At 33.4% G+C, this 552,282-nt stretch overlaps 12 protein-coding genes and 5 long non-coding RNA genes across 61 annotated transcripts; 8 read left to right on the top strand and 9 right to left on the bottom strand.

The window, feature by feature from the left end:
• The first annotated feature begins 114,923 nt into the window (after positions 1 to 114,923).
• LOC141455612 (uncharacterized) lies at positions 114,924 to 116,512 on the top strand. Its single transcript, XM_074130793.1, has 2 exons — positions 114,924 to 114,935; positions 116,165 to 116,512. The coding sequence occupies exons 1-2, from the start codon at positions 114,924 to 114,926 to the stop codon at positions 116,495 to 116,497; spliced, it is 345 nt and encodes a 114-aa protein (XP_073986894.1). The 3' UTR covers positions 116,498 to 116,512.
• A 2,020-nt stretch (positions 116,513 to 118,532) lies between these two features.
• Positions 118,533 to 132,302, top strand: LOC141455444 (uncharacterized). Of its 9 annotated transcripts, none has more exons than XR_012459287.1 (8): positions 118,533 to 118,732; positions 119,754 to 119,905; positions 125,474 to 125,578; positions 126,244 to 126,663; positions 127,366 to 127,502; positions 128,021 to 129,546; positions 130,060 to 130,155; positions 131,099 to 132,302. It is a non-coding gene; the product is annotated as an uncharacterized lncRNA (long non-coding RNA). The 9 variants fall into 9 exon arrangements; XR_012459284.1 differs by having other exon boundaries at positions 119,739 to 119,905; positions 131,099 to 132,301; XR_012459290.1 differs by lacking the exons at positions 118,533 to 118,732; positions 119,754 to 119,905 and having other exon boundaries at positions 124,594 to 125,578; positions 128,021 to 128,127; positions 128,530 to 128,649; positions 128,722 to 129,546; positions 131,099 to 132,299.
• A 2,529-nt stretch (positions 132,303 to 134,831) lies between these two features.
• On the top strand, positions 134,832 to 141,603 carry LOC141456121 (uncharacterized). 9 transcript variants are annotated; one of them, XR_012459605.1, is made up of 7 exons: positions 134,832 to 135,106; positions 136,967 to 137,115; positions 137,627 to 138,959; positions 139,118 to 139,282; positions 139,738 to 139,877; positions 140,673 to 140,793; positions 140,984 to 141,603. It is a non-coding gene; the product is annotated as an uncharacterized lncRNA (long non-coding RNA). The 9 variants fall into 9 exon arrangements; XR_012459612.1 differs by lacking the exon at positions 134,832 to 135,106 and having other exon boundaries at positions 136,732 to 137,115; positions 137,627 to 137,733; positions 138,828 to 138,955; XR_012459610.1 differs by lacking the exon at positions 134,832 to 135,106 and having other exon boundaries at positions 136,732 to 137,115; positions 137,627 to 137,733; positions 138,828 to 138,959.
• LOC141456119 (uncharacterized) lies at positions 140,642 to 363,234 on the bottom strand. Of its 17 annotated transcripts, XR_012459601.1 has the most exons (23): positions 363,209 to 363,234; positions 362,372 to 362,461; positions 327,545 to 327,612; positions 290,051 to 290,306; positions 220,919 to 221,007; positions 175,863 to 175,982; positions 159,840 to 160,001; positions 158,778 to 158,948; positions 158,048 to 158,261; positions 156,702 to 156,801; positions 154,607 to 155,117; positions 153,887 to 154,006; positions 153,554 to 153,779; positions 148,934 to 150,307; positions 147,125 to 147,219; positions 145,658 to 145,772; positions 144,572 to 144,853; positions 143,993 to 144,196; positions 143,503 to 143,641; positions 142,929 to 143,022; positions 142,559 to 142,791; positions 141,815 to 141,908; positions 140,642 to 140,781 (listed from the first exon to the last, which is right to left on the bottom strand). It is a non-coding gene; the product is annotated as an uncharacterized lncRNA (long non-coding RNA). The 17 variants fall into 17 exon arrangements; XR_012459593.1 differs by adding an exon at positions 174,697 to 174,887 and having other exon boundaries at positions 153,554 to 155,117; positions 220,915 to 221,007; XR_012459592.1 differs by adding an exon at positions 174,697 to 174,887 and having other exon boundaries at positions 153,554 to 155,117.
• Positions 157,069 to 400,016, top strand: LOC141456113 (retina and anterior neural fold homeobox protein 2-like). The gene is made up of 4 exons (XM_074131789.1): positions 157,069 to 157,413; positions 378,406 to 378,628; positions 388,121 to 388,166; positions 398,043 to 400,016. The coding sequence occupies exons 1-4, from the start codon at positions 157,308 to 157,310 to the stop codon at positions 398,418 to 398,420; spliced, it is 753 nt and encodes a 250-aa protein (XP_073987890.1). The 5' UTR covers positions 157,069 to 157,307; the 3' UTR covers positions 398,421 to 400,016.
• Positions 382,113 to 401,986, bottom strand: LOC141456122 (uncharacterized). Of its 2 annotated transcripts, none has more exons than XR_012459614.1 (3): positions 401,832 to 401,986; positions 386,612 to 386,742; positions 382,113 to 386,492 (listed from the first exon to the last, which is right to left on the bottom strand). It is a non-coding gene; the product is annotated as an uncharacterized lncRNA (long non-coding RNA). The 2 variants fall into 2 exon arrangements; XR_012459613.1 differs by having other exon boundaries at positions 401,805 to 401,882.
• LOC141456116 (uncharacterized) lies at positions 401,671 to 433,448 on the top strand. Of its 4 annotated transcripts, none has more exons than XR_012459584.1 (8): positions 401,671 to 401,873; positions 403,157 to 403,306; positions 408,841 to 408,892; positions 408,981 to 409,058; positions 417,313 to 417,496; positions 425,625 to 425,693; positions 426,541 to 426,650; positions 432,663 to 433,448. XR_012459584.1 is itself a non-coding variant. In XM_074131797.1 (7 exons), the coding sequence occupies exons 3-7, from the start codon at positions 408,873 to 408,875 to the stop codon at positions 426,553 to 426,555; spliced, it is 366 nt and encodes a 121-aa protein (XP_073987898.1). In that variant the 5' UTR covers positions 401,671 to 401,873; positions 403,174 to 403,306; positions 408,841 to 408,872; the 3' UTR covers positions 426,556 to 426,690. The 4 variants fall into 4 exon arrangements, 2 of the variants coding, with proteins under 2 accessions (XP_073987898.1, XP_073987897.1); XR_012459583.1 differs by having other exon boundaries at positions 432,699 to 433,444; XM_074131797.1 differs by lacking the exon at positions 432,663 to 433,448 and having other exon boundaries at positions 403,174 to 403,306; positions 426,541 to 426,690.
• Positions 433,449 to 441,251: 7,803 nt separating this feature from the next.
• On the top strand, positions 441,252 to 443,672 carry sicily (NADH dehydrogenase (ubiquinone) complex I, assembly factor 6 homolog sicily). Its single transcript, XM_074131788.1, has 5 exons — positions 441,252 to 441,487; positions 441,585 to 441,807; positions 442,430 to 442,589; positions 442,670 to 442,905; positions 443,321 to 443,672. The coding sequence occupies exons 1-5, from the start codon at positions 441,381 to 441,383 to the stop codon at positions 443,504 to 443,506; spliced, it is 912 nt and encodes a 303-aa protein (XP_073987889.1). The 5' UTR covers positions 441,252 to 441,380; the 3' UTR covers positions 443,507 to 443,672.
• A 1,602-nt stretch (positions 443,673 to 445,274) lies between these two features.
• Positions 445,275 to 455,876, bottom strand: Tat (Tyrosine aminotransferase). Its single transcript, XM_074131787.1, has 10 exons — positions 455,663 to 455,876; positions 449,717 to 449,821; positions 449,567 to 449,634; positions 448,329 to 448,487; positions 448,044 to 448,235; positions 446,922 to 447,071; positions 446,720 to 446,848; positions 446,566 to 446,649; positions 446,165 to 446,263; positions 445,275 to 446,039 (listed from the first exon to the last, which is right to left on the bottom strand). Exons 1-10 carry the CDS (start codon positions 455,790 to 455,792, stop codon positions 445,833 to 445,835), a joined length of 1,323 nt encoding a protein of 440 aa, XP_073987888.1. The 5' UTR covers positions 455,793 to 455,876; the 3' UTR covers positions 445,275 to 445,832.
• Positions 455,877 to 464,701: 8,825 nt separating this feature from the next.
• Positions 464,702 to 473,671, bottom strand: Zip71B (Zinc/iron regulated transporter-related protein 71B). Its single transcript, XM_074131786.1, has 8 exons — positions 473,537 to 473,671; positions 469,198 to 469,357; positions 468,847 to 469,044; positions 468,032 to 468,201; positions 467,320 to 467,430; positions 466,619 to 466,862; positions 465,878 to 466,065; positions 464,702 to 465,040 (listed from the first exon to the last, which is right to left on the bottom strand). The coding sequence occupies exons 1-8, from the start codon at positions 473,660 to 473,662 to the stop codon at positions 464,903 to 464,905; spliced, it is 1,335 nt and encodes a 444-aa protein (XP_073987887.1). The 5' UTR covers positions 473,663 to 473,671; the 3' UTR covers positions 464,702 to 464,902.
• A 2,237-nt stretch (positions 473,672 to 475,908) lies between these two features.
• LOC141456109 (venom serine carboxypeptidase-like) lies at positions 475,909 to 482,314 on the bottom strand. The gene is made up of 7 exons (XM_074131785.1): positions 481,632 to 482,314; positions 480,560 to 480,740; positions 480,307 to 480,453; positions 479,238 to 479,312; positions 477,557 to 477,723; positions 476,582 to 476,744; positions 475,909 to 476,491 (listed from the first exon to the last, which is right to left on the bottom strand). The coding sequence occupies exons 1-7, from the start codon at positions 481,956 to 481,958 to the stop codon at positions 476,106 to 476,108; spliced, it is 1,446 nt and encodes a 481-aa protein (XP_073987886.1). The 5' UTR covers positions 481,959 to 482,314; the 3' UTR covers positions 475,909 to 476,105.
• Positions 480,662 to 512,420, top strand: CngB (Cyclic nucleotide-gated ion channel subunit B). 4 transcript variants are annotated; one of them, XM_074131781.1, is made up of 20 exons: positions 480,662 to 480,802; positions 488,239 to 488,348; positions 492,378 to 492,501; positions 493,952 to 494,102; positions 497,712 to 497,769; positions 497,848 to 497,950; positions 498,043 to 498,173; positions 498,283 to 498,423; positions 499,733 to 499,992; positions 500,082 to 500,171; positions 500,270 to 500,457; positions 501,065 to 501,206; positions 501,288 to 501,447; positions 501,653 to 501,834; positions 501,967 to 502,130; positions 502,858 to 502,959; positions 503,042 to 503,153; positions 504,120 to 504,236; positions 504,367 to 505,399; positions 512,316 to 512,420. In XM_074131781.1, exons 4-19 carry the CDS (start codon positions 494,085 to 494,087, stop codon positions 504,496 to 504,498), a joined length of 2,100 nt encoding a protein of 699 aa, XP_073987882.1. In that variant the 5' UTR covers positions 480,662 to 480,802; positions 488,239 to 488,348; positions 492,378 to 492,501; positions 493,952 to 494,084; the 3' UTR covers positions 504,499 to 505,399; positions 512,316 to 512,420. The 4 variants fall into 4 exon arrangements, with proteins under 4 accessions (XP_073987882.1, XP_073987881.1, XP_073987880.1 ...); XM_074131780.1 differs by having other exon boundaries at positions 493,949 to 494,102; XM_074131779.1 differs by having other exon boundaries at positions 493,905 to 494,102.
• Positions 484,610 to 490,050, bottom strand: LOC141456108 (uncharacterized). The gene is made up of 2 exons (XM_074131784.1): positions 489,775 to 490,050; positions 484,610 to 486,764 (listed from the first exon to the last, which is right to left on the bottom strand). The coding sequence occupies exons 1-2, from the start codon at positions 489,787 to 489,789 to the stop codon at positions 484,764 to 484,766; spliced, it is 2,016 nt and encodes a 671-aa protein (XP_073987885.1). The 5' UTR covers positions 489,790 to 490,050; the 3' UTR covers positions 484,610 to 484,763.
• LOC141455611 (uncharacterized) lies at positions 507,514 to 510,073 on the bottom strand. Its single transcript, XM_074130792.1, has 3 exons — positions 510,050 to 510,073; positions 507,828 to 508,519; positions 507,514 to 507,731 (listed from the first exon to the last, which is right to left on the bottom strand). Exons 1-3 carry the CDS (start codon positions 510,071 to 510,073, stop codon positions 507,596 to 507,598), a joined length of 852 nt encoding a protein of 283 aa, XP_073986893.1. The 3' UTR covers positions 507,514 to 507,595.
• A 3,957-nt stretch (positions 512,421 to 516,377) lies between the features above and the next one.
• LOC141456118 (uncharacterized) lies at positions 516,378 to 524,772 on the bottom strand. Of its 2 annotated transcripts, none has more exons than XR_012459586.1 (8): positions 524,010 to 524,772; positions 523,092 to 523,229; positions 521,746 to 521,896; positions 519,634 to 520,805; positions 519,412 to 519,554; positions 517,727 to 517,948; positions 517,084 to 517,221; positions 516,378 to 516,619 (listed from the first exon to the last, which is right to left on the bottom strand). It is a non-coding gene; the product is annotated as an uncharacterized lncRNA (long non-coding RNA). The 2 variants fall into 2 exon arrangements; XR_012459585.1 differs by having other exon boundaries at positions 524,025 to 524,770.
• A 5,626-nt stretch (positions 524,773 to 530,398) lies between these two features.
• Positions 530,399 to 535,994, bottom strand: LOC141456115 (uncharacterized). 5 transcript variants are annotated; one of them, XM_074131791.1, is made up of 5 exons: positions 535,782 to 535,994; positions 533,514 to 533,780; positions 532,392 to 532,503; positions 530,750 to 531,003; positions 530,399 to 530,560 (listed from the first exon to the last, which is right to left on the bottom strand). In XM_074131791.1, the coding sequence occupies exons 3-5, from the start codon at positions 532,413 to 532,415 to the stop codon at positions 530,467 to 530,469; spliced, it is 372 nt and encodes a 123-aa protein (XP_073987892.1). In that variant the 5' UTR covers positions 532,416 to 532,503; positions 533,514 to 533,780; positions 535,782 to 535,994; the 3' UTR covers positions 530,399 to 530,466. The 5 variants fall into 5 exon arrangements, with proteins under 5 accessions (XP_073987892.1, XP_073987891.1, XP_073987894.1 ...); XM_074131790.1 differs by lacking the exon at positions 533,514 to 533,780; XM_074131793.1 differs by lacking the exons at positions 532,392 to 532,503; positions 533,514 to 533,780; positions 535,782 to 535,994 and adding an exon at positions 531,826 to 532,042.
• A 12,072-nt stretch (positions 535,995 to 548,066) lies between these two features.
• Positions 548,067 to 551,551, top strand: LOC141456117 (outer dynein arm-docking complex subunit 4-like). Its single transcript, XM_074131798.1, has 6 exons — positions 548,067 to 548,163; positions 548,511 to 548,982; positions 549,271 to 549,403; positions 550,021 to 550,173; positions 550,623 to 550,856; positions 551,115 to 551,551. The coding sequence occupies exons 2-6, from the start codon at positions 548,518 to 548,520 to the stop codon at positions 551,282 to 551,284; spliced, it is 1,155 nt and encodes a 384-aa protein (XP_073987899.1). The 5' UTR covers positions 548,067 to 548,163; positions 548,511 to 548,517; the 3' UTR covers positions 551,285 to 551,551.
• The last annotated feature ends 731 nt before the right edge of the window (positions 551,552 to 552,282 follow it).

Genomic DNA, 552,282 nt, shown 5'->3' with positions numbered 1-552,282 from the left:
ACAGCTCTTTTTTACTGCAAGGGTTTCGCGTTTAGATATAATGTTATTCTATTTCCTGCAGGATGATACAACTCACTTTTTATGCCACAGTTAGGCGTTTAGGTATAGTATTGGAGTATCACCAGCAGGTTGATACAGCTCTCATTTTATGCCAGCGTTACGCGTTTAGATATAATGTTAGTGTGTCTCCAGGAGGATGATACAACTCTCTTTTTATGCCATAGTTAGGCGTTTAGATATATTATTAGAGTATCACCAGAAGGTTGATACAACTCTCATTTTATGCCTGCGTTACGCGTTTAGATATAATCTTTGTGTGTCTCCAGCAGGATGATACATCTTTTTTTTTATGCCACAGTTAGGCGTTTAGGTATAGTATTGGAATATCACCAGCAAGTTGATACAGCACCCAATTTATGCAAACGTTACGCGTTTAGAAATAATGTTAGTGTGTCTCCAGCAGGATGATACAATTCTCTTTTTATGCCACAGTTATGTGTTTAGGTATAGTATTAGAGTATCACCAGAAGGTGATACAGCTCTCATTTTATGCCAGTGTTACGCGTTTAGATAGAAAGTTAGTGTATCACCAGCAGGTTGATGCAACTCACTTTTTCTGCGAGTATTACCCATTTAGATATAATGTTAGTGTTTAACACGCAGGATGATGCAACTCTCTTTTTATGCCACAGTTACGCGTTTAGGTATGGTATTAGAGTATCACCAGAAGGTTGATACACCTCCCAATTTATGCCAGCGTTACGCGTTTAGATATAATGTTAGTGTGTCCCCAGCAGGATGATACATCTTTTTTTTTATGCCACAGTTAGGCGTTTAGATATATTATTAGAGTATCACCAGAAGGTTGATACAGCTATCATTTTATGTCAGCGTTACGCGTTTAGATATAATGTTTGTGTGTCTCCAGCAGGATGATACATCTTTTTTTTTTATGCCACAGTTAGGCGTTTAGGTATAGTATTGTAGTATCACCAGCAGGTTGATACAGCTCCCAATTTATGCCAGCGTTACGTGTTGAGATATAATGCTAGTGTGTCTCCAGGAGGATGATACATCTTTTTTTTTTTATGCCACAGTTAGACGTTTAGGAATAATATTGTAGTATCACCAGCAGGTTGATACACCTCCCAATTTATGCCAGCGTTACGCGTTTAGATATAATGTTAGTGTGTCCCCAGCAGGATGATACATCTTTTTTTTTATGCCACAGTTAGGCGTTTAGATATATTATTAGAGTATCACCAGAAGGTTGATACAGCTATCATTTTATGTCAGCGTTACGCGTTTAGATATAATGTTTGTGTGTCTCCAGCAGGATGATACATCTTTTTTTTTTATGCCACAGTTAGGCGTTTAGGTATAGTATTGTAGTATCCCCAGCAGGTTGATACAGCTCCCAATTTATGCCAGCGTTACGTGTTGAGATATAATGTTAGTGTGTCTCCAGCAGGATGATACGTCTCTTTTTTTTATGCCACAGTTAGGCGTTTTTTGTTATAGTATTGTAGTATCACCAGCAGGTTGATACAGCTCCCAATTTATGCCAGCGTTACGTGTTGAGATATAATGTTAGTGTGTCTCCAGCAGGATGATACATCTCTTTTTTTTATGCCACAGTTAGGCGTTTAGGTTTAGTATTGTAGTATCACCAGCAGGTTGATACAGCTCCCAATTTATGCCAGCGTTACGTGTTGAGATATAATATTAGTGTGTCTCCAGCAGGATGATACATCTCTTTTTTTTATGCCACAGTTAGGCGTTTAGGTATAGTATTGGAGTATCACCAGCAGGTTGATACAGCTCTCATTTTATGCCAGCGTTACGCGTTTAGATATAATGTTAGTGTCTCTCCAGCAGGATGATACATCTCTTTTTTTTATGCCACAGTTAGGCGTTTAGGTATAGTATTGTAGTATCACCAGCAGGTTGATACAGCTCCCAATTTATGCCAGCGTTACGCGTTTAGATATAATGTTAGTGTGTCTCCAGCAGGATGATACATCTCTTTTTTTATGCCACAGTTAGGCGTTTAGGTATAGTATTGTAGTATCACCAGCAGGTTGATACAGCTCCCAATTTATGCCAGCGTTACGCGTTTAGATATAATCCTAGTGTGTCTCCAGTAGGATGATACATCTTCTTTTTTTTATGCCACAGTTAGGCGTTTAGGTATAGTATTGGAGTATCACCAGCAGGTTGATACAGCTCTCATTTTATGCCAGCGTTACGCGTTTAGATATAATGTCAGTGTGTCTCCAGCAGGATGATACATCTTTTTTTTTATGCCACAGTTAGGCGTTTAGGTATAGTATTAGAGTATCCCCAGCAGGTTGATACAGCTCACAATTTATGCCTGCGTTACGCGTTTAGATATAATGTTAGTGAGTCTCCAGGAGGATGATACAACTCTCTTTTTATGCCACAGTTAGGCGTTTAGATATATTATTAGAGTATCACCAGAAGGTTGATACAGCTATCATTTTATGTCAGCGTTAAGCGTTTAGATATAATGTTAGTGTGTCTCCAGCAGGATGATACTACTCTCTTTTACTGCCAGTATTACTCGTTTTATATAATGTTAAGAGTATCAAAGCATGCAGGTACAACTCTTTTTACTGCCAGGGTTTCGCATTTATTTATGATGTTAATGCAGCAGGTGTACGCGTAATGTTGATCATTATGCATCTAGAGAAATGCAATAAACGGATGTTATATGTTTTTAATAACCTATTGTTCTTGGTCTTCCATAAGGTGTCTGGTTAGTTTTGGAGTGAAACAGGGTCGTGGTGAAGACGATTGGCTCATGGATTGCCTCCGAATGTGTTCTATTAATATTGCTGCTGGAGTTTTGTTGAATCGATTAGCTTTATGGTTATGAATCATGAAATCATCTTACAGTGGAGTATTAGTGGATATTAGTGCAACATTAGTGCACATTTGATGATACTAGTGCCAATAAGTGGAATTTCAGTGCACATTAGTGGAATATTTTTGCTCTATATGAGATCGTTAGTGCACATTATTGTAACATTAGTGCATCTTAGTACATTACTGTTGCTCATTAATGGAACTTTAGTGCACTTTAACGGTTATTAGGGTAATTAAATGGATCATTAGTGCATATTACTGAAATTTCATTCCACATTAGTGGAACATTCTTGCTCTGTAAGGGATCGTTAGAGCAGATTATTGTAACATTAGTGCATCTTAGTATAGTAATGTTGCACAATAATGGAACTTTAGTGCTCTTTAATGATTATTAGGGTAATTAAATGGATCATTAGTGCATATTACTGAAATTTCATTCCACATTAGTGGAACATTCTTGCTCTGTAAGGGATCGTTAGAGCAGATTATTGTAACATTAGTGCATCTTAGTATAGTACTGTTGCACAATAATGGAACTTTAGTGCTCTTTAATGATTATTAGGGTAATTAAATGGATCATTAGTGCATATTAATGAAATTTCATTGCACATTAATGGAACATTCTTGCTTCTATAAGAGATCGTTAGTGCACATTATTGTAACATTAGTGCTTCTTAGTAGATTACTGTTGCACATTAATGGAACTTTAGTGCACTTTATCGATTTTTAGTTTAATCATTAGTGCATATTATAAAATTTCATTGCACATTAATGGAACATTCTTGCTCTAAAAGATCGTTAGTGCACATTATTGTTTCATTAGTGCATTTTAGTATAGTACTGTTGCACATTAATGGAACATAATTGAAGTGCACATAATTGAAGATTAGAGTAATTTTAACATTAGTGCAACCTACTTCAATTTTAGTGCACATCCGTGGAGCATTATTGCTCTAATATTACACTATGGAATCTAAATTTCTATGTAAACTATGTAATGTAGATTTTGTCTTAAATTTATCCAGCAACGAATTATAGAGGTTATGTTCCGAAGCAATTCATGAGTAAGGACCCTCCATCGTTCGCATCGTTGCCCAGTTAACTCCAAAAATAAACACAACTATGTCACGTCCAATTCCGAAGTTCGTTTATTTATTTAACAGTAATGATTATTATATATTCCGAACACAAAGAAATATTTATCTTCGATTACAGATTAGTGGGTTGCCCGATAAAGGCAGTGGAATGTTCCATTAAATCTGTGAGAAGTAATTAAGGTTAAAGTATCAATATTAGGTAGATATATTTGTCTGTAACTGGCTATTATGCATTTAGTTATTAAGATTAGGGTGTCACCGTCAGGTTGATACATAGGTCGGTTGCTGGCTATTATGCATTTAGTTATTAAGATAAGGGTATCACCGTCAGGTAGATACAACACTTTGCCTATATTAAATATGACGCGGTTAGTTGTTATGGTATCACCATCAGGCTGGTACATTTTTTGTTGCTGGCTATTATGAATTTAGTTATTAAGGTTAGGGTATCACCGTCAGGTTGATACATTTGTCTGTTGCTGGCTATTATGCATTTAGTTATTAAGATTAGGGTGTCACCGTCAGGTAGATACAACACTTTACGTATAACAAATATACGCGTGTAGTTATTAAGGATAGGCTATCACCATCAGATTGTTACATTTTCTGTTGCTGGCTACTATGCATTTAGTTATTAAGAGTAGGGTATCACCGTCAGGTTGATACATAGGTCGGTTGCTGGCTATTATGCATTTAGTTACTAAGTTTAGGGTATCACCGTCAGGTAGATACAACACTTTACCAATATTAAATATGACGCGTTTAGTTATTTAGGATAGGGTATCCCATCTGTTTGATACATTAGTCTTTTGCTGGCTATCATGCATATACTAATTAAGTTTAGGGTATCACCGTCAGGTAGATACAACAGTTTACCTACAATAAATATCACGCGTTTAGTTATTAAGGTTAGGGTATCACCATCAGGTTGATACATTTGTCAGTTGCTGGCTATTATGCATTTAGTTATTAAGATTAGGGTATCACCGTCAGGTAGATACAGCACTTTACGTATAACAAATATACGCGGGCAGTTATTAAGGTTAGGCTATCACCATCAGATTGTTACATTTTCTGTTGCTGGCTACTATGCATTTAGTTATTAAGATTAGGGTATCACTATCAGGTCGATAGATTGGTCTTCGGCTGGCTATTTTGCATTTACTAATTAAGTTTACGGTATCACCGTCAGGTTGATACATTGGTCTGTTGCTGGCTATTATGCATCTAGTTATTATGATTAGGGTATCTCCGTGAGGTAGATACAACACTTTACCTATAACAAATATACGCGTGTAGTTATTAAGGTTAGGCTATCACCATCAGATTGTTACAATTTCTGTTGCTAGCTACTATGCATTTAGTTATTAAGATTAGGGTATCACCATCAGGTTGGTACATTTGACAATTGCAGGCTATTATGCATTTAGTTATTATGATTAGGGTATCACCGTCAGGTAGATACAGCACTTTACGTATAACAAATATACGCGGGCAGTTATTAAGGTTAGGCTATCACCATCAGATTGTTACATTTTCTGTTGCTGGCTACTATGCATTTAGTTATTAAAATTAGGGTATCACTATCAGGTCGATAGATTGGTCTTCGGCTGGCTATTTTGCATTTACTAATTAAGTTTAGGGTATCACCGTCAGGTTGATACATTTGTCTGTTGCTGGCTATTATGCATTTAGTTATTAAGATTAGGGTATCACCGTCAGGTAGATACAGCACTTTACGTATAACAAATATACGCGGGCAGTTATTAAGGTTAGGCTATCACCATCAGATTGTTACATTTTCTGTTGCTGGCTACTATGCATTTAGTTATTAAAATTAGGGTATCACTATCAGGTCGATAGATTGGTCTTCGGCTGGCTATTTTGCATTTACTAATTAAGTTTAGGGTATCACCGTCAGGTTGATACATTTGTCTGTTGCTGGCTATTATGCATTTAGTTATTAAGATTAGGGTGTCACCGTCAGGTAGATACAACACTTTACGTCTAACAAATATACGCGTGTAGTTAGTTATTAAGGATAGGCTATCACCATCAGATTGTTACATTTTCTGTTGCTGGCTATTATGCATTTAGTTATTAAGTTTAGGGTATCACCGTCAGGTAGATACAACACTTTACCAATATTAAATATGACGCGTTTAGTTATTTAGGATGGGGTATCCCATCTGTTTGATACATTAGTCTTTTGCTGGCTATCATGCATATACTAATTAAGTTTAGGGTATCACCGTCAGGTAGATACAACAGTTTACCTACAATAAATATGACGCGTTTAGTTATTAAGGTTAGGGTATCACCATCAGGTTGATACATTTGTCAGTTGCTGGCTATTATGCATTTAGTTATTAAGATTAGGGTATCACCGTCAGGTAGATACAGCACTTTACGTATAACAAATATACGCGGGCAGTTATTAAGGTTAGGCTATCACCATCAGATTGTTACATTTTCTGTTGCTGGCTACTATGCATTTAGTTATTAAGATTAGGGTATCACTATCAGGTCGATAGATTGGTCTTCGGCTGGCTATTTTGCATTTACTAATTAAGTTTACGGTATCACCGTCAGGTTGATACATTGGTCTGTTGCTGGCTATTATGCATCTAGTTATTATGATTAGGGTATCTCCGTGAGGTAGATACAACACTTTACCTATAACAAATATACGCGTGTAGTTATTAAGGTTAGGCTATCACCATCAGATTGTTACAATTTCTGTTGCTAGCTACTATGCATTTAGTTATTAAGATTAGGGTATCACCATCAGGTTGGTACATTTGACAATTGCAGGCTATTATGCATTTAGTTATTAAGATTAGGGTGTCACCGTCAGGTAGATACAACACTTTACGTATAACAAATATACGCGTGTAGTTATTAAGGATAGGCTATCACCATCAGATTGTTACATTTTCTGTTGCTGGCTACTATGCATTTAGTTATTAAGATTAGGGTATCACCGTCAGGTTGATACATAGGTCGGTTGCTGGCTATTATGCATTTAGTTATTAAGTTTAGGGTATCACCGTCAGGTTGATACATTTGTCTGTTGCTGGCTATTATGCATTTAGTTATTAAGATTAGGGTATCACCGTCAGGTAGATACAGCACTTTACGTATAACAAATATACGCGGGCAGTTATTAAGGTTAGGCTATCACCATCAGATTGTTACATTTTCTGTTGCTGGCTACTATGCATTTAGTTATTAAAATTAGGGTATCACTATCAGGTCGATAGATTGGTCTTCGGCTGGCTATTTTGCATTTACTAATTAAGTTTAGGGTATCACCGTCAGGTTGATACATTTGTCTGTTGCTGGCTATTATGCATTTAGTTATTAAGATTAGGGTGTCACCGTCAGGTAGATACAACACTTTACGTCTAACAAATATACGCGTGTAGTTAGTTATTAAGGATAGGCTATCACCATCAGATTGTTACATTTTCTGTTGCTGGCTATTATGCATTTAGTTATTAAGTTTAGGGTATCACCGTCAGGTAGATACAACACTTTACCAATATTAAATATGACGCGTTTAGTTATTTAGGATGGGGTATCCCATCTGTTTGATACATTAGTCTTTTGCTGGCTATCATGCATATACTAATTAAGTTTAGGGTATCACCGTCAGGTAGATACAACAGTTTACCTACAATAAATATGACGCGTTTAGTTATTAAGGTTAGGGTATCACCATCAGGTTGATACATTTGTCAGTTGCTGGCTATTATGCATTTAGTTATTAAGATTAGGGTATCACCGTCAGGTAGATACAGCACTTTACGTATAACAAATATACGCGGGCAGTTATTAAGGTTAGGCTATCACCATCAGATTGTTACATTTTCTGTTGCTGGCTACTATGCATTTAGTTATTAAGATTAGGGTATCACTATCAGGTCGATAGATTGGTCTTCGGCTGGCTATTTTGCATTTACTAATTAAGTTTACGGTATCACCGTCAGGTTGATACATTGGTCTGTTGCTGGCTATTATGCATCTAGTTATTATGATTAGGGTATCTCCGTGAGGTAGATACAACACTTTACCTATAACAAATATACGAGTGTAGTTATTAAGGTTAGGCTATCACCATCAGTTTGTTACAATTTCTGTTGCTAGCTACTATGCATTTAGTTATTAAGATTAGGGTATCACCATCAGGTTGGTACATTTGACAATTGCAGGCTATTATGCATTTAGTTATTAAGATTAGGGTGTCACCGTCAGGTAGATACAACACTTTACGTATAACAAATATACGCGTGTAGTTATTAAGGATAGGCTATCACCATCAGATTGTTACATTTTCTGTTGCTGGCTACTATGCATTTAGTTATTAAGATTAGGGTATCACCGTCAGGTTGATACATAGGTCGGTTGCTGGCTATTATGCATTTAGTTATTAAGTTTAGGGTATCACCGTCAGGTAGATACAACACTTTACCAATATTAAATATGACGCGTATAGTTATTTAGGATAGGGTATCCCATCTGTTTGATACATTAGTCTTTTGCTGGCTATCATGCATGTACTAATTAAGTTTAGGGTATCACCGTCAGGTAGATACAACAGTTTACCTACAATAAATATGACGCGTTTAGTTATTAAGGTTAGGGTATCGCCATCAGGTTGATACATTTGTCAGTTGCTGGCTATTATGCATTTAGTTATTAAGATTAGGGTATCACTGTCAGGTAGATACAGCACTTTACGTATAACAAATATACGCGGGCAGTTATTAAGGTTAGGCTATCACCATCAGATTGTTACATTTTCTGTTGCTGGCTGCTATGCATTTAGTTATTAAGATTAGGGTATCACTATCAGGTCGATAGATTGGTCTTCGGCTGGCTATTTTGCATTTACTAATTAAGTTTAGGGTATCACCGTCAGGTTGATACATTGGTCTGTTGCTGGCTATTATGCATCTAGTTATTATGATTAGGGTATCTCTGTGAGGTAGATACAACACTTTACCTATAACAAATATACGCGTGTAGTTATTAAGGTTAGGCTATCACCATCAGATTGTTACATTTTCTGTTGCTTGCTACTATGCATTTAGTTATTAAGATTAGGGTATTACTATCAGGTCGATAGATTGGTCTTCGGCTGGCTATTTTGCATTTACTAATTAAGTTTAGGGTATCACCGTCAGGTTGATACATTGGTCTGTTGCTGGCTATTATGCATCTAGTTAGTATGATTAGGGTATCTCCGTGAGGTAGATACAACACTTTACCTATAACAAATATACGCGTGTAGTTATTAAGGTTAGGCTATCACCATCAGATTGTTACATTTTCTGTTGCTAGCTACTATGCATTTAGTTATTAAGATTAGGGTATCACCATCAGATTGGTACATTTGACAATTGCAGGCTATTATGCATTTAGTTATTAAGGTTATGGTATCACCATCAGTTTGATACATTAGTTTGTTGCTGGCTATTATGCATTTAGTTATTAAGGTTAGGGTATCACCATCAGGTTGATACATTTGTCTGTTGCTGGCTATTATGCATTTAGTTATTAAGATTAGGGTGTCACCGTCAGGTAGATACAACACTTTACGTATAACAAATATACGCGTGTAGTTAGTTATTAAGGATAGGCTATCACCATCAGATTGTTACATTTTCTGTTGCTGGCTACTATGCATTTAGTTATTAAGATTAGGGTATCACCGTCAGGTTGATACATAGGTCGGTTGCTGGCTATTATGCATTTAGTTATTAAGTTTAGGGTATCACCGTCAGGTAGATACAACACTTTACCAATATTAAATATGACGCGTTTAGTTATTTAGGATGGGGTATCCCATCTGTTTGATACATTAGTCTTTTGCTGGCTATCATGCATATACTAATTAAGTTTAGGGTATCACCGTCAGGTAGATACAACAGTTTACCTACAATAAATATGACGCGTTTAGTTATTAAGGTTAGGGTATCACCATCAGGTTGATACATTTGTCAGTTGCTGGCTATTATGCATTTAGTTATTAAGATTAGGGTATCACCGTCAGGTAGATACAGCACTTTACGTATAACAAATATACGCGGGCAGTTATTAAGGTTAGGCTATCACCATCAGATTGTTACATTTTCTGTTGCTGGCTACTATGCATTTAGTTATTAAGATTAGGGTATCACTATCAGGTCGATAGATTGGTCTTCGGCTGGCTATTTTGCATTTACTAATTAAGTTTAGGGTATCACCGTCAGGTTGATACATTGGTCTGTTGCTGGCTATTATGCATCTAGTTATTATGATTAGGGTATCTCCGTGAGGTAGATACAACACTTTACCTATAACAAATATACGCGTGTAGTTATTAAGGTTAGGCTATCACCATCAGATTGTTACATTTTCTGTTGCTAGCTACTATGCATTTAGTTATTAAGATTAGGGTATCACCATCAGGTTGGTACATTTGACAATTGCAGGCTATTATGCATTTAGTTATTAAGATTAGGGTGTCACCGTCAGGTAGATACAACACTTTACGTATAACAAATATACGCGTGTAGTTATTAAGGGTAGGCTATCACCATCAGATTGTTACATTTTCTGTTGCTGGCTACTATGCATTTAGTTATTAAGATTAGGGTATCACCGTCAGGTTGATACATAGGTCGGTTGCTGGCTATTATGCATTTAGTTATTAAGTTTAGGGTATCACCGTCAGGTAGATACAACACTTTACCAATATTAAATATGACGCGTTTAGTTATTTAGGATAGGGTATCCCATCTGTTTGATACATTAGTCTTTTGCTGGCTATCATGCATATACTAATTAAGTTTAGGGTATCACCGTCAGGTAGATACAACAGTTTACCTACAATAAATATGACGCGTTTAGTTATTAAGGTTAGGGTATGACCATCAGGTTGATACATTTGTCAGTTGCTGGCTATTATGCATTTAGTTATTAAGATTAGGGTATCACCGTCAGGTAGATACAGCACTTTACGTATAACAAATATACGCGGGCAGTTATTAAGGTTAGGCTATCACCATCAGATTGTTACATTTTCTGTTGCTGGCTACTATGCATTTAGTTATTAAGATTAGGGTATCACTATCAGGTCGATAGATTGGTCTTCGGCTGGCTATTTTGCATTTACTAATTAAGTTTAGGGTATCACCGTCAGGTTGATACATTGGTCTGTTGCTGGCTATTATGCATCTAGTTATTATGATTAGGGTATCTCCGTGAGGTAGATACAACACTTTACCTATAACAAATATACGCATGTAGTTATTAAGGTTAGGCTATCACCATCAGATTGTTACATTTTCTGTTGCTAGCTACTATGCATTTAGTTATTAAGATTAGGGTATCACCATCAGGTTGGTACATTTGACAATTGCAGGCTATTATGCATTTAGTTATTAAGGTTATGGTATCACCATCAGTTTGATACATTAGTTTGTTGCTGGCTATTATGCATTTAGTTATTAAGATTAGGGTATCACCGTAAGGTAGATACAACACTTTAACTATATTAAATATGACGCGGTTACTTGTTATGGTATCACCATCAGATTGTTACATTTTCTGTTGCTGGCTACTATGCATTTAGTTATTAAGATTAGGGTATCACCGTCAGGTTGATACATAGGTCGGTTGCTGGCTATTATGCATTTAGTTATTAAGATTAGGGTATCACCGTCAGGTAGATACAACACTTTACCCATATTAAATATGACGCGTATAGTTATTTAGGATAGGGTATCCCATCTGTTTGATACATTAGTCTTTTGCTGGCTATTATGCATATACTAATTAAGTTTACGGTATCACCGTCAGGTTGATACATTTGTCAGTTACTGGCTATTATGCATTTATTTATTAAGATTAGGTTATCACCGTCAGGTAGATACAACACTTTACGTATAACAAATATACGCGTGCAGTTATTAAGGTTAGGCTATCACCATCAGATTGTTACATTTTCTGTTGCTGGCTACTATGCATTTAGTTATTAATATTAGGGTATCACTATCAGGTCGATAAATTGGTCTTCGGCTGGCTATTTTGCATTTACTAATTAAGTTTAGGGTATCACCGTCAGGTTGATACATTGGTCTGTTGCTGGCTATTATGCATCTAGTTATTATGATTAGGGTATCTCCGTGAGGTAGATACAACACTTTACTTATAACAAATATACGCGTATAGTTATTAAGGTTAGGCTATCACCATCAGATTGGTACATTTTTTGTTGCTGGCTATTATGAATTTAGTTATTAAGGTTAGGGTATCACCGTCAGGTTGATACATTTGACAATTGCTTGCTATTATGCATTTAGTTATTAAGGTTATGGTATCACCATCAGTTTGATACATTAGTTTGTTGCTGTCTATTATGCAATTAGTTATTATGATTAGGGTATCACCGTAAGGTAGATACAACACTTTAACTATATTAAATATGACGCGGTTACTTGTTATGGTATCACCATCAGATTGGTACATTTTCTGTTGCTGGCTACTATGCATTTAGTTATTAAGTGTAGGGTATCACCGTCAGGTTGATACATAGGTCGGTTGCTGGCTATTATGCATTTAGTTATTAAGTTTAGGGTATCACCGTCAGGTAGATACAACACTTTACCAATATTAAATATGACGCGTTTAGTTATTTAGGATAGGGTATCCCATCTGTTTGATACATTAGTCTTTTGCTGGCTATCATGCATATACTAATTAAGTTTAGGGTATCACCGTCAGGTAGATACAACAGTTTACCTACAATAAATATGACGCGTTTAGTTATTAAGGTTAGGGTATCACCATCAGGTTGATACATTTGTCTGTTGCTGGCTATTATGCATTTAGTTATTAAGATTAGGGTGTCACCGTCAGGTAGATACAACACTTTACGTATAACAAATATACGCGTGTAGTTAGTTATTAAGGATAGGCTATCACCATCAGATTGTTACATTTTCTGTTGCTGGCTACTATGCATTTAGTTATTAAGATTAGGGTATCACCGTCAGGTTGATACATAGGTCGGTTGCTGGCTATTATGCATTTAGTTATTAAGTTTAGGGTATCACCGTCAGGTAGATACAACACTTTACCAATATTAAATATGACGCGTTTAGTTATTTAGGATGGGGTATCCCATCTGTTTGTTACATTAGTCTTTTGCTGGCTATCATGCATATACTAATTAAGTTTAGGGTATCACCGTCAGGTAGATACAACAGTTTACCTACAATAAATATGACGCCTTTAGTTATTAAGGTTAGGGTATCACCATCAGGTTGATACATTTGTCAGTTGCTGGCTATTATGCATTTAGTTATTAAGATTAGGGTATCACCGTCAGGTAGATACTGCACTTTACGTATAACAAATATACGCGGGCAGTTATTAAGGTTAGGCTATCACCATCAGATTGTTACATTTTCTGTTGCTGGCTACTATGCATTTAGTTATTAAGATTAGGGTATCACTATCAGGTCGATAGATTGGTCTTCGGCTGGCTATTTTGCATTTACTAATTAAGTTTAGGGTATCACCGTCAGGTTGATACATTGGTCTGTTGCTGGCTATTATGTATCTAGTTATTATGATTAGGGTATCTCCGTGAGGTAGATACAACACTTTACCTATAACAAATATAGGCGTGTAGTTATTAAGGTTAGGCTATCACCATCAGATTGTTACATTTTCTGTTGCTAGCTACTATGCATTTAGTTATTAAGATTAGGGTATCACCATCAGGTTGGTACATTTGACAATTGCAGGCTATTATGCATTTAGTTATAAGGATTAGGGTATCACCGTCAGGTTGATACATAGGTCGGTTGCTGGCTATTATGCATTTAGTTATTAAGTTTAGGGTATCACCGTCAGGTAGATACAACACTTTACCAATATTAAATATGACGCGTTTAGTTATTTAGGATAGGGTATCCCATCTGTTTGATACATTAGTCTTTTGCTGGCTATCATGCATATACTAATTAAGTTTAGGGTATCACCGTCAGGTAGATACAACAGTTTACCTACAATAAATATGACGCGTTTAGTTATTAAGGTTAGGGTATCACCATCAGGTTGATACATTTGTCAGTTGCTGGCTATTATGCATTTAGTTATTAAGATTAGGGTATCACCGTCAGGTAGATACAGCACTTTACGTATAACAAATATACGCGGGCAGTTATTAAGGTTAGGCTATCACCATCAGATTGTTACATTTTCTGTTGCTGGCTACTATGCATTTAGTTATTAAGATTAGGGTATCACTATCAGGTCGATAGATTGGTCTTCGGCTGGCTATTTTGCATTTACTAATTAAGTTTAGGGTATCACCGTCAGGTTGATACATTGGTCTGTTGCTGGCTATTATGCATCTAGTTATTATGATTAGGGTATCTCCGTGAGGTAGATACAACACTTTACCTATAACAAATATACGCGTGTAGTTATTAAGGTTAGGCTATCACCATCAGATTGTTACATTTTCTGTTGCTAGCTACTATGCATTTAGTTATTAAGATTAGGGTATCACCATCAGGTTGGTACATTTGACAATTGCAGGCTATTATGCATTTAGTTATTAAGGTTATGGTATCACCATCAGTTTGATACATTAGTTTGTTGCTGGCTATTATGCATTTAGTTATTAAGATTAGGGTATCACCGTAAGGTAGATACAACACTTTAACTATATTAAATATGACGCGGTTACTTGTTATGGTATCACCATCAGATTGTTACATTTTCTGTTGCTGGCTACTATGCATTTAGTTATTAAGATTAGGGTATCACCGTCAGGTTGATACATAGGTCGGTTGCTGGCTATTATGCATTTAGTTATTAAGATTAGGGTATCACCGTCAGGTAGATACAACACTTTACCAATATTAAATATGACGCGTATAGTTATTTAGGATAGGGTATCCCATCTGTTTGATACATTAGTCTTTTGCTGGCTATTATGCATATACTAATTAAGTTTAGGGTATCACCGTCAGGTTGATACATTTGTCAGTTACTGGCTATTATGCATTTATTTATTAAGATTAGGGTATCACCGTCAGGTAGATACAACACTTTACGTATAACAAATATACGCGTGCAGTTATTAAGGTTAGGCTATCACCATCAGATTGTTACATTTTCTGTTGCTGGCTACTATGCATTTAGTTATTAAGATTAGGGTATCACTATCAGGTCGATAAATTGGTCTTCGGCTGGCTATTTTGCATTTACTAATTAAGTTTAGGGTATCACCGTCAGGTTGATACATTGGTCTGTTGCTGGCTATTATGCATCTAGTTATTATGATTAGGGTATCTCCGTGAGGTAGATACAACACTTTACCAATATTAAATATGACGCGTTTAGTTATTTAGGATAGGGTATCCCATCTGTTTGATACATTAGTCTTTTGCTGGCTATCATGCATATACTAATTAAGTTTAGCGTATCACCGTCAGGTAGATACAACAGTTTACCTACAATAAATATGACGCGTTTAGTTATTAAGGTTAGGGTATCACCATCAGGTTGATACATTTGTCTGTTGCTGGCTATTATGCATTTAGTTATTAAGATTAGGGTGTCACCGTCAGGTAGATACAACACTTTACGTATAACAAATATACGCGTGTAGTTAGTTATTAAGGATAGGCTATCACCATCAGATTGTTACATTTTCTGTTGCTGGCTACTATGCATTTAGTTATTAAGATTAGGGTATCACCGTCAGGTTGATACATAGGTCGGTTGCTGGCTATTATGCATTTAGTTATTAAGTTTAGGGTATCACCGTCAGGTAGATACAACACTTTACCAATATTAAATATGACGCGTTTAGTTATTTAGGATGGGGTATCCCATCTGTTTGATACATTAGTCTTTTGCTGGCTATCATGCATATACTAATTAAGTTTAGGGTATCACCGTCAGGTAGATACAACAGTTTACCTACAATAAATATGACGCGTTTAGTTATTAAGGTTAGGGTATCACCATCAGGTTGATACATTTGTCAGTTGCTGGCTATTATGCATTTAGTTATTAAGATTAGGGTATCACCGTCAGGTAGATACTGCACTTTACGTATAACAAATATACGCGGGCAGTTATTAAGGTTAGGCTATCACCATCAGATTGTTACATTTTCTGTTGCTGGCTACTATGCATTTAGTTATTAAGATTAGGGTATCACTATCAGGTCGATAGATTGGTCTTCGGCTGGCTATTTTGCATTTACTAATTAAGTTTAGGGTATCACCGTCAGGTTGATACATTGGTCTGTTGCTGGCTATTATGCATCTAGTTATTATGATTAGGGTATCTCCGTGAGGTAGATACAACACTTTACCTATAACAAATATACGCGTGTAGTTATTAAGGTTAGGCTATCACCATCAGATTGTTACATTTACTGTTGCTAGCTACTATGCATTTAATTATTAAGATTAGGGTATCACCATCAGGTTGGTACATTTGACAATTGCAGGCTATTATGCATTTAGTTATTAAGATTAGGGTATCACCGTCAGGTTGATACATTAGTTTGTTGCTGGCTATTATGCATTTAGTTATTAAGATTAGGGTATCACCGTAAGGTAGATACAACACTTTACCTATATTAAATATGACGCGGTTAGTTGTTATGGTATCACCATCAGGTTGGTACATTTTCTGTTGCTGGCTATTATGCATTTAGTTATTAAGGTTAGGGTATCACCGTCAGGTTGATACATTTGTCTGTTGCTGGCTATTATGCATCTAGTTATTAAGATTAGGGTGTCACCGTCAGGTTGATACATTTGTCTGTTGCTGGCTATTATGCATCTAGTTATTAAGATTAGGGTATCACCGTCAGGTAGATACAACACTTTACTGTTACTAAATATAGCGCGTTTAGTTATTAATGTTAATGTATTACCATCAGGTTGATACATTCTTCTTTATGTTGCTGATTCTCAATTATCTCACCTCTATTTTTTTTTTTAATGTGGTTTCTTTTATCATTTGTGGTTTTAAATATTCGGTCTGATTATAAACATTTTCTGTTCGGTCGCACGTACGTTATTGAAATACTATCAGGTATTTATAATTTTGTGAATACTTATGGATTTACTTGTTGGTCGAATAGATGTCATGTATCTTCCTCGGGAATATGTACTTATGTATTCCGAACACGAAAGTATCTAGTGCTTTAGCATCATATTAGATTTGTAAGAGGTGTGAAAGGTGTTTGGTACTAAAAGTATCTCCGTTAGGATTATTCAATATTTCATACCCAACATTGTCTATAGCTTTACTTAATTTTATTCTAAGCCAGAGTAACACCGTCAGATTACAGTTATATTTTATAATATTTCGATTTTCCGTGTTAGTTCACTTGATTTCCTATTTCATATGCATTTATTGACGGTTATAAATGATTGATAGTTATTTCACAGTTTGGTCAATTCAGTATTGCAAATTCAAAAAAGTATAGAGTATCCCATAATGCTCTGTGTACCACATTATTAACACCTTCCAGATCATTCAATTTTTAGTTATCAACAGGACCTTCATAAGTGTTTAATTTTATTTAATCATTTTTCGGTCGGAATGATTGAATATTTGGATCGATTATAGATTAGTTCCTTTAACTAACCGTCAGTGAAGTTTACTTTAAGGCGGACAATATAGTTCTCTCGATCAAGTATATACATTCTGGCCCATTTCACTTCCTACTTTTAAAAGGAAGCGATATGATGTTATTTTAAAAAGGTCGGCACCAGCTTCAAAAATACTTATTATCCCACATGGAACGACTGATGCATGCAGTCGCTTGTGGAGTAGCGACCCCAAAGGTACCACAGCTCAGTACATACTCATACAACATAATCTAATTATAAAAACAACATAACATTAATTGGCTAGAACAGGGGGTGAATTTTCACTTTAAGTGGAATGAAAAAATGAAATACGGACTCAATAATACAGGATTCTGGAGTTGAGTATGTTGTTCATGGCTGTATCACTGCAGTAGTAGAACCAGAAGGTTGATACAACTCTTCTTCACTTCCAGTATTACGCGTTTAGATATAATGTTAGTTTGTCACCAACAGGTTGATACAACTCTTCTTCACTTCCAGTAAAACGCGTTTTGATATAATATTAGTGTATCACCAAAAGGTTGATACAACTCTTTTTTTCTCTGCGAGTGTTACGCGTTTAGATATAATGTTAGTGTATATCCAGTAGAATGATACAACTCTTCTTCACTTCCAGTATTACGCGTTTAGATATAATATTAGTGTATCACCAACAGGTTGATAAAACTCTTTTTTTCTCTCCGAGTGTTACGCGTATAGATATAATGTTAGTGTATCTCCAGCAGGATGATACATCTATTCTTCACTTCCAGTGTTACGCGTTTTGATATAATGTTAGTGTATCACCAGCAGGTTGATACAATACTTTACTGCTGCCAGTATTATGCGTTTAGATATAATGTTAGTGCATCACCAGCAGGTTGATGCAACTCAATTTTTTCTCTGCGAGTGCTACGCGTTGAGATATAACGTTAGTGTACCTCCAGCAGGATGATACATCTATTCTTCTCTTCCAGTATTACGCGTTTAGATATACGAGTACTGCCAGTGTATCACCAGCAGGTTGATGCAACTCACTTTTTCTGCGAGTGTTACGCGTTTAGATTTAATGTCAGTGTATCACCAGCAGGTTGATACATCTCTTTTTTTCTTTGCGAGTGTTACACGTTTAGATATAATGCTAGTGTATCTCCAGCAGGTTGAATCAACTCTCTTTCTATGCGAGTATTATGCGTTTTAATATAATGTTAGTGTATCACCAGCAGGTTGATACAAAACTTTACTTCTGCCAGTATTACGCGTTTAGGTATAATGTTAGTGGATCACCAGCAGGTTGATACGACTCTTTACTTCTGCCAGTATTACGCGTTTAGATATACTGTCAGTGTATCACCAGCAGGTTGATACAAATATATATTTCTGTCAGTATTACGCGTTTAGATATAATGTTAGTGTATCACCAGCAGGTTGATACAAATCTTAACTTCTGCCAATATTACGCGTTTAGATTTAATGTCAGTGTATCACCAACAGGTTGATACAACTCTTTTTTTCTCTGCGAGTGTTACGCGTTTAGATATAATGTTAGGGTATCTCCAGCAGGATGATACAACTATTCTTCACTTCCAGTGTTACGCGTTTTGATATAATGTTAGTGTATCACCAGCAGGTTTATGCAACTCACTTTTTCTGCGAGTGTTACGCGTTTAGATATACTGTCAGTGTATCACCAACAGGTTGATACAACTCTTTTTTTCTCTGCGAGTGTTACGCGTTTAGATATAATGTTAGTGTATCTCCAGCAGGATGATACAAATCTTAACTTCTGCCAGTATTACGCGTTTAGATTTAATGTCAGTGTATCACCAGCAGGTTGACAAAACTCACTTTTTCTGCGAGTGTTACGCGTTTAGATATAATGTTAGTGTATCACCAGCAGGTTGATACAAATCTTAACTTCTGCCAGTATTACGCGTTTAGATTTAATGTCAGTGTATCACCAGCAGGTTGACAAAACTCTCTTTCTATGCGAGTGTTGCGCGTTTAGATATAATGTTAGTGTATCACCAGCAGGTTGATGCAACTCACTTTTTCTGCGAGTGTTACGCGTTTAGATATACGAGTACTGTCAGTGTATCACCAGCAGGTTGATACAAATCTTAACTTCAGCCAGTATTACGCGTTTAGATTTAATGTCAGTGTATATCCAGTAGAATGATATAACTATTCTTCACTTCCAGTATTATGCGTTTAGATATAATGTCAGTGTATCTCCAGCAGGTTGAATCAACTCTCTTTCTATGCGAGTATTATGCGTTTTAATATAATGTTAGTGTATCACCAGCAGGTTGATACAAATCTTTACTTCCGCCAGTATTACGCGTTTAGATATAATGTTAGTGTATCACCAGCAGGTTGATACAAATCTTAACTTCTGCCAGTATTACGCGTTTAGATTTAATGTCAGTGTATCACCAGCAGGTTGATACAACTCTTTTTTTCTCTGCGAGTGTTACGCGTTTAGATATAATTTAGGGGATCTCCAGCAGGATGATACAACTATTCTTCACTTCCAGTGTTACGCGTTTTGATATAATGTTAGTGTATCACCAGCAGGTTGATACAACACTTTACTGCTGCCAGTATTATGCGTTTGGATATAATGTTAGTGTATCACCAGCAGGTTGATGCAACTCACTTTTTCTGCGAGTGTTACGCCTTTAGATATACTGTCAGTGTATCACCAACAGGTTGATACAACTCTTTTTTTCTGTGCGAGTGTTACGCGTTTAGATATAATGTTAGTGTATCTCCAGCAGGATGATACATCTATTCTTCACTTCCAGTATTACGCGTTTAGATATACGAGTACTGTCAGTGTATCACCAGCAGGTTGATGCAACTCACTTTTTCTGCGAGTGTTACGCGTTTAGATTTAATGTCAGTGAATCACCAGCAGGTTGATACATCTCTTTTTTTCTCTGCGAGTGTTACACGTTTATATATAATGCTAGTGTATCTCCAGCAGGTTGAATCAACTCTCTTTCAATGCGAGTATTATGCGTTTTAATATAATGTTAGTGTATCACCAGCAGGTTGATACAAATCTTTACTTCTGCCAGTATTACGCGTTTAGATATAATGTTAGTGTATCACCAGCAGGTTGATACAAATCTTAACTTCTGCCAGTATTACGCGTTTAGATATAATGTTAGTGTATCACCAGCAGGTTGATACAAATCTTAACTTCTGCCAATATTACGCGTTTAGGTTTAATGTCAGTGTATCACCAGCAGGTTGACACAACTCTCTTTCTATGCGAGTGTTGCGCGTTTAGATATAATGTTAGTGTATCACCAGCAGGTTGATGCAACTCACTTTTTCTGCGAGTGTTACGCGTTTAGATATACGAGTACTGTCAGTGTATCACCAGCAGGTTGATACAAATCTTAACTTCTGCCAGTATTACGCGTTTAGATTTAATGTCAGTGTATCACCAGCAGGTTGATACAAATCTTTAGTTCTGCCAGTATTACGCATTTAGATTTAATGTCAGTGAATATCCAGTAGAATGATACAACTCTTCTTCACTTCCAGTATTACGCGTTTAGATATAATATTAGTGTATCACCAACAGGTTGATACAACACTTTACTGCTGCCAGTATTATGCGTTTAGATATAATGTTAGTGTATCACCAGCAGGTTGATGCAACTCACTTTTTCTGCGAGTGTTACGCGTTTAGATATAATGTTAGTGTATATCCAGTAGAATGATACAACTCTTCTTCACTTCCAGTATTACGCGTTTAGATATAATATTAGTGTATCACCAACAGGTTGATAAAACTCTTTTTTTCTCTCCGAGTGTTACGCGTATAGATATAATGTTAGTGTATCTCCAGCAGGATGATACATCTATTCTTCACTTCCAGTGTTACGCGTTTTGATATAATGTTAGTGTATCACCAGCAGGTTGATACAATACTTTACTGCTGCCAGTATTATGCGTTTAGATATAATGTTAGTGCATCACCAGCAGGTTGATGCAACTCAATTTTTTCTCTGCGAGTGCTACGCGTTGAGATATAACGTTAGTGTACCTCCAGCAGGATGATACATCTATTCTTCTCTTCCAGTATTACGCGTTTAGATATACGAGTACTGCCAGTGTATCACCAGCAGGTTGATGCAACTCACTTTTTCTGCGAGTGTTACGCGTTTAGATTTAATGTCAGTGTATCACCAGCAGGTTGATACATCTCTTTTTTTCTTTGCGAGTGTTACACGTTTAGATATAATGCTAGTGTATCTCCAGCAGGTTGAATCAACTCTCTTTCTATGCGAGTATTATGCGTTTTAATATAATGTTAGTGTATCACCAGCAGGTTGATACAAAACTTTACTTCTGCCAGTATTACGCGTTTAGGTATAATGTTAGTGGATCACCAGCAGGTTGATACGACTCTTTACTTCTGCCAGTATTACGCGTTTAGATATACTGTCAGTGTATCACCAGCAGGTTGATACAAATATATATTTCTGTCAGTATTACGCGTTTAGATATAATGTTAGTGTATCACCAGCAGGTTGATACAAATCTTAACTTCTGCCAATATTACGCGTTTAGATTTAATGTCAGTGTATCACCAACAGGTTGATACAACTCTTTTTTTCTCTGCGAGTGTTACGCGTTTAGATATAATGTTAGGGTATCTCCAGCAGGATGATACAACTATTCTTCACTTCCAGTGTTACGCGTTTTGATATAATGTTAGTGTATCACCAGCAGGTTTATGCAACTCACTTTTTCTGCGAGTGTTACGCGTTTAGATATACTGTCAGTGTATCACCAACAGGTTGATACAACTCTTTTTTTCTCTGCGAGTGTTACGCGTTTAGATATAATGTTAGTGTATCTCCAGCAGGATGATACATCTATTCTTCACTTCCAGTATTACGCGTTTAGATATACGAGTACTGTCAGTGTATCACCAGCAGGTTGATGCAACTCACTTTTTCTGCGAGTGTTACGCGTTTAGATATAATGTTAGTGTATCACCAGCAGGTTGATACAAATCTTAACTTCTGCCAGTATTACGCGTTTAGATTTAATGTCAGTGTATCACCAGCAGGTTGACACAACTCTCTTTCTATGCGAGTGTTGCGCGTTTAGATATAATGTTAGTGTATCACCAGCAGGTTGATGCAACTCACTTTTTCTGCGAGTGTTACGCGTTTAGATATACGAGTACTGTCAGTGTATCACCAGCAGGTTGATACAAATCTTAACTTCTGCCAGTATTACGCGTTTAGATTTAATGTCAGTGTATCACCAGCAGGTTGATACAAATCTTAACTTCTGCCAATATTACGCGTTTAGGTTTAATGTCAGTCTATCACCAGCAGGTTGACACAACTCTCTTTCTATGCGAGTGTTGCGCGTTTAGATATAATGTTAGTGTATCACCAGCAGGTTGATGCAACTCACTTTTTCTGCGAGTGTTACGCGTTTAGATATACGAGTACTGTCAGTGTATCACCAGCAGGTTGATACAAATCTTAACTTCTGCCAGTATTACGCGTTTAGATTTAATGTCAGTGTATCACCAGCAGGTTGATACAACTCACTTTTTCTGCGAGTGTTACGCGTTTAGATATAATGTTAGGGTATCTCCAGCAGGATGATACAACTATTCTTCACTTCCAGTTTTACGCGTTTTGATATAATGTTAGTGTATCACCAGCAGGTTGATGCAACTCACTTTTTCTGCGAGTGTTACGCGTTTAGATATACTGTCAGTGTATCACCAACAGGTTGATACAACTCTTTTTTTCTCTGCGAGTGTTACGCGTTTAGATATACTGTCAGTGTATCACAAACAGGTTGATACAACTCTTTTTTTCTCTGTGAGTGTTACGCGTTTAGATATAATGTTAGTGTATCACCAGCAGATTGATACAACTCCCTTTTACTGCCAGCGTTTCTCGTTACTTATGATGTTAATGAGTACGCGTTAAAGTTGATTAGTATTATCCTGCTAGATAGATAAATAAACGGATGTTATATGTTTTTAATTACCTAATGTTCTTGAGTGGGTCATAAGTGGTCTGGTTTGTTTTGGAATGAAACAGTGTCGTGATGAGGACGATTGGCTCATGGATTGTCTCCGAATGATTTCTGTTAATATTGCTGCTGGGCTGAATCGATAAAACATGAAAGCATCTTACAGTGGAACATTAGTGCTTATTAATGCAACATTAGTGCACATTTGATGATACTAGTGCCAATAAGTGGGATTTCAGTGTACATTAGTGGAACATTTTTGCCCTATAGGAGATCGTTAGTGCACATTAATGGAACTTTAGTGCTCTTTAATGGTTATTAGGGTAATTAAATGGATCATTAGTGCATATTAATGAAATTTCATTGCACATTAATGGAACATTCTTGCTTCTATAAGAGATCGTTAGTGCACATTATTGTAACATTAGTGCTTCTTAGTAGATTACTGTTGCACATTAATGGAACTTTAGTGCACTTTATCGATTTTTAGTTTAATCATTAGTGCATATTATAAAATTTCATTGCACATTAATGAAACATTCTTGCTTTATAAGAGATCGTTAATGCATAATATTGTAACATTAGTGCACCTTAGTAGAGCACTGTTGCACATTGATGGAACTTTAGTGCACATTAACGGTTATTAGGGTAATCATTAGTGCATATTAATGAAATTTCATTGCACATTAATGGATCATTCTTGCTCTATAAGAGATCGTTAGTTCACATTATTGTAACATTAGTGCATCTTAGTAGAGTACTGTTGCACATTAATGGAACTTTAGTGCACTTTAACGGTTATTAGGGTAATCATTAGTGCATATTAATGAAATTTCATTGCACATTAATGTAACATTCTTGCTCTACAAGGGTTCATTAGTTCACATTATTGTAACGATAGTGTATCTTAGTAGAGTACTGTTGCACATTAATGGAATTTTAGTGCCCATTATTGAAGATTAGAGTAATTAATGGTAACATTAGTGCAATCTAGTTGATTTTTAGTGCACATCCGTGGAGCATTATTGCTCTAATATTTCAATATGTAATCACTAGAGTTTGTCTTAAATTTTTCCAACAACGAATTATAGAGGTTATGTTCCGAAGCAATTCATGAATAGGGACACTCCATCGTTCGCGTCATTGCCCTGTTAACACCAAAAATAAACACACGTATGTCACGTCCAATTCCGTCAATATATAAAGTTTCTTTATATATTTAACAATAATAATTATTATAGCGCTAATGACCATGAAGTTGATGCGCCGAAAAAAAAAAAATAAATAAATAATTATATATTGTGGACACAAAGAAATATTTATCTTCGATTATAGTTTAGTGTGTTGCCCGATAAATGCAGCGGAATTTTCCATTAAAATGGCGAAAAGTAATTATGGCTAGGGTATCAATATTAGATTGATACAACACATTACCGTTATTAAATATAGCGCGTTTAGTTATAAAAATTATGTATCACCATCAGGTTGGTACATTTGTCTTTTGCAGGCAGTTTTTCATTTAGGAATTAAGATTAGGGTATCACCGTCAGGTAGATGCAACACTTTACCGGTATTAAATATGACGCGTTTAGTTATTAAGGCTAGGGTATCACCAGCAGGTTCATAGGTCTGTTGCTGGCTATTATGAATTTAGTTATTAAGATTAGGGTATCACCGTCAGGTAGATACAGCACTTTACCGTTAACATAAATGACGCGTTTAGTTATTAAGGTTAGGGTATCTCCGTCAGGTTGATACATTTTTCTGTCGCTGGCTATTTTTCATTTAGTAATTAAGATTAGGGTATTACCGTTAGGGAGATGCAACACTTTACTGGTAATATAAATGTCGCGTTTAGTTATTAAGGTTAGGGCATCACCATCAGTTTGAAACCACTACTTCAGTTGCTGGCTATTATGCATTTACTAATTATTTTTTGGGTATCACCGTCAGGTATATACAACACTATACTGTTATAAAATATGACGCGTTTAGCTACTAAGGTCAGGGTATCACCGTCAGGTTGATACATTTGTCTGTCACTTTCTGTTATGCATTTACTAATTAAGTTTAGGGTATCACCGTCCGGTAGATACAACACTTTACCGTTATAAAATATGACGTGTTTAGTTATTGAGGTTAGTGTACGAGTATTACCAGCAGGTTGATACATAGGTCGGTGGCTGGCTATTCTGGATTTTGTTATTAGGATTAGGGTATCACCGTCTGGTAGATACAGCACTTTACCGTTATAAAATATGACGCGTTTAGTTATTAAGGTTAGGGTATCACCGTCAGGTTGATACATTTGTCTGTCTCTGGCTGTTATGCATTTACTAATTAAGTTTGGGGTATCACCGTCAGGTAGACACAACATTTTACCGTTATAGAAATATGACGCGTTTAGTTATTAAGGTTAGGGTATCTCCGTCAGGTTGATACATTTGCCTGTCGCTGGCTATTTTTAATTTAGTAAATAAGATTAGGGCATCACCATCAGTTTGATGCCACTACTTCAGTTGCTGCCTGTTATGCATTTACTAATTAAGTTTAGGGTATCACCGTCCGGTAGATACAACACTTTACCGTCATAAAATATGACGTTTAGTTATTAAGGTTAGGGTATCTCCGTTAGGTTGATACATTTGTCTGTCACTGGCTGTTATGTATTTACTAATTAGGTTTAGGGTATCACCGTCAGGTAGATACAACACTTTACCGTTATAAAATATGACGCGTTTAGTTATTAAGGTTAGGGAACACCGTCAGGTTGATACATTTGTCTGTCACTGGCTGTTATGTATTTACTAATTAGGTTTAGGGTATCACCGTCAGGTAGATACAGCACTTTACCGTTATAAAATATGACGCGTTTAGTTATTAAGGTTAGGGTATCACCGTCAGGTTGATACATTTGTCTTTCTCTGGCTGTTATGCATTTACTAATTAAGTTTTTACCACCGTTATATAGACACAACATTTTACCGTTATAAAATATGACGCGTTTAGTTAGGGTATCTCAGTCAGGTTGATACATTTGTCTGTCGCTGGCTATTTTTAATTTAGTAAATAAGATTAGGGTATTACCGTTAGGTAGATGCAACACTTTACTCGTAATATAAATGTCGCGTTTAGTTATTAAGGTTAGGATATCACCATCGGTTTGATGCCACTACTTCAGTTGCTGCCTGTTATGCATTTACTAATTAGGTTTAGGGTATCACCGTCAGGTAGATACAACACTTTACCGTTATAAAATATGTCGCGTTTAGTTATTAAGGTTTGGGTATCTCAGTCAGTTTGATACATTTGTCTGTCACTGGCTGTTATGCATTTACTAATTTAGTTTAGGGTATCACCGTCAAGTAGATACAACACTTTACCGTTATAAAATATGTCGCGTTTAGTTATTAAGGTTTGGGTATCTCAGTCAGGTTGATACATTTGTCTGTCACTGGCTGTTATGCATTTACTAATTATGTTTAGGGTATTACCGTTAGGTTATTCAAAACTTTATCGTTGTAAAATATGACTCGTTTAGTTATTAAGATTAGGGTATCATCATCAGGTTGGTGTGTTGGTCTGTTGCTTGCTATTTTTCATTTATTAATTGAGATTAGGGAATTACATTTAGGTAGTTGCAACACTTTACGGTTAATATAAATGTCGCGTTTGGTTATTAAGGGCAGGGTATCACCGTCAGGTTGATACATTGGTCTGTTGTTGGCTATTATACATTTAGTTATTAAGATTAGGATATCACCGTCAGGTAGATACATCACTTTACCGTTATAAAATTTAGTACGCGTTTAGTCATTAAGATTAGGCGATTGATGCATTTGTCTACTGTGTAGAGACCTCGCTGGTTCCTTAGCTCAGTGTACACCATGCACTTTCCACATTTTCACTATACTCTCACATTTTTTATTTTAGGCTGGTTATTTACACGGACGTTACATTGTTTTGTATTTTTTGAATATACGAAAAATCTAATTATGAATTTTTTTTTTCAGCTGTTCGGGGGGTGTTAAATTTCCGGTAGTGGTTAATTTCCGGGAGTGTTCAACTTCCGGGTGTGTTCTTGCGCGAGTGGATTAAGTTTTTTAAAACAATATAACTGATTATTTATGTGTTAAGCATGAATTTTTCTTTAGTGTTTTTCAAGAAAATCGTCACTTAATTGCGTCACAGTTGTTTTGTGCGTTAAGTCTGTTTTTTAATTGTGCCGTCTTAAGTGTCATGATGAGGTGGAGATGGAGTCGCCTTTTAATAACTTGTTCGGTGAGTTAATTGCTCCATTTTTAATAATTTTTGCTCAATAATTTATTATACTTGCTATACTATATTACTATACCATCAGTTACTATAGGTAGTTTTAAGCGCAAAAATTAGTTCGTATCATGTTATAGTGCAATGTGATTTCTTTCGCTGTTCAATTTTCCTGTTCTCTGTTACTTCTTGCTGAACATAACCTTAACCATGACTTAAAGCCACTTTGTTGTTGCCATCCATCCTTTTCTATGGTAAAGCGTTTTTCCTTTCGGAGCATTCTCTATGATCTTTGCGCCTCTAATGTTTGAGCAAGGTCTTTAGCTGTCACTCTATGTCATTGAGTGGTTGAAGTCTGTCTCTTTCTATCATGGTTTTACTTTTCACTTGTTCCATCATTAGGCTGGATCAGTTTAGTCTGCTCTAGTGCTGCACGAGACCGAGACGAGGCGAGACTTTATGCAGTCTCGATCTCGGTCTCGGTCTCGATCGCTCAAGTCTCGGTCTCGGTCGCTCAAGTCTCGGTCTCGGTCTCGTCGAGATATCTCGGTCTCGGTCTCGGTTTTTTGAATTTTTGTTTAAGTATTAAAAGCGGTTTGCTATTAATAATCTTTTCAAAAAATGTTATTATTTTCTAATAATTATTTTAATTTATATATTGGTAATGAAAATGTGTGTAAAAGAAGACAACTACTTACACTTCAATGCATCATATACTATTACTATTACTGTTATATATCTTTATATAATTTCAAAAAGATGTTAAAAACGCGCCAAATGAAAGACCCAAATAACATATGTATCTGTCTCCTATAACAAGTCGATTCGTGAAATAAAAAATACACCTCCCAACAAACTTCCCGCTCCATTAGTTATGGCTGTTGGTGAAGATAAAGAATCTGATGATTCACCTTTTGACGACGACGACGACTGCATCAATATTTTTGCACCATTTGCTCAAAAATCAGCAAATATCACCGAAGCATGGAAGACAGAAATAATTAATTACACCAAATTAGACCAAGCACCAGTAGACGTTGACATTTTAGAATGGTGGAAAACACTTGAGAATTCCTTCAAAAATTTGTCTAGAATGGCAAAAGATATTTTTAGTATCTGTGCAATTTCAGTGCCATCGGAAAGATGATAATGACCAATAGAAGATCTTCTCTAACTTCTGACTCAGTAAAAGCTCTTTTATGTATCAATGCTTGGGCAAAGTGTATCTTAAAAACGAAAATTTGTGGCAATATTTTTTAGGTGATAGCCTTTTTTTTCAAATTCACTAATTCCAAAATTCTAAAATATAATTCAAATAATATCTAAGTTCAAAGTATTAGATTATTAATAGTGAAATTTATGAAATTGAATGAATGAATGATATGAATAGTGAAATTTAGTGAATTTATGTAAAAATTATGTAATTCGAAAGGGGACGCCACGGTAGCCGAGCGGTGCGAGACCTGCGAAGCTAATATGTATTGTGGTACTGGGTTTGATTCCCGGTCTTAGGCCTTGGATTGCTAGTCGCCTCCGTCCGCGACACCTAATTGGTAGTTGGACGTAAAGCCCCGCCTGAAAAAATAGGCGATTACTTTACTTTGCTTACTTTACTTATGTAATTCGAAGTCAAATAGATGTAGTAATATTGAACATACGTATATAATAAAATCGTATCTTTTAATAATTAATTCAATACCTGTAATAATTATTTATTAATAAAGAACACAATTTTATAATTTTGTAGCTAAAAATTAATATTTGAAAAACCGAGACGAGACCGAGATTTCTCGACGAGATATATATCATGTCTCGATCTCGGTCTCGGTCTCGGTTGCTCAAGTCTCGTCTCGGTCTCGGTCTCGGTACCGAGATCGAGACCGAGACCGAGATTTGTCTCGTTTCTCGTGCAGCACTAGACTGCTCTGATGCCCTAAGTCTTTCACACTTTTAGTGGTTAACTAGGTAAACTTTGATTTGAATTTTTTTTTTTTTTTTTTTTTTTTTTACACACACCGGATGGGCCGTTCCCGAGCTCTCGCTCATAACAGCCCAATGATTACACTTCATCCCCAATGATCCCGAAACAAGAATAGTTCCCAAGCAAGAATATATGAGGGAAGGGCACAACAAAGAACCCTAATTAACTTTGATTTGAATTACTATGTATTATACACTCCTTTCAAAACATTTATTGGCTAGTTCATCAAGTTATTTACGGTCTGCTCATAATCACTCTCTCGTTAGCCAATAATTAATGTTTTATGTGGTACGCTTTCAACATTACTTTTAATCGATTATTTGGTTTTAATTAAAACAGCTTTTAGTTATTTATTTATTATTTTTTTAAGTGACTTTTCCCAATTAGTAGAAAGAGTAATAATCTGTAATAGTGTGCGTGTGTTGCTGACTTTTCCTCTCTTATTTTAATTCCGAACATTTGTATCGATAGTAGTTTAAATTTGCAGATACATGTTGTCCACCAATCAATAATAATAATAATTATAATAATAATAATAAAGGGAAGGGATTAGCTGAGGGGTTAGCGAGCTGGACTCCCTCGCGGAGGTCCCGGGTTCGAATCCAGCTGCTGACCCTTAGATTTTCTCTTCCTAGGAGCTTCTTACAGCTCACTGTTCGGTGATGGACAGTGTTGTCTGTAACGAGAGAACGAGAGAGGCCGGCAGTGCACTGAAAAAAGCTCCGGGCGCCAATAACCATACATGTTGACGCGCCTTGAATCATTAAAAAAAAAAAAAAAATAATAATAATAATAATCCAAAGAAATCCATTTTTCCTTAAACTATTTGCCGGTACTTTAGAAACTACCCACCTTATAACTGGGAAAACCCTGTTAAAGTTGTTCTACCAATTTTTGAAAATAATTTCATGAGTTTTTTTGAAAAAGCAGTTAAAACTTTTTGGAAACTATTACCAGGGATCTGAAGGATTTTATTTTATTTAAATTAATAAATTTATACAAAATTTCTTCATTTAAGCGGTGTTTCCGGTTTGGCGTATTTTCCTTGTTAAACTTTTGGCCGTTTCCATGGTTACTCCAAAGAAATATGATGTAATTTCCGGTGATTTATTCTTTTTTGTCTTTGTTGATATATATAAAATAAAGTAATTGCGTATTTTTTCTGTAGGGTCCTGCGTCCAATTACCAAGTATAGGGTGCGTGAACAGGTGGGCGGAAGCACATACTTTATACTACCATTAACATTTTACCAATAAAATAAGAAGTAGCTAAACGCAAGACTCAAACCGAGGCTTTCCCAATTGCTAGCCCAAACTTATAACCACTATATCAAACCCGCCTACCTTTTTAATACGCTTATTGTATACACTAAGTTCCGTTAATATGTAGGTTAGTCTTCCGGCCGGGTTGAGCTCAAACAAGCTCTGGTGTCCTTGAAAGGTTAAAAAAAAATTAAAATTAAAAATGAATATAAATATATCACTCAATTTTCGAAAAATTACTATTTGGTCTCAGGAGACATGAAAATTCGTATTTACTAAGAAAAAAATGACATAGAATATCTAATACGATCGTAGGAACTTCTTGTAACGCTCTCTTGTGCCGTGAAGAATAATCAAGCCTTAGTTCTAGTAAAACCCCATAGAATAAGGCGCCTACGCCGGTGTCGTTCAGTAAGTGCTGCACCTTTTGGCATTGTGGAGAATTATTATTATTATTATTATTAGGGTTTCCTGTTTTTTAGGCTGTTTTTACTTTAGTTAGACGTATTGGGCTCAACGTATCAGAAACGGACTATTTCCGGTTTATTTTGAAACCATCTCAATGCTTTCATTGAATTATTGTTGTAACTTAAAAAAAGAAAAGAAAAACTGCTTAATCTAAGTCCTTTATATTAATAAAGTGATTAAATAGAAGGGTCCCAAACGAATTTTAATTAAATCATTTACATACGACATACACTCCGGATGTAGTTGACATACGTACATACAAAACCAAACCTCGTTTCAGAAATCATCTTAAATCGAAATTTCCCGCTCCTAACCTTTTTATCCCAAAATCAAAAACCATCCCTCCTCTCCCACCCCACTTTAAATAGATCACCAAAGTTTTTTGGTTAGACCATATTTGTCTGTGTGTACTATAGGTTATGTAATTAGGGATTGCTTTGGAAAATTCTGACAATCAGGGAGAGAACTTGATAAAAACAATTTTCTCCGCTAATGGAATTGATTGAATTAATGTGACAACGCAAGGAATGATTTGGGGCCGTAGCTTTCCCCCCTCCACCGCTCGTTTATCACTTTTCCTAAAAACGTCACGAACATATTGTCAAATATAACTGATATTTAGGTGCTCCTCCCTTGGGAAAATGGGCGTGCTTCATTTTGAATATACTCCCAAAGAATTAAAAGAAAAGAAAATTCAGTTTTTCCGCAGAAATATTTAAGATTTTTTTTGACACACACACACATGACACCATCTTCACTTTAATAATTAAATTTTCTTCAAACATTGAACTTTTACTGAACGATTCGTGGTATTTCATAACTAAATTGTAAAGTTATACCTAAATAAAAAATAGATTATAATCTCATATATTTATTTTAATATAATATTTTGAAGATAAAATAAATAATTTGTTACCATCTCTAGTTACTAGAGAAAGTTGATTTAATAGTAAAAGTAAAAAGTACTTTGGTATAGAAAACTTTTCTGCATCACTGAAGTGCACATCATTAAATATTGTTGCCTTGACAACTGCATCCCACTTTAAAAACTTCTTTTTACTACTTAATAAACTTTACTTCTAATAACTTTACTTCTAATTTAATAACATTTTCGAATAACATAATAATAATAATTTTCCCAATAAATAGTAAATCCTTTTATCCTGAAGAATACTACAATAGATTATCCGGAAATGCTTAAATACTTAAGAAACAGGAAGTAGATGACGTACTTAGTTTTCTCTTTACGCAGTTTTGTTAATCGTCGTTAGAAGTTATCGGCAAAAAATAGAAAAATTAATAAATAATAATAATAATAAAATCCGTACATATCATTGCTTAACCGAGTGTTAACTTATTTCACAACAGCATCCATACAGTTCGCTTCAGTAAACATATATTTTTATAAAGTTATCCACACTTGAACAATTTCTATTGTATATTATTGTACTTCTACAGTTCCATTATACTGTAAAAGTAAGTATTCTTGAAGTGAACTTTCTAACAAATAAATTTTCAATGACGATGACGATGATGTTATGAAAACTTTGTTTGATAAGTTTTCTCTTTAGATTGTGCAGACTTGTTGTTAAGTTTCACTGTAGAGAGAAGTAGAATTTCCCATCTAATGATAGTGAGAAAGCCTTCGATAGAATTGCAGATAGTGAGTTGTAGCTTGAGAGAAAAAGTTTTTCCTTTGTAATACCAATTTCCGCTACCCTGTGGGCAAAATTAATTCTTTTTTCTTTTCGAGATAAAGTTCAGGATTCAGGTAAATTTAATTCAGAAAAAGAATTATTAATAAAAGTTTAATTGATATGTATATATAAATAAATAATCCGTAATAGCATCGATGAAGACTATTATAAATACAATCGAAATGTCAGGACCAATCGCTAAAAAAAAAAACAATTGTTATCTTGCGGCCAATTCCTATTTCGGTTAGAACAATAACAGTAAATAAAGTAGGTTAACTGGGCGATTCTTTCGTCAGGGTTTAGCGCACTTTTACTTCACATTCTAAAAAAATCTAAGGGCCAATAAAATTGTACGAACAAAACTATCCAGTACTGTGACAAAGAAAGAAAAGCGGTAACAAATTGTTCTGAATCCCATGGAGGTCTTTTCCAATCCAGGGATACCCATTTCCCAAATGTTGTCCAATTCAAATGAAATGAAATGAACTTGAGGTAATGGTACAAAAAGCTTTGGGATACAAAAAAAAGGAGTGGCGCAGGGTTTTTTTTTGAGGAGGGATTATTTGGGAACTGAAAGTTATGGAAAAGGGGAAAAACAAATGATAAGTGGAAAATGTATATTAACATAAATTATAATAAGAAAAATATTTTACAATCTAATCAACTCCAAACTAAAGATATTCATAAAATAAATTTATTTAATTAAAAAAATAAATAATAAATTATCAACTTACCCGCCGCATTACGCGGAGGGAGAAGGAAGACGTCTTCATAGCTATTTTGGCGGCTTTTTTTTAGAACACTGCTACAGACTGTGAACATAAAAAACATAATAATTCATGTTTTTATTACGATTAATATATACATTACATAATGCATTATTAAAAAATAAAATAAATAAAAATAAGTAGGTTATGCGTGGGCAGGTTTAAGTGGAAACATTTTATTCTGGCTATTAAAAGTCATTTCCCCCAACATTTCAAAAATGTTTGGGAACAGGCCATGAAAATGATCTTCTCCTGTGAAAAATAGTGGCTCCCTATTTTCCTATGAAAATCAGCTAATTAGGAAATGAGGGTAAATCCGTGCCATTTGCCGGGGATAGATACCGGACATTTGTAGCCAACATCAGAGTAAGAAAAGAGATTCAAGATGCCCGGATATCTGATGGTTGTCCATGTTACAACTGTAGGGTTCACTGTAAACCGGAAAATTAAAATTTGACCAGTTGAAAACGGATACTTTAGAGGAAAGCCTCTCTCTCACACTAAAATATCTCTCAAATTATAAAATATGAAATTTAAATAATGGTAAACTCACAAATGCAAAAACCACTTTTCTGGGGGCTCTCAGGGAGATCTTAAAACGGAAAACTAAATTTCCCCGTGTAATAAAAGAAATAGCACCATGTTTTCACTTTTCGTGAAGTTCAAGTTTCTGACACTTTTTCTGACAGTCTTTTTTTTTCTTTTTTAGAAGTACTGGCATTAAACTAGCGTTTTAAAGGTGACGTATTTTTGACTATTCATCCTTTTCTGACAATTCTTCGTTTCAAAGAACGAACAGAATAGAGAGAATTTTTTTAAAATATTGGTTTTCCTTCTTTTAAGAAATTATGCTAAGTAAGGGGAAGAAAAAAAAAAGGGAAAATATTTCCGGGAATTCAGAAGTGCAATGTGTAGAAATGCTTTTTAGTTAAAAAGATCCTTACAAAAGGCTGACGACCTAGACGAAGGGTTCCCTAAGGAGAAACGGATACAATATTCCTTATCTCTCCTCGCAAATACATTGGTTACTTACATCATATCCTTTAATATGCCTACCTTATTCCGTTCCCACTGACATTCTTCTCCATATAGCTCTATCTATGTCTTCTTATTGCTTTTCTGAAGAATATTTGTGTGGTACATTTTTCCGGGTTCTAAAATTTTGTCATTTCTAAAGCACAATGTTTCGTTCCAACCATTGACGAAGCTTTAAAAACTTGCCTTTTTAGCATTCTAGTACTTGTGCCCAAATAAAGGTCGGATATCGGCATTTTAGTTTCTCTTATTACGTCACAGGAACTATTTATTGCATTTTCAAAATTAATCTTTTCCTGGAACTAACCCTTTTGAGATTCCCTTTTAGATTTTCTTTTTTTTGGAAGTAAACTATTCCTAAGTACATCGTACTAATAACTTATGAGTTCTATATAAAAAGTTTTTTTTTATCATGTTAATCTTACTTTAACTATGAGTACGTTAACTTTCTATGATGGAAATCACATGAGCAATGTAGGGAAATATAAATATCTAATTATATCTACATATATAAAAATTATTATTATTGATAGAACCACAGTTAATTTAAAAAAATAATATTATTGTGCAGTATCTATCGAAAAGTAACACTTTTTTTTTTTTTGTTACAGGGAGTGCGGGATCGTTAAAATCCCCGGGAGTGCGGGAGTGTTAAAATCCCCGTGAGTGCTTGCATCGGGAGTGTTTGTTTACCCTTTATTAAGTTGGTGTGATTATTTTTAACCTGTGCGCTTAAAAAAAAAAAAATTCTCCGGGTATTTTCAAAATTCCGTCACAAGACAGTAAATACGTCACAGTCTCATTTCCGTTGAAATCTTTTAAACTGGGTCCAGTGTCCAGTGTAGATGAGCTGCAGAAGACATCGATGGATATGTACTGCAAGTGATTGGTGCATATCCCAACCGACAGCTAAATCAGGTAGGGCGAGGAATTAATTATGTGGTCCATATTTATGACTCTCAACTCTTTTAAGTGTCATTCTTCGGAATGGCACACCACTCCTGCAACAAATCTATCCTCTAAATAATAACTCTGTCTTCTACAATAATTATAGTTCCAATTATTTTGCTTGCATGAAAAAAAATGGCTCTAGCCATTTTAGAAAAATAAACGGAACTATAATTATTTAAAACATTTATATGGCCACTGTTAATATCCTTCTTCGGAACTTCAAGACAAACTTGAGCAGAGAAAAGTAGGACAATTAATTTTTGCATATTTCTTTCTCCTCTTTGAATAATTTAAATTAACTCAAAATGTATATTTTTATGTTTACAGGAAATTTATTTTTATAGTTTTAGGGCAAGTTTTGTTATTTAAGGCACCAAAATGCAATCACTACGTATTCACATTCAACATTGTTTCTTATTTCTATTATTGTCATCATTCATTCTGCTGTTGTTTCATCAAATTGGTTCTTTAGTCAGTTCCGCTTTTCTTCTTTATTCAGGGATCATTTTGACTTTGCTATTTCCAATTTATCCATTGGTTTATTGTCTATTTCTTGAACGAGTCCCAGTTCCCCCTAAATCACTTTTTCCCAAGAGCGGTTCTTCTCAAATAGCGTATCCAGTATTCTGCCATTCTTGCTATTCGTCCAATACCCAGCCCAAACTCCGTATAATCGTATTTCTTAACGGGTTCCAAGCTGGTTTTCTCTCTCCCCCTCTGTACATCGCAGGTAATGCATCTCCATTGTGAATGAGATTTGATACTTCGCCTGCTTAATAGAGGATGAAAACTAGTTGGAATACGATATTAAAGACAGAATGGCATTTTTGGGGGGCAAAAGTCTGAGCTCTACCTCCACGAGGTGCCCCCCGGACAACTGCTCCCTGGAGCAGGCTAACAGAGCCAGTACCAATTCCTATAATATATTGAGTGGACATTCCTTGAGAATGAAGTCTCAGGCTAGTAGTAGTCCCATAGATTTTAGAGTATCCTAATATCTACGCAAGCCTGTCTGCGCACAAAATTTCTGAAACACTATAGTACCGCTATAGACCTTCAGCCGCATTAATGTAGCTAAGTGTAATCCGCAAAAGTTAGGTATCCCAGTTACCAATTTTTGTCATCTGCTTAGGGTCGTCCACAAACCCAAATCTTTATTAGGATTGTTACAAAGCCTTTACGTTTTTTTTCGTTAATTCAAGTAGTTGAAGCATTCAAATTCTGCAGCAATATGAGTTCCATCTACGGCGAGCTGTCAGATGTTCTCAGCAAAATCGTATATACGTACCTTCGTTAGGATTAGGCTACACACAGTTCACACATTCCAGACTTCACGTAGAAGCGACACCATATTTCTCTCGATCAAGTAATGCCCACAGTGCTTGATACTAATTTGGAAGAAAGTGTATTTATTTCACAATAGAATGGAACTTCTCTTTCTGAGAATATGTACTTATCACATTACCCCGCATGGAGGGACTGATGCATGCAGTCGCTTGGGTGGGTACCACAGCTCAGTACACCATGCACCCAACAAAACACATTCATACGGCTAATGATAAGCGTTTAGATATAATGTTAATGTATCACCAGCAGGTTGATACAAGCCTATTTTTATTGCGTGTTTGGATATTATTAGGGTTTCTCCATCAGGATGATACCATCATCTATTTATGCCAGCTTTAGGCGTTTGGATATACTGTTAGTTAATGTTAGTGTATCACCAGCAGGTTGATACAAGCCTTTTTTTATTGCGTGTTTGGATATTATTAGGGTGTCTCCATCAGGATGATACCATCATCTATTTATGCCAGCTTTAGGCGTTTGGATATACTGTTAGTTAATGTTAGTGTATCACCAGCAGGTTGATACAAGCCTTTTTTTATTGCGTGTTTAGATATTATTAGGGTGTCTCCATCAGGATGATACCATCATCTATTTATGACAGCTTTACGCGTTTAGATATGCTGTTAGTTAATGTTAGTGTATCACCAGCAGGTTGATATAAGCCTTTTTTCATTGCGTGTTTAGATATTATTAGGGTATCTCCATCAGGATGATACCATCATCTATTTATGCCAGCTATAGGCGTTTGGATATACTGTTAGCTAATGTTAGTGTATCACCAGCAGGTTGATACAAGCCTTTTTTTATTGCGTGTTAAGAAATTATTAGTGAGTCTCCATCGGGATGATACCACTTTCTATTTATGCCAGCTTTAGGCGATTAGATATAATCATAGTTAATGTTAGTGTATCACCAGTAGGTTAATACAAGCCTATTTTATTGCAAGTATAGATATTATTAGGGTGTCTCCGTCAGAATGATACCACTTTCTATTTATGCCAGCTTTACGCGATTAGATATAATCATAGTTAATGTTAGTGTATCACCAGCAGGTTGATACAAGCCTACTTTTATTACGTGTTTAGATATTATTAGTGAGTCTCCATCAGGATGATACCACTTTCTATTTATGCCAGCTTTAGGCGATGAGATATAATCATAGTTAATGTTAGTGTATCACCAGCAGGTTGATACAAGCCTTTTTTTATTGCGTGTTAAGAAATTATTAGTGAGTCTCCATCGGGATGATACCACTTTCTATTTATGCCAGCTTTAGGCGATTAGATATAATCATAGTTAATGTTACTGTATCACCAGTAGGTTAATACAAGCCTATTTTATTGCAAGTATAGATATTATTAGGGTGTCTCCGTCAGAATGATACCACTTTCTATTTATGCCAGCTTTAGGCGTTTGGATATACTGTTAGTTAATGTTAGTGTATTACAAATAGGTTGATAAAACCCTTTTTTCATTGCGTGTTTCGATATTATTAGGGTGTCTCCTTCAGGATGATACCATATTCTATTTATGCCAGCTTTAGGCGTTTAGATATACCGCTAGTTAATGTTAGTGTATCACCAGCAGGTTGATACAAGCCTTTTTTTATTGCGTGTTTAGATATGATTAGTGAGTCATCAACAGGATGATACCACTTTCTATTTATGCCAGCTTTAGGCGATTAGATATAATCATAGTTAATGTTAGTGTCACCAGCAGGTTGATACAAGCGTTTTTTTAATGCGTGTTTCGATATTACTAGTGAGTCTCCAACAAGATGATACCACTTTCTATTTATGCCAGCTTTAGGCGATTAGATATAATCATAGTTAATGTTAGTGTATCACCAGCAGGTTGATACAAGCCTTTTTTTATTGCGTGTTTAGATATTATTAGTGAGTCTCCATCAGGATGATACCACTTTCTATTTATGCCAGCTTTAGGCGATTAGATATAATCATAGTTAATGTTAGTGTATCACCAGCAGGTTGATAAAAGCCTTTTTTTATTGCGTGTTTAGATATTATTAGTGAGTCTCCATCAGGATGATACCACTTTCTATTTATGCCAGCTTTAGGCGATTAGATATAATCATAGTTAATGTTAGTGTATCACCAGCAGGTTGATACAAGCCTACTTTTATTGCGTGTTTAGATATTATTAGGGTGTCTCCATCAGGATGATACCATCATCTATTTATGCCAGCTTTAGGCGTTTGGATATACTGTTAGTTAATGTTATTGTATTACCAGTAGGTTGATAAAACCCTTTTTTCATTGCGGGTTTCGATATTATTAGGGTGTCTCCGTCAGGATGATACCATATTCTATTTATGCCAGATTTAGGCGTTTGGATATACTGTTAGTTAATGTTAGTGTATCACCAGCAGATTGATACAAGCCTTTTTTTATTGCGTGTTTGGATATTATTAGGGTGTCTCCATCAGGATGATACCATCATCTATTTATGCCAGCTTTAGGCGTTTGGATATACTGTTAGTTAATGTTAGTGTATCATCAGCAGGTTGATACAAGCCTTTTTTTATTGCGTGTTTAGATATTATTAGGGTGTCTCCATCAGGATGATACCATCATCTATTTATGCCAGCTATAGGCGTTTGGATATACTGTTAGCTAATGTTAGTGTGTCACCAGCAGGTTGATACAAGCCTTTTTTTATTGCGTGTTTAGATATTATTAGGGTGTCTCCGTCAGAATGATACCACTTTCTATTTATGCCAGCTTTAGGCGTTTGGATATACTGTTAGTTAATGTTAGTGTATTACCAGTAGGTTGATAAAACCCTTTTTTCATTGCGTGTTTCGATATTATTAGGGTGTCTCCGTCAGGATGATACCATATTCTATTTATGCCAGCTTTAGGCGTTTAGATATACCGTTAGTTAATGTTAGTGTATCACCAGCAGGTTGATACAAGCCTTTTTTTATTGCGTGTTTAGATATGATTAGTGAGTCACCAACAGGATGATACCACTTTGTTTTTATGCCAGCTTTAGGCGATTAGATATAATCATAGTTAATGTTAGTGTCACCAGCAGGTTGATACAAGCGTTTTTTTAATGCGTGTTTCGATATTACTAGTGAGTCTCCAACAGGATGATACCACTTTCTATTTATGCCAGCTTTAGGCGATTAGATATAATCATAGTTAATGTTAGTGTATCACCAGCAGGTTGATACAAGCCTTTTTTTTTTGCGTGTTTAGATATTATTAGTGAGTCTCCATCAGGATGATACCACTTTCTATTTATGCCAGCTTTAGGCGATTAGATATAATCATAGTTAATGTTAGTGTATCACCAGCTGGTTGATACAAGCCTACTTTTATTGTGTGTTTAGATATTATTAGGGTGTCTCCATCAGGATGATACCATCATCTGTTTATGCCAGCTTTAGGCGTTTGGATATACCGTTAGTTAATGTTAGTGTATCACCAGCAGGTTGATACAAGCCTACTTTTATTACGTGTTTAGATATTATTAGGGTGTCTCCATCAGGATGATACCATCATCTATTTATGCCAGCTTTAGGCGTTTGGATATACTGTTAGTTAATGTTAGTGTATTACCAGTAGGTTGATAAAACCCTTTTTTCATTGCGTGTTTCGATATTATTAGTGTGTCTCCGTCAGGATGATACCATATTCTATTTATGCCAGCTTTAGGCGTTTAGATATACCGTTAGTTAATGTTAGTGTATCACCAGCAGGTTGATACAAGCCTTTTTTTATTGCGTGTTTAGATATTATTAGTGAGTCTCCATCAGGATGATACCACTTTCTATTTATGCCAGCTTTAGGCGATTAGATATAATCATAGTTAATGTTAGTGTCACCAGCAGGTTGATACAAGCCTTTTTTTATTGCGTGTTTAGATATTATTAGTGAGTCTCCATCAGGATGATACCACTTTCTATTTATGCCAGCTTTAGGCGATTATATATAATCATAGTTAATGTTAGTGTATCACCAGCAGGTTGATACAAGCCTACTTTTATTGCGTGTTTAGATATTATTAGGGTGTCTCCATCAGGATGATACCATCATGTATTTATGCCAGCTTTAGGCGTTTGGATATACTGTTAGTTAATGTTAGTGTATTACCAGTAGGTTGATAAAACCCTTTTTTCATTGCGGGTTTCGATATTATTAGGGTGTGTCCGTCAGGATGATACCATATTCTATTTATGCCAGATTTAGGCGTTTGGATATACTGTTAGTTAATGTTAGTGTATCACCAGCAGGTTGATACAAGCCTTTTTTTATTGCGTGTTAAGAAATTATTAGTGAGTCTCCATCGGGATGATACCACTTTCTATTTATGCCAGCTTTAGGCGATTAGATATAATCATAGTTAATGTTACTGTATCACCAGTAGGTTAATACAAGCCTATTTTATTGCAAGTATAGATATTATTAGGGTGTCTCCGTCAGAATGATACCACTTTCTATTTATGCCAGCTTTAGGCGTTTGGATATACTGTTAGTTAATGTTAGTATATTACCAGTAGGTTGATAAATCCCTTTTTTCATTGCGTGTTTCGATATTATTAGGGTGTCTCCGTCAGGATGATACCATATTCTATTTATGCCAGCTTTAGGCGTTTAGATATACCGTTAGTTAATGTTAGTGTATCACCAGCAGGTTGATACAAGCCTTTTTTTATTGCGTGTATAGATATGATTAGTGAGTCACCAACAGGATGATACCACTTTCTATTTATGCCTGCTTTAGGCGATTAGATATAATCATAGTTAATGTTAGTGTCACCAGCAGGTTGATACAAGCGTTTTTTTAATGCGTGTTTCGATATTACTAGTGAGTCTCCAACAGGATGATACCACTTTCTATTTATGCCAGCTTTAGGCGATTAGATATAATCATAGTTAATGTTAGTGTATCACCAGCAGGTTGATACAAGCCTTTTTTTATTGCGTGTTTAGGTATTATTAGTGAGTCTCTATCAGGATGATACCACTTTCTATTTATGCCAGCTTTAGGCGATTAGATATAATCATAGTTAATGTTAGTGTATCACCAGCAGGTTGATACAAGCCTACTTTTATTGCGTGTTTAGATATTATTAGGGTGTCTCCATCAGGATGATACCATCATTTATTTATGCCAGCTTTAGGCGTTTGGATATACCGTTAGTTAATGTTAGTGTATTACCAGTAGGTTGATAAAACCCTTTTTTCATTGCGGGTTTCGATATTATTAGGGTGTCTCCGTCAGGATGATACCATATTCTATTTATGCCAGATTTAGGCGTTTGGATATACTGTTTGTTAATGTTAGTGTATCACCAGCAGGTTGATACAAGCCTTTTTTTATTGCGTGTTAAGAAATTATTAGTGAGTCTCCATCGGGATGATACCACTTTCTATTTATGCCAGCTTTAGGCGATTAGATATAATCATAGTTAATGTTACTGTATCACCAGTAGGTTAATACAAGCCTATTTTATTGCAAGTATAGATATTATTAGGGTGTCTCCGTCAGAATGATACCACTTTCTATTTATGCCAGCTTTAGGCGTTTGGATATACTGTTAGTTAATGTTAGTGTATTACCATTAGGTCGATAAAACCCTTTTTTCATTGCGTGTTTCGATATTATTAGGGTGTCTCCGTCAGGATGATACCATATTCTATTTATGCCAGCTTTAGGCGTTTAGATATACCGTTAGTTAATGTTAGTGTATCACCAGCAGGTTGATACAAGCCTTTTTTTATTGCGTGTTTAGATATGATTAGTGAGTCACCAACAGGATGATACCACTTTCTATTTATGCCAGCTTTAGGCGATTAGATATAATCATAGTTAATGTTAGTGTCACCAGCAGGTTGATACAAGCCTTTTTTTATTGCGTGTTTAGATATTATTAGTGAGTCTCCATCAGGATGATACCACTTTCTATTTATGCCAGCTTTAGGCGATTATATATAATCATAGTTAATGTTAGTGTATCACCAGCAGGTTGATACAAGCCTACTTTTATTGCGTGTTTAGATATTATTAGGGTGTCTCCATCAGGATGATACCATCATCTATTTATGCCAGCTTTAGGCGTTTGGATATACTGTTAGTTAATGTTAGTGTATTTCCAGTAGGTTGATAAAACCCTTTTTTCATTGCGGGTTTCGATATTATTAGGGTGTGTCCGTCAGGATGATACCATATTCTATTTATGCCAGATTTAGGCGTTTGGATATACTGTTAGTTAATGTTAGTGTATCACCAGCAGGTTGATACAAGCCTTTTTTTATTGCGTGTTTGGATATTATTAGGGTGTCTCCATCAGGATGATACCATCATCTCTTTATGCCAGCTTTAGGCGTTTGGATATACTGTTAGTTAATGTTAGTGTATCACCAGCAGGTTGATACAAGCCTTTTTTTATTGCGTGTTTAGATATTATTAGGGTGTCTCCATCAGGATGATACCATCATCTATTTATGCCAGCTATAGGCGTTTGGATATACTGTTAGCTAATGTTAGTGTATCACCAGCAGGTTGATACAAGCCTTTTTTTATTGCGTGTTAAGAAATTATTAGTGAGTCTCCATCGGGATGATACCACTTTCTATTTATGCCAGCTTTAGGCGATTAGATATAATCATAGTTAATGTTACTGTATCACCAGTAGGTTAATACAAGCCTATTTTATTGCAAGTATAGATATTATTAGGGTGTCTCCGTCAGAATGATACCACTTTCTATTTATGCCAGCTTTAGGCGTTTGGATATACTGTTAGTTAATGTTAGTATATTACCAGTAGGTTGATAAAACCCTTTTTTCATTGCGTGTTTCGATATTATTAGGGTGTCTCCGTCAGGATGATACCATATTCTATTTATGCCAGCTTTAGGCGTTTAGATATACCGTTAGTTAATGTTAGTGTATCACCAGCAGGTTGATACAAGCCTTTTTTTATTGCGTGTTTAGATATGATTAGTGAGTCACCAACAGGATGATACCACTTTCTATTTATGCCTGCTTTAGGCGATTAGATATAATCATAGTTAATGTTAGTGTCACCAGCAGGTTGATACAAGCGTTTTTTTAATGCGTGTTTCGATATTACTAGTGAGTCTCCAACAGGATGATACCACTTTCTATTTATGCCAGCTTTAGGCGATTAGATATAATCATAGTTAATGTTAGTGTATCACCAGCAGGTTGATACAAGCCTTTTTTTATTGCGTGTTTAGGTATTATTAGTGAGTCTCTATCAGGATGATACCACTTTCTATTTATGCCAGCTTTAGGCGATTAGATATAATCATAGTTAATGTTACTGTATCACCAGTAGGTTAATACAAGCCTATTTTATTGCAAGTATAGATATTATTAGGGTGTCTCCGTCAGAATGATACCACTTTCTATTTATGCCAGCTTTAGGCGTTTGGATATACTGTTAGTTAATGTTAGTGTATCACCAGCAGGTTGATACAAGCCTTTTTTTATTGCCTGTTTGGATATTATTAGGGTGTCTCCATCAGGATGATACCATCATCTATTGATGCCAGCTATAGGCGTTTGGATATACTGTTAGCTAATGTTAGTGTATCACCAGCAGGTTGATACAAGCCTTTTTTTATTGCAAGTATAGATATTATTAGGGTGTCTCCGTCAGGATGGTACCAATTTCTATTTATGCCAGCTTTAGGCGTTTAGATATAATCATAGTTAATGTTAGTGTATCACCAGTAGGTTAATACAAGCCTATTTTATTGCAAGTATAGATATTATTAGGGTGTCTCCGTCAGAATGATACCACTTTCTATTTATGCCAGCTTTACGCGATTAGATATAATCATAGTTAGAGTTAGTGTATCACCAGCAGGTTGATACAAGCCTACTTTTATTACGTGTTTAGATATTATTAGGGTATCTCCATCAGGATGATACCATCATCTATTTATGCCAGCTTTAGGCGATTGGATATACTGTTAGTTAATGTTAGTGTATTACCAGTAGGTTGATAAAACCCTTTTTTCATTGCGTGTTTCGATATTATTAGGGTGTCTCCGTCAGGATGATACCATATTCTATTTATGCCAGCATTAGGCGTTTAGATATACCGTTAGTTAATGTTATTGTATCACCAGCAGGTTGATACAAGCCTTTTTTTATTGCGTGTTTAGATATGATTAGTGAGTCACCAACAGGATGATACCACTTTCTATTTATGCCAGCTTTAGGCGATTAGATATAATCATAGTTAATGTTAGTGTCACCAGCAGGTTGATACAATCCTTTTTTTATTGCTTGTTTAGATATTATTAGTGAGTCTCCATCAGGATGATACCATCATCTATTTATGCCAGCTATAGGCGTTTGGATATACTGTTAGCTAATGTTAGTGTATCACCAGCAGGTTGATACAAGCCTTTTTTTATTGCGTGTTAAGAAATTATTAGTGAGTCTCCATCGGGATGATACCACTTTCTATTTATGCCAGCTTTAGGCGATTAGATATAATCATAGTTAATGTTACTGTATCACCAGTAGGTTAATACAAGCCTATTTTATTGCAAGTATAGATATTATTAGGGTGTCTCCGTCAGAATGATACCACTTTCTATTTATGCCAGCTTTAGGCGTTTGGATATACTGTTAGTTAATGTTAGTGTATTACCATTAGGTCGATAAAACCCTTTTTTCATTGCGTGTTTCGATATTATTAGGGTGTCTCCGTCAGGATGATACCATATTCTATTTATGCCAGCTTTAGGCGTTTAGATATACCGTTAGTTAATGTTAGTGTATCACCAGCAGGTTGATACAAGCCTTTTTTTTATTGCGTGTTTAGATATGATTAGTGAGTCACCAACAGGATGATACCACTTTCTATTTATGCCAGCTTTAGGCGATTAGATATAATCATAGTTAATGTTAGTGTCACCAGCAGGTTGATACAAGCCTTTTTTTATTGCGTGTTTAGATATTATTAGTGAGTCTCCATCAGGATGATACCACTTTCTATTTATGCCAGCTTTAGGCGATTATATATAATCATAGTTAATGTTAGTGTATCACCAGCAGGTTGATACAAGCCTACTTTTATTGCGTGTTTAGATATTATTAGGGTGTCTCCATCAGGATGATACCATCATCTATTTATGCCAGCTTTAGGCGTTTGGATATACTGTTAGTTAATGTTAGTGTATTACCAGTAGGTTGATAAAACCCTTTTTTCATTGCGGGTTTCGATATTATTAGGGTGTGTCCGTCAGGATGATACCATATTCTATTTATGCCAGATTTAGGCGTTTGGATATACTGTTAGTTAATGTTAGTGTATCACCAGCAGGTTGATACAAACCTTTTTTTATTGCGTGTTTGGATATTATTAGGGTGTCTCCATCAGGATGATACCATCATCTATTTATGCCAGCTTTAGGCGTTTGGATATACTGTTAGTTAATGTTAGTGTATCACCAGCAGGTTGATACAAGCCTTTTTTTATTGCGTGTTTAGATATTATTAGGGTGTCTCCATCAGGATGATACCATCATCTATTTATGCCAGCTATAGGCGTTTGGATATACTGTTAGCTAATGTTAGTGTATCACCAGCAGGTTGATACAAGCCTTTTTTTATTGCGTGTTAAGAAATTATTAGTGAGTCTCCATCGGGATGATACCACTTTCTATTTATGCCAGCTTTAGGCGATTAGATATAATCAGAGTTAATGTTACTGTATCACCAGTAGGTTAATACAAGCCTATTTTATTGCAAGTATAGATATTATTAGGGTGTCTCCGTCAGAATGATACCACTTTCTATTTATGCCAGCTTTAGGCGTTTGGATATACTGTTAGTTAATGTTAGTATATTACCAGTAGGTTGATAAAACCCTTTTTTCATTGCGTGTTTCGATATTATTAGGGTGTCTCCGTCAGGATGATACCATATTCTATTTATGCCAGCTTTAGGCGTTTAGATATACCGTTAGTTAATGTTAGTGTATCACCAGCAGGTTGATACAAGCCTTTTTTTATTGCGTGTTTAGATATGATTAGTGAGTCACCAACAGGATGATACCACTTTCTATTTATGCCTGCTTTAGGCGATTAGATATAATCATAGTTAATGTTAGTGTCACCAGCAGGTTGATACAAGCGTTTTTTTAATGCGTGTTTCGATATTACTAGTGAGTCTCCAACAGGATGATACCACTTTCTATTTATGCCAGCTTTAGGCGATTAGATATAATCATAGTTAATGTTAGTGTATCACCAGCAGGTTGATACAAGCCTTTTTTTATTGCGTGTTTAGGTATTATTAGTGAGTCTCTATCAGGATGATACCACTTTCTATTTATGCCAGCTTTAGGCGATTAGATATAATCATAGTTAATGTTACTGTATCACCAGTAGGTTAATACAAGCCTATTTTATTGCAAGTATAGATATTATTAGGGTGTCTCCGTCAGAATGATACCACTTTCTATTTATGCCAGCTTTAGGCGTTTGGATATACTGTTAGTTAATGTTAGTGTATTACCATTAGGTCGACAAAACCCTTTTTTCATTGCGTGTTTCGATATTATTATGGTGTCTCCGTCAGGATGATACCATATTCTATTTATGCCAGCTTTAGGCGTTTAGATATACCGTTAGTTAATGTTAGTGTATCACCAGCAGGTTGATACAAGCCTTTTTTTATTGCGTGTTTAGATATTATTAGTGAGTCTCCATCAGAATGATACCACTTTCTATTTATGCCAGCTTTAGGCGATTAGATATAATCATAGTTAATGTTAGTGTATCACCAGCAGGTTGATACAAGCCTACTTTTATTGCGTGTTTAGATATTATTAGGGTGTCTCCATCAGGATGATACCATATTCTATTTATGCCAGATTTAGGCGTTTGGATATACTGTTAGTTAATGTTAGTGTATCACCAGCAGGTTGATACAAGCCTTTTTTTATTGCGTGTTTGGATATTATTATGGTTTCACCATCAGGATGATACCATCATCTATTTATGCCAGCTTTAGGCGTTTGGATATACTGTTAGTTAATGTTAGTGTATCACCAGCAGGTTGATACAAGCCTTTTTTTATTGCCTGTTTGGATATTATTAGGGTGTCTCCATCAGGATGATACCATCATCTATTGATGCCAGCTATAGGCGTTTGGATATACTGTTAGCTAATGTTAGTGTATCACCAGCAGGTTGATACAAGCCTTTTTTTATTGCAAGTATAGATATTATTAGGGGGTCTCCGTCAGGATGGTACCAATTTCTATTTATGCCAGCTTTAGGCGTTTAGATATAATCATAGTTAATGTTAGTGTATCACCAGTAGGTTAATACAAGCCTATTTTATTGCAAGTATAGATATTATTAGGGTGTCTCCGTCAGAATGATACCACTTTCTATTTATGCCAGCTTTACGCGATTAGATATAATCATAGTTAATGTTAGTGTATTACCAGTAGGTTGATAAAACCCTTTTTTCATTGCGTGTTTCGATATTATTAGGGTGTCTCCGTCAGGATGATACCATATTCTATTTATGCCAGCATTAGGCGTTTAGATATACCGTTAGTTAATGTTATTGTATCACCAGCAGGTTGATACAAGCCTTTTTTTATTGCGTGTTTAGATATGATTAGTGAGTCACCAACAGGATGATACCACTTTCTATTTATGCCAGCTTTAGGCGATTAGATATAATCATAGTTAATGTTAGTGTCACCAGCAGGTTGATACAAGCCTTTTTTTATTGCTTGTTTAGATATTATTAGTGAGTCTCCATCAGGATGATACCATCATCTATTTATGCCAGCTATAGGCGTTTGGATATACTGTTAGCTAATGTTAGTGTATCACCAGCAGGTTGATACAAGCCTTTTTTTATTGCGTGTTAAGAAATTATTAGTGAGTCTCCATCGGGATGATACCACTTTCTATTTATGCCAGCTTTAGGCGATTAGATATAATCATAGTTAATGTTACTGTATCACCAGTAGGTTAATACAAGCCTATTTTATTGCAAGTATAGATATTATTAGGGTGTCTCCGTCAGAATGATACCACTTTCTATTTATGCCAGCTTTAGGCGTTTGGATATACTGTTAGTTAATGTTAGTATATTACCAGTAGGTTGATAAAACCCTTTTTTCATTGCGTGTTTCGATATTATTAGGGTGTCTCCGTCAGGATGATACCATATTCTATTTATGCCAGCTTTAGGCGTTTAGATATACCGTTAGTTAATGTTAGTGTATCACCAGCAGGTTGATACAAGCCTTTTTTTATTGCGTGTTTAGATATGATTAGTGAGTCACCAACAGGATGATACCACTTTCTATTTATGCCTGCTTTAGGCAATTAGATATAATCATAGTTAATGTTAGTGTATTACCAGTAGGTTGATAAAACCCTTTTTTCATTGCGGGTTTCGATATTATTAGGGTGTCTCCGTCAGGATGATACCATATTCTATTTATGCCAGCTTTAGGCGTTTAGATATACCGTTAGTTAATGTTAGTGTATCACCAGCAGGTTGATACAAGCCTTTTTTTATTGCGTGTTTAGATATGATTAGTGAGTCACCAACAGGATGATACCACTTTCTATTTATGCCTGCTTTAGGCGATTAGATATAATCATAGTTAATGTTAGTGTCACCAGCAGGTTGATACAAGCGTTTTTTTAATGCGTGTTTCGATATTACTAGTGAGTCTCCAACAGGATGATACCACTTTCTATTTATGCCAGCTTTAGGCGATTAGATATAATCATAGTTAATGTTAGTGTATCACCAGCAGGTTGATACAAGCCTTTTTTTATTGCGTGTTTAGGTATTATTAGTGAGTCTCTATCAGGATGATACCACTTTCTATTTATGCCAGCTTTAGGCGATTAGATATAATCATAGTTAATGTTACTGTATCACCAGTAGGTTAATACAAGCCTATTTTATTGCAAGTATAGATATTATTAGGGTGTCTCCGTCAGAATGATACCACTTTCTATTTATGCCAGCTTTAGGCGTTTGGATATACTGTTAGTTAATGTTAGTGTATTACCATTAGGTCGACAAAACCCTTTTTTCATTGCGTGTTTCGATATTATTAGGGTGTCTCCGTCAGGATGATACCATATTCTATTTATGCCAGCTTTAGGCGTTTAGATATACCGTTAGTTAATGTTAGTGTATCACCAGCAGGTTGATACAAGCCTTTTTTTATTGCGTGTTTAGATATGATTAGTGAGTCACCAACAGGATGATACCACTTTCTATTTATGCCAGCTTTAGGCGATTCGATATAATCATAGTTAATGTTACTGTATCACCAGTAGGTTAATACAAGCCTATTTTATTGCAAGTATAGATATTATTAGGGTGTCTCCGTCAGAATGATACCACTTTCTATTTATGCCAGCTTTAGGCGTTTGGATATACTGTTAGTTAATGTTAGTATATTACCAGTAGGTTGATAAAACCCTTTTTTCATTGCGTGTTTCGATATTATTAGGGTGTCTCCGTCAGGATGATACCATATTCTATTTATGCCAGCTTTAGGCGTTTAGATATACCGTTAGTTAATGTTAGTGTATCACCAGCAGGTTGATACAAGCCTTTTTTTATTGCGTGTTTAGATATGATTAGTGAGTCACCAACAGGATGATACCACTTTCTATTTATGCCTGCTTTAGGCAATTAGATATAATCATAGTTAATGTTAGTGTCACCTGCAGGTTGATACAAGCGTTTTTTTAATGCGTTTTTCGATATTACTAGTGAGTCTACAACAGGATGATACCACTTTCTATTTATGCCAGCTTTAGGCGATTAAATATAATCATAGTTAATGTTAGTGTATCACCAGCAGGTTGATACAAGCCTTTTTTTATTGCGTGTTTAGGTATTATTAGTGAGTCTCTATCAGGATGATACCACTTTCTATTTATGCCAGCTTTAGGCGATTAGATATAATCATAGTTAATGTTAGTGTATCACCAGCAGGTTGATACAAGCCTACTTTTATTGCGTGTTTAGATATTATTAGGGTATCTCCATCAGGATGATACCATCATCTATTTATGCCAGCTATAGGCGTTTGGATATACTGTTAGCTAATGTTAGTGTATCACCAGCAGGTTGATACAAGCCTTTTTTTATTGCGTGTTAAGAAATTATTAGTGAGTCTCCATCGGGATGATACCACTTTCTATTTATGCCAGCTTTAGGCGATTAGATATAATCATAGTTAATGTTAGTGTATCACCAGTAGGTTAATACAAGCCTATTTTATTGCAAGTATAGATATTATTAGGGTGTCTCCGTCAGAATGATACCACTTTCTATTTATGCCAGCTTTACGCGATTAGATATAATCATAGTTAATGTTAGTGTATCACCAGCAGGTTGATACAAGCCTACTTTTATTACGTGTTTAGATATTATTCGGGTGTCTCCATCAGGATGATACCATCATCTATTTATGCCAGCTTTAGGCGTTTGGATATACTGTTAGTTAATGTTAGTGTATTACCAGTAGGTTGATAAAACCCTTTTTTCATTGCGTGTTTCGATATTACTAGTGAGTCTCCAACAGGATGATACCACTTTCTATTTATGCCAGCTTTAGGCGATTAGATATAATCATAGTTAATGTTAGTGTATCACCAGCAGGTTGATACAAGTCTTTTTTTATTGCGTGTTTAGATATTATTAGTGAGTCTCCATCAGGATGATACCACTTTCTATTTATGCCAGCTTTAGGCGATTAGATATAATCATAGTTAATGTTAGTGTCACCAGCAGGTTGATACAAGCCTTTTTTTATTGCGTGTTTAGATATTATTAGTGAGTCTCCATCAGGATGATACCACTTTCTATTTATGCCAGCTTTAGGCGATTAGATATAATCATAGTTAATGTTAGTGTATCACCAGCAGGTTGATACAAGCCTTTTTTTATTGCGTGTTAAGAAATTATTAGTGAGTCTCCATCGGGATGATACCACTTTCTATTTATGCCAGCTTTAGGCGATTAGATATAATCATAGTTAATGTTACTGTATCACCAGTAGGTTAATACAAGCCTATTTTATTGCAAGTATAGATATTATTAGGGTGTCTCCGTCAGAATGATACCACTTTCTATTTATGCCAGCTTTAGGCGTTTGGATATACTGTTAGTTAATGTTAGTGTATTACAAATAGGTTGATAAAACCCTTTTTTCATTGCGTGTTTCGATATTATTAGGGTGTCTCCTTCAGGATGATACCATATTCTATTTATGCCAGCTTTAGGCGTTTAGATATACCGCTAGTTAATGTTAGTGTATCACCAGCAGGTTGATACAAGCCTTTTTTTTATTGCGTGTTTAGATATGATTAGTGAGTCATCAACAGGATGATACCACTTTCTATTTATGCCAGCTTTAGGCGATTAGATATAATCATAGTTAATGTTAGTGTCACCAGCAGGTTGATACAAGCGTTTTTTTAATGCGTGTTTCGATATTACTAGTGAGTCTCCAACAAGATGATACCACTTTCTATTTATGCCAGCTTTAGGCGATTAGATATAATCATAGTTAATGTTAGTGTATCACCAGCAGGTTGATACAAGCCTTTTTTTATTGCGTGTTTAGATATTATTAGTGAGTCTCCATCAGGATGATACCACTTTCTATTTATGCCAGCTTTAGGCGATTAGATATAATCATAGTTAATGTTAGTGTATCACCAGCAGGTTGATACAAGCCTACTTTTATTGTGTGTTTAGATATTATTAGGGTGTCTCCATCACGATGATACCATCATCTATTTATGCCAGCTTTAGGCGTTTGGATATACCGTTAGTTAATGTTAGTGTATCACCAGCAGGTTGATACAAGCCTACTTTTATTACGTGTTTAGATATTATTAGGGTGTCTCCATCAGGATGATACCATCATCTATTTATGCCAGCTTTAGGCGTTTGGATATAATGTTAGTGTATTACCAGTAGGTTGATAAAACCCTTTTTTCATTGCGTGTTTCGATATTATTAGGGTGTCTCCGTCAGGATGATACCATATTCTATTTAGGCCAGCTTTAGGCGTTTAGATATACCGTTAGTTAATGTTAGTGTATCACCAGCAGGTTGATACAAGCCTTTTTTTATTGCGTGTTTAGATATTATTAGTGAGTCTCCATCAGGATGATACCACTTTCTATTTATGCCAGCTTTAGGCGATTAGATATAATCATAGTTAATGTTAGTGTATCACCAGCAGGTTGATACAAGCCTACTTTTATTGCGTGTTTAGATATTATTAGGGTGTCTCTATCAGGATGATACCATCATCTATTTATGCCAGCTTTAGGCGTTTGGATATACTGTTAGTTAATGTTATTGTATTACCAGTAGGTTGATAAAACCCTTTTTTCATTGCGGGTTTCGATATTATTAGGGTGTCTCCGTCAGGATGATACCATATTCTATTTATGCCAGATTTAGGCGTTTGGATATACTGTTAGTTAATGTTAGTGTATCACCAGCAGGTTGATACAAGCCTTTTTTTATTGCGTGTTTGGATATTATTAGGGTGTCTCCATCAGGATGATACCATCATCTATTTATGCCAGCTTTAGGCGTTTGGATATACTGTTAGTTAATGTTAGTGTATCATCAGCAGGTTGATACAAGCCTTTTTTTATTGCGTGTTTAGATATTATTAGGGTGTCTCCATCAGGATGATACCATCATCTATTTATGCCAGCTATAGGCGTTTGGATATACTGTTAGCTAATGTTAGTGTGTCACCAGCAGGTTGATACAAGCCTTTTTTTATTGCGTGTTTAGATATTATTAGGGTGTCTCCGTCAGAATGATACCACTTTCTATTTATGCCAGCTTTAGGCGTTTGGATATACTGTTACTTGATGTTAGTGTATTACCAGTAGGTTGATAAAACCCTTTTTTCATTGCGTGTTTCGATATTATTAGGGTGTCTCCGTCAGGATGATACCATATTCTATTTATGCCAGCTTTAGGCGTTTAGATATACCGTTAGTTAATGTTAGTGTATCACCAGCAGGTTGATACAAGCCTTTTTTTATTGCGTGTTTCGATATTACTAGTGAGTCTCCAACAGGATGATACCACTTTCTATTTATGCCAGCTTTAGGCGATTAGATATAATCATAGTTAATGTTAGTGTCACCAGCAGGTTGATACAAGCGTTTTTTTAATGCGTGTTTCGATATTACTAGTGAGTCTCCAACAGGATGATACCACTTTCTATTTATGCCAGCTTTAGGCGATTAGATATAATCATAGTTAATGTTAGTGTATCACCAGCAGGTTGATACAAGCCTTTTTTTATTGCGTGTATAGGTATTATTAGTGAGTCTCTATCAGGATGATACCACTTTCTATTTATGCCAGCTTTAGGCGATTAGATATAATCATAGGTAATGTTACTGTATCACCAGTAGGTTAATACAAGCCTATTTTATTGCAAGTATAGATATTATTAGGGTGTCTCCGTCAGAATGATACCACTTTCTATTTATGCCAGCTTTAGGCGTTTGGATATACTGTTAGTTAATGTTAGTGTATTACCATTAGGTCGATAAAACCCTTTTTTCATTGCGTGTTTCGATATTATTAGGGTGTCTCCGTCAGGATGATACCATATTCTATTTATGCCAGCTTTAGGCGTTTAGATATACCGTTAGTTAATGTTAGTGTATCACCAGCAGGTTGATACAAGCCTTTTTTTATTGCGTGTTTAGATATGATTAGTGAGTCACCAACAGGATGATACCACTTTCTATTTATGCCAGCTTTAGGCGATTAGATATAATTATAGTTAATGTTAGTGTTTCACCAGCAGGTTGATACAAGCCTTTTTTTATTGCGTGTTTAGATATTATTAGTGAGTCTCCATCAGGATGATACCACTTTCTATTTATGCCAGCTTTAGGTGATTAGATATAATCATAGTTAATGTTAGTGTATCACCAGCAGGTTGATACAAGCCTACTTTTATTGCGTGTTTAGATATTATTAGGGTGTCTCCATCAGGATGATACCATATTCTATTTATGCCAGATTTAGGCGTTTGGATATACTGTTAGTTAATGTTAGTGTATCACCAGCAGGTTGATACAAGCCTTTTTTTATTGCGTGTTTGGATATTATTAGGGTTTCTCCATCAGGATGATACCATCATCTATTTATGCCAGCTTTAGGCGTTTGGATATACTGTTAGTTAATGTTAGTGTATCACCAGCAGGTTGATACAAGCCTTTTTTTATTGCCTGTTTGGATATTATTAGGGTGTCTCCATCAGGATGATACCATCATCTATTGATGCCAGCTATAGGCGTTTGGATATACTGTTAGCTAATGTTAGTGTATCACCAGCAGGTTGATACAAGCCTTTTTTTATTGCAAGTATAGATATTATTAGGGTGTCTCCGTCAGGATGGTACCAATTTCTATTTATGCCAGCTTTAGGCGTTTAGATATAATCATAGTTAATGTTAGTGTATCACCAGTAGGTTAATACAAGCCTATTTTATTGCAAGTATAGATATTATTAGGGTGTCTCCGTCAGAATGATACCACTTTCAATTTATGCCAGCTTTAGGCGTTTGGATATACTGTTAGTTAATGTTAGTATATTACCAGTAGGTTGATAAAACCCTTTTTTCATTGCGTGTTTCGATATTATTAGGGTGTCTCCGTCAGGATGATACCATATTCTATTTATGCCAGCTTTAGGCGTTTAGATATACCGTTAGTTAATGTTAGTGTATCACCAGCAGGTTGATACAAGCCTTTTTTTATTGCGTGTTTAGGTATTATTAGTGAGTCTCTATCAGGATGATACCACTTTCTATTTATGCCAGCTTTAGGCGATTAGATATAATCATAGTTAATGTTAGTGTATCACCAGCAGGTTGATACAAGCCTACTTTTATTGCGTGTTTAGATATTATTAGGGTGTCTCCATCAGGATGATACCATCATCTATTTATGCCAGCTTTAGGCGTTTGGATATACTGTTAGTTAATGTTAGTGTATCACCAGCAGGTTGATACAAGCCTTTTTTTATTGCGTGTTAAGAAATTATTAGTGAGTCTCCATCGGGATGATACCACTTTCTATTTATGCCAGCTTTAGGCGATTAGATATAATCATAGTTAATGTTACTGAATCACCAGTAGGTTAATACAAGCCTATTTTATTGCAAGTATAGATATTATTAGGGTGTCTCCGTCAGAATGATACCACTTTCTATTTATGCCAGCTTTAGGCGATTAGATATAATCATAGTTAATGTTAGTGTATCACCAGCAGGTTGATACAAGCCTACTTTTATTGCGTGTTTAGATATTATTAGTGAGTCACCAACAGGATGATACCACTTTCTATTTATGCCAGCTTTAGGCGTTTGGATATACCGTTAGTTAATGTTAGTGTATTACCAGTAGGTTGATGAAACCCTTTTTTCATTGCGGGTTTCGATATTATTAGGGTGTCTCCGTCAGGAAGATACCATATTCTATTTATGCCAGATTTAGGCGTTTGGATATACTGTTAGTTAATGTTAGTGTATCACCAGCAGGTTGATACAAGCCTTTTTTTATTGCGTGTTTGGATATTATTAGGGTTTCTCCATCAGGATGATACCATCATCTATTAATGCCAGCTTTAGGCGTTTGGATATACTGTTAGTTAATGTTAGTGTATCACCAGCAGGTTGATACAAGCCTTTTTTTATTGCGTGTTTGGATATTATTAGGGTGTCTCCATCAGGATGATACCATCATCTATTGATGCCAGCTATAGGCGTTTGGATATACTGTTAGCTAATGTTAGTGTATCACCAGCAGGTTGATACAAGCCTTTTTTTATTGCGTGTTAAGAAATTATTAGTGAGTCTCCATCGGGATAATACCACTTTCTATTTATGCCAGCTTTAGGCGATTAGATATAATCATAGTTAATGTTAGTGTATCACCAGTAGGTTAATACAAGCCTATTTTATTGCAAGTATAGATATTATTAGGGTGTCTCCGTCAGAATGATACCACTTTCTATTTATGCCAGCTTTACGCGATTAGATATAATCATAGTTGTTAGTGTATCACCAGCAGGTTGATACAAGCCTACTTTTATTGCGTGTTTAGATATTATTAGGGTGTCTCCATCAGGATGATACCATCATCTATTTATGCCAGCTTTAGGCGTTTGGATATACTGTTAGTTAATGTTAGTGTATTACCAGTAGGTTGATAAAACCCTTTTTTCAGTGCGGGTTTCGATATTATTAGGGTGTCTCCGTCAGGATGATACCATATTCTATTTATGCCAGCTTTAGGCGTTTAGATATACCGTTAGTTAATGTTAGTGTATCACCAGCAGGTTGATACAAGCCTTTTTTTATTGCGTGTTTAGATATTATTAGTGAGTCTCCATCAGGATGATACCACTTTCTATTTATTCCAGCTTTAGGCGATTAGATATAATCATAGTTAATGTTAGTGTATCACCAGCAGGTTGATACAAGCCTTTTTTTAATGCGTGTTTCGATATTACTAGTGAGTCTCCATCAGGATGATACCACATTCTATTTATGCCAGCTTTAGGCGATTAGATATAATTATAGTTAATGTTAGTGTATCACCAGCAGGTTGATACAAGCCTACTTTTATTATGTGTTTAGATATTATTAGGGTGTCTCCATCAGGATGATACCATATTCTATTTAGGCCAGCTTTAGGCGTTTAGATATACCGTTTGTTAATGTTAGTGTATCACCAGCAGGTTGATACAAGCCTTTTTTTATTGCGTGTTTAGATATTATTAGTGAGTCTCCATCAGGATGATACCACTTTCTATTTATTCCAGCTTTAGGCGATTAGATATAATCATAGTTAATGTTAGTGTATCACCAGCAAGTGGATACAAGCCTTTTTTTAATGCGTGTTTCGATAATACTAGTGAGTCTCCATCAGGATGATACCACTTTCTATTTATGCCAGCTTTAGGCGATTAGATATAATCATAGTTAATGTTAGTGTATCACCAGCAGGTTGATACAAGCCTACTTTTATTACGTGTTTAGATATTATTAGGGTGTCTCCATCAGGATGATACCATCATCTATTTATGCCGGCTTTAGGCGTTTGGATATACTGTTAGTTAATGTTAGTGTATTACCAGCAGGTTAATACAAGCCTTTTTTTAATGCAAGTTTAGATAATATTTGGGTGTCTCCGTCAGGATGATACCAATTTCTATTTATGCCAGCTTTAGGCGTTTAGATATACGGTTAGTTAATGTTAGTGTATCACCAGCAGGTTGATACAAGCCTTTTTTCATTGCGTGTTTAGATATTATTAGAGTGTCTCCATCAGGATGATACCACTTTCTAATTATGCCATCATTAGGCGTTTAGATATACTGTTAGTTAATGTTAGTGTATTACCAGCAGTTTAATACAAGCCTTTTTTTAATGCAAGTTTAGATAATATTTGGGTGTCTCCGTCAGGATGATACCAATTTCTATTTATGCCAGCTTTAGGCGTTTAGATATACTGTTAGTTAATATTAGTGTATCACCAGCAGGTTGATACAACCCTTTTATCATTGCGTGTTTAGATATTATTAGAGTGTTTCCATCAGGATGATACCACTTTCTAATTATGCCATCATTAGGCGTTTAGATATACTGTTAGTTAATATTAGTGTATCACCAGCAGGTTGATACAATTCTTTTTTTATTGCGTGTTTAGATATTATTAGTGAGTCTCCATCAGGATGATACCACTTTCTATTTATGTCAGCTTTAGGCGTTTAGATATACTGTTAGTTAATATTAGTGTATCACCAGCAGGTTGATACAATTCTTTTTTCATTGCGGGTTTACATATTATTAGTGAGCGTCCGTCAGCATGATACCACTTTCTATTTATGCCAGCTTTACGCTATCAGATATAATCATAGTTAATGTTAGTGTATCACCAGCAGGTTGATACAAGCCTTTTTTTAATGCAAGTTTAGATAATATTTGGGTGTCTCCGTCAGGATGATACCAATTTCTAATTATGCCAGCTTTAGGCGTTTGGATATACTAGTTGTTGTGTTAGTGTATCACCAGCAGGTTGATACAACCCTTTTTTCATTGCGTGTTTAGATATTATTAAGGTGTCTCCGTCAGAATGTTCGTAAGTGTTCCATAAATGATTTGGTTAGTTTTGGAGTGAAACAGTTCTGTGATGAGGACGATTGGCTCATGGATTATCTCTGAATGAGTACTTGTAATATTGCTGCTGGACTTGAAACTATTAGCTTTATGGTTATGAATCCTGAAAGTATCTAATGATTATTTAGAATTTTGTAAAATATTTCTTATTCATTTTGAATCATCTTTTTTTCTTTTTTTTTAAAAACTGAAAGTTAAATTTCAGTGCACATTAATGGAAGATTGTTGCAGTTTTAAAGAAAATTAGTGCACTCTATTGTAATTTTAGTGCATCTTAATAGAGTACTGTTGCACATTAATGAAACTATAGTGCTATTTAATGATTACTGGAGTAATTAAATGATCATTAGTGCATATTAATGAAATTTCATTGCACAGAAATGGTACATATTTGCTCATTAAGAGATCATTAGTGCACATTATTGCAACATTAGTGCATCGTAGTATAGTACTGATGCACAATAATGGAACTTTAGTGCACTTTAATGATTATTAAGGTAATCAGATGGAACATTAGTGCATATTAATGAAATTTCATTGCACAGAAATGGTACATATTTGCTCATTAAGAGATCATTAGTGCACATTATTGCAACATTAGTGCATCGTAGTATAGTACTGATGCACAATAATGGAACTTTAGTGCAATTTAATGATTATTAAGGTAATCAGATGGAACATTAGTGCATATTAATGAAATTTCATTGCACATTAATGGAACATAACTGCTCTTTAAGAGATCATTAGTGCACTTTATTGTAACATTAGTGCATATTAGTAGTAGACTAATTCATATTAATGGAACTTTAGTGCACAATTCATGACGATATGAGTAATTCATCGGTTCATTATGGCACACTACTGAAATTTTCTTGCACATTAGTAGCGCATTATTGCCCAAATATTTCAATATGAGATGTAACTACTAGATTTATATTAATTTCATCCAGCAAAAAATTGTACAAACCTTTTTCTGAGTCAGTCCATGAGTAAGGGCCCTCAATTGTTTGCGTCATAGGCCTGATAATCTACAAAACTAAACCAAGTTTATGTCCAACTCCGATGTTAGTTTATTTATTTATCTATAATAATAATTATATATTCCGAATAAAGTACTCGTACCATGTTAGATAAGTGTGTTTCCAGATTTACTCTGTGGGTATCACAGAATCTCAATTATAGGTATCACCATAAGGTTGATACAACAGTGTTCGGCTGCTGGCTATATTGCATTTAGTTATTATGATTAGGGCATCACTGTCAGGTCTATACAACAGTTATCAGCAGCTGCTTATTATGCATTTAATTATTAAGCTTAGGGTATCACCGTCAGGTTGATACAAGAGTACTCGGCTGCTGGCTATTATGCATTTAGTTTTTAAGATTAAGGCTTCACCATCAAGTTGATACAACAGTGTCCTTTTCCGGGCTATTTCGCATCAGGTTCATACAACAGTGTCTTTTTTCTAGTTATTACACAATTAGTTAATAAGATTAGGGCAGCACCGTCATCTTGATACAACAATTTTCTTCAGCTGGCTATTGGACACTTAGTCTTTAAGATTAGAATATCATCATCAGGTTGTTACAACACTTCACCAGTATTAAATATGGCGCATTTAATTATTAAGATTAGGGAATCACTGTCAGGTTGAAACAACAAATTTCGGCAGCTGGCTATTATGCATTTAGTTATTAAGATTAGGGCATTACCGTTAAGTTGATACAAGTGTTTTCTGCTGCTGGCTGTCATGCATTTACTTATTAAGATTAAGGCTTCACCATCAAGTTGATACAACAGTGTCCTTATCCTAGTTATTACACATTTAATTATTAAGATTAGGGTATCACCGTCAGGTTGATACGACAGTTTCCTTTTTCTCGCTTTTATGCTTTTAGTTAATAAATTTATGGTATCACCGTCAGGTTGATACAACAGATTTCGGTTGCTGGTTATTATACATATAGTAATTTATATTAGGGTATCACCATGAGGTTCATACAACAGTGTCCTTTTTCTAGTTATTACACATTTAGTAAATAAGATCAGGGTATCACCGTCAGGTTGATACAACAGCTTCCTTATTATGCATTTAGTTATTAAGATTAGGGCAAGAACGTCAGCTTGATACAACCATTTTCTGCTGCTGGTTATTATACATATAGTAATTTATATTAGGGTATCACCATGAGGTTCATACAACAGTGTCCTTTTTCTAGCTATTACACATTTAGTTTATAAGATTAGGGCATCACCGTCAGGTTGATACAACAGTTTCCTTTTTCTGGCTTTTATGCTTTTAGTTAATAAATTTATGGTATCACCGTCAGGTTGATACAACAGTTTTCGCCAGCTGGCTATTATGCATTTACTTATTAAGATTAGGGCAAGAACGTCAGCTTGATACAACCATTTTCTGCTGCTGGTTATTATACATATAGTAATTTATATTAGGGTATAACCATAAGGTTCATACAACAGTGTCTTTTTTCTAGTTATTACACATTTAGTAAATAAGATTAGGGTATCACCGTCAGGTTGATACAACAGCTTCCTTTTTCTGGCTTTTATGCTTTTAGTTAATAAATTTATGGTATCACCGTCAGCTTGATACAACAGTTTTCGGCAGCTGGCTATTATGCATTTAGTTATTAAGATTAGGGCAAGAACGTCAGCTGGATACAACCATTTTCTGCTGCTGGTTATTATACATATAGTAATTTATATTAGGGTATCACCATCAGGTTCATACAACAGTGTCCTTTTCCTAGTTATTACACATTTAGTTATTAAGATTAGGGTATCACCGTCAGGTTGATACAACAGTTTCCTTTTTCTCGCTTTTATGCTTTTAGTTAATAAATTTATGGTATCACCGTCAGGTTGATACAACAGATTTCGGTTGCTGGTTATTATACATATAGTAATTTATATTAGGGTATCACCATCAGGTTCATACAACAGTGTCCTTATCCTAGTTATTACACATTTAATTATTAAGATTAGGGTATCACCGTCAGGTTGATACGACAGTTTCCTTTTTCTCGCTTTTATGCTTTTAGTTAATAAATTTATGGTATCACCGTCAGGTTGATACAACAGATTTCGGTTGCTGGTTATTATAAATATAGTAATTTATATTAGGGTATCACCATGAGGTTCATACAACAGTGTCCTTTTTCTAGTTATTACACATTTAGTAAATAAGATCAGGGTATCACCGTCAGGTTGATACAACAGCTTCCTTATTATGCATTTAGTTATTAAGATTAGGGCAAGAACGTCAGCTTGATACAACCATTTTCTGCTGCTGGTTATTATACATATAGTAATTTATATTAGGGTATCACCATGAGGTTCATACAACAGTGTCCTTTTTCTAGCTATTACACATTTAGTTTATAAGATTAGGGCATCACCGTCAGGTTGATACAACAGTTTCCTTTTTCTGGCTTTTATGCTTTTAGTTAATAAATTTATGGTATCACCGTCAGGTTGATACAACAGTTTTCGCCAGCTGGCTATTATGCATTTACTTATTAAGATTAGGGCAAGAACGTCAGCTTGATACAACCATTTTCTGCTGCTGGTTATTATACATATAGTAATTTATATTAGGGTATAACCATAAGGTTCATACAACAGTGTCCTTTTTCTAGTTATTACACATTTAGTAAATAAGATTAGGGTATCACCGTCAGGTTGATACAACAGCTTCCTTTTTCTGGCTTTTATGCTTTTAGTTAATAAATTTATGGTATCACCGTCAGCTTGATACAACAGTTTTCGGCAGCTGGCTATTATGCATTTAGTTATTAAGATTAGGGCAAGAACGTCAGCTGGATACAACCATTTTCTGCTGCTGGTTATTATACATATAGTAATTTATATTAGGGTATCACCATCAGGTTCATACAACAGTGTCCTTTTCCTAGTTATTACACATTTAGTTATTAAGATTAGGGTATCACCGTCAGGTTGATACAACAGTTTCCTTTTTCTCGCTTTTATGCTTTTAGTTAATAAATTTATGGTATCACCGTCAGCTTGATACAACAGTTTTCGGCAGCTGGCTATTATGCATTTAGTTATTAAGATTAGGGCAAGAACGTCAGCTGGATACAACCATTTTCTGCTGCTGGTTATTATACATATAGTAATTTATATTAGGGTATCACCATCAGGTTCATACAACAGTGTCCTTTTCCTAGTTATTACACATTTAATTATTAAGATTAGGGTATCACCGTCAGGTTGATACAACAGTTTCCTTTTTCTCGCTTTTATGCTTTTAGTTAATAAATTTATGGTATCACCGTCAGGTTGATACAACAGATTTCGGTTGCTGGTTATTATACATACAGTAATTTATATTAGGGTATCACCATGAGGTTCATACAACAGTGTCCTTTTTCTAGTTATTACACATTTAGTAAATAAGATTAGGGTATCACCGTCAGGTTGATACAACAGCTTCCTTATTATGCATTTAGTTATTAAGATTAGGGCAAGAACGTCAGCTTGATACAACCATTTTCTGCTGCTGGTTATTATACATATAGTAATTTATATTAGGGTATCACCATGAGGTTCATACAACAGTGTCCTTTTTCTAGCTATTACACATTTAGTTTATAAGATTAGGGCATCACCGTCAGGTTGATACAACAGTTTCCTTTTTCTCGCTTTTATGCTTTTAGTTAATAAATTTATGGTATCACCGTCAGGTTGATACAACAGATTTCGGTTGCTGGTTATTATACATATAGTAATTTATATTAGGGTATCACCATCAGGTTCATACAACAGTGTCCTTATCCTAGTTATTACACATTTAATTATTAAGATTAGGGTATCACCGTCAGGTTGATACGACAGTTTCCTTTTTCTCGCTTTTATGCTTTTAGTTAATAAATTTATGGTATCACCGTCAGGTTGATACAACAGATTTCGGTTGCTGGTTATTATACATATAGTAATTTATATTAGGGTATCACCATGAGGTTCATACAACAGTGTCCTTTTTCTAGTTATTACACATTTAGTAAATAAGATCAGGGTATCACCGTCAGGTTGATACAACAGCTTCCTTATTATGCATTTAGTTATTAAGATTAGGGCAAGAACGTCAGCTTGATACAACCATTTTCTGCTGCTGGTTATTATACATATAGTAATTTATATTAGGGTATCACCATGAGGTTCATACAACATTGTCCTTTTTCTAGCTATTACACATTTAGTTTATAAGATTAGGGCATCACCGTCAGGTTGATACAACAGTTTCCTTTTTCTGGCTTTTATGCTTTTAGTTAATAAATTTATGGTATCACCGTCAGGTTGATACAACAGTTTTCGCCAGCTGGCTATTATGCATTTACTTATTAAGATTAGGGCAAGAACGTCAGCTTGATACAACCATTTTCTGCTGCTGGTTATTATACATATAGTAATTTATATTAGGGTATAACCATAAGGTTCATACAACAGTGTCCTTTTTCTAGTTATTACACATTTAGTAAATAAGATTAGGGTATCACCGTCAGGTTGATACAACAGCTTCCTTTTTCTGGCTTTTATGCTTTTAGTTAATAAATTTATGGTATCACCGTCAGCTTGATACAACAGTTTTCGGCAGCTGGCTATTATGCATTTAGTTATTATGATTAGGGCAAGAACGTCAGCTGGATACAACCATTTTCTGCTGCTGGTTATTATACATATAGTAATTTATATTAGGGTATCACCATCAGGTTCATACAACAGTGTCCTTTTCCTAGTTATTACACATTTAGTTATTAAGATTAGGGTATCACCGTCAGGTTGATACAACAGTTTCCTTTTTCTCGCTTTTATGCTTTTAGTTAATAAATTTATGGTATCACCGTCAGCTTGATACAACAGTTTTCGGCAGCTGGCTATTATGCATTTAGTTATTAAGATTAGGGCAAGAACGTCAGCTGGATACAACCATTTTCTGCTGCTGGTTATTATACATATAGTAATTTATATTAGGGTATCACCATCAGGTTCATACAACAGTGTCCTTTTCCTAGTTATTACACATTTAGTTATTAAGATTAGGGTATCACCGTCAGGTTGATACAACAGTTTCCTTTTTCTCGCTTTTATGCTTTTAGTTAATAAATTTATGGTATCACCGTCAGGTTGATACAACAGTTTTCGCCAGCTGGCTATTATGCAATTACTTATTAAGATTAGGGCAAGAACGTCAGCTTGATACAACCATTTTCTGCTGCTGGTTATTATACATATAGTAATTTATATTAGGGTATCACCATGAGGTTCATACAACAGTGTCCTTTTTCTAGTTATTACACATTTAGTAAATAAGATTAGGGCATCACCGTCAGGTTGATACAACAGTTTCCTTTTTCTGGCTTTTATGCTTTTAGTTAATAAATTTATGGTATCACCGTCAGGTTGATACAACAGTTTTCGCCAGCTGGCTATTATGCATTTACTTATTAAGATTAGGGCAAGAACGTCAGCTTGATACAACCATTTTCTGCTGCTGGTTATTATACATATAGTAATTTATATTAGGGTATCACCGCCAGGTTCATACAACAGTGTCCTTTTTAGTTATTACACATTTAGTAAATAAGATTAGGGTATCACCGTCAGGTTGATACAACAGTTTCCTTTTTCTGGCTTTTATTCTTTTAGTTAATAAATTTATGGTATCACCGTTAGGTTGATACAGCAGATTTCGGCAGCTGGCTTTTATGCTTTTAGTTAATGAATTTATGGTATCACCGTCAGGTTGATTCAACAGATTTCGGCAGCTGGCAATTATGCATTTAGTTAATAAATTTATGGTATCACCGTCAGGTTGATACAACAGTTTCCTTTTTCTGGCATTTATGCTTTTAGTTAATAAATTTATGGTATCACCGTTAGGTTGATACAACAGATTTCGGCAGCAGGCTTTTATGCTTTTAGTTAATAAATTTATGGTATCACCGTCAGGTTGATACGACATATTTCGGCAGCTGGCTTTTATGCTTTTAGTTAATAAATTTATGGTATCACCGTCAGGTTGATACAACAGATTTCGGCAGCTGGCTATTATGCATTTAGTTATTAGGATTAGGGCATGACCGACAGGTTAATACAACTGTTTCCTTTTTCTTGTTATTATGCATTTAGTTATTAAGTTTAGGGTAACAACGTCAGGTTGATACAACACTTCGCCGTTATTAAATATTATGCGTTAGTTATTAAGATTAGGGTATAACCATCAGGTTGATAAAACACTTTACAGATATTTAATATGACGCAATTTGTTATTCAGATTTGGGTATAACCGTCAGGTTGATACAACAGTTTCCTTTTTCTGGCTATTACGCATTTTGTTAATAAGATTAGGGTGTCACCGTCCGGTTGATACAACAGTTTCCTTTTTCTGGCTATTACGCATTTTGTTAATAAGATTAGGGTGTCACCGTCCGGTTGATACAACAGTTTCCTTTTTCTGGCTATTACGCATTTTGTTAATAAGATTAGGCTATTACCATCATGTTGATACAACAGTTTCATTTTTCTGGCTATTACGCATTTAGTTAATAAGATTAGGGTAGCACCGTCATGTTGATACAACAGTTTACATATATTATATATTACGCATTTTATTATTCAGATTTGGTTACCACCGTCAGGTTGGTACAACAGATTTCGGCAGCTGGCTATTATGCATTTAGTTATTAGGATTAGGGCATCACCGACAGGTTGATACAACTGTTTCCTTTTTCTTGCTATTATGCATTTAGTTATTAAGTTTAGGGCAACAACGTCAGCTTGATACGACTATTTTCTGCTGCTGGCTATAATACATTTAGTTATTAAGATTAGGGTATCACCATCAGGTTCATACAACAGTGTCTTTTTTCTAGTTATTACACAATTAGTTAATAAGATTAGGGCAGCACCGTCATCTTGATACAACAGTTTTCTTCTCTGGCTGTTAGATATTTAGTACATTAAGATTAGGGTATAACCCTCAGGTTGATAAAACACTTTACAGATATTTAATATACGCATTTTGTTATTCAGATTTGGTTATCACCGTCATGTTGATACAACAGATTTTGGCAGCTGGCTTTTATGCATTTAGTTATTAGGAATAGTTAATCACCGTCAGGTTGATACCACAGTTTCCTTTTTCTGGCTTTTACGCCTTTAGTTAATAAATTTATGGTATCACCGTCAGGTTGATACAACAGTTTTCGGCTGCTTGCTATTATGCATTTAGTTATTAGGATTAGGGCATCACCGTCCGGTTGGTACAACAGTTTCATTTTTCTAGCTATTACGCATTTAGTTAATAAGATTAGGGTATCACCGTCAGGTTGATACAAGAGTTTTCGGCTGCTGATTATTATGCATTTAGTTATTAAGCTTAGGGCATCCCCGTCAGGTTGATACAAGTGTTTTCGGCAGCTGGATATTATGCATTTAGTTATTATGATTAGGTTAACACCGTCAAATTGATACAACAGTTTTCGGCAGCTGGCTATTACGCAATTAGTTGATAAGATTAGGATAGCACCGTCATGTTGATACAACAGTTTTCTTCTCTGGCTGTTAGATATTTAGTACATTAAGATTAGGGTATAACCCTCAGGTTGATAAAACACTTTACAGATATTTAATATACGCATTTTGTTATTCAGATTTGGTTATCACCGTCATGTTGATACAACAGATTTCGGCAGCTGGCTTTTATGCATTTAGTTATTAGGAATAGTGCATCACCGTCAGGTTGATACCACAGTTTCCTTTTTCTGGCTTTTACGCCTTTAGTTAATAAATTTAGGGCAACAACGTCAGCTTGATACGACTATTTTCTGCTGCTGGCTATAATACATTTAGTTATTAAGATTAGGGTATCACCATCAGGTTCATACAACAGTGTCTTTTTTCTAGTTATTACACAATTAGTTAATAAGATTAGGGCAGCACCGTCATCTTGATACAACAGTTTTCTTCTCTGGCTGTTAGATATTTAGTACATTAAGATTAGGGTATAACCCTCAGGTTGATAAAACACTTTACAGATATTTAATATACGCATTTTGTTATTCAGATTTGGTTATCACCGTCATGTTGATACAACAGATTTTGGCAGCTGGCTTTTATGCATTTAGTTATTAGGAATAGTTAATCACCGTCAGGTTGATACCACAGTTTCCTTTTTCTGGCTTTTACGCCTTTAGTTAATAAATTCATGGTATCACCGTCAGGTTGATACAACAGTTTTCGGCTGCTTGCTATTATGCATTTAGTTATTAGGATTAGGGCATCACCGTCCGGTTGGTACAACAGTTTCATTTTTCTAGCTATTACGCATTTAGTTAATAAGATTAGGGTATCACCGTCAGGTTGATACAAGAGTTTTCGGCTGCTGATTATTATGCATTTAGTTATTAAGCTTAGGGCATCCCCGTCAGGTTGATACAAGTGTTTTCGGCAGCTGGATATTATGCATTTAGTTATTATGATTAGGTTAACACCGTCAAATTGATACAACAGTTTTCGGCAGCTGGCTATTACGCAATTAGTTGATAAGATTAGGATAGCACCGTCATCTTGATACAACAGTTTTCTTCTCTGGCTGTTAGATATTTAGTACATTAAGATTAGGGTATAACCCTCAGGTTGATAAAACACTTTACAGATATTTAATATACGCATTTTGTTATTCAGATTTGGTTATCACCGTCATGTTGATACAACAGATTTTGGCAGCTGGCTTTTATGCATTTAGTTATTAGGAATAGTTAATCACCGTCAGGTTGATACCACAGTTTCCTTTTTCTGGCTTTTACGCCTTTAGTTAATAAATTTATGGTATCACCGTCAGGTTGATACAACAGTTTTCGGCTGCTTGCTATTATGCATTTAGTTATTAGGATTAGGGCATCACCGTCCGGTTGGTACAACAGTTTCATTTTACTAGCTATTACGCATTTAGTTAATAAGATTAGGGTATCACCGTCAGGTTGATACAAGAGTTTTCGGCTGCTGATTATTATGCATTTAGTTATTAAGCTTAGGGCATCCCCGTCAGGTTGATACAAGTGTTTTCGGCAGCTGGATATTATGCATTTAGTTATTATGATTAGGTTAACACCGTCAAATTGATACAACAGTTTTCGGCAGCTGGCTATTACGCAATTAGTTGATAAGATTAGGATAGCACCGTCATGTTGATACAACAGTTTTCTTCTCTGGCTGTTAGATATTTAGTACATTAAGATTAGGGTATAACCCTCAGGTTGATAAAACACTTTACAGATATTTAATATACGCATTTTGTTATTCAGATTTGGTTATCACCGTCATGTTGATACAACAGATTTCGGCAGCTGGCTTTTATGCATTTAGTTATTAGGAATAGTGCATCACCGTCAGGTTGATACCACAGTTTCCTTTTTCTGGCTTTTACGCCTTTAGTTAATAAATTTAGGGCAACAACGTCAGCTTGATACGACTATTTTCTGCTGCTGGCTATAATACATTTAGTTATTAAGATTAGGGTATCACCATCAGGTTCATACAACAGTGTCTTTTTTCTAGTTATTACACAATTAGTTAATAAGATTAGGGCAGCACCGTCATCTTGATACAACAGTTTTCTTCTCTGGCTGTTAGATATTTAGTACATTAAGATTAGGGTATAACCCTCAGGTTGATAAAACACTTTACAGATATTTAATATACGCATTTTGTTATTCAGATTTGGTTATCACCGTCATGTTGATACAACAGATTTTGGCAGCTGGCTTTTATGCATTTAGTTATTAGGAATAGTTAATCACCGTCAGGTTGATACCACAGTTTCCTTTTTCTGGCTTTTACGCCTTTAGTTAATAAATTCATGGTATCACCGTCAGGTTGATACAACAGTTTTCGGCTGCTTGCTATTATGCATTTAGTTATTAGGATTAGGGCATCACCGTCCGGTTGGTACAACAGTTTCATTTTTCTAGCTATTACGCATTTAGTTAATAAGATTAGGGTATCACCGTCAGGTTGATACAAGAGTTTTCGGCTGCTGATTATTATGCATTTAGTTATTAAGCTTAGGGCATCCCCGTCAGGTTGATACAAGTGTTTTCGGCAGCTGGATATTATGCATTTAGTTATTATGATTAGGTTAACACCGTCAAATTGATACAACAGTTTTCGGCAGCTGGCTATTACGCAATTAGTTGATAAGATTAGGATAGCACCGTCATGTTGATACAACAGTTTTCTTCTCTGGCTGTTAGATATTTAGTACATTAAGATTAGGGTATAACCCTCAGGTTGATAAAACACTTTACAGATATTTAATATACGCATTTTGTTATTCAGATTTGGTTATCACCGTCATCTTGATACAACAGATTTCGGCAGCTGGCTTTTATGCATTTAGTTATTAGGAATAGTGCATCACCGTCAGGTTGATACCACAGTTTCCTTTTTCTGGCTTTTACGCCTTTAGTTAATAAATTTATGGTATCACCGTCAGGTTGATACAACAGTTTTCGGCTGCTGGCTATTATGCATTTAGTTATTATGATTGGGGCATCACCCTCAGGTTGATACAACAGTTTTCGACAGCTGGCTATTATGTATTTTGTTATTAGGATTAGGGTGTCACCGTCCGGTTGATACAACAGTTTCCTTTTTCTGGCTATTACGCATTTTGTTAATAAGATTAGGGTGTCACCGTCCGGTTGATACAACAGTTTCCTTTTTCTGGCTATTACGCATTTTGTTAATAAGATTAGGCTATTACCATCATGTTGATACAACAGTTTCATTTTTCTGGCTATTACGCATTTAGTTAATAAGATTAGGGTAGCACCGTCATGTTGATACAACAGTTTACATATATTATATATTACGCATTTTATTATTCAGATTTGGTTACCACCGTCAGGTTGGTACAACAGATTTCGGCAGCTGGCTATTATGCATTTAGTTATTAGGATTAGGGCATCACCGACAGGTTGATACAACTGTTTCCTTTTTCTTGCTATTATGCATTTAGTTATTAAGTTTAGGGCAACAACGTCAGCTTGATACGACTATTTTCTGCTGCTGGCTATAATACATTTAGTTATTAAGATTAGGGTATCACCATCAGGTTCATACAACAGTGTCTTTTTTCTAGTTATTACACAATTAGTTAATAAGATTAGGGCAGCACCGTCATCTTGATACAACAGTTTTCTTCTCTGGCTGTTAGATATTTAGTACATTAAGATTAGGGTATAACCCTCAGGTTGATAAAACACTTTACAGATATTTAATATACGCATTTTGTTATTCAGATTTGGTTATCACCGTCATGTTGATACAACAGATTTTGGCAGCTGGCTTTTATGCATTTAGTTATTAGGAATAGTTAATCACCGTCAGGTTGATACCACAGTTTCCTTTTTCTGGCTTTTACGCCTTTAGTTAATAAATTTATGGTATCACCGTCAGGTTGATACAACAGTTTTCGGCTGCTTGCTATTATGCATTTAGTTATTAGGATTAGGGCATCACCGTCCGGTTGGTACAACAGTTTCATTTTTCTAGCTATTACGCATTTAGTTAATAAGATTAGGGTATCACCGTCAGGTTGATACAAGAGTTTTCGGCTGCTGATTATTATGCATTTAGTTATTAAGCTTAGGGCATCCCCGTCAGGTTGATACAAGTGTTTTCGGCAGCTGGATATTATGCATTTAGTTATTATGATTAGGTTAACACCGTCAAATTGATACAACAGTTTTCGGCAGCTGGCTATTACGCAATTAGTTGATAAGATTAGGATAGCACCGTCATGTTGATACAACAGTTTTCTTCTCTGGCTGTTAGATATTTAGTACATTAAGATTAGGGTATAACCCTCAGGTTGATAAAACACTTTACAGATATTTAATATACGCATTTTGTTATTCAGATTTGGTTATCACCGTCATGTTGATACAACAGATTTCGGCAGCTGGCTTTTATGCATTTAGTTATTAGGAATAGTGCATCACCGTCAGGTTGATACCACAGTTTCCTTTTTCTGGCTTTTACGCCTTTAGTTAATAAATTTAGGGCAACAACGTCAGCTTGATACGACTATTTTCTGCTGCTGGCTATAATACATTTAGTTATTAAGATTAGGGTATCACCATCAGGTTCATACAACAGTGTCTTTTTTCTAGTTATTACACAATTAGTTAATAAGATTAGGGCAGCACCGTCATCTTGATACAACAGTTTTCTTCTCTGGCTGTTAGATATTTAGTACATTAAGATTAGGGTATAACCCTCAGGTTGATAAAACACTTTACAGATATTTAATATACGCATTTTGTTATTCAGATTTGGTTATCACCGTCATGTTGATACAACAGATTTTGGCAGCTGGCTTTTATGCATTTAGTTATTAGGAATAGTTAATCACCGTCAGGTTGATACCACAGTTTCCTTTTTCTGGCTTTTACGCCTTTAGTTAATAAATTCATGGTATCACCGTCAGGTTGATACAACAGTTTTCGGCTGCTTGCTATTATGCATTTAGTTATTAGGATTAGGGCATCACCGTCCGGTTGGTACAACAGTTTCATTTTTCTAGCTATTACGCATTTAGTTAATAAGATTAGGGTATCACCGTCAGGTTGATACAAGAGTTTTCGGCTGCTGATTATTATGCATTTAGTTATTAAGCTTAGGGCATCCCCGTCAGGTTGATACAAGTGTTTTCGGCAGCTGGATATTATGCATTTAGTTATTATGATTAGGTTAACACCGTCAAATTGATACAACAGTTTTCGGCAGCTGGCTATTACGCAATTAGTTGATAAGATTAGGATAGCACCGTCATGTTGATACAACAGTTTTCTTCTCTGGCTGTTAGATATTTAGTACATTAAGATTAGGGTATAACCCTCAGGTTGATAAAACACTTTACAGATATTTAATATACGCATTTTGTTATTCAGATTTGGTTATCACCGTCATGTTGATACAACAGATTTCGGCAGCTGGCTTTTATGCATTTAGTTATTAGGAATAGTGCATCACCGTCAGGTTGATACCACAGTTTCCTTTTTCTGGCTTTTACGCCTTTAGTTAATAAATTTAGGGCAACAACGTCAGCTTGATACGACTATTTTCTGCTGCTGGCTATAATACATTTAGTTATTAAGATTAGGGTATCACCATCAGGTTCATACAACAGTGTCTTTTTTCTAGTTATTACACAATTAGTTAATAAGATTAGGGCAGCACCGTCATCTTGATACAACAGTTTTCTTCTCTGGCTGTTAGATATTTAGTACATTAAGATTAGGGTATAACCCTCAGGTTGATAAAACACTTTACAGATATTTAATATACGCATTTTGTTATTCAGATTTGGTTATCACCGTCATGTTGATACAACAGATTTTGGCAGCTGGCTTTTATGCATTTAGTTATTAGGAATAGTTAATCACCGTCAGGTTGATACCACAGTTTCCTTTTTCTGGCTTTTACGCCTTTAGTTAATAAATTCATGGTATCACCGTCAGGTTGATACAACAGTTTTCGGCTGCTTGCTATTATGCATTTAGTTATTAGGATTAGGGCATCACCGTCCGGTTGGTACGACAGTTTCATTTTTCTAGCTATTACGCATTTAGTTAATAAGATTAGGGTATCACCGTCAGGTTGATACAAGAGTTTTCGGCTGCTGATTATTATGCATTTAGTTATTAAGCTTAGGGCATCCCCGTCAGGTTGATACAAGTGTTTTCGGCAGCTGGATATTATGCATTTAGTTATTATGATTAGGTTAACACCGTCAAATTGATACAACAGTTTTCGGCAGCTGGCTATTACGCAATTAGTTGATAAGATTAGGATAGCACCGTCATGTTGATACAACAGTTTTCTTCTCTGGCTGTTAGATATTTAGTACATTAAGATTAGGGTATAACCCTCAGGTTGATAAAACACTTTACAGATATTTAATATACGCATTTTGTTATTCAGATTTGGTTATCACCGTCATCTTGATACAACAGATTTCGGCAGCTGGCTTTTATGCATTTAGTTATTAGGAATAGTGCATCACCGTCAGGTTGATACCACAGTTTCCTTTTTCTGGCTTTTACGCCTTTAGTTAATAAATTTATGGTATCACCGTCAGGTTGATACAACAGTTTTCGGCTGCTGGCTATTATGCATTTAGTTATTATGATTGGGGCATCACCCTCAGGTTGATACAACAGTTTTCGACAGCTGGCTATTATGTATTTTGTTATTAGGATTAGGGTGTCACCGTCCGGTTGATACAACAGTTTCCTTTTTCTGGCTATTACGCATTTTGTTAATAAGATTAGGGTGTCACCGTCCGGTTGATACAACAGTTTCCTTTTTCTGGCTATTACGCATTTTGTTAATAAGATTAGGCTATTACCATCATGTTGATACAACAGTTTCATTTTTCTGGCTATTACGCATTTAGTTAATAAGATTAGGGTAGCACCGTCATGTTGATACAACAGTTTACATATATTATATATTACGCATTTTATTATTCAGATTTGGTTACCACCGTCAGGTTGGTACAACAGATTTCGGCAGCTGGCTATTATGCATTTAGTTATTAGGATTAGGGCATCACCGACAGGTTGATACAACTGTTTCCTTTTTCTTGCTATTATGCATTTAGTTATTAAGTTTTGGGCAACAACGTCAGCTTGATACGACTATTTTCTGCTGCTGGCTATAATACATTTAGTTATTAAGATTAGGGTATCACCATCAGGTTCATACAACAGTGTCTTTTTTCTAGTTATTACACAATTAGTTAATAAGATTAGGGCAGCACCGTCATCTTGATACAACAGTTTTCTTCTCTGGCTGTTAGATATTTAGTACATTAAGATTAGGGTATAACCCTCAGGTTGATAAAACACTTTACAGATATTTAATATACGCATTTTGTTATTCAGATTTGGTTATCACCGTCATGTTGATACAACAGATTTTGGCAGCTGGCTTTTATGCATTTAGTTATTAGGAATAGTTAATCACCGTCAGGTTGATACCACAGTTTCCTTTTTCTGGCTTTTACGCCTTTAGTTAATAAATTTATGGTATCACCGTCAGGTTGATACAACAGTTTTCGGCTGCTTGCTATTATGCATTTAGTTATTAGGATTAGGGCATCACCGTCCGGTTGGTACAACAGTTTCATTTTTCTAGCTATTACGCATTTAGTTAATAAGATTAGGGTATCACCGTCAGGTTGATACAAGAGTTTTCGGCTGCTGATTATTATGCATTTAGTTATTAAGCTTAGGGCATCCCCGTCAGGTTGATACAAGTGTTTTCGGCAGCTGGATATTATGCATTTAGTTATTATGATTAGGTTAACACCGTCAAATTGATACAACAGTTTTCGGCAGCTGGCTATTACGCAATTAGTTGATAAGATTAGGATAGCACCGTCATGTTGATACAACAGTTTTCTTCTCTGGCTGTTAGATATTTAGTACATTAAGATTAGGGTATAACCCTCAGGTTGATAAAACACTTTACAGATATTTAATATACGCATTTTGTTATTCAGATTTGGTTATCACCGTCATGTTGATACAACAGATTTCGGCAGCTGGCTTTTATGCATTTAGTTATTAGGAATAGTGCATCACCGTCAGGTTGATACCACAGTTTCCTTTTTCTGGCTTTTACGCCTTTAGTTAATAAATTTAGGGCAACAACGTCAGCTTGATACGACTATTTTCTGCTGCTGGCTATAATACATTTAGTTATTAAGATTAGGGTATCACCATCAGGTTCATACAACAGTGTCTTTTTTCTAGTTATTACACAATTAGTTAATAAGATTAGGGCAGCACCGTCATCTTGATACAACAGTTTTCTTCTCTGGCTGTTAGATATTTAGTACATTAAGATTAGGGTATAACCCTCAGGTTGATAAAACACTTTACAGATATTTAATATACGCATTTTGTTATTCAGATTTGGTTATCACCGTCATGTTGATACAACAGATTTTGGCAGCTGGCTTTTATGCATTTAGTTATTAGGAATAGTTAATCACCGTCAGGTTGATACCACAGTTTCCTTTTTCTGGCTTTTACGCCTTTAGTTAATAAATTCATGGTATCACCGTCAGGTTGATACAACAGTTTTCGGCTGCTTGCTATTATGCATTTAGTTATTAGGATTAGGGCATCACCGTCCGGTTGGTACAACAGTTTCATTTTTCTAGCTATTACGCATTTAGTTAATAAGATTAGGGTATCACCGTCAGGTTGATACAAGAGTTTTCGGCTGCTGATTATTATGCATTTAGTTATTAAGCTTAGGGCATCCCCGTCAGGTTGATACAAGTGTTTTCGGCAGCTGGATATTATGCATTTAGTTATTATGATTAGGTTAACACCGTCAAATTGATACAACAGTTTTCGGCAGCTGGCTATTACGCAATTAGTTGATAAGATTAGGATAGCACCGTCATGTTGATACAACAGTTTTCTTCTCTGGCTGTTAGATATTTAGTACATTAAGATTAGGGTATAACCCTCAGGTTGATAAAACACTTTACAGATATTTAATATACGCATTTTGTTATTCAGATTTGGTTATCACCGTCATGTTGATACAACAGATTTCGGCAGCTGGCTTTTATGCATTTAGTTATTAGGAATAGTGCATCACCGTCAGGTTGATACCACAGTTTCCTTTTTCTGGCTTTTACGCCTTTAGTTAATAAATTTAGGGCAACAACGTCAGCTTGATACGACTATTTTCTGCTGCTGGCTATAATACATTTAGTTATTAAGATTAGGGTATCACCATCAGGTTCATACAACAGTGTCTTTTTTCTAGTTATTACACAATTAGTTAATAAGATTAGGGCAGCACCGTCATCTTGATACAACAGTTTTCTTCTCTGGCTGTTAGATATTTAGTACATTAAGATTAGGGTATAACCCTCAGGTTGATAAAACACTTTACAGATATTTAATATACGCATTTTGTTATTCAGATTTGGTTATCACCGTCATGTTGATACAACAGATTTTGGCAGCTGGCTTTTATGCATTTAGTTATTAGGAATAGTTAATCACCGTCAGGTTGATACCACAGTTTCCTTTTTCTGGCTTTTACGCCTTTAGTTAATAAATTCATGGTATCACCGTCAGGTTGATACAACAGTTTTCGGCTGCTTGCTATTATGCATTTAGTTATTAGGATTAGGGCATCACCGTCCGGTTGGTACAACAGTTTCATTTTTCTAGCTATTACGCATTTAGTTAATAAGATTAGGGTATCACCGTCAGGTTGATACAAGAGTTTTCGGCTGCTGATTATTATGCATTTAGTTATTAAGCTTAGGGCATCCCCGTCAGGTTGATACAAGTGTTTTCGGCAGCTGGATATTATGCATTTAGTTATTATGATTAGGTTAACACCGTCAAATTGATACAACAGTTTTCGGCAGCTGGCTATTACGCAATTAGTTGATAAGATTAGGATAGCACCGTCATGTTGATACAACAGTTTTCTTCTCTGGCTGTTAGATATTTAGTACATTAAGATTAGGGTATAACCCTCAGGTTGATAAAACACTTTACAGATATTTAATATACGCATTTTGTTATTCAGATTTGGTTATCACCGTCATGTTGATACAACAGATTTCGGCAGCTGGCTTTTATGCATTTAGTTATTAGGAATAGTGCATCACCGTCAGGTTGATACCACAGTTTCCTTTTTCTGGCTTTTACGCCTTTAGTTAATAAATTTATGGTATCACCGTCAGGTTGATACAACAGTTTTCGGCTGCTGGCTATTATGCATTTAGTTATTATGATTGGGGCATCACCCTCAGGTTGATACAACAGTTTTCGACAGCTGGCTATTATGTATTTTGTTATTAGGATTAGGGCATCACCGTCCGGTTGGCACAACAGTTTCCTTTTTCTAGCTATTACGCATTTTGTAAATAAGATTAGGGTATCACCGCCTGGTTGATACAACAGTTTACTTTTTCTGGCTATTACGTATTTTGTTATTAGGATTAGGGCATCACCGTCCGGTTGGTACAACAGTTTCCTTTTTCTAGCTATTACGCATTTAGTTAATAAGAATAGGGTAGCACCGTCATGTTAATACAACAGTTTTCTTCTCTGGCTATTAGAAATTTAGTCATTAAAATTAGTGTATCATCGATAAGATGATACAACATTTGGCTGTTGCGGTTTTTTGTTACGCATTGATTTTGTGAGATTAGAGTAGCATTGTCAGATTCTTAGGCGAATTAAGACGCGTTTAGTAGCTAAAATTAGGTATTACCTTTAGGATAATGCATCACTTTTCTGTTACTTGTGGTTACTCACTTAGTTATTAGGTACTCACCATGATATTCGGTGATCATTTTTATTTTGCTGGTTATGGTTCTTTTTTTTTTTTATTTCACCATTGGGATGATATAATTTGGTCTTTTTGCCAGTTTGGTGAGTTTAGTAATTAATTTAAGGTGTTCTTATAATGTTTTTTTGTTAGTACTTCGCTTTCAATATGTTAGGGTATCACTGTCTGGTTGATGGAACACTTGAATATAAGTTGTTATAGTGTTGCTGTGTTAGCTATGTATAATAGAGTTTACAGGGTAGATTAAATGTGGATCATAGTAATTTCTGCATTATTGATATTTTTCTTTTAACTTGCCCCCTAATATTATTGTGGTTACATTCCGATTCTGGAGGACAAACTAATATTGGCTTCATTAAAGTTCTTTTAATAATTACGTTGAAAGTTGTTAGATGGAATAAACAGATGTTATATCTTATTAGCTACCTAAAGTACTTGGATGGTCCATAAGCTGTCTGGTTAGTTTTGGAGTGAAACAGTGCCGTGGTGAGGGCGATTGGCTCATAGATTGCCTCCGAATGAGTTCTGTTAATATTGCTGCTGGACTTTCTTGAAACGATTAGTTTTATGGTTATAAATTAAAAAAGCATCTAATTGTTTAGAAATGTGTAAGTTATTATTTATTAATTTTGAAACATTGTGATTTTTTGTATTGTAATTAAATTGTAATTGACTTTTTATTTTACAGTGGAATATTATTGCGTATTAGTGTAAGATTAGTGCACATTAGGTAATACTAGTGCCAATATGTAGAATATTAGAGCACATTAATGTGACATAGGTGCTCTTTTGGAGATCTTTAGTGCACATTACTGGAGCATCAGTGCATCTTAGTCAAATTCTAGTTCTCACTAGTGGAACTATAGTGCACATTAATGATTTTAGAGTTGTAAAGTGGAAGATAAGTGCATATTAAGAAATTTCAGTGCACATTAATGAAACATTCCTGCTTTTGAAGAGATCATTAGTGCACATTTTGCTAACATTTGTGCATGTTAGTAGAGTATTGGTGCACATTAAATGATTATTAGGGCAGTTGAGTTGAACATTAATGCATTATTAGTGAAATTTCAGTGCATGTTAGTAGTACATAACTGCTCTTTAAGAGATCATTAGTGCACATTATAGTAACATTAGTGCATATTAGTAGAATACTAGTGCACATTAGTGGAAGTGTGGTGCACATTGATGAAGATTAGACGATTAGGAGACACACTAATTGTAACGTTAGTGGAAACTAGTTGAACTTTAGTGCACAAGAGAGGGACATTAATGCTCTAATATTTCACTATGAGATGTAACTACTAGATTTGTCTTAAATTCATCCAGCTCCAGATTTAACAGGTCACTTTCCGAGTCAATTCATGAGTAAGGGCCCTCAATCGTTCGCCTCATGGCTCTGTTTAACTCCCTAGCTAACCATCTACATTAGGTGCCACATTGTTTGTTCGATTTCTTGCAAGTTAGGTTATCTAATTTACTTTATTTAGAGTATTACTTTGTTGGTATGTTAGTGTTACACCATGAGGTAGATAAAACACTTTTCCGTTAATATATAGGATGCGCGTAATATTTAATCTTAGGTTAACTCCATCAGGTTGATACTACATTTTGCAGTTAATAAAGGGTTCATATTTTCTTGGCTATTTCTTATTTATTGCTTAAACGAGTCCAAGTTTCCCGGTAAATCTCTTCTTCCCAAACGCGGTTCTTCACAAATAGCGTATCCAGTATTCTGCCATTCCTGCTTTTTGTCCCATTACACTGCCCAAACTCCGTATAATCGTATTCCTTAACGGGTCCAAAGCTGGTTTTCTCTCTCCCCCTCTGTACATCACAGGTAATGCATCTCCATTGATAATGAGATTTGCTACTACGCCTGCTTAATAGAGGATGAAAACCAGTTGGAATACGATATTAAAGTCAGGATGGCATTTTGGGGGGCAAAAATCTGAGCTCTACCTCCACGAGGTGCCCCCCGGACAACTGCTCCCTGGAGCAGGCTAACAGAGCCAGTACCAATCCCTTTAAGTATTCTGAGTGGACATTTGTTGAGAATGAAGACTCAGGTTTGCAGTAGTCTAATATATTAGAGATTATTCTGGCAGCTGCGCAGGTCTGACTGCGCACACTATTTCTGAGACTCTATGGCACCGCAAGAAACCTTCAGCCGTGTTGAACTATCTACGTGTACATCCCCGTAGTTAGGTATCCCAGTTACCATTTCTCGTCATCTTTTAAGGTCATCCTCAAACTCACATCTTTATTAGGTTTGTGAAAAAGTATTCGATTTTATCGTTTATTAAGTAGTTGACGTATTCAATTCCTGTGGCAATTCGAGTTGGTTCCATCTGCAGCAATCTGTAAGAAATTCTCAGCTAAATTCGTATCTAAGTTAAGGTAACTACAGAAGGATTGAGCTAAATTCAGAACTGGAAGCTCAGTGTAACACGTTATAACACCTACAGCTATGTTAAAATTATTTGTCTAGGGACCTATGTGAATAGATAGATGTTACTTAATCATTTAGCCGCCTGAATAATTGAATTCCCTGTTGCATTATGATTAGATTTCTTCACAAACCGTCAATTAGGTTGAATTCCAAGACTTCACGTTGCAGCGGCACACTCATTCTCTCGCTAAAGTACTGCTACATACTTTTCTGGAAAAAAGTGATTTTCATTCATTAATGAATGCTACTTCTATTTCTGAAAAATCTTCCAAAATTAACCCGCATGGAGCGATTGGTGCATGCATTCGCTTGGGAAGTAGCGACCCCACGGGTACCACAGCTCAGTACACCATGCACCAAACATAACACTTTCTTACTACCTGTGTTACACGTTTAGATATAATGTTAGTGTATCACCAGCAGGTTGATACAAGCCTTTTTTCATTGCGTGTTTAGATGTTATTAGGGTGTCTCCATCAGGATGATACCACTATCTATTTATGCCAGCTTCACGCGTTTAGATATAATGTTAGTTAATGTTAGTGTATCACCAGCAGGTTGATACAACCCTATTTATATTGCGTGTTTTGGTATTATTATAGGGTCTCCGTCAGGATGACACCATTTTCTATTTTTACAGCTCTACGCGTTCAGATATAATGTTCGTTAATGTTAGTGTATCACTAGCAGGTTAATACATCCCTTTCTTATTGCGAGTATAGATATTATTAGGGTGTCTCCATCAGGATGATACCACTATCTATTTATGCCAGCTTTAGGCGTTTAGATATACTGTTAGTTAATGTTAGTGTATCACCAGCAGGTTGATACAAGCTATTTTTTAATGCGTTTTTTGATGTTATTAGTGTGTCTCCATCAGGATGACACCACTTTCTATTTATGCCAGCTTTACGCGATTAGATATAAACTTAGTTAATGTTAGTGTATCACCAGCAGGTTGATACAACCCTTTTTTTATTGCGGGTTTTGGTATTATTATAGTGTCTCCGTCAGGATGATACCATTTTCTATTTTTACAACTCTACGCGTTCAGATGTAATGTTCGTTAATGTTAGTGTATCACTAGCAGGTTGATACATCCCTTTATTATTGCGAGTATAGATATTATTAGTGTGTCTCCATCAATATGATACCTCTTTCTATTTATGCCAGCCTTACGCGTTTAGATATAATGTTAGTTAATGTTAGTGTATAACCAGCAGGGTGATACAAGACTTTTTTATTGCGTGTTTACATATTATTAGTGTGACTCCGTCAGGATGATACCATTTTCTATTTTTACAGCTCTACGCGTTCAGATATAATGTTAGTTAATGTTAGTGTATCACTAGCAGGTTGATACATCCCTTTATTATTGCGAGTATAGATATTATTAGTGTGTCTCCATCAGTATGATATCACTTTCTATTTATGCCAGCTTTACGCGTTTAGATATAATGTTAGTTAATGTTAGTGTATCACCAGCAGGTTGATACATCCCTTTTTTATTGCGTGTTTAGATATTATTAGTGTGTCTCCATCAGTATTATACCACTTTCTATTTATGCCCGCTTTAGCGTTTATGTATCACCAGCAGGTGGATACAACCCCTTTTTTTTTTATTGCGTGTTTAGATATTATTAGTGTGCCTCCATCAGGATGACAGCACTTTCTTTTTATGCCAGCTTTATGCGTTTAGATATAATGTTAGTTAATGTTATTGTATCACCAGCAGGTGGATACAACTCTTTTTTTTCATTGCGTGTTTAGATATTATTAGTGTGCCTCAATCAGGATGCCCGCACTTTCTTTTTATGCCAGCTTTATGCGTTTAGATATAATGTTAGTTAATGTTAGTGTATCACCAGCAGGTTGATACAACCCTTTTTTTATTGCGGGTCTTGGTATTATTATAGTGTCTCCGTCAGGATGATACCATTTTCTATTTTTACAGCTCTACGCGTTCAGATATAATGTTCGTTAATGTTAGTGTATCACTAGCAGGTTGATACATCCCTTTATTATTGCGAGTATAGATATTATTAGTGTGTCTCCATCAATATGATACCTGTTTCTATTTATGCCAGCCTTACGCGTTTAGATATAATGTTAGTTAATGTTAGTGTATAACCAGCAGGGTGATACAAGACTTTTTTATTGCGTGTTTACATATTATTAGTGTGACTCCGTCAGGATGATACCATTTTCTATTTTTACAGCTCTACGCGTTCAGATATAATGTTAGTTAATGTTAGTGTATAACCAGCAGGGTGATACAAGACTTTTTTATTGCGTTTTTACATATTATTAGTGTGACTCCGTCAGGATGATACCATTTTCTATTTTTACAGCTCTACGCGTTCAGATATAATGTTAGTTAATGTTAGTGTATAACCAGCAGGGTGATACAAGACTTTTTTATTGCGTGTTTACATATTATTAATGTGACTCCGTCAGGATGATACCATTTTCTATTTTTACAGCTCTACGCGTTCAGATATAATGTTAGTTAATGTTAGTGTATCACTAGCAGGTTGATACATCCCTTTATTATTGCGAGTATAGATATTATTAGTGTGTCTCCATCAGTATGATATCACTTTCTATTTATGCCAGCTTTACGCCTTTAGATATAATGTTAGTTAATGTTAGTGTATCACCAGCTGGTTGATACATCCCTTTTTTATTGCGTGTTTAGATATTATTAGTGTGTCTCCATCAGTATTATACCACTTTCTATTTATGCCCGCTTTAGCGTTTAGATATAATGTTAGTGTATCACCAGCAGGTGGATACAACCCCTTTTTTTTTTATTGCGTGTTTAGATATTATTAGTGTGCCTCCATCAGGATGACAGCACTTTCTTTTTATGCCAGCTTTATGCGTTTAGATATAATGTTAGTTAATGTAATTGTATCACCAGCAGGTGGATACAACTCTTTTTTTTTATTGCGTGTTTAGATATTATTAGTGTGCCTCCATCAGGATGACAGCACTTTCTATTTATGCCAGCTTTATGCGTTTAGATATAATGTTAGTTAATGTTAGTGTATAACCAGCAGGGTGATACAAGACTTTTTTTTTTATTGCGTGTTTAGATATTATTAGTGTGCCTCCATCAGGATGCCCGCACTTTCTTTTTATGCCAGCTTTATGCGTTTAGATATAATGTTAGTTAATGTTAGTGTATCACCAGCAGGTTGATACAACCCTTTTTTTATTGCGGGTCTTGGTATTATTATAGTGTCTCCGTCAGGATGATACCATTTTCTATTTTTACAGCTCTACGCGTTTAGATATAATGTTAGTTAATGTTAGTGTATAACCAGCAGGGTGATACAAGACTTTTTTATTGCGTGTTTACATATTATTAGTGTGACTCCGTCAGGATGATACCATTTTCTATTTTTACAGCTCTACGCGTTCAGATATAATGTTAGTTAATGTTAGTGTATAACCAGCAGGGTGATACAAGACTTTTTTATTGCGTGTTTACATATTATTAGTGTGACTCCGTCAGGATGATACCATTTTCTATTTTTACAGCTCTACGCGTTCAGATATAATGTTAGTTAATGTTAGTGTATAACCAGCAGGGTGATACAAGACTTTTTTATTGCGTGTTTACATATTATTAATGTGACTCCGTCAGGATGATACCATTTTCTATTTATGCCCGCTTTAGCGTTTAGATATAATGTTAGTGTATCACCAGCAGGTGGATACAACCCCTTTTTTTTTTATTGCGTGTTTAGATATTATTAGTGTGCCTCCATCAGGATGACAGCACTTTCTTTTTATGCCAGCTTTATGCGTTTAGATATAATGTTAGTTAATGTAATTGTATCACCAGCAGGTGGATACAACTCTTTTTTTTTATTGCGTGTTTAGATATTATTAGTGTGCCTCCATCAGGATGACAGCACTTTCTTTTTATGCCAGCTTTATGCGTTTAGATATAATATTAGTTAATGTTAGTGTATCACCAGCAGGTGGATACAACCCCTTTTTTTTTTATTGCGTGTTTAGATATTATTAGTGTGCCTCCATCAGGATGCCCGCACTTTCTTTTTATGCCAGCTTTATGCGTTTAGATATAATGTTAGTTAATGTTAGTGTATCACCAGCAGGTTGATACAACCCTTTTTTTATTGCGGGTCTTGGTATTATTATAGTGTCTCCGTCAGGATGATACCATTTTCTATTTTTACAGCTCTACGCGTTCAGATATAATGTTCGTTAATGTTAGTGTATCACTAGCAGGTTGATACATCCCTTTATTATTGCGAGTATAGATATTATTAGTGTGTCTCCATCAATATGATACCTCTTTCTATTTATGCCAGCCTTACGCGTTTAGATATAATGTTAGTTAATGTTAGTGTATAACCAGCAGGGTGATACAAGACTTTTTTATTGCGTGTTTACATATTATTAGTGTGACTCCGTCAGGATGATACCATTTTCTATTTTTACAGCTCTACGCGTTCAGATATAATGTTAGTTAATGTTAGTGTATCACTAGCAGGTTGATACATCCCTTTATTATTGCGAGTATAGATATTATTAGTGTGTCTCCATCAATATGATACCTGTTTCTATTTATGCCAGCCTTACGCGTTTAGATATAATGTTAGTTAATGTTAGTGTATAACCAGCAGGGTGATACAAGACTTTTTTATTGCGTGTTTACATATTATTAGTGTGACTCCGTCAGGATGATACCATTTTCTATTTTTACAGCTCTACGCGTTCAGATATAATGTTAGTTAATGTTAGTGTATAACCAGCAGGGTGATACAAGACTTTTTTATTGCGTGTTTACATATTATTAATGTGACTCCGTCAGGATGATACCATTTTCTATTTTTACAGCTCTACGCGTTCAGATATAATGTTAGTTAATGTTAGTGTATCACTAGCAGGTTGATACATCCCTTTATTATTGCGAGTATAGATATTATTAGTGTGTCTCCATCAGTATGATATCACTTTCTATTTATGCCAGCTTTACGCCTTTAGATATAATGTTAGTTAATGTTAGTGTATCACCAGCTGGTTGATACATCCCTTTTTTATTGCGTGTTTAGATATTATTAGTGTGTCTCCATCAGTATTATACCACTTTCTATTTATGCCCGCTTTAGCGTTTAGATATAATGTTAGTGTATCACCAGCAGGTGGATACAACCCCTTTTTTTTTTATTGCGTGTTTAGATATTATTAGTGTGCCTCCATCAGGATGACAGCACTTTCTTTTTATGCCAGCTTTATGCGTTTAGATATAATGTTAGTTAATGTTAGTGTATCACCAGCAGGTGGATACAACCCCTTTTTTTTTTATTGCGTGTTTAGATATCCTTAACAAAAACTTACAGTTTAAAATGTTAAGTATAAGGGTTGATTAAACGCCAAAAGGTACACAAATCAGCGAGTACCCAACATTTCATTAATACTTCATTAATATTTAAGTAATTCTACTGCATTAATTTTCATTAATAAGTTATTTTTTAGAATTTATTAGAGGTCACAGACCCTTATGCTGGCCATTTTCGTCTACAAAATATATGTTCAAGTAGCACCGTAGATTGACTGTAATATCTAGTTATTTATAATAATCAAACTATTAATTACAGGTTAAAAAGAAAAACGTTATAAAAAATAAAATAAAAATATGAGGCTAAAAAATTCAAAACCTTGTTTAAAAAAATGCTTACACCAACTTACATCAATGATTTTGTTTATTTTATTTATTTATTTTTATTTCTTAAATAAAAATCGTCGGTTTAAGTTCATTCTTCGATTAAAGTAATTGTTATTGTATGAAGTAGTCAAACGTTTATAATAATAGGTAATAATTATCTGGCTTTATCGCAAATAATATAGTTTTCTTCAATTACATTCTCCATCTAGGTGTTCTTCCCACAATGTTGTATATATGTAATATAAAGTAAATAAGATATGCATATATTTAGGATAGCTAATTATTCCAGTATTTTACTATAAGTAAAATTAGGGGGACTAAATTAAATTACAATAGAGAAATGAATAATTATTGTTTAATAATCTACTTGTTATTAACTGTATGTTAATTGTGCTCACGAATATTTCGGTAAGACAGTAGCCTACTCTAACTTTATCTTTACTTTAACATGCATGTACGTATATGTGATTTATCATAATTATAACAAAAAAATAATATAAATCAAGTGGCCAGCATAAGGGTCTGTGATATCTAATAAATTCTAAAAAATAACTTATTAATGAAAATTAATGCAGTAGAATTACTTAAATATTAATGAAGTATTAATGAAATGTTGGGTACTCGCTGATTTGTGTACCTTTTGGCGTTTAATCAACCCTTATACTTAACATTTTAAACTGTAAGTTTTTGTTAAGGAGATTTTTGTACCTTTTGGATAGATTTTCCTTTTTGTCTATTTTACAAAGTTACATATCTGCTTTACAGATTTTTTTAAAATTTGGAATAAGCAATTCTATCATTATAACCTGATAAGGTGTTAACTACCACTGGAGAGATCTTTTTAAAGAATGATTGTAGTTGCGGCTCCCAAACCATCCTCAATAACAATTTTTTTGAGAAAGCGTTTTGAATAACATAGGAAGGTATTTGTACGTAAATAGCAAAATTAAACTGCGATTTCAGTACTTCCTTTTAAGAGGAGTAAGAAAAATAAACTAGGATTGCAGTACTTCTCCCTAAAAAGCAAAGAGGCAAAGATTTTTTAATCGAACAATTCATTGATTTAAATCTGTTCACTCATTGATAATTTAAACGATTGCAGTACTTCCTCTTAGTAGGAGCAAGAGAATCAGCAACGTAGAGGAGCTATAACCACTTATTCGAGCTGAATTTTATCAAAATCGGACTAAGCGTTATAGAAATATTGGTAATAATAGTTTTAGAAAGGGCCTTTTTTGGGTGGGGCAAACTCCCCTCCTTATGAGGCACGGTGCCGAGACTTTTAAAGTGCAAATCTGTATAAAATTTCGATTCGAATGACACTTCATTCATAAAAATCGGTTCACGAGTCGATAATTTGAAACGATTGCTATACTTCCCCTTAACAAGTGTAAGAGCTGATCGCCGCATTAATGTTACGTAGGGGAGCCCTAACCCTATCATCCTACCAAATTTTATCAAAATCGGGCCAAGATTTACAGAGTAATTAGTAATAATAATTTTGGAGGGGGCCTTACATAAAGGGGGCTAACTCCTCACCCATTCGATGTACAGCGTCGGGACCCCCAAAAGGCACATCTACATAAAATACTGAATCGAATGACACCTCATTCATGAAAATCGGTTCACGCGTTTAGGCGCTACGTTGTTTACAAAAAAGGTAACAACAAGAACAACAACAACAACAACAACAACAACAACAAGAAGAACAAGAACAAGAACATTTTTTGAAAAAGCCGTTTTTGCTCATTTTCGGCAACTTTTTTCTCGAAACCTATTAGATCTGGGTGGTTGCAAAAAAATTACAGTTATAAAGGAGGGTTTGGAGTAAGATTTAAAGAAAATTTGGGAATTTTATCTTTTATAGAAAAAGAGAAAAAAATTGTCAAAGTTGGGTGTTTTTCAACGTTACGCTTTTTCGTGCAGTTTTTGATGGTCAACCCTTATACAACTGTCCTACCGGACAGTTTTAATTATTAGTGTGCCTCCATCAGGATGCCCGCACTTTCTTTTTATGCCAGCTTTATGCGTTTAGATATAATGTTAGTTAATGTTAGTGTATCACCAGCAGGTTGATACAACCCTTTTTTTATTGCGGGTCTTGGTATTATTATAGTGTCTCCGTCAGGATGATACCATTTTCTATTTTTACAGCTCTACGCGTTCAGATATAATGTTCGTTAATGTTAGTGTATCACTAGCAGGTTGATACATCCCTTTATTATTGCGAGTATAGATATTATTAGTGTGTCTCCATCAATACGATACCTGTTTCTATTTATGCCAGCCTTACGCGTTTAGATATAATGTTAGTTAATGTTAGTGTATAACCAGCAGGGTGATACAAGACTTTTTTATTGCGTGTTTACATATTATTAGTGTGACTCCGTCAGGATGATACCATTTTCTATTTTTACAGCTCTACGCGTTCAGATATAATGTTAGTTAATGTTAGTGTATCACTAGCAGGTTGATACATCCCTTTATTATTGCGAGTATAGATATTATTAGTGTGTCTCCATCAATATGATACCTGTTTCTATTTATGCCAGCCTTACGCGTTTAGATATAATGTTAGTTAATGTTAGTGTATAACCAGCAGGGTGATACAAGACTTTTTTATTGCGTGTTTACATATTATTAGTGTGACTCCGTCAGGATGATACCATTTTCTATTTTTACAGCTCTACGCGTTCAGATATAATGTTAGTTAATGTTAGTGTATAACCAGCAGGGTGATACAAGACTTTTTTATTGCGTGTTTACATATTATTAATGTGACTCCGTCAGGATGATACCATTTTCTATTTTTACAGCTCTACGCGTTCAGATATAATGTTAGTTAATGTTAGTGTATCACTAGCAGGTTGATACATCCCTTTATTATTGCGAGTATAGATATTATTAGTGTGTCTCCATCAGTATGATATCACTTTCTATTTATGCCAGCTTTATGCGTTTAGATATAATATTAGTTAATGTTAGTGTATCACCAGCAGGTGGATACAACCCCTTTTTTTTTTATTGCGTGTTTAGATATTATTAGTGTGCCTCCATCAAGATGCCCGCACTTTCTTTTTATGCCAGTTTTATGCGTTTAGATATAATGTTAGTTAATGTTAGTGTATCACCAGCAGGTTGATACAACCCTTTTTTTATTGCGGGTCTTGGTATTATTATAGTGTCTCCGTCAGGATGATACCATTTTCTATTTTTACAGCTCTACGCGTTCAGATATAATGTTCGTTAATGTTAGTGTATCACTAGCAGGTTGATACATCCCTTTATTATTGCGAGTATAGATATTATTAGTGTGTCTCCATCAATACGATACCTGTTTCTATTTATGCCAGCCTTACGCGTTTAGATATAATGTTAGTTAATGTTAGTGTATAACCAGCAGGGTGATACAAGACTTTTTTATTGCGTGTTTACATATTATTAGTGTGACTCCGTCAGGATGATACCATTTTCTATTTTTACAGCTCTACGCGTTCAGATATAATGTTAGTTAATGTTAGTGTATAACCAGCAGGGTGATACAAGACTTTTTTATTGCGTGTTTACATATTATTAATGTGACTCCGTCAGGATGATACCATTTTCTATTTTTACAGCTCTACGCGTTCAGATATAATGTTAGTTAATGTTAGTGTATCACTAGCAGGTTGATACATCCCTTTATTATTGCGAGTATAGATATTATTAGTGTGTCTCCATCAGTATGATATCACTTTCTATTTATGCCAGCTTTACGCGTTTAGATATAATGTTAGTTAATGTTAGTGTATCACCAGCAGGTTGATACATCCCTTTTTTATTGCGTGTTTAGATATTATTAGTGTGTCTCCATCAGTATTATACCACTTTCTATTTATGCCCGCTTTAGCGTTTAGATATAATGTTAGTTAATGTTAGTGTATCACCAGCAGGTTGATACAACCCCTTTTTTTTTATTGCGTGTTTAGATGTTATTAGTGTGTCTCCATCAGGATGACAGCACTTTCTTTTTATGCCAGCTTTACGCGTTTAGATATAATGTTAGTGTATCACCAGCAGGTGGATACAACCCCTTTTTTTTTTATTGCGTGTTTAGATATTATTAGTGTGCCTCCATCAGGATGACAGCACTTTCTTTTTATGCCAGCTTTATGCGTTTAGATATAATGTTAGTTAATGTTATTGTATCACCAGCAGGTGGATACAACTCTTTTTTTTTTATTGCGTGTTTAGATGTTATTGTTTTCATCAGGATGACACCACTTTCTATTTATGCCAGCTTTACGCGTTTAGATATAATGTTAGTTAATGTTAGTGTATCACCAGCAAGTGGATACAATCCCTTTTTTTTTATTGCGTGTTTAGATATTATTAGGGTGTGTCCGTCAGGATGACACCACTTTCTATTTATGCCGCCTTTACTCGTTTAGATATAATGGTAGTTAATGTTAGTGTATCACCAGCATGTTGATACATCCCTTTTTTATTGCGTGTTTAGATATTATTAGTGTGTCTCCATCAGTATGATACCACTTTCTATTTATGCCAGCTTTACGCGTTTAGATATAATGTTAGTTAATGTTAGTGTATCACCAGCAGGTTGATACATCCCTTTTTTATTGCGTGTTTAGATATTATTAGTGTGTCTCCATCAGTATTATACCACTTTCTATTTATGCCCGCTTTAGCGTTTAGATATAATGTTAGTTAATGTTAGTGTATCACCAGCAGGTTGGTACAACCCCTTTTTTTTTATTGCGTGTTTAGATGTTATTAGTGTGTTTCCATCAGGATGACAGCACTTTCTTTTTATGCCAGCTTTACGCGTTTAGATATAATGTTAGTGTATCACCTGCAGGTGGATACAACCCCTTTTTTTTTTATTGCGTGTTTAGATATTATTAGTGTGCCTCCATCAGGATGACAGCACTTTCTTTTTATGCCAGCTTTATGCGTTTAGATATAATGTTAGTTAATGTTATTGTATCACCAGCAGGTGGATACAACTCTTTTTTTTTTATGGCGTGTTTTGATGTTATTGTTTTCATCAGGATGACACCACTTTCTATTTATGCCAGCTTTACGCGTTTAGATATAATGTTAGTTAACGTTAGTGTATCACCAGCAAGTGGATACAACCCCTTTTTTTTTATTGCGTGTTTAGATATTATTAGTGTGTCTCCATCAGTATGACAGCACTTTCTTTTTATGCCAGCTTTACGCGTTTAGATATAATGTTAGTTAATGTTAGTGTATCACCAGCAGGTTGATACATCCCTTTTTTATTGCGTGTTTAGATATTATTAGTGTGTCTCCATCAGTATGATACCACTTTCTATTTATGCCAGCTTTAGCGTTTAGATAGAATGTTAGTGTATCACCAGCAAGTGGATACAATCCCTTTTTTTTTATTGCTTGTTTAGATATTATTAGGGTGTGTCCGTCAGGATGACACCACTTTCTATTTATGCCGCCTTTACTCGTTTAGATATAATGCTAGTTAATGTTAGTGTATCACCAGCAGGTTGATACATCCCTTTTTGATTGCGTGTTTAGATATTATTAGTGTGTCTCCATCAGTATGATACCACTTTCTATTTATGCCAGCTTTAGCGTTTAGATATAATGTTAGTTAATGTTAGTGTATCACCAGCAGGTTGATACATCCCTTTTTTATTGCGTGTTTAGATATTATTAGTGTGTCTCCATCAGTATGATACCACTTTCTATTTATGCCAGCTTTAGCGTTTAGATATAATGTTAGTTAATGTTAGTGTATCACCAGCAGGTTGATACATCCCTTTTTTATTGCGTGTTTAGATAATATTAGTGTGTCTCCATCAGTATGATGCCACTGTCTATTTATGCCAGCTTTGCGCGTTTAGATATAATGTTAGTTAATGTTAGTGTATCACCAGCAGGTGGATACAACTCTTTTTTTTTATTGCGTGTTTAGATATTATTAGTGTGCTTCCATCAGGATGACAGCACTTTCTTTTTATGCCAGCTTTATGCGTTTAGATATAATATTAGTTAATGTTAGTGTATCACCAGCAGGTGGATACAACCCCTTTTTTTTTTATTGCGTGTTTAGATATTATTAGTGTGCCTCCATCAGGATGCCCGCACTTTCTTTTTATGCCAGCTTTATGCGTTTAGATATAATGTTAGTTAATGTTAGTGTATCACCAGCAGGTTGATACAACCCATTTTTTATTGCGGGTCTTGGTATTATTATAGTGTCTCCGTCAGGATGATACCATTTTCTATTTTTACAGCTCTACGCGTTCAGATATAATGTTCGTTAATGTTAGTGTATCACTAGCAGGTTGATACATCCCTTTATTATTGCGAGTATAGATATTATTAGTGTGTCTCCATCAATACGATACCTGTTTCTATTTATGCCAGCCTTACGCGTTTAGATATAATGTTAGTTAATGTTAGTGTATAACCAGCAGGGTGATACAAGACTTTTTTATTGCGTGTTTACATATTATTAGTGTGACTCCGTCAGGATGATACCATTTTCTATTTTTACAGCTCTACGCGTTCAGATATAATGTTAGTTAATGTTAGTGTATAACCAGCAGGGTGATACAAGACTTTTTTATTGCGTGTTTACATATTATTAATGTGACTCCGTCAGGATGATACCATTTTCTATTTTTACAGCTCTACGCGTTCAGATATAATGTTAGTTAATGTTAGTGTATCACTAGCAGGTTGATACATCCCTTTATTATTGCGAGTATAGATATTATTAGTGTGTCTCCATCAGTATGATATTACTTTCTATTTATTCCAGCTTTACGCGTTTAGATATAATGTTAGTTAATGTTAGTGTATCACCAGCAGGTTGATACATCCCTTTTTTATTGCGTGTTTAGATATTATTAGTGTGTCTCCATCAGTATTATACCACTTTCTATTTATGCCCGCTTTAGCGTTTAGATATAATGTTAGTTAATGTTAGTGTATCACCAGCAGGTTGATACAACCCCTTTTTTTTTATTGCGTGTTTAGATGTTATTAGTGTGTCTCCATCAGGATGACAGCACTTTCTTTTTATGCCAGCTTTACGCGTTTAGATATAATGTTAGTGTATCACCAGCAGGTGGATACAACCCCTTTTTTTTTATTGCGTGTTTAGATATTATTAGTGTGCCTCCATCAGGATGACAGCACATTCTTTTTATGCCAGCTTTATGCGTTTAGATATAATGTTAGTTAATGTTATTGTATCACCAGCAGGTGGATACAACTCTTTTTTTTTTATTGCGTGTTTAGATGTTATTGTTTTCATCAGGATGACACCACTTTCTATTTATGCCAGCTTTACGCGTTTAGATATAATGTTAGTTAATGTTAGTGTATCACCAGCAAGTGGATACAATCCCTTTTTTTTTATTGCGTGTTTAGATATTATTAGGGTGTGTCCGTCAGGATGACACCACTTTCTATTTATGCCGCCTTTACTCGTTTAGATATAATGGTAGTTAATGTTAGTGTATCACCAGCAGGTTGATACATCCCTTTTTTATTGCGTGTTTAGATATTATTAGTGTGTCTCCATCAGTATGATACCACTTTCTATTTATGCCAGCTTTACGCGTTTAGATATAATGTTAGTTAATGTTAGTGTATCACCAGCAGGTTGATACATCCCTTTTTTATTGCGTGTTTAGATATTATTAGTGTGTCTCCATCAGTATTATACCACTTTCTATTTATGCCCGCTTTAGCGTTTAGATATAATGTTAGTTAATGTTTGTGTATCACCAGCAGGTTGATACAACCCCTTTTTTTTTATTGCGTGTTTAGATGTTATTAGTGTGTCTCCATCAGGATGACAGCACTTTCTTTTTATGCCAGCTTTACGCGTTTAGATATAATGTTAGTGTATCACCTGCAGGTGGATACAACCCCTTTTTTTTTATTGCGTGTTTAGATATTATTAGTGTGCCTCCATCAGGATGACAGCACTTTCTTTTTATGCCACCTTTATGCGTTTAGATATAATGTTAGTTAATGTTATTGTATCACCAGCAGGTGGATACAACTCTTTTTTTTTATTGCGTGTTTTGATGTTATTGTTTTCATCAGGATGACACCACTTTCTATTTATGCCAGCTTTACGCGTTTAGATATAATGTTAGTTAATGTTAGTGTATCACCAGCAGGTTGGTACATCCCTTTTTTATTGCGTCTTTAGATATTATTAGTGTGTCTCCATCAGTATGATACCACTTTCTATTTATGCCAGCTTTAGCGTTTAGATATAATGTTAGTTAATGTTAGTGTATCACCAGCAGGTTGATACATCCCTTTTTTATTGCGTGTTTAGATAATATTAGTGTGTCTCCATCAGTATGATGCCACTGTCTATTTATGCCAGCTTTGCGCGTTTAGATATAATGTTAGTTAATGTTAGTGTATCACCAGCAAGTGGATACAATCCCTTTTTTCATTGCGTGTTTAGATATTATTAGGGTGTGTCCGTCAGGTTGATACTTTTTTCTATTTGTGCCACCTTTAAGCGATTAGATATACTGTTAGTTAATGTTAGTATATCACCTGCAGGTTGATACATGCTATTTTTTAATGCGTTTTTTGATGTTATTAGTGCGTCTCCATCAGGATGACACCACTTTCTATTTGTGCCACCTTTAGGCGATTAGATATACTGTTAGTTAATTTTAGTGTATCACCAGCAGGTTGATTCATGCTATTTTTTAATGCGTTTTTTGATGTTATTAGTGTGTCTCCATCAGGATGACACCACTTTCTATTTATGCCAGCTTTACGCGATTAGATATAAACTTAGTTAATGTTAGTGTATCACCAGCAGGTTGATACAACCCTTTTTTTATTGCGGGTCTTGGTATTATTATAGTGTCTCCGTCAGGATGATACCATTTTCTATTTTTACAGCTCTACGCGTTCAGATATAATGTTCGTTAATGTTAGTGTATCACTAGCAGGTGGATACAACTCTTTTTTTTTATTGCGTGTTTAGATGTTATTGTTTTCATCAGGATGACACCACTTTCTATTTATGCCGCCTTTACTCGTTTAGATATAATACTAGTTAATATTAGTGTATCACCAGCAGGTTGATACATCCCTTTTTTATTGCGTGTTTAGATATTATTAGTGTGTCTCCATCAGTATGATACCACTTTCTATTTATGCCAGCTTTAGCGTTTAGATATAATGTTAGTTAATGTTAGTGTATCACCAGCAGGTTGATACATCCCTTTTTTATTGCGTGTTTAGATAATATTAGGGTGTGTCCATCAGGATGACACCACTTTCTATTTATGCCAGCTTTGCGCGTTTAGATATAATGTTAGTTAATGTTAGTGTATCACCAGCAAGTGGATACAATCCCTTTTTTTTTATTGCGTGTTTAGATATTATTAGGGTGTGTCCGTCAGGATGACACCATTTTCTATTTATGCCAGCTTTACGCGTTTAGATATAATGTTAGTTAATGTTAGTGTATCACCAGCAGGTTGATACATCCCTTTTTTATTGCGTGTTTAGATATTATTAGTGTGTCTCCATCAGGATGACACCACTTACTTTTTATGCCAGCTTTAGGCGTTGAGATATATTGTTAGTTAATGTTAGTGTACGTATAATCAGCATCTTTATACAACCCTTTTTTTATTGCGTGTTTCGGTATTATTATAGTGTCTCCGTCAGGATGATACCATTTTCTATTTATACTGCTTTACGCGTTTAGATAGAATGTTAGTTAATGTTAGTGTATCACCAGCAGGTTGATACAAGGCTTTTGCTTATTGCGTGTTTAGATATTATTAAGTTGTCTCTATCAAGATGATACCACTTACTATTTATGCCAGCTTTACGCGATTAGATATAATGTTAGTTAATGTTAGTGTATCACCAGCAGGTTGATACAAGCCCTTTTTTTTTATTGCGTGTTTAGATGTTATTAGTGTGTCTCCATCAGGATGACAGCACTTTCTTTTTATGCCAGCTTTACGCGTTTAGATATAATGTTAGTGCATCACCAGCAGGTGGATACAACCCCTTTTTTTTTATTGCGTGTTTAGATATTATTAGTGTGCCTCCATCAGGATGACAGCACTTTCTTTTTATACCAGCTTTATGCGTTTAGATATAATGTTAGTTAATGTTATTGTATCACCAGCAGGTGGATACAACTCTTTTTTTTTTATTGCGTGTTTAGATGTTATTGTTTTCATCAGGGTGACACCACTTTCTATTTATGCCAGCTTTAGGCGTTTAGATATAATGTTAGTTAATGTTATTGTATCACCAGCAGGTGGATACAACTCTTTTTTTTTTATTGCGTGTTTAGATATTATTAGTGTGCCTCCATCAGGATGACAGCACTTTCTATTTATGCCAGCTTTATGCGTTTAGATATAATGTTAGTTAATGTTATTGTATCACCAGCAGGTGGATACAACTCTTTTTTTTTATTGCGAGTTTAGATGTTATTGTTTTCATCAGGGTGACACCACTTTCTATTTATGCCAGCTTTATGCGTTTAGATATAATGTTAGTTAATGTTATTGTATCACCAGCAGGTGGATACAACTCTTTTTTTTTTATTGCGTGTTTAGATATTATTAGTGTGCCTCCATCAGGATGACAGCACTTTTTATTTATGCCAGCTTTATGCGTTTAGATATAATGTTAGTTAATGTTATTGTATCAGCAGCAGGTGGATACAACTCTTTTTTTTTTATTGCGTGTTTAGATGTTATTGTTTTCATCAGGGTGACACCACTTTCTATTTATGCCAGCTTTAGGCGTTTAGATATAATGTTAGTGTATCACTAGCAGGTTGATACATCCCTTAATTATTGCGAGTATAGATATTATTAGTGTGTCTCCATCAGTATGATACCACTTTCTATTTATGCCAGCTTTACGCGTTTAGATATAATGTTAGTTAATGTTATTGTATCATCAGCAGGTGGATACAACCCCTTTTTTTTATTGCGTGTTTAGATATTATAAGTGTGTCTCCATCAGGATGACACCACTTTCTATTTATGCCAGCTTTAGGTGTTGAGATATATTGTTAGTTAATGTTAGTGTATCACCAGCAGGTAGATCCAACCCTTTTTTCATTGCGTGATTAGATATTATTAGGGTGTCTCCATCAGGATGATACCACTATCTATTTATGCCAGCTTTAGGCGTTGAGATATATTGTTAGTTAATGTTAGTGTACAACCAGCCTCTTTATACAATCCTTTTTATATTGCGTGTTTAGATATTATTAGGCTGTCTCCGTCAGGATGATACCACTATCTATTTATGCCAGCTTTAGGCGTTGAGATATATTGTTAGTTAATGTTAGTGTATCACCAGCAGGTAGATCCAACCCTTTTTTCATTGCGTGATTAGATATTATTAGGCTGTCTCCGTCAGGATGATACCACTATCTATTTATGCCAGCTTTAGGCGTTGAGATATATTGTTAGTTAATGTTAGTGTATCACCAGCAGGTAGATCCAACCCTTTTTTCATTGCGTGATTAGATATTATTAGGCTGTCTCCGTCAGGATGATACCACTATCTATTTATGCCAGCTTTAGGCGTTAAGATATATTGTTACTTAATGTTAGTGTATAACCAGCATCTTTATACAATCCTTTTTCTATTGCGTGTTTCGGTATTATTTTAGTGTCTCCGCCAGGATGATACCATTTTCTATTTATACAGCCTTACGCGTTCAGATATAATGTTAGTTAATGTTATTGTATCACCAGCAGGTGGATACAACCCCTTTTTTTTTATTGCGTGTTTAGATATTATTTATGTGTCTCCATCAGGATGACACCACTTTCTGTTTATGCCAGCTTTACGCGTTTAGATATAATGTTAGTGTATCACCACCGTGTTGATATAACCGTTTATTTATTTCAAGTTTAGATATTATTAGTGTGTCTCATCAGGATGATACCACTTTCCATTTATGCCAGCTTTACTCGTTTAGATATAATGTTAGTGTATTGCATTAAACGGATGTTATATCTTACTAGCAACTCAATGTACGTAAGTGTTCCATAAATGATTTGGTTAGTTTTGGAGTGAAACAGTTCTGTGATGAGGACGATTGGCTCATGGATTATCTCTGAATGAGTACTTACAATATTGCTGCTGGACTATTAGCTTTATGGTTATTAATCCTGAAAGTATCTAATTATAATTTAGAATTTTGTAAAATATTTCTTATTCATTTTGGATCATCATTTTTTTTTTTTTTTTTGTAATATAAATGAATTTTCTACCATCTTACAGTGGAACATTATTACTAGTGCTTATAAGTTAAATTTCAGTGCACATTAATGGAAGATTGTTGCTGTTTAAAAGAAAATTAGTGCACTCTAATGTAACTTTAGTGCATCTTAGTAGAGTACTGTTGCACATTAATGGAACTATAGTGCTCTTTAATGATTACTGGAGTAATTAAATGAACATTAGTGCATATTAATGAAATTTCATTGCACAGAAATGGTACATATTTGCTCATTAAGAGATCATTAGTGCACATTATTGCAACATTAGTGCATCTTAGTATAGTACTGATGCACAATAATGGAACTTTAGTGCTCTTTAATGATTATTAAGGTAATCAGATGGAACAATCGTGCATATTAATGAAATTTCATTACACATTAATGGAACATAACTGCTTTTTAAGAGATCATTAGTGCACTTTATTGTAACATTAGTGCATATTAGTAGTAGACTAATTCATATTAATGGAACTTTAGTGCACAATTGATGACGATGTGAGTAATTCATCGGTTCATTAGTGCAAACTACTGAAATTTTCTGGCACATTAGTAGCGCATTATTGCCACAATATTTCACCATGAGATGTAACTACTAGATTTATATTAATTTCATCCAGCAACAAATTGTACAAAGCTTTTTCTGAGGCTGTCCATGAGTAAGGGCCCTCAATTGTTTGCGTCATAGGCCTGTTAATCTACAAAACTAAACCAAGTTTATGTCCAACTCCGAAGTTAGTTTATTTATTTATCTTTAATAATAATTATATATTCAGAATAAAGTACCATGATAGATAAGTGTGTTTCCAGATTGACACTTTGGGTATCACAGAATCTCAATTATGAGTATCACCATAAGGTTGATACAACAGTGATCGGCTGCTGCCTGTTATGCATTTAGTTATAAGGATAAGGGCATCACCTTCAGGTTGATACAACACTTCACCGTTATTAAATATTACGCGTTAGTTATTAAGATTAGGGTAACACCGTCAGGTTGATACAACAGATTTCGGCAGCTGGCTATTATCCATTTAGTTATTAGGAATATGGCATCACCGTCATGTTCATACAACAGTTATTGGCTGCTGGCTATTATGCATTTAGGTGATAAATTTATGGTATCACCGTGAGGTTGATACATCAGATTTCGGTTGCTTGTTATTATGCATTTAGTTAATAAGCTTAGGGCATTACCGTTAGGTTGATACAAGTGCTTTCTGCGGCTGGCTATTATGCATTTACTTATTAAGTTTAGGGTATCACCATCAGGTTGAAACAACAGTTTCTTCTGTTGGCTATTGGACATTTAGTCTTTAAGATTAGGGCACCATCATCAGGTTGATACAACACTTCACCGATATTAAATATTACGCCTTATTTAATAAGATTAGGGTATCACTATCAGGTTGATGAATCACTTTACAGATATTAAATATGACGCATTTTGTTATACAGATTTGTGTATCTCCGTCAGGTTGATACAACAATTTCCTTTTTCTGGCTTTTACGCCTTTAGTTAAAAATTTATGGTATCACCGTCAGGTTGATACAACAGATTTCGGTTGCTGGTTTATTATGCATTTAGCTGTTAAGGTTAGGGCATTACCGTTAGGTTGATACAAATGTTTTCTGCTGCTGGATATTATGCATTTACTTATTAAGATTAGGGCATTACCGTCAGGTTGATACAAGATTTTTCGGCTGCTGGCTATTATGCATTTAGTTATTAAGATTGGGGCATCACCGTCAGTTTTATACAACAGTTTTCGGCAGCTGGCTATTATGTATTCAGTTAATAAGTTTAGGGTATCACCGTCCGGTTGATACAACAGTTCCCTTCTTCGGGCTATTACGCATTTAGTTAATAAGATTAGGGTATCACCGTCAGGTAGATATAACAGTTTCTTCTGCTGGCTAAAGGACATTTAGTCTTTTGTCTTTTAGTCTTTTAGTGTTTAGGGTATCATCATCAGGTTATACAACACTTCACCGTTATTAAATATTACGCGTTAGTTATTAAGATTAGGGTATCACCGACAGGTTGATACAACAGATTTCGGCAGCTGGCTATTATCCATTTAGTTATTAGGAATATGGCATCACCGTCATGTTCATACAACAGTTATTGGCTGCTGGCTATTATGCATTTAGGTGATAAATTTATGGTATCACCGTGAGGTTGATACATCAGATTTCGGTTGCTTGTTATTATGCATTTAGTTAATAAGCTTAGGGCATTATTACCGTTAGGTTGATACAAGTGCTTTCTGCGGCTGGCTATTATGCATTTACTTATTAAGTTTAGGGTATCACCATCAGGTTGAAACAACAGTTTCTTCTGTTGGCTATTGGACATTTAGTCTTTAAGATTAGGGCACCATCATCAGGTTGATACAACACTTCACCGATATTAAATATTACGCCTTATTTAATAAGATTAGGGTATCACTATCAGGTTGATGAATCACTTTACAGATATTAAATATGACGCATTTTGTTATACAGATTTGTGTATCTCCGTCAGGTTGATACAACAATTTCCTTTTTCTTGCTTTTACGCCTTTAGTTAAAAATTTATGGTATCACCGTCAGGTTGATACAACAGATTTCGGTTGCTGGTTTATTATGCATTTAGCTGTTAAGGTTAGGGCATTACCGTTAGGTTGATACAAATGTTTTCTGCTGCTGGATATTATGCATTTACTTATTAAGATTAGGGCATCACCTTAGTTTGATACAACAGTTATCGCTTGCTGGTTATTTTACATTTAGTTTATATTATAAGGGTATCATAGTCAAATTATACAATAGTTTTCGGAAGCTGCCTATTTTGCATTTAGTTATTAAGATTAGGGCTACAACGTCAGCTTGATACATCCATTTTCTGCTGCTGGTAATTATACATATAGTAATTTATATTAGGGTATCACCATCAGGTTCAAACAACAGGGTCCTTTTTCTAGCTATTACACATTTAGTTTATAAGATTAGGGTATCACCGTCAGGTAGATATAACAGTTTCTTCTGCTGGCTAAAAGACATTTAGTTTTTATGTTTAGGGTATCATCATCAGGTTGATACAACACTTCACCGTTATCAAATATTACGCGTTAGTTATTAATATTAGGGTATCACCGTCAGGTGGATACAACAGATTTCGGCAGCTGGCTATTATGCATTTAGTTATTAGGATTAGAGTATCACCGTCAGCTTGATACAACAGTTTCCTTTTTCTGGCTAATACGCATTTAGTTAATAAGATTAGGGTATCACCGTCCGGTTGATACAACAGTTTCCTTTTTCTGGCTATTACGCATTTAGTTAATAGGATTAGGGTATCACCGTCCGGTTGATACAACAGTTTCCTTTTTCTGGCTATTACGCATTTAGTTAATAAGATTAGAGTATCACCGTCAGGTAGATATAACAGTTTCTTCTGCTGGCTAAAGGACATTTAGTCTTTTGTCTTTTAGTCCTTTAGTGTTTAGGGTATCATCATCAGGTTATACAACACTTCAACGTTATTAAATATTACGCGTTAGTTATTAAGATTAGGGTATCACCGTCAGGTTGATACAACAGATTTCGGCAGCTGGCTATTATCCATTTAGTTATTAGGAATATGGCATCACCGTCATGTTCATACAACAGTTATTGGCTGCTGGCTATTATGCATTTAGGTGATAAATTTATGGTATCACCGTGAGGTTGATACATCAGATTTCGGTTGCTTGTTATTATGCATTTAGTTAATAAGCTTAGGGCATTACCGTTAATTTGATACAAGTGCTTTCTGCGGCTGGCTATTATGCATTTACTTATTAAGATTAGGGCATTACCGTCAAGTTGAAACAACAGTTTCTTCTGCTGGCTATTGGACATTTAGTCTTTAAGATTAGGGCACCATCATCAGGTTGATACAACACTTCACCGTATTAAATATTACGCCTTATTTAATAAGATTAGGGTATCACTTTCAGGTTGATAAATCACTTTACAGATATTCAATGTGACGCATTTTGTTATACAGATTTGTGTATCTCCGTCAGGTTGATACAACAATTTCCTTCTTCTTGCTTTTACGCCTTTAGTTAATAAATTTATGGTATTACCGTCAGGTTGATACAACAGTTCCCTTTTTCGGGCTATTATGCATTTAGTTATTAAGATTGGGGCATCACCGTCTGGTTTATACAACAGTTTTCTGCTGCTGGCTATTATGCATTTACTTATTAAGATTAGGGCATTACCGTCAGGTTGATACAAGATTTTTCGGCTGCTGGCTATTATGCATTTAGTTATTAAGATTGGGGCATCACCGTCAGGTTTATACAACAGTTTTCGGCTGCTGGCTATTATGCATTTAGTTGATAAGTTTAGGGTATCACCGTCCGGTTGATACTACAGTGTCCTTTTTCTAGCTATTACACATTTAGTTTACAAGATTAGGGTATCACCGTCAGGTTGATACAACAGTTTCCTTTTTCTGACTTTTATGCCTTTAGATAATAAATTTATGCTATCACCGTCAGGTTGATACAACAGATTTCGGCTGCTGGCTATTATACATATTGTTATTAATATTGGGGCATCGCCGTCCGATTGATACAACAGTTTCCATTTTCTACCTATTACGCATTTTGTTAATAAGATTAGGGTATCACCGTCCGGTTGATACAACAGTTCCCTTTTTCTAGCTATTACACATTTAGTTTATAAGATTAGGGTATCACCGTCAGGTTGATACAACAGTTTCCTTTTTCTGACTTTTATGCCTTTAGATAATAAATTTATGCTATCACCGTCAGGTTGATACAACAGATTTCGGCTGCTGGCTATTATACATATTGTTATTAATATTAGGGCATCGCCGTCCGATTGATACAACAGTTTCCATTTTCTACCTATTACGCATTTTGTTAATAAGTTTAGGGTATCACCGTCCGGTTGATACAACACTTCCCTTTTTCTAGCTATTACACATTTAGTTTATAAGATTAGGGTATCACCGTCAGGTTGATACAACAGTTTCCTTTTTCTGACTTTTATGCCTTTAGATAATAAATTTATGCTATCACCGTTAGGTTGATACAACAGTTTTCGGCTGCTGGCTATTATGCATTTAGTTATTAAGATTGGGGCATCACCGTCAGGTTTATACAACAGTTTTCGGCTGCTGGCTATTATGCATTTATTTATTAAGATTGGGGCATCACCGTCAGGTTTATACAACAGTTTTCGGCTGCTGGCTATTATGCATTTAGTTGATAAGTTTAGGGTATCACCGTCCGGTTGATACAACCGTCCCTTTTTCTAGCTATTACACATTTAGTTTATAAGATTAGGGTATCACCGTCTGGTTGATACAACAGATTTCGGCTGCTGGCTATTATACATATTGTTATTAATATTAGGGCATCGCCGTCCGATTGATACAACAGTTTCCATTTTCTACCTATTACGCATTTTGTTAATAAGATTAGGGTATCATCATTTGTTGTTACAACACTTCACTGTTATTAAATATTACGCCTTATTTAATAAGATTAGGGTATCACTATCAGGTTGTTACAACACTTTACTGTTATTAAGGACGACGCATGTAATTATTAAGATTAGGTTTTTACCGTCAGATTACAACAGTTTTCGGTAGCTGGCTATTATACATTTATTTAACATGATTAGTGTATCACCGTCAGGTTGATACAACAGCTTCCTTTTTCTGGCTTTTACGCCTTTAGTTAATAATTTTATGGCATCACCGTCAGGTTGATACAACAGTTTTCGATTGCTGGCTATTATGCAGATAGTTATTAAGATTAGGGCATTACCGTCAGGTTGATACAAGATATTTCGGCTGCTAGCTATTATGCATTTAGTTATTAAGATTGGGGCATTACCGTTAGGTTGATACAAGATTTTTCGGCTGCTGGCTATTATGCATTTAGTTATTAAGATTGGGGCATCACCGTCAGGTTTATACAACAGTTTTCGGCTGCTGGCTATTATGCATTTAGTTAATAAGTTTAGGGTATCACCGTCCGGTTGATACAACAGTTCCCTTTTTCTAGCTATTACACATTTAGTTTATAAGATTAGGGTATCACCGTCCTGTTGATACAACAGTTCCCTTTTTCTGGCTATTACACATTTAGTTTACAAGATTAGGGTATCACCGTCAGGTAGGTACAACAATTTCCTTTTTCTGGCTTTTACGCCTTTAGTTAATAAATTTATGGTATCACTATCAGGTTGTTTCCACACTTTACTTTTATTAAGGACGACGCAAGTAATTATTAAGATTAGGGTTTTACCGTCAGATTACAACAGTTTTCGGTAGCTGGCTATTATACATTTATTTAATATGATTAGTGTATCACCGTCAGGTTGATACAACAGCTTCCTTTTTCTGGCTTTTACGCCTTTAGTTAATAAATTTATGGTATCACCGTCAGGTTGATACAACAGTTTTCGATTGCTGGCTATTATGCAGTTAGTTATTAAGATTAGGGCATTACCGTCAGGTTGATACAAGATATTTCGGCTGCTAGCTATTATGCATTTAGTTATTAAGATTGGGGCATTACCGTTAGGTTGATACAACAGATTTCGGCTGCTGGCTATTATGCATTTAGTTATTAAGATTGGGGCATCACCGTCAGGTTTATACAACAGTTTTCGGCTGCTGGCTATTATGCATTTAGTTATTAAGATTGGGGCATGACCGTCAGGTTTATACAACAGTTTTCGGCTGCTGGCTATTATGCATTTAGTTGATAAGTTTAGGGTATCACCGTCCGGTTGATACAACAGTTCCCTTTTTCTAGCTATTACACATTTAGTTTATAAGATTAGGGTATCACCGTCAGGTTGATACAACTGTTTCCTTTTTCTGACTTTTATGCCTTTAGATAATAAATTTATGCTATCACCGTCAGGTTGATACAACAGTTTCCTTTTTCTGACTTTTACGCCTTTAGTTAATAAATTTATGGTATCACCGTCAGGTTGATACAACAGTTTTCGATTGCTGGCTATTATGCAGTTAGTTATTAAGATTAGGGCATTACCGTCAGGTTGATACAAGATATTTCGGCTGCTAGCTATTATGCATTTAGTTATTAAGATTGGGGCATTACCGTTAGGTTGATACAACAGATTTCGGCTGCTGGCTATTATGCATTTAGTTATTAAGATTGGGGCATCACCGTCAGGTTTATACAACAGTTTTCGGCTGCTGGCTATTATGCATTTAGTTATTAAGATTGGGGCATCACCGTCAGGTTTATACAACAGTTTTCGGCTGCTGGCTATTATGCATTTAGTTGATAAGTTTAGGGTATCACCGTCCGGTTGATACAACCGTCCCTTTTTCTATCTATTACACATTTAGTTTATAAGATTAGGGTATCACCGTCAGGTTGATACAACAGTTTCCTTTTTCTTACTTTTATGCCTTTAGATAATAAATTTATGCTATCACCGTCTGGTTGATACAACAGATTTCGGCTGCTGGCTATTATACATATTGATATTAATATTAGGGCATCGCCGTCCGATTGATACAACAGTTTCCATTTTCTACCTATTACGCATTTTGTATAAAGATTAGGGTATCATCATTTGTTGTTACAACACTTCACTGTTATTAAATATTACGCCTTATTTAATAAGATTAGGGTATCACTATCAGGTTGTTACAACACTTTACTGTTATTAAGGACGACGCAAGTAATTATTAAGATTAGGGTTTTACCGTCAGATTACAACAGTTTTCGGTAGCTGGTTATTATACATTTATTTAATATGATTAGTGTATCACCGTCAGGTTGATACAACAGCTTCCTTTTTCTGGCTTTTACGCCTTTAGTTAATAAATTTATGGCATCACCGTCAGGTTGATACAACAGTTTTCGATTGCTGGCTGTTATGCAGTTAGTTATTAAGATTAGGGCATTACCGTCAGGTTGATACAAGATATTTCGGCTGCTAGCTATTATGCATTTAGTTATTAAGATTGGGGCATTACCGTTAGGTTGATACAAGATTTTTCGGCTGCTGGCTATTATGCATTTAGTTATTAAGATTGGGGCATCACCGTCAGGTTTATACAACAGTTTTCGGCTGCTGGCTATTATGCATTTAGTTAATAAGTTTAGGGTATCACCGTCCGGTTGATACAACAGTTCCCTTTTTCTAGCTATTACACATTTAGTTTATAAGATTAGGGTATCACCGTCCTGTTGATACAACAGTTCCCTTTTTCTGGCTATTACACATTTAGTTTACAAGATTAGGGTATCACCGTCAGGTAGGTACAACAATTTCCTTTTTCTGGCTTTTACGCCTTTAGTTAATAAATTTATGGTATCACTATCAGGTTGTTTCCACACTTTACTTTTATTAAGGACGACGCAAGTAATTATTAAGATTAGGGTTTTACCGTCAGATTACAACAGTTTTCGGTAGCTGGCTATTATACATTTATTTAATATGATTAGTGTATCACCGTCAGGTTGATACAACAGCTTCCTTTTTCTGGCTTTTACGCCTTTAGTTAATAAATTTATGGTATCACCGTCAGGTTGATACAACAGTTTTCGATTGCTGGCTATTATGCAGTTAGTTATTAAGATTAGGGCATTACCGTCAGGTTGATACAAGATATTTCGGCTGCTAGCTATTATGCATTTAGTTATTAAGATTGGGGCATTACCGTTAGGTTGATACAACAGATTTCGGCTGCTGGCTATTATGCATTTAGTTATTAAGATTGGGGCATCACCGTCAGGTTTATACAACAGTTTTCGGCTGCTGGCTATTATGCATTTAGTTATTAAGATTGGGGCATCACCGTCAGGTTTATACAACAGTTTTCGGCTGCTGGCTATTATGCATTTAGTTGATAAGTTTAGGGTATCACCGTCCGGTTGATACAACCGTCCCTTTTTCTAGCTATTACACATTTAGTTTATAAGATTAGGGTATCACCGTCAGGTTGATACAACAGTTTCCTTTTTCTTACTTTTATGCCTTTAGATAATAAATTTATGCTATCACCGTCTGGTTGATACAACAGATTTCGGCTGCTGGCTATTATACATATTGATATTAATATTAGGGCATCGCCGTCCGATTGATACAACAGTTTCCATTTTCTACCTATTACGCATTTTGTATAAAGATTAGGGTATCATCATTTGTTGTTACAACACTTCACTGTTATTAAATATTACGCCTTATTTAATAAGATTAGGGTATCACTATCAGGTTGTTACAACACTTTACTGTTATTAAGGACGACGCAAGTAATTATTAAGATTAGGGTTTTACCGTCAGATTACAACAGTTTTCGGTAGCTGGTTATTATACATTTATTTAATATGATTAGTGTATCACCGTCAGGTTGATACAACAGCTTCCTTTTTCTGGCTTTTACGCCTTTAGTTAATAAATTTATGGCATCACCGTCAGGTTGATACAACAGTTTTCGATTGCTGGCTATTATGCAGTTAGTTATTAAGATTAGGGCATTACCGTCAGGTTGATACAAGATATTTCGGCTGCTAGCTATTATGCATTTAGTTATTAAGATTGGGGCATTACCGTTAGGTTGATACAAGATTTTTCGGCTGCTGGCTATTTTGCATTTAGTTATTAAGATTGGGGCATCACCGTCAGGTTTATACAACAGTTTTCGGCTGCTGGCTATTATGCATTTAGTTAATAAGTTTAGGGTATCACCGTCCGGTTGATACAACAGTTCCCTTTTTCTAGCTATTACACATTTAGTTTATAAGATTAGGGTATCACCGTCCTGTTGATACAACAGTTCCCTTTTTCTGGCTATTACACATTTAGTTTACAAGATTAGGGTATCACCGTCAGGTAGGTACAACAATTTCCTTTTTCTGGCTTTTACGCCTTTAGTTAATAAATTTATGGTATCACCGTCAGATTGATACAACAGATTTCGGCTGCTGGCTATTATGCATTTAGTTAATAAGTTTAGGGAATCACCGTCCGGTTGATACAACAGTTCCCTTTTTCTAGCTATTACACATTTAGTTTATAAGATTAGGGTATCACCGTCCTGTTGATACAACAGTTCCCTTTTTCTGGCTATTACACATTTAGTTTACAAGATTAGGGTATCACCGTCAGGTAGGTACAACAATTTCCTTTTTCTGGCTTTTACGCCTTTAGTTAATAAATTTATGGTATCACAGTCAGGTTGATACAACAGATTTCGGCTGCTGGCTATTATACATATTGTTATTAATATTAGGGCATCGCCGTCCGATTGATACAACAGTTTCCATTTTCTACCTATTACGCATTTTGTATAAAGATTAGGGTATCATCATTTGTTGTTACAACACTTCACTGTTATTAAATATTACGCCTTATTTAATAAGATTAGGGTATCACTATCAGGTTGTTACAACACTTTACTGTTATTAAGGACGACGCAAGTAATTATTAAGATTAGGGTTTTACCGTCAGATTACAACAGTTTTCGGTAGCTGGTTATTATACATTTATTTAATATGATTAGTGTATCACCGTCAGGTTGATACAACAGCTTCCTTTTTCTGGCTTTTACGCCTTTAGTTAATAAATTTATGGCATCACCGTCAGGTTGATACAACAGTTTTCGATTGCTGGCTATTATGCAGTTAGTTATTAAGATTAGGGCATTACCGTCAGGTTGATACAAGATATTTCGGCTGCTAGCTATTATGCATTTAGTTATTAAGATTGGGGCATTACCGTTAGGTTGATACAAGATTTTTCGGCTGCTGGCTATTATGCATTTAGTTATTAAGATTGGGGCATCACCGTCAGGTTTATACAACAGTTTTCGGCTGCTGGCTATTATGCATTTAGTTAATAAGTTTAGGGTATCACCGTCCGGTTGATACAACAGTTCCCTTTTTCTAGCTATTACACATTTAGTTTATAAGATTAGGGTATCACCGTCCTGTTGATACAACAGTTCCCTTTTTCTGGCTATTACACATTTAGTTTACAAGATTAGGGTATCACCGTCAGGTAGGTACAACAATTTCCTTTTTCTGGCTTTTACGCCTTTAGTTAATAAATTTATGGTATCACTATCAGGTTGTTTCCACACTTTACTTTTATTAAGGACGACGCAAGTAATTATTAAGATTAGGGTTTTACCGTCAGATTACAACAGTTTTCGGTAGCTGGCTATTATACATTTATTTAATATGATTAGTGTATCACCGTCAGGTTGATACAACAGCTTCCTTTTTCTGGCTTTTACGCCTTTAGTTAATAAATTTATGGTATCACCGTCAGGTTGATACAACAGTTTTCGATTGCTGGCTATTATGCAGTTAGTTATTAAGATTAGGGCATTACCGTCAGGTTGATACAAGATATTTCGGCTGCTAGCTATTATGCATTTAGTTATTAAGATTGGGGCATTACCGTTAGGTTGATACAACAGATTTCGGCTGCTGGCTATTATGCATTTAGTTATTAAGATTGGGGCATCACCGTCAGGTTTATACAACAGTTTTCGGCTGCTGGCTATTATGCATTTAGTTATTAAGATTGGGGCATGACCGTCAGGTTTATACAACAGTTTTCGGCTGCTGGCTATTATGCATTTAGTTGATAAGTTTAGGGTATCACCGTCCGGTTGATACAACCGTCCCTTTTTCTAGCTATTACACATTTAGTTTATAAGATTATGGTATCACCGTCAGGTTGATACAACAGTTTCCTTTTTCTTACTTTTATGCCTTTAGATAATAAATTTATGCTATCACCGTCTGGTTGATACAACAGATTTCGGCTGCTGGCTATTATACATATTGATATTAATATTAGGGCATCGCCGTCCGATTGATACAACAGTTTCCATTTTCTACCTATTACGCATTTTGTATAAAGATTAGGGTATCATCATTTGTTGTTACAACACTTCACTGTTATTAAATATTACGCCTTATTTAATAAGATTAGGGTATCACTATCAGGTTGTTACAACACTTTACTGTTATTAAGGACGACGCAAGTAATTATTAAGATTAGGGTTTTACCGTCAGATTACAACAGTTTTCGGTAGCTGGTTATTATACATTTATTTAATATGATTAGTGTATCACCGTCAGGTTGATACAACAGCTTCCTTTTTCTGGCTTTTACGCCTTTAGTTAATAAATTTATGGCATCACCGTCAGGTTGATACAACAGTTTTCGATTGCTGGCTATTATGCAGTTAGTTATTAAGATTAGGGCATTACCGTCAGGTTGATACAAGATATTTCGGCTGCTAGCTATTATGCATTTAGTTATTAAGATTGGGGCATTACCGTTAGGTTGATACAAGATTTTTCGGCTGCTGGCTATTTTGCATTTAGTTATTAAGATTGGGGCATCACCGTCAGGTTTATACAACAGTTTTCGGCTGCTGGCTATTATGCATTTAGTTAATAAGTTTAGGGTATCACCGTCCGGTTGATACAACAGTTCCCTTTTTCTAGCTATTACACATTTAGTTTATAAGATTAGGGTATCACCGTCCTGTTGATACAACAGTTCCCTTTTTCTGGCTATTACACATTTAGTTTACAAGATTAGGGTATCACCGTCAGGTAGGTACAACAATTTCCTTTTTCTGGCTTTTACGCCTTTAGTTAATAAATTTATGGTATCACCGTCAGATTGATACAACAGATTTCGGCTGCTGGCTATTATGCATTTAGTTAATAAGTTTAGGGAATCACCGTCCGGTTGATACAACAGTTCCCTTTTTCTAGCTATTACACATTTAGTTTATAAGATTAGGGTATCACCGTCCTGTTGATACAACAGTTCCCTTTTTCTGGCTATTACACATTTAGTTTACAAGATTAGGGTATCACCGTCAGGTAGGTACAACAATTTCCTTTTTCTGGCTTTTACGCCTTTAGTTAATAAATTTATGGTATCACCGTCAGGTTGATACAACAGATTTCGGCTGCTGGCTATTATACATATTGTTATTAATATTATGGCATCGCCGTCCGATTGATACAACAGTTTCCATTTTCTACCTATTACGCATTTTGTATAAAGATTAGGGTATCATCATTTGTTGTTACAACACTTCACTGTTATTAAATATTACGCCTTATTTAATAAGATTAGGGTATCACTATCAGGTTGTAACAACACTTTACTGTTATTAAGGACATACTTTACTGTTCGGTGATCATTTTTATTTTGCTGGTTATGGTTCATTTATTTTGTTATTTCACCATTGGGATGATATAATTTGGTCTTTTTGCCAGTTTGGTGAGTTTAGTAATTCATTTAAGGTGCTCTTATAATGTTTTTTGTGTTAGTACTTCGCTTTCAATATGTTAGGGTATCACTGTCTGGTTGATGGAACACTTGAATATAAGTCGTTATAGTGTTGCTGTGTTAGCTATGTATAATAGAGTTTACTGGGTAGATTAAATCGGGATCATAGTAATTTCTGCACTAATGATATTTTTAACTTGCCCCCTAATATTATGGTGGTTACATTCCGATTCTGGAGGACAATCTGATACTGGCTTCATTAAAGTTCTTTTAATAATTACGTTGAAAGTTGTTAGATGGAATAAACAGATGTTATATCTTATTAGCTACCTAAAGTACTTGGTTGGTCCATAAGCTGTCTGGTTAGTTTTGGAGTGAAACAGTGCCGTGGTGAGGACGATTGGCTCATAGATTGCCTCCGAATAAGTTCTGTTAATATTGCTGCTGGACTTTCTTGAAACGATTAGTTTTATGGTTATAAATTAAAAAAGCATCTAATTGTTTAGAAATGTGTAAGTTATTATTTATTAATTTTGAAACATTGTGATTTTTTGTATTGTAATTAAATTGTAATTGACTTTTTATTTTACAGTGGAATATTATTGCGTATTAGTGTAAGATTAGTGCACATTAGGTAATACTAGTGCCAATATGTAGAATATTAGTGCACATTAATGGAACGTAGGTGCTCTTTTCGAGATCTTTAGTGCACATTACTGGAGCAATAGTGCATCTTAGTCAAATTCTAGTTCTCACTAGTGGAACTATAGTGCACATTAATGATTTTAGAGTTGTAAAGTGGAAGATAAGTGCATATTAAGAAATTTCAGTGCACATTAATGAAACATTCCTGCTTTTGAAGAGATCATTAGTGCACATTTTGCTAACATTTGTGCATGTTAGTAGAGTATTGGTGCACATTAAATGATTATTAGGGCAGTTGAGTTGAACATTAATGCATTATTAGTGTAATTTCAGTGCATGTTAGTAGTACATAACTGCTCTTTAAGAGATCATTAGTGCACATTATAGTAACATTAGTGCATATTAGTAGAATACTAGTGCACATTAGTGGAAGTGTGGTGCACATTGATGAAGATTAGACGATTAGGAGACACACTAATTGTAACGTTAGTGGAAACTAGTTGAACTTTAGTGCACAAGAGAGGGACATTAATGCTCTAATATTTCACTATGAGATGTAACTACTAGATTTGTCTTAAATTCATCCAGCTCCAGATTTAACAGGTCACTTTCCGAGTCAATTCATGAGTAAGGGCCCTCAATCGTTCGCAGCATGGCTCTGTTTAACTCCCTAGCTAACCATCTACATTAGGTGCCACATTGTTTGTTCGGTTTCTTGCAAGTTAGGTTATCTAATTTACTTTATTTAGAGTATTACTTTGTTGGTATGTTAGTGTTACACCATGAGATAGATAAAACACTTTTCCGTTAATATATAGGATGCGCGTAATATTTAATCTCAGGTTAACTCCATCAGGTTGATACTACATTTTGCAGTTAATAAAGGGTTCATATTTTCTTGGCTATTTCTTATTTATTGCTTAAACGAGTCCAAGTTTCCCGGTAAATCTCTTCTTCCCAAACGCGGTTCTTCACAAATAGCGTATCCAGTATTCTGCCATTCCTGCTTTTTGTCCCATTACCCTGCCCAAACTCCGTATAATCGTATTCCTTAACGGGTCCAAAGCTGGTTTTCTCTCTCCCCCTCTGTACATCACAGGTAATGCATCTCCATTGATAATGAGATTTGCTACTACGCCTGCTTAATAGAGGATAAAAACCAGTTGGAATACGATATTAAAGTCAGGATGGCATTTTGGGGGGCAAAAATCTGAGCTCTACCTCCACGAGGTGCCCCCCGGACAACTGCTCCCTGGAGCAGGCTAACAGAGCCAGTACCAATCCCTTTAAGTATTCTGAGTGGACATTTGTTGAGAATGAAGACTCAGGTTTGCAGTAGTCTAATATATTAGAGATTATTCTGGCAGCTGCGCAGGTCTGACTGCGCACACTATTTCTGAGACTCTATGGCACCGCAAGAAACCTTCAGCCGTGTTGAACTATCTACGTGTACATCCCCGTAGTTAGGTATCCCAGTTACCATTTCTCGTCATCTTTTAAGGTCATCCTCAAACTCACATCTTTATTAGGTTTGTGAAAAAGTATTCGATTTTATCGTTTCAGTGTAACACGTTATAACACCTACTGCTATATTAAAATTATCTGTCTAGGGATCTAAGTGAATAGATAGATGCTACTTAATCATTTTGCCGCCCTAATAATTGAATTCCCTGTTCCATTCAGGATTAGATTTCTTCACTAACCGTCAGTTAGGTTGAATTCCAAGACTTCACGTTGCAGCGACACACTTGATACAACCCTTTTTTCATTGCTTGTTTAGATATAATTAGGGTGTCTCCGTCAGGATGATACCATTTTCTATTTATGCCAGCTTTAGGCGTTTAGATATAATGTTTAGAAATTCTCTTCACTATGAGGCTTAAAAGTTAATTTTCCGTCCTGTACACTCTATTTCCTGGCCAACGGTTGTTCGTAGATTTGTGGTTGGCCAGTTTTGGAATTATATAATAAGAAAGAAGTGATGAAAATAAGAAATTCTCTTCACTTTGAGGTTGAAAAGTGAATTTTCTATCCTGTACACACTATTTTCTGGCCAGTGGTGGTTGGTACATGTGTGGTTGGCCAGTTTTGGAATAATATAATAAGAAAGAAGCAATCAAAATAAGAAATTCCAATCGTGTTACCTTCTTTCAAGACATTGGAAAGAAACAATTTTATAATTTTTAAAACCATCCAAACAAATCACTTTTACCTATCCAATACTTTCGACCACTAAATTTTTCATTTTTTGAGCTAAACAGTTCTATTTCTTACCTAGATGGCCTCTGATATTATATTTCCGGTGAAAATACGAGTTTGTCTGATCGCAGTACTTCCTCTTACTAGTACATTATTTTAATTTATAATTCATGACGAGCCATTCTCGGCACGCAGGCTAACCACCAATATTGGATTCTGATTGCGTAGCATGGAACCTAATGGATAGTCCATCGACTTTTAGATTTGCTCGTCCAGGGCTTAAAAAAGGGCTGAACAACAACCTTAATCAAGTTCCTATTATTTATTGACTTAATTTCTTATACATTAATAACTAAAGAAAAATAAAATTTCTTGCAGGCACAGCGTTGAGATAGTTAGAAAATTACTTGGGGTAGAAGATGGCGAGGAAGCACATCGTGTCCGGCATGGTAAACACAGTCAACTTGGCGGAGGATCTGGTAGCGGCGGCGCTGGTTCATCCAGAAGAAATCAGACTTCTTCGCCAACGTTGACCAGAGCTCAGAGATCTTGCTATTCTGGCAACGAAGTGCTGGCAATCATCGCCGTAACTTGTGTACTTAATTTTGCTTTTGTACTCATCAAAATGGCCTGTGTGCATTACTATACGCATACGGGTACTTTGTCCAAAGCTGGCCGAATTTATAGGTAAGTAAATCTTTATAAAAATGGCCTATCTCTATTTAATTATGAAGTTGTTAAGCTCTGAAGTGTTTTCAAAATTTAATGTCAAGCGGCCATTACCATCAGCGCTCTGGCAAAATCTTAAATAATCTTTAAAACTGTGAAACTTTCTAAGTGCTTGTTTTAATCAGATTTCCTACATTAGCAAAAACTTTGTGATTTTACAGTTTTATAAATTAAGTCAGGCTGATATAATTTTAATTAATAACGTAAGCTACTAAGCGCCTTGACAGTCTTGAGCGCAAGTACCTAAAATGATATTATTTCTGCTTGTTTATAAAAATATTTAGTTATGTGAGATTTGGAGCGGAAGAATGAACAAGTCTGTCGAGTTAATTGAAATTAGCAAAAACATACGCTAGCTTAACTGATAATGACGATCTTAACAGGAAATGCTTTCCAAAATGAAGTATCCTATGCTTGAACTAACAATAATAAATGTTCAAAATCACTCGGGACATGTTCTTGTATAATTTTCATTCTTCATTCAGATCTGTTGACAGAGTAAAACTCTACAAATTCGAACTAACATGAGAATCTTTAAATATAGATGTCTCTATAAAACATAAAACAATGATTAAGGTGACTGAAGACATACGCCGGATCAATCCATTAGTTGAGTGAAAAAAAAAAAACATTAAAAAGAATCAACTACGATTAAATAAAGATCAGAATTCTAACAGGTAAAACATTTTCAAAGTTTTTGGTTTACAAAGTAGAATTGAAAAAAAGAAAAAAAAATCATGTAGAATAAAATGTCATTAAGTAATAAAATTTACCTACAATTTCTTCAAAATTTCTAAAATCAAGGAATAAAATGAAAACCAAAGAATTTAGAGAAAGGATTCTGTTCAAGTGATCTGTTCTTTCTCTTCAATCAGAGCTAGAATTGGTCTTAGTTTTTCTTTCTTCTCATCATTAAAACAACCACAGTTAAGACGGTCTTAATTTTCTTGAATCGAGGCCACAAGTCGAGGAACAATATCTAGAATAAAATGGAAGTACAGGTGAGAAATTTATTCTTGTTAATATGTATATATGATCTATTGACAGGCAATTATTTCTATTTTTAAACCTTAATGCCATTAGCTTTTTCTGTTGGAAATGTTAAAAAGAAGTTAAATAGACTATGCTGTTGATAAACCTGGCAAGGCCGATATTATTCTTTTCATTATTACTTATATAAGAACATGAAGGTAAGCCGATAAGGTAAAGATAATTAACATTTCTACATTAACGTAACTTCTAAATGGCTGATCTTCATAAATGGTTTCGAGCAAGATAGCTGTCACAAACTGCCAAAATATTAAAACAATAAATAAAGCATTTATCAATATAATTTTTAAATCCACACTTTTCTAAAGAAGTAAATTGATTATTTATTTTTCTGGCAGCTCATTAACCCCCTTGCAAATAAAATAGCAATCAATAATATGATTGTCACAATGTACGGGGGGCCACCTCTAAAATCTATTATTTAATTCTGGCATTTTCCTGTCATTGAGTGTTCAACTCATTTATTATTTTTTTAAAATATTTTCTTGTGTCTTTCACAACTTCTTTTCTTTTTTGATTAGTCTTGTAAATAATATAACAGGTTGGTTAATCTTTACAATAGCCCACGGAGGTGTGGCCTATTTATTTTAAGTTCATGCGCTGTAATACTTTTTTAAAACATTCATTTTATTAGTTCCCGCCACAGTTACTTCAATATTATTTTCACTTTTGTTCCTGGTGTAAGTTCCTGTGAACATTATACGGTTTGCAGCAGTAAATACTACAAAAGATTTGTATCCAATTGTACAAATTTGCAACCATTACAAACAAGGAACTTAATGAAAACTGCGAACAAAGGAAAATGGAGGAAAAATGATATTGCTTCAAAATGAAAGTTAATTTATTCAGTAAGTACACGTTTAAATAGATTAATTACACAATGCGGTAGCATGCAAAATGTTAAATTATGCATCTAATTTAAAGTGGTATTTTGGCTACATGATAAGATGTGAATGCTAAAACAGAACAAGAAATAAAATGATATTTTTGTGATTAAGTAAACAAGCAGTAATTTGTCCAAAAATTAAGTCGCTTAACATACATTTGGAAATTAATTTTCTATTGTATTTATTTTTTTCATTTAGATTAGAAGAAAAAGATATAATCAATTCTGAACCATAGAAGGAACTGTCTTATAGAAATTAAAGTAAGTACTTTTATTACTTTATTCTGGGTGGATATGCGTTGTATGAAAACTTTAGTAAGACAATTGTATAATAGTTGATCGCTAGAAAGGGCACGAAAATGCGTAAAGTTCAATTAAAAATACCCAACTTTGACCATTTTTATTCTATAAAAGATAAAATTCGCAAATTTTCTTTGAAATACAGGGCATATCCTCGTTTGCAAGTGTAAACTTATACAACTACATATGTAGATTTCGAGAAAAAAGGTTACCAAAAATGACAAAAGTAGCAAAAACGGCACTTTCAAAAATTCGTCTTCTTTTTAACTTTTTTTTAAACATGAATGAGGCGTCACTCGATTCTGTTCTTTTAGTATGTTCTTTTAAATAGAGCTGTTATTTAACATTTAATTACTAATAGTTTGATACCTCCTATTATAGTCAATCTAAGTTAAATGTTGTGCTACAGTTTACTGAAGAATTATTTTGTATATGAAAATGGCCAGCATGAGTCTGTGATATTTAATATATTCTAAACAATATTCATGAAAATGTATCAGTTAAATTGTTTAAATATTATTATTTTTTAAAAAATTAAAACTTATAAGGTTTTTCATAACTTGTGAAGTTATGAGCTGAAGTATAAATGAAATGTTGTATGATAGTTGATTTGTGACCCTTTTGTCGTTTAATCAACTCAAAAATTTAACTTTTAAAACTATTAGTTTCTGTTAAGGAAATTACTATAAGATAAATTACTTATATACTGTTACTTAAAAACTAAAACATCGGTAAACGGACCTCACTTAATTTGAATCTCCTTCAGTGATCAATTTTTGGTAAAGTTGGTACTTTTATTACCTTGTTAATGGATATTTAATATTATATTGAAATTTGTTCTGTTAACTTGGACTGTTAAAGAGTACAAGCCGCATCCTTTTCAATATAAAAAGTTCACAAAAAAAGTATCAAAATATTAATATTAATTTGTAAGCTCCAAATGTGTATATTTTGTTTCTTTATCCAGGGCCTTTGTCCTCAGAGCCATGTCGCCATGCTCTAGCTCGCAGTACCCATCATGGCCCTTCTGTACGTCACACAACAGTTGAGGTGATTCGGATCTATTTCTACAATCTGACCAATAAAGAAATAATCTATGTACCTACCATGCTAACTAGTGGAGCTATTCATCAGGTAGCCTAATCAATCATTTTTTACATCTAATTAAAACACTTGATTTTTATTTGTAGTATCTTGAATAGAACGTTTATTTATTCAACATTAACTTGATTAACTGAATTATGATGATATCCAGTTTGAAAACAGCCAACACTGATGTGTTGTGAAAAATGCAAGTTTTTTTAAAACATACCGATGGGATGATACATATATCCTATAGGGGACTGGTAACTCATAAGCCTGCGCATATATTACTTCTAGCGGTGTGAGTACATAAAGCCTATTTAAAGGATAGACTCCCGAAAGGCAAAGGTAAAGATCGCCCGAATGGTGGCTCTGTAAAACATCAGACACCTCGGGCTCCATGCCCCACTTCCTGTGTGAGAACATTCTCAAGGTATTGAAGTTTTTTATATTTTTAATTCTAAGTATCCAAGTGGCCTTTCCAAATTAGTACTCTAACCAAAGTGACAATTGTTGACTTGGCGGAATTTTTGCATGGAAATTTAAAGCTAGCTTACGCCAGCCAATTCCATCGCAGACTCAATTTTCTCCTTTAGGAAGATGGGCAGAGACTGATTTAGATGCTTATAACGGTAGGCAATTTGAATCACACCAATCATGTGTACCAATCCGTCATTAGCTTGGTAAAACATAAATCTGAAGTAGTTTTGTTGACAGGTAGTTTCACTTAAAACTATTGCTTGGTCAATGTACTGTTGTGCATTTAAATAGTTTAGTTTCTGTCTTATAACACTTGAAGTGTTTCTGCTAGGCATAGAATTGTAAGTATTACAAAAATGCCAACAGAAAGCCCTTCACAAAGCTTGAATATACCAGAATATTGCATCTTCTGTGCTGATTAAAAGTTTTCCTTTAAATATTTTACTAATTTACGCATTTTTTAAATGATTAGAATCGCATATTCATTCATATTTTACTTATCAATAATTATTTCGCAGTGAAAATGCAACAGAGTCCGTGTTATAAACTTAAATTCTCGCGCCTCCCTCGTATAAAATACATTCCCAACTTTTCAGTTATAAAAACATGCACAGAATTAAAAAAAAAAAAAATTGAATAGAAGTTTAAAACAAATATAGGTAGGTACTAGGTTTCAAAAATTTTATTTCATAATTTTTACATATGTTTGACAATTCAATAATATTTTGGGTAACAACATGTAACCTTCCTTACTCAGTCTGCTCAGTTAGTGCGGCCCAAGAACATCAGAGAAGCAGAAGTCTCATCATTAAACTGATAAACCTATCTCTGAGTTTGATGAACGTCCGTAAACTTAAGCTATACGAATACCTATGTAAGATATTTAATTGTAAATTCCACCCCCGTCTTTCTGCGCATGCTCGTAGCTTCGAGTGACGAGTGGGTAGGAAAAAAAGGACAGGTTAGGATTGAAAAGAGTGAAGTGAATTATCGGCTTTGAGTGTCGTTTTATAATGCGACCGTTTTATAATGCGTGTTGAATTACAACTAGACTGAGTTTCTCTGAAAAAGAAAAGAGATTTATTTGGCATTAACAACATTCTTAAAACATTAATTTTCAATACATAATTATTTAACTATTCTTCAATACCTGAAAAAGAAAAGAGAAACGACACTCAAAGCCGATAATTCACTTCACTCTTTTCAATCCTAACCTGTCCTTTTTTTCCTACCCACTCGTCACTCGAAGCTACGAGCATGCGCAGAAAGACGGGGGTGGAAATTACAATTAAATATCTTACATCTCCCCCCCCCCTTAACGAAGAATCATAATTTCCAAGTTTATCTTTTTTTCTCTCTCTCTCTGGAAAGAATCATGGTTCGTGAAGAAGTTCTGGAAGTGGAACGAGTTTTGTAATGTGGAAAAGGTTTGACTCTGGTTTCTTATGTCCCGTATCTATCCTGTATATGGAGTTGGAAATTTTTTCTAAGATCTTATATGGCCCAAGTATTTTACGGAATCTTGTGCAAAGTTACACTTAGAAAATTTCAATCTAAAGCCTTCTTTCGAAATTGCTTCCAGTAATAATGATAAGTGTGTTATATGTTGTGAAAATGTTTTAGAAAAAACCAGAATATCATCTATGTAATTTACAGTAAAGTCTGATAGTTTATTTTTCCTTATGATGCTACTTAAAATTCTCTGAAAAATTGCCGGTGAGGTTTTTAATCCAAAAGGTAAACAGGTCCACTGAAAATGCCCTTCTTGAGTAACAAATGCGGTTTTTTGTTTGTCTTCAATTTTCAAGGGGATTGACCAGAATGCTGAGTTTATATCCAATGTAGAAAAGAATTTACAATCTCCTGTTTTTATCAGTAAATCCTCGATTAGTGGGAAAGGTTGTGGCTGAGGAACTACTATTTTATTTAAATCGCGGAAGTCTATGCATAATCTAGTTCTTTTTCCGTCTTCCTTCTTATAGGCCAATGTTACCGGGGCAGCAAAAGGACTGTATGACTCTTCTATTAAATTTTTCTGTAATAATTTCGCTATTTGTTGTTCTATTTCCTTTTTATCCTCAAGAGTGCACCTGTATGGTCTTTTACAGCAGTATTTATCTATTAATAGATCGATATGAGCTTCATAACCTTTTACAGTGCCTACATCATATTTATCTTTGGCAAAAAGTGATTTATATTTGAATATTAATTTATCTATGTCAAGCTGTTGCTGGAGATCTAGATGGTTTACTGAAATATCAAAGTTTGTTACTTTTATATGCTCATTGAAGTTAATTTGATATTCATTATTTATCTTTATTTTAGTTTTGTCGAAAGTATCTTTGGTGATGTTTTGTTTTTGCTTAAAGATTTGTCTTGAAAAACCAGGAGTCTTGTCTTTATTTTTAGGCCTTATTTCTCTATTGTCTTCCTCTATGGAGTTTTTAGCTTGGGTAATTTCTAATCGTTCATTTTGAATTAGATGGAATTTTTCTATACAATCTAGTCCAATTAAAAAGTCATACTCAAAGTGTTTATCGTTTATCACAAAAACATGTACATTTTTTTCAATATCAAAAATTTTTATTTTAAGTGTCACTCTTCCTAAAGAATTTTTCATGCCATTAATCGTTTTTAGATTTATATTGTATTTTCTTGTAACTGGTTTATTTTTGAAGCATAATAATTTGGAATTTATTAAAGAGACGTTTGATCCTGAATCGTAAATACCAAAAGTTTCTATTGCATCATTTAGTAATAATTTTACTCTGATTAATGGCGGAACTACCAGTTTTTTGGAATCATTTCATTTAATTCTACATCTAGTTCAGCATTGTTAACCTTTTTCTTTTGATCTCCTTGTAACCACTCCTTATTTTTGTTTTTAAACCAACATTGGGATTCAGGATGGTAACGAATGCCTTTGTTTTCTTTTTCACAAATTCTGCATGGATTGTGTCTTTCCTTTATTTCAAAATTTGTTTGAATTTTATTTCTGGAACCTGTAACTACCTTGTTTTTTGGATTCTTTATATTTATTAAATGTTCTAAACCTCTGATGTTATTGAATAAATCACTAGTTTCCTTTAAGACGTCTCTATCTATTTTATCAGATATAAAATTTGGGGGTAGCCCCGTAGCAATAAGATCAATTAAGGTAGGTTTATCTATTGATTTATTTATTTCTAATAAAAGTCTCTCTTTTTTTAAAGCATATTCTAATAAAGAGCCCTGTATATATTTGAATGAAAGTGCATACCTGATGGGTGCCCATCCTTTGTCTGCATAGGTTTTGTAAAAATTATCTCTCCATATTGACCACTCTGAGTTTATTGTATGTTTTATGAGCATGGAATTGTACCAGTCCAGACATGATTCATCTAAAAATAATCTAAGGATTTCAATTTTTCCGATATCTTCCTCTATTTCTAACCGTGAACATTCGCGTTCAAAAATATTCATCCATTGAGACACGTTTGAAGTTTTCGTTGTGAATTTTCCTATGACTAATTTTTCTGACAATTGTCTTATATTTTTATGATCAGGTGTCTTCTTTATTTCACTAACATTTTGTATGATACTTGGTAGTGCCTCTTGTTGAGTTTTTGGAGTAATTTCCTCCAAAAAATAACCTTGAAACTGAATATTCCCATCTTCATCTATGTATGTTTCTTTTATTTCTTCTGACACCGAAATCCATACCTGTCTTTTATCGTGTCTTTTTTGTAAGGTATTTTTTATTTTTTGGAAAGTATTAGTTTTTATAATTGCTTGATGCAATTTTGATGGTTGCAAGTGCTCAGGAATTATGAAAATCTGTTCACCAATTGTAGAAATAGTGGTGATACAGATAATGTTTGTTTTTGGGTCCTCTACAGATTTGACCACAAACTCAAATTTTAATTTATCCATTCTTGGTTCGTAGAAGTGTCGTTTTATAATGCGACCGTTTTATAATGCGTGTTGAATTACAACTAGACTGAGTTTCTCTGAAAAAGAAAAGAGATTTATTTGGCATTAACAACATTCTTAAAACATTAATTTTCAATACATAATTATTTAACTATTCTTCAATACCTGAAAAAGAAAAGAGAAACGACACTCAAAGCCGATAATTCACTTCACTCTTTTCAATCCTAACCTGTCCTTTTTTTCCTACCCACTCGTCACTCGAAGCTACGAGCATGCGCAGAAAGACGGGGGTGGAAATTACAATTAAATATCTTACACCTATAAAAAAAAATTGTAAGAAATAATATTGACGTAGTAGGACACAGAATAAAATAAGAGGAACATTCAATATAATCCTTATGAAGTCACTATAAACGTACACTCTGGAGTAAGTTTCAATGAATTTCTGTGTAACTTTGTTTACTAAAATCAAATTTATACTGCATAAATTTGGACTTGATAAAGTTCATAGCAAAGTAATTTAATTAAAGTAAGTAACAAACATATTTGTTCAATTAAATTAAAAGAAGAGAAGAATAGAGAGGAAATATCCGATCAACCTGTGAAAACTAGGATTAAAAATAAGAATAATCACAGATGATCGATGAATCATTACGTACGACACAGCTTCTGAAAAATCAGAAAACCAACTTGAACGTGTACAAAGAACGTAATAACGAAGAGAAGTGCGAGAAGAGTTAGTTGTATATTCAACAAGTGAACTAAAGAAAGCTGCAAGACGTGGAAGATAATTTCGTTAAGCTTAACTCGCATCTACAACGAGTTAGACGATGAAATGGACTTTTTTATTTTACATTAGCAGTATAACTGTTGGGTCATTACATCAAAAGAATTAGATTTAATAAGATTGAACCTTATCTAATTACATTATGTAACCTACGTGCTTATTTCATTAATTATAATTACAATTATTTCTTTATATTTTTGTTATTGTTGTCTATAATATTGCCAATATAAGAAAATTAACAAGGTGACAATATGTGTATATTATAAATTTTAGGACTTAAAAAAAAAGTTGTTCAACATATCGAACTTTGGTATTTGTACATGATGGTGATTTCGGCATTTCAGTTGAAGCATTGGATCGGATGGGTTCTGTGATAGGTCTGATATAAAGTTACTAGTTTTGTATTTTGCTGCTAATAGTTTTTGTCTATATTATAACAGGAATGAATAGGGTAGTAGTGCCAACGAGCAGGAGTAGAATGAGAATTACTTACTGGAGCAAGTGTTATGTGAAGAAGACCTTCAAGAATTCATCGGCTTCATGAGGTATTTTGCTTATCTTTGTCACTTGTCCCTTTTCTCATATTTACTTTAATATCCCACCTAGCACTTACAATTAAATTAAGTTTTCTTTCACATATTAATAACAAAGTGTTACGATCAAGTAAATTTAGTTATTCAGTTTTCAAGGGACATATTTGTTTTCGATAAATGTTTTTACGAATCGGCAAGTGTGGGGTGCGGTGAAAATCAATAATGAAAATTCATAGAAAGTTCAAATTTGTTTATTTAATAGCGTACATTCATTAAATCATTACGATCTAGAGCTTGTATTAAAATGTTTGTCTGTCGCCTTCTGTGCGCTTCCTTAAGCTGAACCTTTGTGATTGCCCTGGATATTACAAAGGTGTCCGGATGTGGTAGGAGTAAGAAATCAGAGTTTGCGAAGTAAGGTTTCATATCATTTTATAATATTGAACTTGTATCATAATATTGAAGAATTACTTCATTTTATATTTTAATAAAAATAGTATATTTAAAGAAAATTAAATAAATACATAAGTTGTGACGAGAGAAATTTTTGAATGCTCACACCAGAATTCGTTGGTGTATACTTATTAGTGCACCCACTAAACTAAATTTATTTTTGGTTATTGCATTGTAATCTGGAGAATCTTTATTACCTCGTTGTAAATGCTGTTTTGTTTCAGTAATCCGTTTGCAGTTATTCTTGTCTTCAATAAGAGCAATGCTTCAAGAGCTGAAAAAAACAAAATATGGTTTGAGAATTCTTTTTTGCTTACTTTAATTACAGCTGGTTTTGATTGAATATTGGACACATTTAAAAAATAAATAAATGTAAAACGCTATATTGAATAATCTAAAGGAAAGGTTGAGACACATTGTTCTAAAAAGGATCTCGAAGTAAAAGTTTGACTGCAGTGCATTTTAGTACGAAGTCACCTTTGAACCAATCTATTATCACCTTCAAAGTCATATGTGCAAAAAGTAATTGAAGAAGATTAAGTCTTACTGTTGATTGATGGATACAATGGATTAGCATTACTGAGGAACAACGTTAGATTTGTTGTCAACCTTTTACTCCACATCTTCAACTTCTTATAAAAATAGTAAGTTTTTATTGATTTATTTATGGAAATTTTAGTTACTTGTAAATAGTGAAATATTAGAACATCTTGTGGAAATTTATTAAGAATTTTCCTCGCTTGTTAACCAATAATTAATAATTATTGTCCCATAATTATTAAAATAGTTTCATAAGATTGGTTGGTTCTATTATTCAAGTACATAACTTGTGAAAAGAGGGGAATTTATAAATATATTATTTTGGTAATTGCCCTATTTAAATCTTTAAAAAGAATAAATCAGAAATTGAAATCCTAATATTTAATTTAATGAAATTGGGCAACCTTATCAGAAATACTATACATTCTGTTCTTACTTTAAAATTAGGAATGCCAAAAAAAATAGACGTATTAACGTCATGCCAATGCTATCTAGCGGGAATAGCTTGAGCTAGGGAGATGTAATTACATAGCAACTAGTTCCAGTGATCACCGCTAGGTAGAATGAACTTGTACTTTTACACTATTAAAATAAACATGAAATAATCTCGAAACCAAACTACTGTCCGGTACGGCAATGGGGTAAAGAGGTTGTAGCAACAGTAATAATTCGCATTATTTATTAAATGTTCTTCACCGTTTTTGATAAACATTTTATGTCGTCAGTATTTTAAAAAGAAGTTTTTCCTAAAAAAAAAAATTCACTGTTTATCTCATAATTTCATGTTTTTTTATTTATGATTGAAGGTTTAAGTTGATGCTGCTGTAACTAAGTCACTGAGCATAAAAAACTGATTGTACTATGTATTTGCATTAAGCGATAACTCCATAGGAAATTGAAAACCTTGATTTTGCATCATTACTGCGTTAAGGACTTCTTGCAGGTAAGTAAGTTTTGTATATACTTACTTTTATTTTTAATTACGAGTTGATGTGATTAGAAGTTTTGACATGTTTCCAAGACAGTTGATAGTAGTACATTTTAAGTGTACGCATGTAATTTTAAAAAGTCGATTTTAGTCTTCACTATTTTGTTTCATAAAAATGTTTCAGCGGCCATAAGTATGTAGATTTAGTTTGTAACATGTTAATAATTTTTGGTCGTCTTTATTACTGTAAAAGTAAATTGCTAGTTACGATTGTGAATTTGGGAATTATGAACTTCCACGTAAATATTCATATTTGTCTCATTTAAAGGGGAGAGTAATATCCATGTAAATCTAAATTAATAATATAAAGTTTAATAACGTCCTAGAATTATGGACCTTGGATTTTGCAAGGTTCGCACCAGTAGTTTTAAATTCTAACTTATTAAACATTGATTTTTTTCTAAATATTTGTGAATTACAATGAAAACAATTGTATAATCAATAGTTTATATAATTTTTATTTTTGTTCTCAGCGTTCTTTCGACATTCTAATGGTAATTCTGAACTAGTTCAAATCAAACAAATGGCTGGTTTGATGACATTTTATCCAGTGTAACACATTTTAACTCCTACAGCAATAGTAAGTACATGTTTTTAGCATACAGCATATTGTTTCTCAGTTAAGATATTATGTCTTATTATCTAGAGATAAATAATAAAGTATACGATAATAGATTAGATACCTAGTAAATGCAATGATTTGCAATGATACTATCTATGGTTTCATATCATTTTATAATACTTAACTTGTATAATAATATTGAAGAATAACTCCATATTATATTTTAGTAAAAATAGTATATTTCATAAAAATTAAATAAATACTTATGTAAGTTGTGGCGAGAGAAATTTGTAAATGCTCCCACCAGAATTCGTTGGTGTACACCTATTAGTGCATCCAATAAACTAAATTTATTTCTGGTTATTGTACGGTAATCTGGAGCATCTTTATTATTTCTTTGTAAAAGCTGTTTTGTTTCAGTAATCCTCTTGCAATTATTCTAGTCTTCAATAAGGGCAATGCTTCAACAGCTGAAAAAAACTTGAGACGTTTTGTTCTAGAAAGGATCTCGAAGTAAAAGTATGGCAACAGTTCATTTAAGTACGAAGTCACCTTTGAGCCAATCTATTATCTCCTTTAATGTATTTTATTATAAGCATAAAGTAATTGCAGAAGATTGAAGTCTTACTGTTGATTGATGGATACATTGGATTAGCATGCTGAGGAACAACGTAAGATTTGTTGTCAACCTTTTACTCCTCATCTTTAACTTCTTATAAACATCAAATAATCTCGTAACCAAACGACTGCCCGGTACGGCAATCAGGTAAAAGAGTTATAGCAACAGTAATAATTTGCTGTATTTATTAAATGTTCTTCACCCACGTTGATAAACATTTTATATCGTCAGTATTTTCAAAAGAAATTTTCCTCTAAAAACTTTTCATGTTTAAAATTCACTCTTTACCTCATAATTTGATGTTTTTTAAATTTATTGTTCATAGTTGTAAGGGTAGTGAAACCCCACCACTCACCCACTCTAGACAGAGAGAAAGAGACAGCCCCCTCGGCACACAGAGAAGGGAGGCTCGGCGAATGTATATAAGAACGAGAGGAAAGTCAAAAAGGAGATTCTGTGATTCGGAGATTCTGATATTCTGTTCAAAGTCTTACACTTGAGTTGTACACATCGTTTAGCCACGTCAGTCAGTCTGTTCTGTTCTTGTAGTGTAAAGTATACAGTCCTTGGCAGTCAGTCATATAAATGTACAAAGTCTTATACCGATACTAAAAGTGTTATTTATCCATCAACATCTACAACCAACATCTCCTCAAACACCATTACGATAGTTTTAAGTTGATGCTGCTGTAACTAAGTCAGTGAGAACTTTACATAGCTTAGAAAACCATTGTATTATCTATTTGCATTAAGCGATAACTCCCTAGGAAATTAAAAAACTGATTTTGCATCATTACTGCGTTAATGACTTCTTGCAGGTAAGCAATATTTTTTGTATATACTTTTATTTTTAATTACGAGTTGATGTGATTTGAAGTTTTGACATGTTTCCAAGACAGTTGATAGTAGATGCATTTTAAGTGTACGCATGTAATTTTAAAAAGTCGATTTTAGTCTTCATTATTTTGTTTCATAAAAATGTTTCAACGGATATAAATAGGTAGATTTAGTTCGTAACATGTTAATAATTTTTGGTCGTCTTTATTACTGTAAAAGTAATTTGCTAATTACGATTATGTATTTGGGAATTATGAACTTCCACGTAAATATTCACATTTCTCTCATTTAAAAGGGAGAGTAATCTCCATGAAGTTTAAATTAATAATATAAAGTTTAATAACGTCCTAGAATTATGGACCTTACATTTTGCAATGTTCGCACCAGTAGTTTTAAATTCTAACTTAATGAAAATTGATTTCTAAATATTTGTGAATTACAATGAAAACAATTATATAAATAATAGTTTATTTAATTTTTAATTTTGTTCACAGCATTCATTCGACTTTCTAATGGTAATTCTGAACTAGTTCAATTAAACAAATGGCTGGGTTGTTGACATTTTATCCAGTGTAACACATACAGCAACAGTAAGTACATGTTTTCAGCTTACAGCATGTTGTTTCTCAGTTAAGATATTATGTCGTATAATCTAGAGGTAAATAATAAAGTATACGATAATAGATTAGATACCAAGCAAGTGCAATGATTTGCGTAATCAAACTATCCAGAAGGTACATGAACTTAGATTTACGTTTTTTTTTTTAAAAAAAAAAAAAAAGTTCATGTGCTTACACTTTTAATGATTCTCTATCTTCCTAGGGTTTTTTTAGTGATCTAATTAGTTTACTGAAGTGAATTATTAAGTCATAAACATTAGTGTTGTATAGATTGTACATTCAAAATATTTAATTATATAATTTGATTGGTCTTTTTACTTCTTCAAAACTGAACTTTATGCCAACAATTAAGTCAACTATCTGAAATAGGCAGCTGGGGCGTGTTGTCTTCCGCTATTATAATAATAAATCTTTATTTATAATTACATAAATTTGACAAAAATTACTTCTTGGTATAATGAATGCACATAAAGTCACTGTGTTGGTTGTACAGCCGTTACAGAGTGGGTCAATCAACTCATATACTTATATTCAAAATAAACAAAAATTAAAACTAAAAGGTAAAATTAGTAAATTATACTAATAAAAAATAAAAACAAAAATAAACCATCTTTAGCATGTTTGTTGTTGTATTGTTCAATCAGAGTAATCTTTTTGATAAATAATAAGTATGTTTTTTGAAAATATATTTTATTTTCTTTGAAAGAAAGGATTAGGTTCTTTAAAAAATGATTTAAACTTTCATATCAATGCTTTAGTTTTATTGCAATCACATTTATTTATTTCTTATGAATACATAATCAATTATTATAATTTTTTTTTTTCTTAGGTTCTTAATACAAGCTTAACTCAGTAAAAACTAATTATTTTAAAAACATTTATATTGTGGATTGTACATTATGTTGGTTTTCAGATTAAATACCTCAGATATTGGATTACTGCCTGCAAAACTGTTCATCAATAGAAGCTCAAGTGAAATAGACGTAAATCATCTATCCTAGGAAATTTTTGTGAAGAATCAATTAATAAAACAAGTATTATATATTTACTATAAATAATATGCACGTTAATTTCCCAATGTAATTTTAGAATTTTTACTTGCATGTTCTTTGTTTCTAACAAAATGTTCAATTTGTTTGCTGTATAAAAAAAAAATTATAAAATAAAAAAAGAATCTTATTTATTCTCTTTTTCTTCTCAAAAAAGAAAAAAAAATGAAAAAGTTCAAAAAACTTCGATAGCGAACAGACAACAGGATGAAAGAAATAATTCCCAAAAATAAAAATAAACTGTTAAACTATTAACATATTTGTACAGATTTGTTGTTAAAAAGCGTTTAATTTAAAAAAAAAGAGGAAAACTTTAAAAAAAGGTTAAATAAGAATTGGAAAAAGAGGAAATGGTCTCTTAATTTCTCTGTAATGATGCTGCTTCTGTATTTGATAGTTAATAGTAAAGGCAATCCTAGATTGTATATGTTGGGTTGATTTGTTTTGAAAATCAAGAAGTAAAAACCATTGGAAAAAGTAGAAATCGTCTTCAACTTTCACTCAAACTCCTGTTTTGTATTTGATAGTCACTATTAAGGCCAATGGTAAAATGTATATGTAGGTAAGATCTTTTTTTAAAAGTAAGAAGTAAAAAGCTATAGAAAAAGTCAAAATTGTCGTCTAATTTTGTTTATTTGATAGTATTAAGACCAATGCTAGATTGTAATTGTAAAGTCCATCATTTTTGAAAAACATGACATAAAAGGAATTGGAAACGTTGAACTTTTATCCCAATTTCACTGAAATGCTGAGGTTTCTGTGTACATTAGTTAATAATAAGACAATTCTAGTGTATACAGCAAGAGACGATCTGTTGTGAAAAACAATAATCAAATACCATTGGAATATGTAGAAATCGTCCTCTAATTTCACTTGAACACTCCTGTTTAGTATTTGATAGTTAATATTAAGGCCGATGTAAGAATTTAGATGTAGGTGTGTTTTTTGTTTTGAAGTATGAAGAAATAACCATTGGAAAAAGTGGAAATGGTATACTAAATTCACTGAAATGCAGCAATTGATAGTTAATAATAAAGTCAATGCTAAATTACAAATGAAGGGCCGATCTATTTTGAAAAATATAAAGTAAAATCCATTAGAAAAACTTGAATTTAGTTCTTTAATTCACATGAATCCAGCTGTTTCCGTATTTGATAAGCCATTGCAAGATTGTGCAAATTAGCTTGTTCTATTTTGTAAAACAAGAAGTGAAAGCCATTGGAAAAACTAGAAATCGTCTTCTAATTACAATCATACACTCCTGTTTCGTATTTGACAGTTAATAATAAGGCCGACTTAAGAATTTTCATGTAGGTTCGACCTTTATTTGAAATTGTGAAGTAAAAACGATTGGAAAAAGTTCTTGCCTAATTTCGCCTGAATACTGCTGTTTCTGTATTTGTAAATAATAAAGTCAATGCAAGTTGGAAAATTTTGGATTGATGTGTTTTGAAAAACAAGAAGTTAAAACTATTGGAAAAAGTGGAAATCGTCTCTTAATTTCACTGTAATGCTGCTGTTTCTGCATTTGATAGTTAATAGTAAAGGTAATCCTGGATTGTATGTTATCCATATGTATGTTGGGTCGATCTGTTTTGAAAATCAAGAAGTAAAAACCATTGGAAATTTAGAAATCGTCTTCTACTTTCACTCAAACACTCCTGCTTTGTATTTGATAGTCACTATTAAGGCTAATGGTAAAATGTACATGTAGGTAAGATCTTTTTGTATAAGTAAGAGATAAAAAGCTATAGAAAAAGTCAAAATTTTGCTTATTTGATAGTATTAAGACCAAGGCTAGATTGTAATTGTAAAGTCTAGGGCATTTTGGATTGCTTCTTGGTGGAACCGCCCTTTTAATACAATCTACAATAGTAAAGTCTATACTTTTTTAAAAACAGAAATTAAAAAGCAATTGGAAACATTGAACTTTTATCCCTATTTCACTGAAATGCTGAGGTTTCTGAGTACATTAGTTAATAATAAGGCAATGCTGCAGGAATGATGCTGCTCCTGTATTTAACAGTTAATATTAAGGCTAATGCTAGATTATGCATATTCTATTTGGAAACACAAGAAGTAAATACAATTGGATACAGGAGAAATTGTTCCTAGGAAGACTGCTGATCCACTTTTTCTAATGGCTTTTCTTTCTTGTTTCTTAAAATTGACAGTCAAATACGGAAACATAAGTATTCTAGTGAAATTAGGAGAAATATTCCACCTTTTCCAACTGTTTTTACTTCTTATTTTTCAAAATAGATCGGCACAATATGCATAATCTAGCTTTTAACTTAATAATTACTATCAAATACGGAAACAGAAGCGTTCCAGTGAAATTAAGAGAAAATATCCACTTTATACTAGCCTTGCTTTTTCATTTTCACCTTTCTCTAATTTTTTTGATTTTATTAAATGTTTAAGGCGCGTCAACATCTAGAGTTATTGGCGCCCGGAGCTGTTTTCAGTGCACTGCCGGCCTCCGGACAGTGTTCTTTCGTTACAGTCAACAGTGAGCTGTAAGAACCTATCTATAATAGTTTTTACTTCAGGTTTTTCAAAATAAATCGACCTAGCTTACACAATCTAGCCTTGGTCTTAATATTAATTGTAAAATACGGGAACATAAGTATTCTAGTGAAATTACGAGAAATGTTCCACCTTGACCCATTGTTTTTACTTCTTGTTTTTCAATATGCACATTCTATCTTAGCCTTAATATTAACTAATAAAAACACAGGAGCAGCGTCATTCCTGTATAGTTGGGTAAAAAAATCTACTTTTTCCAATGGTTTTTACTTCTACTTTTTTAATAATAGACCGACCTTATATTTACAATCTAGCTTTCCCTTAATATTAACTATCAAATACTGAATCAACAGATTTCGAATGAAAATAGGAAACAATTTCCAATGGTATTTATTTCTTGTGTTTCAAAAAAGATCGACCTAATTAGTACAATCTAGCATTGGCTTTAGGGTTGACTATTAAATCCAGAAGCAGCATCATTCCTGTAAAATTAGATGAAAAGATCACTTTTTTCCAATGGCTTTTCTTTTTTGTTTCTTAAAATAGATTGACCTAGCGTATACAATCTAGCATTGCCCTCAGCATTAACTGCCTTATACTGAAACATAAGTACTCTAGTGAAATTATGAATAATGTTCACCTTTTCTAATCGTTTTTATTTGAGGTTTTTAAAATAGATCGACCTAACTTATACAATCTATCCCTGGTCTTAATAATTACGATCAAATACAAAAACCGGAGCGTTCCTGTGTAATTAGGAGAAAAATTAAAGATATTACTCATTTCGCATTTTCGAAATGATTTGAGTAACATATTCATCCATATTTTATTTAACAATAAATATGTCGCAGTGAAAATGCCATATTTTACATTTCGTTCCCCCTCCCCGCATGAAATACATTTCTAACTTTTCAGTTCTAAAATATTACTAGCACAGAGTTAGAAAAAAAAAACATTAAACGTGTAGAATCTTTAAACAAGTACTAGATTTTGATTTATTTCAATTCATAATTTTTACAAATGTTTAATATTTTGGATAACATCACGTAACCTCTCTTACACAGTCTGCTCAGACAGTAGGTAAGTGTAGTGCGGCTTAAGAGCGTAAGTGAAGTCCAAATCCTTGCCCTAGTCAGGTTACTCTACCTCTGAGATGGTTGAAAAGCCGAAACCGATAAGGTATATAAAAATACATCCTACTGCGAACGTAACCTCATTTTCATAAGACTAATAAATTCTTAAGCCTTTTCGAAGACCTGTAAAAAGTAAAGTTCTAGAAGTGTTAGCTATATATCGGAAGTGAAGTAACGAAAACCATAAGACAAGATTCCAAGACGAGGAAGGTGAGTACGATAACCTTAATTCGCTTGTAGAACGAGTTAGACCTAAACATGACATTGACTACTTATTTTACATTAACATAATAACTGAGGGGTGATTAAATCAATAGATATAGATTTAACAAAAAGGTACCTTATTTAATGTTATTAAGTATCAATCTTTCCGGTCAAACTAGACGAGAATTCCTAATTTTTCCATTCATTCTGGAACGTAACTTCTAATTAAAGTCTACCGTAGGTGTACGATCCAACTATGCCTAAGTTATTAATATAGTGAATCAGAAATCAAATAGGTTTGTCCAAAACTAGATAAGAATTTTCATATCTTTCAATTATTTTGTAATTGTGATTCGAAATTCATACGTGAATTCGATTGTTCAAATTGACTACGCCGCTTGACGGAAATTCTTTATTTTTCCAATAATTTTGCAAACAAAAAGTCAAATTAGGGCAACCCGGAGCGTACATTTCAAGTCTAGATAAGTTATTAAAACACTACAGCAGAAATCTCGTTCTTTTCCTTAAATTTTCGTGGCAATTCTTTGTTTATACATTCATTTTTCACACGTAACTTCATATGTGAACATTCCACTTCTTGCTTTGTAATTAAATGTATAAAGCAAGAAGTCTTAATATTAATTATTCAAGATTTTTTTATTTTTCCATTAATTTTGCAATCGTATCTTCAAATGTGGGCTACCCTGTGTGAACAATCTACCTGTGGCTTAGTTATTTATTCACCGAAGCCAAAATCTCAATCTTTCTAATACTATAGACGAAATTTCCTTATTTTTTAACTAAAATTGCAATCGTAACTAAAAATTCAGACTACCCTGAGTATATCATACATTCCACATCTGGCTTAATTATTAACACACTGAAACAGAAATGCTAATACTTCCGGTAACTCAACGAGAATTCCCGATTTTTGCATTAATTCTGGAGTGATAATTTCACATTCGGGTTACCCTGATTGTACATTTCACCTCTTGCTTAATAATGAAATGTATAAAGCAGAAACCTTAATCATTCCAGTCAAACTAGGCCAGAATTACTTATTTTTCCATTAATTTTATAATTGTAACTTCGAATTTGGGCTACCCTGTGTTTACTTCCTCCTCTGTCGTAGTTATTAATACACTAAAGCAGAAATCTTATTCTTTTGCACAAAACTAGAGGAGTTTTGCTCAATCTTATGGAGATTTATTAAGAATTTTCCTCGCTTGTTGAACCAATATTATTGTCCCATAATTATTAAAAAAGTTTATTAAAATTGGTTGGTTTTATTATACATAGCTTGTGAAGAGAGTGGACTTTATAAATATATTTTTTTGGTATTTGCTCTATTTAAATCTTTAAAAAGAATAAATCAGAAATTGAAATCCTAATATTTAAATTAAAGAAATTGGGCAACCTTATCAGAAATTCTATACATTCTGTTCTTAGTTTAAAATTAGGAATGCCAAAAAAATAGACGTATTAAGGACATGCCAATGCTATCTAGCGGCAGTAGCCTAAACTAAAAAGATTTAATTATACAGGAACTAGTTTCAGTGATAGCCGCTAGGTAGCATGAACATGTACTTTGACACTATTAAAATAAACATTTAATAACCTCCTAACAAAACAACAAACTGTCCGGTAAGGCAACGGGGTGAAACGGTTATACGGTTTTGTCCAAATATTCTCTTTATCATGTAGCAACAGTAATAAATTGCTTTATTTATTAAATGTTCTTCACCCACGTTGAAAAACATTTGATGTCGTCAGTATTTTCAAAAGAAGTTTTCCCCTAAAAAAATTTCCATGTTTAAAATTCACTGTTTATCTCATAATTTAATGTTTCTTTATTTATGATTAAAGGTTTAAGTTGATGCTGCTGTAACTAAGTCAGTGAGAACTTTACATAGCTTAGAAAACTGATTGTATTATCTATTTGCATTAAGCGATAACTTCCTAGGAAATTAAAAAACTTGTTTTTGCATCATTACTACGATAAGGACTTCTTGCAGGTAAGCAATATTTTTTGTATATACTTTTATTTTTAATTACGAGTTGATGTGATTAGAAGTTTTGACATGTTTCTAAGACAGTTGATAGTAGTACATTTTAAGTGTACGCATGTAATTTCAAAAAGTTGATTGTAGTCTTCATTATTTTGTTTCATAAAAATGTTTCAGTTACCATAAGTAGGTAGATTTAGTTCGTAACATGTTAATAATTTTTGGTCGTCTTTATTACTGTAAAGTAAATTGCTAATTACGATTATTTATTTGGGAATTACGAACTTCCACGTAAATATTCACATTTCTCTCATTTAAAGGAAAGAATAATCTCCATGAAGTTTAAATTAATAATATAAAGTTTAATAACGTCCTAGAATTATGGACCTTACATTTTGCAATGTTCGCACTTTTAGTTTTAAATTTTAACTTAATGAAAATTGATTTCTTAATATTTGTGAATGACAATGAAAACAATTGTATAAATAATAGTTTATATAATTTTTATTTTTGTTCTCAGCGTTCTTTCGACATTCTAATGGTAATTCTGAACTAGTTCAAATCAAACAAATGGCTGGGTTGATGACATTTTATCCAGTGTAACAAATTTTAACTCCTACAGCAACAGTAAGTACATTCTTTCAGCTTACAGCATGTCGTTTCTCAGTCAAGATATTATGTCGTATTATCTAGAGATAAATAATAAAGTATACGATAATAGATTATATACCTAGTAAGTGCAATGATACTATCTATGGTTTCATATCATTTTATAATACTTAACTTGTATAATAATATTGAAGAATAACTCCATATTATATTTTAGTAAAAATAGTATATTTCATAAAAATTAAATAAATACTTATGTAAGTTGTGGCGAGAGAAATTTGTAAATGCTCCCACCAGAATTCGTTGGTGTACACCTATAAGTGCATCCACTAAACTAAATTTATTTCTGGTTATTGTGTGGTAATCTGGAGCATCTTTATTATTTCTTTGTAAACGCTGTTTTGTTTCAGTAATCCTCTTGCAGTTATTCTAGTCTTCCCAAAAATCGTTTATCAACAACGGTCGAAAAAACCAAAACCATCAGTAAAATTGAATGCGGCGGTTGACATGGTAACAGCTAAACATAATCACACCACTATTTCGTCACTCCTCCAGCTGCCTTCTGTTCACATTTACATTTTAAACTTTACCTTATTTAATTAAATAGTAGGATTTGTTGTAGAATTTTATTTTCACATTTTATTTTATTTTTACACATTTTTTACGATTCATTACATTTAACATATGGTATAACCTTCATGTAACCTTCCTCAATCAGTCAGAAGTCGACAAGTACAGTGTGTAGCCGAAATATCAACTGTAACTATTAAATCTACTTTTTGATGTTGATTGTAATTATGAAACCGAATAGATACAATAAACATGCGTGCTACGTTGGATAAAGTCAAAGCTATTATCCAGAACTTTTTGAGAGCAACGTCAGTAGCTTAAATTTTCAGATTTCTTTTTTTTTTAGAGCTATAGTAATATGAATTTTCCTCCTGAATATTTAAGTAATAGATAATAGGTTTTAAAATCCTGAAAATTTCTAGTGTTTTGCTTAGTGCTAAATTATTTTTTACTACAATGTTCAGTATTTTATCGTGTTTGATGACCAATATAAAAGGGAAATAGAGTTTCCTTACAGTAATTATTTATTATGACTATTTCAGTTATTAACAGAGGTGAAGTCTTCAATCCTGAATAATCAGGTTTTGGGTTGAAGAAAAAAGAATATCTTAGTTGAGAATCCCTTCCTCGGACATCTCCGGATCCACATAAGTACAGTGTCGATTAATGAGCAAGTACAGTTTTTTTTATTTTCTTAAACTTTAAATAAAAAATATTGCCTTTTTTTGGGCCAAACTATGCAAATAGAAAATTCATTTATTACAACTAAAAAATAAATAAATAAATAACTATAGGTTATGTATCTTTCGTGATCCGACCTTCCTCATTTCAGTGGTCCCTGCTTTGTCATGAGGTTTAAGGCAAGGAAACCTGGAATTAAGATAAGGGGCTTTAAATTATTTATATAGACAAAAACTGCCGTTAAGAGCGATTTATCGGCAAGGTCGATAACTACTCAGCAATAATTAATCCTCAGTTCTTCCGCTAGATCGCATGGGTATGTAGAATTTGTTTATAATTTCAAAGAAACCATGTAATTATTTCAACTTAAATGTTACCAACTTTAGGTAACTTTAATATGTGCACAAATTATGTATTGAATAAAAGATGAGTTTAAAATAATTGCAACATTGGTTAATCGTACCAATTGCAATCCAAAAATTTTCTCCAATGACATTTCACTGATTTTCAATTATTAAAAATATGGGCTTCGGATAGTTGCCTTTTTCATAATTTCACTCAAGATATTTAAATATATTTTAATACGAATGTATTTAGTGCTTGTTTGTGTGAGTTTAAAGAGCACTTAATGGGCAAATGCCCGTTATATTAGTACATAATAAATAGAGAAATGTGTAGTAGGTAGACAAAAAGAAAAAGAAGACAAATATTAGATATAATAAATTAAGCTGTAAAAAATTGGTGTACGAATTAAAATTCACATTTTTTCAGTTCTTGCAGTGCTAACATCAATGGGCCTTTTGTCAACTTGCAGCCCCGTTAAGCTCAGCTTTTACCTGAGATGAATTTTTAAGGGTCCCTTTCTCTAATTTCAGCAGCACTGCCATAAATATGAAGTGATTCGCATCCAGGTAAGTCTTATCTTATAATTATATTATGTAATACAACAAAAACTAAAACTTTTTTTCATATTTATTTTTTTTATTTTTTTTTTTTTTTTGGCGCATCAACATCTGAGGTTATTAGCGCCCGGAGCTTTTTCCAGTGCACTGCCGGCCTCCGGTCAGTGTTCTCTCGTTACAGACAACACTGTCCATCACCGGACAGTGAGCTGTAAGAAGCTCCTAGGAAGAGAAAATCTAAGGGTCAGCTGCTGGATTCGAACCCGGGACCTCCGCGTGGGAGTCCAGTATGCTAACCTCATAGCTAATCCCTTCCCTTCATATTTATTGTTTGTTTGTTTTTTTTATAATTGAAAAAAGTTTTAATTTTTGTTGATTTGGGTAAAGTTTTATTGAAAAATACAACAACCATTTTTAGTTGAGCTAATAATTTTTTAATTCATTTTCATAAAAGTAATTTCATAGTAATAATAATGTTAGGCGCTAATAACCTCAGCTGTTGATGCGCCAAAAAATAATAATAATAATAATAATAATAATAATGTTAGTAGATTATGTGTGTTATATTTTTCCTGTCAAATTAATTTTATTCATAAGGAAGAAGTGTGTTTTTTTGGAAATATATTCCATTATCATTGAATGAAAGGTTTAGCTTGAAAAAAAATCAATTTTTTAGTTCAATTACAGCCTTTATTTAATCTATATAATATACATAAAGGTTATAGATGTTTTTCTTAATGCTAGGTAAAACTTACTTAACATTTTAATTTAATTTAAATTACAATAAATAATGTTTATTTTCAGAATCAATACTGGTGATACCCAGAGTGCTGCCTGCAATACGTTCATCAATGGAAGCCCAAGTGAAAAAGATCAATCCAATGTAATAGATCAACAACCATTGGATAGGAATCTATAAAAAAAAGTAAGTAGTTATTATGAGTAATATGCATGATCCAAATTAAAAGTTGCATGTTAAAAAAAAAAAGTAATAAAAAGTCTTTAAAAAAAAATTTATATTTTATTTTACCATTAAATCTGTTAATGAGTATGAAAAAGTAAAAATTAAACGAAAAAAATAGAAAATATTTGATTAATACTTCAAAATGATGTAGAAAATGCGAAAAAATAAAAAGGATAACCTAAAAGGAAGGTTACAGAGTCTAGAGAGTGGTAGAAGTAAAAAAGAAAACCAAGAGGGAAGGTTAAAAATGGCTGGCAGAGTCGTGAGAGTGTGCTGGAGCAGTAGGACAGCTGGAGCTATCTAGTGGGCAGTGGATCAGGTGAGTTTAGTGCCGCCATCTTGCTCTGGGAGGCTATATAACTAAGTTCGCTGAAAGGGCGGGGCAGGGTGGGGAGAACCGTCGAAGCGACAACATCTCCTCACCTCACCTTCATGATTCTTTGGAGAGAGAGGTGATGGATGTCTAGAAGACTAGACTAGATTACATATGTTTGAGAGCGACGAGCGATATACCCCCCTGCATCACTCAAGTCGTACTGACGAGAATTCGTGCTGTTCCCGTATATATAGGGAAGGTTACAGCACTGCTACCTGGTGGAAACCTCTGGAACTATTTTCTCACCTGTCTGATAAGTGGCGTTCTCGGACGGATTTTTTTGAAACTAATTTCTTACTTTTTTATTATTTTAAATTTCTCTGTTACTTTTAAACGTTTTTTAGCACTTTTTTTGTATTTTACTGATTTATATATGTAATATAGAATGTAAAATAATATTAAGACTATGTAAAAAAAAAAAAACAATAAATATCTTTTTTAGAAAACTAATCGTTTTTCTTTGTTCTCCTGCTAAATAATACTTTTTTTTTTACAAGTCAATAAATCATATAATAAAAAAGATAGTGACATAACATGCAAATTGCGTATATCTAAATAACACATTTTTTTAGTAATTGTTTCATAACAAAAGTTATTTGTACTTACTCATTTGATGGATGTTTTCTCAACGTCTTTTTCATATCCACTTCACTAGATGGATGGTTTTGCAGGTAATACTCACAGTATTGGCTATTTCAATCTGAAAATCACTATTCAATGAATGAAACAGTTTATAGAGTTAATCTTGAATTAGAAACATTTTATTCAATGATACTACAAATTAAAACACCATAAATTTGTATCTTTCAGGAATCTAAGAAATAAATAAAATATGAATTCTGAAATTTTAAATCTTTTAAACGGATCAGTCTAATCAGTGTTCATAGGATTGTAAAACATTAAATACTCCTTCGTTGCAATTTAACTCTTGTTCTTACTAAACTTGTTTTAGTTATGTTACACTAACTGCCATGAATCTATTAGGTTTGTTACAACTAGTATAAACGAAAGCATTGAAATGTACAATAAAATAATTTTTTAAAGAACCTCAACCAATGTACTTAAATGAAAATGATATGATATATATATATATGTTTTCAAAAAATACACAAGATTTATCATTAAGATTAATTTGAAATGTTCTAGTATCATTTTTCAATTATTTTCATGAACAAAAATGGTTTATTCGACTAAAAATAGTTTCATTTGATTAAAAAATTATTCAGAATTTATATGCACGTAAGAAGTTGAATTTTTCAAAGTACTACTACCCACTTAGAACAAAAATTAAAACTTTTTTCAGATCTAATAGGAAAAATGTAATTTATGTGATAAAACGGTTTTACTTACTGCTGTAATAGCGTTAACAATGAAACAATAGATAAAGACATCCATAACAATTCCATAGACAGAATTGAAGGTAGGTTTCGTCGGCTTCTTATACTCCAGAATAGTATGGATAAGAATCGACTCATATTTGCCACCTTAAGTTGCAAGAAATGAAAAGCCCATAGAGGTAATCATTTCAGTGGAAAAATGAACGTCACTGTGGTGCAAGCTGGAAAAGCCCGTAGCTGAAGGCCCTGAATAATGGAAAAGAATATTACATTAATAATTATAATTTAATTCACACCTAATGAAAGATGAAAGATAAACATGCATTTTTCTATATAATACATTTTTTAAGTTATTGATTCATACAAAAGTTTTTCGTACATACTCATTTGATCAATGCTTTCTCAACGTCTTTTTCTTTTTAACTTCATTCGATGAACAGTTTTGCAGGTAGTACTCCTAGTATTGGCTGTGTCAATCTGAAAAGCATAATTATTCAATGAAATAAAGTATTTATAAGATTTAATCTTGAATTAGGATCCATACTACAAATTAAAAACTCCTTTTTTAAAAATAATAAAGATAAACAATGGAAAATTTAAATTTTAGTTTAAATCTTTTAAACGGATAAGACTTTTAGAATGAACTCGTAACACTGTGACACTCACGGTAATATATTTGAACTTCAATTACTTCTAGGTTGCTACTTTACTTTTGTCTTGTTTAAGTCAAGTTAACAATAAAGAATACAATGAATGGACAATACGCTTGTAAGATAATAAAGAAGTAAAAAGAGCAATAAAGAATTTAATCGTGCAATCTGTATAAAACTAATGTTTTTGAATAATTCATTCTTATTATCAGTATGATCATCCAATAATAGATAATGTAATTACATAGTTCACTTTCTCAACTATTACTAAGAAACAACATGCTGTAATCTGATAACATGTACTTACAGTTGGCTGTTCGAGCTGAATTGTAATACGCTGGATACAATGTCATTAAACCATCCAACCATCCTTTTGGTTGAATAACCAGTATAGCATTACCATATTGATTGACCAGTTGAAGACAGCGAGTGAAAGTGGAATTACTCTATTGTCAAATCATTCATAACTTAATAGTCACTTTATAAATTTATATATGTACCTAAAATTGTTACTGAATGATTCAGCCACTTTTGTTGACATAAAGTTAGTTTTACTTAAACAGAAAATTTACTTACTGAATAAATAAATTATAAATGAAGCAAAATATAGATGAAATTAACACTTTTTTAACACGAAATGTTCAAATTTATTGAAACATTTTATTTTCAAAGATTTAATAAATTAAATGGATTTTTATTTGCAGATATTTAGTTTATAAATAAAAATGCACTGTAAGAATATAAACACTACTAAGGTTTTAATCACCTAAGAATTTAATAATGGAATGTTCACTCACCTAGAAATATAGGCCATCATTTTGTAGAGAGAAAAACTCAAAATGTAGATTTTGGGTTACAGAAGACGTTAGTTGTGACATGGAATTGATTACCTGTGTGGATTTTTCACAAGCTAAAATAAACCAATCTAATTAAGCTGAGTGACGTTTTTAGTAAGTAGTAAGTGATATTGTCATCCGATAAAAGTTTTACAGCCAACCAATCTGAAAAAGTGGAAATGAAAACATATTTGAAACTCAGTGAACAGATTTCTTAATCACAAGTGGTTTATATACAGTAGAGTTTATAATAAAAAGTAAATAAAAAAATTGATATGCCCGCACAATCTAGCGGCACAATTAGAAACCATATAACTATCTATAGTTAACAATTATTCCGCTAGATAGTATACTCTGTACTACTTTGTACCAAGCGTTTTAATCTTTAATTTGCTATTGTCAATTATAAATTGAAATTTTTATGTTTTCTACAAGAAAATGATAAATTTAATTACTACATGAAATATTATGTTCTGGAAATCTAATTACAACATTCTAGGTAGATAAAATTATCTCTGAAACATGTTTTGCACTACCTACCTTTCAAAACACTATGAAGCCTTTTCTGGAACCGTTTTTGCTGGTATCAATGTTATGTTTTATCATGCTTATTTCGTAGATTATAAGATAAATCAGAGCAAGTGACAGAGTATAAATAACCGACCATAACAAAATCGGATACGTAATTTCATTATATGCATCTTAGAGTGAGTCCGTTTTCTTTACAAAACTATTGGCAAAGTACTCACCTGTTATACCAACTCAAATAGTATGTAGGCAAAAGCAATTATCAGCCTGCACCTAACTTTCCATCAGCATCACCTGCAAAAGGCCACTTTTAGGTCAGAAGAACAAAGTTTCAATAAGGCTGTTGCATAAACTTTTTACCATTTCTATAAATGTACTAGGTTTCTTACTTCTGAGACAGTAATTTTTAAGTTAGCTACTACGGATGGGATAGCGTTAGTAAAAAAACCTCATCACCACCGTACTACTGGCGGAAACAGAAAGAAAATCAATTACCTTCGCAAAGACCTCTCGACTGTTTATACACATTTTATTGACAAAAGTCCTAAACTCTAGGTTGTTCTTCAACTTGCATGAAAACTCCCGGTCTTCTGAACACTGCTCTCATCAACTCTTAACAAGATCATCATTCCCGTTACTCATGTAATTGAGGGAATCAAATAATAAAACTAAAATCATCCCTTTCTCTTTAGAATAATTACCCAAAACTTTCCAAGATGTTGTTTCTTTCGTACTTACTTTCAAGATGTACGAGAAATTACTGAGTTTGTTTCTATTAATCTATTTTGTGTATATCTTAATATTATTGCCTTAATGCAGACTGATTCATTTGTTTATAGAACTTGTGCTCTGTGCAATAAAAAAATAATTAAACAGTTTTGGAGAATAATCAGACTGGTACAATCTACACCAAAATAGACTTTAAATCTAAAAGTTCATTAACCCAATTCTGCTTAAAGCAATGTTTCTATGAGATTCATTTTCACATACATTTTTAAATGCAGAACCTCTAAGTGTAATTAGATTATTTGCAGAAAAATCTAATATTGTCACAAATACAAAATATTAAGGAATACGTTATCACAAACTATTACTCACCTTTGAACAGGTACGAAGATAGCTAGTTCAGAAGTAGGACATCTGGAGAACCATATTGTTTTGTTAAGAAATACAACCAATTGTTACGTGATTATTTCTGGCACGAAGAAATCACCTTCACAAAGAAAATATTGGAGACGGAATGAAGGAGACGCTAAGACTGAATGATATAGATTAATAAATTGAGAAAAGTATTCACTCGGATTCTTTAAATCCTCTTTCGAAAATTCTGGCTGACCTCAACACTCTTAGAGAACTTATTGGAGCAGCTGGCTTAAACACAGGCCTCAAAAGTATTCATATCAAAATTTGTGTAGCCTTCAATTATAATGAAATTTAATGGAGAACAGTTACCCTTATTGGATAATAACATTGATTTTAACCAATGTAGCACGCATGTTTATTGTATCTATTCGGTTTCATAATTACAATCACCATCAAAAAGGAGATTTAATAGTAACAGTAGATATTTCGGCTACCCAATGTACTTGTCGACTACTGACTGGTTGAGGAATGTTACGTGAAGGTTATACCATATGTTAAATGTAATGAATCGTAAAACATGTGTAAAAATGAAATAAAATTCTACAACAAATCCTACTATTTAATTAAAGAAGGTAAATTTTAAAATGTAAATGTGAACAATAGACAGCTGGAGGCGTGAATGTTTAGCTGTTACCATGTCAACCGCCGCATTCAATTTTACAGAGGTAAAATATTTTTTATAGGCTATATTTAACATTTAATTTTACATTTTCAACATGGCGGGTTACATTACCATAGCTATTCAAAATCAATTCAAATATTTCAACGTTACACTTTTTCGTGCAGTTTTTGACGATCAACCCTTATACAACTGTCCTACCGGACAGTTTTAATTAATAATTTCTTTTTCATTGTGGGCGTTATTTTCAACTCATCTTTGTTTCAATACATAATTTGTGCACATATTAAAGTTACCTGTAGTAGGTAACATTAAAGTTGAAATAATTATGTGGTTTCTTTGAAATTGAAAACAAATTCTACATACCCATGCGATCTAGCGGAAGAACTGAGAACTAATCATTGCTGAGTAGTTATCGACCTTCCCAGTAGATCGCTCTTAACAGCAGTTTTCCCAATATAATTTAAATGTAGACTGAAGAGGTAATTTGAGATCACCATTTATAAGGAATAATTTATAAAAATGAATTAACTGCAGTTATGGTGTGCAAATGGCTGATGTTTACTACAAAATTACGTATACCAATGAAACTGGCCGAAACCTGTATTATCTACTGTTTCACAAAACGATAAGTCAAATCCGACAAATCTAAGAAAAACAACTTTGTATCAGGTTTTTAACCAAATAAATTTTTGGTTGTAAAAAATGAATTTTCTATTTGCATAGTTTGTCACAAAAAAGGCTGTTTTTTATTTAAAGCAACTAAAAAAACTTACTCACTCATTAATCGAGACAGTACTTACGTGGATCCGGAGATGTCCGAGGAAGGGAAGATATTTTTGTTTGTTCAACCCAAAACATGATTATTCAGGATTGAAGACTTCACCTCTGTTAATAACTGAAATAGTAATAATATGCTAATATTTGCAAATTATTACTGTAAGGAAACTCTTTTTCCTTTGATGTTGGTCATCAAACACGATAAAATGCTGAACATTGTAGTAAAAAATAATTTAGCACTAAGCAAAACACTAAAAATTTTCATGATTTTTAAACCCTATCATCTATTACTTAAGCATTCTGGAAGAAAATTCATATTACAATAACTGTAAAAAAAGAAGAAATCTGAAAATTGAAGCTATTAACGTTGCTATCAAAAAGAAACGAATCCCCCATGGAGAACCATCGTTAACAGAAACTCAGGTTACATCTATGTAATACCGACACTGTTTGAAAAAACAGATGTTTTACGTAAACAGCTGGTAATAATACAAATTAAAACCAAAATTAATTAAAGATATTTTTCACAAAATAAGTTAGATGTGGAAATTTTTGGAATTAGTGCCAATATCGATTTTTTTCCCGAAACACGTTTAATCTTTCTAAATACATTTTTGATATAGATAACCCGACCTAAATACACTTTCAAAATATTTGCATCCAATAGATTGATGTCATCTAACATGTCGATGTTCTCAACTAATAATCATGATAGGGGAGGCAATTTGACCAGCCAAAAAAAACGGATCCATTTATTACTGACTTCGTCAGAAATAAAATTAAAATAGTTTACCGTGTACAAAAGGATGCAAAATGTGAATTTGCTCTCTTCAATACACCAATAAGTTCCTCGATTGTCTGTTCTACATAGAAGACAAAGATTCAATATTTTCCTAAAACGAGCGAGTAAAGTCATTAAAGTCTGACTTCATTCCATTGCTAGCTTATGCCATTCTACTACGATTTAGCTCTGTCAGCGAAGGCAAACGTCCTTACAAGCTCTTAGACGGAACCCATATAGTAGATTGGAATAGTAAACAGGTAATGGGCAATGCATTGATAAAGAGACTATTTGTTTAAGTAACCTTCAGGAAAATAGAAATTTTAACGGCTGTACTTAATTCTCAGGCGCAAAAAATATTGGATTCGGCGAAGAACAGGGCCTGGTACGATGCCGGGGGGTCAGAAATGAGGAGGTAACATTTTGGGGTCCCAGAAATAGCTCAGTGCTTGGTTATTGCACTGTATCCCTCACTGTGACTTTGAAGTGGATAAACAGTCTTGGTCAGATATTAAGCTGATTATTGTCTCTGTGAATACAGGTTTGTACACGAAGGACTAAGAGAAGGACAAATGCAGTATGTGCAATATGGGCTTCAATGAAGATGTATCTCACGTTCTCGATGATTGCAAAATATTGGGTTTTATAAGAAATTATTTGACAAGGTGACCTTAACAGAAAGTGTTGAATGGCTATAATTGGCTGCCATTAATTGCCTATATTAAAGAATCTATGGCATATAGAATGTTTCTAGTGGCAAATTTCAATTATTAAATATTATTACCAATCCATGACTTGGATATAGCTTTATAATAATTATTATTTGTTTTTATTAAAACCCGATTCCAATTGAATAGATTTGTATTTATCTATTTTTTATAGTATTTTTTAAAATTTAATTTTTTTTTGCTGTTTTGTTTTACTTTTTCTAAAAATGTTAGCCACAATTTCCTGACAGACGATTGTTATTCATGTCAGTATTCATACAATTCAAATGTTTAATTTATATTTTTTGTAAATATGATAACAATAAAGTGTGTTTTCTACCTACCTATTTATCTATCTACATAACCCATATCTGTTATTGTTTTTGCACACAAATGCCATGTAGAGAAATTGTAGCCTGAAGCCTCTATTCTGACGAGAACATTCAAAATCTAGATTGGACAGTTTCTTGTCAGCATTACTTTGCTTATACCACCATCTCTTCTCTAAGCAAAATGTAGAATGTCACATCTTAATCTCAATAAAATTTAAAATATTTAAAAACATTGATACGATCTTTTGAGCAACTCTTTTTAAACAATATCGCAAATATGCTCCTTTTGTTGTTCATAACGTGGTCATCTGTAAAATCGTAATGTAATGTATAATAAATCCATGCTGTTACTATTTTTCATGTACATGAAACTGGTGAGAATTAAAGAGTCCACTCGAAACGAAATAAGCAATAGGTAATACGCCAAATTTCAGCTAAATCTAATGTTAAACGGTAATTTTAGAAACCCGCGTAGCTAGCTAATTGATTATTCATCAAACGAAAGAAAACATAAGATGATTTCTAAAAACAAGCTTCACAAATATGGTGGAAGAAGAAATCAAATTGGTAGTGTAAAAATAGGAAAGAGAATATTGAAAATATGATCGTCAAGTTTAATATCATTTCGTAGCGACAAGTTAAATTGAAAATAATATCAAAATATACGAGATCTCCAGATAAAACTTTTTTACAATTTCTCTTTGACGAACCAGAAGTTCACTATTTACAATAACGCGACAAGGGGTCCTTCTCAAAGCAAATTTAACACTCAAAATAAATAAGAAATTTTCTATACGAATCCTAACGAAATAAACCTTTCCTCATCAATAAAAGAAGGTAAAAATATGAAATCTTAATTAAAAATTACAAATGTACGAAAATACGAAAACATTTAAGATGATGATAAATGTTTACATAAATTGCAAACATATAATAAATAAAAAAACACCCACAAAGCACACTAAACAATAATTTAAAAAAATATATAAGTAAAATAAAATAATTGGGGAGACATGTAATTTTTTTCTTTTTAAAAAACTAAAAGACTTTTTCAACAAACATTATTACTGAATAAAATCATAAATAAATAAATATGAAATAATTGAAACTGTCTTTAGAATTTTTAGGCAATTGTATAATCAATGTAAACTTAACTGCAATCGGCATTTATAACAAGATGTTCAGTGTGAATTAGGTACTCGTTATGTCCAAGGTAAGTATACTCCCTTTTAATCCTCCCAGTCATCCAGTGAATTTTTTGGCCAAAGACGCTAAGTTTTTCATTGCATTTTGTTTTTCTGGCCAAAAATCATTAAAGCAAATAACGACTAATGAAGATCTGGAGATGCGAGCGAATCTCTTGATTTCTTCAAGGTTTCAACACTCCTTTAAGAGAACACACGAGTATACGAATAAATATAGTACATTTATTTATTTTATGATATTATTTTATACAAAGGGTTGGTGTATGCAATAAACATTACAGAACGCAAGTAAAAAAAGAGCAAAAACAAAACATAGGCTACATAGAAGATTAAACCAGAACAGAAAGATCTAAATTCTTAAACAGAGAATATATAAATAAGACTGAAATATCAACTTACATTGTCAGAAAATAATAATTCATTCATAATTAGACCCATAACAAATTAAAAAACATTATCTTTCTTTTACAATTAATAATATAAAAAATTACATTTCAGTTAATTAAACAATTCAAATTTGAGAACGCGCCGAATTCAATTATTAAGACGATTCATTGCTCTAATTTCTAATCCCTTTAAAACATATAAATATATGTCATTAATTTTGCTAATGTCAATGTTGTACAATAAAATCTCCATAGACACATATTCCCTCTTAGGTATAGGAGAGGATTTCGCCAAATATTTTTCCCTAAAAACAATAAAAAAAAGAAAGTGGTAGGTATTATCTTTATGATTTGGCGTACAAAGAGAACATAATCAATTTGGAAAGAATTTATAATTTTTAAAGTTAAGATATAGAGATGAATATTACTCATTAAATAATCTCAGTTGTGCAATTATCCTTATCTTATTTATTTCTAAGTTTACTAATGACATCTATTAGTTAATAAATTCTCCTCTCCAAAAATTAACGAACTGCAGAGACGGAAATGTAAATTAAATGTAGAGTTTAAAACAAATTCAATACCTTAACAAATTAGAGAGTCACAAAGACCATTTTTGATATTTAATACTTGTGAACCACTTTTGATGTTCAACACTACCCGCTTTACCAATAGAAATCAAATAAGATTGAAATTGCAATGCCAATTAAATAGAAGATTAATTCTATTAAACATTATTTAGGTAACCAGTCGGAATTCTTATCTAATAATTTAATATAACAGTTTACCATTCTTTTAAATAATTCCGTTTACTATGGACTCTGCCTGTCTCCACACGAACATAGGAATCAGGAGATGTTCGAGTTAAACCAGGATAGATTTTAAGAATCTAATTTGGCCTCTTTCTACTTGATCGGTGTAGTTACAGGCCCACACCTCAGATACTTAAAACAAAACACTCTCTGCTAATGAGTCAAATAAGCGAACTTTGGTCATCCACTTATCAGACTTGCACTTTCTTAAAATATTTATCACAACTGGATTTGCCTCGTTCTCAATTAACTCATCACATGCAGCTCGAAATTTTATGGAACTTGTAAACACGACATCCAAATAATTAATTTTTTTTAACAAAGTTTAGTTTAGATGAATTATAAAATAAATGTTTAAATTCACCCATTTGTGTACCTCTCTGAAAGGGGAGAACAACAGTCTTATCAACGTTCACAGTTAGCCCCACATCTGGCAATACTTTTCTAACAAATCTAATTGACATTGTGCATCATTTCTGGTACCAGACAGCATAATAATGTCATCCACATATAAGATCATGTTCATACTTTTATTAGGAGCAACATCAATGCTCGAAGAACCGTTACTAATAAGAGGGCGAACAGTAGCGGGCTTAAAATTTCTCCCTGTAAAACTCCCTCGGTAAACGGGATCTCCGAAGAAGAGGAATTATCTTGCGAGATGACAATATTCGTGCCATTATAAATAGACATTATTATTCTCAATAACTTGCCATTAAGACCAATACCATTTAATTTACTCCACAAATGAGAGTGAGGAACCGAATCGAAAGCACGTTATCTATAAAACAATTCCCAATGTTCAATTGAAATAGGACAATCTTCATTTCTTCGGATTTGAAATCTATTAACGGTTTTTCCGAAATTCTGACGAGTTTTTAATATTACAGAGTGATTCCCTAATATTAATAAAATAGGTAAACACCGACTAATGAGCAATCTATATGACTTTCTACAATTAAGATAAATTGAGAGATTGTTCTTCCTGCATTTTCTGTAATATTTATAAGTTTCTCTTTTCTTGATTAGACAATCATAAGAGAAGCAAGGTTGATTTTTGATGCTGTGAGTAGCAGTAATATTATTAGGTGTCATCTTAGAAAGTATAAACTCATAGCATTTAAAACAGCGCTTTTAAAATTAAACAATAAATCAGGATTTTCAGTGAGTAAACTGAAAAATCATTTACTGAAATGGAGTTATGCATTAATAACTTAAATTTTTTTGCATCAATAATAGTATAAACATCAACCGAAACTTAAGCCAAATCAACCAAGGAATAATTATCAAGGTTATTAATATTTATATTTAACAATACGCCAAAATGATCAGAAATATCTGAAAAACTCTTAATCTCAAAGTCACATATGAATTGCAAACTATTATGAGAGCACCAAATAAGATCTATAGTACTGCACCCACGATCTGATAAAAAACTAAAATTACCTGGCGAATCACTTTGCGAAGAACCATTACAAACGAAGTAACCACATTCTTCCATAAAATTCACCAACACCCCTCAGTAGCACTACATCATCAAGCATAGAGCGTATTTCACACATCAATAAGCCTTCAAAGACTTCGTCACTTAAGGAGTTAAGTGCTGCAATCTGGGCGTTGAACCAAACATTACTGACATAATCATGAAATTCAGAATTAAGAGTTCAAAAGGACTTCATCAACGAATCCGGGTTACCAGTTGTTCACACATAACACAATATCTTCAAAAAATTTTAAATGGACTGTAAGCCAATTTACAGTGCATGATAGAATTTCTACATTAAATCGCACGAAATTTTTCTTAACCAAGGATCATAAGTCCACCGCTAGTTTTTCCTCTATTATAGACCTTAGTAGCTCTACTAACTACACACTCATAGTCCTCAAAAAATCTTGCCCGACAGAAGTCCTCAGTCAAAATCAACGTTACTAGAAAACATAGAATGTGACCATCTAAAATAGTGGATAATTCTGAAGAATTCATACAAAGCAATTCGTATTTGAGAAACAGTTTCCTGCTGAAAGCTAATATTATGTAATGCATTTAACTGAGAATCTATTGTTTTAATGATCTTTTTTCCCTTTAAAATATTCTTTCCCAATTTGATTAAATAATCACCATTTTGATTAATAGTTTTTTGGCTCCTTAAAAGATGTACTTTGTTCAAAAAATGCCAGTATTGTGCATGCTTTAACGTTTTTTAGAAGAACTTACGAATAAATATGAACCTTAGTGTTGCCGAGGATGTGTTCCTCTTCAGGGAGGCCAAATAACCTTCTTAATCTTCTCAAGCTGCCACGTTATATGCAAACTAATTATCCCTTCTTCACCTTAACTGGCCAGATACTTCCAATTTGTCTCTTGTCCGACATAAAAACCACAATCCATTCTGCAGTCCCATTTTCTTTAAAGTTGGAATTTCAGCAATGATTTAACTCTTAACAAATAGTGAATCTAAACATGGATTTAGTGGCACATTAGAGGTGTACTTAAAGTTGAAGTTTCCTTTGAATCCATACTTAAATATTAAACACTACCAAAAAAGAATATTGTATATATACATTTATGGTGGGTCACACGGTAACAGCGAATCAAAATCACTTCGATGTACAGGTACCTGATCTTGACTTTCCCCGAGATTAAAACCTTAACCTCCTCGCACCACAGACCACACTTGCTAACTGAATGAGGGAGGTTACAAAGAATGTGTTATTCAAAATGTTAATGAATCAATATTAAAACATTTAGTAATAATAATAAAATAAAAATTAAAGAAACCTAAAAATAGTTTAACTGTACGTTTAATGTTTTAGAATGGTAAAGTTGGAGTTGAATTTTATACGGGGGGGCCGCGTGCGAATTTAAGCAAACAAACGTTGAAATTTACTTATTTCATAGTTCAGTGTGGTTTACAAAATTGCCAAAAGCTTTTACAAAATTGGCTGTCGATTTATCTATCGACTTTTTACGGAATTTGGCTATAGAGGATCCAGGATTCTCTTCTTTGTCATTAGAGTGATTACTAATGTTTATTAAAATTAAATAAATAGTTTTTCAGTCAATAAATGTTGGTTTTTAATCGAGACCAAATCTCGACTACGCAAATGTTTTTTTTTGAACTAAGAATTATCCGTTATGAATTTTTTTCAGAAACCTCTATTAATCAAATTTAAGTAGAACACATTATGACATGTGGATCTTAGTTTTGACTAAGAATAACCAGCGAAAATAGCAATTGGATTTAGAACATACAAAATTGCTGATTTAAAAGTAACACCCACCTTATATTCTTAAAAGTTATTAAAAAATAAATAAATAACGCTTCCTCCACGGCTCTAAATGATCGTCCTATTATATCAATGTCGTCCGGCATAGGCAAGCAGTTGAACAGATTTGTGAAATGCGGTGCCATCTGTTTGAATGGCCCGATTCTCTTACCACCTTTACCAGGGCCCAGGTTAAACAGGAGGCATGCTAAGGCATCGCTCTTGCTTGTCTGAAACTCTTGAATCCGCACCATACCCTGTACCTCTTTCAAGGTTGTCCTAATGAGACGAATAAGATTTCTTGGAATTTCAAGGTCTTCCAAATGCTTGATACAGCTTCACCCTGTTTAGGTTGTCGTAAGCTGCCTTAGAATCGATGAAGAGATGGTGAGTTTGTATCTTGTATTCTCTTCCTTTTTAAAGAATCATCCTCAGGGTGAACATCTGGTCGGCTGTCGATATTCCTTGACGGAAGCCGCATTGGTACTTTCCAATTTCTCTCTCTCTCTGCATACGGGAGTAACCTCTGGAATAAAATATTAGAGAGTATTTTATATCATCATAAGAAAATGCCAGAATGAAAATTTGAACAGCACTAAGAGTGTACCTTGAACAATACCGACTTTATTAACTCTACTATAAATTTCTGAAAACATATTTAATGAACGAACGAAAAATAAAGAGAAAGTATAAGATACATAAAGAAAAAACTATAAAAATAATAACAAAAATTCTTGATGGCATAGTTTCATGTATAGGTCTGTACGTTCGCCGAAGAAGAATAGTAGGCGGTAATATTTAATGGCGTAGAAATGGCTGTTGTATGTATACTTAGGGACATACATACTTAATATTAAGGTTGAGTTGTAATTAACTAGGTATACACGCCGTTCTTTGTATAAGTGCTGCTAGTTTAATGATATTTAAATAATAGTGACTAGGGTAGTCTAGTTGATAGTTGATAGTACGTAATGATGGCAAGTGGGTAATTAGTTAGGGGTGAGTTGTTCACTAATTATTAGCGACTAATTGGTCTGCGGCAACCTCCTTGTATGCGCGCGCATCTCTCTCTCGTCCCCCCCTCACAGAATAAACTTTTCAATTTTTTTGTTTTTCTTTGTCCCTGGAGTTTACATTGACATTTACCAACTAGTGAATTACCCACGGTTTTCTTTGAGAACAAAAAAAAAATCCAGCAGAAATGTGCCGTTTTAGGACCTTGGAGTAAAAGCATATATATATTCGCACATAAGACCAAGAAGTGAAATCACGAAATCTTGAAACTGTAGAACTCTCTCCAAGCAAAGCTGTATGTCTGAGTTAAGAAAGTTGGAAATGGCAACGTGGATAAAACTCATTAAAATGAGATATGCTATGTAGCCGGGGACATTGACCAATCCTATACAAGCGCCTACAGGGAATTCTCGTCTTCAAAAGATGAATGTGAAGTATGGCGCAGGGTGCTAAACCAGTTTCAGCACTCTATTGTAGAAACTGGATGGCGGCTGAATTGAACTGGATGACTAGCAGAGAAATATCGCAGATGATGACAGATACGATGGAAAAATGTCCAGTTATGTTGTGCCGCTGGAGAACTAATGCTTCTGCCGTCTCTTTTCTCAGCATAGATACAAACAATAACTTATATGATATTGAAGACAATAAATTCTGTATCTGAAATTCTGTTAGAATTCAATTTTAAAACAATTATTTGTAACCACATTGTAAAATATATTTCACAGCCCTGCAGATGACCTAGTCCTTAGGTCGAAAGCTCGGCACAATAAATTACATTGACTGAATTTGGCAGATATTTTTTCATCCTAAGTATACTAATTTAATGTACTCGTAATAAAATAATATTTAAACCATATTTACAGTTCTTAGACTTTTCCTTTTTGAACCTATAGCCAATTAAGTTTTTTTAACTAATTACCATTGGTCCTACGCACAGGATGGTGTATCAATTAGTCATGAAAACTAAAATTTGTGCGGATGCAAATGGAAAATTTTAAAAACTGCTAATATCTTTATTACCGGAGCAATTGATTTGTTTTAATAAAAATGGCCTCATATATATTTTAATGAGAAATTTATTTATCCATTTAACCTCTAATTTTGTGGTAACTGGCTGCAGAATTGTAAATTATTCACCAGATTGTTGTTTTCGTTGCTGAAAGAGTTCAAATATTTCTCCTTTAGGCCTTTTTCTGAAAAAGAAGAGAAGGAGTGACGATTTAAAAATAAACCAAAGTGGAAGGGTGTAAAAAATAGAAAAGAAGTGATAACAATCAATTAGTAGGAGGTTCTCTCCATAGTTACTCTCTCTTCTTAAAAAAATAAAATAAGAACATAAAAAGTAACAAAATAGGCGTGGTCAATACTAGACATTTATTGGCTGCTAATCCCCATTTTGGGCGTGACCACAAGGTGGGGTCAACATAATTAAGGTAGAAAGAATTCTAGTGGGAGGGGAGCCGGTGGGCGGCCGTTAAATGTTCAGTCTAGACTGCCAACTGATCCGGTACGCATGTCTAGTGGCCCTTCTTTTTTGTTAGTTTGTGTACTATAATTAACTTTTTTTTTTATTGTTTTTAAGTTAAATAGTTCTTTTAAATTAAAAAAAAAAAGAAGTGATTTTAAATTAATTTAGTTCTTTTAAAAAAAAGGATTTTGGTTTAATTAATTCCAAAGACTTTTTGAAAATATAAACATCATGGACTTAACAACAGGCCAACGTGCCAAGGAGAGAACAGCTAAATCTGTATTCTCAATTAGAAGCATTGTTGAATTAGAAGAGGACACACAAACAAATAGAAATGGTGAGTCGATTAATAAATTTAAATTAATTTCTCGAAAATCCAATTTCCGCTTTAATTACTTTTCACAAGTAAAATTAATTATCATTAATTAATTTAGAAACAGTGTTACGAATATTTTTTTATTTTTAATTTAATGAAACCGTCTATAACTTCTGCTTATAGTTATTTTTAATTTAATTATTTAATTAACCATGAGACAAGACGCGCCAGTGTTAATTTGGGAATGTTATTCTCCTCCCATTGCTTTACAGCCGGATACAAAAACATGAGGGTACGGTTAAAGTTACTACTAGATGACGCCACTGTTGTATAAGTTGCCATTTTCATAAGAAAAGAATTGAAGATTTGCACGATTTTAATTATCTCCGAATTTGAAGTTCAGACGGTACACAATATCTTGGAGCTTGGTCCATTCTAGAGTGAAGCTTCTTCAAGCTTTCTATTTTCTTGGACGGCAATTCAGAGATGTATTGCGGTTCTGGGATCGATTCCCTGATACTGGTCACTTAATTTAATTAACCTGGGATTTTAAATTAATACGAGAATATTGCGCACAGTAGGGTATTTAGTATTCGCCTCCGACGGAGATCCGGCTGAAGGAAATAGGTATTGTCATCTGTTACAGGAAACTTACTCGTTTTCTTCCGGTCTCACAGTTATCTTCCTCCTTCACAGATTGTATCATCAAGTTTACCTTCTGTCAGATCATCATCACACACATATAGTGACACAAAGTCTAATGGTGTAATCTCTGAAGACAGATGAAAGTCCAAAATCTGACTGGATACCAAAAAAACATGCTTCCTTGACAGGATGACATTGTCCAGAATTAGGAATCCAATCGGGTACTAAAAAAGTGAATATCATTTTAAATTATTGTTTCGGTTTGTTGCTCAAAATAAAACAAAAATATGACGAGAATATAGAGCAGACGGTCGCCTTCTCAAATAAGTATTTTTAAAATAATATTGGAACAAATAAAATAAATACATTACTCAGCTTTGCATTTCGCTGAGAAAACACCTAAAGATTTAGGTTAAATTATATTTTTGTATTGAAACATTCTGATAGTATGCGCCAAAACCTATTGCAATTTTAATAATTATTTAAAAATATGTCCCATCCGAAAGAACATAGATTCAATCAATTCCAGTTTTTATATTTATGCTACCGGCCGTGGTTCAATGTACGTTTTGGTAGAATTTACACGTCACATGATGGGTTCAACCTCTGATTGATTTTAAACATAATCATGTTTTTTAATATTGATGAAAAAAAAACTATTTACACTGTGAATTGAGTTCGATTCAATATCTTAAATAGAGCTCAATATATTGGGAACTCACAGTATACAGGCTACTTACTATGTTATGATTGTCCTTCGGTGCCGTCAAATCGCAGCTGATGTCACTTATAGTTTTTTTTTTCTTTCTTATCAAAAGGATGTTGGCAATAATGCTGATCATGCAAGGTCCCTTAACCGCCTGTGGTTAGTAGATTCATCTCTGGTCAATTCAACCATTCCAGATCCGCAGCTATAATCATACAAAAAACATTTTAAGTAATGGAAATTATATTTTAAAACGATTAGCATTTCTTATTCCCTTTTTTATTATTTGCCACTTTTGGCTTCATATTCTGCATTACTTCAGCACTTAACAATTATCAATAACATGAATACGCGTAAATCTATCGGAAGAACAGTGCTGGCAAAAAAAAAAAATACAATAGCAGATTTGGACAAGTTAAGTTCTATATAATCGTAGGGTTTCGCTGGGTTCGATTTAATTCTTTTTCACTTGGCCTTGGATTTTACCTAACCACTTCCTTTTAACACCTGAACAGTGTTGCAGATAATCAGTTGAACCACTGAATAATTGACTTATAATGACTATAATATATATATGACTATAATTTAAGAATGTAAGTAAATACCAAGGCCGTTATGTTGCATTAAGTTTAAAGTAACAACAGTTAGTGCAAGAAGTAGTTTTTACTTTCTTTTTAAGGCGTTAAATTGTTTCATTTTAACTTTCTTTTACCGGAAGTGGAAAATATTATCAATCGAACACAGATATGACTTTTCACCGAGATATGGTGTAAAGTCAAAAAATTTGGTATTTCGCTGAGCTGCAGCTTGGAAACGTGACTGTAATGTTTTGGACAGTTAACTGAATCAATTCAGTTTGTTCACGCTTTTCGAAAATGAGTCCAACGATTTTTTTACAAAAAAACTTCGTAAGTTCATTACACTCATCACTTTTATTTGAAACCTTTACCCGAAGAAAAGACGATTAAGGTAAATTCTGGAAGGCAAGTCTAGGTTTTCTTGTAAAGTTTCTTTTCGTAAAATGAGTTGAGGGATCTCTACCTTCTTGTTATGTACGTATGTAGCATGAAACAATTTAGAAAAGGAAGATTCTCACCTCTCTGGCTGCCCATCACCTTTCGTCCCATCTTCTGCATCTACTTGTTGAATTTGTTTAGATTCTAAAACAAGAGTTTTCAAAGTCGCCGAAGGCAGCTTCCAGTTGCCAATCTTCCTTGGCTACTTCAGGACCAATAAACCACACCTAATCCTCCACCACCTGCAGCAGAACCAACAGTATCCACCATCAGTATATTTATTTTACTGAAACTGAACTTTTTACATTTTTAATTCATAAAAAACGAGTGAAAAAACGTTCAATGGAAGTGAACTAAAACATAAAAAACAACGGCAAGAATTTTACTAACCTTAAAGTTCTCCAATCTGTAGGAATAACATCGTATAACTAAGTTAATTAGGCGCCAAATAGCCATGTAGCGAGGTTACAGGCTGCGAAGCTAAGTTCAATGTATTGCGTTAGTTCGATTCCCGGTCGAATAGATTAACATTTCATTTAGTCTATTTTCCTGACTCGTAGTTTGTTTATTTTAGTTGGGTATCGTGAGTCTTGGTGACTGTTCGATTGATATTCAGTAAAAAAAATATTCTATTGGATCTCCGAATAGTGGGACTACCAAAGAAATTTTTTTAATTTTGTAGATTGTAGATTTTTTGTTTTAGTTTCAATTTTCACATTTTCAAGTAGCAAGACAGAGATTTTATTAAATATCTCTTAAAGTCAGATAACCACAAACATGTATATACATATTGATTCCATAAAAATGAGTTTTACTTTCCAGCTAACTGTGAAGCTACTTGGAGCACAACGTTAAGCTAAACGGGAATTTTGAAAGCTACTACATTATGGTGACGTTTGGTACAGCAATCTAAGAACGATCAAAGAAATCAGGGAGCAATTTCCCTAGGATTAGTTCTAGCCTTCGCCATCATTATGGTTCCCTTTTTTTTAAAAAAAAACCTTTCCCATTTTAGGGATACTCAAACTCAATTCTTTGTTGGAATGTTTAGCATTTTTTAACAACCTTGTAGCTTAGTGACCTTAACCGTAGATCTTCGAGAGATTTAATATTGTGGTTCCCGTACAGAAAATGCTCTCACAGGGAATTAGTCTTGTCTGCCAATGCAGGATGAAAGTCTGAAGTGAGATAAAGATGAGAACAGGGAACACCTTCTATCTCCCTCAGACCCCGAAGTAATCTTTTAGTCGCTTCTTACGACCAGCAGATCATCCTGTGGAAGTATTCTAAATCCCCATCCACTGAGATTATTGGGATTTTATCATTACATAAACAAAAGGAAAAATTAAAAATAACTATTTTCAAATTAATTTTTTCATTTTAATTTATGCAATAAGCGCAACAAAAAGGAAAAGAATATTGCGATAGACGTTAAATTAAAAATTGATGATTGCTGGATAATAATCCCGGAAATAATATATTCTATAATAGACAATCCAGACTTCTGGAATTGATTTTATTATTAGAAATGAATAAATAAATTCATAAATTTATCTAAAATATCTAATTTACTTTTAAATATTAATAGAAAAGTATTAAGTATTGTAAAAGTGTTACTAATAACTTAGTTCCTTAACATTTATCACAATTCTGCATTTAATGCAAGATAGTTGCGTTTATATAAGTTTTGTTTGGTAATTATTTTTTTTCCTAATCATTTAGTAAGAATTGTAAAAGTGTACACTTCAATCTACGTTAAACACATTAGATATAATCAGTGGTTCTTAAGTTAGCGCTTATGTAAGACCTTAAAAAACCCTAAAAGTGAGTTTAGCAGTTAGACTGGAACCCTAAAGCAATAACATAGTGTTGTCCAGAAAAGTAACAATGATTTAAAAAGATCTGTAAAGACTATTAGCCAAAAGGTTCAAAATTGGCTGGGTCAAATATATGAAGTAAATAAATAAATACCTTTAATAAATTCCTAGTCTGCTCTGTTTACAAAGACTGGAACGCTTCCAAACAACCAAGAAATCTAACCTCTTTCGATTACTAAATGCGCTCCATTTTATATCACTGACCACTCACGTTCCACTAAGAACTAAGTTCTAAGCCCATTTCTAGCTCATTGCCGCTAAATTTCTGTGCCCAATCGCTCTCCACGATGGTTGCAATTGGCACCAATTCAATGATTTCTACCAATCAGACACTACCGCGATAAAGCACCATAGTCCAGTTATCAGCTGTTACTAATGTTTGGTTATTCCTACCAAATCAGCTGTTCTTTAGGAAATAAATTACTTAAAATTAAATAGAAAATATATATTTATTATTTATTTATTTCTCTTTCCTTGGCATCGATGTATTAACATAATAAATATTTTATTTACTCAAAAAAAATGAAATGCATTAAATCAAATATTTTATATTTTTCAAAAGTATTGGGTAAACATTATCATAGATAATTTACCTATATTTTTGTGAATTATTATGAGTGCAACATTTGCCGTGGAAACAGGGCAATCGTTTAATCTGCTCAGAAATTGCCGCAAAAATTTTTGTACTATCACTCGTGGTGAATATCGTTGAAAATCTACGATGATGCCTAATTCAAAGCCTACTCCAAATAATTTACTGTGATAGCTTAGACTTTGTGAAATAAAGGAAATATTGGATATAAAGTCCAAATAGAAATTTGAATCTATTTTTTAAAAAATCACTCATTTTTTAATCCACTTGTCAGTCTCCAGAATTGTCTTCCCGTTCGATCCGCGATCAACTAACTGCATAAAATCTACCCGAGATTATGTTGCTGCGACAGGAAACATAATTGATTGCCAACACTGGTTGGTCCTCGACCTCGACAGCACGACTCAATTGGTCTCCCTAATTCAAAATAGCCAAAGAAAATAAGTCTTGGGAATTTTCAATTTGTGACTACCTGCAATTCCTACTGGGGATCTTGAATCCCATTTTATGGAGCTGGGATCTTCTGTTAATTACAGGTTCTCCAGAGGCTTGTCTCCAAAGTAGCATTTCATTAAATTAGAACCACTCTAATATCTACACTGAATAATGCTTCAAAATTCAGTATTAGATGGAAATTGATTGTCCAAGAAATGCTATTGTAAAGTATAGCATTTATGATGCTGGGTAAACATTGTTATTTTCAATTCTACTTGTTCCTAGAAAGTGAAAAACACGAAAAATGGTATGAAGTTCGGTAATGAAAGACAATGAAGAGGAAAGCGACCTAAGTAAAATGCTTAGAACAAAATTGGACAAATTAGTTTGTACTAATTTCCTATTTTATTATTGATAACTTTTTTTACATTTGATAATTATTTTTAGACAAATAATAAATAATAACAATAATAAAAAACATCTTATCTTGAAGAAACAATAATAATTACCTATAATGATATCATTTTTTATCTTTCGATTGCTATTGGCCAACACTTCTTTTTGCAGTTATCTTATGCTTACTGCCTCATTCAGGGGAACGGTAATTATTTTGTCATTTAAGTGTAATTTAATTTGACGTATTTATGTAGAGAGGGGAGGATAAATGTATCGTTAATTGCACTGCCAATAATCAACAAATGACTAATTACGTGTATAAAAAAAAACTTAGAAAGTTTCCCTAATAATTAGTAGTCATATTTGTTTAAAATAATAAAATTACCTTATACTAATCGATAAAGGTATTACTAATTAAGGTAGGGAGAAACACGTGCATTTTCTTAGGTACGAGTATCAGTGTTATCAGAATAACGGAAAGTATATGAGGTTTTTGGATTTCAAGTGCGTCTGAATATGTTCAGCTTACATAAAAAAAAAATAAAATAAGTTAAATATAAATATTATTTCAGTCTATATCTGAAATCAAGTCAACAATGGAAATAAAATAATCGATCCAAATATATTGAATTTGAATTCCTCTTAACCTAACTCCGAACATGGAAAGAATTTTGGCGCTATTTCATTGTGCGAAATCAAACGGACTTTTACGAGTTCACCCGATCTAGTATTGCAATTACAATGTGCTCTAAATTAAATTCCAAAATTAAACTATGGTGCAACAACACTCAAGAAAGAAAAATAAAAGATTATAGAATTTCTTGTGCAGAATTCTTAATTACAGCTTCCGCGGGTTGCTAAATTTAGCAAGACAGATTTTGCTCTGCATCCTTTAGAGCAGGGGTCTCCAAACTTTTTACACTGGGGGCCAGTTAACTGTCCCTCAGACCGTTGGAGGACCGGACTATTTTTATAGTTAAAATTTATAGTATTTAAACTATTTTAAAGTAAAAAAAACAAAACGGGAACAAATAGAATATTTCAAATAAAGAACAAATAAATTTAAATCAACGAACTGTCCAGTATTTCTGTGGGAATTATGGACCTGCTTTTGGCTAATGAGATGGTCCAATGTCCGGTTTAGTTATAGTGCTTTGCCTTTCTTCCTACTTCTGGCTGTTATTTTACGCTGTTTTCGGTGTTTCCTACACTGCTCCTCTCACTGACCACCAATGAAAGAGATGCCCCTTCCGGAAGTGCGGCGGGGGCCGGATAATTGTCCTCAAGGGGCCGCATGTGGCCCGCGGGCCGTAGTTTGGGGATCCTTGCTTTAGAGTGTCATACTTGGTTTTCTTAATGAGGTTATTCAGCCACGTTAAAGTCATATATTATTGTATTTAGCGTTTGGAATAATTTTATGATGAAATGTCACAAACATTTTGCGTGAGGTTGTTGGCTAGGCATTTATTCGCCCCTACTATTCAGGAGTTGTAACTTCTAATTTGCGTTCCAAGGCAAAGCCTACTCCAAATAATTTACTGTGATAGCTTAGACTTTGTGAAATAAAGGAAATATTGGATATAAAGTCCAAATAGAAATTTGAATCTATTTTTTAAAAAATCACTCAAATATTTTAGGGGGCCAGAGTATTAGATAAAATTGAAGTCGTGATCGCTCAACATAAAGATAAAAAAAAACAAAGGTTTAAGAACAAAACTAGCCGAATTGCGGAAATGGTGATGTTGATGATGCCTAATTGCATTATACGGTAGTAGGTTTCCATTTAATTATTACCTGTAGATTTATCACACTACGTCATTACTTGGACCGCATTATCAGGCACTGACAGCATGGCTACTTAAGGAGAAAGTTGGGGAATTGAGATAATGAAGGGAAAACACTTAAAAATATTCCACAATACTTTGATGTACAATATATAAAATAAAAATCTTTAAAAAAATCTATTGAAAAGTAAATTATGTAAATATTCTTTTGAAATACTCCATAAATTCTGCACAAAACTAATAAAATTAATAAAAGATTTCTAAAAATAATTTAAATAAATAAATAAAATAGGGAAGGGATGATAGTTCAATGGCAGGAAAGGGTATTCTGACGACGCGATCGCGGCACAAGTTAACGCGTCTTAGATTTTGTGGAAGAAATTAGCGAAAAATCACTGGGAAATAAAAGGCTAAAAGCCGGGCCAATGGAAAATGGAAAGCTGGAGCCACCTAGGATGTCCCGGTCGCTATGGATACTCTGGTTAGTAAAGATTAGATAGAAGAGGCTTCCTCCGGTGATGATGGAACGTGGATAATTTGGAAAATCTGCTTTCTAGATTATGTTTTCGTTTCTCATATAAGAGTATTTCCATGGAATGATAATTTGATGGTATAAAAACTATAATAATCGGCAAATATTACAGGGTTAGGAAGAAAACGATGAGTACATTTATCATTTTTATCGGTAGCAATGAAATAAATAAGTGGTTTTGCAAAAGCGTGTTACAAAATTTAATTTATTGTAAGTTAGACTTTACGACCAAGAGAGGGAATTCTACAGCATCCGGAAGTTCTCATTGCTTGCTTCCCAGCCCACGTTATTCAGAAAGCTTGATGTTCCGGAAGCTATGTCCACGATTTAGTCGCGTGAATTCAAAGAATTAGGCGCGTGTTTTTTTTTTTTCACTAAACTCAAAAGGTCGGAACTATTACGGTAGACCCTACGTACACATTGTGCGATTGAGATGTAAGTAATCTATGTTGTTAGGATGGGATATCCGCAGAGCCTAGTGCTGCACGAGACCGAGACGAGGCGAGACTTTATGCAGTCTCGATCTCGGTCTCGGTCTCGGTCGCTCAAATCTCGGTCTCGGTCTCGTCGAGATATCTCGGTCTCGGTCTCAGTTTTTTTGAATTTTTGTTTAAGTATTAAAAGTGGTTTGCTATTAATAATCTTTTCAAAAAATGTTATTATTTTCTAATAATTATTTTAATTTATATATTGGTAATGAAAATGTGTGTAAAAGAAGACAACTACTTACACTTCAATGCATCATATATTACTATTACTGTTATATAATTTCAAAAAGATGTTAAAAACGCGCCAAATGAAAGACCCAAATAACATATCTGCCTACTATAACAAGTTGATTCGTGAAAGAAGTTTCTACTTCCCGCTCTATTAGTTATGGCTGTTGGTGAAGATAAAGAATCTGATGATTCACCTTTTGACGACGACGACGACTGCATCAATATTTTTGCTCAAAAATCAGCAAATATCACCGAAGCATGGAAGACAGAAATAATTAATTATACCAAATTAGACCAAGCACCAGTAGACGTTGACATTTTAGAATGGTGGAAAACACTTGAGAATTCCTTCAAAAATTTGTCTAGAATGGCAAAAGATATTTTTAGTATCTGTGCAACTTCAGTGCCATAGGAAAGATTATTTTCGCAAGCTGCGATGATAATGACCAATAGAAGATCTTCTTTAACTTCTGATTCAGTAAAAGCTCTTTTATGTATCAATGCTCAGGCAAAGAGTATCTTAAAAACGAAAATAGTGCGAGACCTGTGAAGCTAATGAGTATTGTGGTACTGGGTTCGATTCCCGGTCTTAGGCCTTGGATTTTATTTAATGATTAGTAGAAGAAATTTACAGTAAAGTAAGTTTGCTAGTCGCCTCCGTCCGCGACACCTAATTGGTAGTTGGACGTAAAGCCCCGCCTGAAAAATAGGCGATTACTTTACTTTGCTTACTTTACTTATGTAATTCGAAGTCAAATAGATGTAGTAATATTGAACATATATAATAAAATCGTAACTTTTAATAATTAATTCAATACCCGTAATGATTATTTATTAATAAAGAACACAATTTTATAATTTTGTAGCTAAAAATTAATATTTGAAAAACCAAGACGAGACCGAGATTTCTCGACGAGAAATCATGTCTCGATCTCGGTCTCGGTCTCGGCTGCTCAAGTCTCGTCTCGGTCTCGGTACCGAGACCGAGACCGAGATTTGTCTCGTTTCTCGTGCAGCACTAGCAGAGCCGTGAAGAAGTGGTTACTTCCCCGTCTCCTATGGAAACACCTCATCTTTAATTTTTTAGATAAGAATAATAATAGTATAATTTGTAATTTTACAATGTTGATTGCAACACGAAAGCTTCATGTGAATGTTTCACATCTGATTTAGTATGTTTATGGAGTTAGAAATGTGTGATCTCATCACATTTAGCAATATAGCAATTCTCTTTATTTATATTTTATAGTAAAGGAAAAATGTCGTCACAGTAATTTAAAGGAGATAGCGGTTAGGGAGAATTAAATTGGCACCCATATCAAACTGTATGTCAGGTCATTCCTAAATTTTCCCTATCATAGTACGTATATTATTGATAAGTATTCAAAATTAAATTGGAATTTCCAATGACTTGAGTGCAGTTTGTATGACATTGTTTTAGTATATTTATTGTTAGCAACTTTCCCGGATGAATTCAAAATATTTTCTAATTTACATTCTCTTATTCTCGAAGTGAGAGTTTTACCGGAAATATCCGGAATTGCGGTCTCCTAGATCCGGAAAAAATGTTGTTGTTTTTAATAAATTGGTCCGCATGTATGTGCATCAGTGGGAGGTATTTGAGCGTAAAATGAAATATCGAGTTAATTCGAGGTACCTCTATGAGTTCACCGATAATAAGCTTTTGGAGAGAATCAAACAATCGGAACGACCACTTCACTTAATCGATTTCATCGACTTACTTAATCGATTTTCGATTTTGTCGCAAAACGGCTCCAATGATTCACTTTAAGCGCATTTTAAATGTGTACAATCATCATTTAAGTATAATAAGTCATTAATAGTCAACATGTGTGATTTAAATATAATAAGTGTGGTACCTCATTACCTGTGTAATAGTAATTAAGTATATAATTGAAATTTCAAATCTGATGATAATTTATTGAACAGAAGTGCCACAGAATTGGGTAAATTTTGAGGTTTTCAGCGATTTTTTCTTGTTGACCTTGAACAAAAATTGTTCCCACTAAAATTTTTGTTACCTAAGTTGCAATTAACGGGGATTTTTTAATACAGGGCATCTAACTTTTTACTTAGTAAGATTTATGTCGCACTTGTACGAAATAAATTTTGATATCAGCTGGCAAAAATCTGGTAATTATCAGTAATTTGTTGAAATATAAATTGTTACCATCATTATTATTAATTGTATCGAGAATTTAGTTTATATACATACATACGGTGATTAGCGTTTGCAATTTAAACGTCTAAAAATTAACATATAAATGAGAGAACGTAATTTCTGTTTTGGAATGTTTTATACACAAATTAGGAAGCTTTTTTCTTGTTAATTCTGTTCCATTTTTATTAAATATTGTTCTATACAAGTGTTTTCATTGGTACACATACTTGAAACTGTCTAATCAGTCTGCAATTTTTTTTTTTTTTAATTTATTAGTTAAGTTACACCAGCGCTAGATGCACTATTAGTAACCATGACAATAACTTACACCACTACAAACTCCACTAATTGATGGGGGAGAAGTTACCCAGTGGTAACACTCCCTAAGTCGTCTCCAGGATTAGCCACTCTCTTCAGAAGAAAGAAAATCGCGAGGCCACTGGCTGATTTTAATCGTCTGGGAGGATGATCTGGATGGTGATGAGATGATAAATGGCGGACAAGAGGATTGGAATGAGAGTGCAAGTTCTGGATGAAAACTTTTGTAGCGAGTTCGTGCAACCTGGACCTACAAACGGAATTTCCAGGTCTGTGTGGATGGTTAGATTTGAACCGTAAAATGGAGCTGTTTAACGATAGTGCGGAGAATTTTAGACTGAAGAGATTGAATTCTGTGAAGATTGGAGCGTTTTGTTGAAGCCCTCAGCTCAATACTGTGCAGTCCAGGCGGGTTTTAGTATAGAATTGTAAATCAGTCGTTTGTTATTAAGTGAAAGATTTGATCGTTGGTCTAGCATTCTTTTAAGTAGTCGATAACGTCTGTTAACTTCAGTTCGTTTAAGTCGTGTGCGCGGGTTCTGTAAATTTAAATCAAGATAGTGTAATGTTCGTTTTATTGAAAGATTCAACTCATTGTAAAAGCAATAACCTTAACTAAGATATTTTGAATTGCAAGTGATGAACACATCCTACAGTGTCCAACATTTTTTTTGGGTTTTCTGTGCCATACTCAAAAGAATAACAATAATTTTTGCGTAAAAAGTAGAGATGAAATTACAAATATTTTGTAGTTCCTGACTTTTTTTCAGTTGAGAATGATTGGGGGGCGGTGATTGACTAAGGAGAATGGCCGGGGTCAGCGCTGGGTCCCCAGAAGTTCCTGACTTCCTTCGCCGAGTGGTAAAAGAATGTGGTGTAAAGGGTTCATTTAAGGTTTCTTTTTTTTTCTCTTGGGTACGTCTCACGTGGCAGAATCCTCCTCTAACAATTTGGCTAAAGATAGCAGTCTCTATTTAAACAATTAGTTGGAGGCAATTAATTAGTTAAAAATGGTTAAACTATGACTTTTTACTGTCTTTTTCCTCTCTTTCTTCTTAATATCTAATAATTAAAGGGAGGAGAGTAATTGTTTCTAGTTAAAAGTATTTCCAGATTGTTTTCTACTAGCTTTTATAAAACTTGGAGCTATATATATAGAAACCGAAGTCCTTTACAAGTACAGAAAAGAAAAAACGGAAACAAATAAAAACAAAAGATGATAAAAAAGCCGAAAGGAGAGACAGAGAGAGTTGAATTTGCTGGTAAGTAGTAGCTAAAGAGTTAGCATTGCTGGCTAATTACTTGGCAACATCTAAGGAAATCTACCGGCATCCCGGTACTTTGCAGAATTAGATTAGTGCTTGGCCGTGCGCAGATAAGGCTGGAGGTAAAAAAGACTAGATCATTAAAAGCGACACTCCAACGTCCCAGCTAACAGGTACTATGCAAGTTTGGTTTCGAAACTAGTTCAACTTTTCAACAACTGATTCTTCTTTTCCTTATTCGTGTACTTCTTCCACCCGAAATGTCAAGGATCTACAGATAAAAAAAGAAAGAGAAGCTACTGCCAAGACTACTCTATTCTTGGACATTGTTCTTGCGTTAGTCATATCTCTCATATCTCTTTTCCATTGTCATTTCTCAGGTTCGCCAAAGCCGGTTATCCTTCTTTTTGATTTCTTATAAAAAAGGGTATCCCGTTCTAGAGTCTTAATAGAGTTTTAAATTTAGTAAACTTCCCGCCTAATATTAACCACTAATCCAGTTAACTTGAACAAAATTTATAAAAGTTTCAATGAAAACTGCAACATGTTTTTCTATTTTCAAACAATCAAAACGTGATATTTAAGTGCTTTTTAAAGGAAGCCACCAATAGTGGGGGAAATGGCTAATTATAAATTACCACACACCGATATCAAGTGTGTAATTGCAAAAGCAGTACTACTACAAAAATGGCCAGACAGATTACAGTAATGGTAATAAAGGGAGATTCTATAAAACTATGGCTGATCAGTTACCTAGACAACCATGGTTTATAAGAGAACTGTCACTAATAAATGGGTTGTTACGACAATAAGCAGGCTGAGAGCGAACCACGCGGTGTGCGGATCGTATCTTCACAGGATCAACAAAAGGTCCTCTCTCCTCTTTGCGTAGATTGCAATGAGGAGGAGGATTTCAAGACAATATAATAATGATATGTTCACGTTATGTGGTAGAAAGGAAACGAATGTTTGACGACAGGTATTTAGTTGCACCATTTCGCTACGAAGACATAATATTCTCCACCAACATCTAGTCTATAGCAGAGCTAGCAATGAAATATGAATGTATTTAAAAGTTATAGAATGAATGGAAGAAAATGATTAGAGAAGGATTACGGTGATTTTAATTTCGGTTAAGCTATAAGGATGGCAGGAATATAGAGTACTGATCCATCCATTAGCTGTAAGTTTGTATGTAAATAGTTGTATATAGTAGAGGGATGAATGTGTGAAGCGAATGTATTTATAAGTAAGAATGGAGTGATATTCTAGTGATAAGCACCTAGACGATGCTGGCTGTATGGCGGAAGCCAATGCCAAAAAAAGAAAGAAAAAAAAACAAAAAAAAGTGCTTTTTAAAAAGCCTAAACCCACATAATTTTAATTTTATTAAAAAAAAGAATTAGGGAAGGGATTATCTATGCGGTTAGCGTACTGGACTCCCAAGCGGAGGTCGTCCCCGGGTTCGAATCCAGCTGCTGACCTTTTAGATTTTCTCTTCCTCGGAGCTTCTTACGGCTCATTCTGTCCGGGTGATGGACAGTGTTGTCTGTAACAAGAGAGAACACTGTCATCCGGAGGCCGGCAGTGCACTGAAAAAAAGCTCCGGGCGCTAATAACCTGAGATGTTGACGCGCCTTAAATCATTTTAAAAAATTATTCATTAATTTGTTTTGATTTTTCTTTTTTTGTTTTAGAATTAACATAATTAGCTTTATTAACTTTTTTTAATTTTACTAAAACACATAAATACTATTTAAGAAATATTGGAGTCGAAGAGTTACCGAGTAAGATGTAATTAATTTAATATGTACCTGTCAAAAAATTATAATTAAGAACAGATAATTTATTTGACCAACCTCATTATTCTCTATATATTTCATGAATTAGAGATACTTTTCTCGCTGTTTTCTTACTAATTTTTATTTTCTGGTCCATACTGTGCAAAAGGAAACGCAAAGTGATCAATTATTTTGTTGTGCACTCAAAATAGTTATATCCGGTTAAAATATTATCAACTTCAAAAACATTTCCGAGCCTAGTAACGGAAACTAAAATAAAGAGCTTCCTTCTTCTTTGTTTTTTGGCTGCCAAAAGCAAAGTGCTCTCTTGATCTCACAGATTAAATGCAACTGGCGGACGGAAATGAAATTTTTTTGTTTGTCTGTTAGTCCGTAAGAAATAAATAACACTAATTAAATTTCTTTATTGGATTTTACTTTTTTAATTTTATTAATTTTTTTTTTGTTTTGTTTGATTAAAAGATTAGTCAATTTATCTTTTCATTTCTTTTGATCTCAACCCGCCATTGTTGAAGTAACGCAAGAAATATACAAGAGGCATGTAAGGATTTGTGTTATTAATTAGAAGACGACTATGAAGAAAAGAGAGGAAAAAAGTTGAAAGTAGAAAGAGAAGGAGAATGAAGAAATAAAAGGAGTTCCGAAATTAATGAATTTACTTAGCAAAAATACATTTCACCGGTGATATATTGGAAGAGCGGGAAGTGGTGGATGTAGAAAGGAAATGAGGACGAAAAGTAAATAAATAAATATAATGAGAGGTACAGATAAATAAATACACACAGATCTGGAGAGAGCGGCAAGAGAGAGAGATTACAATTTACTATATCCAGTTAATTATATTCAATTAGATATTGGGCTGGAATCGTGAGGTTCTCCAATCTGGAGAAATGTGGAACTGAGAAAGAGCGGGAGAAATTGGACATGTATGAACTTGTTGGCACTAGGATGGCTAGAGTTGGGAGAGATTGTTGCTGGAAGAGAGGAACTACAGAGTTTTTGAGAAATGATTTTTAAAGAGTTTAATAAAATACAGCCGTACGAACAGGCCAGGAGGCGCCTGTTGGGGATGCTGGTGCGTAAGGGCGCTCCCACTAACAGTGATGGGTGCACACCCTAGGGGGCCCTTTGTAAACCAGTCAACACCCCTCAACTTGTACATCATTCACAACTTAACCATCTCTGTTCTGCTCTGCTCTGTCTTCCTCACATTATCTCTCCATGTCTAATCATTTCTTTTTTGTTTTATTCCTCTGTCATCTGCACGTTTTAATAATTTGTTTGTTTCTTTTCCCCTTTTCTGACCTCACATATAGTTAATGTAAATATATCTAATCCAAACTTAATAGAATTTAAAAAAAAAAAATACAAGCTAAAAGTCAATCAAATTAAGTAATTAACAAATCTAATTGACTGTTTTTGATGTTTGACTCGCTCAATTATTTTGGAAACCCAACTGTTTGAGGCAAACATCCGCTCGCTTATCCACCGACTTCCGTCCTTTGTATTCATCTGAACGAGGGCAGAAATACCATCTCTCTGATCATTACACAGCTAGCTAAGCCAATAATTTGCTGTATCTCTTCGACTGCTGCAGAATGATTCCAGGCTTGACCACACTAGAAAATCTCCGTTGACTTATTTTTGGTCATTCATCGGAAGAAAAAGGGTCATTTGAAGGATGGAAGCAAAACTCCATACATTATGTCTTAGGTTGAAGTAGACTCACGTTTTGGTTAAGACTTCACGATCTCCCTACTCTACTTCAGTTCATTCTCGGCCATCTATCCCAAGACTAGAGTTTACAACGTAAGAAAAGCTTTACAGTAGAAATACACCCTGCCTACTCAATTCTAAAGTTGCAATCGCTGAAGATGGATGAAAATAATCCTTTTATGGCGGATGAAATCATTAATATTTTCAGCTTCTGATCATAGGTTCAACATTTCCGTCGTTCAGAATGCGATCTCATTAAAGTATCACCTGTATTTAATATTTTTACGTTAGAATTAAGAGACCTAAAGATGTCACTTTAGACAAGAAAACTTTGTCTTCTTCGACACTTTCCATTGAACAACGTGGAACAAAGTGGATGTTGTATTGAAAGAATTGAAATAGATACAACATTATTGTTGGTATTAGAACGGAAGTAGGTAACGAGCTTGGACTGGACAACCGGTGTCTAAAAAGGAAAGACAAATTGTTTGAAGAAAGAAATGAGAGAGAGAGACAGAGGGAGACAAAGTGAAGAGCTAGAAGAAGAAGTGAGTTTTATTGAATAGTTGGGGGCAGTAAGTCATGTCCTTCTGTGTGTAAATAAGCTGCTGAGCAGGACACAATGAACAGGACAAGACAAAGGTGGTAAACTGGAGTGAAAGAAGGTCTTCTTCTTCTTTTTTTGTTGTAAGTTTGAAGAACTAGAAGAGGAAGAAGTGGCTACGTAGTATTAAGAGGAAGGAAGATCTCAGAAGAGGGGGGGAGAGCCGGAGTATCCTACTAATGGTTCATTTACTCGCTCACATTGTCTAGCTCTGTCAGTGCAATAGCAAGAGAAGAGTCATTGAGCGCGCGCAGATGTTACTAATTATTGTGGGCAGAATGACTAGAATTAGATAGCTAGCCTCCCTTCCGTCCGCCTGCGACATCCTCGGCCTCCTAGTCAACGCTAGCAACACTTCCACACAAACAGCCAGTTCCTGACAGGCACGGCTTCGTCAGGCTCTGTCGGCCTCTGTAATCACCTGAACGGTCGATCATGCGTGATAAAACTTCTATAGAAAACTAGCTACACTAATTGTTACACCGATAATTACTCGCACCGATTCATATTACTACTTCTTTTCAACACAAAAGAAGAACAAGAAGAAGAAGAAACAAACAACTAAAGAAACAGAGAACATTGACATCACTATTTTGTTTAAACAACAAAATAGTCCTTATTAAACAAAGTTGAAGTGAAGTTACCATGGAAATCTGTACATGAATATATTTATTTGTAACACAAGACAAATGTATTATAAGAACAAATAACTCACCATAACTTCTTAGCTCATTGAAATTGTGGTGAGAGATCCGCAGTGCCGGATAATATCTTCCATTCTATCCGCCGCAGCAGGCATGTTTATTGTATCCCAAGTCCGGATTCGGATTTTCACCCTTCATCATTTGATGGTCCAAACCTCATTTTCAAAATACGGTCTTAATTTTGCTCACCGAAGTTGCCCATCTTCAAAAGAATCATTACCAATAAGAAGAACCCCTATGATGGGCTAAGTAAACAGCGCAGGCCAATATTGTATCCGGTGAGAACACCGGAGAGAGAACTCTACGAGATGTGGCTATTAAATAACGAGACTGATGCTGCTACAAAAAAACTATGCGTCCGCCAAATCCTAACGACCGACAGCTGTGCAGCGTAAAGCCTTCTCTTTCGATTGTGCAGCGTCTCACGTGTTTTTGTAGAGAAATCTGTCTGACTGGAACCGTCGTTTGTGTAAGAGGTGTTAGTTTCGTTTTGCCGAAAACATGGATACTACACATGTAGTAGAGCTACGAATTGTCGTGAAATTTCACATCAAAACTTGATGAAAACCGAAGCTACTTTTATTAAAAGAAGTTTATGGTGATGAATGTTAATCACGTGCGAATTTTTTGAGTGGTTCAAGCGTTTCCAAGATGGCCGCCGAGAAGACGTCGGAGATGATGACCGCCCGGATCGCCCTTCCACGTCCAAAACGGATGAAAATATCGATTATAATTAATCAACATTACTACCGGTGAGGTGCTTGCTCAACTCCGTGAAAGAGTAAGGGAAAAAACGGCCCGCTTTGTGAAAGAACAATTCATGGGTTCTCCATCAAGACAACGAGCCGGCTCACACAGCATTGTTTGTCAAGACGTTTTGTAGCCAAGTACAACATACTAGTTTTAGGCCATCCGCCTTATTCGCCTGACCTGACCCTATTTGACTTTTGTCCTGTTCCCCAAAGTCAAATCTGCATTAAAAGGAACATGATTTCAGTCCTTTTTAAGCTGTGAAAGAAAAAGCGGCACGCGTCATGCAGGAGCTCACAGAAATTAGACTTCCAGCACTGTTTCGAACAATGGTAAATTCGTATGGAGCGTTTAAGGGATAGGGGAGGGGTGTATATTAAAGGTGATAATAACTAAATATGTTTAAATTCAAAATAAAATGTTTTACCTCAGAATATTAATCAGGTAACTGCATTTCCATTAAATCCTTAGTCCTTTCCAAGTTAGAACAGACCTCTGCAAGGTTCAGACAAATGACGGAATTCGTTCAATTTTCAACCGGAACTTCCTGTGAATTAATAACTGTATTTTTACCAATAAAGTAGCAAAGCAAAAGAATGGTTCATTTCTTCCTCAAATTAATAACATATTTTGCTTAAAATAATAGTAATTTCTTTCTTAATGTTTATTCATTACGTTTGCAAAGATAAATTAAAAAAATAAAAAATAAAAATAATTATAAACTATTATTATTCTATAATAACTTAATAACTCTAATAATTAGATAATCATATGAATATGACAGATCTATTTTATTAAATGATATATCTATCGCTGCAGAATATCGAGAAAAATTAAAAAAAAAAACAACCTCAAACGTCTAATTAACAAATAGCCTTCATAGACTTGATAATTCAACTTTGTTCTTTTTTATGATGCGGGCAATCATTTAGTGTTTCTTATGCAGTTCTAATTAATTAGTTTGAATTAATAGTGTAAAAGGAATACGGGTTTAGCAACTATCTACGAGTATATCTGAACGCAAAAAAACCCTAGAAAACCGTTTAAAACTTCGTCTTATCTTTGAAATGTTATCTCTCGAAATGACGTAATAATTTTCAAAAATACAAAAAATATTAAACTTCAAATGATGGATAGTAAAAAAACCACTGTGACCACCCATTACGTATCTTCATCCATCACATCATTTGATGAACCTAACCACATATTCAATATATGGTCTTAATTTTGCTCACCGAAGTTATCCATCTTCAAAAACAGCAACTCATTGCCAATAAGAACCCATGTGATAGCTACGTAAACAGCCAGGCCAATAAAGTAAGTAAAGTAATTGCCTATTTTTTCAGGCGGGGCTTAACGTCCAGCTACCAATTAGGTGTCGTGGACGGAGGCGACTAGCAAGCATACTTTACTGTAAATTTCTCATATTAACCATTAAATAAAATCCAAGCCCTAGACTGGGGGAATCGAACCCACTAAACCAACAATACATCTTAGCTTTGCGGGTCTAGTCTCTTAACCGCTCGGCTACCGTGGCGCCTCAGCCAGGCCGATATTGTGTCCGGTGTTCCCTCTATTCCAGAGTCCCTAGAATATTATTGCCAGTAAATATCCAGCCTAAACTGGCTTCTAAAGAGGTTCACATTATTGTAGAGATGAGGGAATTTATCTTCATGGAGATAAATAGTGTACTACTAAGAGATATATAGTTGAACTTACATCACAAAATTTTGTAAAATTTAAGTTATTTAGATTGCTAGATTGATTGGTGTTATTTTAGCTTACTAGGAAGCCATCTTAATTTCCAGTCACAAATGGGGGCTTACATTTAACTGTAAATTGTTCAGCCGGCTTAATTACAAACTGATAAAAATATATATAGTAAGTTTTTATAATACATAATACATAAATTACAAAAAATAATTTGTATATTTATCTCATGAGTGCGAGATAGGTTTGCGGTTTTCTGCTTTCTGTGTGGGTGGAGACCATTATAACTTTCTGATTAGGGACCAAAAAGTTCACTGATGTGTAACACAAGACTAAAAATTGTTAGTTGATTGTGTTTTCTTTCCTTTTTTTAGTCCAGTAGATGTTGTTCGGCTGGACGTAACTACATCTACTTTCACGCATGATCGCCAACACTAGAGCAAGATCAGGCCAGCGGCTGCCAACAGTGGCGTGTAGTTCTCCTCTAGATGAAGGCGGCGACGACAGTCTCTTATAGTGTTCTCTTAACGAGCCTACGTGACTTCTGGTCCGCCTCCAATTAAAAACGCCAATAGCACCCATACTTAGACAGGAAATGGATCTTTGTCTTATTCACCCTCTCCTCCAATTTTTTTTTTTTGATGCTTCTTTTTGTTTCACTTTGTTTTTTTGGTTTTCCTTAACGATCCTTATATGACTTCCTGTTTCACTGTTTGGACACGTGTCTCTTTGTTTGGAAATCATTTAAGTGAATCTTGTGATAGAAATAACTTGTAATGAGCAGATACCTTTGAAGCTTCATTGTAGCGAAAGCAATAACACAAAGAATCGTATATCCGAATATATCCGAATCGCATACAGTTTTCGAGTATTGTAATCATGTCAAATTTTCTTTCAACGTCAGTACTCTACAGGTAGTTCTGAAAAAAAACCCACAGCACTCCATCTTTCTCCAACGAACTTCCTCTTTGCTCTTTTTTTTCACTGAAACCACACCGGAAGCGAGACTTTACTGAGTGCTATTTATCTTGTTCTCGGAAATCATTCCAACAGTTGCTATCGATTGAATGTACTCATATGGAAAGAGACAATTTTCTTTTAGCGATGACCGGACCGGATGGAAAAGTTTTTCAGCAGTGTTTCTTCCGGGTTCAACTCTCAGCAGGAATTTATTAGCGTTAGTTAAATATGTTTCACAAAATTGTCCCTAAAAATCTTTTCACGATTTTTATCAGCGATTGCTTATTTCCAACCAATTTTCAAAATTAAACGGTATGTTATTTGAACATGTTATCGCAAAATAGTTTGTTAAGATATGCACGCTGGAGGCTGGTATGGATGTACCGTATCTTGATGATCTAAATCCAGTTGTGCGCGAGCGATATCCGCCCCTCTTTGCTCAGTACTCTGTGCTGGTTAAAGAATCAAACAAAAAAAAGGTAATAAATATTGAACTTTATTATCTCCAAAAGTTTATTACCTTCTTTCACCAGTACCACTTTTCACACTCTATTCGTATAAATAATGGATTTCAGTATGGCGCCGGAGAGAGAGTAAAGTGATTCTTTTTTCAATGGTAATCTCATATAGTGATCACGACTTTTTTGTTTTAACTATGAGAGAAACAAGAAATCAAAAAAGAGCGCATGAAAATAAAATTATATATATATATATATGTATATATAAATCAAAACGCTCACGATTTGATCTGTGTAAGTTTGTTTGTGAGTTGCAGCCGAGCGGTGAGTATATTGTGAACTCACAATCTCTCTGATCCTCGGCCCCTCTCCCGCTCACCCGCTGAGTCCTGTCGCTGCTGGGTTGCTCGCCTGTTATTCCTCACTTTATCCAATTAATATTTTCCCAATCCTAGACTATAAATTATCAACTATGCATTCCATTTTTTTTTTCCAGTTTATTTATTAATGAACATACAAATTAAGAACATTCCATTTAATGGCTAACATTATTCTTTAAAGTAAAAAAAAACTTTAAAATATACGTATTTGTATTGGTTTACAGCGTTATATATCCCATTCCGTCTCCTCTCCTAATAAATATCTCCTAATAGGGGGATTAATGCTGTCAACAGCTCCCGACATTTGTGATTCATCCAAGCCTAATTTAGGTTAGTTTAGACAGGGAGTTACCAATCAGCGCCACGATAGCCGGACGGCCTCCCGAGAAAGCCATTGGGTAATTGTCGGAAATCGCCAGCCAGGAATACTTGATAATTTACTGAATAAGTAGTGTGTCCTGACGAAAGAAACGTTGAAACTGTCGCTATAGAACTCCAAGAACATCTTCTCTCTCTCTTCAGCTACGGTATAAAAGAAGTTTTTAGATTTTTTAACTAATTAAAGGAGAGATTTTTCATCTTTTCAAAGAAGACAATATTTTGCTCAATTAGTTTTCTCAATTAGACTTCAACAGACTTAATTAATTGAAAACCTAAGTACTGAGGTGCCAAGTTTAAGTATTTTTATTTCCTATATTAGTGGATTTATTACACTATAACTGTTTTGGATCACGAATAATGGAGCAACCAGAAGATAATGAAACAAATGACCAACTTAAAATTAATCAAATACAAAACTACAAATTCAAATAACCAGCCAAAGTTAAATACCAAAATGGAGTACAAAATTAACATGACAAATTGTTGTGCTGATTACATTACTAGTACAAAGACAAATTGACACATACTATGTATATTATGTCACCGGATAACAGCTTTTTTCCATTGTGGATCCATTGTTTGCAATGCTCACTAATGTAATGTGTGCCATGTTTGTGGTTTGTGTAATTTGTAATAGTCAGTAGGCTTTTGATTGTTCGACTATAACCGGTAGTCTTATCATTAAGAAGGATTTATTATAACTTTTGGGGGGAATTTATTTAAGAATTGAACAATATATCCCTGATGCTCAAATTCTCTATGGTGTTATTTTCAGTTGAACCTGTTTTCGGTTAATAATCCCAGGATGTTGCTTAAATTTCCACGCAGATTCCCCACTCTACCCCCCATCATTCCAATTTAAAACATTTTTTCCTAAAAAAATTTTATTTCGGTGGCTTTACCGAATATACGTAGATCTTTAAAAATAATTTTTACGTGACTTCCGTATTAATTGCTGACGTAGGCCTATTATTTAGCGGTACTTTAAGACGTGGAGATAAATATTGTGTCCATTAGTTCTGTTGGGAGGTTACAGACAGATGACTGCCACTGCCACTATGATTGAGTACTGATTCTGCATCCGAATTCAGTTACTTAGTATTAAGTTAAGATTATTGGTGTTAGATTTAATTTATTTTTTATAATTTTGGTTTTTCTAATTTTTATACATCTAATTGTGGGTAGTGCTGAAACAATGCGTTCGCTGTGCGTCATGCTATTTGGTGTTTTCCGGTTTCTGTCTTTCTCGTAATGTTTTATTCCTTTTTTTCCAAAATTTTGCGAAGTCTGCCCGATATACTAGTTTTTCCGCAGCTTAAATCTTCTGTAATAGATAACAAAATTACTTAGCATCTCGCAAGGTTACTTTAGATCTGTTTTTTTTACTGTTGTCCACTTCAACAATATTTCAGCGTCTGTAGTTCGCAGTTCTATTAGACATTCGGAGATAACGTGTTGCCAATGCTGCATTTCAGCCACGTAAAACCAATTATTAACTGAACTTCCTCCAATTCTCCATATGGGATAATTTAGAGGGTGAAACGTAATTGGGTCTTTGTTAGATCGCGGTTTCTTTCTTGAGACTCTGGTCTACCGATTAACGGGTTACTTCAGACGTCCTGCTTATCCCTACTATAACATCCAGGCAGCGATTTCCGAGATGAAAATGAAATAAAAACCCAAGAACATTCTTTGATAATTTTTATCAGAAAATATATCCCGGATGTCCAGGGTAAAATTATTGTTTGAAGCACAGAGAGTTTTACAAGTCAATTAAGCACACTGTAAGCTCAGCTTGATCCAAAGTACACCGGTGCCTTACGTTTAGCAAATAAATAAATAATTGAGCTTTAATCAATCACAATCGACCGAAAAACTACTAATTGTTGGAAACATTTTACATATCTAGTAAATTTAAATACTTCCGTCCCGTTCACGATTACCTAATTTGGTGGTTGGACGATTAAGCACGATATGTAAAAGTAGGTATTTACACTAAGTGGACCCCATAAATACCGTTTAGGAACTTTCATAATTCTACTGGCTGTCGGAGGGGGGAGGAGAGGGGAAATGACTTCATTAAGACACAAACATAAAAACCATAATCACAATTACATCTCAAGAAATTTACATTTTAAATTATATATTTACCGTATTGTAGATAAATTGTCCTTTAGCAAAATATATTACGTCATAAAGTTACTATAACCCTTTGAATAGGTTTTTATACCTATATATACGGCTGCCATTAATGGAAATATCTAATTAAGTGGTAAATGCACAGTCATACATTCTAAATAGGCTCATTAGAAGAAAATAGGCGCACAGATTGAATAGGCAATTTATTTTGGACAATTTCTCCTTAAATATTAATTTAGCATTTATTTATTAATAGCCTAATGTGGGTGGATATTTTTAATCAATTTTTTTTGTTTTAATTACTTAAATATGGCGGATTGGATTCGTAAAATGGTTGGTGGGTGATCGTAGCAAGATCTTGTTTTTTCCTCAGTTCTAATTGGTGGATTACTCGTCGAAGTTAGGTTCAAACTCTAAATTTTCGAAACAATTTAACCCTTCTATATAAAATAATGTTTAAGACCGGGTATCATTACTTTATACTGAAATGGTATTTCAAAATAAAGCCGCAACACCACCCTTCTTATCCCTTTAGGCTGGAAGCATAGTGGAGCGGCGAGCAAAGCGGCGATGATAGCGAAGAGCAAAGCGGCGAAAACACTCACTATACTCGCAGATAGAGTTGCTCTATCTTCGCTTTGCTCTCCACTAAGCGCGGTCCCATATGTTAACTTGTGTTTGATTTCGCCGCTTTGCTCTTCGCTATCATCGCCGCTTTGCTCGCCGCACCACTGTTTCCAGCCTTATCTCATTTCACTGGGGATAATATTTCAAAGAAAAGTTGTAAAGGCTAAGTACAATGTTTGTACAAAGTTAAAAGGGAAAATTTTAGAACCATTTTCAAGAAAATTTCCCAAAAAAAAACAGTGAAAAAAACCCACTGAGTAAAAACCCATTTCTAAAAAAGATTTTCACACCTACCTAAATATGGATTTTATTTTTTGTGAAATTTAGAAAAAATTAGGCAACACTTTCCTTGCCTCATTGGTGAAATAGAAACTCTTTAGTTTTAGATAAAACTACTACATCCTTAGCTCTGATTGATGGAAAAGATAGTAGAATAGTTTATTTATACTTGATTTTCCTTTCTGTAATAATTTACAAAATACAAATGATTTTTTTATAGCCTTATTGATCACGCGAATATCTATTTGATAACACCTGCAATAAAGAAAAGATGGCCGTGAGGAAAGGCAAAGCTGTTGGAGTCCTGCTCTAAAAGTAGGAGGCAAGGGAGATGTAAAGAGGTCCGATAGGTATAATTGCCTTGCAGGTATAGCCAGTAAATCAGCCTAGACTCTGCTCCACTACTAGGCTGTACGCATGTATATAATATACAATTCCAGAACACTAATGAAGCTATACGACTATTTTAAATGTCATAACTAACAATATAACTAAAAACCGTTTAAATGTTTACAACTAAGTGTTCTTTTTGTTTTATAGCTCATCCTTTTCTTCCATTTTTTTATTTTTATTTAAGTTGTTTTATTTATATTGTAAAAATAACTAATTGAATACAAGAACTTGTTTTATCCAATAGAATTGGAATAAAACTGACTTCGATTACTCGCTTCAAGTCCAGAATTAGTTTTTTTATACTTTAACTTACTCTTTCAGCTTGTGGGAGGAAGTACCGCAATCGTGACGAATTTATTAAATAAATTGTTCACCGGAAATACGTAGTTTGTAAAACCGTAGCGTGAAATACTTTAAAGTGAAATATGTAAAAACCCTTAGTACGTACTGAAATGTACGAAGTAAGTTTTAAGTGGTATCTCTGGTGAACGGATCATATTCTCGAACCCTGGCGATTTTGGCGATTCTAATAATTACTCTTAATTATATATAACAGCCAGGAACCGTATATTCTACTGAATTTCCAGCTTAGAGCGAAGTGTTTACCATAAACCATTTGTCGGGAGTGAACCTGTTCAATATTTTTCTATGGAAAATGTTAAAAAATAAAGTAGAACTGCATGTGTACATTCGATACAGAAAGACAATCGATACAGAAAATCGTTTCAGCTATTTTGGAGGAAATCTTTAAAAAGGGAAAAATCATATCAATAAAGTGGTGTTTCTATTTGATGGATTTTGATAATCACAAAGTTATGGTCAGCTTTCCGAGATTGAAAATCGATCGATATTTCCTGGTTTTAGCTCCCTGCAATACGCTCAACCAAGAGGAACATTGCCTTTTAAATCTTTTTCTTTTTTTTACTTACACGACCACAAAATGTTTATTTCGAGTAAAAATATTATTTTAGGGTGATTTACAGAGTAGGGTGTACTTAAGTGGACTTTACTCTAATGTGCCGCTTCAGTGAATCGTACTGCTTTACTATCTTAATGATTTTTTAAAGAGAATTCAATAATACAGCTAAAATTGGGCGATTAAAGAGTATCAGAGAGCGGAACTAGGCCAAGACTGTGGAACGTTTTTATTAGTAATAATTGAAATACCATGTAGTTTTTGGGTTTATGGTATTTTGTTTGCAATTTACGAATTATCTTATAGAGGGTCCATGCCAACCGGAAGGGGGTCAGAAAATCATACTTCCTTTTATTGTTTGTGAAGCAAAATGACAACGGAAGAAAATGCTTAAGTTAGAGAACGCTGCCTCCAGACTTTTAATCATTACCGAAACTGTCTTAAAATAAGTAATACAGCTTTCTATAATTGTAAATCCATAGGCTGGCTGAGGAGGCAGCAATGGACGATTGTCTTCAATGATCAAATATAAATGAAGTTTTAAATCAATTTACTCGTCATTAAATCAATTATTTCGTTACGTTTTGACGATTTGTTTTTTTCTATTCTATTGAATCTACTAAGTATCCAATTGATTTAAGATGAATAACTGTAAACCTATTAAATATAGGCAATCAATTTAATTCCAGGAAGATTTGGTTCAATAAATGTGGAACTGGTGCATAAAAAAATAGTTTAGATAAAAAAAAATCTTTATTCCAGTACGATGACTAGTAGTTCCGGTTCAATTAACCCTTTATTTACTTCTATTGTTTCTCGCTGTAGTGGAAGATGGATTTCTCATGGCTTATTAACAATTATTAAAATATATTTATGCTAATTATGGGAAACCTAACTGGTTAATCCTGAACTAAGAAAGCTACAATGGACCACTAGTAAGATTTTCTGCGATTGACGAAATTGGTGAAGAATTCAAGAACACTCAATGAGAACCTCCCAAAACGTGTATTTCTGGTGGAAAATTAATATCGAAAACCGTTCACGAATAGAAAAAAAATTGTAACTTTGATCTTAAATAACTCGACTAATATTAGGCATATCGAAACGGGGTTAACGTCATTTTCCACAGTTTTTTTATGTAGTTTTCATAATCATTGTCAAAACCAGTGGTCCTTATGAAACCCCAATCAGGTTTTTAGCTGTAACTCCGCCAAAAATAAAGATACAGCATCGGGGGTAGAAAATTTGAAAACTAGACCCAAAAAAAACATATAGTTTACTTCGTGGGTTTTTTCAAAATTCCGCTTTCTTAAAAAGTTATTAGCGATTGGTGCGATTTAAATGGATCACCCTGTATATCGAACAACATTCTTTATTTTCGATAAAATAACAATATTCTTAACTTTTCTGTTTCCGATTTACCTTTGAAGTAAAAATAAAAATATATAGCGTAGGAACTATTTTTGAAATATACATTTTTTGTAACATATTTCATGAAATACCTACGAGGTGAAAATAGGTAATAAAAATTTTAATAGATTTTTTTAAATAGAAATAAATTCAAATAAAGAATTGACCATTAGCAGTGGCTTATTGGATGTGTGAAATTTAAGGCGGTCTTTTGGACCAATAGAAAGCCGGTAGTGTTGGATGGTGACCCATTTTTAAAATAGCCACACCCCAACTAATGAGAAAATTAACTTAGCAAGTAAATACAATGGTGGGTTTGATACTTTCAATTTTCTTATCAAATTTTTAATATTTCTTATTTCTGCAAGATTGAACGTAACTGATTTCTGTAAAATATTCACTGAAACAGATTTATTGGAAACCCTAATTTTTAGTCAAAATTCTTATCATTATTTCAAACAAGTACAAGAAATTAGGCTCTTAACGAAGCTGTAAGGATTTTTGGCCTCTGAAGAGAATCATATCAGATTGTTTGTAAATCCCAGTTCTAGGGCAATAAAGGGTGATACTGTATTCTAGTTCATATAAAAAAAGAGCGCTAGTGTCTGTGACAAGAACCAGCATGTAGATATTCTAATTCTCTGTGCTCTAGCCAGGAGATACCATAAATAATGTGAAGACCACTTATAAAAATTGATGTACACCTGATTGCTGGATACATTAATTACCTAAGTGGACTAAGAGAAGTTAAGCGCAGATGTAATCATCTCTTAAACTGTCCATGCTCAGATGGAGCTGTCGGATTAGATGACTGGACGTCTGATTGGTTAGTGAAGGAAGGACAAAAGGTGCTGTTGGACTTCATTTGGACCTGCCATCTAAATTATGACCATTAAATTATGTCTCGACGAAGCTCTAGAAGCTCGCCTGATGGTCAGGGGGGGCTACAAAAAAAAGATGGGAAGGGGAAAAGTAGAGTAACTAAACTCAATTTGTATTTAAATTAGTTTAATGAATGATATTTGTGGGGCTATGCCCCCCAGTCCCCAACAAGTAATGATCTAGTTAGTGTATAAAAACAACCTGTCCGTCTCTTATAAGCTTTCTTAACACGTTAAACATTTGATTCTTCTCTAAACACCTGCAATAAATGTTTATTATTTTTTTTTTAATTTGTAATAAGACCTTTCATCTCTTTTGAAACAGAGGACGACCGTCATCTTTGGAACTGACGTTCATCTTAATGATTACCATCTGACTGATTAGAATATATAGAAAATTAAAGTTGGTATCTAGAAGTTGGCAATATCTATCTGCTATATTCCCTCCTTGTTTGTAATGTTCATCTTCATTAGTACCATTAACTGGGTTCGGGAGAAGCAGGAATAAAAAAAGGATTCATCATAATTTCCGCCCCAAAATGGGACAACATAATATTTAGCACAGGTTCAAAACTGTTGATCTGTGAAAGTGGTTAGGATTGGACTGCCTGAACTCTTGACTCTTGAGTTTCGAGAAAATTGTGTTATGAACTCTCACAATAACTTCCTGCCAATAAATGCGAATCAATCGTCAAATTCTTGTCACATTGAGTACTTTTTTTTAGAAAAATTCAAAGTTGATTATAACACATTAAATAAAAAATTATCATTTTTTTTGGCCTATTGGTATTATTAATCTATTGAAACTCTTGGTTCCGTGCCTACTAGATATCCATCATTTTTATTTTGTTGAATTTAAACAGCTGAGCACCGCCGTCAGCAAAGTACTATCAAGCAAACTGTTGTCAGGGCCAATCATATTTGGAGATTTCTATTTCCCATTTTGGGGAGGAAAAATATAGGGCCATTTATTTGATTGTTAGGAGTGAAGCAGAAGATGATTGAATATTAAGGGCGGTTAGAGAAGGGGGTGTACCCTTTCTCTTTTTCTAACAATCATCGTGGGGCTGTTGTACCCAGAACTGAAGAAAGACATTTAGGGAGGTTTTTTACTCTTAAAGGGAGAGAATGGGGTGAGAATTTATTGAAATAATCCCTGTAATGGAGGAGTGGTGAGAGAGAGAGAGAGGGATAACCCTCTTCTCGGCCCTTTTAGGGCGGGTGATCTCCCAAGGGTGAGTTGCAGATAGCTGACACGCTACACAAACATTACAATCAATCTAGACGTTACAGTGTTTGCTTATTATACCACCGGCCCTTTTACTAACAACTCCATATCTATTTATCTATCTATCCATCTATCAAGGCCCTATCTAGCCTCTCTGCAGGGAATATTTACTAGGCCTCAGGGTTCTGGCCAAATCATCATGTTAACTCCATATCTTACTTTAAACCACCTAAACTATTTCTACTATTCCTAATTAAGCTAACTACTATAAAGTTAACACTGTTAAATTCTGCCTTGTTTATTGGCTGGAACTAATTAAAAATATCAACGTAATAAATATGCCACCATTTTGGAGTAATATTATTTACTGTTTTTGTTTCCAAATGTTCAGACTTTTCATCTTGAATATTTAGAAGAACCATGGTTCCGAATGGTAGCTGTAGTTAACCATTCTGCAGTTTTTCGATAATGCCACCATTTTTTGGGGATTTATTTCAACCATTATTAGATGCTAATGAGCATTATCTGAAGAAAACAAAATCTGATTGTCTTAAAATTCCAAACTTGAAATTTGGGCGACCGAATCTGCCATTTTACTAATTCAATTTTTTTGTTTTCAGCAACTTTTCGGAGAACTTTTCGATACAGTTGTCATATCTAATATGTTCACAATGAATTGATGGTTTCAAAAACATGAAGATAGCTAAAACTGTAATTTTATCCCATTTAAATCAGGCTAAACATGGCGATTTTTATGCCCGTTGTGTAGTGGTAATGGTGCGAATCAAGTAGCAGGATGGCCGTCCATTAATGGTGCGGTGAGGTGATACCAGAGGACGCTTTGTTGACAGATGGTTGGTAATAGAACAAGGGCACCATAGTATAGTTGGTAATGTAATCGATTATCCTCTCTAATATCAGATATAATCGATCCGGTCTAACGGCTGTTATTTCCTGGCCAACACTTCTCTTCGTCCCTGCTGACGTCTGTCCACAGACCTAGGGACTCTCGGCTAGCTCTCCATTAACCAGACACTATCTTCTTCTCACCATCTACCCTTCTTTATCGCGCTCACCTTGATTTCATAATTTTGACTATCTCTGTGTGGAAAATTACTTCTAGGATATTCTTTCAGCTTCATACACTCATATGTAGATCTGTATCCTTTATTTGTGACAATTTTCAAGAACAGATAATTTTATGGTAATCCTGCGAGAAAATAGCCGTTGAGTTAACCCATTATCACTTTATCCAAGGGCAGTTTGGAGGTTTCGAAGTTAACAGTCACTGGTGAAAGGTTACTCACAGATTCTAAGATTTCTTAGACATCTTGATCTAGACGAGTATTGCAGGATTACAATAATAAGCAGGCTGAGAGCTGCACCAGGCGGTGTGCGGATCGTTTCTTCACAGGATCAACAAAAGGTCCTCTCTCTTCTCTTTGCGTAGATTGCAATGAGGAGGAGGATTTCAAGACAATATAATAATGATTTGTCCACGTTACGTAGTAGAAAGGAAATGAATGTTTGACGACTTATACAGGTATTTTTAGATGCACCATTTCGCTACGAAGATATAATATTCTACAGCAACATCTATGTGCTTAAATCTGTAGCAGAGTTAGCTAAGAAATATGAATGTATTTAAAAGTTATAGTCGATTAGAATGAATGGAAGAAAATGATTAGAGAAGGATTACGGTGATTTTAATTTCGGTTAAGCTATAAGGATGGCAGGAATATAGAGTACTGATCCATCCATTAGCTGTAGTATATGTAAATAGTTGTATATAGCAGAGGGATGAATGTATGAAGCGAATGTATTTATAAGTAAGAATGGAGAGTGAGTGATATTCTAGTGATAAGCACCTAGACGATGCTGGCTGTATGGCGGAAGCCAATGCCAAAAAAAGTTAAAAAAAAAATTGCAGGATTTCTGTTAGCAGCAGTAAGATGAGCACGATAGATCTTAAAGGTCGCAGTACATCATTGTGACCCTGGTAGAGATAAAAAAAATTGCAGGATTTCTGTTAGCAGCAGTAAGATGAGCACGATAGATCTTAAAGGTCGCAGTACATCATTGTGACCCTGGTAGAGATAAAAAAAATTGCAGGATTTCTGTTAGCAGCAGTAAGATGAGCACGATAGATCTTAAAGGTCGAAGTACATCATTGTGACCCTGGTAGAGATAAAAAAAATTGCAGGATTTCTGTTAGCAGCAGTAAGATGAGCACGATAGATCTTAAAGGTCGCAGTACATCATTGTGACCCTGGTAGAGATAAAAAAAATTGCAGGATTTCTGTTAGCAGCAGTAAGATGAGCACGATAGATCTTAAAGGTCGCAGTACATCATTGTGACCCTGGTAGAGATAAAAAAAATTGCAGGATTTCTGTTAGCAGCAGTAAGATGAGCACGATAGATCTTAAAGGTCGCAGTACATCATTGTGACCCTGGTAGAGATAAAAAAAATTGCAGGATTTCTGTTAGCAGCAGTAAGATGAGCACGATAGATCTTAAAGGTCGCAGTACATCATTGTGACCCTGGTAGAGATAAAAAAAATTGCAGGATTTCTGTTAGCAGCAGTAAGATGAGCACGATAGATCTTAAAGGTCGCAGTACATCATTGTGACCCTGGTAGAGATAAAAAAAATTGCAGGATTTCTGTTAGCAGCAGTAAGATGAGCACGATAGATCTTAAAGGTCGCAGTACATCATTGTGACCCTGGTAGAGATAAAAAAAATTTAAGACAGTTTGTCTTGAAATTTAGAAAGCACATGTAAATTGACCAAATTAGATTGCCCTTTGTTGGTTACAAAATATTGCTTTAAATTAAAAAGACGTGTGGATCTTTTAAACGATTTCTTTTTTTACTTCCGTTCAACTTAATCTTCAGAAAATTTATTTTAAGTCAAGTTTCTAAGAAATCAAGCTTTTCTTTAAAGTTGGAAGCCGAATTATAAAAGCAAATGTGAGAATAGAAGAAACAGGAAGTCGTCTGCGTGTTGACATATTTTTAGATCAGAAACAGACTAGGAAGATCTATGTTCAGATTTCTGTCATAAGTTTATCTATTTGGTGTTACATATATTTATTTAAATTAATACAATGATAAAGTCAGTTCGCTTTTTGACCTGATCTAGCAAAATAAATATCATTAGTTACAACAGAATTGAGAGAAAACAAATTAATGAGCCAGAATTGAAGTGGTAATAAAGAAAATAAATCTAACCAATAAATAACTCATAAATAAAATGGAGGATAATAAATTTACAAAGGGAGTCTCAAAAGCATAAATGTTATTCAAGAAAATCAAGTTATAAAATAATAAATAAATAAGCACTTTTTTCCCCCTTTATTTTCGTGATTTATTTATTTTTCTGATTATTGTTCTTAACTAACTGCCGCATGTATTCAGTAAAAGTTTTGATACCCACGATTTTATGACTAATTGTAGTTATACCGCTAAACAATAGACTTGTAGTGGGGGGATATTGTAAGCGTACATGTTGGAACATGTTCAAGTAAGTTGTAAAGGAAGTTTAAAAAAATAAATAAATAAAAACTGAATGTTTGATTGTTTGATGTGCAATTAGTTGTGGAGAGAGCGAGTGAGAGAGATGAAGAGAGTGGCGTTGCCAATTATCGCTCAGGAGATAGAGAGAGTAAGGGCGAGCCAAACAAGCACAGCAACACTATTAAGTTGATTGCGATTTACAACCGCCACAACCATGTTTCTATACTCACAACAAAAGAACTCATTTAGCAGATCAATTATTTAGTTTAAACGCAATTAAAACATGACCGTAACCAGCTGGGTGATTGGAGCGGGTAGTTTGGTACAACACAACTAGTAACTACATCGTCCGCCAGATCGGTACCAGTCACCAATAAATACTCCTACCTTATCCTTTGTTTATATACCGAAGGGTTGGGAAGGGGTTTTTTTAAAAAAAGAAAACATTACGAATAATTAATCCCTACTATTTGAACTTATAACTTCCCCTTCCGTAATAATAGCACTCTCTAAAATAATAAAAGCTTAGGCTTACAGGAAACATGTTCAATCTTTACTAGCTTTTTTGTTCAGCAATGAGAGATCGATTTATTACCTTTGCGAATCATATTGCATAATAAATCGATCATCAGGATATTCAATGAAATATTTATGATCGCATGTAATTTATTGATTCATTGAAGACGAATAAACGTTCCTTTAATGTGGATTAGACTTCAGATGTGCGTCCACGCTGCAGCTAAAAGTGGTTAATTGTACTACTAGTACTGGAAGGAGCAATCACTCCTTATAACCACGTCTAGGGTAATCTCTCTCACTTATCTTTTGTCTTCCGAAAGTTGAAAGATGAAATCGTTCAGACATGTAACAATCGCTTCGCCCGGGAGGTCATCCTGCAGAATTTTGCACCAGACCCGACAAAACCCCTTTTGTGGCATTACACAATGCCTTTATAGTGCACCAATCAAATGATTGGTGCAACACAGCTCGCAGGAGTGGTGGGAGTGGTTGGTAAAAACCTCAGCCTGCGCAAACGAAAAGGTTTTGTCAGCTGATGATTTAAACGTTTATCAGCTGATCAGAGGTTTCTTAACGGGTAATCGTAATTTGAAGAAATCCAAGAGTAACTGTAATTCCCTGACAGAATTATCTGTGTGGGTCACTGCGAATGGCTGTTATAGAGTGTGTGCCTTTCACAGGCTCCTGTGTATAGTTACCCTTGTAGGTGCCACAATATATCCTCTGGATGGCAGAAGCGTCTTGGCCTACCCTAACGGGATCTAATCTCTAGTAACCAATTTAAATTTAAAGAAGTGATATCAGTTCAAAATTTAAGAATTGAGAAAAATGTTTTAGACTTTCGAAGTAGTTCGCCTAAGCTCTTCAAGCCTCTAATCTATTATCAGGAGATATGCTAGACACTACTTCTTAAAACCAAAGAGATGAATGTTATTTTATTAGGTAAAATAAAAAAATCCGGTAGTAAGTTGGTAAACAATTTATCGAACAAATTATTCAGAGATTTTTGAAATAATTCACTATAATTCCGCTGGTAGAATCATTTTTGCACAATTTATAGAAATATTATTTTCTATTAAAATAATATATCGTACTGTCTGTCAGTTTGTGACGAAAGGAAGAGGATGGAGCGAGCAGGAGGTGTATATACCGTGGGAAGTCAACTGTTAAACTGATTAGTATATTATAGGAGCTCTGCATTTATGTTTGAGGGAAAAAGTCCAGTATAAGGTGTTGCTCTGTGTGTGTGTGTGAGAGAGGGCGTCTGTAGGTCGTGACATCACGTCCGAACACGTATGACACGACCTCTCCCGGCCTCAGGCTAATGACAAGTTTGGTACAACACTAGAAATCCCCCTTCATCCCATTTCTTCTTCTTCTTCTTCGTCGTCGTCTCCTTCTTCTATTAGCAACAATCCCAAACCTTTCATCATTTCTAATGAAGTCTATCTAGTCTGCTTGCTTCTCCTGCTAGCCCAGGACTCAGTCTTAGCTTGGGTCTAAGATTACATACAGTCTGCCTACTACCTGGGCTTCCCCCTCCACCCCTTCTAAACAATTACTCTCCGCTGATCTAGAAAATTGAATTCAATGTCATTTTATTTAAAGTTCTCACTAAATATCTTCTGTTATACTACATACATTTCTGTATCCAGCATCTCTTTCTCTTTTTCTCTCTGTTTTCTTCTTCTTTTTGCCTTTGTCTAATTAGATCTTTTGAAGAAACACAATCCTTCACCTGGTCTATGATTCCAGGATGTACCATAATCGTCAGAGAGGGCTCAATAATTTTTGTTTCATTGTCTGGACTGGGTATTTTTCTTGCAAGATCAACTTCTATGAAAAACTAAAGTGAATCACTCTAAAGCAATTGTTTTTACAAACTTGGAACTTTTACTCAATGTTAATGACCTAAAACACTATACATCCTCAGTGCAAAATGGACGATGCGTGAACTGCTGTGCTGTACTTTTTTAAACTTCTAATTGTTCTAGATATAAAAAAAATATTATTCACTCCATATTTCTTAAAAATTACCCTTGTGACACATTAAATGATCTTTACAATATGGCGGCCGAAAGGAGAGATTTTATTGAATTCCTTAATTCGAATCAGGAATGGATTGTTCTTCCTGTTCGCCCGATGTACTAATAATTAATCACAGACACAACTTTTATGTAAGCACCATTTTAGCTGGATATCTATCCTATCTTTAATTAAGGATATATATTATACACATAATACAGGGTGATCCATTTAAAACGCACCAATCGCTAATAACTTTTTAGAAAAGCGGAATTTCGAAAAAACCCACGAAGTAAACTATGTTTTTTTTTTTGGTCTAGTTTTCTAATTTTCCACCCCTCGATGCTGTATCTTCATTTTTGGCGGAGTTACGGTCAAAAAAACTGGTCAAGGTTTCATTAAGACCACTGGTTTTGACAATGATTATGAAAACTACATAAAAAATTGTGAAAAATGCTGCTAATCTCGTTTCGATACCCCTAATATTTGTCGAGATACTTAAGATCAAATTTACAATTTTATCTATTCGTGAACGGTTTTCAATATTAATTTTACACCAGAAATACACGTTTTTGGGAGGGTCCTCTGTCTGCAAAAAATGTTATTTTTGTTCTTTGCGTCAAAAATATATTTTTGGATCATTGTTTTTGAAAGAGACATAATTTTAACAAATATTTTTTTAAACTGAATCGCCTTTCTTTCAACATGCTACCAACAAATGGTCGATCATTTGATATTTAGTTATAGTTGAATGGATTTTAGTTTGTGGTTAGTTTCCTCAGTATTTCATTTACAGATTGTTAATTATTTATGGATCATATTTCCTGTTTTACGCTTAAGGAATACGAAATCACAAAGTATGTCTTGATTTACCCGTGTGTACTTCAAGAAAAATTCTTTGATGTTTAAAGAAAAAAAAATGAACATCATTTTTGGTTAATTTCTAAAAGAACTGTTAGAAATCTGGGATAAATTTGGGATTTAATAGGGAATATTTTATTGTTCAATGTTTCTGGTGAATGATTCATTAATCGAGTAAGAAGAAAAGGGTCATTTCAGTCATTATTATTGTGCTGAGCTTTTGTCCTAGGGACTAGTTCATCTTCAGGACTTATTGACAATATAATATTTTACCTTCTACTATAAACAGAAGGTGTACCTTCTGTTCTGTCCGCTTATGAACTGAGCGTTTTATATTATAGACAATAAGCCCTGAAGATGATCTAGTCCCCTACTACGTCTACGAAAGCTCGTCAAAATAAATAAAAATCATGACTGATAATATTTTGCAAGAATATTTACTTTTCTTTTTTTTTTTTTTTTTGTAAACATCTATTGCTTCATATGTTCATCATTTTTTTCTCTAGTAAAACAATATATCGTACTGTCTGTCAGTTTGTGACGAAAGGAACAGGATAGAGCAGGAGGTGTATATACCGTGGGAAGTCAACTGTTAAACTGATTAGGTATATTATAGGAGCTCTGCATTTTTGTTTTGAGGGAAAAAGTCCAGTATTTACTAACCAGTACTAACTCCTTTTTTTAGCCCCCATTCTGTTTCACCCGATTTTCGTGTTTACATTTTTCTACACGAATAACTGTCAAGTAATATTCACAACACTTGGTTGTCTATGTTGGTTATGAATATTTAAAGAACATTCTAAATTATACAGCTCTTAACGAAAAAAAGAATGTTTTATGAGTTGTTCATTTAAATTGGTAACATAAAATAAACACTTTTATAGTACCTTGTATAGAACAAAGAATTAATTAACGATTAATTTAGAATAAAGGAGCTCATTAGAACTAGTTATTAAAAAAATACAACCCATTTATTCATTACAGAAATATTTTTAAAAAATTACTGTGGGCAATAAATATATTTAAAAAAAAAAATTAAATTACGAATGGGAAGGTTAAAACAAACAACCGTCCTGGCTATATCCGGGTGCAAGCTCTTTTTTTTTTTTTTACATAAAATAGCAATTTATTCATAAACTGAAGATGGCATGAAAATGCTATTTTCCTTTTACAATATAATAATGACCCTGAACTATAATTACGTTATAGTTCTGATAAATAAACAATGTGGGCTCCGTGTAATGAACGTTTCTATGTATAATCTATACATAAAACATATTTATATAAAAGGGTACTTATAACGGGCTGATAAATACCTAACTATTTTAGTAAAATATCAATTTCACGGCGCAGTTTACTGTAAATTTTCCATATTTTTTATATTTATATATTTTCTTTTATTAAAGCAAAAAAGGCAAAGAAATATGTTTTCTGCATTCGCCATGTTATGGCAATTATCGTACCAAATTTAGAACAGGAAATTCAACTTTCAACTCGATTGAGAAAAGTTTCAATGATTAGTAAAAAAAGTAAAGTAAAGTACCAATTAGGTATCGTGGACGGAGGAGATTAGCAAACATACTTTACTGTAAATTCCTCATATTAACCATTAAATACAAACCAAGGACTAGACTAGTACCGCAATACATCTTAGCTTTGCGGGTCTAGCCTCTAACCGACTAGCAAACATACTTTACTGTAAATTCCTCATATTAACCATTAAATACAAACCAAGGACTAGACTAGTACCGCAATACATCTTAGCTTTGCGGGTCTAGCCTGTAACCGACTAGCAAACATACTTTACTGTAAATTCCTCATATTAACCATTAAATACAAACCAAGGACTAGACTAGTACCGCAATACATCTTAGCTTTGCGGGTCTAGCCTGTAACCGACTAGCAAACATACTTTACTGTAAATTCCTCATATTAACCATTAAATACAAACCAAGGACTAGACTAGTACCGCAATACATCTTAGCTTTGCGGGTCTAGCCTGTAACCGACTAGCAAACATACTTTACTGTAAATTCCTCATATTAACCATTAAATACAAACCAAGGACTAGACTAGTACCGCAATACACCTTAGCTTTGCGGGTCTAGCCTATAACCGACTAGCAAACATACTTTACTGTAAATTCCTCATATTAACCATTAAATACAAACCAAGGACTAGACTAGTACCGCAATACATCTTAGCTTTGCGGGTCTAGCCTGTAACCGACTAGCAAACATACTTTACTATAAAAGTTCTCATATTAACCATTAAATAAAATCCAAGGCCTAGACTAGTACCGCAATACATCTTAGCTTTGCGGGTCTAGCCTGTAACCGACTAGCAAACATACTTTACTGTAAATTCCTCATATTAACCATTAAATACAAACCAAGGACTAAACTAGTACCGCAATACATCTTAGCTTTGCGGGTCTAGCCTATAACCGACTAGCAAACATACTTTACTATAAAAGTTCTCATATTAACCATTAAATACAATCCAAGACCTAGACTAGTACCGCAATACATCTTAGCTTTGCGGGTCTAGCCTATAACTGCCTAACATACTTTACTGTAAATTCCTCATATTAACCATTAAATACAATCCAAGACCTAGACTAGTACCGCAATACATCTTAGCGGGTCTAGCCTATAACCGACTAGCAAATATACTTTACTATAAAAGTTCTCATATTAACCATTAAATAAAATCCAAGGCCTAGACTAGTACCGCAAAACATGTTAGCTTTGCGGGTCTAGCCTATAACCGACTAGCAAACATACTTTACTATAAAAATTCTCATATTAACCATTAAATAAAATCCAAGGCCTAGACTAGTACCGCAAAACATCTTAGCTTTGCGGGTCTAGCCTATAACCGACTAGCAAACATACTTTACTATAAAAGTTCTCATATTAACCATTAAATACAAACCAAGGACTAGACTAGTACCGCAATACATCTTAGCTTTGCGGGTCTAGCCTATAACCGACTAGCAAACATACTTTACTATAAAAGTTCTCATATTAGAAGAAGAAGAAGAAGAAGTCTTTATTTAATTTACAAAATTACAAAATTACATACATGTAAAATAGTATTTCAATTACAGTGAAATTAAATAAAACTAAAAATAAATTCCTTATAAAGACAAACAACATGGTCATTGACCGTCCGTGGAGTCTATGATTTATTGTTGCATTTTGTATTTATTTATTTTTGTATATATATATATTAATATATATATATCAACATATATATATTTATATTTTTTAAATTATTATTATTATTATTTTTATACTGTTATTATTATTATTACCTTATATACTTCCTTCTTTCTGTCTTAACTATACAATATAAAACATAAAGCATTAAACCGAAAATTGGAAAACAAAAAATAGATTTATAATTATCCTGGATTAATAAGTGATACTCGTTTTGCATAAGCTACAGTACAATACTGAACCAAAGCAACCCAGTCTTTGCCGTTCAAATAATCCACAAAGCTCTGTCTAGAAAGAGTAGGCGAACCAAAGTAACGACCGCGCAGTTCAGCCAATGCTGGACAATCCGCCAGGAAGTGAAACAGGTCCTCACACTCATTACTGACACATAGATTGCATTCAAGGTCGGTATTCTTAAAATATTTGTAATTCAACGGTAATAGATCACCTCGAATTTTAAATATCCATCTCATTGATTTCAAAGAAAAAGCATCAGTTAAATACAATTTATCCTCTAAAGTATAATGAAGTTCTTTATAAAATGGGTAATAACTTGTATTAAATACCTTCAGTTTGCAAATGTTATTAAAATCACTGTTTAAAGATTCAATTATAATATTAAGCGTAGTTTTCCACAAAACGCTATTGTTACAATTTGTGAAGTTTAAATTAAAATTAATATTAAATTTTTCAGCTCGACTTTTAATTTCTGAAAACCAAAAAATATTCTTTTTTATTATTTCAGTAGCTAAAATTTTGGGATATCTATTTTCGGAAAGATTTAAGGATCTGAGTAGATATTTATAGTGCAGTTTTAATGTGTAAAGGAAAATAGGCGGTAATTTGGTTTCGAAATGTATTAACGCTGAGGGTGCGTATTTTGGGCATCTCATTAATTTCTTCATGAAAAAATAAAGAACCCTCTCAACCTCGTCATATCTTTTCCATCCCCACAATTGGGCACCATAGCAAATGATATTTCTAGTAACTGAGTTGAAAATTCTAATTTTTGATGAATATGAAATATTATTATTATCAATAAATTGTGACCATATTAAGTTTACGCTCAGTTTTGCTTTTGATGACTTGCTTTTTAAGTGTTTAGACATAGATAATGTGGGGGTAAGAACTATGCCGAGATATTTATATTCACTGACCACTTCAATTCTATTTAAGCCCAAAAACCATTTCTCATTTTTGGCTGGTCTACCGCCATTTCGAAAGACCATGACTTTGGACTTTTCTAGGTTGATTTTCAGGCTCCACAATTGGCAATATTCGTCGAGAGAGTTTATCATTAGTTGGAGTGATACCGGATCCGAGGCCAATAGGGCAATATCGTCGGCATACGCCAACATCTTTATCTTACATTTGCTGTTAACGACTACACCTCCTCCCAGATAGCTCTCTAGGTCATTTACAAACAACGAGAACAAGCAGGGGCTGAGAAGACATCCCTGTTTCACCCCTCTTTCAGTAAAGAAACTCGAAGATAGACCATTTTTACACATAACTGAAGCCGTTGTATCAGTTAACAAATTCTTTATAATCTTGACTATTTTTGAGGAGATACCTAAAGAGTGCAGTTTATAGATTAGACTAAATCTATCGATATTGTCGAAGGCCGCAGAAAGGTCAACAAAAAATACATAAACTTTTTGCTTTTTCATACTTAATTTTAGCTTAATTAGATTGGTCAAATTAAATATATTATCTATTGTCGAATAATTCGACCTGAAGCCAGCCTGCCACTCATGTAGTATATTATTATTTTCTACCCAACTAGTCAGTCTATTTAAAATTAGCCCTGAGAACAGCTTGCTGATGGCATTAATAAAAGATATGCCCCTGTAACTAGCTGCCTGATCTTTATTGCCTTTCTTATACAAGGGAAATATAATCGATTCCTTAAAGGAGGCTGGAATATTACCAGTTTCGAATAATTTATTAAATAATTTCAGCAACCTTATTACGAAATCTTTTGGAGCGTACTTGTAAAACTCATAACCTATTCGATCAGTCCCGGGCGCTTTGTTCTCTTTAGCTCATATTAACCATTAAATACAATCCAAGACCTAGACTAGTACCGCAATACATCTTAGCTTTGCGGATCTAGCCTATAACCGACTAGCAAATATACTTTACTATAAAAGTTCTCATATTAACCATTAAATACAATCCAAGACCTAGACTAGTACCGCAATACATCTTAGCTTTGCGGGTCTAGCCTATAACCGACTAGCAAATATACTTTACTATAAAAGTTCTCATATTAACCATTAAATAAAATCCAAGGCCTAGACTAGTACCGCAAAACATCTTAGCTTTGCAGGTCTAGCCTGTAACTGCCTAACAAACGTACTTTACTGTAAATTCCTCATATTAACCATTAAATAAAATCCAAGGCCTAGACTAGTACCGCAATACATCTTAGCTTTGCGGGTCTAGCCTATAACTGCCTAACATACTTTACTGTAAATTCCTCATATTAACCATTAAATACAATCCAAGACCTAGACTAGTACCGCAATACATCTTAGCTTTGCGGGTCTAGCCTATAACCGACTAGCAAATATACTTTACTATAAAAGTTCTCATATTAACCATTAAATAAAATCCAAGGCCTAGACTAGTACCGCAATACATCTTAGCTTTGCGGGTCTAGCCTATAACTGCCTAACATACTTTACTGTAAATTCCTCATATTAACCATTAAATACAATCCAAGACCTAGACTAGTACCGCAATACATCTTAGCTTTGCGGGTCTAGCCTATAACCGACTAGCAAACATACTTTACTATAAAAGTTCTCATATTAACCATTAAATAAAATCCAAGGCCTAGACTAGTACCGCAAAACATCTTAGCTTTGCGGGTCTAGCCTATAACCGACTAGCAAACATACTTTACTATAAAAGTTCTCATATTAACCATTAAATACAATCCAAGACCTAGACTAGTACCGCAATACATCTTAGCTTTGCGGGTCTAGCCTATAACTGCCTAACATACTTTACTGTAAATTCCTCATATTAACCATTAAATACAATCCAAGACCTAGACTAGTACCGCAATACATCTTAGCTTTGCGGGTCTAGCCTATAACCGACTAGCAAACATACTTTACTATAAAAGTTCTCATATTAACCATTAAATAAAATCCAAGGCCTAGACTAGTACCGCAATACATCTTAGCTTTGCGGGTCTAGCCTATAACCGACTAGCAAATATACTTTACTATAAAAGTTCTCATATTAACCATTAAATAAAATCCAAGGCCTAGACTAGTACCGCAATACATCTTAGCTTTGCAGGTCTAGCCTGTAACTGCCTAACAAACGTACCTTACTGTAAATTCCTCATATTAACCATTAAATAAAATCCTAGGCCTAGACTAGTACCGCAATACATCTTAGCTTTGCGGGTCTAGCCTATAACCGACTAGCAAACATACTTTACTATAAAAGTTCTCATATTAACCATTAAATAAAATCCAAGGCCTAGACTAGTACCGCAATACATCTTAGCTTTGCAGGTCTAGCCTGTAACTGCCTAACAAACGTACTTTACTGTAAATTCCTCATATTAACCATTAAATAAAATCCAAGGCTTAGACTAGTACCGCAATACATCTTAGCTTTGCGGGTCTAGCCTATAACCGACTAGCAAACATACTTTACTATAAAAGTTCTCATATTAACCATTAAATAAAATCCAAGGCCTAGACTAGTACCGCAAAACATCTTAGCTTTGCAGGTCTAGCCTGTAACTGCCTAACAAACGTACTTTACTGTAAATTCCTCATATTAACCATTAAATAAAATCCAAGGCCTAGACTAGTACCGCAATACATCTTAGCTTTGCAGGTCTAGCCTGTAACTGCCTAACAAACGTACTTTACTGTAAATTTCTTTTATTAACCATTAAATAAAATTCAAAGCCTCTAGACTGGGAATCGAACCCACTAAACCAACAATACATCTGAGCATTGCGGGTCTAGTCTCTTAACCTCTCGGCTACCGTGGCGCCTAGTTTCAAGGATTATTTTAAACAGTAATCTGTACGTGCTTCACTTAGTACGTTACTTAACATTTACAAAGTAATAAATAAGTGCCCAACTCACGGAGGTTGGACCAAAAATGTCTTAACGTATGAATTACTTGAACGAATTCTTTGCAGCGTCCGAATGACGTCTGTACTCATCTATCGTTTCCTTAGAGGATGTTGGTGTAGAGGTTGTGAAGAGAGTAGATTTGTTAATAGGATGTCCTCGTTTCGAATCCCGGCATATAAGCTATTTTATATTTGTTAGGAACAAATCATGTTAATAGTAAAGTATGTGCTTCTGTATCCCGTTCACGGCAGATAATTGGCAGTTAGACGTTAAGCCCCGCCTTAAAGAATAGACTCTGTTCAAAGGCAGCTTCTGGGATATTGTGTTCTCTTAAAAAAAAGTCTTCAGATTACAGTGAAAGCTACAAATAATCCATTAAATTCATAGATTGAAGAGAAACCATTCAGAAATGTTGACCGACCGAGAGAAATCGTTAAAACAAAGCTTGCAACTTTTGACGGAAGCGTTTAAATATTATTTGTTCTTAAAAGAACAAAGAGATTTACTGTTTGACGCACGGTTTAACTAAGTTAAACCCGGCTTACCAAACCGGCAATCAATTAGAACCATATTTTGGGGGAGGGGGAGAACAAGACGGATTTTCTTCTTTATTAAAATGATTGTTGTATTCATGATTCCAGCATGAAATGATGGGCGGAAATGATCTATGTATTATCTAGTTGAGTCTTCAATATTACAAATAAATACATGGTAAAATTGAGTATCATTGTAAACAGCTAGGCAGGAGTTCTTCTGAGTGAGTCATTCTTCTCAGTATTATGCAATAACTATTTCCTCTGTGTAAAACGAACACGGTAAATGTTCTAGCATTCGGCGGATCCATTATCTATATGACCAGGTGTCCCGGGAAATCCGGGACATAGTCCTTATTTGCCAACGTCTCACCTAGCAATCAAACTGGGCGCCTCAAACTATTTCCGTTTTCTTTCCCACTATAGAGCCGTCATCAGGACCTGGTAACATGCAATTTTTAAAGTTCCCGGTTATGGAGCCGCCCAAATTGCTAATCCACAAATGATTTAGATCGGTTCAGCCTAGACTATGTTATCAGTTTATTTTTCTGATTTATATAATGATCATATTTATCTCAAAATTTATTACTGACCAAAACTGCTGAACATTACTCACATTTTTATTGCATTAATTTTAGCTGGATACAAACATAGAATACAGAGAGAGAGAGAGAGGGAGAGGGAGAGGAAAAGAGAAAGGTAATTTGTTTGTTTCTTGTAAACTAGCCCCAGAGTAATATCAATATCTGCCTCGTGCTATTTCAGCGCCACAATTTTACATTATATTATATCGCCGAGTGAACGGGGGGTATCGGGGTAATTGTTGGATGTCGTTAGAGAGTAACGAGGCTCGTTCGATCCACCCTTTAGTTGTGATTACATTGGTATATATATATCCGTTAGAAATGTTATTGAATAACTTTTGTACATTGTGCTCTAAATCATTCTCAATTTGCTCTTTCTCTAATTTTCTTTATTTTTATTTAGATCACTTCTTCTCTTCTGGCTGGGATTCTTTCCTGTAGCCGCTAAAAGAATTTTAGTGTCTATTTTCTTTCTTTACTGTCAAACAATGGGAGGAGATTTGTAACATTACAAATCGTTATACGTCATGTCGCAGATCAGACACATTCTCTCTATTAACGTACCAAAAGCCTTTAAGATCTAGTGCAGCCCCCATTTACTACAAAAAAAAAAGTCCTCAAATTACTTTAAGACTTTTCTTTGAGACATAATTGGAATTCTCTCCGGAAAAGGCTACAAATATAAGTAGGTCAACATATGAGTACAATAAGTATATACCCGGGGTGGACCTTGGCTTCCTTAATAATGCGACTCTAGACATCTCTATTGGCTGTTTTTGTCTTCCATCCCGACCCTCCAAAGACTCTCAAGTCCTCCTCAACATCATCATCAAGCAGCAGTCTGTTCGGCATCCTGTCTTCTGGCATTCTTGCAATGTGGCCTAACCATTCCAATCGTCGAGCCTTGATGAAACGGAGGACCACATTCTCAGCCCCATATAGAGTATAAAGGCTCACAGTTCTTTATGAGTCTCCATGTGCGAGAAGTAGTGTCGAAAACTGGACCATAAACCCTCCTTAAGATCAAAAACATTTAGACTATTCATCATGGCAGATGTAAACGTCCATGTTTCAGCACCGACCTGATTAAGGTTCTATAAAGCCTTGTCTTCGAGGTTCTGGTCAGATAGGAGGTCTTAAACAATCTCATGTTAGCAAAGTATGCTCGGTTTGCAGACATTATTCTCCCATTCACTTCGCTTATCAGTCTATTTTCCTCGTTACAATAAGTATATAGTTTTTTAAAAAAATCGATGAAGCTATGTTGAAGGAAATTTTTTTTAAAAAAAAGTGTAAAGAATCTAAAACGTAAAAAGGCGAATTTCGAATAATGTGGCATTTCCGTTAGCTACTTTTGCCCAAAAGCTTATTGTTTCTTGGTCTTTGGATGGATTCCTTGGATGATGGGTGCCTAAAGCAAGAAAGTTTGTACTTCGTGCAATTTTCCGTGTTGCTGTCCACCACATACACATAAACCGACAGAGATAGGCCCATACACAAACCACTTGTAAAACCCATTCTCTCGAACTCACTAAAACTTTCACTTCCGGTAAAACTTTCAAAATCAAATCTCTGCCCAAACATTTCTTCTTTATAAACTAACCAAAAAAAGGAGAAATACTAAATCACTTTAAATGATATCCATTTAATGGCCTAGATCTTAATTTTAAAGTAGCAAAAAAATTTTAGATACTTTAATCAGTAAAAAATAATAAAATTGGTAGCTCTTTACTTAAAAGTACTCAAATAACATTTTAATAACGCTTGTGCACATTGTTTTCTAATTTTATAGTAGCCGAGAAGTAATCATAAATCCATCCGAGGCGGTGCAGACAGGAACCTGGAGGGAGGGGAGCGGAAGGACCAGTTGAAATTATATCCCATTAAATGTTGGAATTATAGCAGTTTAGTCGCAGGAAATAATTTCATGGAAGCGAAGGTGTGTTAAACGAGTTAGAGCTAGATAAATACTTAATTGTAATATATATATATATATATATATATATATATATATATATATACATATATATATATATATATATATATATGCAATAATAGCTTCTCATTTCTGCTCCTCACTGCCAAGAGAGCTATCAGTCTTTGCTCTGCATCATCTCTGAACAAAAGTGAATAAAAAAGATTTATGAATTCTTTGTTGGTTATTATAGTAACTTGTAAAATTCTAAAGGAATCTGATTTGTTTAGAAAGAAAGGATATTCTTCTCAAAGTTGGTCCAAATAGTCTGAAGAAATTTCTTTTTAACGTGTCACTGAACTGTCCAGCATCCCCAGAAATGAATGCAGTTATCTTCAAAGAAGATGGACAAGATAGTGGTAAAAAGTTCTCCGCAGTGATAAAAACTGTGATTTTTTTTTTGGTCCAAAAATGCGCTTATTGTGTGATCTTCTTTGATTATTCAACGCATTTTCTCAAACGGTTTTTTTGTTTAATCTTTACCAATGAATAGATTCCAATCTTCCAAGTATGATCCCGGAAGATGTTGCAAAATACCTAAATAGGCTTATTATCTCCTCTTCATCTCAGTGTGACACAAATTTCTTTAGCTTTAAGCATAAAGACGAAAAGCCAGTACGGAGCCTAATCTGGTTTATTAAAGGGAATGATCCAATAATTCGTACTTCGAAGTCTTCATTCTTTTTTTTATCCCAGCCAAAGAACTTTTTAGGGAATCGCCTTAATAAAGGAGGAATTTTTTCAACTATTTCGTCTTCAGGAAAGTATTGCGGAAATGCCCAATTTTCAAAACTGTTTTACCGCCGGAACTACGAGGTGTGGCTATTAAATAACGAGACTGATGCTGCTGCAGAAGAACTATGCATGCGCCAAATCTTAACGGCCGACAGCTGTGCAGCGTAAAGCCTTCTCTTTCGATTGCAGCGTCTCACGGTGTTTGAGAGAAATCTGTCTGACTGGAACCGTCGTTTGTGTAAGAGGTGTTAGTTTCGTTTTGCCGAAAACATGATACTACACATGTAGTAGAGCAAAGAATTGTCGTGAAATTTCACATTAAAATGGGTAAAACCGCTACTGAAACTTATCTTCTATTAAAAGAAGTTTATGGCGATGAATGTTTATCACGTGCGCGACTTTTTGAGTGGTTCAAGCGTTTCTAAGATGGCCGAGAAGACGTCGGAGATGGTGACCACTCGGGTTGTCCTTCCACGTCCAAAATGGATGAAACTATCGATTATAATTAATCAACATTTCTACCGTGAGGTGCTTGCTCAACTCCGTAAAAGAGTAAGGAACTACCCGATTTGAGGAAGAATAAGTCACGAGGTTCCTCATCAAGACAACGCGCCGGCTCACACTGCATCCGCCTTATTCGCCTGTCCTGGCCCCATGTGACTTCTATCTGTTCCCCAAAGTCAAATCTGCATTAAAAGGAACACGATTTCAGTCCGTTGAAGCTGTGAAAAAAAAAGCGGCATGCTTCATGCAGGAGCTTACAGAAAAAGACTTCCAGCACTGTTTCGAACAATGGTAAATTCGCATGGAGCGTTATAGGGTTAGGGGAGGGGTGTATATTGAAGGTGATAATAACTAAATATGTATAAATTTAAAATAAAATGTTTTACAGCAATAGTCTCGTTATTTATTAGCCACACCTCATATTCGTGCAAAAAAGCGATTTTTCCAACCCAGAAATTGGTGCCTGTATTTGTGCCACAACTTAATTTAATTTCTTAGATAATTAAAAAAAAAAATAATCTATTTAGAAGTTTAATTTTCTTTCATTATAAACCGCAAACTTATTAAAGTCGGCTTACTTAAATAATGAAGCTGATAGGAACTTAGTTTAGGAGTTAAGTTGTAGAATTCAAAATACTTTCATGAACTGGTAGATTAAAGTTGCTGCTTGATTAAAAGTGCTGAAGGCTTTGAAATTAATTTTATACATATACTCGTATATATTATTTCTCGCTTTCTCGTACTAAATAGCCATCTTTAATAGTTATTAACTTATATCTATAATAATGATTGTTCTATACAGCTATTAAGTCCAATTATCCTCGCCTTGCCCTAATTATTATTGGACACTAAAAAAAATTTCCTAAAGGTACCGGTAACTATCTCTGGGTCGTCCTGCCAGGACCATTAACGCCCTACAAGGAGTATATCGAAGAGAGAGTTATCTTTCTCCTCTTTCTTGAATAATTTAGGCCGTCTTCTTAATTCAATTTGAAACAACATTGGACCATGTTATTCAAATTAATCTAATTATTATTTTGTAATACTTAAGCGTCTAGTTATCTACTGGGGAAAAAGAAAAGAAAATCTTTCATTATTATCTAATTTTATTAATTCAATTATCATTTAGGGGCTTGCTTATCTGCAATTAGAATTGCTACACTTCTCCATTTTTTTGAGGAAAACGTTAACTAACAGCTGATTTATTTATTTCTTTTAAATGTCTTAAATCAAATTATTTAGATTAGTTTTTTGTAGTGAATATTTGAGATTATTCCAAAACTTGGGCTCTCAGTTAACGTTTCAAAATAATTAAAAACAATAAAGTGCGCTGCACCAAAGTACAATTCAATGCCTAAAGGGACGTCTAATTATCACGTGTGAATCCTATCTTATGTAATGATATCTCGCGGGCAGAGACCTTTAAGGAACACTCCTTTAAAACAACCGAGTATTTACAGGAGAAAATGATATTAGATGAGGAAGAAACCCGTACCAGTTTTTTTTATAATTTCGAATTAATAACTGCAATAACGCCGGCTCCTTAGGCCCTTTAAAAATCCTCCCAACATTAAAACTCATTAAATAAAGTTATACGCCATCTTGAAAAATTATATTAACCAATTGGATTGATTAAAGTTAATTAATAATTGAAATATAATTTTTCAAAATTAGAGATATTTTATCTCCGTTAAGTGAGATAATTTCCAATTGGTTAGAAAATCTAGATTACAGACATTCTGGTTAATATACCTTAAGAATATTTCAAGGAATATTATGTACTTTAATAGCCCTATGCATAAAAGAATTTTTATTAACATTAATTGCTCATATAAACGCTTAAATATATATGTCCATATATGTGCTTAAATATATGAAAAGTCCGTGCAAAAATAAAAACTACTTAATTTTTTGGGGTAAACCTTTTTTATTTTTCAACATAGTCTCCTTTTAGGCTTATACACTTCGTCCAACGCTGCTCTAGTTTGTTGATCCCTTCCGAATAATAGGATTTGTCCAAGTCTGAAAAATAGCCTCTGCAATCACCTCCTCGTTTGAATAAAATCTTTTTCCCGCCAGCCATTTCTTCATATTGGGGAACAAATAGTAGTCCGAGGGAGCCAAGTCTGGAGAATAGGGGGGATGTGAAACGAGTTGGAACCCTATTTCCATTAATTCTGCGACCACAACTGCTGAGGTGTGAGCTGGTGCGTTGTCGTGATGGAAAAGGACTTTTTTGTGGGCCAATCGTGGGCGTTTTTCTTGCAGCTCGGTTTTCAAACGGTCCAATAACGATGAATAATATGCACCTGTAATAGTTTTACCCTTTTCCAGATAGTCGATGAGGATTATTCCTTGCGAATCCCAAAAGACAGTCGCCATAATCTTTCCGGCCGAAGGAACGGTCTTCGCCTTTTTTGGCGCAGATTCCCCCTTGGTAACCCATTGTTTAGATTGTTCTTTGGTCTCAGGATTGTAGTGATGTATCCATGTTTCATCCACAGTGACGAAACGACGCTTAAAGTCCTGCGGATTCTTCTGGAACAGCTGCAAACCGTCCTTGCAACACTTCACACGATTTCGTTTTTGGTCAAGCGTGAGCAATCGCGGCACCCATCTTGCGGATAGCTTTGTCATGTCCAAATGTTGATGCAAAATATTATGTACCCGTTCATTCGAGATGCCCACAGCACTAGCAATCTCACGCACCTTCACTCTTCTGTCATCCATCACCATATCATGGATTTTATCAATGATTTCTGGAGTAGTAACCTCAACAGGGCGTCCAGAACGTTCAGCGTCACTTCTGCCCATATGGTCACTCCGAAAATTTTGAAACCACTTATAAACTGTTCTAATCGAAGGTGCAGAGTCACCATAATGTTTATCAAGCTTCTCTTTAGTCTCCTGAGGCGTTTTGCCTTTCATAAAGTAGTGTTTAATCAACACACGAAATTCTTTTTCGTCCATTTTTTGAAAATCACTCGACTTCCTCGATTCAAACGAATGCCAAACACAAAGGAATAGACCGATCTGGCTGAAACTTGGCGTGTGTTCTTCCAAGAGATGCTACTAACTAAACATAACCTCGATACGCGCCAGTGGTGCTATCTCTCTGACTTTGCACGGACTTTTCAAACGACCCTCGTATATACGACTCGTACACCGGGGGTAACTGACTACTTTCGAAATTTGCATATTACATTCCAAAAGCAATTTTAAAACATGCATCTATTCTAAACATCTGTTAAAAGTAGTTAATGTATTGCTCTCCTACCCAGGAAGATGTACCGCCATTGGTTCAAGCTGATCATACGGGCAGAATGAGATGTTCTATTGTTCAATTACTCAAAATTCTAAAAAAAATTTGCGCATTTTGGGAGTCAGCATTTAATAAATTGTTGGTCCTTATCTTGCACCAAGATTGCTGCTATTTAATTCTAGGATAAAAAAAAATCTCTGTACTGTTTCTTCCAGATATTTGAAACGTTTTTTTTAATTGTCGATCGTTTTGTTGATTTTCTCCATGAGAAATTTTAGAGTCTGTCTGCTTCACATGAGACGTCTTCAAGAGAAAACTACGTTCAACGTTTAATTTCTTTATTGTTGCATATAAAGGAAAACACTTCTTTTACACCTTCACTAACTTTAAATGAATTTCCGGTGGCAATAAGCCGTCAAAAACGAAAAAAAATTGTAGTAGCTCAATTGATATCGGTTGTATTTTACAAAATTTTAACTACTTAAGAAAATTATCAACAAAACAATGGTAATTGGCGTATGTAATTGCTCTACTACTGTAGTCATCTACGTGCTTTTTACACCTTGCCCGTGGTAGCTACCTCAAAGAACCTCAACGCGCACGTTTACGTTGAAAACTTTGGAATGATCGTAATACATACTTTTCTATTGATAGGAGTATATAATAAAAACTGAATCCTAATAAAAGTTAATTACTGCACAAATAGAAACAAAAAAGAATCCCTTAAACAAAGAAGGATTCAAAACACAAAATTAAAAAAAGTTAAACGATTAGTTCAATGGATCGGCTACTTTCCAATCAATGATTAGTCTCTTTGTGGCTCTTGATAATTGTAGGTTACCATAATAAGGGAGCCACCAAAGGGAGACGAGAGAGAGTGGATGCCTAAGACAGGTCAGCATTAACAAGAAGCTAATACGTTAAGTATGTGGGTCCAACACTATTACAGACCGACGGACAAATTAAAATAGGCACCTTTAAACAAAAAGGAGGGGGAGAGGGGGGAGATATTAAATCTCTCTTGAATCAGGCGGCTCCAAGCCAGCCAGATAGTATTCAAATTGAGTCTGCAATCATCTGTTAATCAGATCATCAAAGGACAGTGTACCGCCCGCTGGTCGAACTTAATTTATCCCAAATTCCTTAAATTTGTATTTATTTTACTCTTACTAGTTTAGCATACAAAAAATTTTGAAAATAAGGTTGTCCAATCTACACGAATTTGAGGCCCTCCGTAGAGAAGAATATATGTATATTTTTTTGGTAATGAATAGAGGAAGCGATAATTCTAGTTCCGGTCTGAAATTAGCAATCCAACCACAAACCAGAATATATAATACTTCATCTGTACTTTGAGTGATTAGTTGCAAAAGAGATTTGATTACTCTCTGCAAGCTTGCTATCACAATTTCCTGTATTTTGCGTTAACCATGAGAGGGTTAACTAGATCGTTGCATTTTTTTTTTAAATTTGTTTGTGACTGTACCAAAATCGCTGAGGTTCTGTCCCCTATAGAATTAGCCTGGGTGTTGGCTAAACCCTAACAGTTGTACACCCCCCAACAATCTCTTCAGATCTGTATGGTGAATGGGTGTTGGAGCCCCATGGTATTATTCATTGTTCCCGGAAGAAGTGGTTAGACCGCTTTAGAAGAGTCGCGAAGTTACCATATTTTACCCGTAGATTTACCAGTATTCCAGTTAAACTATCGTACCATTTTATTTTCAAGTTTTCCTCGGCCATTAATGTCTTCGAGGTGAGAACCGCATTCCCATGCTTTTTTTAAAAAAATAATCATCCCGCTCTTTAGACGAATAAGAGCGCGGGTTTAAGAGCTAATAGAATAAACCTTGGGTCTAAAAACTAAACTATTAGACGTTTAAACTAAATTGCAAACATCACAATAATAATAATAATAATAATAGGTAATAATAATGATAATAATAATAGCGGTTATCGTACTGGACTCCCACGCGGAGGTCCCGGGTTCGAATCCAGCTGCTGACCCTTAGATTTTCTCTTCCTAGGAGCTTCTTACAGGTCACTGTCCGGACAGATGGACAGTGTTGTTTGTAACGAGAGAACACTGTCCGGAGGCCGGCAGTGCACAGAAAAAAAGCTCCGGGCGCTAATAACCTGAGATGTTGAAGCGCCTTAAATAATTTTAAAAAATTATTCATTAATTGGTTTTGATTTTTCTTTGGTTTAGAATTAACATAATTAGCTCTAATAACTTTTTTAATTTTATTAAAATACATAAAAACTATTTACAGAAATATTGGAGTCAAAGAGTTACCGAGTAAGATGTAATTAAATGATTTATATTTATTTATTTTTATTTTTACTGAATATATGATTTTTACTTCTAGAGGTGCTACAATTTTTTTAATGTGATTGAAAGTGACACGTGTTGAAATGTATAGAATTACTATTGGCATCGCTTGAAAGAATCAATGGGTGAGAAGCGTAATGCAGCAAACTTGACATGCTGCACATCAATAATTATACTATTTCTCTCTTTGTCTGTCAGTCTGTCTCTCTCTAATACACACACAGACAAGCCAGGATCTATGGTACATTTAACACGAATGTCACCGTTACGAGATTTATTACCGTATTCTTAACCTAATGTGTCCTGTTCAATTAAAAAAATAAAATAGAATCAACTAATAGAATAATGAAATAATACATTTAAATACGCCTGAATATTTAACAGTAAGACAACAAACAAAAAGACACAGGAGACTATTACAGAATCTCAAAATGTATCTCTAACCGAGATTAATACAGACAGTATTTCTCATCTTTTTTTTTTTTTTTTTTTGTCTCCGCATACAGAACAAGAACATCTGCAAACAATTACCGACTTATCCGTCTTTATCACGTGATCAGCCTTGATTGAAGGGATTGAAAGAAGTCTTTCTTGTAGTAATGCAGTTCAAAAAGGGACGAGGGATTCATGTAATCCTAATTCCGTTATATGTCCTTATCCAAACATATCTTTCTTGGATTTAACTACGAGGGTCGTTTGAAAAGTCCGTGCAAAGTCAGAGAGATAGCACCACTGGCGCGTATCGAGGTTATGTTTAGTTAGTAGCATCTCTTGGAAGAACACACACCAAGTTTCAGCCAGATCGGTCTATTTCTTTGTGTTTGGCATTCGTTTGAATCGAGGAAGTCGAGTGATTTTCAAAAAATGGACGAAAAAGAATTTCGTTTGTTGATTAAACACTACTTTATGAAAGGCAAAACGCCTCAGGAGACTAAAGAGAAGCTTGATAAACATTATGGTGACTCTGCACCTTCGATTAGAACAGTTTATAAGTGGTTTCAAAATTTTCGGAGTGACCATATGGGCAGAAGTGACGCTGAACGTTCTGGACGCCCTGTTGAGGTTACTACTCCAGAAATCATTGATAAAATCCATGATATGGTGATGGATGACAGAAGAGTGAAGGTGCGTGAGATTGCTAGTGCTGTGGGCATCTCGAATGAACGGGTACATAATATTTTGCATCAACATTTGGACATGACAAAGCTATCCGCAAGATGGGTGCCGTGATTGCTCACGCTTGACCAAAAACGAAATCGTGTGAAGTGTTGCAAGGACGGTTTGCAGCTGTTCCAGAAGAATCCGCAAGACTTTAAGCGTCGTTTCGTCACTGTGGATGAAACATGGATACATCACTACACTCCTGAGACCAAAGAACAATCTAAACAATGGGTTACCAAGGGGGAATCTGCGCCAAAAAAGGCGAAGACCGTTCCTTCGGCCGGAAAGATTATGGCGACTGTCTTTTGGGATTCGCAAGGAATAATCCTCATCGACTATCTGGAAAAGGGTAAAACTATTACAGGTGCATATTATTCATCGTTATTGGACCGTTTGAAAGCCGAGCTGCAAGAAAAACGCCCACGATTGGCCCATAAAAAAGTCCTTTTCCATCACGACAACGCACCAGCTCACACCTCAGCAGTTGTGGTCGCAAAATTAATGGAAATAGGGTTCCAACTCGTTTCACATCCCACCTATTCTCCAGAATTGGCTCCCTCGGACTACTATTTGTTCCCCAATATGAAGAAATGGCTGGCGGGAAAAAGATTTTATTCAAACGAGGAGGTGATTGCAGAAACGAATGGCTATTTTTCAGACTTGGACAAATCCTATTATTCGGAAGGGATCAACAAACTAGAGCAGCGTTGGACGAAGTGTATAAGCCTAAAAGGAGACTATGTTGAAAAATAAAAAAGGTTTACCCCAAAAAATTAAGTAGTTTTTATTTTTGCATGGACTTTTCAAAAGACCCTCGTAGATATTTCTTGAATGCTAGCAATATATTTCTTGGTAACAAAGCCTAAACATCATGCACTTTTTGTAGTCAATCCAGGTAACTTAAACTTCACGGTAGGACAGTTGATTAAGGGTTGATCGTCAAAAAAGTGCACGGAAAAGCGTAATAATGTTGAACAACACCCAACTTTAACAATTTTTTTCCCTCTTTTTCTATGAAAGATACAAAATTCCTAAATTTTCTTTAAAATAAAGGGTATATCGTTGATTTTATAAGCAGTGATGTAATCCTAAATTTTTAGGAACCGGTTCCATAAAGTTGAAGTAGTATCTGGGAACCTATTCTTAATTTTTTAAGAGTGGAAACCAATCACTTACTTTAGCCTCACTTTGCATTAAAGATACCATTTATTACATTTAAAAATACCACTATTGTCTACACTTTTGCGCCACAGATTACGGCGCGGATGCAATTTTGTAAGGCTCCCGTCTGTAGGCAGTCTACAGTTGCAACACCTACGTGTTGAGGGCATAGCGCATGATTGAAAACTGAAGTCAGAGTAATTCATTTATTTTTAATAACCGGTTCCCTACGGTTTCATAATTAAAAAAAAACGGTTCGCGCAAACCGGTAGGTTGCCATCACTGAGCATAAGTGTAGTATTTTTTTTTTTTTGCAACAACATAGATCCTGTAGATTTCGATATATACTATATAGCATTTTAAGGTTTGATGCATTAAGGGCTTGAGAATAGATACCTTCCAATTCGGTGAGAACAACAACCTCACTTTTTAAGCATGACTTCAACATGCTCTACAGCAACATGCTCTACATACAACACGCTCTAGGTACAGCAACATAACTTGCACAGAGTTCATCAGTTCAAGCTGCAAGGGAACTACTGGAGTCCCTTATTTCCTAAGTGCATCGCTAAATATTCCTCGGCTTGGCCAGTGGCGATTCGCATGTGAGATGTGACTTTTTGGACTGGGTATCTTTCAGATATCGTCTTCTTATCTTTTTTTTTTTATCTTCTACGCTTTTCCGCCCGTACAAACTTTTCTTAGTTGGAAAAGTCTGCAGGTAGCAATAGAGAGAAAGTCATGACAATATTTCACACCGTTTTCTGCAATAATATTTTCCTATTATCCAGGGGGGGGGCCATTGGAAAATGGTTTTACAAAAGAATGATATTCACTTTTCTGGTTAAAATTAAGCGGAAAATCTTTTTCTTTTCCCTCCTTCCAATATCAGAATGTTATATGCGTAATAGTAATTGTTTCGTCACAAAGAAAACTAAATAACACAGATTCATGTTTGGATAGAAAAAAAATTCAATAAAAGATCCAGGTTTTTTTTTTAAACCTAATTTTTAAATTACACTTTTTACAGTTACTTTCAATTTTCTTGAATTACATATTAACTTTACAAAAAAGATTGTAATACCTAAGTAATTTTTTTTTCCTGTAAGTGGTGAGATAAATAAAGGAATGATTTACAAAATGGCTTACAGATTCTTTTATAAAGATTAGATTCATTGTCACCATAGAACATTGTCACCACCTCTTAGGCATAGCTTTGACTTTTTTTTTCATGTTAACAAAAGGTGTCCTTTAACGTGACAATGACTCCCACTAAATTAACCAATTCTCCTTGTATGTATATCTATACATAATATGTATGTAAGTTGGACAATGGCGCCAGAAATTGGGCACGTCCCAAATTGGATAATTGGACTTTTACAATAGATTTCACTTCCTCGATTCTTTAACGGAATAAACAAAAAGAAATAAAAAAATAACTAATCGATTACATTTATTAAAGTTGTTTCAATGCAAAGTAAGTATCGAATTAAATGATAATTATCGATAGTAAATTTTTAAATATTGATTGTAGTGAATTGTAATTTGGAGAAAGTAGAATTAAAAAATATATATATAGCTATATTTGGCTTACACATTAAGTAATTTTATTTACAAATAAAGATGGTGTTTTGGACGCTTCCAAAAATTGTGTTATGATTTAAATTGAATTAATATATCTTTTATTGCTTATACACTTCCTCATGACACGCATGTTTTGCGGGTTCCAAATAGTATAACTTTAATCTAAATTAATACCATTATCAATCAACAAGAAACAATCGATTTTTTTATTCCAGCACTTTGTGGCAAAAATTGGTTCTTTCCCGCGATTCATAAATTTTAAAGAATGCCATTTTTGCATTATCGATTGTGCATGAATATTTACTAGTAAAGAAGTTATCCTATGGCTACAAAAAAAGTGATTATCCGTTCGGAAGAGGTCTGAGGTCTGTGCCAAAAAATACTGTGAAGAACATATCATCGAACGTGACAATTTTCGCCGATCGTGGGGTGTAAAAAACCGTGGGGTAACCCATATTTTGAGCTTTTTTTGCACTTTTTTACAACGGGCTAATCATCTAGTCTAGTTCTTTGGCGGTCCGCCCGACCGTTTGTGTCCTTAAAAGCATCATTACCTTCGGTCGATCGTCGTGAACTGATCTTGCGAATCCTTTTTCATTCTCTTTTTAAGAGAAAAGTTCTTACTTTACTAACACAAATTCTTTTCTTTTGTACTTTGTTTCATTTAACTTAAAGTGAATCTGTTTTAGAACATCATTTCTTGTTTCGATCGAATGGCGCTTCATTCGCTTTCTCAATATTTATTATTTGTTAATGGGAAGGAAAGCCCCACGCTACTTTAAAGGCTCCCTGGGGTCATGTAGGAAAAGAACTACAACATCAAATGACCAAGTCAAGACAAAAATCAGAATAAGATTCACAGATGGCCGAACCAATCGACCATCAATCTCAAAGAAGAACAGCCTAAGCTCAGGGATCCGAGCAAGGATCCTAAACAAGGTCCGTCTGAACCGTAAGACTGATGTGTATTTCTCCCTCCGACTCAGGAAGAATCGGACACGAGCCCAATCTTGTTGTCTCTCCAGGTCTAGACTAAATAAAGCAGGTGCCAAAAATATCATTAGCTACCAAGTACCTATAGGTACCAAGATTAGCACACAGCGGACTGGATGTTATATTTTACTTGTTTTTTTGCTATTCCTTCATCAACTATAAATATGAAATTTGCATTTCTTCATCTTCAACTTGTGTAATGTTAACCAGATCATTTGTTCATTTGCTGTGCGCTAACAAAGCGGTTTCACACCCAAAAACGAGCCATTTACTAAGGAGCGATAGAGATGCTAGTTTAGAAAGAAGGCTCTTGCGGTCTGGAGTGAGAAGAGCTTTGCGGGTAGAGTGGGGGGAGGATGTTAATACACCAGGAGCACGTCTACATGTTAACGTATATTCAGACTAACGAGGATAATGTTCCTAGACTGTATTTGGAGGCGTGTGTGCATATCCATCCGCTAACTGGACATACATTCAAGAGCAAACAAAGCTGATCTAGATGACCGCAGAAATCAAACCAACCACTAGAAAAACAATTACCTCCCTCTCCCCCTCAGTGTACAGCAGAACGTGCCCAATCATCGTCCTCCTTGCGCCCCATTAGAGCTATCACTAAACTGCTACAGCACAATTGTGGGTCGTTTTTTTTTTTCCTCCCTTTTTTGATACAATTAGACTGGTGGTCTAGAAAATGATTCGAGTTGAGAATTGGATTCTGTAGTCCTTTCTCTCCACAATACTCCACTTCCTTCGGTTTTTTGGACTATAAAATTATATACGCTCCTCCAGTCTCTCAGTCAGAACAACCTACAAATACTAATACCTAATCAGAAAACAAAATACAACCACTTAGAGATCATAATACTGGGATGACTTCTCTCCTCAAGTCTATATTAACTTAGAGCAAGTCTATGTACCGAATTATACATTCTATGTTTTAAAAAAAAGTGAACTTGCGTTTTATATTTTATGCTACGTAAGATCACGTTTATACTACATAGTACATAACTAATACATTCTAAAACCACAACACCTCAAACTCGAACGTTCTGTTTTTAACCACATTAACTTGATGCACTTTTTATAAATCAGCTGTTAATATTATTGTTTTGAATTTGTATAATTTATATTATATTTGTATTTCAAATTGATTACGTTCAAAGATAAATAAATTTAAATAATTATTTTTTGTTTTATTAATATTTTTAAAAAAATCTGGAATCTTCTATCTGTTATTACATTTACCGTAATTATAATTACAGGAAACCCCTCTCAAATTGAATAAGAAATACGCGAAAAGAATTTTTTAATCCAGTGATTTACTTTAAAGAGTTACAAAATTATTTAAGATATTAAAGATATTCTTGATTTTTCTTCTTCTTCTTCCGGTCTTCTTTTGGGGGTAACTTCCGGTACAAGTGTACATTTTGTTTTTTGTTTTTTTTCTTTTTCTATCAAAATGTCTCCCCAAGGCCATAAGGGTAGAAAAATCAATTTTCTTTCGCAATTCCAAGCGGAAATGAACTTTTATTGAATTCAAAATTGAAAGACAAACATCAGTAGAAAGTCAACTACGTATTTACGTTTTGTAAAGCAGTGGTGCCATTCGTTTATGAATAATATTGTATCTTGAAGAAAGATATTAAGAAAGCATATTACAAAAAATGGTACCAAGTTAAGGCGGAGACATTTATAACTAGAATTAAACTTTCACCGATTTGAAAGATATTTTACGCATCAGTGTGAAAGAATAAATGATCACATTCTTATTTGTGACGTTAACGAATTTATTATACGCCTCATTGTATAATAATATATGAATATATATATTTTTTTTCAAATTCCAAGTTTTGGATAAAACGCCAGTACATGGGCTAAAATTGTCTAAAATAGAATCTGCGAAATGGAAATTTGATTAAAACCAATGAAGTGGTAACTTCCGATTGTACGGTATGATCCAAAAACTTATTGTTCATTTTCTGTTTTTTGGAGTTATTTTGATCGGTCGGGGTACTCTACAGACAGGACAGACTGATAGACACATACTTTTTTTGGGGTAAACCACTTTTTCGTAATACTTCCTGTTTATGGTTGATAAGGGAAAGTAATATTAAACAATAATAACAGATCGTATAAGAATTTATAAATAAATAAAATCAAGTTTTTCTTGTTTCAGGGAAATATAAATAAATGGTACCAAAATAAATGTAACTTAATGCACTTTTAAAAAAGAAAGTTGCACGGCAGATAAGAGCAGAGGTTTTAGAAGGAGCCCCCCCACAACATTCACAAAATAAAACAAACGCACATACATATGTATTATCTATAAGCTTTCAGCATTAAAAGTGATAATATATTATAATTTAAATATAATATTTATCATGTAACTCCTGAACAAGTCGTTAGGTTTACAATAATTTAGTATTTTACATACTTATATATTGTTTAATTGTTATGAGTATTAACTTCTTAGAAATAAATAACACGAAAGCATATTTTTGTAACACGAATTCGGTTATCATTAAAATTACTTGGAATTATTTGCGTAAATGTAAAATAAGTAACTAAGTGTAAGTGATGTATTTATTGTTCTGTGACAATACAATTGCAGATAATTTGTTTGAAGTAGATAACTTGTATCAGATGGACTTTTATCCATCAATGAGTGGCCTATCTTGCCATTTTGTTACCTTCACTTCCTGTTTGTGTCCACATTCTGATTAGGTCACAAGTTTGAAAATTAATTTTACGTCGGTTTTTGAGAAAAAAAATCAATCAAAAAGCTCAATTTTTGTTTTTCTCATTTTACTATTATTATCGCGCCTGAGAACTTAGAAGGTTAATTCGAAGGAAGTGATGAGTTTTATCGGAAACTGCTGCATTGATTTACTTTAAGCTTGAATTAGTAATGACTAGATCTAAGAGGCGCTACAGTAGCCGAGCGGTTAGAGGCGAGACCTGCAAAGCTAATATGCATTGTAGTACTGGGTTCGATTCCCGGTCTTTAGGCCTTGGATTTTATTTAATGGTTAATAAAAGAAATTTACAGTAAAGTATGTTTGCTAGTCGCCTCCGTTCACGACACCTAATTGGCAGTTCGACGTTAAGCCCCGTCTGAAAAAGTAGGCATTACTTTACTTTACTAGATCTAAGGTGGAGGGTGGGGAGGACGAAATCCGGTCTCGGCTTGGTCCTGATTCCAACTTAGTGACAAGTTTGCCTCAACCTCTTCACCTTGTTGGGATGCTGGATCCACAGAATATCTGAGGCGAAAAGAAGTGTACGACACTAGAAAGTGAGATATCCGCTTACTGTTTACTTCTCTCTCTTCGCTCCACTTACCTAGCCGAACCCTAGACCCCGAGAAGAACTGATAGCACTAGTTGTGTCATTGTGCTGCTCTCTACAGAGAAGTTGTTGCTATACATATAGAAACTATACCACGCATGCGTTTTCAAATCGTATGCATTCAACCAATCGAAACCTTAGTCTGACCATTTGAAGTCACTACAACATTTGAGAATACTGTGGCGGTAAATTCTGTTTTTATGACCTTTAGACTATGTTTAAGTCTGCCAATTTTGAATGAGAATGACATTGACATTCAAATTGCAAAACGTCGCGAATTGAATTCTTTCAATCAAATGTATATTTATTAGTTTCTACCGGAAGTAATAAAACATAAAAAGAGTGCAAAGGCAGTGCGTGGCCTAGCCTTCATGGAAAATACATTCCAGCTAGTCTCGAACCCAGATTCTCTGCTACGTACTGAGTCCAATGCGCGATCAATGTGGTAATACGTTTAATTCGCATCTCTTCATCCCCAATTTTTCTAGAATAAACCACCAAACTATCTCGCAGTCGTGGAGATTATAGATCGATAATTTTGTATCCACCCACAAATACAGACTCCCATTTTCTCTCTTTTTACGATATCGATTTTTTTTTTACGATCGATCAACTTTCTAAGATATCGATAAATCCAAACGAAGTAACCTCCATTTTTGTTTTTTTTAAAATAATTTTAGTTTTATTTTTTTCTGAACCAATTAGGAGTTAATGGTTTTTTTTATTGAAAATAAGTTCGTGATCAAATAAAGAGACAGAGATGTTTCTATAGTTTGTACTACTATCTACACAACTTATACCGTCTAAACATACATAAAGAGAATATAAACTCAATAATATATTCAACACACATGTATTAGTTTGTAAATACAGTGGGCGGTACATGTGTATTTCTTGAAGATAAAGATTGTTATCGTGACCACAAACTATCCTAAAGAAGTTTTTTTTATGTATTCTACATATATAATGTATGTAAAGGCTAGTTAGGATTGAAGGAAGGAAGGGAGCGGACATAGAACAGTGTTGCCAACCACCCTACAACGTACACTTAAGATCGTATGTATTAGAAATGGCCAAACTAAACTAGTTAATGGAGGCCCTGTACCTTTTTTATTATTATTATTTTTTTTTTTACAAAACCAAATAATAATATTCAAGACATCCCGTTCTTCTATTACAATGGTTAAGTATTATGTATAGTATATATAAACAGTATTTGTGTTTGTATATAGAATATTTATTATGTTATTTGCATAAAGCTAAATGAACCAAATTGTCAATTACCTACTTGGTTTAGATGTTTTCTTTCTTGGTTACACATTATTTATTTTCGTTTCTCTGGTTTGCCATCACAGCTTCATTCGTAATGATCTTCGCCTGAAATTCCAGAAAAAACTGTAGTTAGTAAATCAATAGACCGTTATAATAATTGAAAATGAAGAAAATAATCTAAAACTAACAATAACATACCCAGAAGTTGAAAATATGTAAAAAAATAAACGAACAAAAACGTTCTTACAATAAAATAACAATCATACGTCAGAATAAGGAAATTATTAAGCGAAAAACGTTCGAAACTACGGTTTGAATTGGTTTTAAAAGCTGTTCAAGTCAAGTCTAGCTTGCTTCTATTTACTTCAGGCATGGAAGATCCTCTCCCGTCCATTTTTGTGATCGAAGTGAGAATAGCCGAGCTTAGTTTTAGAGGTTGGTTTTTCTAGCCAGTCGGGGCAATCCTAGCTAGCTAAATGGAAGCCTGTGTGGTTAGCATTGAGCGAAGTGTACTAGCTCTCATTAGCGAAGCCAAGAAGGCTATCCCCTTGGATACTCCGTCAACTCCCTCCTTGCTCCGATATCTTGTCGAAGGAGTTGACTGGACCAGGCTGAATGACAACGTCGATTTCATTTAGTCTTAGAAAAAAAAAACAGGATAAAATTGGCCTAGAAAACAACTCCACAGCTGTTCTTAGTTGTAGGTTGAGGTAGGAAGGAATAGGAATTTAGAAAACGTTTTTTTTTATAACGTATCTAATTGCGTGGCAACAGCATTGCGATACCGATGGCACTGAGAATGCCAAATTGACTTATATGAAAACCTAGACCCGGTAAAGCCGAGAAGTTCTGTTATAAAGCTGAAAAGGGACCTACATTAGCCTTTTTCAGTATCGATATCTGGGAAAACAGGACTCATCCCGTGTTAGTTCCGCAGCGAAAAGTGATTGTACCAATCCCTCCTAGGCCGAGTCGGAGGAACCTCCGATTTTAGCATAATGAATTCCTATTAATATCAAACATCCAGTACGCTCGTACATCGCCCTTAAATGGTACTGTAAAGGGAACTTAATCCCAATCCTCCCCAAAGATTGCCTCAAGAAGCAATGTTTCTATTAAAAGATATAAATTAAATCAAGAAACATAAAGGCACCTGAAAGATGATCATTGAGCCATTTTCCAAGATATTCTGAAAGACTAAATACAATCGATTCCGTAAAGTGGCCTTAAAAGAATACTTAAAAGAATAGCAGGTAGAATACTAAGTTGACAATTTTTCACCTTATTGTCGCATAATCAATAGCAGTTCAATAATCGAAATTTTGAACTCAAAAAGGTTTAAAAGACAGTGAAAACTTCAAATCCAAAATCTACTCAATCTTAAGAAATGGTAAGTCTGGCTTTCAGTATAAACTCATTGTTGTAAAATTTAGGTGATTAGAAAGTGTTTATTACTTTGTGAAAAATATAGAAAATATTGATAAAAATAAAGAGTTGTTATATTTGATAATAGTAAGGTGAAGCAGAAAAAAAAGTAAAAGAAACTGCTGAAATAGTAAGAATTAATTGAGGTGTGTACGCCAGCTGATAATATGCTAAATAAATGATGTGTTTATGATAGAGAGGCAAACAGCTGCTCTGGAATTATATTTCCCTCTCTTTCTACCTTTTGCAAATACATACGACGAACTAACTAACAAACATGTAGCACTTGGTAACATATGTATTAGTATTATTACTATATCGTCTGTTCGAAGTGATGTGGGTGGGAGGTGTGCCAGAACCACCTTATTCATTCTACTTTCATAAATATATATTTCAACAGTAATTATATCGCCGTTGAATAATAAGAACTTTAAAAGCTACATACAAACATTGTAAACAAAAAAACTAAAAAAAAGTAGAAGGGGAAATTACACGGCCTTAACTGTATCAACATTAAAAAATATAATAATTAGAATATAAATGTCAATATGTAACATATTCATATGGTTTACATATGCTGCTAAAAATCATATGTTTTACTTGAAATATCCACCTTGACTGTAACCTCCCTGTAATTATATTCGCTCTATACTAATACTAATACATATACAGAAGTAAATAAGTAGTTACTAACCTTCTTGCCCACTAATAAGCATTAATTTTCAATGGGAATCGATTTGTATTTTCGATTCTATTACACCTCTGTGTCCAAGCTTTTATATATGTGTACTTCTTCTTATTTATTTCATTTTATTATTTATTTATTTATTATGTTATTTTCTTTGTTTCAACACTTCAATCAACTTTTCTTCGACTCCTTAGCTCTACAGGAACTTGGCTTTCACATAACAAGCATTGCCAGCCCTGATTCGTCTCCTGTCCACTCCAATACTGACAACATGTCCAGTCCATTCTGGTGCCATCTGAGATGAAGTCTTCCTCAAAGCTTTGCCACTCCCAGAATATCTCTCGTACCATCCTCTAGTCCACAAGTCTTGGGCCTTGTACCCAATACATCAACTTCTTTTTTTCTACGGGAGTGGTATCTTTTCTTTATTTATGGGACCACTTATGGTGGACGGTTTCTGATGCTTTGCCTCCTCCATAAGCATTTTCATCCCGAAACAAATTTTCTTAAAAAAAAAATTTTTTGTCTCACATAAATACCCTTCAAATTTTTCTGGGAAAAATATTTGTAGCAAACAGTAAATGTGTAAGAAATTTAAAGAATTGTAGGAATTGTTTTCAAGAATCTAGGAAAAAAATCTCTAAATTGTTAATTCCCGTTTAAGAGGATTTTAGCAGCAAACTATTCTAACCACCAACATTATCTAAAATGCACATTTTCCGGCTTAAGGGGGGGGGTCACATCCGGTCCAAAATTTAACACGATCGAAATTCTTCCTCTTTCTACAAATAAATAATATTAATGGTGTGTGTAAATTATTTATTTTAGAATTTATTCTAATTTTGTTTTTTTAACGAAAATAACGAGAATGAAACGTCATTTTTCTAACAATTTCTACCTCCAACATGCGACTACTCAAGAAGTGGTTATAATATTGGTAGTTTAGTAAAACTGGATGTTCAACTTGTTGCTGCAGGAGGTGTGGCCTTTTAAATGTCATTAGCTGCAATATTGCAAGTCAACAGCAGTATGCACGGCTGGTGCATTGTTAGCCATAGATTGGCAACAATATTAGTAGGCTATTATTATATTAAATTTTAAGGCCACCATTTACACTTTAATAGCACTGTCTATTTTTAATTTTTTGTAATTTTAAATTAATTTTTATTTTCTGGAATAAAGAATTTATTATTTTATTATTAAATAGCCCTTATGATTGCTTTAACATTTCTCCAGTAAGTGGAGAGTATTGCAAGCGCATTGCAAGAATATTATATTCAGATATTCGCAGGAAATAATATTTTAAATCCCGTGACAAAGTCTGTCTTTTTGAAGATAGGGTAAAGTTGATTTAATTTTATTTTTTTAAATTAATACTAGTGCTGCCCGAGACCGAGACGAGGCGAGACTTTATGCAGTCTCGATCTCGGTCTCGGTCTCGGTCGCTCAAGTCTCGGTCTCGGTCTCGGTATCGTCGAGATATCTCGGTCTCGGTTTTTTGAATTTTTGTTTAAGTATTAAAAGCGGTTTGCTATTAATAATCTTTTCAAAAAAATGTTATTATTTTCTAATAATTATTTTAATTTATATATTGGTAATGAAAATGTGTGTAAAAGAAGACAACTACTTACACTTCAATGCATCATATATTACTATTACTGTTATATAATTTCAAAAAGATGTTAAAAACGCGCCAAATGAAAGACCCAAATAACATATGTATCTGCCTCCTATAACAAGTCGATTCGTGAAATAAAAAATACACCTCCCAACAAACTTCCCGCTCCATTAGTTATGGCCGTTGGTGAAGATAAAGAATCTGATGATTCACCTTTTGACGACGACGACGACTGCATCAATATTTTTGCACCATTTGCTCAAAAATCAGCAAATATCACCGAAGCATGGAAGACAGAAATAATTAATTACACCAAATTAGACCAAGCACCAGTAGACGTTGACATTTTAGAATGGTGGAAAACACTTGAGAATTCCTTCAAAAATTTGTCTAGAATGGCAAAAGATATTTTTAGTATCTGTGCAATTTCAGTGCCATCGGAAAGATGATAATGACCAATAGAAGATCTTCTCTAACTTCTGACTCAGTAAAAGCTCTTTTATGTATCAATGCTTGGGCAAAGTGTATCTTAAAAACGAAAATTTGTGGCAATATTTTTTAGGTGATAGTCTTTTTTTTCAAATTCACTAATTCCAAAATTCTAAAATATAATTCAAATAATATCTAAGTTCAAAGTATTAGATTATTAATAGTGAAATTTATGAAATTGAATGAATGAATGATATGAATAGTGAAATTTAGTGAATTTATGTAAAAATTATGTAATTCGAAGGGGGACGCCACGGTAGCCGAGCGGTGCGAGACCTGCGAAGCTAATATGTATTGTGGTACTGGATTTGATTCCCGGTCTTAGGCCTTGGATTTTATTTAATGGTTAATATAGAAATTTACAGTAAAGTATGTTTGCTAGTCGCCTCCGTCCGCGACACCTAATTGGTAGTTGGACGTAAAGCCCCGCCTGAAAAAATAGGCGATTACTTTACTTTGCTTACTTTACTTATGTAATTCGAAGTCAAATAGATGTAGTAATATTGAACATATATAATAAAATCGTATCTTTTAATAATTAATTCAATACCTGTAATGATTATTTATTAATAAAGAACACAATTTTATAATTTTGTAGCTAAAAATTAATATTTGAAAAACCGAGACGAGACCGAGATTTCTCGACGAGATATATATCATGTCTCGATCTCGTTCTCGGTCTCGGTTGCTCAAGTCTCGAGACCGACACCGAGATTTGTCTTGTTTCTCGTGCAGCACTAATTAAGACCAATAACAGTCGTTCTAGATGAACTCCAAAAGAAAATAACGCAGGAACAACAAGCTTTGTTTCAGCTACCTTTCTTAAGACCTAACTTAGCAACTGAATTGCTCTACCGGAAGTAACATATTGCAGTCTATCAAAACTACTATTTTTTTAAAAAAATAAATCGATATATTGATTGCTTTCATGTAGATTTTTTTTTGTCAATAGCTAACAGTTATTCTGCGCAATATCATACTGGAACTGATATATTTTATGAAATATCACCTTGATCTGTTTTCAACGCTTTACCTATACTTAGGTACATGTTATTGAATTCACATTTTGGTTTCCTTAGCTCAGGCTTTCTATTTCATACGTCACAACTATTCTATACACCAGCTAATTTCTTGCTTTACTTGTGTTTCATAAAAAAAGAGAGAAGTAAAAAATGAATTGTTCCGTTAGAATTGCCGTTTCTGAAGTCCAGTTAGCCCAGCCTAACAATAGAACAATAATTACAGTGACAATAGCGAGCTATGATTAAATATTATTATTCTTACTACTTCAGGACAAGTTTTGAGATAATGTCAAATTTAAGATTTCGATTTTTCACCGGGAATATCCTCTTTAAAGCCCCTCCGAGAAAGAAAATAGCAGTGTGTGTGCCTCATTACCCCCAAAAATTACGAAATTTACCAAATTAAAAATCGAAGTGCTTTACACATATTGATACATATTCTAAATGGAGATCAGTTCCAACATGGATCTTGGATAGAGTCTTGGTTTCAGTCTTCTTCAATCTATAGGCTCGCCAAGGATGGCATTGTGGTATAAAAGAAAATTAAATTGTTGATAAACTTGCAAAGGAAGCCACCAATAGTGGGGAAAATGGCTAATTATAAATTACCACTCATCGATATCAAGTGTACAATTGCAAAAGCAGTACTACAGAAATGGCAGACAGATTAAAGTAACAGTAATAAAGGGAGATTCTATAAAACTATGGCAGATCGGTTACCTAGATAACCATGGTTTAAGGGATACTGTCACTAATAAATGGGTTGTTACGACAATAAGTAGGCTGAGAGCTGCACCACGTGGTGTGTGGATCGTATCTTCACAGTATCAACAAAAAGGTCCTCTCCTCTTTATGTCCACGTTATATAGTAGAAAGGAAACGAATGTTTGACGGCATGTACAAGAACGAGTATTTAGATGCACCATTTCGCTACGAAGACATAATATTCTCCACCAACATCTATGTGCTTAAATCTATAGCAGAGCTAGCAATGAAATATGAATGTATTTAAAAGTTATAGCCGATTAGAATGAATGGAAGAAAATGATTAGAGAAGGATTACGGTGATTTTAATTTAGGTTAAGCTGTAAGGATGGCAGGAATATAGAGTATTGATCCATCCATTAGTTTTAAGTTTGTAGTGATAAGCACCTAGACGATGCTGGCTGTATGGCGAAAGCCAATGCCAAAAAAATTAGGGAAAAAAAGGATGGCACTAATCACGATCGAAACCCTTGTAACTCTCCAGAATTAGCTGGTAGGATCTTACCTAAAGTTTTGGCGTCAGATTTGGCTAACAGAGAGGGCCCCCTTTTTACACATTTCTTTGCCAAAACACCATAAGGGAAGCGTAATCAGAGAGTAAACTATTAGCCGTGGACTAAAAGCTTCAGCTTTTTAAAGACACGCTTTTTAAGGGTGGAGGGGGAGAACCAAAAAAGAAAGCACCTGCCTGAAACAGTTCTTTTCTGTGCTCTACACATGGATAACAAATTCAATATAAAGTTTGTTTTTTTTGTTAAAAATAAATAAAAAAGAAAGCCATCCAAACAAAAACAAAAATAAAACAGAATCTAATTTCATTTAACACTTCTTTCGAAAGAAAGAATGACGTCGATGAGTCGACAGAATTTACAGAAACAGGAGAGTCTGTCTGGTGGTTATTTATTATTAAATTGTACACAGAGCGTAGCCAGGACCTTTTCTTTTATATTTAGTTTTTAATTTATTTTCAGCCCACCCCACATATGTTTTTTAATGTGCGCATGTGTAGAATGTTTTTTGTTTTTTTGTAACTTCTGCGAGGGAGAGAAAAATTTTTTCTTTTTTCTAAGAAGTGTTGGTAACACTGAGATAGTACAATCAATTTTCCTCTGTTATAAGAGTATGTGTTGTTGTTCCGCTAGTAAGTTTGTCCATTCGCATGCCTCCTTTTCCGTCTCCCTTCCGTACCGTAAATAGCATAAAAGGTATTGTTAAGTAATGAGGTGACGATGAGTGTGCGCTTTCTTCTCTTTACAAGAGTTTTTTTGAAGTTTGTGTGTATGTGTGTGACGCAGAAGCACAGCAGCGGTAGCCACCGTAAGCTGGGTAACTACGGGCTGCAGCCACTACTACGTACAGTAAGCTAACCTGCTTTGTCAGCTAGTTAATAAAAATGATTAGGAGAGGGGATGGAAATAAATAAAAAAAAGCACGAAGCTGACATTTTTAATTTGTTACCATGTATTCACTCTCTCTGTTTCTGTCGCACACTATTGTTAGTGAACCAGTGTGCGAGCGAGATAGACTACCCCCAATAGATTGAAGAGTGAACTCTTCCGCCTCCATCCTGCTCACACCAAATTACATTAGACTCTACACAATACAGGTAGCCGAAACTCATTTATTAATCTTAAACGGATATTGAGTCTTGGTCTTTCTTTTCTGGTTAGCCATTGATTAGTATTGGGAGGTTTTTTCTATCCTCTTTGGAAGAGAACATAATATATAATAATTGGATTTTTTGTATTTGTATGTACGTCCGACAAACATATGTGTCTACACGCTCTAGATGAAAGGTAGTTGGACGAGGAGACCAGTACATATGTACGTACACAGAACACCGGCTGTGTACAAGCAGCGGGCCAATATGGCCGACGGACCCCACTACAAACATCGAACGAGAACACAAACATAGTATCACACTATGTACGTATACAGTACACAGCTAAAAACTATCCAACACTATCTTTCTATTAAATGATTTCTTCGAAGGGAGGAGGGAGATAAACTATTTGATTTAATAGCTTGAGTAATGTACCTACTTTGTTGATGGTCACTGTCGTATTAGCTTGGTGGCTACCCGTTTCCTTTATATTCAAATTAGTCAGAGAAGTATTGTGATCGTACAGTGTAATTTTCGGAATTTAGTTTGAAGAAAATCTGTAGATTAGAAAATATATTCTAGAACATGATCTAAGTGAACTTGAAATCATTTTGGAAAGCTCCACAGTAGCAACAAGAATGTATGGAAGAAGAGATGAGCAAATCGTCTAATCTTTACTTAGGTTAAGGAAAAATAATAATAATAGTAATATAATAATAATAAGAATAATAATAATAGTAATAATATATTTATTGTTTATAAGGTTACAAGATCCTTTAGCAAGAAGATGCGTTTGAAAATATTTCATTCAATAAACAGAAATTATATAAGAACTTTACGATCAAAGAAATCAACACAAATAACTACCAGTACCATTCAAAAATTATAAAAAATCAAAAACTTAGGAGTCAAACTACTGAGATACCAAATCTAGTAATTAATTGAAATAAACTTACAAATATAACTGAAATATAGACTTTAACAAATATAAAATAACTGAATAATTACTACTGGCCAAGAGAGCTAAGGTTAAGGGTAACTATTATGCTGATATGTTGCCTGTAAGCCTAGATATACAGCCTGTAAGCCTAGGTATACAGCCTGTAAGCCTAGGTATACATCCTGTAAGCCTAGGAATACAGCCTGTAAGCCTGGGTTAGTTGACGTACTGGAAGGAGAAAGGCATTTTTAGGTAACAACAACGCGACTGAGATTCAACCATAACCTCACAAATCCGCACATGCATAAAATAAAGTTACTAGGATAGTCCTAAGTGTGATGCTGTAGCAGAAATGATGGAGACATCAACCATCTCCTCTTTAGATGTAGCGTATACAGTAAAAAATGGGGTCGAATTTCTCAAAAAGATTGGTCTTTTACAATTGCCCTGTAGGGCTAAAAGTATTTTTAGCTAGGAAGAATTTATAAATTCATTAGAGATCCTGTCCGACAGGACAACTGCTGAGGACATGGAAGCTAGTCTTTTCTTCGGTCAAGTTACCCACCATAATAACCCTTAAAGTCACTCGGCCTTGATCAAGCCAGTCTGCTGTTATTTTCAGCAAAGGTCCTGGAATGAAACCTTTTTCATGTCTTTAGCATAGGGCCACCAAGAGTTGATGTAGACCGGGGGCTTCAAGGCACTGATTTGAAAGAAGGACCCCAAGAAAGGTTTGCTAGGACCTAACTTGGTCGGCGTGGCCATGGCACCCAAGATAAGATGAGCATATAACAGCAGCCTACTACGAAAACAGCTCTAAACACACTAGTCTAGAAAAAGATCTTTGTAAGCTTTGATTGCCGTTTGATAGTCGGAATAAATGAAATCCATTGGTTATTAAGATCCTGGTTTTAAGGAGGCTCTTATTTCTATCCCGTTTGACCCATTTTCGGAAACAAAAAATAATAAAAACCCATTCTGTACAGCCGCTTTTCCAAAATTTAAGGAAAATTGTCGGAGCTATTTTCAAGGAAATCTAGTAAAACTAAAAAAAAAGATTCAGTAAAACTTCTTGTTGAGGCACAGGATTAGAAAATAGAATTGTTGACTAGATTAAGAAACTTAGTAGCTAGAATAAGAGAAGCGTAAGTAAGTGGAGAAAAGAGTTAAGATAAACCCTCCATAATAATAATAATGAATAATAAATAACGAGCGAAGTTTGGTATTTTATTAGGTATTTAGGTATTTTATTGGTACCAACACACTTTGTTTTGGAACACGTTGGGTTTGACCTTAAATTCAAGATTATAGTAAACATTTTGAATTCCAATTTAATCGAAACTTTGATGGTTACACAAATGACTATGCAAACAAAATCAATAAATGTTCAACTCTTATTAATGCTAGAGCTTAAACAAAAAATGAAATGTTCATATATTTCAAAGCATTTAAAATATAATGGTGAAACCAAAAATTTAAAATACTAAATTGGTATGGTGCCCAAAGCAACCAAAATTGATAACACAAATATTGCTGTTCGATTGTTAATATGGCCGAATCATTATTAAATCACAATTAAACTACTTTGATATAAAAAAAATAATAAAAAAAGTTTTAGGGCATCTTGAAAAGCAAATTACGATGAATCTTTGAGAATGTAGGTATTATAACCAATAAAAGGTGGTAAAGTTTAGACCAATGATAAAGGTTGATTATTACGAAAATATAATAATAATCATAAGTATAATAATAATAATAAAGTGTAATGGTGGCTAAGGCAGCAGCAGAAGTGCCTGGAAACTGATCAAACAGAGGCATTGTAACCGCCCTGCTGTGTGCTGGAGAGAACCATATGTTTATTAGAGCTCGGGAATATTTTTACCATCTAATGACACATTCCCGTACAGAAGGAAGGAACTCCCTGTTGTTATTCTATTTTACACAGGAGGTGTAAAATGTTTTAACCCGACTACATTCTAGGATGCTATATCTAAAGATGGAACTCTGTTTATTATATTCACATATTAACCTTTATAGGATGTTCTCATAAATAAGACAATGTAGTTGTTCGGCTTGTTTTTATTTTTTTACAATAAACTGCACTTTATTATAAATATCTGCATAATATTATTTTAATAATAAAATAAATTTTTATGGCCCCTTCCTTTTTATTACCAACAAGTTATCCTGTAATATTGTAAACGGGAATCTGTTTAAATAATACTTAATCATAAAAATAAAATTAACTACTTTTGGTACTAACATTTGTTGCCAGATGTTGTTTTTGTCTTTTTTTTAAATTGGATTTTGTCGTATTAAATAAGTCTTTTAAATTTAAATATGGAGAAGTAAATTTAGTAGAGAGAGTATTACATCGTGTTTGTTGCCAGGTAGGAGAGAATTAAGAAGGCGGAGTTCGAGAGTGTATAATTTGGATGTAAAGTTTAACAAAGCGTTGATGCATCTTAAATCGCACTCATAAAAAACTATTTTAGATAGAAGTTTAATGGTCTCTAAACGCGGAAGTGCCTTAAAAAGCATTTTCTTGAAGGTTTCAAAAAAAAAAGGTATAGAGATCTACGTGAATGATTCGAAAGAAAACTTTTGCAACTGATTTTGAGAGCATCCTAAAAAAAAAATAATCTTTAGTAACACCTTCAGTAAGTTTGATTGACTTCCGGTGGACGAATTTGGACTAAAAATTACTTATTTTCCGGTCCTATCGATAGTACGCTCTCAAAACATCTAATTTGAACCTTTAGCGATTATTCTTTTCTTTTTTTTATAAATCAACAATTATAAACAGAGACACTCATACACCAATTTTTAAGGGAAGGGATTGGCAATTCGTGGTTAGCGTAATGAATTCCCACACGGAGATCTCGGGTCCGTATACAGATGCTGGCTGGCTCTCTTAGATTTTCTCTTTCTTGGAGCCTCTTACATCTCACTGGTCCGATGATGGACAGTGTTGTCTGCAACAAGAGAACACTGTCCGGAGGATGGCAGTGCGCTAAAAAGAAGATCAGGGCGCAAAAAATAACCTCAGATGTTGATGTGCCTTAAATTATTTTTTAAAAAAGGACACCTTTTTTTTAACATTTTAGCGGACCTCAAAATGAGTAAAAGTAAAGTAAAGTAATTGCTTATTTTTTCAGGCGGGGCTTTACGTCCAACTACCAATTAGGTGTCGTGGACGGAGGCGACAGTAAATTTCTCATATTAATCATTAAATAAAATCTAAGGCCCAGACACCGGAGAATCGAACATACTAAACCAACAATACATCTTAGCTTTGCCGGTCTAGCCTATAACCGACTAACAAACACTGTAAATTTCTCATATTAACCATTAAAGGTATAGACTGGGAATATAGACCAGTACCGCAATACATCTTAGCTTTGCGGGTCTAGCCTATAACCGACTAACAAACACACTTTACTGTAAATTTCTCATATTAACCATTAAATAAAACCCAAGGGCTAGACTAGTACCGCAATACATCTTAGCTTTGCGGGTCTAGCCTATAACCGACTAACAAACACACTTTACTGTAAATTTCTCATATTAATCATTAAATAAAACCGAAGGCTTAAGACCGGAAATCGAACCCTGTACTGTGTATTGTGATACATATTAACTTCGCAGGTCTCCCCTCTAACCGCTCGGCTTCCGTGGCGCCTACCTCAAAATGAGTATTTAAATGGAAAACTCGAAATCTACGGCTTCCTAATGCAATACCTTCTGTTATAAAAAGGAAAATTTGCACCTATAAAGGAAGTAGTGTACAATCGTGGTCAGTAAATTATAAAAAATAAAAATTAGTAATATTAAAATGGCAAATGGAATAAAGTTTACTTCAACAATATTCACGCAATAATTCACATTTTAATAATGGCAAACGAAGACGGAAGCGATAAACCGTTTCATGTTTTAGTTTATACATTTGTCAGCACTTATAGCGTGTACCTTATCACAATTATTGTATCTTTAAAAAACAATGAATTTATTATTTATAATAATAGTAATTGATTAGATTCTACCAAAAAAAGTTGGCCGAAAAGCTTACACTAGTGGTATTAATTGACAGTTTATTTTCCTGGTCAATGGGTTATTGCATATTAATTTTATTTAACGCATTCAATTAGACTATAGCTACTGCAATACTTGTAAATATTTTATTGATATATGTATATATTTACAGCTATATTTACTTCGCTCATCACCAAGATAATTAAATACTTCATTCAATAAAAAATCAATTTTTTTATGAACCTATTTAATTTTATATTGACTCTTTATTACAATTATTTCACATATTCAGAATATTATCGGTTTAGGAGATCGTAAATCGTTAAAAATTAAATTATTATTTTTATCAGTGCGATGATTGCTACTTACTGGTGTAATATTTTGTTTATATATTTAAATTATTATTATTCTTACTAATAATCAAGCAGGAAGTATTAGATTTTCAATTTCGTGTTTTTTACCGGAAAGGTGTTGCGATTTCCTTTGACGACGAAAACGTTTTTAATTCTTCCTGCTCAGTGAAGTTTCTTCTCCAATTTTATTTTTTTCCGTTCACCAAAGAGTTGCGTTTAAACTTAGATAACTTAACTTATGTTAACATAAGTTAAGTTTTGTTCAAACCCACGTCAGTATGCACAATTTTTATCACTTTCCGAAAATGATTGTTTTTAGCTAAGGACAGCAAAAATGTCCGAATTTAAGAAAACACGTACTTCCTGTTGATTAAAAATCTACTGTCTTATGTTAATCTGTAAATTGTCTGTTTTAGGTAAGTGGTCTAACGTTACGATTCACGTCAAGTAATGGTTCTGGGAACAGTATTAAGTAAGTCTTTTATTTCAGTAGTTATATTTGTTTTTTAAAAATAAGGCACGTCAAAGTCAACAAATGAAATCAATCGCACTATTACTATTAGAACAATGCTATTTATATCAGTTATAGAGCTAACTTTTCCCTACAATTGGGTAAAGGAATCACTAAAATCTGATCAATAGGAAGAGAGATATAAGGGTCTGAAATATGAACGAAATGCAAACCCTTCAAATTTTAACCTTCCATATCTCAATAACTATCATCACTAAAACGTTGCCTTTTTTGCCAGTTATAGAGCTAACTTTTCCCTACAATTGGGTAAAGGAATCACTAAAATCTGATCAATAGGAAGAGAGATATAAGGGTCTGAAATTTGAACGAAATGCAAACCCTTCAAATTTTAACCTTCCATATCTCAATAACTATCTTCACTAAAACGTTGCCTTTTTTGCCAGTTATAGAGCAAACTTTTCTCTACAATTGGGTAAATGAATCACTAAAATCTGATCAATAGGAAGAGAGATATAAGGGTCTGAAATTTGAACGAAATGCAAACCCTTCAAATTTTAACCTTCCATATCTCAATAACTATCTTCACTAAAACGTTGCCTTTTTTGCCAGTTATAGAGCAAACTTTTCTCTACAATTGGGTAAATGAATCACTAAAATCTGATCAATAGGAAGAGAGATATAAGGGTCTGAAATTTGAACGAAATGCAAACCCTTCAAATTTTAACCTTCCATATCTCAATAACTATCTTCACTAAAACGTTGCCTTTTTTGCCAGTTATAGAGCAAACTTTTCTCTACAATTGGGTAAATGAATCACTAAAATCTGATCAATAGGAAGAGAGATATAAGGGTCTGAAATTTGAACGAAATGCAAACCCTTCAAATTTTAACCTTCCATATCTCAATAACTATCTTCACTAAAACGTTGCCTTTTTTGCCAGTTATAGAGCAAACTTTTCTCTACAATTGGGTAAATGAATCACTAAAATCTGATCAATAGGAAGAGAGATATAAGGGTCTGAAATTTGAACGAAATGCAAACCCTTCAAATTTTAACCTTCCATATCTCAATAACTATCTTCACTAAAACGTTGCCTTTTTTGCCAGTTATAGAGCAAACTTTTCTCTACAATTGGGTAAATGAATCACTAAAATCTGATCAATAGGAAGAGAGATATAAGGGTCTGAAATTTGAACGAAATGCAAACCCTTCAAATTTTAACCTTCCATATCTCAATAACTATCTTCACTAAAACGTTGCCTTTTTTGCCAGTTATAGAGCAAACTTTTCTCTACAATTGGGTAAATGAATCACTAAAATCTGATCAATAGGAAGAGAGATATAAGGGTCTGAAATTTGAACGAAATGCAAACCCTTCAAATTTTAACCTTCCATATCTCAATAACTATCTTCACTAAAACGTTGCCTTTTTTGCCAGTTATAGAGCAAACTTTTCTCTACAATTGGGTAAATGAATCACTAAAATCTGATCAATAGGAAGAGAGATATAAGGGTCTGAAATTTGAACGAAATGCAAACCCTTCAAAATTTAACCTTCCATATCTCAATAACTATCATCACTAAAACGTAGCCTTTTTTTGCCAGTTATAGAGCAAACTTTTCTCTACAATTGGGTAAAGGAATCACTAAAATCTGATCAATAGGAAGAGAGATATAAGGGTCTGAAATTTGAACGAAATGCAAACCCTTCAAATTTTAACCTTCCATATCTCAATAACTATCATCACTAAAACGTTGCCTTTTTTGCCAGTTATAGAGCTAACTTTTCCCTACAATTGGGTAAAGGAATCACTAAAATCTGATCAATAGGAAGAGAGATATAAGGGTCTGAAATTTGAACGAAATGCAAACCCTTCAAAATTTAACCTTCCATATCTCAATAACTATCATCACTAAAACGTAGCCTTTTTTTGCCAGTTATAGAGCAAACTTTTCTCTACAATTGGGTAAAGGAATCACTAAAATCTGATCAATAGGAAGAGAGATATAAGGGTCTGAAATTTGAACGAAATGCAAACCCTTCAAATTTTAACCTTCCATATCTCAATAACTATCATCACTAAAACGTTGCCTTTTTTGCCAGTTATAGAGCTAACTTTTCCCTACAATTGGGTAAAGGAATCACTAAAATCTGATCAATAGGAAGAGAGATATAAGGGTCTGAAATTTGAACGAAATGCAAACCCTTCAAATTTTAACCTTCCATATCTCAATAACTATCTTCACTAAAACGTAGCCTTTTTTTGCCAGTTATAGAGCAAACTTTTCTCTACAATTGGGTAAAGGAATCACTAAAATCTGATCAATAGGAAGAGAGATATAAGGGTCTGAAATTTGAACGAAATGCAAACCCTTCAAATTTTAACCTTCCATATCTCAATAACTATCATCACTAAAACGTAGCCTTTTTTTGCCAGTTATAGAGCAAACTTTTCTCTACAATTGGGTAAAGGAATCACTAAAATCTGATCAATAGGAAGAGAGATATAAGGGTCTGAAATTTGAACGAAATGCAAACCCTTCAAAATTTAACCTTCCATATCTCAATAACTATCTTCACTAAAACGTAGCCTTTTTTTGCCAGTTATAGAGCAAACTTTTCTCTACAATTGGGTAAAGGAATCACTAAAATCTGATCAATAGGAAGAGAGATATAAGGGTCTGAAATTTGAACGAAATGCAAACCCTTCAAAATTTAACCTTCCATATCTCAATAACTATCTTCACTAAAACGTAGCCTTTTTTTGCCAGTTATAGAGCAAACTTTTCTCTACAATTGGGTAAAGGAATCACTAAAATCTGATCAATAGGAAGAGAGATATAAGGGTCTGAAATTTGAACGAAATGCAAACCCTTCAAAATTTAACCTTCCATATCTCAATAACTATCATCACTAAAACGTAGCCTTTTTTTGCCAGTTATAGAGCTAACTTTTCCCTACAATTGGGTAAAGGAATCACTAAAATCTGATCAATAGGAAGAGAGATATAAGGGTCTGAAATTTGAACGAAATGCAAACCCTTCAAATTTTAACCTTCCATATCTCAATAACTATCATCACTAAAACGTAGCCTTTTTTTGCCAGTTATAGAGCTAACTTTTCCCTACAATTGGGTAAAGGAATCACTAAAATCTGATCAATAGGAAGAGAGATATAAGGGTCTGAAATTTGAACGAAATGCAAACCCTTCAAATTTTAACCTTCCATATCTCAATAACTATCTTCACTAAAACGTAGCCTTTTTTTGCCAGTTATAGAGCAAACTTTTCTCTACAATTGGGTAAAGGAATCACTAAAATCTGATCAATAGGAAGAGAGATATAAGGGTCTGAAATTTGAACGAAATGCAAACCCTTCAAATTTTAACCTTCCATATCTCAATAACTATCATCACTAAAACGTAGCCTTTTTTTGCCAGTTATAGAGCAAACTTTTCTCTACAATTGGGTAAAGGAATCACTAAAATCTGATCAATAGGAAGAGAGATATAAGGGTCTGAAATTTGAACGAAATGCAAACCCTTCAAAATTTAACCTTCCATATCTCAATAACTATCTTCACTAAAACGTAGCCTTTTTTTGCCAGTTATAGAGCAAACTTTTCTCTACAATTGGGTAAAGGAATCACTAAAATCTGATCAATAGGAAGAGAGATATAAGGGTCTGAAATTTGAACGAAATGCAAACCCTTCAAAATTTAACCTTCCATATCTCAATAACTATCTTCACTAAAACGTAGCCTTTTTTTGCCAGTTATAGAGCAAACTTTTCTCTACAATTGGGTAAAGGAATCACTAAAATCTGATCAATAGGAAGAGAGATATAAGGGTCTGAAATTTGAACGAAATGCAAACCCTTCAAAATTTAACCTTCCATATCTCAATAACTATCTTCACTAAAACGTAGCCTTTTTTTGCCAGTTATAGAGCAAACTTTTCTCTACAATTGGGTAAAGGAATCACTAAAATCTGATCAATAGGAAGAGAGATATAAGGGTCTGAAATTTGAACGAAATGCAAACCCTTCAAAATTTAACCTTCCATATCTCAATAACTATCTTCACTAAAACGTAGCCTTTTTTTGCCAGTTATAGAGCAAACTTTTCTCTACAATTGGGTAAAGGAATCACTAAAATCTGATCAATAGGAAGAGAGATATAAGGGTCTGAAATTTGAACGAAATGCAAACCCTTCAAAATTTAACCTTCCATATCTCAATAACTATCTTCACTAAAACGTAGCCTTTTTTTGCCAGTTATAGAGCAAACTTTTCTCTACAATTGGGTAAAGGAATCACTAAAATCTGATCAATAGGAAGAGAGATATAAGGGTCTGAAATTTGAACGAAATGCAAACCCTTCAAAATTTAACCTTCCATATCTCAATAACTATCTTCACTAAAACGTAGCCTTTTTTTGCCAGTTATAGAGCAAACTTTTCTCTACAATTGGGTAAAGGAATCACTAAAATCTGATCAATAGGAAGAGAGATATAAGGGTCTGAAATTTGAACGAAATGCAAACCCTTCAAAATTTAACCTTCCATATCTCAATAACTATCTTCACTAAAACGTAGCCTTTTTTTGCCAGTTATAGAGCAAACTTTTCTCTACAATTGGGTAAAGGAATCACTAAAATCTGATCAATAGGAAGAGAGATATAAGGGTCTGAAATTTGAACGAAATGCAAACCCTTCAAAATTTAACCTTCCATATCTCAATAACTATCTTCACTAAAACGTAGCCTTTTTTTGCCAGTTATAGAGCAAACTTTTCTCTACAATTGGGTAAAGGAATCACTAAAATCTGATCAATAGGAAGAGAGATATAAGGGTCTGAAATTTGAACGAAATGCAAACCCTTCAAAATTTAACCTTCCATATCTCAATAACTATCTTCACTAAAACGTAGCCTTTTTTTGCCAGTTATAGAGCAAACTTTTCTCTACAATTGGGTAAAGGAATCACTAAAATCTGATCAATAGGAAGAGAGATATAAGGGTCTGAAATTTGAACGAAATGCAAACCCTTCAAAATTTAACCTTCCATATCTCAATAACTATCATCACTAAAACGTAGCCTTTTTTTGCCAGTTATAGAGCTAACTTTTCCCTACAATTGGGTAAAGGAATCACTAAAATCTGATCAATAGGAAGAGAGATATAAGGGTCTGAAATTTGAACGAAATGCAAACCCTTCAAATTTTAACCTTCCATATCTCAATAACTATCATCACTAAAACGTAGCCTTTTTTTGCCAGTTATAGAGCTAACTTTTCCCTACAATTGGGTAAAGGAATCACTAAAATCTGATCAATAGGAAGAGAGATATAAGGGTCTGAAATTTGAACGAAATGCAAACCCTTCAAATTTTAACCTTCCATATCTCAATAACTATCTTCACTAAAACGTAGCCTTTTTTTGCCAGTTATAGAGCAAACTTTTCTCTACAATTGGGTAAAGGAATCACTAAAATCTGATCAATAGGAAGAGAGATATAAGGGTCTGAAATTTGAACGAAATGCAAACCCTTCAAATTTTAACCTTCCATATCTCAATAACTATCATCACTAAAACGTAGCCTTTTTTTGCCAGTTATAGAGCAAACTTTTCTCTACAATTGGGTAAAGGAATCACTAAAATCTGATCAATAGGAAGAGAGATATAAGGGTCTGAAATTTGAACGAAATGCAAACCCTTCAAAATTTAACCTTCCATATCTCAATAACTATCTTCACTAAAACGTAGCCTTTTTTTGCCAGTTATAGAGCAAACTTTTCTCTACAATTGGGTAAAGGAATCACTAAAATCTGATCAATAGGAAGAGAGATATAAGGGTCTGAAATTTGAACGAAATGCAAACCCTTCAAAATTTAACCTTCCATATCTCAATAACTATCTTCACTAAAACGTAGCCTTTTTTTGCCAGTTATAGAGCAAACTTTTCTCTACAATTGGGTAAAGGAATCACTAAAATCTGATCAATAGGAAGAGAGATATAAGGGTCTGAAATTTGAACGAAATGCAAACCCTTCAAAATTTAACCTTCCATATCTCAATAACTATCATCACTAAAACGTAGCCTTTTTTTGCCAGTTATAGAGCTAACTTTTCCCTACAATTGGGTAAAGGAATCACTAAAATCTGATCAATAGGAAGAGAGATATAAGGGTCTGAAATTTGAACGAAATGCAAACCCTTCAAATTTTAACCTTCCATATCTCAATAACTATCTTCACTAAAACGTAGCCTTTTTTTGCCAGTTATAGAGCAAACTTTTCTCTACAATTGGGTAAAGGAATCACTAAAATCTGATCAATAGGAAGAGAGATATAAGGGTCTGAAATTTGAACGAAATGCAAACCCTTCAAATTTTAACCTTCCATATCTCAATAACTATCATCACTAAAACGTAGCCTTTTTTTGCCAGTTATAGAGCAAACTTTTCCCTACAATTGGGTAAAGGAATCACTAAAATCTGATCAATAGGAAGAGAGATATAAGGGTCTGAAATTTGAACGAAATGCAAACCCTTCAAAATTTAACCTTCCATATCTCAATAACTATCATCACTAAAACGTAGCCTTTTTTTGCCAGTTATAGAGCAAACTTTTCTCTACAATTGGGTAAAGGAATCACTAAAATCTGATCAATAGGAAGAGAGATATAAGGGTCTGAAATTTGAACGAAATGCAAACCCTTCAAATTTTAACCTTCCATATCTCAATAACTATCATCACTAAAACGTTGCCTTTTTTGCCAGTTATAGAGCTAACTTTTCCCTACAATTGGGTAAAGGAATCACTAAAATCTGATCAATAGGAAGAGAGATATAAGGGTCTGAAATTTGAACGAAATGCAAACCCTTCAAATTTTAACCTTCCATATCTCAATAACTATCTTCACTAAAACGTTGCCTTTTTTGCCAGTTATAGAGCAAACTTTTCTCTACAATTGGGTAAATGAATCACTAAAATCTGATCAATAGGAAGAGAGATATAAGGGTCTGAAATTTGAACGAAATGCAAACCCTTCAAATTTTAACCTTCCATATCTCAATAACTATCATCACTAAAACGTAGCCTTTTTTGCCAGTTACTTTTCTCTACAATTGGGTAAATGAATCATTAGATTCTGAGCATTAGGAAGAGAGATATTAGGATTTTAAATTGGAATGAATTTTTAAAACTCCAAAATGTAACCTTCTATATCTTATTACCTACTATAGCTAAAATGGTGCAATTTATATTAGTTGTAGAGCAAACTTTTCTCTACAATTGGGTAAAGAAATCATTGAAATAAGATGGATACGAAAAGAAAACTTAAATAGAACCAGGATAAAGGATAACTAAATTTATGTTCTTCAACAGTCGAACTATGGATCGTCATCTCTCAAACACAAAACTTTTTTATCTTTTCAAACTTCACTACTCTATTTTACTAGTTTTAACTAGAAAAAATATCTAGCAATTATACTTTTGCAAAAAATAAATAAATAAATAGTAAAACAATTGTTAAAAAAAAACTTCCGTGGCCAATTAATCGATAACTAAAGATAATCATTGTGGGGAAATGGATATCAAATAAGGGTATAATATGAAAAATTTATCTAATTTCTTCATTTATCGATCAAACGAAAAATACGATTATTAAAATAAAACTTGAACAGCATTAACGGAGAATTATTATTTTGGTTTTGTCTGAATTAATAATTAATTGAATTATTAAAAAACAAAAAGAAATATGGTTGAAAATAGTTAATTCTAGATAATGCCGTGAGGTTATTATCGTATTTGTAATTTAGATTGGCAATAATTTCGGTGAATATCGGTGAATGTGTATAATAATTTATTCGATATTATTGTGACTAACATTTTATTTAAAAAAAATGTTTAAATAAGTTATTATTGGCCATTCTTTCTTTCCATTGATAGAATTAAATATTAATAGATCAAAACAATAAAATGAATGGATTAATAATAATAATAATGGGTTGTACAGGGAAAAATAAAAATGGAGTTTGAGAGGGGTTGGCAATACTGAAATTAATGTTAATCATGTATAATGGAAATGTAAGTATGATATATTGTTTCTATATAATCTCCTATATGATATTTGGCATCACCAGACACCATACGGTTTACTTTCAGAGACAAATGTCGCGAGAGTATCCCCCCATTTTCGTGAGTCTAGTAATGAATAATTGGTCTTTCATTTCCGGTTGAATAATCATTTAGGCCTCAATTATTGATATATATTCTCGGGCGCAAAAAATAAATAAATTGGAACTGCTTGGTTATTTGTAATACAGTGGTACCTCGGTTTTCGAACGACTTGACTTCCGAACAAATCGATATTCGACCAAGAAATTCGAGAAAATATTGTCCTGAAATCCGAACCAAACATTTGGAACTCGAACACCACCGAGATGAGCCGAGTTGTTTTTATATTTACACTTTTAGATCTTATTTCTTGTTTAGATACATGTTTTTACATAAAATATAAAAGTTAGGCCAGTAAAACGGCCTAATATTTCTGGGGCTTAGAAACGAAATAAACTACATAGTTTACATTATTTCTTATGGGATAAATTGTTTCGGTTCTCGACCAAATTGGTTCTCGACCGCACTTACGGAACGAGTTGTGGTCGAGAACCGAGGTACCACTGTATTAGTTTGATAATTTTCTCAAAATAGCTGGTTTTTACATGTATCACTTCCGGTTCTTTAATACTACAATTTTGAGAATCTTCGTTTTTATTCTGTTACTAGCGATTAGACAAGTGGAAGAATGAGATATGAGGTGATAAAAATCTTGAATTGAATTCTTAACAAAGAAATGTTTACTTCTCAATGGGGGAAATTAATTTTTTTGACTCATAAGTTCGAAAGAGTGGTTTTTAGCTAATCGGACTAAAAAAAAAAACAAAAAAAAACGCCGGAATCTTTTTGTCTTCAGAATCAGACTATGGCAGACTTGGTCTCCACTTTGACAGTTCATAGAAAATTGAATTTTCTAGAAAAATGAAGCTTTTAGTTCATGGAAAGTTTATTTTTTATTTTGTTCATTTCCCACAAGTTGTTGCGTAAAGGAAGACGAGCTAGTGGTGAGCAATCAAAAGGGGAGAACTCACGCCAGGTAAGAACTTTACAAACACAAAAACCATCGAGAACAACAGAAATAAGTTCTTGTTCTTTTTTGTTTAATTCCATATCTACTAAATATTTGATGAACCAAGTTAATGGCTAACTAAAGGTTGTAATTTGTTATAAATTTTTATAACCTCCAACAAACTGAGTCGCTCATAAATGGTTAATTGAAGTACCTCTAACTCACCCCTCATCGGATCGAACAAGATAATTGGTAGAAGGTTACCTTTATTGTAACGCGAGGGAAGGGAACAATTGCTTTTCTCCTTTTACCCCCCCCCCCCAAAAACAAGTATAACTAACAATTATGCTTAAGCACAAACAAGCACACAAAGTACAGAAGCTCTGTCTGAACAATTACAAATTAAACAACATTTATATCAATTGTAAATTCTAAGTAATAATTTCAAACAAAGTTAGTAAAACGTTCACCTATATCTTCTAGTTAGACTCATTTTTTTTTATTACTTTAATATTCTGCACGAAACCATATTAAACTTCCTTTTTTTGCCGCCCCTCTTCTCCTTTATTACAGAAAACTTTTTTAATTCAATAGAATTATTAGTAAACTTTATCACTTAATATCACCGAAATAATGGTTATAATACGTGCACTTTTCTTTTTTAGTTAAAGAAGTTTTAATTGTAATGAATTACAGTTTTATTTAGTGTAATTATTTGCTTAATTTTTATTTTGATTGTGAAAAGTGACTTTAAGTGTGCAAGGAGAGGCGCCATGCTATCCTAAGCTTGTTGATTGCGCATAGCTCTTTGGCTTCTTAAAAAGATTGTACAGGGCTAAACTAAGGGCCGAACGGTTATAGGCTAAGATGTATTGCGGCACTAGTATAGTCCTTGGATTTTATTTAATGGTTAATATGAGAGAATTTATAGTAAAGTATGTTTTTGTTAGTCGGTTATAGACTAGACCCGCAAAGCTAAGCTGTATTGTTGGTTTAGTAGGTTCAATTCCCCTAGTCTAGGCCTTGGATTTTATTTATTTAATGTTTAATATGACAACTTTTATAGTAAAGTATGTTTGTTAGTCGGTTATAGACTAGACCCGCAAAGCTAAGCTGTATTGTTGGTTTAGTAGGTTCAATTCCCCTAGTCTAGGCCTTGGATTTTATTTATTTAATGTTTAATATGACAACTTTTATAGTAAAGTATGTTTGTTAGTCGGTTATAGACTAGACCCGCAAAGCTAAGCTGTATTGTTGGTTTAGTAGGTTCAATTCCCCTAGTCTAGGCCTTGGATTTTATTTATTTAATGTTTAATATGACAACTTTTATAGTAAAGTATGTTTGTTAGTCGGTTATAGACTAGACCCGCAAAGCTAAGCTGTATTGTTGGTTTAGTAGGTTCAATTCCCCTAGTCTAGGCCTTGGATTTTATTTATTTAATGTTTAATATGACAACTTTTATAGTAAAGTATGTTTGTTAGGCGGTTATAAGCTAGACCTGCAATGCTCAAATGTATTGCGGTACTAGTCTAGGCCTTGGATTTTATTTAATGTTTAGTATAAGAAATTTACAGTAAAGTATGTTTGCTAATCGCCTCCGTCCACGACACCTAATTTGGTAATTGGACGTAAAGCCGGCCTGTAAAAATAGGCATTACTTTACTTTTACTTTTTACAGGGCTAAACTAGATGCATCCACATTTAAGAAGGATTACCATGTGTTTCTGTGATAATTATCACATTTCTGACAGAATAATTACTATATTATTATCATAATTATAACAGATTATAGTAAAAAAAAAAAAAAATAGCAGGTTATTATGTATCTGAAGACAATGTTGAGTTGTGTATTATTAATTGAGTTAGTCGGAATATTATTAATACGTGGATTATAATAATAATAGATGACAATTGAATGAATACGAGGAGATGGAGGTCCAAATGGGAACAATGGAGAGGATTAGATTATGAAGGGGGACAACAATTAGCGCTAAGAAAGAAGAATTACAGAACTAGAAATAAAGGTAGAATGACGGTTGATAATTGGTTGACGATTGTATGGGCCGCACCCCACAAATTATTACATTTGACTTGTATTATTATTACTCTTTTTCTGTTTTTTAATTTTCATTTTAAGTATATACTTAGTAATGGAGCAAGGAGGAGGCGGATGAAACAAAAGCACAAAGAACAAGAGGGGTTTGAAACAACAGAACTCCGCCTACAAGAACAGAAGTAAGGGGACAGTAACAAACAGGACATAACCTTCAATCTAGGAGAACAAAGGACAAAAGAGTTAATGTTCTTCCTTTGACAATAAAGCGGCTGTTTACAATATTTAATTATAAAGCATTACCATTGATAATTTTTAAAAGTTTAAAAAGAATAACTATCATGCCAAAATAATATTGTAATAAAGTGTTTAATGTTAGAATTAACAAACTCGACAAAAATATAAATATTCATTAGATTTCAACCATTTTGATGATTTAACAAAACTGCCGCCGCCTCCCTATTTTTTACATTCTCTTCTCCTTTTAGTATTCAAAATAATTACTAACAGTAACAATTTGTTATTATTATAGACCCAGGAAGAGTAATTAAGTCAAATGACGGCATAATTAGTTTGGTTGGATCTCTACAATACCGGGTTAATATCGTGGGTTTTCCTTTTTAGCGGCCACAGCCAGGCTTATCATCCTTTTTTTTTTTTAATGGATGCTGTCGGAGATATAACATCTATTTTCGGAGATATAGTCAACAGGTTTCCCAAACCAAAAAGTTTACCTACTATTTACTGAATTTCTGTGATTACGCCACTACATTTTATAGTGTTAGGGAGAGTGATGACATTTATAGTAATAATAATAGTAATAATAATAATAGTAGTAAAGCAAAACCTAAAGTACTTTGAATTGCTTGAATTTTGGAAAATGTCAACTTGTGAACATAAGGGATGTACAATCGGCCAAATCGCATTCCCCTCGTCGGCTAGATCGATGATGTAAGAGGGGAGCGCGGTCTGTTCCCTTAGCCTAGGTTCCACCTTGCCTTACTGAGCAAGAAATGCGTATGGCAGCCCGATAGGACAATAAGTACCATCCCAGCTCTAGTGGCCTTTGTATGAGAAAAGGAAGTAGAGCAGTAGGCGCTAATAGCCACAGGCGTCAATGCGTCGGGGGGGGGGGGGAAATAATAGTAATAATAATAATAATAATATCCAGGGAAGGAATTAGCCTTGCGGTTGGTGTATTGGAGGCCCCGGGTTCGAATCCAGCTGCTGACCCTTAATTTTCTCTTCCTAGGAGCTTCTTGAATAGCACTTAAACGGAAGCCTTAACCCAACTCTCTCTCCAGGAAGTGTATTAGGAATCATTTTCCGCCGATAAAAGTTATACATCTACACCAATACAGTGAGCAGTACGAAGTTTTTACTGAATCACGAGGGTCTTTCTTTTTGAAAGGAAACAAAAAATTAAATTTCTAGTTAGCCAACTTTCGTCTAATACCGGATAATCTCATGGTGACACTTTATCAACTTTGAACTTCCTGTATTTTTCGACGTTTTAGCGTTATGAACGAACATAAAACACTCAGTCCAATTTGTAATAACTATAGATTCGGACCCAGGGAATCTCGAATCGATTATTTCCGGTGATTCTAGAAATTGGAAAAAATAAATAAATGCATAATATTGTGACAAATCTGTACAACTTTAAAAGAGGAAACTTTAACTTTACTTTTAGTGGTGATGTTATCTTATTTTATCTTAGTTTATTTAGTAAAAAAGCTGCCTGACAAAAATTGGATAGTTCCCCGAATTTCTGTAGTAAACCAGATTTTATTTAGGAGTAACCACAAATAATAATAATTTTTAATAATTATAAAAGATCACGAAAAGTAAATTAAGTCACATAATGATGTTATTAGCTAACAAATTAACGTATAGATGTTAAACAATGTTCTTTTTAGTTTTACAATTTGGATGATAATAACAGCAATTCAATCAATAATCTTGTTTTGAAAACACTATTGTAATAGAAACGGAAATGAAATTATTACAAGAATGCCACCTGCTTAATTTTTTTTTTTTTTTTTTTCTTATGAATTGACACACAATTGACACCAACTTTTTTAATTATACTTCCGTCTGTGTGTCAGTTGTTCAAGAACAAAAGCCGAAATTTTGAAAAAAAGAAAAAAGAGAAAAGTATCGTGAACCCATTACTTGCTTGTGCAAGTTAATTTCACTGCATTTAGTGAATTGCTCATAAAGAAAACAATAATAAAAGATAATTCAGAAAGAAATGTTTAAAGTACTTGGTAATTATCGTAATTCTGCTTGAACTTCTTGGTTTTTTGCTCCCACATTCGGAGAAAGAATTATTATTTTTCAACGGTTCATAGAAATAATTATTTTCTTTAATTTGAGAAAGGGCCATTTCCAAGTGGTTAGGTGGTGGATTTTGAAAGTAATTTTCGCTAAATCACTTATTTAGTGAAAGATAGGAGTATATTATGCAGATAAGGCAATAGAAGTAAATTATTAAATCAACTAAAGACAATGATTCATGTACTCTTTTCCGCACTCATTACGCATCAATTTAGCGTACGCAGAACGATAATCAATCATGCAATCGAAAACTTTTCGTGATATTTCTCTCAAATCTTTGATGGCCGCAAACGTTATTCACATTCTTAAGAATTTTTTCCCTCCCAAATTTACAGATTTCTCTTGGCGCCCCCCGTCCTTAGTAAAGAGGATGTTTTAGGCAATTTTGTGTAGATTTTCTATTTTGATTTACCACCGGAAATATAGGTTTTAAAATTCATAGAATTTGAAAAAAAATGTTACTTGATCTTTTTAATTGGCTATTATGTTTTTGTCTGTGGCTAATGTGTGTGTACTTAAGTCTGTTTGTTTGGACAGTCTTTAATCTGTACTACATCTGGATTAATTAATTCACATCTTATATTTTCCAACTCTTCAAGTTCAAATACTCGAGCCATTCCCGTAATACTAGATCTCGTTCCTCCGATCTCTATATTCCCTCACACTGAACTTCATCCTTCGACAAATCCTTCCTAATACGCGCTACCTCTTTCTGGAACTCCTTATCTTCACTACCCTTTCCATCTTTAAATCCCTACTGTTCAATTATCTCCTACTCAGCTTTATCCGAAATTTTTGTAAATACTTATTTCTATTTATAAATATATAAAAGTTAGGCCAAACTATTAGGGCCTCCAACTGCACATGTATTTATTCTCAGGGGACAATAGTCCCAGAATAATAAATTTATTTTCTGTTCTATTCTAATAAAAATGGCAACTCGTAGAAGGTATCAAAATGAAGAGTCTGCAGAGTCAGTTACACAACACTCCGCAAAAAAGAATCGCATTTTGAGCACAATAAGGAATCGAAATACAAAGAGACAATTTTTCATGTAGCAGTCTCTGACGGATTGGAAGAGGTACTCTGTCTACAGACTGGCTGGTTTAAGGAACAGTCTCCCAATATGTGTGAAGACTGATTGGGTGAGATTGGTGACAGTAAGGTGGATAGGGTGAGAGACCCCCATCTGAGGGCCCAGTTCCTTTTTATAGAGCATCCGTTGTGTCTATCTCTTAAGAATAATTATGGTCCTAGGGATGCTGTGACTTTCACGTATCATTTTACAATAGTGAGCATAAAGTCAACTATCTTTTAACTACAAAATATAGGTTGCAAAAAAAATTTGAACACTAAAAATTGCAGAAATAGGAAGTTAAACGGTGAGACTGTTAAATGCAAATTAAGTCTATTTTTATAACAGCCAACATATAGATATTAAATGCATTTACACAGCGGCAACATATAAATCAGCCATCATATACAGTAATTTCCATAATCGCCCATATTTCTGTATACCCACATATTTTTTACCCCTTTCTTTATGTTGATTAGCTTTTGTTGCTAATCTCTCGTTCATTCATTGGAAATAGCAAGTTAACAACGGCCTCATCCCACTTCCGGCGACAATAATATAAGAGCGAGCGGCTTGTTTTAAGAAAACAAAAAAGCTTTATGTTTATTACAGATCGTAATAATAATTAATGATCCCTGGAGAGGGTGCGAACAAAAACCTGGAATCTATTCTTCAACAGCATTAAACACAAACTATAATATCTGCCATGTTTTAATAATAGTTAAAATTTAAAAGTCAGATTATAATATTATGGTTATAATACTCTAGGTTATTATGAATGTGATGTTATATTTTAGGACAATTTCATATTTAATTACTGTACACAATCCTGTTTATATTTCATTAGACAGCATTAAAATTAATTCCTTTATATTTTAACGACTAAAATTATAAAAGGAGAGGGATAGAAAATATCTAATCAGGATTGTTCTGTAGAGAAAATTTGGGATGGGGTGATAGGAGCCATTTGGACTCAGGTTCTTCGCCAAGAATCCCAATATATTCGAAATAAGATATCCAAAAGAATCGGAAACAAAACGAGTTGCATGCAAACTTCAGCTTCACCTGCAGGCCTGATGTATGATTGTTGTTATAAAAAATGTTTGCTTTGTTAGGCTGGGTATACCTATAGGGACGCCAAGTACATCCCCTTCTTACAATGGTAAAACAGCAGATGGCCTACACTTTTAGAATGAATCTCTCACAATTATTAAACGAATTAAAATACCAAGGCTAAGATAGATAATGGAATCTAGTACAGCAATACATCTCTGTATTGCAGGACAATCGCTCGGCTACGATGGCCCCTTAGCAGATTCTAATATAAATACCTCGTATTATTGTGCTGCTCTCAAATCGCCGTTTCTTCCAACTCTTAAATTTTAATTCACAGAATCGCCAGACATATGTTACTATATATTTTTCAGAAAATTATATTTCTAAGTATTTTTTAATTAAAATAAAAAATTCCTACTAAGGGTTTTAACCGCTTACTTTTCTATATAATAACCAGTATATCATTTTCTAAAAATTACTATTTCGAACCCAGGATAGATCAATACCGATTCCCCAGGGATAACTCGACATTGAAAATGTGACTTGTTCGCGAGACTTCCCCTTACTTAGTGCTGCTGGAACCCAGTACAGACTCTAGTTATCCGACTCCTGTGAGAGATATTAGTGGGTTTTCGGGAATTTAAATAGTAATCTGCTTCCTTAACTTCAATTCTCATTCCTCAAATCTTAGATTCCAGCCACAAACGTAGCGCACACAATATCTCTCTTGCCTTACCAAGAATTCACTGACCATCACAAGAATTGGTAGGGAAGAAATGTGGAAATCTGGGAAAGAAGGCTATTGTGGTTTGGAGATGTACTTCGCATGAGCGATACGCGCCACCCAAAAAAAGGCTCTCTGCTGGCAACCTGCTGGTAGACAAAGAAGAGGAAGACCTGTGAACAGTTGGCTCGCGCAGGTAACGGAAGTAATGATAGCGCGAGGTCTATGCGAAAACGACGCTCAGAATAGGGAAGGATAGATGCTTGGTGCAAGGAACCCTGGTTAGGGAAATAACTTGGAAGAAGAAGAAATCTGGGAGCATAATAGATCCTCCACCTGCAGGAGTTGGGGAGTCCCAGATTAGGACAACTCACAATTTCCAAGTCGTTTATTAATAATGTAATCAAATTGCTATAAAATCTGGAATAAATAATCTTAACATTGTGGTCTGGTTTCTTACTAATTTAAAGAGCAGTTATTTATTACAGCGAGATGATTGCTCCAATTAGTTAGGAATGAAGCCAGTAGAAGACACATTATTAGGGGATAAATATCAGCAGATTAGTAATAAGGCGGATCTAAAGCAAGAAGTCATTCGAGGAGAGATTAAAGGCGAGATAAGCGAGGGGGGTGGGCAGCGTTAACAACATTACCAAGGGTGGGAGCAGAAAGGATTGGTGGAGACATGATGTCGGCCTGCCATTGGCTGGCTAGTTCTCCCTCTCCAATCAGATCCAATGCTCTCCCTGCCTCATCATCATATGGTGTGTAAATATCAGGCCATCTGTGCGCTGGCGCAAACTACATACCACTTCTACATATGAACCGTATATAGTAATAAATAACCACATGCTTAAGAATGTTTATAGCAAACAATTTGAGGTTTATCGTCCTTAAAGAGGTGGAAGATCAACTAGAATAAAAAAAAAACGTCAAATTGGACCGGAAAAAGAAAAATACCAAACCACTGCCTCTGGAATACAAAATTTTTGGATGTAGAATTAAATTTAATGAACGCAGTAACATCTATGTTAGAAAAAGGAGCAAACGGCGTCCTCCTGGTCGTTAGGATATCTGGACTTTGACATGGGAGAGATTAAAGACCTAACATTTTCAAAAAGAGATTAGTGCTCCATAAAGACTAGTGCGTTAAACTCTGGTTCTCTTAAAGAGGGGAGGCTATAACTCTATTGTGTCCTACGGGAATGGTACAATAATCCTCTTAACAGGACCCATCCCGTGTCGTTATAAATAAATACGGAGATTAGTGGGCAGAAAAAAAATGTCATCCTCCCTAAAAACTGGTCTAAAGTAAAAACAATCCCAACAGGCAGGTTGGCAAATTAATTTCAAACAAATTAGTGCACAAATCCAGTAGTCTGGGATGCTCGCTACCTAAGTTTGTCCTGAAGTGAGAGGAAAACCTCTCCAGGAAGAACATCGGGCACGATCTGGGCGATCTCCAAGTGGCTACACTGTGGTGAACACTCGATACTTGGTAATTAAATCCCCTTCATTTACTACCCTCAGATTTTAGACTGTAGCGGAAGTTGTTAATCAGATACTCTCCAGGTCGACTAAGATAAGACTTTATAAGACCCTTATCCAACCAGTCATAACATACGCCTCAGAATGCTGGGTCACCACCAGAAATGACGAGCTTGTTCTCCTTAGTACGTTCGAAGGAAAAATTCTTCGAAGGATCTTTGGAGCCATTTTGAATGGCGAAGAAACATGGAGACGGAAAAGTAACACAGAACTAAGGAGTTTGTTCAGGGACGTCGACATAGTGAGTTTTGCTGAAGCTTAGACGCCTTCTTTAGGCAGACAAAATGAATCCCGAGGAAATAATTAATAAGATAATTAAAGAAAAATATATTTGGTACGCGATGAGTGGGCAGACCGAGTTCGCTATGGAGTGATGGTGTTTCTAAGGATGCAAGTACACTCCTTGGTGTCCGAAACTGGATGGTGGGACAGCATTGGACCGGGACAACTGGCGAACTTTGATAGAGGAGGCCAGGATTCGCGCAAGCGAGTTGTAGCGCCAGTTAGAAGGAGGAAGTTATTTTTTGAAGCAGTATTGCGACATACAAGTCCATGAAGTAGAAACCTCGGCTACCCTATAGGTGCTTCTTCTGGGTTAGAGACCGAGGTTCTATCAAGGGTCTAAATAGTACCAAAAAAAATCAACATCTAGAAGTCAAGAAAAGGGTTTTTAACTTTTAAACTCAATTTACAATGACCCAACGAGTAAACTGTTTCAATTCGTGGGGTGGAGGAAGGAAGTCAACACAATCAAAGAAGAAGTTTAATGCATAGATCTAGATACCCCAGCAATTCGCGCACAGCCCTTCCGCTTGCAGGTCCTGCGCGCCATTATTCTAGCCCTAGACCAATCGTCCATGAAAACGTTCCTCCATCTCCATACTCCCTTTATTTAAAGGAAAAAATTTATACTATAAAAGTAAAAATGGCACTTGTTATACATTTGTTTAAAAAAAAAGAAAAATGAACATAATATATCTTAGGAGAGTTGATTGTAGATACAAAATATTAATTTAGATATTTATATTTAGCGGAAATCGCGTGTTTCTTTTAACAAACGAAGTAAAATAGAAGTCTTTATTAATGTGCAGTTCATTTACAACTGGAAAGTTAATTTATATTGTGCCATTCCTAGATCTGATATACTCTAAAATGTATATTTTTATATTTTACGTTTCAAATTATATAGAAAATTATTAAAATGAAGTTTTATGGCCTGCAGTTCTTTTTTACAAATTGTATTGTTATTAAATAACATAGTTGGCAGCAAATTAAGGAGGGGAAAAAAAACACAAAACAAAAACGTCACTTTATGCGGGTAAAACATTAATATGAAATTCACAAAAACATAAATATCCACTTATTAGTGTTGTCAGTATTTTACAAAACTTTTTCTTTGAATATTGAATGTAGTTGTAAATATACATATAACACAAATTTAAAATTTGTCCACTAATTTACTTCCAAATTTGTTTTTGTTTTACGTCGAACTTTTACAACTGCCTGTTTTTAAATTTATATATTTTTATTCTTTCACAAAAAGTTTTGAAAAGGTACGCCTAAATATTATAGTTGTGGTAGTACTAATCGAATAAATAATAAATTGTAATCGGTTCAAAAGCATATAAGCCTACTTACGCATTTAATCGATGAGTTATATTGTGTATATATTATCTACACGAAATTTCGAATCGAATGACACCACATTCATGAAAATCGGCTCACGCGTTTAGACGCTACGTTGTTTACAAAAAAAGCTAACAACAACAAGAAAATTTCTTGAAAATGCAGTTTTTGCTCATTTTCGGCAACTTTTTTCTCGAAACCTATTAGATCTGGGTTGTTGCAAAAAAAAATTACAGTTATTAAGGAGGGTTTGCCCTATAATTTAAAGAAAATTTGAGAATTTTATCTTTTATAGAAAAAGAGAAAAAAATTGTCAAAGTTGGGTGTTTTTCAACGTTACGCTTTTTCGTACAGTTTAGTGACGATCAACCCTTATAGTACAACTGTCCTACTGGACAGTTTTACTCGTAATAACGACATAAACAAAGATTAGAATCACGTGATCTGTGATATGGTTTGATTATAGCGTTACAGATAATAAAAACAAGAACTAGTTGATGGACTGTGATGAACTGTCACATTATAACACCTGTTACTGGTCGAAAATAAAGTGAGAAAAAAAGAAAAGCTTTGAAAAGTTTTCCTGCGGGAAAAATAAGTCGCCAGAAAAAGCCTGGCGTGCAAAGCTCTTACTATGAAAATCAATTTCATTTCTCTCACCTTATGTACAACATGATTCTTGTTACGGTATTGAATAGAAAATGGATGTAACGGTAATAGTTGCATTGCGATGCACCGAAAGAACAACTGGGTGGCTATAAAGTGGTAAGGAATTGCTAGAAAGTCAAGGGAGATTATTAGGAACTCGTCAATCGAGCAATACCGAACGGTTTGGTGACTATCCCTAGCAGAACTACGGAGGCAGCCTAGACAGAGGCAACCTAGACAAAGGCAAACTTTTGTGTTGTATAGAGAATAGTAAAATGGCTGTTCTATTCTCCAGCTCTCTGTAACCAATCTAATCCAATTTACCCAGGTGAAAAGAAGGTCTATTGAAATAGAATAGAATAGAAAAGCTTCATATAAACACTGTAACATATCTTTACAGTAATAATAATAAGAATAATAAAAAAAAACTTGTAAGAATTCCAAGAGAATGTATCCCACAGGATGACTTGCATAAACATGTTTTGCACCATAAAAGTTATGTTCAAGATGAGAGGAGGAGAGGAGAGATCTGAGACAAGTCACCTGTTAGCACGAACACCCTCCTTTCAGATTGGTTCCTCTATTTTATTTTTTTCATCTCAGTTTCCAGAGAGGATAGAGAGCGGTCAACGGAGATCTAGAGAGTCATGTTTCTTGACATCTGTTGCCGATCTATCTGTAAATGGAATCCACCGAAACTAACGTTATTCTCTCGGCTCATACTATTGTTTTGAGCACGCCTGTAGGTTGTTCGTATTCCTGGAGACCTTATATATATTGTATAAAAAAAAAGAAAAAGATTTTCATCTATTAGGGTCTTACATCGGCTGTGACGTAGTGAAAAAGAAAAACTATAAAAGATTTTCTTTATTTTTTGTTTCGTTTTGGTGAGGCACGTGCTAGTTTTCTTTTACTAGAAAATATTTAACTCTTTGCAATAAAATGAATTATTTTATTATCTTTCTTTTTCCCGCTTTCTCCCGCTGAAGAAAACTCTCATGCAGGACATCATGGCGGGCTGCGCTTTTAGCGAGCCTACAAGATAAACTCCAGCTATCCATCGCTAATACTATAACATCCACTTACATTACGATACGATATTTTATTTACCTTGTACGATTTACATCCGCTTATGTTTTTAACCAATATTTATTTCTACACGTCGATTGCTTCAGGAAGTCCCACGTGTATTGTGCGAATAGAGTGTTGGAGGTGAATATCTCTTCTAAAATTGCACCGGATTATCTACACATCAGCCAAATAGATCTATCTAGGATATCTAGGAACGTTCTAGGAGAAAGAGGCTAAGCCGGCAGTTAGACTGATGTCAAATCTACAGCATCCCCTAATTATTCTGAAGAAAGCTCTTACAAGAGAATTCTAGTTATAGTTCCTTCGAACATCTGGCATTCTATGATTCTGAATATAAGTATAGGTTTCGTGACCGTAAATTGTTAAACTTGGAATTCTAGGTTAGCGAGGAATCGGTCAAGTAAAAAACAACTCGTCTCTTTGCCAACGTTTCGACAAATATATTGTCCTCTTCAGGGCGTGGCTATACTATCAGTTTCAGTAACTCAACCAACCCGTATAGCCACGCCCTGAAGAGGACAATATATTTGTCGAAACGTTGGCAAAGAGACGAGTTGTTTTTTACTTGACCGATTCCTCGCTAACCTAGAATTCCAAGTTTTATTCTATGATTCTTCAGTGAGGCCTGAGGTAGATGTTCTAATACAACTAATACCCTCCGTAACTCTTCACAAGTTCTAAGGATGGCTTCCCAAATTAAGCGTAGTTCCCAGGGGATAAAGAGGAAATGATAGTCAAAGAAAAACCACTCCCAGGAGTCCCTGAGCAATCGTCCCAGTAACGCTTCACCTCAGATATTCCAAGAATCGCACCCCCAAAATTAAGAAGTTGAGATTATTCTAGGAAGGCATTTCTTTCAAACGCAGGTAATGTGAGAGATCAGGGAGCCGACCGATTGGGGATAATCACCTCCTAACAGCAGGCTTGCTAATTGAAGTCAAATGCCCCTTGAAAAGCCCGCATCCTTCAAGAAAAACTAATTTACTCAAAGAGAATGTTAGTTGTCAACGAGGCTCCGTCCTCGACAAGGTCAACCCTGTGCCATTAATCTGTGAGCACGTATCCTTCGCTAATCCTGACAAAAAACTATAACTGCAGATTCTACAATGGGTATGTGATTGTGTGGGTGTCAGTATAGTTTTTTCTTTTTTCGAATTACGGGAAACCTCATTTTCAGTCAAGAAAACGCTTTAAAGAAACGGACCAAATTATGGAAAACTTAACGACAAATCAATATGCCTTCATTAAAATGTAGTTCGTAATTATACCTGAATTAAGTACAGGGTATGTGGTTTTTCTGTTATGAATAGTAAAAGTAATTGGTTTTAATTTTGAAAATTAGTAAAACAAGGCCACTAAATAATATACACATATGTAATGTAGAGTGGACATAAAATTTGGTTGATAACAGTACTGGCTGGTTAATAGATTATAAACCAATAAAATGGAAAGAAAAGCCAGTTGGATGTTCAGTAATTAGATAAGTAGGAGAAGAGAATAACTTCAGAATTTAGACGACAGACTCACATGGAGGGACACTTAAGTGAAGAAGAAGAAGAAGAAAGATATAAAATTGGTGGAGATAGAGTGAGTGAGAAAGAGGAGACGAAGGGGAATGGTTGGAGGAGGAGGAGAGGCGCACTAATGGAGCTCTAACAGATAAGGAGCACTAAGTCCGTAAGGAGCGACTGCTGCGGACTCCCCGAAGAAGTTTGTTTGTCTGATAAAACCTTCCGACCTTCGTGACTTACTTCAAGGTGAGCCGTACTCTCACAGGTCGTCCTGTTCTTCTACGTATAAAGCTTGTTCCATCTTACGTACCACACGTCCAACTAAACTGCCCCGAAACTCTGTCTAATTTTGTAACGGGACAATGGTGATTCACCCAATCCAAAACTTCACTTGAGCAATTTTTATTTGTTTGTTTTTTGTAAAATTCTCACTCCCTAAATGTTTGGCCCAAGTGATGTTATTCGATCATTAACTGGGTGACACGAATGCGTTAATCTCAACTCAAATATATCTAGTGAACACACTCATTATTTCCCTTTAATTTCCCAAATTTTAAAGTCGTAGCCAATGCAGTATCTTCAAACTAGGACCTTCCATAGACGAATTTAATTACAGTCACAGACCTCATTGTATGAAAACCCCTTCACGAACCGATGTTGATATAGTGGTAATGAAGCATGGACTAGTAAATAGGTGATTTCCAGGTGGAATAATGCATGTAGTTACTTTTTTTTTTTATTAATTAAAAAAATAACAAAAATTTAATATTAAAGTATGAGGCTTTTTCCGTCCCAGCCCATGACACCTAATTGAAAGATAGTGCTGCACGAGAAACGAGACAAATCTCGGTACCGAGACGAGACTTGAGCAACCGAGACCTAGACCGAGATCGAGACATGATATATATCTCGTCGAGAAATCTCGGTCTCGTCTCGGTTTTTCAAATATTAATTTTTAGCTACAAAATTATAAAATTGTGTTCTTTACTAATAAATAATCATTACGGGTATTGAATTAATTATTAAAAGATAAGATTTTATATAATAAGTATATAAGACAAATATACTTTATTGTAAAATTTCTTTTATTAACCATTAAATAAAATCCAAGGCCTAAGACCGGGAATCGAACCCAGTACCACAATACTCATTAGCTTCGCAAGTCTCGCACTATTTTCGTTTTTAAGATACTCTTTGCCTAAGCATTGATACATAAAAGAGCTTTTACTGAATCAGAAGTTAAAGAAGATCTTCTATTGGTCATTATCATCACAGCTTGCGAAAATAATCTTTCCGATGGCACTGAAGTTGCACAGATACTAAAAATATCTTTCGCCATTCTAGACAAATTTTTGAAGGAATTCTCAAGTGTTTTCCACCATTCTAAAATGTCAACGTCTACTGGTGCTTGGTCTAATTTGTTGTAATTAATTATTTCTGTCTTCCATGCTTCGGTGATATTTGCTGATTTTTGAGCAAATGGTGCAAAAATATTGATGCAGTCGTCGTCGTCGTCAAAAGGTGAATCATCAGATTCTTTATCTTCACCAACAGCCATAACTAATAGAGCGGGAAGTTTGTTGGGAGGTGTATTTTTTATTTCACGAATCAACTTGTTATAGGAGGCAGATATGTTATTTGGGTCTTTCATTTGGCGCGTTTTTAACATCTTTTTGAAATTATATAAAGATATATAACAGTAATAGTAATATATGATGCATTGAAGTGTAAGTAGTTGTCTTCTTTTACACACATTTTCATTACCAATAGATAAATTAAAATAATTATTAGAAAATAATAACATTTTTTGAAAAGATTATTAATAATCAAACCACTTTTAATACTTAAACAAAAATTCAAAAAAACTGAGACCGAGACCGAGACCGAGATTTGAGCGACCGAGACCGAGACCGAGATCGAGACTGCATAAAATCTCGCCTCGTCTCGGTCTCGTGCAGCACTATTGAAAGATTAACATTAATACCCGCCTGTCAAAATACGCAATTACTTACTTACTAAAGTTACCAAAAGAGAAGTTTCTCTAGATATGCACAGACAGAGTAATAACGTCATTTGAAGAGAGGTGACGTAAGCAATGACTACAGGCCGGTAAGTGAAGAAAAACGCTTTGCTTCTTATTTGAAGTTTTATATACTTAATAGAGTTTTTCAAATACTATGTATTAATAGGAAATAATTGAAATGTAGTTTCCAGAAGCTATAAGTCAGAACAGATACTACTTTGTATCTTACTCATCTATAATTATTCACATATTGAGAATAAATGTTGAAAAAAGTAAATGTAATTCATAAAAACCTATTTCAATTTGTTTTATTTATGAATTCAATAAATAATTTGCTATAATTATTTTTCTTTTTATTATTAAAATAATAATCAATTAAATAACTATTAAATCGTTGCAAAGTACAGTAATCGATGGAAATCTACTGCTGCAATTAAAATGGTACATGACGACTGCATTTTGTCGTAATTATTATATTTTGTGATGTTCAACGCTGATAACAAAGATAATTGCATATATTTTAAATTAATCAAATTTATTTCATAGATATTGACCTAAATTATCTATTTTATTGCCATTTTATAATGGAAAACAATTTTACTATCTTTAAAGTACAAATTTTTCAAATTAGAGATTAATAATTTGTTCCAATAATTTTTAAGTAAAAAGTGATTTTTATTTTTTTTGATTAGTTGAAAAAACGAACTTCAATTTGTTTGGAGAAAACCTACAAAACCTCTTTGGAAAAACCTCTATAAAGTTGAAAAAATCCATTCGGAAAAGTGGTGTAGTTTTCCTCCAAGCTTTATTAAAATATTTGATTAAAGGGAGTACCATTAATTTTCTTGGATAAATTAAGCATTGAGAGGAGAGATTTCAAGTGAGTCTAAACTAGAGATTACCGGGTGACGTTACTTGAGTTATTATGAAATTTGTGGAAAAGAATTAATGATGTAAAATTCAAGGTAATGTTTTCGAGATTTTCCCTTTCTTTCTTTTCTTAAAAAAAAAAACATTTTCCTGAAAAGTGGAGGAGGATTTATAAATTTCCACAAGCATCATCATAATCATCTGTATATTTAACCAGTTAAGCGTGGAATTTAGTTTTAAAAACCTCCCTCACAGTGTGCGGAATTAAAATCAGACAATGACGTGTATACACGTCGAACGCAGGGTAAAACAGCCAAAAGTTTACAAGTCACTGCAAGCGACTTTTTCTACAATCTCTCTGGGGCTTACAGATTACAGAGCATTCTGTGCTCATTCAAAAATCTTGCACCGCTTCACGTATGCATTGCCTAGTTAACTAAGGGACGCAAGAGCTTTTACAAGTATGAAAATAGCTTTGAATTCTGTGCAAAATGAAATCATGCTCGTACTGAGGTTTGAACCTCTATCTAGGGTAAAAACGTTATTGTACAAGGGTTGAGAGCTTCTATTTGTGTGCGTAATTCCCCAATCTCTAATGCGGAGACCAAACATGTACCAACCACTTATCATTTGGCTGACTCCCACCGCAGTTCTATCGGTAAGATAAAGGAAACATCCCACCAAATAATATTCTTATTGTATTTTATTAAAATTTCGAGTTTTTTTTTTATAGTTAATGGCAATTTTATATTTTTCACGACGAGTATACACGTCGAACGCACCGTAACAGAGATTTAGTTCACGTCAAACACGTTTAACAGGTTTTAAAAGGATATTTTCTTGCCTAAAGTGGAAACAGAGAAAAAGGAACAGTATTTACCGGAATTAAGAGGAGACAATAGTGCAGCCTTGTAATGGCAATGACATCCTTAAAGATGGGTACTTAGGAACAGATTTACACCTGAAATTATCTGACAAATGGAACTTTAGGATGAATCCCCCCCCCCCCCAGATGGCTGGGGAAATTTTCAGAGCAGGATAGGATTGTAGGTCTCTACATCATTTTTGGCTTCTTCAACGTTTTAGTTTTACGGACGCAATTAAAATGTTATTTGATGAATTTAAAATAACTTTTACTCATTAACAAAAATAAAGATTTTTATTTTTTTCTTTGTTCGCCTTAAATGCTGTTGCATAAATAAATAATAAAAAAGTAAATAATGGAATAAATAACTGTGTAATTAATAAAAATCTGGCAAACCCTGAACGATGTAGTAATTAAAAGTATTGTAACAGTAGTAATAAAATAAACAGTAAAAATAAGAAAAGGAGCTTTAATTATTGGGTCCCTCGACCGGATCGCGATGTAAGTCACGAATATTTCCTTCGCTCTCACTTTCTTGTACGTGGCCTCTCTCTCTCTCTTTGTCTCTCACCCCGCGATATTAGCCGGTCTTTCTTTTATCCAAAACTTTGTGCAATTAATATTAAATTATATTCGCTTCTTATACTTTCTAGTTGTCAAGAGTAATGTAAGGCTTTACTGTTTCTATGTTAACTCAACTCAATATAAATTTTAGCACTTTTTTATTTATTTATTTATTTTTTGTAAACACTTAAATGTCACGGACTACCCTTTTTCACGAACCAAAACATTATTTATCCTTATTTTTACTATTATTTACTTTATCAGTAACATTTTATACCAAAATACAAACTTTCATAATCCTTAAAAGTCTAATTGGATTTCTCCTCTAATAAGTAGTATAATTAGTGGGCCCAAACAAGTGGTTATTACAAATTTGTGGGTGTGCCGACTGCTCAAAATATCCCAAAACGAAAAATGCAACATCACGTAATTTAAAGTTTAGTTTAGTTTCGAATATTTGACTTAATTTGGGATAAAATGAACCAACCGTTTTATGGGATTATTCTCAGAAACAACTCTTTTTCACTTCCCCTGAACTTTACCCCACTAATTGCATATATTTAGTTAGATATATAACATTTAGTTGAAACATTTTCCTAGAGAAATCCATAAAAGGAATCTTTTTTAGAGTGAGAGAGAGGGACTTCCGTCTAAATGCTATTCCAGTTAATGTACGGCCATACCATCTATAAAACATTAAAACGATATAAAAGTTAACTGATGTTTAAAATTTGAAGAGAATCAGCCGATCACATTATGGAATAAGTTTACTGTAAAGCAAGCGATTATCTCGAAAATCGATTTATTTTTTCTAAAGCTTTGTTCACACTCTGGGCCGGATTTTCCTATAGGCTAACTAGGCTTCAGCCTAAGGCCTCAAGATCAAGAGGGGCCTACATCCAAATTGTTAGCAAAATTAAAATTACACTATTCTAAAAACAGTACCAATAACAACATGTTTCATTTAACATATGGACATATTATATGTATATCATAGTAGTGATGTATTTTATTATCTCTCATGTAATTTACAAACTTAAAAATGTGGGAGGTGAAAGGGCCTCATAAGTGGAATAGCCTAGGGCCTCTTTTCATCTAAATCCGGCCCTGTTCACTCACTACATACATGTAGGAATATTACATTTATAACAATCGATTTTATCCAAGCAACTTTATTTATTTAGGAGGAGTTAAATAAGGTTTTCTAAACTTCCGTTTTAGATATTTTAAGGTTTTACTACCTCCAAGTTTTTGATTATTAAATTGTTAACCAAACTTCCAAGAAGAAAGAATATCAATACACCAGAAATGCAATTTTAAAGAAAGGCTTTTCCTGTAATTTAATGTGAATTTTCCAAACGGATTCATTTGAAGCTGATCTGATGGCGTACTTAAGCTTAAATGTCAGTTTGGCTTGTAACTTCCTCTATTAATAGTTTGGTTCAGAGGCAATGTGTCGCATTCTATCAACATTATTATTAAAATTGGTATTTTTAAATGTAATTCTAAGTTACAAGAAAATTCAATTATATTCGTAAATTATGGTAAGAAAAAGTCATGTGAGTGTTCATACGAGATTCTTTTCATGAGAAAGTAAAGTGATACTGGCGAATATTGGCGAAAACTATCTTAACTTAATGAAAAATTTCTTGAAAATTGAGAATGATTTTTTTTCTTTTAAATAATTTTGTTGCATTTTTCCTAATATCTGCTTAAGATTAATATTATTTCTAAAATAATTAAAAAAAGTTAATAAAATATGAGAAAATGATGAAAAATAAGTGTAAGATACGATTAAAGCTCGTTCGTATTGGACGGGGCGTGACTACACTAGAGGTGGGCGTGATTACCATAGAGGCGGGCATGGCCCGCCCACCGTCTGTAACTTACTGCATTGTGATTGGCCACTACTTTGAACGTTATAATTTCAATGAAATAATTAATTTAAAATTTTTTTCTCGACATTTCTCCCATAGGTATTTGATAAACTTTCGATTAAAACAAGAAAAAAAATTTCCCTTTAAAAAAACGATAAATAATATTTCTTTTGGAATAACACTTCATGTTTTGCCTAATTATCGTTAACTGAAGCAAAAAAGTTGAGAATTTGTATTGTTTAATCGTGAAATAGATAAAAGAGGAATGGGCACATCGTAGACTTGTAAGCCGCCATTAAATAGGCTGTAAGCTTACTTAACACTCCATCCGGTGAAGAACTCTAGTGGCAATTTCTGTAAACATAAATTCAGTTTCTACCTTCACATTTAACCATGTTGTTGACTCTCCAGACTTATATAGAATTACCTTACACTCAAATTTAACCATGTTGACGACTCACTAGACTTACATAGCACGTTCTTACTCTCAAATTTAACCATGTTGACGACTCAGTAGACTTATTTAGGCCATTCTTACATTCATATTTAACCATGTTGATGACTCACTAAACTTATATAGGACTACCTTACACTCATAATTAACCATGTTGATAACTCACTAGAATCATATAGGACTATCTTACACTCACATTTAACCATGTTGACAACTCACTAGTCTTATTTAGGCCATTCTTGCACTCATAATTAACCATGTTGATAACTCACTAGAATCATATAGGACTATCTTACACTCACATTTAACCATGTTGACAACTCACTAGTCTTATTTAGGCCATTCTTGCATTCATATTTAACCATGTTGATGACTAACTAAACTCATATTGGACTATTTTACACTTACACTTAACTATGTTTGTGGCTCATTAGACTTACATAGGGCTAACTTACACTCACATTTAACCATGTTGACGACTTGCTATACTTATATAGGGCTATCTTACTCTTACATTTAACCATGTTAACGACTCACTAGACTTATATAGCACTATCTTACACTCATATTTGACCATGTTGATAACTCACTAGACTTATATAGGACTATCTTACCCTCATATATACGATACGTATCTACGTAACCATGTTGACGACACACTAAACTTATTTAGGACTATCTTAAATTCATATTTAATCATGCTGGAGACTCACTAGACTTATGCAGGTCAACCTTACACTCACATTTAACCTTTACATTTAACTTCTTGACCCTTCATAGACACATATGTGTAAACAAAAGAATGTTGCCTACATATAAAAAATGAAAAATAATAATAAAAAAAAAAACCTCTCGCTATTACCGATAAAAACATCATCGTCAATACGTCACTCATCATCCATCTCAGCAGATCCTATATTATTTATTTCATGCTTCAAGAATGACGTCACTCTTATAAAAATTTTAACGAAAAAAGTCTAAAACTTAACAAAACCGGAAGCTAAGTTAGATGTGATACGTCATATTTAGAAAGTTTATCTTTCATACCATTTTTGTTTATTCTCAAAAGAATTACCCACAAATTAACAGAATAATTTTTTATTTCCCTCTCTCTATCTGTTTTATCATATCAAGAGAATCATGATAAGAATATTACTAATTTCAACACACACTGTACTACTACAATGAGTGCACTGGTAGCTGTAATTAGCCATAAAGATTGTAAATTATGATAGTATTGAACGAAACAAAGACAAAACAACCAAAAAAATCACTAACTACACGTTAAAGTTGCTTTTATTATTGTCGATCTTCTTTTATTTTGTATTACTATTTTTTTTTTTTATCACATATAAACATTATTTTAGTTTCAGTTTAGGGAAATGATAGTGTTTACTTTTCTGTTCTGTCCTAACACCCACACATAACTATGTCAACATAACCGAAGGATCCTAAGCGTAGCATAATTATGATTGTGGGATAGCTTCCCGCAATCTCTAAATAAACATACATTAACGTAATTGTTTTTATGATAGCATAACTATGGTACAAGAGCATAGAACATTTTCTTTTTATATCTTCCTTCCGTTATCTTATCATTCGTAAATTAGTTTGGAAATCTAATTTTTTCACTCTTACGTTTCTTTATTTGTTTTTAAATTATGTTTTTTGGTTTAAAAAGTTTCGTTAAGTTACCATAGTTTATCCTTTATTTATTGTTTTGTTTTTTTTGATTTTTGAGATATAATAAGTTACGTAGGATTTATTTTTGATTGGCCACTTTAGGCCGTTTTACTCGTTTTTGTTTTCGCTGGAGGTGGGACCTATGTCCCCAGAATAAAGTTTAATTTTAATTCAAATTGAAGACAACCCATCAGGCTAGGCTTCACGGCTATTAAAACTGTCCGGTAGGACAGCTGTATAAGGGGTTGATCGTTCAAAAACTGCACGAAAAAGCGTAACGTTGAAAAACACCCAACTTCGACAATTTGTTTCTCTATTTCTATGAAAGATAGAATTCCCAAATTTTCTTTAAATTATAGGGCAAATCCTCCTTTATAACTGTAATTTTTTGCAACAACCCAGATCTAATAGATTTTGAGAAAAAAAGTTGCACGAAAATGGGCAAAAACAGCATTTTCAAGAAATATTGTTCTTGTTCTTGTTGTTACCTTTTTTTTTGTAAACAACGTAGCGCCTAAACACAAGAACCGATTTTCATGAATGAGGTGTCATTCGATTCGGAATGTTATGTAGATGTGCCTTTTGGGGGTCTCGACGCTGTACATGGAATAGGAGAGGAGTTAGCCCCCTTTATTTAAGGCCCTCCCTTCAAAATTATTATTACTTATTACTCTGTAAATCATGGCCCGATTTTGATAAAATCTGGCAGAATGAAAGGGTTAGGGCTCCCCTACATAAAATTTAAGCAATGGTTTGCTCTTACGCCTGATAAGGGGAAATATGGTAATCGTTTCAAATTATCGACGCGTGAACCGATTTTCATGAATGAAGTGTCATTCGATTTGGAATTTTATGTATCATTTTTTTTCGCCCCCAATCAATACGACTTCATTGATAAATTGGTAATCAAAGTTGGTGACAGGTATTGCTATTTTTCGAGGATGGAGAAGGACAACACCTGTTGCCATTCAAGATTTAATTATAAAATAAAAGCGGAAGGAAACTCTCAACAAATATGAGGCAACTTATTTTTTTTAAAATGGTAATAAAACAGCTTACAATTGTGCGGGTGGTTTTTGAGCTCCCGGCAGATCAAATGAATGCATTAGGTAAGACCACACACATACGACTGACGAGTTGTTCCGCAATTAACGTAATTGCTCTGTATGTTTGTGATGTAGGTAGCAACAGATCTACTTCCTCACATCTCATCGCTCTGTCTCTCTTCTACAACAAACAACTGCCATCTTTCTCTCTCTCTCACTCACTCTTTCCCTTTTCTTTTAACAAACAAATGCCGCCATATTTTTAATTTAATTTTTTTTTTGTTTTCGTTTTGTTTATTACGATGAGATTAATAACTTGTACCGCTAGTAGTTAATTATAAAAACCAAAATATTAGATATTTTTCTGTTACTTTCATTTATGAGTAAGGGGAAGTTTGAATTCCTTGGAGATAGGTTTCTACCGGAAAAAGAAAGATGAATTCTATTAAACAAAAAAAGCACCTTTTAAAAATTTAAACTAACGCGCGTGTGTTGGAGGAGTACAATAATTATTCGTCTTATGTTGAAGGAGTAAATTTGCTTTTCACTTTATCCCAAAAAGCTGTCCCAACAAATTAATAAAGGAATGTCAACAAGAAAGGTTTAGATCTGACCAAAACTGCATCCAACCAAAGGACTTACGAATCTGACTCCTATAACCGATACGGAACCTAAAATTTCATCTCAATTAGTTCCTGATCTTGAATTCCTGTTAGCTGAAACAATCAACCATTGGTTGGGCATTTCATCCTCTAACTCACAACAGTCAAAGCTATCCAAAAAGGTTTGACTTCTTTAACCAGAATTTAGGCAAAACCATTATCCCTCGATGGGCCCCAATCAGATACCAAATCTGCCCCGCCTCAAAAAAAACTCATTAAGCTCCGCAGCAGTACAGCTTCCGGCTCCAACAACAAGGACATAGATTTCTCTAATTGCTTGGTCTTGAATGGCATTTGGATTTTTCCAAAATTGCCTTTAAAAATCAATCCTGATCCTTGGCAGAGCTTAGATTACATGGGGAGATTTTTGTCCTTCTGGTAGTACATATGCTGTTCTTTATCTCCATGTGCTATCAAGAGGGTCCACTTAAAGCAACAATGACTGGTGAAATAGAATTTGCAGAGTTGTAAGCCCCACGTTATGATGGCAAACTATTAGGAGATGTTTTCTTCCCCTTGCCGTGGAAACTCGCCTGGTTGGTGCCCAAAACCCACGTGGGTCCACTTGGAGCTATGCAATTGATCTCGATGGCCAGACAGTAGAGGAATGAATAAGTATGTCCCTTTGGAATGACGATGTACCTTTGGTTACTATTTTTCCAGTGAGCTTCTCTGGGCCTGAGTGAGTGTATTCGTTCAGCGTTGGATGCCCAGCGATCGTCCAAAGGTCCTAACTCTTAAAAGCCGCCACAGTCACGGAAATAAGAGGGATGCTTAGCATGGTAAGAGCGGTTATATTGTAGATTGTATTAGACGAGCGGTTCCACCAGAAAGAGGAAGGAACGCAGGCAATCCAAAATGCCTATTGTTCCCCCCCCCCATCTCATCAGCGATACCGGGACTTTAAAACAACAAATCCGGCTTAAGAACGGTTTTGCTAATCACTTCCTGTTTATGATAAATTTTTTTGAATTCGGCCTTAATGCTGCGGGAAATCGTTTTTTTTTTCTGGATGACTTAAACTATCTCAAACCAAGAGGAGTCCTTACTTCCAAAATAATAATTTGTTCGGGAAGGGAGAGATCTTACCATTGCTATAAGGAAAAAAAACCCAGACAGACGGCCTGTTAGCAATATGTTCCAATCAGCAAAGACTAATCTCTTATAAAAACTTAAGTTATATACGTCCTGATCTCGCCAGGTAGCTGGTAGCTGGGGCTCTTTCATGTTTAATCATGTCCAGCTAATCGTTTCCCCCACCATCTTCTATGAGGACATTTTCTTCTATTTCGTTTTATTTTTTTTTTAACAATACTTCTACAAAAAGCGACAGTTAAGACAATGTTTAACAGTGTTATAACAACTTCATAAATTAAAGTTCCCAACTAAATTAATTCATCTGCTAAGCTCCTCCTCTGCCCTCTTTCTCACTCTCTAATTTATACTATGATGTATTGTGCGTACACCCTAAAAATATAATAACTATAATTGAAATAGTTTATCGATAACTGTATATAAACGTTTTGGATCGTTTACTTTTTAAACTATTTATATATTAAAAAAGAAATAAGGTGTTGTTAAACTAATGAGAAAATTATAAACAAAATTAGATATATCTAAGGCTAATTGCCTGGAACACTTTAAAATATTTAATAGCCTAATATATTAAAACAAGAAAAAATATATTTAAGATATATTGCCTTTTCTTATGAATTCTTAATTACTCGTAGATGATTCATCTAATATACGGAATTTTATTTCTTTTAGTATCCTGTACCAATAAATGTTAACGTTATTGCAAATTTGATAATGATGTTAAGATGTAAAGTATATATAGTCCTATCTATAAACAAAAAGTGGCCCAAAGCGCCACACCTACTACAAAAAACGTGATGATAGATGTCAGTCATTGCTGGAACTTCCTTTAGTTAAGATCAGATTGATGAGGAAATCGCCATCGCCGTTTTGAGTGGCGTGATGATTGTTAAGAGTGTCAGAAGTGGAGTGAGGAAAGGTTTCAGCTGTAGTTTAAAATGAATTAGGATGATTAGTGGTTTAAAATTGGGATTAACAAGAGCGGATATTAGTCCGAGGATGAAAGATGTTTGGAGGCATTTCTGGAGGAAGAGGACAGGCTTACAGTCTTTGGATTTTCGAAGTTGGACGCGATCCCCACTGAGTATGGGTCATGTTTTGAAAGCAGCCAGTTTTCTATGTTTACTGTAGGATTCAGTCCCAGTTGGATGTTAGTTCTTTTGTTTTTTTTTCAGTCGGATGGGTTCTAAGTTACAATTTTTTTTGTTTTTTGGAATAATATTAAATTCTTACCAATATAGATTGCATAAACAATGTAAAAAAACACACCGAAACGATACAGGAAATGTACCTTGTAAAGTACGTAGTATATTCGTGAAAGAGGAAAGACGTACAGTCAGGGACAAAATGATAGACACACATACAATTTCTTTTAGAAAATGTTTATTTGCAATTTTAATTTATTTCTGACTTTTGATAATATTGTATCAGACATTAAAATAAGGAATAAACAGTAAAATCAGATTAATTTATGAATGTGTCAATTTGTATAAAGCATAAACTTAAAATCTCCTTAACAAAAACTTACAGTTTTAAAAGTTAAGTATAAGGGTTGATTAAACGCCAAAAGGTACACAAATCAGCTAGTACCCAACATTTCATTCATGCTTAGTTCATATAATTTAAGTAATTTTGCTGCATTAACTTTTCCTTCACATTTTTTAGAATTTATTAGATATCACAGACCCTTATGCTGGCCATATTTATCTACAAAATATTTGTTCAAGTAGCACTGTAGATTGACTTTAATATCTATTAATATTAATCTATAATAATCAAACTATTAATTACAGGTTAAAAAATGCAAAAACTTTTTGAAAAAATGCTTACACAACATACATCAATGATTTTGTTTATTTTATTTATTTATTTTATTTTATTTATTTTTTTAAATCGTCTGTTTAAGTTCATTCTTCGATTAAAGTAATTGTTATTTTATGTAGTAGCCAAACGTTTATAATTAAAGGTAATAATTATCTGGCTTTATCGCAAATAATATGGTTTTCTTCAATTACATTCTCAATCTAGGTGTTCTTCCCACAATGTTGTATACATGTAATATAAAATAAATGAGATATGCATACGTTTAGGACATCTAATTATTCCAGTATTTTACTATAAGTAAAATTAGGGGGTCTAAATTAAATTACAATTGAGAAATGAATAAATAATGTTGAATAATCTACTTGTTATTAACTGTGTGTTATTTGTGCTCACGAATATTTCGGTAAGACGAATTCAAGACTGAAATATTTTTTTAAATCCGTGATTCAAATTTAAACAGTAGCCGACTCTAACTTTGTCTTTTTCTACTTTTGCATATATCGTATATATGTGACATCTCAGAATAAAGGGCAAATTAAAGCTAAATCCGAAGAATAATTCGGAATAGAGTTAAAATAAAGTACCTATTTAAAAACGGATATAATATACATCTTATCATAATTATAACAAAATAATATTATGAATGAACTGGCCAGCATAAGGGTCTGTGATATCTAATAAATTCTAAAAAATGTGAAGGAAAAGTTAATGCAGCAAAATTACTTAAATTATATGAACTAAGCATGAATGAAATGTTGGGTACTAGCTGATTTGTGTACCTTTTGGCGTTTAATCAACCCTTATACTTAACTTTTAAAACTGTAAGTTTTTGTTAAGGAGATTTTTGTACCTTTTGGATAGATTTTCATTTTTGTCTATTTTGCGAAGTTACATATCTGCTTTACAGATTTGTTTAAAATTTGGAATAAGCAATTCTATCATTATAACCTGAAAAGGTGTTAAGTCGGAACTGTAACTACCACTGGAGAGATCTTTATAAAGAATGATTATAGTTGCCATCCTCAATAACAATTTTTTTGAGAAAGCGTTTTGAATAAAATAGGAAGGTATTTGTACGTAACTAGCAAAATTAAACTGCGATTTCAGTACTTCCTTTTAAGAGGAGTAAGAAAAACAAACTGCGAATACAGTACTTCTCCCAAAAAGGCAAAGAGGCAAAGATTTTGAATCGAACGACAATTCATTGATGTAAATCGGTTCACCCATTGATAATTTTAACAGTTGCAAGACTTCCTCTTAGTAGGTGTAAGAGCATGATGGCACTTCACTGCCACGTAGAGGACCTTTAATCACTTCTTCGTGCTAAATTTTATCAAAATCGGACTAAGCGTTATGGAAATATTGGTAATAATAGTTCTAGAAAGGGCTTTACTTGGGTGGGGCAAACTCCCCTCCTTATGAGGCGTAGCGTCGAGACTTTTAAAATGCAAATCTGTACAAAATTTCGATTCGAATGACACTTTATTCATGAAAATCAGTTCACGTGTCGATAATTTGAAACGATTGCTATACTTCCCCTTAACAAGTGTAAGATTAGATCGTCGCTTTAATGTTATGTAGGGGAGCCCTAACCCTATCATCCTACCAAATTTTATCAAAATCGGGCCAAGATTTACAGAGTAATTAGTAATAATAATTTTGGAGGGGGCTTACATAAAGGGGGCTAACTCCTCTCCCATTCGATGTACAGCGACGAGACCCCCAAAAGGCACATCTACATAAAATTCCGAATCGAATGACACCTCATTCATGAAAATCGGTTCACGCGTTTAGGCGCTACGCAGTTTACAAAAAAGGTAACAACAACAACAACAACAAGAAGAAGAAGAAGAAGAAGAAGAACAACAACAATTTTTGAAAATGCCGTTTTTGCACATTTTCGGCAACTTTTTTCTCAAAATCTATCAGATCTAGGTTGTTGCAAAAAAATTACAGTTATAAAGGAGGGTTTGCCCTACATTATAAAGAAAATTTGGGAATTTTATCTTTTATAGAAAAAGAGAAAAAAATTGTCAAAGTTGGGTGTTTTTCAACGTTACGCTTTTTCCTGCAGTTTTTGATGATCAACCCTTATACAACTGTCCTACCGGACAGTTTTAATAATCACTTTGATGTGGGGCAAAAAGATAGACACACCTTCAGTTTTGGAGTTTCAGCTGTCGCTTAATATTTTGTTGAGCCTCCTCTGTTGTGTATCACTTCGAACATTCTATTTGGAAGACTTCTGTTCAAATTTTGAACCTCTTCTTGCCCGATATCTTCCCAAGATGACAAAATTGCGATTTTCAATTCATCCACATTTTCAATTATATTGAGGTCTGGAGAAAGAGCTGGCCAAGAAAGAGTTTCAATGTTATGATCTTAGAACTAACTTTTTATTGTCCGAGCATTATGAACTGGAGCGTTGTCTTGCTTAAAAATATAATTTTCACCAGCCATCCCGAGAAACTCAATTTTTGCTTCTTCCAATATGTTCTTGTATGCTTTGGCGTTAACTCTGCGAGGAAGAAAAGTTATTTCGCCCTTATTTAGGAAGTCTATGGATGCCCACACCATTATGGATCCACCACCCATTTTCCGTTTAGACAAAAATTTCTCTTCTTTCCTTAAATCATGGAAATAATATCGAAATCCATCAGGGCCATCTAAATTAACTTTTTTTTCATCCGAAAAAATCACTTTATTCCATTCTCCGACCCACGACATGTGTTCTCGTGCAAAATCTAGTCGGCTGAATTTGTGCCTTTGTGTTAAGACTGGTTTCGTCCTTAATTATTTTCTGACCAACGTATCTTGCTTCCTTAAAAACCTCCTTACATTTTTAACATTAGTGTGGACAGCAACATTTGCAGCAATTGCCCGAGCTGAGAGCGTAGAGTTTGAGGCAGCTTTTAAAATGACCCTTTTTTCACGCTTCGAAAGGCCGAAGGCGTGCCTTTTGACCTCCCAGCGCCATATTGTTCCCCGAATTTCAAAAATTTACACACTGACGAGAAACTCCTCTTTATTTGGCGTCCAATTTCTCTGGCAGACATACCCGATTCCGAAAGAGATTCGATTAACCTCCTTTCTTCGTCGCTAAAACACTTCCTTCTTCCCATTATAAAAAAAAATTTTTTTTTTAACAAAAATGAAATAATAAAATGTGGTATAAAAATTGAAAGACTGTGCACTATATTAGAAAGCGAATGCAAATTTAACAGAAGCATTAAGTCAACAAAAACACAAGTGTGTTCCATCTTTGTGTCCCACGTAAATATTCATTTTTTACAAATATTTGAGAATATAAAAGTAAACTTTCACCTATCCGTAGTATGCCAATAAAAGTGTGATACCAAAAGGCAATAAATTAACAAAATAATCATTAAATTTAAAAAGAAAAATTCAGGAAAATATAAAAGATGCTTTTGGAGGTGTGTCTATCATTTGTCCCTGACTGTACGTACCTTAATATTGGGGATATTTTAGACGCGGAATTTTTTGACCAATATAAACCCACCTTGGTACCTTATCACCTTGGTACTGACCAATAGATAGGACCGTTAACTACACAGACACACACAAAATGACACTTTAAAGGTAATCTACTTATCCCATCCCCCTCCTAGTAATAATCAAATTATTATTATGAATTTAAAACAATTGACGTCGCAATCTAAATTGCATTATTTACGAAGCATAACGAGCGGATAATTCCATTAATTTTGTGAAAAATAACTTAAAAATGTGCAACCTTGACATTTCTAAAGTGAATTCTTATCTTTCTAGGGGAGAGCTAGTAATTAAGGTAAATTTAATTAAATACAGGTTTATCTATTGAGAATTTAAAAAAAAAAAAACATGTTAATGCATGCATTAATTATTTTTGTTTTGAATTTTAGCAGCTAATTTAGTTCAAGGTGAAATAAAACGAAATATTAATATTTTGATTTAAATATAAAATAAAGTTTAGTAAGACTGGCCCAAATATTTGATGTTCAAACATATTGATTAAAAAAAGAAGAAATGAAAATGAATTTAAGAAGAATCTGGGGATATAAATTGTGCTTGGGATGGACCACAGATTTGGGATGAAAACACAGATCTTATCCAGTAACTACAATTTGAGAAATTTACCCAAATTCTCAGATGCTTTTTTTTTATTTATTAAAATAACAAATTTGAAATTTCGTAATTTTTTCGAAAACAGTTGAGTAACTTTTTCATTTTACTATCCTCAAAGAGATGTGCTGAGGAATACCTGCGGATGGAACCTAGAAATAGGGAGATTCGTATCTTTTCGGACAGCCAAGCGGCACTGAAGGCTCTTATATCCTTCAGAATAACCTCTTCCCTGGTTTGGAAATGCAGGAAGGCCGAAGAACTACTGGCGCGGCACAACAAAGTTCAGCCGGGTCAAGTAGGGATTGAAGGGAATTAGAAAGGTGATCATCTGGCCAGGAATGGATCTAACACCCCTTTCATCGGTCCGGAGTCTGTCCTAGGGATCACCAGGGGTTCGGTTCGTGCGGCTCTCAGAGATTGGAACTGGAGGGAGCACGAAAAGAACTGGGTGATATGTCTTGGGGGTTAAACACAGCAAGACTAAACGCTTGCCTTGGCTGTGTAAACAAAGAACCAAAGAGACCCTGTGCTTGGGTAGAAATCAGATTACTCTGTTTACAGGCCTATTCACGGGGCACGGTAGGTTCAGGAAGTATCTGCGCTAGGTGGGACTTATTAGCTCGGAACCGTTGTGCAGATTATGTCAGGAAGAAAGAAAGAAAGAAAGCGTTTGCGCTATGAAACCTTTGGAACGCTGAGTCCGAAGGAGATAGTAGCGCAAAAAGAACTAGTAGGGAAAGTCCTCAACCTCTTTAGGAGGGTAGGGTTCGCTTACTAGAACTAAGAAGGGGCTGGCACAATAAGTCTTCTGTGGTTGCGGTGCCGTGGGGCGTAGATCCCGTCCCATCTATTATCTTATCCTCAAAGTGAACTTACAAATTCATTCCCGCCCCCCAAAATACAACACTTGAGTAATTTTTTGTTCTTAGAAAAACATTCTAGACTTTATAAAACGCGTTACCCAAAAATATAACCTCAATCGGTCCCCGAGAATCGTTCTAAATATTGATAAATAAATCTAAGCAGTTTAATACAAACAGAAAATTCTAAGAACCATTTTTTGACATAATACTAATTCATAGAGTGTAGAAGTTACTTCTGGTTAAGGAATTAAATTGAAACTCGGAATTATAGCATCACATTCTTACCGTCCTTACACTTGTTGACACTTAAAATCGAAACTCTTATCGATTCTAATACTTTCTTGTTTACGAGAAGTAAAAGAAACAGCTGATAGAGAAATTGAAATTGGTTGGGATATCTCAGGGAAGCCAAGATCCTTGTTAAAAAGGAAATTGAATCCTCTTCCGCCAAAAGTATACCTGAGAATCAGGAAATAGTTACAGTTCACAAGTACCTATCTTGAACTTACAATTTTCGTCAACCGCACTAATGCATTATCGATATGAATATTAGCAAAAGAATTTATGCAGAAAAAATATTGAATTTCTAGCATCGATATTGATAATACTAATGTAGACGATAATAGAAACACTTTTTTTTTGGAACACCCAAGGTCAAGACCGGGGAATTGAACCCACTACTGCGCAATACAGTACAGCTTGGCGATTTGCAGCTCCAAAACACTCCTGGGCGCCCTTTACTTGTGGGGGGGGGGGAATTCTTAAATTTCTAAACAAAATTTAATGGAAATAATTTTCTCATATAATTACAATGTCTCTAAGTAATTATTTTTATATATTTTATTATAAATATTACTAGACTGAAAACACAAGAAACTAACCAACGCTACAAACTTCTTGCCAGACTACTTGGCAAACGTTCGAAACTTAACCTGCATAACAAAAGACTCTTAAACCTTCCGTTACTGCGACCTATTTGGTCATACGTCATCGAAGTATGGGGATCGACTAAGCGTTCAAACTCTCTACGCATCCAGATTTTAAAGTCAAAAATACTTCGAAAACTTCTTAACGCTCCGTTCTATCTATCTAACCTCACACTATCCATAATGATCTCAAAATCCTTTTCATTACAGATCTTGCTAACACTCGTTTACTCAAATTCATCATTCCTCCACAGCAGCTCATCCTAACCCTCTCATAGAACACCTATCTTCCTCCACCATTACCAGGTAATCCTCTAAGAAGATGGCCTCTCGTGATCTACTCTTATCGTGAGAGCAGTATAGCAAGAGCCCGTTACTGGAGTGTCACCACTGGGTGCCTTCTCCACTCATGATTTTTTTTTATTTTTTTGCTACCAGGTACCTCATTGGCTTGTTGCAACAACCTGTTGCAGTTGTAAATTCCAATAAAAGATAAAAAAATCTATATATACATTATAAATAGGTATATTATTATTGATTATTGCATTCTACTTTCTCGTAACTACTCCCTAGAGGAATTTTGGCGACCATATCTACATATTTCCGGAACAGAACTTAAACCCAAACAAAACAGCGCTGAAGATATATAAATAAAACCGGAAATCCAATAAAAAAAACAAAAAAACAAAGAACTATCGAAAAAACATGATTATGGGTTCACTAAAACCAAGCTGCAATTGACACATTCCTTCCTCTGCAAATCCAGATTTATGTGATTATTAAAGGTGTTGTTTGGCTAGGGTACACGCAGGGACCCGAGAATTCACTAGAACCTAGGCAAACTATTGTAAGAGAAAGTCGAATGGAGTGTTCACGAGAGAATTAAAATAGTTTTATAGTGACCCAGAACTTATAGTAGCAACTTATAATCAACTAATTATAATTAACGAAAACTGATTAATTTTTACTGTACTTACTTCCGGTTTCAGTTGTAAGAAAGAGTACCGGTTTTAATTAAAAAAATAAAAAAAAAAATAGAAAAAATGAAGCTTTCCCATCAAAGAAACCAAATTAAAACTTGATGTAAATTGTACGTAATAGCCACAATGTTGAACCAGAAATTGTGTAATTGAAGAGGAATTCGCAATGCAATGTAATATTGAATTATATACAAGTAAATAATAAGAAAAATAAATTATATTTCCCATGCGAGAGGGATGTGTAATGGAGCTCTCCCCCTCACTGCGTTAGTGTTGGGAAGGGGGCCGAGAGGAGGGGAGGGAGGAACTTAGGAACTATTAAAACATCAATATCCATAACTCGACTACCATTCTGTCCGTAATTTACTATCATAATAAAGGATCTCTGAGTTAAAAAAAAATAATTATCCTAAAAAAGTATTACAGCACATGGCTTCCCTAATTGTCTTCGCCAGTTACATGGTGTGGTGCGGAGGGATTCGAGAGGGAACATCAGTCCAATAAAAAAAAACTAAACTCTCAAAGCTAACCTTATGTTTGTACGTCTGTCAAATTTCCTTGTAATATTCCATTCCCTAAAAAAGAATCTATCAGGTGATTTTTTTTGTAATTTCTTCGTTTATTATATTTATTCGGGAGTTTTGGATCGTGCCAGGTTTTCATTTGTTAAACTTTATTTAAAAATATTTAGTTGAGACGGAGATCAACTGTGAATATTAATAAACTAACTCTTTAACAAAATATTTCCGTGCTGGACTTATGGGAGCAAAAACTGTGAGGCTCCTAATATTTGGAGAATCTAATATCGTTAGGAAGTCCTGCCCCAAATCGTCAACACTCGCTACTAATTCAAATCTCCACAAAGATCTGAATATCCCATTCTTACTTCTTTATTTTTCACGTTCCACCAGAGTTTTTCCTATGGGAGATTTCTTCACTCATTTGCCGAATTACTTTCTCTCACTCCTCGTTGGTGGAATTACTGCAATCGAGCCAATTTTCATTATTCATTGCTTTACCATTACCTGGCCTTTAGAAAAAATCGATCCGTCGCCACAACTCATTACCGATTGGACCAAAAAAAATCCCGAACCTCCACTTCTTAAATCATTTAAGATTAACATCTGGCCGAAAAAAATCTGTGGATAATCTTAAGAAGACAAAGAAGATCTTTCCCCCTAACAAAGGTTTTAAACAGTATTTCAAAATTGAACTAAATCTGAAATCAGTTGATGAATGGTGTTTGTCCCTAGGCACTCTGATATGTCCAACGAAGAGTCTGATATATGTCTAAGAAAGTTATGGGCCTATCCGAGTCCATATCCCACATTTATTCTAACCCTAATACCCCATCTCGCAACAAAAACAACGATAATCTCAATTCGTTCACCTTAAATCAACATAATTAAAGCGAAACTAAAAGAATAAACATAAAACAAATTACTTTAAAAAATAAAATAAAACAAAATTAAAAGTAATGCACAATAAAAATGCAAATTCTTAATTGTTCTAGCACAAAAGGAAAAAAAAACGCGAACATGCAATAATTTTATTATTATTGTTATTATAACACATTAATGAAAATTTTAATTTTCTAAAGCCCAGTAAATAATGGTCATTTTCCAGCTGGCCGCATTTATTGCAATAACTGCACTTTCATTACATAATATAAACCACTAGGTAGTATAATACACTGGTAAGGAGGGGGTTTCCATCGTTACTTACTGTATATATTAAGATTTATATGCATTAAGTTTTAACAATAACTAATATTATACTTAACAAAAACTTACAGTTTAAAAAGTTAAGTATAAGGGTTGATTAAACGCCAAAAGGTACACAAATCAGCAAGTACCCAACATTTCATTAATACTTCATTGATATTATTTAAGTAATTTTACCGCATTAATTTTCATTAATATTTTTTAAGAATTTATTAGATGTCACAGATCCTTATGCTGGCCATTTTCATCTACAAAATATTTGTTCAAGTAGCACACCATTTAATGTAGATTGACTGTAATTAAAACTGTCCGGTAGGACAGTTGTATAAGAGTTGACCATCAAAAACTGCACGAAAAAGCGTAACGTTGAAAAACACCCAACTTTGACAATTTTTTTCTCTTTTTCTATAAAAGATAAAATTCCCAAATTTTCTTTAAAATAAAGGGCAAATCCTCCTTTATGACTGTAATTTTTTGCAACAACCCAGATCTAATAGGTTTTGAGAAAAAAGTTGCTGAAAATGAGCAAAAACGGCTTTTTCAAAAATTGTTGTTGTTCTTGTTCTTGTTGTTCTTCTTCTTCTTCTTGTTGTTGTTACCTTTTTTGTAAACAACGTAGCGCCTAAACGCGTGAACCGATTTTCATGAATGAGGTGTCATTCGATTCGGAATTTTATGTAGATGTGCCTTTTGGGGGTCTCGGCCCTGTACATTGAATGGGAGAGGAGTTAGCCCCCTTTATGTAAGGCCCCCTCCAAAATTATTATTACTAATTACTCTGTAAATCTTGGCCCGATTTTGATAAAATTTGGTAGGATGATAGGGTTAGGGCTCCCCTACCTAACAATAAAGCGACGATCTGCTCTTACACTTGTTAAGGGGAAGTATAGCAATCGTTTCAAATTATCGACACGTGAACCGATTTTCATGAATGAAGTGTCATTCGAATCGAAATTTTGTACAGATTTGTACTTTAAAAGTCTCGACGCTATGCCTCATAAGGAGGGGAGTTCGCCCCACCCAAATAAGGCCCTTTCTGAAACTATTATTACCAATATTTCTACAAAGCTTAGTCCGATTTTGATAAAATTTAGCACGAAGAAGTGATTAAAGCTCCTCTATGTGGCTGTGAAGTGCCATCATGCTCTTACACCTACTAAGAGGAAGTACTGCAATCGTTAAAATTATCAATGAGTGAACCGATTTACATCAATGAATTGTCGTTCGATTCAAAATCTTTGCCTTTTAGGGAGAAGTACTGTAATCGCAGTTTATTTTTCTTGCTCCTCTTAAAAGGAAGTACTGAAATCGCAGTTTAATTTTGCTATTTACGTACAAATACCTTCCTATTTTATTCAAAACGCTTTCTCAAAAAAATGGTTATTGAGGATGGTTTGGGGACCGTAACTATAATCATTCTTTAAAAAGATCTCTCCAGTGGTAGTTACGGTTCCGATTTAACACCTTATCAGGTTATAATGATAGAATACCTTATTCCAAATTTTAAAAAATCTGTAAAGCAGACGTAACTTTGCAAATAGACAAAAAGGAAAATCTATCCAAAAGGTACAAAAATCTCCTTAACAAAAACTTACAGTTTTAAAAGTTAAGTATAAGGGTTGATTAAACGCCAAAAGGTACACAAATCAGCAGTTCCCAACATTTCATTAATACTTCATTGATATAATTTAAGTAATTTTACTGCATTAACTTTTCCTTCACATTTTTTAGAATTTATTAGATGTCACAGACCCTTATGCTGGCCAGTTCATTCATAATATTTTTTTATTATAATTATGATAAAATGAGTGATGAATTATTCTGAGTAGTCACATATACATGCATGTTAAAGTAGAAAAAAACAAAGTTAGAGTCGGCCACTTTTTAAATTTCAATCACGGAGGATTCAAAACAATATTTCAGTCTTAAATTCGTCTTACCGAAATATTCGTGAGCACAAATAACATACATTTAATAACAAGTAGATTATTCAACAATATTTACTCATTTCTCAATTGTAATTTAATTTAGTCCCCCTAATTTTACTTATGGTAAAATACTGGAATAATTAGCTGTCCTAAAAATATGCATATCTTTATTTTCTTTATTTTATATTACATATATATAACATTGTGGGAAGAACACCTAGATTGAGAATGTAATTGAAGAAAACTATATTATTTGCGATAAAGCCAGATTATTTATTACTTATTATTACAAACGTTTGACTACAACATAAAATAACAATTACTTTAATCGAAGAATGAACTTAAACCAATGATTTTTATTTAAAAATAAAAATAAATGCATAAAATTATTGATGTAAAAAAAGTTTATGAATTTTTTAGCCTCTTATTTTTTTTATATTTTTTATAACGTTTTCTTTTTCACCTGTGATTAATAGTTTGATTATTATAGATAAATAGATATTACAGTCAATCTAAGTTAAATGGTGTGCTACTTGAGTAAATATTTTGTAGACGAAAATGGCCAGCATAAGGGTCTGTGACATCTAATAAATTCTAAAAAATGTGAAGGAAAAGTTAATGCAGTAAAATTACTTAAATTATATCAATGAAGTATTAATGAAATGTTGGGAACTGCTGATTTGTGTACCTTTTGGCGTTTAATCAACCCTTATACTTAACTTTTAAAACTGTAAGTTTTTGTTAAGGAGATATCTATTTATCTATAATAATCAAACTATTGATTACAGGTGAAAAAGAAAACGTTATAAAAAATATGAGGCTAAAAAATTCATAAACTTTTTTAAAAAATGCTTACACCAACATACATCAATGATTTTGTTTATTTATTTTTATTTTTAAATAAAAATCGTCGGTTTAAGTTCATTCTTCGATTAAAGTAATTGTTATTTTATGTAGTAGTCAATCTGGCTTTATCGTAAATAATATAGTTTTCTTCAATTACATTCTCCATCTAGGTGTTCTTCCCACAATGTTGTGTATATGTAATATAAAATAAATAAGATATGCATATTTTTAGGACAGCTAATTATTCCAGTATTTTACTATAAGTAAAATTAGGGGAACTAAGTTAAATTACAATTGAGAAATGAATAAATAATGTTGAATAATCTACTTGTTATTAACTGTGTGTTATTTGTGCTCACGAATATTTCGGTAAGACGAATTCAAGACTGAAATATTGTTTTAAATCCTCCGTGATTCAAATTTAAACAGTAGCCGACTCTGAATTTGTCTTTTTCTAATTTAACATGCATGTATATGTGACAACTTCAGAATAAAGGGCACATTAAAGAGAAATCAGAAGAATAATTTGGAATAGAGTTAAAATAAAGTACCTATTTATACGAAGATATAATATACATTTTATCACAATTATAACTATTATGAATGAACTGGCCAGCATAAGGGTATGTGACATCTAATAAATTCTTAAAAAATATTAATGAAAATTAATGCGGTAAAATTACTTAAATAATATCAATGAAGTATTAATGAAATGTTGGGTACTTGCTGATTTGTGTACCTTTTGGCGTTTAATCAACCCTTATACTTAACTTTTTAAACTGTAAGTTTTTGTTAAGGAGATTTTTGTACCTTTTGGATAGTTTTCCTTTTTGTCTATTAGCAAAGTTACGTCTGCTTTACAGATTTTTTTAAAATTTGGAATAAGCTATTCTATCATTATAACCTGATAAGGTGTTAAATCGGAACCGTAACTACCACTGGAGAGATCTTTTTAAAGAATGGTTATAGTTGCGGTCCCCAAACCATCCTCAATAACCATTTTTTTGAGAAAGCGTTTTGAATAAATAGGAAGGTATTTGTACGTAAATAGCAAAATTAAACTGCGATTTCAGTACTTCCTTTTAAGAGGAGCAAGAAAAAAAAATGCGATTACAGTACTTCTCCCTAAAAGGCAAAGATTTTGAATCGAACGACAATTCATTGATGTAAATCGGTTCACTCATTGATAATTTTAACGATTGCAGTACTTCCTCTTAGTAGGTGTAAGAGCATGATGGCCCTTCACAGCCACGTAGAGGAGCTTTAATCACTTCTTCGTGCTAAATTTTATCAAAATCGGACTAAGCTTTGTAGAAATATTGGTAATAATAGTTTTAGAAAGAGCCTTATTTGGGTGGGGCGAACTCCCCTCCTTATGAGGCATAGCGTCGAGACTTTTAAAGTACAAATCTGTACAAAATTTCGATTCGAATGACACTTCATTCATGAAAATCGGTTCACGTTTCGATAATTTGAAACGATTGCTATACTTCCCCTTAACAAGTGTAAGAGCAGATCGTCGCTTTAATGTTACGTAGGGGAGCCCTAACCCTATCATCCTACCAAATTTTATCAAAATCGGGCCAAGATTTACAGAGTAATTAGTAATAATAATTTTGGAGGGGGCCTTACATAAAGGGGGCTAACTCCTCTCCCATTCGATGTACAGGGCCGAGACCCCCAAAAGGCACATCTACATAAAATTCCGAATCGAATGACACCTCATTCATGAAAATCGGTTCACGCGTTTAGGCGCTACGTTGTTTACAAAAAAGGTAACAAGAACAAGAACAAGAACATTTTTTGAAAAAGCCGTTTTTGCTCATTTTCGGCAACTTTTTTCTCGAAATCTATTAGATCTGTGTTGTTGCAAAAAATTACATTCATAAAGGAGGATTTGCCCTATATTATAAAGAAAATTTGGGAATTTTATCTTTTATAGAAAAAGAGAAAAAAATTGCCAAAGTTGGGTGTTTTTCAACGTTATGCTTTTTCGTGCAGTTTTTGATGGTCAACCCTTATACAACTGTCCTACCGGACAGTTTTAATACAGTTTTATGTATATATAGTTTTTAATACGAAGCGGAATAATCAAAGAGCCACCTCTTACATCGAATTCAGGATAGCTACCTAGTTTAGATTGGATGAGGATCGACTGGAAGTCTACACCACCAAGAGGCTGTATCGTGGTGTATCACTCACTTCCTGTAATGCTGTTTATTATTGACTTAGGAGTCTGATGAGAGACACCTGGACAGAATTGCATGGATCTTCCTTCTCTGTAAAGGGGACTCCTGAGTGATAACCTGTGCCATTGAGACAATCCTTCCGGTCAGGTCCTTGCGTTGAATATGCCCTCCCCTTTAATCTACTATAAGTGGCCGACCCAAGAATCCTACCAACTTTCAAATGGCCGTTCAATCTTCTGCAATGCCACTAGTTTCAATTTTGCGGATATAGATATGAACTAGGCGGTACAATAAAGACGACAGTAGGTATGTGGTTCAAAGCAAAATAAGTCTTTGAAAGACGTTAAGAACTTTATCTGGAGCTGGAATCACCCTGGAGATGGTACGCTGCCATGGAATGAAATTAAAACGGCCCAAGTTGGATCGATCACATACAAAAAAGCTGAAGTACGCTTCAAGATTAAAATATTCCAACCACAAAGCAGAAAGACCTCAATTTTCTTTTGATGGTAATCATATTAACAATATGCCTCTCTCTCTTTCTTTGAGCTGCTATGGCATGAATTAAATCGAAGAACAAAAGGGAGGATGATTTTTTAAAAAAACAAAAAACTGTCGGCATCACTGATAGAGAATAAAGAATTTACAAAAAGTATACGCATTGTTGGGAGCAGAGAAAGATGCGGGTGGAGGGGGGAATCAATTTTTCAGTTAAAGGGTAAAGATTAAGTCAGCGCAGAGTCCAGGCGGGATTGGACGGGTAGTGTAGCTGCAATGGCCTTAATGGAATGGAGAAATCAAATTACCAGGAGTTTAATATCTTTCTCTCTCTCTTTCTATCACTCTTTCATTTTGTGTGATGCTGGAGGCCGAGTGTACAAACTGATCATCAAAATCATCATCATCTCTCTGGTAAATTGACTTCCAGACAGACATACTACTGAGATAATCTCATGACAAAATACCCAATTTATATTCAATAATTGAACTTCATCAAAAATGCCATATCCAACCGCTAGCAGCAGCACTAGTTCTACTATGAAATGATCATAATCATAAAAAACCACGTGTAATAAATTTCTTCACAACTAGAACTATAAATTTTTAACTATAACTTTTATTATTGCATAACTTAGCCTGAATTAAGTTCACTGAATTAAGGTAATGTGAAAAACGGTGATTTTTAGACTGAAAGAAAAATAAGAAGCTGGTATGAACAACACACAATGTTACCTAATTAAGTTCTATTGGAACTTATAGTTTGTATTGAAAGACTTTGTATTAAAGAAGCAGTGCAGTCACTTTAGGCTCGAGTAGAATATTCATAAAGTATTGTAAGAGACGAGAATTAAAAGTCATCTGTACGAGTGTGGCTATTAAATAACGAGAATGATGCTGCTACAGAAGAACTATGCATGCGCTAAATCCCTAACGACCGACAGCTATGCAGCGTAAAGCCTTCTTTTTCGATTGCAGCGTCTCACGTGTTTGTAGAGAAATCTGTCTGACCGGGACCGTCGCGTTTGTGTAAGAGGTGTTAGTTTCGTTTTGCCGAAAACATAGATACAACACATGCAATAGAGCAACGAATTGTGAAATTTCACATGAAACTGGATAAAATCGCTACTGAAACTTATCTTTTATTAAAAGAAGTTTATGGCGATGAGTGATTATCATGTGCGTAAGTTTTTTGAGTGGTTCTAGCGTTTCCAAGATGTCGGTTGAAGACGTCGGAGATGATGACCGCCCAGGTCGCCCCTTTCCACGTCCAAAACGGATGAAAATATCGATTATAATTAATCAACTACCGTGAGGTGCTTGCTCAACTCCAGGAAAGAGTAAGGAAAAAAAACGACCCGATTTGTGGAAGAACAAGTCACGGGGTTCTCCAACAAGACAGATGCGCCGGCTCACACTTCGTTGTCTGTCAAGACCGTTTCTAGCCAAGTACAACATCCCAGTTTTAGGCCATCCGCCTTATTCGCCTGACCTGGTCCCATGTAGATCTGTTCCCCAAAGTCAAATCTGCATTAAAAGGAACACGATTTCAGTCCGTTGTGAAGCTGTGAAAGAAAAAGCGGCACGCGTCATGCAGGAGCTCACAGAAAAAAGACTTCCAGCACTGTTTCGAACAAGGGTAATTTGATCAGCCAAAATAATCAGGAGGGTACCATGTAGACCCGATCAAGACCCGATCTTGCCACAAAATGATACTTCAGTAAGGATCGCCAACTAATCGTGTGGAACTTAACTCTCACGTTCACGAGTAAAGATGAGAACAAGGTGGTTTCCGGTTAGCCGAGTTTCATTACTCAGAGAAAAAAAGTCCCCGTTTCTCTCCTCTCTGAGGAAAAAGATCATTAAAAAAACCACAAAAACACTTAATATTTGACGTTTACTGGCAGTTCTTATTTTAGTCCCCAAATGGCTAAAATATAAGTAGATAATTTTTACCAATAAAATCCCGGCCCTCCCCCCCTGAGTCCAGAATTCATTAGACAAAAATTTTTCAATATAAAATCAGCTAAAAATATAAATAAAAAACAAATTAAAAAAAGTAGAATTTGTTGACCTCAACACTGGTGCTGTCCCTATCAGGTTTTATAACTTAGCAACTGAACTGTTTTGAACGAAATATAATTGACGTAAAATATTTTCGTATATGACATAATTTAACATTGCCAAAGTGCTAGTTCTATTTAGATGGTTTTAGAAGTTTTCCCATTCATTTTATTTCTAAAAAGTGAATTATGAATGAAGATCCAATAAACATAATGAAGCCAGCAGCCCGACTGCCAACTAATTAACTCGAAACGCACCCGAATGTGTAGTAATTCAACCTGGATTGCATTTTTAATTTAAAAAAAAAGATTAATTAGATTACAGGTGATATGAGGTACTGTTTTTCTTAGAAAATTACTCGCCTGAACCCCACTTCCCTTAGAAATAATGGAAAACATGTAACAGGTTCACAATTTATTGCTATAACGAGCTTGTTAATATATTCCTTGATAAAAAAAAGAAGCTATTTTAAACAAAACAAAAAAATTACAGGGAAAATAATGGAGTTAGAAGAGGTTGAGCACGTAATGAAGTTGACGTCATATTAGAAAAGATTTAACCAAAGGAAGCCACAGCCCCCTGTACAAGGGATGACGGGCTAACTAAACTTAACTCTACAAATTACAGGAAGTTAATTCCCCTAACCTGGGGTTAACTCTGGGTTCCTTTTTCTTTTTTGTAATTTCTTGTTAAATCTTTGTTAACATCAAGATAAGTTGGCAAATATGTAAATATGAAGGTAAAGTTTTTTTATAGAAGGCTCCCCAAAAAAGAAAAAGAGCAGGAAAATGTTTTTTTTTTTAGGTTGATTTAGGTGTTGCGATCGTGCGGATATTATTCCATTTTGGATTTTCACCGGAAATACTCCGTTTCCAGGGCCAAAGGAGTACGGACCGGGACTGTCAAAAATCGGAAAATAGCCGGAAGTTCAAAGCTGATAAAATTGATAAGTTTTAAAGTTCAAATTGATAAAAATAAGATATAGGTACCCTTTTTTTTTCATTTTAAAAGGAAGTTGTAGGTTAGGTTTTTCCCAAAAAAAATACCTTCTTTCTTAAGATGAACAAAAAAACGTGTTCTTACAATGACAACAAAAGCGACAAGGAAATAGCGAACCGGAAATTGTGTTAATTTACAATTTAAATTCGTGACGGAGTGGATGTAAAATTATATGTACGACTAATATATAACAAAATTTTGAAATTTTACAGTTTGTATTTAAATTAAAATAATCGCGTTATGTCGTGGACAGAGGCTACTAGCAAACATAATTTACTGTAAAGTTCTCATATTAACCATTAAACACAATCCAAAGCCAAGAGTCAGGGAATAGAACATACTAGACTAAACCAACAATACACCTGAGCTTTGCGGGTCTAGCATATAACCGCCTAACATATTTTACTATAAATTTCTCATATTAACCATTAAATAAAATCCAAGACCTAGACCGGGAGAATCGAACCCACTAAACCAACAATACATCTTAGCTTTGCGGGTCTAGCCTATAACCGCTCGGTTATCGTGGCGCCTTGGTAGAAATTAAATTTAAATTTGACTAAAACTCAAATTTTTCTTTAGTAAGTACTCTTTCAATAACTTTTAAAGAAACTATCAGAAGATGTCTCATGAAAAGTAATGAAACTTATAAGCTTGCTTAGAGGAAATAGAACGGATGAGTTTAATTTGACAGCAATTAAGGCATAAATTGGGTATACGGCCAGGTAGAGCCGGGAAGAGAAAGGGTGATGTAGAAGCATCATTCCCGTTTTAGTAATTGCCTAATCCACACCTGCGGTCCAATCTTTAACATTAACCTTCTCTCTTGTAAAGTGAGTGAAATGAAACTGGGTGTCTGTGTCTGTGTGTGTGCGATGTTAAGACAGTTTAGTAGTAGTGGAAGAGTTACTAAGATGGAAAGGATATTGTTTTAATTATATCTATATTTATATAATGGTGAAGCGGGGTATACGGGAGGCTGCAATAGGAGGGCGATCACGAGGAGGGAGTGTAAAAATAAGTCAATTTAGATTTCAGTTTAAGATATGTAGTTGGTTAGTGCATTATATCTACATATTATAGATATTAGACAAAAAAGAAAAAAAAATGTTTTACAACCCATTAATATCCTTATGCGCATGTCAAATGTCCAAGGAAAACTATGAACCCAGCTATCAACTATCAACTCAACTATTTCTAATGAACTTTTAAATAATTATAGAATTAAACAATTTTTATTTATTCTCAAGAAATTTCGTATTGCTCTGGTTTCATAATTTAGTACTTCGTCACTGTTGTTGCACTGTAGACGTCATCAAATTTTGAAAATTAGGTGAAAGGAAAAAAACTATATAAATTCTCATACGAGTGCAATTCTCTCCCGTAAGGGGAAGTGGATTAGCCACTTCTTCAGGCTACTTGGGCTCCCTGCGGATATTCCAGCCTAACAAAATGAACATGAGCAACATATACTGTTATACCCTTAATACATTTACACAGTACACATAGTCATCTGTACAAGGAGGGGTTTATTAGCTCGGAACCGTTGTGCAGATTGTGTCAGGATGAGGAGAAAAAGGCCACTTACATGTTGTTGGGTTGCGCTATGAAAGCTACATCTCTTTGAGACCAAAGGAGATAGTAGCTCAAAAAGAACTAGTAGGGAAAGCCATCCACCTCTTTAGTAGGGGAGGTTTCATCTGCTAGATCCAAAGGGGATGGCACAATAAGCCCTCTTTTGGCTGCGGTGGCGTGGGGCATGGGTCCTACTCCGATAATCAAATCTAATCTAATTCTCTTGGTCGTGACTCTTACAGTTCCTGTACAATTTTGTTACTAACCAATCAACAATTCGTTGAACTGTAATTACATCAAAATAATACATTACGGAGAAGCCTTTATTCCTGCCCTGATAGCAAAACTTAGAGAAAATCGTGGGAGAAATTTTCGGGAAGAAAAAGAAGTGAAATGTGATACTTTCCGGTGAGATTTTGACCGCTTAGTTACGGCCCATGATGTTGGACCGAAGAAAATATAAAGTTTAGCTTCCTCCTGCTATGTTCAGTTTTTTGATCTAGTGTACTTACAAACTCATATACGTCAGATAGGCTACAGACTGACAGACAGGTTAGCACAGGATGAGGTAGATATGCATGCAACAACACAAACGTACAAACTTTGAACGATCCAATTGATGATCATCACACTATAGACCACACAATGTACTCTGTAACTTGATTGTAATCCATTCAGACCAATGGACATGATTTCTGGCCAACCGAAAGAAGATTTGCTTCGAACAAAAAGTTGAAAATTATGTATTTTAGTAACTTTTTGATTTGTTTGACACAATTAGAATGTAATCACGTCGTACATTATGTGATACGTGTTGAGACTCTTTTATATAAATCCCCCCCAAAAAACACGAAATTTTCTTAAACACTTTTTCTTATTTTAGGGCCCTCTTTCCGCTAAAAACTTGATATTGAAAGTTAGACCCATCGCATAGCCTTACTAAACCTATATACTCATAAACGAGGATATGCCCTATATTTTTTGTAAGAAATTTTGGGAATTTTTATCTTGTTTCTAATAATAGTACTGAAATTCTCTTTTAATAAAAACCTAAAACCTACCTGAAATTTACGATGAAATTTAAATTAGAAAATTATTGAAATTATAATTATTGTGAATTCGTACACTTTTTAGAGAAGAGAGATATCTTCCCAGAGCTAAGTTTAATCATATTTACGTGATAACAACTAGGTGAACAGATTAGCAAAGTGGCGCATTAAGATTTTAATATAGATTAATATTATATTCCTCCAGCCTACCATTTCTTTTTGGCTGTTACACATCCGTTGAGATCTTCTTCATGACATCATTTGCACTGGACACTTGACACAAGTTAGAAAAAGAAACTTTTGCGAGTAAATACTGTACGCATGCAGATTTCTAGACGGAATTTGGAATAACCGAACTGATTTATACGCACTGTTTAAAGGTGAATCACTTCATTTTAAAACAAAACAAAATAATAATAATACTTCCGTTACACTCACTCCCGGAAATTTAACATTACCGGAACACCTGTAACAATAAATAAACCAAATTAGTACAATTTGAACTGTCGTCAAATCTTGGGACATGGGAAGAAGTAATAGTCACTCGCCTAAGGATCGGCCATACCCGGTTGACCCATGGTTACCTCATGTGTCAGGAGAGCCCTCCCACATGCAATTCATGTAATGAACCCTTGAATGTGCAACATGTACTTGTGGAGTGTTCTGAGTATGATCATTGTAGACCACCGTCACAGTGTTCCGAACTCACTAGAAGAAGCCTTTGGAAATGACCAAAAGAGAATAGATAATGTAATAAAGTTTTTAAAGGAAATTAAATTATACAATAATATATAGGAAAATAAATTAATATATTAAAATCATGTATATAAAAAAAAAATTTAAATGTATATAATTGTATATAGGTATGGATGTAATTTATAGTGTGAATGAGTTAACTTTAAGTGTATAGCTTTAAGAATGTAGTTCCATAAGTGTGGTTGTTTTAGTAAAAGGTTGTGTATAAAGTTGACATGTGCACTGCCACAGAACAGTAAAGGGCATAATAACCACTAATACGTAGGTTCATGGCCTTAAAAAAAAGAAGTACAATTTGAAGGTAGATATAGTAGTTTTGAATAGTCCAAATAACTGTTCCCGAAAATCTGCTATGGTCGCCCGTAAGTAAGTTGTACGTTCTTAAGGGATGTCTATAATTTTGGATCTTTGATTTTTCTTTACCCACAGGGTGTACCAAATTGAAATGTGGAGAGGTAATCCTACAGTTCTATTGGGCCAAAAGAAGTCCAAATGAACCATCGTGGGACTCACAACCGATTACGAAAAAATAATTCATTCTATAATTTTTTAATTCTTCGTCCTTGTTTTTAAAATATTTCTTCTAAAGATTATGATGACATTTTCGCCACTATTCTAAGAGAAATTGGTTAGCTTAAAATTAAATATAATTAAATAAATAATTAAAAAAAATTAAATAACTTCATTTCTCGCTAGCTCTGATCTACATGTACGAGTATGTAACATATTTACAAAATTTAGAGCCAATTACAACTCACATTTATGAAAAAAAACTAAAAATCGCTTTGAAATCTCCCAGATTAGTGAAAGATCTACATATGTATTAATATGGGTACTTCCGTTTTAAATTTTCTTAAAACCCAAAATTGCCAGAAACACACACATTTCATTTTTTGTAGAATGCGAGACCAAACAATAAATAAAGAACTAGTACTTCAGGGGAACGCGGAGCCTTATCATCTGCTTTCTTCCTGAACGAATTGTCTTGGTAGAAATCTTTAAATTAGACATCGAAGATCTTCAGTGAAGCAATATTTATAAACAATGTTTATAGTAAATTGATTTTAGAGTAAATCTCGGGGGGAAAAAAGTGTAAATTCTATTCTGTGGTACTTCCGGTTAAGAGATATAACAACCGGAACTTCTGGAAGGACCAAATCAAAACATAAAGTTTTCATTTTGCTCCGTTTTATCGATTTTTTTGGAGGTATTCTTCTTCTTCTTAATCATTCCTCGTTTACCTTTCAGTGTCAAGGTTAGTTTCAGATATACCTATAAAGTCAATTAAGGCCCTTTTTAAGTCTTCCACTAATTCCTCCTCCTTTTCATTAATTCCTCTCACATTCCAAGTTCCTAAACGAATAATCCGTTTTCCACGTCTAGTCGTAACCTTCAAAAATCTACCCGTCAATCTTGTGTTACTTGTAATCTATAAAAATTTTCAGTCGTATGAGGGATTGGCCCATAGCAACCTATCCTGATGGAGGGATCCTGCCTCCTTATGGCTATCCGGCTAGCCATATCTCCTTAGGGACGGTAGCCCTAAGTTGTGTACTGTCTGTACCTTGTCTGTAGTGTAGGAGTGTTTGTGGATATGTTTAGTGTACAGTTCTGGTGAGTGTGCATGCTGTACTGAGCTCAGGTTACCCCATGAGGTTGCTACATGTAACCAACAGCTACTCCTTGCGTGGACTACTTACAAACTTCTGGAAGGACCAAATCAAAACATAAAGTTTCATTTTGCTGCGTTTTATCGATTTTTTTTAGAGGTATTCTCAATCATTTATGGCCACATTTCAAACATTTGAAATGGCCGCAATAATTCCCCTTTCTTACGCTAATATATCGACAATAAGTTAAAAAGATATCGATTTATTGTGATATTTAACAATTTAAACCACAAACAATCGTTCTTTAATTTTCACTAACCGATTATTTACTTTAGAATAGTATATTATCAAAACGAGAAAACCCAAACTGTAATTAGTTAACTCCTTATTTCTAACTAGCACTGTGTTCTGTTTCTTTTATTATTGTTATTTCTTTCTTGGACTCGTTCTCCATTAGTTTATGATGAGCTCGGCTAGAGAGTGGTATTTATAATGCTCGGCTACAGTGTAATAATAGGTACTTAACTGTGTCTGTAACATCTTTAAAGTTTAAGCCAAATAATTATCACTATTCATGCTAACCGTCTTTTAATATTGGTCTGTATTTCTTAGGTACATTTATGTTTCTTTTAAAAAGACAGCTTGGTCACCTGTTCCTTCTTCAATAATGAAAATAAAACCACTCCGATGAAGATAATTCTTTCTTCTACTTCCACTGAGTTTCGCCACTTCATTGTAGACCAAAAATTGTCTTAATTGTTGTGGTTGCCGAAAGAGCAAGCGCTGGTTGGGCAGCACACGCGAGAATTATTTGAATTGAATAGAACTACAAACAGATGATATTAGTTTCCGTTGTTTGAATTTTTTTTTTTTTTTTTTTTTACAAAAAAATTCCTATAAAACTCGGTCAGAAGTAAATTATAGGTTTTCCAGTTAATGCCAGTATTTAGGAGGCTGGACTCCTCCCATCAGCTCCTGTTGGTCACCAACTCTCTTTTCTGACAAACATATCTTCAATAGGTACACTCTTATCTCAATTAGCTCTCTGTCTCTATTTCTTACGTAAGCTTTAATGTTCTTAAAAGCTAACATATGGTCTCAAGGAGCACGCGTCCAAACGAAGTAACAAATAAGTTTAAGCCCCAGTTGTTGTCTTAACAAAGTCATCTGGAAATACTAGTTTTTACAACGTGGTACTTTTTATAGTCTACGTAGTTGTTTCGTACTGGTGGCAAGAGAAATATTTGCCATCATTTTAATGTCCTAGTCGAAGTGGTTAAACAAAAATTAATAAATAAATAAAAAAAGTGGTGTGTTTACGGATTAACAACTTAGAAAACTGTATATTTTGAATAGTTAACGTCCAAAATCTCCTAGCCTAATTTACCCGTTGTCCACTTTATCAGAGGCCACTTTATTGTCCACTTTAATAGTTGAATTAAGATTAAGATAGTAGATGGGACGGGACCTATGCCCCAAGGCACCGCAGCCACAGAAGACATTGTGCCAGTCCCTTCTTAGTTCTAGTAGGCGAACCCTCCCCTCCTAAAGAGGTCAAGGACTTTCCCTACTAGTTCTTTTTGCGCTACTATCTCCTTCGGCCTCAACGTTCCAAAGGTTTCATAGCGCAAACGTTCGATTGCAACGCAATCGAACAACAGGTGAGAGGCCGTTTCCTCCTCTTCCTGACATAATCTGCACAACGGCTCCGAGCTGATAAGCCCCACCTTGCGCAGATGCTTCTTGAACCTACCGTGCCCCGTGAATAGGCCTATAATCAGAGTAATCTGATTTCTGCCCAAACACAGGGTCTCTTTGGATCTTCGCTTACACAGCCAAGGCATCAAGGTCTTGCTGTGTTTAACCCCAGGACACATCACCCAGTTCTTTTCGTGCTCCCTCCAGATCCAATCTCTGAGAGCCACGCGAACCGAACCCCTGGTGATCCCCAGGACAGGCTCTGGACCGATGAAAGGAGTGTTAGCCCCATTCCTGGCCAGATAATCAGCTTTTTCATTCCCTTCAATACCCACATGACCCGGCACCCATTTCAACCGAACTTTGTTGTGCCGCGCCAGAAGTTCTAGGGCCTACCTGCATTCCCAGACCAGGGAAGAGGTGATTCTGAAGGATACGAGAGCCTTCAGTGCAGCCTGGCTGTCCGAAAAGATGCGAATCTCCCTATTTCTAGGTTCCATCCGCAGGTTTTCCTCAGCGCATATTTTAATAGCAAAAACCTCGGCCTGGAAGACTGTGGCGTATCTCCCAAGAGATCTCTCAATGAGTACCTCGGGTTTAACCCCATACACTCCTGACCCAGTCCCACAGTCCATCTTGGAGCCATCGGTAAACCAAATGCCTCCCTTCCGGTACTGATCCGTCCAGTTTACCCTCCATTCAGTCCTTGGTTTAATACACACCTGAAAAGGAGTCTCGAAACTGTATTTAGGACAGATACTGTCCCCTGCCATGTCAATAACCGGGCCCAGGGTCGACCTTATCTGAAATAATCATATGGCCAATGCAGGAACTTATACGCCTCCATTGCCCATTGCTCGCCATTCTGTACGCACTGGCCCTTGCCTCCGCCTGAATAACATATTGAAGCGGAGCCAACCCCAGAAGTACCTCCAGCGCCGCAGTAGGGGTGCTACTAAAGGCCCCCGTGATCATCAGACAGGCCAGTCTCTGCACCCTTGCTAGAGCCTTAATTGCCGTCTGTTGTTCAGTCTTCCTCCACCACACCACTGAGCCGTAGGTGATGATAGGTATGACTGTACGTGTGTAGAGCCAGTGGGTCATCTTTGGGCTAAGAACCCATGTCTTCCCACAGGTTCTAGTTATTCCACAAAGGGCCTGTTTAGCCCTTAATGTAACTCTCTCTATCTGCGCCTTCCAAGTGAGTCTGGTATCCAGGACAATGCCCAAATACTTGACCTCACCCAACACATCCAGAGTTTTACCAAAAAATCGAAGGTTTTTGTAGCTCTCCTTGTCCCTTCTCCTTGTAAAGGGAACCAGAGTAGTTTTAGAAGGGTTCACTGAAAGCTCTACCCTTCTACACCAATTTTCTATAACCTTGAGAGCTTCCTGCATGAGTTCAGCCACGATAGTTGAATTAAATAAATATTTCGAATAGTTAACGTCCAAAATCTCCTAGCCTAATATATCCATTGTCCACTTTACCAGAAGCCACTTTATTGTCCACTTTAATGGCTGGATTAAATAGATTTACTCAAAAAAAGCTCCAAAAAAGTTTTTTTTTTTTTTTTAACTTTATACACAAGTTGGACCACATTTATTTGAGGAGTTTATAACTTAGGATTCACGATTGGCGAGGAATCGGTCAAATAAAACAACTCGACTCTTTGCCAACGTTTCGACAAATGTATTGTCCTCTTCAGGGCGTGGCTATGCGGGTTGGTTGTTTCTGTAACTCAATTTGACCGATTCCTCGCCAATCTGGAATCCGGAGTTTATAACCTTCCTTTAAAGTAACACTTAAGCAAAATAAAGTATCTTATGAGTTATATATATGAGCCGCCGTTCATTGCCCAATTTGATTAACTCCAATAACCAAAAAAGAAATGAGGAAATGCGATGAAATAATGCATATTGTTTTTTATAATTCCCTTTATAATATAAATTCAAATAAATTTGTCGTTATCATTCAGGGCCTCCTACTGAATTTTTTTTTTTTTTTTTTTTTTTTTTTTTTTTTTTTTTTTTTTTTATTTCTGCAACTGTACATATATACAACAAGCAAAATTGATGTGTGAATAATGTACATATAAATAAATATATATACAAATTGGCATGAGCGATGTGAACGGCGACCATCCAGTGATGGAAGCCGCTAGTTCGCCAAGAAGGCAATCTTACACAGCAGCCATCCTAGGAGGCCGCCGTTCTGCACTTAAATGATCGCGCGGCCACCTCCGCTTTAGTCTTCGATGAGGATTTGAAGGAAGTGTTCTTGAGGATAGGTCACGGATTAGGGGATTAAAATGGAAGGATAGTTTGGAATGAAATTTTGTGTAGCGGGATTGGGCTAGGTCAGAGACAAATGGTATGTTTAAATCGGAATGGATAGTATGGTTGGAGACATAGAAAGGAGCATTGAGGATGGTTCTCAGGATTTTGGATTGTAGGGTTTGAAGACGGTTAAGGTTGGATCGTTTAGCAGTACCGTAAAGTTCAATTCCGAATGTCCATATTGGGGCTATCAGGGCAGTGTAGAGTCTCTTTTTGTTCAGTAAAGTAAGTTTAGAGCGTTTGTCAAGTAGTCGTTTCAACATTTTGTACCTGAAGTTGCAGTCAGTTCGTTTGAGTCTAGTATGAGGGTTCCACGTTAGTCGTTTGTCTAGATGTAGGCCAAGGTATCGTACTTGGTTCGCAGGGGGGATAGGAATGTTATTCAGGTAAAGAGAAGGGAGTGTTTTTTTGTTTAGGGTGAAGACTACATGTTTAGATTTGGGTTCATTTACCTTAATCCTCCATTGCCGAAGCCAGGGTTCGAGGATGTGAAGATGGGATTGCAGGGTTCGTGTTGCCACGATAGGATCTATGTTTGGAGAAAGGATTGCCGTGTCATCGGCATAGGTAAGGGTGATAGTGTTTGGGTGAGTTGGTAGGTCAGCCGTAAATAGTGTGTAGAGGAGGGGAGCAAGAATGCTTCCCTGAGGAACTCCTGCAAGAATGGGATAAATAGGAGAGGATGAGGCACCTTGGACTACTTGGAAGAAACGGTCGGACAGGTAGGACTTGAGGACAAGATAATAGGTTGCAGGTAGGACGCCCTTGAGCTTATACAGCAGCCCTAGGTGCCATACCCTGTCGAAGGCTTGCGATATGTCCAGGAAAACACCCGGGCAGTACTGCTTCAGCTCAAGGGAGGTAGCGATGACATCCACAACGCGATGCGTCTGGTGTACAGTCGAATGGCAACTCCGAAAGCCGAACTGGTGATCAGGAATGACATTTAGGGCTGCTATTTCATTTTGGAGACGGGTTAAGAGGAGCTTTTCAAGGATTTTCCCTAATAAGGGCAGAAGACTTATTGGCCGATATGAGGTGGGGAGGAGGTGTGTAGGTTTTTTGGGCTTGTGTATCATTCTCACTGAAGAGAATTTCCAGAGGATGGGGAAGTAGGTGGTTCGAAGGACTGCATTGTAGAGATGGGTAATAAAAACTATTGCCTTTCTGGGAAACTGGAGTAGGATGTTGGACCTACTGAATTTGAGTTGAATTATTGCAACGATTTACATTAGAGCACGGAGTTAATCAAAATAGCTTCTGAAATAAATTATTTATTATTCAATGGCCAACAAAATTTTTTGTCGTTTAATGGTGTTGAATCTTTATTATTTGGGAAATTCATTACAAATACAAAAAAAGCTACGACTGTACCAAGTGCTTTGACACTTAAATTTCAGATATTTCAAAAAGTGGTATTAATCGATTTGTGCAGAAGTGAACAGCTCATATGTTGTACTAAAATATCGATAAATATGATACAAATTCCTCAACAGGAAGTAACAATACAGTAAACTTAGAAAAAATCTCCAAAATGGTTTGGATTTATTTTATTTTTTTAATCTTTGTGTACCCCATTTTGGATCAATAACAATTATTTCCCTAGAAATTGATTGATTGAATTGATTAAGGAGCATTTCAGGTCGAAAAACTAGATAGGCATCCGCCTAAAATACTGTTTCATTATAACGTATACATCCTGGTGCCTAACATATATTTGCAGGAAAATTAATTAGGATTGTCAAAAATTTTAAATGTTGAAGAAAATTTCCACTACCGGAAATACCTTTTCACGGAATTGGTTTTGTTTTTACTTTTCTTGGACATTTTCTTTATGTAAAAATGACTCCCAAGACTTTTTCCTCAACTTTATAGATATACACACGTAGATCTAGATTTTTTTCATTTTAAATTTTTTTTTTTTTTATTCAAAGTTTCAAAAAAATTGATAAATCTGATCCTCGAGAAACCTTGTGATTGTTCGCACCCAGAATTTGTTATTAATAATTCACCGAATGAATTAATATCGTCTAAGTAATTGGATAATAGAAACTGAATGAAATGAATGTTCTTCCGTCTATATTGAGAGCATGGACAAATTCATTTTTTTAATTCAAAATTTTTTAAAAAATAAAAACTTTACTAATATCACCTCCTTTCTCCTTCACTTCCCTCTCTCTCTCTCTCTCTCTCTCTCTCTCTATATATATATATATATATATATATATATATATATATATATATATATAATATGTCCCTTTCTAACTAATCTAGACAGGTAGGCAGGCAGGCCAGGTAGTACCTTGCGGTCATTTGCTACCTCATTTCCGGGGCCCAATTACTGTGTTTGATTGCAGGTAATTGTCGGCCCAGGACTACACTTTACCTAACAAATTACTCACACACACACTTCTTAGGTTGCCGCCGCCATATCCTCAAGTTCTCCCGCGCCGTTCATCCTCTCGATCTACGTAATAATAATAACCACCACTAAATTTGTTTTATCTAATCGTTTCTAATTTTATAATAACTGAGCAATCCATAATTTGATAATAATTTTCATTCATGCACAAACACCCATCTAATATCTAAATACTTATACACAAACCGACATTCTTTCTCTTACTTCTATTCCCTTAATTACGAGCTTGTAATTTCAAACACTTCGATATTAAAAAACATATTTAATAATTATCAACAATATAAAGTCGACTTCCTGTCTCTACCCCCAGAACTCTGCTCTATAAATATTCACTTTAACAATTATTAAAAATTAAAGTTACAGAACTTCGCGTAAAAAATTCAAAATACACGAGTAGAAGGCCAGTCAGTGGATTGGTTGAAATCCATAATAACGTTCGAGATAAGGACCCTCAGAGACGAGGCAAGGAATGTTAGGGGGAAGTTGGCAGCACTGGTAATACTAGGTGGAAGAGCTAGAGTAATTGCTGACTATGGACAAGTTTTTGGTCCACGTCTGCAGCGTGGCTTGTGTTTCGAAACTACCACTTTAAAGTGTCGCTGGTCATGAGGAGATTGTAGATTATATTAAAAGGGCGGTTCCACCAAAATGCCCATTGGTTACCGCCCACCCCTCATCTCATTAGAGTTGCCGGAGAGTTCAAAACCAATAAATCCGTCTAAGATATTCCGGAAGACAGAACAATAAACTGATAAAGTGGCAACAGGACACTAGGGAGCATGGCAATTCAAATCGCCACAGTGCACTGGAATGAACCTAGATAGTTCTGGTACAGATTACTACATGCCACAAACTCCGGTAGGGAAACATTTATAACCTCCCGAACAACGAGGACTCTAGTTTTAGAAGAACAAAAAACGGGACACACCTTTACAAAGTGCCTCACAGTCTCATTTGACTTACCACAGCCGGGCGGCGCAAATCGGCGAGACTGGGTAAGGCCACATTTTTTGAAAAGATAAATACGCTAAATTCGCATGTCCACTGAACCAACCTTAACCAACTGGCGGTTTCCGGGACCTTTGCTAAAGCTAAAGGAGAATCATGAGGAACTCGTGAGTTCATCACTTTTTTTTGGCTATTTTTTTTGGCATTGACTTCCGCCATACAGAGCCAGCATCGTCTAGGTGCTTATCGTCACTAGAATATCACTCACAATACATTCGCTTCACACATTCATCCCTCTACTATATACAATTATTTACATACAAACTTACAACTAATGGATGGATCAGTACTCCATATTCCGGCCATCCTTATAACTTAACCAAAATTAAAATCACCGTAATCCTTCTCTAATCATTTTCTTCCATTCATTCTATAACTTTTAAATACACCTCATATTTCATTGCTAGCTCTGCTGTAGATTTAAGCACATAGATGTTGGTGGAGAATATTATGTCTTCGTAGCGAAATGGTGCATCTACCTGTTATACGTCGTCAAACATTCGTTTCCTTTCTACTACATAACGTGGACATATCATTGTCTTGAAATCCCCCTCCTCATTGCAATCTACACAAAGAGGAGAGGGCTTTTTGTTGATCCTGTATAGATACGAGTTCATCACTTTGTGCTTGCCGTTATACGAGTATATTTACCTCAAAATTAGAGGATTGGCTCTAATGTTTGGCTGGCTAACCAACCTTACAGATTTTGGGAATTTTAAATATTAACATTATTCACGAATTAAGTTTTATACACAAAATTTCATTATACTTTTAAGGCTCTATAAATCATTTACCAGTTATTATTAAAATTAAATGATTAGTTTCATAATTTTTAACAAGAGATTTTTTCCCTTATAATAATTATTTTATAATTTATACTTTGATAATTACTTCGGCCCCCCTCAAAAAAGGACAGAAACGGAAAACCAAAAAACTACGGGTGTTCCTGCTGTTCTATTTCTAGACGTACGAAATTAATTTATGTAAATTAGAGAGCAAAAAGAAAGAAAAATAACATTTTTTTGTAATCTGCGCATGTGCTTTGATAATTAACGTTCCTCCCTCTTGCTCACACCCTCTCTCTCCTGCTCCCCATTTTGAATATACTCCACAGAATCTGTGTGTTATAGAGTGGGACCGGCTGACTACAGCAATGTTAAACACTTATGGTAAGGTGTTATAATATAATTATTTAATTGGTAATTAAAAAATCAGCTCCCACGAAATAATATCCTTTTTGTCGGCACCTCGACCCACAACTAAATTGCCTATTGAATATTTACATTTAATTTTCTTTAATTTTCATATATAGATATATAAACACCTCCACAGCTTAACGTCAATAGTAGCTTAACGCAACAGGCTAGCTGAACGTCCTTTTTCCTGTTAATATTGACTCACACCAGCTCCTTCTAAATGAAGATATCTCTTCTTTATTATTTTTTCCTGCTATTAATTTGATTCGTTAAGAAATCGTTATAGCGGAGAGATATGCTTTCTCAGATAGTCTGCGAATGGATGAAATGTTTTTAAGTGTATGGTAGGGGGAAGGTCTGAGTGATTATGTTTGTTGGTCTACAAATGATCTTAGATTCGTCAAATAATAGTAATAATAATAATAATAATAATAATAATAATAATATAGAGGGGAGGGATTAGCTATGAGGTTAGCATACTGGACTCCCACGCGGAGGTCCCGGGTTCGAATCCAGCAGCTGACCCTTAGATTTTCTCTTCCTAGGAGCTTCTTACAGCTCACTGTCCGGTGATGGACAGTGTTGTCTGTAACGAGAGAACACTGTCCGGAGGCCGGCAGTGCACTGGAAAAAGCTCCGGGCGCTAATGACCTTAGCTGTTGATGCGCCAAAAAAAAAAAAAAAAAAATAATAATAATAATAATAATAATAATAAGGGAAGGGATTAGCTATGAGGTTAGCATACTGGACTCCCACGCGGAGGTTCCGGGTTCGAATCCAGCAGCTAGCCCTTAGATTTTCTCTTCCAAGGAGCTTCTTACAGCTCACTGTCCGGTGATGGACAGTGTTGTCTGTAACGAGAGAACACTGTCCGGAGGCCGGCAGTGCACTGGAAAAAGCTCCGGGCGCTAATAACCTCAGCTGTTGATGCGCCAAAAAAAAAATAATAATAATAATAAACGCTTTATTCACATTACACTATTTTCTATACAATATTTAAAGTTTAAACTAAAGCAAAATAAGGCATGGCTATTTGCCGTCTGTCCAGTAGTTTGGTATTATTCTAGAGAATAAAACGTAAATTTTGCTTTCTTTATGAAGACTGTTTATAAAGATTACTTGCTATAAAAGATTAAGGAACATAATTAAATTGTTGTATCAGAAATGCTAGGTAACGCCAAGCATCAAGAGTGTATCTGTGAATACTCCACCAACCGTACTGTCCATTCAGGTGGTTAATAACCTCCTCCTGACTGATGGAGACCTTCCCTAGCTACCTGAGACGCGGAACTCTCTCAGAACCAGGACAAGTTGGACCGTATCTTCGATATCTCCAGTATTGCAGAGCGCACAAATAGGCACCCGCTCTAGATTCGTCAAATAGCCAGGAGTAAAAACAGTTGGCTGAATGGTTGGTGGATACATTGCGTTATTCGAGTCCCATTCCTTCGGCTCTTGGATTTAGATTATCGTGTAATATTCGTAGTAAAGTGTACTAAATTCGGCGTCCACGGATCCAATATTAGGCTGGAAGTAAAGGCCTGGCCCAATAAAGAGGCTTTACTTAACTTCTACTTATTGAGCACTTTGCCTCCAAAGAGGGTATCACAGAGAAATTGAATTACTGGCCCAAAGATCGATTGTAGTGATTAATTTCACTTGGCTCATTAAACTGTGGTTAAGTTGAAGTGGGTTCATGGTTCACCTCCAAACATACACACTTCCGGTTACACACGCAGTCACCAAAATTGGACACTTCTTTTTTGTGCCGCTAGGGCGGGGAACTAGATATTCTAAGGAGATGAATCTTATTAACCAAAGAAATTAAACAGAATTATTATTGATTTTTCTCTTTTAAATGCTAGCGTTTTAACATGTTGTTTTTACGCAAGCATAATAATCTAATTAGTTATAGTTTTTTCTTAGTTATAATGGTGTTGCTACCATTTTCAGTTGAGACTGGCTGACTGACTGTACAGATAGGCCCCCACTGCAGTTAGCCGTAACACGAACAAATTAAACAGCCATTCTCGGTCGGTGTGTTCTAACTAAATGTAACTAATCATGTAACTACATTAGTTAGTTATGGTGTTGCGTTATGAGTTACACGATAATATTTACTTATTTATAGTATACTTTATCTACTACAAGCATTTCTAGTATGCTTAGTTAATTCTTAAGGCAAATTGTGTAAAAGTCATTAGATTAGGTTATTTTATTTGTGGAGGGGGGAATTTCCGGACAAAACCCACCTTCCGGGAAAGTACCTTTAAACCTCGTGCATATTTTTACATATACTTAGCTCTATGATTTCTATTTGTTAACGCTTTTCCGGAAAGAAACAGTTTGGACGCACGGGGCGAAGTTTGTCTTCATTCTTGAATGCCAATTCAATGTTCATGAGAAGTGCAATAACTATTTCCTCAGTGATGTGGAAATCCTCTATCTTCAACTGCTGAGAAATGGGCAAAGTGAGTCATCCTCTGGGAAAGGATACTCCCCTCAGTACCCTGCATTTTCTTAGCCCAATCTTAGGCGTCATTCTATCCATGGATGGCGCCGAGTACCGGACGTTCGCTTCGGAATATGTAGGCTTTTCCGAACTAAAGCGGGCTCGGATGGTCATTTCAATCTCCTCGAATAGCTTTTCGAAAATGTCAGAAAGAAGAACAGGATTTCTCTCTGTTTGGGGGGGAACGATTTGGACTTTAGGGCATAGCTATACCAAACTACCAGCTTTCCCTTCCTCCAGGAGCTTTTCCAAAGAGCCAGCGTTGTTACCAGATATTAAGGGCGGAATTGGTTGTCTAAATCTGCTGTCCTCCCAAAAACCTGGGGATTTCCCTAGAACCTGGGCGGTAACCAGTGTTTTAGGAGTTTACACTTCTTCCTTGGAGCTCACACAATCCTTTAAATTTGGAGTTCAAATTTTTGGAATATCTGTAGTAGGTGTTGAGGGTGATAGGGCCTGACTTTCGGCTTGTCTTGGAGAGCCTGATTTGGGGAATCCTAACTTAAAACATCTAGGCAATATTTGACATGATTGCAACATCTATCTCCACCTAGTGTTAGAAAAAAGAGTCAACAACCCACCCATAGAATATGGAATGATAACTATATCGCTCCTTTCAAATTAAACCAATGAAAAGAAGACAATTAATCTATTAATTTAACAGTAAAAGTACCTTGTGGCGATTGTCTCGTCGCCATAGATATTCATACCTCCATAGTTCAAGGTTACAATGACACAACAACTACTTTCTAGTCGAGTAAAAGTCACTTTGAGCATGTTTTATGTGATTTATTTAATTTAAAACTGAGTTTATACTTAATAATTAATCGATTTAATATCGATCATATCATCATCATCTTTAGAACATCTTTTTACTGAACGTCAGCTTCCACAAAAATCTGGCACTTTAGAGGTTACGCTAAACGAATCACTCCCACACAATCTTCAGGTTGATTTTCACATCATTTTCCAGAATGATTTACGAAATAACTATTGTCAAGTTTTCAAGTATTTGAAGTTTAGAGAAAATTGGATGAATTTTTTTTCGAGAAAGTCAAGGTCAAATAAAACAAAACAGTAGCGTTTGAAACTCAGAATTCTATCAGCTGATTTAATCCTTAAGGATTGCGTGAGTGATTAATAACAGCGACTAAATCCAGTAACGAACGGTATTGAACTGTGGGGTTCAACGAAACGATCCAATCTTCAACGAATTCAATCTCTTCAGTCTAAAATTCTCCGCACTATCGTTAAACAGCTCCATTTTATGTTTCAAATCTAACCATCCACACTGACCTGGAAATTCCGTTTGTAGGTCCAGATTGCACGAACTCGCTATAAAAGTTTTCATCAGAACTTGCACTCTCATTTCAATCCTCTTGTCCTCCATTTATCATCTCATCACCATCCAGATCATCCTCCCAGATGATTAAAATCAGCCAGTGGCCTCGCGATTTTCTCTCTTCTGAAGAGAGTAGCTAAACCTGGAGACGACTTAAGGGGACTGTTATCACTGGGTAACTTCTCCCCTCAATTAGTGAGTTAGTAGTGTTGTCAGTTATTGCCATTGTTACTTATGGCGTATCTAAGCGCTGGTGTAACTTAACAAATAAATTTAAAAAAAGAAAATCCAGTGTAAAAACCAAGTCAATGCTAGACAGGTGTGAACCTGTATTCAGTCTCCCATCGAATTAGGCGGATCTGCAGGAAGGACATGCGAGATAAGGTGGTATGTGAAGGTTCTAGTAAAACATCCATAGGTACGAAACCTATTCTGCTGTGTGCTAAGGAGCTGGTACAAAATAAGTCTTGCAAGTTTTGGGGGTCCTTGAAAAGTGCCACACCACTGTCAAAGACCGTTCATCCTAGGGCCATCGTCAAAGTTAACGGCGAAAAAATGGCTTTATCATTTGCTAACAATTGTTTGACGCCTCCGAACTCCATATAACTTTAATGTAATAGAAAAATAGAAGTGCCAAAGGAAATTCTTGAGTATACTGTCCAAAATAAGAGACCCAACTACTCAATATTCCCAACAGAGAAAATGAAGTCGAAGAAGAAACAAAAAGGCATTAAAAGTTTCTTTACAAGCAATTTGACTTGATAGCTAATTGATAATGTTAGTCTGTACAAGATAGAATTACAGCGTAAACTAGCACCGCTAATGGAAGGAACTTGCTAGGGCTCCTAAAGTTAGTAACTCCTTAATTCACTTAACCACTACCGGTTAACCACTCAACAACACCACGCTAAAACTATCTCTGTTCTGTTTGGTTCTATTTCTTATTTCTTATTGTCTTCAATTACAACTTCTGTTTTCAATATTACTTCATGAATAATTTATATATTGCTAATTTTAAATATACATTTTATCTATTCAGTATTTCAATAATTTTACTTCCTGTAACTACTCTTAAGAAAAAAATAAAAAAGGTTACGATCGTGACAAACTTTTCTGTCTCAAGTTCTCACCGGAAATACAAAGTTCTGACGTCACCTGAGTTCAAAGAAAGTGGTTTTTTAGATCTTTTATTTCCGTTTTAGCCTCTCTCTTTCTCTCTCTCTCTCTCTCTCTCTAATTCTGCGCTGTTAGTTTGTGTACAGAATTGAACTGTTGAGAATTCGACTAGTGGCTAAAATTCTGATTTAGAAGGCATTCTAAACATGGCGGAAGTATGAGTACCTAAAATGATTTCTTTTCTTGTTTCGCACATCGCCTAATCCAGATATGGACCTATCGAATTTTTGTTTGAAACTGGTTTTGTGATTTTATGGCGATTTTAAGGATTAGAAGTTATTCCTTGCGAATTATAGCGGAAGTAATTCGTAATATTCACTTTTTTTATGTATAGATTTCGTAAATTAATTTTTTTTCCAGTATTTTCTCCCATCATTAACTAATTTACAAATATTTTCGGAGAAATTTCAAATTCAGAGACTAGCACGAAAATGGCCAGACAGATAACAGTAATGGTAATAAAGGGAGATTGTATAAAACTATGGCAGATCAGTTACCTAGGCAACCATGTTTTATAATGAAACTGTCACTAATAAATGGGTTGTTACGACAATAAGCAGGCTGAGAGCTGTACCAGGCGGTGTGCGGATCGTTTCTTCACAGGATCAACAAAAGGTCCTCTCTCTCCTCTTTGCGTAGATTGCAATGAGGAGGAGGATTTCAAGACAATATAATAATGATATGTCCACGTTACGTAGTAGAAAGAAAATGAATGTTTGACGACTTATACAGGTATTTTTAGATGCACCATTTCGCTACGAAGATATACGATAATATTCTACAGCAACATCTATGTGCTTAAATCTGTAGCAGAGTTAGCTAAGAAATATGAATGTATTTAAAAGTTATAGTCGATTAGAATGAATGGAAGAAAATGATTAGAGAAGGATTACGGTGATTTTAATTTCGGTTAAGCTATAAGGATGGCAGGAATATAGAGTACTGATCCATCCATTAGTTATAAGTAAGGAACGGATTTTTATGTATTTAAAAATGCAAAATATTTAATTAAAATATGCATTTATTTTCGTCAATTATGTGGAAAATATGTGATTTTCTTAAAATATTTTCTGGAATATTTAAGTAAAATGGACATTTTTTTTATGAAAATGGATTTTTTTGGGGGGGGCAAGTTATAATTATTTATACAAGAAAAGAACATTTTTACAATTTATAATAATTTATTAGGAACAAAATAATTTGTTTTTACAAGTTATAATGATTTATACAACAAAGAACATTTTTACTATTTATAAAAAGATGTGTTAAATTTTCAATTTTGAAAACTTCACTCTTCGAAATTGTTTGCAACCACATGAAATTTCAAATGTTGGAACGTAAAATGACGACGATCTGGGCGTAAGATGGACTTGTAACGACTAAAATCCTTTGAAATGAGGATTTTTAAGTTTGTGGAAAGAGATATCTGCTCTAACCAAAGCCCGACACAGATCTATACTCAGAGTAGACTTACTTGATGATGGAGATGTAAGGAAGGCTTGATAGGACGTCCTCTCTTTCTTTCTGTTTTTATTCTCTATGTGCGATCCGGTGGCAATATGTTGGGTGACTTGGGAACGTTGAGAGCAAGAAACGCGCTTGTCACAAGCTGTGCAGTACAAAATGTCTCCATCACTTCGAAAAAGTTCTGCTGGAAACTCGCGAAGATATTTAGCAACCAGTTGTTTGTTTGAGGCCGATGTTCGTGGCATTTCACCCAAAAAAAAATACACTAAGTGACCGAACGAAATGAATTGGACACTTCAACGAACGAGCTGAAAGAACAGACAACTTCAAAGAACTAACAAGTGCCCGTCACTGTTTAGCAGCATTCTGTGTAAATTACAATAACCATTGTACCCACTGTGATTCACAGCCCTACAGTCTGTGGTTCACAGTTCCTGTCAACCACCTCCCAATTATGAAAATATGCCCAAAATGAAAAATGTGAAAAAATATGTACATATTTTGATTAAATATGTAGAAATATTTATTTATTTTAATCAAATATGTATAAATATGCGATAACATCCAAATATGTGGAAATATGTGAAATAAAAGTAGACTCAAACGGCTTAAAAAGTGTCAGTATGAATACTTCTAGTTGAAAAACGTCTGTAAATTGCCTAGAAAAAAATATGTAAATACATACGAATCCGTTCCGTAGTTATAAGTTTGTATGTAAATAGTTGTATATAGTAGAGGGATGAATGTGTGAAGCGAATGTATTTATAAGTGAGTGAGTGATATTCTAGTGATAAGCACCTAGACGATGCTGGCTGTATGGCGGAAGTCAATGCCAAAAAAAAAGGCAAAAGAAAAATCTGCACGAAAACGATATTTTCTCTTACTTAGAAGAGAAAGAAAAATTAAAATCGGAAAATGATTAGCAGAAGAATTAAGCTTGAATTTTTTCTTAAGTTTCCTTTAAAAACTATCAGTAAAAGTGAGTTTTCTGTAAAAGAATGATTGACTGTAAAATTGTTAGAACTGTTTTTCAGTTAGTATATTATGTTGAAAGAAAATCCGCAAAGAATAATAAGTTATATTGGCGGATTGCGGATTTATTCATACCTCAGTGGCCGGGTGCTTCTGGTTACTCTAGCCAGAATCGTGAAGTTTATTTTCTTGTGATATTTTTGTTTTTAAAGATATTGGCCATAAGATTCAATAATAAGGTCCAAGAAACTAAAATATTTCTTTTCTTCTCAAAAAATACGATTTCAAAAATTTGAAAAGAATCCAATACTTCCGCTTTGCATTAGTTACAGGCCAACTTAATTTGGTTAATGAGATCTTTTGGCCTCAAAATAAAGAAAACACCTCTCTCTCTCCCCCCTCTCTCACTTTGAGTCCAAAATAACGTAACTTTTACCTGTGCCTGTACACAAAGAGGAAGTACTCAAACTGCTTTTGTTAAAATGAAAAAAGGAACGCCCTTGAAATTGACCAAAAACTTCATTTACACACGACTTCGATTACTTTGCGATGTACATTAGTAAATAGTCATTTAGAAGCTAATTGATGTTCAGGGTCGTCATTGTCCAAACATACCGTTTCTTTAATTGCTTCTTACATACATTACAAATTAATTGCCACTAATTTCCGTATTTAAAAAAAAAATGTATTTAAGTATATATGTATATCTTTTTAATTTAAGTACATCTTCTCAAGTAACATTACATCACAATTCTTTTCCTTATTTGGTTTGTACTTTTTTTTTTTTTGGAATAACTTAAATTAATGACGTAATCTATAGATTGAAAGATGCCTGCTTTAGTGCGAACTGAGAAGCACTATACTCTACCGGACATAGTGCGCCTCATCCGGATAACGATGGAAAACGTATAATGGAAAGGTGTTCGGAAAAAAGTACTGCCTGAACTGCGTCTGAAGGCGAACTGCTCCTCAAAACAAGGCGTCATTATTTAGGAGGCAGTTGTAAGAAGATTCGACTGAAAGTCGAGAATAGCATGCGCTGATGGTAGTGCAACAGTTGGTAGGTTGTTTCAAGAGACAACAAATACATTAGAACATTTGGAGAGAACTGCCAGTAGAGATAAACCAGGAAGCGCCAATATCTTGCGTTGAAAATGCCTACAGATCAGTGATAGAGGAAGTCATACGTCATGAGACTCGAACTCTAGCAGGAGGAAGTTAAAAAAAAGGAATCTTCCTAGACTAGGGTCGACAAACTTTTTTGATCATAGACCCCCTATATAATTTTTCGAAATCACCATCGACCCCCCCATAAAAGTAATTTTCAGTTAATTAAAATAAAACTATCTATTAGGTACTAGTGTATTTAAAACATTATTCAAGTAATTTTACATTGTGTAACAATAGTTTTATGAAAAATATCTTAATATTGAAATTTAAATACCTTAATATTTATTAAATAATAAGTAATTATAAATAAGTAAAGTAAGTACAGTATTGCTTCTTAATTAATGAGATGGGTGTGCCTGGTGTTTCTTTGCAAGGTTCGCTATATTGGGTTCGAAATTGTTTTTCCTTCGACCCCCTGGCTCAGATCGACCTCTACTTTTGTTAAATAGACCCCTGGGGGTCTATATAGACCACTTTGGCGACCTCTCTCCTGGACAGTAAGACATGAACAGTTGATCTCTAATCAACTTACTTGACGTACGGAACTGATAAAAGAGAAATGACGAGCTTCATCTAACAAAGATGCAAAAGCAAAGTCCTTTGTAAGAGATCTAAGGAGCAGTTATGCAGAAATTGGGGGATCTCAAGCTTGGGGATAATCAAAAATAAATAAAGAACTGAATGTGCTGGAAGAAACACTACTCTCAGAAGACGCAGAAGTTGCTGACCCAAGTTGAAACTGGTTGATGGCATAGCTGAAGGCGCCTAAGCGAGAGAATAAGATACGGATATCTGAGGGTGGCAAACCAAGACTTCCGTAAAGCCGATGGTAACGGCAATATACCAAGCAACATGGATGGACTCGAGAATTAGTTGTGATGATTTTTTTGCTCGGTGGTACCCTGAGAACCTTTTTGTTACTTTCAAACTCTCTCCCAAGAAGATAATGAAATTTTTGTTGGTCTAAATAAAATTCGCTAAATCCAAGTAGCTGCTGCACCCATCATCTAGTTCTGCGGAACTTAAGATCCCTGAAGATATGGCGCAATTCTTCTTCTAGTAAAAGATCAAACATGTAAAGAATAAATTCTCTAACAGTTAAAAACAGACACACATGTGAATGTTAGTGATATGCCAAGGTCATATTAAAGTTGCGTTTCCATTAATATACAACGAATGGTTTAATTACGTTAGCTTTATTAATTACATTACGATGTTCAGGCCTTTTTTGTTTTCGGCACTCTGCGAGACAGCTCAATGAGTTCAGGCTATTCACAACTCATTAACAGGCTCGTTTCCGGAGTCACTCAACTTTGTTTTTTTTTTTAAATAATGGATAAAATAATAGGACGGTAAATAAAATGAAAAGGAGAATATATATACACACACACACCATTACCGGTTCAATTAATGTACATTTATGGTTAATACTCTGAAACCTTGGTTACTAACATGCTAAAGTAACATGGTCACAATTATTATCTAAAAATTATATCATGAGGGAAGGGGCCCAGTCACACCACTAATTCAGGCTAACATGCGATAATATAATTAGTATGTCTGTATATCGGGCATGTTGGCTATATTAGAAGTAATTCACCATCACCGGGGCTGTACATTGTCCGCAGTCCAGTTCGCTGACAGTTCATGCCTTGCTTGGAAGTTGGACTCGGCCCTAGCCAGAGGGGAGTGACAGGAGCCAAGCGGAAGTGAAGGGGAGGCTTTCCTCGTTATCACATGAACGATACTATTATTATCACTCACAAAAAGTCACAACACGAACACTAACGGACCCTAAACAGCATCACTGTCGAACTTGATTTCCTTGTGGCCGGGAATGCCTTACGTCATTTGTGTCAAACGTCACATTTTTTTTTCAACCACATTTACTTTTCTTACACTTTGAGTGACAAAGTATAGCAATCGCTCGGTTTTCCTGTATAAAGACTAGATTTGTAGTTTATCCCAAGCGCCAAGCTCTGAATGTGAATGTGGACAGGGAAATTCTACTGTTTAAACCAGACCTTTTAGCTAAAGAAGGGAAAATCACCAATGATAATGCTACTATTGTTTTTCTTGCGGGTTACCTTTGGATATCCGTTACTACAGAACGGAACAGTATGCGTACAATGAACCTAATTATTGCTATTACCCTCACACTGATAATAATTATAGCGTAAAATACATAGAAGGAAGTGCATTTAGCGAATTATGCCTGTCTGTCGTAAATGCATACGTATTATAGATAATTTACAGCAAGTTTATAATTAAATGATAATAAACACTTACTTAGAAAAAAAAAATTATAAAGATAATTATTCTGCCAATAAAGTGCTCTAGATTGCCCGCATATAGGGGTGCAAACCATTTTAAATTACAGAATGCCTTCATTAAGAGAAACAAAAAACTGCAATCCGCAATTAGTAAAGCAGCAGTCAGTCCATGGTCAATAATTTAGTTCGATAACAGAGAAGAAATTATTACATTATTCAAAATATCTGTTTAACATGGGAGTCTTTAAGAACTAAAATAGAACCTGACTCTTACCTATTTACTTACAGTAATAACCTTAAAACAGGAATGTCAAACTGGCGTACCCCGAGATAATTTCTTATGGCTCACGATGTACGGAAATAGAATGAAAGTAGAAAAAGATTTTATAAAGGAAATAGCGCTTAGGGGAGGAGATCGAGGCAAAATATCGGTACACACAATTCCCAGTTTCCGTTAACTTACTGAAGACCGAGTATACACGTAGCCTAGGGCCTTTCCTGTGGGCCAGTATAAACGCGCTGACTTAGTTCCAGCGATGTTTGGAAGCGATATATGTCTGCGCCACTCTCAGTGGAATTCCAGAATGATTCGGTCTTTAAAAAGATGAAGTAGGAATTCTCAAAATATATGATTATTTAGGGTAAGAAATACCCAAAAATGTTTGCTGTACAAAATTTTGTGTTATTTTAATGGAGTACGTTCTTGTGCGAGCAATTATTATGAAATTAAATAAAACGTCGTACAGATCAAGATTGACTGATAAACTTCTATCTGCCTTAAATGAAGATTGTCTGTTCTCAGCCTATGAATCCATAAATTGGAAAACTAGGATAAATTTGTAAATATGTCGTGGCCTGCGTGAAACTTGCCTGTGGCACCAAGTGGCCTGAGAGTTTAATTGAGTTTGACAGCCCTGCCTTAAAACGTCATTTTTGCTGAAAAAAAAAAGATAGCTGGACCTAAAAGATAAGGAAGCTTAAAGTCACCATCCCCTGAACCGCGCTGAAATCAAAATTCATTAACATTCAAAACAAAATGATTGGCAATGATGTCCAAAAAGTTCAACTTTCATAACTTTGGCTGACTGCCAAAAAATTATAGAAAACTAGAAAAAAATCTGTGGAAAAATCAAGAAAAACTGAAACAGCACTCAGGAAAGAGCCTTAATTTCCCTACCTTTCCTAAGAGCTTCACTTATTAATAAAAGTTAATAGACTAACTTTGTGAAGTAGTGAAGCTTTCGCAGTTTATACGAAGTCATTGGAGGAATTTCCGAAAAAATGAATTTAAATCTTAGATGAATTTCCCTTAGAAAGCAGAATAAACACAATAAAAGTCGAAAGTAACCAATAAAAAAATCGATTCAGTAAAATGGAACTCCCGAGCACTTCCGGGCACTTTCGGTTTGCTGAATTTTTCCTATTTCATCAAGTTTCATGGTGGTACCAAAAACCAAATATCAAATTTGAAAACTGCAATTGGTAGTTTTCCTGTTTTGCTGGTCACATACATTTAGACAGATAAACCAATCACACGCAACTCATTTGCAGTACGTATATTTCCGGTGCAAAAAACAAAATCGGCACGATCGCAAACCCCCCTTTTTTAATGTAAAAGAAACAAGAGAAAGCTGAAAAAACAAATTATAAAATAAATGTTTTCCCATAATGAAAAGTATCGGCGACGTAATTATCTTCTATTATCTTATCGCTTTAAATCAATCTCCAATTAAATCCCGCACGAAACGATAATTTTTTTCGGCGCTTTGGTTACATTATTAATTCGTGCATTGTTTTTATTAGATTGACTGATAGCATGTATGCAATTATCATGCAATGACTGTTATAGTGCATCCTAATTATTTATTGAGGCGCCTAGAGTTTGTTTGTTTGTGCGTGTGTGTAGAATATAAGTCCGTATGTAAAGGGCTTAATTTGTGAAGTGTGCCTTATTAAAAGTTGGGGGGTTATCCTGTAGGTGCGATAAACTCAAATAATTTAACACTTGCAAGGTCTAGGACAGTGATTCCCAAAGTGGTCTATATCGACCCCTAGGGGTCTATGACAACCTGCAAGGGGTCTACCTCAGCGCAAAAAAAAATTGGGGGTCCATGAAATGAAAATGGGGGTCCACGATAGTGGATCTCAACACATACACTGATAGAACCTATTTACTTACATCATACTATCTTATAATATCAAAACATATTCAGCGCTGTTATCAATCTCCTAACGAAAAAAAGAAACAGGCTGGACATCATTAGCCGAGGAGATTTAAGATTAACCCTTACAAAATTGACGCCAAATGTTGATAATTTATTATTAAAGCATCAGGTTCATCCTTCTCATTAAAAATATTGACTTATTGCTTATGTTATTTTATTTATAGTTTATTTTATGTTTATTCAATGTTACGTACATTTTACATAACAGATACAAAATTTTATTTTGAGTAGTTTTAATTTAAATTCAATTAATAAATGTATAAATTAACATGTGTTTTTACTTTAAGTTTTTAACACTAAACTTCACTACAGTTAGAAATTTACAGGAAATCAATATCAGGTAAGTAGGGGGTCTACCCAACACGGAAAAACATGGCAAGGGGTCTACGACACAAAAAAGTTTGGGGAACTCTGGTCTAGGAGCATAGGGTGAAAGTATAGAGGGTGCCATTGACAGTTCAGTGCAAGACTGGGATGCCTGCAGGGTCACCAAAAGCAGGTAACTAGTAAATTCCCAGTGGGTGTAAAAAGTAAAGCAAAGTAACTGCCCATTTTTTCAGGCGGGCTTCACGTCCAACTGCCAATTAGTTTGTAGACTAGCAAACATACTTTACTGTAAATTTCTCATATTAACCATTGGGAATATAGACTAGTACAGCAATACAGCTTAGCATTGAGGGTCTATCCACACTGGTGTTCCGCGAATATGGTCCAAGTGTTCCGCGAAATTTCAATTTTAAATGTATTGAAAATCAGAAACTTAAGAAAGATACGAAAACGAAAAATCGTTCCTTTTTTTTAAATTTCAATTTTCCACTACCAAAGCTGGCCTATCTTTTTAGGTCATAGTCTTTTACAACATTTGTTATTTGTAGCAACGTACTTTTATATTCATTATTTGATTAATTTAATTTTCAAAATTTATTTTTTAAAATTATTTTTCTCGAAACCTATTAGATCTTGGTTGTTGCAAAAAAATAACAGTTATAAAGGAGGATTTGTCCTATAATTTAAAGAAAATTGGGGAATTTTATCTTTTATAGAAAGAGAGAAAAAAATTGTCAAAGTTGGGTGTTTTTCAACGTTACGCTTTTTCGTGCAGTTTTTGACGATCAACCCTTACCACCTACCGGAAACAGTTTTAATCTCTCCCACCTAGCAACAAACACGATGTATGTTAAATACTCTTTAATTTTAATTAATACATGTATCTTTTTTGAAAATTATATTCGATTTTTATTATTCATTAATTTTAAGTTCTTGCTAAATACAGAATTTCAAATTTTTTAATGTCAGTGTTCCGCGAGAAAAATATATACATAATTGTGTTCCGCATCTTTGAAAAAGTCTGGTCTATCCTATAATCACCTAACAAACATACTTTGCTGTTTTCTTTTATTAAACCATTTAAATAAAATCTAACGACTAGACTAGTACCGCAATACATCTTAGCTTTGCGGGTCTAGTCTATAACCGCCTAATAAACATACTTTACTGTAAATTTCTTTTATTAACCATTTAAATAAAATCTAACGACTAGACTAGTACCGCAATAGATCTTAGCTTTGCGGGTCTAGTCTATAACCGCCTAATAAACATACTTTGCTGTAAATTTCTTTTATTAACCATTTAAATAAAATCTAACGACTAGACTAGTACCGCAATACATCTTAGCTTTGCGGGTCTAGTCTATAACCGCCTAATAAACATACTTTACTGTAAATTTCTTTTATTAACCATTTAAATAAAATCTAACGACTAGACTAGTACCGCAATAGATCTTAGCTTTGCGGGTCTAGTCTATAACCGCCTAATAAACATACTTTGCTGTAAATTTCTTTTATTAACCATTTAAATAAAATCTAACGACTAGACTAGTACCGCAATACATCTTAGCTTTGCGGGTCTAGTCTATAACCGCCTAATAAACATACTTTGCTGTAAATTTCTTTTATTAACCATTTAAATAAAATCTAACGACTAGACTAGTACCGCAATACATCTTAGCTTTGCGGGTCTAGTCTATAACCGCCTAATAAACATACTTTGCTGTAAATTTCTTTTATTAACCATTTAAATAAAATCTAACGACTAGACTAGTACCGCAATAGATCTTAGCTTTGCGGGTCTAGTCTATAACCGCCTAATAAACATACTTTGCTGTAAATTTCTTTTATTAACCATTTAAATAAAATCTAACGACTAGACTAGTACCGCAATACATCTTAGCTTTGCGGGTCTAGTCTATAACCGCCTAATAAACATACTTTGCTGTAAATTTCTTTTATTAACCATTTAAATAAAATCTAACGACTAGACTAGTACCGCAATAGATCTTAGCTTTGCGGGTCTAGTCTATAACCGCCTAATAAACATACTTTGCTGTAAATTTCTTTTATTAACCATTTAAATAAAATCTAACGACTAGACTAGTACCGCAATAGATCTTAGCTTTGCGGGTCTAGTCTATAACCGCCTAATAAACATACTTTGCTGTAAATTTCTTTTATTAACCATTTAAATAAAATCTAACGACTAGACTAGTACCGCAATACATCTTAGCTTTGCGGGTCTAGTCTATAACCGCCTAATAAACATACTTTGCTGTAAATTTCTTTTATTAACCATTTAAATAAAATCTAACGACTAGACTAGTACCGCAATAGATCTTAGCTTTGCGGGTCTAGTCTATAACCGCCTAATAAACATACTTTGCTGTAAATTTCTTTTATTAACCATTTAAATAAAATCTAACGACTAGACTAGTACCGCAATAGATCTTAGCTTTGCGGGTCTAGTCTATAACCGCCTAATAAACATACTTTGCTGTAAATTTCTTTTATTAACCATTTAAATAAAATCTAACGACTAGACTAGTACCGCAATACATCTTAGCTTTGCGGGTCTAGTCTATAACCGCCTAATAAACATACTTTACTGTAAATTTCTTTTATTAACCATTTAAATAAAATCTAACGACTAGACTAGTACCGCAATAGATCTTAGCTTTGCGGGTCTAGTCTATAACCGCCTAATAAACATACTTTGCTGTAAATTTCTTTTATTAACCATTTAAATAAAATCTAACGACTAGACTAGTACCGCAATACATCTTAGCTTTGCGGGTCTAGTCTATAACCGCCTAATAAACATACTTTGCTGTAAATTTCTTTTATTAACCATTTAAATAAAATCTAACGACTAGACTAGTACCGCAATACATCTTAGCTTTGCGGGTCTAGTCTATAACCGCCTAATAAACATACTTTGCTGTAAATTTCTTTTATTAACCATTTAAATAAAATCTAACGACTAGACTAGTACCGCAATAGATCTTAGCTTTGCGGGTCTAGTCTATAACCGCCTAATAAACATACTTTGCTGTAAATTTCTTTTATTAACCATTTAAATAAAATCTAACGACTAGACTAGTACCGCAATACATCTTAGCTTTGCGGGTCTAGTCTATAACCGCCTAATAAACATACTTTGCTGTAAATTTCTTTTATTAACCATTTAAATAAAATCTAACGACTAGACTAGTACCGCAATACATCTTAGCTTTGCGGGTCTAGTCTATAACCGCCTAATAAACATACTTTACTGTAAATTTCTTTTATTAACCATTTAAATAAAATCTAACGACTAGACTAGTACCGCAATACATCTTAGCTTTGCGGGTCTAGTCTATAACCGCCTAATAAACATACTTTACTGTAAATTTCTTTTATTAACCATTTAAATAAAATCTAACGACTAGACTAGTACCGCAATACATCTTAGCTTTGCGGGTCTAGTCTATAACCGCCTAATAAACATACTTTGCTGTAAATTTCTTTTATTAACCATTTAAATAAAATCTAACGACTAGACTAGTACCGCAATAGATCTTAGCTTTGCGGGTCTAGTCTATAACCGCCTAATAAACATACTTTGCTGTAAATTTCTTTTATTAACCATTTAAATAAAATCTAACGACTAGACTAGTACCGCAATACATCTTAGCTTTGCGGGTCTAGTCTATAACCGCCTAATAAACATACTTTACTGTAAATTTCTTTTATTAACCATTTAAATAAAATCTAACGACTAGACTAGTACCGCAATACATCTTAGCTTTGCGGGTCTAGTCTATAACCGCCTAATAAACATACTTTACTGTAAATTTCTTTTATTAACCATTTAAATAAAATCTAACGACTAGACTAGTACCGCAATAGATCTTAGCTTTGCGGGTCTAGTCTATAACCGCCTAATAAACATACTTTGCTGTAAATTTCTTTTATTAACCATTTAAATAAAATCTAACGACTAGACTAGTACCGCAATACATCTTAGCTTTGCGGGTCTAGTCTATAACCGCCTAATAAACATACTTTACTGTAAATTTCTTTTATTAACCATTTAAATAAAATCTAACGACTAGACTAGTACCGCAATAGATCTTAGCTTTGCGGGTCTAGTCTATAACCGCCTAATAAACATACTTTGCTGTAAATTTCTTTTATTAACCATTTAAATAAAATCCAAGGGCTAGACTAGTATCGCAATACATCTTAGCTTTGCGGGTCTAGTCTATAACCGCCTAATAAACATACTTTACTGTAAATTTCTTTTATTAACCATTTAAATAAAATCTAACGACTAGACTAGTACCGCAATACATCTTAGCTTTACGGGTCTAGTCTATAACCGCCTAATAAACATACTTTGCTGTAAATTTCTTTTATTAACCATTTAAATAAAATCCAAGGCCTAAGACCGGGTAATCGAACCCAGTACCACAATACATAAAAGCTTTACAGGTCTCGCCTCTAACCGCTCGGCTACCGTGGCGTCTAGTGCGGTGTACTAAACTCAAATTGTTGCCTACTTTTAACGTCTAGATGAAAATATAGAGGGTGCAATTGCCAGTACAGTTTGGTCCATAAGACTTGGATACCCCTCAGAGTCGCTAAAAGTGGCTAATCCATTCCAAATTTAATGATTCTCGGTGAAGCTATTTTCGAAAAGTTAGTTGGGGGAAAAAAAAACTCAGAACATGTTCTGTAAAATCGATCTTCCGGTTAATCGATTCTCATTCGAAATAGAAAAAAATTCTCTTAATAATAATTAATATCTAAAAAAAGGTGAAACACTCTAGCATTACATCCAATACTCTCTAATTTCATATTTTTTTATAATTATTTATCGCTCTAAACCCGCATACGCCTTTGCTACTGGGTTATTCAATATTGCCGTTGCCATATCAACCGTCGAATACATTCCGATTCTTGACGCAATCACCTATTAATGTCCAACTCTTCCCCAGACAATTTCAAACAGCACACATATATACATATATATATTTGTTTTTGATACAGAAAATATCAGCGAAAAGTGAGCCCTGACTCTGAACTTATCTGCCACTTAAGAAGACAATCATTTGCAGCAAGTAAATTTTTTACTAATTAGTGTAGACTCTTTAATGTGTTACTCATTATCAGTACACTTCCTGTCTCTATTGTCTATTAACTATTTAACTATACACACACACACTAGGCAACGATAAGTTTAAATAGTTTAAAACTATTTCTAGTTTGAAATATATTTCCTTTTAAGTTCCATTTAGTTGAGTATAATAAAATCGATATTACATCGATATCGACAGACAGACGAAATTTAAAACACACATACTACGCTCTCTTCCGGTAATTCTTCTTTAATGCAATAGAAGGACTTTGCAAGAAAGCTGGGCTTCGCAGAATCCCTTCTCACAATCTAAATTTTTTGCATACTAAAGTGATAGATTTAAAAATTAAGTTGACCATATGAATGCTGAACAGAAACCTTTTAAGAGATTCATACTTCCGTTCTAGCAATTTTTTTTTAAGACTCGAAATTTTAAAAACAGAGAAAAATGTACTCTATTCCCCCCGATGTTCAAAAAACGTTTCAAGTATAAGTTTTAGATTTTCATGAGTGCTTTTGAGTGTAGAAAGGGGTAAAGAAAATCGTTTAAGCTCTTTTCCAGAAAATCTCCAAAAAAGAAAAGTATGCTGTGAACAATTTCACGACTTACTGTACTACTATCGTCCAAGTTCGTACTCACAAATTCTCTTTAAACTCCCAAACGTTTGCGTTTTATTTAATGCTTATCACTTTAGCAAAGAATCTATCGATCTCCTCATAGAAGTATCCGTAATCGAATTTCTTAGCAAAATTATTTCCGACGATAAAGCTGAAGATTCGGATGCTTTGTTATCATTATACAACATTTAAAAATAAAATCGTAGCAGCCGTTTTTGCGATGAAAATGTTAAAATACGGGAAATTTCTGTTTCGGCAAAGCGACTCTTCCGGGAAGCCGATTTTTATCAAATTCGGAAATCGGGTCTCATTTTTTATTCTTATTAATATTATACAGTTGGTTTTGCCAACCGCCCCCAACCCTCCTCCAACCCTCACTCTCAGAAGTTTTCTAAATCAAAATTTTCCAGGGAAAACGTTTCAAATCTCGTAGAATCGTGATAAACTGAAAAATCTATTCGATAAAGTAACACTTTTCGTTAAACGATTTTGGTATAAACCATTTTTTTCGATCTCAGAAATGTTCATTTCCGGTGGACAGCTCAAAATAGAAAATATGCGCGATTGCGGTTACTCGAAGTAATAAAAAGTAAAAAATATATCAAAAAAATTGCTTAAAGATGTGGAGTGGAAAAAAAAGGACATATATAATTGATACAAGTAATTGGGAATTAGTTCCTGTAAGGTTCTGTGGACTGCTATACACAGGTGTACATTCCGCCAAGTGGACACCTGATGCTCTATTGCTTGTACCCCTGCCTCATCATCATTCTAACAATACACTACCTGTTAATTGGTTCAGGTGGCCACAGATATCCAACGAAATATAAATTCATGTGTGTGAGAGAGAGAGAGGATAGGCTTTTTTAACCGAACAATGTTAACAGAGAAATGTTTTTAGCAAAGACAATTAAAGAACGGAACTACCACTTAAGTTTTACATCCGGACTCGGAACGAACTACACCGTATAACGAGTTTGTTCATATCTAAACGACTGTCATTGTCTTCTATTTTATTGGTGTACATGTTAAATGGTAATTCAACTTAATGATGATGGTTTATACTTTGAGAATAATAATAAAAATATTTAGGGTTATTAATAAGTAATTATTGTTACTTACGATAAACGGTTTCTATCTAAACAACCGTTTAGTGCTCCAAGTAATAATCATCGAAAACCGATATTGGTATTAACCATTTTTTTCGTTCTCAAAAATGTTCAAAAAACGTCTATTTCCGTTGGACGGCTCAAAATAGAAAATATGCGCGATTGCAATACTCCTAGTTCTTCCAATCGAAAACCTTACTTTTGTCAAACATCAATTAGGCGCCAATTAGGTAGCCGAGCGGTTAGAGGCTAGACCCGCAAAGCTAAGATGTATTGCGGTACTAGTCTAGGCCTTGGATTTTATTTAATGGTTAATATGAGAACTTTACAGTAAAGTATGTTTGCTAGTCGGTTATAGGCTAGACCCGCAAAGCTAAGGTGTATTGTTGGTTAGTGGATTCGATTCCCTCAGTCTAGGCCTTGGATTTTATTAAATGGTTAATAATAGAAATTTACAGTAAAGTATGTTTGCTAGTAGCCTCCGTTCACGACACCTAATTTGGTAGTTGGACGTAAAGCCCGCCTGAAAAAATAGGCATTACTTTACCTTACTTTTTTTTTCCGTACATCAATTTCCATAAAACAAATTCCTAATACCTAAAAATCTGGCATACTTTCTGCGACCAACGAAAGAAAGAAAACTGTAAATAATATGAAAATAACTAGAAACTAGTAAGGAAGTGGAAAACAGGATATAAGTGGACATGGTAGACAATAGTTTCATATTTGCCAACAACCAAGTCGACCTCCTGAAGAGCACGTACGTCGTCCTACCTAGCTAGTAAGCTCGCCGTGGCGGGGCCGCAAATGGTTTCTTTGTGCGGCGTTCTCAGTAAATTACTCATTATCTTCTTTCATCACGCTCCGTTTGGTATTTCCACAGGATAACCCTACTTCTTCTTGTGTGTTATCCTGACTATGCGGACTGCCACAGTGCTCTGTCTCTCTCCTCTCCCTAGCACCAGCCAAGACAATGTCTTCAACTTGCTGCTACCCACTACCCACCCGGTGGTAACTGTTCGTATTATGTGGAAATTATACAGTTATGAAAGATCTTGTCCATCTACATTTCAATCTGATCATAAATAAGTCATTGTTTTTCCCATATCTTGTATTATTATACTTCTATTATTATTATTTTTTTAATTTTTCTTTGGTAGACTCTCTTGAGCCTTGGCTAAAGAAATGGAGAATTAATGAAAACAAATGCAATTACATTACATTCTTCTTAAGGAGTACTATTCTTCCACCCGTTTACCTAAACCTCACCATTCTTTCCAGAACAGATTATGTTAGGTACCTAGGACTCTCCATGGAAAAACGCCTTACCTGGAACCCATATACTAGACTCAAACGGAAAGAACTGAACAGACGATTCAAACTTCTCTCTAGACTTAACGATCTAAACTCTCACTACAGAATAAACGACTTATCTACACTATGATACTGAAACCTGCCTGGACTTACGGGAATGGAACTTTGGGGCTCAGCCAAAGCTTCCAATATCTATAAAATCTAATCCTTCCAGTCAAAAAACACTCCGTCGAATCCGCTAATGCTCCCGTACTTTGTATCAAAACTCTACCTTGCACCGAGATTTCCTTGTTCCTTATGTTTCAGGAGCTATAAGATCCCGTTACTTTAAATTCCACAGTTCAATTACCTCACATCCTAATCCACTAACATATCCCAACCTACTGGCATTGCCTTGATATATACTCCAAGACGGCTGAAGCACGGATGGCCACGCGATCTTTTAAATGAAGTAAGTGCCAGTGTAGAATAGTTGGAACTGTACCTCTTTGAGAATTTCACCAATGATGTGAATTCTCCCCTCATGCTATTCATATTATACGTATGTATCAGCTTCACTTATTGCAGAAATATACTGCAGTTGTGAAAATAAATAAAGTAAAAAAAAAAAAAATACTTGGAACTTACAGCTTCTGAAACATAAGGAACAAGGAAATCTCGATGCATAGGTAGAGTTTGATACAAAGTAAGGAGCATTAGCGGATTCGACGGAGTGTTTTTTGACTGGAAGCATTGGATTTTTATAGATACTGGAAGCTTTGGCTAAGCCCCAAAGATCCATTCCCGTAAGTCCAGACAGGTTTCAGTATCATAGTGTAGATAAGTCGTTTATTCTGTAGTGAAAGTTTAGATCGCTTGTCGAGAAGTCTAGAGAGAAGTTTGAATCGTCTGTACAGTTCATTCCGTTTGAGTCTAGTACGTGGATTCCAGGTTAGGCGTTTGTCCTAACCATGAAGAGTCCTAGGTACCTAACACAGTCTGTTGTGGGAAGAGGAGTGAGGTTTAGGTAAACGGGTGGAAGGACAGTTCGCCTTAGGGAGAATAGAGTGTTGCACGAGACCGAGACGAGGCGAGACTTTATGCAGTCTCGATCTCGGTCGCTCAAATCTCGGTCTCGGTCTCGGTCTCGTCGAGATATCTCGGTCTCTGTCTCAGTTTTTTTGAATTTTTGTTTAAGTATTAAAAGTGGTTTGCTATTAATAATCTTTTAAAAAAAATGTTATTATTTTCTAATAATTATTTTAATTTATATATTGGTAATGAAAATGTGTGTAAAAGAAGACAACTACTTACACTTCAATGCATCATATATTACTATTACTGTTATATATCTTTATATACTATAATTTCAAAAAGATGTTAAAAACGCGCCAAATGAAAGACCCAAATAACATATCTGCTTCCTATAACAAGTCGATTCGTGAAATAAAAAATACACCTCCCAACAAACTTCTCGCCCCATTAGTTATGGCTGTTGGTGAAGATAAAGAATCTGATGATTCACCTTTTGACGACGACGACGACTGCATCAATATCTTTGCACCATTTGCTCAAAAATCAGCAAATATCACCGAAGCATGGAAGACAGAAATAATTAATTATACCAAATTAGACCAAGCACCAAGTAGACGTTGAGATTTTAGAATGGTGGAAAACACTTGAGAATTCCTTCAAAAATTTGTCTAGAATGGCGAAAGATATTTTTAGTATCTGTGCAACTTCAGTGCCATCGGAAAGATTATTTTAGCAAGCTGCGATGATAATGACCAATAGAAGATCTTCTTTAACTTCTGACTCAGTAAAAGCTCTTTTATATATCAATGCTTGGGCAAAGAGTATCTTAAAAACGAAAATAGTGCGAGACCTGCGAAGCTAATGAGTATTGTGGTACTGGGTTCGATTCCCGGTCTTAGGCCTTGGATTTTATTTAATGGTTAATAAAAGAAATTTACAGTAAAGTATGTTTGCTAGTCGCCTCCGTCCACGACTCCTAATTGGTAGTTGGACGTTAAGCCCCGCCTGAAAAAATAGGCGATTACTTTACTTTGCTTACTTTACTTATGTAATTCGAAGTCAAATAGATGTAGTAATATTGAACATATATAATAAAATCATAACTTTTAATAATTAATTCAATACCCGTAATGATTATTTATTAATAAAGAACACAATTTTATAATTTTGTAGCTAAAAATGAATATTTGAAAAACCGAGTCGAGACCGAGATTTCTCGACGAGATATATATCATGTCTCGATCTCGGTCTCGGTCTCGGTTGCTCAAGTCTCGGTCTCGGTCTCGGTCTCGGTTGCTTAAGTCTCGTCTCGGTCTCGGTCTCGGTCTCGGTACCGAGACCGAGATTTGTCTCGTTTCTCGTGCAGCACTAATCATACTGTTCTAATCTGAGGAGTGTTGCCTAGAATTTCGTATCGAACCCGAGGAAGTGTGGTATATATAGAAAATAGAATTTATATAAATATCCCAATAGCTAACTCGAACAATCTTATTCTATATTTAATCTTAAATATATAGAATTAGTGAATATCATAAATTGTACAATAATAATGATTTTATTAAATAATATTATATTACGTGCTTATTTATAATAATATATGTAAATAATAAATAGTTCATTTATGGATCTTATCTTCATAAATAATGATAGTAATAGATTTTTAATGAATTTCATATATTTTCACTCTACCCATCCCCACAACTACTTATATTATATTAACAATAAATAATACGTATTATGTACTACCGAGTTTTCTATTAAAATTATAAAAAACTATAATAATAGTTTCCATAAGAGATAAACTACAATTTCTTTTCCTGAGATTTTGCTTCCATAAAAACACGTCATTAGCTGTGTGTTTTTTAATAAATCGCTTACTTTACTGTTGTTGAAAACGTTAACCTTTCTTGGGAGAATTAATAAAAAATGGATGAAATTGTAGATAATAAATAGGAAAGAATATAATTGAAAATGTAGGCCTAGAAAAGTGAGATTGAAAAATGGAACGTGGAAGATTGTACAGTTTTTCTAATTTTATTTTTCACTCTCAAGATCTGGCTCAACAGTATAATAGAAGGCACAGTTATAATGTATTACAGTTTATACTTCTTGAATAATTGAGGGAATTTTTTTTTGTATTAAGTAAGTAATTTCTTTTTAATCTTACTAAGTACAATATAGTGAATGTATTATATAGTGAGGTAATACGTGTATCTTGATGATTGTGAATGATGAATTCGAGGTCAATGTGTAATCGCATTATTGCAGCATTTCTCTAGCTTTGTATAATGATATTTTTAATTTATTTTAACTGCAGCTTGTATCTTTGTTCGCATTGTTTTTATATGCATTAATTGCAGTTAAATTAAAAAAAAAATAAAAATATTATTGTGCAGTTTCTCAAACTACCATTCACAGAGACATATTAACTTTTACCTCAAAATGTCCAAAGTAAATTTTTTCCCCGCACAAAAAAATTATTCTAATAACAAATTTTTGTTAAATATAGAAATTTCAGAGTAAAACTGTGGGAAACATTTACGAAAAATAGGCTCTGGGATTCAGATCGCTAAGATCAGAATCAGGTCTTTAAGAAAGTTTTAGTTTTCTCACTAAGCAACAGGTAATTTTTTGGGAAACCTTTTTTTGGGGGGAGGGGGACCAGGGCATCTCCAAATTTTTGGTGAAAATTTCAATTTTGTCAATTCGTCATATCCGGAACACTTTATTTTATTTATTAAAATGGCGCTTCCTGTAAAAACGCTTTACTTCAAAATTTGGAATTTTGGTTACATATTTATTAAGGTCCTTACAATTCACTGAAGGTACGCTAATCCTAATTTACCCCATCGTTCAGGAATACCCTTTTGTAGGATCATCCCCGGAAAACAACAACAAATTACTCACAGACCTACGCTGAATACTGTTCCTTTCAGCAGAAAGGGGGCCGCAAATTATTATTATTTTTTTCATCACTGAAACGCTGAAATCCTGTGTTTGCCAAACGTATAAACGGCGTGGAAAAGGAAATCAAGTGGGCGACAACCTAGAGCTAGGCAGGGCAACTCAGATACTTTTTTTTATATGGGGCCCTGAACCTTTCTAAATGAAGCGATGGTTATCTTTGGGAGGATTTAAAGCAGAGGAAAGAGTTTTTCTGGTCTCAGACAGGGGTAACTATAACCAAAAAAAGATCTAAAACGTGTCTCGGCTCGTGTAAAAATCAATTCCGCTAGATGAAGGCTGACACCTAAAGATACTAGCTCTGGAACGCGATGGCACTTGCCGATCTTGTGCCAAGATTACTAGCACATCTCTGGCTCACTGCGATGCTACTTTAGGATGGAAACTAGTGTTGTTCAAGAGCTGAGCTATAAAGCTGTAAGGTTCGAGCCTTGAGCGCTCGAGCTCTCAGAGCTCAGCGGGTGGCTCGAGTCAGAGCTCGAGCTGAAGCCTCACCGAGAGCTCGGTGCAGCTAATGAATTTTTCAAACAGATTTTTGTATAAATGAATACAATCATTTTTAAAATTTTCGTTGTTCATTGATTACTCGTCATTCCTTAAGAATTTAAAAAGGCTTGCACTTTGTGAAGCCTTCAACTCCAGGTTTATGAGCCTCCAATTTGAGCTTCACGGCTCCAGCTTCGAGGGTTATAAGGCTCGAGATCTGAAGGCTCAAGCCGTAAAGGCTCGAGTCGAAGCTCGACTCGGTTGAGCCTTCAGCTCGAACCTCAACTGATCAACACTAATGGAAACTCAGAATCTATGCTTTCTTAGACATCTTGGACTGGAGGAAGAGCTGTAGGGACTTAATAGACAACAGATCATGAAAGCAGTGCTTTGTAAAAACCAGAAAAAATAATAAATAACTTTCCATGAGTACATTTACTTTAGATAGTAAGCGTAATTTTGAAAAATACGTAATATTTCCTGTTCTGTGAGGAGTAAAACAAAGGTAAGAATAAATTAGACAAAAGAAAAAAAGTGAATAAAAAGAACAAATTGGAAAAAGGAATCTGTATAATTTAATTTACCTTGAGCAATGAAATGTTGTTTTGCAGCGCACATTGTTGTGGTCATGTACACTCACAGCTTGCGGTATCTGCAAAAGTAATCGACTGATAGATTTCATCTCTTATTGTGGTTTTAACAATTTGTTTAGTAAATTCTTATTATTTGGTTATTTATTTAGTGTAATCAAATATTCACTTTATCTATTTCATTATTTATTTGTTCTTATGGCAACTCACACCTGGTGGGGGGGGGGTGAGGATTCAGCTGGTTGCAGATTGCACTATGGAATCAGGTCAGTGTCTGACGAATCAAGATATACAAGAAGTCGTGATAAAGAGCAGATTAGAACGGGAAGATCCTGTTCCCAAGATGCTGCAGCCAAAAGAGGCTAATTGTGCCGATCGCTTGATATGACTGGTAGGAGAACTCTCTACTTGCTAGAACTAAGTATTCCCGCAGTATAAAAGCGAAGTATGAATCAATCTACGAAGACGGTCGTGACAAAATCATGAAGAACTGCGAGAGTGGTAGAAACAAAAAAAAAAAGAAAGTGTAAAACGTGTTGTCAAGATGTTAGAACTGCTGTATTAGGCAGGACAGGCCTTCAAATTTATGGAGAGCGCTACCCTTAAGAGAGTCATGTCCTTAACGCCATAAAGTATTGGGCAAAGATAGGTAGACTGAAGATCGATTGGGATTGGTATTTAAGTGAGCAGCAATCTTCAATTCTTTAACTGCAGAAGTTGGCCTCTAGGAGGCTAGGACATAGTTCACGCAAAATTCACTATTTTTGATTGAACATTGGTCAAATTCTTGCCAAGGAGCGGACCAAAAAATAAAAATAAAATTCAAGCATATATTACAGGTGGTAATATAGGAAACAGATTGAAATGTTACGTTAGATTTTTAATTTCTAACAAACAAACTAAAAAAAATACCAAACGAACAAATTCCATTTTATTAGCCATACATTACAAGTAGGTATATAATGCACTTTTACTCAAGGAAGTTGCTAATGGACAGATATAGCAGGCACTGGCTGATAACAACTCTAAAACGGAGTGAGAGAGAGAGTGCTAGAGGGAGAACAGAATGGTCACACTTGCTGATTTTACACGGAATAAATATTCACAGATTTGCATTATTTAATTAGTTTGAACGTCTCCTTTTTGTCTGATTGTGTTACTTTATATTCTAACAAAAAAAGGTTCTACAAAATTTATTTATACTTTGTCAAAACAATTTATTTCACCGTAGACTGGCCAAAAAGTACAAAACCAAAATAAATAAATTAAACTCTTACACCGGAAGTACATCTTTCATAACCATCAAATAAGACATTAGCTCTAACTTAACTGAGAAAAAAAAGCCAATCCCCTATTTGTGCGATCTGTACAGGTCATGCGTGTAAGGAAGGTTGCTTTTATTCGTTAAATACAGTTACATATCGTACATATCGTACATCCTGCTGTTCTATTAACAGCTATTTCCTTAATATTTACCAACAACAAAAAAGGAGTTCATTAACATATTGTGACAAATTCTGGTTGAAAAACTTTGTAAGATAACAAACTTTCAGGATTGGGCTTCTTTTTTTTTTTTGTAGAAAATAACATAATATCCATGGAGAAGGTACATGGAGGAATGGTCGAAACTTCGGGAGATGATTCTGGACATCATTTGCATCAAAAAAATCTATATAAACTATGGCTTGATTCTGCTCCGTTTTATAGATATTTTTAATTTTATGTTTTGTCAAGGTATTACTACTTTTTTAGCAAACAGTTGTCTATATTTCTCAAACTACTAAAGCTAAAGCGATTTCTATAAGCTCATTAGAAAGAAGGTTAAATTTCCTTTTAAATAAGCTAATGTGTATTCCTAAATAATTATATTAAGTGTTTCATTTTGTGGCCCAAACATAAGAAATAGCAAGTTTCTAATTTTTTCCAAAAACTTTAGACTTCATCACCACCCAAAGTTTCGACCATTCCTCCGTATATACCCGTATATAATAAGGAGATATCTAAAGCGTATTGGATTTCCCCCGCGGAGATTATGGGCTCGAATTGTCCTCATCATCAAATGTGAATTTTCTGCGATTTTCCGCCTTACTGTCTACGCAATTACACGACTTCCTCTTAAGAGGAGAGCTTTTATGAAAGTTAAGTAACGATCGAATTTGTTTAAATTTGCAGAAAAGCCAATAAGCTGGATGATATTTTTCTAAATGTGATCGAAATGAACACATTAAAAAGATAAAGAAAAATAATTAAAAAATGAAATATTAATTTTAACATAAAAAATAACCTTAAGTATTTTAAAATGTGAAAAAATTATTTATTTGAGTAGAAGAAAAAGAAAAATTCTTTTGATGAACAGAAGACCCTGATGAAGACTGATAAATTATGTCCTCCGAGAGAGTCATAATGATGGGTCATTAGAAGGCCGCGCTGTCCATCCTACCTTGTTTATTAATTAACCTGTACCGCGGATGTAGTAAGCTCATTAGGGATAAAAAAGGAAAGAAATGACGAAGAGGACAGAAAGAAAGCAAGCCTGATGTCAAAATAAACAAGGAGATAATAATTTAATATTGTGAAAAAAAATTAGACATAGTTTGAAGTTTGATATTTTTTTTTTTTAATCCTTTATTGGAATTTACCACTGCAACGGTTGTTGCAACAAGCAAACATGGTACCTGGTAGCAAAAAAATTAAAAAATATCATGAGTGGAGAAGGCACCCAGTGGTGACACTCCAGTAACGTGCTTTGCTATACTGCTCTCACGATGAGAGTAGATCACGAGGCCATCTTCTCTACAATCTCCTTAGAGGATTACCTGGTAATGTGGGAGGAAGATAGGTGTTCTATGAGAGGGTTAGGATGAGCTGCTGTAGAGGAATGATGAATTTGATAAAATGAGTGTTAGCAAGATCTGTAATGAAAGGGTCATTTTGAGATCATTATGGATAGTGTGAGGTTAGATACATAGAACGGAGCGTTAAGAAGTTTTCGAAGTATTTTTGACTGTAATGCCTGGAGGCGTAGTGAGTTGGAACGCTTAGTCGATCCCCATACTTCGATGGGCCGTATGACCAAATAGGTCGCAGTAACAGAAGGTATAAGAGTCTTTTGTTATGTAGGTTAAGTTTCGAACGTTTGTCAAGTAGTCTGGCGAGAAGTTTTGTAGCGTTGGTTAGTTTCTTGTCTTTTTAGTCTAGTATGGGGGATTCCATGTCAACCGTTTGTCTAGGTGCAGTCCAAGGTAGCGTACTTTGTCCACAGTTGGTATAGGAGTTTGGTTCAAGATGATGGGAGATAGGATTTTCCGTCTAAGAGTAAATACTATAAATTTTGATTTCGTAACGTTAGAAGTTTGATTTTAAATTAATTATTATTTATTTGACTTTTACAAAAAAATTATGTTTTTCAAGCACATACTAATGATTCAATCATTCAATCGAATAGATCGATACTAAAATTGAAAATAGTTTGACTCTATCTGCTCAAGTTAATTTCAGCCTCAAAACTGATACTTCCGGTGAAAACGTAATTTCGGGGAAAAAAGAGTTTCAGGCTAAGAAATCGAAAAAAAAAATCGATTTTCTTTTGAATTAAAAAGCACTAGCAATGATTTTATATTTTTTTATTTGATATTCTACAGCTGTGAAAATCTGTATCTTGTTTTGAAATCGCACTTCAAAGGGTTGTTTAAACTTGTGGTTTTCTAAGAACCTTACGAGAAAAAACCCATTTTTTCCCCCGGGAAAAACGTTCCAAATAAAAGAAATAGGTTTCAGGTGGGTGAACAGTTCACGGAGATTAAATCATTTGAGGCGTTTAAAAAAAAAAAACTCAAAAAGGTTCAACAAAAGGTTCCAGGAAGAGAGGAAGACCAAAGGAGAATTTAGGAACAGGATGTTCAATAGAGTTTCCTAGGAAAGAGGTTGGGACTGGAGAAGAAGGTGAGAGATGGGCACGGGAGGAAGCTCAGCAAGGCCTTGGACACCGCTATAGTGGTAAAAGAAGAATAAAGACTAAGAAGAACTACTTAGACTAAGAGACCTACTTCTGATTAACAGATTTTGGCTGAAACGGAAGAACCAAAACTGAGTATCAAGTTTGAGTTATCTGCGATTATTTGTTGTGTTGTATTACTTTTTCGAAATCCGTCAATATGTACACAGGTAACTAACTCTAAGCACGTATTGCCGGTTTTATTTCGAAAATTGAACACGATCTCTTTACCGGAAGTCACAGAAAGTGCGCATTAAATTGCTGAATAAATACTTGAAGAATTTTATAAAATAAAATAAATGTAAATTAAATCAATTTATATTTAATGGTAATTTTTATAATTAAAGAATTAATTAGATTTTTCTAGGAGTTAGTCAAGACATTTCTATGATATTTTGTGAAGTGCTATTTAGCGGTTTTAATAAATATCCTTGTTTAATTATTATTACGGCAATTAGGATGAGAAAGAGAATGAGAGAATATATTTTCATTGAAATTGAAATTGAAGAGTATTTTATTATGAGAGAAAGATGAAAAGACATTTAGAGGCAATGGTTTTTTGGGTACGTTATTAACCAACTACACACTCACACACTAGTCCGCTGAACACAATAAATGTTAGAGTGAGTGGCGCTAGACAGAGACAGTGAACATCTCGCTAATGTGTAATTATATTGCTCAAGGTCTGTCTCCTTTAATTGAAATCCGCACATGCTAATTTGTGTGCACGCTGGGGATAAATTGACTTTTTTTGTTTTGTACCGTTTCTTTTGCTTAAAATACATCACCTGGGCTAGCTTAACTTTTTTCTATTAACTTTAGATAATATTTATATTAATAAATGAACAATTGTGGATAATAGAAGGCCACAAAGAAATTTTTTAAGAAAAAACTCCCTTCAAAGCTTATATCTTTTGTAAGATTACCCTCTCAGCTTCCACGTGCTTTCCATTCATCTCGCGTAAAGAGATGTTAAGCCGTCTAAGCTAAGAACAATCTCCAGAATTATCGTTTTCCATTTTATCTCCCTCAGCTGATCTTAAAACTGGCCAAACCAGTTCATTCACTCAGCGTAAGCATTTCCACATTTCCAAAAGTTTCCCGGCACTTAAACTCCATTACTTCCGACCATTAATAGAGAGTTAAACTCAAGCAATAAATTAATTAACCTGTTAAGTGTGTTTGACGTGTATACTCGTGAAAATTAAAAAATTGCCATTAACTATAAAAAAAACTCGAAATTTTAATAAAATACAATAAGAATATTATTAGGTGGGATGTTTCCTTTATCTTAACCAATAGAACTGCGGTGGGAGTCAGCCAAATGATAAGTGGTTGGTACATGTTTGGTCTCCGCATTAGAGATTGGGGAATTACGCACATAAATAGAAGCTCTCAACCCTTGTGCAATGCCGTTTTTACCTTAGATAGAGGTTCAGACCTCAGTACGAGCATGATTTCATTTTGCAAAGGAATTCAAAGCACTTTTCTTCCTTGTAAAAGTTCTTGCGTCCCTTAGTTAACTGGAGCAATGCATACGTGAGGCGGTGAAAGATTTTTGAAAGAGCACAGACAGAGCATTCTCAAGCCCCCTGGAAATTGCAGAAAAAGTCGCTTGCAGTGACTATTACGACTATTGTAAACTTTTGGTTGTTTTTCCCCCTGCGTTCGACGTGTATACACGTCATTGTCTGATTTTAATTCCACACACTGCGTGAGGGGATTTTTTAAACTAAATTCCACCCTTAACTAGTTAATTTCAAATAAATTATTTATAATCAAGATAATATAAGAAGTTCAGTTGGAAACTTATCATTAAAGATTAGATTTCTTCATTCAATTTATTCTCTTTTTTATTCTACTTACAATTTATTCATTACGGAATAGACGCAATTAATTCTTCATTTTAGAATAATGGAGAGAAATGATCGTTTTATTTGATTTTCTAGATAAATAATTAATATTTTAATTGGTTACATTAATTAAAAACTGCTATTAATTGAAATTACGGTGGAAATTGTCATGATGCAATTTAGATTAATTAAGTATAGAATTTAAATAGCCCAGAGTTATTTCCTCTTTTTTAATTTGATGGCTTCAGATTTCTTATTTACGTACTACATGTCTCTTTGTTGAGTATTAATGTAATTTTATTAAACCGGAAAACTTAATTTTAATTGGGGGAAAAATCGAAATATTAAATTTGAACTTCCTATAAGTTTTCTTTTTTGAGTTAAACTAAATACAGACTGACAAACACACGCACAAAGAGGCTATTTTTGTGAAAAACAGTTTTGTTTTTTGTACTCAGCGTAACTCAAGATCGACATTTTCTCATGAAAATTGAAAAACTCTGTTACTACAGTGAAGAAAGAGAAATCATACCAATAATGGTGGTACTTTTGGTCTAGGTATTTTCTTTTCAACCAACAGCCAAACATTTTCCTTTCCACCTTTCTACATATGGACATAGTTACAGTACATTATCGTGAAATGGTATTCTGAAGTGAAGCCTACTCTAAGAAGAGCCCCTTGAAGAGGATTTCCTAGGGGGAAAATGCAGCTACCCAAATTAGTGTAGTATATAATTAAAAGGAAATCGTTCCAGCTAAGTTAAAAAAAATCTATAAAGAAAAAATGTGAAAAGTTTGTTTTCAGTGAGATATCTAAGCTAACTGAGACTAAACTTCGTAGGCACCACGCTTCTGAAGTACCTACCACCAAAAAGTAAAGTAAAGTAATCGCCTATTTTTTCAGGCGGGGCTTAACGTCCAACTACCAATTAGGTGTCGTAGACGGAGGCGACTAGTAAACATACTTTACTGTAAATTTCTTTTATTAACCATTTAAATAAAATGCAAGGCCTAAGACCGGGTAATCGAACCCACTAAACCAACAATACGAGTACATATTAGCTTTACAGGTCTCGCCTCTAACCGCTCGGCTACCGTGGCGCCTAGTGCGGTGTACTAAACTCAAATTGTTGCCTACTTGTAACGCCTAGATGAAAATATAGAGGGTGTCATTGCCAGTCAAATTTGGTGTATAAGACTGGGATACCTCGCAGAGTCGCTAAAAGTGGCGAAAAAGTATGTTTTTCCAAACATCTATTCCAAATTTAATGATTCTCGATTAAGCTATTTTCGAAAAGTTAGTTGAAAAAACAAACAAACTCAGAAAACTGTTCTGTAAAATCGATCTTCCGGTTAATCGATTCTGACACCTACCACTAGTCACCCCGAAGATCTATCAACACCTACCATTTTTTTTTTCGCGCTGGTGTCCCTAGTTTTGGAACTAATGCTCATAATCATAAAATATTATATTTTTCAGTCATTTTCAAGAACTTGAAAACAAGACTAAGCCATCAGAGTTCGTGTTGTTTTTTTTAAAAAAAAAAAACTCATCGAATTAAAAATACTATAAAATATTATGATTAAAGTGCCGGAAATAAAAAAAATAAAAATGAAAAATAGCACCATAAAATTAGAGTAAAATTATACAAAGTACAGATTACTGTAATGATCAGAATAGAGTATTATATATAAAAGTTTAAAATAATATTTTATTATTTCATCAGACCTTAAACGGTTTTTAATATTTCAAATCGAAGCAATATTTCGATTAAAAAACCTATAATCAAGTCAATTAATCGAATTTTAATAGTTTAATATTATAGAATATTTTAGACAAGTGGAATTAATTAGATTAATATTATAATTTATATAAAAAATAAAACAAAATTGAAGATAATTGTAGTAAATTAAAGAGAAATGGATGAATTACCCTAACAACTGTATCCAACAAATATAATTTTAAATTAACAAAAAAAAAAATAAAAAACACAATTCAATAAATGCCAAAACATAAGATAATTGGTGTATATTAGTTCGTTAAATAACTTTAAATATAAATCAAATTCTCACCAAACTATTGTAATTAACAACAATTATTTTATTTTCTGAAATTAACGTCATGAAAAATAAATAAATAAATAACATAAATTAGTTTTTGCTCCAATTAACGAGATTCTGTAGAACGTTTTTCGTAAAATTTCGAATTTTTAGAAATAATTAATTTTTTTAACTAATAAGCCGTAAATTATCCGGAAATGACGAGATTTTTTTTAGAGAAAAGCTAATTTTAATAAAGTCCCAAAATTACATGTTTGGCACGTGATTGCAATTTAATAATAATAATAATAATAGCCTTTATTGTTCCCAGAAAAAATACAAATAATATATACAAGAAGTACAAAGAAAAGGTTTGATTGAAAATTACGTAATAAAATAAAATAAAATGTGACTTCTATACAAATATATACCTTTCTATACACATACACTTTTCTATACACATATACTTTTCTATACAAATTGAAATCTGGTAACTAGGCCCATCTGAGGGCAAAGGCCTCTCCTAGATTTTGCCATCCCTTCTTGTTTTGGGCACTTCTTTGCCACAATGTTCCACAGAGTCCCGTTACAGCATCCTTCCATCTCGAGAGCGGTCTACCTTTTCTCCGAATGCTATCCAAAGGAATCCATTCATCTATCTTCCTTCATCCTTGCCACATGCCCAGCCCATTTCCACTTTATCTTCAACGCCGCTTCCACCACATCAGACACTCGAGTTTTTTCCCTTATAAGTTCATTTTTAATTCTGTCTTTTCTCGTAATATTAAGCATACTTCTTTCCATTGAGCGCTGAGTCACCTTAAGCCTGTTTTGAATTTTTCCCGACGTGGCCCACACCTGTGCACCATACAACAAGCATGGAAGAATACAAGAATCAAAAACTCGGGACTTCAATTCTGTTCTCATAGCACTTTTAAAAACAAATTTGAGAGACCAGTATTTCTTCCAAGCTATACTAATGCGACGGTTTACTTCTTTTAAGGTGCCATTGTGAAATGAGAGGAGCTGCCCAAGATACACAGTGCTTTCGACCCACCTCAGTCTCTTGCCTTCCAGGAGAATGGTACCAGCGTTATTACTATTTGTCATTAGCACAGTTTTTCCTTCATTGATCGTAAGACCAGCCTCTTTACCTGCCTCATTCAATGATGTTATCATCTCTGAAAGTTCCTGCTCGATTGCAATTTACGTGATCGAATTTTCTTTCAACCATTTAGAAAGAGAAAGATTCACTAAAAAAGCCACAAATTTAAGTTGAACTTTTCACCTTAACAAAGGCAATAGAGGTTACTCATTTAGACCGGATGAACCTTGTAGGTGAGGTTGAGGCTTATCCCCGAACTGTTCCTCAAAAATAGTGCTGTCAAGGAAACATATCATTGGGAGAGCATTTTTGAAATAAAGTTTATAAACCCACATATGTGCGACGAGATTATGCAGTTTATTGGTGAAATCTAGTCTATTTCTCGCTATAATATCTGGGGGGGGGGGGGGGAAATAGATGAAATTCTATAGAGTTTAAAAGTATGGAAAAGGATAGTGCAACGGTGCAGAAGGGCAAAGTCAGGTAGCGAGAACAAAGACAGGATGAGACCTTTTAGCACTTCCTGCTTCTTGGATCACTATACAAAAGGACAAAGTGGTCAATGAAGATCGATAAAAATCGATAATTAAACAACACTGATAACATTCATACCATGTGACATCCATAGATAACACCATCATCCAACATCATACACCCCAAACGAGAGCAGTAATCTTTAAAAAGTTATTTCCTCTCAGTTCAATGAAACACCAGTTTCAGAAGTTGTTCCAATATTTTCGGCTAATCAGTTGCATTTTCTCAATATAATTATACAATATACGTAAATATGCAAATTAGATTGGTAATATGAAGATCAGAATCTTATTAGCGAACTAAGAAGGAAACGGCACTCATCAATGAAAACCGGATATAAATTAATAAAAAAGGAAATTAATTAATTAAAAATAATTAAAACTACATTCACACACACACACACACGCATATATATATATATATTTAACTAAATACTCGTTGATGTATTTCTGCATTGAGGTTATCTACTAATTACATTAAATACAACGCGGGGGGAATACCTAATTAACCAGCATCATCACCAGCAGTAGCCTTCGTGACCGAAATAAATCATCGTGGTGTAATCATCATTTAAATAACCAAAAATGGAATCATCTCCACAATGTAATAAATATGTTAATTAAAGCTGAGTCAAATTATTATTATTTTTTTTTTATCTCTATCTCTATCTAATTTGTTTCTTGTTATTTTGAATAATTTTATTTATTTGTTAGTTTATGAATGAAGTTTACCATGATCTGTTTCCTTTGTAATCTTGCAAAGCGAAAATGCTGTCGGCCAAATAGAGGAGCTTTTCTTCCTCTTCTTCAAAGTAAAAATGAAACAGCTGTACTTGATTGAAATTTTTAAGTAACAAATCGGAAGTACTTGTGCCTTTTTCTTCTATTAAGACAAATGGTATACCGGAAACTATGAAAATAATGAGCGTAAAAATTTAGAAGTCACTTCTTTTTTTATGTACTATCGTAAGTAGCATATAAAATAGGATGAAAACAATTGAGAATTCAAGGCGCCACGGTAGCCGAGCGGTTACGAGACTAGACCCGCAATGCTAAGATGTATTGTTGGTTTAGTAGGTTCGATTCCCGGTCTTTTAGGCCTTGAATTTTATTTAATGGTTAATAAAAGAAATTTATAGTAAAGTATGTTTGTTAGTCGCCTCCGTCCACGACACCTAATTTGGTAGTTGAATGTATAAAGCCCCGCCTGAAAAAATAGGCGATTGAGAATTCAGAGCAAATATAATGCAAAAAAAAAGACTAAAAAATAAAAATTAAACATGAATACCTTATAAAATAAAAGTAAAATTAAAAAGTATATTGTTATAATTAAAGTTTTAATTGAAAACTTAGATTATCTACGGCGATAAAAAGCCGGTACAATAGTTGGTATTTAATAAAAACAATTAGGTATACATGTACCTAATTGTAAAAATTATTAACTATAAGTAATTACTTATAAAACTTATATCATTAATAGTTTTGTTTTTAATTGACTTTAAAAGTTCTTTCTTTTAATTTTGAAGGCCATCTGAGAGCTACCAGCATAATAAAGCTATTACTTCTTTTATTTATTGTATATTACTATAACTATCATTATTATATAAATGTCAAATAACATTCATGTAATATACTAATCTTTATATCTAGATTACTACAAGAACGACATTCATGCAATTTGGCATAAAGATCCTGTGCTCGCCAAGAAAGAATATTTTAACGTGAAAATCTCTATACTAAGAGTCATTTCCGGTCGCCTGATATGATATTCCTACTTTGGAATTTCACTTACGTACTCATATTAATATTATGCAGGCGATGATGAGATCCTAAATGGTACTGAAAGTTTTTGCTCTAACAATTCCTCCAAAATTGGCCGTAAAATTGGAAGGAAAACATAAGTGAAAACTATTATTGCAGAAGAAAAGCAAAAAACTGAAAACTCCTAAAATACGTAAATGGGAGCAACGTCATTCAAAAAACAAGAAATCGATTTCCGTTAATATAGTTGTACCAACACACATACGTACCATTATTTTATTTCCCCCCCCCCTTCAAAAATGCGAAGAACGTCAAAACATTTACGTCAGCTGAAAACCCAATTTCGGATCTCGATACTTCCTTCTTAAAAGCCAATACTAAAAATTATTTCCCCCCTCTAAACATTGTTTGGAATAATTGAATTCATTATTGCAACGTTGTAGCGGCAAAAAATGAATAAAAACTATTGGCCTTAACATTTCAAATTGAAATGAAGATAAAAACCGAAATTACTTCTTCAAAGATCCCTTTGCAACATTTTTACTTCTTTCCCAAGGCCACAAAAATTAATGTCTAATTTCATTGCACAATAATTATATATGAGATTTAATATGATTAATTATTATTTATAAAAGTATATTTTATTCCAGAAGCTTTAAATAATACAGGCAATATTGTATTTTCTTATAACGAATGCATAATTGATTTTAATCTATGCACATTATTACGCGGTATCGATCCCCTTCAATTATTGCCATTATAACAAATTGTTAATTTAAAGATTTCATTTTTATTACTACCTGAATTATTATTATAAATTTTTTTATATTGTTTAAGTTCCCCAATAGAGGTAGCTCTATTGTGTTTTGGGTACTGCACATTTACACACATGAACTCAAAATTAATTTTATATTTATATTTATTTTTATTAAAAGTTCTGTACTGCTTTTAAAATGGTAACTATAACACAAATCTGGTAAAAACTCTAACGACTTCCGGATACCGTAAAGTACGTAATGATCAACCAAAATCAACCAAATTTGATTGAGGCACTTCCGCTAAATCGATTTTCTTTCGATTCAAAATTTGAATTACTTATTGATTGCTTATCAGTATTACAGTTAATGAGCTCGGCATTAACTCTTAAAACGAAACTATAGAGTGAAGCTTAAATTCACCTCTCACGGGTGCCCAGTCTAAAGAATGTGTCTAAAGGTGTTAGAAATTAATTACTCTAAATAGTTACTTTAATTACGGTTAAAAAAACAAAAAAACTTAATAATTTTAAAGTATTTATTAAGCCCCTTGTGAAAAGTAAAACAGTGTTCGTGGAATTATCCAATTATATTCCACCATTCGTGCGACAATTTTCCATTTTTTTAGTGAAAAAATATTTTGTATAGATTATCGTGCTTTCTTGTCATTACATACACGTGCCAATTATCATTGAAACAAAGCTCTCCGCCTCTCTCCTGGCTTCCAGTACTAATAAACTAAATTACCAGAAACCATTACCATGGGCTCTTTGTAACGACAAAATCTTTTTTAGCTTAATCCAAAAAAAAAAATTGGAAATCAAATGGTAGAATTTTGATTAATAAAGCAGTGTCAGATTATCGAAGTGTCCACATTTTATTAAAAATTGTCTTTAACCTTTGGAAATTGCGGTCAAGGAATGTTCTGTTAAAGGTATAGCAGTTCCTAGATCAAATGAGTTTGTGTCTAAGGAATGTACAATGCAATAAGTATGAAAGAGGATAACAACAGAACGATGGTCACCAGGTAGAGCTAGAGCTACAAAATTAATTTTATATTTATATTTATTTTTATTAAAAGTTCTGTACTGCTTTTAAAATGGTAACTATAACACAAATCTGGTAAAAACTCTAACGACTTCCGGATACCGTAAAGTACGTAATGATCAACCAAAATCAACCAAATTTGATTGAGGCACTTCCGCTAAATCGATTTTCTTTCGATTCAAAATTTGAATTACTTATTGATTGCTTATCAGTATTACAGTTAATGAGCTCGGCATTAACTCTTAAAACGAAACTATAGAGCTTAAATTCACCTCTCACGGGTGCCCAGTCTAAAGAATGTGTCTAAAGGTGTTAGAAATTAATTACTCTAAATAGTTACTTTAATTACGGTTAAAAAAACAAAAAAACTTAATAATTTTAAAGTATTTATTAAGCCCCTTGTGAAAAGTAAAACAGTGTTCGTGGAATTATCCAATTATATTCCACCATTCTTTAACCTTTGGAAATTGCGGTCAAGGAATGTTCTGTTAAAGGTATAGCAGTTCCTAGATCAAATGAGTTTGTGTCTAAGGAATGTACAATGCAATAAGTATGAAAGAGGATAACAACAGAACGATGGTCACCAGGTAGAGCTAGAGCTAACGAACGAGATTTAAGACTTTTATGAAATGTTGGGGAACTCTCGTTTCTAAGATCAATCCTATATCGATCCTAGAGATTATCGATTAATTATTCTTCTAAGAAATAATAGCCCCGTCTCTTTAAGAACAATGTTGAATGGTTTTGGCTCACGAGAACCTTCAGAGGCAATGAGCAGCACCAATGTCTTTAAAACAAAGCAATACGGTAGCCGAGCGGTTACCCGCAAAGCTAAGATGTATTGTGATACTAGAATAATATGAGAACTTTTATAGTAAAGTAAGTTTGTTAGGCGATTATAGGCTAGACCCGCAAAGCTAAGATGTATTGCGATACTAGAATAATATGAGAACTTTTATAGTAAAGTGTGTTTGTTAGGCGGTTATAGGCTAGACCCGCAAAGCTAAGATGTATTGCGATACTAGAATAATATGAGAACTTTTATAGTAAAGTATGTTTGCTAGGCGGTTATAGGCTAGACCCGCAAAGCTAAGATGTATTGCGGTACTAGTCTAGGCCTTGGATTTTATTTAATGGTTAACCAGTTAAACCTGGAATTTAGTTTTGAAAATCCCCTCACAGTGTGCGGAATTAAAATCAGACAATGACGTGTATACACGTCGAACGCAGGGGGAAAAACAACCAAAAGTTTACAATAGTCGTAATAGTCACTGCAAGCGACTTTTTCTGCAATTTCCAGGGGGCTTGAGATTACAGAGCATTCTGTGCTCTTTCAAAATCTTGCACCGCTTCACGTATGCATTGCCCTAGTTAGCTAGAGACGCAAGAGCTTTTACAAGGAAGAAGAAAAGAGCTTTGAATTCTGTGCAAAATGAAATCATGCTCGTACTGAGGTCTGAACCTCTATCTAAAAGGTAAAAACGGGCATTGCACAAGGATTGAGAACTTCTATTTGTGTGCGTAATTCCCAATCTCTAATGCGGAGACCAAACATCATTTGGCTGACTCCCACCTCAGTTCTATTGGTAAGATAAAGGAAACATCTCACCAAATAGTATTCTTATTTTAGTTTATTTAAATTTCGAGTTTTTATAGTTAATGGCAATTTTATATATTTCACAACGAGTATACACATCGAACGCACCGTAATAGAGATTTGGTTTGACGTGTACACACGTCAAACACGCTTAACTGGTTAATACGAGTATAAGAAATTTATAGCAAAGTATGTTAGCGCTAATCGCCTCGATATCTAATTAGGTAGCAGGACGTTTCAGGTAGCCTGAAAGAAGTAGGCATGGCTTCATTTTTTTAACTTTTTTAATGAATGAAGCGGAAGTGGTGTATTTCATATCATTTTTAGTTCCCCTTTGATTAATTACTAAACAAAAAAACTATTCAATTCACTGTCACTACGTACACAAAAATTGCTTCAAGTCGTGAACGTTAAACACACTTTGATTTCCTGTGAAGTTAGGGTATGGGGAATTTCTGAAAGGTCAGTTTCTATACTCTCTTAAGAAGTGGCTAGACCCTACGATCTCTCTAAAGTCCATGATTGGTGGTAATACAACCCCTTCCGACCAAAAAAAGATTCAAGAAAATAAGCAATTCTGTAATAAAGGCAATAATTTTATTCATGTAACAAAGTTAAGTCTTTATAAGACTATTAATCTGATCAAAAAATGCAGTCGATCACAATGTCACATAGTCTTTCTCTCTCCCCTATGTCGTATTCATCACCCCCTACTAAATAGAGGAGATTTCGAAACATTTGTATAAGCTGGACTTGGTGTGTGTGTGTCTGTTAGTTTGATACTGCTATTATTATTTCGAGCCTCCATTGTAAGACCCTCTCGCTAAACAACATATGTTGCATTTTTTTTAAAGACACGACCCACTTTAGATGTGTTCATTGTATTGTGCTTTCATTTTTTTTTTTTGTTACTGTAGTCGTTACTGTTCCCTACCAATGTACAGCCTGTATCAAAAACGGCTTTTGCACCCATTAACTTAAGCTGCCAGCTTATCTAGATCATTGCCGATAGTTGGATAAAGATGTCTGTTTATCTCCTGTTATTATGTACTCGTATCCCTTCGCTCTTCCAGTTAAGTGGCCACTATTGTTAACAATTTAGTCGCCTACTTTGTAAACTCAATAGATCTAATTTCTGAATAAGGTAAATGATGCGTTATGAAGTGGTGTTCTAAGTGATCATTAGAAACAAGAAATGTCATTCCTCCCCTCAAGTCATATATGTCCACCCCTTTTTTTTCCGCAGCACTAATCGATTTAATTTGCTTTTAATGCTTATTGTAAGTTCTCTCCGAGGAATATAAAGGGATTATTCAATAGAAGCTTTTGTGTACGATCAATTACAGCTAACTAGGCTGCAGTGGGCTGGACCAAGAGCTTGAGATGAACTGGACGGAGATGAGATGAAGAGCAGGCTTTGGGCTTCCCATCACTGCGAGCTACTATCTGAAAATCTATTCACGCCCTTCTCAAAGTCGCTTGTAATAGATAATCTCGCTGTTCGTTACTTCTTCTTCTAAATTTAACATGCAGGGACAATACTTAAAAGTTTGTAAAGGGTTTTGGAAAAAGTTCAGCGAAGAACTTCTGTGGGAGCCGCGTTAAGGCTGAATTTTGATCAGATACCTTCCGAGTACTTATTTATTTATTTATTGTATTTGTGGTCTTGTTTTCCGAGTACTTCTCGCTCCCTTATTCCCAAAAAGTAGAGAATATTCTGCCTTGAGAAAACAGCCCCCATTCTCGCTTAAAACACCTTTAAATTGCCAGCCTCAGAAAATTTTCTCATATCTCTGTCCTCTCTTCCGGTACTGAATGCTTTTTTTTTGTGATATCACTCATACCGTATGCATGCTTTTGATTCGAAGAAAAATGTTTGATCCAAGTTTGGCCAAAATAGAGGAATAGAATTGAGGCCTATTTTCACATTTAGTAATCATCTACGATCTAATCCTGCTAATCTAATCTAATCTAATCCTACGATCTAATCTAATTCGTATCAAGCGATCTAAGTATCATGCTAATGAAATGAAAAGTAGAATGATACGTCTATCATAAAACTTATATTGCCTTACTGCTTTCTAATCGTTGTAATCTCAACATTGCAATTTACGTCAGTTATAGAGCTAACTTTTCTCTACAATTCGGTAAAGAATTCATTGAAATCTGATAAATATGAAGAGAGATACAAAGGTTTGAAATTTAAACGAATTTGAAAAAACCACCAAAATTTAACCCTCTATATCTCATTACCTATTATCACTAGAACATTGCAATTCGTACTAGTTTCAAATTACTCTAAAATTCGGTAAAAAAATTCATTGAAATCAGAACAATACGAAAAGAAATATAAACGTTTGAAATTTGAACGTTTTTTTTCAAAACCACCAAAATTTAACCATCTATACCTCATTAACTATTATCACTAAAACCTTGCAATTTATACCTGTTATAGAGCTAAGTTTTCTCTACAATTTGGTAAATAAGTTTTCTATATTTTTCCGGTTGATCTGTTTCAGGTAAGTGGTCAGTGTTTACAATTTATGTTAGGACTACACCAACAATTGTCAGTAATAAGTAAGTCTTTATATTTAATAAATCACTTATTAATTAAAAATTAAAAGTAAAGTAAAGCCCCCTGTTGTTTCATGCAAGCTTTACGAGTATGTCCAACTACCAAATTAGGTGTCGTGGACGGAGGCGACTAGCAAACTTACTTTACTGTAAAGTTCTCATATTAACCATTAAATAAAATGCAAGGTCTAGACTAGTACCGCAATACATCTTAGCTTTGCGGGTCTAGCCTCTAACCGCCTGACATACTTTACTGTAAACTCATATTAAACATTAAATACAATCCAAGGTTTAGACTAGTACCGCAATACATCTTAGCTTTGCGGGTCTAGTCTATAACCACATACATTACTTCCAAATATATATTTATATTTTGTTTCATGAGCTTAAAACTTTGTTACGAAAGCTAATCATTTGTAATCATTTTAAGCTTCATCAATAATCTTAAGGGAATTTGTTGTTCATTAATTTTCAATTAATTTTAAAATTCAGCTCAATCTCTTTATCAATAATTTATAAATCAATTATTCAGTGATAAATTTAATAATAAATGAATCGGATAAATAAACCGGAAGTCCCATTTACATTGATCTACTCTCTTACTTGGACGATTGATGGAGAACAATAAATAAAAGGAGCTTTGTATTATAGTTGCGTAAACAGAATCATGCGACTCTACGGACCAGATTTCTACGTAGTGAACACGCGACATATGGCGCGTAACTCCTACCTGGAGTCGCCTAATTTCATTTTTACCACTTCTTTAATGTCGTGCTTGTGACGAACACAGAGCACAAATGGGTTTATTGAATGCGAGGTATTAAGGCCCCCCCCACTACCGCCATCTAAATACCTTCAACTCAAAGCCTACTTTGCCCTTTCTTCTTTGATAATTGTAGTAATCCCGCTCCTGCTTTTTGGAGGAGCAAACTGGCTTCAATGTAAAAGAAACAAAATAATAAGGGAACCTCTGATGTTAGGCAGATCTAGGTCCCACACCCTCCCCGGCCAATTATCACGGGAGTCTCTGAATAGCTTGGACTTCCGAGTTCATTTTATGAATTATCGCGGAACAATAGCTGTATACAACTCAATATGATGGTATTTTATTTATTTATTTTTATTTATTTATTTATTTATTTTTTTGAGCAAGATACCCGGAAATTGTGGCTAATTCCAATTTTTATTTTATTATTATTATTTTTTAGAGGGATTTAGATCGCGCGCACACACATTAACCACCCCCCAAAACCATTTTTTATTAGCTAATGCTATCTAAAACGCTAAGTCCACTATCCAAGTTACCACTATCACTGATTTCATTTTAACCTTATTTAATATGTCTGGAAATGTAGTTTTGTCAGTTCGTGGAGTTAGTTTTGCCCCTGTACACGTCATAGACCTGCTTCCTTTCTTTGACATAAAAAAATCTGACATAAATGCAGCATTTCAGTTTCCAGTGGCAAGAGAAATTTAAATATAAGTCTAATGTAAAGTCCATGTTTTATAATTGTAACGGTATGCCATATATAATGCACCTACATTAAACGTTATATATTAAATGAAATCATTATAAATTTGTTCTATTATTAATTTCCGTTATATAAAGAAGTGGAATGAATACTATTAAAATCTTAACGTTAAAATGTCCATTTCTATTATTTATATATGTCTGTATATATGTTTACATAACTTTATATTAAACTGCACTTAGTATATTTGTGGCAGTAGGTTTGTTACATTCGAATAATGTAATATTACTGTCTTTCTCTTTTTTCATTATTATTATAATTATTTATCTACATCGTTTTATATTTGTTTTATATAATAAAGTTTCTTTTACTTCGTGTTTAATTATAAATGAACTTTACATTTATTTATATTAGCTTTGTTAATTTATTACGAATCTAAAGTTTTCCTCATTTCCGGTAGATATCTGAATGTAGGTAAAGAAGTGGAAGTGTGCGTAAAATCTGATGATTGGTGGAAGGCATCTCTCTTTCTAAGAGTCATTCCGGTTGAATGTTAACAAATACTTCAGATTTGGGACGAGCATCTTTCAAGTTATGAAAAAAATCTTTTTATAGAAAAAATAACAATGGTGGGTCAATAGACTCCTAGCTGCAGCATTATTCTATTGAGTTAAAGCTGCCGAAGCAATAACTAGAAAAGTGTGTGGACTCTTTTACAGAATAAAACTAGATATTGTCAGCACTAGATAGAGGCTCTGGAGGCGGAAGTCTTGAGTAAGAGGGTTGTACCATTTACGAAGAAGAACCAATTCCCGGATTATGGTGAACTGTACAATGCCAATCAATGTAATGCACCGATTATTGCCCAAATTTGTCCGATTATTATAATGTGAAGCGAGGAATATCAAGTACTCCATCACAAATTGCGATTAGTATGAGTAAATTTGGAGGTAGTGACGAGAAAATGTATTTTAGCTAGATTTAATGTATGTGACTGTATTTATTTGGATGAATGTATTTATATGCAAGTGTTTTTTATTAGAATGATTGTTTTAGTTTAGAATGAACTAGTGCAGTGTCATTCAGCAACATTGTCAGGTGCGAAGGGCCTTAGATGTTGAGCACCTTTAAAAAGGGCTCAATAATAATACTATTGTCCAACGTTTGTACTATTTTTTGGTTGTCTCAATCATCTCATTTTTTTTAATCATCATCGCTTTACGCACCTAGATGACCCCGACCATAATTACATCATTTCTGATTGAACATTCCATTTATCGACCTAATAAAATTACTTGTCCCCGGCTAGGTGAGACAGTGTCGTGGGATCTGTTGCCGAGATGTGTACATTACCTCTACTTCCTCTAAAAGCCTATATATATAGACATATCCGTGTTTTATTAACGAAACGGAGGTAAACAATTATTGAATCGCGTGCTCCAATGAAATCATGACAATCACGTCATGTATTGTCGCACGACAGCTCTCCCTGTACTGTTAACCAATCTCCCTACTCTGCCCCTTAGCCCTTCCCCTCTGAAACTTAGCTTGGCCCTGGCGGACTCCATCCTCTAAATTCGTTAGTTACTAAATCGACTTTTTTTTTTCCTTTCTTCCTTACCTCCCTAATCGCTTGCCTATATTATAGCGTATAAACATTTACTAAGAAGTGTTATATAATGTGATATTGTAAATAGATCTCGATATATATCTATCGCCTCCCAAACACACACCGGTTACATATACATATATGATAGAAGGGATAAACAATAGAAATCGTGATTTTAGTACAGTTGTACCTGCATTATTGCCCACTCTGATTATTGTATTTTACTTTATTTTCTTCTTTTTATTATTAAGTTTATTTGTAGTTTCTTGCCGTTACTTATCAAAACATTTTTTGTAAACCAGGAATTTATATTAAAAATATTTAGTTTTATTTGTGTAAAACATCACAAAAAACATAAAATAGGAAGCATGATGTTCCATTTAGGTTATTTGCTCAAAATTACCCTCGTAATGAATGTTCTACCGGAAGGAAATGTTTCAGAACAAAACCGGAAGGACTCGTATTCATCAGTGAACGATCCACAAAGAATTATCTTGACCTATGATGAAAGAATGGTTAGGGAAATGTGAAGGAATAGGCCGGCCAATAGTAAACGAGCATCTCAGCATAGAACATTATTTTTCGCGATTGACAGCTGACTTTAGTGGTAAATTGAAGAATATTTTTGCTGCCGAGTTTTACGTCCAACTACTAGACGTCGTGAACAGAGGTGATTAGTAAACTAGATATAAATTTCTCATATTAACAATTAAAAAAAATGCGAAGCCTAGAGACTGGAAATCGGACCTAATACCATAATTCCTCTTAGCTTTGCATGCCTCGTCTCCATAGCCAATTCGAGTAAAGAGGATCTAGATATGAGAATCACACGATCTGAGGAATGAGGAGAATTAATTACAAAAAAACAACTGAACATACAAAGGGGGATGGAGGGGAAAATCTATTTATCGATTAAAAAGTGTGAAATCTTTTAATTAAAAAAAAGGCGCCACGGTAGCCGAGCGGTTTAGATACTAGACCCGCAATGCTAAGATGTATTGTTGGTTTAGTGGGTTCTATTCCCGGTCTTAGGCCTTGGATTTTATTTAATGGTTAATAAAAGAAATTTACAGTAAAGCATGTTTGCTAATCGCCTCCGTCCACGACACCTAATTGGTAGTTGGACGTTAAGCCCCGCCTGAAAAAAAAAGGCGATTACTTTACTACTTTACTTTAATTAAAAAAAGTTGAGAAAAAAGATGAGCAAAGCCGTGATGGTTTTTCGCCCTGTACTGTTATAACAGCTTATTCTAGGAGAATAATAGACGGATTGTTATTCCATCATTGAAAGAAAACATATGTAAGGAGCCAAAATGTGGGCTAAAACCAGAAATGTATGTGAGAGAAGTCTAGTTAAAAAGAAATGGATTACAAAAAAAGATGCTTGCTAAATAAACAAAATGGGTAAAATAAGAAATATGAATAGTTGTGAAATTGAGCAAGGAATTTCAGAAGTTGAAAGAAAATCTATTTAAAAAGCTCTGCTCAAATACGAGCAGACTCGTAACTTTAACATAAATCCATATCACATCTGATTGTAGTGCAGAAATATAGTGATCCATAATGGAATAGAGTTCCGAAATATTTCCAACACAATCAAACATTATCTTCGGACAACTTTGGCGTAAATAAACCACGTGTAAATTCTAGCTTTCCTCCCAAAAAGCCTCTCTGGATTGTCAAGCCGGAAGGGCTCCGTAGATGAGATTCCGAGTTATCATGGATCCGTCTAAGGCAATCTACCACTTTATGTACACAACTGTAAATTACTCACTAAGTGTGCTGTAAATTACACTAGTAAACTAGTATATTATTCCAGTAACTATTTCAATTTAAAGTATTAAGTGAGTTGTGATCTCCTTGCACGAAAATAAATGATTATCTCATATAAAACGAAGAAACCGACAACTGCGTCGCATGTCTCTATTAAGAATTCTTTCTTCTAGGTTCTAAATATGATTTCCTGATACTATGTGGCTGTTCGATAAATTTGTGATATAAATTGGGAAGGATATTTTGATTCGAAACTAGTGAGACTGCCAGAAGTAGATATAAAAATCCCTTTTCTGGGCTCAGGAGACGTCATTGAGCAAATGTCCAGCGAAATCGCAATTTCCGCAAAATTGGCACCTCAGCTCTTCCACCAGTCAAAGATGGTAATGCAACTGTTACTGACATGGACAGACAAAGAAATAAAATCCCATTGGATTAAATTTGCGTAATCCTTCCATGAAATGTTTTTTCAGTAGCCTAAAATGGGCATTGTTATTAAAGTACAGTTGGAGAGCCCAAATTTGCTGGCCCTGAGCCTAGTGCAGCTCTTATCTCCTCCATCAAGACCCGACTCAAAAAAAAAGACCCACAAAAGCTCCCTACTAAATCTGCTAAAATCTTTAGGTCTACCAAGAGCTCCCTAATACTCGATGGTTCCCTCAAGTATATCTTTCCCCATCAAAATAACTAAATCTTTCCCGAACACTCAGCGTTTCAACTTCAACTCCAGGTATCATCTCTTTTCCATATTCATGGCCTATGCGTATCCAGTAAGGACTCCAGTGAAAAAGTAAGTTCCAATTTAAATCGGAATCCAGCATAGAATCCAATAAGAATCTTTTGGACAGAATCAACCAATCAGAAGTCGATTTTGTTTTAGGTCAGTTTTTTTTTTTTTTTTTTTCAGGAGGATTTTGTCAAAAAAGACTCCCAAAAAAAGTTGCTTTAAACATCGTTCACTTATTACTATCATGTACAAGTATAAATTTCATTAAGAAAAAATATTTTCCCGGAACTGTCATTTAAGACTAACAGCTCATTAACTGTTTAATTAACTGTTAACTGTCATTAACTGTTTAACTGTCCGGTAGGGTTAAGGATTGATTGTCAAAAACTGCACGAAAAAGCGTAACGTTGAGAAAACACCAAACTTTGACAATTTTTTTTCTCATTTTCTATAAAAGATAAAATTTTCTTTATAATATAGGGCAAATCCTCCTTTATAACTGTAATTGTTTTGGCAACAACTTACATCAAATAGATTTCGATAATAGAAAAAGTTGCCGAAAATGAGCAAAAACGGCAAAATTAGGAGCAAAAATTACCACAAATTGGTCTTGTTCTTCTTCCTGTTACTTTTTTTGTAAACAGCTTAGCGCCTAATTCTAATAAGAATTCATAAGAATGAATTAAGAAGAAGAATGAATAAGAATAATTATGAATAAAATAAGAATGTTAGTGAAGTTCCGTAATTTAAAGATAACCGTTTAAGCGGAACGGTTGCTATTGGATAAACTTGGTGGTTTTTCAGCAAAAATTAATTTCAGTTCAGTAAATTAGGTGAATGTCCACACCACATTTGTTAATGCCAATCACCTTTAAGTGAAGCACTTCCTTCAGAAAATTAAAGTTGGCGTGTTCAAAAAAATAACAGACTTCGTTAGATTGATATTTGTAAATTTGACAGAGGTGACGGTAGAGGGGGTACAGAAATATTTTCTTACCTACAAAGTAATTTACGGCAGAGCCAAGAACTACTAATCACTTTTATCTGTTAGAGAATTTGTCCAATAAATTAGAATGTCATAAATTTTAGCGCTCATGAAATCGTGTGAGTGTTAAAAGGAGATATTTTGTTGCTGGATCGGAAATGTTTAGTAAGATGAAGTATAGTGACGTCACGACTAATTGCCCTGTTCCATCTTGTTTATATAAAAAGGACCAAAGAGTGGTGTGTGTCGGCTTGTTAGACGACAGACTGGAAGGGAGGAAAGCTATTTACAGGGGCGCCCCCCAGGATGAGGCAAATTTATGATGAGTTTTTTTGTTTTGTTTTGTAAGCTAGCGCCAGCCAGGCAAGTGGTGGGATGGGGGAGGATGCTGGCCGGCCAGACTCCCAGCTGGTCCAGTTTTCAGAGAATATCCTCTCACTCTCTTTCTCTCGACGACGACGACGACCAGGCTATCTTGTCGTAAAACTGAAATCTATTTCCCATCTGTCTGCCAGCATCACTTTGATTTTTCTCATCCACCTAACTCCATTCAACAATTCTTTAATTTGATCATGTTAAATTGTAGATACTGACTTTTATTTTGTGCAGGAAACAGTTTTTGAGGTTTCTTGGGGATAGGATAAGTGGTGTTTAGACAATGATGGAGACCTTGAAGTAAGACGAAACTCGCAGGAAGCCTAATATTAGTATTTCCTCCTGGATACCCAATGGAATCCTGACAGTAACTTCTAACGACGGGAATTCCCCAACCAAAATGACCATTTTCCAAATACAACTTCTATTTGTGGTATTTTTCTTGGAAAATTCCGATAAGGACTTCATCCAGAAATACCATTCCAGTATAGAGCGTGGCCCTGGTACATAGAGGTGCTTTGTACTCCCTAGAAGACTATTCGTCATTTCTTTTCACGATTTTGAACCTTCTAAGTATCCTGGAAGGAGAACTCGAGCAGCTCTCTCATTCTCTATCTGCTCCTCCCTAATTCGTTGGTCTTCCTCTTCTTCTTCTTCTTCTTTATTCTTCGGGAAAGAACATATTCCCCAATTCTTATTGGCTATGACTTACGAAGCCCATGACCATTCAAGCTACTTTTTTTTTCTCTTGCTTGCCCACTTAGTTCTAGGACACGATCATCACTACCTCTAAGTTTTTGCAAAGTTTATCCTCAAACACCATTATTGATGGTCCACATTGAAACTTCTCCATAAAGACCATCCCCCCAGGCTGATGCAATCAATATAAAGCAATATAAAATTTAGAATAAAAAAAAAAGGTGAATATAATGACTTCACTTGACCCAGGGTGATTTCGATATCAATCGAAATCTGCTAATAAGAAACAACAATCGGAGGAAAAAAACGAAAGATCAACATTTTCGGGATACATACAATATATTACAGACCGGGGCACCTACATGGACATCCGGTGAAACACCAAATCGAAAATTACATACGTTCATTATTACTACTTCCTGTTACTAGAATCAAGAGAAAGTTAGAAAAAAATCTATTGTAAACACTTTCTCTTATCACACTTTCTCAATTCTCTTTACGACTCTCTCAAATTTCGAAAATTCGACGCTACGGCAATACTAGTAAGAGATTACCACTACTAATAACAAAATATTAAGGAGAGCAGAAACAAGCGAAGAGCTTTAGTTGAATAAGTATAGTTGCGTTACAGCAGTATTACAAAGGCAGTTGTGTCTGTGTGTGGGGGGAGAGGTTAGATGAAGAGGAGGAGAATAGTGGTGTTGAGATGATACGGGGACTAATGATGGTGAAGAGAATTATCGACAAGTGCTTCCATTAAAGTCATATTTACTGGCGACAGGCGTCTTCTACTTCTAAACTCTTTATATCATTATCTATGTCTCTCTCTGTATGTCCGTGTGTGTGCACACGCTCTACAGACAGACAGACATCAACATCCAACAAACCAGGACGTCTCGCTCCAACTCCATTAGGCTAGACCGCACTCTAAACTACACTACCTCTGTTTTAGGCCACACCGTACCTGTTACCCAATTTTTTTTTAGCTATATATATAAGATTTACCATATATAGCTGTACTCTTATCTATATTTCCAGTTAAACTACACCAAACTACAACTAATAATAATCAACTTCTTTCAAAATCAGTTATGTAAAATAGTTTTTCACTTTAACCCTACTTAAATCTGTATAATACAGTGCTATGGAAAGGAAAACTTGAGCTTCTAAAAAGATCACAAGTGTCTGAGTGATTATAAACCAGTCTACAATAGCCCCCTCCCTAGTTAACTGTTTATGACGAAGATATTTGTCACGAAAAAAGTGTCCAAATTTTGTGTTATGACGAGAATATTCGTCATGCGTTTTCTAGTAGTGACCATCGGCAGTTAATTTTGCAATTTTAGTTAAAACTAAAATATGTATATTCGTTAATTTATTTTTTGATGTTTTTGGCTCCTATTTATGTTAATCTAAATAAATGAATAGGTAAATGCACATGAAATAAATAACGAAAAAAATATAAAAGTCATTTCATTGCAACCCAATTTCATATCAAACATACTCTGGGTTTGACGAATATATTCGTCATCGCTTATTTTTGTGTACGACGCACGTAGGGGACACATTTTCCAACAAGGTCGAAACAGTTAACCTGTTGTTAATACAGTGGTATCACCAGTAAGCATGAAAACTGACTTCAAGCAAAGGAAATCAGGCATCTCCACACAGGTAACCGGGAAAAACTTAGCTTCGACTAACTAAGATCGCCAGAGCCAAGTTATGATCCACATGGATGATTCTAGATACCCAAAGCTAGCCTTCGTTGCTCGTCTACAAAGATGTAGTCACAAAACAACATGGGCTGGTCAACATTAAAAGGGAGTTTAAGGGAATAATGGCTTTTTCCGTTGTCTTTTTATAGCCTCCGCACCAAAAACCACAAATAGGTCCTAGATTGTCGCCTAGCCTAAAAGGGTATTTGATCTAAGTTGTACTAAATTAGGAAGAAAATAGTTTTACTGCTTTACCGCTTATTAGTTACTTTCTTACACTACTGATACAAATTTGGAGACTGCAATTATAAAAATTTCATATACTGCCCCAGGCAGTAACTTAACCTTAACTACTTTACAGAAGATTTTTCCCCTACTTTTTTTTTTTTGAAAAACAAAATCAACTCCAACGAAGATCTTTAAACTTAGCGTACGTACTCACTTTGGGCTACAAATTTTATTTGAAATATTTATTCAGAAAAATCCTGAAGGAAAGGTGGAGAATCCCTTTAAAGGGTCATGAAATGTGTGGCCTCATTACGTGGAACTTTCCAACCACGAGCTATATAGGTAAGAGTCCAGATTTAAAGGAAATCCATACAGCGGAAATGGCACTTTACTCTTTAAATTCTCAAGTTATCATCGATTTGTTTTTTGATCGAACGAAATACGACGATTTTTGTTTTGTTTCGATCGAAATCTTCTGAAAGTGCAGCATATTTTGTGCACATAATCCAAATTTTGCGTTGATCTAGAAACTAAACGTGAACTTAAGATAGAAAATTAAAAATAAATTTGTGACAAGCACCGAAAGTTTAGTTGTTAGTGTACCCTTTGTCTCCTTAAAAAGAAAAAAGATAGAAATTAAAAACCAAGTTTTATAAAAGGAGAGAATAATTTACTGAGGTCAGGTTATTGTAATAGACGGCATCTTATAATATATATATAGGCGTATTGGTAAGCTAAGATTAGTTAGGTTGTGTTAAGTGGCTGTGATATCATTGTGAAGAATCAATCGACACCTAGTTTAATAAAAAATAATAATTGATCTAGTCAGTGGACTGTAAAATTGATCACGACTTATATATGAGGTGGCACAAAAGTAGGGTTAGCGAGCTTAAAGCCCCAGTAAACAACCATTGAACCTGATAATAGTGGAAAAGGGCGGGTGTTATAACCTTAACTTACAATCTCCCGCTTTAAACTGTAGCACACACACACACAATCTAGCGGATGTTATCTACACTTCACGAGACTGAAATAAAATTAAACATTTTGCCTGTTTAATTTAAAAAGCAGGTGTGAAGTTAACACCTACTGCCTACCAATTAACTTTATACTCAATAATTCTAATATCAGTAATTTTTTTTTTTTAACTTTTAATCGTTGCCCACTTCCCTTTCTTATAACATCGTAATTTTAAGATAATTGTTTTTTATTAAGTTGGTTCCTTCACTATTTATCTAACCTTGTATCTAGTTAATTTAAAAACTCGGTATTACATCAAGGGAATAGTATTGATTGAAATATTGTAGAATAGAAATGGTGTTGAGAATAGAAGGTAAAAAAAAAGGATGGCGAGTGAATTGTGATGAAATCAAAAGAAATAAAAGCAATCACTGTTAAACGAGCTAAATTTAAAATAAGCGGAGAAAAATGATTTTAAAACTGTATAACCGAGCAAAGTGTTACACTGAAACAAAGTGAAGAGCGTTGATTAACCTCTTAAAGATGTTTCGAAGCAGCTCTACCGTCAAAGTAAACTAATCATCCACATTCTCGAAGTATTCCAATGACTCTGCTGAAGAAAGAGCTCAGTTTTTCTACAAGATATTGCTGTTGTTTTCTTGTATAGCTTAACGATTTGGAAGAGCGTTGATTAACCTCTTAAATGTGTTTCGAAGCAGCTTTAACGTCAAAGTAAACTAATCATCTACATTCTCGAAGTATTCCAATTACTCTGCTGAAGAAAGAGCTCAGTTTCTCTTCAATATATTGCTATTGTTTACTTTTATAGCTTAGCGATTTGGAAGAGCGTTGATTAACCACTTAATGGTGTTTCGAAGCAGCTCAAACGTCAAACTTATCACCCACATTCTCGAAGTATTCCAATGACTCTGCTGAAGAAAGAGCTCAGTTTTTCTCTTCAATACGTTGCTATTGTTTTCTTGTATAGCTTAGCGATTTGGAAGAGCGTTGATTGATTAACCTCTTAATGGTGTTTCGAAGCAGCTCAAACGTCAAAGTAAACTAATCTACATGCTTGAAGTATTCCAATGACTCTACACAGTTCTTCTACAAGATATTGTCACTGTTTTCTTGTACAGCTTAGCGTTTTTTGAATAAACCCTAAATCGTCGTGGGTCTCATTTCCTGCCCAGCCACACAAAACATCGTGTATTAAAAGTTTTTTAAATTATTTCTAATTTTCCATCCGAAATTCCCCATTTTTCCGTTTGATTCAGCTGCCATAACATCAGCTTAACTCCAGTTCAAATTTGAACATTCCGAAATATTGGCCTCCTAGAAATAAGTCTTTAGGGCCAAAAACGGGCAACCGAAGGGTCACTTATCTGCATGTATTTTTCTCTGGGAGCGGAAATTTTATCACATAGATTTCCACGTGTTTTATTTTGAAACATTTTTGCTGGAAAAATCTTCACAAGGTAACGTCAAGGGAAAAGGTTGAGTTAAGTTTTCCTCCAGAGTGCCACTCAAGTATTACGTACAGCCTTATCATCTTTATAATACTAAAAGTTACTCAATAAATAAGTAACATTTCCAAATTTAAAGAAAAATCAGTTGGGCTATAGTGCCATTTTTTTTTTTTATTTATTTATTTAAGAAATTTGTGGTTATTGGCAATTTTCTGGTTTTTGCTTTTTTTAAAGCAAAAAGTGTAAATAGCGGGAAAAGGAAGTCGTGTGAGTGTCTGCACTTGAGTTTTATTGGCTATAAATGCAATTATTTAATTACCAATGAGAAATAAATAGCCCCACCCTCAAGTCTGAGACTTCTTACTTGGGGAAAATTTTTTAAGAAAATATGGCATAAAAATAAAATAAATCAAGATTATCCGCTGACTGATGCCCATTATTTTATGATGATGATGATTATTATTATTCATCTACACTCTTATAAGAGCCACGTGAGTAATAAAAAACAATTAAATTATTTAATGGGTTTGATAAAGAATAAATAAATAAAACAAAAATTCAAAAGAGTGGTGAAGGAGGTTGTAAACACGTAAGTGTAGCTTCAATGTTCCAAATTATATCTAAATGCTAATGGATGTGGAGACTAATTCGTTTTTTTTTTTTCTCTGCTGCGCACACTCGAGAACATCCCCAGAACATGGACCCCGGCGTCCGACATCCTTCTACTTCTGTATCCGGCTCTCCCAACTCTTGTTTCACTTACTCTACATTCTTTGGCAGGACGTTGACTCATCCACTATCAACACAACCCAGTTTATCTTTTCTTCTAACTCTTTTTTTAATTTTTGTTTTTTTTAGACAGAACTAAAAAAATAAAAAAGAACAAAAACTCGTAACGATTTAATTTAATAGTCGGAGTGAGAGATTGGTTTTTGACATTAAATATTGATCACCACAGAAGGTTGTTTTAAAAAGAGAGATGGTGAATTCCGGTAAAGGAAGAAACACTAGTTTCCTTGTAAAGCAATTCTATTGGATCACGAGAATTTTATTAAATTTCAAAGACCCAATGTCCAGTTAAGTCTGCAATTCATTTAGTACCTTATCCTTAATCTTAACTTTCAACCAGGTATTATCAAGTTCTACCATCTCCTTCTTCCATCCAATAGAAAACAAAAGCCTATACCCTGCAAGAATACACTGTCAACATTTCTATCCTTCCTATAGATAGTCTACATAGTTGTCCTGTCTCCCCACAGAGATCCTGTTGTCATTTTGCGAAAAATCCTCACTTTTCCACCTTTCATCCTCGAAGAATTGGGATCTAACCAATGTTCACTTAGGAAATATTATTTCGAGCAAGATATTCGTGCTTGGAACCATGGTACAAGAGTTGGAAAAACAAACTTAAATGGACAGAAATGTGGAAACATTAATTTTATCCACTGCAACATCCTTTTCCGCTTGTAATGTTAAATTTTCCGCTATCTTTCGGCTGTCCATCGACAAAACAGTTGTTGAGGAACCATTACACCAGACTGAAACGACCAGAACTGAATAACCACTTTAGACCGCCCAAAAAATATCAAACATCATTAAAAAAAGATTAGTTTATAATTTGGTCTTAAAACCCAAGTCTACGAAATAGAAGTTTAAGGTACGACTAAGCAATCCAACCGTACAAAATCCAGTAAACATTCCACCTTACGTCTTCAACATCATTATCCTCAGAGATCCTAAAAGCTCATTTATTATCAACAATACTACTTATTTATATAATGAGAAACTTGATAAAAACCTTCTACAACCATAAAAAATATCAGAAAATGCTACTAAAAGTAGATCCGGAGCAGTGGCGGAGTTAAACTTTACCCTAAAGTATTATTTAATTGAAATGTACTGCCTTATTGTCTTTACAATAACTAAAGAAATTCAATACGTTAATAAAAGTCAAATTTGAAGTAGGTAAATCGATTAAGCAAAATTTAACATATGTTTTATATTTTTTTAAATATTTATTTAAGTAAAAGGATAATAGAAAGACGTGTGAGTGTCTGCATCAGATTGTTTTTATTGGGATAACAAAAAAGCAAAGTGCAGATTCAGGAAATTTGATCCGGTTATTAATGGATCCAGACTGTAAAACATGGATCTTATTGGTGTTAATTTATATTAAGAAGTGTTAAATGGTTGGGGCTACTGAATCAAACGGTGGGGTTCAAAAGAAATGAAAAGAGACATGAGTTGCCTCCTAAGTTAACTCTTGTGCCCGGTTACAATCTTGAGATTATGGAAATAGAATAAACATTAATTAATTTAAAGGATCTGATTTCAGGACCAGCTCGCCATTTGTTGAACGTGAAAAAAACTTTACACAGTTACATATTATTTATTCAGAAGGAAATGAAATCTAAAAAATAAAATATAATAATAAAAACGCGATTAGAAAAGAAAAGTGCGAAATAGATCAGTAACTCTTCTGGGAAAAACCACTTTTCCATTTGAATTAACAAACAATTCGAGAGCGTCATTTTTTTTTTAAATTAACGGGAAGTTAAAAGATCATTATCTAAATAATGTTTTAATCTTTTGTTTGATAAAGCTATAAGATATGAAAAAACAAAAGTATAACTATAGCTTTATTCATTAATTAGTGAAAATACCTAACAGACACAACTAATTAACATTTACTAAAACAAGAGAGAGACAAAGAGAGATTACAGCACCTTTTTTTATTATATTAGTTAATCTCTACATGAAAATCTTGCATTCAAAAGAAAAGATTAAATGTAAAATATTTCTTCTTTCAAATAGTGAAATGTTATCATTAATATTGTTTGATTTCCAATTATTTCCAATAGATAGCAGCTCAATATTGTTTATATTGTATTGCCAAATGTAAAATAAGTTGCCACTTATCAGGTAAACAAAATAAGTGGTTATCATTTTAGCATTTTAGCGAGTCAAATTAAATTTATTTTTCTTTTATTATAGCACATTAAAACGAGATAAGTACTGAACTTAAACTTGTACAATCGAAAGTCTTCAAAACTTTAACAAATTATTTAATACTGAAGTGTTTCTTGGCCCAGAAACAAATCACTTTGATAAGGGAGAGCCTTTCTTAGACTATCTGAAGAGCGTAGAGGACTTAGCGTTGGTGGAGTGTCAGGGTGAGATTTTTTTTCTAGCACTAGGGTGTGCTGCAAGAGGAGCACAATAGATCTGGGCGAACTGCAGACTATGAGTGACAGAAAAAGGATTAATAATCCCTTTTTAGATCTCAGAGGATCTCAGAAATACAATATAATCCTTAAGAAAAAAAATTGGCACAAATCCCTTAGAAGAGGGCCTCCCTCGCTTATAAGGTATAGTTCATCTTTTTAAGCGAGTTACCCGCAGAGAAGTCAATGTAAATTAATATTTTCTACACGAAAGAGGGACCTACGCCCCATATCATCCCACCCAGTTTGTGCTAATCATCTTGCTTCAATAAAAACATAGACTAATAATTATATTTTAGTTGATTGAAGCCACCGAAATATAGAAGACAAGTTTACATTTTTGTATCGTTTTCAAAATGACCAGCCCAAAGTGACGGTGGTAGAGGAAGAGGAAGAAGAAGAAATTAACTGGGCCGCTATTTACATAATATGATTGAAGTTAGGAGCCCCGTTTTTTTTAAAGTTTTAATATAATTTGTGAGATTGTTACAGCATCACCTGACTTATAAATCTGTCTAATGTAATTAAATCCCGGCAGCTTCTCCCCGCCTCTTAATTTAAAGTCTTCTTTTTACACTATTTATGGTAATGCAGACTATACTAATTTATTGATTCTTCCACCGCTCCACCCTCAGTCACTTATAAGAACTCCCTCTTTACAGAATCCCATCAAACCGTACAAGCAGTACAAATTACTATGATTCTTTATTACTGTAAATATGTATATTTATTCTTCATTGATTCACAATTAGCCAATAGAAAGAATTATTTTTAGATATGAATATAAGATTTCATTAAATTCTATTGGACTAATAAATTAATGATTTGTTAGCATAAAATTATTTAAGAATTAGCTTTTATTTTATAGAAACTGGCTAAAGTGTTGTGCGTATAATAAATTTCGTTTGATAATTATAACATTTTCTTACCCTGGTAAGGGAAGTACTTTCGATTACGTCCAATTTTTGAAGAATATTGGTTTCGAGGAATATTTTTTTTCTGGGTCTCTGAGAGCAAAAGATGATTTTTTAAAAATGGTGTGTGTATGTGGTTTATGGAATTGTTGTGCATACTTTAAAACCCTTGCTTCACTGAGGAAGTCATACATATTAGTTCTAAAACGTCATGTAATTGTAAGATAATGATTTTACAAGTCTTGCAATCAGCTGAGCAATGTACAACAAAAAAAGGGAGAAGAAAAGGTCAAAAAGTAAGCTTATGCAGATATCAAGATAATATCTGTAACTTCTCCTTAACATGGAGAGAATGCCCAGTGAGACTGAAGGTGTCGAAAGTAAGTTCTCTGAAGACGATAACTTCTCGCTCCTTAAAAAGTTTAAGAGCTATGAATCTCTCTCAAAAAGAAAACTAACGTCAAGAATATGCCTTCGCAAGATTTCCGGAAAAATCAATGGATACCCAAAAAAAACTAGCAGAATAGGACAAGTTCACCACATCTTCCAGAGCAGACTTTAGGCAATTTGGATTCCTATCTCCTATAGATTGTCCATGAAACAGAAGTATGAAAATTTCATGAAATGAGGAATTTGGCACAGTTAGGCGTAATATAATTAAAATAAATTAGACCTAACTTTAGAAGCGGTAATTTCAGAAATGTTATTTTAAAGTAACTTTTATCAAAGTATCTGACTTGAGAAAAGTGCGTTTCTAACAATATTTAAGAAAAAAAACTTTAAATAGCACAAGGCAATGAATAATTAAGTTCAATATTTAATTAATTCAATACTTACGAAATAGAAGACCACATATTTTAATAGTAATTCACAAATAATTTGCCAAATTTTAATAACTCTCATATTTTAATGAGAAAGTGTTTACTTTGAAAAATCCTAGATAGGGCAAGTTGTATCTTTAAACTATGACATAATTAGCTTTGTAGGGAGAAATTGTCCTGTTAAGCCATCTTTGGATTACTTTTACGATGTTGAGGTTAGGAAACGTGCTACCGTGTAGTAAATGGTCAAAGTGTTATTAATTTTTGGCTATTCTTTTCTACCTATTTCCATTTTAGATTCTCAGTTAAGTAAAATTCAATTATTGATTGGATTGTAACTAGTTTGATCGGAATGAATAGTAAAGTAAAATTCAATTATTGATTGGATTGTAACTAGTTTGATCGGAATGAATAGTAATGAACATGTTTGAGTTTTATAGAATGAGACAGTTTTCATCTGCTGTAAAAGAAGTAAGTTATTTCGTTCCTTATATATTAACAGGGTATTTCCTTGAAATAATGTGATCAAATTTTCATTAATAACTGTTAATGAAAAGAAAAATCAATTTAAAGAAAGTTTTATTGACTTACATAACTTGAATGTTGCTATATTTTTGGTCTTCATACGGTCGAAAAACATTTTCGTCCAAATTACTTAAGCTGCCGATATTTTTCGTGCACCTGCAAAAGTATTTACCATTTATTAGGATCTTATTGTTACTGAAGTACTTTTTCTGAGAGAAAAAGTATAGCTGGACATTAAATTGCAATCTTTTCCCTATCAATACAGATTTTTGATATCTTTAAATAAAGTTTTTCATTTTTTTTACCCACTAAAGGAATTTTTAGTGATATTGAAGTGTTTCAATATGTTTTAACTACTCCTTTTCTGGCTGATGCTGTACTGCTGATTACAGATTCATCAGCCCTTGCTGTTAAGGCATAATTATTTGGAATTTGACAAAAAAAGAAGTATTTCACCTTTTATAAGTTAATGTCCATCATTTCTTATTCAAGTTTTATAAATAAATAGGACGCTCTTTGAAGCTTTCAAGTTGTGGAATTTGATCCAAAACACAGTTATATGTTATATTGAAGTAATTCTCAAAGGACTTTTAATCTTATCTTTACTTATTAGTCTAAATTGATGCTGTATAAGAAATAATTTAAATTTTCACATTCCAATTGCAAGATTATATACAAGTAAGAAGTGAATAAAAACCTAAAATAATCTCAAGACTTGCCATCTTGAATTTGAATTCCCTAAAATTCTTAACTTTACATCCACTTTTTAAAGTGTAATCCTACATAATCTTTGATAAATCTTATGTAATTTTAAAGGTAATAGTTTGCTTTTTATATTAAGAAGTAAATTTGTGTGAATATATTATTTTTACTTTAATAATAAATTAAATAAAATATTCTTACAAAATCTTTTAAGTTCAACTCCAGGCTCCACGGAATGGACTGGTCTATTACGGGGGGAAGTACTTAATCTCAAGACAGATACGTAATTAAGTATTTTTTATTTTTAATTGTAAAATTAGTAATTGAAATTTTATTTCTATTATTTCATATATTTAGTTTTGTTGAATTAACAAAACATTTTCTTTAATAATGTAGAAATTATCTTGATTGAAATTTCTAAATTATTTTTTAATTTTTAATTTAAAATTTTATTTATAATTATTAATGTTTTAAAAGAATAATAATGATTATTATATTTATTACATTTCAGTAAGAATTTTTTCGTAGTTATTTTCTAAAGTTGCTGAATTTTGGAGAACGTTGGACTCTTAAAATATGACGCCATATTTGTAACTCCATTTCGAAGTGAGCCTTTATTTTAAATGCTTGATTATTTATTTTGAAATTCTGCAATGATTCGTAATTGACAGGTAATCATATTTTCTCAATTTTAGTATAAGACTCATCATATTTAATAGAAGTACAAGTGAAATCCTTATTTCGTTATATTTTTCGAATATTTTATAAACTTTCGAATATATTTATTGATATTCATGTTGTTTAGGAATTTTAAATGAAGATTATTTGACCTTAACTATAAGTGAGATAGGTATGAAATTAATCCTACATCATACCTTAGCTTTTGAGCTTAATTTTGTTTACTATTTAACAATAAATGCCAATTACATAGATTTCTCATCTCTAAAAGATCATTTAAAAGAATAAAAACTTATGTACTAATCTGATTACAGTTAGCTTAGTTGAAATCGTCACTAGTACTTACTACCTTACTTAGCTTTACTTAAGAGAGTTGTTAAGCTTCCTTAAAACCAAATCTGGTGTTACTAGTTAATCTTACTGGTTTACTTGGTTAAATTTGCTTGAAAAATGAGTTTGTTACTCAACATTAGAAATATTAACTCTTATAAAAAAATATTACTTTTACAGCTCACACAGAACCAACTGAAATCTATATTCCTTGAGAGACCAAATTTCAAATCAGTACGGCAAACCGCCAGAAAATTCTGTTGTGAACATTAACTCGACTTTCTCTACAAATTTCAAGGTTATTTATCATCATACTCCTAAGGTTCAAAAACTTGATTTAATTTTTATTACCGTCGTACAGTTTTGTATATTCGTAAATTATGGTGAAAATCTACAGAGAAAGAAGCTTTTCTCGTCCCCACCACTGGAACGCCTTAAAACGAATTTTCCTGTAAAATTAATTCAAATCTACGTACAACTAACGTTTTACAAAAATTCCCTTAACCAGTTTTTAGTGGAAAAACGTTTACAAATTAAAGGTATATCTCTGTGCACTTCCTTTAAGAAAACCTTTAAAAATGAAAAGTCCATTCAGTATAGTCTTTCTTTCGGATGATAGACTTTGATCGGTAAGTCGGGTTCTCTGTTGAAGCCTAATTGAAATATAGATTTTCAGCTCCTGCTATTTTTCCTTTTTAGATATTAGGTACTCACAACTTATTACAAACGTAATGAACGCAATACTTCTTAAAAGGAATAAGAAAAAGTAAAAATGAATAAATTTATAGCACATTAATATAATAATGTTTTAAAGTTAACTTGTTAATCAACAAACTAATAATTTAATGCCCATTAAGGCTGAAAATAAATTGACTTTTTTTGTCTCTCTCTGTCACTGTCTCTCTCAGGTATATCTTCCAGTTTTAATTACTGGTAGAATCCTTCCGGTGAACAAGTGGTATAAATATATTTGTATTCATTTCTTGATGGAATGAATATTCATAAAATAAAAAAATATCTAGTGTGTAGTGGTGATTTTCTACAGAGTTACCAGTAAATGTACAGGTCTTAACCTGCCGCTCCCGCTTATTTGTAACACTCAATTTAGCCCACATCAAAATGCGATTAAAACTTTTGACAAGAAGAAGAAAAAAAAGTCACGGTTCTTTGCAAATGTCTTATACATAGTAATTATGTTTAATTACTTTTTGGATTAGGTTAAATTTAATTTTAAGTTGATTTTCATGTTATCCTGATTCAAGCAAATTTAATTTATTTAGGATGACAAGTAATGGCCAGTTGTAATTGCCGCTAACATGAGCTCTAGCTTCTCATTAAGAACTATTTCATTAAGCAGTTCTGAATGTTTTTATAATAAAATATTTATTATTTAGGAAATAAATGGGCTCGACTGTAGACGCCCTCCAACGTTGACTGACTAAGTAAACACAATCATTGCAGGAGACTGGTCCTCTGGTTCTTACGTTGTAAGCTTATCACATATCCAAAACGTTTTTTTAAACTACTGTTAGTGTTAAGTCTATTAAATAAAAGAAAAACCTAGTGATAATCTTTTAGAATTACAGAAGTAATGAAGTTAAAAAAAATTGTAAAAGATGATATACACACACGTAGGCCCTCTTACAGGTAGGCTGCTAAGTTTCTGAGATGGTAATTACTCATAAGGATGTGGCTACCCTATTAATCGATTACAGAGGGAGCTGAAAGAGAGAGAGAGAAAGAGAGAGCACGTCTAGTTAGTGAGAGACCAGAGCTTTAGAGACTAATGTGTCTGAGTACCGTCTACGGCGAGTCCTTACTACACGGCTTTGAAAAATGTTTAAACAAATAGGACTCAATCTCCTGCTTGACGGATTCCTTTCTAGAGGGTATAAACGGAAAAGGAGGCATATTACCAGTTCCATTACTAACACTACTGGATAAGAGTTCAGGTATAATTTAATTACTAACTATAGTCAGTTTACGACAATAACTACCACACATCAACTAAAGCTACATCATTCTTCAAACATGTTCACTGAAGGAGGTTTAATGTGTTTTTGATGAGCAACCTGCTATTGCTCACACACAAACAAACAAGAGACTCTTAGATTTCATTTAAGACAATTTGGAGGCTTCCATTTGTAAATTATTCTCAGCTTCTTTGATTCCATCATAAATATTGCTTTATTGACGCTGATATTTACTGATTTATTACCTCTCTCATAATGTTAATACCATTACTAAACAGCCATTAATTTATTACCTCCAATTGTGATTTATTTCGTTGGTTAAGGTTGAAAACAATTAAATTTTAAATCTAAATTTTACTTACTAAGTAAAAAGAGAGGGAGGAAATTACTGTGGAAATAAATTTTAAAAACATAGAAGATTCTAATATTGCTGCAGTTGAAACAGCAAAGCATCAGGCCTTTACGCTGCATTTATTATTCTTATATGTAGCTGAGATATTACCCTCTGCATTTCACCACCTTTTTGATTTCCTGTGCTTTTAAAATTCTTGGAAGCTGAATTTGTTTTGAGAAGATAGTGGGATCAATATTGTAAATGTTTGATGCAGCTAAAGCCCCCCCACCGCACCAAAGTGACTTAGGGAAGGAATGTTCTTCCCTCGTTCTTCCTCAGCGAAGCATCCGGCTTTTACGCTACATTTATGAGTCTGTATTTGCTGCCAAGATGTGTATTCGTCCGCCCTTCTGATTCCCTTTGCCTCTTAAAGCGAGCCAGACATGCAACGCACTGGTTGGTCTTAGTTGTTGCAGTTGTGAACATTTTATCAGGACTATTCACTTTTTATCAGGAATATAATTATTAAACCCTCCATCCCAATGGGCATTTACGCATGATTGAATGTCTTCAGTTACGTGAATAGGAAAATAGGATAGATATGGTCAGTTTTTTTAACAGAATCTGTTTAATAAAACTTGATTTTTGCTGTAGGTGGTTCTGCCATGTTAAGCTCTCTTCAAAATTTCTCGTAACAAGTAATCTGTTGTTGTTATGATAATAGTTGTACTGATTTTATTAAAAGAAAAGAGTGCCAAATTTCACGGCAGATTTTACTTTTTTTTTTCCAACAAGAAAAAGTTCTGAAGGACAAATCTTGCACAATATTTTGTGACATTATTTTTTGATATTCAGTAAAGTATCTACTAGTAAATTAATTAGTGTGCCTAGAAAATACAGTTTTAAATTAGTAATAAAAATGTAATATACGTACATATATATAAATGAAGTTAATATTTATATGGTTGGTTGGATATGGAAGGTAGAAAACCTTCGTTAAGGATCATTACTTTAGTGAACGGAAGGCTAAAGTTATTTCATTATATCATAAATACAATTAAGTTAAACTTCCGGTTGTAAAATGGTGGTCGTAATTCATAAAAGCATTTGATAATTACACTTGCTACAAAATTATACTTACTACTAATTTTCATAAATAATTAGGGTACTTAAAGAGTGTAGTAGGTATTGAGACTTTCCTCAATTATGGGGTAATAATTATAAAAATAGGAAATTTTATGCCTTCTCGTATTTCTATACGTTTGATTGTTCTAAAAAGGATGTTTATTCCGTTTAGCAATCTCTATTTTTAACTAACCTGAAGGAGGTTTCAGAAAATGTGTTATTCACTACTATTGCGATTTTTGCTTCCAAAATTTAATATTTTTTCTGTAAATATGTTGTTTTTTTCTGTAGGGAATTATGGTCTTGCAAGAATCGCACCAACTTCAGCGCGATAGCTACACCAGTCACCAGGATGTTCGCCTCTTTCTTCTATACCCATTAATTTTGTGGTACACTTTGCCTATCTCTCTAAGAACTTCCGTGCTCTTATCTACATTACGATTGGTGCTGATACAACGCGAAGTGTAAAGCTTGTGCTTACTGGAGTCTTGTCAGTAAATCTGTACATAAGTGTCCTCTGCTGTTGTCAGTATTCCCCAAGTTTCTCCCTTAAACGTGGGGGATGTCAATACCACTACCCTCATTCTTTACTGCGGGCAGCGGGTTTAGTCACTGCACAATCTAAAAGATATTTTTAGATTTAGGGTCCTTCAATAGTGTGTTAGCGCTTCTAAGTTTGTAAGTTGGACATCTTTTAGAAACTATAACATTAGATTCGCTCTACAAAAAATCTAAAGATCTCAAGCTAGATTCGGATCTGTTCAGTAAAATAAAAAAAGTAAAAAAGAAACATAAAAGTGAATAATTGAGGTGATTTTCTAGAATAAACACTGCCTATAAGAAATCATGTAAATAATCATGTTGGCAATATTCTTTAGTCAGCTGTTTGCATGACTAACTATATTAGCGTGTCCATTTTGGTTTATTACGTCTGTGTTGTTGATAAATTTAAAATAGAAATACCTCTTATTTACTTCTTTAACTTCCATGTTCACTACCTTTCTACCAATTCAACAGAAATTCTAGCCGAGTGTTATGCAAATTAAAATAGTACGATTATATAATTTGCTTTCCTGGCCACCTGTAGTGCTAAGGATTGAAGAGTGGTCAACTTGATAAAAGCACTGCAACTTTGTTTTATTATAAATGAAGAACTTTAATAAAAGAACCGTAATAAAGGACTTTTGTTCTTTTTTGACGGATCAATGTGCAATGTGAAAAGTTCTTGGTCGTACACACAGTTGACATTTCTATCACCGAAATTTGGTGTTTATGTTAACTGCACGCAACGCAATAACCTATGTCAATAGTCAATTTCTGTCGAATAGATTTCTTTATACGCTCTTTAAACTAAACACGTTTGGATTCGTTGTTAAAGTGGAATTTCGTACTATCAATAAATTACTCCATATTAAACAGTTTGTCGCCATTCATCCAAACTTTAGCCCAGTTTACAAAGTCTACTCCTTCATTTACAACAATGAAGGCGACTGAATTTTTACCGAGTTTGTACTGAATAGCCGTAGAAAATATTTTGCTCAGTTCCACTATCTCACTTCAGTTCATTGCCAGGGATAACCCCATGCTATCACATCCCTCCCATTCCAGTGTCCTCCCCAGAATTCAAAAAGAGAGAACACTAAATATTTTGTAGTTTTCCTGTGAATATGACAGAAATATGACCCACTAATGTAAACCTCGAGAAGAGACTAAAGGTAGCCAAATCACTGGTGCCAAAGTTCCTCTACCCCTTTCTTGGAAGAGTGTATTCTTCTCCACCTCCTGGAAAACTATCCAGGCATTCTGGGGAAGTTCTGCATGGGAGTCGACATTCAAGGAATCAGCATTCTCTTGCGCTAACCTGCTCTTCTTTGCAATAACTCCTACTCCCTAAAATTGTTTCCATTTTCTTAACATGGTAAAGTGGTGTAAGGTTGAGAATTACCTCAATCCAGTTGGTTGTACAAGTCTACATGCTGTCATCCTGCTCCTAGGAGTAGTTACTAGTGAGAGATGGAGGTTGGATTTGATCTGTAAAATGATATGAAGCTGTAGAAAGTTTAATTCTTCCAACATAGTAAGTTCTGAGCTGAAGATGGCTCAACTCAATCAATTCTAAGCCTTTTTATCGCACTCTATTGTCGCTAGGACATTCTTAAATGAGCCTTTAAAAAAGAAAATGCGTATATTATCGTTATAATTACATTAAGAAGCAGTCATATGATTGTTTCAGAACTGCTTTATTCTTTTATATGTGAAACTGTTGTGCAAACTGCAACTAAAAACCGAAAAGTGGTAGTATATAACTCCCAAATTGAATAATTAAATGAATGATTTGTTAGGCCTCATGCTAACTATAAGATACTCTAGTTTGAATGAAATAGAAGAGTTGCCTAAAGGCATAACTCAGAGAGTAATGAATTACTAGACTACAGTTTTATTAACTAACTTAAGCCATGTTGCAGCCCTGAATGTTAATTACTGTTTACAAAGTTTTTAACACACTCTACTCTTGCTACTACTCGTTTGATGTTTTAAATTAAAATTAGAAAAAAAAGAAGTATAAACTCATAGTTTAAAAAGATTCATTAATTTAAATTCCATTATTTTAAAAAAGAGAAAAAAATGGTAACTATTATATAACAGCTTTATGGCTTTAATTAAAAATAGATTAATATTAAATCATTTATTTTGATTGGTGTAATTAATTTTATTAACGTAAATTTCTTAGTTAAAAAAATAAAATAAAATGCAAAATGTTTTATAGTTGATTACGTGCTCTTAGTTATAGATTAGAATTTGAAAAATATTTATAGTTGATTAAAATTGGTCGTTCATTATTTATAATGATTGTGGCAATGGCGTAGGTTGGGAATTAAATCTTGGATTGCCAGATGAGTCTTTAGTAGTATGATTTTAGTGCAAAAGATGTCCTCTGCAAGGAAACACTCCAATCGACCTTCTTTTACTGCAATTTCTTAAGTTTTTACCCACACATCTTGTTTAAAATCGAAATGAAGATTTCGCCGTTAGCTGTTGTAAAACTAGTTCTAGAAAAATATATTACTAAAAGCGAAGTTATCCTTCCTCTTATTTATTGGTTGGTAAAGTGGTAAAGTTCGGTTATTCGCTGACTTTGTCAGGATCTATCAGGTACTCATTTGACTCAGGTTCCTCAAAGCAGATATTCCTGGTGATAACTTATTTTCTAAAATTTGGCATGCTCGCGTAAACATAAAGTCTCTGTAGAGAAAGAGTTAAAATTTGGTATGAAACAGTCACACGACTCTATTGCGCTACAATTCTCAAGGTTTCTAAGAAAAAAAATTATACTGAAAAGACTCGATCATCATGACAAATCTCTAAATTCAAGTAATGAATTTGAAGAACACTGGTTAATAAAACCGCATAGGCTTCTTAAAATTCTGAAACGTAACTTTAACCATTTGTGGTTAACTTGCATTGAAGAATTGCATAGTAAATGGCAGGAGGCACTTCATTACTTCCTAGGCAAACATTGTTGAAGTTATCTTCTGTTCCTGAGTTCGAAATTGATTAAAGAAAAATAAAATTATCTGAAGTTAGATGGAAATCCAAAAGAACCGGACAGAATTAAAGAAAATAAAAAACCGACATTAGATAAAATAAAATCCATAACGAATAAACTAATTGTTCATATTTATAATTGTATTTCCGTTTAGAACTTTTATTTTTTTATTTGTGTAAAGTAATTAGTTTTGTTTTTAAGCAAAATAAGATAACTTATAATTAGCAACAAATTAGAACACTGCTATAACTTATCTACTTATGATTGTTCCTTCTCTTCAATTTGTTCTTGAGAAAATAATTATTTTGTCCCATTTCAAAGCTTGTTATCTCTGGTTAGAATTGTTATTATTATTAACAGTGTGGCCAGTGAAAAGTTTCATTTTTCTTCTTCTCTTTTCTTTTAAAGAAAGTGCGATATTTTTTTATCATTCAAAAGTTAGTTTTTAAATTAGCAATTAGTCTTTCTAAACGGAACCAATTTAATGATGCGCTGGAAGGCTTAGAAATAGTTTCTAAGTGAAATACTTTTTAATTAGCGTTTGAAATTCACAGAAATTATTTTTGAAATTATTTTTATAAAAATTAAAAATTGAATTCAGAATATCTGAATGACAATAATGGTTCTTCAGTTTTTGCAAGATGATAATCTGTCAAGGTTATTTTTAAATCATTTTGTAGTTTCATTAAATTGATTGAGGTAGGTTTTGTGATCACTACGAGATGTCTCTTACCTCAATTTACAAATTTTTAATTTTCTTAAATAAAAAAAAAAGTCACTATTGTTCAAATTATTTTCTTTAAATTTTAGAATAAATAAATAATAGAAATAGCATGTAAAAAAGAGTTCTCCTCTCTCACTTACACAAACACCAATAGATAATTTTATCTACTGATTTTTCTATTGTACATACATCAAATTCAATCAGTCGCAACTAATCACTATCATAGATGATTATGTTTGATTATAGAACCCAAAGATTTCAATAATCATTTTCGACAGTATTGTGATTACTGCTGTTGGTAACTGATGAACATAGATCTGACAGTTCGATTAGAATGAATATTAATTATATTTGACAAATTAGATATTAGCTACTAAGATGATCTTAGGTAGGAATGATGTGTGGCTGGATGATGCTTGTGTGTGTAGCCTTTCTCTTTTCATCATCAATAGTTTCCAATCTTAATGAAGTCTATTATTTCAAAATATATAAATCAAAGTAAATGAGCATTTAAGAAATTTTATTTAAAGACCAGTAACAAAAACGCCTACGTTATACCACTGTCTTTACCAAATCTGGAGTTGTTATTGGTACCTACATATTTCCTAGGGTAGAGAGAGGTTATACTTGACTATTTTACTTGAGTTTACTTTTAGTTGATTGAAGTTATAAAGTTTAATGGGAACATTTAAAAATAATTTCCAAAAACCGTTTTCCATGTATTTTCGTTAAGATATTGAACTGTTAAAAGTCAGGAAAATCAAGAGAGAACTCAAGAGACTTTAAATCGTGAGAACTCGATTTAGAAAATTTTACTCGATCGCAGTACTAGGAGAGAAAAACCAAAATATAAAAGAAATTAATAAAAAATTAATTAAGTTAATATAAAATTTTTATACAGATAGCTGTGGCTGAAACAACGAATGAAAATAAGAGTATTAACTGTAATAGAAGCGAATATAAAGAAGTTGTGGAAAGACTTTAGTCGTGTGTAATGTGTAAAAGAGACGAACTGGAGCCTTGTCCATTAGGGTTTATCTAACCATGATTTATTAACAGACCAGCAATAATCTTCACTAATACATTTAAAACAACACACGCGCACACCAAGGCGAGAGAGGGAGGGGTAAGTATCCTAATGGGTACCTTAGGCTTCCATTTCTTGTATAAAAACGAAGATCTACTTTATAGCACAAATTCTTTGATCACATAGTACCATCTTATTGCCATGTGCTACACAAAAATGTGCGATATAAATCGTAAACTATTGGCTAATCAGTAATTTACAATTGTTTTAATAAATTTAATTTGTTTTCTTTTATAGCTACTTCATTATTTATAGCTCTTTCTAAAAGTACATAGTAATTTTTTTTTGTTTACAGTTAGAGGTGATTTAGATAAAGGGATCTTGGGAGTGATAAGATGTGATTCAATTTCTTTAAACCTGGAGTTATTATATTAAGCCTTGAGTTGTCCTTAACATAAATATAGGTGGTAATGGCTAACACTTATTTTCAGCAAAGTTAGGAATTCACATCTAGTTCTGATCCAAAACAACTCAGAAGATTACTCCAGGCAAACCTTGAAATGAATATTTGTACATTTTTCTGGAGAAGTCTTTTTTTTTTTTTCTGCAAACGTTATTTTTTTATTTTATTTTATTATTTTTTTTAATGTTTTTTGCCAAAGGTGTAAAATCTACCTCAATTAATTATTGAAACGACAAAATCCTGCAAAATAAAGTTCAAAATATCGAACCTAAACTCTCATATTAATTTGCTTCTTTTAGAAATAATGTAGAACTTTTGATAGAAAGATATATACATAATGTACATAGGAGTGCCAGTATAAATACTATATCTCCAGCTAATTGCATAAATTGTTACAAAATATAAAAATATAAAAGTAAGTAATGAGGGGAAAACAATGAAAAACCCTTAGCCTCTAAGGAAAGTTTTACTTCAGGGAGTCCTTAACTCTCCTGTGCCTGTGCACCGTGTCCAAACTATACGCCCCTATTCCTCTGCAGAGGTGGTTGTGACTGGATTCACACTTGCTGAAGAAACCAGTAGCGAGGTACTTGATGTAGTGTTCAACATAGTCCATGTTGGTGTTAGAGTGTAAGTCTATAATACGGGGGGGAAGTTGTCACAAGCCTGAGGAATTTATTTTATATGATCTGCAGCGAGGCGATATTGGATTAACACGCAAGACTCCAGGAGGGACAAGCGTAAAGTAGCATAGGCCTAATCACTACCGTGTACAGGAGGAGTTTATTCCCTGGAGACAGTTTAGAGTCCCTGCAGAACAGCGGGAATAACACTCGAATGGCTGCCTTACCTTTATTGACTCTGTCCTTTATGTGGGGGGGGGGGTAAAAGTCATCCCACGATCCAGTAATATGAACTTATAAAACTTAATATGCATTGAAACTTATAAAACTGGAAAATGAACATTAATGGTCACACATCAGACTCTGTTTGTTTGAAATGATTAAACGTTAAATTATAGGCGTAATTATAAAACTGATAATAATAATCGTAGCATACTGGACTCCCACGCGGAGGTCCCGGGTTCGAATCCAGCAGCTGACCCTTAGATTTTCTCTTCCTAGGAGCTTCTTACAGCTCACTGTCCGGTGATGGACAGTGTTGTCTGTAACGAGAGAACACTGTCCGGAGGCCGGCAGTGCACTGGAAAAAGCTCCGGGCGCCAATAACCTTGGATGTTGACGCGCCTTAAATCATTAAAAAAAAAAAAAAAAAAAATAATCGTTGCATTTTAAATTTATAAAAACATATTTTTAAATCTTTAAAATAACATTAAAAAGTATATTTTTTAAAAAAATTGAATGAACTAACTCCAAATAGTAACTAATTCTCCACCTTAACGTCCTTCTAATAGTTTAATAAACTAAATTAATTACTCTTTCCATAAATATTTTAATTTATTTATTATTTAATTATATATGTTAATGATTTGTGAATTTCACATTCACCAAATTTAATGTTTATTACTATGAGATAATTTGCTTTAATCAAGTGTTAATAATTACTTAATTGAGACTTTACTTGTGGATAGCCTTAAAAATTTACATTTTTAATGTAAATTTATTTTTTTTTTCATGATAGAATTTATGTTATAGTGTGACACCCTTATATATATTAATAATGTCCTAAATTCTTTATTATTTATAAATATATTTTTAGAATATTCAATTTAAAATAAACATTAATTTTAGTGCCAAATTTTTTATAATATTTCATTTTTGGTACCAATTGGTGGTTTTGTTCGATTGTCTGTAAGTTAGGTGTGAAGATACAATACTGGTATCTTAGGATGGTCCTACCGTCTTACCTAACACCTTATTATATTGTTACAATCAATTCAATTCATTGATAATATTTCATGAAAGACAAATTTTCTCTTAAATAGTTATAAAACATATTTTTGGGTTTAAGTGAAGTTAAAATAAAACACTAACGTGCAGGGGGCTAATTTAAATTCCCGCCTTTAGATCACGTTCTACTCTGGTACACGAAATATATTAGAAAGAATTACTGTTCTACCGTTGGCGCGTGGGTGTTACTTCATACAAGATATTAAAACATTAAACGATAGTCTTTTGAATATATACGCTATTAGTAGTTAGGTTTCTTTTTTCATTTTTAATTAAATTTTTTAAATATATATATATTTCTCAGAGAGAGAGCAAGAGAGTATTTAGAGAGTATGTTAGGTAGCTCTTGTTAAAAGATTTAATTGCTTCTCTTAAATTCATTCTCTTCTCAAAAAAAAAATTAAAAAAAAAAAACTTGGAGTCTGCCGGTTATTAATTTAATAAATTAAGTTCCTGTTGTGGTTATGTTTGGTAGTACTAAAGGAGAGAGAGAGAACCAAGGGAGTTGGTTCGTTCATGGTGTTAGCTTTGTGGTTCGAACCACGGTGTAATGTGGTTGTAAGTTGTTCAGATTAATCAGGGTTTTTTTCTTTTTATTCTCTCTTCAGCTTGAAGTCAGTTAAGTTAAAGTAAGGAAGGCCCCGCCTCAATGAAGAGAAAGAACTTCCCAGACCAACCCGCCAGATTGTGTGCATGTAGTTGTAGCCAAAGCAAATTAACAGGCTACCGTCTCTTAAGATCAATCTACTGATATAGCTTCTTAACTAACTAATCAATCATACCTAGTTATTGATACTTAAAAGGCCGATCGCCACCTCCCTATGCCTACCTTCTACCCTAACTCCTCTTAAAGAAATTATATAGCAGCTTCCTTCTTCGCTCTTCTTCATCTTAAGCTCATGTATGTATACAGGTGATTTAGGTTGGGTTCGGGTATTTGTCTACAAGTGTGGGCTTGGAAGTGGTAGGTTTTCAGCCCTCAAATGTTTCCAAAATGGAAGAGAATTGTTGCCAATTTCAGCCCTATTTTTTATTTTCCAAGACCAAGCTTGCAATTCAGGGACTAGATCATCTTCACTGCTCATATACTACTCTTAAACTATATCTTTATATTATCTACAACCTTTATTAGAAAAATGTTTCCAGTGAATTCCAGTTTAGGGGGGCACCCTGTAGCAGAATAAGGGTAAAGACTTTACTCTGATGTGTTAAGTAGGAGTAATCTAGGAATCCGCAAATTGTAAAATGTTTATAATAATTAAACTTAAACAGAAATTCGGAAGTGACAATAAAAGAAGATAATTTAGAATCTTTAGAATATCGCCAATCTTGAGTATTTTAGCAGAAATATAGAAAAAAAGAAGTTTTCAAATTAAAAGCAGTTTACAGGAAATAATTGTAAGCACGAAAACAAAATAATTGCAAAATTGAAAGTAGGTAACATTGTTTTAAAGTTTTTTCAATTTAATTTCAATATAACTGTAACAAAACTTTCATTTTGAATTATAATCAATTTTTATAAAACTGAAATACAAATCTAATTTCGGTATTACTGAATTATTCTGCAATGAGACTTGGTCTAATTATGTTATTGTAAATAATTGGGATATTACTAGACCAGTTGGAAGCTTAAACGTTTCCCAAGGGAAAATTGAACATTATATTTACTTGGATGAAATAATGAACTTTTTTCTTGATTAGATGAAAATTATCATAACAGTAATAGAAACCAGGTAAACACAAATTATAGTTATCTTTTATTAGAATTATCTAGGATTTGTATTTTAATTACAATTCTGATAATTACTATCCTAATTCGTGTGTGTGTTGGGCTAAAGAATTCCCTTTTTTTGTATTTTATGTAAAATTAATTTACATATTACCACAAAGTGTTATTATCTATCCTCTATCCTCAATTAGTTGTAATAATTAAAAAAATGTGTGAAATACATAGATTTTCTTTTATGACAAATTAAGTAATAATTTGGTAATGAATCGCGAACGGTTTTCTTAAAATTTGGTATTTTACTTACTGAAATCTGATTAACTATAGAAAGTTAATGAGGTCGACAATTACACCTAATTAACGCTTAAGTGGAAGGAGCTTAAACGACCTCCTCCCAAGATCTGTTTTAAGAAACTATTTTGTAGCTAAAGATTTAAAGAAAATCATAGCCGTTTTATGGAAAATTCCCAAAAACTGAAAAATTAATTCATTAAAATGAGAATTTGAATTGACCGATTTTGTCCTAAAGCTCATTATCTGGATGGCTTCGATACTGAATTTGATCTTTCCGCTCTTACTTTCGTATTTTTTATTTTTGAAAATCATCCGCTACCAAAATTAATTATTGCTTTTACCACTGTTCAGTGAAGAAATGATTTAATTGAAACATTTCCTAATAAATCTGATAATTCTGATCACTAACCAATTCGAATAGGGAACTAGATAAGTTTAGCATTTTGACTACCTTACTTTTAAGTTAACAAATAATTATGTGTAGGTTTAGGTTGTTTACTCATTAAAGTATCTATTTCCTTATCAACTTGTCTATTTCCCTTTGTACAAATTACCCACTGCCTTATCTAATTGTCTACGAAACAAAACAAAAGTTGACAGGAAATACAAAAGCAATAAATAATAGCAATTTAATGTTTTGCAGAGTACTAAAGCCTTCTTTCAAACCATTCGACTTCTTTTTTTTAAGTTTTGAAATTTGGCTAAGTTAAAAATACTTGAGCCTAAAGAACCAAAGTTAGTTGTAACATATTGAATACTACTGGTGTTGTATAGGAATTAGTTTAGACCTCCGGGTAGGTCATTCTTCGCCGAGCCAGTAGTTATCGTAGGTAAACCTCACCTTCTACAAGCCTCTCTCTACTCTCTAAGTGCGTGAAGTATCGTACTGCAAGTTAGCGATTCCATTGCAGATACATTTCCCTCTATTCTTATCATAGTCTGCATAGGGGCAGGCCCCTTCTCATAGAGGGACCATCCTAAGGGAAGGCCCTCCGTGCCTGTCGTGCGGTAGAAGGGCAGATTAAGTTGGCATAAGCAGATACCATAGGTGTGCCATTTTGGCTTCACCAGCAGAAATGATTACTTTAATTATATAAACAATTGTCTTCTAGTTTAGGAATGAGCTATTTCTTCTTGTTTCAATGAACTTGCTTAAACTTATATTCGAATTAAGTTCTCACAAAAAGCAATATTATAAAATTAAATGTTTGCCTTGTAATATTCACAAATATTACACTTTCATTAAGCTTTCTTTTAACTGTTACAGATTCAGCTGGAAGCAGTCCTGAAGCAGAATGTGATCCAGAAGTGTCGGACCAAGGAGGTGGAGGCGGTCTTGCTTCCACGGGTAGAGATTCGCCAAATAGTGATCCTGAAGATTCAGCACCAAAGAGGAAACAAAGGCGATATAGGACTACGTTCACATCTTTCCAATTAGAAGAATTGGAAAAAGCATTTTCTAGAACACATTATCCAGACGTATTTACCAGGTCAGTTGTATATGTCATTTATAAAAACAATCTAGAACTGTAACGTTCCTAACTTTCTAATGTTTCTTGTTGAATAGCTATATATTCGTTTTATTTTAACCAGATAATTGGTATTCCGCCTTCCAAAATATTATCGTATCTTTTTTGAGACCTCTTTTTTCATCCTGTGGTGGAGCCCCTGGCAGCTCAGTCTCACCACCTTTTTTTTAACTTAAAGCCTGTTCCTTTGCTTTGTAGATGGTAAAGGGTTGGTTTATAGTCGAATGCACTGTGACCTAAACTGGGATTTGGGTAGTATCTCTGTAAAATGTCAAATGATCGTGTAGTGAGTGTGTTTGTGATGATGATGAAGTAGTGTGCAGTTTGATGTTTGCCATATGGAAATCTAATAATTAATTGTGGAAATCCTAGTATTCTTATTGAGCTTACCCAGCGCAGTTTTCCTCTTGTGTTTAATTTTGAATTAATTTCCCTTTCTCTTGTAATATCTCTCTTTAAAATACATTTAATTTTCCTGTAGTTGATATCGATTTCTTCCGGAAAACATTTAGACTCTAATTGTAGTCGTAGTGGGGGAGGTTAATTGGCGTTCCAAATAATTAACGCTCTAATAGTTCCACATTTACAGACTGTAAAAATAACAAACTAGACCAGGTAATCTATTAAACAAAAAAAAAAAGGTAGGTAATTTGGATTAATTTGTGGTTTTCTGTCAGTCTTGGTAAATTAGTTAAATTTCTAAGGAAAAAGCCTTTTGAATTATATAAAAGAGAAAGTTAATGAAAATATTATTTGTGAACCAAAACAGTCTAATAAATAACCAAAAAGGAGATAGAATAAGAAAAAGGCTTTATTTTTTAGTGGATGATCAAATAATTTATTTATCCCTAACAATGAAGGGTTGGTGATATTATTATTTATTTCTGTAAGAATAAATACCTCCAAAGACACAAAATAAACTGAGTGGCAATAGTTAAATTATGAGAGAATTTCTCTCTTTGCTGTCTTTGTAAAATGTAATAAAAACTATAGCAAACTCAAATTACATTGTTTACCTAATGTTTGTATGTTTGGTAGGAATAAACAATTTACAAGTAAGAATAAAGATTGCTACAGTTAGAAACTTAACTTCATAAAAAAAACAATACAAAAGAGAACCTCTAATAATAACAATTAAAAACATTCTCTTTTGTCTCTTACATGTTTTATTGTTAGTTTTGTGTATTCGCGTCTTTTTTTTGGTAATTATTTATTTAGTATGAGAACTTTTCTACTGTTATTGCCATCTCTCTATTTTCTATGAAGATTTTTACAATTTTCTCTGAAAATAAATAAATTATAATTAATAATAAAGGTAAGTGGAGGAGAATAAGTATCTCCACCTGCAGGTGCCATCGCGTGCCACGCCCAGCTTCTTCAGGTGCTCTCTTAATCAACACTTTCCAGTAAGGAAACTGTCAAAAAGTAAATCCGTGGAATTTATCTTTACCCAGGCAGAGGTACGGCTCAGCTCTATTCCGGGTTTAATTAGTCTTCGGCTGACTCAAAGCACTTGGGGATATTACTGATACAAATTCTTCACTTAGAAGTACCAATTTACTGAATGGCCCCAGATTTTCTTTGTAGTCCCTGTATTTATTTGAAACATTTTCCCAAGGCAATTTCAATTTAGGGCACTTTTGTCGGAATGCCAGGATTACTTATATTACAGTATTAACGGGATTAAATGAATTGCTGAACTTTCGGCTTAGCAAAGTAATGGCGGAAGAGCTAATTTTTCGAAAACCACTCAAGCGGATGGCTTTAAACTTAGTAAATTACTCAATAATGCAGAAGAATCGACCCAAGAAAATAATTTCTGTGCTGGGTGGAGTAAGGCTTCTTTCTAATGCACCTTTGCCGTGAAATACTCACTTTGCAGTGAGTTTATATGGTTATTACCACCTCTGTAATTGAAGTCAGAATTAAACTTGTTACTAAAATTGTTTATTTGTTGAACATTATTAAGTAAAGTAAAGTAATTGCCTGTTTTTTCAGGCGGGCTTTACGTCCACCTGCCAATTAGGTGTCTTGGACGGAGGTGACTAGCAAACATACTTTACTGTGAATTTCTTTTATTAACCATTAAATAAAAGGCCTAAGTCCGGGAATCGAACCCAGTACCACAATACATATCAGCTTCAGAGGTCTCGCCTCTAACCGCTCGGCTACATTGGCGCCTTGTTGTAGATTATTATAAGCTGCATTGAATCAAGTTAACAAGTTTTGTGAGGTATTCTTACAAGAAAGGGGCATTCTTAAAATAATTTCAATTTAATTTAATTTGCAGCAAAACACTATGAATAACTAAAAGTATTTTCAGTAAATAATATGTAACCAATAGAAATTAAACGTTTTTGTTTTGAATTAAGAAATAAATAAAAACAATTAGACAAGACCGATGGCCATTAATCGTGAATGCCATGAAGTCAATTACTATTGTTGCGTAACTTGACTACAGTAGACCCCATCTTATCGCACAAAGATTTCGTAACATTTTATTAGAAGGTGTGTAACTTGACTTTATTTGTATAATAGAAAATAAACCATTATTTTGCTAATTACTTTTTTAAAAAAACTATCGATTGCATTATTGCGGCTACCTATATTACAAATAAAAAAAATTAATCAAACTTAATTAAAGGGATTTGTTTTCTAATCATGTACTTTAGCTAATCTTATTAATATAATACTAATCTTAATAATTAATACAACACATGCGTAATGCCTTTCTAATAATTCAAGTCAGGCCTTTATTTATCTACAAACTGTTGATTGCATAAGCCTATAATAAACCAGCTCTGCTAATTTGTTAAATTACGGCCGATTAATTAAATTTAAAATTGAAGGTAAATATTTTGTACATTGTTAATTTGTATAGGTCTCTTAATGTTTTTGAAAAGTGAGATTATGGTTATTAATGAGTCGGAACGTAGGGACCCGACTTTTCTCAGTGTAATACCAGAGGTGTCGCCTTAAAGCTCACAGCTTTGTGATGAGCAATGATCTCATTGCTGGGGCATCACGTTCTAACATTTACTGGAGTAAGACGTTTGCCTAATGTCCGGCGTTTCTTGACGTCAGCCCAGTACGTAACTACTAAGCTTCGTAGTAGGGAGTTCTGTTATTCATTTTCAGCAAGTTAACCCTTAACCTCTGCACCAATAGTCTCATGTAACACCCCTCATTGAAGCAGAATATGCCCAATGCTGCATGAGTGGTGCTGCGATTAGAACATGGGGTGGTTTCTCACAGGCCAAAAGAGAGCTTATGGTGCCACTTGATGAAACGGACTAAAAGGAAAAGTGTCATGCCCTCTATCTAACCGCTGCGGCACCGCAATTACGGTTTTGAATTACACTATTTCAGAAGAGCAACGGTGACAAAATTTTGGAGGCATTGCAATTAAACAGCTAGTAGAATAATTGTATGAATAATAATTGAAAGTAAAAATTATTTTATAACATTGATACACAATTCAGGCCAGTTTAGAAGAAGGTACGAGTTAATTACACTAGATTTTATACAAATCTTATACATACATATATAGCTTAACATTACTCAACGTACGTATATATATATTTCCTGGAATTGCAATTAAAGAATGCAATTAATCAATTAACCTTTCCGGTGATTATAAAAAATTAAAAAATTAATAGTTGTATTGTGAGCACGAGAGAGAGGGAATGAGAGGGAGGAAGAATTACAATTAATGATAATAGTTTTTATCTAGATGTAATTATTTGCAATTAAAATGAAAACAATTATATCTCTTAAATAAGAATGTAATATTTTAATTGCGATCTGTTTGAAATAATAATAATTAAAATAATAGAGAAAGATGTAAGGAAAAAATAAACCTAACCTATATAATGTTTCTATAAGAAAAAAAACTGTTTCAGGATTGGAAGTTAATTAAAGATTTATTTTAGTTGGTATTAATTATGTTGATGTAGATTGGGTTAATTTGTTATGATTTAATGAGTAATTTAATCTAGCTAAAAAAAAACAAAATCTCTTATGTTAATATTTCCCTCGCGAAAAGCCTCGCATGAAATTACAGGTGGTAGTAGGTGGTATAATATAAAGATTATATTTAGGGCTGGCTTTTGCCAACATACTACTCCAACAAACCCTAAATGGTAAACCTCAAACATGCAAATTCAAAACCGTTATACATCCACGCTTGTAAATAGTATATCAAGAAAATCGTTTGGCCTACTTATTACGAGGAAAGGCCCAAAAAAACTGAATAATCGAACTGGTTGAGTGATTTTTGTCAAGTTCTATACGGGGGAACCTAAGCTACATATCAGTTTCTCTGGATACTCTGGAGTTATCTGGAGTTAGGGATGACCATTGCCTTGGTGCTTTTCTACTCTGCCAATGCTTCAAGATGTGTTCTAAGAGTGGCGCCTCCACAAATTGAGAAGTTGTACGAAGTGAGGGGATCCGATAGTCAGATAAGTACTGCTTGGTGTCCTCTCCAAGATTCTCCAGATTCTCCCCAGATTCTCCCTCCAATGTTCTAAAGATGGCCCACAAAAATAAAAGTGTAACCTAGACTATTCTAAGGATTGTACCTTATCCAATCCGGTAATTACCCAGTTTCTCTAAGGAAAAATCCCCGGAGTTTAGAAAGACGGTAGCTTGGGATAACCATCCCCTCTTACCAGACACCCCATTCCCTTGAGGATGTATCCAGCTCCATCAACAAGTAACCACCCAGGCTGGAAGGGAGATTGTTGAACATACCTCGCCAGCCAAGAAAGGGGTTCATACGGTTTAGGAATTGTCTCCTCCCATATAAATAAGTGATAGGACTACATATATTGTTTCCACTAAAGTGGCCCAATAGAAATGATTTCTTGCCCTAGACTAGTAGGAGAAAATAAAATAAATTGTAGAACAGTTAAAACGTAGGTAGGTACCAAAGTTTCGTGAAGCCTATGATTGCGTGTCTTTTGGATCAAAATTTGGGATCCCCCCTTCCAACTAGACTAGTGTATACACTTTATCACGTGTGCAGAATTGTGCACCGAGTGTGCTCTGGTGACACTCTTTAGAATTACCACCCGCCGAGTGGAGCGTGTTTAAACTCACAGCAGGGACACTTACAGTTTGACACTCTGGTCTCTCAGCGCACTTTTATTACGTCATTACGTGCACATTAAAAAACAAAATATTGATTTTTTTTTATTGCTATTTTTATTTTTTCTTCTAATTATAGTTATTAAATATTTTAGTTTTAATTAAACTTTTTTGTTTTTAATAACCTATTTTCTATTTAATTAACTAATAAGTTTGTTAAATTTATTACTTTACCGAGAATTTTTATATTATATAAAATATCCTGGTATAATTAAATATTTTTATTACTTCAATATGTATAAAATGTAGGACGATAAAAATGAATCACAAGAATATTTATCGTATAGTAAGTACATGCACTAATATTATGTTTTTAATATCTTATAATAAAGGTAAGGAAAATACTGCAATCAAGGACAATTTTTCATTGTCGACTTTTCATGAGAAAATTCAAGTTTGATCTCCCCTGAGCCTCTCCAAAAAAAAAAAAAAAAAATCAGAAAATTCTGCCGATAAAGAAAATCGTTTGTCCGGAAGTCTTTTTTTAAATTTCCTGCTTACCTCTTCTGTTCCTTTAAATATATATTTCGCTTGTTTGGAGGAGAGTTAGATCCTTCGGAATTCTAGCAGAACAACATCGTGTTAATATTCTTTCCGGATTTCTTTATGTAGATATTTTGTTCATATATACACCCATGTCCGTGTTAGTTTTTTAAAGTTTATAACTATAATGCTTATTTCGTTAATTGAATTCTAATTACTACAGTTTTATATTGAAAGTTCTCGCCCATAAAAAAAGGGCTCGTTCTAAAAAAAATGGAACAGTAATGAAGATTAACAATTATAATGAATTTATATTATTTCGCTATAAAAAGAAAAAATACTTTAATATCAATAATAAAAACATTTAGAGCATAATGTAGAGAAATGTGGGGTGGTTTGAGTGCGCTGGAGGGGTGGTAGACTAGAGGGGTGCCATATTGGGCTCTAATTGATATCACTACAGCACGTTATATCGCGTGTGGATAATTCTTAAAGTACAAAATCGTGTAAACCAGAAGGGCACGAAAACCAATAAATTTTATAATTAACTATCATTTAACATATTTTCTTTATCATGATATTAAACATAATAATCATAAACATACACACAACATAAAACTAAAAGAAATAAATGAGCAAAATAATTATTTAAATAATATTAAATATGGGGTTCTGATAATACGAAGTGTTAATAAAGAAGAGACAAAAAAATAAAATAAAGTCATCTAACGATCTTTTGTTTGATTTTATTATCAAATTTCAATTCATTAACATGTCATCTGGAAATAACAGTGGAAACCTCTCACTAGACGAAAAAGATTCTCATTGAACCAAACGTTTACTTGCGAATACTAGCAAAACAGACGAAAACATCTCATCGCAAGCGTCAGTTTGGAATCACGGACTTGAGCATCAAGACCAAACAGACCATTCATACTGTAGCACCACTAGCTGATGAAAAAACAAATGGTTTCCCAAGGAATTTTTAGGAAAAGGGGTGAGAGCCAGCAGTTCCTGTTATTCAGTGCACCAGTTTTAAGGATGGAAAGTTTTAGGAAGAGAAGGAAAGCAGGAGTGTGAGGGAGCCACAAGCTGATATTTCAAAGAAGACTCCCCAAGTAAGAAGTTGGAAGGGTTCTTGGTGATGTTTTAAACCTCTCCAATCCTGATAACCACCTAGGCATTCTAAGAAAAGTACTGAACTGTATTAAAGTTAAAAGATCTGGAATCTACTCAGCTCTCTAGAAAAGACGGCAGGAAGAGAGCCGGCTGTTATGGGGAAACCAGTCACTGATACCTAAGAGAGGGTACATCCACTTCCAGCACCTGGTAACAAGCAGAAGTACAAAAAAGAAAAACCTCCCAAGCCTGCGATAGTCAGGAAGAAGGGCTATTATCTCCAAATAGGCGCTGATATCTCCAGAGGCTTGTTCTTGACTCAGTCATCTCTGTTCCAGCCATTGTGTGGCACGGGACTCGCGATATCTTGGATTTAGGCTGAGCTAGTGTTTTCCTGTGGGTTTGCTAAAGATAAATGGTCCCGAACTTCAAACTGTCTCGGCAGGTACTTTGTGGGTTGTATAAGCTATGAGGGTGTCAGTATTTGAGTGCTGTTTGCGATGTTGGTCTGAAATACCGCTGGCATTTTAAGATCGCTGAGGTTTTCACTGATCCGCTTTTCCCTTCGCAATCTCACTCAAGCTTCTTACCTCCTCATAAATATGGCAAGCCCAATCCGCTAACAAACTTCTTAGATTAACACATCGCATTAAAATTCGGTAATAGAAACTTTTTAATTGGTAAATACAAACTTCTATTTCACACCCCTGAATAACCTACTTCCTAACTCTTAATATTTCTTGATTGTATAATAATAAAAACAATGAAATTAATTAATAAAAATTTATTGTAGTTGCAAATGAAATCAGCTGTGAAACGTAAAATAACTGAAGACTAGAAGACATCTTCATGGAAAGTTAAAGAACAAAAAAAAAAAGAAAAAAAACTTATTTAATAAAAATGCATAGAATATCTTCGCCCTCTTCTTCTGTGCAGTTGCATTTATGATGTGCTGCACTTGTTTGCTACCGTTTTTTTTCAAATATTTTTTATATAAAAAAAAATATAGTTTTTTATACCTGTGTAGGTATATCTGCACCTTGTATTAATTACTGTTGACATTCCAAGGACCCTGCGGAAAAAATACAGATGCATAATGATCACTTTTATAAAAATCATTATAAAAATTAGTCAGCAAAATAATTTAATTAATTGTGTTTTAAAAAATAAATAAATAAATAAATGACTTACTTATAAAAATAGTTGCCATAATTCATGTATTATCTCAGCATCATTGAGATATAGTTTTAAACTGTAAAGTTGTATTTATTCATACATTTTCCATTATTACATTTAATGTAATTTTTAAACATAAAAGGAACCTAAAAAAACATAATTTAAACTAAAAATGAAGTCAACAGTTCGTAAAATTGTTTACCTGATACATCATCACTTTTTTAATTTTCTATTAACATATTTTTATCAGATTTATTTCGATATAGAAGTTAAATTATTTAAAATTCCTTTAGGAAGCAACCGTTAAAACTGAATAAATGTGTTAACAGCTTTGTTTTAGTTTTATTATGTGAGATTTTTTTTTTAATTGTCATAAATTTTAAAGAAAGTAAGTGAAGAATTTGCAAAGTTTGCTGCTACAAAATTTAAATTATTGCATGAAATTATTTTACTTAGAATACCCATTCCAAGGATTGATTACAATCAATTGCGGCTCAAGCTCGGATTAAAAGTTTCATCTTTATATAAACATAAACTAAGTCTAGTTTATTTTACAGTCCCTCTCCCACTAAAACGATTGTTGTTAACTTGAACCTGTTATTTGTCGATAAAAGAAAAGAAATATATATATAGTTCAAACATTCACTCTCCATGTCGTCATAAGTTTGGTATTTAGGGTGTCTGTTAATCATGATAATTGTCGTTTCTTTCTAGTCCAGGTATGGAAGGAAAAAGAAAAGAATAATTGTTTGAAGAACTTGAAAGTAATTTTTTTTTAAATTCCTATTTTAGCATTTGTAGTAAACAAATTTTCTTTTACGAAAAAATTATTTGATAGTAGGTGCCTAATATCTCAAAAACTAAATTCGATATTCCATTAGACGATTAAGTACCTATTTTGTTCCAAAAGAGGGACGGTTAGGAAGGGTAAAATCTGTATTGAATCCTTTACAGCGCAATGCTTTCTTGAGAGTTTTGGGAAGCTGAGGTATTGGGCACCGATATAATGCTAACCTTAATTGTTTCGATTTCTTGTATGTATGATTTTCGGGATGTATGATTATCGGAGCATCATCTCCGATAGCTCTAGGTCTTTAGTCAGAATGGCCAAGCCCATTAAAGCATTGTAGGCAAGTTCGGGGGTGTTTCAGGACAGATTGTATTCCAAGTGTCTCACTGCAATCAGAAAAAGACTGCAATCGAAGAGTATATGCTCCTAATTAATCTTCAACCTTCCTAAATTACTTCTTTACACCAAACGATGGACTTAAGATTGTATTAAGATATCCTTCCCATTTCTTGCGCGCGCTGCAAACATAACTGCTAACCTATGTCATATAGATTGCGCTTCTTGAACGATTTGATGTTGCTTAAAATTTGTCTAAAGTTGGCTTTGATCTGAGAATAAGTTTTTAAATAAAATAAATAATTGTTAATTTGATTAGTTTTATCAAAATTGATTATTAAATTTAAAAAAACACCCAGCAATATATTTATAAATAATGGATGAATTTAATGTTACAGAGAGGAACTGGCAATGAAGATCGGATTGACGGAAGCTCGTATTCAAGTAAGTTGACAATAGATGCAATCAAAGTGTCAGTCAGGGGATGTTTGTAATGGTAATCTATGAAGTGAATGAATATTACATTTAGTAGTTAGTGGTAGTGATGAATAATATAGTTTTAATAAGCTTGGATACTTGAAGGACGTACATTTAACGTGTGCATTGTCCCAACTTTAGTGGGTTGTTCTTTTTATTTATTTATTTTTTTTTTAAGCAATCTATAAAGTAGGTAACATAACTAATAACGTTGTGATTAACGATTATTGTGTGTGCCTTTTTAAACAAACAGGAAATAATATTGTCAAATCAGATTGCCTGTTCTATATGTGATGAATTTATTGGTTTTTGAGCGGGACCTACTTTCGAAAACAAAAATAATTAGAATTGTAGAAAATTAGTTTCTATAGAGAATATTTGTTAATGATCTTTAGCTAAAGAAACAATGTTTAATAAGCACACGTGTGTTACATGTGCTTAAAAACTAAAACTCCTGATAGTCCCCATATCATCTCCGAGGTCATGAAAGTAATCTAGTCAGGGATCAGCCCTCTTCTCAATGTACATCAATGACCTTCCTCTTACCATCTCTCATTCCCATTATCATCTCTATGCTGATGATTTTCAGATTTACCTATCCTTTTCCCCGTCAGATTTGTTTGAAGCTGTATTTAAACTTCAAGAAGACCTCAATAATATCTCAGCATGGGCCACGAACAATAAGCTTACCCTAAATGTAGAAGAGACCAAAGCTATTGTTATTGGCTCCAACCCACTCCTTAAATCATTGGCTCCTCTTCCTAATCTTTTCCTTTACAATACTCCAATAAAATATTGTTCCTCTGTGAAAAACCTTGGTATCACTTTCGATCAAAACCTATCCTGGAAAAACCATGTTACCCAAATCTCTCGTCGTTCCATCCATATCCTTAAGCAGTTTAATAGTTCCCGTCACCTTTTTCCAATTAAGACCCGGCAACTCTTAGTTTCCTCTCTTATATTCCCCCATTTCGACTATGGTTGTTTAGTGTATGGCGGTCTTTCTGGTGATATTGAAGCTAAGCTTAAGCGCCTCATGAACTGCTTCATAAGATTTATTTTCATCATTTCCAGAGACTCTCGCATTTCGCACTGCTACGATGAGTTGAAGTGGCTTTTTCCTGTCTATCGCCGCCAATATTTTTTGGCTTCTTTCCTTTTTCAAGTCATCCAGTCTCAAAGGCCTTCCTATATTTTTCAACTCCTTAAGTTTAAATCCTCCATCCATTCCCGTAACACTAGATCTCGCTCATCTGATCTCTATATTCCCTCTCACCGTACCTCATCCTTTGACAAGTCCTTCCTAATACGTGCTACCTCTCTCTGGAACTCCTTGCCTTCATCTGTCCGCCATGCTCCTACCCTATCCATCTTTAAATCCCGTCTATTCAGTTATCTACTTTCTATTCAGCTTCCTCCGAAATTCTAATTGTTTTAATTTATTTCCTTAATTTCTGCTGTTTTATTATTTTAGTTTTACTTTCATTTTCACTTATTATATTTTCACTTTTTGTAAATACTTATTTATTTATTTATTTTCTGTTTAATCAAAGGCCAAACTGTTAAGGCCTCTATTTGTTCCTGTATTTATTCTTATGGGACAATCGTCCCAGAATAATAAATTTCTTTTCTATTCTATTCTAAATTGCTGCTTTTGGATTTAGTCGTGACAATACCTGAGTAGAGCTGCCTTAATCCATGTGTGATTTTCTAGCTGTTGTTGTTAGGGCTTCCCAAATTTTGTCTCTACTTAGTCGCTCTATTGTTTCAATGTCAAGATTCAAAGAAGCTTGAGTGTTTGCACCAAATTTTTTTGAAATGAAAAATTACTGTTATAAAGAGAGACGGATAAAGAAAATAAGCAGGTGTTCAACGGGCACCATATTTAGGGAATTAATGTTACAAAATTGGAAGAGATTCGTCTCTGTATTTATTACACATTGGGATAAATTGGGAAAAATATTCCATCATCTTTTTTGTGAAGGAATAGAAGATTCTTCGTTTCCTGCCAGTATATTATTCTGGTGCGTAAAGAAGAACAACTGTTGATAGCGGCTTGGCAGTGGGGAACGGTCCTGATTTCTATCAAATTGTTCCCTGCTCCTCCTTCTCCCTCCACCACCATCCCGCTCCTGACATAAACACCACCTAATACACTAACACATACACATTATGTAATCATGTTGGATAAACATTTGTTCATGCCCAACCAAGCACTGCTAGTGTATAATCTAATGGTGTTGCCTTTTTACAACCATAAATGTATCCCATACCTGGAGACACAGAACAAGCGCGCGAGGTAGGTTCTGAGGGGAACAAAAAAATGGAATAAAATTGGTTACATTCTTTCACTGAGTGGGTACGTATGATTTCCTAATTTCGTTTTATCGTGACCCAGCTGTCCCTCTCCTCGGAATATCCTAACACATGTTTTTTGTTTTTTTTATTCTCATTCAACAAGTCAATGCATTGCAGTAATCAATTTCGAAAATGATTGAAGGGAAGGGGAATGTTCCCGATTCTGTTATCTAATTGCTAAGCTTGCAAAGTATGAGAAATGTATAAAAACAATATGTTGTAGGTATATTTACTAACGTTAGACTACAGTTAATCAAGTTTCTCAGATAAATCCTTCTCTATAAAGTGTCACCGTTCGATAGCCTGTCAGCCATAAGATGGCGAGTAGGGAGAACCATGCAAGGAGTGGCGTAAGTTTCAAAATAATAATAAATAAAGATAAGAAACAAAGAGAAGAACAGGTTTAAATGTCGAGAACTCTTCAATTGCTATCAATAGTGACAATACCGGAAGAGTTAACTAATGAGAAATATAACTCCAGATGTAGGTGTAAAGACTCTTCGAGTCCCTAAAGGAGAGTTTACACCCGCCTTTATAATATTTCGTTAGTTAACATCTCGTATTTAAGTAAATCATGAATCTATAGACTAGCTCAGGGGTCGGCAACCCGCGGCTCGCGAGCCGCATGTGGCTCTTTTATCCAAATTTTGTGGCTCTTCAGCCTGTACAAAATAAATTGTATATTTCAATTTTATTGAAACAAATGAAAATTTCATTTATTAAAGTAAAGATATTTTCTCAAAAAGAATTTTAAATGTGATAGGTTTGAAATTGAATAGAATTATATTATAAATTACAGTACGTAATGTATAGGACTGCCGTCATTTTCATTCCAATACAGGTTTAGTTATTATTTATTCGTTTATTTACTTTGCAATATGTGAAAATAAATATATAAAACATTTAAATGTTATTGAATATCATAAATAATAATTTGTGAATACAAATAATCTATTAGAACTTTTTACTCCACCATCCCTGCGACTCTTGGTAAGATTTATTAAAATTATTTAAGGAGAAATGGCTCTCTACTTAAAATAGGTTGCCGACCCCTGGACTAGCTGGATGGCAGAGTTTTAAAACATGAGCAAATTATGCTGGAAAACTGCAAAGTTTGGTGAAATCAAGCATAAATATTTAATGATTCGATTCTTCGAATAGAAAAATAGACGCATGGTCTCCGCAAGATAAAAAAAAGAATTTCATACCTTTGGAAACAGAACTATAATTATACTTTGAACACGTTTCAGCAGCAGAGTACCACAGTAATTGTGATAAAAATGTATAAATATAGTAATGTCAATTATTAATGGGTAAAAAAGTCAATTAAAAAAAAAAATTGAAAAAGAGCATGAATGCAATTTAATCCACAAAGAAAGAGCAGAAGAATGAAGATAATGATTGCGTTTAATGAAATTATAAAGTAAAAAGAACTACTTGTGACAATTCAAAATCATCGCTACAAGATGATGCATTTCATCCCGTTATTATTTATGTGGATGACCAACTCGAATGATATTGGATAGTTTTATTCTCCCAGTGAACGATCTTTGAAGAATAAAAACTAGAGGATAAAGCAGGAAGCAGGACATAGGAGACGTATCATCAACCTCTTCACTACCTTCACTTAAATTACACATTTTTTTCTCTACTGCGACCATCTGTTCAATAAATTATTATTATGTACTTGTGAGTTATTTATGTATTGTTCATATTTCATGACAGATAGTCCGAAATTTTTCATACTTAAAAAAAATATATATAGGTATGTGGCATACACTAAAAACTCTTGAAAGAATTCTAAAATTTCTAACTTCTGCAATTCATTCATAAATTATTTAAATGTATGTCGTTATTGTCTGATCGGTTAGTTGTAGACTGGCTGCCCAATCTATTAGGGCAGCAACCCCATTGGGATTTTGGAGTCTCTCTCTCTCTCTCTCTCTCTCTCTCTCTCTCTCTCTCTCTCTCACTCTCTCTCTCTCTCTCTCTCGGTAACCAATGGCTGATCTGATTGTACAGACAATAATGTCAATTAGTTTTTTTTTATCGCTGTCGTTGATGATAATAAAATCAAGCCTTCTATACATAATTACAATAATAAACCAATTCAAAAGTATTCAAAATGAAATATACCTGTTGATTACACAACTGGCTACTACTAGATACCGCTAGTTGTAATATTCATTCATTCTCTTAAAATGGCCTAATTGTTATATTGGGATGCCATAACCAGTAGATAAATCTTCACATACAGCAGTAAATAATACTCCTAACAATAACAATAATAGCCTATTAATAATGAATATTAATGACAGTATATGTCATTTATCATATAGTAAATAACATGGTCTTGGAGAGGAAAGTAAATATATACATATTGATGTACTTACAGACAAGAAAGCCCTTTTATATATTCATGTATTGGTTGCCTATTTATATTGTAATTAAGATTACAGTAGTCTATTGTCTAACTTTTAATGTTAATTTAGGTAACAATTAATTTAACTTCATTATTGTTATATAAATAAACTGGGCACAAGTTATTGAGAAAAGAGGAAAATACTGTATGAACAATTTTAGCACACTTTCTCGTATGCGTTTCGGGGTAGGGCGTTACAGTGAAAAATTCACTGGCGATCGCAATATTTCCTCCTTCTGGAAGGGAGTGAAAATAATAAAGTAGTATTGGAAGAAAATTGTACATTATTCATTATAACATGTATGTATAGTTGACTACATAGATACACTCATGCAACAAATAAGTGAACCTTTGATTTTAATTAATGAGACGCTGACAAGATGGAATACAAATGGTATTATAATTACGTCGTTGGGAAGGAGGGTTGACTTTAATCAGGATGCGCCTTTCTTTAGGTTAATTTTCATGGAAGTTAATGTTCTAATGAATTTGGTGGAGATGAAGTGCTCCTAGAGTCTCGGGTAAGGAGAGTTAATGTCCGCCTAGTTCAGCTTCCAGTGCTAGAGCGCGCTGTTGGTAGAGTTGCTGCGGTAATTCTTTTGGCTAACTACATTTTTACTTGCCGTTTCTCCTTATACAACTTTCTGTCATCAGTTATTTAGATGGCATGTTATAAAACTTCCATAACCTTATTGCCATGTAGCTTCCATTTCCTCGATTTAAGAGATAATTTCTAATAAATAAATTAAATCAGGTATTTCTTTTAATTCTACAATTCTCAAAAGTTCTAGCAAAAAATATAGTCAACTTTGAATTTTTTACCAAATTGAATTAGCTTCAACATCCACCTTTCCTTGATTTAAAAAAAAAAATCATTTGCTAACCTGAAGAGAGTCTGTACCTGCAACTCTTAATTATTTATTGACTATCCGAAATTGATCAAAAATCTGTAAACTGCAGAACCCACACAGCAGTGCACATTCTAGAGAACTTCGTCAGAACTATTTTTGAGATCATCTCGGAAAAGTGAGGAAACTACTAAGTGAGTCGGGTTTGCGGTCTGAGGAATCTTCCATACATTTAACTCTAACAATATAAATGTAAATGATAAAAGCGTTCATTATTCCGAAATGATTCTTTAGAGCAGTGCTTCCCAACTAAAAAATAGTCAAAAATAGGCTAGTCAAATATAAAAATTAAAGCAATGCAGTTTTGTCATTATCTAGCTTGACCACTGGAAGACTGGAGTTAACTTGCTTCAAGAGGATTCAAGATAGAGAATTAGTAAAATATGTCATAGCTTTCGTTCTTCTTTATTGACTGTTTAGTTTTTGTAACTTTAATCTCATTTAGAGGTGCCTTTAATTATTTTCTTTGTAGTTACGGATTTACAATTTTTACATGAATTATAGGCACTTCTTGGCCATCAATAACGGGGCATTAAAATAAAGAATTTCTTTGTCATTGCTACTGTACTGACAGAAAACGGTATGGACGGGTGAATGATTGGGTTTGTTATTAATGTTACAGCCTGCCACGAAAACTTGTATTTTTGTAGGATTGTAATAGTGTTGTTATTACAGCACTAGTTGAGCTATTACGTCATTTTAAAATGAAATGGGAGCATTTCAGTTCCAGTGTGCCGTTTACTGTTTGGTATCTGACTATTGTGCCATGACCAGAAAAAGGTTGGGAAGCACTGCTTTAGAGTCTAAACATACTCATCTCCTGGAAGTGCTCTTAAAGAAATTATTCTTGAAAAATTGATTCAATAAAAATTAGAGATTTTTATAAATAGATATTCTTAGCATAGAACGGTATTCTAAAGAAAATGTGACGCCCCCATGTCTCTCCCCAAGCTAACCAGCTACACCTGACTCCGACCAAGTCAAAATTCTCTGAAAATTTTCCAAAACTAAAAATGATTCTTGTAGTTAGAGAGTCTAACGTTGCTCTCGCACTGCAGAACCAAGGCCTGTCACAACTGGTGCAATGCACTTCGTCCTCCATAAGCTCCAAAAAGGCAGACAAACTTACGAAGTAAATTTTTTTCTAAAAAATCTGGTGTGAACCCGCGCTCTTATACGATAAGAAAGATGTTGGAGGTTTTAGTAAGATTTGTGTGACGGAGAGGATGGTGGGAGATCTTTTTAGAAATTAATTAAAGTTGTAATAAACGTTAATGAGTAAAAAATTGTGATCATTCAATAATGTGCGAATTACATGAATATCTAAATAGCAAGGAGTACATTCAAATCAATCATTTCCTTTTGAGATTCTTCATTCTGAAATTTTGTATGAATGAATCTTTTTTTTTTTTTAAGAGAGCTGTTGGGCAATTTCATTCAACTAGTGGAGAATATTGGCAACTACCTGAGTTGTCCGTAGTAAAGAAATAGAAAAAAAAAGAAGGTTAATAGTATCAGTGTCCTTGGTGTGATCATGAATGAAATGTGTCGCCTGTCGCTGGCCTTCCAGACTTAATGACGTAGTAGGTAAATAGGCAGCCTAGACAAGTCCTGTGTGTTGGCCTGCAGCTAGCTAGCCACCAGCATCTCGGTAATAGAAGAGCGGAACATGCCGCCAGTGAAGACCTCACTCAGCGCGCACACTAACTACTGCTAATGTCACTTTCCTGTTGCCCCACACCCCCCTGTTCCCGCTTACTCTCATTAGATACCTCCGTTCCTAGGAACTAATTCTTATTTCCACTTCATCCTCTCTACTAAACCGGAGTACCTTCCTTCTAATAACAACCATCATCATAATAATAATAAGAAATTGTATCCTGCAAATCTTGCCGACAAATAAAGTTCCTATTTTTCCACTTAGAAGTAAACCAACAGGAGAAGTGGTATTTTCCTGACCGGATATCCTTTACAATTCCATTCACACGGAACTCACATTCTTCTTCTTAGGCTTTTAATGTAATTTATCTTTTCACTAACCTTCTTTATAACGTTTGCCCATCATTTCTTCTTCTAAATACAGAACCTTCATCAACTCCGTTTGCAGCGTTAACTGCATTTTAGAAAATATATAAACAAATACAATATGATCGCAATAATTCAAAGAAATTGCAACAGAATCAGTAATCGAGTGAATTGTAAAATAAGTAACTAATTACGAAATAAATTGCCAAGTGTTACTGGTTTGTATTTACCGTCTTGGTGTAAAATCTGTAGTAAACATGTACGTCCTTCTCTTCATACAATTTATGTAATTAAATTGAAAACTCGAAACTTAGAATTGGTACAAAAAAAATAGTATTGATTTCAATACTATACATGTTTACTGCAGTAGTAGAATCATAGTGTTGACAGAAGAGTGATGTTACAATTCCCCTTCCAAACCCCACTAACATTACCATTCCGAAAGAAAATGTTTCAAACTAAGTGAAATACTTAGTGTACGAAGTGTCAAGTGGAATTTTTGGACTGTTGCCTTAATAATTACAGTTGCTTCTAAACCCGTTCTTATGGGTTAAAATTGTTCCAATTTGGAATTTGGTTAAGATACCTTCCGTTCAGTAAACTGTATTTGATTAAACTTCTTAAAAGAAAATGAATTACAAATATTTATATGTTTAGTAAATTAAATGAATGACACTAAAAAAAGCGGCATGTTAGGAAGTACCAATATGGGAAGTGTTCAGGAGGTTAGGAGGAACATGGGGCGGTGCATTGAAAAAGAGAAGCGAACATGTATTAACCATTTTCATATAAAATAAAAATATATTCTATCGAAGTAACTACCTCGGCTGGTAGTAATCTCGCCAAGCACGGCATTGCGCTGAGATTAGATGGCTGAAGTGAGGCCAACTGAGAGCAGCTGTAGTGTCAGGGAAAAAGCACAGTGCGGTCTTCTGACAAACGAACAGTGCCAACAAGACTCCTGCCGTGAGCTGGGCACCCATCGTTTGTTAACGCTTCGTAACCACTCAGGCAGGTTAATTAATATTTCTTTTGTGGTGCCGCCGAATAGAAACGCACCGTTCATTGGCCGTGCTTGCTTCACTAATTTAAAAAATGGGAATGTAAAAAAAGGCATTAATAAACTCGAGATAATTTTAACAGAAGTTAATTTCCAGATTTTTGCTCTCCCAACATAGAGTATTTAACCTAAATATTTACGCTAAAGACAAAAGTACTAAGTCACTAAGAGAGAAGAAAGAAAGGTGCGGTCAGTATTTTTTAGAACATAACGTATCGATTCCTGATTCCTGTCTTGGGTTTTATGTATGTCTAAGTTGTATATTTTTTTTGGCAGACACCAATTTGCAACATAATTTGTTAGTACAGAAAGCAAAAACAATTAGGTGCCTGCCCTACATGCAACCTTTCTCTTGACATGTTTCTCTTTTTTGTCCATTACCGAATCTCAGGTATCTCCGATTTAAAATATCGAATTTGAACTTACTACGATTGTCTGTTATTGAGTCGTGCTGTCTATACACTCATACAAACAGATTTTTCGCAGTCAAAACCAATATGTTCAATGAAAACTCAAATCAGATCACAAAATGCAAAAATAAAAATGGTTAACCTTGTAAAAAATAAAATTATCACCAGTTTATTTTAACAATAACTTAGATCGTCATTGTGAAAACATCCTGAGTAATTAGGGAATTCCCTTGCTTTTAATCAATTACGTCAGTAATGAACATCAAAACATCAGCCATACATTAAGATCGCTTATGTTCTTGCTTTTAAATTAATTTATTTGGGTAAAAGCGATTCATTATTTTAAAAAGTTAATAGATCTTTCTTCCAGCAAAAACCAGATCATATTTTCTGAAACGTTCCTAAGTTTCTTTTAATGAAAGGCTCTTTTCAAGACTAAATTGGGTACTCTGTATGTGTACTCCATTTTGCAATATGTATACGAGTATATTTATGTGTAGAGGAAGAAAAACCAGTAAACAAACGAAAAGAACTTAAATAAGTATGTTAAGTGTTGCCCTTACAGCCGTATAAAATGGCCCTACTTTACAATGTGTACTTATTTACAACTGCATCTTAACTAGGACAATTTATTTCAACTTTCTTTTTTATTTGTTTCAGGTATGGTTTCAAAATCGTCGAGCAAAATGGCGTAAACAGGAGAAAGTGGGCCCGCAAGGACATCCGTATACACCGTACGTTGGTGCACCAGCTATGGCACCCTCGCTTCCAAATCCATTTATGGGTTTAAGGAAGCCACCATCATTGGCCGATTGGCGGCCACCAATGTTCCTACCCAGGCCGCCCTTGTTGCCCATATTCCCAGGACCACCTTTTCCTGGTCTATTAATGTCTAGACCTAAATTAGAAGTAGATCAACCACCCACCTCACAGGCACATCATGAAGTTGATATGCGATCACATTCCATAGCCGCGTTAAGGTTAAAAGCTAGGGAACATATGGAACTATTGGGTGGTTCAACAGATCTCGTCAGTTAGCCCTAAGAAGTATTCACGTTAATTATAATTGTTAATTTTTGTTCTAATTGTATACCTAATTAAAGTAAATGCGAAGCTATACAAGAGTTTCTCTGATAGTTTTGAGATATACAAAAATGGGTACCTTTCTGTGATAAAATAGGCTTCAAAAATTTTGTTCCATATACTCAAGTCCTGTCCGACTCCCCACTCTATCTCGAGCATCTTTTAAAAAACCTAGGAAGTAACCAATTGTTGGAAAAGAATATATGCTCCCTAAAAGCCAGAGTTTCATTATTTCAGGAAGTCTTCTACAAAATATCGAAAGAAGCTTTGAATGGAAATGGTGTGTTGGTACTGTTGGTACCAGGGAATGGCACCCTTATTTCCGGCTCTTGTCACTAGTCCTAGAACTTCTTTAGAAAAAGAAGTGCTTTTTTCTTTCCTGGCGTTAAACGTTATTACTTAAATTTTAGAAGTTACATCCACTATCAATCAAATTTTTGAGATTTCTCTGCTATTTGATTAAGGAAGCCTTTGACTTTTTGAAAAATCAGTTAATGAGGAATCCATCGTCCAATAATCCTCTCATTTCTAAAAAGTTGTGGGACCTGTGCTATCCTGGGGCTTAAAGTCTCTTACCATCATTTTAAGTAAATAGACGTACATGGATTAATCTCTATTATTTTTTGATGATTTGATCACCAAATATCAAATACTGATAGTTTATCAAAATTAAAAAAGAAAAGGTACTTAAAAAAGTTTTTTTCGTATCTCAAAACTACCTGAGTGCATGTCGAATTATAAACTGATTTATGTTATGAAATAGTAAAAATCATTGATGAAAAGAATATTTGATTTCGCGAAAAAATCGAAGATTTGGCAAACAAAAGTTTAGAGAACTGTGATACAGTGTTAGTTATAATCACAATGTAAACATCTATAGCTGCCCAGTATCACATGAAGCTGAAAGACATCTTTGGAGGTTGTTAAATGCAGCATACTCAAAGTGTATTTTATTTTTAGATGTTAAGAAAAAGTTTTGTCAATTCGCGAAGTCAACTCAGGTGAACTCAGGTTTTGGTCATAACATATATCTAGATTTATTATTGAAAAAACACAATTCTTTTTTTCTTTTTTTATTCAATTCTGTAAATAATTCCGTCCTAAGTGAGCTTTAAATAAACATAAACAATATTTATAACAGTAATAAAAAAAAATCACAAAAAAACTGTAAATAATCTGCGGTAATCTGCAAATATGTTTTAAATATGTAAATATTAGCTTTTAATAATGTTTGCCTTTTTAATATTTAATACAGCTTGTTATATGTGCCTCACTTGTATTTATTAAAGTAGGATAAATTCTCTTTTTTGTGCAATTTACAAATAAAAATGACGTAATAAAGGAAAAATTTGATAGAAAAGAAAAAACAAACAAAAAGTAAATGATAGTTCTTTTTTCTATTTGTGATAAGAGTTTTTGTTTTGTTTTGAATTGTATAAAATAGTGTTTTGTGGGTAAAAAATTAAAGCATTCCGTCCATGTTTACACGACTTATGTATTTTGTATTAATTTTATAAATATATATAAATAAAATATATTTGTTCCAAGTTATATTTATTCGATTTTTTTATTATTCAAAAATCTCGGATTCAGAGTATCAAAAAACAATATTTTCGCTTAAAAAAGATTGTTTTAAGTGTTTCGCAAAATTTTCTCTTCCTCCAGTAGTAAGAGATTGTTCATATCTTGTTAACAGCGCCTATTGCCCAGCCCATCTGCCTCTTTGTGGTTACTTTAAAATGCCATATAATAGTTTTCAACCAGATATTTTAGGACAATTTAATAAAAAAATCATAGTCCTTGTTAAAATGAATTATTGTTAAAAAAGAATATGCAAAAAATGGAATAAATAAATTAGTGGGAAAAAAGTTGTGTAATTAGTAAGAGAGTTGAGAAATTGGAAGTTTAATAAGCGGTGGGGATTGTCTGTATGATGTGGCGGCTAAAGAAGCGAAGATGAACATAAAAAAAAAGTTGAGTTAGAGATGACGAACGAAAGGAGAGTTATTAGTAAAATGAAGAGCTACTGGTAAATAGCCAACAACACAGCTAGTTTGGATGTAATCAGATCTTGTATTGTATGCGAAGGATATAGAAACTTCAAGAGTCCTAGAGTAAGGGCGAGAAGACGCGGAGTTAGTGTGTTGATTGGCTGTTGTTAAGAAGGTACATGGGGAGGAGTGGGTTGTTGTTGTAGTTATGCCGCGTCTTAACTAGTTTACGCCCGTCTAGGAGCACGGTAAGAGACGTGCGCTATTTGTCACCGTCACTAAAGAAAATACTAATTGGTGGACATCTGTCTGTTAGTAATGAATCACTGTTATTACTTAGCAATATGTAAATGTGGCGTAGCTAACTGCCGGTAGCTGGTACTTCAGCATCAATCAACTTACTCTCCAACCTATTTCCATATTTCATTTTGTAGCCGCCAAGAGATTTTTTTTTTGCATTTTTCTATTCCTGCTCATCTCTGAAAGAAGCAGGAGAAGAAGTAGATGAACAACGTACCGAGGAAGAAGAAGGATGATGAACAGGAGAAAAAGATTTGTAAATGTGTCGGGCTGGCCTTCTGGCGCCCTAATAGTGCACCCTTTTACTTATGTTAATCTAAATGTTAATGTTGCCCCTTCCCAAAGGACTGGGCTAAAAGATTGGTTTGAGTTAGACACAAACTAAACTATACCTTAGGTAATAAAACAAAAGCAAAGTACTTTTCAGGCGGCCTGCTGATCTATTATTCTTCACAACTGTTTGTTCTGTAGATCTTATTCTTGAACAAGATTTCCGACTAAATTATTATTTATTATATTTATTTATGTTTTTTTAAATGAAGAGACTCCCAAAAACTTTGCACTTTCACAAGTTATATTTTTTCTGCAGTAATGTGCCCATTGTTGGGCTAACTTGTTAATGTCGTTCAAATTTTCAATTACTTTGCACTATTGCTTTGTATTCAAATAGTAAATTCTCAGTTTTAAACTAATCGTACGAAAAAGTAAATTTCTTAGATTTCTAAATTCAGTACTAATAAATAAAATTTTAAATTTAAAATTATAAAAGATTTTAGACAAGGAAAAAATAATTAGTATATACACATATTTTTAAAAAAATCATACTGAAATTACAATGCTGAATGCTATGATAGTAATAAACCTTTGAATACATTTTCTTTATTACTATCTGTAACCAAAGAAAAACCTTCGTACTTAGTGGTCTTTCTACAGTACACTACGCCTCGACTAATTTAGGTTGAAAGTTGAAAGATTCATGTTCTGAAAATACTTCTCCTAAAATTAAATCAATTGAAGAAAATTAACATATAACTTACTTAATACTTACTAGTGTTTGGTTAATGCTACTACTTACTTAACAACAAAACTGTCTACTATGCCATTTATGGAAACAACTGTAAGTTACCTATTTACATATGTACAATATATCAGCAAGTAAAATTGATTAGGTTTAAATAGCAATAATTAAAAACTATTTGATCACATGACACTTTAGAGAGATGCTTAACTCGCCTTTTCCCTAAAGTGGCCTTAAGAAGCATTTTCTGGCAAAAAAAAAATTCCAGACAAATTTAAGTTTAAAGATAAACATTCAATTGTTTTCGAATAAATCCTAAAATTGATTCAGTTTAAAAGCATAATATTATGCTTGCGATTGCAATATTTTCTCTTATTATAGAGTAAGAAAAAACAAATTTAATTTTATTACTATCGATAAGAAAAGAAATAATTAGTATATAAATTTATTTTTAAAAAATCATACTGAAGTTACAATGTTAAAAGCAATGATAGTAATAAACCTTTTAATGTACGAGTATGTTTATTATTATTTTTTAAGTAGAGAGGGGAAATAGTTATGTAATTACAGTTTTTCATTTATTGAGAAATGAATAAGCATGCCTTCGTATGCTGACTATGATAAAATTAAAAATTAGGTTAATTCTTTATAAGCTTCCATAAGAACTTCTACCGACAGCTAGGGAATCGTAATTATTATTCATCAAATAATATGTTAGTTTCCGCTATATCAGCAATAATACGTACTAAGCATTTAGGCTATTATCTGTTGCGGAAATAGATTTACAGTTAATAGTATATTTTTACATATTCCTTTACTGTTATATGCTTACGTAAGTGTTGCAGGATACAAAAATATATTTATTTAGTATGAATTAGAAATCTTCTAACTTTAATATCAAAAAGTCATGTAGGCCGCTTAATCAATTTATAGATCTACCTTTTTCTAGTCAAAACTTACTACGGTTTAGCCATGATAAGCTGAACAGTATATAATATATCTCTTTAATTACTAAAACTGCGTAAGGTTTGAACCCGATTTGTCTCCTTTTTGTCAGAATATTCTCTTCCCTACGAGTCTCTTAATCTGTAGTAACTTTCCTGCAGTAATCTCAAGCTTATTCGCCACTGCTGAGATTATTGCATTATGAACGTTGGAGTGCCTAATGATGTGAGACTTAATTCTGTTTCTACTCAAACCAAACCCCAATAAAAGTGTAAGGACGAAGTTCGGTCAGTTCACAATATCTCTGAGCACCAACTCTAACAAGCAGTTCATTTTAAGCAATGCACTTTAGAGAGAAGCTTATACCGGGTTTATCTCTCAGAACTACATTTTTTTAAAAGTTCTAGAAAAGTGATTAAATTGTATTTTTGATCCAGGTGTATGTTATCTTCAGGAATACGATTTAGAAAAAGGAAAGTTGTCCAGTTTCGAGAAAATTTCCAAAAATTAACAAAACAAAAATCAATGAATGCTTCAGTAGAGGTGGAAGTTGGAAGTTTGGATAAAGTTGCAACCTGAAGTTTAGGGTTAGTATCTAGCATTTGTCTAATAATTAATAGAGCAGATAAGTTTTTATTCAATTTCAGCCTTATATGTGGGATCTTAGAGACAAAAGCTTTGTCTAAGTAGAATTTTAGGACTTCAGTGTCTCAACGCTTGGTAGTAGAATAGAATAGAATAGAAAAAAATGTTATTATTCTGGGACAATTGTCCCCTAAGAATAAATACAGGAACAAATAGAGGCCTTAACAGTTTGGCCTGTGTTTAAAAGAAAATAAATAAATAAATAAGTATTGACAAAAGGTGAAAATAAAAATCACAGCAGAAATTAAGGAAATAAATTAAAACAATTAGAATTTCGGAGGAAGCTGAATAGAAAGGAGATAACTGAATAGACGGGATTTAAAGATAGATAGGGTAGGAGCATGGCGGACAGATGAAGGCAAGGAGTTCAGAAAGAGGTAGCACGTATTAGGAAGGACTTGTCAAAGGATGAGGTACGGTGAGAGGGAATATAGAGATCAGATGAGCGAGATCTAGTGTTACGGGAATGGATGGAGGATTTAAACTTAAGGAGTTGAAAAATATAGGAAGGCCTTTGAGACTGGATTACTTGACAAAGGAAAGAAGCCAAAAAATATTGGCGGCGAAAGAGAGGAAAAAGCCACTTCAACTCATCGTAGCAGTGCGAAATGCGAGAGTCTCTGGAAATGCTGAAAATAAATCTTATGAAGCAGTTCATGAGGCGCTGGAGCTTAGCTTCAATATCACCAGAAAGACCGCCATACACTAAACAACCATAGTCGAAATGGGGGAATATAAGAGAGGAAACTAGAAGTTGTCGGGTCTTAATTGGAAAAAGGTGACGGGAACTATTAAACTGCTTAAGGATATGGATGGAACGACGAGAGATTTGGGAAACATGGTTTTTCCAGGATAGGTTTTGATCAAAAGTGATACCAAGGTTTTTCACAGAGGAACAATAGTAAGACAAGGACTGCAGGACAGAAAGAATATTCGTCTCAAGATGAACATTCAACTTCATAGAAGAAACCTCTACGTTTAAGAGAATATCTTAGAACTAAATCTATTTTTTCAAGAACTAAAAATATGCAAGTTTGCTGTTTGTAGCCTTAAAGGTCATGCGATGATTAATTTCTATTTAAACAGATATGTACTTTTTTTTTGTGTCTAAACCCAACTCACTGACAGTCTCTAACTGTGGTAGGCTTGTGGCAGTTTTAAATTATATTTCTAAAAGAGAATCACGATTTGCCTCTTGATATATGTAAATACCCAAATTATACGAGTAACGACTTAGAATACATCAGTCTTACGGCTGATTAGAACTAATTTCACTTTGCAGTTCGTAACATTTAATATATTTTAAACTTAAAGTAAATTTTTCTTCTACTCAGTATTAGCTTCATTTGCATTAACTATTTAGTTAGTTGACTTTATTTAACGCACTTTACTGGAGCAGTCTCCCTTGCAGATAGATAAGTTACTTTTTTTCATTTCTGATAAATCCAAATTGTTTGTTACAATCCTTTATGCATTCATTAGGACATTAGCTCAACTATCTTGAAAATAATTACATAACTTGGACTTCCTCCTAGAATCACTTTCTGTACAAAAAGAAGCTTCCAGAGAAAAGTGTTGGACAGTCTTCTTATTGAATCTTAATCAATTTTAAACATTAACTCATAGTCAATTTCGAGAATTCAACTCTTTATCGAATACTTCTTAGCTTTGCTTCAGTGAACTTAAAAGTGGGGAAAACTGATTTATACTTTTGTCGTAATCGAAAACAAAAGTTTTTCCGTTGTACAGTGATCTTTATTTTTAACGATTTTCATTTTTGGCATGTCTTTTTTCAATCGTAAAAATGTTTTATCGCTGTAATGTTTCATCATAAAGATCTAATAGTAATTTTTGTAAATATATAAAAGTTTTAGGCCTCCAAGTGCTCGAAGGGATACCAAGTTTACAAAAAATCGTTGGAGCCATTTGAATACTCACACACACACAATTTGTAAAAACCATTTTTCCTCAATGCGGTTATATCAAGTGGATATAATCTACCTGATAACAATGTCTTCTCTTACAAGGAATAAGAAAAGGCAAAAAACTAACTCCATAGCTAAAGGTGTTTATATAATTTTTTTAATCTACCAACTACAAAAGAAATATTTCCAGTTTTTTATTTATTTAGTCATTTTTTTTTATAAGTTGTTGGCATGTTGTAATCGCCGGTATCCGCCAATAGTTGGCGCAAACGATTGCCACCACAAAACAATCCAACTAAATTGGCCTCTTATTTTCGTTTTAGCCCTTCGACCGTAGTGGTAAAGTCAAACTTCTCCAATCTGAATTCTACTTGGGAGGTGATCAGTTTTACTAATTATACTTTCATGTTTGGAAATCGTTTTAAAAAAAATAAGGAACATAAAAATGAAAAAAGAAGTTATTTTTCTCTTAACAGCTGAAAATAGCTTTTAGCTGGATAATATAAAAACTAAATAATTCTACCTAATAGGACAATTAAGGGCTTATTCTTATCAATAAATAAGGGGTACCACTTTATGTTGTAAGGGTCAATGAATGCCAGCGTATTAATGATCACAGTTATTTTAATTTGTAGATGATACAAAGTTTGGTTTTATTTCCGTACCTAGTGGAACAAGAAGGAAGAAAACTTAGTAGAAATAAATAGTTCCAGCTGAGAAACAAAAATGAGGGCTTACCTCTTGCACCACAGTACGAAGAGCCCTATATACTGAAAACAAAAAGTATTCATTCTTTTCAATAATCTTTATAAAGTTTTATTGCTCACCGTGGCCACTGTTCTAGACGACTGACTTTCTTTCAGAGCCAGTAGTCCAACAGAGGCATTCAATGGAGTAAACGATCCTCATGCTGTCTTTTTATAGCCTTTTGCAAATCAAGATGGGATAATTCGCCTTAGAAGACGAAAAATCAAAAAGAACAGACAGTTTTGATTACACGTTTTTCAACTGGTTGCCAAATGATAACCCCGTTTTAAGATTATTTATTAAAGGGATACCATGGATGTGCACAGAGTTCACTTCTGATAAAACCCGAGAGAAGTTGTGGATTATTGGTATTAGGAGAACTATTAGCTCTAGGACTCTAATTTAAGAGGCTAGAAACTCCAGCAACTCTTCTTCCAGCCGAATGAATGCGAGAAGCAGCGACTGTTTAAATCACGGGGATATGTCATATGTATGAGTATCAATTTTTTTTCTGGTAGGCAAGCAAAAGGCATCTGTGATTTGCGATAACTTAAAACGATATTTCCATTGAAATTCGAAGTTGAAAAGTGAAATTTTTCTTACAAGAGAATTTAGATAGAAAAAGTAAAAAATCTATAGCGATAGCCATAAGACTTACTTTTGTTACAGTTCTCGAAGTATGAACAGTGATACTCTTTTAAATGTGTGCTTAGTAATAATCAACTCAACTGCTTTACAGAAAATTGCAGACAACTAGAAAATTAGGTATTAAGAGAAAACCTAGAAAATTAAAAAATAATTGCAATTTAGCACCTGCGGTTACGCTATTTTCTTCTAACTCGGAAATTTTCTTTGATCATTTAATTCTCTAACGGGAAAAATCTAATCGAAATGTAATTTCTAGCTTCTTAATATTTTTTAGTACTTGAGATGTTTTATTAAATACAAAAACACAAACTGAATTTAGAAAATTTGACATGATTTCAACATTTACTCTTCTTAGAAACAAGAGTATTGTAAAAAATTAAAATGTACGTCGTCGATTTTGTGCTCATTCTTATTGAGTTAATGTATTCATAGCGTTCAGATTTATATGTGTTATATAGATAGTTTATTAACCAAGTATGAAGTCCTGTCTAATTGATTTCTTGCGGTATAAGTTTTTTAAAATACCATATCCATATGGTCAATTTTTATTCAAATAGTATTGCACAATGCATGACCGAAGCTGAATGATGTGGTAGAGAAAAAATATTTATTTAAAAAAAAAAGAAACACGTGAGGTAAAGTACATAATTTTTTTGTTGGTTGAGTACACCCTGTTCAGTCATTTTGTCGGCACTGAACGTGTGGGCTTCAGGCTACAATTCAACCAAACCTGCTCGTTTCTACACCTACACAAGCGTTAAAATGTGTGAAATTGTGTAGTGTAGGATATATTGCCGATGGATTGGAAATTTAAAGTTGATTAGACATTAGTGTGATTGATTTACTTAAATAACTTCAAAAAAGCGAAGCCGGCATGTTTACTAAAGAGCATAATTATGAAACCTTTTTATCTTTAAAGGTAAGTTAATTTCCTTTCACTTCAGTGTTGTTCTTGTGGTTTGTTTGTAAACATCTTTAATCTGACGTGAAACACTTTTAAGACTTCCTCTAAAAAAAAAAAAAGTCAGAGTTGAAAATTAATAATTTTAAACTATTAGCCACTCCTGTAGGGATGTTATCGTCCCTGCGGGTATCCCGCACACACAATGTAATAGAGCCTGCAGAGACAGTAAAATGTTTTCAACTAATTGAGTTTAGCAAACCTGAGGCAAAATCTACTTCAATACGGCGCAGAGTAGAGAGAACGGAACTTCAGAAAACACGAGGGTAACTTTCAGAGAACCTTTTCAAACAAACACGGGCTTGGAAAGATGTTGTGGACATCTCAGCCTGCCTAGATGCTACCTAAGTGATAGTAGAAGAGAAAAATCGGCACTAAGGAGGGGTTATCTTAATATCTGCCAGCTTCCCTGTCTTCTGGAAAACTGGTGAGGCAAAGCAAATGACTTCTTTGCATTTTACTTCTTGCATGAATTCGGAATCACTGGTTAAAACTCACGACATTCCGGGTGAATGTTGACGCTACATGTCGTGGGCAGGCGGGTACACCGGCATATTTACCTTTACATAATTGCTGACTGTAATTTTGAATAGCTGTTTATAAGAACATCATTTCAGTGTTAAAAGAAATTTGGCCTATTATATGGTCAGTGATTTTATTATTTATTTATTTATTTAATTATTTATTGTGTTTTTGGTTTGGTTTGCCCATAAACCGTTATGGTTTACGAGGGCTGGTAAAAACTAAAGTATTCGCAACTACGTTGGTAGCAAATGCTTCAATTTATTAGCCTTGCCTAGCCAGCTTACACAAGGAGGCTTGGAATCAAGGCTGCCGACTAGCAAGTCTACCGCGTTATCAACTAACTAATTCCTTGTAGAATATTGTTCATCGTTTTTAGTGACTGATTCATTAATCGAAAAGGAAGAAAGATTTTGCCAATTTCGGTCCATAAGAACCTAAACAGTCTGGACATAAGATGTACCAACCAACCTCTGATGTTAAAAATGTGAAAAATATTAAAAGAAGATGGCCCAGTCGGATACATATATCCTAGCTCGAAAGCTTGGCAAAAAATAAATAAAAAAATTATGAGTGAAATAGAATATAATCTTTTGAACTAATTCCATTTTTCCCGTAAAACATATTTTACACGTTTTTGTTAACGTGTTAATTGAATTCTTTTTTTTTTTAGTTCCTCAATTATGAAAATCTAAAATCTAATGCATGGCTTCCTTCTGCTATCTGTGAGTGAAAAAAAAATTATTACAGTATGAGGATATATTATTTACAAATATGATTAATACAAAGTAACCTTGCACACTCCATCTGCAGTTTTATTGCGATCATTTCATCTGTGAAATCACCTGTCAATACAGCGATCACCTTTAATGTCAGACAGTCACCTGCTGAGTAAGTATTACCCTAACTATTATGTACTGAACTGTTCTCTTTATGCATCTATGTCTATAAATAATGGTGAACTGGATATATTTTATGTTAAGTTCAACCGAACGCTGCCGTTAAATCCAAGGACATTTTATTTACTCAGATTGTAGTGTTAAAAAACATTTTAAACTTTGAAGTATACAATTTGAAATTAAACCATTAAAAAGTTTTTGAATTTTTTATTAAATTTTCTCAGAGCGAAAAATATTTGGACATTTAGACTAGTGTTCCGCGGCCTTTTTCCATTCGTAGCACATCAGATTCCATAAAATAAATATAATTTAAACCTATCGGGCACACCAAAAAGTTTTATGATAGTTACTGAACATGCAGTCTACAATTTAAGTACATTCATATTTTTCACTCAGTTATTAATTATGTTTTACTGTAGAAGAGTTGTTACAGCTTGCTTTGGAATTCGCTCCGTCAAGTTTTTTGTTTTTTAAAGTAACGTCGTGTAGCCTACATTCTTAAGGCCACTCATTCTGCAGCATTCCTAGGTAGTGTTGAAACCATTCACCAGGTTCTCCTTAGAAGTTCTCGGAAGTCCGCCAGTCAGAGAACCACACGCTGACATACCCTTCTCCTTTATTGCGCTCCAAAATATTCGGAGAAGACTCCCAAATTCGTAGAAACTGGAAGGATGCTACATAGTTACATTCCCCTCCAACAGCAACTAACTATCCAGGCTCTCCAAGGAACCTTAGGAAGGTACAGCTTTGGGATAATCAACTATCACAAGATAGTCTGAGGATGGCTTCAACAGATAAAAGATGTTTTTAGAAAAGGCAGCTGTGCCTTGTTTCCCAATTGTAGATTTTCACGATTGCAATTAGAATACCAAGTTATTTTTTAGCTATTTTCGAGACAATAAAAAAAAACAAAACGAAAAATCCTTCAGTTGCTGTTTCCGTTTATGAGATTTTGTCGTTCAAATATGGGTGGAATACATTAAGTGCCCTAGGAAAATATTAAGTTTCAAGATTCCTGCATTTTCTTCATTTTTATTTTTGAGTTAGTACACAAAAAGTATACACACATCAAAAGAGATATTTTAAAAACATTTTTCATTTTTCTAAAAACACATTTTGAATTCAGGGTATCGCGTTACATTGCAATTCGCCATCATACCAGAAGTTCTAAGAAAATATTTAAATTATCTTCGCTGATTATTATTTTGTTTAATTTTAAAACTTATTTCGATGGAATTTCCACTTCGTAGCTCAATGTTAATACTAAATATGACAATTAAGCTATGTAGTGTTGTCCTTTATTAATATTCGATCGGTTGTAGAGTTTATTATGCATTAATTAAAGCAGTTGTCAACTTATAAAATATTTATCAAGAGATAATTATATGTAATTCAGTGTAATTAAAAGAAAGTTGTTTTGCCAAATAGGTGTTGAAACACTTTAACAAAACGTTAACAAAAAAGTAAATTATAAATTAATTAAATAGTAAAGTAGCAAAAAAAAAATTAAAAATTAATTAACGATTAAAACCCTCAAAAAAAAAGTTTGTTTTATCATCGGGGAACCTAGTTAGCATAGGATAGGTTAAATATAATTTATAATTCAATAATTAGAACTATTAACTATACGACTATTTTCAAACAGGTTTACTTAGTGGCAACACTGATGGTGGTAATATTTTGTCATGCAGAAACTTACGGTGATGGTGACTTGCTAGAGTTTATATAGTGAATTATTTGGCAGATCATTAATGAAATAATTATCACCAACATGTAAAAACTTGTTTTTTACATACATATGTAAGTTTTTAAAAAATCTATTTGCCTTGTCCTCTTTCTTCTTTCGCTTAATTTATAATTTAAGAATTTTTGGGAATATGTTTCATTCGCTTAGATTTTTTTTTTTTTTGTTACTGCCACCAGAGAGAAATAGTGATACTTTTTTTGAAATTCGTTTTTGTTAATTATTCATAAAAATAATTACCTCCACCGTATTTCGATTTTTTTAAAGAGAAAATGGTTTTATCTATGTATTTCAAGGATTTTTTAAAACTTATTTGATGAGATGCTGCGCGTTGATGAAAGTACACATGATTGAATTCCATTGCTTTGTAGAACACCTTATCGAAGGCTGCAGCTCATTGTTTAGGTATGTGGTTGTGCTGAATGAAAAAGAATACCGAAAGCAATTGGCCGAATTTGAACATTAAAATAAGTAATTGAGGCGCGAGAGTCAAATCGCATCAGTAATTTATAAGATGTTCAATGTTAAAAGTTGACAGATTTCATAATTTAAAAAATTAATTTCTTTATACTCAAATTTGATTGCAATTAAATGAACAAAGTATCTTGTTTCAATTTATTTTATTTTTTTAATTTTAAGTCATTTCATTCAGCTTGTAATTCCGCCTACTGCGATAAGCACTTTAATGAATAAAATGCAGCAATTATGTAAATTGGGGAAGTGAATCGCTTAGCAAAATATTCCAGAGAATTTTATTTTGTTTCACATCAGTAAAGTGCTCGTCAAGGTCCCCAACACAATCCAGCTAAATGACCCCTGAGTGCGTTGTGTTTTTCAAAAATAATCAGAGTAAAGAATACATCTTTTTATCTTCAATTTCTCGAAGTAGCTAGTGTATTTTCTTTTTTTTCTGTCTCTTATCTTCTGCGGAAGGAAGTATTGCAATACATTCAGTTCTTCGATTAGGTGTCTTTACCGGAAATTCAAGTTTGAGGTCCTTAGAAAATGCAATATTGGTTTTATATTACAAATTGGACAACACGTCTGTATCTATGGCCTGCATAACGAAAAAAAATAAAAATCTTAGTTTGCCTAGATCTAGCATATTTCGTTGTATTAATAAAAATTGTTAATATTTGTTCAAATAAATATTTTTCTTTGAGGATATTTAATAAGATTTTTGGCAAAAAATCTATCCTATAGTGTTCGTTTTACTGAAACAACCATTTTATGAGGTATTTGAAGAACTTTAATAATTTTTCGCTACCCGCCGTGTGTGTCTTTCTTTGCAACCTACTCATGTCATCGGAGATTGGATTTTCTATTTCATCAAATTAAATGGAAATCTTTCGAAAAGCAAAGTGAGAGTAATAATTTAATTAAAATTAGTGAAGAGGTTTGAAACGAACAAAAGTTCTTAACTTTCATTTGAAAAGTCAAGTAGTGCGTAGAGTCTACTACCTTCATCAGTGTGCAAAAAGTTTGCATGTAAGGAACACATTTCCTGTAACGAAAAAAGGCGTACAGGATCCATTTTCAATTTAAATGTTACATGAAAAAGCTATTTAACCTCTTACATTTGACAGAAGTTTTTTTTGCCTGTAACACTAATTTTTGTCAAATTACTTTCAACAATGGATTCAGTTTTCAATCGCCTTTCCTTAATCTCTCCTCCTAATGTTTGGATTGCCTAATTTATATAATGCTACAACGACTTTCCAGCAGTGATTGGAAAACAGCTGATTCTAACTATGGAAATTTTCTTCAGTTGAGGAATTTTATAAATTATTGGTTTCCCAATAAGTCGTCAACATTCAGCTGTTCTGTTCAGCCGTTTGCCAAATTCTAATTCCTAGTACGTTTCTTGCATCGCAGCAACACCATCTACCCATCATCAAATCCCATCTCCTGCTGACTCTTATGTTTCGATGGAGTATCGTATCCCCTCTAAAGCATTCTCGCGATATGAATCTTTTCCAATCAAACGAGGTCTTCTCAGCCACATGTTCGGCGAGCAGTAAGTTTTTGCTGTACTCAAGCCTGTTTAATCTTTTACCAGACGAATATTTTTCGAATGAGTTTTTTTTCTTAAATAAAGAGGATGTACGTCTCATCTTTCTTATATGGCCTTCTTCTTTCTTATATGGGGATCTCAAAGAGATTTTTTCAGATAAGAACTCGATATTGAACAAAATGAAAGCGATCGCAATACTTCCCTTACATAAAGAAAATAAAAAAAGGAATCCTTGTTAGTAAAACGGAGAAAAACCCCTGCGTTTCCACTCTCACGACCTTTATAATTTTATTTTTATATGTGTGTGATATATGCTAGGCCAGCAAGCAACATTCAAAAAACATTTACATAACAAGATAGTAAAAGTCAAACATAAAATTTGAAACAAATCATAACAATGGTAGAAGAAGTTGGTCGAACAGTCCACCATAAAGAGGATGTTGTGTTCCCCCTTCTGGTCTTTACTTCTTTATTTTTCGAAGAGTTGAGGGTGGACAGCCTAACTAACACACAAATGGCCTACTTAATAAGAATATTTACAACATTACACTCTTGACTCCTTTTACTGTCCTCTCCTATATTCTATAATTGAATTACAGGAGGAATGTATAAATTCAAATTAAACAGAAAATTTTCGAAAATGAAAACTAATATAAATAAATAATTTTTTTTCCGCTCTTGACTGTTCTCATTAACTATTCCAGAAAAAAAAATATTATAAATAAAAAAATTGTTTCTCACATTAAATTATAACTTTATCTCGCGTTAGATTATTTGTATAAAACAGGTTAAGATTAAAAATATGCTTTTTTATAATGAAAAATTTCTATGTGTCATTCGTGCACTCATTCATCCCCAATAAATTGTAAAACTTGTCTTCTTAGTTTAAAATTTCTAAAGACAAATATCAACATGTTTTTGTAGTTGAAACTTAAGGTCGAACTTTATATTTCGATTTGGTCCCACCAGGGGATTCGATAGTAAATTAGCAATCAAAATCCTATAACAGGAAGTGTTACTTTGTAGCCACAAAGTTCTTTAAATTTAATTTGAAAGAAGGCTGAAGGTCAGAGTGTGATCTGTTGGATAGAATGGGTGGACCTTTTTTGAATTAGAGTCTGGCTTCCACCTATTTTGTTCTCTCAAACCAAGTTATTGCTAAGTACTCAGGCTGGACCTCCACCTTTGTAGGACATTTTCCTGTAAAGATGTTTTGTGAGCCGATTTTTTTGTTCACTGTCTTAAAACAGGCAATTTTAAGGAAGTTACTTAACCTTTCTAGTTTTACCAGTAGCACTTCAGTCTGTTGTAATATAATTTGTCACACAATAAGAATTAGTAAGTTGCTAGAGAGTTGTGCCAGACGTAAAAAGTATTCACCTTGTAATCTTTGGCATTGTGGAAAGAGGTAAGGAGTTACATTATAATACAAAATACATCCTGATTAATTAGAATTCAGCGTAATTGTTAAGAACATTTCAAGTTTGATTTATTTATTAAATATGTAAAGTAATTTTCAAAGCTTATTAAGTCCTTAATAACATTTTATTAATGTATTATACATAATTGTATAACTTCATGGACTAATATCATTATGTATGCAACAAATTAATGAAAGAAGTATTTTTGTATTGAAACGTTATTTATGATAATGAAGGGGGAAAAAAAGCATCATAACCTTGTATTTAGGTTTACAAAATATTTAAACTGAGCAATATGTGAGAAGGAGATTAGTAATTATGATATTAGGTCTAATTTTATGTTAATGTATGTAAGGCGTTAAATTAGCTGGGAGGGGCCTAACAAAAGTCAGAGGGCACGCTATGATCTTATTCTTTTGGTTATTATTGCGTACGTTTCGCCAAGAGTAAAAATGTTATTTATTTATCTTGGACATATGTGAAAATTTTAATTTCAAGAAAAGAAAGGCTTTATTAATATTCATTTAAGTTTAATTGAAAATATATTTTACCTAATAGAGCAGCATATACTCGTTCCGCAAGCTTCGTACAATCTCAAAACAGTCAGAGATTCTGTAGAATCTATAGAAAGTTACCTTGTCATTGGCAAGTAATCTTTTGCTGAGAAGGGAGTAGGTACATAAGTCAACATGGAAGTGATAACAGCAAAGACCAGATTGGGGCATGCAGAGTTAATTCTTGTTCAATTAGTCCAATTAGGATTGTAAATCGAATTCGACTTTGATTTGATCGAATCAGGTATAAGATTCCCTGTGGCCGGCATTTGTCGACGTACTGTCTCGGATAAAACACTTTATCTGCCGGAGGGATAGACAACCAACCTAATCGATGCTCAGCTTCATAGATTTGTTTCGCTCCATAGGATGTTACTACTTCTTCCAGGACATTACAATCCTGAGAAAAAAGAAAAACCATCACTCCTGTATTTGCAAACATTATTTTCTCCAGTATAAGTAAAGCAAAAAACAAAAAAAAAATGTTTCAATTAGTTCTAGGAGGAATGCCGGGACTGTTTGGTGCAACAATATCTAACGTGGAGGCCACGGGAATGGTGGAATTAGTATCAGCAGCAATTTCCTCAGGAATATTACACATTTTAACGGGCACTAAATTATCTAGTTGATTTAAATAACCAATTAAGGTTTGTTTTTTTTTTTTACGAGGGAAGGCATCTGAAGAGGACGAGGTCGGTTAATCAATATATATATGTATATATTTTTAATTTTTTTACCAGTCTACTTTATTAATTTTTCTAAAGGTGGGCAGTGGGCGTCCCAGTCGATTAATATAATAGATATGTCATTTAGCAAGAGGAACAATTTACGAAGACCGGCTTCGTCCTTATCCCTAGCTCACTGTCTCACTCACTCTCTGTTAGGTAAATCAGTAGATTTCATCTCTCTGAGTTGCTCTGGAGTGTCTGGATCATCCAGCTTCCATCTTCTCACCACCTTCTTATTTCCCCTCTCAGACTGTCCGCCAGTTTTCTTGTGACAGCGTCTTCTAAAGTTTATTAAAGTCTTCCCATAAACAGAGCTTTATAATAACTGTTAAATAGGGTGCGGCCTTATATCAAAACCTAGGGTAATGTGTATAGGTTACATTGGATAAAAGGCTGTTATCTTACTAACTCTCCTAGGCAGGAGATGAACTACAACCATCTATTATTAATAGAAGGAGAAGGAAAAAAAAAAAGAAAAGTAAATTAGATTTTAATTACTATTAGGTTTTGAAGTTAGAGTTTTGTTATTAGTTACAGATTTGTTATTAGTAATTAATAGAAATAGAAATTGATTAACTAGCGTCATCTATAAGGGTGGCCTTTTTTAGTAATATTACATAGATGGAGGTTAAACCTACGCCTTACTAATATTTTATTAACAAAATATAAGTAATTAACATTCCATTCATTTTATGCTTTAAACTAATTTACTATAATCTTAATTAATGTATTTACATACATAGCTTGTTTTTCTATCCTATTAGATACCCTTATTTAAGCAAGGAGACAAATTTTTTTCAATGAATTAAAATTAGAAGTCACCTCACTTTATAATTCAGATCCAACATGCCTTGTACCTTGCATTTGAAGTAGCATTTTTTTTTTTTTTTTACAAGTACCTGTCCCAACCAATACTTCATTATTTACTTATTATAAACTCTAGTGATGCTCTAACCATCTAGCCCTTTCCCAATGCTTGATCTGAATTTCTGGGAGGAGCTTCGTTATTAACATTAAACCTTGGTTTTATAATTTACTACCATTTTCAATCTTCTTGCTTCGACAAGTCTGAGAGGATTAATAATTCAGCCCATTATCTAGAAAGGATGATGAGTAATGAATGACAGAACTTGGGCAAAACATACCAAAACTGAGAAACAGTTCTGTCTTCCATTAAGAAACCAGTTGTCTTCACTCAACCAAGAGTTTCAAAACTGCTCTGTAGCAAAGAAACTGTTTTCTTTATCGATATAAATAAAAGTTTACAACTTATAAAGCTATTTAGCCAAGAGCACAACTTATTTTGTTTGTGAAAATACGTTCTTATTTCCACTTTTGCCTTTCTCGTTTAGAATCATGTTTTTCTTCCTCTCAGATCTGTCCCATTTGAATATTAAGTAAATATATTTTTGTTTTAAGTACTATTGTAGATCTTGTCTTTTAATTTTTGTTCTTTTATATACATTTATTTCTTGGGCGTTTTGTTGAAGCTAAGTGCTCTTTTTGTTTAACGACTAACACCACCATCTTCGAGTAGTTTACACTTCCTCACTAATTATTAAGAAAATTTATAAACTTAAAATTGTAATAACCGTAGAAAGAGAAGTCTTTTGAGTGTTTTTCTTGATTTTAGATTTTTACATTTGTTTTGTTAGCCTTTTAAAGAGTAAAAATCTCAAATATGCTATTTATACTAGCTCCTTTTATGCTATCAGTTCCTTAAGTTCTAAAATTTAGATTTTGTGACGTTTTAGAATATTAAATCATTAATTTTTTTTTGTTTAGAAATACTTGGAGGACAGCACTAGAAAAAACAATTAAAGAAGTTGATTTCGATTTCGTAATTAACAAGAATCTAATGATACGGACGATCTTACGGATATGGACCTTTCTTCAGATCAAAAATGAAATAGACCAGATTGTTAGGCCGCCAAAGAATACAGATTCAGCAAAATTACTTCGTATTCAAGTACGTATAAATTTATTAAAAATAGCTACTATCTCCTTTTATGCTATTATTTTCTTATATATCCTTTCAAAACATGTTTTTTTTTTATCAGCGTTTCGAGAAAAGTATTTTTTTTTTTCAAATTTACCATCTCGTGTTCCTCTTATATTTTTAAATGTTAGCCATCGACAATTGCACAGTGCTGTCTGCCGAACGAAATTCCGGATATTTCTATCCGCACCGAACGTGATGAAACTCTTTCAGTTCACTCAAAAAGATAGAAATAGCTTTAAGGAGGCATCCGTATTTTTTTGTTTTGTTTTTTAAAGTCGGTGCGTACGGCGAGTTTTCCTTTTCGGGCTCGAGTATTTACACACACACATACGCAGAGAGAGAGAGAGAGATCATTTTCTATATAAAAACTACTTTCTTGGATCCTTAAGACCTCAGTTGTAAAGGATATCTGTCCTCTGACCTCTTACCAGTTATTCTCTTTCCATATTTAAGAAGCAAATCTTTGGAAGTCCAGTTACGGGCATTAGCATTAGCTTATCCATAGCTACAGTACTCATTTTAAACTACAGCACTTTTATCCATTCACGAACAGCTTTTGGTCGAAGTTAGGGATATTTAAGGTTAGAGATACCCTTGCTTGGATTGCTTCAACCCATATTGAATAAGGAAAATACCATGATAGAGTAGATCTCACTGTTAACTTTTAAAAAGTTAACGAGGCGTACCACTATCTGCGCGAGATTGCTTAAGAATTAAGAGATCGAACCATACCAGTTGCCAAGGTAAATTTCTTTTCTGAATTGAATGAGCTAAGGAACTTGCTAAAGAGTTCTATTTGATTTTCGGGTAAACATAATGCATTATGGTTAAGTAAACTTTCTAATAAAGAGTGGCGATTGTTTTCAAGCTGTGTTACAAAATTATTTTGTTACTACTTTCGTCTGTAATTAATACAAGAGTATATAAATTCATGCAGGACATACTAGTATTCAACAAAAATACGTCATTTGTACTTAATTATTAATAAATTCTATCCATAACCGGAGAATCAATGGCGGCCCGAAAGTATACCAAATAACTATAATATATCTGATTTTACTGCGATTTCATCGTTACAATATTTAAAGTATTCTTTTTTTTGCCATTTAATTAAAAAAATTATATGTTCAAAATGTTTTGAAGAATCTATCCATCATTATAACTTAACTGGCTCTTCGCAAGCCCTATATTTTAGTGAACGGCTTTCTTAATTATTTGATTACCATTGAAAAGTATAGCTTCCGGAAATTAGAAAACTATAATGTATTTCTGACAACACTTTATTCCCAGCCTGAGGGCATTTTGTTCTACTCTCTCCTTCTTCAGAGTAAGAGAGGATGATAATAATGTAAAGTATACCGATTTCATCCCAAACAACTAATAAGGTAGATAGAAAAGGCAAAAAGAAATAAAGAGTATAAAAAATAAATATAAAAAAAAGCTTAATGAAAACATATAATTCATTAAAATTAGTTGCTCGTTAACTCTGTCCATAAATTGTTGGAGATCAAGTTTAAAAAACATTAAGCATTATTTATTAGTACGCGCTTATTCCTGCTCATGATGTAGGTTAATTTCCGTTTTGAACATTAACTTCTTCTTCTTCGCCGGGGTAAAAGCGCCTCCGGCGGTTGCTTTTTTTTTTACTTTTTAATTTCTATGCTTGTCTCCAGTTTGAGAAAAGGACAGGTGTCGGTTTTGTTCTCTCCAAGTAAACATTGTTGATTTTGCTATTTATTTATAACCTGGCTCGGTCATCATAGTGGCACTATATTATCGCTGGGCAAAGGTGCGCTGCTCACCTTCTGTTTCGAGTTAATTAAAATTGTGTATCAAACAGCTGTATGGCCTGGAAAATTTAAAACATAAGTAACCAAATATGCTTAGTTGATCTTGAGCAATTAATACGATTCTAGGTTACTCTCACATTTATTCCTTTAAACATCCTTTATTCCCAGAGAGATTGAGGTTTCAGTTTAGAGCTACAGTTATATTTAGAAATGGGAAAATAAATCTGGTAGGTTTTTCGCTGAGAAGGAGACACTATTTCCGGTCTTTACTGCATAAGCATTACAAAAAAAGACCCCAAGTTACTACTACTTTAGTCTTCCTAATTGATCGTCTACAAAATACTTTTCTTAGCCTTTTTGGATTTTAAAATTTAATGGACTTATCAACTTGAAAAAAATGAATATATTTATGTAAATTATTAAGAATTTCCTGTAATAAATTAATTTATATTTGACTTTTATTTTGAAGGCCTATTTAAATATTGAATTAAATATTTAAATTAACTAAAAATTCATGCAATACATTTCCAGTTTTTTGTCCATCTCTTTAAAAAAATCAATTTAATAAAAGTTATATAAATTTATTCATTAAAACGTTAGTGAAGTTATCTGCAATTAAAATCAATTAACGCCACGCAATTAAAACAACAAAACCAGTTTGTCTGTTTTCTTTTCTCATTATAATAGTATTAAAAAGAGTCCAAAAGGTGTTGGCGATATTAAATATGGCATGTTAATTGGATTTTCTATGTTCTAAAGAATTGTAATATAATCAAATGAAATAAATTAAAATATAGTTTCCATAATTCTGTCTTTTAAAATGTTATAAATACATAATTTATCGCATTTAGCTTACTACATTCATTAGAGTTCACAGCAAAATTTCGTTCCTAAATTAAACAAACTTAAGAATTTTATTTTTTTTTTCAATTGATTACAAAATTCTCCCTGATAATTTTTCAAAACTTGGAATCTTTACTTAACATATAAATACAAATTCTTTTCAATCTTTGTCTCTCCTAAGTTTTGAAGTCTTTTACAGAGCTGTTTCTATTTATCTTGATTTCAAGAAAAACTTGAATTACAAACAAACGTATGTTTCAGCTTCTTCACGTTTCTATTACTATTCTTGCCTCGTTCTGCTATGATTCGTAAGCTCTGCTATCTAACAAATTTTCTGTCATCTCTAGCAAGCCCGAATCTTCCAGTTCTAGAGATTTGCTCCTCCGGTCGCAGTCGAAATTTTAGCCACCAGTTTGAGATTCAGTAATATTATTGAAGTGATAAAATCCATATTTGCTCGAAAAAGTTACTTTAGAGGCGATAGAGCTGCCTGTGTTTATTCATGTACCAATTGGTTATGTCCTCTTTTTTCGTATCTCAAAACTTGCGTTTCCGGTAAAAATTAATTATCAAAAATTGTATACAATCGATGTAATTGATCAAGCCAAGCTTAATTAATGTTATTTAATGTCGCACATATAAATATATGTAAGTTTATTGTCAACTTTTAAAATTAACCGTCTATCATAAAATATGTATGTACTCGTATATATATATATATATATAAAAGAAGTCTTTATTTTCTATATATATATAAAATTAATACCTATTAAAAACAGAAAAAAGAAAAAATAATAAATCGCCTTAATAACTGGTAGTAATTTAAAGAGTTATAATTAAGCGGTTTAGGAAATTAATAATTATTCTAAAACTATGTGGAAGAGGGAAGAGTGTCGGACTACAAGGATTCTGTAAGGTAGGAGCTCCTCAGTGTCCCGCCCACTGCAATACCACTTATAATAGCCACTGTGGCTACTAAAAATGAAGAGGTCCTCTCACTCTCTCTCACTCACTTGGTTAAATATTGTTGACCAATCATGATGGTCAATCAAGAACCACAGCAATATTACATGCACACCAGTAATTATCGTCTGTATAGTTTTATACATGCTCTTTCAGATTATAAAGCTGAAACTACAATTTACACTTCTATTTAATTTTGTACTTCGTATTAACACCAACAAGCAAGTACTGCCTTGTTCATTACCTATCATATTTACTTCTAAATGGAATCTATCATTATTTTATAGGAAAACAAGTTTGGTAAATTTATTCGACGGTGGGTCTGAGATTTTTATATTTTGACTTTCTCTTGCACCTATTGAACTATCGATACAAAACTACCTTTGAAAGAAAGGCAGGTTCAAAAAGGTGATCACTTCTTCTTTTCGCTCAGTGATGGTGAGTCCAAAATCCGTTAGCAATCGAAGGAATAAGTTTTTAAAAAAACTTTTTTTCACTCTCTTAGATGTACTTGTCAGGTTAGTCTGGTAGGGTGTACTAGTGATGGGCTATTTGAGCGGACTCGTTCCATTGGAACGAGTCCGATGGTGGAACGAGTTGATTCAAATCCCTATTTTTAAAAAAAGTGATTCCGCCCCGCCCCAAAAAATTTAGGCAAATAAAAATGAAAATGAGGCAGCAGAAGGTTTGGAACGATTAAACATAAGAACAAATGTCACGCAATTTATTATATTATTATATCATTAAATGTTAGCTTTCCCAGTTAATAACAAAACTATATTTCTTTAACACACATTGAGTACTATCCCTAATTTCCAATTGCTCTGATAAATATAAAATTAACAACGTAATACAAATATTAACACAAAAATAGGCTAGTCAAATATAAATTAAAGCAATGCAGTTTTGTCATTATCTAGCTTGACCACTAGAAGACTGGAGTTAACTTACTTCAAGAGTATTCAAGGTAGAGAAACGGAAATGGGTAGGAAATTATTCCATAAAAATTCTAACCCTTCAAAATTATAATTACTCATAATATTTATTAACTAAGAATTGAATATCAAGCTTTTAAAATATTATCTTATTGTTTTACAAAAAGAAAAAGCTGTGTGCTTAATCTTAAACTTAGCGCTGGACACTCTTACTCTCATCTTCATTGGCGTAAGCTTGAACGTGTACATGTCAGCTAGACGGTCAAAGTAAAACTGGGCCAAAATTTAGTATTACCTAACTGGTTTACTTAGTGTAGTATCCCTCCCACTCTATCACCTATTTCACAAACATTCATCGATTGAAAATATTTTTTAGTTAAATATTCGTTTCATTGGAATACAAAAAACATTATAACGCTTTCTTAAGATGATTTGAATTTTTAAAATTTGTTTTTGTCCATTACTCTTATAAAATACGAAGAATTTCAAATAAAATATAATATACAAACACAGAATGATCTAGTGTGCAGGTGGAGTCAGTCGTAGTTACCATGACAACGGAACCGTTAAACGACTCCGGCCCAGCTCTAGCATTTTCATTGGTTAAATCCACTGGAGTTGGTGGAGTCGAATCCGGAGTGATTTAAATCCTTTTGAAACCGGACTCGTTCCATTTTTTCGTTCACTGAATCTAGCCAATAGAAATTGCTGGAGCTGGAACCGGAGTTGTTTAACGGTTCCATTGCTATGGTAACGAGGACTGACTCCACCTGCATACTAGATCATTGTGTTTGTATATTATATTTTATTTGAAATTCTTCGTATTATATAAGAGTAATGGACAAAAACAAATTTTAAAAATTAAAATCATCTTAAGAAAGCGTTATAATGTTTTTTGTATTCAAATAAAACGAATATTTAACTAAAAATTATTTCCAATCGATGAATGTTTGTGAAATTGGTGATAGAGTGGGAGGGATACTGCAGTAAGTAAACCAATTAGGTAATACTAAATTTTGGCTCAGTGTTACTTTGACTGTCTCACGGTCATGTACACGGTTAAACTTACCCAATGAAGATAAGAATAAGAGTGTCCAGCGCTATGTTAAAGATTAAGCACACAGCTTTTTCTTTTCGTAAGATAATATTTTTAAAGCTTGATATACAAGTCCTAGTAAATAAATATTTCTTTATTTATGAGTAATTATCATTTTGCTTGAAGGGTTAGAATTTTTTTTATGGGAATAATTTCCTACCCATTTCCGTTTCTCTACCTTGGATCCTCTTGAAGCACGTTAACTCCAGTCTTCCAGTGGTCAAGCTAGATAATGACTAAACAGCATTGCTTTAATTTTTATAATTGACTAGTCTATTTTTATGTTAATTTTTGTATTACGTTGTTAATTTTATATTTATCAGTGCAATTGGAAATTAGGGATAGTACTCAATGTGTGTTAAAGAAATATAGTTTTGTTATTAACTGGGAAAGCTAACATTTAATGATATTTTTTAATAAATTGCGTGACATTTTTACTAATGCATAGGGTAAGTACAGAGACCGGAATCGGTGAACGAGTTGTTGGAATCGATTCCAACCCTGGAACTGATTCAAATCCAACGAGTCCAAAGACGGACTCGTTCTGCCCATCACTAGGGTGTACAATGAGTTCAGGTTATAATGATTTGAGGTTACAATGGAAGGTTTCAATAACAGTTGGCTTACAGGTTACGGCAGCACAATGTTAAACATCTGTCTTTAGGTGAAAATAGAATTATTCATTCATTAATCATAAATATTTATAAAACAATTGTATTTTTAAAACAAAGTGAAAAGCTGAGCTTTCTAAGGTACCAGGAAAAACATTAAATAATGTGGAATGGCCTGTTCACGTTTTCGAGTATGCATCACTACGTAGATATTGTTTCAATTTATTTTTTAATAGTTAGTAGCTCTTAATAGTTCATTTCAATGCTTAAAGCTCCCTTTCTTTCTCTTACCGTGAAGGAAAAAGTGTTACATTTGTGTGGATTTTGAGTTAGCGCCGGATATTAAAATTTTATGGTTCCCTGAGTAGAAAATGTTATTACAAGCAAGTCAGTGTGAATGTGTGTCAGGATGCGTCATGAACGGGAAATAGCCCGAAGTTCTTATTAAATGTGTGGTTTCCGTATCAGTAAGAAAAACAGTAAGAGTTCTTTGTGAACTGGAAGTGCTACGTAACTAATTTTTTTTTAATTTGCGTACTGAATTCTGCCAAGATTTATCTTAAAACTTCGAATTGGGACAACTTTCCAGCAAAAAAATTGGATTAAGCGCACTTCTCAAGAAGAAGGGGTGATTATGATCTGTCACTTGTGTAATAATAACGATCAGTGAATGAGTTACTGAAATTTCATGTGTAAAGAATTCTTGTTTTACGGTATATTTTAATTAACAGACCCGGGGGAAAAAAAACTATTTGATTATTTATAAACACCGTAATTACCAAATAAACCCTCTTGGTCGTGGTGGCGTACGCATTGCGTTTCTGGCCAGCCCTCGTAGAAACCAATCACCGTAAATAGCGGTAAACTATTCAGAACATGAGCTATGGGTTTTCACTCCCACAGACATAAAAAGCGAAATTAGTTTATATAACCTTAGGGAATTTTACCATTCTAGATGTATATTTAAGTAGAGTATAGTACTAAGTGGAAGAACTTAAACGAAAAGCAGAAGAGCAACAAACACAAAAACATATCTATACTGATGAAGAGAGTTTTCTAGAAAGAAAGATGGAAATGATTGGCATTTTCAATTAAAGAGCATCAGAGAAATGGAAAGGTTATATACTAAAGATAGGAGTTTGTTATTTCATGCAATATATGTATATATATTTATATGTTGTGTTAGTAACATAGATATGTTTCATCATAATGAGGTTATGTTAATTTCTCGGTAACTATTACAATTAGGCATTAATTAAAGTTTTGTGTGTAAAAGATAGAGGCTCGCGCGTGCGCACCTCTTGCTGGGCGCTGACCATTCCTAGACAAACTACCTCCTGCTAGGATCCCAGAAGAAGAAGAAAAAAAAACAATCCATCCCTTTAGTAAAAACCCTGGACATTCTCTGTCCAAATATATTCCTAATTTTTTGTTTTGTTTTTGTTTTAACATTGGTGTAAGATAGGTTGTTGCTGGAACGTCATGTAAAATTCATCAGAGCTAGTTTCTTAATATCCAATTATGTTGCTGACAGTAGAATTATGGGAGTAGGCAATTAGTATGATGAGAGAGGAAGACCTCCTGAATTAGTAGTGAAGTTGTATTAGTAGTAGAAAAAAGGTATTAAAACCTTCCTTTACTAAACCTGATAACCTTCTCTCATCACTTAACTTTTTAAAAGGCGCCTCACTCTTCCAATCAGTTCTCTTTATTTTTACTCGTACCCTTTACCTGTAAAAACTCTACTTTAAACATTTGTAATTTGTAATAATATAATCTGACCTTAAACATTTCATATGTGTCAATAATGTTTAGCTTTTTCTTTTTTTAAAAAACTTTAAATTATTTTTTTTCTAGGTATGGTATAATTTTACAACTGTACGTGCAAATAATCCAACTGATGCAGCTGGGTGTTCCGTAGGTCAGGTATGCATTGTTTGTCTCTTTATGCCTTTTTTTTTTTTTTTTTTTTTAAGACGAAATTAGTTTTATGCTTTGGCAACTTTCACGGTTTTAAAATCTTTCCAATCCTTCGATTGTGTGTTTCAATTTAAAGTATTTGTTACATAGCCCTTATGTTCCTACTCATTCTTTCTAAGTATGATGTTAACCAAACTGAAGGCGAAAAGTATCAGGTTTGTTCTAAGAAATTGGGCTTCTGACATCTTTTGTCACCTCTCAAAGATATTTTTTATTTTATTTATTTACTTTTTATTTTGTTTGAAGCCACTAATCTATTTTATCTTTTCTTTTTTTTCACCGTTCACTACGTTATTGTAATTTACATTTTTAGATGTGTACTTAATTATTGCTTATGTAGATAAATGACTACTGCGGGTACTAATTGCACCCGCAACAACTAACACAGGAAGTCTTGGAATAAGCAGTGGTGAGGTTATCTGAAGTAGGTGATTACGGCCGCTTCTTTAATACGCTTCTACATTAAGTTACTGTGTGTGTGTGTGTGTGCCCAGTAAAACGTCTTCGAATTTCTAACAAACATTACAAAATTATAACTATTGAATTTATTTCGATTGTAATAAATTGCTGTATTCCTTAAGTACATACCAAAAATCAGTATTCGTATATTTATTAAATGAATGCATGCCTTTAAATTTGAAAGTTGCCGATTGGATTACAACTGTTTACCCTTGTTAAATGAAAATGTAATATTTAACTTTGTCACTAATAATAATAAAAAAATTACTAATAATTAGACTCAGGGAGTTCTGTAGACTTCCATTTAATTTGAAATTGTAATATTCTATTTCAGGAAAGTCACGAATAAAGCATTGCTGCTGTTCTGTATCGTCTTGTTCCTCAGCCATGAACTTTCCATGCCAAGTTTAAAGATCAACATGAAGCCCAAAGATAATCAATTATGTAAGCAATGTTCATTAAATTTATTTATTTATTTATTTAATTTTTTGTACTGAGAGTTTGAAAGATAAAAAGTGCCCTTTATCCAACTGTTTTTCTGATTAAAGAAACTGACTTTAAATCTATTGACAAAAGTCTTTTAGTAACAGAAGTACTTTTGATTCTGTAGTGCTCCTTTACCCAATATATGTGTGTATTATGTTTCGTATGCCCCTGCAAATAGTATACTACTATCGCAAGTTTTATAAATGTAAAATATGAGAATCTCCAGATAATTCAATTTTCAACTTAATTTGTACCTCCACTTGAAAAATTGTGGAATCGAAGAGGTTTAAAATTTCAGAATTTTAAATGCAAGAGATATGTCTTGGATGGGGGCTTCTAGAGCAATAAGTCGTGGTAGCACTAATTCAACTTCTTTTCTAACCATTCTTTCCAAAAAGTTCCCAAGGGTTCCGTAATTTATTATATAAATAACTGGCTACGCAGGCTAGTCTGGTCAGCAAACCTAACATTCGCAGCTCCCCTGCTTAGTGCAGAAACATCCTTTCATTAAGCTTTTAGCCTGGGGATACCCATATCCATTTCCCACCTCCGGAACCACAGAAGATATCGATGTTTCTACCTAGCCAGCTCGTCCACTTTCTCATTGCCTTCCGTCCCGGCATGTCCAAAGTTCCCAGAAGGGTCACACCTCCTGAGTCTCCTCCTGTATTCCCATCAATTTTAAAACTCCAACCTTACTTTGTTCAAAGCCTTGAGAAGATTCTCAGCTCTTTATGATTTTCCTCTGCTACTTTTCTAACTTACAGAAACGTTCAATATCTCAGCCTTGAAAACCATAGCCATCCCTCTAAGAGCCACTAGTATTTCTTGGCACCAGTTTAGGCAAGCCACTTTACTCCTATTGGGAACCATCACGGATCTGGTGCCTTTCAATTATTAATTGCTCATTCGACACAAACTATCTGAGAAAGAAAGACAGGCTCGGAAATGGAATCACTTCTTCTTTTTGCTCAGTGATTAAGAGTCCAAGATCCGTTAGCGTTCGAAGGAATACGTTTTTAAATATCTTTTTCACTCTCTTAGATGTACCTCCTTTTCCGAGAAAACCTGTTTAAAGAGCTTTAGGAAATCTATAAGGGCTGCTGTTTATTGTTTTCATTAACATAAATTGTCGAGATTTAATTGCAATTATGTTACATCATTAAAATATATAAATATATATAACTTTTTTCATTAAAACAGACAAAATTTACGACATATTGTAAAATTTATGGCACTTATTAATCTCGTAAGAACAGTAGAGGACGGTTTGTTATGTTTTTTAATAATTGACCGAGAGCAGGTAACATACAAAACAAACTACAAAAGAAACAGTGGAAAAAAACCTCCTGCTGTGTTTGGAACCACCTCGTAAAGCGCTGAAAAAACTATACAAACTCCTTGTCCAGTCGTCCTAACCCAACTATAAGCATATAAACCAATGCCTACTAAATACATAAGAAAGGTCTTCTAGATTCCCACCTTTCCTTGTCTGTCTTCTGTGTTATATGTAAATATGAAAATCAATTTAATATAATAACACACATTCCAGAAAGTTATTCGTTGGATGTGATTTCTATGGATATATTTTTTTTTAATAAATAATGCTAAATAGAAAGTACGAAGTTGTTTGAAAGAACATAAATTATCCATATACAATGATTGAGTCGTCAAATATTATAATGTAAAAAAAAAAAAAAAATTGATCTCACAAGGAAGTATTTGTGCTTACGTCCCAATAAAAAACATCAGTGTGCAAAAGACACTATTCTTAGTTTTTTCTCTCTTTTTCATCTGATGTCAACTTGAATTTATAACCAGGTTTCACTTCAACACTAATTTGAAATCATTATCGATCAGAAATAGCCGGTTGGTTATTTTCAATCTCTAGATTGGGGAAAAAACGAAATATTTCCATCAATAATAATGAGACATAGTAAATGGCTCGTTTCTGAATGTATTGGTATTTTACTTTTTGTGGTCACAAAAGTCGTTCGCTCTTTCAGCTTAGTTCTTTTTTATTGGTTTATAATGATACATTTCCTTGAGGACTACTGCTGATTGAGAGAACTTGTCTTCGCTATGAATATCCGAATTACTACAAACCGGAGTCGGTTTATCAAAACAGAATACGTAATTCAGTTCAAAAAGTAGACAAAAAAATTTATAAGTATCATCCGGCTTGTTTGCTACTATTCTAGTATTATAGTCGAATTTTGATAGATTATTATTATTATTCTCAATTATTGTTGTTATTCTATTTAATAATCTCCTTAACAAAAACTTACAGTTTTAAAAGTTAAGTATAAGGGTTGATTAAACGCCAAAAGGTACACAAATCAGCAGTTCCCAACATTTCATTAATACTTCATTGATATAATTTAAGTAATTTTACTGCATTAACTTTTCCTTCACATTTTTTAGAATTTATTAGATGTCACAGACCCTTATGCTGGCCATTTTCGTCTACAAAATATTTACTCAAGTAGCACACCATTTAACTTAGATTGACTGTAATATCTATTTATCTATAATAATCAAACTATTAATCACAGGTGAAAAAGAAAACGTTATAAAAAATATAAAAAAAATAAGAGGCTAAAAAATTCATAAACTTTTTTTACATCAATGATTTTATGCATTTATTTTTATTTTTAAATAAAAATCATTGGTTTAAGTTCATTCTTTGATTAAAGTAATTGTTATTTTATGTTGTAGTCAAACGTTTGTAATAATAAGTAATAAATAATCTGGCTTTATCGCAAATAATATAGTTTTCTTCAATTACATTCTCAATCTAGGTGTTCTTCCCACAATGTTATATATATGTAATATAAAATAAAGAAAATAAAGATATGCATATTTTTAGGACAGCTAATTATTCCAGTATTTTACCATAAGTAAAATTAGGGGGACTAAATTAAATTACAATTGAGAAATGAGTAAATATTGTTGAATAATCTACTTGTTATTAAATGTATGTTATTTGTGCTCACGAATATTTCGGTAAGACGAATTTAAGACTGAAATATTGTTTTGAATCCTCCGTGATTGAAATTTAAAAAGTGGCCGACTCTAACTTTGTTTTTTTCTACTTTAACATGCATGTATATGTGACTACTCAGAATAATTCATCACTCATTTTATCATAATTATAATAAAAAAATATTATGAATGAACTGGCCAGCATAAGGGTCTGTGACATCTAATAAATTCTAAAAAATGTGAAGGAAAAGTTAATGCAGTAAAATTACTTAAATTATATCAATGAAGTATTAATGAAATGTTGGGAACTGCTGATTTGTGTACCTTTTGGCGTTTAATCAACCCTTATACTTAACTTTTAAAACTGTAAGTTTTTGTTAAGGAGATTTTTGTACCTTTTGGATAGATTTTCCTTTTTGTCTATTTGCAAAGTTACGTCTGCTTTACAGATTTTTTAAAATTTGGAATAAGCTATTCTATCATTATAACCTGATAAGGTGTTAAATCGGAACCGTAACTACCACTGGAGAGATCTTTTTAAAGAATGATTATAGTTGCGGTCCCCAAACCATCCTCAATAACCATTTTTTTGAGAAAGCGTTTTGAATAAAATAGGAAGGTATTTGTACGTAAATAGCAAAATTAAACTGCGATTTCAGTACTTCCTTTTAAGAGGAGCAAGAAAAATAAACTGCGATTACAGTACTTCTCCCTAAAAGGCAAAGATTTTGAATCGAACGACAATTCATTGATGTAAATCGGTTCACTCATTGATAATTTTAACGATTGCAGTACTTCCTCTTAGTAGGTGTAAGAGCATGATAGCACTTCACAGCCACATAGAGGAGCTTTAATCACTTCTTCGTGCTAAATTTTATCAAAATCGGACTAAGCTTTGTAGAAATATTGGTAATAATAGTTTTAGAAAGGGCCTTATTTGGGTGGGGCGAACTCCCCTCCTTATGAGGCATAGCGTCGAGACTTTTAAAGTACAAATCTGTACAAAATTTCGATTCGAATGACACTTCATTCATGAAAATCGGTTCACGTGTCGATAATTTGAAACGATTGCTATACTTCCCCTTAACAAGTGTAAGAGCAGATCGTCGCTTTATTGTTAGGTAGGGGAGCCCTAACCCTATCATCCTACCAAATTTTATCAAAATCGGGCCAAGATTTACAGAGTAATTAGTAATAATAATTTTGGAGGGGGCCTTACATAAAGGGGGCTAACTCCTCTCCCATTCGATGTACAGGGCCGAGACCCCCAAAAGGCACATCTACATAAAATTCCGAATCGAACGACACCTCATTCATGAAAATCGGTTTGCGCGTTTAGGCGCTACGTTGTTTACAAAAAAGGTAACAACAACAAGAAGAAGAAGAAGAACAACAAGAACAAGAACAACAACAATTTTTGAAAAAGCCGTTTTTGCTCATTTTCAGCAACTTTTTTCTCGAAACCTATTAGATCTGGGTGGTTGCAAAAAAATTACAGTTATAAAGGATGGTTTGGAGTTAGATTTAAAGAAAATTTGGGAATTTTATCTTTTATAGAAAAAGAGAAAAAAATTGTCAAAGTTGGGTGTTTTTCAACGTTACACTTTTTCGTGCAGTTTTTGATGGTCAACCCTTATACAACTGTCCTACCGGACAGTTTTAATATTCCGGAGAAGTTTAATCTTATGGAAATGTTCAGGAAATTTTGAAGCTCATGGATCTCTTGGCAAGGATCGCATGGCTGCTTTTGGCCCTTAGGACTTGAGGTTGCAAAACTTAGTAAACCATTAAATGTTCAGAATGCCTATCTGAAGTAGTGAGTAGCTAAAGCTGTGGTTTCGCTAAACCCAAATTGTTGCCCACAACTAACATTTGGTAAAATTTGGGGAGTTCAAAGAGAATTTACAAAAGTTTAGATCCTTGAGAGATGAACGAGTGAGTGTTCAAGATTTTCGAGATTTTATGAACATGTATTTTAGGGCAGCTCTGGGAGATATTGTGGTTTTTAACTGCCAATTTAATGTAATATAAGGTTTTCTTATATACAGGGTGACCAGAGTTATATGCTCTACCCACTTTTTTTTTTTAACTGCGGGAAATTTCGAAAAAATAAAAAACACGTATTTAATCATTTTTAGTCTAGTTTATTTTCAATGATTGACCCATTTTTTTAAACCCCTGTATCTTGAGATACAGCATCCAACTTTGTTTTTTCAAATGGAACGTTATATTTTTTTTGCATATTTTTATAGTATTTGAGCTCCTTAAAAAGACAAAAACAATTTTTTTGAAATCGGTTAGGTTTTTCAAAAGTTATGGTAATTTAAAATGTGAAAAACAAATTCAGTTTATTGTCAAAATTACGTTATCTTTTTTTAAAGAATCTGTTCAAACTGGTTTAGTTTAACCATAGGGTTCATCATATCCACAGTTCTGCTTTTCGCTACTTAACGTTTTTACAGGTAACTGGATGTTCTACATCCTTTAAGACCTAAACACTCCCCCAAGAGCAGCCTTTAGATCTGCCTGCAGTGCTATAAGAAATCCTGGAGCTTCAAATTTCAATTTATAAAACATAATGCCAAGGGCAGAAAACGTATTAGAAAAAGTTGGTGCTAATATCTTGAATTATATCTTAACACTATAAAATAAACAGTTAAATCAGAAAATAAAATAATACATAAATTAAAAAACACTTCGCCGGCGTCAGACCCGACATTATTGTAACAACAATAGAGAGAAGGCTACAGTGTATTGCACATGGTGTTGTTTTATTACTATTATATTTTCGACAACATTAACGCTATCTTCAACCATCTTAACTTTCATCATCATAATTAACTGCACATTATCATCGTAAGTAACTTTGTATTCAACTGTTTTTGTTTTTCTAATTATACAGGTATAATTTACAATAGTCTCCAGTAAATTTTTAGAATGGTAAACAATGTAACACTCAAATCTGTATTTATATCACAATTACAGCATCATTTAATCAAGATTTTCTCGCTTATGTCGAAGGATAAGATTGTGCAGGCCTTTGACTCAGTTGTAAATCCTGAGCTTCTGTACGATCTAGGCGAAAGATGAGTGAACAAAGTACAGTGAGGATTTAGAATTTGAGGAATGTCTGAAGCAGTAATCAGCAAAACAGTACTGAAGATCGCTGACATACATGGTGTGAGTATTAGACAGATCCTAAGATCCTGAGGCGAAAGATTAAGAGATAGTCTGGAGGGACAAAATGCTGTCGTCACGAATAGAGTTCACGTAACGTGAACATCTACAGTTCTAATCCAGCCGAAAAGAAATCTTGAAACTGTTAAAACAAAATATTTATTCTAAAAAAAAAAGTGGACTATTTCATACTTTTTATTATTTAACGAAAGCAACAATGTAATAATTGTCATAATATTTTCTAACTACAAAAAATGATTTTGCATTGTTTGGAGCATAAAAATTTTCAAAAATGATTTATCTAAAAATATATTATTATTATACTAATAAAAAAGATAATAATCTGAGGTTATTATCATTTACTAAACAAATTGCTGCTACAAAAGGTTGCAGGTTCATAATATACAGTTTATTACCTTTAAGTCTAAAAATGATCGTAAATCAACAAATTTCATTCTACTACATGGGAATCATTATAAAACTCTACTCTTCTTGTAAATCGTAACCTTCTTATTTTATGACTTACTTCAAATATTGGTTAAATTATTTATTATTACATTATATATGTATTTTTTATGATATGACAAAAATTATAATGGCCCATATTCTCATTAGAAATTATTTTATGATTACTACTAAATAGAATTTTCTAAAGAAATTCATTTTCAGAAGAATTATTGTTTAAATTTTACTTATAAAAAGGCTTCTCTTATTTCTTTTTTTTTTTTAGAGAAAAGTGATAATTTAAATTTATTATCTGCAAAAATATGTTTATAATTTTCGTTAAAAGAGAAGTGGCATAAAAAAAAGGTGCCATTTATATTATTATTGTAGTTTGCCACTAGTTTTATGTTCTCTTTTACGCGAAAAGAGGAGAAGGGAATTTAGTCAAAAAAAAAAAAAAGCGAGATAAGAGCCAAAGGCTCAGGTCTGTAGAATCCGAGTCCAGGCAACATTATGGTATCACTTCATACATTCCTCAAGATCATTCGTTACCCACCCATGTTTTCTTAATAGTCAGCGTCAAATTTTTAAGAAGAAAACACGCGATTATCTTGCTGTTGAGCGCGAATTAGAAAGGCGTGTTTATTTTCTTTCAGTCATCTTTATAAACTCCCAAGACGCCTGATCTCCGAACAGATCTCCTGAGGTACCGCTGACTGCATGAGCGTTTGAATGACAGAGTAAGCAAAAATTGTTCTTTAGCGAGTTTCTTCATTCTGGTATTGTTAACCAAATTGACCTTCATTTAAACAAAAAATAAAACTAAAAAGGGTAATATGACATTACAGAGGAAGCGCCCCTTTTGATTGCACTTAATTTAGTCACGACCATCTTCAGATCTGACCTACCGTTTTGTAGAAAGTTTTAATCTTTAAGATCCATCTTATGTTTTTATAATAATTTATTTTTAAAATTTATTGTTATTAATTGAAGAACGCCACAGTGTTGATCATATTGTTCCAACTTTTAAGCCAGGCCATTTTCGTCCTTTCTTTTATTTCTTATTTACATGAATCCCCTTATTTTGAAAGAATTACCCACAATCAGTCACGTAATGTCAGATTGTTGTAATTTTATAAATCGAGAATTTTTATCACAATATAAGAACGACAATAATTAGTACAATAGAATTTAGCTTACAATATTTTTTAATTACCCTATGACAGTTGTTCTTTCTTCCTACAGGACCACATAACATATAGTTTACATACATTACCCTATAATTTAATATGTTCTTCTTTTTTTTGGCTTATGTCCCTTTCAGATTTAATTAGCCCATATTTTAATGTTAACATACAATTAGAGCCTGGTTTTGTGGGAAAAACTTGCGAACCGCGATAATTTTTAGTGCGTTGTGCACACATTAGTATTATTGTATATGTTTATCTGTCTTTATCTTTTGGTTTCCTAATTTTTAATAATTTGCCTGTTATTTTACATGAATCAGTTAGGCTATCAGTTGTACATGTTAAATGGTGCATGCTAGATAAGAAATCGTGATCTGTATCATTGATGGCACTTTTTGTTGCTGTAGCTCTAAACTTCAAACTATGACTTTTTGAAAGAAATATTGATTGATTTAATTTTCAATATAATAGTGAAGTAATGTAATAACAGAAGCTGACGACCTATAACCAGTTTTCATCTCTGAGCTTAAACAGTATTTATTAATTTACCTATTGTTATTTGTCAATACATATTTGTTATGTATATATCTTCAAATGCAGAATTTTGAACAGATTTTTAATTCTTACATCAAGCACGACTGTAATAATAAATCGGCATGGGAAAAAGGTCGAGACTCGCGGCAAATCACCGGCAACAAACGCATGATGTGTGCGAATTGCTTTGATCAACAATCCAGTGGAGTAGGCAAATGTCTCAATCTGGCCATATATTTCTATTTCTTCAGTTGAAAACCTTCTAGGTTCATTGTTGGAGGCCCAGTGCCCGAAGAATATCTTAGAAGCTCCCCTATTCGCCCCAGATTTAAGTAGCAGGTAACCCAAACTAATTTAAAAAATACAAATTAGATGTAAATCCACCTTTTCTTTTCTATGGTCTGTTCAACCTGGTACGATATTTCATTTTGTAAGAAACAATATTTCTTAAAATATATGCCTTAATGTTTTTGTTTTTTAAAGGGGTGCATCATCTATGTTAAATTAGTAGAGTATTCTTAATAGTAAAGCAATCAACAAATTTTTTCAGGCGGGTTTTAATGTCTAACTACCAATTAGGTATCGAGGGCGGGTTATATTAGTAATAAAAACACTTTAAGATAAATAATAAAATTAAGATTTAACGAGAAAAGCAAGTTAATAATGATAATGTAAGAAACATTTAAAATATAATATTTGGCTAATTACTGGCGCCTACCTGCCAGTCAGACCAATTTAAAGAGGAGCAACCCATTTGAGTTGACGCAGAAGCAAAAAGCAGCAATCTTTGCTGCAAAAAATAAAAATGGAATCGTTAAAAATAATTATTAGAATAAAAATAAATAAATAATAATAAAAAAGATTAAAAACCATTGTATTTGAGAGAGAATTTCATACTAATCATGGTCAAAGCAATTATTCGCCTGTAATAAAAACTGCTTGGGCACAAACGTTTCTCTCCAGGCGGAAAGTAAAATAATAAAAAAGGAAATAGAAATAAAATACTGGTGAAGCGCGCTAGAATGAGGACGAAGCTCTAGGGAAGTGAGCTGGGGGGGGGTTATGGTCAAATTGATTTTCAGAATGGCCCTAATTGCCTACATATTGTTGTGAGCTCGTTAGAGATCGAGGAATAACTTCATTAATAGAGCGGCGACTAGAACTCTGGCCCAAGGCAGATAAAGCTTTTCTAATTGGCTAAACAAACAAAATCACAATAAACTATTGGGTGCCATAATTGATTTACGAGTTAGGATCCCTAACGAAGCCCTTCCTCCATTGGTGCTGCGGCCAGGCGCGCACTCTTGTCAATTAAGAACTGCGTGGCGGAGGAGCTTTTGTCGGTATAAAAGTTTGTTTTTTTCTCCAACTTATATAAACATGAGCGCCAAGAATATGGTATGTAAAGCCTATATGTACACCATATAAACGCGTCGCTTCAAACAAAAACATATCCTACTTCTCTCTGTTACCATGGTATGTGTAGATATAAAACCGTAAAGGCTAATCAAACGTTCCATCCCCTGAGGCCAGCATACTCCTTATAACTGATAACATTATATTATATTCTACACCAAGAATAAATTATTACTTCCCCTTCTCAACTGCGTTTGGCGTTTATAATTCTTTAACAACCATCTTTTGTATCGGAACCATCTTTTTTTTTTCTGAATAGAGAAAAATCAATAATTAATGTCTATCAGCATCCTACACTTTTTTTTTGTTTTCTTTTTTAATGACATAAATTTTACTTTTATTAATAAAGTGACTTACAACAAATAGATTAGGTACTTATTCCATCCTCTTCATGAGTGAAGGGAGAAAACATTTTATGATTCTATAAAATACACAGCATCAATTTGAAGTTATTTCTGAAATCAGTAAGGAATGTGATAGCTTGATGGTTAGGAGAGTTGAACTTACATGGAACCCTATTGCTCAGAATAGACGAAATTGAACGAATTGAAAGTGGCCTTTTTTTAAATTAAACTTAAGTTCGTCCATAGTTTAGATTTTTGTAAATAAATTTGAATTGCACCTATATAACTTCTATCGCGTTGTCACAGTTCGGTTCCTCTCGTTATTGTAAAATTAAGAATTATAAAGTGTACCTTTTTATGATACCACCTCGGAACTGTTCAGTACAGTGTGAAGAATTGAGAATTCTTAAGGCAAGAAAATAGGAAAGGATATGATGAAAGTTTTCCTAAGATTGGTTATAGCAACCGAGGAAGAAAGGCATAGAACTTACTTGCAAGGGGACCGCGTATAAAGGTAACATATCACCAAGAAAGAAGAACCAAATTGAGAGTAGGCAGATGCTTTCATCTTTTCCGCAATATTACAAGGAACCATGAGGTATCTCAGGAAATTAAAGAAAAGAATGATACAGGCAAAAAGGTATTATTATTTTGGATTAATTAACAGTTAGAGGAGTAAGCTGGCCTCCAAGAGTACTAAGAACTGTCTCTCTACAAGAACTAATCATATCTAGTCTCTAAGGTAGATAACGATATGCTTCAGGCTGTTGAAAGGAATATTTTTCGATCCTGCAAAAGTGAGTACCACCTTGAAATAAAGAGTTAATCAGTAATAAATAAACTTTCTTCCTAAAAACTCTCTCTTTAAAGTCTGGTTTGGGATTATTTCTTTCTTTTGTACGGAGATCTGAACGAACTCCCAGAAAACTTAAATGTTTTTCAAATTTAATTCTCATTCTCTTTTAAAGCTACCACAGAAGATAAAGCTCCATAGTACAAGCTCCAAAACGTACACAGTATAAGCCTTTGCTTCGTCTTTAGTGAAAAAAAACAACGCGTACACCTAAATTTGAGAGCTTTATGTATTTTGGTGTAAAGAAGCTTTGAAATGGTTGAAACTTATTTTACCTTCGCATAATGTCTTCATAGTTCAAATCCTTAACAGTATTACCTTTTATGCGAAACACAACAATTACTTAGTTGGTTAATCAATATATCCGCCTTTTGAGAACACTCACACTTGATTGATCCAGAAAAGTAATACCCTACAAAATAGGCCTGAACAGTATGGTGATAATGTAAAAGAAGATTTTCTTTCTATTTTCATTAGAACTTCAGTTCATTTTAGTATCAAAGAAAAGACTTAACTGCCTTTTAGTTTTCCTTATGCTCTAAGTCATTCTTCCAATCTCACAATGATAACTTTACTCTGATTTTGCGTAAATGTTCGAGCAATTTTACCTGCAGTATGCGACATTATTTCTTAATCTCATTATCTTTCTATAAAGAGACATACACTACAAAAGTGTTTCATTATATAATTTGTTTGAAGAATGAAGAGGAAGAGTTTTCCGGTATTCACGCCACAAAAACGGTCTCAAAATTTAATTTTACTTAAATTTTCTAAAATGTTGAGGGCTATGTAAAAGTTGAAATTGTTATGTTTTGTACAACCTAATTTTTGTTTAACTAAATAGTGCTATTATCTAAAAAAACATACTTTTTTATGATACTTTTAATACTTAATAATATTTGTTCTAGAACTTATTTCAGAAGAATTTAGTACTCCTTTGATCAGAATATACCTAACAAATAATCCATCTGGATTGTGTTGTTAATGTAACATAATGTAGATATGAATAACCACATTTAATTTCTTTTCAATTAATGCTTTGAATTTTACATGCAATACGGTATTTATATAATAAATACTACTATTTTTTAGTAGAATTTAAGCTAGAATAACTTGTATTTGCTGAAATAACCCCAATTAAAGAATCAGGCTTCTTGTTTGGTCGTACTGTAATGGTTTATTGCAAATATCTATTTCTTCACTTGATTTACATATCTCACTTGATGTTTCATCTCTCATGAGTTTTCAGTGAAATATAGGTAAAGAGAGATTTAAATTATCCTCGCTGTTATTTTGACATTTACTCAAAAATAAATTCTAAAATTGCAGTGTTTAGCTTAGTATTCACTTTTTTTTGTGAATATAAATATTTTAATGATTATTAAAATGCATAGGATGCACTAAGAATGCATTTAGATTGGGGTTTATTGAAATATTCAATGTTCAGTAATTCTAACCGGGCAAAAAAAAACAAAAAGAGCATTCTCATGCTATCTAGCGGCGAATGGTTGAACTAAACTTCTAGTTGCTATTTTCTTGGTAAAAATAATGCATTACTTTTAACTTAGTTTTCATTCGATATTATGCTTTACTTTTTGTTAAAACTATTGTTATTAATAAAGTTCAGTACAAATAAAATATAATAACGTATATTGTGTTAAAATTGTCGTATTAAATGAATCTTCTCTCAAAACGTTTTAGTACAATGATTTATAATTTTTTTTTTGAAACCTAATAATTTTCTACAAGTCCAAATTAATATTTATTACATTTGTTGCAGCATTGATATGTACATTTATAACATTTTTCAATGAACCCAAACGTTATTATTGATAAAAAGAAAATGAATTACGAATAAATAAATTGTGTAATTGACAATTGAGTCTGGAAAATACAATATCACTTTTGTAATTTCATTTTCAATTATTTGCGTGAAATTAATATTAAAAAATATTTAGTTTGACAGAAAAATGGTGTCACTTGATTGAATAATGCTATAGCATTCGTATGTACCGACCTTTCTTTGCTTATTCAGTTAAAATTTAATCTTCTTTCAAAACATTAAAACTCTGTAAGGCTCCAAAAAAAAAAGATTTAATTTAATATTTTTAATTCAATATTTTGTTTTTTAATAATTATAAGGTTTTAAAATACATTGAACTTATTAGATAATGGAGTCGACTAGCTGAAAATCAGCTCAACTGCGTTCCTTATTAAGTCCAATATAGCAATGAATGCGAATCACTTATTAAACGAAGAACCTCTTAAGTTTTTCTTTTGAGATGAAAGCTGCGCTGCAATTAAATTAAATATTAAACATTTTTAGTTTCATTAAATACAGAATGAAAAGAGGTATAATAATTAAAATTTTCTCTCCTTTATCTGAGTAGCCCAGCGAATTTCTTCCACAAAAGCTAGTGAATCAGCGACCAACAGCAATAATGTCTTCAATATCCTGTTCTTCAAGAACTACTTGACTCAAACTTACTAAACTTAAATTTCCTTTTCTTGGCAAACACGTAATTTTATTTGTTGAACTGAATGCTTCCAATGAAAGATTACTTTCATTTTACTTTTTCAGATCGAACCTTTTGTAAAACGTTAAAAACTAAGAGTACCCAAATGTCTAGTAAATTTTGACAACTTTTAATAAATTATTTTAAAAAAATTCTCGTTAACAACGACAAGATAGACAAAATATGAATCAACCTCTTAGTTCCACCTCTTCGGCGAACAATCAAACAATCCCAAAGCTGCCCAAAACTTGGTATTAGTGCTTCTTAACTGTTCTGTTGCGTCCCATTAGTACTCGGTAGAAATATTTGTTAGAATAATGCTCGTATTACTTAAAGAAGCAAAGTCATAAACCAAACACAGACTCTGAAACATACTGACGATTTTTTTGTGTGTAAAACACAGATGCAAAATATCAATTCGCAAACACAAAACCAAAATACTCCATTTATATCTGGCCCTTTTTTGGCCGCAATACTTATCTGTCACAACTGTCAAGTGTCCTTCGGATGATAGGAGATTGCAATTACCAGGGTTCAACAAGCGTTTTTGCGTTTTAGGTTGTTCTATTTTTATAAGCACAATTAAGGCACATTTAATTCTTTTAAGTATTCACGAATGTTTTCATCACTCCAACCTAAATTTGTCCAAATACTTAAATTCTTCTCTGAGATCAAGAGAGGCTTGGTGACAAAATATTCTCAGTAATTTCATATCAAAGCCATCTGTTTACCATGAGAATGCCTGATTGTTAACTACAATAACATTGGTGAAACAGTCTTCGTAAGAACAAAAGTGTTCTGGATTCAGTACTTACACAGCACGATAATTATCCTCCTAAGGGAACAGAGATGCCATTACATATTTCTGGATAAGACAATAAATCAGTCACTAAAACATATCCATTTCTTAGGATCCTCTTGATTTAAAAAAAACAAAAAAAGACAAAATGTAATCACATGTTTGCACTCTAAAGTAACGCGATTATATCCCTCATATTACCTACTTGCCAGGTGATTGTTGTTTCTAGTGTAATAAGCAAAAAGTATCGAGTAATCGATACCAGGAATTAAAAGAAAAGTATCGATATATTTATCGTGTCTGATATTGAAACATATCTGTTACCTTCTCTGCTATTACATACCGCTATTTACTGTTACAAGAAAATTTCGGAAACGTGTGGTACGTTTGATGTGTTAAAATTAACATCTATTTGGCTTCGGCAAAAAATTACATGGCACAAATCCTAAAGATTTTTAAATCTCCGGTGGTACTTGCTTCCAGAAATAAAACTGCAACATCCAAAAGTTCCCCATCTCAGTATTGTGTAAATTTAGTCAAGTGAGGAAATATTTTTATTTTAAAGTCAGTTTTTTTTTTCTAATAAAATCATTTATTCTCCAGTATTGTAGCTTGTGTTTTTTATATTTTTTTTCAGAACTCATGACTATGAAAATTTTTTGTGCACATTACTGTTACCGAAAGCAGCCAGAAGTGCTGCATTTGCAGTCAGAGCATTTAACATTGAAGTAGCCAGAGTTGCAGATCAAACATCGGAGGGGAATTTAGCAGCCATGAGAATGAAGTTTTGGGAAGAATCTTTAGACAAACTTTATGGAAATAAAGCACCGGAACACCCTGTGGCATTAGAATTAGCCAGAGTGAGCGTTTTAGGTATTTTTTCTAGAAACATTCATTTATGATATTATGTAGGTAGATGAAGCTATTTCACTTTTGTTGTCATTTAAAAGCATCGCAATCTGGAATTTTTTTCTTTGTGTAAACCATTTTAGACCATAGTGAACCATTTTTTTTATTATTAAGCTTCGTATTATTATCTTTAGAAAAGAAGGATTAAAATGATTAAAATTGAATGTCCTTTAACAATGATTTAACTTTCTAAGATGGTTTATAATTTTCACTGTAGAGAATTTGATTAGGTGTATTAGTCATAATTTGTACACTACCTAAACTATTACAATATTCAATTTTAGTAAAAAATTTTGTTTTCAAAATGAAACCTGCTATCTTGATATTAATTAACAACGAAACAGCTTAAGTAATTGAATGGCTAGAATAATTTGATTCATTTTCGAAAATAATCTTTACGGAAACGAAACTTCAAGGAAGTCCTAGAAATTCAACATAGTTTTATAATTAATTTGTTCTAATAAAGTTTTATAAGTATTTTATTAAATTAGAGACCCAATATGTTGTATACTTAAATGCGTAAAAACTAATGTTATACTTATTTGTTATGATATATTGATATTTCTTGTTCAGATTGTGGGAAAGCACAATCTACTTAAGAGACAATTATCAAGATTGGTATCTGCAAGATCGAAGATTCTGTTAACATTTTCTTTCGAAAGTATGGAATTAATGGAGAAATATGCTGAAGAATCCGTGTCCCCTGTTTATTATCTCATTCTCCAGGCTTCAGGTGAGTAGATTTTTGAATTTTGATTCTCCTTATATATATAAACACATCCGTAAATACATAACATTTCATTATCATTACAGGCGTTCAGAACTTACACGCTGATCATGCCGCGTCACATCTGGGTAAAGCTCAGGGACTGACCAATTTATTGCGATCATTACCATATAATGCCAATAGACGTCAGCTTTTATTGCCACAAGATGTCTTAATAAAACACTCAGTGTCACAGGAAGATATTTTACGACAACGTAACAGCAATGCTATTAAACAAGTCGTGTTTGACATTGCCTCTTCGGCCAATTTACATCTTCAGAAGGTACAATATTGTTGTAATTGCATTTTCCAAGCAAATCTGGGACTCACTTTGAAGCTAAGAGGCTTATGAGCTTCTTAAATTAGTTGGACATGAATCCTTTTTGGGAAGGGTTTACTAATGATCTGAAAAACTGTGGTCTTAACTTTTCTTTTGTCATTCCGGATCTCTAGCTTCCTGATTCGCCCTGTGGCAAATCTTTTCTCCTAAGGGGAATTCTATGGGCGGGAAGAATTAAGATATTTTTTTTTTGCCAATCGGGCATGTGTTGCGAATTCACCACTATGCTTAAAAAAATAATAATGCAATACAATAAAATTATATTTTTATTGGTAATGCTTCTCACCTTTTTCGCTAATATTCAAGTGTAGCACCTTCAAAAGCATTTTTTATCCTAATATTTATTGTTACTTTTCAGGCAAGATCGCTGCGAAACGACGTGCCAAAAGAAGCACTTGTAATATTTCTTCCAGCCGTAGCTATATCAAATTTCTTAGAAAACTTGAGAAATGTTGATTTTGATGTGTTCACACCTTTTATCCATCAAAGAAACATCCATTTAGGTGTGTCACTTTTCTGGAGAAAATTATTTTCAAGTTACTGAGAATAACTTATCAGGTTGTTAATTATATTTCTTAATTTTTTATTTCTTTTTATAATTCTTTGTTAGCGACAAGTAATTATTTGTTATTGAATTAGAATTTTTTAATTGTTGCCGGCGTAAATTAATATTTGTACATAGTGTTATGTATAAATAGTGTTAATAAAATTCGTTTATTTAAATATTTTTGGTTAGACTGTTTTTATATTAATAATTTATCGTCTGGCAGTTATTATGAACCAAAATCCATATTCTTACTTGTTTAGTTATTCATTTTAAGAAAGATTGATTTTGTAGCTGTTCATATTCCAGAACATATTGAATATTTGGTTAGATACAACATATCAAAGATAGACGCGTAGCTTGTTTGTTTTTTATTTTTAATCTGACCACTTCGGATTGTTAACCATCTTCAGAGATTGTTGCAGAGATTTAAAATGTTATCGAAAACAGTAGATTTGCTGCTCAGTCAGTATTAAAAAGATAACATCTGCTCATGGTTAAGTAACATAGTTCAATTTTTGCCGACTTCAATGACAGTTACGATCTATTAAGGATAATCCGTAACTCTACAAGAGTCTGCCAATCTCTGGAGAGAATGAAATTCCGAAGCCGGTCTGTTTGAATAAAAGCCTTCATGCTAAGACGAATGAAATCAGATATAAATAAGCATAAGCAATTGTCAAACGAATTGAAATTCTAGGGAAAACATTGCTGGAGTGCTAGCTCTATAAAAATTGGAATTATACAGAAGAAATCTTATATCAGCGGGGATTATAAGAGTGCAGTTCAGAATTTAGTTGACAGTTTCTCTTGCGCTTCATTTGAAAAATCGAAATGCCCAGGAAAAAAATAATATAAAAAAGGTTTGTAAATTAATATTTTCTCAACGAACTAAATTCTTTCTTTTTCACTGTAAAGAATTAATTGATAGATTTATCTTCAGCTTGCCTACAGTTTCGCAAGCTGTGTATGAGCATGTCTTTGATAAAGAGAATTTGTTCTCTTTAACACACTAAACTTAGGTAGTGGTAATATCCTATTCTCTCCACCTTCCTCACTACAGTTCTGATGCTTGAGTAAATGAGTGGTCACCGAAGCGTTTTTGGAATTAAAAATTAATGGTTGCCAATATTTTTGAGCAAGACTTGTGAAAGTGTATGTAAAATTGAAGAAATTCGAAGTAAAACTGGTTAGGATATCGTCAAGGACCTTTTCTAATGCGCACTTCTTTTCAAAGTTCCAGTTTACTGAATTATTTGGTTCAAACCTTACCTTCTAAGGAACCTGATTGTAAAATTCAAAGATTGAAGGTAATCGTCTTTTCGTGACGTTGAGTATTTTGAAGATTTTTTTTGTTTTCTACTTCGACTACTCATGTAAAGTCGTATCGCTTTTTCTTTCTTTTCTTTTTTTTATTCTGTTCCTGAAAATTGTTCCTGGTGGGTTTTGGGATATCGTACGTCCCTCAAAAGTTCTTTAACTCAGGGAATCTTAATTGACGTTATTTAGCTTGTAAAAATTCGAAGAAAACCTTGAGAACGTTGAAGAAAAGTCGTATGAGTGATTAACCCCAGATTTAAGACGCAACTGAGGTTGCTCAAGCTACCAAAGACTTCTCAGTATCCTGAAAAGCTAAAGTTACAATTGCCTGTGGATGTTATAATTAAGATAATCGCTTCCCTCACTGTAGGCGTCAATTTTTTTAGTCTGAATAGAATTCCAAAGAAGTTTTATTGGATACTGGTTGGATTAAAGGGGTACTAAAGAATCAGGGTTTACCCTATATAATCTTGCAAAATAATTATACACCAACAATTTTAGGTAAAATAAATTTTTCTCACTTAGTAGCAAAAATAAAAAGATGAAATTTGTATTGGCCTTCTTTACTGGTGTCACAGCATGTAATGATATGATTTTTTATAAGTCAAATCTTAAGATATATGAATATATAAATTGCAATACTTATGTACGAATGTGTTTATAATAATATTCAATAAAAATATTAATAAAATAAAATAATTAAATATCTCTTCGGTTCTTTCAATTGTCTGTCTTATATTTCTAATTTGTCATTCAGTTTCTAATATTTTCTTAAAATTAATAATCACAACCATACAAACTCGATCAAATGATCATTGCTAATACATTTCCGCATTCTCAAATCTTCTTTTTAACCGTTTAAACATGACCATACGCATTTAGCATTTCACGACCATCAGATTCTGTATCACAGATTTGTATACTCCGTAAGTAAATCGATCACTTTCTGCTGTTGGCTCTTTATAATCTTGGAGATTGTTTTTTTTTTGTCATTTTATTCATGGTGTTATGCAGATTTACAGACAGTGTTTTTATTGTTCAAAGGAATTACCATTGGTGGTTGCTTGTTAAACGATCTTATACATGGAGGCGGACATTCTTCCTTTGATTTATAATATCTTGAACAAAACTCTGACATTCTTGCACATGCTTCGATTATTTGTTCTTCAGGAACTGTTAGCACTATTCTCATATAGCCGGCAAATTGGAAGCTCTGTAACATTATCAAATAGGTTTTTGAAAATAATTTTCAGATTATAATTTTATAAATGTTCGTACAAATATTAATTGAACATTTATTTTCTTATTAAATGAATGAGAAATAAAAAAATTATGTACCTCTCCAGGTAAACAAAAGACGGATTCCTCTTCTACCATTTTTTTAACAAAATCCATTCCACCTTTAAACCTCGGAAATTTCGTCATATCAATTTTCACCTAAAATTAAGTATTTCATGTTAAAAAAAAATTGTGTAAGTTTGATATTAAAAATTTGTGAAGGACTTTTCCATGGCAAGTAGTGAAGGGATTCCTTAATGTACTCCTCTGCCTTCAATTTACTTCTCTTGTATGTTAAGAAAGCTGTAGTAAAGGCAAGGTGAGGTAAAGATGGTATTGATAACTGCTGATAGGGATTTTTTTTCCCCCACGTAAACTTTTAGGGTTATGGGGAGCTTCTTTGCGTTAAGGCATTCTTCAGTGAAAGTGACATGTTTTTATAATGAAACAGCTCTTCTTACCATCATGTACATAGCTCCTTGTGGCATGATCGGCTTTAGTCCATTTATCTCAGAAATCAGGGAATAAGCTATTTTTGCCTGCCTCTGTAAGTTAAGTTTTGAATAAGCTTGGTAAAACGTTTTAAATAAAGAATTAAAAGTCAAATTTACCAACTTCAATAATATCTATCGTTGACTGATAGAATTCTTGGGGTGTTTCAGATAATATTTTCGGTATAGCGCCTTGTACTATAGTATTGCCGCCAATTATTCTTTGACTTAGCTTTAGCAGTCCTTGCTTTACCTGTAAAGTTTAATATTAGCGTAATATAGAGTCTTAAATAATCTTCAATTCAATGAAGAATCAAATTAATTACCTCTTTTAAAATTTCGTCCCTGTCGTTAACGATAATCCAACCCATTCTCCATCCAGGAACTAGAAACCTTTTTGTAAGACCACTGCATGATAAAATTGGTACATCGCTGGACAACGATGCCATAGAGATGTATTTGTGACCTTTGAATACCTGAAAAAAAAAAATGTATATGGTTGTTCTGTTCAAAAATCTTTAAATTTTGATTATTTTCTGCTGTTGTTAATTAGACTTCATATCAGCAATAAAAGTAGTGGATTTGAAGCCATCAAAGCTTTTGATAATTGACGTTAAATGTTTAACATGCCTTTGATTACAGATCTAAACATTACTGAACAAGAACACATTCCTTGCGTTGCAAAAAGTTGTTACTCCAGCGATTTATCTTTTGCTTATTTTATTTTTTTTTGTTTTCTTATCCTTGTTCTTTAATACACTTATGAAATTTCACTTTCTGTAGAGATGTCGTTCAGCAGTTGCGTCAACCTGAAGATTAGTTGATTTGTTTGGTGGATAGATACTTGGTAGTGGATCTTCTGCATGTGATGGACAAATAAGTTATTTGCCTTCATGAGAGGTTTGTTTGTTGTCAAATTTATTTAATTTAGAAAGTTGCTCTGATCCAGAAAGTTGTTTTCATAGTCTGCGATTAAAGACATGAACAAAATTCTTTAATGATGTACTCCAGTGATCGGTCACGGCTTTCTGATTAACAGGGGCTTTTAAAACAGTGTGTTGTACTGCTTCCAACTCTTTTCAGAAATAGAAATACGTGCACAGAGTACTGAAAGAATAGAACAGAAAGGTGGCCTGGATGGAGAGAAGACACTTTTCTTTCCCTCTTATTTTCGGACAATTTGTTCATTAACGCCTACGACCACGATAATACAGTGGCAGATACTAATTGTTAGCATAATTAATATAATATTGAGACTTGAAAGGTCCAAAAATGCATGGATTAGGGAGATGTTGCAAACTATAGAAAAGACGCGTTCTAGGGGACCTTGCAAAAGTACTGTAAGTCATGTCCAACGAAGTAAGAAAGGTGACAAGAGAAATATTCAAAGCTGGAAACCATTATTTAGAAAATAAAGAGACGTCGAAGAGAAAAACCTGTTCACTAACCAAATGTTCATAGATTTCATCTGCTATTATTGGTACATAGTAGCTAGAGGCTATTTGCACAATATCTCTAAGATGTCTTTCACTAAAAACAGAACCACAAGGATTTGACGGGTTGTTCACTACAATTGCCGCAGTATTCTCGTCTATGAGAGATTTCATATGATTCAAATCGACTTCCCAAGCTCGTGTTGGCTGTAACCATAATAAGAAATTACAAACTTACAATAAAATATTTTGAACTAATTTAAAAAGTGACACGTATCAATGCCTTTTTTTTTTACTTACATCTAGATTATATTGTTTTACTTTTATGCCCAAACCTTCTGCGAGTGTTTTATAAATGGGAAAGCCTGGTCGAGGAATTAATATATTTTGTCCAGGATCAGCTATCGCGGAGATACAAAGATCCAAGGCACAAGAACAACCACTACAAAGAATTACATCCTGTAAAGTAAAATGAAAATTTTAACATATTTCTGAAATGGCAAGTTTTCATGTGGCATATTTCATGTTGTAAATTAAGATTTTTTCAGTCATTTTGTTCTAACTTCCTTTTATTGTTTAAGAATTCGTGCAGATTTTTTCGCATTTGATTTTTTACCGGAAATAAATTTTTTGGCTCCTTTTGTTTTTTTTTCGACACAAATCAAAAACTGATAATCATAGATAATTCGTATTTTATGAATTCTATTTTCTCTGAAGAGTATGTATTGTGACCATGTCATTATTCTGTATCGACTTTTCACTTTACTGAAAAAGAAGTTTTAGAACATAGTCATTTTCTCTCTCTCTCTCTCTCTCTCTCTCTCTCTCTTAAATACGCCTACACACAGAGAGAGAAAGAAAAACTGAGTGAATGAGTGAGAAAAATGATTAGTGAATGAATGTTTTACTCTTTTGAGTTTTCTCGATTGTAGCTCGAAACATTTTTTTAAACTGGTTGCATACATGTCGCATCTATAACATTTATTTGAAACAATAAATTAGATTAATGGTGCTTCTGAGGGAGGAATGTGTGTTGGTTTCAATTCTAAGTGTCATTTCCGATTAATGTTAGATTCTCTCACTTATATGGTGAGATGTCATCACGTTTTTCCAACGATGTCGTCTTATTGTTGTGAATTTGAATATCAGTTTAATGTATCATCTATTGAAAATTCGAAGTTTGAGTGTCGAGCAACATCGACTGCTGAGGTCATTAGCGCCAATTGTTATTTTTTTTTTTTTTTTTTTTTTTAAGCGCATCAACAGCTGAGGTTATTAGCGCTCGGAGCTTTTTCCAGTGCACTGCCGGCCTCCGGACAGAGTTCTCTCGTTACAGACAACACTGTCCATCACCGGACAGTGAGCTGTAAGAAGCTCCTAGGAAGAGAAAATCTAAGGGTCAGCTGCTGGATTCGAACCCGGGACCTCCGCGTGGGAGTCCAGTATGCTAACCTCATAGCTAATCCCTTCCCTATTATTATTATTATTATTGCTATTCCCAACATTTTACCCATAGAAGTTGTTTGATAAAATATTACCTGGGGAGAAACTTTATAATCGCCGTTTGATGTGTAATTTGCCACAGCTTCTTTCGCTTCCTGGTAACCTAAAATAATGGTAATAATTCAATTGTACAAGTTTTTATTAATAACTTTATAAAAATCCATTGATTCTAGTTTGAAAATTACCTGTGGAAGCAGTATACCCATTGTATTTTCCACATTTCAGACTTTCTATTACAGCTTCAGTCACTACGTCTGATGTTTTTAAATTACCGAACACTGTAGGATCGCCTGAAAAAAAAAATTGTAATAATTAGGACACTATATTTTTAACACAATAAGGAAATCTTTTCATTGCTTTAAAAATAAACAAGGAATGTACGAAATTCCTTGTATTTGGGTTGTTTTGATTTTGTTTGTTTCACTTTGTTTTTTTAACTCTTTTCAAACATGGTATCACTAAAATTATAAATGAATTAGGGTTCAATGAATAACTAGGATATTTGGGATACTATCCTTTTAATAATTCTATACAAAATTTGTGTTTTTCATTTATCACAACCGAGACGTACTTCCGTTATTACGACGAACTTTACGTTTCGTTTTGTCGTAGAGATTAATGTGAGAAACGAGTAAATCCATTAAAACTTTAATAAATCCTCTGGTGAGAATTTTTGGCATTGACATGCAAAACACATCTTTATTTTATTGCTTACACTGAGAATACCCAAGTTGAGTTGTTAGAAGAAGGCAAAGTTACTGACTGCTTTGAGCGGTTGTTACATTGCAGCCCGCGTGTAATTGTAAGGATTCTGCAATGCTTTAGGGAAGACAAGAAGTAATAGTAGAAGACCCAAATGAAGAAAAGCGAATAATGGAACACTTCTATACCAGTTTTTAACTGATTGAAATCATCCCAATTTCTTCGCAAGATCCCTAGAAATCGATTGAGCAATTTAAGCTTGAGGGGAAGGTTGAACGTAGTTATGTTTGAGCTCACGGAGACCTGTCCAGTTGTGTTGAACTTCTCATTCAAGTGCTATAGATATGTACTTTGCTCATTTGGACCAAGGAGAAGTTCATTGTTCAGCCCCACCCCTGCCTCCAGTCACCAGAAAGACAAGAAAAGGTTTGCAGAAGGCCAAGAAAGAGAAATTTGGCCTCCTGCCTGTCTTCCTCAAAAAAACAATCTCTTTCCAAGGTAATATCAAAAAAGTAGTTTTCATTTTTTTTTTTTTTTTTTTTTTTGGACGAGTTAAATTTTAAATTTTCCAGATTCAATATTTTTGACTGGGGGTGATCGTCATAAATTGGAATGAAAAAAATATTTTGATGGTAACATTTTTCTGTTTTTCTGGTTTTGATTTACATAATATAAAATTATTGTTTATTTTAAAATAGCCTTCGGATATTTTATTTGTAATTATTGTAAAATACCTTTCAATATTTGCATCGTTTAATTCAAAACTGGTACGGTGGCCATTTTTTTTTATTGGCAGGTAGCCAGAGATGCAAATTTCGAAGTTGTTGAGCCAGTTATACAAGACCCCACTTTTACTACATTCGCCAACTTGTTATTAGTTACGCTACATTTATTTTTCCCGCAACAAATTTATTCAATAATATTTTTTAAATACTTCTTTGGTCAATAATTAAAATAGAAAAAAATTGTTTTCTCATAAAAACAAATAAAAAACTATAAATACGAGTGGAAAACCACTAATACTATTGTCTATTAAGTCACACAACAATGCATAAAAGTACGCTTTTTAAAGTAAGTTTCACAATGATCTTTCTTTTAACACTAAACTTGTGAGTTTACCATAGGCACTTTTGGGCCGTAAGCGGCATGGTAGTAAGCTGTGGATGTCCTACTTCCAGGCAACTTGTCGAGATCAGTCCCTTATATGGCTTCTGGTGTTATTAGGTCGTCAGCATCTTAAATAATTGCTTCCGACAACAAAACAATGCACTTTAAACACATCTGGAAAGGAAGTTTTATGAGATAGGAAAACACATGTATTTCTTTTCCATTTCTCCTAGATTATAAAGTGCGAAAAATCAGAAGTAACATTGCTGTAAAACAGAAAATCTTATAACCTGCGGGAAAAAAAATGTAAATATTGGATGATTGTTCGTTTTAATTATTTTAGTCGAGCTTTTTATTTACACAAGGAAATACTTTAAGAGCTCATTTTTTTGTGCTAGTTCAGGATCTACAGAGATAAACGATGAGAGCACAATTTGAATTCGTATCCACGGCTAACTGTGGCTTCTAACAAACACAGTCAATATTACCTGCCCCAAGAGAATAATATTCAATAGATCAGTTACATGCGAACATCCCAGATGTGAAAGAACAATTGACCTACTAGGACGTTTTAAATAATACCGTCTTTTAGATGAACACAGAGACATAATTTTTAAAAAAAGGCCATGTACGAGAAACTTTAAGCTCTTCAAAATTAAAGTAATGGTTAGTGAAGGAACACCAGAAAAAACGATATGGGAAACCAGAAGATAGCTGAACGTTAAACCAAGAGGATTGCTTTCCTGCTATGAATGGATGATGCTCAAATTTGATGTGAGAAGATGGTGGTAGAGAACTGAGAAGAGAGTCAATGGTGGGAAATTGAGGATGACCAGGCTTAGATTGAGCAAAGGTCAATCAATGCTCTGGAGGTACATAAAATAATTGAGAAACTTTGGAGAGATGAATGAAGAAATACAGAATTTGGATATAGAAAAAATGAAAATCATCCCATTAAAAGATCATTTCCTCCATTGCAGTCCTGTCGCTAAATATCCACTAGAGAACCTTGAAGACGGAGATATGACTGCTCACGAACTTCTTTTCCTCACCGCAATCATCACTTGTAATGAACACACGAAAATTACCGACAATTCTAGCATAATTATTTAAAATAATAATAACAATAACTGATAGATTAACCGAGATACGGGAAATCAATAGACTGATATTAATAATTACAGGAATTATAACTTAAGGCAATTTTCATCTAGTTTTTTCGTACATTTTTAATATTTTTTTAAACATGTTTTTTTTTTCCTTTAAAATCTTTGGACGACATTAATTAACTAATTTAAAATAATCTAAGGTGAACATTCATCTGACTTTCTCTCAATAACATTTCCAAGTTTCTAAATTTATTTCACAAAAAACATAGTAGAAATTGTAGAACCAAGAATTGCATTAAGTGATACTAGTTGTAGGCATTTAAAGGAAGCTTAAGTGTCTAAGAAATGAATTTAAAGAATGTCCAAGTGACAAAAAATGTGGAAAAATGTGACAAGTTAAATTTAAATTTTTACAAGTACGCAAAGTTCAGATAAAATCGTACCAGCCATTTTACTAAAACTGTTAAAAAAAAAGAGTGAATAATTCTATCAAGTTGCTGAACAATCATATTTGAGCTACTTGCATGTTTTGCTTCCGAGCTAAATATTTGCATGCGTACGAAAAAGAAGAATATAAGGAAGTGGATATGATGGCCATCGATCTAAGGGTCAACATTTCACCTTATACTTACATCGGAGTCCTGGACATTGTCTAAACACAAAAGTAAAATACTTTATGCAACTGAGATGAGGTATCTAAAGAAGATAGTGGGGTAGACCAGAAGAGACAGGATTCTTAACGCCGCATTAAGAACCAGCTTGAAAGTACTGCTAGCAGAAGAAGTAATAGAAGAGAATAGTAACGGAAGGGGTAATTCAACCAAAGATATGATTCCAAAGTCCATCTGGAGCAATGAAAAAATACCATTTTTATTTTTCATTGCTTATAATAACTTCTTGCTTTGGTGTTACGCAAAAAGTTTTATAGGCCAGGGTAAATTTTTGTGGAAATTAGAAATTTTATATAATTTTAGAAAAATTAAGAATTCATTTTTATAATAACATTTTTTTTTTATACAATTAAGTCCCCTCCTCAAAAGTCGGAAGTTAACTGAACTTAGTCTTGCCCTGATATACATAAATACCTACTCGACTTGTTGCTGTGGAATATTCCATTCCCAACCACCTGCATTTCTAAGTTTATGGTCTCTTTCTCTCTTCTTTTCTTTCAACATTCTTTGGTAAATAAACTACTTTTTATTTTAAAAACTAAATATATACCATCAAGAGTTTGGTGTAATTGTAGTTAAAATTATTAATACTGTCCTTTTTGAACGGAAATCTTACAGAATACAAATTAATTGATCAATTTACGTGAATAAAAGTAAATTGATAGATTACGTATATGAATAGATAGAGACATAAAAGTTCAAATTTTAATTACTTTTTAAATTAACAAACATCACATGTTAAAATTGCTTTTCAGAATTTCTTATCGCGTAAAATTGATTGGCCCAATATCTAAAACAAACATGTGTGCAATGAAAATTTAGTAGGAAAAAATAACAAAAATTTTTTATCGAAATTAATTAATAAGTGGCGATCTCCTTGTTGAAGCTCCAAAAACCAGCATAAAAAGAACAAATAACAAGCAAAAAATTGTATTGCACAATGTGGTCATTTTTATTTATGACTTTTTGAAAATATATATTAAAATTCATTTAAACGTAATACAAAATAATTATTTCTGCTATCGGAGTGGTGTTATTCTGGATTGAGATGATTGAAATATTTCTTAGCTTTTGTAATTTGATAACAACTGCGATATATTTTGTTTTTTCTTTTTAATGCCCGAATAAACAATTTTTATAGATTGAATCGTCGCTTTGATGCGGAATGTAGAATAACATTTGTCTGTACATGATTAAACTGGTGATATTTTTCTTAAATATATTTTTACTTTTTCTCTGAATCATTGAAATATTTCGTTGGTTTCAATATCTAATAATTATCTTAAAAGTTAGTTAGTGATTGTTTCCAGTGAAAGTTTCTTTACGTTGTTGAAGAAAGGAAGAAATAATTCCTATGTAGGTTGTAGTTTTAGTTTAGGTACCAATCCGCATTTTGGGATTGTAGGAAATGAGTGGAATTGATTGGCTAAATTAGGTGCTTGTCTGCATTTTTTGGAATCTGCTGATGACTTATCTTCAGGCATATGTCTGTGCTAGTTGTCAAAAATGGATGTGCTCTATGAATTGTCTGCAAATAAGAACACTAATTAGGGGTCCTCGTTAGGGCTAATAGGAAAGTTTGCCTGTTTATCTTAGGGAATTTTGAGGTGAGGTCATTAAAAGTTATACACAAATTTCTTTTTTCCCACCAACGTTGAAAATGGTAAAAAATTTTAGTTACATAAATGTTAAGCTATATAATCATAACTGTTATGTTCAACAGTTTTGAATCCTTTACCTTAAGTTTTCTTTTTACGGCTGTGTGGGTTCTGAGAAGAGTTTATTAAAGATTTTCAGTTGGAATTGATTGACTAGTGGAAAAGCGTAGGAAATTTTCTTTCAGGTTATTGACCGAATAGTTGGAGATTTTAAACAGAAAGCTCATTTAAACTTTAAATGTCATTCCAGCACTCTCTTTGTAAATTTACAGATCAAAATCCCTCACCCAGAAGTACCACTTTATTGAGTGGATTCTTCACTATTTTGAGAATTTCCCGAAGTGGCTTTAAAGATTTTCTACAAACGTTAACACTGATATTTCTTTTATTACACTCATCTTAGACTTTTCTTTGAAAAAATTGTTCCCTAGTTGTCATTTTTATTGTAATGTATTGTCTCGTATGTACATATAAGAAGGACTTAGTGCCAAAAGCTCAAGTTTAAGAAAAATTCAAGTTGAAGTTCCTCTCTATTATTTGGAACTCTCTTTTTGAAGAAAATTTGTTTTATTGCAGTTTAGGGGTGGGATGGAGTTTTTATTGAAAATATCCATTGTTATGTTCTGTTTTACAGAGTGTGTACCGTCGTTAGTAAGCATTAAATTTGTTTTTAACGAATTTCGTAGTTATAAATAACTCTGCTTTCTACTACACAGTTCAATCCAACTGGGTAGCTAGACATTAATAAGATGATTCATAAAATAAAATTAATTAATTAATTAAAATTAAAAAAGTAATTTAAATGATTTACCTATACGTTATTTCTACTTTTATAAATAATAATTAATTTGCATGCTTTAAAGTAAGTAACACTTCTCTCTTACCGATAGATAAAGCGATCATATGCTTGTCAGGATTTGGCTGCAAGTTGAGTGATTCCACGATATGCCTTATAGGATTATGAGTATTCTTTGCCATTTGAGAGCTTTCCACTTTCCATCCTTGACGTGCCATCGAGTTGTTGTTTGTCTGGGATAGAGTAAGTAACTTGTTACAGTGATTGCTACTTTGCGAATGAACGCCAGCTTTCCAACAGACTTGATATAAAGGAGCGGGGATTGATCACTTGATTGGCCGGTTACCACTTGAACTTGGAGGCTCGTCCCTTATGTAAGTATGTTGTTAGCCAAGGTTGTATGACGTTGGAGAAGGGTGTAGGTGCGCCGTAAATTTAAATTTGTCCTATTGTCCGGAACACTATTTCACTTTTTTAAAAAAACAACCTTTTTTTAAAGTGGTTGTCCGGAACGAAGTATATTCTATTTTTTCTTAAGGAAAGTTAACTACAACCAAGTCTAAAAATCAACATTAATATTGTTTGTTTTTCATCAGACTAAAATGATAATACATTTTGAAAATAAAATTTCTTTTCTTCCTAAAAAGATTAGAATTTTTGTGAATTTATTATCGCAAAACTTGATAAAAATTCTCTGCTACAAGTCATTTTTCTTGGATTTTTACCCCGGGAAATCCCCTGTATAAATAGGGTGAAGATTTATTGATTTATATTTAGAAAAGTTAACAATGTCAAGAACATGATATTCGTGTGTTATACGTATTACTTATCTTTTCTGTCTTGGTATGAACGTTTTCTTAAAGTTATTGTTTTCAGCCTTTTTTTTCTCTCTCTCTCTCTAAGTTTGCATACTTTTTTTAAGTATCTGCCTTATGCTGTAACTATCAGTCTAGCAGAAACTTGTTATAAATAGTATAGCCACGTCCACTGCAATAATTCTGAAGATGGTCGAATATTCTAATAGGGCAGGATTAAATAAAAGGACCTCATTCAAATGGCAAGATTTAAGAGTGTTTGGATAGAATTTACAAATGGACTCCTTCACCTGCAAGATCCAACATGAAGTTACTTACCTACGTTCTCATATTAACTCTGCTGATATCATCTTAATAAAAATTAATTAAAGAATGAGGAATACAAGTAGTACTACTTCAGATTGATCAAGTTTACATAGAGGTACCTGATTTCCATTAGGAAGATCAGTTTTCTGTTTACGTTATATTATAGTAAAATCTACTTCAGAATATAGAAAACTGTTGCTTATGATAAGGTTGTTTTTAAAACGTAATTTCATCAACAAGTGCTTATTTAAAAAATTCATATTTTTTTTTCGCCATATACCTTACATGGTTCATAATTAAGAAACGAGTTGAAAACAGTAATTGAGAGGAGTATGTATCACTTGACATTGAATCTCACTCTTCTCTTTAATACTAATCATTTTAGATCGATTTAATTCGAAGGAAAATTTAATATCTTTTGAAATAGTGGAAATTGTTGAGACTTGACTATTCTTTATGGCAATTACTGCTCTCCTACGTCATATTTTCTAATACAAATTTTTTTTTACTTTTAGAAGCCTGTTGCAGATAATTAATTTCAGGAAATGTAGTTGTTGTTTTTCGTCTTAACATTTACTTGAATTTACCCACTTAATTTGGTAGATACCCAAATCTTAGGGTAATTTAAAATAAAAGAACATTATATAAAAAAAATAGTTTTCGTAAATTGTTCAAAACTTCCCAATTCACTAATATACACATGTGTCTATAACTGTTTTTAATTTTTTTTTATAAGAATCGTTTCTGGAAAAGAGTTAGAGATACGCTTCTGCCTAATGTTTCATTTAAGTATAGTTTACGGTTTTAAAATCTATATAATGTTAGTAAGGAATAAATATGTTTCAAAATTTCAAAGCAAATTTTCCAAACATATTTTCAAGTTTAGTTTTCTTTAAAACGTATATTTTAAGTAAAAAAAAATCACTAAAATTCTTGAATATACATAAATGTACATAAGTCAAGCGAAATGAATTAAATAAATAACTCTGTTTACTATAATTTGTATTGTTAGACATTTATTATTTACTACGTTTTACACTAATTATTGTGATTTCAGTCGTAAAAAAAATCACCTGATTGCTCGGTCATGAAATTATTTCTTCGTCAACCCCCTCTTAGGAGGCGTGTCTAATAAAAACCCGTTTTATTCAAAACAGCATGCCATTCATACTTTTTATTTTTTTTAATTTTTTTGAATATGTGTAAACAAATTCCTTGTTTAAAGGCAGTGTTTTGTATCAGTGAACTGAATGTACACTCTTCTCAGTTTAATGTACTGAAACAGTATTCATTGGATAATTAATATTAATAAGACTGGCGACAATGGACACTCAAAAGAGGGAAGGGATTAGCCCAATGGTTAGCGTAGTTGATTCCCATGCTTTCCCAGTTTTGAATTCAACTGTCTGCAATGGGCATTGTTATCTGTAACGAGAGAATACAGAACGGAGACCGTCAGGGCAAAGAAAAAAGACGGGCACCTGTGACCACTGATGTTGACGCCCGCCCCTAAATTTAAAGGAAAAAAACAACTAAATTTTCTAAATTCCAGAGAACTATTTTCTTCTAGTTTCGAATTTATCGGTAAAACACTACTACAAAGAGTGATATCTCAACTCCTCAGAACTTTTCACACATTAATTTAGTTGAAGTTTAAAAGAAAACCGTAGTCCCGAATTTAAAAAAATAAAAAATAAAATTGTGAAGAGGCAATTGTTAAGGGTCTATGTGTAATATCTTAATTATCTATAAAATATTTTGGCGATAGATAAAAAGTGAAAATTAAATCATTTTTGATGGTACAATTTGCGTCGGTTACGATCAAGTGAAGTGGCTTTAAAAAATAATTGCAAATGCATTGTTAATTAGAATTTTAGAGTGCCCTGTTGAGATAATTATTTCAATATTGATTGCTGTTAAAACAATATCACTATTTGTTTTTTGGCAGCGATAGTCACTGTTAATTTAACAGATTATTTGATTAATTTTGATAATTTGTCAAACGTTTTAGTGGTACGTTTTCCTTTCGCAGAATTTTTATTTTAAATTGGTCAGTAATACATTTGAAATAATAGAACAATCTTGTAAAAAGATTTCTGATAACAGTGTAAATTAATCACATTTAAAAAAATAAATAAATAAAATCTGGTTCAATGGAAAAAAGTAATAATGCGTAGATTAGAAAAGACTCTCTCAAAAAATCATCAGGATTTTATAGAAGACTAGATGTTTTAAAATTTTTAAATTTGGAATCATTGCTACTAATTTACTCGTGGCTAATATTACTTAAGGGCTCTTACAATACCCTAAAATGACCCTGTAGAGGTAATGAAACTACCACCTCTTCCCTGTAGCTTAATCGAACTTTTCTAGAAAAATTTTTAAAATAAAAGATTTCAATCTAGATGAGTGCAATGAATCTCAAGTTCATGAGTATATCAAGTTTAATGAAAAGCATACGAGTAAAAGTGAGAGAAAAAATACTGATTCTTTAAATAAGCTTTCACAGTCGAGAGATCTTCTTCGTCAAGTTACAAAGTCACGGACGGCCCTTGAGCACTCAAACGAAATTGGTAGTTTGAGTTTCTTGAACTTTTTCGTGACGATGTTCTCACACACTCATGCAAACAATATCCTAAAAATTTATTTGATTAAGAGGGCTTCAAAACAGGTATTTCTTATGAAAACTTTTTTTTTTCTTCTTCTTCTTCTTAAATGGCCTGTAGTTCTTGCTAATTAGCCAGAGGGTATTGTCGGTATAAACCAGAGTTCCCCAAACTTTTTTGTGTCGTAGACCCCTTGCCATGTTTTTCCGTGTTGGGTAGACCCCCTACTTACCTGATATTGATTTCCTGTAAATTTCTAACTGTAGTGAAGTTTAGTGTTAAAAACTTAAAGTAAAAACACATGTTAATTTATACATTTATTAATTGAATTTAAATTAAAACTACTCAAAATAAAATTTTGTATCTGTTATGTAAAATGTACGTAACATTAAATAAACATAAAATAAACTATAAATAAAATAACATAAGCAATAAGTCAATATTTTTAGTGAGAAGGATGAACCTGATGCTTTAATAATAAATTATCAACATTTGGCGTCAATTTTGTAAGGGTTAATCTTAAATCTCCTCGGCTAATGATGTCCAGTCTGTTTCTTTGTTTCGTTAGGAGATTGGTAACAGCGCTGAATATGTTTTGATATTATAAGATAGTATGATGTAAGTTCTATCAGTGTATGTGTTGAGATCCACTATCGTGGACCCCCATTTTCATTTCATGGACCCCAAATTTTTTTTCGCTGAGGTAGACCCCTTGCAGGTTGTCATAGACCCCTAGGGGTCGATATAGACCACTTTGGGAATCACTGGTATAAACAGTTATATTGTTATTTGATTTGATTTAATATACTGGAATAGTTCCATGTATACTATGGGGTCTTTTGTCACTAGGATGGAATTTAAGTTTGGTGGGAGCGTGCAGTTTGAGGCTATAATTGCCTTCCATAATTCGTCTCTGTTTTTTAAGAATTGTGGGCATGCCAGAATTAAATGATTGGCGTCAGCATCCGATTCTGAATCGCAGGAACAGGTTCCGTTGATGTTGACGCCTATTCTTGCCAGATGATGGGGGGTGTAATTGTGGTTTAGCCTATTGTGCCATAAAACCTTCTCTCAGCGCTAAAGCCATAGAACCATGGCTTTTTGGGGATGAATGGTTCAATTACCGCATAAAATTTTCCTTTTTCCTGAACCTGAATTTTGTATTCCCCTTGCCAGGTTGAATAACATTTCATTTTGTAATTATTTTTTATATCGCTGGGTAATAATATTTTTAGTTTTGGACAGCTATTCGATGTGACTGCCTCTTTGGCCCCAGCATCAGCAACTTCGTTGCCTTTTAGCCCTGAGTGGGCCTTGATCCATATTAGGTGGATTGGCTTGGTGAGGGATAAATTGTAGAGAAGTTTCACCGTTTCTTAGATGAAAGAAGGGGCATCCCGACCTGGATGCTTTAGTTTAAACAGGGCGCTCTTACTGTCGGACAAAATTACTACAGATTCTACATCATTTGTTGCCTGTGCAATCTGTAAGCTTTGGTTAATGCCGACGAGTTCTGAAGTGAAAATGGAAGCCAATTCGCCAAGCCGGTACTGGTAGCTCGCATCCTGCTGCACGTCATATACGGAGCAACCCACACCGTCCGCGGATTTAGAACCATCCGTATAGAGTACATAAGCACTGGGAAATTTATTCTGAAGCTTTTCCAAAAAGTATGCGTTATTTACCGAGTTGGGTTTAGACTTATCATAGTTATAAAAATTGGTGTGGATGTTCTTGTTCACGTCTAGGGATTGTTTCAATTCCGCTGTATAGAATGGCAAAACCTCCCCCCTCTGGAGGGACAAGGAGTGACCAGATAATTCGGTAAATACTCCCACCAAGATCGGATCCTTTTTTCTTAGCCAATATTTGTGCGTAAACTCCGTACATGCAAAGTTACTGATTTTTCTAATTACCGGTTTACTGTTGACACATAATCTATTAGTAATAAATCTCGAGGCGAGTATTTTTCTCCTTATATTCAGGGGAAATTCTCTAGCCTCCACTAGCAAGGCGTTAATGGGAGTCGAAGTGAGAGCTCCAAGGGCGGACCTCAATGCTTTATATTGGATTTTATTCACTCTTTTTAAGTGGGTAGGAGCGGCATCGCCGTAAAGGAAGCTTCCATAATCAATTCTGGAGAGGACAAGATGTTTGTAGACGGTTAGAGAGGTTTTGGTGTCAGCTCCATAGTGCAAATGGTTGATCATTCGCAATATGTTCAAGCATTGCTCGCATTTTTTAGTGACATAATTGATGTGATCCTTCCAGGTAAGCTTCGAATCTAACCAAACGCCCAGCGTCCTCATCGAAGGCAAAACCTGTAGGTTATAAGGGCCAAGTGCCATGGTGGTGTTGGTGGTAAATCTCCTTCGTCGAGTGAAGATAGTTACGCTACTTTTGCTTTCTGATACTGTTAAGCCGAGGTCTGTGCACCATTTATTGAATTTATCTATTGCTGCATATAGTATGGACGTGGCTTCATTCAGGCTTGTCGCTTGGCTGTAAATGAGTATATCATCAGCGAACTGTGATATTCCCACTTGTGAATTAATTGTGTCTGCCAAATTTGCGGTGTACAGTGTAAATAATATAGGGCTTAATATAGCCCCTTGAGGAAGTCCGACGTGAGTTTGACGCCCTTGACCATAAAGGACACTATTACATCGGACATATATTGTCCTATCGTAGAGCAGACTAAGAATTTGCTTGGTTATTCTCGGCGGTGCCTCCATAGCTATCAGTTTTTGTATTAATATTGGTATGCTCACATTATTATATGCATTACGTAAGTCTAAGTTAGTAGCCACCAGGAATTCTCCATTTGTAAATGCTTGTTGGACGTCCGTTATGAAATATGTTAGAGCATCCATAGAGCTGTGGCCTCTCCTAAATCCGTTTTGACAACTTGGAACTTATGAAAACTTAATATCGTAGTTTTAAAAGAAATATCTCAAAATTGAAAAATCGCAGAAGCTGTCGATTTAAATTTTGATTTATCCCAATTAAAATTGAAAATAGTATATTCTCTATTTTATTTCTAAATTTATAATTTTTATAGGTATAATTTTTCTGGAAGACTTCGTTTTAAAGCAGTTTGGAGGTAGACTGCCCTCTGAAGAGTCATTACAGTTTTTCTAATTGTATAGGTGAGTAAGAATGGAAAATATTTTGAATTTATAAGTATGAAGAACTTTGGGGATAGTAGTAGGTAAATGAAAATTATTATGTTATAATTTTAAAAGCTGCATTCAACAAGAGAGTAATATAACCTCTTAGATATTGAGGTTGCATTACAAATGACGTAATGTGTTTATATATTTCAATTACTGTTAAAACTCTTTAATGCTCAAGAACATAAGGATAAAGACACTTTGGTAGTAATTTCACCTAATTTTATGTAAAGTTGTTTAAGCGCCTTCTTCAAGGGGGTGAATTTCTTTACATAAGTATGCATATAGAAAACTGGTTTCTCAAATCTGAGGTCGATTAGTAAATTTTGCGGAGAAGTTTTTGTTTTTTCTAAAAAGAAATTCAGAGAATAATCATATTAGAATTTACCCTTGACTTATCAAGGTTACTATTACAAATTCGTTCAGTGTAGGAAATTTCAAATTTTTAATCCTAACTTTAACATGGATTTTTTTATAAAAGGCATTAGTTCTGCAAAGTGTTGTACAGCAAAAAAGGAAACCTACATCGTTGACGAACGCCGTAAATCCAAGTCCAGACATTGGAAGACTTAGAAAGTTCCTTCATACTCCTCAAAAAGCTTAAGGTAAATAATAAAACAGAACAATTTTTAATCTTTCATAATAACCTGCCTGTTTTTTCTAATTAGTAACTATATTAATTTAAAAACAATATTAAATACGTCGTAATATTCGTTCTACACCAAAAAATCTTTCAAAACCATCATCCTTCGAAGAATATACATCTAATACGTATGTAAAAGGCATTTTAATTTATTAATGGTATTGTAAAAGACTTTCAGAATAGACAATACGTTTATTTTATTTGTTCTTGTATTAATTATTATTTATTTTTTAAATGTTCGCTTTACTACGCTACAAACCAGTTCGGTTGACCATTCAGTGCAAATTTGAAAAACAAAAACAGGTTTTCTTAATGAAGTTTATTTAAATATGTTTACAAATGTACAAGTACCTAATCAGTAACAATTAAACAAAAAAAACTAGCTTATTAAAATAAATAAAATTATCATAAATATATATTTATGTACCGTGGTGTTTAAAATTATATATTTCTCTTCATTTTAAATAAAAAGATTCCTAAAAAAAAAATTTAAATCTATTCTTTCGATTGTTTTATTTACTGATTTTTTGTAAATAGGCTATCCGTTGTGGGAGCATTTGGTATGAATTCCATTGGAGACCAATCCATCTGGGAAGTAGAGTCTACTGCAATTTTTTTCAAGTCTCTGGTTGCCCTGATCCAAATCTCGCCCTTTGACCTCTTGACGAAAGAAATCTGCCCAAATCTTTGGATATCGACTTCTTCTTCTTTTCAGTGACAAGGTATCCTCTCCATAACGGCTAACGACCATCTGTCGGTCACGTTTAGCTCAATAGTGTTTTACCTTTCTTCTATTTTCTTTCTTTTAGCTACTAATGAAGACCACTTTTGGAACCATATATGTTCCATTCCAGACTTCAAAAAATACTTATCAATATCATTCATGGATCTCCCTTTCTCACTCCTGCCTTTATCGGCAATGTGGTCCTTACCAATTCGCAAATACCTTTGCGAAATTTCTTTTGCATTTCATATATATATTTGTTCTGCACTCCAACTTGATTGAGAACATCGAGAATACATTGATATTAAATACTGTGGAAGGTCTTCCTAAAATGTGCTCCATTGTATTTTCTATTGATTGGTTAATTGTCTGTAGGTGATCAGATTGGAGAAAGCCTGCTAAAAGAAAATCCAGACATCGGAAGGCACCTAAAGTTACTTCATGTATACATCGAAAAGCTCGAGGGAAAATATATAAATCATTAAGGTTATTATACTTTTAGAAAAACTTGTCTCTATTTTCTAATTGTAAATATTTAATTTAAATAATTGATAGGTACACAGTTGATTATTTCAAAGCAATCGTAAATGTAGTAGAATATTTCTAATGTGTTAAATGCATCTTTATTATTTAGGAAACCCGGTATTGAAAGGCATATTTGAGCTCATCGTATGATCAGTTTCGTTTTATTTTTTCTTATATTATTAATATTATTATTAATAATGTTATTAATTATTATTATTAATAATATTATATTTATTATATATAATAAAATAATATTATTATTATTTTACAAAATTGCTTTACTACGCCCTATCAGTTAATGATTCAATGATTCAGAACTTTGAACAGCAAAAACATATTTTCTTAATCATTTTTATTTAAATATGTTTACAAATATACAAGTAAATTGTTTATGTACAAGTACCTAATCGATAACAATTACTTACTCAGTCCCCACCTCATCTTCCTTGCGCAGTAGAAGTCGGTAACAATTAAATAAAGTAAATCTAACTTATGAAAATAAATAATATGAAATATAAACAAAAATTCTATCACTTTCAATTGTTCTTCAATACTTCATGTAAGGTATGCTCGTACATGGCAATGATGAACATAATTCCGCCACCGATGAACATGCCAAATAATTGTAACAGAGTATGTGGCACGCTATGTGCATATTTGTGCATTTCTGGTACCTGGTAACAAATAAATAATAGGTTTATTTTAATTTTATGTATTGGTAAGATTTAGTTTTTGCAAACTATCAGAAATTTATTGCTGCACATGCTCTTGTCATTGGGATTCTCAAAATTTGTACTACGACTGAAAACTCTTTTAGAAATTTATACTTCAAAATTAAATAAGTATTAACGTCACTAAGGTTTGTGGAAACCAAATCCATAAGATATCTATGTCTTTTGTGCTTCTTTTAATTCCCTTTGTTTGTTCAAAGAACCAAGCCATCCGTAAACCATACAATGTAAGCGGTGATTAACTACAGTTTGCCAGGTATTCGCTAAATGTGAATGGTTTGAGATATAACAACTTACATCCTTAATTATTATTATTAATAATATTATATTTATTATATATAATAAAATAATATTATTATTATTTTACAAAATTGCTTTACTACGCCCTATCAGTTAATGATTCAATCATTCAGAACGTTGAACAGCAAAAACATATTTTCTTATGTTTAACGAATACAGCACTTGTCGACGTAATTGTTGTTTCCATTGGTAGACTCACTCTGAGGGATACTCACAAGCTTGCCAAAAAGCCTAAACTAAGTGACTAAACCACTTACCAACTGGAAAATAGTCGCAGAATTTAAAGAAAATTAAAATGTTCTTTAAAAATTAAGTCTGTTACTTTTGAAATGAATATGGTTATCCGCTTATTACCTAATTTAATCGAAACTTACTTAAAATGTGATTAAAATTACATGGAAAGTAGATCACTAACTACAAAAAACAGTTTAGAAAATAATTAGTAGGTAATTTGCTAATTTCTGTTAAAAGTTTACTTACCAAAGTTGCCAATGAAATGTAAAGAAACGAGCCAGCTGTAATAGCGTACACCCAAAGTGCAGCTTCACCATAACTTCCTATCAGTAAACCTCCCACGACACCAACTAGACTGAGAACTGAAGACAGGATGTTGTAGAAAATAGCTTTCTTAATGCACATACCACCTTTCAATAGTACTGCGAAGTCACCTGTCAGATGAGTAGATTTCATAATTATTTACGCTATTTTAGAATATCGATTTTACATTGCGTTTAAAAGATTTTGATACAAATTATAAGAGATAAGAGGCATCTACTGAGCAAACAATGAAGTAGAAAAACAAATCACGTGCTTTAAAAAATAAACATCAATTATATAAATCAATTTTAAGTAATAAGTTGAATTAAAAGAGATCTTTTGATGTTCCTTTAATTAAGAATATTTCCAATATTATTAGAATTATTTAATATTAAGGTTCGGCTAAAAATTTAAACCTTCTTTTAAAAAACACGTCTTAATTTTTCCAAAAATGTGATATTTTTTATGTAGTACATCAGACGAGCTGTACTTCCTACGTCCGATCAAGTCGGAGGCAGGATATTATACAGTTAAGTACGAATCTTCATATATTAAAACAAAATAAATTGCAAGACCGGGTCCGAGAATCAAACCATACATACATCCTCTACTAAGAGGACACAAAGCTAAAAATGATTTTTCTTGCAAGTCATCATTAAATTAAAAAAAAAAAATTAAATTCACCTAGTTCATGCGGCAGTTCATGTGTTAATATGGCTAACGCTGTAGCTAAGCCGGTAATAGTGTCTTGTCGGAATGCGGCACCCACGGCAATTCCATCTGTCAGATTGTGCAGTCCATCGCCTGTTATCACTAACCAGGCAATCGCTGTAACAGAGCTGTCCACATGTTTTTCCGGCGGTTCTTTTTCCTTACTACTGGAAGCGACCACAGCGTAGGTAGTGTTTTCTGATTCAGTTTTTTTACCCTAAACTAACAGAATTATTTGTAAACATAAAGTCACCATACGTATATTTTGCGGATATTTCCTAATGGCTCGTGTTCTCGATTTCGAGTAGGAAAGTTGTAATAAGTCGTCAGGTAAGTCATAGCCCTTCATTGGACTGCTGGATTAAGGGATTATATTAGTTTTTAGGGCCTATTAAGGCATATACTGAGGAGTCGCGTATTTTACAGATTTCTCTTACATATTTATTTTTATCCGCACAAAACTTACTGTTAGTTTATTTACAGGATTTCTGATCTAGACAATACTTTTTGCTGTTGATTCAATAGGTCTATCCACAAGGTAAAAAAGTAGATACCTAGATTAATCTAAATTTAAGACAAAATTATTCATATTTGGCTTCCATTTGTGTTTCAAATCTTTTTATTTGAAACATTCTTACTTTAGTGAATGTTTTTCTATTCCAGTTTGTACTTACCGCTTTGCTTCTCCCATGAATAATCGCTTCGATACTGAAAAATCCCAGTAGAGTTATAAAAGTAGTAGATGCCCTCAATACTATCATATCTTCGTTAGAACCCATTAATGCCTGAGAACACATTTATTTCCAGTCAATATATTTTGTTTTCAATCAGAAAAATCAGATTACAAGAGTAGAGCTTACAGAGTATAAATCGAACACGGTAAATAAATTAGAATTATTTATTTCTTCTACAATTCACCAATTTTATTATTATTTTCAACCGAACTTAACAATAATTAATGAATTAATTATATTATAGTTTCTGTTAGCTCAAACTTGATCCCTACCACCATTGAGCTGTATTTAAAATACCGCTTCCGTATATGTAGTAAATAAAAGTATCAGATTTACATGAACATAATGGAAATACGAAGTTAAGGACGTATTGTATACTGAAGAAAGTTAAAAGAGGAACGTCCTTATCTATCTGGGAGTAACATGAAGTATAAATTTACTTCCTTATTTATCTTATGGTCTGATTATTTCAATCACATTCAAGATACAATCAATTCGTATATATGGCATTTAAACATGAAGAGTCAACCGTTTTACTAACGTCTTGAATAGCTGTATAAACCGTCTTGACGATTTTCATTTTACCTGTGGATTGTACATAACAATATAATATTTTTCAATAAATATTTTGAAACAAAAATTCGTTACTTACATGTGGTAAAAGATGAAGTAAAGCATCTCCTGATAAAGTTCCTACGGCAAGAGCAGCCAGCAGGCTGAGTACTCTTTGGAACAGTGCTTTCTGTAACAGCGGCACAAGAAGTACTCCCAGTAAACCGCAAGCACTCATTATAACTATACTGCCCACGCCGTACAGCCACACTAAATGTCAATAAATAGTCAAGGTATTAGTTACTCTTCAAATAATAGTTTCGAATATAAAACGTTTTATGGTGCTGATGAATAAAAGTAATTACTCCCATTTCTGGCGTCGGTAGGGAAGGAATAAACTGCCTTAGCATTGCTCACCACATACTTAATCATGCGTTCAACAAACTTGAGGTTATGAGGAGAAAAACAAAAACAAAGAAATGGAGATGATACACATGGCCAAGGCTCCTGCTTCAATTATTTACAGAATAGACTCATATTACTTAAACCAATTATGTAATTATACAACTACTGCCATTCGATCTCCATTTTTTTTTAAATTGCAGCATCTTCATAGAGCAAACACTTGTTCTGGCCAAATCCGCAGTTGTTTTTCGTTTTGTTTTGAGAAGTAATTGATGCAAATCATTACAAATACAAACTACAACAATTTACGATTTCAATTCATACAACAATACCTTAGCCCGTGTTAGATTTTATTTTGTAGATTCTACATATCTTTCTATCTCAAACCAAATCGTTTTATCTTTCATTCCAATACTCATTTCCTCAGCGCCGAATATAGTTTTTAACATCCACATTTTATATCTAGTTTTCAATGATTTATACACACAAATAAAAATAATTTAATAGTACCTAATAATTCTTCCTCTTTTGTCATATCCGGTTCTATGGATGTTTTTTCGGTCGAGCATACCCTCGTATCCAGTTGGTATATAATTCCTGGGCAAATGTGAAGAAAGCCGGTCGGGGAAATTGCAACCTTATGATCTGGAGATAGACCATACTTCAGCAGCAGCTCTTCTGGGCTTAAGCATCGACCTTCCTTTTCATCTATAAAATCCATTTCCGTCATAATTAATTTTTTATAAATATTAATTTAAAACGAATTCTGGTAAATTCACAAATTTATATTTTATGTAAATAATAAATTAATCATTTTAATTTTGATTTAAATATATGTTATTTTTTGACAATTGGACTGACCATAACTGCGTCTGCTTCTAGTATGGTTATGTTCATGTAGCTTGAGGCTGTCGTGTACTTCTTGAAAGCCTCCATCTTTAGTCCTGTGAATTGAGACATTGTGATGTTCTTCAAACCTAAGATGTCCCAGACCAAGGTTTTCCATCAAATGTTCCAATCCCTGAAATGAATTTTATAAAATTTCAAATTGATATACTATATTTATCTATAAAGGTCTATATTTTGGAGGAACATAAATAATTATGTTCATTCATTCATCCTCCTGAAAATTTAGAGTGGTCAAGTTACTTGAAGCAAAAACATTTTTGAGTGATGTTCAGAATGAACTGATTTATGTGAAAAGTGTTAGGTGTTAGTGAGTGACAACAAAGTGTAAATTACAAATTGGAGAAACTAAAAACTAACTGGGTATCCATTCCAAGGAGTCAATTATATATAATTACAATTGATTAAGGCCACCAACGGATGGAAGAGATTGGCTGGGAAACTGGTAATGAGGATTCAAGGTGGTAGGTAGAGATTTTGGAGCTTACTATGTCGGAAAAAAGATCTTATTGTTTATGTAAGGGAATTTTAAGACCTAGTGGATAAGTTTCTATGCTCACAGAAAAAAAGGTTTACAATTATTTTAGTTAGAAATTTGGATTGGGAGATATGAATACGGAGGATGGAGAAATGCATATATTTGATCAGTTATAACATTTTTTGAAAACGTATTAGCAAACTCTACCATTTGGGCAGAAAAAATTAAGTCAACTTTTTTGTGTTTCAGAACATGTTCACGTAGGAAGTAACCCTGCTTAACCACTACCCTGCTTAGAAATAAACGTTAGAAGTTCCTATCCAGTGTTCAGAAAGAAGATTGAGGATTCAGAATCAACATTCTTAGCTCTGAGGTAAATTCTATAAACAGGCAGGAAAGATAATGTAGGCAATTAAAACTGGAAGAGAATATCACATTTCTCTTCGGTTCTGTGGAGGTTGTGACCTCATAATGGTTTACGTGCTATCATCCAAGGAAGATTAGTAGCTTGCCTTGTTACCAGTTTTTTCAGGTGGAGATAATGGGCTTAAAAAGGTTTCAGTTTTGAGTTATTTTACTGTTTTGCTTGAGAGGGGCTTCGATAAGAAGCCAGAGAAGTTTGTTTGGTTTTGGCAGCTCTTGAATAGAGGTTTTCTGGGCAGCATCTTATCAAATAAGCAACTAAATAATTATTGACGAGTTATATTACCTTTCCAGCATTTTTATTGGATCATTAAAATAGAGGCGGACATGTCCGTTTGTGGAGTGTGAGTTAATGTGGATGTGTGTCATTGTATTTGTATTTAATTTAATTCTGCACTGAGGCGGTAACGAAATTTTAATATTTTGGATAGTAATCTTTTCCAGGGATGTAACTGTTATTGGAAAGTTTGTAAATAGGTAGGAGATTTTTTTATTATTATTTTTGCTGGATTGACTGCTGAAAACCCCTTATTATGATTGACTAGTGGTTATTTCCTTCTTAATGAACTTCTCTGCATGGTTTAAAAAGCGGATTTCAGATAAAGAGAGTTGTACTGTAATCATTCCAAATGTTTATTTCATCATCACATTTGGATAGGTGTTAGTAGGTGCTCGTGACTTAAAATTCTATTTCCATTAATTATGATAATGATAGCTCATAGATACTAATTTTTATTCATATTCATAGAAGTCAGTATCTTAATAAAGGCCAGCTCCAAAAACCATTAGTACAAATTCTTAATTGAAAGCCCAAAAGTTTAATGAACTAAGAGTAATCTGTGGCTTAGTGATAAGTTGCCTTACAAAGATATTCATTGCTATATAAATTACTATTTAATTTTTATTTTAACAAAACTTAATTGATAATAAAAATCGCATAATAAAAATCTAAATTTAATGTACATTCTCAGCCATTATTATTTCTTATAATCTAATTATGTTTAGGGAAAAATTAAATGATTAGATACACTAAATGTAAAATTTTAATAGTGCAATCATTTTTCTGAATAAAGTAAATATTAGTGTAAATGATATATTATTGTGTAACTGATAAAAATTTATTTGTTCTCTTGTTTGTCAATTTGTTCTTCACAACTACATATTATACAATTTTTTTTTTTAATTTCAGAAATAAATAACATCAACCATAAATGTAGTGACTTTCTGATATAATCTCTTTTCTTTAATGTTTTAATAGATTTGGGAATCATGAACTACGCACTATTTCGGAGGTAAACTTATGAAGACTTTTCCTGGTGAAACGTACCAAATAAACGTTTTAGAGGTTCATATAAATAATAATATATGAAGATTAGAAATAATTATTTAAGTCATTTTCGAGAATCCCCCAAAAAACTCTGGGATGTAGAGATTTTCCTTGGCATAGTTTTCATTTGTACTTTTAAAAATAAAGTACATGTGGTCTAAAACTTAGGTTTTAAACTTTATTTTGGCTAACAATGATTTTGGTGTGGTTATGGGGATACTATGAGTTCACGCTTCTTTCAATATTGAAACGCAACTATTTTCTCAGTACAAATTCAGAATTTCTAGAAAGATTAATTGCATAAACTGTGGAATTCTTGTGAATGTTCACACCAGGTTATTTCCTCCATAAATGTAGATCTTACTAAGTAAATAATTTGCGTTTGTTCTTCATAGATACATTGTACACTTATTATAAAATTCCTTGTGTTTCGCAGACATGAAGTTAAGGACAGTGCTGTTTACTACTCCCCCAACTAATCAGCCGATGACATAATGATCTTTATGTTAAATAATGACTACCATCCTGTTTTCAGTGTAATTTTCTTCACATAATGTCTTCCTTCAATCTTGAATGGTATGTACTATGTATTATATAAATGTGTTTGTTCTTTTTTGTGTGTGTGTGTTATAATATAAAGTTGTAAATGAATGCCTGCCAACTGCATTGGACTGCTTTTGAATAGGGCCGGATATTGTGTAGTTAACGTTACTATGCAAATCATGAATCTCTTTTATTATCATCAGAATTGATAGGAAAAATTCAATCAAGTTTGCTAATTATGTACTTTTTACCGAATTATTAATTGATTTTTTTAACAAATTATTAAATTAGTCTCAATGTCTAAAAATGCTGTTCATTTGACTATTTCAAGTTTACTCTTTACGGCCTATTAAACGTGATTTTTGGTTTTTGTTTATTAATTCAGAGCTATGCAAAAATAGTTGATAATTACGAATAAAAGTATGGTAAGTGACACGCCAAATTTTTGTAATTAGATACCGCATGTCGCAAGCACACTTAGGTGAGAAAGTGCTGACTTAATGCATATTTTCTATTTACAGTTTCCCTTTGTTTGTTCCTTTTATTATTGAATTGTGGAGTAAGGAAGTTGCGATTTAAGTATAATATCGTACCTAAAGCGTACTAATGACTACTACCTCTAAAATTCGAAGTTTAAAATTAAATTACATTAAAAAAAAGGTTGTGAGAGTTCACGTGAGATGTATTTTTCTCTGAGATTGAAAACCAATCGCATCAAAATCCTTCTATGAAATTTAAATATTACAATGTATAAACAGAATAAAATGTTTTGAAAATGGAAAATACTATTTAAAAGTAACGATACTTTTAAGTTGATATATTTTGGTGAAGCCCTCTGAGTATGAAAAAGTACTTTCTAGGTATATGTGTGTTTGGTAAGTATTGCTCAAAATAGAAATTAGCCCGGAAGTGGTCACTTTAATAAAAAAAAGTTTTCCTTTGATGATGTTGTTGAGATTTTCTCGAAATCTGCTTTATTCCTTTAAACGATGACTTACAAATATGTTGCTATTGGTAAGTTCATTAAGCTTTTGGAAACGTAGTATACTTAAGATTCAGTATCATATTCAAATTGTCAAATTTAGACTACCGATTCTGTGAGTCCAGTTTTAACATTGGCATTATATTGTTACAATTTTAACAAGTTTTCTCTACAGCAATTTATGTCCTGACTATTTGTGAATTAGTTTCCAGTTATAAAGCATCTTCTCTTAGTATTAACAAAAAAAATGTACAGCTTCAACTTTTATTCGAAACACTTTCTTGCAAAAATTAGTTTTAGGGCAATTCTGAGGTTGGATGGTAGTAACCAAAATGAATGGTCATTTTGATGTTTTTAGTAAACTTTATAATGTTAGTAAGAATTATTTATTTATCGAAATTCCAAGTTTGGATGAGATTTGTGTTTGAACCTTGTGCATGTCAGTAAGAGAAATTAATGTAGATATTTTGTTTATTCCAGATTCTTTTCTCAATAGTTTTTTGTTCTTATTTCTAAGCAAAAGAATTAAAGATAAAATTACCTCAAATGACATATATCCTTTATTGCCATATTTGTCGAAGATATTCTGTAAAAAACTATCAACTTTTGGATGATTACATTCCACGGAAATGGTACACCAAATTGTTATTAATAAAAACCAAAACATATTCAAAATATTGACTTTGTACACTTTTAAACTTTGTAACAGTATTGGAATAGTGGTTGGTACGTATAAGAGTTAATCTTAACTGTGAAGTGTCTTGATTAGATAGTTCGCCGCGATGATGTGCCGTATAAAAGTGGTGGGAGTTAAGATTGGCTACTGTCAACTGTTACTTTAGATTTTCACAATGAATGTAACTTAGTAATGTTATTGATATAGTTTTCGCTCTTCAGTCGGTAACGTTATCACTCATGTTTACATAAGTTGTTTCTTTTTTGAAGAACATAGTTAAAAGACTTATTACTTGTATACAAAGTTTATTTATTTTAGGAGATTTATTGCAACCCAGATAAGAATGAATAAAAATCTATTGCTGAATCCCACATTACTTTCTCTCGCAGTAATTTTCGTAATATAATTTTCTTGAAATTTATAATTTTTACGAAAACCTTTTTTTGAAGAACATAGTTAAAAGACTTATTACTTGTATACAAAGTTTATTTATTTTAGGAGATTTATTGCAACCCAGATAAGAATGAATAAAAATCTATTGCTGAATCCCACATTACTTTCTCTCGCAGTAATTTTCGTAATATAATTTTCTTGAAATTTATAATTTTTACGAAAACCTTTTTTAAAATAAATAAAGAAAGAAAGAAAAACGCAATTGTGTGTTTGCATAATGCGGAACTTCCTTCTGCTAAACTGATTTTCTTAACATTAGGAATTTTTATTAGAGTTATTATCCTATTAATATTATTTAGTAAATACGCGAAATGCACTGAAGTGACGCATTAGAATGTGGCCTTACCATCTCCTCCAGCAGAAATGCCCTTGTCAAATTTTTACGGCAAAAGGTTTCAAATAAGAGACATTTCGTAGGTCCTCATGTTCTCAGTTAGTATACCAAGAATGAAGGAAGGTGGTTAGAGCCATTATCGGGAAATGAAAAAAAAACTAGCATATAAAGAGCGAAGTAATAGTTGAGGGTTTTTAATCGCTAAGTTAATGTTATCGTGGCGATTACGGAAATGAAGTATAAAGTTTTAGGTTCCATCAATTTTTTGATTTTGCGAAATTCTATTCGCAACACATATACTTTCATAGATACACAACTTTTGCTAAAAAATAAACTTTATTTTTCAGATTCAAGTGCCCTCACGAGATTTTTTGTACTGTTACTAAATTAAGTTATTAATGTACTAAAATTTGACTTGAACGCCGTACTTCCTTATCAACTTACAATGGTAAGTGAAAATAATTATTTTATTACTATTGTTTTTGTCATTAAAAATAATATGAACACATATCTAACCATTTCCTCTCCTTTAAAATCAATTTAAACCATCTATCAATTATCTGTTTAACAGATTTTATCTACAGTTATTAAAATATGTCTGTCTGCCCAGGAGGAATTTTGGGGTATTTTTCTAACCATTTTTAATTTTTTTTGTTGGGAAGGCATATTAGTTATTCTTTCTGCCTTATTATGCTTTAAAGAGGAACTATTACTATAGAATGACGAAAAGCTACTGAAAGTTCAAAATTGATAATTCGCTTTAGATTTTATTGGTTTTTATCAGAATCATTGATATGAAATGGCTATTTAGGTTTGAAGAATTTTTTTTCTAGCTTTCTTCTTTACATACTATTTATTTTGACGGGGTTATAATTCAAATAAAATTAGTAATTTAGTAAATCAATAGTCAATTTTGATTTTAAAATTTGTCAGTGTTTAAAGGCATCTTAAAATGCTCTGATTTTGTTTATTAGTAGATCTTCTTCCCTTTTTTTCATTTTAAAATGCGGTTTAGGGTTATTAAGTCTTTCAGCGTCTTTTAGTATTTTCTGAAAAAATTATATTTTCTATAATATACTTGTGTTTTATATAACCATACTTTGTTCTTAATTCTTAAAAAAGGGACGCACCGTAGTGCTGCTATCTAATGTAGTCACATTCAGTTACTTTTTAACATATTAGGTCAGAATTATCCCTTTCATTTATTTATATTATAATGTTAAAAGATCATTCAGTACAAATATTTAGAAGAAATAAAGAAATAAAATTAAAGAGAATCCGGTGACCGAAAAAGGTTTTCTTAAATGATATCCACAAAACTATTGTAAATACTTTGGTCTGATTTTAAAGTGTAAATCAAAATTCCAATTTCGAAGAAAATATTCCATTTTATTTTGAAATATAAAAAATTCATAAATTACAGCATTGGGTACTAATAATTAAAGAAGTCCATTTTTTACAATTTTATTCTTAATAAAACATAGTTTTCATTTTACATAATTCTATTTGAAAGCCCTTAGAATTGTGATGTATTCTTTGCCTTACAGATAGTTAAATATTTATAATCTTATCCTTTTTAAGGGTTTAACTTAAAATTATACATAAGGTCACTAATTATTCATTTCTATTACTTAACCCCAAACAGTTTCAAGTGGCAGAAGTCAAAACTTTTGAGGGATCTTCAAAAGTAGATGTGAACTCTTTATTAATAAACCAATGTAAAAGATCTAGAGCCCAGCTTGGTTGATCAGTTGGCACCATATGACCAGCATGTCTTACCATGACTAGATCTAGTTTATTTTTTCCCCAAACTTGTTTAAATCCTGCAAGATCTTTGCCTACATACCATGGTTCTCTTTTACTAGGTAATAGACCAAGTTCCGATACCATTGCCACAGTATTAGGATATGGTACTATGATATCCAGTTGTCCACTGTAGTACATTACTTTATATTTACCAAGTAATGGTTTCACCCATTCAACACCTGATGTCATTAAATCGGGCACTAGTTTTGAATAAACTAGTCCTATACCTGTAATAAACCAAACTTAAAATTAGGTCATTTTCAATTTGGTAAGAATGTAAAAAATAAAACTACTAGCGTATAAATTAATAAACTGACTGGTAAATTCTGCATCTCCAACGTGCAATGCTTGACGGGCTACTGCAGTTTGGACATAATCAACAAATTCAGCATTCAAAACTTGGGCATGGGGATACAGTACATGATACAAATTTGTATAATTCGAAAAATGTGTAAATAGTCCCAAATTTGTAGTCCAGGCCTTTTCATAAAAACACAAAATAAATTTTAGCATTAAATTGCAAATAATAAAGTTTTTAAACTAATATAACAATAATAATAATCTAATACTACGTCCGAGATAATTTACCGTACTAAATTTGCGAAAATAGCGTATTTGGGATAGTTTGAGTAAAATTGAACCTTTAAAAATTTACGTTTTTTGAAAGGAAATACTTTTTTAATTTTTTTTTTTACGCTAATATAATTAGAAATACTTTTTTTTTTTTAAAAAAATCATCAGATGACCATATGCTAATAAATCTCAGTTCCCTAAAAGTTAATACCTTTGTCAATTGATTAGAATGTTCAGAGTTATGGTTTTAACATAAAATAATAATAATAATAATAAAAAAAATAATAAAAATAAAAAACTACATAAAAATTATTATTAAACTATAATTTTTAAATTAATTTTCCGTTTTTCCATTATTAATAGAGTGTGTTTGAACTCATCGTTTTTTTTATAGTGTTCTTGATCGTTTGACCGAGTTCTAAACCAGTGTAAAAGATCTAGAGCCTAGCTTGGTTGATCAGTTGGCACCATATGTCCAGCATGTCTTACCATGACTAGATCTAGTTTATTAATTAGATCTAGACTAATACTTTATTAGTGTGTTAGTGCTTCAGATTTATCTCATTCCGATCATCGTATCAAAGAAAATAATTTTTCAAAAATGAATATGAAGAAATTCTATAATAAAAGTGGCAAAAGTTGTTCTTATTATGGACATGAAAGTCGATAAATTCTATTTACAAAATAAAATAATCAATAGCCAAAGTAAACATGCTTACAAAGTAGGCTTGGAGGTAGTTTCCCTTGTTTATGTGGGATCGTCCTACTTTTTCAATATTCTCCATGTATTTCTTTACTTGATGATCTATTAGACCCAGTTGATATAGATATTCACTGTATGAGATACAGGTAAGTGGATCTGTATATCCATTTCCAATTGCCACGCCTAGAAGAGATATGTTTAGAGAAAGATTAAAAGCTGTACCAAACGGGAGAAAGACTGTTGCCAATTTCAGTTTTTTTTTTTCTTTATCAAGCAGATGACCTAGGGACTTCACTCTCACAACATATGTAAAAAAAAAATACACCAACTTATTATAAAACAAAGAAAACCTTTTTTTTTTTTGCCAATTGGCAACACTGACCTGTTCACAAACCAGAACATTCAAAACCTACCACACTCAGAACATAAACAGACAGAACGAAAGACAGTTATGCATTACATAAAACAATGTAAAACGATATGATTGTCCATAGATAAGGTAATAGTTTTTTTGTAAACTACTAGGTCAAAAGCTTGACGAAAATAATGATTGAAATTGGCAATATTCTTATATCTTTTTGGATTAATGAGTTAATCACCAAAAACGATTAATTATACTCAACAGTTAAAACTTATTATTATTAGTAGGTAGACTTTGATTAGTATAGACGTTTTTCTACTCTTTTCAAGTCTAAATAAAATTTATTAGGGTTTCTGTTTTTATTGGTTTTATCACATCTTTTAAAAATATGTACATATGTATAAATTTTTAAATTCTATCCAAATTTAGAGTATCTCTTAAATATGTTTCTAAATTTATAACAGCAATAAATCCTGTTGTAAACTGCAATTTTACTTATTTCGTATCTGATGCATCTCTTTAATGTCTAATTGCTCCATTCCCTAATATTCATTTGTTGGATTTTCTTAGCAAAACTGAATTAACATTCTATTTTGTTTACTTTCTCTTACGTCTCGTAAAAGAAGTATTACATTCATAAAGGTTTAGTCTTTTTCTTCGAGAGAAGTTTTCTCCGAAAATAGTTTGAGTAAGTGATTTTTCACAAATTTCTCTGCCTTGGTTTCTTTATACTGAAGTGATAAGGTCAGAAAATGTACGGGATCTATGCCCCACGGCACCGCAACCACATGACTTACTACCTTACTACTGAAGCGATAAATCTTTTTTGTTTTTAATCACATGGATTAAGTAAGCAGCTTTTTGATGAAATACGTATTAAATGTTTAATAGGTATCAATAGTTTCGTGAACACGAAAAGGTTGAAATTTGGTGTAAAACATTTTTCCATTGAAATTCATTTTAGGGTGGATACAGTGAAGAAGAGATGTAGGTTTTTTCTAAATTGGCAGCATCTTTCTTAGTGGACGGTGTGTACAAGAACAGCGTTGACATGATTCTAACTTTTATTCTCTTTGAACTTCTTTCCTACGCACTGAACTCCCTTTGAGCGAATCCTGACTTTTTTTGAGGTAATAAAAATTGTGTTTATTAGGGATCAATTGTTAGCGTTTACTAGAATCCCATGCGGAGATCCCGGGTTTGAAGCCAGCTGCTGGCCCTTAGATTTTCTCTTACTAGAAATTGGGCAATGTTGTCTGTAAAGATAGAACACAGTCCGGAGGGCGCCAATGACGTTGACTCACTATAAAAAAAAAAGATTAAAGTGCAATATTACCTTTTAAATTAATCCATAAATCGGCGGTTGGATTTCTTTTATCGATTTCGTAAGCCAACGAAGGTATGTGTTTGCCTAAAAAATTTGAATTAAATATTATTTAAGTGTTTCAGATAATGTGTAATTATTTATATTATATACATATAAATAATACGTAGAATAATTTTAATAATAATAATAATAATAATAATAAGTCTTTTTATTAAAAGGTTTTAGATAATTACAAATACAAAAGCACAGACAGACATATTCATGGTCCTTAGACCGTCTGATATGCGTCCGATATGTTCACGTACACCTTTATATTGATGTCCTAAATGGACGAATACTGTGAAACGTTGGTATTCATTTGTACTTCGTAAGAAATATGTATCTGTATACAGGTACCTTTCTTAACGGAGCAGACGAATGAATTACATGACAGAAGAAAATTAAAATTAGAGACTACTGATCACAATTCATCTTTCTCCTGACGTTAGTTCTGTATTTCTAACTATTCCCATTCATTAACTTAACGAATACCCGTAGACATGGTCTAGATTTTTCAAGTAACAGTTTTTATTCATTATAGGACGGACTGAATGCTCTTTCTATAAAAATCTTTGCCAAAGAATGTAAAATAAAACACATAAACTTTTGTATAGGTAATTTAATAATTGTATTATTGAATTCCATTTATTTTGCTTATTATTATTTTGGGTTAACTTCAGAATTAAAGAAGTTAAAAGAGCGAAATGAGCACTAAGTTGTAATTTCTCATAGAGTTTAGGCTTCTACGAATAGTCTATCGTCGTAGACTTCATATAGAAGTTGAATTGAATAGAATTATGGGGTGGTTCAAGTATTGATGGTCACTGCTTGAAAGTAAGGAGAATCATAGCCGGAAATAAGGATAATCAAAACGGAACGAAAATTACTTGAACTAACTAACCAATAAGTAAAAATAGCGTTTTTTTTAGTGGGATTTAACATGCTATTTGTTAAATTCAGTCTGGAATTGTCATGTGCTAATTATCCTGCTTCAACAATATTTCAAAATAAATAAAAAATAAAAATAAATTAATGCCACCTGCATAGGATTCGCCAGTGATATAAAAAGGTGGACCTTGTAGGTGAGGAAATAAGGTGAAAAATTGAATCAAAGCTTTATAAAGATGGTCGGCTATTTGCTTTTGGCTAGTACAGTATCCTTCATCTGAATCAGTAAAACTGAAACCTAAGAATTAAAAGAAATATATCAGTCCTTCAGTTTATATAAAATTAACTTATATTAATTAAATATTATTAAAATTGTTTATTCATTACTATTTTAAACTATTTACCTGTGCCCACTGGGTTGTCAATAAATATAAGAGAATAATTTTGATTCCAGGAATACGGCATCAAATCCAGTGTTCCATCTACATATTTATAAGGGCCAATCTCTGTGAACATTCCAAACAAAGAAGTGGCTCCAGGTCCTCCTTGTAACCATAGTATAAGTGGGGCTTCAGCGTTGCCATTCTGGAATAAATAAAATCAAGAATAATTGGATAGAACTGAAGTAAATTCATCCATTGTCATAGGTAATTATCTACTAAATTTTAACATTTCCTTTTTTTTATTTGCAATGATTCCATTTATTTGTGATTTGAAGTAGAGTTTTGTTAGCACTGAATTTTTTTTAAAAAAGTTGCTATTTTCGTACAAATCTAGCAACCGATTAATGACGGAGTCTTAGATTTTGGGAAAATTTGTTGAAAAAGGAGAGAGTTAGTTGACAAATGTGTCAAGTTATTTTCGTACAGTGGGTCCAAGTATTGGCCCCTCGAAAGTAACAAGTACTGCCATTGATCAGAAATGCTTTTACTACTTGGCCACTTCATCAAAACATTTTTTAATACAAAATTTCGTGCCTCTAGATTCTATATTCCAAATTTAATAAATTATTTTTGGAAAATTATTTGAATTATAATAATCCATAATTAAATGAAAGTATATTTGTAATAGGAATGAAATTTACACTGAGTGTTATTGACAGAACAAAATTGATCGTGTTATCTAAATTGTTCAACCTTGAAAATTGACATAGTGTCGGAGCAATGTCCAGGGGCGAAACGTATTTACATAAACCTGTTGTATGTTCTAGTTAAGTTTACGTGTTGAAAATAATATAAAATCTGTCATGAAAGTCACACCTCTTTCATGAAGTTCTAAGTTACGATTCAAACTTTGTATATTTCCTAGTATGTATAGATTCGTCGTGATTTCATTTTTTAGGAACGTGGACCTCCAAAAAATTATAGTACTTTTTCCGAAAAGAGTTAGAGAACAGTATTACAACAGATCTTTAATTTAGTTACAAGCCCATTTGTTTTCCAATGTGAATTAAATTTATTTTGTATGATCACTCACCTGAGCTGGAAAATACCAGAAGAATAAATTAGAATTATATTTAGGTTCAACAGTCAAATAGCCAGCGTAACTTTCTAGAGGGCCTAGATCAACTTTGGCCAATCGTTGTGCTTCTTCTATATCTCCTTCGTTAATGTGTTTAGTGAGAATCAGTTTGTTCAGTTCAAATCTAGTATCTGGTGGAGTTGGCGTCCATACTGGATACAATCTTCTCAGTAATTGGTCATCTTTCTCAATAATTTCAGGCGTAGATGATGGTTCCTGAATTGATTGATCTTCAGCTAAGGCTGTTAATATCAACACTACTATAACCAGCAACGAAGGCATCTCTTCATTTACTAAGTCTCTGTTCTTCTACTTTATCTTGTAAGTTCTAACTCCTGGTTTGACTAGTTTTTTCGCGACTTCAGGTCATCCACTCTCGCTATGTCTAGATTTTAATCTCTAGTGTTAAATATTATAATGTTTATGTTTTATAAACGGGCCACAGCTGAAGAGGGATTGAAAAGTGCGAGTATCTATTTACCGTCCTCTCTGTAAGTTTTTAAAGCCTTCATAGTTTTATTTTGAAACTCAATGTTTAGCTATTGAGTTCCAAGAGTTCAATATACCTTTCAATAAAAATAAATGTATTTATTTTAAAACTGCCTTATTATTTTGTTGTCTTACATGGTATATGTATTTCTTATTCTGTACTTTAGATTCCCCAAGATGCCTTTTATACGATCTTAGAGTTGACTTTTTTATGATCTTAGAGTTGACTTTTTCATTAATAATAATTTTAGAATTGTCATATTGTTGAAGAAAGTCACTAACTGCTTTACTTTGTTTAATGTTTCTTAATGCGATTTAAACAACCACAAATGCCGAATTCCTCTAAACTTATTAAACTTAGTATCTTTATTTTGCGATTTTTTTTCTTCATAGAACATTGATTTTAGACAACTCTGGATAATGCTGGCTAGTAACAACATAAAATAACCGCTTTATTATGGTAAACCAGCAAAAGTCCATTTTATTTTTATTTATTTTTTTTTAGTAAAAATTTGAATTTTGAAGGACTTAGTTTTGTTGTGATTATAAAAATAAAGTTCATTCTATTTTTATTTTTTCATTCTAATCTTATTGAACTTAATACAGTAAAATAATTAAAATTGATAATCAGGTCTTATCTTTAAATAAGTGATTGATTAACTATGATTGATTACTGATTAGACAGTAATTAATTACTGCTCCGCGTGACTTACGGAAATTGATTTCATTTGTAAAAAAAAAACACTGATTTTTTAGTCTATAAACATAGAAATAATTTAATAAAAGTAAAACAAAGGAGGTTTCCATATAAACTTCAATAATTGGCTGGTACAAAAAAAAGTAAATATAATAAAATAAAATGAATAAATAAATAATTAAATGTTCGACGTTTTAGACACCTCTGGTGTCCTTCTTCGGGAACTGGTTTTAAGAGGTAGGGAAGAAGAAAGGTTACTCAACTTATTCTTCAGTTTAAAAAAAAGGTTTTCATTTATAGTATTTATAGTAAATTGATTAGTAATGTTTGGGTCATGTGGTTGATTGGTATTGTCCGCAAGGCTGGACAGTATCGATTTAAAATCCGTCTTAAGACTAGTTTTGTTTAATTAGATAAGTCCGGCAATACTTTCGATATTTTTCTGAAATATTTTTATAAGGGAATTAAAGAATTATTGAACGATTCTTCCGTATGATACTTAACTAAATAAGTTGCACTTCCTGCTGTCAAATGGTGTGTCAAATTTTTGTTGTAATTCGTCAAACGTATTTGCGAATTTACTATTGATATTAAAATGGTTTGAAACATCAGGATTTTCAACAGAGTTCCGGTAGCTACTGTATCATTTAGTTTGCCCTTAGAGCTCCATTTCTTGTTTTGTTCGGTTCTTTTACCTGTAAATAGTATCGTGTAATTTACATATCCGGATGGAAAAATTATGGCTTTTGAAATAAGATATTATGAAGTACTTCCCCCTTATTTTTAATCTATAATGAAAAAGTAATTCTAATGTATTAGTTTTGTAAGGCTGATTTCTACCTCTTCGTATAAGAAAATTATTTCTTTCTTAAACGGAAGTAAATTTAAAGTAATGATAATAATTTCTATACTAAAAATAATGTACGACTTCAATTCGCTATTAAAAATAAGTTTTTGTACATTCCGTAAACACTAATCTGTTGTCCTTTCGTTTTATCTCCTTCAGATACGAGTGTGACAGGTTCGAGTGAATTCTCAGCCGGTCAACCACCTTGTTGGGAACTAAGTTATTTGCAAACATTTCTGATAAAAGTTTAGATAAGTATTTAATTTTAGAAGCAAATATGTTGTATAAAAACTGGTGGAATTAGTGTAAATATGACCCTTTTGTTTTTTCTTCATTAACTTAAAAGGTAATAATCATATGAAACAATATTTTAATGAATTTACTTAATCAAACAAGTAGACAAAAAAATCTGTTGTTAACACTGGAATAACTTTCTTTTACTTTAATTTTCTGGGTTTAAAACTTGATTATTTTCTGCAAACTTCTATGTTTGCAGCAGTTTTTATGAAAATAATTTAAAATCAAAGCGATTAATTTTTGGGAAAACGAAATTTAAAAACAGATCAGTTTAAGAGATTCGTATTTCTGGTAAAGCATTAGAATTCTCAAAAGAACTAAAGAATTAAGCTCGTACCATACTTCTGTTTAATTACAGCTTCAACTGGCTTCGCTAAATAATTCAGTTCTTTCGAATCTATTTTTTTAGTGAATAATTTAAAATATTGATATTAAATTTCATTACTTTTAATTTTTTTTTATAGGAAATGTGCTGTAGTTATAACTCTTGAATCCGGAGTTGTGGGTAAATATTCTTGTCTGATAAATCTGTCATTTATCTGAAAGCAACTAAAAATTTACTTATTTTATCCTTTGGATAATATAGGAGAAGTGAAGGAACAATTCAATGGAAACCAATCAAAAGTCAATCTTTATTGTCCGAATTTGTAAAAGACATACAGAATACCCATTATTCCACAGTATTGTTCCAGAGATTGTTCCAAGATATTTCTAATGTCAGAACATTCACCAGAACTTAAACATACAGGAATGGTATTTAATAGTCGACACATTGGGTTTTGGGTCTTTGATATTGCCAATTGTACTTATGAGGTGGAAATCCAGGTTTTTGAAAAGCTAACTGGCCTGCACCCTGCAAGCTGCCGGCTTGTTGTTGTGGAAACGCTCCTCCAGAATTCCAGTGGCCCCCAAATTGACCAGCATGGCTGCCTCCAATCTGTCCATGGTGGTGTCCAGCTGCAAAATGACCTTGTCCGGCACCGAAATGGTTTAGTGCAAACTGGGCTTGATGATGCCCGTGTGGTTTTCCGAAGTGACCGTGACCTGTACTGAAATGACCTCCATGTGCTCCAAAGTGACCAGTGGAAAAGTGTCCACTCGAACCGAATTGCCCAGCTCCTTGCGTACTGCTGGAACTTGAAAACTGACCACCGCCTTGCAGTCCGCTTCCACTTACATATTGGCCTCCTCCGGATACACCGAACTGCCCTGCACCTTGTAGGGAACCTCCGTAGTTTGATCCAGGTCCTCCTTGTACAGCAGCAGCTCCACCAAAAGCTCCTCCTCCTTGGGCGAAACCAGAACCTCCGTAATGACCAAAATGTGGATGTGATCCCGGATAGCCAAATTGTTCTCCACCTTGACTACCACCCCCGTATTGTCCTCCATATTGACCACTGCCCTGCGCTGAGCCTGCACCAAATTGTCCTCCACCCTGAAAAGATCCAGATTGACCACCTTGCCCCTCTACAGTTCCTCCTAACCCTCCGTTCGCACCCCCTAAATGCTCTCCCACGCTTTGTGTGGATCCCCCAAATTGTCCTGCTCCTTGACCAGTGCCACCTCCTGCACTCCCAAATTGACCTCCACCTTGTATTCCTCCTCCTGATCCTCCATATTGACCACTTGTGCCACCTCCACCTTGAAAGTTTCCACCTTGTTGTCCGCCTCCTTCATAATATCCAGACTCCTGGCCAGATTCCCATCCTTGGCCCGCATTTCCAAATTGCCCGGAGCCACCTCCTTGTCCACCACTTCCATTGCCCCATCCCCCTCCAACACCCCCTTGAGCACCAAATTGACCGCCGCCTTCATGTTCCCAATTTCCTTGAACACCCCAGCCCCCACTACTACCTCCTTGACCGCCATATTGCCCACCCGACCCAGCTCCATAATTGCCGCTGCCAATGCCTCCAGTTCCTTGATTACCTCCATATTGGCCGCCTCCTTGACCTCCAAACTGGCCACCTCCTTGGCTTGGGCCACCACTCGGACCACTCCCTCCGCCTCCTATTTGGCTTCCTCCTTGAGCACCTTCTGCTCCTCCGAATTGACCTTGCGCAGACCCACCGTATTGCCCTGTTCCTGCACCACCATAATGACTGCCTCCTTGACCGCCTGTTAAAGAACTAGATCCTTCTTGAGCTCCAAAGTTGCTACCACCTTGAGCTTGAGTTGAGCCAGAACCACCCCACTGTCCATTACCTTGTCCTGAACCCCCACTTTGCTGGCCGCTAAAACTTCCAACTCCTCCACTTCCTTGAAAGCTTCCTGAACTTGTACCCTGTGTTACTCCTGTAGGTTTCCCTCCTTGGAAACTACCTGAGCTCCCAAACTGACCACCAGCTTGTACAGAACCCGCTGAGCCAAATTGCCCACTTGGATGGTGATTTGGACCACTACCTGCTGCACCTTGTGCCCCAGGTTTTGCCCAAGGGCAACAGTTTTTGCGTAAATTTTTATGGGACCCTATTTCTAAAGCGAAATTACTGATTTGCCCGCCACCCAGTGTAGAAATGCTGGTAACTGGGCCTGGTATATCTTCATTTGTTTCTTCTTCTGAAGGTTGGATCTGCGGTTGCTCTTTATTTGCAGCGGTATCTTCATCTGTCAGCTCAGTAGCATTATTATTGGCTCTTGCCTTTGGTGCTTGGTACGTTGAGGGTCCTCGCGCAGCTGTCCTCAATCTTGTGCTTTCAGTTTTCTCTACTACTGTAATGCTCTCAGAACAACTAATCAAGGTCAACACTGCTATTACCTAAAAAAGAGAAAGAAAACATTAATTGCTACTTTGCGTGAGAGAAATACGATACGCTTAAGAGTAGATTTCAACCGAAACTTTGGTGTCAAAATGCAGTTCAAACTTTATGCTATTTCCAACTGTTTAATTTTCTTCTGTTTTCACAAAAAAAACACCCACACAAACCCAAGCAGCCCTACGTCAAAATATTATTTTCGTATTCAAAGGAGGTGTAAAATGTTCATTCCTTCCCAAGAAAATTGAGCTTCGTACATTTAGCACGATCACAGTCCGATGAGTTCTCAAAATTGCTGGAATAAGAATATTTGATACATCCTTAACTAAGGTCAGAACTGATTATGATAGAGATGTAAATCAATATCAAGAAGATTTGAACTACAGTAAATCATCAGAGTTTATATTTCTAAAGCAGCAGACCTTTGAAAAATGTTGGATCTTTATTGTAATGTATAATTTGAAAAACACTTTACCTATTCTTCAAATTGGTGGAGAAAAACACGAGTTTGATCTATTACAATTCCAAGTAATTGTATGAATAAAATGTATTTATAATTAATGTACTGTTTAACAACACAATGACATGTTTTAAATTTATTAATCTGCCAAAACAAAAGATAAAAAGCCATACTATTAACTGTCAGTTCATATCGTGTTAAGATCAGCAAATGACATAGGTCTAGGAACAATAGATTCAGATTCCATCGAGACATTGACCCTTAGAGTTATAGATGTTATGGTAAGTACCATAGTAACATTCAATTGTTTTTCTTTCGAACATTGACTTTTTACAGTTGTAAGCGTATGGTTTTTTTTATTATTATAGAACTTATAAGTTAATGACTAATTCTCCTATAGTATCCCATAAAAATGATTTTCTGGGTAAAAGTTAGAAATATATACGAATTTTCAAGAAACACACTATAAAAAAAAAGGTTCTTTTTTGTAGGGGATTAACATTTTATTGGAATCGATTGATCTAAGAACGGTTTGTACCGTAAAACTCAAAATAAAAAGTCTTCATGAATGATCATCACAAAACCTTCTAAAGTAAAACGAGACTAATTTGAGTGTTATATTTTATAACTTTTTTTTTTTTTAATCCCAATTGTTCCACATTTTCTCTTTTGTACTGTGAGAGCAACATTAAGATTTTGTGAACAAAGTGCCTTAGACCGGCTCATTCATGAAAACTCTTTTGGAGGTAGGGAGTGTTCTGTTTTTAATCCTATTTTAGTTTGGTGAGCGTTACCCTCGAATACGCTCCGAATCTCTGTCAATAATATTTGGCTGATCTAAGCTCGTTACTAAGTAGTTTTCTTGTTACGAATTCGTCAGCCTTTTCCGGATGGATAAATACAGATAACAGTTCAACATTGTGTGTTTTTTGTTTTTGTACATATAACTGCCGACTGTAGTTTATTATACATTTTAAGTTTATTTTTAATTAATTAAAATTGATTTAATGTTTCAGAGGAAAGTTTTTACATAGACAGTCGTATTAAAGTTATTTTTGGACTTGCTTACTACTAACGAATCAAAGAAGGAGAAAGCTCAAAACTGATTGATTCTAATCTAATTTAGGTAAGTTAAATTTCTTAATATTTGGATGAAATTTTGCTAATCTCTAATCACTTTCTGGTTAATATATCTCCTTTTAATGTGAAATAACAAAATATAAAATCGAAACCTTTTTTAAGAAGAAAATATTAAAGATGTTGGAATTTCCAATTTCCAATTTTATTTTTTTAAAAAAAAAAAGGTAAAGTCAGCTGTTTGTGTTATTGTGAATACATCATTTCTCTGTGTCTCTTTTACATTTGCTTCTGGTAAAGTATATCTATAAAGTAAAGTACCCCTTATATCAATCTTAAAATGTTATAATTGATTAATTTCATAATAGAATACCTTTATCCTTGAATCTCACAATGAAATTAAGAATTTATATATACTTAGAGTTAGAGCCATCCCAAGGCTCAGGCGTAAGGGTCGGAAACCCCCGGGACCACGCGATTAAAAGATAATTGTTGGTAATTCAATCCATTTTAAAAAATGCGATTTAGTATTTACCCATTTTAGTTCTCTCACCATTAAAACTAAAGACATTAAAACTATGAAATTAGCTAGCAAAAACCGATTTAAATACAAAGCTGTAAGAAAAAATTCAAGTTTGCGGTCTACGAGTATGTTGTTAAAGCTAATCTATTTAACATGTCGCCATATAATTTCAAACTTTAGTACTCTCGTAGTAATTGTTTTTGTTGTATATTTATGTTAATTTTTGTATAAGCTTATTATTATTATTACTTTTACTTTTTGTGTGTGTAAATACGGTACTCATTTGTATGGCTCAGCATGAAAAATGTATTATTCTTCCAAGTTGCTTAGGCAGTCAATAGCAATACGTAGTTTTTCTTAGTTAAAACTGATTTAATACCATATGGTATGAACCCAAGAGAAATTTTCTTATTTAAATAACCTCGCTGAAATAAATTTTTATAGAAAAAGTTTCACTAAAAGTTGTAGGCTTTTTAAAACTAGTGATTAGTTATACCAGATTAAATAAATCTGCAAGGGAATAGTCGATAAATTTTTTTTTTTTTAAATCCTCGTTTCCAGACGCAGAATTTTAGTTATGTATTTAATCTTCTTTAATTTAGTACATATAATTGCACCCCACATTAGACTGAAATATCACTCTAGAGGGAACCTTAAACCCCACCACTTTTCCTACAACTGTTCTAAAATAAATTTTCTTGGGAAAATATTTTAAAAATAAAAGTATTATGCCGAACTTAGCATGCCAAGTTTTCAAAGCATGATGTTTTTTTAAACCACTTTTTAATTCTCGGGGGGGGGGGGGCTTCAAAATGTGAACTCACGGTTATAAACTCAATACAGATAATTAGACTAATCGCATTATTTCCTCGTATCCTAGAAAGATAAAATAATAATAAAGGGGTTATATAAATATATATATTCATAGAGAAAATGATATAAACAAACTCACACTGATGAAGTACATGTTGTGATGGTATAAGAAGAGGAGATTGTCGACAATGTTGGCAAAGTAGATGCAAAGAATAACTCTTCCTTTATATATACACCAACTACCCTATTGTCATCCCCTCTATACTTGAGCAGAAGATGTTCTTCAAGAGGCTGTGCCTGCATCTGTCATACCATTGTACAAAAATTATCTGCGTATAATCATTCTTCTTTCATCTGTTTAACGTTCATTCATAAATGGAAGTTCATTAATTTAATTAACAGGTGCCTATCTTACGTGTTTATCCCATTGTGTATTAACCTTTTAGACTTTATTGTTTTTATTGTTACTGCGATAACGAAAGAGGATTACTTATGTATTTATTTTATGCCCCCAGTTGTATCTGTCTCTCTCTCTCTCTCTCTCATGCACTGATTCGTACATTCAATCACTCAATCACTATGAACCTAAATCTGGTTCCTTTTTTTTTCGCTATTCCTCAAAAACCATTAACTGTTTAATGTTTCCATTGTTAACCCAAAAGATATGGTAATAGAGTAAAGGCTGACTCTTCTAAACTTCAATTATTGTTTTTTGAACAAGTATTCAATGCTTATACATAAGAATTCTATTCAAATTTTAATTTTGAATATTCAACTTGTTCAATTATTAAAACAGGCATTGCTTAGGGGCCGTACTTAAATTACGTAACGCAATTTAAAGAGCTTTTTAATCCCTCCCCCCCCCGATGTAACAGATCGTAACAAAATGTCAACCTCCCCTCCCCCCTAGCCAAATGTACGTAATTTTTTGTTATGGAATATCGTCATTGCATAGTATTTAATTAAAATCAAACATATATTTTTTATTTATTACTTATTTAATTACATTATCACTTAGTATGAAGGTTGGCTATAGTAGAATATCGTTAGTATTTTTCCATTAATGACCAAAAAATTATAGATTCAATTGGAAAAATTACGTACAAGCATTAAAAAAACCCCTCCCCCGAACCATAACGAATGGTAACAATCGAGCCTTACCCCCCTCCCCCCTTGCGTTCGTTACGTAATTTAAGTACGGCCCCTTACTAGCTACTGGTCTGTGTATCCTTTTCAAAGTAGTCTCCATCTTAACAAATGCACTTGTCCCAACTGTTTTTCCATTGCTGGGAGCATTTCAGCAAAAACTTTTTCTGGGATCATGTTTAGTTTGTATACTTGTATAGATTCAGTTGTTTTTTAATTATTAGTTATTAGTCACTAGATTACTTTTTTCCCCTTCAATAGAACTCCCAAGAAGGAAAGTATACATACATTCCACTCGTACCGAAAAATATATAATGGTATACTTGTTACTTACACAATCTATCAGCACTGGATTATGTCAACTTTAAATGAAAAAATTATTCAGAAAAAATAGTAACAACTAGTGTAAAATCAAGATAACTATAAATATAAACCCAAGCGAAAGGACTTTCCCTGAACAATCTTGTGCTTATTTTAGTGAATTTAAGGACTGTTAATCCCATATTTAAAATAATAATAATAATTTCGATATTTATGAAAATCATCGTCGCGGAAAGCATTTTCAAAAAATTCACCAAAATCAGATGGAAAAGACTGTCCTGGTGACTTCCTTATAGAAACGCACTAGCTCCTTCAGTCGCGATTAATTGCCTCAAAACCACACGAGTGTGCTTCCTCACCACATACACAAGATTTGCCAGTTCTTATTTTTCCTCTTTCCAAACCTATGAAAGATCTTTATTTGAATCACTAGTACAAGCTTTTAAAGAAAAGTGACTGATTGAACTAGAAGCTATTTCAGAAAAGCTTTTCATGACTTTCAAGTAATAAAAACCTTGTCAAGGACAGGTTCACGAACATTTTTGAACAGACTTTGCAAGTAATAATTGAAAAATTATAATGTAGCTTGTAAATAGGTCGATAATAATAGGAAAATATTGATAGGAGTTAAGTTCAGATTAAAAAAATGACTGGTTTCAGTGTCAGGATCATAATATTTATACTTTGGTACTCCAAAGGAATTAGACTGTTAGAAGAAACGTACCACTCCAGTGCAGATCTTTAAATTCAATTTTCATAAAAATAATTTCTAACAATAAGCATAAGATTTTTTTTGTGAAAGCCACGGAAAACTGAGTGTTCACGCCAGATAGATTTCTTATTTTAAAGAAAATTGCCGAAATGAATGCATATAAATTATTATTTTCCAAAAACTTTCCCATTAATGGTGAATGTCAATGCTGTTTTTAGTTGCTTAGCCTAGACATTGTTACTGCTATGAATTTTGTTTATTTTTATCTCATATGTTTTACAGCAAATAATGTTTTACATTCTGTGCTTTCTTATTAAAATGATTTTGCTGAAAGTTATACCTGTAGTATACCAGATCACGTTCCAGATTAGATGCATGCAGAATATCTAATAAACATCTTTACCTCAACTAAGTCACTAGTTTGTTAGGCCAGTAAAGAAGAAGAAGAAGAAGAAAAAAAAAAATGGTTGTTTTGCTAGATTCTGCAAGAATTGTCAATTCATTGTAGGTATGGCTACTCTGCGTTGTTTGTATGTAACAAGACATTCTCATTGTTATTATAGTACAATGCAAAGGCGTTAATTGGTCGCTTAAAAAGCAAAAATTTCTGCTCAAGGAAGTTACCAAATAGCTGTACGGAGTATCCAAAATTGAGAAATATCCTACAAGGAAATCATTTGGCCTCAGGTAAGTAGTGATATTTTTCAAAAATTTAGGTAAATGAAATAACTGAATGAGAGATTTACATTCTCTTATAGTTAGATGAAAGGAGTTTTTTTTATATCGCAAAACTGGCGTTTATTAGAAAAATAGTTTTTAATAGATAATTTTTGAGTTACGGTGTATACATACTTATATATACGTACTCACACAAAGAGACAAATCAATTAGTAAACACTTTTTCGTATTTAGGGGACTTTAAAAAGAATATTCCCTGAGCAAAATCAACTATTAATACCGTCTCTTATTATTAGAAGGCAAAGTATAAGTATTAAATATGTTGTTAACAAACATTTTAAAGTATTTTTTGTGACGTTTTAATTCTTCTTTGATTTGATTTGAATCTCAATTGCATTAAAAAATTTAGAAAACGTGTGAATTTTCGCACGCCGTTCTCCAACTATAAACGGTTTAAACAAAATCATCAAAACCATTCTTAATAAAGTGGGAGGAATTTGATCGCTAAGTTACATTTGCGATATGTCCCCCTGTTTAAGGCCAATCTAACATAAGGTTTCTGCAGTTTCTAGTTTTTGAAGTATTTTGACAACTTTCACGCTTTGAGTGTTTTCTAAAAACTATTTTTCGATGTAAGTCGACGTCAAAACTGACATTTTCGGGAAAAATTCGAAATAGAAAATTTGGAATGATTGCTATACCTTAGTAGTAAAAAAAGTAAAGTAATCGCCTATTTTTTCAGGCGGGGCTTAACGTCCAACTACCTAATTAGGTGTCGTGTACGGAGGCGACCAGCAAACATACTTTACTGTAAATTTCTTTTATTAACCATTAAATAAAATCCAAGGCCTATGACCGGGAATCGAACCCAGTACCACAATACATATTAGCTTTGCAGGTCTCACTTCTAACCGCTCGGCCACCGTAGTGCCTTATACCTTAGTAAGTGAAAGTAAAAAACTAAAAAATCCGAGAACCTTGAGAATTGTAGTAAGATGAAGCCGTGTAGATAGTTAACTGCTACACTTTAAAAGATTTATAAAAAATAAAAATAAATAAAAATAGTTGAACCAGAAAGAATAAAACCATCGTTTACCGAACGCACATTGATAGTTCTTTTCATATTGCCTGAAATTCTAAGTAGTTGGTACTGTTTGTATGTGTGAATGGCTAGGTAAATATTGAGTGGTAGGTACGATCTTCGTGACTAATCGATTCTCTTCAGGCGCGTGGACACGTGTGAGAACTGGCGCGTTCAAGAACATCGCTAACAAGAAAAAAAAAGAAGTAAAATTAAAGGAAAAAAATGCGGACGTTGCACTTGAATCATATTAGAATAATTCTTATTGTAACATTATCCTCTTTGTTACAACTTTGCTCCGATTCTTATTTGTAAATGGATTGTTTCTTAGGATTAATTTCATTTTTGAGTGCTTCTTTATGCTGGTTACTTCAGCAGAGTAATCTGTTGGTGCGATGATGCCCTAGTGGGAGACAGATATGAAATCTCTTGGTAGCTTGTGACATCTATTATCGACCGGCACGTAAAGATCCTTTCCCGTATCCATAGCAACGCAGTCAGCTGTAGAGCAATGGAGGATAAGATTAGGGTAAGTGTAGTGTATTATTTTTTTTTATGTATATAATCATCCAAGACGCGATAGACGAAATAAAAAATTATATAAGTTCACTATAACTCTAAAAATACTCCCATTTCCATACTCCTTCCTTGTTGTTTATCTCCTTCTTTTTTTTTTTCATGAACATTCTGTCAGTTTGAGTTTATTAAACCCCGTAGTTTTGAAGGCTACCTGTACCTTATAATATTTCGATGTAAGAGCAGGTTGCACAAGAATACACTTTTGTAATGGATGCTCTTGCACTTCTTACAGAAAATAAACAGCACGTAAGGTAGATGGGCTTAAAATTTAATTTAATAAACCTGTATTCAAGTAATTTCTACTTCCTTTTTAAGATTATTTGTTTTCTGGAATCCCTTTTCTTTAAAAAAGTTGGTTTCTATAGATTTGTCTTTGTATGTTAGCGTAGCACGTCTATGGAAAATTCTCAGAATCTTCAAATCCAAGACTTTAACCAGGGGATTCCACAAATTCAATCACTTTTAACATTACTAGAGAATCCAAAAATACCATTTTGGTCAATATCAATCTTTGGAAGTGGCAGTAAATAGACTTGCTGTTAGTCCAGGATACCATTATCTCTGAAAACTGGCTTGTCCACTTCGTAAAAATTTGTGTAAAATACTTGTGCGCGTGTATATGTATGTGTGTGTGCTCACCGCATGCAGTGCCACCATAGATAGATCCATGAATAAAGCCTATGTCCCCTGAACCAAATTTTTGGGAAAATTGTTTTCACTAAACGTGATGCATTTATAATAATACTAGCTGTTAGCCCACCAAGTTTAAGGCTATTCGTTGTAGAGTATTTCTAGAAAATTGTAAGTTTATTGCAGAAAAAACTTGAAACTCAGTTCTAAAAAATAGCCCTTCCTCCTCTAAACTAACAGAATTACTAACAATTACAGAATTTTATAATATATTTAGTCCTCTGGTTTGTTCCAAAACAGCACTTTAGAGTTTGCTTATCATAGCAATTTCTTGAGAAGTCGTTAAAAAACCATTTTTCTGGGAAAACATTTCTTAAATGGAATATAGGTAGGTAATTCGAATGCTAAGTTTGAAGAAAATTGTTTTAAAAAGCCATTTTGAAAAAAAAGAAAATTCCCAATAAAAAAGCATCTGTAGACGATTTTGAAATACTTCATTATTTGGACAAAATTTTTTGAATTTCTTGAACTAAAGCATCATTTAGTCATAATAAAACTTATAGTCTCTGTATAGGTGACTAGACAACTTCAACTTATATTCTACGCACTTATGTTCCAGTCTACTCAACTACCTAATAGAACTTTTAACTGTAAACTAACTGCAATTCAACTTCAAGCATGTTTTGTAGCAAAGAGTTGTAATTAAAAATCTCCAATACTATTCGCACAAATGTTAGCATCATGTATATAGATTAAAATGAACGTGCGTCCATTTCTATTGTGTATAAGCGGCACTCGAGATATCTGACTGCTTCAGTACGACCTGAAAGTTATGTATAGATGTACAATGGAGTTCTCTGTATTAAGATGACCATAAGACGTGTGATGAAATCCCGATGGACCGTGTGTTGTAGATCTTGGTCACGTTTATCTTAGAGAAGCGCCGAACCCACATGTTTTGTATTCATTTTCAGATTATCTTATCTGTATAAGTTTTATCATAAATCATGCATTAACATTTTAAAAATTATTACATTGGTACAAAAAAAAGTACTTGCTAGCTGTTCAGAAAGTAAATTCTTTTCAATTCTTTTTATTTTTTTTAACTCAGTATTTTTATTTTTACACATATGTATAAAAATACAAAAACGATTTTAAAAAAATGGTCAAAGTTCGGTGTTTTCAACGCTATGCTTTCTTGTGCACGTTTTTGACGATCAACCCTTATACAACTGTCCTACCAGACTTGAATTAAACTACCATCAATAAAGTTTCTTGAAAATTGAATTTTTTACAAAAAACAGAATGACTTTAATATTATAAATTAAAATTCAATTCAGTAAAGATAAACTTCCGGTCAGAAAGTATTGAATTTTGGTTAGATTAATCCTCATACTTATTAAATAGGTGTTACTTCCATCAAGTACTCTGGAAAAGCACATTAAAAAAGACCAACCACACCCTAACTCCCCCAAAAGTGCTGTTAATTGAATTCAACCAGAAGTTGTTCACAGATAGTAGACCCCCAAGATATCGCCAAACAATATACACAACTGTATGAAATATTGCTTGAATAAAAGGAATTTATATTTCTACATTTGAGCCAAATACCATCATTCTTGAAGCAGTAGTATAATGCGTCACAGCAAGTTAAAGTTTTGTTATCTTGTATCTTACTAAAACCCTCAAATTTGACCCTCAATTTCTCGCCTCACAATGTTCAGATTTGTATGAACTTCGGCTCAAATAAAGAATAGTTCTTTCTCTACATTTGGACCAAATATCATCTTTCTTGAAGTGAAGGAGTACTTTTTCTTGTTTTTTATTATACTGTGGACAAAGAAAATACAAAAATTAAAGACATTTATTATTTGTAATACCCACGACTGAAGTTCCTGAATAATTAATTTTAGACAAATAAAATAATTTAAACCAATTTTATTCAACCACGAAAATAGAAAACGCAATCAAGATAGTCGTGGCACTAGGCCACCATTGTGGATACCTAACATTACCTTCTCTCAGTTCAAATGTTCTAGAGCCTCTGATAAGGCACCGGCATATAGTAAAAGCTGTACATTAAACACTAGATCTTCCTGTACCGAACAAATCAGAGTTCAAATATGAAAAGTGATCAACAAGTAAGCGACTCAAATATTTAGTTTTAAGGTTCTCGGGAACTACATTGTAGCTTCTTGCATCAGCTTAAGTCCCATTAACAATGCTAAAATTCCAAGATTGAATTAAGCAGAAAAGCAAACTTATAGCTAGTTTTAACTTATTTTTCGAAGTTTTCTCGGTGATTAATGTGGGTACGTCTGCCATGAATATAATAAAATAGTATGTTTAGTGCTAGATAATATCGTTGATTTTAACTCATCCGTCTTAACACTCATGGTTTTTATTTGTTTGGAATTTTCATCCATTATCAGAGATTATTCTTCTGTAAGGGTACAGAATGAATCTGTATTTTGCTTTCATAACACTTTTATCTCACAAAACATGTAGGAAAACACTATTGTTAAACTGATGAACAATTTTTGATGGATGAACTACAGAAACCTGCCAGGGGTTAGAAAAACATGTTTTTAGTGTACAAGTCAGAAACAGTAATTAAAAACATTTTTGAAATTCGGAATTTGAAGAAAGCAACTAAGTTAGAACCTGAAGAATTGTAGCCAGAAAAAATCATGAGAGTGTTTTCATTAGTTTAAAACCAAGTAACATTAAACAATGTTTTTATTTTTTCGTTGCTTAGAATTGTAATTTTTAGTAAGTGTTTAAGAGTACAACGTAAAGCAGTAAATGTACTTTTATAACCTGGCCTAATCAAAGTAATTCTATCTTGAATTCAAGAAATGTAAAATTTTATTTGAACTGTTATCTATTTACTTTACATCCTCATAAAGATTTTTTTTATTTGCCGAAGCTAACAGACGATGAAGAGGAAACAGAAACTGAACAACTGGTTGAGATTGAACAGGAAGGTAAAGAATTTTATTTTCGTTTAACTTACTGAGTATATTTCATTCCTCATGTTAAGTTGACTAATTAATTACTATCAGGTATGGAGTTGCCTTCGTCAACAGTTGATGAACGGGACGATGAGGCTGAAGACTCATTGTCGTCATCTGGTTCGTCGACCCATGACGAACAGGCATACCAGGTGTAAGTTAATTAATGATGCTAGCCTTTCAGTTTTACTATGCATTATCCTAAATAATTATTACATCTAAATTATGACAAATAATTATTTACAGTTTAGACAAAGATGACGAGCTTATCAGTAGAAGATTTAGACATTTAGCCCAGTCCTTTAGAGAGAGAACTCAGAGAGTAAAAAGTAAATTCGAACTACCACCAACTCCGTCAACTATTAGCTCAGAACCTGGTAATTAATTCATAATTACTTTCAAAAATTTGATGGTTTAAATCGATATCTTTAAGGGAGTCCCCGTCATTTCAATTTTAATTTACTTGTAAAAAAATTTGTGATGTAGAAGATCTAAGCATTAAGGCAGCTATTCCTCCTGCAACTCAGACATCAGCTGGGGAAGCTGAAATGATGAACACATTATCTCGAGAATGGCTAGCAACTGCAGCTGCAACGGAGACTTCTAGAGCTATTGTTGAACCTCAAAGTAAGATGTTGTTGCTTTTTAATTCGTAAGACTCTACATTGCTATTGAAAAGGAAATTCGGCAATAACCAGAGAATGTTTTTATACTTTCTTAATGTCTCTTTATGTCGCGGTTGTTGATTAGACAGAGCTGATAGTAGGATGGTTTTGTGATTGTCACAGTAATCTTTCAGACTCACGGTTGTATCACTTACTGAGCATTGCAGATAAAGGAGCCAACAGCGGTGACTAATGAGGCTAATACCAGACGCCACTTATAAAGTTTTGTAGATAGAGGATTGTTTAGGATGTGAAGAGTTTATGATCAGAACTTTTTGCAGGAGCAGGTAGAAGAGCTTGGGTTGTTATTGTTCATTTTTCGCCGAAGATTGGGCTTGGTTTGCTGATTTTATTTTTCTTTATATATTCTTAGGGCCTTCTCTCATATGAATGATAACACCTTAATTTCTTTGTATATTAAGTAAATTTTGTTTTCGATTTCCTGAAGCCTCTGGTGAAGTTCACCAATGGTACCCGAAACGTAGAGCGTAACAATCTCTCGATAGAAGAATTTCTCTGGCCATTGCCGAACATCTTTCTGCTTGAGTAGTTATTAATTCCATTATTGAAATTCAAACTGAAGTTATATATGAAAACCGATTTCAATTATTTTCTATTACTGCTTGGTTAAAAGAAAGTACGAGATCGCCACTCACTATTTTAAATTGAGTTTTCATTCTTTTACCAAACAGCACGTAATAAAATTTGTTGTTTAAGTTGTCGATTTCACGAAAAAGATATCTTAGATATTTTATTAAATGTCTAGTATGAATTTAACGTGTATGGACTAGCAGTTTTGGTTGGCACTTATTGTAATAAAATTGATTGTGAGAGTTTTCTGGGGAAAAGGGTTTTCCTAAAGTGTTTAATTTTTTCTTAAATGATATTAAAGTATTAATAATTGGTGACATAAGTAAAAGAATTTAACATGTTCGATAAATCCGAATAAAATCAGTTTTCAGAAATGCGTATTTTTCAAATTCCGAATTTTATTGTTAACATGTTTCTTTAGATTTGTTTTATTTCCTTTCCTTATATAGCTGTTTTTTTTTTTTTCGGCGCATCAACATCTTGGTCATTAGCGCCATATATAGCTGTTTAAAATTAAATTGAAATAGCACAAAATTGAAGCTTAAAAACTAAAATTTGTTTTTTTTTCTGTGACAAAGTTAAAAAAAAAATTGTGTGTAATTTTTTTCACACTAGATTTTTGGATTTTGTTTTGCTCATCATAAAGCACATTATTTTATTTTATTAAATTCTACTTACAGGTTGTTTGTACATCACTTGGTTGACGCTGGTTACACTTAGTTATTTGTACAATTGTTTTGTCATACCATTAAGAACCACCTTTCCATATCAAACTCCAGAGAATATTATTACCTGGTTAGCACTTGATTACTCTATGGATGCTATTTACTTTTTGGATATGGCATTTATCAAACCCAGGATTGCATATTTAGAAGACGGTTTTTGGGTTCGTTGCATCAGAGATACGAGGAAAAACTATATCCGTAAAACGGAATTCTTGGTGAGATTGATCAAACTGTTATAAAATGTTTGTATGCATTAGTACCTGTATTTACGTTAGAAGTTTATTTTATGCTCATATGATTCCAGATGGATATTTTGTCATTGACCCCTCTTGATCTACTTTATCTATATTTTGGTCCCAATCAACCACTTCTTCGGCTACCTCGACTATTGAAGGTGACCTCCTTCAATAAAAAAGTTTCATACATTTTTTTTTTATTATTATTATATAAGCAAATTTGGTCATTATCTATTTTTATTTATTTAATTTATAGATACATTCTTTCTGGGAGTTCTTCAACCATTTTGACAAAGTTTCACCATCTCCATATATCGTAAGAGTGGCACGCACGCTGACATACATGCTGTATTTAGTGCATTTAAATGCTTGCGCCTATTATGCAGTATCAGTAAACGAAGGTATTGCGTCCAATCATTGGGTTTTTAATGGAGAAGGAAATGCGTAAGATATAACTGTTTACATTTTCAAATCAAATTATTCTTTTAAATTATGTCCCTATTGGCCAACTTTTTGAGCTCCATAAATTGATCTTAGCGTTCCAGTGAGTATACCTGGTTATAACTCTAAACGAGGCTTTTCATATCTCCATGATCAAAAAATAATGCGCATTACATTAGTAAATTATATTATTAGAGAGATAGACATTTATTCACACGGTTACTCTTTCATTATCCGTGTTCTGTTCTGTTGTTAACAAATTCTTTAACGATTAGGTTTCTTCCGCACACCTTAGAGCCCAAATTTCGTTGGCATATAATGTTATTAGAAAATTCAGCTACAGTTCATAAACTTTTAGTTTATTATGCCCAGATTAAAAGCTTTGCATTAACAATTTCATTTCTTAAAGTGAATTACACATTATGTGCTAATTCGATTCTCTTTATATAATTTATAGCGAAGTATACTCGTTTGATATCTTTTTCATGAAAAATACATTTAGTTAGGTGTGGAACTAGCTAAATTCACTGCTTTATCAAAAGTAAGCAATATGCGCTGGAACATTTGCTGTACCGATCAATGAAAATGTTTATAACTTCTCTCATTCCAGATACATTCGATGTTTCTACTTTGCTGTGAAAACAGCTACTTCTATTGGTAAAAATCCTCGTCCAGAAAATGAAGCAGAATATCTTTTCATGACTGCTAGTTGGCTAATGGGAGTTTTTGTTTTCGCAATACTTATTGGACAGGTATTCTATACTCTTCTTTTTTATCAAGATTTCTTTGCTTAAAAGTCTAACGATAACGTGATATTTTTAATAATAATCTAGATTAGAGACATTATTGCCACCGCTACAAGAACGCAAACTGAATATCGCAAACTCATGGATGAAACTTTACATCATTTAAGAAAGTTAAATCTACCGCCACGATTATTGGAAAGGGTGAAAACTTGGTTCTCGTATACTTGGCAACAACAGCACACACTCGGTCCGTTTTCTTAAAACACTCTTAATAATTATGAAATAATATATCGCGAATCTGATTATCACCTTCTTTTTTTGTGAAAATTAACATAGCATTTTAGAGGATTGTCTAGCACTCAACTCTCTCAGTTAAGACAAGCACTTGTTTTAATAATAAGATGTACAGGCCAGTGTTAAACTCTCCACAGATGACTGACCCCCGTTTCCAGATGAATCACGTGTGTTGGATACGCTGCCTCATAAAATGAAAACTGATGTGGCAATTAATGTGCACATTTCGACGTTGAACAAAGTGCAGCTGTTCAAGGATTGTGATGAAGCATTACTGCGGGAACTTGTGTTGAAACTTCGACCAGTACTGTACCTACCTGGAGATTACATTTGTAGAAAGGTTTATTAATTAGTATCTTTTAAATTGTTTTTCTTGAGCTTTTTACTTAGTGTCGTATAGTTTCAAATCACTAGAACCATTTTTATGTTTTTCTTGATTCCAAATATTATTTTCGATGGATTTTTATGTTAGGGTGAAGTTGGTCGTGAAATGTACATAGTTAAGAGCGGACAAGTACAAGTTGTAACCGGCATAGATGGCCACGAAGTACTGGCTACCCTTACAGAAGGTTCAGTTTTTGGTGAAATTAGTTTGTTGGAGATTTCCGGTGGCAATAGAAGAACGGCCGATGTAAGGTATATTAATTTTTGTAGAATTTTGTAGGGGATAAGAAGTCTAACACAAAAATTTTAACGTATTTAAATTCCTGAGTCAATTAATTTGTGCACCTGAAGCTACATTACATTGTATGTCAAGGAACTTCTGCATTCACGCATTATTATTATTATTTAATTATTTATAACTGTTCATTATTTTTTGGTGACTGATTCATTGCTTCAAAAGGATGAAAAAATAAAATCCAATTTCAATCATATTTTGTAGTTTTTATTGTGCCGAGCTTTCGACCTAGGGATTAGGTCATCTTCAAGCTAATTGACAAATTGTCTATGAGCAGATAAGACAGAAGACACACCAACCCTTTAATGATGTAAAAATATTACCTTGTCAATTAGCCCTGAAGATGACCCAGTACCTAGATCGAAAATTTGGCACAATAAAAAATTCAAAATATGACTGAAATTGGCATTTACTTTTTCATCCTATTATTTATAACATTATTTGAGGAGGACCTAAGGAAGATGTTCTTAATAATTAGTTTCTTCAAAAACCTTAAGGGATCTACTTGATTTTAATAGAAGTTTAATCTAAACTTCGACCTGGGCCTAATTTTACCGAGAATACTCTACGCCATGCCGTCTCGCTATAATGGAGCGACATCCCTGTTTATTAATAATAATTTAAATTATTTTGTATGTTTTTTTTCTTTTTTTCTCCCTTGAAAATATCAACTGGGTGTTTCAGATCGAATGGTTACTCAAATTTGTTTGTACTGAGTAAAGATGATCTTAATGAAGCACTTCGCTTCCATCCAAACGCTCAGGAGATACTAAGGAAGAAAGCTAAGTAAGTCAAATTTGAGAACAAATAACTGACACAGTATTTGCTTTTGGTTATCTCTGAATGGTTTATTTTTCTAATTAAATAGAAACCTGGTTAGACAAAATGCAGCTAGGGAGCGCAGGACTAGAGCAGAGGTTTTAATTGGAAATCCTGGACCTCTTTCTAAGCAGCCTAAATTACTACCAATCATAATGAAGGTATAACAAATAACAGTAATAATAATCATAAAAGACTTTATTAAATTCTTTTTCTATGTATATATATGCATTCATTTACAATAATTTGCATAAAATACATGTAGCAAAACTGTTTAAAGTAAATATAAACAGGCGCTTAAGACAACCATCGGCTGTAGGATGGTCGTAGACCGTCAGAGGAGAGTCTTGACTAATAATTAAAATAATTAAATTCAGCATTAAAAAACTAATATAGATAACAATAAATTCTATTAACATTTCGTACTAACTTGGATTGGTAAATTAAATGTAGGCAGATCTGCAATAATTTGATAAAAGGGCCAAATGTTTTCCATTTATATGTCTCTTGTTAGGTATTCATTATTAAAAAATGTTTTTGTTATCTCACTTAGTGCCGAGCAAACTGCCAAAAAGTGAAATAAATCTTCAATCTTCATAAATCCCCAACAGATCGCATGTAAAATCATATTTAAAATGTTTATAATTTAAATTAAGCAAATCCGCTCTGTATATAATAACCTAAATGATACTATTAAGTGGGATTGTTTCGTCACTTAAATAATCATTATGCTTTATCACTGTTCATTATTTTTGGTGACTGATTCATCCTACTATGCTTTATGCAAATGTGGTAGACGCTATTCTTTTTTCAAGTTATACCTCTAAAAAAAAAATGTACGACTCCTATCTTTCTTCAAATTGTATCTTACTCAAAACGGAAAGGCTATTTAATTGCGACCAATCTTTGTCACCTGTCTCAGGAGTTTCTCATCAAATTTCACTGTTCTTTTGTACAAATGATTCACAAACGCAGGGCTTCAGCAACTCGTACGCTTTTATTTCCTTGAACAAGTCTTAAGATTGTTATAATATCGTTTGTAGTCATCAATCATATTGCGGATCGTTTTAAAAAAAGCGTTTTATGTACTTGAAAATATTTTTAATTCAATTAATTGTATGTGTTAGATGTTGCCACCGAATTCAGGAACAGCTAAATTGTTAAAATATGGATCAAAATCTGCACCACGAGGTAGAACTCGCCGGCTGAATACTACGCACAATGAAACAGTAGATGATCCAATTGTGAGACTTTGTTCATATTATTATGTAGATTAGATTAGGTTTTGATTATTTACAAAATCACAATAAATGTTTGCCCAGAATGGTTGAGAAGTTTTAAAGATTCTTTTTAATTCATAATTTTTCATTACAGGATACTGCTTTAAGATGTCATTCAGTGGATTTGGGCATGCTTGGCTTTTTGGATCGTGAGTTTAAAATAAGTGCATCAGAAACACCTACCTTCCAGTGTAATGTCACTGTTCATAGAGAAATGTGTAATTAGTTTAGGTAATTAACAAAAAATATATATATATATATTTTCGAATAATTTTATTCCCTAGTAATAGATATATGTAGTTAGGGGAAAAGTTGTGAAGTAAAATGAAATTTATAGTTTTCCTTAAAGAATTTTAGATAACATTTTTGAATTCATTTAGTGAATCTATTTTTATATAGAATTCTATGTTAAACATATTTAAAGAAAAAACAAAACAAAATAAAAAACTATTCTATTTTATTAATGGATAGGAAAATAATCCCTATAAATTTTATTTCATCATTCAATTGAAATTACTATTAAAATGGATTCATAATGGTTTTATTTCAAAAGAGCAAATGCCGAATTTAAATTATAGACACAATACCACCAGATTTTCCTTTTATAATCGAACCGTTAATTATTTATACAATATCTTATTGAGAATGATACTGCAAGAGATGACTTTAATGCCTTTAAAAATGACAATTCTGAAAGTTTGGATTTATCCGCATCTGGAACTTGTACCAGATGATGAAAAGATTGAGAAAACTAACAGAATGAAGAAAATTTCATTTGATCTGTGTAGTTTGATTGATTTCCATATTAATTCATCTTATTCAAGTAGATCCAATTTATTTAAAACATCAGATTCTGATGAAACTTCTTGGATAATGTCAAATTTGTCGTTAGTAACAAGCTATCTCATTTACAACAAAGTTACAAAATAAAAAATGAGCTAGTTTCAGCTCAGAAGAGAAATTACGCTGAAATAGTTGCAATTACTGCCAAAACTTACAAGTCAGAACCCAAATGGGCATCCAATTTTTGATTGGCAAGGAAGAGTGGAATAGATTATTTGTATGACTTCGAGCAAGAACGATGTATGGAAACCAATTAGTCATCTCTTGTGTCACAATATGATTAGGTATGTATTTTTTGAAGTGTTTTACTTTTTATTGTGAACTTAAGTGACATACATGCACAAAGTTGTATGGAAACTAATTAATGTGTGAAGTTAAATTATTTATTTATTTATTGTACTAGTCATTCTATTTCGCTGCAAATTTAAAATGTATTTTCAATAAATACTAACATTGATATTTCCAAAAGAAAATTATATAAATTATTTTTTTTAAAAGAAAATTATACTTGTATTTGAAAAGAGCCAACCGCTATGGCGAATGTTACCAATTTGGGTACAACGATTTATGTTGATACACAACAGAAAATCTATAGAAACCTTTTCCAGAAAAAAAAATGCAACAACTATTACATACCAATGAAATACACAGATGAGAATGTGTAAATAAATAGAAAATATATATAATTTTGCGAATTATATATTATATATATACAGGGTGTCCCAAGCTATATGGATAACGACTTTTTCTCGGAAACTAAGATAGCTAGAAAAAAACTAAAAAATACGTGTTCCCTTAGTTTTTTGTTAGGAATCCAAATTTACTTCGTAAATTTTTTTCGGTGCTTCCCCTTTTTTGTCGGTTAAAGCTGAATCTATTTCTTTGGCAGTAAGGGGCAGGAAAGTGCATGTCTATGCATCTCTAATGGTGGAGGCCATTTCGAGCATAATCTGTAATATTAATGAGGAGTAAAATTTATGATAAAATAGTACTTTTCTTCTTATTCAATCAAAAAACCGTTATAATATTATCATTTTGACATTTCTTATAAGAATCATGTTTTCATTCAGAACTTCTAAAATATCGCTCACAGAAAAAAACCGTTCGAGTAAAAGTTTCTTTAAAAAAATAGAGGAATCAATTTCTGAAATAAAAACCCCACCTCCTCATTTGAAAAAATGAAGTTGGTGCCTGTATCTCGCTTCTGGAAGCACCGAAAAAAATTTACAATGTAAATTTGGATTCCTAACAAAAAACTAAGGGAACACGTATTTTTTAGTTTTTTTCTAGCTATCTTAGTTTCCGAGAAAATGTCGTTATCCATATAGCTTGGGACATCCTGTATATATAATTGTGCGAACTAAAACGTGAACATGAACGAAAATGTGGTGTAAACTAAATCTTATAATTCATTTTTGTTTTTAAATAATCATTTAACTTTTACATTACATATTCCCTCGTGATTAATTTAGTTTAAACTACAGAATTTTATTTTATTTATAAATTTTAATAATATACCTTAACCGTAATAATGATTATTAAAAGAAAAAGTTATGTTCATTGAAGTCACAGAGAAAAGAGAACTAATAATTTTTATTGAATCCAATTTCTTGATTCTAAAAATTTATGTTTCTTTTGTGTATTTATTTGTTTAAATTTTTGTTGTGCATTATATTTCTGTAAAAGTTATACTTTATTATATCTTTTTATCTAATAATAACTTTTTCGATGTTGCTTGCCTTTAAGAATATATCTTTGATATTACTTATTTGCAATATAGAGAGAAATTATTATTTAAACTAAAGATATTATTGTTGTGATTGATGGAAAAATGTGTATCTCACACAGCTTTCACAAACCTTTGTTTAGCCCCTGGTCAGAGAGCTATTTTTAAGACTATTTTGATGTCAGGTATTTTTTTGTCTATTTAATGGGTTTTCTTACGACTTTAATGGAGAAACGCCATTTTATCTTTCAATACATCGTTTAATTTTCTTAATCTTATTAGATAACTTTATTTTTTTTTTTATTAAGTGTCCGCAAATTTTGGTAACATTATTAATTACTTGTCAGTTTTTTTTTTTCCTTTCTGCGGTTGATTTTCATCTCTCACTGTTTTGCAAAACATCCTGAAACTGTACGAAAACTTTAAATCGTCCATGATCACAAATTAGAAGTTATCCTTATTGTTTCGTCGTAAGACCGTTTTAATTTACAAATAATAATATGCACATAGATCAATAAGTTAGAAACAGAAATGTATAACTTTTACGCTATATACATATCATTTCCTACTTTAACGTTTTGTGAATTTCATATTTACATTTCATCACTGTATAAATGTACAGTTCATATATACGTAAAGAGGACGCATTATTTATAACTTATACAATGTCAAGATTTCGATCTAAATTTTATAAGTTTTGGTTGCGTTTAATTTTTTTTTTTTAGTTGATTTTTTCACATTCTTCCATGAGTTCCTAGATGTGCTTGGAAGGAGGAAGATTTTCACCCTTAATAGTGTACTCTAAAGAGCTTCCGGCAACATGGGTGCTGACATCCACTTTTCCTGTTGGATTTATGCGTGGTCCGGTACCAATAGGTTCATTTTCTTCTCTAAAAAATTAGTATATTAATTTGTTTTTTGTAAGTTAGGATTGGCTAGTAATAGTAAAAGAATTTTCTATAATTGAAAAAAAATGATTAGCTTACTTGACCACTCTATATCCATGTTCATCTGCTACATAATGTACGGTTCTTCTAAAGTAACCATCGCTGTAGGAATACAGACCTCGTAATTTGAGTCCATCTCTAGTTTCTTGCCTGATTTGAGTATTATCATTTACTGAATCAGCCACAGCTGCTTTGAAACTATACCTTGCATTTTCCGCTTGCTCTCTGAACTTCTGGGCATCGAAATGTTGTTGCGTTTGGATTTCTTCAACGGGATTCAAATTTTCTATGGTATTCCGTAGGTTTAGTTCAGATTCTGGAACTCTTAGCAATTCAAAATTTGAAGAAGATGATGTTTGTTGAAGAGACGGTCCACCGTTTAGGGGATATTGTTCAAAAATGTCCTCACCAGATCTTTCGGTAAAAGTTGTAGACGGAGTCTCTACTATAAACGGTAATTCTTGGAAGAATGTTTTAACTTCACCGCCATTGATCCTCTGTCTGTTAGCTTCAGCCACAGCTCTTCTAAAATCTTCTTGCGCTTTTATTTGTTCTTTTTGTTCTGGTGTTAATTCTGCAATATGATCTTGTTGGTAACTGGGATGAGAGATGATAAATCCTTGTTGATTGCTTGGCAAGCCTTTTATTTCTCGGTATATTGGTTGTATATTCCTTAAGTCAAAAGTTTGTGCAGATTGCTGACTGAAGACTATGTTGATGCACAGCGCGGTCTTTAAACAAAATATATTTTTAATGCATTTTTTTTAGAAATGTAAACTTGAATTTAAATCTTATGCGACCAACGAGTTGTAATAAAGGAAGCACTTCTGATAGCTTTAACGCTACTGAGACTATGGCTTAAATTTTCACGATTAGTATGAAAGTAATAAATATAAATTATTAAGTATAAATTTCGTTTACCTCCTACACCCAATGTTTCATATTTAGAAAAGCAGACCTCCTCACTTGAAATGCTGCATTACCGCTTTGCCTAGCTAAGTGAATTGAGAAGAAAAGAGCAATGGACAAAGCCCTCTCCTCTCGTTTCCCTAATCTTTTCGCTTCCAGTTGTTGAATGAAGGAGGTTAGGGACTGAAGCTAAGTAAAGTTTGTGCCCTTTTCTCTTTAGTTCTCTGCCTCGTCTGAAATCATGGAAGATCTCTGGAGCTTACCTTCAATCTTTGAAGATTGTTCCTGGCTTAACTTTCTGCACCTGAGCGCTATAAAGTTTTAAAGAGTAGAAACTTTTCTTTCAGCCGTTTAAAAGCAGTATCTTCGTTGTATCCCCATTTCTGGTAAGGTCCTTTGTTAAAATTTCTAGTCTTCCTTTAGCATTACTCTTTTATCTTCGTTGTAATTTAATAAAAAGAAAAAAAAAAAAAACAGTGTACCGGTAACTGCTGCTTTAGTTTCAGTCATACCGCTGCTTGGGCCCGTTCCTCGAGTGTTAAACTTCAGTTAACACTTAGAAATTAAGAAAACATAATTTTATACCCAAAGAAAACAATAGACAGAGAGACAAAGATCTAGGTAATATTTTGCGTTACTAATGAAACTACTTCTTTAAAAAAAGACTGAATTTTTCTTTTAAGATATTGTCGTAGTTCTCCCTCAAATTTGTAACTAACTTAATTACTTAAAAATAATAGAAATAACCATCAGGACTAATAAATGATCAAACTAGAAATTTAGAGTTTTTCTATTAAACCGATATCTTAAATATCCGAGGTGTCCTTTAAACAGTATTCTATTTACTAATAATATACTAAATGTGCGTTACGTAGTTTATATTATGTATTTTAGTAAAAATAACTGAAAAATCATTTTAGTTATGTGGTACATTCGGTTGATATGTTGGGCACACCTTAACGTCTAGCTATTTTGGTGGTTCCAAAACCAGATTTTAAACTTGGTCTTTTTGCTTTTTTCCATTTACGCTTACTAAACTATGACGTAATTTACCTACTTTTCTTACTCCCAGGGAATCTTACGACGTGTTTTTATTCAGATGAAAATTAAATTCTAAAATCAACTGGTCGCGATATTTTCTTTTACAGAGATATGAAAAGAAAAAAGAATAGATTTCCTAAAATGTTCGAATACAGCTTGACTAGTTTCAATTTTCTGGAAAGTCGAAAGTGTTATAATTTCTTGTCATTTAATATTCTTTGGAAAATTATATTTAAAAAAGGTGGTTGGATAAAAATAAAACGAAAAGGGAGACAAATTTCTATGAAGAACAGAAATCACTCTAGTTTTACCTGTAAGACCAACAGCTGCTCCATGCTTTCTTTGCTTGAACACTAAACTTGTTATTACCTCTTACACTAAGTATGTATATATATATATATATACTATTAGTGAAAGTGTAGGGTTGCTTCACCTTCATTGGGAGAAGAAAACCCTTAGGCATCACAATAGTTTTAAGAGGTGTTAATTCATTATTGAATTAAATGACGATTAATGTGGAAGTAATTACGAAGTCGACATTTTAGAACAATTAGAGGATATTCAATATTTTTTTCAATTTGCAGATTTTGTTTGCTTGTGTAGAAATTTAGTTTAGTATTATTTAAGTCTCCTCTAAGCTTTGTCTACTTTGTCAGCTTTTGTTGAAATAAAAACAATCTAGATTTCACTTTCTTTAGAATTTCTTCAATTTAGATTTCATTAGAATTTGCAATGTCTTTTATTGGGTTTCATTTTACTCATAAGAAGAGAGGTTAAAACGTGTTGATATTTGAACAGTGAACTAATATTTTGTAGATAAAAATGGCCAGCACAACAGTCTGTGACATCCAATAAATTCTTTATAGTAATGAAAATTTAATGCTGTAAAATTACTTAAATGAAATAATTGCTGATATATACAAGGCGATCTACTTAAAACGCACCAATCTCTAATAACTTAGGAAAGCGGAAATCCGGAAAAATCCATTAAAGTATGTTTTTTTGCCTAGTTTTCAAATTTTCCATCCCGATGCTGTATTTTCATTTTTGGCAGAGTTACGGCCAAAAAACTGATCGGGGTTTCATAAAGACCACTGGTTTGGACAATGATTATGAAAACTACATAAAAAAATTGTGAAAATGACGTTGACCTCGTTTCGATATGCCTAATATTTGTCTAGTTATTTAAGATCAAAGTTACAGCTTTATCTATTCGTGATCGGTTTTCAAAATTAATTTTCCACCAGAAATACACATTTTGGGAGGTCCTCTCACTGCAAAAAAACGTTATTTTTGACGCAAAGAACAGAAATAATAATAATTGAAGGTTTTTAAAAAAATGTAGATCCCACTTCGAATCCCCGCGGATGCATGCATTCATTCATATTATGACCCCTAGACCAACACCCTGGCAAGATATTCTTAACGTAATAATAGGTCAAGAAGACTTAAATACGGGGTGATGTGATAGTTGCTTTTATTTGATGATAAAACAAATTTATCCTGATTCTCCCACAACCATTAAATTACACTATGTTTTTAAAAATCTTCAATTATTATTATTTTTGTTCTTTGCGTCACAAATAACATTTTTTGCAGTCAGAGGACCTCCCAAAACGTGTATTTCTGGTGGAAAATTAATATCGAAAACCGATCACGAATGGATAAAACTGTAACTTTGATCTTAAATATCTCGACAAATATTAGGGATATCGAATCGGGATCATTTTTCACAATTTTTTATGTAGTTTTCATAATCATTGTTAAACCCAGTGGTTCTTATGAAATCCCGATCAGTTTTTTGGCCGTAACTCCGCCAAAAATGAATATGGGGTGAAAAATTTGAAAACTAGGCAAAAAAACATAGTTTATTTAATGGATTTTTCCGGATTTCCGGTTTTCTAAAGAGTTATTAGTGATTAGCGATTGGTTCGATTAAAATGGACCACCCTTTATATAATGATATAATAAAATTTGAATAAAACACGCAAGCTTTTTCAAAAGTTTCTAAATGGCTGAATTACTTTTTATATTTGAATTACTTCAAGTCAAAAATTCTAATAAAATATTTGAAGATACTTTATTAGAAAACAATTGGGTCCCTCTAAATGAAAAATTAATTCGGCCCCCTAAATGAAAAATTCATTCGGCCCCCTCAATGAAAAATTCACTTAAATGTTTTTGTTAAATTTTAATTTCTTTTTTTTTTTTTTACTTTATTATTTAAATAGATTTTCTACTTTAGTTATTATTGTCAGTTTATGGTCAGAATATAGTTAGACTTGCTATTTATAGTCGTATGTTATGGCAGATTGTAAAAAGGAAACCTAAAGATAACCTCTTGACTGGTAGTGACATATGGTTTGATTGTTAGTCGATTTCACAAAGTCGAGATAGAGTCACCCTTTGTGTGGGTGATTCATAGTTTGATTTATCTATTTCTTTAATTATTCATTCCCAAATTTCTTTTTTCGTAACAACCAATACAAGAAATTCACATTTTAATTAGGTAATGGAAGCAACTTGCAGTAACGTAGTTAAACCAAACATTTTTTTTATGTATGTTATTGGTATTAGAAGTGATTCGTTGGAGACGTGATACTAACATGAAAAAGTCGGCCAGAGTAACGCAGTCCACGTACATTCAACAAATATCTAAGTGAAGTTTTAGAAACCTAAGAACCATTCAAAGATGAGCAACTCAACCTCATAATAAGTTTTAAGTACAGAAAAAAGTTGCTCTGTTATTCGAGACTAAGAGGTGAGTAAAATGACACAATAGTCTTCATATTTCTTGCTACTTTGAAAGTCATCCCGACTTACTTACCTGCACGAAATAATATTATTAGCCTTATACGGTAACTCGGCATTATGCAAGTTAAAAACGTGATTGCAAAAATTAGAATTCATTGTTTAGTTACTCTGAGCTACCTGGCAAAGTTTTTGTGCTTTTTTTATTTTTTATCCCCCTTTATACAGAAATGTTTGCCTCATGTACTGCTTTTATTGTATTGCCCCCAAAAATAACTGAATTACTTATATCTAAATCATAATCATTACTCATAATATCTAAATTACTTCATGGAATTCGTAATATATTTATATAGCTTCTGATCAAAGTAGAATTCGTTATATTATTTTCGTATTTTATAATTTTCATAAGTTAAAAAACTAATATTGCTATAATATAATATGGAGTTTTGTATCTAAATAGAAAATAATGAAATCACAGCATTTATTAGACTAACTACAAAACAAATTACATATAAATATGATAATTCTGGTTCAAATTTGTAAAAGTAAAGCTTATGCTTATGCTGTCTACAGACGTTGGAAAAAACGTATCAAATTTAAACAAACTATTTAAAAGTATTTAAACAAACGTTTTTCTACCTAAACTCACCAAATAATTTAACTTAAATTTTATTCATAATTTTTAATATAAGTAAGTGGAATTATACAAAAATGCCCATAAGGTGATGGATGTACAAGTTTAAGTGCCATTGAGCGTCATAGATTTATTGACCAACCTTTCTTCTGTGTTAAATCTATTAGTAACGATTAACCGTAAATTAATTAAATTAACTATTTTGCATTAGTTGTTTTCTATAGGTTAAGAATGATCATTTGATATTTATATGGAAATTTATAAAGAATATTACTTTCAAGTTTCGACAAAATTCATATCACGGAATTCTAAATAATATCGTGAGGTTTGTTGGCCCCAATTAGAATATATTGTAAATATAGAATGATGACTGGAATTTATATTTCCATTTTTTTTCCCCTAAATATTTGTAAATTACAATGGAACTACTGACTACAATTAATTATTTTACTTTATTTTTTAGATTTTTCTCAACAACTCTTCAATATTCTAAGGGTAATTCTTACTGGTTATTCAATCAAAAGGATGGTTTAATGACATTGTATCCAGCGTATTGCAATTCAGCTCGAACAGCTAAGAGTAAGTAAGTACATGTTATCAGATTACAGCATGTTATTTCTCAGTAATAGTCAAGAGAGTAAACTATGTAATTACATTATCTATTATTGGGTGATCATACTGATGATAAGAATAAATTATTCAAAACATTAGTTTTATACAGATTACACGATTAAAAGATTAAGTTCTTTATTGCTCTTTTTACTTCTTTATTATCTTAAAGCGTGTTGTCCATTCATTTCATTCTTTATTGTTAACTTGACTTGAAACAAGTTTAAGACAAAAGTAAAGTAGCAACCTAGAAGTAATTGAAGTTCAAATATTTTACTGTCAGTGTCACAGTGTTACGAATTCATTCTAAAAGCTGATCGGTTTAAAAGATTTAGACTAAAATTTAAATTTTCCATCGTTTATCTTTATTATATATAAAATTGGAGTTTTTAATATGTAGTATGGATCTTAATTCAAGATTAATTCTTATAAATACTTTATTTAATTGAGTAATTATGCTTTTCAGATTGACATAGCCAACATAGGAGTATTGCAGAACTGTTCATCAAATGAAGTTAAAAAGAAAAAGGACGTGGAAATAACATTTCAAAGGTGTATGTACGAAAAACTTTTGTTATGAATCAATTACTTAAAAATGTATTATTTAGATATATGAAAAATGCATGTTTATCTTTCATCTTTCATTAGTTGTGAATTAAATTATAATTATTAATGTAATATTCTTTTCCATTATTCAGGGCCTTCAGCTACGGGCTTTTCCAGCTTGCACCACAGTGACGTTCATTTTTCCACTGAAATGATTACCTCTATGGGCTTTTCATTTCTTGCAACTTAAGGTGGCAAATATGAGTCGATTCTTATCCATACTATTCTGGAGTATAAGAAGCCGACGAAACCTACCTTCAATTCTGTCTATGGAATTGTTATGGATGTCTTTATCTATTGTTTCATTGTTAACGCTATTACAGCAGTAAGTAAAACCGTTTTATCACATAAATTACATTTTTCCTATTAGATCTGAAAAAAGTTTTAATTTTTGTTCTAAGTGGGTAGTAGTACTTTGAAAAATTCAACTTCTTACGTGCATATAAATTCTGAATAATTTTTTAATCAAATGAAACTATTTTTAGTCGAATAAACCATTTTTGTTCATAAAAATAATTGAAAAATGATACTAGAACATTTCAAATTAATCTTAATGATAAATCGTATGTTTTATTATTTTTTTTATGAATCGTATGTGCATTGTTTGATAATATATATATATTATATATATATAATTTTCATTTAAATACATTGGTTGAGGTTCTTTAAAATATTATCTTAATGTACATGTCAGTGCTTTCGTTTATATTAGTTGTAACAAACCTAATAGATTCATGGCAGTTAGTGTAATAACATAACTAAAACAAGTTTAGTAAGAAAAACAGTTAAATTGCAACGAAGGAGTAATTCATGTTAAAATAATTTAATGTTTTACAATGCTACAAATACGTTCTATAAGATTGATTTAGTTAAAAGATTTAAACTATAATATCAGCATTCACATTCCATTTATTTCTTAAATTCCTAAAAGATACAAATTTATGGCTTTTTAATTTGTAGTATCATTGAGTAAAATGTTTCTAATTCAAGAATAACTCTAAAGTTATTTCATTGGAATAATGATTTTCAGGTTGAAATAGCCAATACTGTGAGTACTACCTGCAAAACCATCCATCAAATGAGTCAGTACGAACAACTTTTTTTATGAATGAATTACTAAAAAAATGTGTTATTTAGATATATGTAATTTGCATGTTTATGTCACTATCTTCTTTATTATATGATTAATTGACTTGTAAAAAAAAGTATTATTTAGCAGGAGAACAAAGAAAAACGATTAGTTTTCTAAAAAAGATATTTATTGCATGCTTTTTTTTTTTTTTTTTTTTTTTTTTTTTTTACATAGTCTTAGTATTATTTTACATTCTATGATATGAAAAATTACATATATAAATCAGTAAAATACAAAAAAAAGTGCTAAAAAACGTTTAAAAGTAACAGAGAAATTTAAAATAAAAAAAAAAGTAAGAAATTAGTTCCAAAAAAATCCGCTAGAGGGCGCTACTTATCAGACAGGTGAGAAAATAGTTCCAGAGGTTGCCACCAGGTAGCAGTGCTGTAACCTTCCCTATATATACGGGAACAGCACGAATTCTCGTCAGTACGACTTGAGTGATGCAGGGGGGTATATCGCTCGTCGCTCCAAACATATGTAATCTAGTCTAGTCTTCTAGACATCCATCACCTCTCTTTCCTATAAGAATCATGAAGGTGAGGTGAGGAGATGTTGTCGCTTCGACGGTTCTCCCCACCCTGCCCCGCCCTTCCAACGAACTTAGTTATATAGCCTCCCAGAGCAAGATGGCGGCACTAAACTCACCTGATCCACTGCCCACTAGAATAGCTCCAGCTGTCCTACTGCTCCAGCACACTCTCACGACTCTGCCAGCCATTTTTAACCTTCCCTCTTGGTTTTCTTTTTTACTTCTACCACTCTCTAGACTCTGTAACCTTCCTTTTAGGTTATCCTTTTCATTTTTTCGCATTTTATACATAATTTTGAAGTATTAATCAAATATTTTTTATTTTTTTCGTTTAATTTTTACTTTTTCATACTCATTAACAGATTTAATGGTAAAATAAAATATAAATTTTTTTTAAAGACTTTTTATTACTTTTTTTTTTTTTAACATGCAACTTTAAATTTTGATAAAATCATGCATATTACTCATAATAACTACTTACTTTTTTTTTTATAGATTCCTATCCAATGTTTGTTGGTACATTCATATTGGATTGATCTTTTACATCTTTTTCACTTGGGCTTCCATGGATGACCGTTTTGCAGGCAGTACTCTGGGAATCACCAGTATTGATTCTGAAAATAAACATTATTTATTGTAATTTAAATTAAATTAAAATGTTTAGTAAGTTTTACCTAGCATTAAGAAAAACATCTATAACCTTTATGTATATTATAAAGATTAAATAAAGAAGACTGTAATTGAACTGAAGAATTGATTTTTTTTTTAACCTAAACCTTCTCATTCAATGATAATGGAATATATTTCCAAAAAACACACTTCTTCCTTATGAATAAAATTTATTTAATTGGAAAAATATAACACACATAATCTACTAACATTTTTATTATAAAATTATTTTTATGAAAATGAATTAAAAAATTATTAGCTCAACTTGGTGTTGTATTTTTTAATTAAAACTTTACACAATTTAACAAAAATAAAAACTTTTTCCAATTATACAAACTTTTTGGTGAAAAAAAGTTTTTAGTTTTTATTGTATTACTCTCAATATAATAAATAATAAGATAAGACTTACCTGGATGCGAATATCTTCTTATTTATGGCAGTGCTGCTGAAATTATAGAAGGATCCTTAAAAATTCATCTCAGGTAAAAGCTGAGCTTAACGGGGCTGCAAGTTGACAAAAGGCCTATTGATGTTAGCACTGCGTGAACTGAAAAAATACGAATTTTAATTCGTACACAACTTTTTTACAGCTTAATTTATTATATCTAGCATTTGTCTTCTTTTTCTTTTTGTCAATCTATCTACTACACATTTCTCTATTTATTATGTACTAATGTAACGGGCATTTGCCCATCAAGTGTACTTTAAACTCACTCAAACAAGCACTAAATACATTCGTATTAAAAAATATATTTAAATATTTCGAGTGAAATTATGAAAATGGCAACGATCCGAAGCCCTTATTTTTAATAATTGAAAATCTGTGAAATGACATTTGAGAAAATGTTTGGAATGCAATTCGTACGATTTACAATAAAACCTTGCTATTAAAACATATTTACTATTTCATTGTTGCAATTATATTAAACTCATCTTTTGTTCAAAACATAATTTGGGCACACATTAAAGTTACTTAAAGTAGGAAACATTAAAGTTGAAATAATTAAGGTAGGTACATGATTTCTTTGAAATTAAAATAAAATTCTACATACTCATGCGATCTAGCGGAAGAACTGAGAACTGATAATTGCCGAGTAGTTAACGACCTTGCCAGTAGATCGCTCTTAACAGCAGTTTTTGTCGCTTTTTCAAGTTGGAATTGACAACATATTCATATCCCTGCAATCCATTAGTTGCCGTTAGTTGTGAGTATTGGTTGGCAGTTTAAACTACTGCATTCAGATCTGCTTCAAAGACAGCTGTCCAACAATCATCTTAAAAGAATACTACAATATTTTATAAATAAATTAAATATTAATACCTACTAAATTAATACCTTACTGAAAAGTATGAAGTCTAAATGTTGTTGGGCACGCAATTCAGGACAATAACTTTGATTTTATCTAACGTAGCTCGCGTGTGTATTGTATCTATTCGGTTTCATAATTACAATCACCATCAAAAAGTAGATTTAATAGTTACAGTAGATATTTAGACTACACACGGTACTTGTCGACTACTGTCTGAGTGAGGAAGGTTACATGAAGGTTATACCATATGTTAAATGGAATGAATCGTAAAGCATGTGTAAAAATGAAATAAAATTCTACAACAAATCTTACTATTTAATTAAATAAGGTAAATTTTAAAATGTAAATGTTAACAATAGACAGCTGGATGCGTGACGAAATAGGGTGCGTTCCACTTGGCGACCACAACGACCACGACACGACCGCGATTTTGGCCGTTCCACTTGCTTGTGGGCGTTGCGATCGAAAACCCAACTGGAACGGACTGTGGGCGTTTTAACCGTTCATGTAAACATTACATATAACGGCTTCGAAAATAAGTTAGAAGCTTGAAGAGGTTATTTATTAATTTAAACCCCATTTATAAGCAGTTATAATAAACTTTATTAATTATTGGTAAAGTTGACTTATATTAAAAGAATATATATAATTCAATTTTTTATATTACATTTTAGTGGAGTATTTATAAAATTTACGTTTAAATAAAATTAAAAAGTCTTTTGTGGCAACAGTTGGATATTTATTAATAATGCTTTAGAAAGTTCTTTATCTAGTTCCGATTAGAGTGGAATGTAATTTTACAAAATCGCAATGATAAAAAGCGAAAACTTAGGCCACGTATTATTAGCTATCAGAGTAATTGATCTTTATTCAAATGAAGAATTTAAAAGTTATTTCAGGTAAATAATTTTGTTATTCAGTGATCTGAAATCCAATATTTAATTTACGCACAAATCAAAGTTGTTTAAAGAAGGTAACATAAAAACGGAAATAATTATTTGTTTAGTGTGAACTGAGCAACATAAATTCTACATACTTATGCGATCTAGCGGAAACACTTAGAACTAATTATTACTGGTTAGTTACCGACCTTGCTAAGAGAGCGCTCTCAAGTACAGATTTTGTAGCTTTTTCAAGTTAGAAAGAGGATATATTCATATACCCCTGCAATTTAAAATGCCATTAATTGTATTTTCTTGTTGTTTTTTTTATGCAATGTGTATATTAATAAGGGCTTTAGCTGTTACACAGTACACAATACACATTATTAATTATTATTGCATTAATGAAAATAATAAAACATAAAAATGAACGATTTAAATTCATTTCAAAATGAAAAAAAGCTTTATACGTTTAGGTATGTACGTTTTATATTACTTTGAACATATGTATGAAATTATAGATAAATAATTAATAGATGTGATTACCTGAAGAACAATCCCCTAATGTTTAGTTTATTATCGGAAATAGAATCACCTCATATTTTACAGTTGTACTACTGGAAGGACTATTGAAAATAATCGTTTCAGGTAAAAGGTGAGCTTAACGGGGCTGCAAGTTGATGAAAGATCTAAAAAGAATTAAAGCACTGGATAAAAGGTAAAAATTACTTCATAAAAACACGTAAAGAGTTTTCTGTTAAACTATACCTCTTTCCGAGTAAAATAAACCTTTCTGCTTTCAATTTTCTTGAAAAAAGTTTAATTTGGTTTAAAATGATTAAATATTTTTCCTTCATAAATGTTCTTACCATGCACAACACTAAGGATAAAAGAAAAAAGTACTTCATTGAAACATATAAGATTTTTCTGCTAAACTGTACCTTTTTTAAGTAAATTAAACCATTCAATTTTCTTGAAACAAAATAAAATAATAATAAAATCCTTAAAGTTTTCAAGTTATTATCGAAAAAGGTATACTTACCCACACATAGTTCTGGAATACACTAAATGAACGTGGTTGAAATAAATGTACTGAAAATGAGTTGGCATTTACTACTAAATAAATTTTTAACCAATTAAACTGTTGCTTTTTTAATAAAATCGAATTAAATATTTAAAAATACTACATTTTATTGTCAATTAGGTTCATTTGTCTAAAAAATAAATAGTTTTAATTTTCAAATATTACAAGTTTTCTTTTACTCCAACCTTTCTTCTTCGGAATGGAATCATTACTTCTTCCGATTCAACAGGAAACATAAAAAAAAAAGATTTTATTTAATGATTTTGGAGAATATTGAGGTGGGGTCAATAATTTCACAACTAATTTCTTCCTTCATACCAACGTTTCGGTAAAATACAAACAAATATCAAACAGTTATGATGATGTAGCTTAACATTAAACTCCACAAGTTTTACAATACCCTGGAGAAGGTAATATATTTACTGAAATGTTGGTATGAAAAAATAAATTTGTTGTGAATTTATTGACCGCATCTCAATAATCCCCAAAATCAAAAATTAATAATCTGAGGAAAAGAAATTTAATTTGGCTAAATAAACGTTTTATGAGATTGAAAGTTGAAACATTATTTATCCACATTAAAAGAGAAAGATTATTTATCGGGAAGAAGGTTATAGTTTATGTTGTGATTATTACAATGTATAAAATAATAGTTAAGACTACCTGAAAAACAGTCCCAGAATGGTACACAATGGTCTCTTTATACTTCACAATAGAGTTGATGAGAATCATCTAATATCGGCGGGCTGCTCGATGTAAAGAAGGACTCATAGAGTGATAATAATTTCCAGATGAAAGCTGAGTATTACTCAGACAACAGTATCTATCACTGTGCTCAGTTCACCAGGCTATTACACTACAAAATTATAGTTCTTATTTCATAGCATTTGAATATGCTTCTAAATAAATAAACAGTAATATATTACAAATAATAAAAAGTATACTGCCCAATAGATTCTGCATTTTTATAGAAAGCATTAATGAAGTTTGACGTTAATAAACTATCTTTAAGCTTACTGATCAACTTGAATACTACTAGTTTTCGAAAAGTGGAACTAATAAAATAAAATTGTTACAATAAAATTACACAACAGTTATTATTGATTTACGAGAGAGCGGACTTGAAGATCTAAAAAACTTAAGAAATGCAAAGGGGAGAATTGAATTATTTCATACAGAGAAAGTGAATGCTATGACACCTAGTAGCGTTTGCTGGAACTACAAAATGATTGTAGTTCCACAAGTTGCCGCTAGATAGCATGAAAATGTACTTTTGCACGTTTATTGGACAACTCATCGACCCCAATAATAAATATTTAATTAAACAATTTACAACTTTATCAAATGCAAGTTTTTTACATTTACAGATCAAAATATTATTTTGAATAAACACTTACTTTTAATATAATGCACTTATAAGGAAATGCTTTCGGATAACAACGGGGAAGGATTGTAATTACAATATTAATCCTCTTAATATTCTGTATAAACTAAAGTAACCAAAGTATTGTAACTACTTACGCTTTAATGCAAAAATTATCTATCCTCTAATGATAAAAATACTATTTAGATGATACTAATTACAACTCTATTTTCCAATCATTAATTAAGAAATTACACAAATCTCCTTAGATCAGTTACTTCTTAAGTTCAGTAAGAGTTGCACGTAGTTTACTTCATTTATTCTTTCACCTTTGGTGACGCCTACTGATTATGAAGACAATTGCAACACAAAGAATGTAGAAACGATATTAAAAAATTTGAAAAGAAATAGAATATTTGAAGCTAGCACTTACCAAGATATACTGGATCAGGTAAAACTGGCCGAATCACCCTTTAGTTGATCATGTTCATGTTCAATGAATAGATGTTTTACGCTTTTTTCCTCTTAGACTTCAATTATTGTATAGTTTCGCGGGCAGCACTCCAGTATCAGCGATAGTAAATCTGAAAATCAACATGATTTAATGTTATCACTTGGAAGTTAATAATTGCAATAAAGGAGATTTAAATTTACTGAGCTACATTATCAAACTTCTAGTATACATTATGTTACATGTTTAAAGTGAAGTATGCAGCAAGTTATGAAAAAAAAAAACAAGAAAAATAGTTATATACCTACTTTATTTTCTAAAAGACTATTCCCTCAATCAGGGCCGGATTTTACTATAGGCTAACTAGGCTTCAGCCTAGGGCCTCAAGATCAAGAGGGGCCTACATTCAAATTGTTAGCAAAATTACAATTACACTATTCTAAAAACAGTACCAATAACAAAATGTTTCATTTAACATATTGATATATATCACAGTAGTGATGTATTTTATTATCTCTCATGTAATTTACAAACTTAAAAATGGGAGATGAAAGGGCCTCATAAAAGGAATAGCCTAGGGCCTCTTTTCATTTAAATCCGGCCCTGGTTGGCAGTTTAAACTGCTGCATTCAGATCTGCTCATAAACTCGACTATAAGGAAAATACATGCCTATCTTTATTTTATTTAGAAATAAAATAATTATAACATGCTTTAATTATAAAACTTTAATCCGCCATTTCTTGTTTTTAAAACTAAAGCCTACATTTACTATATATTTAGATAACTGAATATCACCTGAGCTATTGCTTTTTGAAATTTTATTACATTCGAAAAATTATAGTAAATTACATAATTAAAATGTTATAAGCATTTACAACCAGCTTTAAGAAGCTAGAGAAACACATCTATAACAATTTATGTATATTATAAAGAAGATTAAATAAAGAAGGCTGCAATTAAACTAAAGAATTGATTTTTTTTTTTTAAACCTAAATCTTTTCATTCAAAGACAATAAAATATATTTCCAAAAAACACACATATGAAAAAGGTTTTAGTTTTTGTTGTATTACTCAGAACATAATAAATAGTAAGATAAGACGGTACTTTTCCGTTAGCCGGGCGCAAGAGAAAAACAGTTTTGGGTAAAACTGTTTTCTTTACAATTCAATAATATTTGTTAATAGTTGAACTTGTTTTGCTTACCATTAATTTATATTTGTTTATAGTTGAACCTTTTCGACTTTTATTCTGTTGACTTGGCTCGCGTTTGGTTCACAATTGGCGACATTTGCGCCCGGCTAACGGAAAAGTACCGATAAGACTTACCTGGATGCGAAACACTTTATATTTATGGCAGTGCTGCTGAAATTATAGAAGGATCCTTAAAAATTCATCTCAGGTAAAAGCTGAGCTTAACGGGGCTGCAAGTTGACAAAAGGCCCATTGATGTTAGTACTGCAAGAACTGAAAAAAAATACGAATTTTTTACAGCGTTATTTTATATCTAATTATTTGTCTATTTTTTGTCAATCTATCTACTACGCATTTCTCTATTTATTAATTACTAATATAACAGGCATTTGCCCATTAAGTGTACTTTAAACACACAAACTAGCACCAAATATATTCGTATTAATGAATATTTATATATTTTGAGTGAAATTATGAATAAAACAATTAGTAATGTTAAAAATATCAAATTTTAGATAAGTCAACGATCCGAAGCCCGTACTTTTAATAATTCTAAATCAGTTAAATGTCTTTTTAAAAAAAAATTTTGGAATGCAATTCGTACAATTTACAAAACCTTTTCTCTTTTAAAAAATAATTACTATTTCATTGTGACAATTACTTTCAACTCATCTTTTATTCAATACATAATTTTTGCACATATTAAAGTTACGTAAAATAAGTAACATTAAAGCTGAAATAATTATACGGTTTCTTTGTAATTAATAACAAATTCTACATGCCCGTGCGATCTAGTGGAAGAACTGAAAACTAATAATTGCCGAGTTGTTCTCGACCTTGCTACTAGAACGCTCTTAACAGCAGTTTTGTTGCTTTTCTAGTTGGTATTAACTACATATTCATAACCCTGCAATCATTAATATGCAAAATGACATTAGTTGTTGGCATTGGGTGGCAGTTTAAACTGGTGCATTCAGATCTGCTTCAAAGACCTCTATAAAAAACACTTTAAAAGAATATTACAATATTTTATAAATAAATTAATATTAATACCTATAAAAATAATACCTTATCGAAAAGTATTAAGTCCAAATGTTGTTAGGCCCTTAATTCTGGATAATAACTTTGATTTTATCCAACGTAGCACGCGTGTTTATTGTATCTATTCGGTTTCATAATTACAATCACCAACAAAAAGTAGAAGTAATAGTTACAGTAGATATTTCGGCTACACACTTCACTTGTCGACTACAGACTGAGAGAGGAAGGTTACATGGTGGAGGTTATACCATATGTTAAATGTAAGAATCGTAAAATATGTGTAAAAATATTTAAAATAAAATTCTACAACAAATCCTTCTACTTAATTAGCTAAATAAGGTAAATTTTAAATTGTTATCTGTGACCAATAGACATCTGCAGGCGTGACGTAAAATTGGTGTGATTATGTTTAACTGTTACCATGTCAACCGCAAGATTCAATTATTCAAAATTTGTAAAAATATTTTAAAAAGATTTACCTAGCATTAAGAAAAACATCGATAACAATTTATGTAAGTATAATATATAGATTAAATAAAGAAGACTGTAATTGAACTAAAGAATTGATTTTTTTTTTAACCTAAACCTTCTCATTCAATGATAATGGAATATATTTCCAAAAAACACACTTCTTCCTTATGAATAAAATTTATTTAATTGGAAAAATATAACACACATAATCTACTAACATTTTTATTATAAAATTATTTTTATGAAAATGAATTAAAAAATTATTAGCTCAACTTGGTGTTGTATTTTTTAATTAAAACTTTACCCAATTTAACAAAAATGAAAACTTTTTCCAATTATACAAACTTTTTTGTGAAAAAAGTTTTTAGTTTTTATTGTATTATTCTCAATATAATAAATAATAAGATAAGACTTACCTGGATGCGAATCTCTTCATATTTATGGCAGTGCTGCTGAAATTATAGAAGGACCCTTAAAATACATCTCAGGTAAAAGCTGAGCTTAACGTGGCTGCAAGTTGACAAAAGGCCTATTGATGTTAGCACTGCATGAACTGAAAAAAATACGAATTTTTTACAGCGTCATTTTATAATATCTAATTATTTGTCTATTTTTTGTCAATCTATCAACTACGCATTTCTCTATTTATTATACACTATGTATTATATATAAATGGGCATTTGCCCATTAAGTGTACTTTAAACATACAAATATATTATATTTTGAATGAAATTATGAATAAAACAATTAGTAATCCTAAAAATATCAAATTTTAGATAAGTCAACGAATAAGCCCTTATTTTTAATAATTCTAAATCAGTGAAATGTCTTTTAAGAAAATTTTTGGAATGCAATTCGTACGATTTACAAAACCTTTTTTTCTTTTAAAAAATAATTACTATTTCATTGTTACAATTATTTTCAACTCATCTTTTATTCAATACATAATTTACGCTCATATTAAAGTTACCTAAAGTAGGTAACATTTAAGTTGAAATAATTACATGGTTTCTTTGAAATTAATAAATTCTACATGCCCATGCGATCTAGCGAAAGAACTGAGAACTAATTATTGCTGAGTAGTTATCGACCTTGCCAGTAGATCGCTCTTAACAGCACTTTTGGCGCTTCAAGTTGGAATTGACTACGTTTTCAAATTCCTGCAATTATTAATATGCAAAATGGTAATAGTTGTGAGCATTGGATGGCAGTTTTTTTAATGCTGCATTCAGATCTGCTCATCAGCTCGACTAAAAATAGTTCTACGTGATTGGAAAATGATGCAGAATTGACATGCATGATTAGTGGTGGATTTTTCTATTAAAACTTTACCCATAATCAACAAAACTTTCTAGACCTATATAGGACTACGTTATATTCGCGTACAATTTCTTTTTTTACTTTTTAAAATGTAATATATTTATGCATATGTCTATTTTTGTCACTCTAGTACACATTTTTCTATTTACAATTTTTATATTTTCCTATAAAATATACTCTAAATTCACAATACCCACAAACAATTTATGATATATTCGTTTAACACACATTAAATCTGTCCGGTAGGCAGTTGTATTATGTATATATCATGAATGTATAAATATGTAACACATATTTATAATGGTAATAATATTTTTGTGACACAATAAATGTAAGCGTAAGTAGACCTATGTAGATTTAGTGAAAGACAATTGTATTAATATAAATAATTAAACTATAAAATCAATAATTACTTTACTTATTAAGTAAGTTGATATTTTTAAACTTTGTATTGTTAATCAATAAATCGAATGAAATCTTAAAAAATTCTTTATTTTATTGTTAATTACGTTTGCATGTGAAACATAAAATACAATTTTTAAATTCTTCAAATAAATATAACTAGTTTTCATCACCTTCCTTAAATGAAAGTGGAAAAATTACTATTCCCATTCAAAAGGAAAGATTAATCATAAAAAAAAGTTTTAGTTCACGATGTTATACTTTAAACGTACGAAATTATGGATAAGAGTACCTTATGAATACTTCCACAGGCCATGTGGTAGGTAGTTTTCTTTGACTTCTTCACATTTCAAATGGAATGGCTGAGAACCATCTAATATTTACTAAAGTACTGCTAGATGTGGAAAAATGGGCTGAAGAAGGTAGAGTCAATGCATCCATGAATGCAATGGACATTTATAGAGAATGCTACATTAATAATTTTAACTAAATTCACAACTTGTTTAAGACTGCAGAGATCAGAAAATTTTCCTGTTAGTGTAAATCTTTTATCAAGCAGTTCAAGTATGTAGTTATCTAATTACCACCTTTCTGTATTCAATTTTCTTAAACGAAAGTTTCGTTAGGTCCAAGTATATCTACTTTGTTGCAGTTCCTATCTCTCACTACACTACCTGATGTAGTCTAAGTGTGGAAGGTTACATGTTGTTTACAAGTGTTACCCACAAGTTAATAAATCGTAAATTTTTTTTGTAAAAATAATGAAACAAATATTAATGAAATCTAGTACCTACTTATTTAAGGGAATTGTATGTTTATTGCTTTTTTAATACTTTAAAATTTTAAAGTTGGAGTTGTATTATATTGGAGGGGGGCACGGTACGAATTTAAGCAAAAACCATAAAATTTTATTTTTTTCATTTGTACTGGGAAATAATTATTTTTAAATGAAATAACTATGAATAAATGATTCAAATAATAAAAAAAGTGAGAAATAAGTAATTTTTTAAATTATTTATTTTGTTCCGATCAATGCAACCTAACTAACAAGCTAGGATGCAGAAAAAATAAAAACTTGAAAAGAAAACTTTATTATAAATAACTTATAGGGTTGTCCGGAAAATAATGCACGATTTTTTGTTTTCTTTAAAATACCCCACCGCCAGCTGTAAACTGTTTATGTTTGTTGGACTTTTGACTTTATTAAATATAAACAATTACTAATCCACTTTCAAACAAAAATGTTTGTTTAGCTCTGTGACATTCAGCTACTTGGAAATAATTCAGTCTTTACTAAGATGTCAAAGCGGGATTTTCACAAAAATTTTGTTTTACAAGTTCAAACTCGGCTGGAACGAGGCCCAAACGGACAGAAATATCAACTATGTCTGGGGCGAAGGCCAGTATAAGTGAGTGCACTATTCAACGGTGGTTCCAGAGATTTCGAGAGGGAGACTTAAGCCTTGACGACAAGAAGGCCGTGGAAGAAGTTCTGCCCTTGACGACGATGTTCTCCGAACTTTAGAGGAAGAAAATCCCAAAACAACTGTTCAAGAACCGGCAGGGAAACTCGAAGTCAGCAAATTAACCGTTGATGACCATCTTAAGGCGATTAGGAAGGTGAAATAGCTTTAAAATTGGGTTCCTCACACATTAAACGACCGCCAAAAAGATCAGCGGTATGAAATTTGTGCTGCACTTCTTTGCCGAAACAATAGCGATTCTTTTCTGTCCAGAATTGTGACTTGTGATGAAAAGTGGATCTTCTACGACAATAGCAGATGCTCTGGACAGTGGCTTGACAAAGAAGAAGCAGCACGAGATTTTCCAAAGCCCCCAAATCATCAAAAAAATGTGATGGTTACTGTTTGGTGGGCTTCATTTGGTCTGATACATTACAGCTTCGTGAATCCTGGCGAAAACATCAACGCCATCGGCATTGTAACCAAATTGACGTAATGCATCAGAAATTGGCAATAATGAAGCCATCTTTAGTCAATCGAAAGGGGCCCATTCTGATGCATGACAACGCTCGGCCACATATCTCACGTTTGACTTCCCGAAAATTGTTGGAGCTTGGCAATGAGACTCTGCCACACTCACCGGACCTCTCGCCTACTGATTACCAAATTTTTAGACACCTCGACTGCTATGAAAAAAAAAAATTTATTGACCAAAGAACATTAAATAATGCGTTTTCTGAATTTATAAATTCTAAGGATTCCAAATTCTATACAGAGGGAATGGAAAAGTTACCCACACTTAGCAGAAATGTATAGAAAGTAATGGATACTATTTTGATTAATAAAAACAGTTATAAATCATTAATTTTTTTTTTTCTTTTAAAACCATAATCCTGCATTATTTTTCGGACAACCCAATACATAATGGACATAACACAACCTAAAGGAGATTTCGGCAGGCAGAGTGGTAGGTAGATTTTCTTAACTTCTATAATCTTCGCAATACAATTGACTAGCGTTAAATAATTCCTGTTGGCTACTCAATTTAAAGTTGGGCCATAAAGGTAATCATTCAGATAAATGCTGAGATTTACTTGACTGCAAGCTGTAAAAAGGGTTAAAGGACCCAAGGATGAACAAACTGGAACATGGAAAAGAATGAAACAGTATTTAACAGATGTTTAAAAGAGGGAAATTTCCTTTTTAAAAAAGTAAATTAAAAGTAAGTAAAGCTTCAAAGTAACAAAGTAGTGGAGCTAATTAAACGACGGATATCGCAGGAATGTTAATTTATTCGCAAAATTACTGTAGAAACCTTAGTGAGAAACCTAGAATTCAAGAAGCACATACTTATTAAATATATACTGAACAAAATAAGTAATTCTGCCACCTTTCTAACCACGTCTCTAATAACCACTTACCTTAATAACAATTAAGACCAATTTTATTTTGGACCACTTTTCCTTTTCATGCTTAGGAATTTTATGATTGTTTAAGATTACTAAATAATGACCCGTTGGTTATCTTAACTTCGTTAAGTTAACATTAATTTTAATAAATTAATTAAATCAATTCTACTGCAATAAAACAATTATTCAATTTTAATTGAATTTGATAAACTCAATTTTCAGAGGCGCAGATTTCATATCTTATTTAGTATTTAAAGAAAATGCAGGGCGCATAGTCGCAAGAAAGCAAATTTTCCTTACCTCAGTATCTGAGAGAGCACGCTGGTTCCAAGATAACTTCACACTTAGATGCACTCGCTGTTAAACCTCACTTCTAACATACACTCAGCTCAAAGTCAAAGAGACTCTTTATATATCTCTTAGATTACTCAATATTGCGCTTTTATTTATTGTTTAATGTGTGCAAAATTTACTCAAAACCATCTATAACCAAAGTTAGCAAAGAATACCAAAACTAAATAATGTTTTTTCAGCTCTTGAAGCGTTTCTCTCTTATTGAAGACCAGAGAAATATCAACCAGACTACTGAAAAATAAGAGCACATACAACAAATTATAAGATTTTTAACATGACAATAAAATAAGCATATTTAAAAATAGTTTAGTTGATGCTCTGTAAAGTTTACACCAATTAATTCTGGTGTTAGCATTCACTAATTCCTCTCGTTACAATTTATGTATTTGGATTCGCTGACAATTGGAAAAGTAGTACCCCACGATTCCAGATATAAGTGCAGATAGTTTCAAAAAGCAGCATCTACATAGCAGTCTCTTGCTCAATACAGAACTTTTAAATTTGAACTTTCTACGATTTTCCATGATAGATTTTCATCATACACTACACTTCACTACACATAAAATCGCTTTTTGAACAAAATATTGGATGAAAAAAGGCCAGCATAAGGGTCTGTGACATCTTCTAAAAAATATTAATGAAAAGTTAACGCAGTAAAAGTACATAAAAACAACCTTAAATATGAATGAAATGTTGGACACTTTCTGATTTTTGTACCTTTTATCGTTAAATCAATCCTCATATGCACCTTTTTAAATTGTAAGTTTTTGTTAAACGAGAACAGAAAGCCAAAAAATTGACGTTGTAATAAGGCCATCAAAATCTAGGCATTTTCAATGCCGACCCTTCATCTCAATCAAGGACAAAAGTTTACCAATTATGACAATCATTCAACACTCTTATCGACTGAAGAAAAGCTGATGTTTTAAAGCATTATTTTCCATATCTTTCCTTTAACAACAAATAATTTTAAAATAAAACATTTGTTTACAATAAATAATTTATTTACAATATAAAACAGTATATACACAACTTGTGTAACTCAAGTGCTTAAATGGAAATTTTTTTAGTATTTTCATGTTGCTTGCTTCCTTGGTGATGATGAGAGGTTTCGTTCAGTGTTTCCATTGGAATTCTTTCCTCCCTGTAAATTAAATTTCTTTCAATATTTTGAGTAACCAAGTACAAATAGATATATCTGAACATGTTACCCTACACCTTCAAATTTTACGAGCTAAATACCAATCAATAAATTATTGTATCATTAAAATTGATTTCCGACCAGAGTTCAATGTAATTTTAGTTTAACTAGAAAGGAAATAATTGTACGAACTTGATGACCCTGTAGCCTGCTCGATCAGCAATGTAATCCACCCTGACCCTCATATAGCCGTCACTGTATTCGTACTGCCCATTTACGGTATCGCCCTTCCTCATTTCTGATCTATACTGGCTGAATCCACGGTCGGGTTCAGACACTTTAGATTCAAACCAATAATTCAATCTTGCTCCTTTTTTATCGTTTTTAGATCCGACCAAGTCTTTCTCTTGATTGCTGTATATTTCCACCATAAGTAGTATTTGACACTGGAAAATAAAATTTTGATTTTGCTAGCGTATCGAAGGTAAAGCAATATCAATTTTTTTTTATTTTAGAATGAAGAGTATTAGTAAACGTAAAAATAATTTTTGGACTTGAGGGTATTACTTGCACTAACACAAATTCCTAAATAATAACTCAAATTTTGACTTTACCAATCAATATTCTAAATTCTAAGTGAATTGAATCATCTAAAATTATTTTCATAGTTAATGTTTTAATTGAAAATACAATTTTCCTCTCTGCACTTTAAAGATATAAACGAAACTAAGTTCAATCAAATTAATATTTTAGAACTAACAGATTTTACTGTCGAATGTGCAGAAATTCTATTTGATCTATAAGAACTTGATTGGGTTGTTATCAGAACGTTCTTATTCAAGTAAGTAAGCCATTTGATGAGTCACAAATCAATTTCTAATGGCATGTCAACAAAGCAAACGATCTTGGGCATATAGATAGCCTAAAGAAATAAGACCAAATAATAAGGGGCAACTAAACAAATCATTGGTAATTCACATATTATAGTAGACTTATAAGAAGTAACTGATTAAAAGGTTCCCTTTTATCATATCACTACAATAAATCAACAAATAAACAGTGCTAAAAATAAAACCGTTGCCTGAGTATTAAAGGAAAAATTGTCTAAAATTGCTGTCAGATGTCATTACCTTCAGATTGCACATAAATGCACATTTTAATGGTAGAGATTAATTAGTAATTACTACAGTGAACTTTAATCTGTTCTTATCAACCTATTGTTGAGGTTATCTATTTAATAAAATGAAAGAAGCGTTATCATGACTTACACGACAATAACAAAAGCAGTCCCAACAGCAATGAATGTTGGGGATTCAGAGCCAATCATACGTTTTTTATCCATTATTTTAATTTAAAACTACAAAAGAAAAAGCAAAACTCTACGAGCGTCTCAGCACAAATTCACTTTACATTGCTTAACAACCTAAACCAGTATTGATAAACTAATTGGCACGATGAAGAAATTCTCAGCGACAGTGCTGCTGCGTTTTATTCAGTCACAAAAGTTTGTGTAATATTAGCTTCAAATTTCAAAACTAACTGATAATTTTAATTGTGTTAAATAACTGAAACACCTAGAGTAATTATACGACCTAATCTTTTTTTTAAAAAAACACATTTAATTAAACCTACATATGTAAGCTTAGCAGATAAATGTTTGACAAACTCTTAATAAATCAATTGTAGAAAACTTCAGCAACAATCCAGTTTAAATTTCTAATGGTGAAATTGTATCATTCTAATTATTAACATTTAATAAGCTGTTAAGAGACAATTTTTTATACACTTGAATAAATTATCTAAAAGTTATTAATATATAATTAAAGCTTCTTACAAATAATAGCAAATGTAGTCTCATCCTTGGTAATTGAAATCTCAGGGGAAAATAAAATCTTTAACTAGTTATTTCTGGAAATCATAAAGAGAACTGTGCGTGATCACTTCACCTGAAAGAACAATAATAATCGTAAATCTTTCGTATGATACATATCGAGCATCTGATTCTTGACAGACTCGATCCCCTCTTTTAAAAAACCTTGAGTAACAAGTCTTCAAATTTTATTAGATTACTTCTGGCAAAGTTTAGCTTTTAATATTTATTACTTTAATAAGTTTTTTTAATATTCATTTAACAAGTCATTTCCACCATTATGAATGCCAATTGAAAACTGCACTCTTTTTTCACTAATGAACTATGAACCTTCTGAAGAAAAAAATGTTATAAAGCAGATATTCGCCATCCTGAAAATTATTCTACAAATGGATTCATTATTTAAAACATATCATTAGAAGCTTTAGTAAAAGTTTGGCACTTATACATGTAATAAATATGCTTTATACTAAAAAATATTTGAGAAGAAGTTGTCCTATATCTAACGAATTTAATAATCTTCATTTTCTTTCCATAAGAGGGAAGCATATGTGGTTTCTATAACAGATTAGAAATCGCTAAAATTCTGTTCCAAATCTATCACTAATATATCTATTTCAACGATTCAGAAGCTCGATTCCTCAGAGTATCTTGTAAATCGAAATAGGAAACTGAGCTAATAGAAAATCCATGTATTTTATTAAAAATACAAATATATAAAAATATTTATCATATCTGAAAAATAAAAAAATATTAATCCTTTCATAGATAGCAAAATTAATTAATTGTATAGTTAGTTGGCTAGTCAGTCAACGCTAGAATTTTGAGATTTTTTCAAATTTAGATAATTAAAATAATATAAACTAAATTAAAGCAATTTTGTAAACCAAACGGAGGCCAATAGTTTTTACAAACATAATGGTTGGTGGAGTTCAACGGTAGTGGGCGGTTTACTTTTCCGTATCACAATGATCAATGACAGAAAAATAAAGCACTGATGTCACACTGTTTTCTACTTTTGAGTAGGCGTTCATCATTGAGCATTTCATGTGGAATATTATTGTATGAAATTTTGGTTTAACTTACGCAGCATCATCATCTCCTAGAGTTTTGCGAGTTGCACAAGTTGCGCTGAATTATAATATATTTTTTAGTTCTAGAGAATCCACTTTCACCATTGAGCATTATTTGACAAAATTCTGGTTTTATGGTAGACAAATTAGTGGCGTATTCAGATGAGGATAAATTTATGATGTTATCCGTAATTAAGATAGGTTTAGGGCAGGGGTGTCAAACTGGCGGAACGCGGGCCGCTTGAGGACCCTGAGGTAATTTTTTGTGGCCCGCAATGTTCTGAAATAAAATGAAAATAGGAAAAATGGTTATGAATAAAATATCGCTTAGGGACAACAAATAATTCCCTCCTTCATTAACTCTTTGGCTACTGAAGACAGTATAAACGAGGCCCAGTGTCTTATTTGAACCTGTGGGCAAATCACCTGACTCAGTTCCAGCGACATTTGGAAGCGATATCTCTACCACTCTAAGTAGTATTCCAGAATGATTCTGTTTTAAAAGACAAAAAAGAAGTAGGAATTCCCAAAATATATTCTTATGTTCTCAGTCTTTGAATCCAGATTATAGCAAAACATGTACGAGGAAAGCGCTGGCCTGTTTCGGGTAAAAAAAATAATAATTTTCGTTTTATACAATAAATACAATTATATAGAAATAGAAATAGAAAAGGAATTTATTATTCTGGGACAATTGTCTCCTAAGAATAAATACAGGAACAAATAGAGGCCTTAACAGTTTGGCCTGTGATTAAACAGAAAATAAATAAATAAGTATTTACAAAAAGTGAAAATAAAAATAACAGCAGAAATTAAGGAAATAAATTAAAACAATTAGAATTTCGGAGGAAGCTGAATAGAAAGGAGATAACTGAATAGACGGGATTTAAAGACAGATAGGGTAGGAGCATGGCGGACAGATGATGGCAAGGAGTTCCAGAGAGAGGTAGCACGTATTAGGAAGGACTTGACAAAGGATGAGGTACGGTGAGAGGGAATATAGAGATCAGATGAGCGAGATCTAGTGTTACGGGAATGGATGGAGGATTTAAACTTAAGGAGTTGAAAAATATAGGAAGGCCTTTGAGACTGGATGACTTGAAAAAGGAAAGAAGCCAAAAAATATTGGCGGCGATAGTCAGGAAAAAGCCACTTCAACTCATCGTAGCAGTGCGAAATGCGAGAGTCTCTGGAAATGCTGAAAATAAATCTTATGAAGCAGTTCATGAGCTTAGCTTCAATATCACCAGAAAGACCGCCATACACTAAACCACCATAGTCGAAATGGGGGAATATAAGAGAGGAAACAAGGAGTTGCCGGGTCTTAATTGGAAAAAGGTGACGGGAACTATTAAACTGCTTAAGGATATGGATGGAACGACGAGAGATTTGGCAAACATGGTTTTTCCAGGATAGGTTTTGATCAAAAGTGATATAGTGTTTTAACTATCCTATCCATATTCTTGAATCCTCACTTCAAAATATAAATTCAACAAAATTTGTGAATGTGATGTGGTCCTCGTGAATCTTACCTGTAGCACTAATTAGCCCGTGTTTTAATTGAGTTTGATACTCCTGGTTAAGGGTATTGCTTAAATTCTTGTAGACTTCACAAAGTTTACTCTACATTTACAAAAATAATTTTCTTTGAAACTGTAAGAAGCCTATTCTTCTTAACTTGAAGAGCTATTTTTTATTGATAATTTTACCATTTGTTTTTGGAATAAAGGGAAGGGCAGATCCTTCTTCTAAAGTGCTATTACAGATTTATGAGTCGATCATTTCAGTTAAATTGTGCTTAGAAAGGAACAATTTATAGCAAAAAATCCTATTTTGAATTAAAAAAAAAAATCTCTTGATATTACCGCCTTCCTGAAAGGATTTTTAAATTATTTGAAAAATAGGAATGTGGGTAGGTTACTCTAAAATTTTAGTTTTTGCGTAATATATACGGTTCTACAAACTGCGTAATGTTTGTAAGAACAAACAAGTTTTATGAAGTTCATTGTTTGATAATTTTAGTAAAAAAAGTCGTGCGAGTGATACCAAAATACTTATTTAGGGAAGATTGATTTTAGGGCTTTCTAGGGAAACTAACGACACGCTTTCTTCAGTCGCATAAAATTACTTAAGTGTACACATGTAATACTGAAGCAGGCTTTCTTCTAAGTAAAAGTTTAAGTTTCAATAAAATACACATCAAATAACACGGTAGTTCTTGTGTTATTGTTAACCAAATTTTTAAATAAAGAAAAATTTTTGAATGCTGTAATATACGTACCTTTACTAATAAACTTAAAAGCAAATTGTAGAATTAAACTTGTCAACCGACGAACACGAACTTGGCAGGGTATTGTATAATGCTTTCTTATTTATATGTACTGGCAAAGAGAGATTCTTATTTTCTAAACTTCTGCTATCTCAATAAAATAAACATGAAAGTTACTTGTACATGCCTTGTTTTTATAATAAATAGGTGAAGGAAGAATCATTAACAAATCAGACATCAATGTTAAAAAACATGTGTTCCAAGATTTTATAATAAAATAACTTGAAAACATAAAGGGAAATAGTTCCATTTAAAGACAATCTTGTTTAGCAAACTTACAAAAACAAAAAATTTGCTATGAACATCAATACGACTTTCTCTTGCCAAAATTCTCAAGTTTCTAATTTATGCATTACTTTAAACTCCGAATTTTAAGAAAAATTTAATTCTTACTAACATTATACTGATTGTAAAACTGCATATTACCTTATGACATTTTAGAGGGAACTAACTGATCATATCCCTTGGAATGCTCTAAAATAAATTATTCCAGCAAAAATTATTCAAAAGAAAGTTATTGATCATCTGCATTAGTGTAATTCATAAACCTAATTTAAAGAAAATCGTTAAAAGAATTTTTAAAGAATGGTCAGAAACGTGAAAAATCATTTCAGTAAAGTGTACTTTTAGTTATGGATTTTTAGCAACGTTTTCAATCTTCTTTCATCACTCATAAGACCCTGGTACATTATACTCAAACGATACCACAGAACGGAAGCGTATCCATCCGTTTCCCGTAGTTTCCAAGAAAAAATGTTCCAAATAAAGGTTACAGGATCCACTCAAGTACAATGAATATGCCTAGTTCTTGAAACAATTCCAAAAAAGTGAAATATTAAGAAAGAGAAAGTGACATTTAACAATACATTCTAGCTCTTCTCTTTCTTTGTGAATTCTTGCCAGAATTCATTAGTTTTTGCTCTAGCTCACAGGGGTATTGGCCGCTAACTATTTACATACTACAAAGGAGTTCTACAAATACTATTTAGAAAAATCCTCAGACTTTTCTGGTATAGGGAAACAAAAACCATTCGGACGCACCATTATGATGATATAATGGAATTGGCTGGCTTGAATACTTTACAGTTTTGTAGAAAAGCTATAGACTTAATTTTTATTTTCAAAATTCTAAATAATAATAATAATATTACCTGCCCTGAACTGTTTATCACTGTTAGATTTTCATGTGCCAACAAACAATACAAGAAAAAATAAATGTTTTCTAAAATGTGCCGTAGTACAAAATATCGTACATTCTGTTCTTTACCAAGAATATTATGTGTTAAGCTAATCATCTATCTTCTGATTTTGATTTATTTAATACCAGGCGCTAAGCTTGAAATCTCAATTTCTGTATTCTTTCAATTTTGTGTGCATATGTATAGTTCTGTAAATAAATATTGTTATTGTTATTATTATTATTATTATTTAATACTCTCATGGTCGAATGGAAACGTTTTTTAAATAACCGATTTTTCAATTACTAGTCACTAAAGAAAATTACAAACAAATTAAATCTGAAATCATTAGAATTTGTTAATATTTAGTAAAGTACTTTAATTTAAACTGTAAATAAATAAATAAATACTGAATAAACCTGATAGTTGTTTAGTAAATTATAAAATAAAACAACTTTTCATGGCAATAAATCTTTCGTGAATCGAAAATTAAGGGTCTTGAAGCAGGAATTGTTTTTTCAGATATCAAGCGGTGCACAACGTGCTGTGCGCGAAAAAAAATTGAATGTTAAAGTTGATTCGCTTTTATACTGTAGTATTTCTCTACGTTTATTCCCTCAGCTTCTGTACATTATCTCATTCTTCAGGGTTTCCAAAACCGCTAGTTCTTTGTTTATACATAAAATATTTCGTATGTACTCCATTGCCCTTTTTGTTTTTCTATAACAGTTTTGTTATTCTCCAAAATAAAATACCTCTGCTGCAATCAAAATTGTTACGATCATGCACTCAATAAACTTTACTATTTTATTAAATTCTTGCTTGCCTTCACATTGCAGGCATGGTAGTTTGTAAGTACTGCCCACTTTCGTGAGTTTTAGTACCTATTTTTGGGGTATCTTATCTAAAAAACAATAAAATAGCTAGCAGTATATATGAATGATGTGAAAGAATAAATTAAATATATTGAACATTGACATGAAAAACTTTGGTAATAGGGGTTTACCTCCGTTGGAGGCGCATGTGTCCTTTCCTTCCCCATAAAAAAGAGAGGGAGGTAAGAGGGACTTGCCCGTCAGATCTTCCATATTCATATTAGCTGTTTGAATCACAATCAGTTACGAACTGTAATCCTTCGAGTGCTGGTACTAAAAGTCAACAATCCTGACGGCAGAATCACCTGAACCTTTTAAAATTGAGGATATCCTCAGAAGACGGGTCCAGCCTAGTACAGGTATAGTTGCTTTTTTTAATCTCTATAAACATTTTTTATTTTTTTCCAAAATCACAATTTTTAGTTCTCTTTTACACCGAGAGAAAAAAAATGGTGTGAACACTTGAACACGACTTTAATCACAATCTGATTGGTAAATGAAAGTATTTTCTGAAAACTCGGAATTTCCCACACTTCATTTAAATTCTCACTAATTCAGTACAAGACGCAATACCGTAAAAGCACAGAAAAGACACTTTAGAGATATTAAATACCCTTCCTCAAAAAAAATCTTAAAATCAATAAAAAAAACTGGAAGTGAATTTCGAGAAAATTGGGAAAACTAGAAAACTCTTCTTGAAGCTATTGCATTTTCATTAAACTCAATTTCAATTGCTAGTTTAATTCTCGTTAATACTGTAAAATTGTCAGAACTATAAATTACCATAAAAATTATTCTTTAAAAAAATGTTTGATATAAATTATCGATTGAAATATCTGCAATGATTGTAAAAGTTTTTCTCTAAAAGCTGGAAAATACTTTCAAATTGAGGTAACTTTCATTTGAACGATTTTAATCGCTGAGTTCCTACCAAGTCTTATACAGGTTATATCCAAACGAAATTTAAAATTAGGGCTACCAGCGATTTTTTTGTCTTTGAGCCTAAAGTGTCCTCATCTGGACGGACCACTTTACCAAAACTAATTTTTCGGATTCAATGACCACAGAACATTGTTTTTTGGAATAATGTTTGGAAACAAAGATGGGTTAGAATATATTGTCACTAAAATTTACTTTTTGGTATATACTGTACTCATAATCTATCTGTGTAAAGCACCTAGCATATCACTAAATTACCTATTCATTGGGCATATAAGAGACCCTATAATTTAAAGGAATTTAATCTGAATTTAAAGAAAATTGCGTGTAAATGCGAATTTGAATATTAGGTTTCCTAGTTTGGAGAAATGTAAACGATTTTAGGACATTAAAAATGTCCAAGAATAAGGCTTTAACTTCTATTTCAAACATAATTTCTTAGGTTTCCCTCGCAAGATTGACAGTGTAAAGGAAGGCCGCACTTTTTTTCTCTTTTGTGGAACGTTTATTAGGATTTTACTAATTCATTGGCTTTGAAAATTTAGCTAGATACCAGTATCAATACAAGCAAGAGTAAAGGCAGTCCTATGCTTAGAATTGTTGTCTTTTTTCATAGCATTATATTATTTAAAAAAAAAGACTTACTTTATCCCTCGAAGAATAAATAATCCATTGTTATTATTCATTTCAAATCATCTTTATGCCAGTAATTCAACCTCTCCTCGATACAATGAAGTTCTTTGGAAACAAACAATTCAATCTAACGAGTCATCTTCTTTTCCATAGTAAAATTTAAAACCTGTAAAAAATGAACATGAATCAGAATAAGGTAGTTCTATAGGTTGCAAGATCTGCGCTATAAGCTGGGTGTGAAAGAAATTCAAGATGTAGCTCATTAATTTTTGGAACATTCTGACGCGAAGTTTGTGATCATGCATTTTCACAGTATTATTATGTACTTCTACATATTTATTTCTGTTGTCTAAAGAGAATAATTCAATTAGCATGGGCTCTATCCGGTTGTGCTGAATATGCGAAAGCTCGCCCTTTGGAAAGCACCTTGAATGCATCACTTTTTGAACGTTCCATCACTAAGTGAAAGAACAAATACAATGCATTTTGTTACAACCTTATACCTATCAATTATTTCAAATATTTTTTCTGCATTCTCTACTCTACCAACTTGTTTAGACCATTCTGGAAGCTCTTATTCTAGTCTTACGGAATCAGACATCACTTTATCTTATCTTCTTTAACCATTTTGATTTATTTCTGATATCACAGCAGTAAGTTTCATAAAAAAATTTCTTTCCTATTTTAAAAATAACAAAAAGTATATTTTAGGAATAATCATTAAAAAACATTAAAAACTTAAAACAAAAAATATATATAGGTAAATTTAGAAATTTATGTGATTTATTCGTGATTGACTTCATTAAAGTTGGAACTATTTTCAATTCATTCGAAATCTAACTAAACAGTTTACTTTGAAGATTTATTGTTTTCAAGATGTTTTAAACACTTAATCGCATTATAACATGCAAAGCTTATGTAACTAATTTTTTTTTTATCCATTAAGTTTTTCTTTTTTAATGTTGAAGGAGGAAGTTGGACTTTCTGTAGGAATAATGTTTTTCTATTTTCATTTTTTATAATGAACTTTTTAATGAAAAAATGAGAGACTTTCTTTTAAGAAAGACAAAAAATAGCTTTTTATTAATTTAGATATATTTATCGCTATTAAACAAGAAATCACTGGAAAACATAACTTAGTTAAGTTGAATTGAATATTTAGATAAGAAAGATTATTAACTTTTTATTTATTCGGTAGGACAGTTGAATAAGAGTTTTAGTTTGTCCAAAAACTGCACGAAAAAACGTAACCCAACTTTGTCCATTTTTTTCTCTTTTTCTATAAAAATTGAAATTCCCAAATTTTCTTTAAATTTAAACAGCAAATCTTCGTTTATAAGTAATCTTTTCCAACAACGCAGATTAATTAGTTCACGAGATTCTTTTCTTGGTTTTATCTTCTAATATTTACAAAGAAATTTTCATACTGGCCGATAGGCTTGTAATTTAGTTTGAGTAGCTCTCCTCTTATTTTGAAAAGGCTAGCAGTTCTTGCGTATTTCCGAGACATTTCTCCTGCACATAGTGCAGTGTTAATAACACAGTGTTAAAGTTAAAAAAAATCAGCTGGTATCTGACTTTATTTATATTTTCTTTTCACCTGGCTATTTCGGGCAGATAGAAACATTTAAAAAAAGTAATAATGTATTTATTTATGTATTTTTTTTTTTCCTCCCTGTCTTACTGAACTGATTATTTTCACTGTTAATGGGACTGTCAAATTGCTTTAATATTCGCCTTTAAAAAATGTTTTCATAATTCTTAAGAGGTATTAAAAACATATGTACAAAAATTTAAAAGACTTTTGGGACTTTAATGAGCGTTTATAGTAGTTTCCCAGATTCTCAGAAGAACAGAAACAAGTATTTGAAACGTCGAACTAATGAAGTTAACTATTCTCCTCTAGCTCTATAGTTTTTAAGTTTTTCTATTTTCCCCCATGAAAAGACATTTTTCCGAAATCTGTAGGTTTAATCTGATTTTGTAGGGTTTGAGCAAGTTCAGAGAGAGAAGAACTCAGTGGGTAACTCGTTAATATAATGTAGACAGTATCAGATATAACCTTTTGCAGTTACATTTATGGCAAATGCACATTCATTTCTTTAGTTAAAAGAAAACGTGGATATAAGCTTTGAAGCAATTGCAAAGAGAAACTTTTGTTCACATTTATATAAGATTTTTTCCTTTTGACTATCTGGCTTCTTATATACAATTGTAACTCCTTATATAATGCCATAAATTAAACTTATTCACTGATTATCGGTTTACTGGTAAAAGAAGTATTAGTTTTATGGCGTGATAAAAGTCATTTAAGGAGGGAGACCAATCCCAGGGGCTAGTGCTACTGTTTTGCCCACAGTCTATATTGCTCTCTTCTGTTTCCTCGTTCAAGCATTTCCTTTCCCTCTTGTTTTGGAGCCTAATATCTCCGAAATTTCCTGCTACGAAGCAACCACTACCACTGATGCGAAAATAACGATTGTTTACTACTCTTACTAAGCAGTGAAAGGATTGCAATCGCCCCTAATATTTTTTATCACCGGACGAGCGATTTATAAGGCTACTAATCCAAGAAATTGGTTTATATAAAATGGTCTATAGGTGTAAGTTTATGTTTCACTAGCTCAAAATAGAAAACTTAACAGTTGACGAGATTTTAATAAATATGGTATAGTTTGAGAATTAGGTATCCCTCGCTATAATTCATACGAATGATTTTCATCTTCTTGCTGGATACAGCGGGCAGATTAATAAAATTGTGGTGTCCTTTATAGAAAATTATGGATAAAAGACATAATCGAACTTCAAATATTTGAGAAACTTTTCTAAATTTGCAACTAACGTGAAAAATTTGTCGTTTTAAAAATGAACTTGATTCGATCATCCATATCAAGACGGTAAAACAATCGATTCGGAAGAATTATATAATTCATTAAATGTATTTAATTAAACTATTCCATTACATGCTTTTAGACGAAATTCAGAACACGCCACCGTATCGAAAAAGAAATAATACTAATAAGTGCGATAGATAATAATGTATTTAGATATTTAAGTTAATATTTTGCAAGAGCTTTCATTGTGACAGAAGAAAAATTACATTTACATTTTAACTGGTTCAGTAGTTCTTTCGTGATCACGAATTATTTAATATTCTTGTTAAAATGTTATTGGTTACTATGACATCTTTTGACAAAGTTGATCCAGTCCGCTCTTTTTATTAAAACGTTTAAGATTCAAGCAAAATTTTTCCTTTATATTACTTAATTTAAATAATTGGAAAAAATATTATCTTTCAAAAGAGGTTACGATGATAATTGTTATAGAAGTTTAGTTTTATGCGATGGGTGTTTATTACTGCAGCAGGACATGTAGTATATTTTATGTCGTGGATAGAATCTCGTGACTGGTAGCACTAACGAAACAAAATCTTTCAACGCATTCATTAAATGGCTTTCATAAAAAAATATAAACATAAACATTATAATATCTCAGGCTTGCCCTTTCCATTAAGACAGCAATAATGATATTTACGGAAACAATACCAAAACCTAGCATGTTCTAATTTAAAACATTACCTTGAAAATGTTATTTATTTAATAGTGGTCCCTGTATTAAGAAAATTTATCTAGCAACCATCTTATGTCCCTATTCAGTCAATTATTATCTGTAGAATGGATTTCATTAAATTCATATGTAAGATAGGTCCTACACCCGAGGTGGAATAACGGATGTCAGTGGTCATCACGAGTGCTGAAAAAATGATTTTTTTTAAGTAGACATATTTCGCTGAAAAGGATACAATGGAATATCGTACCACCTTAAAATTCTTTGTTTCAAAAACAAAGGAAATTTACCTAGTTTATGAAATAATTCATAAACTGCCTGCTTCTTCATTTTCAACAGAGTAGAAATTGGCGGGTACAAAGTTTGTCGTACTTTTCTTGAAGGTGATCTATTTAAAGAAGGCCTTTATATAGCTGAAACATATAGAAGGTGGACTTGCGGACAATTAAAAGTGTATGTAACAGAGTAGTACTGGACATAGTTTACTTACTAAACCTAGTTTACTGAACGAAAAGCAATCTAAGTGGTAGAAACTGCTAGCTCTGTAACAAACAAACAAAATCAATTTTACCTGCAAGTAATATCATGGCTGATGTAAAAGAATGCAACAGTTTTTTTAATTAATCAATTTCAAAGAGTATTACAGTAACTAGCGAATACTGTAAAAATCGCCCTAACTTCTGGAAAACGTTCGTGAAAAAAAACTTGGACTGCCAAACTATTGTAATTTACAATATAGACAGAATTAAGACAGTTGCTTCTTCGAAGAGTGAACAGTTGAGCGACTTTTTTTTTAGCATTCATGGACCATCTATTCAATGCCTTATCTTCTTGTTTCAAATGAAGCCAACATTCAGTAAAAGCTAGAACTTGGGCGATAAATCTTTATATATTATATATATATATATATATATATATATTTAGTTTCGTTAACAGAATCCCTCATAATTTGTAATTTCGATGACATTTGAGATGGTCTGTTTCCCTTGAGATTACCTACGATAAGTAAAAAAGAAACCATAAAAAAAACTTTAAATAAAATGAAGATTAGACAAATTTTTTAAATATACTTCATAATTACAACCGTATGTTTACATTTATTTATACTTGAACATTTAGAGAATTAAATAAATTCCTAATAAAAATTACTATAGCATGAATTATTTACATCGCGTGTTAAACGAAATCAGAATGTACATCTGAGAACTGTAATAAAGACTAAATTATTTGACTGATATACATAGTGTCGTAATCTAATAATTTAGCCTATGCGGTGAACATAAATGGTTCGTTAATATTTTGATTATGGGATATCAGAATTTTTAATTTATTTGCTGTATCGAAGCAGGATATTCACGTCTTAAATTATATTGATTCTCTATACTATAAGAGAGAATGTTAACGTGAACCTGAATAACCATGATTAGACAGCCCTGGAGGGAGATATTGCTGGAACTTTATCTCACTGAGATTTTTTTTTAGTTTATAATTTCTTCGAACATAGATTTTGCTTAATAAAAATGAAAATTAAAAATCAAATTTAACTTTTCTCACCTTCTCCTATTGCATTTTGTATTTTTAAATTTTCTCATAACTTTAATTAACTTTCAAAATGTTTTAAAATAATACGCTAATTTCATTCACGTACATCGATTTATTGTAATTATTTTAATCATTTTCTTCGGAATATGTATGCTTCTTTAGGTACAGTTCTGAAGGAGAGCTACATAGGTTAAGCAATACTTAATTATGTCTCTTACATTACACTTATGAGCCCTTCACTACACAAATCGATTTACTCTACTTTTTGAAATATCCTAAATTTAAATGTCAAAGCAGTTGGTTCAGTTGTAGCTTTTTATGTTTATAATAAATTGCCTAAATAATAAAGATTATCACTATTAAACGACAAAGAATGTTTGGCCCTTGAATAAAAAAATATTCATTTCAGAAGCCATTTTAAATAACTCCTGCTCTAATTTAAATCGTTGCAATAATTCCACTCAAATTCAATATCAGGCGCTGAATGATAACTGTAAATTTAATGGAATTTATATTATAAACGGAATTTTAAAAAATAATATGCATTACTTCATCGCAATTCTTCACTTTTTGTTTTGTGAAGTTAATCGAGTTGTGCAGTGAACGGCTCATTTGGTATAAATAAGATTCATCTAGAAGAGTTACATTACTAACGAATATTATCTTATTATTTTGCCCGTTTTTTTAAAAATTCTACTATAGATAAAAGAAAATTTGATTACCTCAGATTTTTTTTACCTCAATTCATCGTCCTGTGAGTCGTATGTCTAAACTCTACTATGGCATAAGTTTTAAGAAAGGTGTTTTGAACAGCATTAAACAAAAACTAAAAAATACATTCAGAAATCTTTACATAAAATAAAAACTCTTATTTATTTTTGGAAAAACTGGCTTTCAAAAATCTGCATCACAGATTAAGACCACAATAGAAAGAAAAACAATATCAATAATTTCTAAACAAAAACCAGTTACTATAATCACGACTTAACAAAAATTAAATGTATTAAAATTATTCTTGTTCCCAGGATTTGGCGATGAGAAGAAGAAGAAGAAAAAAGCTGCTGATAAAGCAAAAAAACAAAAAGAAGCTATGAGAAGGATATTTGTGGAAGAAGCTATGGGTCACTTCAAAGCTACACTGTATCATAAAGCATTGAAAGCTTTTAATATGGTAAGTGTTTAGATTCAAACTCCGACATGAAGTTATGGCTATGTCCTTCGCATTAACACAGTACGGCTACATGAAAAAAACCTAAGCAGGCTATCTACGCCAAGCTTATGTTATTACGCATGAGTTCGTTGATCTAAAAGCACGTTTAGAGGCTTCAATCTTTCGAATGGCCGGAAGACTTTGTTAATATGTTACAGCTATTAAAGAACATTTTAGCCTGTCTCTGGCATAGTGTTTCTGGACTTGCTGCCACCCATTCTTTTAATGCCTCTCGAGGCATGACTTTTAAAGCCATAAAAGGGTTCGGATCACGAGAAACCTTACTGGAAGGCTTCCTTTCAGTATTTTTATATTTAATATTAATTTGTGTTGCCCAATGTACTACTACAAACATTACAAAAATAATATCATTTTAAATATGTTAATTAGAGCACTGAAAAATGGAATTGTAATATTTCTATTGCAAGCACAAAAAAAGTAAAGTAATGCCGTAATGCCCACCTTTTCCTGCGGGCTTTAACGGACAATTTTATCAAACTTAAGGTTGTGACAGAAGTGTCTTGCAGACACACTTTACTATCAATTTCTCGTATATATCAATAATTAAAATCTAAGGCTCAGACCGAAAAACGAACCCAGTACCACCACAATTCAATTTAGCTTACGGGCCTAGCCTATAACCGATCGGCAGTTGTGGTGTCTTATTGAAATCGAAAATAATTTTGTTATTAGGTCCAACTCATACGTGTCCGTTTTGTATAATGTCCCCTTACTTTAAGAATTCCCCCATTTTTATAATTTAACGGAAATTGTGCAGAAAGAAAGCTGCAACAAATTCATATTATGTGTTGAAATAACCACTGTAAGATATCAACAGAAAGATAGAAGAATTTGCACAAATGTGTTTTACAAATTGTTAATTACATGTTTATCGTTTTTTTCTCTTTGTTTAAATTTTCACCAACAATTGGGCTAAATGTTGAATGGCTCTTATAGCTCCTTTGTGGGGCTACAATGTTTAGATTTTTGGTCACAGGTATTTCTTTTTTCTGGTTTATTGTGAGAGCACCCGAACAAACATTTTGAACAGTTCTACCATTATACTAATGACAATTTTTTTTTTTAATTTGTTCAAAAAACGTTAGTACTACATTTTCTCTAAAGTTTTTACATTTGTATACTTTTGTTACTTTTTTTAACAATTTATAAAATAGCAAAACATTTACTGTTTATAATTTATATTTTTTTACTGTATTATATTTGAGCGTAATAGGGTGGGCAAAGTTTCATAAACTCAATAATGTTTAGCAATTTATTGTCTCCAAGCAATTTGTCCAAGAAGTTTTTGGTCGCGTGCTGTTGGGGTATTCTTAATGTGACCCATCCCGAAACTGTGGTGGAGTTAGAAATCAATTTAAAATATTTCCTCCGAGAGCAAAAATAATGATGATTCACATGCTATAAAAATACTAAAATGAAAAATTAAATATTAATTACAAAAAAAATATATTTTTCCAACTGTTTCATTGGCATAGAAGAATTTACCTAGATAATATACTTCATAGAAAAGGAGATAGAATTTTCAACTTATATTCAGAATTAAATAATTAATTTTAGTAAATAAAAAATATTTGGCATATTAACAGATAATAATAATGTAATTAATCTAAGGGAGACAATATATATAGAGAGGTTTGATTTTCTTGGGACTGATCATTTACCGTTGTTTGGCACTCAAATGTTGCTTTGATCAGCCTTTCAAAAACCTTAATACCTAACTGAGAAGCTTGAAAGCAAGGATAGCCAATGTCAGGCGATTGTGATGTGTGAACCGGGATGTGTGCTTCTAATCCAAGATTTTATTATATTTCACAGATCAAAAATATTTTAGGCACAGTCAAAAGACAATTATTAGTTATCTGTGCGGCTGAGATCTTAAGGCAGTGGGATAAGCTTTTTTTTCCTCTATATCGCATATTTCTAGATAGTTAAACTTTCATTATTTATTTGATTTTTTTTTTTTTTTAAAGATAAGAACTTTTTCAAGAAGATTAGAACGTTCTTTTGCAGATATATTTACATTTTATTAACATTTATTGATCGGCAATGAGCTGAATCGAAGAAATAGGCGACATAAAAAGTAGCACTAAAATTAGAGTAATACTATATTCTGCTTAAACTATTAATACATTAAAAACAAAAATTGACTGAAAATAAGCCTAAAAGAAATCTCTTAATTCATTAACAAAAATTAAATAAATAAGTAGGTAAACGAAGAATGAAACTTCTATTTATTGGATTTAAATGTAGCACAGTTGTTAATTGCCAAATCTTGTTAGAATGGTACCCATGACGACTGTCTTAAAGGTGTGAACCTAGCATTTTTCGGGTCATTTAATTATTTTGACCAAGTTTATATTATTATAAATGTGAGTAATTTATTTCAATTCATATTCTGCTTAAAAATACTGTTATTTTTCGTTGCACAAAAAAAAAGATTGATTTCTTTTACCGTTAGATTAAAGTAAGTTTAATTAAAGAATCATTTAATTCTGTATTAATTCTAGACATTAAAATTTACACGGATGTATGCAAATATTACTGGAATTTAGTCTTCTCTTGTTTTTAAGTCAACAAAAATTGTAAAGCAGTACATCCTGAGAAAAAATCTTTGATAAAAAAAAAAATAGGAATCTCTAAATCTGATTTGAGTTTACAAAATCTTTTCTTTATTAATTTTTTTATTAATAATATTTTTTTAATTTTTATTATGTAGCACAACAATGAGTGGGGATATGCTGAGAGTAGCGCGTGACACCGAAGTAATTACTAGTTTCGTAAGAGTTGCTGATTCGGGTGCAGATGGCGATGAAAAAAGTATGGAGAAACCCACTTATCTGTTTCAACAGCAACAATTGTTACAACAGCAACATCAACAACAACAACAATTACAAGCTGCGGCAGCACATTCTGGTGTGTGGCAGTTGAGTAAAGAGCTTAAATTGAAAAACAGTAAGGCCAGTCGTCGTTCACGGAGGTATGAAGAATGTTACACGGATAAAGATCGTGCAGCGGCTGTTAATATGGGCTCAAGGGATATTAAACAGTCGTTGAAGATGAAAAGAAAACAGGAACGCAGTAAAGCTCTACACTTGCCCGAAGAAACAGAACCGGGAGCTCTGTTAGCTTTGGCAGGATACGAAATGACTGCTAGAAGAACAAACATAGCACTTTCATTCATAAATAAGGCAGGCATATTTGTTGTCTACTTGAACATCGTAAATAAATAAAAAACATTCTTTGAATAAACTTTATACCAGCCTAAAGCCCTAGAGGATTTTGTTCTTTATTTGATCCTTACAGTTTCCAATTCTTTTTTATCTTTCCTTTCTTCTAAAGCCAATTTTTATATCATTACAAGAATTTCTCAATGTCCATTTCTTTTATTCAAATACCTTGTCTTGTTAATGTTAATTTTATCGTTATTATTTCCCTTATTTAATTGAAAATGAATAACTCACATTTTATTGTTTCAGGCCTTAAATTTGAATCCTGAAGATAAGAATGCTTTGGTTGCAAGAAGTAAATGCTATCTGCTTCTTGGAGAAGCAAAACATGCTTTAGAGGATGCTGAATCTGCTTTAGCTCTAGATTGCACTTTCATTAAAGGTAAGATATTATTTTAATGTTTTGATATTGAAATTTAATTCTTTTTGTGTAGTTTTTTTTCAGTAGACAGCTATTATTGTGAGTTAACAAAAAAATTATTCTCTCACAGTAAGTACAAGTTCAAGAATTGAGGCCTATCAGTCCAAGTCAGTGTTAGACACTTAAACAGTCTTGCTTAAGAGTTGTTTTGCCGGACAAAATGTATGACGAAGTTAACTGTTTCTATTCAAAATACGACTAACCGTTACATCCTCATGCTTCTCGGCAGCTTCTCAGATATCGATGATGCCCACCTCACTTTTTATTTTTGCAAAAGTTGGGCACCTGCGAGGAAAGGCTTGAGCAAGAGATAGGCAGAATTCGTCCGAATGCATGGTCGTGAAAATGATTTCTAGATGTGGTCAGTGGGAGAAGGTGCCTGTATTCGCAAATTGATTTTCTCTTTTATCCTGAAAGAAATTTTAAATTAGGTTCCTTCAGAAATAAATTTTCCGTTTTATATTTCCGTGAATTGTCATGTGTCAGAATACATATGTACGAGTATGTATATGTCTTTTAAAAGACATAATCTTGTAAACTTATAACTTTTAATTAGATTAAGATTTTTTTTTTTCTAGGTTTGTATAGAAAAGCCGAAGCTCTGTACCACTTGGGAAATTTTGAACACAGTTTGATGTACTTTCATAGGGGACTTAGAATGAGGCCAGATATGGAAGGATTTCGGCTTGGTGTACAAAAAGCACAACAAGCTATAGAGAATGTCATTGGGCGTAAGTAGTTTCCACAGATGGCTTTTGGCTATTACAAATACAGTGCTCATGCAATAATTTCTTTACTAAGAATAATATACGTATAACGCTTGGTATGGTTAAGCATATATTTTTTCCAGTTCTATACAAGCTCCTGATGAAGAGCACAGCAACCAACAAAAATGTCTAAAGGTTTTTTGCCCAATTGACGAAATAATTATAATCTTTTTCATATAACAAAATTATGACTGTAAATAAAATTTTTAAATTTTCTTCTTAGATTTCATAGCTTCTCCTCCGATGTACGGTTCATTTTCCGGAAATAACACTAAATAATTCAAAGTAATAACACTGAACTAGCCAATATTTATAAAAATGACCATTAATTTAATTATAACTTAACTTTCTCTCTCTCTATACAATATATCTTATGATACTCGAACTTTTTTTATGTGCTTGTTTTGTTTTAGATTGTCGGACGGGCACATTGGCCAGTGCGGATGAACTTGTTTCATTGATGAAATATGCTAAGAACGTTGACGAACTCTATAGGGTCGCTAATGTTGAAATCGGTACACTAGCTGAATTAAAAAATAAAACACCACAGAACAAGGAATCAATTAAAAAGAGAGCTGAAAGGCATCTTCTCGGTGAACTGTATGCTGATAAAGTCTATTTAGAGGATCTGCTCACAAAGAAAATGGGTTTGTTTGACGATTTAAAAGTTATTTATAAAATTATATTATCTTGTATGAAATATGCACTGTGTAATTTAATTATATTACATTTAGAAACATTGCTTCTTCGATTTTTTTTTCCTATCATGCTAATAAGCTTTTAAAAAAACTGTTTCCACAATGTCAAATTATATTAATTTTATTCCTTTCCGTCTCTTTTTTAAATTTTTATCCCACGATATTTTCTTTCTGATGTTATCAATTCATATTGTTTTCTTTTTTCAGATATAATCAATTTGAAAAGTGATTTTGCGCATAGTGATGTCGCGGAGCAAGCAAGAGAAGGAATTGAATTCTTAACAACACGTCAAGATTTTTGGAGACAACAAAAACCTAAAGGTGCAGTGACTATCAAGAAAAAAAACCGGCAAGCCAAGAAAAAATTAGAAAATTGATTTAAAAAAAGAAAATCCCGAGCATTAGTATTATTCTTACGTTGTTCCTCTCCCTTATATTATATTTGTTAATAGATTTTAGTTATTACGTCATAAAGCATCATTAGGTATTTTCTAATGGTGTTTTTCTTCATTCCGTCCGTTTTATTTATGTTTTATATAAAATAAATTTTAGAACTAACAACCCTTGTTTGAATAAAATTATTTAAATTTAGAAAAACATACTGCCGTGACGATTACAAATAAATACATTACATATTAATTTTTTTTTTCATTTCTTTGTAACTTTTCCACTTAAAAAATTATTTCCTTTTAAATTATAGAACCCAAAAACACAGTTATTATCTTTATTTAGATGATTCTCAATTTTTAACTGGTGCGTTTGGTGACTAGAAAATGCTTATCCCTTGCTGCCGTTCCCTTTTCTTCTGGAGCTTTCCTAGACAGCCAGTTGTAACCAGGTGTTAGGGGCGTTCCAACCTAACTGGTTATCGCTTACTGCTGGCTCTTCATCATGGAGCTTGGATAGTTTGGCAGTGAATGTGGATACTGGCCCCATGTAAACTTTCATTCCTAAACCTTCGAAGCTCCATAATGGAGGGTTGTCGTCCCTACGAACAGCTATCGATGTTCGCCATTGGATCCTAATGCCCAAATACTGCCCAAGAAGGCCCATCATACCTTTCAATGTTAGGTAGAAGGCTTTACAACATAGAAATCTAACTGCAGAAACTGGTCCATGATGCCACCTCAGCCATCCAAATGATAGATGAAAGTTAAGCATGGAATAGTTATTTATCGCATCAATATCCCATAATGGATTATAAAATTTGAATTTCCAGAAGTTTTTACTGTTTTTAAGTTATTCTGACCACGTACGCCCCCTCCTATTTGTAAAAACTATTTTCTCAGACCAAAAAGTGAGGTGAAAATTCAAAGTCCGAAACTATTCAATCTTTTCAACAACTAGAAAAAGAAAATTTTTGTTAAGTTGTTAG

Source organism: Rhodnius prolixus, unplaced genomic scaffold (genome assembly GCF_049639745.1).
Source record: "Rhodnius prolixus isolate KJV_2025 unplaced genomic scaffold, Rpr scaffold_4, whole genome shotgun sequence".
NCBI lineage: Eukaryota > Metazoa > Arthropoda > Insecta > Hemiptera > Reduviidae > Rhodnius > Rhodnius prolixus.
This window is presented reverse-complemented; position numbering and strand designations above follow the sequence as displayed.

Coding starts and splice junctions, on each gene's coding strand:
- sicily (XM_074131788.1), top strand. CDS start 441,381: ATGGCACAAATCCTAAAGATTTTTAAATCTCCGGTGGTACTTGCTTCC. Junction 441,808..442,429: donor TGGCATTAGAATTAGCCAGA/GTGAGCGTTTTA, acceptor TTTCTTGTTCAG/ATTGTGGGAAAGCACAATCT. Junction 442,590..442,669: donor TCTCATTCTCCAGGCTTCAG/GTGAGTAGATTT, acceptor TTATCATTACAG/GCGTTCAGAACTTACACGCT.
- LOC141456116 (XM_074131797.1), top strand. CDS start 408,873: ATGGCTTCCTTCTGCTATCT. Junction 409,059..417,312: donor GTCAGACAGTCACCTGCTGA/GTAAGTATTACC, acceptor TTTTTTGTTTAG/AAATACTTGGAGGACAGCAC. Junction 417,497..425,624: donor CAAAATTACTTCGTATTCAA/GTACGTATAAAT, acceptor TTTTTTTTCTAG/GTATGGTATAATTTTACAAC.
- LOC141456117 (XM_074131798.1), top strand. CDS start 548,518: ATGAGTGGGGATATGCTGAGAGTAGCGCGTGACACCGAAGTAATTACT. Junction 548,983..549,270: donor CACTTTCATTCATAAATAAG/GCAGGCATATTT, acceptor TTATTGTTTCAG/GCCTTAAATTTGAATCCTGA. Junction 550,857..551,114: donor TCTGCTCACAAAGAAAATGG/GTTTGTTTGACG, acceptor TTCTTTTTTCAG/ATATAATCAATTTGAAAAGT.
- LOC141455611 (XM_074130792.1), bottom strand. CDS start 510,073: ATGGAGCAGCTGTTGGTCTTACAG. Junction 508,520..510,049: donor AGCAGCTGTTGGTCTTACAG/GTAAAACTAGAG, acceptor TTTTGTTTAAAG/ACCGCGCTGTGCATCAACAT. Junction 507,732..507,827: donor CATGGATATAGAGTGGTCAA/GTAAGCTAATCA, acceptor CTAATTTTTTAG/AGAAGAAAATGAACCTATTG.
- Zip71B (XM_074131786.1), bottom strand. CDS start 473,662: ATGTTTTGGTTTTTATTAATAACAATTTGGTGTACCATTTCCGTGGAA. Junction 467,431..468,031: donor TACTTCATCTTTTACCACAT/GTAAGTAACGAA, acceptor ATGTGTTCTCAG/GCATTAATGGGTTCTAACGA. Junction 466,863..467,319: donor TTCATGGGAGAAGCAAAGCG/GTAAGTACAAAC, acceptor CTGTTAGTTTAG/GGTAAAAAAACTGAATCAGA.
- LOC141456109 (XM_074131785.1), bottom strand. CDS start 481,958: ATGCCTTCGTTGCTGGTTATAGTAGTGTTGATATTAACAGCCTTAGCT. Junction 480,454..480,559: donor TGACAACCCAGTGGGCACAG/GTAAATAGTTTA, acceptor TTTAATTCTTAG/GTTTCAGTTTTACTGATTCA. Junction 479,313..480,306: donor CACTGGCGAATCCTATGCAG/GTGGCATTAATT, acceptor CAAATTTTTTAG/GCAAACACATACCTTCGTTG.
- LOC141456115 (XM_074131791.1), bottom strand. CDS start 532,415: ATGAGACTACATTTGCTATTATTT. Junction 531,004..532,391: donor GACTACATTTGCTATTATTT/GTAAGAAGCTTT, acceptor TTTATTTTCCAG/TGTCAAATACTACTTATGGT. Junction 530,561..530,749: donor GCAGGCTACAGGGTCATCAA/GTTCGTACAATT, acceptor TTTAATTTACAG/GGAGGAAAGAATTCCAATGG.
- Tat (XM_074131787.1), bottom strand. CDS start 455,792: ATGGCACGTCAAGGATGGAAAGTGGAAAGCTCTCAAATGGCAAAGAAT. Junction 447,072..448,043: donor ATGAAATCTATGAACATTTG/GTTAGTGAACAG, acceptor TTTTTTTTTCAG/GTATTCAAAGGTCACAAATA. Junction 446,040..446,164: donor TCTTTTGTTTACCTGGAGAG/GTACATAATTTT, acceptor ATAATGTTACAG/AGCTTCCAATTTGCCGGCTA.
- CngB (XM_074131781.1), top strand. Junction 498,424..499,732: donor AGCTATTGTTGAACCTCAAA/GTAAGATGTTGT, acceptor TTCTACTTACAG/GTTGTTTGTACATCACTTGG. Junction 501,207..501,287: donor TCGCAATACTTATTGGACAG/GTATTCTATACT, acceptor ATAATAATCTAG/ATTAGAGACATTATTGCCAC.
- LOC141456113 (XM_074131789.1), top strand. CDS start 157,308: ATGGACTTAACAACAGGCCAACGTGCCAAGGAGAGAACAGCTAAATCT. Junction 378,629..388,120: donor TATCCAGACGTATTTACCAG/GTCAGTTGTATA, acceptor TTAATGTTACAG/AGAGGAACTGGCAATGAAGA. Junction 388,167..398,042: donor TGACGGAAGCTCGTATTCAA/GTAAGTTGACAA, acceptor TATTTGTTTCAG/GTATGGTTTCAAAATCGTCG.